We start from the raw sequence: 576,716 nt of genomic DNA on the forward strand, positions 1-576,716 counted from the left end.
GACCCCATCTTTATGATCTCATTTAATCTTGATTACTACCATTACTACCCTATCTTCAAATAGAGTCACATTAGGGGTTGGGGCTTCAATATATGAATTTACAGGGAGACAGAAACATTCAGTTCGTTAACAGAATCTTAGAAACATGGTTTGTTCCCCTGGGGCCAGCCAGCTGTACCTGAAGCCAGTGCTACCCGTGGACTTGCTACTTATGTAAGCCATTCCATTGCAGGCCAATGTGGTTTGGGTTTCTGCTAATCATAAACAAAAGTCCTGTGATAATTGTCACAGGTATTACACGAGTGTGTGCTTAGCACACAGCATATGCAAAAGAAGTGTTCATTTGGTCCCTGGAGAGGGACTGAATGAAAGAATTTTTTATTCTTTATTATTTTTGAATGAATTTTTAAAAAATAATCTCTACAACCAATGTGTGGCTTGAACTCACAACCTTGAGATTAAGAATTTCATGCTCCATCCACTAAGCCAACCAGGTGCCCTTAAAGCACAAATGTTTATCGCGGTGAGGCGGCAACAGGAGAAAATGGAGAGAAAACAAGGAGAGGCAAATCAGGGAGGTATTGAAGGACACAGAAATGGTAAAGGGACACAGGCAGTGTTATTTGGAGGGAAAGTGAGAAGAGAAAAAAGAAGCCAGGACATATTGTTGGAAACATTTGGTTCTCCGCAAATTAAGTTCCTGTACTATTTGCTGTGTGGTGTGGAGGAAGAGCATCTTTGTGGAGGCAGAGCCCATGGAGTGGGCTAGGGGCTGCAGGCTGGCCAGTGAGGCCACGAGCCTGCTGTGGATACTGCACCCAGCACCATCCAAGGGGGCTGAGGTCCCTGTGCTTCACTGCAGATTTTTCCCTGTCATCAAGATCTATTCTTTATTTTTTTATTATTATTTTTTTAGATCTATTCTTTAAAAGAAGTAAATCAAACCAGTCTTTCTTGCTTCATCTGCTCCAGCCCCTGACTTTCTCTCACACAGAATGAAGGGCCTTGCGGGGCTCACTGCTTCTGCTCACATGGGGCTGCAGTCCGTGGGGCTCCCCTTTACTCTTCTGCAAGCCTGGGCCTATCTCTGGCCCGTTGCACCTGCCACCTCCTCCGCCTGAAATGCTCTCTCTCCTCTGACCTTCCCCTTTACCTCCTTCTTCTCATTGGAGACTCAGCCCAGTGTCTCCTCTTCAGAGAGGCCCCTCCTGGGTTCCCTCCAGGGCAGTCCTGATCACAGGACCTTGTGCTGATTGTTCAAAACTACAGTTCCCACCATCTGGTATGAGCTCATGCAGTTAGTTACTCTCCTTCATCCTGACGGTCTCCTCTACCTCCAATATCAGCGTCCAGGGTTGGGACTCAGCTGCTCTCTGCTGTATCCCCAGTCCTGGGACAGAGGCTGGAGCAGAACAAACACTCACGAGGGCCCTTGCCTGCACACCAGATGCCTCCTGAGACCTCTGTGCCAAGCAGGGGCAGAGTCTCTAGGGTTACAAACTCAGGTGGGCAAAAATGGTTCTCTAATACTGAACTTAATTTCTACCTTAGCCCCTATTTTGGTAAACTTGGTGTAAATGTAGTCAGTTTGGGTGTTCTGGGTTAATCCTGGGTCTCCTTTGTCAGTTTCAAGTCCCCACCTTCTCAGTAAGGTAGGGGAGGGGCCCATGAAGGGTCAAGGCCTTGACTGGGGGCCAAGCCCACCATGCATCTGTGCCAGTGTCCTCGCTGCGTCCTTATTCCCAGAGCTCTCCGCCAGTTCTCCCTGGTCTAGGGTCTATCCTCTGCCACATGTTCCCTTCTGGCCACTGGGGTCCCCCAGTCACATTCCAGGGCCATTCTGGTGCCCAACTCACTCCAAGACAAGCATTCTGCCTTCCCGGGGCACAGGGGAATCTTCTGAGCTACCCCAAACCTGTCTGTCCTGATCCCTCCTAAAGAAATTTCTTATGTATAAATGGAGGTGGAAGCCAGGTGGGGGCCTCACTGCTCCCCAGGCCTTGCTTCAAAAGGGAGGCACACAGGGCCAGGCTGGCTCTCCCCACTCCTCCCAGCCAGCAGTGGCAGAGACCCCTTCCTGTCCCCTCACTCCAGGGCTCTTCCAGCCTGGTGGGGGGTCTTCCAGAGTGCTTGACCAGAACATTCTGACCTGTTGCTTGTGCCATGTTAGTCTTAGACACTGGGCACTCTGGGGTTCTCAGCGTAGGAGGGATGCAGGGAGGAAGGGAGAGTAAACGGTGTGTGAAGACAGTTGCTGAGGCACCTCTCTCCCACTCATCAGAATGGACCAGGGTGGGGATAAAACTGAGGGGTCCCGGGTGCCAAGTGTGTGTGAGCGAGGCTTGTACTGAAGGGGTGTGCTGAGCAGGTGAGGGCCTGACAGGGGGCTTCATCTTGTTTTAAGTGATGGCAGGACCAAGCTAGATTCCTGGTGTCAACAGATGGAGGCTGCAATGCGGCTCTGCTCCAGGCCTAAGCTCAGGGGATGGGGTGGTGGAGAGACCCACCCCTTGCCACCCGCCCGCCCACCTGCTTCTCTTCACTTCGCTGACTCCTCATCAGATTTCCTTCGCAGCCTCCAGCCCCCAGCCCTCACCTCCCTACCCTGCATTGCTTAATTTCCTTCTCTTACCTGCAATTTATTATTTAAGTCTGCAGAGCGACCAGGCTGAAGCGGCCTTCCTGGAAGACCCTGCAGTGGAGAAAGGGGACTGTTTGGCTTGGCTGGGCTTCCCTGTGTGGTGGAGGGGGCTGGCTCCAGGACCTGGGGACCCAGGTGGTGGTACCCTGGGGAGGCATCCAAGCCCCGTTGCAGCTCAGGCTCTCTGGTCAAGCATCACCCACCCAGACATTGCCCCTTCCTTCCTCCTGCAGGAGACGGGCTCTGGAAGGTTTATTTTATTTTATTTTTTAAAAGATTTTATTTATTCATGAGAGACACAGAGAGAGAGGCAGAGACACAGGCAGAGGGACTCAGTGTGGGACTTGATCCCGGGACTCTGGGATCACACACTGAGTTGAAGGCAGACGGTTAACGCTGAGCCACCCAGGCGTCCCTGGGACGTTTAATACCCAACCCCAGAGAGCCCCAGCACCAGGCAGGCAGACAGGTTTGTGTGGCTCCCAGGAAGGCTGGACCTAAAGGAAACCAGAATTACATTTAAAAAACCAGGAGATTTTATATAAATACTTGGATTTCTAGCTTCTCCTGAAAAACCAGTTGTCAACATAAGGCACACTTGGGCTGCAGCCCCATTTGGAAGGGGTCTGCCCCTGGCATCAGCCAGGCCTGGCCTGCTTCTTCATTCATGTGGGGGCCTGCTGGACCCCTAGGGATGTCTGGATCTGAGACCCCTGCTTGGAGTGTGGCACAGCAGGGGCCAGAAAGAGCTCCCTCCTTTCCCCTCATCTGTTCTGTGGGTTTCCAGAGGGCAAGGATTCTCTCCTCCTTTTTCTGTATCTTTGTACATTATTCATTGTAATGCCAAGCCCAGTGCCTGGCATATAAAGGTGCTGAATAAATACATTTTCAATGAGCAGCTGCATAACCCAGTGAGTGAGTGGTGGCACTTTCCCAGGGTTAGGAGGCTGAACAGATTCTGCCATTTGAGAAGGTGAGGCTGACTTGCAGGCCAAGGAGGCAGAGGGACAGAAACCGGGGGCACCAGGGAGTCCAGGGCACTTGGGGGGAAATGGGGTGAGGCAGGGAGGTCACACAGGTGTGGCCTGAAGGTCAAACCAAGGAGCTAGGATTTATTATCTGATCACCTGAGATTTAAAAACCCCACAGAGGCTGGGAATCTGTTCTAGACTCATTGAGTCAGACTCTTCAAGAGTAGGTGGGGCAATCTGTTTTCTTAAAATGTCTCCTCCGGTGGGGGACATGGAGCCTCAACAGGCCTGGGGTCCCGACTGGGCGACTGGAGGATGATCATCTGTGCCACAGATCTGCTGCCGTGTCCAGCCCTGACTGCCCACTCCCCCTACCTGAGACTGGGTGCTTCTCTAAAGCCACCTGTTCCCCTCCTGAGGGATGGTCTGACCGTGTGTGTAAATCTTAGCCACTCACCACGTTTTATGTAAGTTTTAGAAGGAAGGAAAAACATGAAATGGCTGTGTTTGTTTTGCCCAAGCAAAATCCATTTATAAAGTACAGCACTTGCTTAAGAAAAAGAAAAAACAACGGCTATTGACAAAATATAAGAAAATAAATTAAAGCAGCAGTTCCTTAAAAGGACCCTGTCCGATAATTTGATTTTTTCCCCCTTCTTCCCTCAAAGGCCAGAACGACACAATCGATCTTGCCGTTTCATACGCTGTCTCATTACAGCTTTTTCTTAAGTGGAGGGGAAATAAAGGAAACAAATAGAAAGAAAATAGGTGGCATCTGTAGCATTGTCACCTCCTGCCCGGTGATGGATCCAACTAGATCCCTCTGCTTCCCCTGCCCCAGCCTTCCTGTCCTGCTGGCCATCCAGCCCTGACCTCCACCCCACCCCAGCCTGAACCTGCTCAGCTCAAGGCTTCTGTCAAACCCCATGACCTACAAACCTGGTGGGGACACTGCCCTGTCTCTGAGCCCACAATTTCTCATCCCGACAGCTTCATCCAAATAACTGATGTCTTTCATGAGAAAAGCAGGGAGAAAAACACAGGAACACTGAGGGTAAACATGCTTTGTACATGCAGGTGAACTCGGTTTGTAGACAGTGCTTTGCTTCCAACACATGCAGGACCTCAAATGCAGGAGGTTCCCACAACCCCCCTGGTTACAAGATCCCCTTCCCTGAATGCTGCCCCTGTTGGGCTACCATCAGCTGCACACACTGGGGACTGCCCCATTGTTGGTGACAACACTTTGACCACCCCCAACTTGAGGACAGGTAAGGTTTGTTGGGAATCAAAGCAGCTTTGGGGCTCCTGGTGGCTCAGTGGGTTAAGCATCCGACTCTTGATCTCAGTTCAGGTCTTGATCTCAGGGTTGTGAGTTCAAGCACCACACTGGGCTCCATGCTGGGCATGGAGCCTACTTAAAAAAAAAAAAAAAAAAAAAAAGGAAAGGAAAAAAAAAGCAGCTTTAAAGTCAGTGTTCTTGGGCGGCCCTGGTGGCGCAGCGGCTTAGCGCTGCCTGCAGCCTGAGGTGTGATCCTGGAGACCTGGGATCGAGTCCCATATTGGGCTCCCTGCATGGAGCCTGCTTCTCCCTCTGCCTGTGTCTCTGCCTCTCCCTCTCTCTGTATCTCTCATGAATTAATACATAAAATCTTAAAAAAAAAATAAAGTCAGTGTTTTTGGCCAAATCCCAGCAACCTTGTGAGTTGCTCCACTGGGAAGGTGAGATCAGTAACACCCAGAGGTTGTTGTGAGGATTAAAAGAGCAGCCGCATGTGATAATAATAATAATAATAATAATAATAATACTTAGAACTGAGCACTAGCTCAGAGTATAATCCTGAGTTGTAGTCCTTTTCTGACATGATTGGTTGAAGTCTTCAGTTTGTAGGGTTATGAACCTTATTTCACAGGTGAGAAAATTGAGGTGCCAGGAGGTTCATTGCCTGTGGTCTTTTAACTAGCAAGAGGAAAGGGGTCTTTTTGAAGGGGAGGGTTTCCCAGAATCCACATCCCCTTGATCGTTAGTCCTCATCTCCTTGTGGAAAGTTCCCCATGGGTGTGGTTTTCATGGGAAGGCAGTGATGACACCTGCCTCCCACAGTGGGAGTCCCAAGAGCAGCTTGTCTAACACACTGTGGCGCCAGGAGCAAAATCAACTGTGAAGCTCAACCCAGCCTGCAGTCCCTGTTGTTCCTTAGCTCCTGGATTCTGGGAGCTCCAAATATACCTTCCCTTTGTGCATAACACAGGCAGAGTTCCTCTCTGTAGCTTGCAAACCCTGGACTCTGCCTGCAACAAAATAAGTGGTAATAATAACATAAAGAGTAGCTATCATTTCCTGGGCACTTACTACGTTCTGGTTTCTGAGGTAAAGGGCTTTATACATATTACTGTGTCTGATCTTTGCCACATTTCTATGGCAAGAAAACTGAGATCATATATGTTTGGATTCTTGCCCAGCATCACACAGCTAGAAAGAGGGATAGCTGAGTTCAAATTCTGAGCTGCCTAAGCATAACTCTGTGAACACAAAATCTGTTCCTGTGCTTGACATAAGAGATGCTTAGTATATGGCAGCTTTAGCACTGTCTGTGAACGCATGTGCCATGTACTTCAAAAATTTCTAGGAGGTTCCAGGTCTAGGTAAGATGAAGTAAACATACCTCCTTTTGTCTATGGACATATTGTCATATAAGAAATAGCACAGAGGATCATAGGGGAAAGGAAGGAAAACTGAATGGGAAGAAATCAGAGAGGGAGACAAACCATGAGAGACTCTTAAATATAGGAAACAAACTAAGGGTTGCTGGAGGGGAGGTGAGTGGGAAGAAAGGTGAACTGGGTGATGTGCATTAAGGAGGACACATGATATCATGAGCACTGTGTGTTATATACAACTGATAAATTACTGAACTCTACATCTGAAACTGATGATGTACCCATATGTTGGTTAATTGAATTTAAATTAAAATAAAGAAGAGGAAGAGTGAGGTCTAGAAAAAAAAATACTTGAAGAAATCATGGAAAATTTCCAAATTTGGTTAAAAACAGAAACATACCAATTTAATAAGCTTGGTGAATCCCAAACAGGAAAAACACAAACAAATCTGCACCTAGACACATGGTAATCAAACTTCTGAAAGCTAAAGACAAAACAAACAAAACAAAACCAAAGACACACACCTTGAAAGCAACCAGAGAAAATAAGATATTACCTATATGGGAGCAATGATTCAAATGACTGTGCATTTCTTATCAGAAACCATAAAGGCTAGAAGAAAGTAGAACAACGTTTTTTAAATGCTGAGAAAGAACTATCAACTCAGAATTCTTTAGAAGAAATATCCTTTAGGAATGAAGGTTAAAAAAAGACATTCTCAGATAAAGGAAAGCTAAGAGATATTGTTGCCAGGAAACTTTCACTAAAAGATCTGTAAAGAAAGTTCTTCAGACAAAAGAAGTTCTTTCTCAAGCAGAAAGAAGCTTGAAATAACAAGAACAAAGGAAAAGCAGCAGATATTTGCATAAATAGGCTATTTTTCTCCTGTGATTCTCCCATTGAGCCCTTTAAAATACTTCTGATGGGGATCCCTGGGTGGCGCAGCGGTTTGGCGCCTGCCTTTGGCCCAGGGCGCGGTCCTGGAGACCCGGGATCGAATCCCACGTCGGGCTCCCGGTGCATGGAGCCTGCTTCTCCCTCTGCCTGTGTCTCTGCCTCTCTCTCTCTCTCTGTGTGACTATCATAAATAAATAAAAAAAATTAAAAAAAATACTTCTGATGATTGAAAATCAATCAATCAACCTCATCGATGCGATTTTCAATGGGTAAACATGATATAGAAGACAAATATAATATAAAAGGAGGAGGATAAAGGGACCTATGAAGTGGTCAGGTTTCTATATTCTGCATGGAATGGTAGAATTCTAAGTCTAAGTAGACTGGAAAGATATGTCTATCATCATTCCTAGAACAACTACTAAAAAATACTATTCAGAGATAGAGTTTCAAAAAGAGAGATAGAATACAGTCACAAATAAAAAAAGTTTTAGTTTAAACCTTATACTTTATGAAAAAATCAATTTAAAATAGATTATAGATAAACTTTTGTAAGGAAACATAGGCAACATCTTTGTGACCTGGGAGCAGGCATGGTTAAGACATTAAAAATACAATCAATACATAAGAGAATAAATTGAGCTTCATCAAAAATCAAGACTTCTGCTCTGAGAAGGACACCATCAAGAGAATGAAAAGATAAGCTCTAAACTTGGAGAGAATATTTGCAAGCCATGTGTCCAGCAAAAGACTTGTATCCAAATTAAATGAAAAACTCCCAAAACCCAATAGTAAGAAAATAAACAACCTATTTAAAAACTGAGCAAAAGATTGAATAGACACTTGACCCAAGGGAGGATAAGGATGGCTAATAGGCACAGAAGAAGATGTTCAACATCATTAGCCATTAGGCCAAAAAGTTACAACTGCACATTTAGCAGAATGGAAAGAAATAAAAACTGCAGACAAAACTAAGTGCTGACTAGGATACCGAGCAACTAGAATTCTCATACATTCCCAGTGGAAATGCAAAATGGTGCTCTGGAAAAGTTTGGCAGTTTCTTATAAAGTTAAATATGTACTTACCATATCTAACAATTACATTCCTGGGTATTTACCCCAAAAAGGTAAGGGAATGAAAACTTATGCTCGCATGGTACGCAAACATTCACAGCAGCTCTGATCACTGCCAAGAACGGGAAACAATCCAAATGTGTTCCAGTGGATGAGTGGATAAACTGTAGTTCATCCATTCAATGGAATATAACTCTGTAATAAAAAGGAACAAACTATTGATTTATGCAACAGTTTGAATGAATGTCAAAGGCACCATGCTGAAGGAAAGAAGCCAGTCTCAAAAGGTTATGTAATGTGTTTTTCCGTTTATGCAACAGGAGACATTCTCAAAATCACAGAGCTATAGCAATGGAGAACATGTCAGTGGTTGCCAGGGCTTAGGGGTGTGGGAATGTGTGACTAGAAAAGATAGTATGCAGGAGTCTCATGGGGGTGCCAGACCTCTTCTGTGTCCTGGTTATGGCGGTTGCATGAATCTATACACATGTTAAAATTCATAGACTACACACACATACAGTTTTTTTAAAATAAACAAAACAAAATGAAAATGCTGAGGGAAGAAGCTCCCAAGGAGGTTGTCTCTGCTGGGCCTCCAGTAAGTAATGGGCGTACAAATTGAATCAGGTTGTTATACTATATGTTGGCAAATTGAATTTAAATTAAAAAAACAACAACAAATTGAACCAGGTAAGGTTTACATTTTTGAGGGTCTTACAATCAAGTCAGTAACAATGTGACAGAAGAATGTGCCTTAAACTGTCACCTTCTCAGAGAGGCCTTTCCTGACCCCCACCCCCACCCCACAAAGTAATACCTCTGTGATAGTTTCCCACTGTTGTTGGAATAAATGACCACAAATTAAGGTTTTGTTTTTTTTTTTTTTAAAGATTTTATTTATTTATTCATGAGAGACACAAAGAGAAGCAGAGACATAGAAGGAGAAGCAGGCTCCTCATAGGGAGCCCAGTGCGGGTCTCCATCCCTGGACCCAGGATCACGCCCTGACCTGAAGACAGACACTCAACCACTGAGCTACCTGGGTGCCCCCAACTAGGGGTTTAAAACACACTTTTGTTATCCTGCAGTTCTGGGGGTCAGAAGTCCAAATTGAGCCTCACTGGGCTAAAACCAAGGTGTTGGTAGGCCTGCATTCCTTCTGGAGGCTCTAAGGGAGAATCTGTTTCCTTGCCTTTGCCTAATTCTAGACGCTAGCGTCTGCCTTCCTCCCTCCTCAGTCCTCAAAGCTAGCAACATTGGGCTGAACTGCTTTCATATCGCTATCTTTCTGGTTCTCTCTCTTCTGTCTCTGTCTTCCACTTCGAAGGACCCATATTATTGAACTCAATGGATAATCCAGGATAATCTCCTAACTCAGGGTCAGCCGATTAGCAATTTGCAATGATGCTGAGTACCTGGAATGAGGCCAAACTTCCCAAATCAAGGCCACAATCCTCCATAGGACTACCCCCATTTCAGATACCAGGCACAAGTTCAGGGGTCCCCAGGCCATTTTCACTTCTGATCAGCTGGCTACCAATTCAGAGGTTCCCACTTCTGCCTTAGGTTCTATAATTTGCTAGAAGGACTCAGAAAACTCAGGAAAGCACTATACTTATGATGATAAAAGACTACAAATCAGAACCAGCAGAAGGGAGAAACCCAGGTGATAAGGTGGAGGGGGGGTGCAAACACGAAGCTTCAGAGTCTTAGCTCTATGTCATCAGGACGTGTTACTAACCCAGCTCATCAACTTGTGACGATACCGAGAATTATCAACCAGGAAGCTCACTGGGGCTTGGTGTCAGAGTTTTTATCAGGGTTTCATTGTGTAGGCATGACTGATTGAATAGGTTGAATCATTGACCATGTGGTTGAACTCAATGTCCAGCTTCCCTCTTCCAAGGAGGGTGGGCTAGTATCAGGTGGCTCAAAGTTCCAACTCTCTAATCACATGGCTGGTCTTTCTGGCATGACCAGCCCTCATCTGAGTGGCCCTATTATTGTAAACATTCAGGTGTGGTCTGAGGGGCTACCATGAATAACAAAGACAATCCTATCACTCCAGAAATTCCCAGGATTTAGAGGTCACCTCCCAGGAAGCAGGGACAGAAGCCAGCCAAATTTTTATTATACACAATCTTAATTTCACCTGCAACCTTAACTTCCCTTTGCCATGTAACCTAACATATTCTGAGCCTAGGACGTGAAATCTTTGGGGAGCATTGTTCCATCTCTCACAGCTTCCCAGTTGTTCCCTAACATGTCACCCTGTTTTGTTTTCTCACCACATCCATCTGTCTATAAAATGGTCTTATTTATTTTGTTTACTGCCTGTCTCCCCTCTGCTACAAGGACAGGTCCCTAGCATGTGACTAAGCAAGAAAGGAAAGAGTTACAGGAGACAATACTCGAGCTGGTCTTTGAAGGATGAGCAGAGTGGTGAAAGTTGGCAGGGGCTCTGAACAATGTGTACAAAGGGACAGAGGAGGGAAGACCGGGCATGTTTGGGAGCCCTGAGTGGATCGTTGTGGCTGGAGCACTATGTGCTGTGGGAGGGAGGGGAGATGCTGGGATGAACAAAGGCCAGCGTGGGCAGGACTGTATGCAGGGGGTGGGGGTAGTGATGACCTGCCTGATGGCACTTTGGGTGTCTGCTTAGTGCCTGTGCCCTCTCATCCAGATGCCAACAGGGAATTGTCAGGGTGTGACAAATAGGACATGGACCCTGGCATCAGACAGATGAGGGCTCAAATCTCAGCTCTGCCATGTATAGTCACAATTGTGAGCAAGTCTGCTCACTTCTCTGTAGCCCCTGAAGTTGGCTCATTCAATACTCAAGTCCCCCCCACTGTCCCTCTGCCTTCCTCTATCTCAGAGCTCAGAAAGCTCTGTTCCCCAATATCTCTTGCAAGTGACATAGATTCAACCAATGAGCTGGAAGTAGAATGCTGTTGGGGGGTGTTCTGGAAATGGGAAAGGCTTAGTAAAGAGGAAGACATACTCAACTAGACCAGAATTTTGCCTTCTCTACTCCTTTCTGCCTTGAATGCCAAATTATGTCAGGAGCAGCAGCAACCACTTTGTGACCGTGAGGAGCAAGCTGAGAATAATGGCCTAAGAAAAAGTGGACAGAAAGATGAAAAATTCCTCAGCCTATGAGGTCATCATTGAAATATTGGACCAGTGTCAGCAATCACCTCTGGGTACTAGTTGGATATTTTGTTACTTCCAGTTAAATACGGTCCTAATTAATGCACTCCATAAACCTCAGTTTCCTCTACTGTTAACTAGCTAACAATATTTATCAATATTCATCACACTCATGTTGTGTGCCAGGAACTCCTCTAGATGCTAGTGGCAAAGCAGTGAACAAGAGATAAATAAGATCACTATTCTTTTTGCATTTACTTTTTGGTGGGAGAGACAGATAATGAACCCATAAACACAAGAATACATCTGAGAATGAAAAGTGCTATGTAGAAAAGAAGATGATGTGAAAAAGAGAGACTGGGGTCCTCATGATGGGACTCTGTGAGGCAGTGATACTTAAGCTGAGACCTGAATGTGAAGATAAGGACAGGATAAATGTGGGGAACATCATTCCAGCTGGAGAGAATAGCAAGGGCCAAGGCCTTGAGACAGGGCCAACCTTGGTGAGCCGACAGACCACCATCTGGAAGAAGGCCAGATGGCTACCAGGCAGTGAGGAGGAGAGAAGATGGAGGTGGGACCAAAGAGGTAGGTGGGGGTCAGATGACATATGTCTTGATAAGCAGAGTGGATTTATCCTGAATGCAAAAGGGAAGCCACTGGAGGGCTCTCACAGGATTGTGGGACTATGACTTGAGTATCTAGCACACCATAGTGTTTAATGAATGGCTGTAGGGTAGATGGTGCATCCACTTGGTGGTATTCCTTCCCTTCTCAGGTTTAACTAGCCCCCTCCCCGGTTCTGCCTGCCTCATGCCTCCACCCCCTGAGCTGGAGCCCTCCCAGCTGCTTTCAGAGTTTTCCTGGCCCTGTGTCGTCCTCCCCCGGGGCCATTTGCTCCCTCCAGAGCGGGTGAGCATAATTGCCGCTTTCCACAATGACATAAAAATCTAACAGGCACAATCAATACAGAGCACACACACATCATCGTCTTTCATTGCAAACGATAAAAGCGTAAACAGCAGGGGTGGCGGCAGCTCTGGAGGCTGCACTGGGGGCTGGGCAGGCTGCCACTGCCTCCCTGCCCATCATTCTCCTTCTTGGGCACCTTCTCTGCTGGGCAGTGCGGGGTGGGACTGGGGGCTGATGCCCCTCATAAAAGCCCTTTGGAGAAATGGTTTCTCTCTCTTTTTCTTCCAGATGTTGCAATCCTAGTCTCTTTAACCTGACTTCAGAAATCCAATCTGTCTTCCCTTTCCCTATTTTTAATGCTTTTTTCCCCTTGCTCCCCTGAATCTTCTAGGTCTCCAAAATATAGAGCTAAGAGTGCCTTCCCAGAGGCAGAAGGACTTGCCAGGGTCTTGATTGTCACAAGCCCATGAAATGACCTCGATGGCGAGATGGACCCTCAATGCCCAGCTTCTTTTGCTCTGTCCAGCCTGCCACAGCTCGTCCTGGAACATGCACAGAAACCATTACATCCCCAGCTCTCACAGACTGCTGGTGATGACTTCTTCAGACTAGTTACTTAATGAACGTCATCCAATTCTGATTCAGCCTTGCCATACTCTCATTTGCGCAAGCCAATCTGCTTTATGATTCTAACCTCTGGCTAGAAACTGCTCCCAATTTCATGTCATCCATAAACTTGATGAACGAGTAGCTTGCTCCTCTGCAGTCATTCATTTATTTATCCAGCCAACATTTAGTGAGCACCTACTGGATGCTGGGCACTGGATAAAGAGTTAAAGGAGATACCGGTCCTGTCCTTGAAGGACCCATTCAGTGTGATCCTGCTCAACTCAGGCAGGGGACAGAGAGCTTGGCCCATCAGGGGAAGGGCAGTTTAAGGTCATCTTGGGGTGCTGGAAGGAAATTTGCCAACTTGAGAAGAAATGGTGTTGCTGGTTGACCAGAGTGTGTATAGGCAGCTTGTTCTGGGTGGTGATGGGGAAAGAAATGTATTGATTTCTATAAATGCGAGGGGTAACGAGCTTCAGGCTGAGATCCAGCCTCCCTCTTGGATCTGCCCATTTCTGCTTCATCCTTATCTGATGTTCCATGTGTGGCAAATGGCTACCATCAGGTTCAAACCCAGGCAAAAGAAATCCACTCTTCTCTCAAAAAAAGAGCAAATCTCCTGGGGTGTCATTGTCCTTATTGGGGCACATGCTCTTCCCTGATCAATCAGGGTGGTGGAGGGAATACAGGCACTCTCATTGGTCAGCCCTGAGTCACATGGTAGCTGTGGCCCTGGAGTGTTGAGCAAGTCTATCTGTGGGTTGAACAAGTCTATTTGGGGTGGAGTCTCACTTCATTGGGGCTAGAAGGCGAGTAGGGATTCCAGAGCAACGCTGAGTTCCGTTAGCACCAAAATGTCTGAATGGGTGCTGGGCTGTGGGAACACAGATGGCTACTATGTGGCCACAAGTGGGCTGTGGCATTCTGTCTCCTCAGGTGGCGGAAGGGGGCTCATGTGGGTCCTCTCTGGTGGGTAAAGGGAAGTTCTCACCACCTCTGAGATGAGGTAGGGCACCTGAGGCCTCCTGCTACCATGTCTGTTTACTGGCCAGTTCAACATGTATAGGCATGTCTTGGAGGTATGGGGGGTTTGGTTCCAGATACTGCAATAAAGAGAATATAGAAATAAAATGAGTCATGTGAAATTTTTTTTGTTTCCCAGTGTCTATAAAATTTATGTTTATACTATACTGTAGTCTATTAAGTGTGCAATACCATTATGTCTAAAAAAATGTACAAACCTTAATTTAAAAATACTTTATTGCTAAAAAATGCAAACCATCATCTGAGCTTCCAGTGAGTCATAATCACTGATCACAGATCACCATAACAAATACAATAATGACAAAGTTTGAAATATTGCAAGAATTACCAAAATGTGGCACAGAGACACAAAGTAAGCAAATACTTTTGGAAAAATGGCACTGATAGACTCGCTCAACACAGAATTGCCACAAACCTTCAATAATAAAAAATGTAATATCACCAAAGCGCAATAAAACAAAGCATGATAAAGCAAGATATGCCCACTTTCTGCTTTTCCAGATGTTGGATTTAAGCCAGGAAGCAAGAAATTTCAAGCCAGTTCTCCTGCCCTCAGCCTTCTTATTCTTCATGCTCTTTCTTGCCCTTCTCAAAACCAAACGTTCAGCCAGTTCCAGAAACCCCAGAGGGCTGGCCACTGGCACCTTCTAGCTGGAACTCAGTGTTGGAGGGTCCGCTGAGCCAGGGCTCGCCTGCTTTCTTGGGCTGCTCCTAGGCAGATCTTGGACAGTACCAATCCAGTCTGAGCACTGCAGTCTTCCCTTAGGACTTATGTTAAAGCAGTGGGCTGTGGTGGACAGGCCTGGCCTTTGGGGACAGAGATTTAGGCTGTAGTCTGTAGGGATAAGGATTAGGTTCAGCTGTGAGTGGCAGACACCACCCAAAAAGAAAACCAGCACTGAAAACAAGACAGAGGCTTATTTTTCCTTTCAATCAAGAGTCTAGACGCTGGAAGAGAGGTTTCTCAAAGTCAAAATCAATCATTCTTTCTTGCTGCTCAGCTGCCTTCTTCAAGTATCTTCCACAGCACGATCCAAGATGCTGTTTGGTTCCAGTTCTCAGGAGGAGCAAGGGACAAAACGGCATGTCCTCCCTTTAAGACTCTCCCTAAAACTGCACACTATACTTGTGTTTACAATGTTATGATCAGAATTTAATCACGTGGCCAAAATGGCCACAAGGGAGGCTGGAGAGTCTTGAGTCTAGGCAGCCATGGGCTCCGCTAAAGATCAGAGGGTGGGAAGAATGGATATTGGAGGGTAGGTAACAATCTACAGCTCAGATTCCCTAAGCTCCAAGGAGTCCTCCTAGTCCTCCTAATCCTCATAATTTATAGGTTGGATGGTGTTCATATCCATGACTTCACCAATCGCCCCAGGAGAGGGACTTTGTAATTTCCCATGTTACAGGTGAGGAAGTCAAGGCAGAGACTGAAAGATTTGCATAGCATGCCCTCTGACCTCCTCTCCTTCTTTGCTAACCTTTCCTTGCTCCTGCCCTGGCCTTGTACATAGCTCTTAATGTCAAGGAACGAGGTCTTTTCTATCCTGTCCATGGGTTTGGGTCCCCAGCAACTCGGGTCATACATGGGGTTGCAGTGCCTGTCCTCCAGCAGAGGCAGGCAGCATGGCCCAAACCTGCAGGCTTGTCTCCATATGAGGTTTACAAGTCTTCCCCCTAGCTGTACCCATTTGTTATTGATGCCGGGGTTAGTTCCAGCAAACCTGAGCTCTGTTACTCTAGGTTCCTGAAAAATCTGAAAACCTTTCTGTTTGCACAGCCCGTCTGTAAACGAGGACTAAGCCATGTCCTTCAGCTCTCTCAAGAGTTTCTCGACGCTTTTGAGTGAACAATAATGTGAATAATGTGTTCTGAGAAACTTGGAGAAAGCTGCTGCAAGAGCCCTAGGTGCCACTAAATGATAATCGTTCTGGGCCCTGGGAGGGGGTTCTGGGCCCAGCAAGGGAGCTGTTCACACTCATGTCCAGTCTGGGGTGGGGGTAGGGGTGGTGTTGTAGTCTGGGATGATACCTGCTCACTCAGGGGCAGGACGAAGGGGGAGGGAGGGCAGGGTCAGGAGGCCCCAGTAATGCCCAAACTCAGAGAGCAAGAATGTGCCCCAGCAGGTGGGTGGTCAGTGACAGATGGCACTGTGGAAGTGTTCAAGGGGAACAAAGATGCACACGTTGACTGCAGATTTTGAAGCCATCTCCAGCCCAAAGAAGGACTGGGAAGAAGGGCACATATGGGCCAGGGACTGGTCCTAGGCAGAGAGAGAAAAGAGGCAGATTTGCAAGTGGAAGATTCACCTATAGAAAATACAGGGGAGCTCCAGGTGCCAGCATCCCCAACGTGTGCTGCTCAGATGGCCCCAGCTGGCCTCTCTAATTCACTGTTGCTGCTTCCCCCCATTCAGTCTCCATATAGTAGGCAGAAGGCTACCGCCTTGGGTCAGCTAATTCCCCTCCGCCTTACAAACCTGCAATAGGTTCCCATTGACCTTGACCTCACAAACTCCTTCTCATGCCCTTTGGGAGCCCATCTGGCCTGGCCTCTGTGTCCCTCTCCACTTTAGCTCCTCCTCTTTCTCCTGGCTCACCCCCTCTCCTGCCACACTGCCTTCTCTCTGTTCCTCAAACCTACCACGTGAGCTGCCTCTGCCTTTGCACTTGCTGTTTCCTCTGCCTGGAATCTTCCTCCCGCAGCTCTTGGTACAGATGAGCCTTGGAGAGAACTCTTAGCCCCTGCCCTCTTTGCATCCTTTCCCACAACTCCTAGGCACTGCTACCATCCAGCTTCATTTTGACCCCTGTATGCAAGGCCACCTAAAATGATATGACCAGTTGACTTGTCCATTACCTGTCTCTGCACATGAAACAGAGCCCCAGGGCGGGAAGACAAACATCTTGTTTCCTGGCCTCCACAGTGCCTGCCACACAGCAGGTCTTAGTGCATTGGAGGGAGGTAGCCTGAGTGTGGGCCTCCCCTAGTAGTGAACCCTGAGACACATTTTTGAGTGCAAGTAGCACATTTGGAAAATGATGGTAAATGGGGAGACAGCCAATAAGGGTAGTGTTCTCCAGCAGGTTACCACTGTAGGCAGCAACTAAAGCACAATCCTGGAACCCTGCCTAGTAGCCAGTACAGACAGCATGCCCTGGAGCTCTCCCACACAGTGGGAGAAGGATATGGGGTATTTATACAGTGCCTCCTATCAGTTATTAGTTGAGGGCTATTCTTAGGAAGTCTTAATTCCTGAACTTTTGGCCTGGAACACAGGAAAGAGAGGCCCTCTAGATGCCAGAGAAAGGCCTCAGGAGAGCACCAGTATGGGCAGAGGAGGAGCCCTGGGCATCAGGCACAACCCAAACCTAGTCACCCATAGGGGTGTCCAAGATCAGGACCTGATTAGCTGGGCGATCTTGCCCAGGCTTTGCTTTTCCTGAGGTAGGATGTCTTTAGCTACAGGCATCCAACCCAAGTCAAATTGAATAAGGACCTTCCTTATCCCACATTGCAGGAGTCCTAGAGGAGGAATGCCTCCAGGCATGAGAATCAGAGATCCAGTGACATCACTAGGGACCTCGCTCAGCTCTTTCTCTGCCTCTGCTCAGCCCCAACCTCACTCTGGCAGCCCTTAGGGTCACAATATGGCTGCCAAAGCTCCAGGATTCATGTCCAGATGCCATAATGCCAGAGATAGAAGAGAGCATTTCTCCCTATGACCATTCTCTCCTAGGATAATACACCTCAGATCTCCCTTCATGTGTCATTGACTGTAACTGGACTGCACTCCTCTTCCCTCTAAATAAATCTGGGGGATGCCTGGGTGGTTCAGGGGTTGAGCATCTGCATTCGGTTCTGGTCGTGACCCCGGGATCCTGGGCTCAAGTCCCATATCGGGCTCCCCACAGGGAGCCTGCTTCTCCCTCTGCCTATGTCTCTGCCTCTCTCTGTGTCTCTCATGAATGCATAAATAAAATCTTAAAAAAAAAATCTGGCACATGGGTCATGGGCACACCAAGAGTCTACCTGAACAACATCAGGTAAGAAGGAAATGGACACTGGACAGGTGGCCAGTGGTGTCTGGTAGACATACTTTGCATCCTCTAGCTGAGAAGATGGTGACTGAGAGGCCAGAGCACCAGCCTTTGGGAGAGCAAAGATGTAGGCCAGTCACTGGCTGGGCCTGCAGCAGCAGTTTAGAAAGGAGCGTCCTAGTATTTGTTCTGCAAAGAGACCCCGTGCCTTGGCAGATGGCATCCTGGCCTTCTCAGGTTTTTGGCTCTCCCAGCAGCCTATGGGGCAAGCCCGGGGCAGGAGGAGTTTGGAGAAGCTGGTGGGGAGACCTCTGCTCCCCTTTGGCAGGTTTGCATTTTATTCCACAGCTAATTACTTAAGATGGATGATTCAGATTCAGATGGAAGCCCCCTCCTCCTCCCTCCTTCCTCCAGCTGGGATAGAACAGGTGGTAGAGAGAGCAGAGGGCCCCAGCATCCCTGCTTTCGGGGCCATTCATCACTGGGGGTGTTTATACCCGACCTGGGGCCAGAACCCAGTGGAACAGGTGTTGCGCTGGGAGGGAGGGGGAGCTGATGTGGAATTACCTCTTCGGGCACTGGCTCCAGAAGGAGGCTTGGCCTTGTGGCCTGAGGGGGTGGCCGAAAATGTAGGGGAATCCTGAATCGAAGGAAACCAAAGGAGAGAATGAGCATGCAGGAGACATTGCAACTTTTTCTGTATTTGGAAGATTTGGAGATTAATAAGATTAACCCAGGTTAAGAAGATTGGCTCTACTGTTTGACTGGAAGTAGTGGTGGCGTAGGAAAAAAAGCCCTAATTAGTAGCATTTGCTGATTGTTGTGGTGTAAATACTCTCACCATGCCTGATTTCCAGCTACCAATTGTTTAACAACTAGCTCACAAATCTTGAATATTTAACAAGTGGTTTCTAAGAGCCGGGAGGAGCTGGCCCCAGAACACCCTGTGTATGAGGCTTTTCACGTATAGCACCAAATTTCTTTATTCATTGGTTCCCAAGAAATTACAAAGCACCCTTTAGGTATCCAGAGCTCTGTCCAGGGACACCAGGCAGTCCCAATGCCTACTTCCATGAGCACACAGATGTGGGACAAGATCATCTCAGAGTGGGATGGAATGACTGTTATAGCAACTTAACTGGGTGGTCTCCAGGCCGCTGTGTGTTGTCCCTTTGGGGTCTAGACTATAAGTCTAGGAAAGAGCTTTGAAGTTGTGTCTGTCCTGACTGGGCAGTTCCTAATGACCTTTGGCAGCTCAGTCCCTCTCTGCCTACTATGAACAAAGAGGAGCGTAGACGCTCGTGCCTTTTTCTGCTGTTATCTGCAATTTGCTTGTACCCTGTATCACATGCTCTTCTTCTATTCTTTGCCTCCTCTCTCCCAGCCGCTGAAGCCCTTGGCCTGGACAGACCCTCGATGAGCATTGTCAAGGCCCCAAGGTATCCCTTGACCAGCTCTGCCTTATTTCCCCAGGTCAGTGTGACAACGTAGTTGAGGCATGGATACTATGGCTATCCCAAGTGCCAGCGCGTGGTTCCCCTGGGCTCAGCTCTCGGGCCATCTTTTCCCCAGCAGCAAACCTTCCAGATTCCAGGAGCAGGCAGTGTCGGGGAGAGCCTTAATGCCCAGGGTAGCATCTTACCCGGGCTTCTTCCTACCTGGGCGTGGGAGTTCAAACTCCTGTCCTTAGCAAATGCTGATGTTTAATTAAGAATTCACGGAGTACTCCCTGAGCCATAAAGGGCTCTGCAAATATTTTTATTTTTTTTTTAAGTAAATTTTTTTTAATTTTTATTTATTTATGATAGTCACACAGAGAGAGAGAAAGATAGAGAGGCAGAGACATAGGCAGAGAGAGAAGCAGGCTCCATGCACTGGGAGCCCGATGTGGGATTCGATCCCGGGGCTCCAGGATCGCGCCCTGGGCCAAAGGCAGGCGCCAAACCGCTGCGCCACCCAGGGATCCCTGCAAATATTTTTAAACACAAGGGTTTAGGTTATTCTGTGCACCTAGCTGATCCATCCACTTCCCAAGTGTCCATCTGGGGAGCCCCCAGGGATCTTCCGGGCAGCACTTTTTGTTGCCCTTGGCCTCCTCTTACCATCTCTTCACAGGGCGGGCAGGATGGGGGACACCCCCACAGGCTGAGCTTCACCGTGCAGACACGGCTTTCTGTTATTTTCTCTTGCACCTGAATCCTTTAAATCATCCAGTGTCTCTTGGTGAGCGGTGGCTGTGGCACGAAGCTGTTAATAATAGATAGAAGGGACTGTCTGGCAAGGAATGGCTGAAGACGGTAATTAGCATTTTAATTTAGGCATTTTCTTCACTCTCACCTCTGGAGACTTGGGTTCGAATGTGAAATTGGGGTCACCGGCGGAGGTTCACCCGTGTTGTCCCCTTAAGCCCCCATGGGTGTTCGTCTTGGTCACACAGGTCGCCACAGCCTAGGGCCCAGTGTGGCCTGAGGGAGGCACTGCGAGTGCAGGCTGCGGCGGGCGGGCGGGAGGAGGGGAGGGGAAGGGGGGAGGGAAGGAGGCCCGGGAGGCCCGGGAGGCCCGGGAGGGCCGGGAGCCCCACACCACTGCGGAGGGCCCAGGGCGGTCTTGGGGAGCGGCTGAGCCCGCGGAGAGGGCTGCGTGGGCGCCCCGCCCCGCCTGTCCCCGGGCGGCGCTGTCGCGCTTTGCCTTTCACAAGCACTAATTTTCTTGATTTTTTTTTTTTTTTTTTCCGAGCCCCCAGCAGCCTGTGATGGCTGGAGTGTTAGAAATAAATGATTTAATGGACTTGTCTTTTTTCTTCCTCTCGTTCACAAAACACGATTTTTAAAGCAACCATCACATGGAAAGTTTTCTCTTTTCTCAGTGACTAAGAGTTGGGGACAATGCTTTGGGATCCTGAGACAATCCAAGCTCATCTGGGTTTATTGTGAGTGTGTAGGGGGTGGGAACACTCCCCACAGCCCCTTTCCCAGATCCCCTCACCTCCACCTACTTTGGGGAGGGGGGAGTAGGCAGATGTAGGCGGCTCCTTCTGGGGGACAATCCCGTTTATCTACTATCCCCACTTCTCACATTCAGGGTTGCTCGAAGATAGCCACACACTTTGAAAAATGACCTACATTTTTCCCTTTGTGCAAAAGCATCTTTGATGTATGAGGCAGCCACTCCAGACTCCCAGGGCTTTGGGTCCAGCCAGAGACTTGAGGCTGCATCAGGAAGGTGTGCAGGCCTAGATGTGGAGGATGATGTTTTTGGGGTCCTGGAAGCCCATGGTGATGGAGTGAGGTGCTAGGTGGGATAACCGGCTCTGAATGCTCTAAGCAGAGATGATCAAATCCTATGAGTCTCTTAGGCCCAGTGTTTCTGGCTTGTGTGATATAGACATGAGAGTAACTTAGAGAACCTTGTTCTGTCTCTGATATCTTTCACTTAGGAGTATTTGGATTGCAAATGATGGAGAATAAAACTCAAACTGGCTTAAACAAAAACAGGAATGCAGTTGCTTCTGTAAGTGAAAAGTCAAGTAGTAGGTCTAGTTTCAGGTAATGCTTGATCCAGCTGAATTACATCCCCCCAGAACTTGATTTTCCCCCCACTTTTGTACTCTTTTCCATTGCTTCATTCCAAGGCTGAGTCCCCTCAGAATCATAACATGGTTGCTAGAAGCTCTTTGGATACCACGTTTCTTTGTTCTTTCCAGTGAGAAAGGGAGAAACTTTCTGGATTCTTTTGGGATTCAGTGTCTCTCATTGGCCTGAATTAGGTCATATGCCTTTCCTCGAAACAACTGTGGCCATGGGATGGGCTGTCCACTTGTTTTGAGCTAGTCCAGACCCATCTCGAGAGCTGGTAGTAGACTCGGTCCCATCCAAACTGAAAACAAGTCTGCTCCAAACAGGGAGGATGAATCCTCCCAAAGGGAAATGGACTTGAAGACAATGATCAACCTAAACCCACTCCATCCTATTTGGAACCACCCTCTTTCTGTAATGGAATTATATAGTCACACACTCTGCCATGTCGCTCTTGCTATTGTTGTTCTTTCGCTGTTCAGTTAACATAGAAGCTTAGATTTTGCGGTGCATGTGTCTTTGCAGCAGCTCCCACTCTAATGGGCTAAGTACACTTCCCCACCTCATTGATATTGAACTTGTCACATGACTCACGTTGGCCAATGTAATGTTAGGGAATATGATGTGAACAGAGGCTTTAAATCTATATGGTTTAGATTGGCCTCTTGTACTTCTTCTAGCTGCCATGAGAAGGGCATGCCCTGTATAGCCACTGGTCCTAGAATGTAAGACATGTGCAGCAGACCTGAACCTACCCTGTGGCCCAAAGCAGAGCCAGCCAACCTTCAGACTACAGATAAGAAAAATAATTATGGTTATAGGTCACTGAGATTTTAGGGTCTTTTTTGCATGGCATTATCACAGCAATAGCTGACTAATGTCAATAGAGGTTGCTAGGTTAGTTAAATCTTTGGCGTTCTGGATGTGTAGGGGTTAGGGGGAGTATCAGAAAGGAAATTAGAGGATTCCCTCAGAAAATCCCCCTTTGCTCTCTGGAATCTAGACGGATGTCTGGTCTTACTTCTGGCAGAATGTCCCATGCCTATTCTTGCCAGGGGGCCTGGGAGAAAGAGGCTTCTTTTGGGGGGAAGATGCCAGAATATGGCCTAAAAGAGCACTGAGACCCCATCCCAGCCCACCCTAGCCCCGAGTTCTGCTACCTGTTCCCTGATGATGAATGAAGGAAAAACCAGGAGATAGAAGGCAGAAAAAACAAGGACAGGGCCTGGGGAGCATGTTCTCACAGCAAGCCCAGGGCAACCTCTGGTCTGGGCTAATTTTGGCTCCAACATAGCCTCTTGACTCTTAGCCACTGTGCACAGTTGGCACATTCCTAGAAAACAATATTTAAAAATATTTTATGTATTTGAGATAGAGCGAGAAAGAATGAGCATGAGCTAGGGGTGAGGCAGAGAAAGAGAGTGAAGCAGACTCCTTGCTGAGCAGAGAGCCCAGTATGGGGCTAGATCCTGAGACCCGGGGATCATGACATGTGCTGAAGGCAGACGCTAGCCAATTGAGCCACCCAGCTGCTCCTAGAAAACAGCATTTAAATTAAAGTTTTATAATTTGAAATGCCTATAGCAGAATCTAGTTGGAGGGGGAAGAATTGAGGACAGCTTGCAATAGCAAGTATTGACTCTCTATCTGATTTCCTAACGATAGGCTCACCTACACTATAGCAGCCACATTCACTGAGTGACAGATTAGGAAGCACTGTCACACTAGTCTCAAAACATCTGTGAATTTGAGTGGAGGGAGGAGAGCTGGGCTCAGAAAAAGTAAGGGCCTTGCCTATGTGAGCAATGATGAGTTCTGTCCTCCTCTGGGCTATGGTCCCAAGCTACCCTGCAGCCCACGACGACTTTGTTGAGGTCAGGTTGTTAGGTATTTTCAGTGCCTTCCCTGGTTTTGAGGTGTGGTGGGTTTGGAGAAAGGGGTCATTGCCTTAAACCTTGGCATTTGCTAGGATGATGCTGGTATCAGCAGTCCCTCCTGGAGTCCAGAGTGGCCAGACTGGTGGGTCTTTTCTGGCTCTGAAGGTCCAGGTCTCTGTTGATGCTGGAGAATGAACTTGGGCTCTGGATAGGTATGCCAATCCAGGATCTACCACTTGGGCAAGTGCTTTGCCCCTGCAATCCTTAGTTTCCCAGAATGTGTGGCCCACAGTGCCCATTCAACACATGGGAGTCACTACATATGTTGTGTTTAGAGTTGCTAAGCTGGTGGTATGGTTAAGAGCTTGAATTATGATGGCATAGTTGGTGGAGCAAGCAACTCTTGATCTCAGGGTTGTGAGTGTGAGCCCTACGTTGGGTGTAGAGATTACTTTTTTAAAAAAATAGAGAAAAAAAAAGAGAGAGAGAGAGAGAGAGAGCTTGAATTCTAGATTCAGATTCCCTGGGTTGAGAAGCTGGAACAACCTCTTACTAGGTGGGAATTTTCAAAAATTTCATATAATGTCTATGAGCCTTAGTTTCTTCCACTGTAAAATGGAGATCATATTAACAACTCACTCTATGTTGTACAGGCTTCATTCTACTAATTCATGAGTAAGTTTAAGCCCTGAGTCTGATACACATAAAGTAAGTGCTACATACATGTGGACTGTCATACCTTATCTATGACTTCTATGATTGCTATCCAGTCAGGGACAGATGCCTGAGATGACCTTGGCATGACCCTTGGCCTGCCTTCAGCCTTTCACTTCTCTCCCATGGCCCCCACCCCCACCCTGAACTAGTGCTCTTCTCACCCTGATGGGGAGGTGTGAAACTGGAAGTGAAGGGACAGAAAGGAGTTGCAAGATGAAGCTGAAGACAGGGGTGTGTGTGGGGGGTAGGGTGTGACCTGAAAGTCCTTCCCCAAGGACTCCACAGCTACTGGTCAATACTTCATTGACTTCCACAGTCGCTTCATAATCTCTACATCTCTAACTTTAAGTGGGGGGTCTTTGCTGCACAGCAAGGCGTTCCTATGGCAACCTCATGGCAACACAAAACAGCCATTCTTCCTAGAAAGGACCACCTTCTCCCCCTGTCTCCTAGAGAAGCATAGCTGTGGTGGCCCCCCGGGAGCCTTCAGCACCTTGGACAGAAGACCATAGTCGGGCCTGCTGCACCTTTTCTAACTCACTTCGCCCCAGGGCTTTACTCTGCAAGATGCAGCTGGCCGGTAGTTTGTTTAAAAAAATATTTTTAGGGGGGGATCTCTCTATTTCCTGGATCTCTCACAGAGGAAGACATGGACATGGCCAACAAGCACATGAGAAAATGCTCTGCATCACTTGCCATCAGGGAAATACAAATCAAAACCACAATGAGATACCACCTCACACCAGTGAGAATGGGGAAAATTAACAAGGCAGGAAACAACAAATGTTGGAGAGGATGCGGAGAAAAGGGAACCCTCTTACACTGTTGGTGGGAATGTGAACTGGTGCAGCCACTCTGGAAAACTGTGTGGAGGTTCCTCAAAGAGTTAAAAATAGACCTGCCCTACGACCCAGCAATTGCACTGTTGGGGATTTACCCCAAAGATTCAGATGCAATGAAACGTCGGGACACCTGCACCCCGATGTTTCTATCAGCAATGGCCACAATAGCCAAACTGTGGAAGGAGCCTCGGTGTCCATCGAAAGATGAATGGATAAAGAAGATGTGGTTTATGTATACAAAGGAATATTACTCAGCAATTAGAAACGACAAATACCCACCATTTGCTTCAACGTGGATGGAACTGGAGGGTATTATGCTGAGTGAAATAAGTCAATCGGAGAAGGACAAACAGTGTATGTTCTCATTCATTTGGGGAATATGAATAATAGTGAAAGGGAATAAAAAGGAAGGGAAAAGAAATGTTGGGAAATATCAGGAAGGGAGACAGAACATAAAGACTCCTAACTCGGGGAAACGAACTAGGGGTGGTGGAAGGGGAGGAGGATGGGTGTTGGAGGGGAATGGGTGACGGGCACTGAGGTGGACACTTGACGGGATGAGCACTGGGTGTTTTTCTGTATGTTGGTAAATTGAACACCAATAAAAGTTAATTAAAAAAATATATATTTTTAAAATTTTATTTTAATGTGCATTTATTGAGGGTCTACGATGTCCAGCAATGCACCAAATGCTGGCTGGGGACCCAACAATGTAGAAGACAAACAGAATCTGCCTTTAGGGACTAGAATTCTAGCTGGCTTCCGTTCAAGGAAAGGGAAAAGGAACAAGAAAATTTCAGCCACTCCTAAGCACTATGAAGAGAGTGCAGCAGAGGGAGACTGAGATGGGGGTCCAAGGCCTCTCTGGAGATGCCTGTTTCCATCTACACCAAGCCCTGAATGCAGCCACACAATAACCCGAGGAGGAGAGTGAGCATAGGGGGAAGGGACAGCAAGTACAAAGGTCCTGAGGCAGCAGTGAGCCTGAGTGTCTGAAGAATAGGCAGAGTCTGGAGGGTCTGGAGTGTTGGCAGGTAAGGTGAGCTGGGGACTCCATTAAGGATGTCTCTGTGAACTGGGGTCAGAGGTCAGCATTCTATTTTAACTGTAATGGGCAGTCTTTTGGGGGTTATTTAAGCAAGGTAGAAACATGGCCTAATACAAGTGTTCAGAAGATTTTTTTAGGATTACTTTGGGGCAAGCTGGGCTTCTTACCCTTCAAGGTTCCCCTGCCTGGGAATCCTCATAATTACTGAGTAAAGTGTGTTTGTCTGACAAATACAGCTTTCTGGAGCTAGTCTTCCTTGTACTATGGTAGACTCAGAACTGTCTTTCCAAGAACATAGCGGTCTTCTCCTCACCCAATGTCACCACTGTTAGCACCACCCTCCTCTACCTGACTTTGATATTTGTGGTCACTGACAGCAAAGCCCTCACCCCCAGGCCTAGTCAATCAAATTCCACCCCACTCCACCCCACCCCAAGCCATTGAGGTTTATCCATGATGAATGGGCAGCCCTGGACCAATGAATCCTTCAGCCAGCCCAGGCCTGAGCGCTCAATCTCTCATAACTCTGTGTTAAGGATGCGGAGTGGCAGCTGAGACAACCGGATAAAGGATGAAATAAGGAGCCTGATAAGTGGGATTGATGTCTGTCCTTGCTTAGACTGGGCTGGAGGAAGGGCCAAAGAGGACCCAGGGTGAGTTATTACCCTTCCCAGGGCATCTAGGGTGCAGGCTGACTTCAGCCTGCATGGCAGACAGGCTTCCATTGATCCCTGGCCTCTTCAGAAATCTTGGTTCCAAGGCTAGAGAGACGTCTCTACATTCTGGTGATTTGAGAATTTGAGAAAAACAAAATGCTTTCTTGGAGGCTACAAGGTGTGAAATGGGAGGATGCATTAGATGCTTCATGGGCCTCTGGGAGGTGGGAAGATAGGAATTGAGAGCCCCACCTTGAATCCCAGTGGAGGTAGAAAGAATTCTTTTTTATGCATGACAGAAAACTGAACCAAACTAGCTCAAGCCCAAAGGGACTGCATTGGCTCACACAGCTGAAGAGGTCAGGGGTTGTTCCTTCTTCAAGCAAGGCTCAATTCAGGACTTCCACAATGTGACCAACCTTCCTTTATTTTGGATCTGTCTTGGAATAGACTCCATTCTTAGCAGGGTCTCTCCTCATTGTTCCAAGATGGCTGCCGGAAGCTTCCAAGGTCACCAGCCTCCTTACTCATATACAGTGAGAACTGAGTCTCATTGGTTCTAATCAGGTTGACATTGGTCATGTGCTCCTTTATTAATTTACCTGTCACTGTGCAATGGGAAATACTGATTGCCTAAGCTAACCTGAATTCATCCCAGAGCTGCCTGTGGGGTCATTTCTACCCGAATGCATGGCTAGGAAGTTTGGGGTTCTCTGAGAAAGGGGGAGAGGGGGAAATGGATGGTGGAGAAGCAACAAACACATGCCACACCACAACTCAATCGAATTTCTTACTATTCCTCAAACTATACCCTCATCTCTCCCTAATCACTGATCCAAAACCATTCGTGGGGCAGCCCGGGTGGCTCAGAGGTTTAGCGCTGCCTTCAGCCCAGGGCATGATCCTGGAGACCCGGGATGGAGTACCATGTCAGACTTCTTGCATGGAGCCTACTTCTCCCTCCCTCTCTCTCTCTCTCTCTCTCTCTCTCTGTCTTTCATGAATAAATAAATAAAATCTTAAAAAAAAAACCCAAACTATTCGTGGAAGCTCCAGCTCTATCCCTCCATATGTATCAATCAGGACTCTGGTTGCAAGGGAATGAAATCCACTTAAAACCTAAAGGAAATTGTCTCACATAATTGTTTTTTTTTTTTTTAATTTTTTTTTTCCACATAATTGTAAAATCCAGAGGTAGTGCTGGTGGCATTATGTCTGGGTGGTTCCAGGGACTCTGTCATTGGTATTTGGTTTCTCTCCATCTCTCAGCTCTGCTCTCCTCCATATGACTTTACCCTTAGGAAGCTTTCTCCAACTAGGGGAGGGATGGCCCCCACAGTCCAGATCCTCATCTGGCTGGTTTCCCACTGATAAGCAGAAGTCCCAAGGTGATTTTCATTGGTTCATCCCTGACCAATACTGAAGTAGGGCAGGGCTGGCAGGAGTTTCCTGGCCAGGCCTGGATCCTGTGCCTCTGCACATGGGAGGAGGGAGGTATCCCATCTGACCCACAGGGACTGATGGAACCAACAAATCCTCTTTCCAGAAAAGAAGGCCTAGAAGACAGCAGACAAGACAACAGCATACAGTGCCCCTGCAGTGACTGTGTTGCTCTGTGCTGTTCTCCAGGAACACTACCACCTCCATAGAAATGGGGGGTGGAGGATGGGAATCACGTCATCTTCTTCTCTGTGGTTAGTAGGTGCTTAATAAATCTTGCATAACAAACACAGAACGCAGCTTGAAATTCAATGCTGAAATCACAGCTACTGAAGATTGGAGGAGCTACCTACTGGAGCAATTCACAAATCTCATTTTTAGGAATTGCATCTAAACAAGAGAGGGGTGAGGATGTGGAAGCCCAGAGAGATGAAGCAATTTTCCTAGGTAACACAGCTATTAACGGACAGAGCTGAGACCCTCACCTATATCTGGCTGACTCTAAAGCCCCTGGCTTTATCTCCTACTCCTGCCTCAACCAGCCCCCTGCCCCAATGCGAGCTCCAGGGACCGGCAAATATCAGGTTGATTGTCCTTAATATGGTCTTTCTCACCAGCCCTTGGAGTATGGGAAAACTCCACTTAGGCAAGCACCTGGACTTGTTCTGGGGGAAAGGGACAATGTTGCCACCTCCTGTGACAGAGTCTTTGCACTTGCTGTTCCCTCTGCCTGGAACACACTTTCTGCAAGTCTCAGCTCCTCTATCAGCTCCCCTGGGAGGCCTTTCTTAAGTAGCTCCCACCATAAACATCCCCGTGTGTTATAGCACTACTCACAATCTGAAATGTTCCTATCTGTAAACTTGCTTATTATTATTATCTCATGTCCTTAGAATGGTAAGTTCCAGGGAGCAGGAACCTTGTCTATCTTGTTCAAGGATGTGGGATCCTTGGAACCTAGAATAGTCCCCAGCACATAGTAGGTGCTCAGGAAATACTTTGACAACAGGAAGGGTGAATGAATGGCCTCACAGAGTTCACCATGTGCCATTCTGATTTCTGAATTTATCAAGTCTTTCTCATATATGTCCTACATTTTGGGCTGGGACTTCATTTGGCATTCTGGCTTATCTGCTACCCACCAGTCTTCAGACTGAGTTTCTGGAGTACCAACCAGGGCAGAAGGCTTTTTTGCAAGCAGTGCTAACCTGCATGCTAAGGCAGTGTCCAAGGGAAGGGCTATGTACTGATTTGCAGGAGAAAAGCTCCAGTGGGTCCCCAGAAGCTCATCAGTCTGTCCCCCCTGGTTGTACATTGCCCACGAAGGAGCTTGTAATGGGTTTGATGGTGGCCCCACACCACACTGCTCTTCCCGTGGTCCCTATAGCAGGATAGGGTGGGGCGGCCGGTTGAGAACTGCTGTGTTTGCTGATCTGTGGCTCTGGGAGAAAATGAGGGCTTCTGAGTCTCTCCTTAGTCACTATGAGGCCCGTGGCCATATCCCCACTCCCACGATCATGGTTTGTTTTACTTGGACCCTCCCCAGCTTCTCTTCACATCTCCACCTTTGCTGCCCCCACACTTATTTCTCTGTTTTTATAAAGAGCGAGGTCTCTCTGCCATGCTGGATTGGAGGGGCCAAACGACTAGTCAACTTACCTGGGCACAAAACCAAACCTGAAAACTGAGAGGTTGGGCATGAGTTAACCCCTGCCTCTTCCCCAGGAAAGAGGTGGAAGGTAAAATCCAGAGCATTGATAGCACACCAGGTGAAGCCAGGGGAAGGGGAGAGGACAGCGGTACATCTGGAATAGAATCCAAATGTCTCAAGAAGGCCCAAGAAGCCCTTGTTGACTGCTCCACATCCCTTCCTGTCCCCTGAGCTCTAGCTCACTGGTCTCATTGTTCTGCTCTCTTCCCTAGGCTCATTGCTTCAGTCACTCAGCTGTTAGCTCATGTACCACCCAAGTGTGCATCAGAATAATGGGAGAGCTAATTGAACCCAGATCACAGGGGCCTGGGAATTTGCATTCCTAATTTCTCAAGGATGCTGAAGCTAATGGTCCAGATAGCCTCTGACTTAGTGAGGCTTGTTTTGATCCCTCTGTTTAAAGTTGCCTGCTGCCTCCACTATGTCTTTCTCCATGACAACCCTCTGCTTAGCTTTCTTGGTTTTCCATTATACTTCTCTGTAATTACCTTTTGGGTTTTGTTTGTTTGCCCCTCTGCCTCCACCATGATAGACAAACATCCATAAGGCAGGGACATGTTGTTTTCCATCTCCTGAGTACCGCAGCATTAGAACAGTGCCTGGCACATAGTAGAAGCTCAATTAATATGTGTTGGATAAGTAAATGATGAGGTCTCCCCACTGGGAGCTCCAGGCCTCCCTCTGCACTTAGGGGAAAGGTCTCAGGAAATCTGCCCGAATTCAGCATGATGTGTGGAGCCACTGTGGTGATAAAAATTCTGGAACTGAATGAACGTTCCCTGCCCTCAGGCACACGCCCCGCTAATGAGCCGAAAGAGGCTATTTTCAAGCAGCCAAATGTTGCTTTTTCACCAGTCCGTAATTGTGCTTCTGACACTTCCTCAGGCAACATGGAAGATGCAGGCAGAATTATTATTATTGTTGTTGTTGTCCAATATTTATTATACACATTGTGTAGGATGAGACATTTCCCTCCCAAGTTCTAATCAGTGTCTCATTCTCTGCAAACAGTCTTGTGAGCAGCCTGTAAAACTCACAGTATACTGGAGACTCCCAGCACATCTGTTGGGAGCTTGAGATTCAAGGTGGCTTCCAAGCCCTGTCCATCAGCAGAGAGCCCTGGAGGTCTGGGAATGGACAGGAGGCTGAGAGCACCCACAGGCTGTTTTAAAAGCTCTCATCAAATTGTAGAATGCAGAGCGATCGAACTTTAGGAACATTTCCATAAGTAAATGGTTTCTGGTCTCTTGCTGCTTTACCGATGCCCCTGCCCTAATGTCTTCTTTAACATCCAGCAGCAAGTCCCACACACAGATTAGTGACAGAGGCAGGACCACAAACCATCTTGGAAAGCTAGGGCATCTATGTGTGCCCTTCCAAGCAGGGGGTGGTGGAGCAGGGGACTGAGAGCTGAGGGCACAGACAGGAATTTACAGCCACTGTGACATGCCCTCCCACTGGTTAGTGGTGGCCACCTGCCCTCCCTCCTAGACAGCCCCTGCTCCCTGCTCCTATCCAGGAATGATTGGGGGGTGGCCTGGGGCCTGGGGGAGCTTCCACGGCAGACACACATTTACTGCCTAACGGGAGGTAGCAGTTGGGATGGTAATGAGCATTGCTGCTAATTTGGAGAAATGATTTAGCACCAGGAGGAGCTTGAGAAAACAGCTCCTGAATAAAGACAGCGGGCAGATCCCCCACCAGGCAGCAGCTCCGAGCACCCTTCTCCTCTTGGGCATTTGGTTCTTACTACACAGGGAGGGAATGAGAACATGGGCATGGCCTCTTTTGGAAGGAGAGCAGAATGCAGGCACCAGCCCTGGAGCTAAAGAAGGGGAGCAACCTGCAAAATACAGGTTCTTCCCACCCCACAACAATGGGCTTGTGGTGGACAGGTGAACTGCCAAGCCAGGGCAAGGAAAGTGTGCATAGGTCATGGCCCAGCCACCTAGCCAGTGGGACACACCTGTGTGTGGCTTCCTCTGCTGCAGGGACTAAATGCAGCACTGGGTGGGCAAGTGCTGCACACGTTTGTTCATCCATTCAACAAATATTTATGCAACACCTACTATGTGCCAGGTGTCACTTGGGCCCTGGTGGCCTGGTGGACACGTCCACTGAGGTCTCTGCTCATGCTCCATGCTCCAGTGGGGAAAGAAGAGGACAATACACAGGTAAGCAAATACATGAATAAGATAGCATCAGATAACTGTAGTGTAGAATATAAAACAGAGAGATGGGCTGGAGAGTGCTGGGGAGGAGGAGGGCAGCAGAGGGAGGTGGCACGTAAGCTGTGACCTGAGAGATGAAGAGAATTTGGGGAGAGAGTATGCCAGCCCAGCAAGGGCCCTGAGGTGGGAACCAGTATAGAATGTTCCAGGTTGCGGTGGGGAATGGAAAGGAGGGAGATGATGGAAGCAGAGGGAGTGAGAGTATGAGAAGGATTCAGCCATGAAAGTTTATACTTCACTCTAAGTGTAGCAGGAAGTCATCGGAGAGCTTCAAATGCAGAATTCCAGCTTCTGGTTGACATTATTAAAAAAACACTGACGCTCTTTCAGAATGGAGAAAATGGGTAGGAAAACCCAGGAGGCTATAGTGAGACAGGAGGGGGCTCCAGGCAGGGAAGAGGCCAGGGTGGAGGTAAATGACCAAGGGTGGCTAGGGTAGGTTGGTGGGGGGGGTGTGGGGCCAGCAGTGCCTGCTGATGGATTGCAAGTGGGAGGGGACTGAGGCGACAAATGTGCAGAGCTGGAGCCTGAACCAGTCCGGAGGCAAGGGCACATGTGGGAGGAAAGTGGGGGGTCGGGGGCAGGTTGGAACCTAACTGGACACCTAACTCAAGAGAGGGGGCCCGGGAATCTGTATTTTTAATGATCTGAGACCCAGGTGATCCTGGTGAAGCTCTGAGCTCTCAAATTCCAACTCTAAAGGCTGAATTCTGTATGTATAAAAAACATAGCCTGGAGGTTTTCTGGTTGCCGAGTAAGGGATCAGGATACAAAAATTTAAACATAGAAACCCGCCTGTCATTCCACTTGTTACTATTGTCTCCCCATGAAGCCAAGAAAGGGAAGACCCCATAGTCTCCTCCTTTAGCAAGAATGGAGGTGACTTTCCTGGGCGCCCTTCCCTCCCCAAAGGCCCCTTCTCTTCTGACACTCTGAGATTTGGAAGGTAGAGGGAATCTTTGAGATGCCTGCTGCCCGAGTGCGAATGGAGGAAATGGGCAGATAAGAGGCTGACACCTCCAAACTATCAATGATTTCAAGGGTCCCATGCAAGATCTTGGTCCTACCAGGAGGTGATTCTCAGGAATCAAGATGGCAGTCTACCCTCCCAAGGTTTGTTTTCTCACATAAAACAAATTTGGAGTTTGGCAGTGTAAGGCTGCTAAGACCATCTGTTATCATCTGGAATCTGGGTTCTTTTTGCTTGTCCACGGCCTTTCCTAGCATGTGGCTCCTATCCTGGGTCACCTCATGATTCAAAGTGGCTGCTGGGCTTCTGGTCATCACATCAGGCTGGAAGGAGGAAAATGGAGGAGCAAAGAGCTTACATTTCATTGGCCAGAATTTTGTGCATTGACCATATGTAGCTGAAAGGGAGGCTGACAAATGTAGGGGCTTTTTATCCCCTGAGCCCTTTCCCCAGGATTCTGTAATGAGAGAAGGAGGAATGGATATTGGAGGCCAGTTAGTCATCTCCATCCATCCCTGGAGGTTAATAGTGACTCCAAGTAAATAATGTCAAGGCATTCCTCTGCTTGAAACTCCCTGAGCCTCCAGTGACCTCTGCTCCTTTCATCCCAGCTGCCATGGCCCTGCTGACTCTTCCCCCACCTGCCCCTTCCTAACCCATCCCCCACTGCTCTCCTCCTCCCTCTTCACTGCTGTCAAACTCCTTCCCGCCTCAGGGACTTTGCACTTGCTGTTTCCCCTGCCCTGAAGTCTTTCCCCCAGGATGCATGCACAGTCAGCTCACCTCCTCATGCAGGTCTCAGCTCAAATGTCACCTCTTTAGAGCGGCCTGCCCTTTCCCTCGTAGCTGCTTTCAACTCCATTAACCTGTTTTATTTTTCCGAAGCACTTGGTACAGTCCAAACTTATATGTTTTATGTTTATGCTCTACACAAGGAGGGAAACTCACTTTTGCTCCCTGCTCTGGGCACTACCCGCTCATACACAGGTGTGGTGTGTTCGTCTTTTGTGCTTCCTTCATGCGATGGGGTTGGCCGTAAGAAGGCTCTTGCCAAGAGGCCCCACTTTAGCATGGCCATTCAGGTTAGGACTACTTGGTCACCGCCTCACTTGGTATCACCCTGTGGAAGGGGCAGCTCCTCGACTTGCACTGTGCCTGTCTGCTCATCTCAGAGGAAGGGCGATTATTCACCTGTGCTTGGCCGCAAATGTTCAAGCTTTCTCCAGTCTCTCTGACTGGGACTCAACAGACATCTTGGAATACCTAGTTACCATCACCCTAGGGATTCCCTCTGCCCTCTCTTCTAGGCTGGCTCTCTTGGTCCCCATGCCTCCTGGTCTGCCCCCCCCCCCCCCCCCCCCCCCCGCCTCCCCTGGTGTTGTGGAGCACAGGCCCCAGAGGCTTCCTGAGAAAGAGTGGAGAGATTGTAATTGTTTGAGTTCTTGAGGCCCACAGATGCCTTTTTTTTTTTCCCTCTCATTTCGCCTAGGTATAGACTCTGGTTCAGAAATAACTTTGCCTAGGTATAGACTCTGGTTCAGAAATAACTTTCTTTCAGAATTTTGAGAGCATTATGCCATATCTTCTAGTCTCTGGAATCTTGTAGGCTTCTCTTTTTGTCCCCAAGCTACTGAAATTTTGCAGCAACATGCTTTGGTGTGGGTCTGTTTTCATGTATTGTGGTGTGAAATTTGGATCCTTTCAATTAAAAAAATGCATGTCCTTCATTCCTGGGAAATTTTCTTGAAGTATTTCATTTACAATTTCTTTCTGTTTTCTCTCTTCAACTCCTATTACTCAGCTCTTGAATCTCTAGAATTTTCAATGTTCTTACCTTTCCTCTCCTGTTTTCCATTTCCTTGTCTCTTCACTCTATTTTTCTGGGAGATTTCCTCACAATTTCCTTCTAATCCACCTATTCTTTTTTTAAAAATCATTTCTTTCTGCTTTTAATTTCCAAGAAATCTCTTTTCATGCTCTATTCTCTGAATGTTCCTTTGATTAGAGCTTCATGTGTGTAATATCTCCTCTTAGTTCCCTGAGATTATTAATAAAAGCTTTCTTTAAAAGCTTTGCACCTTGCACTGGCTTATTTCTGTATGTTATATCTTCAGTTGGTCTGCTTTGTTCTCTTTATTCCATGACAGAACTGTCCCTCAGATGTCTGGTGATTTGTGGCTCACCAGATCACGATTAAGTAACAAAATGCTGATTAGAGACTCTGAGATTTTGGTGGGCTACCAGAGGGGGAATCCACCAGTGTCAGTGCCTTGAGGTCTTTCATTTGGGACTGGTCAAACTCCTCAGGGAAGCTCTTTCAGTCTCCTCCTGGGGAAGAGGTCTGGCTTGGTGGCTTCTGGAGCTGAGTAGGGGAAGGGAGCTGGGTAGTGGTCAGAGCATGCTATATCCCATTTCAGCCTCCTCCTGAGAGAATAAGCTCTGGACTTTTGCTGGGGAGATGAGAGGCAGTTACCCAATGGCTTGGAGTGGGTTGGGAGTATGAATTCTCACAGATTACAAAAGCCTTTGCTCTGTTCTCCTTGTTTTAACTCTCATTCATCCCCATTTTCAGTTGTCCCTGTGGCTTTGCAATCCTGAGGCTTTGAGGCCTGGGGTGAGAACAGACTTGAGTGTCTTCTGGGGATCAAACAGCCTACTGCTCTGTCTATTCAGGACCTCTGTCAGGTCCTGAACCTCTTGGTCAGGTGTCCCTTCTCCCTGTTTCCAGCTTCCAACATTGTATTGCCATCATCTCCTCCTTCCTATTGAGTTGATGTCTTTTGCAAAATCATTTGCTGTAGTTTTCATGGGGGCTAGAAGGGAATGCGGCTACAAATGGGTTTTCAGTCTGCCATCCTGTCTCCTTCTCTTACAAATGAGGGGATATGGGTGAGAGCCTGGGGCTTCCTAGGGAGATGAACAGTAGCCATGCATCTGAAGCCCATTGTTTGTTTACAAAGATCCTCACTTTATGAGGCTCAACTCATGGTGTGGAAACTGAAAATGCAGACACACACTAGCCTGTGGTCCCTAGTGGTCAGCCTGTGAGTCTGTACCCAAGCCCAGCCAATAAGATGCTCCTCACCCCAGATGTGGGTCAGAAGCAGTGAGCAAAGATGCAAAGTTTTTCTCTGCTTCTCTGGACTGACACTTTCCTGCCCTTCACAATTATTGACTTTTGACCTCCTATCCTTTATCCAAAGGCAAGCCCTACTCTGTAGCTGGGGCCATCTCCTCTGCTGAAACCAGATGGGTCGCATAGCTCCATCTGCTCTGACCATGTCTGTGCCTCCTCTGTTTCACTCAGGTCACGTGCTTGGACACCCAGAGAGCACTGCCGCAGCCCTTGGCCACCAAAGTCATCTTATACCATGATTCAATATTTTAAAACTTACTATTTCCTATGTTTACATCTTGTTCCTCCCATTAGAAATGTAAGCGTCTCATCTCTTCATGGTCGAGCACAAGGGCCAGGCAACATGCAAAATGTTCAATAAATATTTCCCCACATCCTTGTTCTGTTGAGGAAATAAAGTGCTTATGGACTCATGTATGATTTACAGACACGAATGTTGGCAACGAAAATTATTCTTTCTTATCTAAGCTTAGTTTTCTACTAGCCTTTATTGTAAAAACAATGTAAGATGAAAGGAATTTTGGAAAAAAGAGGGGCGAAATCACTCATAATTCTATGAGTGCAGCTATTTTCCTATGTTTGTGTTGCCTGCAAGTCTTTTTCTACAAGTGCCCACATGTTTACAAGCTCCAGTCTTGGTACACATGCCCCTAAGATCCAGCTCAAAGACCAGTTCCCAGGGCAGTTTTCTGGGACCCCAAGCACTCCTTGCCCCTCTGTTGTTGCCTTTCTCACCCCTGTCCTCCCAGTCTTGTTACTTGCTTCCACCTCTCTGCGACCAGGAACTTCCTAGGGACAGGAATTGTATTACCTGTGTCTGTGTGCCCCAAGCCCAGGGCAGGGTACACGGTGGTGCTTCTCATGGTCACAGTTTTGTATTCTGTACCGTCACTGCACATTAGAACAGATGCCTTTCCCCTGGTTGCTCCGTAGTTTTCATAACAATCATTTTTAATGGCTCCAGAATATTTCATCAAGTAGATGTTTCATAATTTAGTTAACCAGTCCCCTATTGGGGGACATTTGGGTTGTTTCCAGTTTTTTTTTCTTTCTACCACAAATAACGCTGTAACATCTCTTGCTGCGATATTGTTTATTTCTCCTTTTGAGTAAATTCATAGAATCCCTGGGTCAAGCAGGTTGCTGGCTCCAAAGCCTGTTTCAACCTGGCAACTTGGTGAGGTTTACACCCTTTTCAGCCTCGCAGACAGGACACAGTTTCCCCCAATCCCCAAGCCTGTGTCCCTTCGGCATAAACACGCCCAATGACTACACAGATCTATCTCCCTCGCTCTGCTGAGAGATTAGGGATTGAGTTGTTCTCATTCAGTGAGTGTTTGTTAAAGTGCTATTTGTCTTGGACCCTCTGGAGCCTAGTACAAAACCTGGTGTTTCTGAGGTGCTCACAGCATTGGCCGGGTATATCTGCCCACTCCACATCTGGGCCTCTTTCTCCAGCATCTTCTCAGAGGGGACCGTTCCCACCCAGCACAGTTTTGGTGATGCTGCCCCACAGGTGGATCTGGGCTTCAGGCTGGCCAATCAGAGCACTACATCCCTGCTGGCAGGGATTGGCTCTGGGGAGGTCACGTGATCCAGTCAGAGCCAATGAGTTGTGACCTTGGGATATTTGGCAGAGAGGCCTTTTCCTCCGGTTGAACTCGGGGCTGTGAGGATGATGTGTGGGTGAAGTAATGCTGTTGATGTAATATTGACCATGAAGTAATATTGGTGGTGGGACATTGGAGCTGCCTGCAGCCATTTTGCCACCATCCAAGGAGGCCCCATCTGTGAAAGGTGCCAAGTGCGAGGAGAGTAGGGCATTTATTCTTTCTGTATCTATTTGTTAAATCCCACTCTGTGCCAGACCTGTTTTCTGCCCTGGGGAAACAGCTGTGAACAAGACAAAGGCCCCATTCTCACGGAGTTCAGTGGACACTTTAGCAGGGAAAAGCAGTCTCGACACGTAAGCCTATATGTAAACAAATGAATAAATGAGATACTTTCCACAAGTGGCAAAGGCTTTGAAGGGTGAGAGTGAATGGACAAAGATGGGTGGCTGCTTTAGACTGGTCCTCAGGGAGGCCTCTGCAAGGATTGACGTTGGATGGGGAGCTTCTGATGCGAGGAGACTGCCTTCCAGGTGGAAGCAACCAAGTAAAGTCCCTGCCCTGGTGGGATGGCGTATGGTACACAGGGTTTTTGGTGTTGTTTTTAAATTTTTTTAAAACTTGGGGTAAAATACACATGACATAAAGTTTACCATCATAGCCATTTTGATGTGTACAGTTGAAGGGCTGCATGGGTTTTGAAGACATTTGGAATCCCTGGATTTAGCAGTAACTGAAACAGTTACTACTCCATGGCTTTTCAATCCTGGGAGCCAATATTTGCCCCACCCAGATCAAATTTGAGCTGGACTCTCTGCCACTGGTTCCCCAAGGCCTGATACAATGTTGTTGGGTGAGCAAATAGATTAAGTGAATAAGCAGGAACTGGAAGTCTCTAGAAACATATGCCACCCCCAGCAATGAATCAGTAGCGTGGGTCTCTGCAGCCTAGTCAGTGCCGGGTATTATCATCAACCAACTTTCAAGCCTAGAATTTGAAATATGGGGAGGAAACAAGGGATTCAGGGAGAGAGAAACGAGACCCAGCCTCTTCTCCCTTCCCGCAAGTTTTCGGCACTCATTCCAGGACAACTGGGTTGGGGCCTGCTTTGTTCTCTGCTCTGAGCTGTTGTCTTATGATAGGTTGTGACATTTCCACTTGGAGGTGTCTGGCTTATTGCTCTGGGGACATTTTTATTTTTTTATTTAAAGGGAATTTCAATGGCAGTGTGTGTCACCAAGGGCCATCGGGAGCCCCTGGCAATATGATTCTGTCTGAAGAACAAAGAGACAAATTTGCAGAAGATCAAATGCAAAGGCATCATGAGAGAAGGAGAGGGCTGGGAGTTACAGATGAAAACTGTGCTGATTCCAGCCCAGATCTGTGTGTTTTGCTGAGATCTGAGAACCATGAATAATGAAGGATATACACACAGCACAGGGTGTGTGGCTACTGGAGGTGTGAGAGGAGATGGGGTCCCCCCAACCTCGATGAAGACGTGGCCTTGCCATGAGGAAATAGGGCTGGGCATGACCCCTCCAGGCAGGGTCACCACAAGTGGAAAGAGCAGTGAAGGGAAAGAGGATGGGGTTAGGTGGCTGGAGGGCCTGCAGCTGCCGGGGTTCTGTGTCTTGCTGAGGCTCCATGGGTGTGAGGGAAGCTCAGGTTAGGTAAAATACAATCCCAGGTTCCCAGAGTGGTTATCCCTGGGGATTTAGGCGAAATGCAGAGGACACAGGAATTCTCTTCCTGGACCCTGCTGGCATGTACACCTTCTCTGCCAGGTTCAGGAAGGAGCCCGCAGCCTAGTTTGGAGGTGCATGCTCTGTGTCCCTTCTCCTGAGTATCTTCCCATCCCCTGACCTACTCTGTACCCCCATCACCCCACCCCCCATTCAGTCCTCCTAGCCTGCCTTCCCTTAAGACCTAGCACCCCTCCCAGGTCCCCAGGCCCACCCTCCAGGCTCAACCTTTCCCTACACACCCCTGCCCCACTTTCAGGCTTTAGTCCTGAGCCTCCACCCTCCTCAAGCTCCCTCCAGCCTTCCCTTCCTAACATTCCTACCCTAGGCCCTCTTCCTTCCCCCCTGCCTAGTTTTTCTTCCTCTTTCCTGGAGCTCCCAGACCTCTAGGTTGGCTGCCCTTTGTGTTTCCACAATCTGCCTGCCTACTGGGTCCTTGCTGGGATCACAGCTCCACATACTCTCTCTGCAAAGCTCTGAGACATTTGATCTTCCCCACCCTGTCCAGTGTAGCACTATCTCTGGAGATGCGGCCCATCCTTCTGGGAGTGGAGTCTCATTCTTTTTTCCAGGTCCCACTACCAGAACCTGCTTCTTGACAAGGAAGAGACAGCCTCCCTCTGTAAAAGCTGAGTGTTGGACGTTTGCTCTCTAGGCCTTCCTGAGCACTAGGATCCCCCATCAGTCACAGCTGCCCCAACCAGCCAGGGTCACGAAGAAAACAGGGACTACCCACAATCTGAGAGTCTGTTTGTCAATGGGTGGTAGTTGCTCCGGCTACAAAAGCAGTCTCCTCTGGCTTCCAGAGGCAACAGGGACAGGATCACGGCCCAGCTGGGCAGGTTGGGCTGTCAAAGCCAAAAGCAAGGGCAGTGCTGTCTTTATGGTTTCTTCCTGCATGTTCAGCCTGTAAACATGATGCTCAGGCCTTCCCACGGGGCTTTGGGGTCCACGTATCCTTCCATGAGTACCTTTCTGTTTACATCGGCCAGAATGCATTGCTATTGCTTTGGATTATATTCAGTATGTATCGTATTAAGAAGCTCTGGCTTGTCCATCACTTTTTTCAATTTCTGTTTTTTTCCTTATTCTAGTATCCCTTTAAAAATACATTTATTAAATAAAAAAATAAATGGATGTAAAGCAAAATATTAAGTAAATTAAAAAGTCTTTCAAATTATGACTCAGAAATCCAAAAGTGACAAAGATTTGACAATATCTATCAATATTGTGAATGCTATCTCCTTTGACCCAGTACTCCCGCTTTGGGGAATTTACATTACTCTTAATCTATTCAATTATTACAGCCTGGAGATTAAAAATCTTTCCTGATCAGAAGATAGAAACCGCTTTCATCTCCAACCAGTCCGCACTAGGCTTTCTCTCTCTCTTTTTTCCCCACAGTGGAGTATTTTAGTGGTGAAGACAGGCCACACCTCACCGAGCAAGCCCCCCCTTGGGGGACACCTGAGTTGCTTTCGACCTTATCCTATTATAGTGCAGTGGATAGCCTTGCACATATGCCCTCTCATATGGACAAAGTAGAACATCATGCAATATATCAGATAACAAAATAAGATATAAGATATATAAATAAGATATACAACAGTCTACAGGTTATGTTGCATTTTGCACAAGAAGAAGGAAAATAAAAATATGTCTTCATATTTATTATATGTCCATAAAGACAAGTCTGGAAGGATAGACAAAACCTAATAATAAACTTACATATTTGCCTTTTCTGGTCAGTGGAGGGGATGGGGGACTGGGTAACAGGGGTAGAGGTGGGAGAGAGACATGCTCATTTACCTTTTAGCCTTGTTTGCTTTTGGAACCACTTGACTATATTACCTGTGTTTCAAAAGCAACAAACATAGATGAGTGTAGGGGTGGTGCAAAGATGTGACCAAAATCCTGAAGATGACAGCTGAATTTGGGAACTTGGCTTTGGGCTGTCTCTCTTTTTTTAAAAAAATTTTATTTTATGTAAATTCAATTCATTAGCATGTGGTGTATTATTAGTTTCAGAGGTCAGAGCAACATCTTTTTTTTTTTTTAAGATTTTATTTATTTATTAATGAGAGACAGAGAGAGAGAGTGAGAGGCAGGGACACAGGCAGAGAGAGAAGCAGGCTCCACGCAGGGAGCCTGACGTGGGACTCGATCCCGGGACTCCAGGATCAGGCCCTGGACTGAAGGCAGTGCTAAACCGCTGAGCCACCCAGGCTGCCCTGGGCTGTCTCTTATGCTCAGACTGTTCCTTGGCTCACAGAAGCCAATAGGGTGCTGGGGAGAGAACAGGGGTGGCACTTACACAAGAAGACCCCTGCCCAGCTGAGTGCACATGACTGCCTGCTTTTTGCATACCCGCCCACAGCATCCTGTTTCTCATTGTCCAGTCTTCCACTTTGCCTAGGGGCGTGGATTAGAGGACCTTTTGCTGAGACTGAACACCTTAAATCCTGCTTCCCTCCCAAGAAAGAAGACTTCAGAGGGGCCTGTCCAATGACTGGCCATGTTGGCTGGGTTCCCACACTCACAGAGGCCACCTGTTCCCAGCAGTGCAGCCACGACTGCCCCCCACATGGGACTCCAGCAGAGCAGCCCACACCTTTGTCCCCAGATCCCAACATTTGTAGGGGCTGAGCTGGGCACATACCTTAAAATCTCCTCTCTGCGTCTGGAATGAGGGCCCTGGGCTTTGAGGAGAACGCCAGAGTGCCGGAGGGGAGGCTGGGGGAGGGCTGTGTGCCCGGTTTGTCTCCAACTGCCTTTGTTCTCAAATAAACACACCAGGGCTGCCTCCCCGCCACCTGAAAGCCGCTTCTGCCAGAGAAAGCAATCGTATACAATCTCTGTGTTAGCTGTACAAAAAGTCTGAAATTGCTTGGAGACCAGGCAGGAGGGAGCCTGGGCAAGGCTGGGGGGATCTGGGCGGGTAATTGTGGGTCATCTATCTGCCTCTGTCAGAGTGTCTGCTTGGCAAGTGTTTGCAGATTGACTTGGTGAATTTGCTCCTCCGCCCCCCCCCCGCCCACCCCCCACCATCTTGCATTACTTACTCTTTCCTTAGCAGCTGTAAAACCTTTTTCCCAAAACTGCCCTCAAGTTTAATGAACAGGATACATTCAGAGCTGGTAAGAAAGACAAGCTCCAAATGATGCACTGTGGTCTTTCTCAGGGTCCCCACTAGCCTGGAATCTGCTTTGAGGCAATGCAAGAATCAGGTCCCATGCGCTGCAGGGACACCAGCGGTCCATAACATAGTCATTCCCTCCTCCACCCCACTCGGGGCAGTGGCCTGGAGGAGAGGTAGGAGCCTCCTCCAAGTGGATTGAAGGCTTAGAACCCATGACCTACTCACCCCCACTGGCACCCACCTGCATTCCTGTTGTGGCAACCCTCCAGTGCCTAGACCCAGTCCTCTCCCTGAATCGAAGCAAGGGGTCGAGGACAGGAGGCTGGGGTAGTAGGCAATGCTATGTCATGGATGCAATGCCTGGGTGACCAGCCCAGCTCTTGGGGAGGGTACAGGACAGAGACCACTGGGCAGTCCCAAATGTAGCTAACAGAACCAGAGCTGCACTCTCCTGGTGGGCAGGGTGGAGCCTGGGGAAGAAGGGATGGGAGCTGATTCTGGGGCGTGCCACATGGAAGCGCATGGGGCGCTGGCACTGCCACTTGCTCACAGAGTGACCAGGGCATCCACCGGCCAAGTGAAAAGGCCTCACAGGAGCCCTGGGCTCAGTCTGGAAACCTCTATGGTGTTAGCTTCCTCACAGGCACAGTGGGAACAGCACCCTGGGAACAGCAGCAGGGAATGTCTCTCACTCGTGTTCAGCAGGCCAGCCGTGCCCCAGCACCCTGTGCTGAGGATGTCATTTCCTCCTGCCAGGCTTGCACAGGTCAGGGTATGTGACACCGGCATGCAGGGCTGTTGACATAGCCCTTTTGAGTATAAAGCTTCCTATTTGAGACGGACACTTTGTGTCAAAAGGGTCCCTAGAGACTGTTGAGGCCCATGCCCTCTTTCTCACCACCGCGAAGTGGGGTCCTGACTCCACAGACACGGGGTGACCCCAGATAGGAATGTGGGCCTCCAGATTGGCTATGGAACTGTCCATCTTTTCATTTCTTCCCAGGCTCCGGAGTGGGGGGTTGGGCAGCAGGTACAGTCTGGGTCAGGGAGGTGCTGGTCAGTGGGAGGAGACCCCAGCACAAGGCTTCCTTCCGCTTCTCCTCCACCTTTGCCATGCTGGACATGCAGTCCTCTGCTTCCACTGGCACACAGACCCAGGCTGAGACTCCCGGACTCTTCTCCACAGGGGACTCTGGAACCACTGAGGCAGTCACTCTCCCCCTCAGCCTCCTCAATCTTCTTCTCTGCTCAGGAGGGGGGAAGGAATGAAGGGCTATGAATCCCAGACATGGCCAGCCCACTGAAGCCCACCCTCTTCAGTGGACCGGCTTCAGATTTTGGTCTAGGCAGGGCTTCCTGGCCCAATGGGTTTTTTGTCTCTCCTGCTGTGCCCTGGACACTGGACTGTTTGGTCCTCTTTTCTCTCTCCACAGAACACCCCCCAGCAGGCATCTTGGCAAGATTCCAGAAGGAGGGCACACTTACTCTCAGGGTGCAGGGGCCTTGCTGACTCCTGATGGGCCCCATCCCTCATGTAAGGCCCAGTTTCCTAGCCTTTAATATGGGCTGACAATCCATACATTGCAGGTTGCCCCAGGAAGCCAAGAAAGTGCTACAGGAACTGGCATCTTCTCTGACAGGGAAGAAGGGGGGTCTGGGCAGGCCAGCTAACCTGAGCCTCGCATTAACAAGCCTCAGATTCAGACCCGAGATGAGGTGATGGTAGGGTCCAAGGGAGGCTCTGTCAAGATGGAGAAAAGGCCGCATTCATCATTGAGCGGTACCTGTTGTCATAGTTGAGTCCTGCTCCTTCCTGTGCTCCCTGAGTGTCCTCTCGGCAATCTCTGTTAAGTCTGTGCTCAGGGTCTGCCCACTTGTCCCCTCTGCTGTGATCCTGCCAGGGGAGCAGCAAGCCTCAGCTTCTCCCTCCTGCTCTGGGCGCTGCCCTGGCAGCTTGCCCCCTTGCAGGTATGCTCTCACTTTAGGACTTCTGCCCTTGCTGTCTATCTGGAAGGTTCTCCCCACAGATCTTCATGTTCTTCACTCCCTCTCTCCTTGGACCTCTGCTCCAATGTCAACCTATTAAAGAGGCATTCCTGAACTACCCAGTAGAAAAGGGAGGCCTTCCTTCTTGCTCCTATACTCCCTCCCTGTTCGGCTCTGCTCTGTTTTTCTTCATAGCTTACACTTTACATATTTGTTATTTCTCTACTCGCCTTAAATGTAGGTGACTATGAAAGTAGAACTCTTTGCTTTGTCCCCTGACACCCCCACAGTGCCTAGGACACTCCTACTCTTAGAATACTAGGGCTCTTACTATGTGCTTGACACATAGTAGGAGCCCTGTGAATTCATGCTGAATGAATGAATGGTTAAATGTGTGTATGTAAATTATCCCACAGTTTCTGTGACACTTTGGGGGCATATCTTGCATTTTTAACATAAAAGAAAAAAAATACAATAGCTTACTTGAGAATCTCCTGTCCTCTGAGAGCCTCTGAGGTTTAGCATGGATGTGGGTGGCTGAGTCTTGGTGTCCTGTCCACCTTGAGGAAGGAGAAAGACTAAGCATAGCTGTGATGGAAGAGGAGCAATCAGAATACTGCCAGAACTTCAGTGAAGAGGTTGGCCTGGTACTGGGGCAAACTGGAGCACGTGTGCCCATCTAGGGAGGGAAGGGCTGCTACTGACAGCCCTGTAGGTCATGCTCTGCACACCTGCAGGGGCACCAATCCCAGAATCTACAACCTGAAAGGTGCATCCAAGTGCTGTGCAGTGCACATTATGAACACTAGTCCATGGCAGTTTGGACTGGGGCATGCTCACTCAGCTCCAGTGAATTGTGGCCAAATGGGAAGGTATAGTAGACTAGTGTTCACCAATACTGGAACTAGTGAAACTAGCATTCACAGAAGCTACTTCTCAGCTGCCTTGAGGTCCAGATGGGCCATATGACTACATCCAGTCAACGACAAGTGAAGAGAAATCAGATGTGTGTAGCATGCTGAGGCTTTGCAATATCCACGTGCTCTTCTCCTGTCTCTCCTTTCCCTGAAGCAGCAGCTGACAAGGCCATGTGTCTCCATCAGTGTGGGTCCCTCAGTGACTGTGGAGCAGAGCCCTGGCCCACCTGCATTGGACATACAGTGTGAGAAAGAAAGAAATATCTGTGTGGTAAGCCTCTGAGACTTGGAGGGGCTTGTTACTAAGCCAGAGCCCAGCCTGTCTTGGGTAGAGCTAAATGCTATCTTGACTTCTGATTCTGAAGAGAAATCCGATGTTATATGCTGGCACCAATTAAAATAATGCCCAGTATAGTGCGGGCCAAGCAGAACCCTGCTGTAGGCTTGGCATGGCCCACTGGCATAGGTTTGCCACCCACCATCCTGGGCTACACCGTAGGACCTTGGAGGACTGTACATAGAACATGAGCTAACTCAGTTTTTTGCACTTTTCTAGGCAATTTCATACACTTGTGGGCGTATCAGGACAGAATGAGACTCTCTGGTCTATGATTAACTGGAAGAGAATGCCTGGTTACAGAGAGAAAGAAGGCAATACTATGGCTCTTTTAAAAGCTGCTGAAAAGCTGCAGTGGGGCATTGAAGGCCTGTGACAACGATGAGACTGGATGCATACACCTTGAGTGATGCAGGAAATGGTGATTAAGAACCCAGCTCCGCTACTGGCTGTGTGACCTTGGGCAAGTCTCTCACCTCTCTGAGCCTCCGTTTTCTTTGTGAGGAAGTTGGGGATCATAGTAGAAACTGCTTCTCAAGAATACTGAAAGAAAGGCTCCCAGGAAGGGCTGGATAAATGCCAGGATGGTTTCTCTTCTCTTTCCATCAAACCAGTCAGCGGCACAGAGCTGGATCCCAGCTCACTCCCTCCCTGCGCCTGCTCCCTGGGGAGGCTCCCCAGGAAAGGGGCTGGGATTGGCCCTCCTGAGACACACAGGCTCGGTGCCCCTGCATCTGGTCAGTTGCAAGCTGGCTGTATTCATTTCCTTTGGTTGCTGTCATAAATGACAAGCCTGGTGATTCTTCTTTTCATTGTGGTAAAAAACACATACCCTAAAATATAGCTTCTTAACCATTTTTAAGTGTCCAGGTCAGTTGTAAAGGGTATATTCACACTGCTGTGAAACCGAGCTCCAGAAGTTTTTCCATCTTGCAACACTGGAACTCTCTATCTTGGTGACTTTTAAAACAACACAAATTTATTATCTCACAGTTCTGGAGGCCAGAGGACTGAAATCAGTCTTACTGGGCTAAGGTCAAAGAGTGGTCAGGGCTGGCTCCTTCTGGAGGCTCTTGGGGAGAATCCATGTCTATGCCTTTTCTGGCTTCTGGGGGCCACCTACACTCTGTGGCTTATGGCCCTTACCTCATACCACTCCGGCCTCTTCCTTCTGTTGTCACATGTACTTCTGGGTCAAATCCACTTCTGCCTCCTCTTATAAAGACCCTTATGTTTGCATTTAGGGTCCACCTGGATAATCCAGGACAGCTTCTCTATCTCCAGATCCATAACTTAATCACATGTGCAAGGGCCCTCTTGCTATTAAGGTCACATTGTCTCATAGGTCACATAGTCCCAGGGATTAAGACCTGGAGATCTTCAGGGGTCACTATTCAGCTGCTGCACTGGCCATGGCGGTTCACTCAGGGCCCAGGTGCCTCTCCTGGCAGCCAGAAGGATCAGGGTCAGGGAGGGGAAAAATGCCTGGGATGGGGGGGTCCTGGCACAGCAGAGGAGCAAGGTGTAGGGCCAGACAGCCTGGCTCTGGCCCTGCTCTAGCTTCACCCTCTGTGCTGTGGGGGCAGTTTCTTCCTCCCACTCAGCTCTCACAGGACCATTTGGTAAACCAACAAAGCACTAGGGATGCAGACAAAAATTACTTCTCTCATGGCACTTCTGTTGTAGTGGGGGAGATGGAGAATGAAGAAGAAAAATACATGGAGAGGCAGTGGGAAGTGCTAAGGAGAAAAAGGAAGCAGGGATGGGAGAGGAGGATTGTGCAGGCCTCTCTCTGAGCTGTGAAGATTCAGTCCACACACATTTCTAAGCATTTATTATGTGCCAGGCACTGTTCTGGGACCTGGGGCACAGCCAAGGACAGACCAAGAAAGACCTAGTATCCATCCTGAAGGACTTCCTGTTTTAACAGAGGGCAAGCCCAGGAAAGAATGGATGGGATGAGCTCAGATAGCAATAGGGTATGACAAAACTCAAATGGTGTCCTGGGCGAGAGAGGGAGGGGGCCACTTCACATGGGGGGACAGCAAGGGCCTCCAAGGAAAGAGACTTCTGGGTTGGAAGGACAGCAAAGGCACCGTGGAGGCAACGCACCGGAGAATGCCCAGGACAGCGTCCACACGGTAGGCCTCAACAGCATTGACAGCAAGGAGGAATTGGAGGGTGGGGGCGGGGGCCTTCTCTGCCTTGGACTGATGTCTGTGAAGCTCCAGGGCTTCGTGGCCCACCCGCTGTGGCCAGGGCTTCCCAGCTGGCCAGTGGTCGCAGCAGTGGCCACACCTAAGACACGGGAGGGGGAGGGGAAGGCTGGCAGCCCCAGTCGGCCACTGCAGGCGCAATGAGGGCAGGGCGCAAGCCGCAGCCAGGACGACCCAGGACCCAGCCCAGAGCAGCCCCTGTCACGGAGGAGCTGGCCACTCTGTCGCGGAGCCCCGCTCCCTCATGCGGGCTGGTTTCTCTAACGAGACCATCTGTCTGGCTTTCCTCACTCCGCTGAGCCTGATGGGGCCATCCATCTCCCCCCTCCCCATCCCCGTCTGTCTGTCACCACGTGCCCCCCCCCCCCATCTCTGCCCGGCTCTGAGGGGGCCCTGGCAGGTTTGGCCTCCGGCCTTCCTGTTTATTCTTCTCATCTGGCCACATCTGTCCCCCGTGCTGAGTCACTGGCTCCATCTGCCTGTCCTCGCTGCGGGACAGCGGCCGTCTCTTCCTGGCTCTCCCGGAGCCACGTGGCAGCCCACGCGCGCAGCAGGTGCCAGCACACGCGTGGGGCTGGGACTGGGAGCCGATCCGCCGCGGCGGGCGCATGTGGAGGGGGAGGTGCCCTTCAGGAGCAGCAGCCTCCGCTTGGGTGACCCCAGGGGGCACGTGGGCCACTCGTTGCCTCTCAGAGAGGTTGGGCCCTGCCTGAGGCCACAACCAGGCCCCCTGCAAACGGCAATGCTGGGTATGAGGCAGGGCCTTTTAATTTGCACAGAAGCAAGGGGAGGGTGGGCTTCTCAAACCAGGATCCAAGTCCCAGCAGAGCAGTTTCCAGGACCTAGAGCTCTGAATTTGGACAAGTCTGGGTCTGACTTTTTTTCATATTTTTTGAAAAACAAACGGTTTTTCTGGGTTGGAAGGACAGCAGTAAGGTAGTAAAATATCAATATAGTGCAGCCCAGGTGGCTCAGCGGTTTAGCGCACCTTCGGCCCAGGTCCTGGAGACCTGGAATCGAGTCCCACGTCGGCTTCCTGCATGGAGCCTGCTTCTACCTTTGCCTGTGTCTCTGCCTCTCTCTCTCTGTGTCTCTCATGAATGAATAAATAAAATCTTAAAAAACAAAAACAGAAAAAAACAATATATATCCCATAGGCCAAGCCCCTACTTCCCCTACTGCTAGCAATAGCACCCCGAATTTCCCGCAGCCCCTTTAACCCTGGGATTTGAGCAGGGCTGACATTGGGTTGACTCCAGGAGGGGGCACATGACCAAGAATTAGCCAATGAGAGCACTGCAATCCTCCCCCCCCATCAGTGATTGGTTCAGAGGCACCAAGCCAGGCCAATCAGGGCCAGAATCTTTGCTGAATTTTTCTAAGCAGAGCCCTCCTCCTTTCTCCTGGGTCTGTGAGTGAGCAGGTTGCAGAACTAGAGTTACCCGCAGCATGTGAAGGAAACCAGAAGCTAAGAGAGCAGAGCCAAAACATGGAGAATGAGAGCAGTTTTAACAAGCCCCTAGATTCAGCTGGGCCTGAAGCCAGCCCACCTCTGGACTTTTCCATTATCCGAGTCAATGCATTCCCTTTTACAATGTACTTTGAGTGGGGTTCTGTCACTTGCAATCCAAAGAGTACTGATACATTCCTAAAAGGGGCTAACACCTGCCTGGTATTCAGTAGGTACTCAATAAGTATTTATTTTAAAATAAGGCCTTTGTGACAGAAATAAAAGCCCCTGTCAAGAGCTAACATATCATATGATTCCATTTACTTAACATTCTCAACATGGTAGTTACAGAGATGGCACACAGATTAGTGGTTGCCAGGGGTTAGGGTTGGTGGGAGGGAGGGACGTGGATGTAGACAATAAAGTTGCACGAGGGGCATCTTTGTGGTGATGAAACAGTTCTTTATCTTGATTACTATAGTGAGTTCTCTGATTTCCACAGGTAATAAAATGACAGAATGAGATGCACACATTGTACCGGTGCCAGGTTCCTGGTCTTGGGATGATAGTGGAATCATGCAGAAGGTAATCGGTGGGGGTAAACGGAGGGGAGGCCACAGGGGGACTCTCTGTGCTAATTACGCAACTTACTGGGCATCTATAATAATTCCAAAAAAAGTGAAACTTTTTGTGGGCTGTCACAGCCCAGAAGTTCTTGGACCCTAAATGGCAGAGAGTGTGGATGTTGGAATCAGATGGACCCGAACTGGAATCCGAGCACTGCCATTCACCAGCAGGGGTTCCGGGATCAAGTCCCATGTCAGGCTCCCTGCATGGAGCCTGCTTCTCCCTCTGCCTGTGTCTCTGCTGCTCTCTCTCCCTCTCTGTGTCTCTCATGAATAAATAAATAAAAGCTAACTTGAACTTAAATAAACCCTTGGGGGATGCCTGCGTGGCTCAGCGGTTGAGCATCTGCCTTCAGCTCAGAGCATGATCCCAGGATCCAGGATCGAGTCCCACATCGAGGTCCCTGCATGGAGCCCGCTTTTCTCCCTCTGCCTCTGTTTGTCTCTCTCTGTCTCTCATAAATAAATAAAAATCTTAAAAAAAAAAAAAAGAAAGAAAGAAAGAAATACAAGGCTCAACAGGGAGGATGCATAGTGTCAGGGTCAAGATTTTGGGCTCTGGAGCCAACCTCCCTGGGGCTTGGATCCCGGCTCTGTCATTCCCTGGCTTGGTGACCTTGGCTAGCCTACTTGACCTCCCTGGCCCTCACTCTCCCCATCTGTAAAATGGAGACCTACCATAAAATATAATCTACTTCATAGGCTAGTTTTGAGGATCAAAAGAGACAGTGCACCCGAGACCATTAGGGATTGCTGAGCATTTGACAAGGACAGTAAACAAAGCTGAGAGTGCTGGCTGGGTGGGGAGCCTGGCCCCTTGGGTGGAGGTGGGGGGAGCCCTGGCCATGCAGTGGGCTTTGCAGCAACCAGGGAAGCTCTGACCTCCTGGGGTACCAATTCCCCTGGAGGTTTTCCTTCAAGGTCCTGCAGCCAGTGATGAATCCCACCCCTGGCCGAGCAGAAAATCTGATCTCAGGCACCAAGGCACCCCTACCCCCCAAACTCAGGCTCCCCCTTTCCACTCCCACCTACCCCAAGGAGGGTGTGCACAAACCTGGACTGGACTTTGCACAGAATGGACTTCGAGGTATAGCCTCTGGGGAGAAAGTAAACCATGTAGGGTTCCCCAGCAGTGAAAGATATGATGGGGAGAGTGGACCCTGGGTGGTGTGGCTTGATGGGGGTTGAAGTTTCTCTGACCCCAGGCATGTATTTCATGGTTCTCTTGTGGCTTTAAGCTGCCTAAAATTCCCTCATCCCCATACCTGTCCCTCAGGTTAAACATTGCCCACGCCTGTGTTCTGTTCCTCTCTTATATCTAGAGGAATAACTCCGGAAGCCCCTACAGTGTTAATGAATTTATGACAGGGTTTGGGGTGAGGCCTCTTAAGTAGACAGAAGAGGGGCATAGGAACAAGGGGAGAATAATGCTGAAGGCAAACTTTGCCTGCCCTGGCTGGTTCTTGGTGATAATCTATTTAAAGGCCTCCCCTCGCTGTCCTTGTTGATCTAGATCCCTCTGAACAGTTTCAGGGCTGCAGCCTTTATTTAATGCAGCTCTGAGCGTGGCTGCACAGGGGCCCAGAGCTAAGCGGAGGATGGCTCCTGGCAGTGCTTACTGGTGAGGTGAGCACGTGGACCTCCTTGAGTGGGAGGAGCCGCTGTGCCAAGCAGCAGGGGCCACATTTGACAACCCGTGCTTTCCCCTGCTGGGAGGTTGGAGCATGCTGGAGGCTCCACCCTGGAGCCAGGCAGGGGCACCTGTGAGAAGAGACTCTGTTTCAAAAGAGCTGGTGAGGGAACCCTGGGTGGCGCAGCGGTTTAGCGCCCGCCTTTGGCCCGGGGCGCGATCCTGGAGACCCGGGATCGAATCCCATGTCGGGCTCCCGGTGCATGGAGCCTGCTTCTCCCTCTGCCTGTGTCTCTGCCTCTCTCTCTCTCTCTGTGTGTGTGTGTGTGTGTGTGTGACTGTCATAAATAAATAAACATTAAAAAAAAAAAAAAAAGAGCTGGTGATTGGGTGGGAGGGAAGAGGCTTTATTAAGTAGTAGCTGAGAAAAAGCCAGGACCTCTGCTGCCTTCAGCAAACAAGGGAATGTGTTGGTTCATGGAGCAAACCATCTTCAGGAATGGCTGGATCCAGGACTTCCTGTGAGAACATTTAGTAGGTTCCTGAGACCACGTGTCCTATTTAAGATGGCAGGGGGGGTTGGGGGGTGGGGAGCATTCCCTGCAAGTCCTGAGATTCTTTCTGATTGGTCTGGTTTAGGTCACATGCCCATCCCTCAAACCAATCACTGTGGAGGGGATATGCTGGTTGTTTTGGCCCACTCCAAGGGGCCAGCAGAGATAGGGAGGGTATCAATTTTAGTCAAGCCTGCGGGAGGGCAGGGAGCCCAGAGCAGGGCTGAGCTGGCTAGGAAGAAAGCAGAACTAGCTGCATTCACATGTTTTATCTGAGTTGCCCTTCTCAACAGCCTTTGCAGAGATTCTTCTTCCCATTTGACAGATGAGAACGCTGAGGTAGAGGAATTTAGTGAAGTCTACATCCTTAGACAGGGATTCCAGCCTTATTCTATTCTGTCATTCCAAGTGCTTTCCAGCCCCTCCTGGTAACCCATCCCCCTACCCTTGCCTCCGATATTGCAGAGTATTTAGACTCCTAGATTTGGGATCCAGAAAGGATCTTAGAGCTCACTTCTACCTAATTTCCTTCAGTGGCATGCTCAAGGTTGCACAGCCAGTGAATGCATAACAGAAACTAGAATCCATATCTAATTGTCCCATCTACCCCCCAGCAGTGAAAGATATGATGGGGAGAGTAGACCCTGGTCTTAACTGCATGGGCCTGATTTTCATTTGCTTGCTGGCCTCAGTTTCTCCCCTCCTTCCCCATAGATTCATTCACTCAATTCCTGAGGTCCCTGTGGCTCCCAAGGGGCTGTGCTCTCCCGGGTCTCAAAGCTACAGCTATCCACATGTGTCTTACTCCTTCTCTAGAACATTTTCTTTCTTGCAAATTGCTTTGTTCTGATTCTTCCAAGGTAATTTTCTTCTGTTACTTTATTTCTACAGTTAACACCTCCAATTAATTTCATAGCTCTTGAAAGTTCTCACATAAGTTGCCCTAAAATCCCCTCCAGTTTAACCACTGTGGGTGAGAACCACGTCTCTGGGTCTCTGGTAGCACAGTGATCTTGTCACGCCTACCGCATCCAAAGCACTAGGATACATTCATTGCATTTGATGTTCATAATAGCCTTTCAAGCGCAGCCTCATTTTACAGAGAGGGGAAATGGAGGCTTTAGAGCCCTGGTGTGGGCAGAGCTAGGATTCGAACCCTCACCCCCTCTTCTGTCCTGAGCTCCTGGTACAGGGAGAGCTGGTTAGTGGTCAGTGCCAGGTCTTGGGGGCACGTCTGACCTTCTGGAGTGACCCTGGAGGGAACTTGGTGGCCATGCCAGCTCCACCCCTGGTGATTCTCTGCCTGTCCCTGGATTCCACTCTGAGTAACTGTCCTGGCAGGTGGGAGGATATGAACTCCAGGAGGATTTCCAGGGGAACAAGGTCTCAGCATCCATGCATGGACCAGAAAAAGTGGCAGCTACAGCTTCTCCATGGGAGGGGGGTGGAAAATGCAACACCAACTACATTTGCAGAGAAATAAAAATGATTTCAAATTCTATTTTTCTGTCTCTCTCAGCACATCCCCTGGTGCTATTTTATCTAGTAAATAGGAGGCCTACTTGTTATTCTCAATTATGATATTAATTCTCCAGGTGACCCTGGGCTACTTACCTCACTACTCTGAGTTAGTTTCTCTATCTATCACCACCCGCTCAAGGACAAAAAGATGTTCTCATGAGGAGAGAGCGCCCTGTATCTGGAACAGACCTGGGCCCTCATTACCCAGCAGGCACTGCAGGTGGGGGCACCGGGTGGCTGGCAAGGGGTGGACAACAGCGTGGCTCGAGGCACCTGCTCTTATTCTCTTTCTCCTCTTTCCTAACCAGACCCCTCCCTTCCTCCAAACCTTTTTTTTTTTTTTTGGTACTTGTTAGCTTTACAGACTCTTCTGCCAACTTCCCTGTTCCGTTAGATTCTAGAATTTTCTCCTCCTCCCCCACCTCCCAGAGTTGGGGGAGGGGTAGCAGCAAATTCCCAGCTGGGTACCAACTTCCACCATCGTGTGGCTGGTGAGATATTATTTTCATATATTTCCAGCCATCTCCCCTCCTTAGGGGGCAAGGTTGCCACGGGTAATTGGCCTCAAATTTGTTTACCTCAGTGCTCAAGGCTCCCTCTCCCTCTCGTCCCTCCATCTCCTCCATCCCACCGTGACTCCCTAAGCCATCTGGAATCGGTTCTCAATTCCCCCTTACCCCACATGTGAGCTGGAGAAGGCCAGTTTGAGCACTGTGTGGGAGGCCCCAGCTTCCCTCCAACATGGGCTCATTGGTGACAAAGGAAAAACACAAATAATGAACTGCAGAGACCCTGCGATGGGGTTTGGCAAATACAGATGAGGCGAGTCCCTGATGAAACATTCTAATGATTTTTGCTTTTGTTCAGAACCGAAGACTAATTCTGAAATACTGCTCATCAGAAAAGAAAGGGGTTGGGGGGGGGGGTGCGGCTACTACAGGAGCACAAGAGCTCTATGGCCTGGAATGTTCCCTGCACTCCTGAGGGCAAACCTCTGCTTTCCCCTCCCAAATTACTTTGAGGATCTTCTGGGAGACAGGCAGGAAGTGTTATGCTTTGTCTTTGGTCTTGACAGAGAAGAAAACCGAGGCTTAGAAAGAGGATTGTTTCTAAGGTTTACATCTGTGATGGTTTGAGGCGCCCACCTGGGTTATTCTGCTGAACCAAGTGGGTGGCCTCTGAAGGCCATAACTTAGGGAAGATTTCCATAACTTAGGGAAGATTTCAGGTGAGATCTGTAACAAATCCTCTCTTGAAACCCTGGGTGACTATCAAAATGATTAACAACCCCGAGACCCAGGCGCTGACCCATCAGAGCTGTGGGCAGCCAAGAGATGGGGCAGGCCCAGGGGACCCTGGGGGTTTGAGGTGGAGGGTGGGGGGCAGAGTGACCAGGACAGAGGAGCCAGGGGCAGCAACTACTTTCTATCTGGGATGGAAGACTTTCAAAATTCTAGCAACTGGTTCATGCCACCATGTGTCCCTGGGTGATCCTCAGCACTGCTCCATCTGCTACCTGGACATGGACTCAGCACACATCTTCCACAGAAGCCAAATCTGCCCTGCTGTGCAGCCTCCTGTCCTCATTTACACAGACTTGGGAAGGACGAGGAAGAAGGAGGGAGGCTGAGCTCTAGGGTCATTCATCTGGCTACCCTCTCTGGCCTCAGTTTTCTGATCTGTCAGTTCAGAGCAACTCTAGCGTTTGCTGCTCTGGATCCTTGGGTAGAGAAGACGGCCGTTGTCCGGCACTTGCCCAGATGCCTTTCCTTCCTCCTGTCTGCCCAGCTGGCACACCTTGCAGGAAGCTACACAGAGGATTTTCAGGTTCCAGTCAAAAGCAGCAAAGCCACTGCAGTGCCCATCAGTCCTCATGACCTCACTCTGAAGAGGAACGGGTTGGAGATGGAAGAGGTGGAAAGTGATATTGGCTTTAGAGAGAACATCACAAGGTAGCTCCTCTGCTTTCTGGCCAGGGTACCATGCTATCAAAACATGAGAGTCCCTATAGCTCCTGTGTAAGAGTCACCTGGGGTGCTTATTAAACATGCAGATTCTGGGGCCCCACCTCCGTCCTGCTGAGAATCTCTGAAGCAGGACCTTGACACTTACCTTTCAATTGGATGACTCCAGAGAACCGTTTGTGACCTTTCAACCTGGACTAGATCTCATGCTTCTGGGGACAGAATCCCCCTCCCACTTTTTCCTCTCCTACCCCAGATTTCCTGAGTTTGAGCCCCATCTCTATCAAGACGAGCTGGAAGAGTTTGGCTGGGTCCTTCACATCCCTGCCTCAGCTGCCTCATCTGTGAGATGGGAAAGAAGCAGAACCCACCAACTCTGTTCAGCCTCTTCCAAGCCCTGCTCCCTTGTCGGTAGAGAGGATCTTGCCTCAGAAAGTTGTCACAGATGGGAGCCAGCCCCTAGACCTGTCCCCATCCTCATCAGGAACCAGGGGTGATATTTATCAGGAATGGAGAAGGCTCTGCAGCTAGAACCACAAGGCTTCCAATCCTTGCTTCACCACCTCTCATCATCCGTGTGACCTTGGGCAAGTCCATTCTCAGAGCTGGAGCACAGCTCTCCTGCAGGGCAGGGCCCCTGCTTTCAGATGATCAACTCACGAACAGATCAGTAAAACAAAGTGACTGAAGACAGTACTCATTGTTGCTAAGGCAAGATAAAGGGGGCCCTGATGGTGAGGACTGCTGGGGACAGGGGTGAGGGTGGGGGGAGGGTGGGGGATGGGAGGGTGGGGATGCCACACACACACACACACACACACACACACACCCCGGAGCTAGCTGGCTTTGGAGTTAAGACCTGAATAGCAAGTTCTCGCCTGGTGTGAATTGTGGCAGAGTGTCCCAGGCAGAGAGGACATCAAGCACAGACCATGGGGCAAGAATGGGTGTAGAGTACAGAGGGAACAAAGGGGCAGCTGGAGTGGCTAGCAGAGCATCATGAAGGAGGAGCTGTGGGGGGAGAGAGGTCAGAGGTCAGCAGCCAGCAGATCTTTAGGGCCCTGGCATTAAGGCGACATGGTGACATGGGGCCGCAGGTCCTAAAGATTGTTCCTAAGTCTGGGCACTGGGATCGAAGTGCACTCGAAGACATCAGGATGTATCTTATTCACATCACTGCCTTCTCTCTGCCTCTCTGCCATGGGGTGACAGCAAAGCATATTTCTTCTCTCCTTTGTTTCCAAAAACCTAAAATCCAGCCAGAGTGTCTCACAGCTCTTTTCAGGAGTCTTTGAATGTAGTGCAACAGGGAAAGAAAGAGCTGGTCACTTTCAGGTTTGGGTCCTGATGGGGCTTGGTATCTGTGTTTGCCCCTCCTCCTTGAATGGCTGGGTTGGCCACTTGAATGAGGGGTACACTAACCCTCTGGAGGCCTGGCTCTGGGGACAGGAGTGGGCTGCAGGGAGAAGGAACAGGAAGGAAGGAAGCAGAGACAATGTGGGGAGGGAGGGCGACTGTTGCCATGGAAGGAGCTGCAAGGTATTCTGGGATCAAAATTTTCACTGCAGAGAACTGGGTGGGGGCGCGGGTGGTGGGGAAGGTGATGGGGAAGCCAGCGTCTCTTTTGTCCTTGGCGCTTTCCTGATCCCTGCAGACAGCGAATGTTCCCCCCACACCCCTGGAGCTGGCCCCTCCGCAGTGGTCCCCTGGCAGTCCCCTCCCTGTCCTGCCGGTCTGCCTCGTTCACAGAAGGCAGTGAGTGGCCCCTTTCCAGGAGGCCTGTTTACCAGCACGACAACAGCAAATTAGTGCTCTTAAAAGGCATTCAGCGTTTATCCCAGCAAACAAGCTCACCACGAAGGGGGCCTGCAATGCTTTTTCCCTGGAATCTGCTGAACTGGGGTTTGTTGTGCATCTCAATCGACTTCCTTCCACCCACCACATTCAGTGCATTTAATCTACTCTTGCAAATGGCTAATTTTGAAAATCCGCTTATCAGAATTAGGTCCTCAACATCCATATTTATTTACTTTTCATTTTCATAATCTTTTTTTTTCCATGTGGATGACTGAATTCTATTTTTGATTGTCTGGCTCTATCTCACAGGTCCCAGGGGGCAAGGGCCAGGTTAGTCGCAAATTCGAAACAGGGACATGGCAGGGATGGAAGAGGTGGGTTTAGAAATTCACTTCAAGGATCAGGAGGCTGCGCTCTCCTGGGTGGGGAACCATCTCTGGAAAGTGATGAAAAGCTGAGGCTTGAGCAGAACCAGGTTAAGAAGATGAGAACGTCTTGACAGGCGATGGGCTCTTGGGGCTCATCTCTTGTACCAGGGAGAGCCAAGGGCCATGGCAGCAAAAAGGGTCAGGAGCAACTGCTACTCCCCGGTTTCCTGCTAGGTGCCAGTCTCTGTACTGAGTGTCTGGTACACATCACCCTCAGTGCTCATGTCAACTCTGACGGGGGAGCGGGAGCCAGTTGCTTACAGATAAGATTAATGTGTCAGATCCAAACCCATGTTCGTGTCCAGACTGCACACCCTTCTCCTTTGCATGATATTGTCAAATGTGCGAGGTATGGTTTATCCATTTGAGTGCATAAGAAGCACAGGTGTGTTGGTGTTTCTCACAGATTCAAGAGAGAGATGGGTTTTCAGAATCTGGAAAATGGCTCACCAGGTTGCAATTAGGAGCATCGCATCGTCTTCCTAACCAGGTTAGAGACTGAAAGTTTGATGAGAGTCCTTTTTTTTTTTTAATAAAGATTTTATTTATTTATTTGAGAGAGAGTGAGTAGAGTGTGAGGGCAGGGTGGAGGGGCAGAGGCAGAGGGAGAAGCAGACTCTCCATTGAACAGGGAGCCTGACCAGGGCTCTAAGATTCCAGGACCCTGGGATCAGGACCCGAGCCAAAGGCAGATGCATAGCTGACTCAGCCACCCAGGTGCCCCTTGATGAGAGTCCTTAAAGAGCTGTGAAGAGGGGTGAGGCTATCTGACCCCTGAAGGAATTACTCATTTTGTGTTATTTTTATCATTCTTGGAGCCCCCTCCCTTTGTTCAAGAGCTTATTTGGGACATCTATAGCAAAAACCTGAATTTTATTTCATTTCCTTTGGACATCGACTGGGCATCTCCTATGTGCCAAGTGAAGTTATGCAGAACAGTGAGATGGAAGGATGAATCAAATATATTTCTAGCTACAGGAAGCTCACAATTAGTGGATTTTAAAAGAAAGTCTCAGAACAACAAAGTATTAACACATACATACGAGATAATTTTATTCTCTCAAAGAACAGCTAAGTTATTTTGTAGCCACCTGCTCTGGCAAAGTAAGTGGAGGTTTTCAGATCTAATGGAAATTTCTCAAGCGTAAAGCATTATGCTTTTGTGGCTGAGATTATGACTGAATTGTCAGCAGACCTGAGCTCAAGCGGCAATTCTGCCACAGTCACTGTGTGACCTTGGGCAAGTCAGAGTCTCAGTATCCTCACTTGTAAAATGGGGATTATAACGATACCTACCCATAAGGCTGTGCAGATATAAATTAATGCTACATGTGGTGTTTTTAGTGCAGGATCTGACAAGGGCATACTCCTAACACCTTGAGAGTAAACACTGTTATGTATAATAAGTGACTCAATGAAATAAAATTTGAAGGCAGAGAAATAAACATTGATCAACTGTTTTTCTGACATTGAAAGCATGTCTGTAAAGCACATGGGAAGCGGATTAACCTGTCAGTGGGTCTCCAGGCCCTGGTGCCAGGTGCAGGGTGAATGGCAAGGTGCATCTCTGATTTCCCCTTGGTAAGGATGTCTTTCTCATTACTCTGTCCCCTCTTCCCTTTCTCAACTTCCTGCTTCTCTCTGAATTGATGTCTGTAGGATACACCAGAGTAAGTTCCTTCAGACCTGTAGGAAGCCTATATTTGATGCCCCACCTCGCCCACCTGAGGGGAAGAACTTTTTGCAGAAGACAAAATTTCCTCCCGTCCCATGTTAGGGGTGTGTGGGCACACGTCTGCAGGAAGGGAAACAGTGGGCGTGTGTGTGTTGAGGCAGGGAGAAAGCAGGTGGTGTGTGTGCAGGGAGACACCTGTGGGTGTAAGAGTGGGGATTTGTAAATGAATGAACCTGTGTGTGCACAGGGATGGGGGAGTAGAGGGGGGCAGCGACCTAGAGAGAGTGTGATGGTCAATAAAACCAGTTTTTCCAACGTCCACTATGGGTCAAGAGCCCTCCTGCCTAAGCGTTCCCGAGCACTGTGGGTGGAAGTGAGCTCATGTGGACAGGCTAATGCTCTCTATGGTGGGCTCTAGAGTGAGAACTCACAGGACTGAGGGCCTTGTAGGGGAAGGGTGGGAGGTTGGGCCACCAGGCTGTGTCAGTGTGCTCTGGGAGGATAGGAGCCCACGTAATGGGGAGACAGGGAGAAGAAGCTGATAATGGGGATGTGAACTTGCTTCGGAGGTGGCAGAGGTAGAAGGTGGGAGCAGAGAACCACCTGGACATCAGGGGAGAAGGCTCAGCTCAGGGCGATTCTGTGAGTAGCATCTGGGCCTGCTGTCACCATAGTTCCGAACTGTTGGTGGGGGAGTGGACAGTGGATGGAGGCTACAGAGGGAGGGTGAGCACCAAGCCAGGACAAGATGATGGCTCTGCTCCAGTGCTGAGGAAGCAGTGGGGCTCAGGAAGGGGAGGGGTGGAGGGAGGGTAAGGATCTGCAGTGACAGAGCTGCACAAATACCAGGTATTTATAGTATTATCTGTTGATTTTGAATGCTGAGTCAAGCTGCATTTAATATGAGATTACATACTGGAAGCAAGAATCAGGTCTCTTTTTTTTTTTTTAAGAATCAGGTCTCTTATTAAAAGAAAACAGAAAAGCTCTAGAAGGAGGGTCTCCAGGTAGGAATGAACAGAGGGGATGAGAGGCTCTGGCTGGGACCCTCACCTCCCAAACTTCACATCCCCCTTAGGAAGAATTCTCAGTTCTGTCCCTACTACTATAGAATCTCCAAAGATGTGGATTCTTGCTGTAAAACTCTGGCTTGGGTGTCTGGGTGGCTCATTCAGTTAAGTGACCGCCTTCAGCTCAGATCATTATCAGAAGGTCCTAGTTTGAGCCCCGCATCCAGCTCTCTGCTCAGTAGAGGGTCTGCTTCTCCCTCTCCCTCTGCTCTTCGCCTGACTCATTCTCTCTTTCTCAAATAAATAAATTAAATATTTAAAAAAAAAAAAACCTCTGGCTCAAGCAGAATAAAAACCTTCCTTAGGTTCCGTCAGTACAATTGAGTAGGGCTGAAATTTTTTTAAAAAAATTGCGTACACACACACACACACACACACACCCTCCCACACCCCACCCCACCCACCCCCGTCCCTCACTTGAACCTTTGGGAGCACTAAGGGTATCTTTCCCTGATTTATTCCACTCCACTGTATTTATTGGCCAGGTCATTTTTGCTTGCTAGTGACAGAAAACCCAACCCAAACTGGCTTAGGCAGAAAAGGATATGTATTGGAAAGTCAGAGGGTGGTCTTCAGCCCCAGATGGATCCAGGATTCACATGGGATCCTTAGGACTCAGTTTCTCTCTTTCTCTTGGGGGCCTGTCTTCTGCTGCATTGGCTTCAATCTCAAGCTCAGCCTGAGCTCAGCTCAATCTCTGTGGGGGCTCTCAGGAGCCTAAAACTTCCCTCTGTGGTGGCAAGATGCACCTGCTGCCCCTCGAGTTCTCTTCCTGTTGGGCTCCAACAGGAAGCCCATTTTGGAAGGAAGATGAGGCTGATCCTGAAGGCACTGGCTTGAATTGGACGTTTGCAGGCCAACCACTGCACCTCAACCACAGATGAGATGATCAGCTGGGGTCTTGATCACTGCCAAACCGCCAGAGCCCACAGAAGATTATGAGAGTGGGCTGAATAGATGCTGCTCAGCCAAACGTCACATGTCCACTACAGCTACAGAGCCCCCCACCCTGCCACCATGCCAGACGTGGGTGGGGCCACTGTCCCACAGTTCAGGGCGCACAGCCTCTCTCCTCACACTCTTCTCTCCTCTCCAATGCAGCTGATGAGGCCGTGGGGGCCTTTGATTGGGGATCCAGCTTGTGTGCTACAGCTCACATGCACTTCAGGGAAAACCAGAACAGAGCAAAGAAAATGCAAAAGGAAAGCAGTCCCGATGACTGTGGTGGCTGTTTGTAATTTTCTGGCTGCTTGGGATCCACCCTCTTCACAGATATTACCCCAAATTCCTCTTCTGTATTTGAGTGACTCAGGCACTCATCTCCCAGAGCAGAAGCAAAGGTGCTAGACTCCCCATTCCCAATCCTCAATGCACCCCAGTGCCAGCCTGGGGCCTGAGGTTTCCCATCAGATGTCTGCTCCTGGAACCCTGGCTCTTGATCAAGTGTTTCGGGGACCTTGGGGGCAGCAGGAGGGCCTGTCCTGTCTCTCCCTGTTCCTCTGGGACTTTAGTGGCCATAGCACCACCCTGACAAGACTTCAAGTCATCTGCTTGGCTTCCTGCTTCTTCAACTTACTTCCTGTTCCTCCCCAGCCTGGTCCCCCAGGCTCCTGATTTGAGGAGGGCCCCAGAAGCCATCCAAAAATTCCCTTTTCTTTGAACTGGCCAGAGCACCGTCCTGACACACTCCCAAAGTTCAAATTTCTGTCAAACCAGGGTTCTAGCCTGTGCACTGCAGACCTGGTCTAAGAGGAAACTGCCTCTTGCCCCAGGGGAGAGAGATCTTCACAAGCCCCTGGCCTGATTGCTTGCTCCCAGCTACCAGCCAGACCCTTGTGGAAGCTGCCCTCACGATCAAGGTCAGAAGAGCCCTTCCAAGAGGCTTCCCCTCCCTGGAACTTTCTAGCAGTCCTTGTTTCTGGTCTGAGCAATAGGCTTGTCCCTGACTCATTGGTGGGACTCTGGCAAGTTGCTCGGTGAATGAGCTCATGCACATTGAAGTTTTGATCAGTGTGTTTATCTCCCACTCACCCACCTCTGCAGTAACTGAATTTCTTCTCCTTGCCCTTAGGGTGTCTTTCCTCTCCCAGCCTCCACAGCCAAGCATGAGTCACTTGCTGCAGAACCAGACATCCAGGCTGCAAAGGCTCAAAAGCCCCTTGCCCAGGCACAAGGCAAGAAGATGCTGATGGGTTTCATGTTGGCTGGGGCTGAGGGAGAAGGGAGAAGGGAGGTGGGACAGGGACCCTGTACCGGATTAGTTTCACGTGGCTCCCTGTCACTTCCTGCCATTTTTGCTCCTCCAGAAGGACTGCCCCATTGCTACATGGAAGCTGCATTGCCCTGAGAAGTTTTGTAGGTGCCTGTGGCCACAAATTGTCAACTGGTTCCCCATCAGTGCTCTGGATAGTAGTGACCCGGGTCTGAGCCCCAGGAATGAGAGTCCACTTTCCCACTCTGGTCATCCTCCAGAATGGAGTGGGGAGTGCGGAGTACATTGAGAGGGAACAGTGGTATTCCTGCCGTAGGTCACATGTGCATGACTTTGCAACTACTAGTGAAATCAGGATGCCTGTAGGACACCGCACCCTGGTCATGGGCTAAGAGTCTGCCTGTTCCTCTAGGAAAACAGATGAGCTCCCTCTGGGGCAACACTCAATTCTGAAGTTTGGCGTCTATACCAGAGTTACACTTCCAGAAAAAGAGGGATGGTGCAGTTACCCATGGAACTCAGCTAATTCATATTCAGGTTGTTTAGAAGTTCCTGGTCCTGGTCCTGTTGGTGAGGTTGTGCCTGTCAATCACCTGGTGGGGCATAAGCGCCACTCCATGAGCTGGAGGCTAGGGTGCTCACCAAGGGAGGAAAAGCTTCTAAAAAGGATGGCACAGAACCTGTGGTCCAGCAAACCTTTCCTGGAAACTCCCTGGCCAGGGGCCTTCAAATCTGGCCCCCAGATATCTCCAGGTCTGTGCCAGAAGTTTCCCAGGATGATTTCAACTTGTCCATCAGACCCCAAGCTCCCTGTGGATGGTGTGGCTCAACACCAGAATCCCAATTTCTAGCAGAGAGCTGGTACTCTGTAGGTCTCCATTGCTATTTGCTGAAGAAATGAATTATCTATTCCCAAATAGACAAGAAGTGGTCAGTTAGTTACCATCTGGCCTGGACATGATACAACTGCTCAAATATTGGAGCTGCACTGGTCACATCGAAAATCAGAATTAAATCTATTCAGATGCCACAGTTAAAAAGACCCAGTGATATATTGGTCTGATGGTTTCTTTTATGAAAACAGCACTAAAGTGTTACCTATTTTTCACTCAGAGCTCACTTGAGGTGCGTTCCATTTTGAACTTTATAATTTATTTTAGGGCTCCTGCTGTATTTCTGCTCTCTGAGTCTTGCCATTGCTCTAGGCTAAAAGCAATAACCGACCTTAGAAGAAGAAGGAGAAAGGCTCCACATTGCAAGAGCACAGCCTCTGAAAGAAGAACATTTTCTGGAGACCTCAGGTGGTAGCTGCAGCAAGCTGCCTTCTGTCTAGAAGGTCGGCTGAGACCACCTTTCATCAAAGGCTGCAAATATTTCAGCACAAAAACAACCCACAGCCACAGAGTAAGAAAGGTTCTGCTTCTGTGTGCCGGAATCAGTTGGCAATATACTGATAATAATGAGTAACGTTTGAATAATTCTTGGGCAAAGTTTCCAGGCTAGTAGGTGGAGGCTCTGGGTGTTCTGGCTGCACATGGCATGCTTGGCCACCAGACCAGGGATCCTCACCCAGGGCTGCTCACCAAGAGTCTAGAGGGCACACAAAAAATGCTTTCAATGATAATTGTTATTTGTTTGTGTTAATCTATATCAGAAAAAAATATCCTCAAGCAGCAAACCTGTGATTTCACACATTATTTTCAAGAGGAGGGAAAAGGTATTTAGATTTAAAACAAGTGAGTCAATTTAAGGAAACATGTAAGTAAATAATAGTGCATGTGGTACACAGATGTCACAAAACTCATCCAAATGACTGAGGTGTGGGAATAGTGGCTTTGTGCTACATTGCTACGGCCCTGGGAAGCACACAGGGACACTGGGGTCCTTGCATCCACCTCCCGTTAACAGTAACCAACATTTCTGAAGCCAGAGAGCAGTGGGTATGATACAAATTCACAATGGAATGTGAGGTAAGATGTGAAAAGGATTTTCTTTGTTGTTGGTTTTTTGTTTTTTGTGGGGGGTTTTTTTGGTCTCAATAACCTCCTCTCCAGATTTTTTGTCTCATCTTTACAGGAGATGATCAAGCCATGAATGATAGATCAAAAAGAAACAGATCATATGGTGAAGTCCAGCCCTCTCACCCATTTCAAAGAGGAATAAACCAAGTCCCATAGGTGAAAGTGACTTGATTATATAGTAAGTTAGAACTGGCTTCAAAAGTTTTTTCTTGGGCAGCCTGGGTGGCTCAGTGGTTTAGCGCCGCCTTCAGTCCAGGGCCTGATCCTGGAGACCTGGGATTGAGTTGCCCGTCGGGCTCCCTGCATGGAGCCTGCTTCTCCCTCTGCCTGTGTCTCTGCCTCTCTCTCTCTCTCTCTCTCTCTCTCTATCTCTATCTCTGTGTCTCTCATGAATAAGCAAGTAAAATCTTTAAAAAAAAAGTTTTTTCTAAATCAAAGCTTAAATTTCCAGACATGGAAACAAATGCCCACAAATCAATAAAAAGAAAGACCCAGTAGAAAAATGGGAAAGGATTTCAAAGAAAATACAAACAACATTTAAATATCAGAAAAGATGCTCAACCTCATGCATAATAAGAGAGATGCAAATTAAAATTATATTGACACATCTGCTTCAAGCTATGATAGACTAGCTTGTATTAGACCAATCATTCTACTGAGAATAGTTAGGAAAACTAGATGAAATTGTACAAAAATCACTGTTTGAAGATACTGGAGAGCTATTAAGGCTCCAAGTTCCCAGAGAGAAGGAAAACTCAGAGAGGGGAGCCTGATATCTGGCAGTGTTTTACCTCTTGCGGCATTTTCTGTATTCTAAAGCAGGAACTGAGAGGCTGTGAAGAGCTTCTGGCAATTTCGCAGGGTTGGAGAGACAGAAATTGGAGTGCAGTTCTCTTAAGCAAGGATCGTATTTGCACACCCATGTCCACAGCAGCTTATTCACAATAGCCCAAAAGAGGAATCAACCTAAGTGTCCACTGACAGAATGGATACACAAAATGTGGTGTATATATAATTCTGACACATGCTACAACATTGATGAACCTTGAAGACATTATGTTAAGTGAAATAAGCCAGTTACAAAAAGATTGATATTGTATGATTCCATTTATATGAGATACCTAGGGCAGACAAATTCCTAAAGACAGAAAGTAGAATGGTGATTCTCAGGGGCTGGGGTTGACTGGGGGGTGGGGTGGGAACAGGTAGTCATTGTTTAATGGGTATAGAGCTTCAATTTTGTAAGATGGAAAGAGTTCTGGAGATAGATCGTGGTGATGGTTGCATAGAACAATGTAAGTGTATTCAATGCCACTGAAGTGTACATAAAAAATGGTTAGGATAGTAAATTTTATGTTATACATAGTTTAAAAAAAAGAAAAAAAAAGATGTAAAGACCCTAGTAGGGATCCCTGGGTGGCGCAGCGGTTTGGCGCCTGCCTTTGGCCCAGGGCACGATCCTGGAGACCCGGGATTGAATCCCACGTCGGGCTCCCGGTGCATGGAGCCTGCTTCTCCCTCTGCCTGTGTCTCTGCCTCTCTCTCTCTCTCTCTCTGTGTGTGACTATCATAAATAAATAAATAAATAAATAAATAAATAAATAAATAAATAAAATTAAGACCGTAGTAAACAGCCCAGGCTTTCATTTGAGACCCAAAGGACTATACACCAGGAGTAAGTGTCCCGGAACTAAACCAGCTCTCTCTCAGTGATGGCAGACCCATGTCAAATCATCTTAATTCCTAACTGGGTAAATGCAACATGAGATGATTGGTGCTCCTAACTTAGGCAAAAGTAAAAGTAAATTCTCCTGAAGAAAGTAACATTCAGAACCTCAGGTTATCTTTTCCATGTTCATCTACTATGTCTGATATTCAATGAAAAACCAAAATGTAGAAGTACAAGAATGAGACAAAAATCAAGAAAAAAACAACACATTAGAAACATATGACAGGGATCCAGATATTTTAGGCATAAGGGCTAGACTTTAAAATAACTATAGTTACTGGGGTGGGGGTAGGATAAAGAAAAAAAACTATAGTTACTATAGTCAACAAATCAGATGACAAGAAGAATTTTAGCAGAGAACAGGAAACTATCAAAAAATAATCAAATGGAAATTCTAAAAATGATAAAAGGAGATGATAAATTTGACAAAAGATGTGCAAGATCTGCACATGTAAAACTCAAGACATTGCTGAGAGATTAAAGGAGATATAAATAGAGAAATATATGTGTTCATGGATCACATAATAATGTGGCTAAGATGTCAATTCTCCCCAAACTAATCTATAAGTCCAATGCAGGATTTTTTTTTTTTTTTAGAACTTGACAAGTTGATGATAAAATTTATATGGAAATACAAATGATCTGGAACAGTCAAACATTTTGAGAAAGAAGAGTAAGTTGGGGAAACTTACACTACCTATTTCAAGACTTACTATAAAGCTATAGTAGTCAAGATAGTGTAGTATTGATGTAGATCAATAGTGAAGAAAAGTGAGTCCAGTAGTAGACCATACCAACTGATATTTGACAAAGATACCAAAGCAACTAATGAGGAAGGGATATTATTTTTAAGAAATTTTGCTGGTGGGGTGCCTGGATGGTTTAATTTGGTAAGTGTCTGACTCTTGATCTCAACTGGGATCTTGAGCTCAGGGTTATGAGTTCAAGCCCTGAATTGGGCTCCATGCTGGGTGTGGAGCCTAACTAAAAAAGAAAAAGAAAAAAAAAAAGAAAAAGAAAAAAGAAAAAAGAAATGTTATGGGAACACTTGGATAGCCATATGCAAAAAGAAAAATGAGAACCTTGACCCTTACCTCACATCACATACAGAAATTAACTTGAAATAGATCACAGATCTAAATATAAAAACTAAAACTATAAAGCTCTAGAAGAAAATATTAGTGATCTTAGGTTTGGTAAGAATCTCTTAAATATTTCACAAAAATGAACTATAAAAGAAAAATCAATAAATTGAATTTCATCTAAGTTAAAAATATTTACTCTTCAAAAGACACTATTCTGTTTGACAGTGCTGTATGACCTAGCAATTCTAATCCTAAAAGAAAAAATAGGTCCATACAAACACTTGCTTGTGATAATCATAGCAACATTATTCATAATAGCCAAAAATTGGAAACAATCCAAATGTCCATTGAATTATGAATCATACAATAAATACTACTTAGCAACAAAAAGAAATGAGTTACTGATAAATGAAACAAGATAGATGAACCTCAAAAATATTTTACCAAGTGAGAGAAGCCAGACTGAGAAGAATATAATTTGTATGTTTTTATTTACTTGAAATTTCTAGAAAAGGCAGAACTCTAGATAAAGTAAACATATCAGTAATTGTCTGGGGCCCATGTTGGGAGTAAGGAGTGACTGTAAATAGGCACAAGGGAACTTATGCGGTTAGTAGAATTGTTCTAAAACAGGATTGTGGTGATAGTTCAACAGTTGTACTATTTACCAAAAATCATTAATCTGTACACTTATAATGGGCGAATTGTATGATATGTGAATTATACTTTAATAAAACTGTTAAATGTGGGAGGAAAAGATAGTGTAAGAACATTAAAAGGAAAAAATATTTGCAAAACATATATCTAAAAAGGAATTATATCTAGAATACATTAAAAACTATTACCACTCAGTAATAAGACAACAAAAAGACAAACTCAATTTTTAAAATGGGCAAGTATTTATTCAGACACTTTGCCACTGAAGATATTTGGTTGTCAAATAAGCACATGAAAAGATACTCAAAAACACTAGTCATTAAGGAAGTACAAATTAAAATCACAATGAGATCTACTATACAGCCACTACAATGATTAAAATAAAAAACACTGATAAGGGTCTGGAGCAACTGGAGCTTTCATACACTGTTGGTGGGTATATAAATTGGTATACTTATTTTGGGTAATAATTTGTCACCTTCTCAAAAATTTAAACACACAGCTACCATAAAATCCAGCCATTCTACTACAAGGCATTTGTCCAAAGAAAGGAAAGCGTGTGTACACATAAAGACTTGTACATTAATGTTTGTAACAATTTTATTTGCAATAGCCAACAACTGTAAAAATCCAAAGGTCCAAAATCCAAAATCATCAAGCAATAGATAAGTATACTGTAGGATATCCATATAACAGAATCCTTATCAGCATTAAAAGAATGAACTATTAATATAACATAATTGATGCATATTGATGCAATAACGTGGAAGAATCTCAAAATAATTATGTGGAGTTAAAAACAAGCCCTACCAAAAATAAACTCATATTATATGATTCCATTTATACAAAATTCTAGAAAATGCAAATTAATCTATATTGATAAAAAGCAGATCAGTTATTGCCCAAAGGAAAGGGCAAAGGGAGGGATAAGTTAAGGGCATGAAGAAACTTTTGGGGTGATGGATACTCTCATTATATTCATTATGGTAATGGCTTCACAGGTGTATGCACTTCACTGATCAAAGTGCATATTCTAAATATTTACAGACCTTTATTCATCAATTATGATCCAATATAGCTACATAAAATGGAAAAAATAATTTTAAAATGGAACAACTAAAAGCAAGAACTAAATAATTGGACTTAGACACTGCTGAAGGGAAGATTGTGGAACTGTAAGATGAAGTATCCCAGACTGAAGTATGAAAAAAATAATACAGAAAAGAACATGAGGGACATATGAGTCATGTAATAACTATTTAGAATCTAGGAAGAAGAGGAAAGAGAAGATTGAAAAAAAGAGTAGGTATTTGAAAAGATAATGACTAGGAATTTTCTGGGAAAACATGAAAGAGAACATGCCATAGATTCAAGAAGTTAGGAAAACCACACTATATAGGTGTAAAACTACTGAAAATCAAAGACAGAGAAAATCTTGAAGGCAATCAGAGATAAAACACTTTTTTGTGTGTGGAAATTGACAGGCTAGTTCTAAATTTTACATAGAAATGCAAAAGGTGAATAGTAGCCAAGACAATCTTGCAGAAGAAAAATAAGGTGGAGGACTTGCACTATCAGATATTAAAATTTAAGGGGCACCTGGGTGGCTCAGTTGGTTAAGCTTTCCCTCTGCCGCTCATGCTCTCTTTCCCTGGCTCTGCTCTCTTAAATAAATAAGTAAGTAAGTAAGTAAATAAATAAATAAATAAAATCTTTAAAATTTAATATAAGGCTACAGTCATTAAGAAAGTGTAATATCAGTACATAAGTAGACAAATACACCAATGAGACAGAATAAAATTCAGAAACAGATATACACAAATATATGGAAATTTGATTTCTTATGAAGTTGACATCATGGCGTAGTAAGAAAAAGATAGTCTTTTGTGGAGTAAATGGTGCAGTGTCAATTGGATAGCCATATGGAAAAAAATCAATCTTATCTCTTATCCCACACCATATGAAAAGTGAAATAATACAGCTGCTCAAAGAACATTGGAGAAGATCTTTGTGACTTTGAGAAAGGCAAATATTTATTGAATGGGGTATAATCGCATTAGCATCAAGGAAAATATTGATAAATTAGACTACATTAAAATCAAGTCCTTTTGGGAGGCGCCTAGGGGTTGCAGTTGGTTAAGCATCCAACTTTTGGTTTCAGCTCAGATCATGACCTCTGGGTGGTGAGATTGAGCCCCATGCCGGGCTCTGCACTCAGCACGGACTCTGCTTGAGATTCTCTTCATCTTCCTCTGCTCCTCCTGCTTGTGCTTGCTCTCTCTCTCTCTCTCAAATAAATAAATAAATATTTAAAACAATTTTTAAAAAATAAAATCAAAAGATGTCTGTTCATCAAAAGACACTATTAGGACAGTGGGAAGTCCAGTCACAGAGGGGAAGAACATATTTTCTGACATATTACTGGTAAAGAACTTCTACCTAGCTCATGGGAGCAATTCCAACACAGAAAAAAAAAAGAAAAAAGACAGTAGAAAAATAGGCAAAATACTTGAACAGGCATTTCACAACAGGAAATACGGAATTGGTCTATAAACACATGAAGGAGTGTTTACCTTCTTTAGTCATCTCAGGAATGTTAATTAAAACCACATTAAAATAACTACTACAAAAATTAGCAACTGCCATCCTGTTTTTCATAGCAGTTGTACCATTTTATCTTCCCTCCAACAGTGTGCAAGGGTTTCAATTTCTCCACGTCCCTACCAACAATTATTATTTTCTGTTTTGTGGGTGGGTTTTTTGGTTTGTTTTGGTTTTTGTTTTTTGTTTTTGCTAGTAGCTATCCTGTTGGGTATCAGGTAATATCTCACTGTGGTTTTAATTTGCATTTCCATAATGACTAATGATGTTGAGCTTTGTTTATGTGTTTATTGGCTATTTGTGTATCTTCTTTGGAGAAACCTTTATTCATGCCTCAGCTGTTTCTCTAGTCACAATACTTCTGATACCAAAAGTATGGGAGTTTTTTGCCCATACCAACCAATTTTCTAACTTTCTGGATACCAACTGGTTGTCTTACAATTTAATTCAATTCTGACACTAACTCTCTGGAGTTAGCATCAGACTCCACAGGTTAAAGTCTCAGTTCTAGGGTAGCCCCAGTGGTGCAGCGGTTTAGCGCCGCCTGCAGCCCAGGGTGTGATCCTAGAGACCCAGGATGGAGTCCCACCTCCGGCTTCCTGCATGGAGCCTGCTTCTCCCTCTGCCTGTGTCTCTGCCTCTCTCTCTCTCTCTCTCTGTCTGAATTTAAAAAAATAAAAAATAAAGTCTCAGTTCTAGAAGGCTGCCCACTTCCCATGCCAGTCCAAAGTAATGGGTCCTCACAGTATCTACACTTCTGTCTGACTTGGCTGCAAAGTTAGTTTTTCCCATGGCACCGCATAAGGTTCAATAATTTTCTGAAATGGCTCCCTTGAAAACAATAACTTACATTTACCACTTCATTATGAAGTTATTATAAAAGGTAAAAATGAACAACCAGATGAAGAGGCACATACGGTGGGTCTAGAAGGGTCCTGAATGCAGGAGTTTCTGTCCCCATGGAGTTGGGATGTGTCACTGTCCAGCACACAGATGTATTCACCAACTTGGAAACTCTCTGAACCCTGTTGTTTAGAGTTTTTATGGAGGTTCCATCAGGTAGGCACAATTAATTAATTCACTGGCCATTGGTGACTAACTCGATCCCTAGTCCCTCTCCTCTCCCTGGAGATCTAGGGATGGGCCTGAAAGTTCCAACCCTCTAATCACATGGTTTCATTCCTCTGGCCACAAGTGCCCAACCTGAAACAATCTAGGGGCCCACCAAGAGTCACCTCATTAGGATACAGAAAGATACTCTGTCCTTGAACATTGTCTACTTTTTCTATTAAAGCCCTTAGCGTGTTTAAATATTTTTTACATAGTTTTATTTTTTATTTTTATTTTTTAAAGTGATGTCTACACCCAACGTGGGTCTTGAAATTATGATCCCAAGAGTTGCACACTCTACCAACAGAGCCAGCCAGATGCCCCTAGAGCCCTTAACATGTTAATCATAGTTATTTTAAATTCCCAATCTGGGATACCTGGGTGGCTCAGTCAGCTAAGTATCTGACTTTTGATTTTGATTCAGGTCATGATATTAGGGTCATGAGATCCAGCCCCTCATTGGGCTCCATGCTCAGCATGGAGTCTGCTTGAGATTCTCTCTCCCTCTCCCTCTCCCTCTGCCCCTCCCCCTACTCATGCACGCTCTCTCGCTCTCTCAAATAAATAAATAAAATCTTTTTTAAAAATTCCCAATCTGATCATTCCAACATCTCTGCCATATCTAAATCTGGTCTGATACAGTTCTGTCTCTTCAAACTGTGTTCTTTTGCCTTTAAGGATGCCTTGTAATTTTTTGCCTTTGTAGAAAGCTGTACATGATGACTGAATAAAAGGAACTGTGGTAAATAGGCCTTTAGTGATGCAGTGATAAGGTGCCGGATGAGGGGAAGCATTCTGTAGCTCTATGATTAGTTCTGACTTTTAGTGAGCTTGTGACCTTTGCCAAGTATTTCTCACTTCTCCACCACCACCACCCCTTCCTCAATTCCGTCTCAGGTGGAACAAGAAAGCTACACTGGGTTGCAGTTGAGTATTTTCTTCCCCTGACACTGAAAGTCAGATGGGGCTAGAGTTGGGTATTTCTCTCCCACCAGGTCATTCAAGCTCTGGCAAAATAGTTCCTCTTGAGGGCATGTGGACATTAAGAGGAACAGAATGTTCTGGTATATTTCAAAATGGCTACTTTCCCTCTTTTCCCTACCAGAAGATAGAGAGGATGTTCTAATCTTCACGCTGAGAACTTGGTAGCATTCCTGGAGGAAATACTCACAAAACCATGGGGGACTCCCCAAAAGTGGTTCCCCCATGAGTTTTTAACTCTGAACATTGTCTACACTGAGCCTCCAGCAATTCATCGATTATAATCTACATTTCCCTACCAAGACTGGCTCTCCCAAAGATGTCTGTTGGTAGGTTTCTGATCTGATAAGTTGTGTCACAACTTATTTAATTATAAGTCACAATTTGGGGAATGGCAATTTGCTCCATCACCTCAGTTCTCTTCTGGGTGTAAGAAAAGTTGTTGATTTTCAGTTTGCTCAGCCTTTCCTTTGTGTGGATGGGAGAGAGAACTTCCAAGCTCTTTGTCAGAACTTCAGCCCCATATCTTTACAGTTTCTTATTATGGACATTTTTAAGTATGCATAAAAGTAGAAAGAATCATATAATGAATTCCCGTGTGCTGATCAGCTCAACTTTTACAAATATTCTGCAGTTCTTATTTTATGTATTCCCTCTCCCATACACAGATTTTTTTAATTTTTAACAATTGTGAATCTGTTCCCTCTGACCAGCAATTTCACTTCCAGTAATTTATTTTAGAGATATATATGTGTATGAAAAAATGACTTCTGTTCAAAATTATTTATTAAAAAATTGTTTGGAATAGCAAGAGACTGGAAGCAATATGAATGTCCATCATCAGGGGACTGGTTCAATACACCATGGAACATCTATGCAATGGAGAACAATCCAGATGTAGAAATGACTAAGGAACCATGTTATGAAAAAAAGAAAAAATAAATAAATAAATAAATAAAATTAAAAAAAAAAAGGAACCATGTTATGCACCAGTGTTGAATACTCTCCAAAATATATTGTTAATCTGGGGAGAAAAACACAAAGTAAAACAAAACAAGGGGCCAAAGGATATATCTAGTATACTGCCATTTGTGTAACAAGAAGGGGAGGGGCAATGTGAGCATATTTTCTCATGGGTGCATAAAATATGTCTAAAAGGTTAAAGAAGACACAGATAACACTGGTTGCCTTTGTAGAAAGGAGCTGCTGCCCTGGGAACAGTGGTGTGCGGGAGATTCTCACAGTACATGCTTTTCTACATTTTGACTTTTGAATCATGGGAATGTGTTACCCTGGTGAATGAATGAATGCAGCTTAAAAGAAATAAGGGAGGGGCACTCGGGTGGCTCAGTCAGTTGAGCATCTAGCTCTTGATTTTAGCTCAGGTCATGATCTTGGGGTAGTGAGAATGAGCCCTGTGGGTGGGCTCTGTGCTCAATGGGGAATCTGCTTGGTAGTCTCTCTCTCTCTCTCACTTTCTGCCCCTCCCCCTGTGCTCACTCTTGCTCTCTCTCTCTCTCTCTCTCTCTCTCCCAAATAAATAAATAAATAAATCTTTAAAATTAAAAAAAAAAGAAACAAGGGAAACTCCTCCTGTAGCCTCTACACATTTATTAAGTACCCATACCACTGGGCTAATCTACTTACCATATAATGCTCCCAATGCCCCTGAGAAATAGGCTCTTTACACCCATTTCACAGACATGAGAGTTGGGCTGAGAGAGAAGAGGGATGTGGCTGATATAGCTGCCACCAGTAAGTGGAAGAGCCAGCTTGAAGCCTGGGTCTGATTCAGCTCATTCCCCTGTGGGGAGTAGACAAGGCAGCTTGACTTCCCGCATTACAGTGACAAGAGCAGATCAGAATTGCTGGGTCCCCAGCATGAACTCAAGTTGCTCCCCAGGGAGCCAAGTCCACCAAGGTGGTCAGAGCAGCCATGCCTTCAAGTTCATCCATTCTCAAGGCAGAATCACCTGGTTCCTTCTCCAGAGATTTTTGAGCTGCTGGATCAATCCCAGCATTCTCACTTCCCCCACCTCTAAAAACAAGATCCAATTTAATTTAGGGAGAAAAAAGTGCACAAAAGCCATAACACTCAGTTTATCCCTTGAAATGCAATCAGGCTGAAGGAAAGAATTAATTTTTAATTCCATCTTAATTACTCAGAGAAATAATCTATTGGTGCAGCCTGATCTTTGCCTGCTGCTGCAGGCACCTGAGGCCCACCCCGGAAGCTGACCGGAGACGGGGAGAGGCAGGGCTGGGCTGGTGCTCCTGCACAGGTATCCTTTGCTGAGGAGTTATGAACTGAAGGAATTCATGCGTTATCTTTCCTTCAGCCTGATCTCAGATTTCTTTAATAAAGCCACAAGATTTAGACCTCGGAGATGCACATTAGGCAGGGTAGGGGAATCTACAGGGTATGCCAGGTCATTTGCGACCCTGGGCTGAGAGGTTGTGTCTTCCTCATCATTTCCCATTTGTTAATCAAATATTAATTGATTACATACTATGTGCCAGGCTTCTTGTGGGAGCCAGGAACCCAGTAAAACAGGTCCCTGCCCTCATGGAGCTGACCCTCTACAGGGAGGGGACACAGACAATAAGCCAGTAAGCAAATAAATACCATCATTTCTACTGGTGATAAGGACCATATTTTGAATAAAATAGGTCAATGGGTTGGAGAGTGATTGGCAAGGATTTGCAATAGCAGACAGGAAGTCAAAGAAACTCTCTCCAGAAAGGGGATATTTGGGGCTGAGACTTGGGAATAGCATGCCAAGCAGAGGGCACAGCAAGTGAAAAGGCCCTGAGGCAGGCACAGGTCAACATGTCCATGGAATAGAAGGGTTGATATAATAAGATGGGCTGTGCTGGGGGAAGGGTAGGAGTTGCCACTTCCCATCTCATTCTTGGACCAGGGAAAGCCACTGTATGCCCATGCCATATACACAGTAGGTGCTCACCAAGTGCTTGCTGCAGAAACAGCACCCTCTGAACTGATAGCATTTTGGAATCCATTTACTGCCATTTTGTCCCTTCCCTGCTGCCAGGGAAATTCAGACAACTGCTAATGTCCAGGAAGCCGCCCTCTGCCAGCCCTCACCAACACTGTTTTGATGTGCTAACAACTCTTAATGAGGATCCTAATGAGTCACTAAAAATGGCATCATTAGGTTGAGAACAGAACAGTCTACACAAGCAAATGTCCAAAACAACCAGGCGATTAGCCAGGGAGCAGACACTGCCCCCTTCCAGCCTGGGCTGGACAGGCCACCCCTTTTCCCAAAGAAGCAGGGAGCCCATTTTTCTGCCTGTATTTCCCTGGGACGTCATGCCCCATCCCAGTGCACTGTCATGGACTGTTTTGTTTCTACCACATGAAGCTAAGAACCGAGAAAAATGAAGAAAAAAAAAAAAAAGGTATAAGGATTTGCCTGAATGTAAGAGAAGTAAAGACATAGCTTGAGGCTGGTCAGAACTTAAAGTGCTAATGGATTAGGGCAGAGGTTCTAAAGCGAGGGCTCCGGGCCAGATCTGACATAAGTATGTTTTATTTGGCCTACACAGCATTTACAAAAAATTTGTCAGTTTCCTACATTAAAGTATTGGGAGAGTTTATGTAAAAATTTGGATATTCAGTTTCTCCTGAAAAGCCTAAAGCCCTGGCATCCCTGGGCCAGCAGTGCTGGACTGGGGCTGGGTATAAGCCATCCCTTAGAGCTCCAACCTTTTTGTCACAGTCTCCACCATCCCCCAAGATGTCTTCACTCTGAGGCCAAGTGTCAATTGCCATTGTCATCAAGTTTGCCCAGTTGATTTTTCTATTTGGAGATTAAAGAAGAAAGGAATATACTTCTCAATGCTCCTCTTCACTGAAAGTAGGCAAACAAAACATAGATCAAGAGGGAGAAAAGATGGGGGAGACACTATTTCTTGAACCATGGAGATAATTCCAACATGTTTAATGTGCAAGCAAAGTGCATCTGCCTACAAGCAATCCACTAAGATGCTCTGGGAAACAAGTTCCACCCCACCCCACCACATATCATAGCCTGGACCCTCATGGCATTGAAGGATCTTCTGGCCCTTGCTTGAAGAATTGTCCTTTTGACAGTGGGGACTATTTCTGTGGTATAGGCAACACTAGAAACTAAGTTTTCACTACTAGAAACTTAAGTGTGATCTTGCTTATGAGCATCTTGGGTCACATTCTTAGCGAAACTGAAAGGTACCAATTTTTCATTTGAATATGGATTTCAAACCGCATAAGCAGGGCCTTCCTGACAGCTGGAATGGGTTCAGCTGTGGAACCTTCTAAAGATGTTTAAGGCCAACCCGTGCCCTGGTGAGCTGGACACTCTGGTCAGGGCCTTGAGTAAGGGCAGTAGGTGTTCTGATGAGATGATGTGTGCCAAAGACCTTTTTGAGGTCCTCAAAGAGTTGGATGATTTCTTGTTTGAGGTTTGTAAAAATAGGTAACACATGCTCATGGGAAAGAAGTCTGCAGCCTATAGAAAGCATTGCCGTGAAAAGCAAGTCTCCACTCACTCAGACTTGTCTCTTAGTCTCCCTTCCAAGAGCCGTCCACTCTCCCATGGAACTGAAATCTGAAGTAGGTTGAGTGGTGGACCCCCTCCCCCCAAAAATATGCCCATGCCCTAATCCCTGGTACCTGTGAATGTGACCTTATTTGGAAAAATAAATAAATAAAGGTATTTACAGATATAATTAAGTAAGGATCTGGAGACGAGGAAATTATCCTGGATTAGCCAGGTGGGCCCTAAAACCAGTATGAGCATCTTTATAAAACAGATGCAGGGAAGAGGAGGAGGCAACATGTCAATGTGACCCTGGAGACAGAGACTAGAGTGATGGAGCCATGAGCCGAGAAATGCTGGTACTCACCAGAAGCTGTGAGAGGCGATGAATAGATTCCCCCCTAAAGCTTCAGGAGGGAGCATGGTCCTGCTGATACCTGGATTTCAAACTTCTGGCTTCCAGGATGGTGAGAGAAAAAAATCTTAACATTTGACGCCTGCAAGTCTGTGTCATTTGTTATAGCAGCCATGGGAGTTCTGCTCCTATTTCTATGTCTCCTCCTCATTTCCACACACATAAGCATATCCTGCTCAGTGTCATTCCTCTTTGCTTTTTTTCACTTAAAGTTTGTTCCAAAATCTTTCTCATAGACAACTGCCGTGGTCATATCTAAGTTCACCTAGTATTCCTTTGTATGGACGTACTGTTGATTGGTCTCTCCCATCCCTTACTGATGACACTGAGGTTGCTCCCAATCTTCCACCACCATAAGCAATGCCAAGAAGAGCATCTTTTCCCACACATGTGTGTATGTGTGTGCGAACACCCGTCGGAACCATTCCCACAAGTGGAATTGCTACATGTGAGAATGTGCACACTCCCCATTTTCATAGGTATTGCCAAATTGCCCTCTGAGGAGGGTATGCCACAGATTCCTTTTTCTCATTATATAAGTAATCTTTTAGTAGAATTCTTAAGTGTGATTTGATTACACCCTGTAACCAAAATCTTTTCTAGCAGAACATAGTCAATGGGAAAATAACATCAATTACCTGAAATTTTCTTGCCAGCCTGGCTGAATTGGCCCTCTTCTGTTAAATAGTGGGTTCTTGTATTAGGTGTCTGTCTTTCCTCCAGGTGGCCTCTGCTGGGGGCTCGAGGCAGAGCAGGAGGTTGTGGCTCTTTGAGCTTGGATGGTCACCTGAAGGCCCTCTCCCCTCCTGCCAGTGATTAATCCCAACTCCCATCTTCCCTCTATGAAGAGAAGAAGAGGTGAAACAGAAAAGTCACCGTCTCCATCGGGATTTTCCTATACCGGATGTTGAATGTCCAATTTGTCCTTGTTCTTCCTGTTACCGGACCAGTCTTTGGCTCAGGGCAGAGTTCCCGGCTCCTTACCAAAGTGGAGAGAAGGATTGCCTGGTTCCTGGACATGCTACCCAAACTCCATCCCACAGGCAGAGGGGGCCCTCACTCCTCAGCTCTTGGCCTGGATCGGCTGCCAGGACCAACAGTCTCCTCCATGGTATGCCCACCTCCAGGCAGTCCCCCACAATGGTTTTAGAGCAGGAGAGGCCCCTAAAGGCCATCTGGTTGGCTTCCTCATGTTAGGGTGGTACACACCAAAGCCCAGGGAATGAGTTGACTGGTCGGAAACCACACTCTCAATGGCCTCCAAACACCTGCTGGTGAAAGGGTTTGAGCCCTTGGGATAAAGGCCCAGATGTGGGCCTCACTATTCATCTCCAGCTCCATCTCCTGCCAGTCCCTGCCTCACCTGAAATGACTTGAATAGCTCTAGGGAATTTGAAGTTCTCCTGCTATTGCCCTCCATTACCTGGGCCATCACCATACACACAGCTCCAGGCTGTGCCTTAGCTCTTACTAGGCTTATGTCAACCCCTTCCTTCCTCTGCTTGCCTCATTTTTACGACTCAGATACCTCTTCCTCCAGGAAGCTTGTCATGATTTTCTCTAGCTGGGTTAGGTGCCTATTCTGAGTGCCTGAGCACATGTCTAGGGCCTCACTTACAACATTTATTGTGACATGTTTGGAATCTAGTTCAAAGAGCCCACATAGAGCTCTTTTAGGGCTAAGAAAAAAGTTATCTAGGTATTTTTAGTAACACACTTGTTGAATGGATGAATGAACAAACCAGAAACCAGGTGACAGTCACTGCAATGGAGTAGAAAGAAAGAATTCCAGGCCAAGAATTAGTTTATTATTTATATACCACTGGGCAAATCTCTCACCTTCCTGAAAGCTCAGTTTCCTTATCTGCAAAATGGAGCAATTTGACTGTATCTCAGTCAGCTATTGCTAAGTAACAAACAACCATAACTTTGGAGTGATAAGCATTATTTGATTCCTGTGTTTGTGGTTGTCTGGACGTTGGCTGATCCAGCCTAGGCTCTACCAGGTGGCTGGCTGGGTCTACCTCTGCTCCACCGATTTCTCAACTCCGTTGGACCAGTGAGATAGGCACAGGTCATACCTTCAATTGGTGATGGCAGAGACCCAAGAAGAAAAGGAGAAACATAGCAAGGCCCCTGAAGGCCAGAACGGGGCACCTTTGCTTACGTCCCATTTCCCAAAGCTCATCCTGATGGCTGAACCCAAATTTAAAGAGCAGGAGGACAGTCAGCTTCTATACAGAAAGACCGCAAAGTCCCATGAGAAAGGTTTAAAAATCGGGACCAAGGGGGGATCCCTGGGTGGCTCAGTGGTTTAAGGCCTGCCTTTGGCCCAGGGCATGATCCTGGAGACCTGGGGTGAAGTCCCATGTCAGGCTCCTGCTTGGAGCCTGCTTCTCCCTCTGCCTGTGTCTCTGCCTCTCTCTCTCTCTCTCTGTTTCTCTCATGAATAAATAAATAAAATCTTAAAAAAAAAAATCGGGACCAAGGAATCAGTCTGCCCTGGGCTCTGTGGTCCCTGAAGACCCTTGAGACCTGGCAGACTGCAATCCTCTGAGGTGCTCCAATCCATTCTCCCTGCCATGTGTCCCCGCCTGCCTCCTGAACTCCCTCTGCCTCTTTCTGTTGGCCTGGCCTCGTTCTCCTCCACTGGGAAGTCTGTGAGCACAGTTCTGTCTTCTCCCCCTCTCAGCCTACGGTTTTCACCCAGACAAAACCTCCATTGAAATCTGCTCCCTCAGGTGTGATCTCGGGGTCCTGGGATCGAGTTCCTCATCGGGCTCCCTACAGGGAGCCTGCTTCTCCCTCTGCCTGTGTCTCTGCCTCTCTCTGTGTGTCTCTCATGAATAAATAAATAAATAAAATCTTAAAAAAACCAAATCCACTCCCTCCTTCAGCAAAAGCGCAACTGCCCACTTGTTCTCTCAAATCTAAAACCTGGACATTAGCCACCCTCTCTCCTTCTCCAGGCTCTCACCAAGCCCCATGGGTTTCATCTCCTAGCTCCCTCCTGACCTTCACCACCTCCTCTGGTCCCATCTGGCCCGGGGACCTGCATATCCACCCACATCACCTGATCTTTTAGTCTAGGCCTTGCCCCCTCTAAAGGCATTGGCCATGCCATTAACCTGTAAAATCTTTGTAAAGGCAGATCCAAATGTTCCAAGAACACTTTTCTGGGTTTTCACTGCTAATGGCAGGGGCAGCCAGGAAATATTAAGGCCATGAAGGAATGGGTGGGTAGATTGTGTCTCTCCCATAAAAATATGTTTGGAACCCTCATAGTGTGACTAATTTGGCAGTAAAGTCTTTACAGAGGTAATCAAGTTACAGTGAGTCCCTTAGTGTGGGCCCTAATCCAATATAACTGGGGTCCTTATAAAAAGGGGAAGTTTGGACACAGACACGCATAGAGGGCAGCCAATGGGAAGACAAGGGGAGAATGACATGTACAAGAATGCCTGAGGCTACCAGATTCAAGGAGAGTAGCATGGAACAGACCTCACAGCCCTCAGAAGGAACCCACCTGCCAATGCCTTGATCTTGGCCTTCGGGCCTCTAGAGCTGTGAGACGATACATCTCTGTCACTTAGGCCACCCTGTTTATTGTACTTTGTTACTGGGCAGCCCTAGGGAACTAATGCAAAGGGGAAGGGGATCCAGGGAACAAACAAAACATTAACGCAGCAGGGGGAAAGGCAAGTAGGGGGCCATAGGGAGTGGTGGAGACTCACAAGCTGGAGAGACCACGAGCTGGTGGAAGGAGACTCCAGTCGGTTACTGCCAGGCAGGGTTGAAAGCCTGGGTGTTTGGCGTCTGGAGCTTCAGACTTTTAAGGAACCTGGGCATCTCGATTTAGATTTTTATGTGAAATCACTTCCTCTTTTAATGTTGGCTGAACGATACAAAACAAAATGACAATCTGCGGGATTGTCCTGGAGGTTTCCAGTTTGTGACTTCTTATGTAGAGCAGGGATTGATGAAGTACAGACACTGGCCAAGTCTGGTCTATGCCTGTCTTTATAAATAAGTATATCGGAACACAAACATGCCCGTTTATTTACATATTGACTGTGGCCACTTTCCTGCTACAGTGGCAGCGTTGAGAAGTTGCAATAGGACTGTGGTCTGCAAAGCCTGAAATATTGCTCTCTGGTCCCTTACAGAAGAAGTCTTCCAGGATAACTCCATATCGTTTGTCTGGTGTAAAACCAGCCCCTTCCTCATCTGTCACTCACTCTCAATGCCTCCCCACAGCTCATACACATTGTCCGGCAGTCCTGAACTTGTGTAGTTGCCAGATTAGCCCCCGCAGGAACCGTGTGCTTGTCCACGCCATCGGTGCCCATCCCTGAAGCCTCCTCTCTACTTGTCTGTCCACGGAGCTCGGACTGGTCTTCCAGGCTCAGCTTGGAGGCCACCTGGAGGTACTCGGTGCTCCTGGGGCACTCTTTCCATGCTCCATCATGCAAACTCTGCAACCCTCTTGCTCTCACTTGTTGCATTCTGGGTCCTCAGGAGACCATAAGCATCTTGGGGGCAGGGCCCACCCTGGTTGTGACCTTGAGTACTGTGAGCTTAGCCCCAGCCTGTCCCATAGACAGGGGTTCAGGGGAAGGGAGAAAACCAGCAAAGGAACAGAGGTGTCAGAGACGGCTCACCTGCAGGAATCACACCCTCCTGGGCATTCCACAGCTCTTCAGGTGCCATACTACCCGCCCCCTGGCCCACGAGGGATTCAGCTCCTGGTGCCCTCTCCCCCTCCCACACTGCAAAATCCTCACCAGACAAGGGCTCTGCCAGCTGTGATCTTCAGCCTACCTCCACCACCATGAGCGACACTAAGCCTGGACAAATGTGTCCTACCTATGGGAGCTCATTCATTCATTCATTCACTTTATACATTTGCATGCGGATCCAAGCTAATAAAAAAAATGTTCTGGATGGTGTGAGAGCAAATATGATAAAGACGTGGTCCTGGAATGGATTGGATTGTACCCTCATTTCTTTCTCCACTCTGCCTCCAGCAACAGGCTCCCTGAGAGCTGAATTCATCTCCTTACCCCTCAGCTTGGGGCTTGGCCATGAGACTTGCCTTGGCCAATGGCACGTGGGTGGAAGTGACAGCTCAGAAGGCACTGTATGTTTCTTCCCTGTTTTGCTGTGCATCTTTGTCACTGCCTGGGAAAGACCTACTCTGTTGGCTTGCTGGTCCAAAGGTATGAGAGACATATGAAGCAGAGCCCACCCCAGCCAACATGGATGTCCAGCGAGACACAGAGGTGACCAGCAGCCAATTGCTCAACTGAACCCAAGCTGACCCCCAGATGCATGAACGATGATAAATAAGTGTTGCTTTCAGCCACTGAGTCTTGGAGTGGGTTGTTACATGCAATAGGTAGCCCAAACTGTCCTATCCTCCAGATATCTCCACCAGTAGAGGAAATAAACCAACTTCCCGGAGGTAACCAGCATATACAGCAGGCAGGCCAACTGTTTTCCGTTTGGCACCTCTGGTAGGCAGAATAATGGCTCCCCAAATATGTCCACAGCCTAATCCCCAGAACCCCGGAATATCTTAGGTTACATGGCAGAGACAATTAAGGTTGTAGATGGAATTAAGGTTGTTAATCAACTGACCTTAAAAAAAGAGTATCCTGAATTCTCTGGGTGGGCCCAGAGTAATCACAGGGGCCTTAAATGGGAGAGTGAAGGGACAGAGGATGAGAACCAGAGGGATGGCAACGGGAGGCTGGCACCACTGCTGGCTTTGAGGTCGAAGAAGGGACCATGAGCTAAGGAATGCAGGCAGACTCTAGAAGCTGGTAAAGGCAAGGAAGCAGAGTCTCCCCTAGAGACTCCAGAAAGGGTACAGCCATGTGACATCCTGATTTTAGCCCGGTGAGTCTCATTTTGGACCTCTGACATCCAGAACTGTAAGAGATAATAATGTGTGTTATTCTGAATCACGAAGTTGGTGGTAATTTGTTACAGCTGCCAGCAAAGACTAATACAGCACCTTCCTCCACTTCCCACCTCCATTCTGACTCCCACTCACTCTGCCCCCTTCTCTCAGCTGCATGTGAGGGAGGCTGATGCTCTCATGGCTGCACACCCAGGCTCCCTGGACCTCAGGCTCCAGGAGTACATCCAGGAGACACTGGATGGTGGAAAGAGAAAGAGTTGTATCTCTTCCCTTCCTCTCTCCCTGCTTCTGATGGGGTCTGTATCCCAAGTGACTACAGATGGCCCTTCTCCCTGCAGCAGCTCTCCCCAGCTCTGGTCACACTGCTCCTTTCCTCTCCCGCCCCCCCTCTGCTGGGGTGGCAGTCGTTTCCCATGTGACTTGTCCCTCATGCTTTCACACCCATGGTGGCTTTTATTCTAATGTTGTCTGCACCTCTGTAAATGAAGCCCTCATTAAATTTGTCTCAGAGTCCTAGCAGAGTGCCCTCTGTCTCCTGCCAGAAACCTGCCTGATAACAGAGGGCATGATCATCAAAGAAGGTGTCAGTTGATTTCTATGGGGAGGTTGAGGGAACACTTCAGGAAGGAGGGTGTTTGATGTGGCATTTGCAGAGTCTGCACAGGTAGGAATGGGAAATGGCAATGCTCAAAACCCAGGAGAGGGTTTTGAGCCAGGCATGGGAGGTTTGGATTCTTGACCCTCTCCCCATAATATGCAAGCAGAGATGACTCACCTGACCTTTCCAAGAGCTTGTTTGCCTGTCCCTAGAAAGGGCGGTGATATGAACAGCTCCAAGGCTGAATGAGGAGCGAGGCGGTTGGCATGTGTTAGAAGCACAATAAATGGTGGCCCACGGGGGCATTCCCAGGACAGAGCAGCACTAGCAAAACAGGATGTGCTTCAGCAACAGCAAGGAGCCCGAGTGCCTAGAATAGGAGGACCTAGCTCCAGAAAGGTAGATGGGGATCATGGCCCAGGAAGCATTAAGAATCAAGGGCAGCACTTCAGTTGGCAGTGAGCTACTGTGTGCAGAGATTGGCACCTGCTCTCAGTGGTGAAGGGAGGAAATAGACACAGACAGAGAGGATTTAGAAGGTAAGGACCTCTGGCAACTTCTTTGGAGAATTTTTTTTAAGATTTTATTTATTTATTCATGAGAGACACACAGGAAGAGAGAGGCAGAGACACAGGCAGAGGGAGAAGCAGGCTCCACACAGGGAGCCCGATGTGGGACTTGATCCCGGGACTCCAGGATCACGCCCTGGGCCCAAAGGCAGGCACTAAACCACTGAGCCACCCAGGGATCCCGGAGAATTTTTCAAAGCCATCTATGTCTTCTTTTCTTTGTGCAAAGAGGAGAAGTGGAACTAAATAGGATTCCAGAAGCAATGTATTGACAACTTGGAGCCTGAGAGCAATTGTTTTCTTGGGTAATGTGTTTTCCAGTTAGAATTCTTTGCCAGCCTAGTATTTGGGAGTGGGCAGGGTCTCCACGTTGAGCGCTCTGGCCAGAGGGCACTCCCATCACGGTTTACAGGACCCTGTATAGCTGTACTAAGAGACCCCTCCAGGAGCAGTACTCATGTGGGAACTGACTGATGTCTCTGCTCTGCCTGGAGCCCCCACCCCCCCTTCTCTCTGGGCCTGGAGGTGGGGCATGCAGCCAGCCTTCAGGACCCTGCTAATTAATGGAGTCTCCTGTTTTTCTCTTTGACAGGACAAGGAGGGAAAACCTGAGCTAGTCCAAAAGGTTACAAAGAGCCACCTGGCAACTGAAGCTGCTGGAAGCTATCCCATCACTTGAGAGTCACCATATACACCAAAGGTGCAAGAGAAAAGCACCATTCTATTTACAGAGCTACTCAGAGCCTGGCTTGCACAGAGAGGCCAGTCTCCCCTCATGGTCCATTTATCTTGTTATGGCCTCATCTATACTGATCATACATGACTTTGGCATCTTATAAAATGTTGTCATTGTTATTTCCTTAAAATGATTTCTTTGGAAAACTTTCTATATTCACCTGCAGTTTTTTGTTTGCAAGAGTCAGAAACCCATCTCAAACCAGCTCAAAAAAATGAGGGAACAGGGAAGTCTAAGGGTATAAGCTGCAGCATCAGGCATGGCTGGATCCAGGCATAAAAACACTGTCATTAGGATTCTGCTCCTCTCCCCCAGCCCAGGTCTGTCTCCCCTGCATTGGCTTTCTTTTTTTTTTGGCCTCTTTCTCTAAAATGGTCCCCAGCAGCTCCAGATTTGTTTTCTACAGACTGACTACCCAAGAAGAAAGAGGGGACTTCATTTTTCTTTTTCTTTTTTTTTTTAAGATTTTATTTATTAATTCATGAGACACAGAGAGAGAGAGAGAGAGAGGGAGAGAGAGAGAGAGGCAGAGATACAGGCAGAGGGAGAAGCAGGCTCCATGCAGGGAGCCCGACGTGGGACTCGATTCTGGGTCTCCAGGATCACGACCTGGGCTGAATGCGGCACTAAACCGCTGAGCCACCCAGGCTGCCCAGGACTTCATTTTTCATGGATGTAATAAATGACCCAGAATGGAGTCCTCTTGTCTTGTTCAGCATCATGTGTCCACCCTGACATCATTATGTCAGGGATGGCAGGCTTTGGGTGGACAAGACTTGGCCATCTCCTGAGAGGGGTGGTTCCAGAGGAAAAAAGTATCCAGGCAGAGTGATTGTAAAGGAGGATGGGTATTGAGCTGGCCAGCAGAACAGAGGCCACCATATGTTCATTCCTAATTTCTTTTTTCATTTTCAATAGCACAATGTGCCTTCTAACACAAGAACGTATGTGCTGACAAATCTACAGATATGATGATTCACCACTGGTAGCAAGCATAAATTGGCTAGCTAAATTGGCTGTGTTCTTGCTCACCTTTTTGGATGCCAGGGTCTGGGGAAAAGTCATGATATGGACCTTCAGGAGCCTGGGCAGGAGCAGCTGGGCCCTTCTGCTTAATGCAGTTGTCTCCAGAGTAACAGGCGGCAGTGGTTGAACAAACCAAGAAGACCCAGCCTTTCTCTTGCAGAGAGAGTAACAGAGCCAAGGACTGAGGCCCAGGAAGGTTCTGAGACGGCTCGCTCTCTCTTGCAAGGAACTGGGGAGAGGCCATTACAGTGTTAGCTGGGTCCTTAAATAGGGGGTCTTGCCTTCTTACTCAGAATTTTTCAGTTACAAGTGACAGAAACGCAATTCAGACGAGCTGAAGCAAAATAGCAATAATAAAGGTATTACTCACAATATACACACCACAACAATAACAGCAATAGTAATTACTATATAATATATAATTTTAAATATAATCATATCATTATGTAATCTAATTATTATTAATATTTATAAATAAGATTATTTCCTGACTCCTATCATTTCAGGCACAGCTGGATCCAGGTACTCAACAGGTCCTCAGGAAGCTGTAAGTCCCCATCTTTCAACACTTTCCACTGCATTGGCTTCACCGTCAATTCCTCGGGCAGCACTCTCAGCTCAGCAGTCTCAGCAGAAAGAGGACCCCTCCCTACAGTCCCAGGATTGGCCTTGATTAGACTTTGGTCTCCCTGTTTATCTCTCCACTACCCTGGAGGTGTGCTGCTGGCCCGGCCTGGGACAGGCCCTGCTCTGCCCCCTCCCAGTGATCAGCTCCTTCCGGACCTCAAGGACTGAGCAAGGGGGAGAGGCAGTCACGCAGAGGGGGACGTAGCCTGCAGGAAAAAACAACAGCTGTCCTTCACTCAGGGAGGGGGACGGTGGGGGAGCATTGGAAGTACAGCAGAGGGCTGTGTGCCAAGCAGAAGAGGAAGGCTGTTGCAGAGCGAGGAGTCTGAGTGAGGAACAGGGCAGGAGTAGGGGGCAGTGTAGAGCCGGCTGGGAAGCAGGTGTAGAGTCACAGATGGCAGGGGTCCTCTGCAGCAGAGCAGCCAGGCAGCCCTGAAGGCGGGGTAGAGCTACACAGAGCTGGGGTCAAGGGCCCAGAGAGCAGTTTGCAGCTGGGGAGCAGCCCTGTCCTCCCCAGCTTGGGGTCTGACACTGCCCTAGCTGGCGGGCATGCCCTTCGCTCCTGAGGATCTCTGCTGCCAGGTAGCTTCTAGTCAGTGTCTTTCTCTGGTTGCTCCAGATAAGGAGGGTAAGGAGGCTGCTTCTAGCAGAGGGCATCAGAGCTACTGCTCTCAAGTCCACCTGAATGGCTTCCTAGAGTTTGAGGAGGGCATCGTTCTGAGAGCTGGATGTGGTGTGGGAGTGGACGGGGCGGGGGCAGAACAGGAGCTCCTGTTCTAACTGAGGCTACGGGCGGGCCCTTGGTGTGCTTTTTTTTTTTTTTCCTTTCCTTTTAAAGATTTTATTTACTCATGAGAGACATAGAGAGAGAGAGGCAGAGACACAGGCAGAGGGAGAAGCAGGCTCCATGCAGGGAGCCCGATGTGAGATTCGATCCTGAGACTCCAGGATCATGCCCTGGGCCGAAGGCAGGCACTAAACTGCGAGCCCCACAGGGATCCCAACCCTTGGTGTTCTCGCTGAGCTCTGGCATGGAGTCTGGCCCACAGATGGGCTTCAGGAAATGTCTGTGGAATTAAGGAAGCAATTTATGGGAAACGGGTCTCACTGCATTAGTCCTTCCCACCTATATCTGGCTGGGTAACCCTCACTTAGTCACAAACCCTCTCTGGCCCCGGAGGTTCCTCATGGGTCAAGTGACGGGGGTCCCATCCAGCTCTCACCCACTTCAGCTCTCCGGTGGCCCATAGGGGCCCCAGGCTCTGGCGGCCACACTGGCTCCATCCATCCCTCGCCTCTAGAGGCCCAGCTGCCCTCAGGCCTTCTTGGTGCCCCTGGCAGAGCAGGCCTAGGCCAGCCAGGGCAGGGGGAAGAGGCGTTCGAGATGCTGTAATTATTGTAGAGGAGAGTTTAAGTGTTCAATTTTATGAGCTAGCCGGCCCTCTCTGTCAGCAGAAAGCCGCGCAGCTCCCTGGGTGAGAGTTAATTTCCTCCGTGGCTCGTTTCCTCACCGGCCCTCATTTTTCTCTGCTGCTTTATGGCTTTGGAAGGCGCTTGGAGCAGTGTGTGGTGGCAGTGGCTTCACACACTGGAGCGGGAAGGCCCCCAAACCCCCCTGCCCAAGCCAGACCTGAGGGCAGCCTGGCCCTGCCACGGGCTGCAGGGCCGGTGACCCCTGCGCTGGAGGCGACTCGGGGGCAGCAGGCTGGGAGGGCAAGAGGAGCCATGCCATCTGGCACCTCCTTGACAGGCTTGCAAGGAAAAATCTAAATCGAATGGTGGTCAGCCAGCCTTGTAGAGGTCCCAGGCCCCTCAGTTAAACAGTGCAAGATTTTGCCCTGTGGCTCATAGAGAATAAAGGAGGGGAGGGTGGGAAAATGTTCCACCTTTGGCTTCAGACCAACCTGGGTTCAAATCCCAGCCCACCATAGCTGTATCACCTGGCTGAGTGACTTCCCCCCAGGCTTTCTTCCTGAGCCACACTGTCACTCGGGATGATCTTCCCGCTTCCTCTGTAAGTTGTGGGGAAGCCCAGGTCCTGGTGAGCCATGAGACGACCTCTAAGATGCCACAGGTCCTCCCAAGACCAGGAGTAGCCTGTCACCCCCGTCAGGCCTGGCCATGCACCACCCAGAGGGGTGGGGAACTGGGAGATCCAGGTTCCCTTTTGAAGCCTTGCTCTGGCTCTTGCTCTAACTTGAGCACGCAGCTGCCCACCTCAGCAAATGTCCTTCAGGCTGCAGACCCCTAAGAGACTTCATTAAGTTGTGGATCCTCTGCCCAGAAAACCGCACACACAGGACCCCACAGATTTGGCAAGTGATTTCAGAGGTTCCTGTCTGTGGATTCAAGTTCAGAGCCCTGAGCTGATGGTTTTTCCAGCCCTAACCTGCTATGACTTCATGTGGGGTCTGGAGTGTGTTTCACACGGTTACTCTTGACCTTTCTGAAACGGGCAGTATCTGGATTCTGAGATTGGCCCCAACCTGTAGTCCCACCTAACTGTATTCTGGGAAGGAAGAGAAGCTGTTATAAATGTCCAACAAGCCCCATAGTGGCTGGCTTGCTTGGCTTACCTCCCCTATGCTGAGGACATCTGTGGTTTGTCCCCAGAATCCATCCCTTCTTCCTTCTGGAAATCCTCCTCCAAACCCCTTAGGACCACCCCTCCCATATCTCAGCCTAGGATTGGTGAGCTGATTCACACCCACCTTTAGGAGCAGGCCACCTGATTGGCCACCCAGCACATCCCCTCCTCCTAATTGTAGCTATTGGTCCAGAAATGGTCAGGTAAAGAAATAGAGTCAATGAGACTCAAGGATATTTCTAGTGTTTCTGGGAAAACAAGCCTGAAGAAATCTTCACTCTTCCCCTGAAGGACATGATATAAGATGAGGACTGCAGCTATGTTGCTACCAGGAAGGGATAGTCTGGAGCTGCACAAGATGGGGGTGGAGGAGGCTCTGTGGGGAGGGTGACACTCTCAAGAAGTCAGACAAGAGAGATGGAGAGAAGCAAGTTCTCTGATGACATCTTTGGAGTTGCTGGACCAAGCCTCACCTGATGCTAACACTACCTCCAGACTTTAAAACCATATAGCTCAATAAACTCCCCTATGATGTAACCAACCAGACCTGAGTTTTCCTGTCACTTGCAAACATAAAATGTTCTAACTGCAACTCAACTCTCTACCAGCTGGACTAGACTAAGAAAAGATCAGGAAGGAGAGCTTGGGAGTCAGGAAGACGAAATTCTTCCAAAGGATGTGGGAAATCGGAATATCCACCCACCCACCTGGTGCTGGGAAAACTTCAGAAAAAAAGCCACAGCTGAGAGAGTAGATGAATTTTTTGGTATTATTTGTCTGGACAGGAGAAAATGTTGGCTATTTTGTGTTTGATTAATCACCAATTCCATTGAAGTCCACAAATGTTTCTTGAAAGCCAGTCATATGCAGGGCACTGCCCAGCTATGGGAGATACATGTCCAAACAGAACAGTCCCTGCAGCAGGGAGCTGCCAGTCAGGCAAGGAAGACAGGCTCAAACAGAGCTCACTGGGGCGCAAGCAGTGCCAAGGTAGAGATCCAGACCAACGAGCCCTGGAAGCCTGGGGGAGACGATGCAGGAAGGCAGGACCCAGGAGACAGGGTCATTTTCTCTGTCCACAAAGGCATGGTACCACCTTCACTGGGGACCAGCTTTTCTGAAAAAAAAATTTTAAGATTTTATTTATTTATTTATTTATTTATTTATTCATGAAAAACAGAGAAAAGCAGAGACACAGGCAGAGGGAGAAGCAAGCTCCATGTGGGAAGCCCAATATGGGACTTGATCCCAGGACCCCGGGATCACGACCTGAGCCGAAGGCAGACACTCAACTGAGCCCCCCAGGCATCCCCAGCTTTTCCAAATTTATACAAAGACTCCCTAGGGGCTAGCATAGCCCCTGGCACCAGGTACATTCAGGGAGCAGTCCCTCCATATGTGGCCCTATCGAGTCCTGATTTTCTATCCCTCAAAATTTGGGACAAGGACCATGGCAGGTAGGGATTTTTAGGGGTTTCTGAGCATGGCACCAAGCCAGCTGTCTCAATTGGATGGTGAGAAAGTCGCTCCCCATGCAATTCTCTCTAAAACTTCCCATAGGGACAGAGTCTTGGTTTGGTGCTGGCCTGTCTTTAATGCCCCTCTAGCACCTGTTGACCTGTCCTCTCAGTGACAGAGAGAGAGGGGGAGAGAGTAGGCCTCAGCCTATTGCATTCTGCAGGCAACAGGCTCTTGCTCAAATTCCCTCGCACTGTTTTGTTTTCGTGGCATTTATTTTAACAGTTGTCTTCTATTTATGGCAAGTGATATTGGCTTTCCATTTATGGCAGTGATAAAAAGCTTTCTTTTACATTTCATTTCTGTAAGTTTTTTAAAGGGGGATGGTTGGGAGGAAAATATTAGATAAAACAAGTGGGACACGGCTATGACTATAATTGTGAAGGTGGGATGAAAATGACCAAAGTTGGGAGAATATACGTTGCACCAACACGGATGGCCTACCAGGTGGCACATGCTGGGATACAGCAGGTTACCGAGTGGGCAAAACCCTGGCCTCACAAAGCTTACAGTTTAATGGGGCAGGTGGGAGGTAAGACATGAACAAGATAAACAAAATACATGGCATATTAGATGGTCGTGGGTGACCCACATGAATGCAGAGCAAGGACAGGATGCCAGGCATCGCCGTGTGTGGTCTGCCTGGCAGACCAGCCTGGTCAAGCTTCACCACAAACCTGGCAGTGAGTGCAGGCTTGGAGAGGTGGGGTCATGGCTTTGCAGGCACCCAGGGAAGGAGCACAGCAGGTAAAAGAACCATAAGGATCCAACTGTGCTGCCATCCCCTCCTGGTTGAGGCTGGTTTTGGAGACTCCTATTGGTCACAATGACATGCCCCAGGAAACCCCACATCAATGCCTTGTCCTCCTTTCTTCAGTAAGAAAAAGTGAAGGAAAGTCTGCAGGGATGGAAGGTATAACCTGTAAAGCAACCTCCAGGGCACAGCACAGGGTCACTGCAGGTTTACCCTGGCCGCACACAGGAGATCAGGACCCAATGCGACAGAGCTCCGAGGGGCTCTGAAATCATCCCCTCCTGAGTCATCAAAGTGCCAAATTGATTTATGGTCAATAATAGTGCGGGGTGCTAAGTGCACTTTATTATTCCACTTTGTTGAAAATTGGCCATTTATCTGTGGTCCATCTGCAGCCTGGTGGTTAGGAAAGCCGGGAATCTGAAGCGTGCTCCCCAATTTACAAGCTGCCTGCTTCTGAGCAGGTTCCTTTATTCTTTTGAGCTTTCCTTTTCTTGTGAACAAAATGGGGGTACCATATTGAATGGTCCCTTGTTTTGCTCTTGGCAAGTGTAGCAGGTCAATAATTGTCCTGCTCCTCTGTATACCTAACTCTGCATTACCCAGAATACCCACCCCATCTCCTTCCACAAATGGGCTCTGGCAGGAGGACATGGGCAGGAAAACCATGCACTCATTCAACAAGAATTTATTACTCCACACCAGGCACTGTTCCAGTTACTGGAGGTGCAGCAGCAAACGAAACAAAGACAGATAAGGTCCTGATCCTATGGGAAAGTGTCATCAAAGCAACACATGAGATTTCAGCCTGACAAGGACCACGAAGTGTGTCCAGGGGAGCCAACTCAAACTGGGTATCCGGGGAGGGTTTTGTAGAAGAGACAACACTGGGATGAGAAGGGGTGTGCTTTGTAAAGATTTGAGGGGAGAGCACTCCAGGCAGAGGGAAGAGCAAAGCAAAGTCCCTGACAGTTGTCTAAGAGACAGAAAGCAAGCCAGCTGCTAGAGGAAGTGGGTGCTGAAGAGTTTAGTACAGGAGGAGGAGGGTAGTCAGCCCCCATGGGACTTGGGCAAGGGAGAGATCCTGAGGGGTGGCCGCATGGACTGGGCAGTGTGGGCAAGTCCCCCATTCCCATTTGGTGCCCTGGCCTCTTTGAAAGCATCTTTAGAAACCTGTGACTTGACCTATAACCTGGACTCCTGCCCCCAAGGCTGGGCCCGGCCTGTCATCCCCCAGTGCCTCTGGGGTCAATTTAATGTTGACCAGACCCACAGGGCACCCACGTGCTGGCTGAACTTCCCTCCCTGAATGCCAGTTCTCCTCCAGGTTGGAAGAAAGCTCTGTGGTTTGGATGAAGGAAGGGATGAGGAGGAGGGGGAGAGAGCAAAGTGTGTTTGCTGGCACCAGAATCACAGCAGAAGCCAATGCTGGAACCCTTCCCAAGTATTTAGAAATTAAAATAATAAAAGAAAACTGAGCATATGGAGTTTGTAAAGTGCCGTCCATCTTCGAGAAGGGATCGGACTAGCTCAGAATGCATGGCAGAGCTGGGGTCTGAGGGGATGTGTCCATGGAGTAAAGACAGATACTCAGCTCTCAGGTGGGGACGAGGGGCAGGGCATGCACTGCTCCAGGCATGCAAAGTGTAGGGATCCCCTTTGGGTTGTACTTTTGAAAGAGGAGAAGGAATGTTCTCTGTGTCTCCTCCCTTACTACCAGGGAGTCCCCAGCCCTCCCCCGCCTAGGGAATGCCCCCTCCACCCAGCTCAACCTCAAACATATCTTTAATTCTTCCTCTTCTTTATCTAACTCTAGAGTGGTCTCATAGGCTCCATCTCTAAAACACACCCAAATGCAGCTGCTTCTCACCCCCTCCCTGCCTCTACTCCAGTCCAGCACCCTCCTCTCACTCAGCCAACAGCAGCCACCCTTGCCTGGTCTCCCAATGCCTCCCTCCCCACTCCGCCTCTCCATCCTGTCCTACCCACAGCCAGCAGATGGATCTCTCCTCCAAACACTTTCCATCCCGTGTGGGTTTAAGAAGCTTAACTGCCCTCTCTGCCCTTCAGGTCTTGCATGATCCAGGCCCTATCTGCCCCCAGTATCACTGGTCTTCTTTCTGTCCCTCAAACAGACCAATGTCGTTCTTCCCAAGGGCCTCTGTACATGCAACTCCCTCTGCTGAGAACACTCTTCACCCTTTTAATGACCAGTTCCTCATTCAGGTCTTAGCCCAAATACCACCTCATCAGAGAAGCCCTCCCTGTCCCCTTCAGCTAAAAAAACACCTTTCCAATTCTTTTCGACTTCGCTCTATTTATTTCTACATAATCTATCATTATCTAAAATCACCTCATTTGTTTGTTTGACTTGTCGCTCTACCGTGTGAGTGCTGTGAACCCCAGACCTGTCTGTCCTCTTTCCTGCTGTGTCCTCCATATCTGGAGTGGTGCACAGCCCAGAGCAGACCCTCACAGTCATCTACTGAATGGAGACTGAGTGAACACCAAAGCCGCCTGGTTTACCTGGGCATCAACCAGGTGTTTAGGTAGCACCATGTAGCACCTTGCAATTGCTGAGTGGCAAACGTCACTCAAGCAGAATTCATGAGATTCTGGTGGAGCCCGTAGTCATGAGTCAGGGCACTGTGGAGTGAGCCTGTTTCCAGCCAAATCGTCAGACAGTATGTGCTGGGGGCTCCCCGTCCTGACAGAGCAAGAAAGTAGGCAGGAAAACTTGACTCGCCACTCCTGGAATTGGGAGGCCACCTGGGAGGCTCAGGTGCCTCCATCTACCCCAGGCACGCAGGTGTCCCCTATGCCAGCTGGCACTAGATAAAGAGGTGGGCTGGCTGGAAGGTATGGGCAGCAGGACAAAAAGGACAGACAGGTGTCCCATGAGCCCTTGGGGTAGGAGACCTGGCCAGCCTATGGGCCCTGAGGGTCCTTGAGGGGTCTTGAGTGCCTTGGCTTGGGTGTGCAGAGGTGCCTGTGTGGACACATGTAGACACTCATGGCGGTTCCCAGAGGTGGCCAGGCTGATGGAGGGTAGTGGAGGGTCCCTTCCCTGCAGCCCCACCCCCTCCACTTCTCCATCCTCCCCCTCCGTCTGGCTGCTCCTCTCCCGCTCTGCTGCACGCTGGCCTCCGCAAGATGGATTTTCCTGGCTGTGCCAATCTTGCTGCCACCTGTTCGTGCTGTGCTGGAGCCAGCAAAGTGGCTCAGCTTCAAACCCAGAGCAGCTGCGAGAGCTGTTGCCAAGCCTTGCTATCCCCCTCGCTCCCTTCCTTTGTTGCAGCAGCAGCCTTGGGCTCCGAGTCATCCTGTCACCTGCTGTCAGCTGGGCACCCCCATCTCTCCCCACCACACCCCCACCAGCCCCCTCCAGTCCCCTCCAGGCCTCCCCAGCCCTCAGCCCCCATGGTCAGGCTGCAGAGAGGGGCATAGGCCGGGGCATCCATAGCAGCACTTGCCACTGGGCCTGCCCCCTACCCACAGCCCAGACTCTCAATCTCCTTCCCCTCCCCCACTTCTCATGGGATTCCCCAATTCACTGCTCCCCAGAGCCTTCCCCCGAACTCCAGACAGAAGAACTGAGGCTTGGACCAGTAGCCTGAAAGAGCCAAGAAGTGTCCAGCTCCACCCACTGAGCCCATAACAGAGCATGTGGCCCAGGACACCCCCAGTCAGAGCAAGCTCCAAACCTCCGGGAGTGGGAGAGCTCCGGAAACTTCCTGCAATATCAATCCAACCCACGCCAGAAGCTTGAGTCCCAGCCCTGCCCCTAATGCTCACTAGCTCCATGACCTTGACAAAGCCCCTCTAAACCTCAGTTTCCTTGGCTGCCAATAGACTAGGTTGGTGCCTGCCCACCCTGCAGTGTCACTGCAAAGAGCAAACATAGGACTAGTGCCTTGAATCCTTCGGGAACAAGACAAGGATATAATTAAACACACGCGTGGGACAGAGAAATGCAAACTGTAAAGTACTGTGCAGCCCGAGAAGTTGTGTTGCTCTTTCTCACGGGATGTGGACGTACTCCCAGAGAGGCAGTGAGGCCCCATGGCCTGAGAGCATGCACATCCAGCCTCCAGGAGAAAGATTTGGGTTGTCTGACTTCAGAAATACCGGCTCCGGCTGAGGGGGCATCTGATGGCTGAGACAGACACATCAGAAGATAGAGCAAGACACAGGCAGACAGACAAATAAACACAGATGAAATAGCCTGTGTGGCCAATGGCTCTCCTGATGGAAATGGACAGGTAGTGGTGGCTGGATTCCCATAGCCTGAGGCCTCTCTGCTCCACCAGAACCTCTCCCTGACTGCTGCCCTTGGTCATCAGCTCTCACACAAGGCTCACTGGCATAGCACTTGTGCATGCACACATTCTAATCCTCACCAGAGTGAGAGGAGGGGGGTGCTGGACCCTCCAAAAAAAATTTTTTTTTAATTGGGCATGGAACCCAATGCAGGGCCTAAATTCACAGCCCTGAGATCAAGACCCTAGCTGAGATCACAAGTTGGACACCCAACGGACTGAGCCACCCAGGTGCCCCTGGACTCTCCAAATTCTAAGATGCTACTAAGGAGCCAAATAGTCTCTGGCAATAAGGGGAAGGAGTCTTTTCTTATGCAAATTACTTGGGGTCTGAGGAGGTACACCTTTGTTAGTGATGGTAATAGGAAACTACAGACAGACCATTTCCATTGCAGGAGCAGGTATGGTGGGGGATGATCACTGGGGATGAGGCATCAAGGAGAACTGAGGACATTGATGGAGAAACCCCAGTACCTGCTCAGTTTGTCAAGTACATCTTTCCCTGGGTGCCCAAAGCTGTTCACCAGTACCTGCAGATGAGCAGAGAGCTCAGGGGCTTCTGACACCATCTGATTGCTGGAGGTCAGCTGGGCTGGGGGCACTAGCTCCAGCAGGGTGTGGACTAGGCAGGGGCTTGAGCTGGCAGCCCTGCTTCTTCTTTGCCCCTGCCATATATCCCCTCACAGCTGCCAGACTACTCCTTCCAGAATGAGTATCAAATCTGTCCCTCCCCTGATTCTCTCCCCCATCCTATGGCTTCCCATTGCACATGTAATAAAGTTCAAATACTACCCATGGCTTACAAGGGCACCAGGGTCAGGGTCAGCCCTGCCTACCACTCCAATCTCATGTCCTACTTCTTCCTCACTTACTGCTCTCCATCCACACCAGCCTTATTGTTCCTTCAACCTGGCCCCACCTCAGGGCCTTTGCGCTTGCTGTGCTCTCTTTGTGGGACACTCTAGCCGCCAGTTCTTGCCTTAGTTGCATTCTTGTAATTTAGGTCTCAGATGGCCTTACAGTATCCCAGTTAGTGTCCTTCTCCTTCCTCTGAGTATTATCACATCTCCCTGGGTTTTCCTCATTTGCTTACTATGTAGCATAGGGCCCTATGTGAAAATATTTCCTCTGTATATTTTTAGATTATGTCTGCCCTATAGAATGTATAGAAGACATCGTACTCTTGTCTTATTCACTGCTGTTTCCCATTATCTGGAGCAGAACCTGAAACACAGTAGGCATTTAATAAACATTCCCTCAGTGAAATGAGTGAATCACAGAGGAAAAGGCCAAGTGTCCCCAGAATGGGGAGCTCACATCCAAGAAACTGAACAGAGGGGAATGCAGTTGGAGGACAGGCATGATTTCAAGGGGTGAGGACCACAGAGACCTCCAAGGAGCGCATGATGCCAGTGCTTATTTTACCATGGGTTTTGCTCAGTTTACCTCATCGAATGTTCATCACCTGGAGCTGGTGTATTACTAACCCCATTTATAGATGAAGTAGTTGTGGCTCAAGTGTTGATCATGTATCCATCCACATCATTACAAATGGTAAGACTTTATCTTTTTGATGGCTAAGTAATATTCCATTGTGTATATATAGATCACATCTTCTTTATCCATTCCTCTGTCAATGGACATTTGTCCTCTTTCCATAGTTTGGCTATTGTAGACATTGCTGCTATAAACATTGGGGTGCAGGTGCCCTTTCAGGTCACATATTTGCATCCTTTGGATAAATACCTAATAGTGCAATTGGTGGGTCATACCGTAGCTTCTCCCTGTAACATTCCTCAAAGCACGTTGCCTACTTGAAATGGCAGAAGACAGGAGTCATGGGCAGCAAGCTTACAAGGACTGCAGGCCAAAGAGGGCAGTGGTCAGGAAAGAAAAGCCAGAAAAAGTGGGTCCTGCTCTGTGGCAGACAAAGGAAGAGTGAACAGAGATCTGGCTCATGACTGAAATGAAGCTCCTGGTAGAGGCCTATGCATGGTAGCCTTCTACTCACCCTCCAGGACTAGAATGACTAAAGACTTGGATCTGTACTAGCCCTATATTTGGCAACACACTTTAGCTTTAAGCCTCACTGTCCTCCTCTATGGGATAAATATAACACTCACCTCCAAGAGTTGCTCTAAGAGTGAGCCAAGCCCCATATGTAAGAGTATTTTTATAAACCTTCAAGCGTTGTTAAAATGTGCATAATGAGGACTCATTTGGCTTCAAGGGTCAGAAATCCACCTCAAACTTAAACTCAAAAGGGTTCTTATAATTAAAAAGTCTTCTAGATGGGGGATTTGGCTTCAGGCTTAGCTGGATCAGGATGCTCCAACAAAATGAGTCCCTCTCCTTGTCTCCTTGTTAGCTCTTTTCTGTAGGGCTTCTTCATTACTTCATACATAGGCTGTCATCAATGGGTGGCCATCAGTCATTCCAGGCCCTCACACTCACAGATGACCAACCCCACCTGAAAGGGAACTTCTATATAAACCCCAGCTTAAGTCTGAGGATTGATTCTCTTATAAATTGGAAGCCCAACCTGAACCAACCTTGATGGAAGTCAGGAGACTAGGAAACTCCTGGAGCCACAGGTGGGATTGGCTTCATCAGAACCACGAAGACTGTGAGTGGTGGCAGTAGAGGTTCTCCAAAGGAAAATGGGGGTGCAGCTACCAGAAGAGGGTCTGGGACCCTGGCTAGCACATAATGAAAGTTCACGCAAGACCAACAGTGGTCTCCTTCTCCTTGCAGCTGCTATGACAGGGCAGCATTCTAGGGCCTCAGGTTCCAGGAGGCTCCATTCTGGGGCTGCCTTGCAGGGGTTCACAGGAGCTAGCTCCTCTGCGGAAATGCTGAATAGGGCTGCTGTGAGGGTTACACAGAACTGTTCTGTGGCGATGATTTGTAAATGGTGAAATACCTTTCAAATGTGAGAGATTATCCTTAACAGTTTAGAATAGAAGAGGTGCAAGGAAATGACAGGATTTTTAAACTGAAAGAGGCCTAGAAACCATTGGCCACCACCTCCTCCCCCACCTTCAAGTCATCAATACAAAGGAGCCAGCAGAATGAATTTAAAATGCAGATCACATTATGTGACTCCCCTGCCTAAACCCTCCACTGGCTTTCTTAGATTCTCTTCCTCTGTGTCAAGGGCCCTTATGATCTGGTCCCTGCCTACCTCTCAGATGCCATCCCCCCTTATACTTTCCCACCACTTCCACGTGCCCAGCCACACTGCCTTCCCTTTGCTTATGCAAACACACCAAACTTATTTCCTTTTAGATACTTTGTTATTCCCTCTGCCTAAAACACTTTTCCCCCAGATCTCCAAATGGCTGCCACTTCTCATCATTCAGGTCTCAGCTGAAACATCACCTCTCAGAGACATCTCCTGGCCACACTTTTGTATTGATGTCCACCACATCTCTCCTTCACTCTTTCTCACCTATTTTATATTCTTCAGCTGGAATTATCTTGTTGGTTGGTTTGGTTATTTACTGCCGTTGCTCTCCTGCCTGACACCCCCACTGGGATAATCAGATCCAAGGAAACAGGTTCTACACACAGTACAGGGCCTGGCATAGATTAGAGGTCAATAAATACTTGTTGAAAATGAATATATGGATGGATGGATGGTCAATGGATGGTGGATGGTGTTGGGATGATGGGTAAGTCTGTGGGTAGATAGATGGGTGAGTGGGTGGATGGATGGATGGATGGATGGGTGGGTGGGTCGGTGGGTAGATGAGTGGATGGGTGGATGGAGAGTGGGCCGAGCCCTGCCTGGTCCTGTCCTCACCCTCTAACTTGTTTCTTGCTCTTAAAAAAGAAGTATGTACAGTTGCCCCTTTTAGACTAGGAACTGACTTGGAGGTCTGGTAGCTAAAGACCCTCCAGACTCCTCAGTTCACACCAAATCATGCACTGTAGCCTCAATGCCACCTGCTCTAGTCACTGAATTCATTTGACTTCAAAGTCCATTAAACTGAGTATTAAGAGGTTAATAAAACCTTTTCCCCTGCATGAGCACACCTCCACTCTTGCTGGCTGCCTGCTGTGCCCATCAGCTGGGGCTGCCTGTCACTGTTACCAGGAGCTAGGAGAGAGATTGGCTACCCCTTTTTGCCTGGCAAGCCATGCAGGTGAGTGGGCACCTTTGTCCTCACATCAGCAGCCAGGGAGAGGTGTCACCAAGGTCCTGCCCCTCCAGAGCTATTCTGGGATATGAGAAATGGGAGGTGCTCTATTTATTTGAATACTCTGCTCCTGAGCTGGGGGGTCTGTGGGTTGGTATGTGAGTCTACAGTGGCCTTACACACAGACAAACTTCTGGGAGCTGCCCTGGTGTCTCAGCAGCAGAGACTGAGGGAGGGTAGGTGCACTGCTGTGACTGGCTCATTCCAATCACTGAGGAGAAAAGGCTCCGGGAGAATAGTGGGCAGACAGAGCAATGGACCTGTGGGGAAGCAAGGTAGACCCACTGGGCTGAGAGCCCACATTCAAGGGATGCCTTGATGTAAATCCTAGGCCATTCTTAACATAAGATCCTGAGAACAAGGGAGGTTCCTCTCTCTATCTGGAAAATTCCATCTCCATGAAATCTGCTTGAAGAAAACATCAAGTCTCCACATCACTGTTTTGGGGGGAGGGAGCACACTGCAGAAGGAAGCATACAGCAAGATACCATGTTGTAAAAAGTCAAAAATCAGGGCAGCCCAGGTGGCTCAGTGGTTTAGTGCTGCCTTTGGCCCAGGATGTGATCCTGGAGACCTGGGATCAAGTCCCATGTTAGGTTCCCTACATGGAGCCTGCTTCTCCCTCTGCCTATGTATCTGCCTATCTCTCTCTCTGTGTCTCTCATGAATAAATAAATAAAATATTTTTTAAAAAATCAAATGAAACTATGTTTAGTTGCATAAACAGACATACCTATATACATGCAGAGAAAGGCCCAGAAGGCCGCACACCAAATGTTCACCAGTGGTTTCCAACTTAGAAAAAAAAAATCTCTGAGATTTGGGCCAAGGTGATTTGTAGTCTTTTAAAAATTTTTTTTACAATAATAAGGTATTTGTGTTTTATATGCAAAATTAAAAATTAATTTTTAAAGATCTTCACCAAGGATGTAATTTGGACTGTGAGGATCAGACCTAACTCTTAAAGGAAGTGGCACAAAGGACACAAAAGAACACAAGAGGGTCCTGGCTGACCTAGGAGATGAGCCGGGCCACCATCCTAGGCACCCTGTCTTGGTGGTGCTCTCTGCAGATGCTGCTGCTCACCTTTGAGGCTTCCTGGGGCTGAGCACCCCTGGCCGCCTTCCTAGACCTGAGACTTCAAGATCGTACTCTGAGGTAGCTGCAGCAGACCCAGGAATCTGTTCTGGGACTTGAGGAGCAGAGAGGGTGGGAAGCCAATGCCCAGAGGGAATGCAGAACAATTCTGCTGGACTGATCCCAAAATACCAGAGCTGCAGCATCTCTGCTTCCACTGGCCAAGTGACAACGTCCACACACTCATGCAAGGGGGCTATTTTATTAACCAGATAGATTAAGCATCTCTCCTTCTAATTACCAGTTTAATTAACCTTGGCACACAGTATGTACCAACCCCCAAGGGACTGAGTCACAACTCCCACACTGGGCGAACATTGCCCATCTGCTCAGCACTAGCTTTAGCTGGCCCTCAAGGGACTGGGGCAGTGGGCTCTGAGGGCCTGGGGTCTGGTGGTACCAGAGAGGAGGGGTGGGAAAAGGGGATGGGGATTGTTAGGATGGCCTTGCTGTGGATGTGGGATTCCAACACGGTCTGTCTTCCACAGCCTTCCTGCAAGTGACCCTGGGTGAGATAAGACAGAGAAGTCAGACTGGGCCACCCCACTTGGGTCTCCCAAGCATCTGCAGGATAGCCTGGAGACAAGATTTGTGTTCATCTACCACTTACTGGATGGTGATGGCACAGGTGCTACCTTCAATTTTCCAAGCCGGGGTTTTGTCATCTGTAAAATGAGCAAAGTGATAACTAGGACATGAGGCTTCATGAAGAGGATAGAGGTCAAGATGCCTTGTAAAATTACATTCATGTATTCATTCACTTATTCAGAGCATATTTATGGATTATGCACTGTATTAGCAAAGGTAAGTAATACAACGATGAACAGAGAGAATTTAGAGACTGAATTCTCTGTAAGTTGACTGTGTCTGGCTAACAATTCCAAAGTATTCTCACATGCATGTGCACACACACATTTTTTTTTATAAGTCCAAAGCATTTTATTACTACATTGAACAAATTAGTCTGCTCACGTGTCAAGATATTTACAAAAGTTTCTAAATGTTTGCTTTCACTTTTTTTTACTTGTCCCATCACGGACTAGCAACACTCAGCTGTGAATCTACACAGATCCACAAACCACAGGGCAGCAAAACCATGTGGTGCGAAAGGCCCAGCAAGTCGGGAGGCGTATGTTCTAGATCAGCTCAATTACTAACAAAACTCCAACCCTCCAGTTTTCTCACCTGGAGAACTATCAGATATCCAGATGAATTTAGCTCTAGAATGTTCTGTGTCTACAACTAAAGATTTAAAAATAAAGATTTCTGAAGAAAAAAAAAGAGGGGGGGCTACATGATTGGCTCTGGGGAAGAGAACACCAGAAAATGTGTAATGAGATTGGTACTCTGGTTGCATGGATGTGGTTTATCCTATTCTTCATGAACCTCAAAAATTTCATATGCAGATAGAGACCTAACCATACTGCCCCCCAAATGACCACTTTCACCGCCCACCAGCCATTGGAAAGACTGCAGTCAACTTTAGGCAAAATCTAAATCTTCTAATGCTTATAACTCCACTGCTGGTAGCAGTTGTCACATACACCAAGTTTTATAATAACGAGAACCAGGGTCATTGGTCTCACATCTATGAAGTATAGAACAAAAGGGCCTGGTCTTTAATTTCACGGCCAGGTACATGCGCAATGTCCATCTTTCTCTGTTTAAAGCACGTGTCGCTCAACTCGGGATTGGTGTGCCAAGAAAGGGTCTGCGCTCTCCTTCTTGGAAGATCATTAAAAAGAAGGCGCTCTTGCTTTCCTGCAAGGATGTGGTAAGGACCTGGAAATAATGATATTCCTATTCTTCCGCTCCAGAGTTTTTTTGTTGTTGTTTTGTTTTGTTTGTTGTTTTTGTTTTCCCAGGCCGGGGTTGCTTCTCAAGTTCTTTGTGTGTTCCATTAATTAGGTCCCAGAAGTTTCTCTCTTCCACTCCACTTCTGGTCCTGAGTTTAGATTCCTTGCTTTCATGTGCCTTCCACCAGATTAGTCCAGTCTCTTTCCTCTCCAAGTTCCATAGACACTTGGGATCACATGCACTCTCCTTACTGACCTGTCATCCACAGCACCCCACATTTAGCACACCACACACATTCTCCTTCACAGCCATGAACAGAACATGCACCATCTCAGAAACACACCTACATTCATGAAGAGGACCACATGGCTTCTCTGTTCTCAAGAAGTGTGAGGCCAGAGATATCACATTAATAAGAAGCATAGAAGTTCTGGTAAGAGGGTTTTTATATATTTATTTGAAAGCTTATTAAAATCCTAACCTAGTCTTCTCTTCACTAATGCAGTGTTATTGGAGTCTCCTGATATCTGTGTGGGAGGGTGAAGACAGGAGCATGTGTATTTGCATATGTGTGAGAGAAGATTTTTGATGCATTTATGTGTGCGCATGTATGTGTGTGTGCGCGGGTCCCCGGGGTGTGTGTGTATATGTCCAGGTGTGGAGTGTGAGGTATGTGTCATGCTCTTATGTTTCTTAGGATCCTTCAGTGGTGATCAGTCTCTCAACCTATTTTTCACTATAACCCCCATAAAGAGCCTTTGTAGACACTTTATTCTGACTCGCACCCTCTCTGAATTGTATACTACAGATACACCATATATCTCTTTATGTATCACATATAGATCTGTGCTTTATATAGAGAATGAGCCCTTTTTTTTCACCTACCACCACTCCCAAAGGAAAATTTCCACCCCCATGGGGGTCATACTGCCACCTAAGCATGATATAGAGCAAGAGGTTCTGGCTCTAGAGGTCTGTGATCCCCTGATGTTGTGTGCCATGGTTCCCAGTCTCAAGGGCTAGAGATCCTGTAGTAGGCTGGGGAAAGAGTCTGGGAATCCAGGTTTGGGTAAGCTCCCAGGGATTCTGATGCCCTGACTGAGGACTAAGAATGGAATGGAAGGGAGTTTAGAACCATCAGGGACCATCTAGTCTGAGAGGAGGTCTGTCTGGAGACCCCTCCTAACCCTAGAGAACTTGGAATCTCAACCCACAAAGGAAGAGATCCAGCCAGCAAGACCTTCCAATATCAGACTGCCCCAGGGTTCCCCAAAGGAGGCTGGAGGGGGCTGGCAGCTGGGCCAGAACTCAGCCCACAGACTTAAGACTTAAGTAAGGCAAAATGAGGAATGTGTCCCCAAGATGAGGATCATGCAGCTAGAGTCTGGAACAAACACCGATCCAAGGTGTCTGGAGTCCCATTTTCCTTCTGTTCAATAGAGCTACAGATGCCCCCCACACTAATCTGGGCCCCCCTTCTGGGAGCCCCAACTTCCCCTAGTCCTGGGTATTCAATATGCCAAGCCCCGGGAGAGGAGGCAGACAGTTACTTCAGCCCTGCCCACCAGACCAGCCTTGGAACTGGGATGGGAGTTCCAAGCTATCAAGGGTTGGAACCCTGTCTGGGAGTTGCCAAGGACCTGGTAGCAAAATCAATCAAAACCAGAGACCACCTACCCGGCCCTGCCCTTTGTGGGTGCCAAAGAATAGCTGTGCCACTTTGGAGGCCTGGACCAGTGCCCAGCCCCAGCCCTGGATGTCTGAGTGATCAGAGCACAGGGGACCAATTGATGCACTGTGGGCGGTGGTCCAGCAAAGGGCTGGCAAGGGGCAGATGGGAGCCTGGAAAAGGAAGGGAGGGGCAGTCATGGTGGCTGAGGAGTGGGGTGGGGGGGCGGGGTAGTAGTACAAATGACATGTGAAGGTATGATGGCAGGAGAGGGGAAGATGGGATGACAGTGGGTAAGAGGTGGAGGGGGCATGATGGAGGGAGCATGGAGAAAGAGTGAGAAGGAGGGGCACTGTGGTTTGGTGGGGAAGCCAAGAAGGCATCCTTCTCCCTCTCTTAAGCTTTTAAAGGCATCAGAGCATCTTGCTAATTGTTCATCTCCCAGAGACGCTAATGAAATTAACTCTGCAAAATGCTCATCAGGTCATCTGCAGAGGGCACAGTGCCAGGCTTCCGCTTGGTCCAATCCCGTCCTCCTCCTCCTCCTCTTCCTCCTCCTCAGCTCCTCCTGCCCCTTCCTGTTGATTCCCCACCCTCTCCTTTTCAACGGGCCTCTTAGCAGGGAATGTCTCACCACCAAGCCTGTCTAAGAGTGCCCAGTTGGGAAACCAGAAATGGGGGCTATGTAGCCCCTCAGAATCTAGGATGCCATGGAGCTCATGAAGCTGGAAAGGTTGTCCCTGGGTGTGTATGTTTCTCTGCATGTGTTTCTGAGTATGTGTGCTATGTGTGTGTGATAGCACATACATCATATGTACATGTGTCTCTAATAAAACCATTTGTTAAACTGAACATTCTTTCACTGAGCAAACTTTTCTGGGGCATCATCTAGGTTTAAATCCTGTCCCATCTCTTACAAGCTGAGTGGCTTTAGGCACGTTACATTCCCTCTCTGTGCCTTAGTTTTTGTATCTATATAATGTGGATGATAATAACATCTGCTTCATAAAGAGTTGTGAGAATTGAAAAAGATAAAGCAGTTAAGGATCTTAGTCCTATGTTGGGCACAAGGTGAGATCATAAGAAATGTTGGGCGCTGTCCTTGGTTCTGGAGGTGCCATGGCAAGGCAATCTCCATTCCTGTGCTCAGCACTGGGGAAGTCCAGGCACAAAGTTTTCAGTAGCACAGGGCAGCATGGAGAATGCAATAGGCTGTGTATGAAGGAAGTGGGGATATGTGGAAGTGTTTTTACATGTATGTAAGTATTTTGGGGGGAAACGTGTTTTTATTGATTGTTTTCAGTTGCACATGTGTGTGATTTGGGTAAGGGAAGTGCATCTGAGTTAGAAGCAGACTGAGTGGGTGCTGGCATACTGTGTGTGTGTGTGTGTGTGTGTGTGTGTGTGTGTGTGTGTGTTGGATTCAGTGTTGGGATTCTGTGTGAGGAAGGGACTGGTCCGGATATTGCTGAGGGTCCTCTGAAGAGGCTTGTTTCTAGTTCTCTTGCCCTTTTAACCCCCACACATTCTTCACTTGTCTTGGGACCTGGCTTTCACCCTAACTTACATCTATGTCTTCACCCACAGACTCAATTTCCCCAGTGGAGTGACATTAAATCTTGCAAACAGTAGGCAATAAAAAATGCTTGTTCCGTCTTGGGCAGGGCTCTAGAACAGATTTTTGTAAAAGGTGATTCTGGGGATGCCTGGGTGGCTCAGTTGGTTGAGCATCTGTCTTCGGCTCAGGTCATGGTTCCAGGGTCCTGGGATCAAGCCTTGCATTGGGCTCTCTGCTCAGCAAGGAGTCTGCTTCTCCCTCTCCCCCTGCTCATGCTCTCTCTCACTCTCTTTCAAGTAAATACATTGTTTTGTTTTGTTTTTTTTTACAAAAGATGATCAATATCAGTTTTTAAAGTACAAATAGCAGAAACCCAAATAGGCTTAAACAACAAAAGGGGGAATCTATTGGTTCATGTAACTGAAGAGTCCGGGGTATACCTGGCAGCTTCAGGAGCATCTGGACCCAGGGCGCTTGAATGATGAACCAATATACAGTGTCTCTCTCTTCTCCAGGCTCTGCTTTTCCTGCCCAGGCTTCAGTCTCAAGGCATGTGCTCCTCACACAGTGGCAGTTCCAGGATCTCCTCTATTCTGCTCCAAGTTCAGCAAGAAAAGAAATTATTTCCTTAGTTCTAACAAAAATCCCAGAAAAGAGGCAGCCTGGGTTCATATACCGATCCCTCAGTGAATCCCTGTGGTTCAAAGAACAGTGGATACTGAATGGTTAGGTCCGAAGTATGTGCTATCCTCTGGAACTGGGGTAGGGTAGCCCCACATGCATCTCATACATTGATGGTGGGGAAGGGTGATGCCTCTGCTTCCAGAAGATGGAAGCTGGATGCTGAGCAGTGAGCAAATATGGATGCTTGGATCAAGGCAGGGCCTATCAAAGCCAATGCGTGGTCACCAAGAGCAAGTCTAGCCTGCTGAACTAATTTCTTGTTTTAGTTATTGGGCTGGTAGATTAGGACAAAGCTGGAGGCTCAGTAATCCAGGGCTCTGCAGGGTCTTTCTGTTTATTTTGTGGGTGGAGCAGTGAGGTGTGAGCTGAAGGACCCTGTGGTTAGAGGTGTCCTGAGAGATGAAAGAGATATTGACTTATTGCCCTAGTGCAACTTACCATGTAGTCTGGAGTGGGGAAAGCCGTCAGGCGCTCTCCTTGGTCCTGCCCTCAGCCACCTGTTTATTAAGACTTGGTTGAAAGTATATATGGCTTCCCAATCTCATCTGGGAATAAAAAGAAGCTGAAGAAAATAGTACCCTGGCCAACAGCTTCCACATCCTGAGAGGGCTCCATATAGGAAAGAGGATTAGATGTAATACAATGGGATAGAATTGGGATGAATTGAAGTCTCTGTCCTTAAATTCGAAAGCCAGTGTCCCAAGGGTAGATAGGGAACATCCAGTTGTTGGCAGCACCTGTGGCAAAGACATAGGGCAATGTTTCTCAAATCGCAGTCTTCAGACCACTGGCACCAGTAGAAATAGCTGGTAGGGGGTGGAATGGGGGTAAAAGCACAGATTCCTAGACACTTCCCCAGACATATTGAATCAGAATCAGGATGGGGCAGGGCCTGAAGATGTGCATATAAACCAGCATCACAAGAGGTTCTGGCACATCTCCAAGTCAGGGATGGCCTCACCATGGGCTCAGAGATCCCCCCATCCAGTGGACATCAGCAGCTGATTGGGACCTTGCTAATGCATCAGACCATGTGGGCAGGAGATGTGCCAATTCCTTTCAAGGGATGCCATCAGAGGAGCAGCCTTCAGAGAGAGCACTTCGAGTAGGGGGCCAGGGTGGCAAGGACAGGGCCCCAGCACTCTATTGCTATGTCAGTAGCAGAAGCAGAATGATTTGATCTAAAGAGAGAAAATTCAGGGATGCCTGGGTGGCTCAGCGGTTTAACACCTGCCTTCAGCCCAGGATGTGATCCTGGGGACCCGGGATCAAATCCCACATCGGGCTCCCTGCATGGAGCCTGCTTCTCCCTCTGCCTGTGTCTCTGCCTCTCTCTATGTGTGTCTCTCATGAATGAATGAATGAATGAATGAATGAATGAATGAATAGAGAAAATTCAGGACAGACCCAGACTTTGTCTTCTGAAGTTAAAAAAAAAAAAAAAGGAGTAAGAGTCTTCTGAATAACAGAAATAAACATGGAGGGGAGAGGTTTGATTAGGCTCCAGAAGGTGAATCCATTGAGGGGCAGATTCCAAGGTGAAATTCCTAGCTGGCAGAGCAGTTGGAGGTGAAATTCAAGCAAGGTCACTGGGATATTGCAAGGGGGCCACAGACACTTGTTGGAAGGTCCAGGGTCTGGCCTCTCCCTCCCTCTGAGTCTGGGACTCAAAAACAAGGAAGATTAAAGATGTTAGAAGCCCTCCTATCTGACCATCTACCTTTGAGCCTGAGACAAGCACTTACTGGCAGCCCTCCAGTCTGGATTCTTAAGCAGAATTCAGGTGAGACATTTACTCTTTATCTTTGCAAGGGCATCCCTGCTCCTTTTCCTGACATGCCCTGAGTACCGAGTGGAAGGGAACAGCTGAGCTGAGGCCTGAGTGACTAAAAGGAACCAGCCATGTGAAAATCTTCAGACAGAGTATCCCAGGAAGAAAAGCAAATGGGGAAGTCCAGAGGTGAGGATGAGCTTGGCTGCTGGAGAAACAGAAAGGAAGCCACCATGGGTAGGGCCTAAGCAGAGTCACAGAGGTAGGCAGGGGCCAAATCATGCTGGGTTTGGAGGCAGTGGTCATCCTTAATGCTGCTTTCTTCATATTTCAGCTGCTGGTATAGAGGAGAATTACACTTCTTGGCCCTTTTGGATGGTGCCATGAGGTCAGCTATGGCCAACGAATTGTCAGTGGAAGGGATGTGTCATTTCATGGCTCAGCCATTGACAGCTGGTGGATGTACCTCTAGTGCTCTCTTTTCCTCTGCTTTACTGACAAATGATATTTCAGAGAGTGGCTGTTTTGTCAGCCTGTGTCCTTGATGAACAAATGCGAAATAAACCTTTGTTGATTGAAGCCACTGAGATTTGGGAACTGTTCATTACTATGATATAACCTAGTCTATCCTGACTACTACACAGACCATTCTACTCTGGTTGAAGAAAGAAGGTCAGCAAAGTAAACACAGGAACCAAATGAAGTGAAGAGACCCTTTCCTTTCTTGTTCCCCAAACTATATTCCCAAATTCTAGTCCCAGAGCAGAACCTGCAGAAAGAGGAAATATAAGGAGCATGGGCATTGAAGTCAAAGCCCCCTAGAACCATCCCTAGCTAGCCCTGCAACCATTGAGTATGGTTGGCCTGGGCATAAGGCACTTCTTCTCTCTAAATCTTAGTTACCTTATCTGTATAATGGTTATGATGATGTTTATTTAACAAGATGGCATGCAAGGATCAAATTATAAATGTAGGCAAGGACATAGCAGAGTCCAGCACAGACCATTATGATATCATCTTACATCCCAGACCCAATCCCAGTACTTCCTTCTCCTCTTCAGTGCCCATGGCTAGAAACCCCAGCTTCTAGCCATCTCTCTTGTACCAGGTACCGTAAATAATGGACCTGCTAAGGTTTCACCTCTCCTACCCACCTCTTCCATGGAAGCACAGTGAGGCATACTGTCAGAGGGAGTAGCCTGGGCATGCACACACACACACACACACACACACTCCAGTTGGGTAGACCAGATAGACACAACATACATACATACATACATACATACATACATACATACATACACACAATCACCAAAGCAGAATTCAAAACCTGGAGGCTGTTGGACATTTGTGGACATTTTCATCTGGGCTCACGTGAGGTGTAAAAACAAATTAATTAATTAATTAATTAATTTTAGTTAATATTTTTAAACCCCAAGATTTCACATACAGTGGCTTCTTTCGAAAATTTGGAAGCTCTGGACACACTGGGCTCCAATTCGACACCAGTTGGCACCTGGAGGAGAACCAGCTATGCCTTGCAATGGGATCCTATGCCTAGTCTCCAATGCTGCCGTTGCCTCCTTGGCACTGACACCCAGGGTCCATTCATTTGTATCTGGACATTGGCTGATGTTTCTTACACTAGGTAAAAGAAAAGCAAAACATTTTTTCATAACCCTTCTCTATCAAAAGTGAGAAACAAACGACAGACCAAGAGAGGGCCTCGTGGTTTCAAGAAATATAGGAGAGCTCTTCCCTCTTTGTGGAAGCGTAGACCATTATTATATCACCCAGCGTGCAGCACCAATTTATATCATCAACTGGTCCCTGTAGGAGGTTTAGTTTGTGACCCTGCCCTCACCCTTCTCATCCCTCTTCAGACCCAGAGTAGGACCCCCTCTTTTTCTGACCATTGGCCCTGTGTATACTTTATGCGTTTGCCATTTCCTTTCTCCTTCAAGGCAACTCTGTGTTTACTTTAACCAGATTAGGGAATGGGGGTGGGGAGCTGGAGACTCCAGCAGCGGTCATTGCTGGAGGCTCCCGGAGACAACGTGATGCGCCCAAGGTCACAGAGCTAGGAGGCGGAGGCGCCTAGCCCCTACCCCTGGTCTCCACAGCTTGCAGAGCCCCGCTCAGTCCTTCACGCCCACGGCTCTGGCGCCCTGCGCGCTCAGCGCGCAAACACCGCCCGCCCAGTCTGAGGCGCTGTGCCCTGGGGTTGTTTTCCTTATGCGAACGGCGCCAGGGGGTTAGAGAAGTCTTGGGTCACACCGGGGTCCACCAGGCTACACGGTTGGGACTGCGGGTGGCCCCGAGTCTGGCCTGCCGAGCGCCGGTGCCTGAGGACCCGGGTCCGGGCGCTCTCCCGCAGTTCCCGTCCACGCCGCGGGGCCGTGGCGCACCGCAGCACGCTGACTGCCTCTGAGCACTGCCGGGAGGCGGGGAGTGGGGCGGGGTGGGGGAGAGGAGAGGACTGCAGCCGAACCTGCCCAGGCCCCCCTGCCCCAGGCCGTTCTCTGCAGGCTGGCGCCGCGCCGGGGTCGCCGCAGCCCTGGGCCCCTCCCGGGCCACCTGTGCGCAGGCTGGCAGGCCTGGGAGAGCCCGGATCCGGAGCACCGATCCGCTCCGGGTTTCGGACTCCAGACCCTGTCCCTGGGGACCGCGCGGGGCGGTGGGAGGCCTCCCCGCCCACCGCCCCAACCCCCTCCCCGGGGGAGCCTCGGGCCACGCCGGGAGGGATCCCCTGCGCTGGGGGTGGCCCGCGCGCGCGGCGTGGGGCGGCCCGGCCCCTCCTTCCTCCTCTCCCGCCCCGCCCTGCCGCCGCCCCGCTCCAGTGCTCCAGTCCGGGTTTTGAGGCTCCCGCCGGCCCGCTCCCCGGCTGCGGGCTCCGCGCGGCGGCTGGCTCGGTGCGCGGCGCGGCTGGCGCTGCGCTCCGCCCCGGCTGCATTGCCGTGCTCCCGGTGCCCAGGGGAGCCACGCGCCGCGCGCGCCCCGCAGCCGGCCGCCCCGAGGCAGCGCAGTCCGCTGGCATGGGCCCCGGCGGCGCCCCGGGCCGGGGCTCCGGGCTGCGGCGCTGAAAGCCGCCCTCCCGCCTGTGGGGCCCCCGCCCGGCCGGGCCGCTCGCCCGCCCGCGGCCATGGCCGTCCGGCCCGGCCTGTGGCCAGCGCTCCTGGGCATAGCCCTCGCCTCCTGGCTCCACGGCTCGGGTGAGTCACGCGCGCGCTCTGGGGAGGTTTGCGGGGGACTGTGCGCGCGAACGCTCGCTGCCCCGGGGGTCCCTGACCCGCTCTGCCGGACCCGGCCTGAGCCCCCCGAGGCCAAACTTTGCGAGGCGGGACGCGGGGGCGGCCCCGCGCTGCTGCTTAGCTTCCCCGCGCGCTTCCCCGGAAGCCTGGGTTCTGCCAAGCGCTGGAGCAGCTGTCAGCGCGCGGGGCTGGGGAGTGTAAACGCTCCACGCCTCCGGGCGGGGGAAGTTTGCAGGTTGCCCGGCCCCAGAGCAGAATCGAGGGTTTGGATCGACGCCCGGGGAGCCTGACTTTGAGGGTCACAGATTAGCGGCTTTTGACCACATTCCAGTGCCCAGGAAAACGAGGAGGGGGTTTCAGATACCTCTTACCGGTAGCAGCGGACCCAAACAGCTACTCACGATTCCCACTGGGCACCTGGCCTCTGCTCACGTCCAGAACACAGTGTCCTCCCCCTGTCCCCGCCACACGCTCGCACAGGCACACACAGGCGTGGAGACGCATACAGCCGACCCGGCCCCTGCAAGCTGCACAATCAAGGGCCCGTGGCCCCTGGCCAGGGCCGTGGCTCCCAGCTTCCTTAGTGCGTGGGGGGGCCAGAGTTGTGTAAGGTGGGACCGCTGCTGCTTTCCCTTCTCCCTTTCATTGCACCGCCCTTCCTCCTCCCTTCATGTCCCGTTGGCCACCCTAACCTGCTTGGTAACTAGGCTCTCAGCCCACCTCCCTTGGGGTGGGGGGGAGTTCCCCTGCATCCTTTGTCTGCTCTCCCTGAGCTTACACCTAGGCTGAGTTGTTAGGGCGTCCTGATCTCTCCTGGCTGCATCCATTCACTTAACAGAGCTGAGCTTATGTTTGTATTGGGATGGGGGGTCGTTTGTGTGATTAAGGGGGCATGGGGTTCACCTCAACAATTCTTGATTCTTGCTACCCAGAGAACCTGGGGGATGCCTCCCAGCATGGCCAGGCCATTGTTAATCCTAGAGGTCAGAAGGGAGCGTTGGGGTTCCTGAGATGCAAAGCCAGACTGATTGGAGATCTATGAGTGAGAGCTGAGACCAGCCTGATGATTGAGGCTGATGGCTGTTTCTTTAAAGGGTCTCTGCGTAGCGCATCCTGCACCCATTCTGCCTAGCTGCCCTCCTCACTCTGCCCCCTCAGTCCTCCCTCTACCCTACCCTGTTTTCCAACATCCCATCGTCCTCCCCAAACCCTCACTTTAACAAGCCCTTCTGCCCCATAACCTCCCTTTTTAATCCTGACTGAGCTGGGAGGCTGCACTGCTGCTGGGTGTGTGTTCACATTGCACACATAGCCATGTTAGGGTTGTGTGTGCAACCTTCAGGGGATGTAGGGTTGGAGAGCTGATCATGGTGAGCTGGGGGTGTTCATGCTCCTCACACAGGAGAGGTGTTGCCAGATACCAAGTAGGTACCCAGGCAATGTTTACTGAATCGGCTGTATGGTCATATCTGCATGTTGCCCACATTGAGCACGTGTGAGGGCTGTGGGTTGGCATGTGTGCCCTGGCTGCGATGGGGGCTGGCAGTGTGTGCAGCATCGGTATGTGTGTGGCCAGATGAGCTTGTGTGACAGCCGGCCTGCGGCACGTGTGTGTCGGTTGTGAGCAGTTGCACAGGTGAGCATGTGTGGATAAGGAAGTGATGGGTACTGGTGAGTCTGGGTGCCACAGCCTGGGGGGTGTTACATGGATTCCTTGGAAGGTCATAAAGTAGGGGAACTGCCTCCCTGGCTGGTGGGGCACCTGTTGGGGTCTGGTCCAAGGTTGCCCAGGGAGCTGGCAGGTGGGCACCAGTGCCGCAGGGCTACCCTGGAGCAGAGGCTGCCTCTGGGCATCAGCTCCCAGGCCTGTGGGAGGAGCCTTTGAAGGACAGGCAGGGGCCATTCTTCTTATCTGGGGCCCCTTACTGCTGTTTGCCAGAGGCTCTGGGCACACATGCCCAGGCAGCCTGGCCCTGAGATGACCCCAGCTTCTCCCACACCTCGTCCCACACCACCCATCATCTCCTCGGCAACAGCAGCCAGTGAAAAATATGTGTGTGAGTGGCTGAGGGAGGGACGGCCAGTTGGGTGGCAAGGGGCTCCAGGGGCAGTGGGATTGCCGTGTCCTGCTCCCCAGGCCAAGAGCCCACCCTCTGTCAGCGCCTCACACAAAAACCTGTCCCTTTAGCACACTCACCCCCTGTGGGTCCCTGCACACTCACCTGTCACACCCCTGTCTCCCCACTCTGGTGAGCCACTCACACCTGTTGGTTGCCCTGTCACACAGATCTCTGCACTCCTGGGGGGAGGGGCCCATGAGGAGCTGGCTTTTCTGGAAGGTGGTGCTAAGGGGCACTGAGCTTTGGTATTATCCATCCTGACCCTAGCAATCTGCCCTGGTGGTCTCTTCCTCAGGGCCCTCCCCCATCCTCAGAGCTGGGCCTGGACCCCCCTGTCCACCCCTCACCCCCAGACTAGGGCAGCTGGTTAGGGGGAGGGTGTCTTAATTCTCTAGGGCTAAGAGATAGCCCACTCTCATTTTGCCTTGGGGATGGGGTGGGCTCTACTTCAGGGCCCCCCAGGTATCCCCAGGAGAGGGCTGCTCCTCTGGCCCGCCTGTTTCCCCTTCTCCTTGTTGGGGTGGAGCTGAGGACTGGCATTGATCCAGGTAGCGAACCCCCAACTACGAGCCACTGGCAGGTTCCTTCAAGCAGTCAACTTTGGCCTCAGCCAGGGGCCAGGAGTCTCTCCTGTGTTACATACCTTCGTCCTGCCTGGTGCTCCCTGGTCCCCAGACATGCAGGGTCAAACCACATAGTCTCAAAGGCAGGAACAGCCTCCAGCCTGGGGTGGGGGTGGGGGGACCCCTTCTCCACACAGAGGCCACAGTGTTGGGTTTGGCTGCTGCCGGGGAGCACATGTGTCCATATGCATGTACACCTGAGTCTGCTCTATCCAAGCCAGCCCTCTCCTGCCACCCTTCCTCGCCTGCCCCCTCCCCCTAGTCCTCCAGCCTGGGGCTGGAAACCTGCAGTCTCTCCCAGGCTCTCTCTTCTCCTTCACGCTTCATGTCTAATCTGTCACCGAATCCTCCAGCTCTGTGCTACTTGTGACATTGCTCATGTCCCTGTTTTCCTTTGTCACCACTCCTGCCCCCCAGCCCCTTTCTCCCTCACCTTTCCCACCTGGACCAGTGCAGTGGCCACCCCCACTTATCCTCTCTCTGGGGTTCCTCTGCTTTGATTAATGTCCCTGGTATCCTGGCTGGAACCTCCCTAGAAAGCCTGTGGCTCCCCGGTGCCTAAAGGTAGAGTCCAACCCTGAGCCTGGGGACACGTAGGGAAACACCTGCATAACCACGCAGGAGTAGGCTGTTCCACTGGGACTTGGCTTTAACTGCTGGTGGGCTGGGCATCCACACCCCCAGATGAGCTCTGGCTTCTGCACCATAGCTCCCTTGCCTTGCAGACACTGGTGCCCCCGGCCCTGCCAGCCACACTCCCCACCCTGTAGCCAACACCTTCTGCTGTGTCCAGACCTAGGCCAAGCCCCCCGCTGTTGCCAGTCTCAACTGTTGTGCTTATCTCAGCTCCCAGCTTCAATCCTGCTCCCTCCAAGAGGCCTCCCCAACTCCTCCCAGGGCCCATGTAGGGACCATGGCATATGAGCTTTGAGTGGCCTACAGGACAGATTCCTCAGCCCTGGAGAGGTATATGGGGCCTGGGCAACTGCCAGAGGCTTCTGGCCTGAGATGCCTACCTATTCGCTTGTGCCAGTGCTTCCTATGAGTATTGCCTCTGTTTGCAGCACTGTGACTCTGTTCTTGGTCCCTAAGGTGCTCCAGGTCATGATCAGTCAAGTCAAGCTCATTTTTTTCCTCTTTTTTCCCTCCACTTGTGTTTGGGCTCTATGGCGTGGTAGGGAGAGCTGCTACAGCTAGGGAGGGCAGAGAAGTTGACTCTGCTCCCCTTGGCAGCCGTCCCCATCCCTGTCCCTGAATACAGACTGCTTCACTCTGGGGAGGCTGGAAATGGCTCCTGTCCAAGGTAGGAATGAGCAAGTTAAAACCCCACCATGGGCTGGCTGTGCCTTGGGCCCTCACACAGATGGCAAACCAACTCACGTGATCATACATGTTTGTGGGTTCTTCATACAGGTTGTGTGCCCAGGACTACTGAGCAGGAACCTCCCTGCTCATTCCCACCCATCCCAGGCATAAATGTTCCCAGATGAGGGTCTTCTCATGCAAATAATGTTATTCTGGGCCCCAGCCCTGTAGACTCAAGCCCTTGGAAGGTGGGGTTGAGGGGCACGGAGCCATGATTGCCCATCCTGTCCCTGACATTCTGTCCCAGTAGCCTCTTTCTTGGGCCCCATCCCTATCCTCAGGAATGGATTTGACACCAAGACTCGGGCTGCTCTGCGCAGAACCTATTGGGACTTTTGGCTCCTGAGGCCAAGCACTAGGAAAGTCTAGTCTAGCCTGAGCCCCAGCCATCATCACCCAAATGGCAACTCAGCTTCCTGTGGCCAATTTCCCTTCACTCCTCTTGTCTGCTCCCACAGGAATGGCATTGACAGGTCCTCCTGTCTTCTGGAGAGCCTTAACCTCCTCTTCCTGTCAGGTAGTGTAGAAAGGGCAGGGGCTTTGAAGACAAATGTGCCTGGGTTTCAGTCTAAGCCACCTGACCTTAGGTAACTTTTATTCCCCAGCCCATTCCCACATCTTTAATGGGGTTGTTTCTGTTTCCTGAGGTCATAGTAATGAGATGATGGGTAAAATAGAGTGCCTCAGGATGGAGCTCAACATGGAGCAGACAGCTATGGCTGTTTATCTCTTTCTTCCATTTTCCCTGGCATTGTAGGCATGAGTTAGGACAGAGCTAGTCTTGAGGTGATTGGGGCCCAAGCCCAGAGATAAGAGAGAAAAGCATTTGTTGCTGCTCCAGCCCCAGGCAGGAGTCCCAGAGAGGAGTCATGCTTTTATTTGGAAGAAGTAACTGCCCCCCCACCCGCCCCTTTCTTTGCCCTTCCAATCTGTACACATATCACCCCTGCAGAGACTTGGGGCTGACTCAGACACCAAATCCTCTAGTGTGTGAAGAACTCTGTTTGGGGTTCTATGAAAATGATGATTTGGGTTCAGCTTGTCCTGGAACCATGTGCTGATGATCAGCTCTGATGTCAGAACATGGCAGCAAAAGCAGTGGGGGCCCTGGATGGGATTAAATTCTAGTCCCAGCTCTGTCATTTGATTGCTTTGTGATCTTGGACAAGACACTTAACCTCTCTGGGCTATCTGCCTCTTTGTAGACTAAGCATTGGACTTGATGACTCTATTGGAGCAGAGGCTAGTGCTCAGGGAGGTGCCTTGGGAGCCTGGAGTGAACTGTGCACTCAGCAGCAGGTTCCTCCCAGGAACCACTTACACCTGACCAGCACCCACCAAAGCCCCCAACCACCCCAGCGGTAGCTGCTTGCATTGCTTGGAGCCAGGTGGCTGCTGTGGCAGGGCTGAAGGTGGCTGTGAAGCAGAGGGAATTGTGAGTTCCAGCACCTGAGTCAGGAAATAAGGCCCTGCTTTAGCTGGTAAACACTCACAATGGCAAAACCAGGTCTTCTTAGGACCCCCAGAAGATCAGTGTGCCTGTGCCTGAGGCCTACCCTCTTCCTAGGCACTGATGTCAGATGGCACAGCAGTGTTTGGCCCTTCGGAGCCAGAACCCTAGGCACGTTGAGGATGTGATGGAATGGTTGAGCCAGCAAGTTCCAGAGTCTGGGTTCGGACCAGGACTTGGACTAGGGTGAGGCCAGGGAGGTGCTCAGGGTGCAGAAATTAAGTTGTGCAAGTGCAGAATCAGCCTCCTTAAACTTTGTGCCCTTGGCACTCCCTGTACCCCACCCTTGGGTATCTGGCCATCAAGCTGGCCATCAAGCTTTTCCCTGTACTTCAGTTTTCTTGTCTGTAAAATAGAGTGATAAAAGGACCTGGTGCACAGGGTTGTTGTGTGGATTAGGTGGACAAATGTATGTCATTGTGTGTCACAGTCCTGGCACACAGTAGGCACTCAATAAATGTGAGCAATTGACCATGATGGATATGGCAGAGGGCACTGTTTTGTCCTCACTTGGGCGGAGTCCTTGGTACCATCTTTGCAGAAGAGGGTGCAGCTGGGGGCCCAGGTGGGAGGGCGGAGCCTGAGGGAAAGCTTGCGTTTTGGCCCGTGTGTTTTCTCTTTTGCCCCACCCCCACCCCCTCCTTCCTGTCTCCAGGTGTAGTTGTAGACAAGCCCATCCCAGCCCTGTTTGAGATGGGGAAGAGGAAATCTGGAGAGGACTGAGTGGCAGCTGCTTACCCCCAGGGCAGGCCACAAAGGGGCAGGTTTTAGGTCCCACTTAGATGGGGGAGGAGCTCCTGAAGAGAGCACCAAGGGCCAGTGCCCCATGGGTGAGTCCCCCAGAGCTAGGACCCTCCCCACACCTGGGTGTCAGAGCTCTGTCCATCTGGAAGGCTCAGGGTCACCTTGAGCTCCAGGCAAATATGTGGCTGAGATTTGGGGAGGGGAGTCAGTCACAGCCAGGCTACAAGCCGAGCTACAAGTGCAGGGCCCTTGGGTAGGGATCTCTGACCCTGGATCCCATCTCTGACCTGTACTCCCCCGCCCAGCCTGGAGGGCAGGTGGGACCCCACCCGCCCACTGCCCCACCCCAGAACGTCCAGCAGAGAGCCCGCAGGGAGGACACCTGGAGGGAGACCCTCCCCCTCCTGAGGCAGAGAACAGATGGAGTTGAGGGGCTGCTGTGCCCCTCCTCCGCATCTTTCCAACCCTCTCTCTGCTCCCCGAAAAAAGGATGCCAGGAGCCAGGAGCGGGCAGGGGCAGGTAGGAGTGCTCCTTAGCGTCCCCGCGTGAGGAGAGCCTGCCCTGCTTCCAAAACGCCTCCTCACTCGGTGGCCGGGTTGTTGGGGTAGCCTGCGGGCAGCTTGCCGCGGCGGGGGCCCCAGCTAGAGGCGGGCCGCGGGCCCCGGGCACGTTAGCCCCGCGGGGCCCTAGCGCCGAGCCAGTGGGAGCCCCAGCCCAGGGGTTGGCGGTGAGCCGGCTCGCCCGCCGGGGCCCCGTGGAGGCGGCGCGGCGCGGGGCAGGGCCGGGGCAGGGGCGGGATCCCGCCGCCCGCCGCCGCCCGCAGGATTAGCGGCTCTTTGTTCGGAGCCTGTTGACAAGTCCCCGGCTGAGGCTGAGCGCCCGGCTGCCGGGGAGCGGGCGTCCCTCCCGGCTCGGCGGCCCGCCCCGGGGGAAAGCGCCGCGCCGCGCGGGAGCACCGCCCGGGGGCGGGGGCCGGGGGCTGGGGCCTCGAGGGCGCCGCTGCCCGCGGTCCCATTTTACGGATGCGGGAGGGTACGTTTTCCTGCAGCCGGGAGTTCCGAGGCAGGTCTTTCAGTCCAGAACATCCTACTTCTGGGAGGAGAGAAGCCTGGCGCGGGGCGAGGAGGAGCCTTCAGCGGCTATAGACTGCTACACTGTTTATTCTTAATTAACTTAGTGATGGTCGTAATCATGGCCCATGCTGGGCTCTGCCTGCACCATCTGATCAGAACCTCAGGACAACCCACAAGATAGGTGAAGTTAGTCCCGTTTATTAGATGAGGACGCTGAGGCTCGGAGATGTAGCAAGGCTGGAACCTTGTTACTGCTTAGCCTGACCCCCTTACCCACCCACCCGCCCGCCCCCAACACCATGGGTAGCAGAACACTGGCATTTACTGTCAGGTGCCCTCATGGACATGAAAGACTATGGAAGAAAGTCAGAGGACCTTGATTCTCTGTGTTCTCTTGGGCTAATCCCATCATCTCTCCAAGCTCATTGTCCCCTCTGTATCCTGCCTCCTGACCCCACCTAGGCAAGGCTGCCCAGACCACAGAATTTTGAATAAAAAAACCCCTGGGTGTTGGCTTTCAAACTTGCCCCAGACCTTACATCTTCAGGTGGCTGGGACCACTCAAAGCCACTTTCTGAGAATGAGGAGGAATCCTTCCCAGTAAGCTCCCCCAAATGGCTCCTGGCTCATCCTTCTGGGGCCACACTGAATGGCTTCCCCCTTTTTCAGTTAAGACGGCCCCTACCTGGCCCCATCTGCTCTTTCCAGGCCAGGCACCTCCAGTCCTCTCAGCTGTTCCTCATGTAGCATGGTTCCAAGCCCCTTCTCTTGTTACCCGCCTCTGGATGTCAGCCTCTGCTCCTCCCACTGTAATACAATGCCCTGGCATGAACTAGCACAGGATACTAAATGTATCTGTTGCAAATATTGGGAAACCCCATCCAAAGTGACTTAAGCGAAAAAAGGGGATTTATTGGCACATGTAACTGAAACACTTGTTGTGCCCAAGATTGCAAATCCGAGAAACCACCGAGGAGCCGACACCGATGTAATCACACAAGGGTTTAATCACAAGCTCGAGCCTGGGCCCAAGTATACCCGACGCAGCAGAGCAGGGACTTGGACCCCGAGACTAAGAAGCATAGTAGTGTTATAGGGGTCTGTGGCCAATGAGATTGTAACATACGTAGAAAGGTGCACAGTCACCCTATAATGACCATTTGAACTAGCCTGTTATTCTAGTTAGAATTGGCGCGCAGGTTTGGCGGGCAAAAGAGGGGTTTTCATTCCTTGGCGGTTAAAGGTCAGAGGTCCCGCATTCCTATGTGTGCTGGTTTCTGGTAAGGATGTGCTTAATATCTAAACTAGGGTGAGGGAGTGCCTTAAACAATAGGCAGGTCATGTGGGGGGTTTTACATGAGATGGCAGGTGTAGCACAAAATGGAGTTAGTCCTGCTCTGCTTGTCCAGGGGTAGGGGATTTTTGTTAGATTTCCTGGGTCCCACAGACTGTGAGTAGGCTAGCTTCAGGCATGGTTGGATCTAGGAAGACCCATGTGACCTGGATCCATGCCTCACCTCTGCTCTTTGGGTGTTGGCACCATTCTCCAACAGCCTCTCTCTTCACAGTCCCAAGGTGGCTGCCACAACTTGCCAGGGCTACATTCTTGCAGGCCCAGTCCAGGAGGAAGGAGAGAGCATGGCTTCCCTCAGCCATCCAACAAATGTCCTGCTCCTTCCTCACTCGGCCTACTCAGGTGCTATGCCATTCCCCACTACCAGAGGTTGTAGTTATGCAGTTAAGCTTGGGCCCAAGCCACCTATGCCACTGTCCAGCTTGTCCACTGAGGAGAGGGGCACGTTGGTCTCAGATTTAGCCAGTGTGCCATCAATACAGGTTACCCAAGTATTTAATAAGAATGCTGAAGAGCACCAAGGACACAGCTTAAGGCTCAAAGGTAAAGACCTGAGTTTGGATCCACCTTAGCTATTTAATCAGGGGTGTTAGAAAACAATGTGGGCCATTCAACAGGTTTTGCATTTCCTTAAATGTGCTGTTATCTAGTTCATGTATCTCCATTTGCAGATCCTGAGATATTTTATCAGGCTGAAATCCAGACACACTGTTTCCAGTCTGGCCCTGATCTACCAGAACAGTAACTCTATAATGAGAGAAGCTGATCTGGAGGGAAGGGTCTGTGGGAGTCGCAGAATGTCTCTGTGTGTCCCTACTTTCCAGGGTCATCTGTAGCTGACAGAAAAGCTCCACTGGAATCATGCCTGGGGTTTGCATTGGGTCACCAGGCTGTGGCCCCTTCAGTGGACATTTGTTGGCTTTTGATTGTCCGGCTTCCATTCCTGGTCCCATTAGGACCCTATGATCTCTCCCTTTTTGTATACAGCCTTAATGGGGATTTGGGAGGGGAGGCTAATCTCAACAGCAGGGCCCAATGAGAATGTGAGTCATTTCCCTAGCCTGTTTCCTTTCTCACTTCATGGCCTGCTTTTTAAGCCTCTTGTCCCTTCTCTCAACAACCCAATTTCTCGCCAGTACTTTCCCTTTTTCGCTTAAATTTGTGAGAATCAATTTTATTGCTTGCACTTAAAGAACCCTGATGCATTCACCAAAACCAACTTGTCTCCTCTAAACTGGAGCTCATGCATCTCCTTCCCCATAACTGCTCCCACTCCCACTTCCTCAGAGGTCAGCACGAGGTCCCCCTACCGGCACCTGGGGTGGGTTCTGTCTGGCCCAAAAGACCCACACTCATTCACAACAACCACTCGGCCTCTCTGATCGTGCCTTCTCTTGATTTCAGTGCTTGCTTGCTTGCTTGCCTTTTTTTTTTTGAAGACTTTATTCATGAGAGAAACAGAGAGGCAGACACACAGGCAGAGGGAGAAGAGGCTTCCCCACAGGGAGCCTGATGTGGGACTCAATCCTGAGCCAAAGGCAGACATTCAACCACTGAACCACCCAAGTGCCCTGATCTTCAGTGCCTTCTTACTAGAGTTTGTTCCTCCACTTCAGTGTCCTCAGCTGCAAAATGGGTGGGATGGGGGGGTTGGTGGGAAGGCCGGCTTCACTGAACACCCCAGTCAGCAGGCCTGCCCTTTCATGCTCTTCTTCTTGTACCAGGTGACTTTGGCATTTCCCACAAGCCTCAGCTGGATCTGAGCTCAGCCTTCCCTGCATGCCTCTCCACTCCATGGCTCTTGGTAGTGGTTTTATACTTGGATCAGGGCCATCTTTCCATGTTGGTCATGTGTGATCAGAATCTGAGCCTACCAGATGTCTCAGAGCTTCCCTGACACTGTTCTAGAGACCTTCTTTCTCCAGATCCTTTGGGATCACACAGCCAGAGGTCCATTTTTGAGACCCATTCCTCTCAAGACCCCTTTCCTTTGAGATCCCTGGGCTTGACTGGGGGGCCTGTCTTGGTGTGAATCTCCTGAAGCCCACCACCCAAAGGCCAGGATGCCATTCTGAGGATGGTCAGCATTCCCTCCCCAACAGTTATATGCTGCTAAATGTTTAACACTTGGCACTCTGGGATAGCTGGCGGGGTGGGGGTGGGGGCTGATTTGCCAATTTCCAGGGTGTAAATACTCCCACTATGGCCTATTTTAAGATATCAATGTGATGTCAACTAGCTTGCAAAATTCTAGAAATTTTAATGATGGCTCTCTCTCTCTCTCTTTTTTTAGATTTATTTATTTTAGAGAGAGAGCATGTGTGTGCTCGTGAGCAGGGGAGGAGCAGACAGGGAGAAGGAGAGAAGCAGACTCCCCACTGAGTGGGGAGCCTGACTTGGGGCTGGATCCCAAGAACCTGAGATCATGACTTGAGCCAAAATCAAGAGTTGAACGCTTCACTGATTGAGCCATCCAGGCGCCCCAATGATGTGCTCTCTTTAGCAAACGTGAACTGGCTCTAGTGCACCGCTATTCCCTGGTCACCCCAAGGAAGGGAGTGACATAGGTTCTTTGGGCCTCTGACTGTAGGACCCATTGATCTCCCCAGGCTTTGAGGGGCTGCTCCTACCGGACACCAGGCTGGCTCTTTGGTGGCTGAGCGTGAGGGTCACTGAGGCTCTAGTGCTAAAAGAGCTAGGGTTTTGAAAGTGACGGTGTGGCCTTGAATCTTAAACTGGGTGACCTTAGGTAGGTGACTTCTTCAGCTCTCTGTGCCTGAGTTTCCTCATCCAGAAAATATACATAATGAAAGGTTCCTGCCTCATAAGGCTGCAAAGAGTAAATGAGGTATTCGTGGAACAATGTAGCCCCAAGCCAGGCCCTCAGTGAGTGCTCCGTAGGTGGGGGTTGCAGCCTGTCCTATGTGGAGGGCAGTACGCAGGCCCACTTTGGGCCTCCCTCTATGACCACACCCCTGAATGTGGGGGGAGTGGAGCACCAGGTCCTTGGTTGCCAGTGCTGGCAGAGAGCCTCAGGCGCAAGACCCCACAGGTCTAGAATCGTGGGAAGGTGCCTATTCTGGGGTACAAGCTTTTGGGGAAGGGTTTGAGAAGGAAGGTTGCTGCAGTGAAGGATGACTCATCCCCCAGTGACTTGGACAGGTATGACTCCTGATGGCCTGGAGGCCTAAGGATGAGCAGAGCAGAGAGGTGACAGGCCACAGTGACATTTGAGAGCCTAGATGGGCCTGACAGGGGTAACCTACTGCTGGCCTGCAGACTGGATGGACTGTGGCTGCAGGGCTTGTTCCTGGCTCCCCCCATCTTCTGCCCCTGAGTTCCAGGGGCCCTGAGGCCAGAAGGAAGGGACTTCACTTGGGACCTTGGCATGTGGTGGGATTGGGCCAGACAGTAAAGGAATGGGGGAGGACACAGGCATTCCCCGGTGCCAGTATGTGTACACGGGAGCCCAGCTGGAGCAGACAGTGCCTGTGGGGGACCAGCAAGCAATAGGCTGGCTACATTGTTGAGCTCGGGGGTGACAGGAGGTGAGTGGTGTTTAAGGAAGATTAATCTGGCAGCGTATGGAGGATAGATGGGAGCAGGGAGAGGCTGGAGGCAAGGAGACCAGTCAGGAGGCTGCGGTGGTCATCCAGGCAAGAAATGATGAGGTCCCCCTTCCCAGGGAGCAAGCAGCAGGGATGGAGTAAAAGAGACAGATGTGGGAGCCATTTTGAAAGGAGAAGCCTCTGGTTGTTACATGTGGGGTGCAAGGGCCAGGAAAGAGGCAAACGTGATTCAGGAGCTTTTGAGCCAGGGGAAGTGATGTCAGAAAGAGAAAATGGACTGGGAGCTGTGTAATGGATGGGAGAGAAGCCAAAAGAGCAAGAAGGCTCCACAGTACTGTGGCCTCCAAGCGGGAACTCTACGTGCCAGGCCCTATCCAGAGCATGGCCATCAGTCTGGGCACTCTGGCCATAAGCAACAGAAACTGCCTCTGGCCAGCGAGTAAGCAACAGACTTTTTTTTTTTTTTTTTTAAGATTTTATTTATTTATTCATGACAGAGAGAAAGAGAGGCAGAGACACAGGCAGAGGGAGAAGCAGGCTCCATGTGAGGAGTCTGATGTGGGACTTGATCCCTGACCCCGGGATCACGCCCTGAGCCGAAGGCAGATGCTCAACCATCGAGCCATCTGGGTGTCCCAAGCAACAGACTTAAAGTCATGTCCTAAGGGAGAAGTCCTCAGAGGTGTGGGTGCTGATGGGGTTGTGCTAGTTAATTTAAGGGACTGAGGGCAGGAGGGGAAAATGGATTTGCTTTATTCTTTGTAGCCCCAGAAGGTAGGGTTGGGACCAGCAGAGGGAAGATGCAAGAGGCTGAGAAAGACCTTCCTAACAGGTGGTGACACAGGTAGTCTTAGCAGGCAGTGAGCTCCCTATGGGATTGCAGGGGATGGGGGGGGGGTTGGTGTTGAAACCAGCACTATTGAGGCCTCCCAAGGAGACCAGGGATGGGAGGCAGGTGGCCTCGGTAAGGCTCTGTGGTGAAGGGCAAAGACTGGAGCTCCAGAGCTGACTTGGACTCTACTCTCAGCCCCACCCTTACTCATTGTCCTTGAGAAGTTTCTTGCCCTTTGGGAACTGGGCTTTCTGGCAGGTTGACCCCATCTCATGAGATGTTGTAGCCTCTCTGGTGCCTGTACTTTTGAGTATTAAACACATTTCTCACAGGCACGGCACCTGTGCCCTTCCTTAGCTGACCTCCTCCCCATCACCATGCCATCCTATTGGGACTGCCAGTCCCGGGCAAAGTCCTGGGTGCTGTGATTGGTTCCGAGGGGCAGCATGACCGGCCAGGATTCTTCTCATGGCTTGTCCCACTTGAAGGTGGAGAGGTTGCCTTCTCTACCTCTGGGATTGGCAGCTGTGAGGATGCAGGTGGGGGTGCTAGGCCAGTGACAGCTGCTTCCCCATTGTGCAGAGAGAGTCTGCCCCTCGAGGGGAGTGAGGCTAATATATAGGGAAATCAGAAGGTGAAAGGGAAGGTTGTCCTGGTGGCCCCAAGGCCCTGGAGGCTCGGGTCTCTGTATCAGTCCCATAAGCTGTCCAACAGCCTTTCTGGCCCGTGAGCCAAGAACTTCCTGTTTTAGGCTTATGCCAGTGCAGGTTGGATATTGGTACCTGAAAAGGGCCTGGCACAGGAGAAAAACATGATGCTGTTGGCAAGGCACCCACCCAAAGGTGGCAATATGCAGGGCACTCAACCACCAGGCGGCAGATACGACATTCTAAAATATAGAGAATTCACACACACACAAATCCATATTTCTGGCTTCCCAGGAAAAATCCGATGGATGGGACCAAACCCATTTTCCTGGGTGGGCAGCAGCGGGGACCAGGCTGCCCCCTTGGCACGCAAGGCTGCATTCTCCACCCCATACACAATCTCGGCATTTGGCAGGATTGAGGGCCTTCGTGGGCACGTTCCTTCCCCTTCCCTCCCTTCCAGCTTGAAGAGCCTGTGGCTGGGGCCTTGCATTTCACCTGTTTCCTTCAAGGCCACAGCAGATCAGGTGGGGATGTCTCACAGACCCCTGGCAAGGCAGGACTGGCACTTTGAGATGCACTGAGGGGGGGGAAGTGGAGGTGAAAGGCCTGTTCACAAGGAGCCAGCCATGGGCACCCTGAGCTCTGATCCTATCCTAAGGAGGGATTGGGGACCGCTGCCATTGGCATAGGAAAGGAAAATTTGGGAGGAGTTTCTGAGGAAGCCAGGAGAGTTTCAACTTTGGAGCAGGGCTGGGAGGCAGCTGCAAGGAAGGCTGCGGGTGGGGAAGGGGCATGCAGGTGAGGCCTGGAGCTTCCTGGGTCCTCTGCCTGAAAGCACAGAACCAGCGTTACTTCTCTGGTGTCTGGGGGAAGGCAGGATGCCAGGACTCAGAGGACACTCAGAAATTGTAGCGTTGGGGTGCCTGGAATTAGAACCAGAAAAGGCTCAGGTTCTGGTGGGCTCTTCAGAGGAGACACCTGAGCAAAGGGAGCCGGGCAGGGCCAGCTTGGTTGCAGAGAGGTGTTTGCAAAGCACTTTCACAGAAGCTCCCTGCAGGTGGACTCAGGTGAAGTGACCGCCCAGAGTCATATTGCAGAGCCAGGTGGCAGCCCCGGGCCCTCTGCGTGCCATCTGTGGAAAGGAGTGGGGCAGAAGGCCCAGGGCCCCAGTGAGCTTTGGAGGGAAATGGAGAGGTGGACTGGGGGACAGGGCAAGGTGAAGGTGGGGGCGCAACAGTCACTAGGTGAACATGGATGGAACACCTCCTGTGTGCCAGGCCAGGTGTTCTGCACCATAAATACGCAGTGAGCAAGGCAGGAACTGTCTCTGCCTCGAGGAACTCACATTCTAGTGGGAGGAGATGACCATAAATGAGCAAATTCAGATAATGAGGAATGTTCTTCAGGAGTTGGAAGGCAGGCAGAGAGGCCACATTGACCATGGGTGAGCTCACACAGGCATGTCAGGTGCTGGTTAGACTGGATAGTCAGATGTCTCGGAGGAGGTGACATGTGAGCTGATATCTGAATGACAGCCAGGGCCAGCCGTGGGTGCAGTGGCCTTGAGTGGGAATGAACCTGGTTACTAAGGGGTCTGCTGTGGTCTGGGCACAGGGACGTGTGGAATTAGATGAAGAGAAAGCATAATGACAGTTCTGTGTTCATTCATGCTGTGTGCCCCCTTGTCTACCAGAAAGGCACAAAATTGCTGAAGCAGATCTGATGAGGCCAACAGGGGTCAGGAAGATGGCTAGGAGTGTGGCACAAGAGAGCCCAGGTCTGGGGTGGCTAGATGCTGCCATGGCCTAGGGGTCAGGAGGCCTGGGTCCCAGTGTGAGCCCTGGGACAGAAGCGCTCCTCTGCCTTGTCATGAAATGGAGCCTGTGATCCAGAATGACCCAGGCCTGGACTGTCCTGGAGCTGATTGTTAGGCAGGGGTGGGGAGAGGGCAGGGAGCTAGGAGGGTGGGAAGGGAAGGTAGGACAGGCCACTTCAGCGCTATTCTCCGGTCTCATCGCCTGCTTGCTCCTCCCACCTTCCCAGACCAAATAGCTAGCCTGTAATATGTGCCGAAGGAAGTCCAGTGAGGTTGAGATTCATTCTCTTTTCAAGTACTTAAGATAAGTACATATATACACATATTTTTTAATTGGAGTGAAACTCACATAACATAGAATTAACCATTTTGAAGTACGCAACTTAGTGGCGTTTAGTACATTAACAATGTTTTACAACCATCAGCTCCGCGTAGTTCCAAAAGATTTTCTTCACCCCAAAGGATACCCCATTAGCAGTCACTTCCCATCCCCCACCCTCCAGCTCTTGGCAAACACCAGCCTGCTGCCAGTCCCTGTGCCTTTGCCTGTTCTGGGTACTTTTCATGTAAATGGAACCGTACGGCATGTGGCCTTTTGTGTCTGGCTTCTTTCGCTTAGCATAATGTTTTCCAGGTTCATCTGTGCTGTCACATGTATAAGGTACATCATTCCTTTTTATGGCTGAATAATACTCCATTGTATGGGTAGACCACATTTTGTTTCTCTGTTATCATCCATTTGGGTTGTTTCCACCTCTTGGCTATGGTGAATAATGCTGCTTTGAACACTCTCGTGTATTTGTTTACCTTTCAGTTCTCTTCGGTAGATACCTAGGAGTGGAATTGCTGGGTTGTATGGTAGTTCCAGGTTTAATTTTTTTGAGGCAACACCAAATCGTTTTCCTCAGCAACTGCACCATTTATGTTCCCACCAGCAATTCATGAGGGTTCCAGTCTCTCCACATCCTAATGCGTATTTCTGATTCATTAAATCCTTGCAGAAATTGTTTTTCTCCTCTCCTGGTGCTCCTGCTTTGCTAATGCCTGAGTCTGTGTGAAGCCTGCCACCAAGCCAACCAGCCCTGCCCCGCGCCCGGTCTCATGGTCCAAACCGGCATCACAGGGCAGGCCGAGGGGACCGGGGCAGCTGGGGGACACGCGATCCTGCCACAGGTGGTGGGTCAGGGAGGCTGTCGAGGTTGGGGCTGCCCCTCCCTCTTTCTCCGTGCACACCCCCAGCTGGGAGCTGCCCTCGCCACCCCTCTGCTCTGTTTCGTGTGTGTCTCATCACCAGGATAAATGTAGCTACAAACAATGCGGCGGGCGGGGTGCTAATTTGTCAGACGCGGTGCGCGGCTGTGATTCCGAATACATTAACATTTTCACGTGAAATCATTTCAATTTTTAGTGATTAAGAAGTATTTGTTTTAAAGCATCAGGATGATCTCCTGCAAGGCCTGGGGGCCGGCGGGGGCGGGGGCGGGGGAGCCCTCAGGTGCGGCACCAGCACAGGCAGAGCTCACACCAGTCATCCCCCTGCGCCTACCGGTGCCAGCCACAGGCTTCCCGGGTGCGGGGCTGGAGGTGGCAGGGAGTGGGTGTGTTGCAGGACAGGGCGTGGGGACCGTGAGGTCCGAGGGTCCCTTGAAGGTACTGGGACCCAGAGGCCTCAGCCCCTACTATCTTCTCGCTCTTCTCCGTGTTATTCAAGCCTCACTGAAAGTCCCCTCGTCAGAAAGGCTCCCTTTGGCCTCCTGGCCTCAAGTGGCTGCTTAGCTTCTTCTGTCTTAGCTTCTTCGTAGCACTTTGCAACATCAGAGGTGACCTTCTTTATTGACTTGTTTACTTGTTTATTTGCTACCCTCTCCACACCCCCAACAATGGTGCGCAAGCTTCTTGAGCTTGCTCCCTGCTATATATCCCCTATGCCTGGAACAAGCCTGGCACTAAATAAAAGCTCAGTATTTGTTGGATGGATGGATGGATGGATGGATGGATGGATGGATGGATGGGTGGATGGAGGGATGGATGGTTGGATGGATAGACAGATGGCTACAGAAGGGGGCAGAAGACACCTCACCATACTGCACATCCTTTCATCCTTGAATCAAGCTCTCTGTGACTTGAGGAAACCCAGCGCTTCCCGGGCACGCCACCTCTGGTGTGCCAGACTCTGGGCACCTGGGAAGTACAAGTTCATTAGCACTGGAGCTGTACATATAGGCCTCCAACCCGCCCCCCAACTCTTTGTCATAACTCCCACTCTAGAACCTCTCTGTGCCTCCCTCTCTGGATGGATGGAAGCTGCTGTAAGGGGTTCTCAAGGGCTTTGGACAGATGGGGTCCTCGAGGTCCCAGCTGCTGCCAGCCCTCTTTTCCCCTCCCAGGGGCTCTCAAACAGGATGGCCTCCCCAGAGCAGCCCACAGGGCAGCCAAGGTCTGGGCATGAAGAATGTGCCTGCAGGGGGCACGTGTGTGGCAAGAATCTGCTTCTGTACTAGCGTGTATGTGATATGAGGTGCTCAGAGATTTGCCAAGTGAGAATCAGGCTCCTGCTGGCCTCTCCCCACAATGGCCACACAGGCAGCCCTTCCTCACCCTTCCATACCTCCTAAACTTGTGTGGCCCTGCACCCTCCCCCCATACCCTCAGACTCCTCCCCCAACCTTACCCCAGTGAAAGGAAAATAACTGGAAGCTTTTATCGTTCAGCAGAAGCAACATCAGAAAACAATTATTGTTTTAATTACCTGCTGTCGCCGTACAAGACAGGGAGGTTGTAAAGCGCGATAAAATCTTTCATGTTAATGGACTGCCAGCCTGGGCCAGGGCACGATTTATGGGACTGCAGCTGGCAACTCCAGTCAGCTGGTGTAGAGCACCCCAGGGCCCCTCTCTCTTGTTCCTAAGGCCAGGTCCCCCATGCCAGGGGTGACATGCCAGCACCTACACAGGAGCATTCTGGAGGCTCCATTCCCTGCAGGGTGAACTTTGGATTGACCCCTCCTGCTGCTCTGTGAAAGACATGCCAATGTTGGGCTAGAGCTGGAATTGAGGCCTGTCTCCCTAAGTAGGCCCTCTCCCCACAACACTGCTGTGGCCACCACCCTCATCCTCCAGCCACACAGGGCCATTGCCCTGGGCACCATCTTGGATTCCAGCATTGCCCGGAGCTGGTCTTCCCCATCAGCCATGCCACCTCGAACCTGTCTCCTGCTCCTCTGCCTCCCTCCACTTCTTAGAGCCTGACTGCAGGCCACTGCCTCCTGACAGAGAGCCTCCTCTGTCCTCTTGCCCTCAACCAATTCAACCTTACTGCTGTGCCTGCATTTCCCAAAGCCCCTGCTTGGGGAACCCCACCTCCCCCATCCCCTGTTTTTTTTTTTTTTTAAAGATAGATAGATAGATAGATAGATAGATAGATAGATAGATAGATAGATTTATTTATTTATTTATTTATTCATTTATGATAGACATAGAGAGAGAGAGAGAGAGGCAGAGACACAGGCAGAGGGAGAAGCAGGCTCCATGCAGGGAGCCTGATGTGGGACTTGATCCCGAGACTCCAGGATCGCGCCCCAGGCCAAAGACAGGCGCTAAACCGCTGAGCCACCCAGGGATCCCCCCATCCCCTGTTTTAAGCACTTTCACACATTTGCTCATTGAAGCCTCACAACAGAGATTTTGAGGAAATGCTGTCATTATGCTCCCCATTTTACAGATCTGGAAACTGAGGCATGGAGAAGTCAAGCGGCTGTCCATCTGACTTCAGAGGGAGGGCTAGTCTGAAGAAGAGATGGAGTAACAGTTGTGAAGTGCTTGGGACAGTGCCAGGAGTAGTGTTCCCGGCCAATACATTTTAGCTCTAATAATAATTCTTGTTGCTGTTATTGCTGTTCAACCTGGAGGAAATCACTTAGCTGCTCTAGTTACACCTCACTTATCTATAAACTGGGGACATTGCTCACCTGTCCTATAGGATGAGGGCATCAAATAAGCCCGTGCCACAGTAAGTGGTTTAGGGCAAGATGTGTGGTGAGAACTGAGGACCTGTTAGCTGCTGGCCTTGCTGTTGCCATGGTAACAGTGGCTGAAGGTGAGGCTATGAAGAGAAGTTGAGTCCACATTATGCAAGGCCCCTGTGCCACACCAAGGAGTTACAAGTCATTCCAGAGATAGTGGGCAGCTGCTGAAGATTTCAAATCAGGACACACATGGGTTTTAGAAGGATCAATGGGTGAGAGAGCAAAGTTCAGAATCAGAATGATCCAGATGAGGGCTGACAAGGCCTGCACCCTGGCTGTGGCCAGGATAGTCCTAAAGCCATGAAGAGCCAGTGCCAAGTATGGGTCTGGTATGTGTGGTGGCCACTCTTGCCTACAGCGTGCAGCTAATTGGCTAAGTCCCAGGGCATAGCAGAAATATCTGGGGCTGAGGCCAAGTCCAAGTAGGGAAGAGAATCTTTAGGCCATTGCCAGGGACTGGGGTGAGGCTTTCTCTGAGCAACCTGGGAGTCTGCATGGATGGCTTCGCTCATTAATTCATTCACTCACCCACCCACTCATTCATACATTCCTTAATTCATGTCCTCAAAAAATGTTTGTCGAGCGCCATTTCTATACCAGGCTCTGAGCTGGACCTTGGAGATGCTGGGAAGTATGGTGGCACCTTCCTGGAGCTGATGTTCTAGTGGAGGAGATGGGCAACGAGCCAGTGAGCAAATGAAGAAATGAAATAATTGCACGCTGTCAAGAGTGCAGAGAACAAAGAAGGAGCTGCGATGGGGGCCCCCCGTCCTCTCTCCTCCTCTCAGTCCCTGGCCTGTCTGCCTGTGAAAAGTGGCTTGCAGCTCCCCGGCCCTGCCGAGATGCATGGTTGGCATTAGCGGCCCAGCCTGCCCAATACATCTCCCTGTCTTCTCTGGCTTACTTTCACCATTTTGGCTATCGCTTCAGAACTCTAATATATTCCCCAGGGCCCGGGAGGGGCCATTCATTTAAAGATCTTTCTATGGAGCCTTCTTCTCTGAGGACTCTGAGGGAAAGAAAAATTTGAGGAGAGGGCGAAAAAGAGCAAGAGGAATCTGATTTCAGAACTCCCAAGCAGCAGGACAGATGCACTAAGAATCAGGGCCCAGCCTGCTCAGAGACATATCTATCCAGTGGTGTATGTGCCTTCCCCCCTTCCCTTTCACCTTCTTCTTGCATCTCTTTGGGAGTCTAAGCCCCCATGTTGCCCCCCAAAAGGGAAGCCGTCCCCAGGTGCTGGGGAACAGTGTCCCAGATTATAATTCAGTCTGTGAGTATTTTTCCCTCCTCCCTCCCAGTTCTCTGAGGGGCCTCCTATGTACTGCGAGGGCTCCTGTGGAGACAGCCTCCATGTGGTCTGTCCCCTGTGGCTGGGCCAGAGTAGCTAGTAAGCTGGACCCACCCCATGCCAGGTGGCTGGAGAAAACATACCAGTGTGGCAGCCCCAAGGCAGCATGGAATGCAGGAAGGTGATAAGCATGCTCTGGGCCATGGCTGGTTTTCATATGACTCTCTGGGCTGGGAGTCATCATCCCCTTGGGATTTCAGGCGGCAGCTACTTTCATGAAAGCATTTGGAAATTCTGGGTCCCTGCATGGCTCTGTGGACAACCCCTACTTGCTGCAAGCAGCATGGCCAGGGAGAGAGGTGGTCTTAGGGAGTCTTGGTGGGGTAACATTTGATGAGGCTGGAAATGGGGCCTCTGGCCAGGGGCTGGCTTTGTATACCTAGTATTGATATGCCCGAGGAAATATGTGCCTATGGGTGAAGGTGACCTCACTATATGCTTGGAAAGCAGGGATGCCTGGACCCTGGGGGCTCAGGGTCACTTGCTAGGCTTGCCTGTTTTCTAAGTGTGAACAGAGGCTGCCTGCCCAGTCTGCTGTGTGGCAACTGGGCAGCTAACTAGGCCTCTTACCCACGGCTGAAAGAGGTCCTCATCCAGGATTCTCTAACCACCCTAGTCCAAATTTCAGGAAATTCCCTGATCCCCTCCCAACAGTTCCAGATGCTCCAGAGTCTCTGATCCATTTCTCTCATGTGCTGGCATTTTCCTGCCTGGCTCCATCCCCTTCCCTCCTGTCAGACATATGAAACCACTGGGCTTCTCAAAGGGCAATGCCAAGTTCCTTCTCAACACGCAGGTGTATGAGTGAGTGTGGAGGGAAGCAGTGGGTGTGTGAGTAAACACTTGTATACCTGAGCATTGGTATAAAGGCACCAGCAGGAGTATAAATGGATGCTTTGATAACAGATGTGTGTGCGTGTGCATGTGTGTGTGTGTGTGTGTGTGCCCTCTGACTCTGTATCCTAAGTGTTCTGGGGTGTGGATCCCATGTGAAAATATATCTTAAAAATGGATTCATCTGGAATTTGAAGCAACTGTTTTATCATTGATAAGGAGCTGACAAAGAAAGGAAACAAAAGATCTGAATTAATAAACAGTGTTCTGGATAGAGAAGTGTAAGATGTGAGCTCAGCCAAGAATTGGAGCTAATCTTTTTTTTTTTTTTTAACATTTAAATAAAAGATCTGGAAAAGAATGTGTACAGTGAAATCACCAAGTTTGCAGTTAAATCTAAACTCTCCTGGGTGGTAATAAAATGCCAAGCTGGTGAGGGATAAGCTCTAGGAAAATCTTATCTTGAAAGGCAGTGGGCTGGGCAGAGAATGGCCAGCAAGTTTTAGTTTGGAGAAAATAATGTGCATGGTGTCTGGGGGAGGGTATTTGAAGTTTCTTTCATAAAGAGGGACCCAGAAAGGCAATAGAAGGCTGGACATGGTTGGGAAGGGAGTTTGAAACAAACCATAAATGTTCCCTTCTCTTCACACATGAATAAAGGGTACCTGCATCCAACATTCTGACGTACTAGTGGCCATGCCTCCTCAGGAGAACCACCCACCCAAGATTGGGGGAACGTGGGTTTTATTACAGACTTAGGTGATCTGATTAATTCATTTCCCTTCCTTTACCCTCAGTTTGTATATCTGTGAAATGGAAGTAATGATCCCTGGGGCCTGCCTCACAGGAGTGTGAGAGAGACTGAGATCTCCCACAGATGACAATGTATGGGTAATTCTAAAGTTCAGTGCAGCCATGAGTGATTGTTATCAAGAGAGTTGTCATGAGAAGGGAACTGTCAGATAAAATCAGACTAGCCCACCTGGGACAACTTCAGGGTATAGAGAGAAGCTACATGGGCACATGGTAAAAATCTATAACATCAGGAAGGGAGGGTGTAGAGGAGGAACACGGGCTCCTTCACTAAATCCTAGCCTGGAAGAACGAATCCCTCCCCACTCCTGGACCCCACCAAAGCTCAAGAGAGGTAAGTTTAAAACCAATAACAGGAAATCCTGCTGCACTCAGCAGGGAATAAACTTTGAAAATCATTTCCCCTAGAGGTGATACAGGCTGAAAATATAAATTGCTTCCAGAAAGGTTTAGATAAGTTCATGGATGGCAGAGTCAGAGTGGTTCTTAGGCAAAATTAGAATGTTGGGAGGCCTCCACCCTGTGAGGATGATGTCAGAGAGGAAGTCCTGCCAGAGCCAAATGCCTGGGCCAGACCTAACAACCTAGTAGTCCTGTCTCTGTAGGTGTGTGTATGTGTGTGGGGGTGCTATATTTGTCCCTGATGACAGTAACTCCTCACTCTCCAATCCCCATCTGTTCAGAAACTTTACTTCCTCCCCAGCCCCTCATCCCCCATTGCCGTTCCCTATCCCCGCTCTCCAATTTCCACCTTTGCAGTGTTGACCTGTGCGCTATCTTGCCTCTTCCATCTCACCTGTCATCATAGAGTAGCCACACCCCCTCTCTCTGTGTACTGTCTTCTAGCATAGGTACCTTGCTTGGCAGTGCCCATGAGCCAGTGAGGACTGGAAGCTCCTGCCAGGACCTCCAGTTAATGCTGTTGGCATGCAGCCTCTCTCTCCTGCTGCCTGCCCAGGGCCCATCTCTGCTTGGCTGCCTCTTGCAGGGTTCCCAGCAGAGGCTGACTGAATGAAGGCTGTCGTGCAAGCCCTTCAGGAACCCACAACCCTGGAGAGCTTGGGCACCAGAGGATGGGCTGATACCTATGGTGGGGACAAGGTTACCATTAGGAAACAGTCCTGCTTGGGTCTGGGCCAGGTTATCTGTCTCATGCAGAAGGTATTAGGGGACGGGGATTAGCATGGGGAGGCAGGGTTATGGAGTCTGCTCCCCCACCCTGGGTCTTTGATGCTCTGAGCCCTCCAAGTCACCATGGATGGGCTGTGTAGCTGGTTGTGGGTGCTCTTCTAGCACCACTGATAGTTGCTCCTCAGGTGGCGGGAGCTTTCCGCACCACGGCCAGCTCACATGGTCGGAGGCCCCCTCTTGGGGCTGCTGCGCTGCCTACCTCTGCTAGCTCTCTCAGGTGGTCCCCGTCGCCATGGGCTCCTGCCCCATAGACTTCCACTGATGTTCCCAGAGCTTGCTTCAGGTGAGGTGGCCCTGCATGCCCATGGAAGGTGAACAGATTATGCCTTCTTACTAACCTGATTCTGCTGCTTAACTTGTGGAGGGAGCTGGGGAGATAGGGAGTAAGGACTGGTGAGGCCCAATTCAGATGGTATTTTAGGATTCTAGGAAGCCAGTGCCATCCAGTCATGCCTCTGCTAAAAAACCTTCCATGGTTCCCCAGTGCCTGAGGAAATAAATAGTTCCCCAACCTGTCATTCAAACCCCTGGTAAAATGTTGCTGCTCCATCTTGCCAGTCCTATCTTCGTGCCTCTCTTCTCATGTCTCCTACACTCCAGCCAAACTGGATTCTCAGCTAAGCATCTTTTGGTTGCAATATGACAGAAAATTCAACTCAAACAGATTTAAACAGCAAATGGATGTTATTGACTCTTGTAACTGAAAAGCCCAAAGGTATGACTGACTTTGGGCACGGCTTGATTCACTGGCTTAAAGTGTCACTCTGCAACTACTCTCTCCGTTTCTCTGCTCTGCCTTCTGTGGCATTGGCTACATCGTTGGCTTCCTCAGGGCAGCCCCCCAGCAACTCCATACTCTCCTTGTCTTGGTAACCAAATGAGTGTAGCAGCCCAACCCCCACATCCTCACCCCCACATCATTCATTGACTGGCTCCCATGCCTCTCCCAAACCAATCACCAAATCCAGGACAGGAAAGACAGTTGGTTTAAGCCAATCGGGGCCCACTTCTGGAGCTCATGGGGGAGTCATTTCTACCCAACACACACAGCTGAATGTAGAATAGTAGTGGATCCCCAAAGAAGTGGTTTGGGACAATAGGAGATGATGGAAGCTGGGGAGGAGTCAGCAAGTGTCCAGTCACTGAGCACTTTATTTTCTTTGCTGCTTCCCTGATTTTGTACCTGCTGCTCCCCTGTCATCTCACCTGCTGATACCCTGTGCCACCTTCAAGGCCTTTCTCAAATGCTACTGCCTTCCTCACACCACTCCCATAACTCCTGTCAGGAAGTCATGTCTTCCTCCTCGGATCCCTCACTGCGCTTAGCTCGCTTCTCCCTTCTGTCTTCTCACCATTCCCTGATCTGCAGGCAGTGAGCGGAGTGGACATGCATCCCAGCGCACATGTGCTAGATGGGACTGGGTGATGGATGGCTGCTGTCACATTGGCTCGGTGGGATGGAATAACAGCATCGCTGCTCCACAGACAGGCCAGGAGGACTGGCTGGCTGCGCAGGCCCAGGGCTGTCCCTGATGGCCATGTCCACATGGCATGGGCTTTCCCTTGCTATCATGCCCAATAAAAGCTTGGGCTTACTCAGTCTGGGTAGTCTTGCCTCTGAAGCTGTCCTGGCAGTGCCAGTCTAAATGTGACAGGAAGGCCCATGTGAGTGGAGAAGGTTGCCTAGCCTGAAAGTGGAGGCACTTGAGGAAGGATCAGACACACTAGGATCCAGGCAGCACCCTGGGTTCTTTTTCCTCTTGTGGTTTCGCTACCTCCTCTTTGTCCTCAGAATGTTCACTTCCTTTAGGCCTCTCCTCTCCGGTGGCCAGTGTGGGGAGGGTGGAGTTGGTGGGGAAAGTGAGGAACCTGCCGGCTAAGGGAGAGAAGACTGGAGTTGAGTGCAGAGGGAGGGGGGAAGGAACACAGGCAGATATGAGGTGGGATGGTGACAGGAGTTGGGCTGTGAGTCTGGGGAGGGACCAGAGCCATTATTCATTCCCACCACCATGGCTTACAGCTTTCCTCAGTGAGGTAACACTCACATCAGCACTTTTCCCTTTCAAGCTCTTGTTTTAATAACCAGTTATGCCCTGCCAGGGGCTGACCACATCTCTTCATCTCTTTCTGTTTGATAGGGACCCTCACCCTGTCCAGGAGCCACTGATCTGGAGCAGACCTCAGAGGGCCAAGGGCTCAAGTGAGAGACAAGTAGGGATTCCCTGTGAAGGAGCTGGTGGGCAGGACAAGAGGGAGGCTTTCCCCAACCTGGCCCCAGACCTTCCTGATAACCATCCCTGGCCCCAGACCTTCCTGATAACCATCTTCTAAATCACTAAACAAGGGGATATATTACGTCCAGGCCAACCTCAGAGAAATCTTGTTCTGCAGTGGGACAAATGGGAGCAGATGACAAGAAGACCTGTCCAGGTGCCCCCACATTGACAGCCTTGCCAAAAGACAGGTGGTGGTGGGGTTAGTAAGAGCTTCCTGCTTCCCCCAATCTCACCCTCCTCATCGATGTCCCCAGTCCTTAAGTGGCCAAGGTGGCGAAGGCTGCTGCTCTCTGATTCCTGCATTCTGGATATTTGGGCATGGGTTTCCTCACTGGAAAAGTCCATCCACAAGACAGAAGGTGTCTCAGTCCATTCAGGATGCTATAACAAAAAATACCACAGATGGCATGGTTTATAAACAGAAATATATCTCACAGTTCTGGAGGCTGAAAAGTCCAAGATGAAGGCGCTGGCAGAGTCAGTGTTCCGTGAGGGCCTACTACCTGGTTCATAGATGGCCGTCTTCTCCCTGTGTCCTCATATGGCAGAAGGGGTAGCCGGCTCTCTGGGTCTCTTTTATGAAGGCACTAATCAATCCCATCCATGAGGGCTTCACACTAATGACCTAGTCACCTTCCAAAGGCCCATCTCCTAATACCATTGGGGATTAGGATTTCAACATATGAATGAGGGAGGGCCACAAATAGTCTATAGCAGAGGGGGATGAATGACTAGGCATTGAATGCATGCAGTGTGACTTGGTTGTGTGGTGAAAGCCTCAACAGGTAGTGGGAGTATTCTTTCCTCTTCCACCAAACTTGTAAGGTCCTGAGGTCGGACAGCATGGTAATGATCACAAAGCTAAAGTTGTAGGGGGCACCAAATGTCTGCTCCAATTTATTTTCTTCAAGACACAGAGCTTCTTAGTGATACAGTTGTGGGTGCTCTTTGCAGACAGGGATGTGCCAGAGTCTAAGGGACTTGTATGGGACACACTGCTAGGTCAGAGTTCTGCCCCCTAACCCAAGCCTCACCCACGGCTAAACCCAGGAATGCTGTGAGAAGCCGCACATCCAGGGCCTTAGGACACACATCCTGGGCCAGGCTGCTAGCTCTGCCACTCGTAGAGATGGGACCTTGGGCAAGTTACTTCACCTCTCTGAACCTCATTATTATGTGAATAATGGTAGTACCTACCTCATGAAGTTGTTGAGAGAATTAAGTGACATGTTCTGTGTGACTCTATATGGTACATAAAGAATTTCAAATCAAGTTAAACACAAGTTTACCATATGCTCTTGCAATCCTACTCCCAAGAGAAACGAAGACCTGTCCACTAAAGGCCTATGTGTGAACGTTCACAGCAGCAATGTAATCACCAATATCTAGAAATAGCATTGGAGAACGGGTAAACAAGCTGTGGTACATTTATATAATGGAATACTGCTCAGCAATAAAAAGGAACCAACTACTGATTCAAGCAGCATCGAAGAACCTCAGAAGCATTGTGCTAAGTGAAAGAGGCTGGGCACAAAAGGCTGCAGAGTGTATAATTCCATTTCTGTGACATACTAGAAAAGGCAAACCTATAGTGACAGAAGGCAGCTCAGTGATTGCTGGGGTTGGGAGAAGGGATTATTAGTAGAGGGGCTGCAGGGAACGCTTTCAGGGGGCACAGAAATGCTTTCGGTCTTGATTGTGGTGGTTGGATACCCTTGTCAAACCAAATCAGAATGTAGATTTAAAGGGGGTGAGTTTTATACATGTAAAAAAAAATCTGATTTTATTTTATTTTTTAAGATTTTATTTATTTGAGAGAGAAAGAGCAGGGGGAGGGACTAAGGGAGAGGCAGAAATCTCAAGCAGACTCAGCACTGAGCGCTGAGCCAGAGGCTCAATCCCCTGACCCTGAGCTGAAACCAGAGTCAGGCTTAACCGACTGAGCCCCCTGGGGGCCCCAGACAACCCTGATTTTTAAAAAGCAGAGCCTGGGGCACAGTAAATACTATGTGAGTGCTAGCTGCCATTATTATCATTATTATTCCTTTTCTGATCGAGATTACCCATGGAAGAGTCTCTGGATTAGTGGTTCACGTCCCAGACCCACCTGGCCTCGCATCAGCACCCACCCTCCTGCTTAGGCTGGCAGGGGAGGACACCACGGGGAGTCTTGGCCCACCCCACCCACTCTGTGCTTACGGGGAGCACGCCTGGGGAAGGCGCTTGGCTGTTTCCGGAGTCTGGTTTCCCTCCTGCTGATCCTGTGAGGCACTCAGCGACATGTTAGCAAGAAAGATGCCATGAGAAATAAAGTTTGTTATGAATTATTCTTCTTGGGGCTAATTATAGGCACAGAGGATTATTTACAGAGGCAGGAGGCAGCAGGGAGGGAAAGGGGCTCAGGCGAGGCACGGAGATGCGCTGGAGGGCTGGAGACACTTAAGCAAGTGGGGCTGTGTTTGGGGGAGTAAAGGCACTTTTTAAATAAAGCTATAACCAAATTCAGGTCCACACTGATGAAAGTGTCTCAGCAGACATCTTGGAGGTCCCAGGCTTTGTCAGGTCCTTGAGACGGACCAGGATGGATCCCACAGGGCACTAGGGTTCTCTGGGTAGGGTATGGGGCAAACACAGTGTCCCAGGGGGTTGTGGGCCACTGTCTGCACCACTGCCCAGCCCCACTCTGTTCTCCTGGGCTTTTCTTGTTCCTGTCTAGTGGAGGGTTATTTCCACCCACAGAGGTGGGAGCGGAGGCCAGATGGAGCCAAATGTGGGTGCCTGCTGGTTCTAGCAGGCCAGTGAGAGAGGGGCCAGAGGGACTTGGGTGAACTGTGTTACCCCTAAAAAATGTAGCCAATCGTGGCTCAGGGAGTAGGGGCCTGGTATGGCCCCAGACTGTGGACCGCAGTTGCAGCTTCTGAAAGGCCACCTGACCTCCTGTTGTTCCATTTGGAAGGTAGAGGTGGTACAGAGCTGAGGCTCAGCGAGTCTTCACGACTGCCTGGCTGTACTCAGGGGCCCTCAGGGCTCATCAGGCCATGGACTGCCCAGCCAGTGCTTAACAGGTGGCAGTTGCTACACACATGGGTATACCACAGGGTGGGTCGATGGTTGTCTCAGCTTGCCAGAGAGTACTGGTCTTGCCCTCCCCCGAGCACGAGCAGTGGGCTTTTCCAGTTATTTATGCCTGGCTGCATGACCATCTATCCACTCAACTAGGCAGGAAATGACAGTCATCTGTGCCCTGCTCCCTCCCTCCAGGCCAGGACGGGTCATCTCCTCACCCTGCCCTCCAACCCCACCAACCCCTGCCCCCTCACATGCATTTCACATCGGTTCCTGGACTCTGGTGGCCTGTGCCAGGTCAGGCTGCTCCCTCTGCTGTGCGCAGACAGCCTCCACTCCCCGTGTACTTGCACAACAGAGCCGTCTCGATGGCACTCTGATCCCATCGCCCTGCTTCCCCACGTTAACTGTCCTGGCACAGATTCAAACCTTTTCTAATCAAACCTGTGCTGCTGCCACATACATCCTGCCTCAGACTCTACTTCTGCTGTTCCCCCAGCCTAGAACTCCCTTCCCCACTGCTACTTCCAAGCCCCTGCTTTTTCTTCCCCAAGGCAAGTGCATCCCCTGCCCTCATCCCTGCAGCAGGGCGCATGCACTGCATTCTGTGCCTGCTGACCCTCCCCCGCCCCTGCCGGAGGGTGAGCCCCCCAGGAGCCCTCCGCAGCACAGTCCGGCACAAACTACTTCCCGCTTCACTCAGAAACATGTAGTGAGGGATCCCTGGGTGGCGCAGCGGTTTAGCGCCTGCCTTTGGCCCAGGGCGCGATCCTGGAGACCCGGGATCGAATCCCACGTCGGGCTCCCAGTGCATGGAGCCTGCTTCTCCCTCTGCCTATGTCTCTGCCTCTCTCTCTCTCTCTCTCTGACTATAATAAATAATAAAATAAAATAAAATTTAAAAAAAAAAAAAAAGAAAGAAACATGTAGTGAGAGCAGCAGTGTTCAGGGCCTGTCCCGGGTGAATGAGACAGCCAGACTATCCACTCCATGAGCCGCCCTTCTGGTTCCAGGCAGACAGACAAGTCAAACAGGGAACCCATCAGAGAGTGCCGGGGGTCCTGTTTGAGATGCGGCACTCCGGGAGAGCCTCTCTGAGGTACCCTGAGCCAAGATCTGGACAGTGAGGGCGAGCTACCACATGTGTGGGCAGTGAGGGCAGAGGGAAGAGCAGATACAGTGGCTCTGAAGCAGGACTGATCTTAGAATGCTAGGATGGGTGAGGGGCTGGGTGTTAGATGGTTATGGGGAGCAGGGCAATGGCCTGGGACATCTGAAGGGACAGGAGAGAAAGGGGTGGGAGAGGCAGAGCCAGCAACTTTCTGGCTGGGGTAGTGACAGTGCTGTGTGTGTGGGAAGCTGGCCTCATGGGAGTGGCCACACAGGATGGCTGAGAGGAGGTCCTGCCATGGGGATTCTGGAGTCATCTGGCTAAGGCCCTTGTTGAAGCCCAGCATGCTCCAGGAACAAGGAGAAAGCAGATCAGAGGGACAGGAGGAAGGGAGGAGCCTCAGCAGAGCCCTGAAGGTGGCCAGAAGGAGCTCCTGAATCAGACAGAGGAGTCCCTGGCAAGTGAGAGAAAGCGTTTCAGTGGAGAGGTGGAGGTGAAAGCCAGACCATCACGACTGAGTCAGCAACAGGGCGGAGGACAGAAGTAGGCCCTAGAGGGTAAGAGAGAGAGGGACCTAGGCTGGAGAGGGGGAAAGAGTTAAACAAGTGTTTTCCTTGTCCTTGATGGAGATTTGAACATCCTTGGAGACACGGGCCTTCGAAGCATTTTACACAGCTCAGTGACTCTGCCTTCAGGAAGCCTTCTTGGATGCCTCAGATCAGGCCCCAGTTGTGTGTTCTCATGCCATTGCTTCTCTGACAGAACTTTGACTATAGGTTATAATCTTGGACAGACATACTGCTGTGACACCTGGCCGATGTCCGTCTTCCATAAGTGCGTGAGCTCCTGAGAGGGGGGCCTCAGTTTTGCCCTCCATGGTAAATTCAGGCCATCACCCAGAGCCTGGCAGGAGAGGCTGAGGATGCCAGGGAGAGTAGGCACAGTCCTGGTGTGGAGGCCCCAGAGGGAGCCAAGGCTGCTGGTGGTGAGTTGGCCCAGAAGGGGGTCGTGCTGACCTGGAAGCCAGCGGGCCTGTGAGCTGGGAGCATCTCAGCAGGGGTGGACATGCTGGGAAGCAGGGTGGATACAGTCGTTACACAAGCACTCTGCCCACCTGGAGCTTCCACTGGAGCACCCCACTCCCACCTCTGCTGCATCTCCAGCAGTCTCGCATCCCCTCCCGGCCCCCCACTCCATCATCCCCCATTTGTGCAGCTCAAATGGCAGCACCCCCATTCTGTTTGGGGGGGGGCACATGGACGTCTGCCTTGTCCACACCCATCTGAGGTTGGGCTGTAGCCGACTGTATGCAAGTGGCAGCAGGACCAGGCCCTGCTGGGTCTTTGCTGGCTGAAAGGATGCTTCCATGAAACCCCCCCATTCCCTCCCAGCCCCTTTCTCTGGGATGGGGGCTGGTAGAGGGGCACTGCGCACCTCAGGGGCTCACTGTCCCAGCTGGTCCAAGCAGGAGAGCTGGTGTGTGCGGCTCAGCATGCTGACCCATGGGTCCTCTTCTGGGGCCTCCCTTGGGTGGGGGGCCTCCACCAGGGAACAGGAGCCGAGGTGGGAGGCCCTCAGCAGCCTTTAGCTTCCCTTAATTCATTAAGACCTGTAAATTTCTCATTAATATACTTAAAGTTCGTTTTAAGGGGAACAAGCACAGAGATAATTGATAATAAACCCTCAGTTAATGCCCTCGGTTTACTGTATGTAATTTATATCCGCAGATAGCGTCTCTCACTCCCAATTACCCATTTAGCTGTGGCGATAACAGCAGTTCAATCAGACCGATATCAACTTTTATATATTTCAGCCCAAGAGCAATAAATACCCACACAGGGAGACTCCCTGGGCCCACTGTGTTTTTTTATTAAGATTTAAATATTCATGCAATTATTAGTGATTTATTAAGAGCTAATGACCCCTTCAAGAGGCTCTAAATCTTCATCGACAGAGGCCCTGGCCCTCTCCTCCCACTTTGCCCCTATTTCTCCTTATTACCACCCCCCCCCCCCAAAATCAGAGAAATGAGCTGCTCTTCCACAGCCCAGATGACATCATAGCATAACCCATGTTTCCATGGCTATAGCAGAGAGGTGAGGTGGAGGCCTAGGACAAAGGTCAGGCCCAGGGAGGAGCTGGGCTTCATGAGGGTGGAGACTCTTGCTCCCTTCCCAACCAGACCCGGAAGACTCAAGGATGAGGAGGGTGCCCGCCAGCCCCTCCATGACCCCACTGACCAGCCTCCACACTGCAACCTCCTCCAGGCTGGTTTCCAGGAGCACCTCCTCCCCACCTCATTCTGACATTAGCATAGCTCCACCCAACCCCAACCCTCCCCCAGATCCCTCCTACCCTCACACTTGTCTGAGGTTGCCCATCCCTTTAGGGGAGAGAGGAGGCCAGCTTCTCTCTCCCTGGCTGCTCTTTCCTTCCTGTCTTTCATTTTTAAATGCTCTACCTGGATTGCATCAAGGATGAGAGAGTGTGCAGGGATCTGGGGTTCTGGGACTCAAGGCTCAGAGAGGACAGTGCCTTGCCTCAGGCTGCACAGCAAGGCCCAGGCCACCTGCCTATCCTTCCTCCATGTTCCCTCACACCCTCTCCCCTACCTTCCTCTAGTCCCCACCTCCCCTGCCACCCCCAGGCCTTGGAGCCCATTAAAGGGGTAGGAAAGATAATGAACAAACCAGGAAAACATGAAATCAATATTAGGAGAAAAAAGTATGGCTGCCATTAAGTAAAATAAACAAACTGGTAATTATTTGGACAGCATGTAATTAAAATGGGGTGAGGGCTCATTACTGCCTCGTCAGGGGTATGATGGGTGTAGCCAGACACTGCCTTCCCTGCTGGAAGTTCACAGCCAGGCCTGGGCTCCTACCACCCCCCTCTCCCCGAATTCCACCCAAAATTTGAGTGGGGTCATTGCAGGGCGTTTTCTCTGTGGATGCCCACCCCTGTCCTATCTGTGTCTCTGTCTTCGGCAGCCTTCTCTGGCTCTCTGGGGGTCAGAATCTGAGGACCAGACCCAAGACAAATGGGGCAGGACAGCCCCTAACTCTCCATCAGCTCCTTCTCCTGACTCCACTGCTTTCCTGAGCAGGGAGTGGCTCTCGGCCCTTTTTCCAGCCCTCAGCCTCTTCCAGAGAGGTAGCACCTGCTCGGCCTCAGTGGAGGGGGATGCTCGTGCTGACAAGTCCCAGCCACCTGGGGTGGTGAACAGATGACTCGTGCAGCCTCTGCCCAGACCCCAGAGGACTTCCTTCAGGAGGCCTTGATAAGGAGAGGTCCTGGGGAAAAGACGGGATGACAGGATGCTGGCAAGGGTGGGAAGAGTCAGAGAGGAGGAGGGGACCAGTAGGGTAGAGCAGTGACCGGGGGGCCCTCACCTTGCCCAGACCTCAATTTCTTAGCTCTGAAAAGTAGGAGGAGGCCTTGGGCATTGTCCAGTCTGGCTTTGGGCTTCCAACTTGCTTGGCCCACAAGGTGTTTCAATGTTTAAATTAGTTATCAACATTTTAAAACAGGACATTTCACATAGAAATGGGTTTCCAACTTCTCTTCAATGAAAAAAATCCAGTGCCCCTTGGCCAGCCTGCCTGTGCAACAGCAGTTGGCCAGGCTGGGCTGACCTCTTGGACAGGCATCTCTACTCTCCATTTCTGGCCCCCGCCCAGCCCGTGAAGATACCTGAGTCTGCCACTCATGACCCTCCTGAGGCTCAGAGAGGGCAGTGACTTGCCCAAGGCCACAGAGCCTTATAGAGGCAGAGTGAGGATTAGAGACCCAATCTTCTGACGCCCAACTAGGGTCTCTGTCCCCTGCCTTCAGCAAGTATGTGCCCTGGGCCAATAGCTGGCAGGGATAGAAATGACACAGTACCCAGCTGAGAGCTTTCCAAAAGTCAGGGGAATGCTTCGACTTAGCCACAATTACTGCCCTCCAGCTGGCCAGTTCTTGAGGCGGGCGCCACTGACAAGAGGTGGCTCACACCTGCTTCGTGCAGTTAAAGGTACACGGTCTGATGGAAGAGGCAGCCATTGCACAACCAGCCTACGTCAGTCAGTAATGGTCTCTCAGCCAGGAAGCCAGAGGAGCAAGCCATGCATCTCCTGAATAGAGAGGAGTTGGGGAGGCATCAAGAGATGCCTTGAATTGTGAATTGACAGGGCTGATGGACATTGGGAGTGAGTGGGGTGCCCTGCAGGTGCAGGGGAAAGTTAGAGGGGAAGGGTTGAGGGGTGCAGTGAGGGGATTAGTGGATACACTGGCTGCAGGGTGTGGGCTGGCACCCAGGATGAGGCTGCTGCATTGGGTAGGGTGGGGTTATGGAGAACCGACCTTTACCCTGTGGTCAGTGGGAACCATTTCAGGGGTTTGAAGTGTGGGATGAGATTTTCTTTCTAGAAATAGCACTGTGGTGATATAGTTGAGGATGGCACCAGAGCCAGGAGATGGTCATGGGAAGGCATGTTTTAGGCTTTAGGGGTGGAGGGCTGAGGAGCTGGGTAGCCATAAAATAAGAGAGGAAGGAGAAGGAAGTGAGTGTGAGAGAGGCTGGGGTGGCACTCAGGGGGCCAGAATAGTGGTCAGGGAGCAAGAGGGCCTGATGGCTCTGAGACTTCCCCTGAAGCTTTTTGGGGGAGCCCTGCTGACAGAAAAGTGCCTGGGAGCAGGAGGTTTGGGGAACATGAGCCCAGCTTGGGACGTGCCTGGTATGAGGTTCTGGGAGACGTCCAGAGGCAGGGAAAGTAGAGCTCAGCAGTAAGGGGGGCTGGGGACCCTAGATGGGAGGCCATGGGAGCAGACACCTCAGGAGAGGGCAGGGCACAGCTGGGCAAGCCACATGGGTGGGGAACAGAGGAGGAGCTAGGGTTCAGACCTCGGGACTGCTGCTGCTGGTAGGAGCTGGATCTGGACTGGATTTTCCTGTGGGTCCCTGTATGAAGAGAAGTCCAGGTGGGCTCAGCTGCTGAGAATGGGGTCACAGGATGGCTGATGACCTGCAGCCGCAGGGTGACCCTCCTGGTGAGGGTGTTGGCCACCCCAGCCAGATTTAGCCCAAAGGACAGTAGGCAGTGTTGTTGTTGGTGGTGGTGGTGGTGGTGTATGTGTATGGCTTGGTGTGGTGCGTCCATGAATGCCAGAGCACTAGGCACAGAGAGTATGATTCTGGAACGCTGTGTGCCCAGACTTCCTTGGCGGGACTATTACCACTGGACACTCCATGGGGCAAGAACTTGAGTGTCTTGGGCACTGCTGTGTGGCCTGTGCCTAGCACAGTGGCTGGTGCATTGCATCTAGCATGTATTTAGTTAAAAGCTTAGGGCACTGTAGCCATCTGGCCTGGGCAGGAATCCATCACTCACTACTTATTTCACCTCTCTTGCCTTGGTTTCATTGCCTGGAAGTTGGAGATTTAAAATAGCTCTTTGCCTCCTAGAATTACCGTGAGGGTTAAATAAGAAAGTCCATGTTATGCTAAAGCTGTGTATGTGTGCATGTGTGAGTGTGTGTGTGTGTGCATGTGCCCGTGTACATGGGTGGGTGTTTGCTGGCTGTGGTCATGGGCAGTATCTCCCACTGGCTGGGGCCCTTCACCGTGCAGTGCCCTCTGGTCCCTGAGTTCTGTCCCGGGGCTGAGGCCACTCTGCCCTGTCCCAAACACACTGAGCCAAGCCAGGTGAGGGAGTGATGCAGCTGCTCCCGCAGCACCCCTGGCTTCCACTCTGGCCAGGCTGGCATTAAACCAGTGAGATATGAAATGCCACCCTATCTGGGACCAGGGTCTTTAATTAAATTAATTGCCAGCAACATTGTAAAAATGCTGATGGGGTCGTAAATGGCGCGTCAGCGATGCTGTTCATCATCCCTTTGGACTTGCTGGGGGCTCACCTGGCCTAGGACTGGGACTGGGCATGGGGGGCTGACGCACGGGAGCTCTGCAGTCACCAAGGCCTCTGGCAGGGAGTGTTGGTGGGTGGGCAGGCAGGCCAAGGAGAAGGGAGGGGGGTGGGGGCACCTTGTTTTAAGGGTGCGTGTGTGCAATAATTGCACCAGTCATAGCTTAGCTCGGGGGGGGGGGGGGGGTGCGGGATACTTGGCAAGGGGCGGTTTGGGAGGGGAAGGGCAGGCACATCCATCAGCCTGCTGGCCAGTTGGAGTGGCCCTTGATCCATGGACAATGTGAGAATCTGACCCAGCCTGGCCACAGATCGCTGAGTGACCTTGAGCAAGTCCTTCCCCTCTCTGAGCCCCAGCTTCCTCCTTAGGAAGACAGGCACCCCCACACTTGGCCCGCCTTCCCACGGTCCTCCTGGTCTCCCTCCAGCAGCCTCCTGCTTGCCCGGGACAGTGCCTGATAGGTCTCTTTCAGTCAGGACTGCCATTGGCCCTGGCAGGGCTCAGAGCTTGCAGGTTGACTTCCTGCTGAGTAACAGTGAGGAGGCTGAGCTAGCGTCCACTGCCCACTTCTGCCAGGTGAAAGGTGGAGGAGGCCCACCATACACGTGCGCGCACACACGCACACAGGCACACAGGCACACTCACACACATTCTGCCCCAGCAGAAGATGCCATAGTAGGAGAAAGCCTTCCTTCCCTAGTTCTCTCTGGGCTGTGTGACCACATAATTACCCTGGATTCCATTCTATTTAATTGCAGCTTATTAAATTCTAACCAGCCAATTATCAGCCACAATTACAGCTTAATTCAGGGACACAATAGCTATTTTATCGTTTGTTAATCAAATGCTTATTTAGGCCTCAGCTTTATTAACTATTTCTCTGGCCCAAAGTAAGGCCCTGTGGCAGGATGGGACACTAGGAAGAGGCCCCTGGGACCTGTCCCCCCATCACCTCACTACACCCCGCCTTGGCATACCACTAGCGTCTAAGTCTTCTTCCCTGGTGGGTTTGGGGACCTTTAGTGATGACAGCGGTGTGACACTGTGGGCACCAAGTAGAGTTGGAAGACCCAAGTTTGTGTGTTCCTGAACTCAGCACATATTTATCAAGCACCTACTATGTGCCAGGCCCAGGGCTGGGTGAACCTGACAAGTGTGGTCCCCACTGTCATGAAACATTTCAGAGAAGGGGATGTGGTTAGTAGCAAGCAAACAAGTTTCCAAACAAGATGACTTCAGGTAGTGGTGAGTGCTATGACAAAAACAGCCTGGAAAAAGATGGGAAGCTAGGAGGAGCTTGGAGTGTAGCTGAGATCACCCGTGCAAGAGCAAGGGGCAACATGTTGCAGGCAGAAGAAAGAGCAAGTGCAAAGGCCCTGTCGTGAGATAAGCTTGGAGGGTTTGAGAAACAGAGAGGGTCAGCATGAACACAGAGTGAGCAGAGGACAGTAAACTGTGTAGGGCTAGACTCTAGTCCAGTAAATGCCCAGAACCCTTGCCCTGTGCCTGGTCAAGAACCCATTCAGCCCTTTTTGGCTGGATGACCTTATGCAAGTCCTGAGCTTCCACTCCCTGTCTGTAAAATGAGGGGCCAGCAGAAAGCACTTGAGTACAGTTCCCAAATGATAAGCCTAGTCTGCAGCAGCCATGGGCAGTATGGCCTGGCTGCATTAGGTGTGAGTGTCCTCTGAGCCAGTGAAGTGGCCCCATCCCCCACCCCTACCTGCTTTGTTCTCTGCAGTTCAGCCTGTTTGCATGTCCTCCTCATGGCGTCTGTGTCTGTCCTTGTGACCAGGCCCCTGGAGCCCACTGGGGAAGAGGGTGACTTTCCTCCGATCTTGGGAAGGTGGCTGCTGCATTTCACACATGCATTGTCATGGAAACTAGAGTGCTGGGCATACGTGAGTGTGTGTGTGTGTGTGTGTGTGAGAGAGAGAGAGAGAGAGGGAGGGGCTTAGGGTACCAGCCCCCCACCCAGTTATTTCCACCTCGTGCACTCTTGAGCAGGAGACACTGCAGCTGTGTCCTCCCTCGTTCAGTGACCGGGCGAACACTGGGGCAGAAGAGCCTGGCCTCAGACCTGCCCCTGCCCTCCAGGAAGTCCTTGCTATTGGGAGTGACAAGCAGCAGCTAGGGAGACTAATGACTGAGGGATGGGCCAAAGGGCAGAGAAGGGAGAGAAGAGAGGCGTTGGTAGGCACCTCCAGATCCCAGGTAGGGTGGCAGTACTCACCCATCACAGCCCAGTGCAGGGTCAGCATGTGCCCCGGAGGGGAAAACCGAAGCTTATGAAACAGCAGCGGCGGGGGAGGAGGGTCTGCAACAGCCAAACTAGCTCCAGAAGCAGCCAATAGGCAGCACAGAGATTTTTTTGCATGTTGGATTTGGAGGAAGTCTGAAGCATATACCCCAGCTTGCTCTGGTTTCCTGGCGCCCCGGTTGTTACCTTCAGCCAGGTCCATGTGTCCGAGTTGCTGCCTGGAACCTCGGGGTTCTTGGTTCAGCTCCTAGGTCTGTGATCTCAGGGCTTCTGGGCCACATTCCCCCATTCTCACCACCACCTGCAGCTGTCTCTGCATTTCTGACAGCCAATGCAGTTTCATTCCTGCTTATCAGAGCCTCTCGGTGAAGCTCCCTTATCATAGAATTGCTTGTGTTTAAAAAAGAGTAACTCATGAAGCAGTCTCAGGCCTTGAAGGTGCAAATGGGCAGGAGAGCAGAACTCACTGTTCCCTTGCATGTCTGCACCCCAAGCCCCCAGCCATTGTGGCCCTGGCTTTCTGACTCAACCGGCTTACCTGGACCCTGAACAGGTGCTCTACCTCCTTGGGGTCCAGCACAGGTGCTTCAGAAATCAAGTTCCTTTCCCATTGATTGCTTTGATTGCTTGCTTGATTGATTGATTGATTGGAGGGCAAGCAGAGCTGGCTTCCCATCAGATTTGAGTGTGTGTCCCTACTTCCAGCCCTCCTTTCTGGGCTCTGGTCCCATTCAAGGGAATGATGTTCACCCTGCATTCAGCAAACACCTGTTGGGCACTTGCTATGTGTCACATCCTGGTCAGGCTCTGGGTTGGAGTGTGCAAAGGGATTTGGTCCTGGCCTTCAGGATGCTGACAGTGGGGAGACAGACTCATGAATGGTGACAATATGAGGTTTGAGGCATTGGGCAGATTCAGTTGGGAGCTCAGAGGAGGTGTGGCCCGCTCTGGCTGGGGTCAGGGAAACTTCCCAGGGGAGGTGGTACTTGAGCAGGCCTCGAAGGATAAATAGAAGTAACCCAGGGCGGATGGACCTACAAGGCCTTCCGAACTGGCCCAGAAGACAGAGAGGTTCTCTTCCCACCAGCCCAACCCAAACCCAGAGTCCCATCTGTTCACATGGGGTGACCTGTCCATCCAGGAATCGGTCAGTGTCAGATGCCCACTTCTGGGGCCACATAGGGGCCCAGCCCACCTGGACTGAATGAGCATATGGCCTGAATGGGGTCGCAGGGGGGAGCATCTTCTGCAGAAATCCAGATACCCTTAGCCAGAAGCTCAGGGAGGCAGAGCCTGGGAAACTACAAATAGTCAAGGTGCCACCCCACATGGCACACTTGGAGGGAGGCCCTAGAGGCAAGGCCAGGTGGCAGCTCAAACCCTGGACCAACAGGACCTCCACTGCCAGGTGAAAGGCATGGTGCATTAGCCTGGGGTGCTCTCTTCTCTCCCCCTGGGGCCTATGAAACTGGGATATCCAGGCCCCAGAGGGACCTACCAAATGCAAATCTCCAGGTAAGGCAGTCTGGAAACATAAGTGCCCAGGGGTCAGAGGGCTCAAAGCTGGGTGAACTGCCAGAAAAAGTTCAGGCTGCAGAAAGAGAAAGCTGCCAAGCCCCAGCTCCCTCCTCTACCCCATTTCCAATCCAGAATATTTCTCAGAGTGGACAAAGCAGGCACTTGTGGCTCTGATCACCAGGACTGTTGGAAGGCTGAAAGGAGCAGGTGGCAGCAGGGGAAAGGCTGCCTTTGGGAAACAGCATTCATATCTTCCAGCTGAATGAGGTCAGATGACACCCTGCCCCCAACCCTCCTATCCCACTCCTGAGACTGAGTCTTTGCTCAGAAAATACGAGTTCATTAATAGCCTGATTAATCACACCTCATATTTTCATGGTGCTTTTAAAAATAAAACATTTGAAAGCACTTTCACACCCACCCTGGGCCTCGGAGTTACAGGGGCAGGTCTTGTCATCCCAGGCTGCAAGTGAGACAGAGGGGTTCAGCCTGAGTGGCATGTGGCCATCAGGAGCCCTCTCCCTGCCCACAGCTCCACCTACGGGCCACTCTATACAACCCCTGGGTCTCCCTACAGGACAAGAGTGAAGTAGCTACTCTTGGCAGATCTACTGAAATTCAAGGAAAGAGAAGGGGTAGTCATTCAATCACTCAACAAATACACCATCAGTATCCTGGGCTCCTGTCCAAAGCAAGTACAAGTGTGCAGACTATTTTGAATGTACCCTGGAGGGAGGCTCAGGGGACAGGGTGAGCACTTGGGCAAGTGGCAAAGAGTGTGGATCCAGGAAGGCATCCCAGACAAAGTGGCATGTTTGCTGAAACTTGAAGGCTGGGTGGGATTTCCCACATGGACCTCATGGGACAGTATTACCATGAGGTCCACTCCACTGGATGCTCCCTCGTCCACCTCCCAACTGCCCACTCCTGCCTCCCTCCACCTGTTCATGCAGGAAGATTTCATCATTCCCTGGCACACAGCTCTCCAGAGGCCCCCATTGCCATTACAATAAAATCCCAACTGCTTACTAGACCCTAAAGGCCCCAGGTTAGGCTCCTGCTCTCTCTCCACCCTGGCCATGCCGACCTCCTCAACAGGCCTCACACAAGCTTGGGTCTTCTCTGCCTGACACCTCTGCTCTTCTCTTTTCCTAAAACGCTTTTCCATCTGGCTTTGGCATTCAGGGCTCCACTGAGATGTCACCTCTGCAGAGAGATCTGCCCTGAGCCCTCCTCCTCTCTAAAGCCCTTGCACCCACACCCTTTCTGAAATAGCACCCCTTATACCTGCTTCATAACCCTCAGCAACATCTGGAATCCTCTATTTTGTTTCTCGAACTTGAAGAGCAGGGGCTGTTTATGTTGCTCACTGTATCCCAGAACAGTTGTGGCCGTCCAGAAGTATTTGTTGAATGAATGAATGAATGAATACATTTTAGGTCATAGGAGCACTGTGGGAGGGGAGGGAGTCTGTTCCAGGCTTAGCTCTTGCCAAGCCCCCACCCCCCTCCACATACACAAAGAAGATGAACCCGTGTGGTCTCCCAGGCCTCCCAGGCCCTTCTTCCTCATCATTCATTGTCCAGGAGATCCTGGTAATGGGGACTGCTTGGGATGTTGCTCCCACCTTTAATGGGGCAGCCAGAGCAGGGGTGTCAGCTGAGGCTGACTTGGGTAGCCAGTGCCCTCCTGAGACAAGTGGGAGCCAGCCTGCCAGCTCCAGGGTTCAGTAGAAGTGGGGTTTGTGCTTCAGGGCCTGAGCTGTATGCAGGTGCCCATTGAGAATCTGCCAGTAAGTGAAAAAAGCTTTCTAACTGATTTCCAATGGGGCAGCTGGGCCACGTCCTTTGCAAGTGCGAGAGCCTTGGCTGGCGCATGGTGAACAGAGCCTCTGGAGAACTGAAGGCTGGGGCTCAGAGCATGCCAGGGCTAAATAGTCAATGGGACCTGTACCTGCCAGCTTTCCTGCAGCCCCTAGATGTCCGTCCTGGCAGAGCAATCCTTCCACGTTCATTGCCTCAGCAGCCCCAAGGGAAGCAGCAGTAGGCACTCCACTCTGAGTCCCCAGTTGCTAATGCCTGCACTAAGCAGCCTTGAGCTGAGTGGCAGGGACCAGGGATGGATAGGCTGGCTGAAGACAAAGGCCTTAGCTGCCCACTTGTTTCTCCTTGGTAAGAGCTACAGCACCAGTGAGAACAGGATGCAGAGAGGGCAAAACACTGGGAGAGTGAGTTGGGGGACCCCTCTTTCCAGAGGAAGTGCCAGTAGAGCTGGGCCCTGAGGAGAAGGTAGAAAAGTGCTGACAGAGGAGGGAGGAAGGGTGTTTGAGACAAAGACTGTGGGCAGAGACCTAGAGGTGGTAGGTGTGGTGCCTAGGAGGGATCAATAGGTATTTCTGCACAGGAAGGCTGGAGAGTTGTCCATGCCAGAACAGAAGACTCAGAGATGCCAGCCAAAAGCAGTTGGCCCCCTCCTGAAACACCCACAGGAGCCAGGCACACAAGAGAAACTAGAGGAGGCAGGCCTGGGTGGGGCAATAGGGAGTGGTGGGGGCTGTGGCAAACCAGAGAGCTTGTGCCCTGTGGAAAGGGTCATAGATCCTTTGGCCCTGAGCATGCACTGTTTGGTGTCCTCTTTTTTTAGACAAGTATAGGAATCATGTCAAAGAGAACGATGCTCACTCTAGTGGCCTGTGATATGGAGGGGGAAAGCCCCGAGGCTCATGCTCTGGCTTAGTTCAGGCAGGAGGCCTAAGTGGGGCAGTGCAGGGTCAGGCAAATCACAGATGCTGACCACAGGATGGAGATCACATGGTGGGCTCCAGGGCCAGAGTAGGGGAAGCCAGCTCTGGCCACCGGAAAGCTTCTAGTAGCCCCAAGAGGACATCCAATGGGGCCTGAATTTACCTCTACTTGTGGCCTTAGAGTGTCCTTGATAGAGGGTGTAGCTGAAACCTTGAGGGTGCCCCCTGGGTCCACCTAGTAAATGCCTCCCCTCAGGGTGAGGAGGGAGGCCTCACCAGTGTGGCGTGACGGAGGCCCTGGAGAAGTGAGCTATGTCCCTTATTGGTCACAGTACATTTATTTTTCATTAGCAGTTAAATGCAGACATGAGGGATTGTGCTAGGTTCAGCGGGCAGCTGACGTGAGCAGTGCTCGGTGCTGCGGCCGACGGGGAGGCTACAGGGCCACTCACTGTCCGCCTCCCTGGCCAGGACCCCTGCCCACACAGCCCTGAGCCCCAGGCAGGCACCAGTGAGCATGGAGCCTCCACAAGGTGAGGCACAGGGAAGCCCGGATCCTGCCACTAGGGGGCCCCATCCCCTGCTGGAGCATGTGACCCCTGCCCCCCAGCCCCCTCCAAGCTCAGGGATCAAGCTCTGGCCTCCTCTGGGTATCCCCGGCGGCGTCTGTGGAGATACTGTGTCAGAGAGGCCACTGGGCCTGCCAGCTCCCCACTCCAGGCCACACTCCCAGTCACAGTCTAAATCTTAGGAGGCCTGAGCCTGACCCAGCCCTGCCCTGCCCTGCCCTGCCCTGCCCTGCCCTGCCCTGCCCTAGTGGCGAGTCGCTGCCAGGTGACAGTGAAGAGCCAGTATAACAGAAGTCATGAGGGGGGCCCCAGGCACTTTGTGAGTCCAGGGTCCAAGCCAGGGGGTCTGAGGTAAGTGACGTTGCCCTGGAACCTCAGTTCCCCTCTGTGAGGCGTCCAGGTGGCTCCTCCCCTGCCCCAACCTCAGACAGACCCTGGAGGGCACCGGCAGAGCCCCAGAGGTGTATCTGATGGGCAGGATGGAGAAAGGTGAGCTTTTTCTTCCCAACTAGGAGTGTGGTTCCTAGTTTGGCTGACCTTCATCTTGGAGCCGCAGGAAAGCGCTTCACAAGAGGGAGAGACAAGCTGGGGAGAGGCCATGGGGGGCAGCGTGTAGGCAGGATGGCCTTGCTGCAGATGCTGTCGTGCTGAGTCACAAACGCCCTCCACCTCCCCATGTCCCTCCCACACAAGGCGTCACTCCCCACCCCCATTCTGAGGGCAAGGCATCTGTGGCTCTGTGCCTCAGTTTCCTTTCCTCATCAAGCCCTCAACCACAGAGACAGTGCCATGAGGGCTGCTGAGCTGAGGGAGAGGAACCCCTTTACCATTGGAAATGCAAAACCACTAGGCCCTGGCAGCAGCCAGCATGTGCCGAGCCCCACGCACAGTGCCTTTTCCCATCTCATCCTCACAGCAGCCTGAAGATGGGTGCTGCCTCTAGCAGGCAGGGAGACAGGCTCAGGATGGGAGTGGCGTACCTGAAGTCACCCCAGGTTACAGCCCCTCGGCCAGCATTCCCGGTCCACCTAAGCCTGCCCAGGACACCTACAGGACCAGGCACAGATCCCCTCCCCAAAATCACAGTCTTGGGGTGGAGAGGGAGACTCCCACCTTGGAAAGAGGCCCTGTGCAAGGAAAGGGCATTGTGGATGCCCTCTGGGCAGGGAGGGAGCCAGGCCTTCTTCAGTTAGAAGCCCTCTGTGGGTTCTGGACTACCCCTCAGAAGGGTAGATGGTAGAGAACCCAACAGGCCTACCACGTGAGGCCCCTCCAAACCTTCCCGAGGGGCAGACAGAACCCTGGTGTCACAGATGACAAAATGGCTAATTCACCCAAGGTCACCACTAGCAAGGAGCAGAGTTGATCTCTGAGGCCTTAGTTCTTCCCTCGTTAGGCCCAGAGGCCACTGCTGATTGTAAGAGTGGGTTGTGGGGAAATCACATGGCCCGGAGGGAAGCCAGGCAGTTGGGGGCCTGTTTGACGGGCAGCTGGAGGCTGAGGGTACCCCCTCCATCCTGCCACTCCCTCCCAACTCATCCTCCTCCACCATCCCAGGGGCCTGCTGGTCCAACAGGCTGTCACACTGCTTGGGAGCGGTGGGGGGGGAGCGGTGGTTACCTCCACCAAAGCCTCAGAGCCAATTACCTGTGTCATTAGCAACAAATGACTTGTGGGATGGTTGTGGTTTTCAGTTAAAATTAGAAAGAAGCTCATAGTCAAGTCTCCTTAAAGAGGTGGGACCTGGCTTAGGTCCCTGGGGCTCCCAGACACACTCCTGGCTCCCACCCTGCCGCCCACCCCGCCATGGCCCAGGCTACCCTCCACCCCGCCCTCCCCTGGGCCTCTCCTGGAGCACTGCCACCAGCACCCGGCCCCCATGTTCTCCCTCACAGCAGCCCCTTTCCCTCTTTCATTCACATGCTACTTTCTGAGCACCTCCTACTTCCAGGGCCCAGGAATGGAGAGAAACCCAGAAGTGGCCCCAGAAACAGGCATAGAAGGAAGGGACCCTGTCCACCTGCCCTGCTGGGGTCCTCTCCCTCTCTCCAGCATTCTCTGGACCTAAGGGCAGTGGGCTGGCTGCCTCTCCAGGCTCCTGAACTTCTGAGTGACGATGAGCCCTAATTGCTGCTGTTGTGGAGGGCTCTCTAAGTGCTAGGACTCCCACCTTGTCTCATTTCACCTCTCCATAGTCTTCAGAAGTGAGTGGGCTTCCCCCATTTCACAGAGGGGACAGTGAGGCTCAGGGGAGCATTCAGTAGCCTAGATTGCTGGGCTAGAAGTGGCAGCCTGGGCTCATGTGCCTCCCATCAGCCCTACCAGCTGCCTTCCTGTGGCCCAGGCCCAGCCCCTGAATGGGCACATAATTCCCAAGGGCCCTGAAAGCCTGGCAGAGACCCCGGCTCACCCTCCCTCTCTGTCCCTGCTGCAGGTGCCCAGCAGAGTGCCACAGTGGCCAACCCAGTACCCGGCGCCAACCCAGACCTGCTTCCCCACTTCCTGGTGGAACCGGAGGATGTATACATCGTCAAGAACAAGCCGGTGCTGCTGGTATGCAAGGCCTTGCCTGCCACACAGATCTTCTTCAAGTGCAACGGGGAGTGGGTACGCCAGGTGGACCACGTGATAGAACGCAGCACGGACGACAGCAGCGGTGAGGCCAGGCTGGGCGGCCCCAGTAGGGCCAGGTGAAGGGGAAAAGAGTCTCAGCCTCAGAGAAAACAGAGACCCAGAGAGGGGCTTGCAGTTGCCTCTGGCTGCTATGCCCACCACCCCAGCTCCCCAGAAGAGGCAGGACTCCCACACCTAGGACCCCTTGTATGTACACCGAGGTCTTCCCCCAGGGGCCCCCCACCTTCATCAGACCTTAACATTTGGTGTCAGTAAGAGTAAAAGGGAAGCCCCCTACAAATGCCCTAGGATGCTATGGTTGGAAGGGCAGATTGCCACCACTGCATCTGAGCCTGGGCTGGGCCATGGGCAGCCTTGTGAGAGGTGCCAGCCAAGAAAGGGAGTTTGGAAAGAGTCGGTCCCAGATGATGGAAGAGCTCACAGACCTCATACTCTGTGATTGTTTGATCTGTGTGCCCCCATTCATTCACTCACACGTTCCCTAAGCACCCAGTTTCATGCTGGTGACACAGCCTCCACCCTCAGAGAGCTCCAGTCCTTACAGAGAGGTGGGCGGCACAGTGACTTCTCAGTGAGTCCCGGGCCCGGTAGCAGCAAGAGGAAAGTAGGACTGAAGTTCCCCAGGGGAGGTGAAATGGAAATGAAGGGGTTATCAGAGATAGACAGGAGAGGAACAGCATTCCAGGGAAGGGGCTCAGCATGAGCAAAGGTTTGGAGAAAGAAAGGTAGGCATTCTGGTCAGGGTCAGCAGGGAAGGTAGGAGATGTGCCCAGGGAATGGTGGTGCCATCTGGAAGACTCACCCATTAGGCTCTGGAGTGAGGTCACAGTCCCATGGGATTTCAAACTGCCGAGTAACATGGTGGGAGCAATGGGTGACACTCAGGGCCCATGGGGAGGGATGTGAGGGGACTGATAAAAGAGGCAGAACCAGAGACACTGAGGAGAGGAAACCAATGAGACTGAACTGAGACGTGGAAGGAGAGGCTCCAGGGACAGCAGGCGGATTCAGAAGTGCCCTTTCCATGGCATGCCCCATTCTCTGCCCCAACCCTGGCCTTAGGCTGCAGGTAGGCAATGGGGATGTACGCAAAGAGCCCTCGTTTGGGTCCCAGCACTCCCCAAGAGTAGGCCTGGTGGTGCTAACTACAGCCTCTCTTCCTCCTCAAGAACCCCAATTAATTTTATTTCCTCTCCCTTCACCTTGGCGTTGTGAAGCCCCCATGCACAAGGAGCCCTCAGGGTGAGTCCCGAGACACACAGCACACACCTTATAGGGGAACAGTCACCAGGGTGAGGCCAGAGCAGTGGTACAGACAAGGACAGGCAGACCATGCCCAGGACATGCTCATGTCAAGGCAGGCAGGAGACCCCAGACCCAGAGGGGTGGCTGAAGCTGCCAAGTAGGAGGGTCTGGGTAGCCCAGGAAAGATTCCAGAGGGGGAGTCATTTCCAAGGACGAGTCTTAAAACCTCCTGAATTGAGCATTTCCTAGGCCAAAGGACCAGAAGATGTAAATGCAGAAATGGCAAGCCAGCCTGCCAAGACTGGGTATGGGCAGAAGTGGCCCGGGGAGGCAGCAGGCAGCAGGATATAGGGTGATTGACCACACCAGAACTGTGGGAGGTTGGTGCTGGGCAGAAGGAAACTGAGGAAGGGGCCCTGCCTGGGGGAACTTGGAAGCTCTCATAATAACCAGGATGTGAGCAAAGGAGCCATGCGTTTAGGCAGCGGGGAACTTAAGTGCCCAGAGCCAGGATGTCATGTTACAGATGGCTCTGACTCATCTAGGGCCCCAAAAGGGTTCCAACCAAACACTCAGGTCCCTAGAAGTCACACCTGACTCTCCCCTACCAGAGTCAGCAGGGGCTGGTCTCCTTCCCACCAGGTGTCAATCCCCCAGTTCGGGATTCCTGCCCAGGCCCCTGAGCCCTGCAGAGCCCTGGCCTACACAAAGCTGCTGCTTGTGGCTTCTTTCTTGCAGTCCTCAGAGCTTAACTGAGGACCTGCTATGTGCCAGGCCTACGGTGGCCCCCAAGATGATCTCCCACCTTAGGACCCCAGCAGAGGTACTAGAAGCCTCCCTGCCCCTGCAGCTTTAGGGCCAGGTGGGAGTGTTGGCCTCCCCTGCCCCAGGCCTCAGTTTTCTCATCTGCAAAATGGGGGAGAGGAGGGTCACCTTGCAGGTTGGTGGGGGAAGCCATGAGAGCTCATGCACCCTGTATGAGCCCAGCTCCAGGCCTGCCCTCTCTTCCCATACCCAGGGCCCAGCACCACTTCCAGGCATGATGAGGCCTTCCACTGCTGTGGCAGAGCCCCCAGGGAGAGGACAGGTGAGAAGAGCCCTGCCCTTCCACAACATTGAGGGCCTGTCTGGAACCTCTTAAGAGTCTTTAGGCCAGCCTCCTGTTGCTCGCAGCCTCGTCTTCCAGGCTTCCCCACATGTCTCTCCTTGTCCCCTGCCATTGGGAGGTCTAGAATCCATGGATTGGCTGAGGCCCAGGTCAGTACCTGCATAGCAGTCATAGGTTGAGCCACACACGCCAAGAACCAACACTTCCCACTCCCCAGCAGACTCTTCTGGCCTTGCTCTCTTCAAACCAGGCCAGAGCAGAGCTCATGGGGACATAGCCCTTCCATAATCACTGGGGCTCTCTCCTACCCTGAGCATACCAATTCAAGCCTCCTATGGCCCCCATATCTGAATTTGTATTGATCTTGTTGATTTTTCAACCCAAAGCCATTGGGTGCTTTGAGAAGAAATAGGCTTCCCTTGCTCACCAACAGATGGCACCGCAGTGGGCGCTGGCACCATGCCGATACTTGGACCAAAGACCTTGACCCAGAAATTGTTGTCAAGCAGGTATGGTGGAGTCCTAGGTCAGCACAGATCTGCAGCCCCACTCATTTCTGTGTGGGTAGGTAGGTGGACACCCCAGAAGACATTACCTCTGTCTTCCCCTCACTTGTCCCCATTCCCCATTCAGAAGGCCAGGAAGAGGAACCAAAGCCTGAAAACCCATTCAAACCCAAAGCTGCTGATGCTATAAAAGCCCAAAATCTCTGAAACCAAGCCTTGGAGTCCCGCCTGGGAGTGTAATTTACTGTGTGTTAAACAAACTGGTTATTAGAAGCAGATTGGTGAGAAAGTGAGAACCTAAGCCCCAGCTTGGCCTCAGACCCCCACCCTCCACCCTGCTAACCCTCCATCTCCCAGCAATACTCAGAGTGCCCTCACTGGGGCCTTCCCATGTGCCCACAGCATTTACACACCCACTCACACACACCCCAGGGCCAGCGGGGATCCTGCCTCCTTCCTCCCCTGTCATCTTCTCACTGACCTGCAGGGAGGAAGGCAGTCTTCACATCAAGGACCATCAGGGCAGAATCTGGGTCTCCCCCTGGGTCCACCACCCTCCTAGAGCATGTGGGCCTCCAGGGCACTGCCTGGATCTGGGACATCGTGGACAAACTTGGCCCTTATTCATGGCAGCAGGAAGGAGATGAGGGGGTGGCAGTGGCAGGAGAGAGGGGAGGAGATGGGGAGAAAGAAATAGGAATACTTAAATTTAGTGCTGTTCTCCCCAAACTGAGTTGCCTGAGCTCCCACCACAACCACAGGGGATGAAGCAGTCCATCCATCCGTAGACCTGTCCACTCAGGAAAAGTACTGAGTTCAGAATGTTCTGAAAGACTCTCATCACTAACCCCAGGCTTAGAGCTGGAGGACCCTGTCACCACCCCACAAGAGCCTAGACTCTGTGTACTTGGGACCTTCTCCTGTACAGAGACCCTATGAGGGACCCTCAGTTCTCAGCCCTCACCCAGAGAATGCGCATTTCTTCACCTTCGAGAAAAGTGGCGACAGGCAGTGCCCAGAACAGAAGGATCTCAGCCACAATGACCTCAGCCAGTGGACACTGCCTCCCACCTCCAAATCTCCTATGAGAACTTGCCAGGGGCAGGGGCAAGTGAGAAAAATCTGGGGACCCAGTGTGGGAACCGGAGAGACTTGTGAGGAGGGGTCTGGGCAGGAGTCCAGGAAAAACATGTTAAAGAAGTTAAGAGGAAAAACAGCCTCCTGGCCTGCCTACTCAGCTGAGCTGCTGCTCCTCCTGCAATGCAGCCCTAATTGAATTTCTCTGTTAACAATGGAAACACATTGGTTGCCCGGCCTCTCTCCCTCTTTCTGATAAACCAATGACCCGAGGGAAATTGGGGTCAGGAGAAGGAGAAATTGGAAACCGTCTTTTCTCACTCCTGGGGACACTGGTTTTGGCCAAGGGCCAGGGGCCTGGAAGAGGGCCGGTATCTTGCCTTCTGGGTCCTTGAAAGATCTGGGCTCCCTGATGCACCATTACCTGGGTCCAGGTGTGGCAGAGGGTTAGGGGAGCTGAGTCTGTCCTTGAGAGGGAACCCCGCAGCCCAGTCCAGTCAGCGTAGAGAGAGCTTCAGAGACCCATCACTGGCCAGCTTCACCTCTGCAGACTGCCCCTCTCACCCCCACCAGTGTTTCTCCTGTGAAATGGGCAGGGTGAACCCTGAACACACACAAATTCAGACAGCCCCTGGGGGGGCTACAGCAAATCACCACCTCTCTTAAGCCTCTGTTTCCTTATCCATAGAGTGGGGGCAATAGCAAGAGTAGATTGAAGAAAAAGAGCCAGCATGTGGGAAACCGGGCTAAGCCCCAGGGGTCTATTACCATACTACATAATGGCTGTAATTATATTGTTAATAGCTGTTATTATAATATCATGTCAGGATCTACCTGCTAACCCCCAGGTAGGTGACCCAGCTCCTTCCTCACCTTTTTCTAATCCACAAAGGCCACAGGGCTATCCTATCTGCCTCATCCCTTCTGCTTTGGGTCCTTAAAGGCCAGAATCCTGTAAGCCCAAAGCTCCTCTGTGCCTGTTGTCTCTGAAACGATGGGAAGCCCATTTAGAGACATTTCTGTGACTCTGGTGAAATAGGCCTTGGGTAACAAAGTATAATGAATGGAAGTGCTAAGGACTGGCTCCTAGCCTTCAGGAGCTATAAATGGAGTGCTCCCTGGGGCTCCCCCATAGTTCCTTCCAGGCTAAGGATTGCCCTCAGGATCCACTCTTCTGAGCAGAGAGTAACCCTGGTGGTGCAGGGACATTCCCCCCCCCACACACACACACACACACATACACACATCTGGGTGGCAGGAACCGTGTGAGGCTTGGCGCAACCAGGACCCTGGCTACCCACCCCTCCTGCCCCACAGGGCTGCCCGCCATGGAGGTCCGTATCAATGTCTCGAGGCAGCAGGTGGAGAAGGTGTTTGGGCTGGAGGAGTACTGGTGCCAGTGTGTGGCGTGGAGCTCCTCAGGCACCACCAAGAGCCAGAAGGCCTACATCCGCATTGCCTGTGAGTCTAGGACCTGGCCCTTGGTCAGGGGTGGCCGGAGGGTATCACCAGGGATAAGGGTCTGGTCAAGAAAACTTCACGTCCTGCCTGATGGGTGGAGAAAAGTACCTCTGCACACTGCCAAGGCACTCCCATGTCCTCCTAGTCACTTGGCACTTTCTCTTGCCATGTGCTGTGGCCCCTGTGGGACCAGGGGACAGGCCCAGCTGGGCTGAGCCAGCATGAACCACTCAGGCCAGAGAACACTCTTGCTCTTCTCCCAGATTTGCGCAAGAACTTCGAGCAGGAGCCGCTGGCCAAGGAGGTATCCCTGGAGCAGGGCATCGTGCTGCCCTGCCGTCCACCGGAGGGCATCCCCCCAGCTGAGGTGAGAGGGGCTCTGGTACCTGCTCCACAGGTGGGTAGGGCTCCCAGGTCTTGGGTCTTGCCTGCCCTGACACCCCCAGGTAGGGCCAGCTGGGTGGGCAGTGCAGTGGCATGGCTCCCTCCCCCAGGTGGAGTGGCTCCGGAACGAGGACCTGGTGGACCCGTCCCTGGACCCCAATGTGTACATCACAAGGGAGCACAGCCTGGTGGTGCGACAGGCCCGCCTGGCCGACACGGCCAACTACACCTGCGTGGCCAAGAACATCGTAGCGCGTCGCCGCAGCGCCTCAGCTGCTGTCATCGTCTACGGTGGGCCCCAGTGCTGGTGGGGCAGAAGGGCTCCCAGGCATAGGGAGATGGGGCGATGATGTGTGGGTGGCTCCCCATGGAGCCAGGACCCAGTGGACCAGGTTGTGGCCTCACTGGGAAGGACAGGGAGAGGGCTTGCTGTGGCTGTCCAGGAGCTGAGGGGCGTATCTGGACAGAGAGGTGGGACAGGTTGGTAGTCCTCTGCGCCTAAACCATCCGTCGGGTTACCTGTGGGCAAGGGACATTGTGCAGACGGAGATGAGGGCATAGGATGGGAGTCTAGGAAAGGTGACAGGCCACAGCCCATGCTCCTGAGTCCCAGGGATGGAAAGTAGAGTGTTCCAGGCACCCTAGGAGCAGACAGAGGGGGCGGGTGCAGGAGTTGCCTTCATGAAAAACTGGGGTCTGGACTGAAGGAGCATGGAAGCTGCCACGAGGGCTGGCTGCCCCCAGCGCTTGCCGAGCCTGCTGGGAGAAGGGGCTGTGGCACAGGTACTGTCAGGCCCTGGGGGCCAGCATAGGCTCCCCTCCAGGGCTTCTTTACCAGCACAGCCACAGCCTGCCCATTTCCAGCTTACGGCCCCTCTGCCCTCCTGCCCCCTGGCCCCTGGGCCAGCGTATCTGAGGAAGCCCCCGCTCCCTGACCCCAGTCCTTCTCTGTCCGGCCAGTGAACGGTGGGTGGTCGACGTGGACCGAGTGGTCCGTCTGCAGCGCCAGCTGTGGGCGCGGCTGGCAGAAACGGAGCCGGAGCTGCACCAACCCGGCGCCTCTCAACGGGGGTGCCTTCTGTGAGGGGCAGAATGTCCAGAAAACAGCCTGCGCCACCCTGTGCCCAGGTACCAGCGGCCGCTGCCTCCCACATCGCTCCTCACCACGCCATCTCCGTGCCCTGGCTCCATTGTGCCCACCAGCCTGCCCCCCATGGCTCCATCCCACCCGCCCACACACAGGGCTAGGCTCAGTCCAAAGCTGGGATGGGGTTTAATGTGATTGGGGGCAGGGTTTGGTCTGTGTCCAGGCTAGGCTTTGGTAGAGGGGTTGAGTCAGAGAGTCTGAGGTACAATTAGGACAGGTATAGGCAGAGTGGGTCAGGGGCAGGGCACTGCCTGAGGCTACAGAACCACCTATATCTGGAATCACAGCGTCATGTGTGACCAAGCACCCTTGTTGCCCCAGGACCCGGACGGCCCCATAGTGTGGATAGAACAAAGCAGGCCCAGCATCCCGTCATTAGCATGCATCATTTAGGCCAGCTGGACACCAGAGGGTGTGCTCCTTACCACACAGCATTGCACCTAGGTCTGGATGCCCAGCAGGGCCGCACTGGCAAACTACCTAGGCTGCTGCTCGGGCTGACCGCACCATCTCTCTGTTCCTGTCTCTCGTCTAGTGGATGGCAGCTGGAGCCCATGGAGCAAGTGGTCGGCCTGTGGGCTCGACTGCACCCACTGGCGGAGTCGTGAGTGTTCTGACCCAGCACCCCGCAATGGAGGCGAGGAGTGCCGGGGCACTGACCTGGATACCCGAAATTGCACCAGCGATCTCTGTGTGCACAGTGAGTCCTCTCTGCCCCAGGAGTCCTCTGGATTTTGCCAGTTTTGGCCCTGACCAGCCCCAGGAGGTGATGGCTAAGGGAGTCAGTCCCCTGCCACAGGCTGTACCCTGTCTCCAAAATTTAGGACCTTCAGGAACTCCCCATCCCTAACATACCCACACATGTGCCCGTGTGTACCCTAATATCTCTCTCACCTCTGATGAAACATGCATACATGTGAACCTTTCCCATGTACCCCAGATGCCTGGATCCCCCTCCTCTCTGCAACTTCACCTCCACGGAGTCCCTGAAGTACACACAAAAGTCCTGTGGGGATGCCAGTCTTGTGAGGCCTGTTAATTACAAGGCCATAACTAACAATTAAAGATCTCTGTTGGATTTTTTTCTCTAGAACACACCCTCCCCCATTCTTTCAATTAAAAACCTAATTATCTGTGTCAATTCCTTTCTGATGGACATTTCTTCCATTACACAAAGCCCTTCTAAAATCAATATAGCTTCCCCCGAGCAATCACCCCCATAGTGATTCTGGCCCAGGGACATGGCTAGGAACTAGATTAGCAGGCCCCTCCACCCCCAGGAAGCAGAGCCCCTACTTTGGAGATCCCAGGAGCTGCCTCCCAGTCCCAGCTGCCCTGGGCCCCAGAAGAATAGGTGCAGCCTTGCAGCTCAATAGGGCTGTCTGGGGAAGTGTATCTTCCCCTCTTCCATCCTCCAGTAGCAGCAACCTCTCAGACTGAACGAGCAGTAAGAGATGTGATTTGCCCAGAGTGACACAGCAAGGTGGTGGCAGATGCAGGGCTGAGATGCGCACATGCTGACTCCATGCTCCCTGCCACCAGCATCCGAAGCCCCGCTAGTGCTGATGCCCAAGGAGTGAGCGCCTCATCCTCCTGGGGTGTAGACTGCTGACCTCTCCTTCCTGGCCTCCTGCACCCTGCCCCTCCCAAGGCCGCGCTCTTTCCCGCAGCTGCTTCCAGGCCTGAGGATGTGGCCCTCTATGTGGGCCTCATTGCTGTGGCTGTATGCCTCCTCCTGCTGCTGCTTGTCCTCATCCTTGTTTATTGCCGAAAGAAGGAAGGGCTAGACTCAGATGTGGCCGATTCATCCATCCTCACCTCAGGCTTCCAACCCGTCAGCATCAAGCCCAGCAAAGCAGGTGAGGTGTCCCCTCACTCCTAGCATCCCTGCCAGGCCCCCACACCAAGAATTACCCAACAGGTCACCTCAGTGCCACCCCCTGAGTCTATCTTTACCCTTGCAGACAATCCCCATCTGCTCACCATCCAGCCAGACCTCAGCACCACCACCACCACCTGCCAGGGCAGTCTGTGTCCCCGGCAGGACGGGACAAGCCCCAAGTTCCAGCTCGCCAATGGGCACCTGCTCAGCCCACTGAGTGGTGGGCGCCACACACTGCACCACAGCTCGCCCACCTCTGAGGCCGAGGACTTCGTTTCCCGCCTCTCTACTCAGAACTACTTCCGCTCCCTTCCCCGCGGCACCAGCAACATGACCTATGGGACCTTCAACTTCCTCGGGGGCCGGCTGATGATCCCTAATACAGGTGGGAAGGACCCCAGAGTGCCCCGGGGAGCTCTAAGGGGCAAAATTAGCTTTTGTGTCCCTCCTAGGGGAGGACAGAACAGCTCTGATGTTTGTCCTGTGCTGCTCAGCCTCACCCCGAGTGCTGAGCCAGGCAGCAAGGAAAGGGGATAGGGTTTTGGAGAGAATCCAGTCATGGCTGGCAGTGGGGCCAGCACAGAGGTCAGAGTGTCTCCCTTCTGTTACCTAACAGCACAGGATTACTGTCCATTCATTTATGCGGTCAGCCAGCCTGTGTGTGCCAGACTCTGTTGGGCCCTGAGCCCAGAGGTAGGACAGGTGCCAGCCCCAAGGAGCTGGCCAACTAGTGGAGACGTGGCAAAGGACAAATGCCTGGACAGGAGGCCATCCACCTACCACCTCATGGAAACCCTACTGACAGGGTCCATGACAAGGAATCCATAGACCCCTTCCATAGTCATCTTCTGAGGAAGATGTTCTCACCCTGAAATTCTCTATTCCCTCAGGTCAGGTGACCCCACATGCCCCTGATTTTCTTGCCCCTCTCCAGCTGCTCCTGGTGCTTCTTCCCTTAATGTAGGTGTTCCTCAGAGCTCCTGCCTGGCACCCTCTTGCAGAGCACTCTCGCCTACTCCATGGCTTTAATCGCCATGTCTGTGCAGATAACTCCCACTCCTCCATCCCCAGCCACATTTCTCCTGGGCGACAGAATCATACACCCAGCTGCCTCCTGGGCAGCTCCATCTGGATGTCTCACAGCACCTCAGATTCCTGTGGTGCCTAAAACAGCACTGTCTCCCACCCTCCCCCAGAACCTCCTGTTTCCTGGCTTTCCTCACCTCAGGGACAGCGGAGTCAAGTTGTTCAAGCCAGAAACTGGAGGTCACCTTGACCTCCTAACTCTTTATCACTTGCTCCCTACAACAGCTTTAGTCAGTCACACACCAATCCCATCATTCTTCCTCCTCAAATGCTCCTGCATCCTCCTAGTTCTCTTTCCCACCACCTTTTTGGCTCAGGCAATCATACCTACCTGTCATCTGGTTCCAGGCAACAAGCATTCACCCAGTGAAGCCAGACCTAATCATGTCCTTCCCCTTCTTGAACCCTTTTCGGGGCTCCCCATGCCCCAAAGCCCATGGGGCAGGGCCACAGTGACCTGTCTGTTCCCTCCCATCCAGGTGCCATACCCTTCTATGCACTCTTTCCCTGCACATGGCAGTCCCAGTGGGCTCTCAGCACTTCAAGCACACTGTAACTTCCCTTTGCTTACATGGGTCCCTCTGCCCCCATTCACTGACTTATCTACTACTTCTCATTCAGGTCTTGGCCTGGCAGCTCTCCCTCTCTGGGCCTCAGGTCCTCCTCACAGGGTTGCTAGGATGATGAGGTGAGATGGTCCAAGTTAAGCTCAGAAAGGACAGGCGCACAGGGGGCACTCAGGGACCATCAGCCTTTCATTCCCTCTGGAGCAGGGGGGCTGCCACTCCTCCCTGCTCTCCCCCAGCACCCTTTACTACCATCCACTTGTCTTTCTACCCACCGAGCTGAGTGCCTCAGGAGAGCAGGTCCCCTAGTTTTTCCTCCCTGCCCTGAGTACCAGACATTAGCATCCACTGAATGTGTAAGTATGTATACCTCTGCCACAGAGAGCATTCACACACATGGATCTCTGGGACTGTCACCAACACTCGCAGCCAGTACCAGGAGGCAGCATAGAGCTGGTGAAGGGAGCAGTAGCTGTAAATATGCCATCAATGGCTTCCCTCTCCTGGGCGTCAGTTTCTGGGAAGTAGTGATATTCCAACCAACCCACCTCAGGGTTCATGCCGGAGCATAAACATAAGCTTTTGGACTTGGTCATAGAATTCCTTCCTCTCCCCAGTCACGTGCCCCTGAAGTCCCTCCTAATGTAGGCACCCCTGTCCTAAAAGAGCAGGAAGGTGGAACAGGATCACTCCTTGCCATCCCCAGAGGAACTCTGCAGCCCTTGTCCCTCATCCTCCCCCCTTGAACCACTCCTCACTAAGCAGTCATTTCTGATGCTGCCTGCAAGACATTGGGACAGAGGTGAACCCACCAGACAAGAGGACATGTGTGCAATGGCTCCCAAACCAGGGAGGTCTACCCAACCCAGCAAGGTAACAACCACAACCAACAACCAGAGCAACAACCAGGAGCAGAGTCATGGTGGCTGAGAATGGCAATCCCCAAAGATGAGCAGGGCCAATGGAGAGAAGGAAAACTTGAGCAGAGCAGGAGGGTAGGGCACCCAGGCAGAGGTATGCTCAGGAGAGTAGCTTCAGAATGGTCAAGTGTATAGCACAGTCTGGGCTGAAAAAGCTGCTGGAAAGGCAGGTGGGGCCAGAGGTGAGGGCCTTAAATGCCAGGCCAGGAAGCCGGGCCTTATGCTGGAGTCAGGGAAAGTTTTAAGCAGGGAGTTCCCTGGTCTTACCCAGTGCCTTTTGGGTGACAGGTCAGGTAGGTACAGCATACCTGGCACCTTTTTGTTCCAGAGTTTTCTGTGCCCAGGCCAACAAGGCATGCTTTTTCACCTGAGCTCCCTCAGCCTCTCTTGGGACCACCAGAACTCAGCTTCATGCCTCTGTAGGTAGATGGACAGCCTGGCAGTCCCTGTGGCACCTCTGTCCCCTTGTCCAGCCTGGCAGGGGAAGTGTTTTGTATCTTTGCAGCACTGATAACCTCAACCGTCCTCCTACTTTGTCACAGGGATCAGCCTCCTCATCCCCCCAGATGCCATACCCCGAGGAAAGATCTACGAGATCTACCTCACGCTGCACAAGCCAGAGGATGTGAGGTGTGGGCGTGGGCCCTGTTGCTGGGGCTGGGCGGGTCACCATGACACCCCAGCCCATCTACGGTCCAACTTGGGAGGGTAGGGAAAACTACCCATAAGCTCCACCCAGCTCTGGGGCCCTGACCATGGGATGCCACTACCCTGCCCCAGCCAGCTCCCAGGACAGCCCACTGATGCCTTTCCCTCCCCACCTGTATTTCCCCACTTGAGGTTGCCCCTAGCTGGCTGTCAGACCCTGCTGAGTCCCATCGTTAGCTGCGGGCCCCCTGGAGTCCTGCTCACCAGGCCAGTCATCCTCGCCATGGACCACTGTGGGGAGCCCTGCCCAGAGAGCTGGAGCCTGCGTCTCAAAAAGCAGTCCTGTGAGGGCAGCTGGGAGGTGAGCAGGAACAGCCCCAGGCAGCCCACCTGAGCACTGGGGGATTCAGAGTGGAGCCTGGGGTTCCCAACTGGCCTTTGAGAGCCACCCTCTCCCCAGCCTGGCCACTCCTCAGAGTTGTTGGCCAGGAGCTGACCCATCGGGCCCTGCCCACAGGATGTGCTGCATCTGGGCGAGGAAGCGCCCTCCCACCTCTACTACTGCCAGCTGGAGGCTGGCGCCTGCTATGTCTTCACTGAGCAACTGGGTCGCTTTGCCCTGGTGGGAGAGGCCCTCAGCGTAGCCGCAACCAAGCGCCTCAAGCTGCTTCTGTTTGCCCCTGTGGCCTGCACCTCCCTTGAGTACAACATACGAGTCTACTGCCTACACGACACCCATGACGCACTCAAGGTATTACTTGCCCCCACCCTGCCACAGGGAGGCCACATGCCACCGTCCCCCTCCCCTCAGCATTGAGGGCTCACCACCCCCTTTTGGAAGAGGGTGACATGGGGAAGGGTACTTGGCCCCAGGGATTAGCTAACTGCCTGGATTGCACTGCAGGAGGTGGTACAGCTGGAGAAGCAGCTGGGGGGACAGCTGATCCAGGAGCCTCGAGTCCTGCACTTCAAGGACAGTTACCACAACCTGCGTTTGTCCATTCATGATGTGCCCAGCTCCCTATGGAAGAGCAAGCTCCTCGTCAGCTACCAGGTGAGGGCACTCAGGGTTCCTGGAGGGGGCACCCCTAACGCTGAGCACACCTGATGCAGCCTCTCCGCCCACCCCCTCAGGAGATCCCCTTTTATCATATCTGGAACGGCACGCAGCAGTACCTGCACTGCGCCTTCACCTTGGAGCGCGTCAGCCCCAGCACCAGTGACCTGGCCTGCAAGGTGTGGGTGTGGCAAGTAGAAGGCGATGGGCAGAGTTTCAATATCAACTTCAACATCACCAAGGTGGGCAGAAGGGGGCATCGGCATTGCAGAAATGTGCCAACCGCACCCCCCCCCCCCCCCCCGCCCCATACCTGGCCTATCCTGGCTTATCTGGCCCCCAAGCCCAACCCCACCTCCTCCTAGAAACTGCTTAGCTGCTTCCTCCAAGTCTCCAGGGAGAGAGATGCAGATGCAAACAGACAGATACAATCGCAATCTGACTTGGGTTGGAGATTGAAGAGGATGTAGGAGCAGCAGCAGGGAGAGAGAAAGCTGCCTAGGGGCCCTGGGGCTGAGGAGGAGGAACTTTGTACAGTATCTAGAAGAGTGAGTAAGACAGCAGTGAGGGAAAGGGGGCTTCTGGCAGTGGGAACTGAGTGGGGAGGACAAAGGCAGTGAGTGGAATACAGTGAGTTCTCTGAATGGTCAGTAGGGGTGACTTGGGGAGGGATGATGGGAAGAGAGGAGAATGAGGCTAGATAGCTCCTCTGCTCACTGGCTGTGTGCCTTTGGGCAGGTCACCATACCTCTGAGCCTTGAGACCCTCTAAGCTCTAGTGAGCAGGGCGCTGGCATACCAGGGGTACCTGGGAAACAGTGGCTGTGCTACCCCCATGCCCTGAGATGGTTTGGGTGCTCCCCCAGCAGGAGGTGGCAGTGGGCCTGGGCCATGAAAGTTCTAAAAGGCGCCTCCACATCTCCCCACCTCCAGGACACAAGATTTGCTGAGCTGCTGGCTCTGGAGAGTGAAGGGGGGGTCCCAGCCCTAGTGGGCCCCAGTGCCTTCAAGATCCCCTTCCTCATTCGGCAAAAGATCATTACCAGCCTCGACCCGCCCTGTAGCCGGGGTGCCGACTGGCGGACTCTGGCCCAGAAACTCCACCTGGACAGGTGGGTAGGAGATGAGCAGGGAGGGGCTGTGAAGGCCCCCTGCAGTCCATCCTGGTGCAGTGGGTCGGGTAGGGTGGATAGGAAGCTCTCTGGGGCTTGCACCTCATCTACCAGCAGCCAATGCATCCAGTACGCTTGGCTGAGGGGGAGGTCCTGCCCTTGGGTGGGCTGAGAGGCAGAAGGGTGCAACCTGGGGTGAGGCAGGGCTGCTGACTGGCTCCTGTCCCCTCCCTTCCACAGCCATCTCAGCTTCTTTGCCTCCAAGCCCAGCCCCACAGCCATGATTCTCAACCTGTGGGAGGCACGGCACTTCCCCAATGGCAACCTCAGCCAGCTGGCTGCAGCAGTAGCCGGACTGGGCCAGCCAGACGCTGGCCTCTTCACGGTGTCAGAGGCAGAGTGCTAAGGCCAGCCAGGCCTACAACGCCTACACTCTCACCAGCTTTGGCACCCGCCAGGGATGGGTAGAGGCCAGATGGGGCCCTTCCCCCACACTCAGGGGGAACTGTGTGGACAGGCCCCCTCCTGGCAGACACTGTCCCTTAACACTGGCCCTTCAGACCTTGCCCACACTTCCACCCCTCCAAGGCCTGCTGGGACTGCCACCTGCTCTGACCCTGCCCCAGAGGTGGGCAGTGCCTAGAGCCCAAGCCAGGCCCAGCCCATCTGTGTGTGTGTATGTGCTTGTGATGCTACCTCTCCTCCTGCCCCTGGCCAGGAGGCCGCATACACACGGGCATGCATGCACACACTGGGCTTGGGACATGGCCGCCAGAGCTCCTGCCTGAGCTGGACCTTATGCAAACATTTCTGTGCCTGCCAGGTAGGGGTGCATCTGAGGGGCCTGGCTCCAAGCCTGTGAGACCAAGGGCCACAGCTGGACAAGGGGTGGCCCCTGGATTCAGGCACACAACCACCACACGGGCATGTGCCCATGCATGTCTCGTGTGCTCATCTCACATACTCCCAGCTCACACACACACATACACACATCTCATGCTGTACACCTGGAGGCCACTCACGTCTCTCACACCCAGTGTCAATCCACATCTGCCTCTCACATGCTGCCCTTCTCCCATCCACCCAGGGACACCCAAAGGCTCCTCCCTGATCCTCCCCCTGCCCCTAGCCTGGAGGAGCCCTGCCCAACAGGGCATGTGAATATGCAATGGGAGTCCCGGGCTGGACAATGGCAAGTGTGCGTGCCGTGATATGCCCGTTTCTGGGGCTGGCCAGTTCCCCCATGCGGGACCTGTGGTGTGAAGCTCGTGCCCTGACTCTGTCTTAAGTGCATTCGTGCACTTACACATGGCCTTATGTACACAGCCTTGCCCGGCCGCCGGGGCGCGTAGGGATTTTAGCGGACGTGAATGTAAATAAATTATATATATATATTGCTAACCCGAGTGCTCCTTCTCTCTGGGAAAGCCAGAGGTCAAGGCTAGCGGCCGCAGAAGGGCCACACTTGAGCTATTCTGGGAGTCCTGGGTGGCTGAGGATAGGTGGAACCTGGGCCCTGGTCCAATAAGGGTAGTTCCTGGAGACTTCTTCAAACACGGGCCATCTGGGCAAGGCGGCAGGCAACAGCAGTGACCAGGGCTGCACCTTTGCCGGACCCATCTTCTGACTGCAGGAAGGTGACCACACAGCGAGGGGCCAGCTCCCTCACGGTGGCTGCCACCAGGCTGGAGAAGCTGTGAGGGGGAGGGGCTGAGGTGAGCTCCTGCCAGCCAGACCCCACTGGACCATTCCCCCCTGCCCATCCCAGCACCCAGACTCACTGGGGGTGTAGCTTATAGAGGGTCCCATCCACCCCTATGGACACAGTCAGCTCTTCTAGGCCCCGGTTCTCACGGATCTTCTCCACCACAGCAGCCACACCTGCCCCACAGAGCTGGGCAGCCCGCTGGGACACAGCTTGGCACACCTCCAGGACCATCAGGGCATCATCTGAAGTCAGGGGCAGCCCCAGATCTTCCAGGATGGCTCGGACCTGCCTCAGAGCCAGACTGTCACTGGGGACAGGAAGGAATAGAGCACAGAGAGCCAGGGTCCAGCATTAGCTTTCCCACCTTATGACTTCTCCATCCTCCAGAATGGACTTCCCACCAACTAGCATTTTACCCAAAGTGATAGATTTCTTTGGGAGGTAGAAGGAGGCAATAAGGCCTTAGGCACCTTTCAATCTCAGAGAGAAACTTGGTCTTAAAGATGTCCCTGGTCTGAAGGCGCTGGGTCTGCTGGCCCCGGAAAAGAACTCCAAGGCTGGTCAAATGCAAAAGAATGTGGCGGACAATCTCTCCCAGGTACATGCCACTGATCATCTTCTCAAAACTGCATGAAAGCACAAAGGTCAGGAGAATCTACCTGCTACCATAATAGTGACTATCAGCCACCACCAGCTGCCCCTACCCAGTCCTGCCCATACCTCTGCTTGCCAGGGTTGATGGATGCCTGGTCCACACTTGCATCAAAGCAGGTTCTAAGTAAGCCCAGAGACCCATCATCCCCAAAGGCACCCCACTCCATATTGATGCACATACGCCCTGAGTCCCCAGCTACAGCTGCCACATTCCGAAGCTCTTCCATGTAACAGGCATTGGTGCCAGTCCCTAGAGAGAAGACAGACAGGGTGGAAGCCATTTACTGACATAGATAAGAACCACCACCCCCCATGCCCTCCCCAGACTGAGATGGCAAAATCTGGGCTCATTTCTTACCTCTCCATTTCCCCACAGTCACAACCTGTCCTATGTCCTGGTCTGCCTGCCTTCCTGACATTCCTTCTGCAGACCCTGGTAGCATCAAACCCTTTAGGCCTCTGTTACTTTCCCTACCAGGACCACCATCATGGTATCTTCCATGTTACCCCAGAACACCCCTGGGAGATATGTGAGAGCTCCCCCACTGTCTGCAGTTGAGAGACCCAAGCTCCGTGGGCTACCTTTCCAGATTCTTAGTCAAATTAGCAGGTTCTGGGCCGGAAGCTGGGGACATAGGAATCAGCCATAAGGAGCCCCACAGTGGCCAGAGGTTGGGCAATAAGGAGCTAACTCTGATAATGCCTGTATGTACCCAATAGAGGTTGCAAAGAAGAGCATCATGGGAAACTTGAGCACAGCTGAGACTTCTTGCCTTGAGGGTCAGGAAAAGCTACAGAGGGAAAATGATGTTTGGATTTGACCTTGAAGCCAGGAAGCACAGGAAGGAAAGGTGTTCTAGGCAGAAGGCATACCTGGGTAAAGACATCCCCTTCCTCTTCCCAACATACTGTCAGCTCTAGGCAGGTGGTCTCCTAATCAGCCCCACCTGGACTTCCTCTGACTAGTTTATTCACACAGCAATCTAGGCACACCTCTCCTGAGCATCTCCCCATTCTAGGCTCTATGTTCAAGAAGCTCCCAGTTTCAAAAGGAGGCTCCCACATATCTCCTGCCCTAGGAGACTGATGCCCAAAGAGCGGTGAGAACCCTCCTCCCCTGCCTAGACAAATTGTTTTCCAGTTCCATTCATGTTAGGACCACTTCCTTTGATCTTGGCCTTGTCACCCTGTTGTGTAGAGTCAGATTCAGCTCTTCCTGACTGTCACATGCCATTCTGGGCTTAATCCCCACTAAATGGTCAGTTTTGAGAAAATGGGTATGTATCCTGTCTTTATGTATAGTCTTCCTGTCCCTTCTAGCCAGAGGAGAAATGCTTAATAAAGTTCAAGGACTACCTGAAGGACCCTCACAGCTCACTCTTTGTCCTCTACCTGGAACCTTCTCAGCCTCTACCTAGTTCCAAGCACTGAGTATGTACCATGAGCCAGGCACTGTGCCACACTTTTTTTCCTCACCTCTCACCCTCATGATTCTGGAGACAAGCATTACTATTATCTCTGTCTTAGAAGGAAACTGAGGCTCTGGTGACTTGATCGAGATCATACAGATGGAAGTGGCAAAGCTAGTATTTCCACCCAAATCTGTATGACTACAAAACTCACATTCATTTAACAGAAGGGCAAACTAAGGCTCAGAAAGCTTAAGTGACTGAATCAGTAGCTGAGCTGGGCTAAACAACCAAAGTTCAGACACCCAGCCCAAATGAGTATTGCAGGGCCTAGTTGAGTCAGGCAGGAATGATGCCACATTCCCAAGGCCAGAGGAACTTCCAACCTGAGGAATCAACAGGGGGCAGTGAATTAACATGAGGCAGTAGGAGCACAAAAGAACAGGGCCCTCCTCACCAACGATGAGGCCGACCTCACAACGGGGATCCTCATAGCCACAGGACATCATGGTCCCCACCGTGTCATTCACAATGGCAACCACATTCAGCTCCACTGCCTGCACACAAAAGGATGCTGCTAGTTGCTGGGTAACGTGGTTGTCATGGCAACAAGCACTGGACCCAGAGGTCTCTACTGCAGAGAACCACCCACTCCACCCCCCAGGTCAGGAAGGAGGAGGCCCTTTGCTCCCTCCAAGTCTTGCCACATCCCCAAAGCACCCCTGGAGACAGACTCCTCACCTGTCTTCGCCCAATGGCTTCCCGAAGCAGACACACAATGTCTTGACCCTCACAATCTGATGCACTGAAACCCTTTGTCCAATTTAGGAGGATGCCCTGGGGTGGGACAAAGGTGGGGCAGGAAGGTGAAGGCCCCTTGGAATCTCACTCACCCTTTAGTAACCCATCAAAGCATACAATATCCCTCCTCGCCAAGCAGGATTCCACGCTCACTCTGCCCCCTCCTAACTCTCCAGGAGCCTTCCAGTGTAAAGAAACCTATTAATAACCATATGACCTGTGTCTTCTATTATTAGTGCCAGAATGCTCAGATGGTCTGAGAGTCTGGACGTTTTAAGACGGCTACCCAGAAGGAATGGTCCTTCATAATTGGGTTAGGAATGAACAGAGCTGGTAAAATGAGTGCTGTGTAAGAGAAGGGGGAGGACAGAGAAGGCTCTAAAGTCCAAATGACAAAAAAACTCTGCTCCTTTAGAAAGAACTAGCAAGAGTCACTTGAGATCAAGGAAATTGAGGAATTAGGGACAGACCCTTGTCCATAGGAGATTATTTGTGTGTTCCAAATATGAGTGAAGGACAAATGGAAAAAAGCCAGAACCGACACCTAGACAGGATGGGAGGAGACAAGACAGATAGGGAGAAATGGGTCTTAAATTGTGAACTTAGCAATTGGCTCTCTAGTCTAGGACTATTCTAAGTGTGCTTCCTCTGAGGGAGTGGGCAGGGGGAATTATTTTCTTGCTGTTAGAAAATGACAGCTCTGCCCAAAGTAGGAGCATGCAGAGCAGGTATGAAAATCTTTAGCAGGCACCTGGGTGGTTCAGTCAGTTGAGGGTCCAACTCTTGATTTCAACTGAGGTCATAATCTTGGGGTCATGGGATCTAGCCCTGTGTCAGGCTCCACGCTCAGTAAGGAGTCTGCTTAGGATTCTCTCTCTCTCTCCCCCTCTCCCTCTTCCCTTCCCGCCTGCACTCTCTAAAAGAAATAAATCTTTTTTTTTTAATAAAAGGAAAATCTTTGGGGCAGAAGATTTTAAAGGTATTAACTGACACTTCCCCCAACAATATTGCCTTTTATCCCTTTCCCTATATAACCACAGCCAGAGTGCTCTGTGCGCATTGTCTCAAAAACAGAAACCAAAGAGTGAGATGGCAAATGAGAAAGAGGGTTAATGTGGGGGAGCCCAGATCATAAGTAGCAGCAACACTTCCCTGCTCCCAGACAAAAGAAAGACCCCTGGTCTGGGGAAGGGGAGTTGGGGGTACCTCAGAGCCAGGTTTTAGATTTTAGTTTCCTGAGAAAGTTATCCTATGCCTCTGCTTGGGCTATGCCCCTGTGTGGGAAGGAGGTCTCTGTCCTCCTTGCCCATGGAAGGGAAGGTGAGTTGTCAAGGAGGTGTCAAGAACCAAGAGAGGAAGTGGCCGAGTCCACACAGTGTTGAGGCCTGGCATCTCCTGACTTCCTTGAGTGTCTGCATGTACATAGCAAAGGATGCCGTGCAACTGAGAAGGGCCCCTGCCTGGGGAAAGAAGTCCCTAAACTGATTATCATGAAGTTATCCCCCCACCAAAAAAAAAAAGGATGTGAGCTCAATACAGAAATTAAGTTCAGTTCTAGAAAATGAACAGAACCGTGTTTCTTTTTGCGCACCTGATTTTGCATAGTGAGTCCCACCTGCGTCTCACAATCTTTTTTTTTTTTTAATTTTTTTTAATTTTATTTATTTTATGATAGGCACACAGTGAGAGAGAGAGAAGCAGAGACATAGGCAGAGGGAGAAGCAAGCTCCATGCACCGGGAGCCCGACGTGGGATTCGATCCCGGGTCTCCAGGATCGCGCCCCGGGCCAAAGGCAGGCGCCAAACCGCTGCGCCACCCAGGGATCCCTGCTTCTCACAATCTTACAAGGAATAATCAAATGGGGTCAGCATGCTTAGCCTAGAGTGGAGCAGACCAGTAGAGAGACACTGCCAAGTGTCCGATTCCCAAGGGCCACTGTGTAAAAGAAAGCCAAGTACAGAGGCATGTGTCTGAGAGAGGTCAGAGCTGGAGCAGAGCTGAAAACTACACAAAGGCTGGGTGGAGAAGAGAAGATAGTTTTTCAGGAAGACCATAGTGAGCAACTTTAGAGCAACTTTAGGAGCAGCAAACTCCTCATAGGAGGCTTTTTGGCAGAAGTTGGGGGTGTTGAGGAGGAAACTCCTGGGAGCTTGGACCAGAGTATGGGAGGAGCCGTCTCCATGATAAGCGTCAGATGTGTGCACTGAGAAGTCTAGCATTCTTGTTGAAGGACATGTAGAGGTTTATGCTTAGTGGGTGTTGTGTCTAGATCTGTGCCTGCTGCTCTGCTATTCCGTCAGGCACCCAAGACCAAGCCAGGCATGAGAGAGACACAGCAAGGTCTGGAAGAGGAAATAGGGCAAAGAAACCAAGCAAATAAGCCCCTTCAAGAGACAGGAACTAATTCTGATTAGTTAATCAGATTAGTTAATCTGATCAGTGTGTTCCCTCATCAGCACTACTTGGCCTACATTGCTCTCAAGTGCCTAGACCTAACCTGGCTCCATTTTCTGCCCATTGGCAGCCCCCATAGGTATCTATAATCTTTTCCATCTCAGTCCTCTTTACAGCCCTGGATTCCAGGCCACTTTACCACACTCCCTTCTGCACACATCATGTCCAGTGAAACTGAGGCTAGGCTGGCTCAGCCCAGCCGTGCTTCTACCCACCTGCATCCCCAGCCCAGGATACTTGAAGCCCTCTTCCCAGCCTCCTGCCCATTCCATGAAGGGTATGAGAGTGAAAAGCCCTTATGGATGGTTTCTCCTGGCCTTCCCTCCCTCACCTGATCAAGGCCAAGCTGCCTGCATGGGAAGGAGAAGGTGAAACCCAGCGGAAGGCTCTGCCCACTCAGGCCCTGCTTCTGCTGGAAGTCCACAATGCAGTCCACGATGTGATCAAAGAGCTGAAGTGTAGGGCAAGTCAGGGGGTGGTCCAATCCTGGCCCTTCCCTGCCCCTGACACCAGGTCCAAGCTGTGGGTACCTGCTGTCCAGAGCCCTGGGCCACATTCTCTGGGATGGAATAGATCTGGTTGGTGATCTTCACACCTTCTGCAGTCACACGCACCAGGAGAACCCGGAAGTTGGTGCCCCCCAGGTCCAGGGCCAGGAAGTCCCCACGCTCTGTGGGACAGAGATCCTCAGTGCCAGGACAAAGCACACACTGTGACCTCCCATATCCCAGCCCCACACTCAGCCCAGCTCCTTACCACTCCCATCAGGCGTGGCCCGGACATAAGTGGGCAACATGCGGAGGGATGATGCCTCCCCTCGGAGCCCCTTGACCATGGCCTCTCGCATCTGTGCCTGCACCGCTGCCAGCTGTTCACGGTTCAATTGGAAAGGTGCCAGGGTCTCTTCCAGCAGGTGCCGGTGAGCAGCCAGGCGGGCAGCCACAGCAGTCACCATTGCCACGCCCCGGCCACCCCCATCCACAGAGGGAATGAAGGAGACATCACATTCGGGGGTTAGGAGCATTACAGTCTCCTGCAGGATGCTGAGAAAACTATACAAACAGACACAAAGCAGACATACCTGGCTTGGCACCTGGCCCTGAACCCCAGGGCTAGCTGAAACCCTGGGCCTCATTGTTTCAAATCCCTTCAGTTCTAATCCATCTGTACACTAACCGTATGCCCAGTGTCTCCAGTGTTCCTGGGGCCCCCAGAGTCCCCTTCCCTTGCACATCCAAAGAGAAGCATCTTTTCTCTCTTCTTTTTCTGGCCTCCCTTAGTCCCCACCTGACCTTACTCTGCTAGGATGCCACTGGTACCCACTGCCTTGCAACCATGGAACCAGAGTGCCCTCTGGGTCTGTATGGAAAACACACACATTCTTGCTACCTGCTCACACAGGATTGTGTGTATTTCCAGTACCTGGGGTGTTGCTCAAATACTCGGCCTCCGGTGGCCACAGCAATCTGAAGTATCTGCTGCTCCCGGCTGTGCTGGAGGCGAGAGAGAACAGCAGCCAGGGCGGCAGCACAGAGCCGGGCGGCCCGAGTAAACACAGCTGCACATACATACTGCACGAGCTCAACATCTGAGGCCCCCACGTTCAGGCCCAAGTCCTGCAGGAGAGCATGCACACGGGCTGCCCCAGCCCAGGGGCTGGAGGGACACAGAGTACTGCTGTGGGACTCAAGTAGCCCCAAAGCTCCCTGCCCCCCTTCCCCAGCCCCATGGCTACCTGGGCGACAGAGCATCTTCCCCTCTCCCAAGCCAAGAAGCCCCTTGTCTAAGCTCACTGGCTTTCCTTACTTACTCCTCCATCTCAGCCACGTGCTCCAGGAGGATGCTACCTCGGCTCAGCAGGGCAGGGGAGGTGCAGCCACCAAAGAGGACCCCTTGCTGGGCCAGGTGAGCCAACACAAGCCTCACCAGCTCACCCAGGTACAAGCCCCCAATCATCTTCTCAAACCTACAGGTAGGGAAGAATGGCTGGACAGAGCTTTCTTTAATTAAGCCCTTAGCCCACCTGGCCCCAACTCCAAAGGCCCCAAAAGAAGAGTCATTTTCTTTAGGCTCCCCCAGACTGTAGGTTCCAGAAGCAAATGGCCTCCCTGGAGATAGGTGGGTATTTATCCAGACCCTGCTGCCCCCTCTGGCTTAAGTATCTATCAGGAATAAGAGAGGGCTAAGGGCTGAAAACTCTGGGTTCTAGGATCTTAAGCCCTTCCTTCTCTGAGCCTGGCCAGCAACCCCCCAGGATGCAACCTGGAAATGCTATGAACAAGCAAGAGAGAGGGGCCTGAGTTCAGGGACAACAGCAAGGAAGGGAGCAGAAGAGTGATAGGGCCCAGAGAAGAAGGTCAGGCCACCTTTGGGCACCAGGATTCAGGGACTCTCGGTCCAAAGCATGATCAAAGGTGGTCAGCATTGGTCCCAGGACCCCATCATCACCGAAGGAGCCCCACTCAACGCTGACGCAGACACGGCCCCGGTCCTCGTCCAGCACTGCCACATGCCTTGCCTCCTCCATGTAACATGCATTGGTGCCAGTGTCTGGCAGGGATGAATTCATCAGGATCTGACCATCAGGTAGCTGTGCCCCCTTCCCATCATCACAAATAGCCCATGGCTCACCTACAACAAGCCCGACCTCACACGGCCCAACCCCTGGCTCGCAGCCCATCATGGTGCCCACTGTGTCATTCACCACGGCAACCACATCGATGTTGTAGGCCTGGACAATGGAGAGGGCAGAGGTCACGGCTGACCTAGGTGGGCAGAGCGGGGAACCTGGGGGATGGGCAAGACTAAGGCCTTGGCTTTGATGGAGGTGCTCAGAGTCCATGAAACACATGTGTGCTCATGCCCACACATATACTCTAGGTCCTCCCACCCTGTAGAGGATTTTCCTTCCATCCCACACTACCTCTTGTCTCTTCCACCCTCTACTTAGGCCCTGGGGCTCTCAGAGGCTCCCAAAGTCAGTTATCACCTCCAGAACACCAGTGGTCCCCACAGGACCAAGATGATTGTGAGCAAGCATGGTACCTTGAAGACTGCACTGTAGGTACCTAGCTTCCCAAGCCATCCCCTCTTGACCCTGACTTACCTCCACTAGCATCACTACAGTTAGTCCAGATGGATCCAGATTCACTTTTCTCAGCCATCCAAGTTTTTGCATATATCCTTCTCAGAAAACAGACCTTCCACCCCAGTCCCAACTTATATACTTGGCAAACTCCTTAAAACCCCTGCCCAAGTCCTGATGTGCCCTTCCCAGTGCTACCAGAGTCATTGAAACCACCTTCCTGACAGGGACAATCCTCTGTCAGAATGCTTTCCTACTAGACTGTGAGGTCCTTGAAGACAGGGTCAAGCCTTTTCATCTTTATTTTGCCTTATGGTCCCAAAAATTTATTTGACTTTTCTTAGCCTCAGTCTCCTTACCTATGAAATGGGAGTGGTAGCGACATTTACCCCAGGGTTAAACTGGATAAAGGATATAAATAGAAAAGGAAAGCAGGCCCAGGCATAGCCTATGTGTGCTGGGCCCAGGCCCAGGCCACACAAGCCACCCTCCCATTACCCCTGCCTCCACTCACCCCATGCCTCTTGATGGCATCTCGCAGCAACTGGACTACATCGTGGCCTTCCACACCACTGCACCTAAAACCTTTGGTCCAGGAAATAAGGGTGCTCTGGGGGCAGAAAAGCTGGGTCACTCCTTCAATAGACTTCATGGAGCTGCAGCTCCACCCACTGTCCCCATGCCCACTCTGTCTCACCCTGTCCAGGCCTGTCTGGTGACAAGGGAAGGAGAAGCTGAACCCAAGTTGTAGACCTTGTTTTCCCACGGGGAGTGCATCCAGGAATTCAGACAGGCAGTGGGCAGCAAAGTCAAAGAGCTGTGGGAGAGATTAGGGGCTCAGCTCTCCCCACCAGAGCCCCAGCCACCCAGCCAGTTCCCAGAGACTAGGCAGTGAGCTCTCACCTGCTGACCAGGACCCAGCATCACCTCTGGGGGGATCACAAACTCCTGGCTCCGGGGCTCCATCCTATGCCCCCCAGTGCCCATCAGGGTCACCCACAGAACACGCAGTGAGGCCCCTGTGGCCCCCAGCTCCAGCACCACAAAATCTCCTTGCTCTGGGGCAAACAGGTCACAGAAAGACATGCAGCTGGTGAGACCAAGCCCTCTGCCTCCCAGAAACACCCCCAAGGACTGCAACGTCTCATTAGAGATTAGAATTGGGAACCTTAATGGAAAGAGGGATAAGAAACTGTTCCCTCCCCCAGATCAGAACTCTCTCCCTGGGCCTGGCCATCCATCTTAGTCTATGTCACCCACCAGTGCCATGTGGGATGGACCCCACGTATGTGGGCAGCATCCGGACAGCAGAGGCAGGGCTGGCCTGACCCCCCAGTGCCTGCTCCATAGAGCCCAGGAGGCTGGCTTGGATCTGCTGCAGCTGTGTCCCCGTCACCTTGAACTGCTGTAGACACTCCAACACCTGGGGAGAAACAGGCTAATATCCGGGCAAGAGTCCCATTGCCAACCAAATTTTCTGACTCCAACCAGGATTGCCTTACCCAGCCTGCTCCTCCCTTTACCAGTCCAGACCAGCACCTCCCTTGGCTTTCCCAGAGGCTGACTAGAACCTTGCCTGAGCCTTCTCTGAGCCTTACTGGTCTCCCCAGCACCTACCCAACCCCACTCTTCACCTCTTTACACACCTCGGCTCTCTTGCTGCATACAGCCCATACTTAGTTCCCACATTCTCAGAAGGCGCCTTCCTGAAGGGGAGACTCACCCACCTCCCTCCTCCTACTTCATTTTCTGGCAGCTCCTTATCAGATCCCTATGTCCCCTGCCCCTTCCACTTCTTGGTATTCAGGGTTTAGGGAGACTTCTCTCCTGTCATACCACTGATTTACTCTAGCTGCCCATTTCCCAGAGGTGAGCTGCTCAGTGAGTTGTCACTCATCAAATGAGCAAGAGTGAACAAATGTGTGAATGAATTTCAAGTTTAGGCACTTCCCTTTCCCAATCCACTTGACTCTGGAGCCTAAGTAAATTCAGCATAGGAGAACTTGGAGGCCACATCATGGAGGACAGTCCTCCCATTAGTCAACCATCCTTCCTGCAGACATTGAGCCCCGACTAGGGGCCCAACACTATTCTAAGCACTATATGTTGCATAACAAGCTGAGTTCTGTTCTTGTGGAGCTCAGATTTCAGCATAGAGGCAGAAAGGAAGCAAATAAACATATAATATGGTTCTGGTCATAATGTTAACTTTTTTTTTTTTTTTTTTTTTTTTTTTAAGGCAGGAATAGAAGTTTGAGACTGACCAAGGGGAGGAAGAGGTATTTTTGGATATTGGTCCAAAAAGTTCTCCCTGAGGAAGGGAACAAGCCATTTGAAGACCTGGGGAAGAGAATAAAGGGATTTTCTTCAGAGTAAGGGGATGGACTTGAGAGAAGGCTGGGCCAGGGGTGAATCAGAATGATAGGAGAGGTAGGCAGGCAGAAAGCAGAGGATGGGACATCCCAGGTTCTTCTCCACCAGCAGCCCATTGTAGGGGAGCTAAAAGGAGCCCCAGCACTCTACTTCTATGTGGAAACGCTTCCAGAGGACCCTCTGGCCTGACCTTCAAAGAGATGCCAGCAACCTCCCTGGGTTTGCTGGAGTCCCAACCTGAGACTCTATTCTCCTGGGCTTAGCCTTTCCTAGGTCCTCATTGCCTGTCCCACAGGAATTCCATTCCTATGATCCACTGCCCCATACTGGACCCATATCTGTAAAGTAACCACTCAGACATCTGAATAGAGAAGCAGGGGGAGCCAGGGAGAAGAGACTATTCAGTGAGGGACATGGGGATGACTCAGTTTCACCTCTGCTTTAGAAAGAGAGTGGAAAATAGATCCCTAAGGAGGCAAATGATCCTAACTGGAGTGTCAAATGTTCAGTTCCATGTTTACATTATAGGAGATGCTTCTAGCAGCCATGCACACCAGGAAGGGTTATTCCTATGTTATGCTATAAATAAGGAAACTGAGGCTCAGGGAGAGACAGTCATCTGCATAATCAAGCAGCTATTAAGGGATAGAATGGGATTTGAACCCAGATCTGACTGAAGAGGTGTTTCCACATGAATGGAATTTCACCTGAAATGAACCCAAAGCTGATGAAGGTTGCAGTAAAGAAACCCCATAGGATACGAAAACTTACATCTGAGTCTTTGCCCTGCCACGTTTCCTGGTTGTGTAGTCCTGGAATAGGACTGAGAAAATAATAATACTCAGAAGCCCTCTGAGTCCCCAGTGTCAGGGGCCATGTCATTTCTCACTTCTGTGGCCCAGCCGTGAGTTACATGCAAAAGAAATGTTTACAGCAGGCTATGGGGCAGAAACTGGACAAGAGTGAAGTGGGAGAATTAAATGCAGTGAGGGGTGATTCCCCCACAGTTTGGGCAGCAAGCCAAGTCCAGAAGATGTCAGAACAAGCTGGAAAACTAAAGAAACTGCAGGGAACAATTCAAGAACTCTTTCATAGATGCCTCCTCTGTGTAGCTCCTTTATCTCCATTAGCTCACTTAATCCTCCAGGGGGTGGAAGGATTAGACTTTATTTTCCTCCATTTTACTGATGAGGAAACAGACTTACACAAGTGTTTCCTGCTTGATGGTGTGATATGCAAGAGCTTCTAAATCTTAGTCAAAATGACAGAAAAGAGAAACAGTCTGAGCTAACCTGAGGCATATGAACTATGATGCAGAATAACCTCCAAGTTGAGTTCAGCATTGAAATTATCTCTGTGTGCCTGATTGCAGTGGCTATATTGAAGGGAGGGAGATGTGCAGGAGTGACTAGAGAAATAGTGGAAATAGTGGAAGCCTTAAGAATACAGCTTTCTACCAGAAAACCCCAAGAGGGTCCTTTCTAGACTATGTCAACCCATTCAGGGTAGGGACAGCACCTGTGTAGCAAGGTGGCAAAAGTAATACCTTTGAACTGAAATACCTCAGCTCAGTCTCCTGTCATGAGTTAAAACTCAAATCGGTTCACCTCTCTATGCCTCCTTTTCCTCAGCTATAAAATGAGAAGATAATCTTCACCTTGCTGTTGTGTGGGGCCACAAAGGAGAGAGCTACTAGATCAGATCTGAAAGGCTTGGTGAGGGACACCTGGGTGGCTCAGCAGTTGAGCGTCTGTCTTCGGCTCAGGGCATGATCCTGGAGTCCCAGGATCAAGTCCCACATTGGGCTCCTTGCATGGAGCCTGCTTCTCTCTCTCTGCATCTCTCATGGATAAATTAATAAATTTTTTTTAAAAAATGAAAGGCTTGGTGAACTAGAAAGCATTGCATGGCTGAAAGCCCATGGCCCAATGACATCTTCAACTGATCCTGTTCTTGACAGCCTTGAATAGGCCAAACTTACCAGCTCAGAGCTGTTTGAGGGGTAGGGCAAGCCCTCCTGGGAGCAGCCAGGGACTCCTTCCCTGTGCGGCAACCCTATTGACCCAATGGAGTCCATGTGGTTCCACATTGGAGGGTGGCCACCTGTAGGAAGAAAGGGACAGCCCAGGTGAACCACATAGTCTACAGGCCTGCAGAGGCTGTGGCCCTTAACTTTCTTCCTTCAGAAGGGAACCAGGAAGAAAGCTGTAGGCAGAACTCAGAACCTCTAACCATCAATGATCCTTTAGTAATCAATCAGAAGACCCTCATTTTCCAAAAGCACATGTATTAACAGAGCACTGGGAAGGCTGATTTCTAATCCCAATGTCGTTTATTCGTTCTGTCATTCCTTCACCAGTTCCTGATGCCTACTATGACAAATGTTGGAGTACAAAGCAATGTAGGCCTTGCCCTGAGGGATCTCACAGCCTTACCAACAATCACAGTACAGTTGACATGGACAATAATAGAGATGGACCTGCTACTGTGCTTGGGAGTTCAGGGATGTTCTAGAGGTTTGGAACAAAGGGTGTGAGGTAAGAAGGGGCCAAAGAACTGTTAGAAAAGCAGGCAGGCTGGACTACGGATAGCCTTTATACCAAGCTAAGGTGTACAACTTTCATCCTGAAGAGAGAAGTGGACAGGGATGGATCTGCACTTCAGAGAGGGTTCCACTAGTGGCATAACTTCAGACAGGTCATTTATGACTTCTTTTAATTTCAGTCTCTTTATCTGGGAGGAAATATCTATCTTTACAAGGTTGTTGTGAGAATTAAATGAATTAAGACTCAAAGAATGCTTTGGGAAATGTAATATGCAACACAATGTGGGTTTTGGAAGGTATAGTGATACAGAATATAAAGACCTCTGTGCTCAGAGTCAAGGACCCAGCTCTCCACAAAGCACTTAGTACCAGGTCTCCAATGTGGAGGCCTAATTTTCTTCATCTGCCAAATGGGGACCAACATATTTCGAAGAGCTGTGTGGGGCGAATGAAATAATGAGAGCAAAAGAACCTTGCACAGAGTATGCCTTCAGATTTATTTAGTTGAATCCAAATCAAAACTCTATAAGCCTCAATTTCCTCCTCTATAACAGAACAAAAATTCAGTTCCTATGAGGATTAAAGGAGTTTATAGTTCTGGCAATCCTTTGCACACTGTAAAGGACTATAGAAATGTTTGGTTATTTTGCTAATTCAAACTAGAGGTGATATTGCTGTTCTAAGAAGTTCCCAAGGGGGCCTTCACTGATTCAGGTACCTTTCAGGGAAGGCCTCAAGATAGGCAGAAGGCATCTGTCCACTGAATCAGTCTACTTCTCTTCCTATAACAGCAAGACTTCAGGAAAGATACTTTCTCACCCCTGCAACCCCTCCCCACCTTCATGCCCATGAATTTATCCTCCTTATGGTCATCTATGAGCTTCTGACTGCCCCACCCCAGCCTTTTCCTTAGTCCCCACCCTTACTGTCCTCTATCAAGCAGGCAAAGCCATGAGCATTCTCTTCATTGCAAAATTCTCATCTCTTGGCTTTGACAGCCAGTCTTTCTTGGGCCTCCTTCCTGAGTTTCTCATAATCTTCATAACTTTCTCCTCTCCTCTTAAACATGCCCCACTCCACCCCTGCTTCTGGCCATAGCACTCTTCTCCATGTTGCCTTATCTATCATCTTCAAGGTTTGATTAAAACCTCTGTGTCAGGGCTCCCAAATCCTGTCCTGAGCCAAATCCCAAACTCTAATGGTCTCTTAGACATCACTCTCTATATGCTGGAGAGGTTCCTCAAACTCCACAGTCAAAGCCACGTTTATTTTCTCCTTTACTCTTCCCCCACGAAACTTTTCCTGTCCTCCACCCTGGCTGGAGGCATAGAAGTTGCTCACTCACACAGCTATTCAGGTGCCTGTCTACCTGTCTACTTCTCTGACCCTCACTTCTTCTACGCAATCAGGTCTCAGGCTGAAAAAGCTAAGAACAGAAAGAGCTCTCCTATATATCACCCCTCTGGTTCCCACTGCCACTGCCCTAAAACTTCTTCCCATCTGATTATTCCAACAACCTCCTATCTGATACTGTCCACCTCCCTGCCCTACCAACTTCAACACATTACCAGAATGACTGTGCAAAAATAGATTTTATCATGCCATTCCCCAGCCCTATCTCCCCTAAGAAAGGAGGTAAACCTTCACATTGTGATATCTCCCATTGCAGAAAAAAAAAAAGGTCTGAAACTCTTTTTTCACAGCACTGTAGACCCTAAGCTTCCTCTCTTGCTACTCCCCCTCATACTCTAGCCACACTGACTACAAGTTTTGCCCTGTCTCTTGTTGTCCAGCTTTTGTTTATGGTGTTCCTCAAGTTTGGAACCACTGTGTCTGAGTCATCTGCATCTTCACCCCAGCACAGGGTTTCACATAACTAGGTGCTAATAGAGCTTTGAAAAATTTGGGGGGAAGGTCCTTAATCAGAGAATTAAGAAATCAGTTTCCAACAAATTTTCTCGAAGTCACATACACCTAATTTCCAAATCTATCAAACAGGAATGTTAACTTCACAAATGTTATGGGTCTGTTTCAAGGGAAAAATAGAGTAACTGAAGCAATTAAAATTTTTGGAAGGGCCAATGACTACACACAGAGTAAGCTTTCATTCTCCTTTTGAGGCCCAGCTAACTCATTCTTTCATTCATTTACTCTTTTATTCATTCACTCTTCTATCATCTATTCAGTACTTCTACATGCCAGAGACTATGAAGCTTCCCCCAAGAAACCTCAGTATTTATGTTCCCAGTAAATGTTCTCATGTCTGCCTTTTCGAGCTGAGCCCGGTGGGGAGAAACATGTCTCCCACATCACTAGATTCCCAGCCAGGGTCTGCACAGGTTTGAGTAACAGTTGGGCTCTTAGCTTAACTCAGCTGCATCAGATACATGAGGTGAGCCATCCTTCTGAAAAAGATCCCAGGGACCCCTGCCAAGGATGGGAGCTATCATCAAGGACCAGCTGGCATAGTCATTCCAGCCTCTACTCCACTAGCATGGGCCAAGCTGGAGAGATGGAGGTGAGGGGCTGGGGCCAAAGTAAACAGGAATTAGAGGAGGGTCTTACCTGGGAGAAGTAGTTGGTTATTTTCCTTAGGCGTGAGCTCTTCTCTCTCAGTGTGAGGCATTCCACTGACCTGGTTTGCATCCAAAAATAAAATGGGTCACCCGAGTTGTAATGTCCCACCCTCTTTCTTGGACACTACTAACTAGACAACAGTTAATTCAGGAAGGTGCACTTCCTTCTGAGTCTGCCCTAAGAGAAGCACAGGGCAGGCAGGGCTATGGTGCAAACTTAAGCAAGATGACTGCAGGAAGCTGGAGCCCTGAACCAGGTCAAGGACCCTAGGACATCCTCTCTGTAATGCTTAGAGCCCCATCTACTTTACAAATACTCAGAGTCTGAGTTTTGAGGTGGTGGCTCACCTCTGGAAAGATGGAGAAGCCTAGCATGAGAGATATACAGTACAATAGACAATTTTCCAAAATGTTGAAGTACTAATGCGCAAGAAGCAATGTGGTGCACAAGAAGAAGAGATTAACTCTGCCCTAGAGTGGGCAGGGCAATCTGAGGAGCTGAGCTTTGAAGGAAGAATAGCAGTATGCTGGCAGAAGTGATCCTTAACAAAGAGAAGAGCATGTACAAAATCATGGAGCACAAGGGCTCCAAGAGTCCAGTCTTCACGGTAAGGAGTTCAGCTCTGAAGACCTAAAGAAGATACATGTAGGTGGGGATATATCATGGGGGAGGTGACAGCCAGACTGTGGAGTCTAGCCTTGAGATGGTAGGCCCAGTGGGGGTGAATGGGGAGTAGGTTCATACTTTAGGTCTTCTCTAAAAGAAGGGGAAGGGGAATCTCAGGTTACAGTAGAGTTGTTGGCCATAAGCTGGTTTTCCCCAAACTAGTCTTCTTGAATGCCTAGAATCTTGGGGTGTCACTATGACCACCTTTATGGTCTGAATATCTATACCCCCCTCCCCAAATTCTTATGTTGAAAACCTAATGCCCAAGGTGAAGACTTTAGATGGGGCCTTTGAAAAGTGATTAGGTCATAAGGGGAGAGCCCTAATAAATGGGATCAGTGCCCTCATAAAAGAGGACCCAGAGATCATCCTTGCCCCTTCTGCCATGAGAGGATACAAGAAGTTGGGAGTCTGAAACCTGGAAAAGGGCTCTCACCCAACCATGCTGGCACTTTGATTTAAGTCTTCCAGCATCCAGACTGTGAGAAATTTGTTTTTTATAAACCACTCAATCTGTGGTACTTTGTTATAGAAATCTGAACAGCCTAAGACACTCACCAAGATAGGAGACAAGACATACTACACCAATTTTAATTTCCAGGAAATTGGTGAGCAGATATTTTTAAACTTTGGGCTATCTCATTAGCAGTTAACCCTACTCTAATCTATAGGCAGAACATGGTTCCATATACCAGGATGGAGACCAGGGTTGGTGGCTCTTGTATTAGTTTTGGCATGACTGGGCCTGAAAACACACCAGATTATCAGCCCTGCTGCACATTTCACTGGGTATCAATCAGACATATAGGCTCTGAAAGACAGGAAAACTGGGGTGGGGACAAGGAGGACAGAGTGGCCATCACCCATAACATCCTGCCTTGCCTGGGGCTTGTCTCTCTCAGCTTTGTCTAGTTGGGAGAGAATATGGAACTGAATGTGATTCATGCTGACAGCCAGAGTCCAGAGTCTTCCGGGCCAGGGTAAGGATATGTCCCTGACAAGTAACGCCAGGATTCTTCATCCATGTTTCTTGAAGTCCTGTATCTATTTCTCCAGGAGCAGGGGTCCCAGCACCCTAGGCAGAGTGTCAGGGAAGGTCTGTGTTTGGGCCTGTGGAGGGTAGAAATGCCTTGGGCCTGAGATCTGTAAGCACCTGTGACAGCCCTGGCTGTAGCAGAGGCATAGCAGTGGCCAACAGTTCTCTTCAGATGCCAGATGGCCACTGACCAACAAGAAGGACACATCCTAACAAGCCTCCCTCATAGCCCCTTAGTACCAATCTCCAGCTGTCCAGAAGGAACTAAGGAATGAGAATTGGTGGTCAGGTCAGAGTAAGGTGGGTTGCAGCCAGTGTTGGGCTAGGTGCCAGGCTCTCCCTACTCAGCTGTTCACAGGCTTCTCACAGCAGATAGTGCCCAGGAGCCAAGCACACAGGCTTGTAAGTTCCCCACTGTTCCCCCCACATACTTTTATGCCAGGTGTGCCTTGCAGATCTCCTACACCCATCAAGCTGCTTCTTGTTTAGTCTTTATTCATGCTGATCTATCTGGAATAACCCCCCCCCCCCTTTGCCCTGTCTAGCCTTTTCACCTAATTTTTTCTTATCCTCTAAAGTATATTTCAGTCCCCACCAATGCTGTGGAGCCTTTCCTGATGAGCTCCTCTTAGCCCTGACCCCAGCTGAGTGTGGTCTATTTATCCCAGTGTCTCAGATGGGCTTATATCATTTCATTGACAAGTATATTAAAATCATCTGTTTAGAGGCACGTGGATAGCTCAGTTGAGTATCCAACTCTTGATCTCAGTTCAGGTCTTGATCTCAGGGCTGTGAGTTCGTCTTTTCCCGCTGTACTGTGCTTCCAGAGAATGTTTCTTTTTTTCATCCTTTGAGCTCCAGGGCCCAGGATTTAGACCTGACATGTAATAGATATCAGTTAATTTTTGTTAAATCAAAGAGCTATAACTTCAATAGTCCAGGGCTTTTTTTTTTTTTTTAAGATTTTATTTATAGGTGAAAGAGAACGAGAGAGAGAGAGAGAGAGAGAGAGAGAGAGAGGCGCAGAGACATAGGTAGAGGGAGAAGCAGGCTCCCTGCAAGGAGCTTGATATGGGACTCGATCCCAGGACCCTGGGATCACGACCTGAGCTGAAGGCAGATGCTCAGCCACTGAGCCACCCAGGTGCCCCAGTCCAGGGCTTTCGAAACTGAGAGGAAATAAGTAACCTTTTCCTGCCTTCCAGGTGCATGTGGCTTTAGCAGCCTTTCCACTCTGGGTTTATATATTCTTCTATCTTCCCAATGGTACTACCACCCACTTACTGCCTTCCCCTCAGCCCAATTTCTATCTACTAAATCAACTTAAGGCTAAAGCTACTCTGCCATACAGGTGAGAATGAGTCCATCCAAACTTAAAATTTTCATTGAGTTTTGGCACTCAAGTGAGATGCAGGAGGTAGTGTAGTGAAGTACAGAGAGCATCAGCTCTAGTGTCAGGCAGACCTGGGTTCAAATCCCATCCCATTTACCAGCTGTATGACATTAGGCAAATCTCTTCAATTCTCTGGGCCTCAGTTTTCCAAGGATAAAACAGGGAGACTAATTTCTCCATAGGATTTGCCTTAGTTTGGGTTTCCCCAGAGGCAGACCTAATTTGAGTGCAAATACCTTAACTGGGAAGCAATCCCAGCCAGGCTAGAATTAGGGTGATGCTTATGAATGCCTATCTACAAAATGTAAAAAGGCCCTCATACCATCACATAAGTGCCAACTCTGCCCTTATGTGGTGAGGGTCCCTCACCCTAGTCCCAGCCCTGATCCAGAAACCACTGACAACAGAGCTGGAAATGAGGTAGGAATAAAAGGAAACAAACAGAATGCATACATAATTAAGTTGCTGCTGGGAGCTACAGAGGCTCAATCCCACAGAGGAACTCTGGGAACTCTAGTGGGGAATGTACCCAACTAAGGTGAGGCTCAAGTATTTATCCTCCAACTTCCATTTTTCACTAGCTGAGGACTGCCTCAGGGGCTTAAGTCCTAGCTTTCCCAGCCTATGCCACACACAAGTCTAGAGACATGCTAAGGCAGCGAGTGGAAAGTTCTTGCAATAGGACATTGTATGTAATAGAATGGTGAGTGCCCAGAGGAAATGGGCAAGGCACAGCCTCTGCTAGAGGGCTGTTGTAAGGATGAAAGGAAATTACACAATCACAATGCCTAACACAAATAACTCCTCTTTCCCAATTTATGGTAATAGCTTATGAAGTTCACGGAGACTTCCAGCTCTCCAAGAGTTGGTAATACCAGCAGATCATCTGCTCGCCATCTTTCAGAAGAAACAAAAACAAAACAACCCAAAACCTAGGGGTTGTAGGTGAGCTCTAAATTCCCAGGGACTCAAGCTTGTTGTGGAAGGCTAGTAGTTGATGAAGCTAACGAAGTTAAGCGCTCACTCCATGAACCATCTCCTCTTGCATCTGCATCCCATCCCTCTCTGGCTTTATCATCTCTCACCCTAACACAACTTATGACATACAAAACTGGCATCACATTAATAACTGCTGCCACTTACTCATCTTCTTCATGAGACAGATACTGTGAATTTATACCCATTATCTTAGAACCCCGTTAAGTATGATTTTCCCATTTTATGGACAAGGAAACTAAGTCTCAGAGGGGTTAACCTGTATCAGAAGCAGGGGTCAGATTCAGTCTGATGTGATACTCTTTCCGCTGACTTGTCTCACTAATGCCTCTCCTACAGGCTGACACATGGAGAATAAAACAAGCAGCCAACAAGCAGCCTTTACCAAAGATAGGGATACTAGAGTGGGAGGAGGGGGCAAAAGGGTAGGGCAGCAGAGGGCACTGGAGAAAGCTGTTTCCCGCTGACTCCCCACTAGCTAACAAGAAAGCCTATTGGTCCTGGTCCTGTTGACCCATACTCTCCTCCAACAATTTGCCATGACACATATTCTAGGGAGACTGTGCAATTTTAAGCTAAAAAATTAGCTTTCTAGAATCAGCCTTTCCCCTTTTTTTCCTCTTCAGGCAGAGATAAACATACTATCCCATTTATAATGTTCTACCTCCAATAAATTGCCATTTAATGAGAGAGATTAGTGAGAATTAAGTTGATGGGACAGAACTAATAAACTACTTTTTGTTAGAAGGAAAACACTAGAGTCAAAGCATTTTCTTTAGGACTGAATATGAGGAGCACTGTGATCTCACCGCCATGGATAAAAAAGTGGCTTTATTTATTCCTCTGAGCCTTTGTTTCCTCACCTGAAAATTAGGGAGGATACTACCTACCTCACAGAGTTGCTGTGAGGATTAAATGAAGGTACATACATTATCTAAACCACAGTAGTTCCTCAAAAAATAATACCTGTTATTTACGTGATGCTGGTCACAAGGTCAGTGCCATCCAGCACCAAAACATGGAAGAAATAGTGTGTCTGCCATTCTGCCTTCTTTTAACTCAAAGAGCTTGTGTGCAATGGCATAGGCAAGAAACAGTACCTTAAAAGCTTATGCTGTACCTTCCACCCTAGTTATCTCTGAACCCCCAAGTCTAACACACACCTCATTTTCATCTTATAATCAAGAAAAAGGTAACTTTGAACTTGATGAATCAGAAGTTAGTCTGAGTGGTGCCCCTATTTATCCTGTCCCAGGATCCTTTCGTGCTCAGTAGCCACCTCCCACAGTCTTTTATTATATCTTCAAATCATCTTGAGCCAACACTAGCTTTCTTAGAATCCTGTTGGGTCATCTCCCTCAGGTAGTTGCTTCTGCCATTTGACATCCTCTCATCTTTGGAGTCTGTAAGTACACTGCAGACAGACCACATCTTTGTTCTACACTGAAAGCTCCTGGGCAATGTGGTCAAGAATGTGCACTCCTCTACAAATATACTGAAATAGAAGTTATTTCCTATTGCTCCTATGACCTTTGACAAAGAGAACTAATCTTGGTTTTAATAGATGAATATGCTTGGTATTGCCACTCGTTAATCTAGGAGGAAAAATAATTGCATAGGAAATAGTAAGAGCATTCACTTACAAACTCCTTGTAAGAATGGCCAGACATATCCCTCAAAGGTCCTATGCTCCAGCTGAGAATTCTTAACTATGTGAGGCAGCAAGATGAAGTGACAGGTCGCTGAATGGTAGGGATAGTTAAATAAGAAGCAGGATTTGATGTCTTGGCACCTTCCACAATGATATCAGAAAAGGTCAAGGGAGTAACCATGCAGTGCTCAGAATTGTGCACTACACTCAATGAATATAGGCAGTATGTCAAAAAACAGTAATGGAATTAATTAGGAAACATGTAATTTAGGAGTCTCAGAACTGGCTCCACAATTTAAATATTCCCATCCCAAGCCCTGCAACACAGAGGAAAAAAGGGAAGATCTCCATCTTATTGAAATAAGATTTCATACAAACATAAATATATTTAAATTTTCTTTTAACTATAAGTGAATCCAGACTGTTATAAAACAGAATACTATACACAATTGTCTGTATAGCTTATAGAAAACATCAAAACAAGAATGCTGAGTTGGTGCTGGTGGTGAAAACTGCAGGGCCAAAAAACTTGTTCAACAATGAAACAGAAGCCACTAAGACTTAATGACACGGCCCACCCCTATTGCTAATGGTTTTGTCGGTGTCTGGACCCTAGAAATTCAGGGTTTTCTCCTTCTTCCTCTGCCTGCTTTGGTCCGTGTCCGACTACCTTGCCGAACATTAAGTTGCTTTTTAAAGTCCACTAAGCAATCTGTGGCTTCTGAAATGGAAACAAAAGACTTGATGGGAGACTCATTTAAGTCGAGATGTGCAAGGGAACTCTGCATCTCTTTGCTGCAGCCTGCCTCTTCCATCCCTGGTGAGGGCATCCTAGAGAGAAGGGGGAAAAATCCAGAATTCAGTATACACCTACTAAAAAGCACTAAGTTTTGTGTCATGCATTGTACAAGGGCTTTTACACATCATTATTTTATATAATCTTTGTAATAATCCAACCAGATGAGCACTATCATTCCCCTTTCAAAGATAAGGACATTGGGTAAATCATATACCCAAAGCCACACAGATAGGGAGAGAATGAGAATTCATACCCAAATTCCCAAACATCTTGAAATCTAGGTCGGAAAACCAGGGTTAGGAGGCAAGAATAAGTCACAACTCTGATTCTGCCTGTTTTAACACCATGAAACTGAACTAGCCATCCAATTCTTAGCCCAGATATATTGGGGAGTGGGGTATCGTAAGAGAAGTCACACAGTTCCGTGGTGATTTCTAGCTTGAATATCCACTATACACAGAACCCAGGACCTGGTCTGTACTTTTCTAGAACTGCTGACAGCCATACTTCAACGTATGCCCTAATTCACCTGAAGCCTGTTTCTGAAGACTTGGTCTTTATTTCTGCATCTGTGAGAGAAAAAAAAAAAAATGTTGTTAACAGTGTTGTAATCATACCACTTCTCACTGCTCATATGCTTCCTGTGTTCTGGGCACTGTTTTTTCATCAGTCTTATACAGGTAGCTCAGATCCCCATCCCCATAAAATGTGAGCATTAGCATCTAACAGGCTCATTTGTGTCAAAAGTATAAGGTGAACACTTCTGAATGAACAACCTCTGAATAATCTACTTCAAATCTGGACTTGAGGAACAAGGAGCTGCCAAGGGAAATCTGCCACCTGCAGAGATTTGCAACCTGCTGATCTAGAGGCAGCAGGGAGAGGCTGCCTTTTTATAGTCATCAGAAGGCAAAACAGATTTGCTTAGTGGCAATGAACTATCAGAACTGGAAGGTAAGCAAATCTCACCAGGCGTAAGTAAAAGCTCCTCTTCCATCTGTATCTAGTGAATTTTAACAACAGCAACTAATAACAACAGTAATAATAGCACCTAACATTTATCAAGAGCCTATTTATGCCAGGGAATATGTTTGGAACTTTACTATATATAATTCTTAAAATCTATGAAGTCAGTATTATTTTAACTTTATGCAATGCTGCTAACCAATCCACTCTACTGCTTCCTAAATACTAGGCACAGAGAAACAGAGTTACTTTCTACAACCCCCCAGGAGTGTAGGTTGGGACACTAAACTAAAAGTAACCAATGATGCACAAAGCATTAGGAGGAGGAAGAAATGTCTGCATGTCTGGTTTTTAAGCCTGTTCCCTTGTAAGATACTCAGGGTTTATGTCATTCCCCTGTGATTTGGAAAAAAAATTCCCCCTTTACAGGAAGTTCTGAAAGTTCAGGCTCTATAAAGCCTGAAATGAAACACATGATGAGTAAGACAGGGTATGTCCTCATCATCTTTAGGGAGATATAACCTAGACTGAGTCTCAAAGTCTGGCCAATGGGTCAAATGTACAACCACATAACTCCAACAAACAGTGAGTTGGCAGTCATTATTTTCATTAGAAGGCCTTCGACATAAGCTCACGAAACTGGTCCTGGGGTCTTCACCTGCAGTCTTGTGCTCAGACTGCTCCAAGAGACTGAGGAGTCGGCCTTCACTGTGGTTTTTTTCCTATGACAGAGAAAAACAGATGAAAGGATTATCTCACGACAGAGAATCTAAAATATAACTTCCTTAGCCCAGATCACATCTGTCTCCAGGAGAGAAGAAATGTAGGACATAGATCTGGGAAAGTCTTATGCTTTCTAATAAATGAGGGTATACATATAAAAACACAAACTGTGATGATGAACAGAACTTATCTTCATACCAAGAATATTATCCAAGAATGGGTAACCAGAGTCAAGGCAAATTATCCCACTAAGATAATATTAAAGAACAGTAGCTTTTGACTTATGATGGATTTGGAGAGATTTAAAATAGAAAATAACAATTTCAAGGTAGCTTCTAGAGGTAGTGATGCCAGAAGAATAAACTGGCTCTATGATACAGGCACTTATCTATAAGCCCCAACTCCAAATCACTACCTCAAAATCACCCCATTCGTACAGGGGTCCCTTTCTTCTGTCATGACAGATAATGGCTTTTCTACCTTCGTGTGCAGCAGTGATTGCTGTCAGTAAGCAATATGGAGCTGCTGCTTTATTTTTGATCTCTAAACCAACACTTGCTCTTTCTGATCTCTAATTGCAAAGCCCAGGACGCACATTCATCTTCCCAGTGCCCAGGGGCCAAATCTCACAGCTTCCTAAGACCAAACACACAAGGTACTAAACAGAGTTGATCTCAAATATGTTCCTGGCAGTGAGGGTATGATTGGATATCCTTTCTAGAAAGGAATTTGGTGGTATGTTTCAACAGATTTCAAAATGTTTATATGTATTCCCCTATGAGTTGCACTTCAGGAAATCTATTCTAAGAAATAGTGGTACACAGATTAATGTTCAAATAGAATCTTATAATGAAGAGAACTGGAAAGAATGTGAATGTCCAATAATATAAGAATGGTTTAGTGACTTCTGTGCAATACAAACATTAAGAGTAAGTTTTAAAAATAGTTTGAAAATAAACCTAGTAATGTGTTTATGCTACAATGTTAAGTTTACACACACACACACACACACACACACACACACACACACACACACACATTCTCAACTACATTAAAAATGCATAGGAAAAAAAAGAAAATAGGCCAAAATACTAAAAGTTGTTATCTCTGAGTAGCTGAATTATGGGTGATAACTTCCCAATTCTTTATACTTTTTTTATACTTTTTTTTAACTTCTATGTTTCCTACAGTGAGCATTTATTTTCTTTTAATTAAAAGAAAATATAATTTTAAAATGAAATCTTATTTCTAGATAGGCAAAAAAGGAAGGAGGAAGAAAAAAAAGCATATAGAAGAACTTTGGAGAATTTCCTAAGACATTCCATACATACCTTTGGGTTCCTCAGCTGATGCTGTTGCTTTTCCTCTATAGCTGAGCATAACTTCCCACTCTCTTCAGGTCCAGCTCCTTGGTCACCCCTTGCAAGCTGGAGACAGGACTCTACATGACTCTGGTACTCTCTGAATGGGACCAGGGATTTACAGAGATAACACTTCTCATTCCTAGCCAATCAAAAGAAAAAAGAACAGTTTTAAGATTTGCTTTTGCCTGGGCTCCTGTATATGTCTCAAATTGTGTTTTTATGTTATCCTGTCAACTGTGTTTCTACGTTATTCTGTGGAAAAGACATGTCAACCAATGCAGATTCACTCAGCAGGATCACCAATAAAACTAACCCGATGCTAATCAAAAGGACTGAGTGATTAGCGGTTTTCCCTGACTGTTTCTCTGTACCCTGCTGTTGCAGCAGTGAGATGGTAATGAATTCAGCTCTTCTAACTATCTCAAACAATGGTGATTGCTCTTCAGACATAAAATATTCTGTCAAACTCTTTTGAAATTAAGTGTAATAGTTTTTTCAAAGGGAAGTTAAAATTTAGACAGAAAAAGGAACACCAAGAGCATTAAATCAAGATGACATTTTTACCAGGGTGGATGAACTTGTCTGATTAGTAAATCAAGTCTGTATGCTGACTTCCTTAATTCTACAACCTGCAACATCAACTAGGAAGTTACCAAAACCATGTGGTTTTGCCAGAGACTTGCATAACTTCATATACATAGTTATTTTTATCTTTTTTATAACAGCAGAATCTGTATAAAGAGAGGAAACTGTGTCCTTGAAGTAAGGTTTATTGAGCATCAGTGAAAATGGAAACACTGGGGACAAAGGAAGAAAATGAACATTCATTAAGTATTTTCTCTGTAAAAAGAACTGGTACAAGAAGAAAAAAAAAGAACTGGTACAAAGCCCTTTTAAACACATTTTCTCAATTAATGGCCCTATTGAGAAGGTACTATTCTCCTAAGGTCCTATAGCTAATAATTATCAGAAGTCAGATCTGCTTGACTCTTAAGATCATCTTAGTTTTAAGAAGCTAAAGACAACTTTCCAAAGTTTGCTACTTTAGACTTCTCTTTCTGGCCATAACTATTCAGTTACTACACAGCAAGAGAGAACTGAATTAGCTCTAAGGAAAACTTTCTCTGGGGGTCTTTAAAAACAGAACAAAACTGCCTAATGAGAAAAGCTAAACAAGTGTACTTTTCAAAATTTATGAATTAAAAAAAAATAAAAAACAAGATTTATGAATACAAAAACCATATATTAATCCCCTCCTACATGAGAGACAGCAGCACTATGGAAGGAGCCTAGGTTTTTGAGTCAGGTAGTCTTTGCCAATTCTGGCCACGATCTTAAAGAATTTGAAGGGAAATTATAAATAACTGGTTATCTATTTTAAAAAAAGAAAGAGTATCTTATCAGCTATTGTGAGAGTTACTAAGTAAATCAAACACTTAGCACAGTAGCTGGCACATAACATTAGGTGTTCGACAAACAGCTATTACTGTTACTGCTGTCTCAAACGCATTTTATTAGATGCTGAGGATATAAACATGAATGAAGGCAAATATCTGCCTTCAAATAATTCACGGCCTACCCAGCGAGACAGAAATATCAAAAAGGAAAAAAAATTACTGCAATATGGTGGGATGAATACAATCCTAGAGGAATGTCGACATGACAAGAATCCAAAGGGAACAAATGATCAGCTCTGCTCAACTGGATTAGGGAAAGCAGACTTGCAATTTCAGGTCTAAAATCTGTATTTCAAAGATAAACATTTCTGCCTAATGACTAACTGCTTTAATGTATTGCTGGTAATGTCTTTACTTTCAGGAGGTATCACTTATACTGAACTACTCCTTAGAATGTACTTTCTTAGTCAAGCTGCAACTCACAACCCAAGGAAGTCACTATACTGTCGAACCTTTTGCAACTAAACTTCTGTACCATTACATTGCAAAATAGCTCACCGCTTCCCAAAAGTACCAAAACATAAATACACAAATTCAAAGAAAACAGAAAGCTAAGAGCAAATGGAATTAGTGGCAAGACTTTTTTAGGGTAATTAAAAAAAATACAGAGGCTACCTGCACTGACATAAACTGGGAATAAGAAAAATAACTTCAGACACCAAAGTAATGAGGTGATTGGAAGGCGAAAGAAACCCAGGGTATAAGAGAGGAATAGATCTCTTTATTTAGTCCAAACAATACTATGTTAAAAGTGCTCTGAGAACACAGCATACTTACTTACTTGTCAATGTCTAGGGAAGTCTGGGCAGCTGTCCCACTGTCACTCTTGCTCTTGGCCTCTTTTTGTCTCCGAGTCAACACTTTCAACAAAAGAAGGAGGAGGGAAAGAAAGGGAAGGTGAGGGGGAAGAGAGAGAGAGAGAGAGAGAGAGCCAGGAAGAAAAGGAAGAAAGGAAGGAAGGGAGGGAGGGAGAGAGGGAGGATGGGGGGGAAGACAAAGGGAAGGAGGGAGAGAGGAAAGAAGGGAGGGAGGGAGGGAGGGGGAGGAAGGAAGAGAGAGGGGGGTAAGGGAGGGAGGAAGGAATTAAAGAAGAGAAAGAAAGAAAACTATTAGTTGGTAGTAGACTCTGAATATAAAAGACAAAATGTATGGGAAGAAGCAAAGTTTAAAATCCTATTCCACTGGAAGAAGTGGAGTGTGTGGGAAACCTCTGCCTTTCTAGCAAAGAGAATAACACCTGTAATGTATGCACTAAAACTGCCAGCCACAAGATGGGCTGTGGGATCTTTTTATCCCCTAATGAGATCTTTTTATCTCCTATTTGCCAAGAGATTTAAAGATCTAGTCTAGGGGCGCCTGGGTGGCCCAGTTAAGTGTCTGACTCTTGGTTTCAGCTCAGGTCATGATCTCAGGGTTGTGACACGGAGCCAAAAGGGCTCTGTGCTCAGCGCAGTCTGCTTGTCCCTCCCTCTTTGCTCCGCCCACTCCTCTGCTCATGCTTACGCGCTCTCTCTCTAAAATAAATAGAATCTTTTAAAAATATTTTTTAATAAAAAAAATTCTAGTCCATATAAGGTTTTGCATAGCACCCCAACTAGCAGCACTCAATCCCTTTACACTTTTCCAATCAAAATTCTGTCTGGCGTGACACATTCCAATGAGGTGTCCTATGATATACAGTAACGATAGCTACATCTATCTGAGTACCCATATTAGCTCCAATCTTTACTCTAGAAAGTGTTCCAATTATGAGAGGAAACGAGTACACAGTGGTTAACACAAGCAGTTTTTCACACTACGCTAGGACCACCTCCCAGTTCTAGTGGCATAGACAACTTTAGCCCAGGTGGCATACCAATACTTTGTCTCACATCAAAAGGCATCTGTTTATAAAGTCATCGTTTCTTAAGAGATCATGGAGGTTAATCAACTGTTCTCTATTCTTCATTCCTTGCAGTAACAAGAAAAACTGTAACCATCTCACTTCAAATCTTGCCTTCTTCCCTCTCCACTTGAAATCCCCATGCCAGAGAATTTAGGAAGGTTATCAGTTCACAAAATAATTTGGGTTGTGAAGCATTGATCTAGTCCAGGAGTCAACCTTTTCTGTAAAGGGCCAAACAGTAAATACTTTAGACTTGGCAGGCCATATGATCTGTCACACTACTTAACTCTACACTGTAGTAGGAAGGCAGCCACAGACAACACACAAATAACTGGGTGTGGTATGTTCCAATAAACTTGACAAAAACAGATATCTGGCTAGATTTGGTCAGCTGTCCATAGTATGCCTTCCCTTCTAGTCCAACCTACTCATAAAAAAATGCCTTCTATAAGCATCCTCAGTAAGTAATCATATATCCACAACTTGATTATATCCATTCACTGAGGGGAATTCACTTTCTCCTAGGGAAAAACTCATTCTATTGCTACATAACAATCCAACTCAATCTTTATTTACTGGGAGCTATAAGAGTAAGTTTACCTGCTTTTCCATAAATCAGCTCTCTGAACGCTGAACAAGCTAGATTACAATCTTGGATTTACTTAGTTGTCTGTCCCACTGAAATGAACCTCCTTCAAAGCAGGAACTATATCTAGACATTAATCCAATCTCTAATGACTGAAGAAACTTTTTTTTTAATAATAAATTTATTTTTTATTGGTGTTCAAACTGAAGAAACTTTTGATTGCCTAGGTTAATTCTAATCCTCATAACCATCCTCAAAATTGGTATTATTATTCTACCCTACTTTAAAGTACAGAAACAAACTCAGGGAAATTGACTTTGCTAAGCTATCACAATTGGTTAAGTGCTAGAACCCAGGATAGATCAGCCTGATTTCCTATACCCAAGTTTTATATTCCTAGTTGATCTCCTTTACATACACCCCAATTTGTCAGTCTCTCTCTACATGTGTGGAACCCCAAAATGGACCACTTAACAAGCAGTCTGACCGTTAAAGAGAACACAAGAACCACAAACTAACCCCAAGACTCATATTCTAATTCAGCCAACGCTGTATTTGCTTTACTGACAATCTTAAATTAATCTTAAAGGCAGTTAAGGTCCATCCCCTAGGGATCCCTGGTGGCTCAGCGGTTTGGTACCTGCCTTTGGCCCGAGGCACGATCCTGGAGTCCCAGGATCGAATCCTGCGTCAGGCTCCTGGTGTATAGCCTGCTTCTCCCTCTGCCTGTCTCTCTCTCTGTGTGTGTGTGTGTGTGTGTGTGTGTCTATCATAAATAAATAAATAAATAAATAAATAAATAAATAAATAAGTAAATAAATAAAGTTAAAAAAAAAAAAAGATCCATCCCCTACCCTCCCAAATTATCTTCAAATAAAATATTATCAAGACAAGTCTCCTAATTCTATACTTGGGTAACTAAGTTGTTGGTTATTTTCCCCCCTTAAACTCAAGACTTTATATTTATCCCTGTTCTTTTCAGCTGAACATTCTAATTTGTTGAGATCATGTGCAGTCTTGATTCTGTCATCTGATGTTATCAGCTCTCTTTTCCAGCTTTGTGTCATCTGCATTTATGACATGCATGCTTTCTACATCTTCATCCAAGTCACTGAGGAAAATTATTATCATTATAATAAATGATAAAGCCAAGGACAGAAACCTGTGGCATTTTACTAGATAAGACCATCTTCTTCGTTGTCGTCCAAATTTCCTTTAACTACTTAATCAAGCAAATATTTATTGAGAATCTTCAATGTGCAAATGATTTGGAGGATATACAAGAAATCATGTGGTAGGGTCCTTGCTCTCAAGGAGCTTACAAGTTACTAAGGGAGAAAGTATATACACTCAAGTAACTATTAACGCAAGGTTTAAAAAGATATGCATGATAAAACAAGATCATATACACACACAACTAACTCCTCCCCCCCTTACCCCTCACAAGCAACAATATATAAATAGTGTTTGTCTCTGGGGAAGATGACAGGGACTCTTGGGGAATCCAACAGGACGGAGGCATACTTTTTGCACTATATACTTTTCTACACTGTCAAATTAAAAATTAAAAAAGAAGAAAAAAAGAGACCAGATTATAGAGCGGTCTTAGGTACAAATTAAAGTACATTATCTATTTCCAAGGTTCCTTCCAACCCAGAGATTTATAAATAAAAAGAAAGTATTGTAGGAGAAAAACATCCCAGACATAGTTGTATAACCACCTTCAAATCCACCTCCTATTCTAACAGCCAGTCCACATTTCTCCATCTTATGTAGAAGGACTTTATGAGAGATCTTATCAAGTGTCTCACTAAAATCAATTCTCAAAAGGATAGCACCTCACAGATTACAGAAACCTTTAAGGGTTGTTTTTCTTCCTCTCTCTTTCCATTTGTCCATCTTGACTACCAAGTATTTTTCCAAAAAGAAATACTTGGAAAGCACTCCACAAGCAAGGCTGGAAAAAGAATTAATTGCTTCTAGCACTTATATATATATGCCTCTATTGCACATAGCAGATTTCTGTTGTTACTTATTTATATGTCAGTCTCCCTTCTACACCATGTAACTTTCTGAATTCAGAGATCCTGGGGTTTGTTTCTTTAGCATCCTCAGCAGAGTACAGAATTGATAAGATGCTAATAAATATTTGCCAAATTAAATCACAGCAATGGATTCAAAAAAGCTCGTTTTATGAGGGCATTTTCTGTGCCAGTGACTTTATAAACATAATTTCTAATCTTTTACCACAAGGCATATGATTATCTGTATTTTATAGATGATGAAATAATAAATAACCTGATTAAGATCAGAAAGCTAAAACAACAGCAACAACAAAGAAACATGGCACCAGGAACACAACACAAATCTAATTTTACAAAAGCATATGTTGAGAAACCTGGCTACCTTAGTCGATAGAGCATGCAACTCTTAATCTCAGGGTTGTATACAGAGATTACTTAAAAATAAAATCATAAAAAATAAAATAAAGCAGCGTATGTTGTTTTACAAGAGCAGGCTGCCTTTCCTGGAAAATAAGAGGATAAAGAATGAGAAAAGAAAATGGTAAATGAGTGGGCAAGTGGAAAAGAATTTGAGGGGAAAGATTTGGCAGATGGCTAAAAACTATATGCTAATTCTTTTATTAAGTGTTATGATAAAAAAAAAGTGTTATGATCAGAGAGTGAACTGGACTGGACCCTACAGCTACATTTTCCCTTTGAAACCTATTGCCCCTACCAAGGAGCATGAAGGTATATGTTGCTTTAAAGGAGCCTGCTACACACTAGAGTTTTTGAGGGCTGAAAACAGCTGTTTCAAATAGCTGCAGAAAAAATTTCAATATGAAACTTAAGTCCAAAAACCTAACTACTGGTAACAACTGCCAAAGATTTCAAAAGGAACAAGGGAGTCTGAGGACAACTACCAGGTAGGAGGGATAGAATAGAAAGGAGAGATATCACTGAAAGCTGAGAGGGCCACATATAAACCTAAAACCATTAACTCAGGCCTTTATGTAACACTGGATGGAAAACATCCTAAGGAGCTGTGCTTGTGACTGGGCTTAGCACTATTAATATAAAAAAGCAGCAGCAACACCTAGCAGAATAAAGTGCACTGACTTTAGAGTTGTCCAAGTTGGGATTCTACTAGTTGGGGTTCTACTAGCAAACACTAGCTGTGTTTGCCCTGGGCAAGTTACTTAACCTGAGTATCAGCTGACTTACCTACAAAATGAGAGAAGAGCATCTACCCTCATTGGTTTTTGTAAAGAACAGATAACCCAAATAAATTGTAATAGTCGCTAGCCCACAAAAAGCCCTCAGCAAACATCTGTTGTTATTATAATATTCCCATTTTATTCCAGATTTCTTAGTTTTATCCAAAGCTTTAGGAATACTCTTAGAACCAGTGCCTACCACCTTATCTATAATTTATGTTAGGTCTTAATCTTTAGTTCTCATACTAATTTGTACAAACAGAATGGTCAAGTAAACAAACAAAGCCTTACAGAACAATTACCAATACTGAGTAAACTTTTGTTCCTATACTGTTTCCAAAATTCAAAGAAGATAAGCAATCAAAACTAAAGATATGTGGGGTGTCTGGGTGGCTCAGTCCTTTAAGAATCTGCCTTGGGCTCATGTCATAATCTCAGAGGCCTGATGAGATCGAGCCCCAAGTCTGGCTCCCTACTCAGCAGGAACTCTGCCTGTCCTGTCCCTCTCCTTCTGTCCTTCCCAGGTCCCCATGTGCATGCCCACTCTCTCTCCCCCCCAAATAAACAAACTCTTTAAAAATAAAAACATGCAGCCTAGAATTGTAAACATTAAAGATGATGGCTCCTTGAGGAGAGTAGAAATTATACACACAAAGAAGAGATTTGATAGAATGACAGTCAACTCGGTCACCCACAAACTCAAAACCACCTCAGTAGAAAAATTAGGAAGCCACAGAATTGCGTATGGTCCTGCTAAGACCAACCATCCTCCAGGCTACCATTTCCTAAGTGGGAAGTTAGAGGTAGAACCGAAGGCTTGTTCCACCTGCATGGTGCCTGTCTCATTTGTTATCAGCCTCCCCTAAAACACTAGTCCCAACATAAAGGCCATCATTAGAATTATCTACCATTTCCTTTTTCTTTTTAAAAGATTTGATTTATTTATTCATGAGACACAGAGAGAGAAAGAGAGACACAGGAAGAGGGAGAAGCAGGCTCCATGCAGGGAGCCCGATGTGGGACTCAATTCTGGGTCTCTGGGATCACCTCCTGAGCTAAAGGCAGGCACCCAAACACTGAGCCACTCAGGTGTCCCTATCAACCATTTTTTGAGACATGTAGTTATTTAAATTCGAATCCTAATCAGAATTAAATGTAAAATTTAGTTACTCAGTCCCATGAGGCATGATGACACAATCCAGCCCACTGCAGTGTTCCTTGTTGCCTCAAGGACTTTCAACATTTCTTGTGAGTAGGTCTCTGGTGATGAATTCTTTCAGTGTTAGTATATCTGAAAAGTCTGTTTCATCTTTTAAATTTTTAATAACAGGGGGATCCCTGGGTGGCGCAGCGGTTTGGCGCCTGCCTTTGGCCCAGGGCGCGATCCTGGAGACCTGGGATCGAATCCCACATCAGGCTCCCGGTGCATGGAGCCTGCTTCTCCCTCTGCCTGTGTCTCTGCCTCTCTCTCTCTCTCTGTGTGTGTGACTATCATAAATTTAAAAAAAAAAAAAAATCTTGGTCTCTTCCATTTAAAAAATAAATAAATAAATAAATAAAAAATAAATTTTTAATAACAGGGATCCCTGAGTGGCTCAGCAGTTTAGCGCCTGCCTTCAGTCCAGGGCGTGGTCCTGGAGTCCCGGGATCGAGTCCCGCATGGGGCTCCATGCATGGAGTCGGCTTCTCCCTCTGCCTGTGTCTCTACCTCTCTCTCTGTGTGTCTCTCTCATGAAAATAAAATTTTTTTAAAGATTTAATTAATTTTTTTTTAAGATTTAATTTATTTATTCATGAGAGACAAACACACACACAGAGGCAGAGAGAGAAGCAGGCTTCATGCAAGGAGCCCGATGAGGGACTTGATCCCTGGACTCCAGGATCACGCCCTGGGCCGAAGGCAGGCACTAAACCACTGAGCCACCCAGGGATGTCCCGAAAAAAATAAATTTTTAATAACATTTTTAGTTTGGAATAATTTAGATTTGTAAAGGTGTCAGAAAAGTAGTATAGAGATTTCTTTGTAACGTTCACTCCCTTTCTCCTAATGTTAACATCTCATGTAACCATGGTATGTTTGTTGGAACTGAAACATTAGCATTGCCACATAAATATATATATATTATATATATATATATATATATATATATATATATATTTTTTTTTTTTTTTATGATAGTCACAGAGAGAGAGAGGCAGAGACACAGGCGGAGGGAGAAGCAGGCTCCAGGCACCGGGAGCCTGATGTGGGATTCGATCCCGGGTCTCCAGGATCGCGCCCTGGGCCAAAGGCAGGCGCCAAACCGCTGCGCCACCCAGGGATCCCTTTTTTTTTTTTTTAATATATTTTTTTAAAGTAGGCTCCATGCCCAGCACAGAGTCCAGTGTGGGCTTGAACCTATGACCTTGAGATCAAGACCTGAACTGAGACCAAGAGTCAGTCACCCAACCGTGAGCCAACCAGGCACCCCTTTGGTACAACTAGTAACTAAGCTCCGTTCTTCATTCAGATTTCACCAGTTTTTCCACTACTACCCTCTTTAATTTTTATATTCTTGGATCTAATCCGAGATACTTTATTATATTTAGTAGCCCTCATTTTTGAAAGATCTCCCTGGGTACAGAAATTTAGGTTGATAACCATGTTCTTTCTTTCTTTCTTTTTTTTTTTTAAGATTTTATTAACTTCTTCATGAGAGACACAGAGAGAGAGAGACAGAGACACGGGCAGAGACAGAAGCAGGCTCCTCGCAGGGAGTCTGATGTGGGACTCGGTCCTGGGACCCCAGGATCACGCTCTGAGCCACAGGCAGACACGCCCAACCACTGAGCCACCCAGGCATCCTGGTTGATAACCATTTTCTTTCAGAATTTAAGAAAATTCTGCCTGACGGTCTTCTTGCGTGTATTGCCGCTAACAAGAAATCTGATTAATTCCTGTTTTTCCCATCTGCACGTAACATGCCTTTTTTCCTCTGGATGGTTTTAAGGTTTTCTTCTCTATCTCTGGTTTTAAGCAATTTGGGTATGATGCGCTTTTTAAAGTTTATGATGATGTTTCTTGTGCCTGCGCTTCCTAGAACTTCTTGGATCTACAGGTTTATAGGCTTTGTCAAGTTTGGAATTTTTTCAGTCATTAATTCCTCAAAAATTTTTTGTCCCTTGCCCTCTACAGGGACTGTAGCTGCCTGTGTATTAGGCCACTTAAAATAGTCCCATAGTTCACTGATATTTTTTTTTTCATTTTTTTGTGTGTCACATTTCAAGTACTCAGTAGCCACTGGCTACCATATCTGACCCCACAGATAAAGAACATTTGTGTCATGTGGACACCTCCTTTGGCTAGCACTGCTCCTTTAAGAGATAACCAGGGACTAATCCTATCATGCCTTAGGTCTGTTTACTTTGGACACCATGAGAATCCCAAGCCTCCCATGACATCTCTCATCACCTAGGTTCTCATCCCCACATGACTGTCATATGGGGGGACTTCTGTAAGCTGACTTGATCTTCCACTCCTACTCTCAAAATGACTTTTCCCCTTGGAACTCGTATCAGTGATCAATAAAACCCCTATGTTTTCAGCCTCCTATGTGAAAGCTTCCATCATCCTCTTACTCCCGTTGAAAGATGGTTGTCCTCGGAAGATACTGTTCTCTTTGTAGCTCGCTCCTTCCTTCCTTCCTTCCTTCCTTCCTTCCTTCCTCCCTCCCTCCCTCCCTCCCTCCCTCCCTCCCTTCCTTTCTTTTTAAAAGAATTATTTATTTATTATTTATGAGAGAGAGAGAGAGAGAGAGAGAGAGAGAGAGGCAGAGATGCAGGAGGAGGGAGAAGCAGGCTCCATGTCGGGAGCCGGATGTGGGACTCGATCCCGGGACTCCAGATTCGTGCCCTGGGCCAAAGGCAGGCGCCAAACTGCTGAGCCACCCAGGGATCCCCCTCTTTGTAGCTTCTTAAGGACAGGCGGTTTCTTCTTCCTTATACCACAGTACTGCTGACCTGGAGGTGGGGTAACTAGCCTCTCATTTGTTTCCAGACTACTAGAAAAACCTAGTTTGAAACACAAACCATTGTGCTAGCCCTGCTACCCTACCCCTGAAGTAGTCATCTGCTATCCTCCTGGTCACCTGCCCCTCACCAGCCACCCCACTTCCTGGCCAATCGCTAAAAGTTTTAACATACCACTTACTGTCTTATCTCTTCACCACTCCTGCCATCCTTCTTGGTGACTTTAAATATCTACATATTAGACTGAAGCAGATGAAGCTGCAGTTTTCGTAGGTTCAACCTAGGGTGTGATCTGTCCAATACGCTGGCCTCTCAGTTCCTTGACCTTTTGGCCATCAACTCCCATGGATCGTATCATCTCAGCCTTTCTTAAGTGGGATTCTGAGAGAGTAGTAGGCCTAATGCCCAAGACAATCCTTTGTACGTAATGAATTAACCTGTCCCTTGCATCTCAAGTGGTACCAGTTACGTTCCATCCTTGGCAGAAGTAAGGAAACAGCCAATTCATTTTCCATGTTCTCTGGTTCTTCAACCCTGGTTGCGACTGTCAGTAGTAACTGTGCCGCTTCTGAGATCTCATTTTCAGATGTACCGTTCTCTGATCACCACCACCTATCTTTTCCAACTCTGTCCTCTAATGTCCTAACTCCAATAATCCTTCAGCCCCACTGGGACATCTAATTCCAGACTATCCCCTTTCCATTGTCCATTATCCTGTCATGGTCTCACTTCTTAGTGAACTTAGATTTCACGGTTATCATATAACAAGTCCCTTGAATATTTCTAAATTCTATTGTACTCCCTGGCAAAACCCAGTATTGGTTAAATTTAACCTTCTAGCTATTTATTACGGTCCTCACCTAAGCAACACAACAATGCTGACTGGGCTCACAGTATTTAAGGCTGTAGACCTCCAGTGGCCCCTCAGTACTGCCCAGCAATCATCACATGTTTCCATAGTCAGTTTATTCTTCTACTCTCCCCTCTGGGAGAGTCTATTTTATGTCTCTTCTGCTATCCTCAAACCTCCGGTATCCATCCTGACTCTGGTGTCACCATTCTTTTTTGTTTTCATACAACTTTATTGAGCTGTGATTTACATATTACGTAATTCGCTAACCTAAAGTATAATTCAGTAGTTTTTAGTATATTCATAGTTGTGCAACTATCACCACTATCAATTTTATAGTATTTTTGATAACTGAAGAAGAAACCTGTTCCCATTAGCAGTCATTCTCCATTTCTCTGCTAACCTCCAGCCCTAGGCAACCACTGATCTACTTCTGTCTCTGAGGGTTTGACCATTCTGGGCCTGTTATATAAATGGAATCATACCATGTTTGGTCTTTTGTGACTGGCTTCTTTCACTTAACATATGTCCAAGGTTCATCTATTTTGTAGCATATTATCAGTAATTCATTCCTTTTTATCCTGACAATGGGTACAACGTTTTATATTCCCACAGAAAATGTACTGGAGGGGTTTCCATTTTTCCACAGTTTTTGTTTAAGATTTTATTTGTTGGGGGACCTGGTGGCCTAGTGGTTAAGTGTCTGTCTTCTGCTCAGGGCGTGGTCCTGGAGTCCTGAGACTGAGTCCAGTATCAGGCTCCCCATGGCGGCCTGCTTCTTGGGGGAGCCCAATGTGGGACTTGATCCCAGGACTCTGGGATCACACCCTGAGACGAAGGCAGATGGCCAACCACCAAGCCACCCAGGCATCCCCATTTTTCCACATTCTTGCCAACATTTGTTATTTTTGTTTTAAATAGCCATTCTAGTGGGTGTGAAGCATTTCGTTCTTTTGACTTGGATTTCTCTAATAACTAATGATGTTGATCATTTTCTTCATGAGCTTTTGGTCATTTGTGTATCTTCTTTGGAGCAATGTCTACTCAAATCCTTTGTTTTAATTGGGTTGTCTTTTTGTTGTTGATTGCTAAGAGTTCCTTATATATTCTAGAATCCAGACCCTTAACAGATATACAATCTGCAAATATTTTCTTCCATTCTGTATATTTTAACTTTCTTGAAAGCGTTCTTTGATGCACAGCAGTTTTAAATTTTGAGAGAGTCTAATTTATCTATTTGTCTTTTTTTTTCTTTTTTTAATCTATGATAGTCACACACACAGAGAGAGAGAGAGGCCCAGGGATCCCTCTATTTGTCTTATATTGCTTATACTTTGGTGTTCATATCTACGAATCCATTGCTAAATCTAAGGTCATGAAGATTTACTCCTAAGAGTTTTAGTACTTAAATTTAGGTCTTTGATCTATTTTTTGCATATAGTGTGAAGTAGGAGTTGATTTTTTTTTTTTTTTTTTTTTTGCTTATAGACATTTAGTTCTCTTAGCATCATTTGCTGAATAGACTATTTTCCCCCTACTGAATTATCCTGATAGCCTGTCCAAACCTGGTTAGCTATAAATGTACAGTTTTAATTCTGGACTTTCAATTCTATTCCATTGATCTATATATAACTATCCTTATGCCAATGCCATACTATCTTGATTGGTAAGATATAATTAGGAAGTGTGAACCTTCAACTTTGTTCTTTTTCAGGACTATTTTGGCTATTTTCGATCCCTTGAACTTCCCAATCTCAAAAAATGGAGTCATTATTAAACCAGTTGCCTAAGGTGAAAACTATGGAATCACCTGAGTTTTCTCTTTCTGTTATACTCCAAAAAGTCCTGTAGATTCAGTCTTCAACATACGACCCAAATTTGGCAACTTCTCTACCTCACAGCTATCACTATGATCCAAGGAAACATCAGATCCTGCCTGGAATACTGCAATTGCCACCTGCTTAGTCTGTTCACTTTGACTTTTGCTCCTGGCCCTTTACAGACTATATTTCACACAGCAGCGGATTACATCATTCCCTTGCTCTCAACTGTTCTACAGCATTTCACCATATTTAGAATAAAGTGCAAAAACCCAGATGATCTTATCACTGATCTGATCTCTCTTTTCCCGTGTTACTCATGCCACTGTACTCACTGTGGCTTCCCTGCTGCTCTAAGAAACATGTCAAACACACTCTTACTTTAGGGCCTTTATAGTTATTTCCTTTACCTGGAATGACTCTATTCAAATATAACTTCAAGAAGGTCTTCTTGTTCTATTCATTTAAGAGCTCCTCCCTTCCCCTTCACTGCCTTCTCTGCCCTGGTCATTCTCTATCCTCTATTTCTTGCCTTATTTTTCCTTATGTTTTTATTTATTTGTTCTCTCCATGAGAATGTAAGCTTCATGAGAGCACACATTTCTTTTTTGTTCAGTATTGTATTCTCAGCTTGTATAAGAGTACCTGGGTTATAGCAGATGCTATATGAAATTGTTGATTGGGGTTGTCAGTAAAGGAACATAAATAATATAGTATAAATAATACAGTCATCTTCTAAATTACTCAAGGGGACTCTCTAAGTTGAGCATCCTACAGTGGACTTACCCAGAAACCTAAATCAAAGGTGCTTTCTCTCATCCTGATCCCCAGGCACAAAGTATGATTGATTCTTTAAGATTCTCAAATCTGTCCACTTCCACTGACACTCCTTTGTTATTTGTCTTCCTCTTTCTAGCCTCAATCTCTCCAATTTTCCATTCTGCTCTAATAACTCAGGTCCAGCATTACCAGTGGCAGTACCCAGGAAGCCTTCCCTGATCCAAGAAGGCCTCAATCTCTACACTTAAACAGGGCCCTATGTGCATCTATCTAACACTTCTCATACAACACTCTAAATAACTGTTTTAACTACTTATCTCCCCCATCAGACTGTCTCTTATTCACTTCCGTATTCTACATTCCTGACATAAAATTGATATTCATTATAAACATATATACAATCAATTTGGCAAAGTAGTTTCTTATTCACTAGTTTGCTGGAATGTTTCCTTTGCTTTAAGAACAATTGAATACTTTTAGATAAAATATGTCTCCTCAGCCTGATCTAAAATAACTCTTGAAACAGAAAAGCCCTATCTACCTCATTCCATTCAATAAATAAATTCTTGTTGTTCTCTCAGGTACTAGACTTGATCATCTTATTCTACTAAAGATAGTTTCTAATTCAGAAACCCTAATGATTATGTTGACACTTCCTAAGTATAAACAACTCTAAACAGGCAGGCATAACTGGGTCCAATTTATAGATGATCAAAATAAAGACTCAGAGGCTTTAATTCTGTAAATACTTGGTCCTGAATAGGTAGGTCTTGGAGTCTATTAGACTCCAAAGCCAGTACCACAATACCAATTTGTCCTTTCTTTCAGAGAAACCAGAGGCTCTTTGTCCTATTCAAGTTGTAGTAATTTCCTTTCAAGTTTAGAGATAAGCTTGCTTTCTCAAGAGGTACACTTGAATGTTGAGCTCCTGACCCTAACCTTCAGCGCTGCTACAGTTAGGCCCTGCATCTGAAGTGTCAGCATAGTTTGCTCAATTATCTATCCATAAAAAGGCAAAAGTACTCAAATAATATACTTAGCAGTGCCCCCCCATACTGAGGCTAAAGGCAAGAGTAAACACTGGGAAAAATATTTAAACCACACAATTCCTACTTGATATATAGAAATATAAAGGGTCTACCACCATTATATTTTTATGAACAAAATTACTCAATCTATGAGGTATTGAATAATTTAGAGGTCTTAGAAAAAGTCACTGTCTAGTTCTTACTAGCACTTATGTATAATATTTATAGCTAATTTTTTCTTTCACATTGGAATTTTTATTTAAACAACTTGACAATGTATATCTAGAATTTTAAAATAATTCACACTACTGATCCATGAATTATACTTTGGGAATCTATTCTGAGGAAATCATCTGAATTTAAATGAGATCACAAGACAAAGATATCTTACCAAAGTACTATTTTTAACGACGAAAAATTTAAACAACCTAATGTAATTATTTTTCTGTTGCCTTTTTTTTTTTTTTCAGTGAGCATGTATACCACTTTATAACTGAAAAAACTGTTTATCTATTAAGAGACAAAGTGCCTAGGTGGCTCAGTTGGCTCAGGGTCATGGGATCAAGCCCTGAGTCAGGTTCTGTGCTCAGCGGGGAGTCTGCTTCGCATTTTCTCCCTTCCTCTGCCCCACCCCCCTCAAGTAAATAAATAAATCTTAAAAAAGGGGTGGTCAAACAATCCAATTTACTAGCTTAGTGATTTTTACAAAGTTACCTAACTTCTCCTTGGGGATGAAGAATTTAATTTTAAAGTTGCTGCAAAGATCAGATGAGATAAAGATAAGTATAAATATGTAAGTGCATACATAGTGCCTAACACAAAACAATAGTAATAGGAGTCACTGTTATAAAGACTAGGAACGTGTTATACACCCATGAACTTAAAACTTTTTATTTTTTTAAATTTTTAAAAAAGATTTTATTTATTTATTCATGAGAGACACAGAGACAGAGAGAGAGGCAGAGACACAGGCAGAGGGAGAAGCAGGCTCCATGCAGGGAACCTGACGTGGGACTCGATCCCGGGTCTCCAGGATCATGCCCTGGGCTGAAGTGGCGCTAAACCGCTGAGCCACCTGCTGCCCAAAACTTTTTTTTTTTTTTCCTAAACAAGAGAATCCTGTTTTTAGGATTTCAAAATCTCATTTGAAACCCAATATATAAAAATCCATAAAAGCAGAGTTCTAGATGAGGTGGGTAATGAAGGTAGACTGTTACACCAATACTAGTCCTGGCTGCCATGCCCTTTCCATACCTCCACAGAACCAGAGTGAACACATTCTGAAAAACCAGTGTTATAGAACAGGGATAGGCAAATTATAGACTGACCACCTGTTTTTAGAACTAAACTTTTACTGGAACATAGCCCTAATTCATTTACATACTGTCTCTGGCTGCTTTTGTGCTCTAATAGCACAGTTGTGTAGCTGTGACAGAGGTATGAGTAGTTATGACAGAGATCATATGGCCTGCAAAGCCTACAATATTTGCTATTTGTCCCTTTAAGAAAAGTTTGTCAACTTTGGCTTTAAAAGAATACATTTTCAGAGGGTCTACCTGCATTGCACTGTTAAGATTCTGGGGAGGGAATAAAAACAACTATAACACAATTACTGTTAATTACAATACTAAACTTATGTAAGTATAAATCACAAGTGTTTAAGTCTTAAAAAGGAACACTTTGCAGGTGTGACTCTCCTGTAAATAAAAGAGCCTAGTATATTAGTATCAAAAACTCTACAATGTGTAAACTTTGTTGGATCCTGATTTCAAATAATTACCAATTATTTGATGATATTAATTTTTTAAGTATAACAGTATAATAGATCAGTTTTTCTTTTAAAGAGATCTTGGGATGCTGGGTGGCTCAGTTGATTGAGCATCTGACTCTTGGTTTTAGTTCAGATCACAAATCTCATGAGTTGTGAGATCCAGCCCTGCACTGGGCTCCGAGCCCAGCAGGGAGTCTGCTTAAAAATTCTCTCACTCTACTCCTCTCTAGCGCTCTCTCTCTCTCTCTCTCTCTCAAATAAACAAATTCTTTTTAAAAATAAAATTTTAAAAATAAAGAGATTTTCTTTCAGGGATACTTAGTAATATAATGAAATGGTATCTGGGATCTGATTTGAAATAATCTGAGGAGAAGAGGTTATGGATGGATTATAGATAAAACAGCAGTGACCATGCGTTAATGAACGGGTGGCACACTGGGGTTCAAAGTTACTATTATACTCTCAATGTTATGTTTGAATTTTGTTTGTATTTAAAACAAACACATACACAAAGTCTTTTTACAAGGCAATAGTCAAAACTAAACTGGTCATTACCTTTTGAAAAAACTGGTATGAAAGGTAGCACAGATACAAAGAACCTAGAAAAAAATCCAAGAGGCTTCTCCCTAAACAATCATTAATGACAATTATATCGTTATCACACACTGTCATCAGAGATTAAATCAAAGTAATACTAAGTATGTTTCATATGGAGAAAAAACTCTGAACTTTTCTGAATTTTAACAGTGGCTGCTTTATCAAGGTTCCTGTAGAAGTGAAATAAATGACAAGAAGTGTAATAGAAACATATAAGCTCTTTAAAATCTTTATAATATATACAAAAGAATATATATCCAAACCAATCATCCAACTCAAAAACTACGCTACTCTCAAAACTGATCATCTAACTGTGTGCATCTTCCCAATCCCATCCTCGGCCTCCAAGTATCTCCTTTAAGAACCATTTATTCTCTTTTTTTTTTTTTAATTTTTTTTATTTATTTATGATAGTCACAGAGAGAGAGAGAGGCAGAGACATAGGCAGAGGGAGAAGCAGGCTCCATGCACCGGGAGCCCGACATGGGATTCGATCCTGGGTCTCCAGGATCGCACCCTGGGCCAAAGGCAGGCGCTAAACCGCTGCGACACCCAGGGATCCCTCGAGTAGTTTTTAAATTAAGGCTGATTGTGAAAAAAAAAAAATAAATAATAATAATAATAAAGCTGACTGTGTAGCCTGGCTCCTGCCACTTTCTAGGTATGTGATACTGGGGAAATTATTTTCATGTCAAGCCTCAGTTTCCTCTTCTATAAAAGTAGAATAATATGTTTCAAAAGATTGTTGTAAGAATTAAACTATACCCTAAAAGCACAGTTCCTGATATATAGCAGGTAGTAACAAATGGTAGCCCTTATTGGTTGATATTAGGTATGATCTGTAAAGACTTGGTAAATTAAATCTTTTTAATTTACTTAATGGAAAAATAGTATCTTGCTATCAAGTGTTTCCTTTATATTATGCCCTTAGACTCCATAGTAACAAGTCAGTCTGTGAATGGATGATTTCCAAGGCCACTACCAGAAGTAATTTTGACAGTTCATCTGATCCTTTCACTTTGCACACACGCTTTTACAGAGGTGACTTAGGTGATATCAACTCTGTACACTAGGAAACAGTCTGAATCCATCAAACTTTTTTCCAGGTAATTGAAAAGCTGACAAGGTCAATTCTGATGAGATGAGACTTCATGTTGGCATTCAGGGACTAAGGATTCTGATACTCTGCCTTCCTAAAACTGACTGAGGCTTCCATGGTCTCCTCAAACTTTCCTGACTGTGTGTATTCCCATTTCCATACATGGGAAGGCAGATAAGAACCTGTAGCATTGGGGATCCCTGGGTGGCTCAGCGGTTTGGCGCCTGTCTTTGGCCCAAGGCGCGATCCTTGGGTCCCGCGATCAAGTCCCGCGTCAGGCTCCTGGCATGGAGCCTCCTTCTTCTTCCTCCTGTGTCTCTGCCTCTCTCTCTCTCTCTCTGTCTATAATTAATTAATTAATTAATTAATTAATCTTTAAAAAAAAAAAAAGGAACCTGTAGCATTGAAGAATGCTAGGCCTGGAATCAGGCCGACCTGGGCTTGGGCCCTGGCTCTATTGCTTATAAACTATCTGATGCTGGACAAGTACTAAACCTCTCTGATGCCAGTGTCTTTGTGAGTAAAATGAAGATAACAGTAACACTTATCTTCTAAGGTAACTAAAGTTCTGCCTGTGGCTCTAAGACAGTTCTAATGGAGAAGACTAATCTAATATTAATCCCTTGAACTTTCTTCTTTCTTAAAATGCTCTAGATGCCTGAATTAAAACATGTGACCAGATCATGAAGTGAGAGAACTTCTCTGAAGTGGTTTTTAGCTGATAGTACTCCTTCAACACACGATACTTTGGGTATTAACTCAAGTGTTAATAAGAGCTATTTTATTTTTGAAGGAAAGAATAAGCACATTTGGCAGAAGAAAACTGCTAGATCCTGAGGTCTGGCTCTTCAGCAGGGAGGCAAAAATGAGTAGGTGTAACTGACACAAAGACAAAGTCCATGTTAAAAGGGATAAGATGAGATGAATGAAGGCACTGAGAACTCAAGCAGACACAGACTGCAGTCAGACTGCTATTTCATATGCCAAATCATATAGCAACTTTTTTACTATATCACAGTAGAGCTAATATAAGGAAATGTTCCTTAGAAATGTTGAACAAAAGTTGTCAGAAGACAACTAAAATGCAAGGGGAGGGAATAGGAGGGGATATGAGGGGAGGGAAAGGGAGAGAAGGGGAGGGAAGAGGCACACTGCTGCTACATTATTAATACATGAGAAGGGTTACATGCAGTGCAACTTAAGAAGTCTGGGGTAAAAATACTGGCCTGAGTTCATCCAGTTTATGTCAATAATCATTCAAATAAGATGGTGGCCATTCCAGAAAATGCCAAACAGTTCCAAACTTAGAAACAAGTTATTAAAGAGGAATCTACTAAATAGTATACCACTTTCGGCATCTGGCCCCTGCTGATTCCTGTACCAGGCCATCACCACCTTCTTCTACCTCTTAGCTTCCTCCTACCATCATCTATAACAATAAATTCTCTATCCTTTCTCTTTGATGCCCACCTCCCTTAATTCTGCATGAATTCCAATCTCTTTTCTCCTTATCAGTGCCACTTCTATTCATGCCAATTAGATCTTTCTACAAAATCAGCACTCCTCTTCAGGAAATAAAAGCTTTGACAGTATTCACACAAAGAGGTTGCTGTCTCAGGCTGAATAAATCTGGAAACTTGGTAAAAACTGATGGATGGGTAGAAAAAAAACCTGGAAAGCACCTTGGAAGCAGAAGGCAGATAATTTATAAAGAACTTAAAGAAACTGATAAGAAAAAGAACCCAAAAAATACTTGGGCAAAGTTGAGAGAACAATTCTTCAAAGAAAAAAGACAAGTTGGCTTTAAAAAAAAAAAAATTTCAATTTACTATTAATCAAAGAAATATAAAGTACAGTGAAATGCCATTGTTTACCTATCAAATATGCCAAGATCTGTAAGAAAGAAAAAAATTCCTTACTTTTTGGAATAGAGTTATGAAAAGAACAGTCTCATATGCTAGTGGTGAGAATTTAAATCACTAAAACCTTTCTAAAAAGCAATCTTAAAATGTTATAGATATAATCCAGTAATTCCACTTTTAGTAACCCTAACTTAAAGAAATAACTCTAAACAGAAATTCACAATTTATATATTACAAGGCTTATGCCACTGGGTTGCTTGTTTTCTTTATCAAGATTTTATTTCGGGGGCACCTTGGTGGCTCAGTCATTTAAGCATCTGCCTTCAGCTCAGGTCATGATCTTGGGGTCCAGGGTTCCAGACCCGAAGCAGGCTGCCTGCTCAGCCTTCCCTATCTCCCACCCCCTGCTTGTGTTTCTCTTGCCATCTCTCTCTCTCTCAAATAAATAAATAAAATCTTTTTTAAAAAAAGAAAAACTTGATTTTATTTTTTTTTTAAGATTTTTATTTATTTATTCATGAGAGACACAGAGAGAGAGAGGCAGAGACACATGCAGAGGGAGAAGCAGGCTCCATGCAGGGAGCCCAATGTGGGACTCGATCCTGGGTCTCCAGGATCACACCCTGGGCTGAAGGCAGAGCTAAACCGCTGGGCCACTGGGGCTGCCCAAAACTTAATTTTTTAAAGTAATCTCTCTATCCAACATGGGGCTTCAACTCATAACTCCAAGATCAAGAGCCACATAGTCCACTGACTAAGCCAGCCAGGCACCCCAAGGCTCATGCTATTTTAAATGCTTATCTTTATCAGAAAAAAAAAAGGGGGTAAAAATCCCATGCCTAATATTAGGGGAACACTTAAGTAAGAATCTGCTTTTTCTTGCCAACCAGAAATAATCCCTTCCACCTTTATGAGTGGTTAGTGCCTCTATTTTACTACTTCAACTGATTTGTATCATACTTAATTATGCCCAGGTCTGCCTGCCACACTGGACTATAAATTCCCTGAGTATAAATCTGAGATCCCAGTCAGCTCTCTCATATCCCTTTGCAAACTCTTGAGTACCCCCAGTACCTAGTGCAATGCTTCACTAAATAATTTAGTAGAACACAATGATTTTTGTTAAGTTGAATCACTGTACAAAGCAAATTAATCAATGACTTCAAAGACAGTATAATTTTATTCACATAAAAACATACAAACATATATAAAAGACATGAACAAGGTCAGTAAATTTAAAACTGACCTAATTCCACCACAATTTGGAATAAACTCAATTCCACAAGATTATAGGAATATTAGATTCTAATATAGGGATATTGGACTGCAAGAGTCAAAATCTATAGCCCTGCCCCTCTAGCCCCTCCATCCTGCCTGGAACACAGATATGAAGTCTAGAAATTTAAAAAAAAAAAAAAAAAAAAAGCCACCTTAAAACCATGAGCCAAGAAGCTACAAGGATTGCAAAGCCAAAAGAGAAAAGCCCAAGTTCTCATTACATCACTGAGCCACTGCCTCACTCTAGATACCTTGTTATGCGAGAAAAAGAAACCCTACATATTAAACCCATTGTTAATGGAGTTTCCTGTTACTATGACTTACAGAATTTTCTAACAGATATTAATAGGGTTTTCTGTTACTTATTCTGACTTTTAAACAATGCACAGCCATCTACTTGGTTATAGTGACTAAACCACGGATGGACACTTAAATAAAGCCTAATCAAAAGTCTTTCTCTAGAATGACTTATAGTTTCAGGAGAAAGAACTCCTTCCTTCCACTAAAGGCTAAAAATCTATAGCTGCAGAGAGACATCTTGTTTGCCCTTGAAAAGACTTGTTTATTGAATACAGATATGTAGAGTCAAAAGATGAAGGAGAGACACCATCTGAACTCCTAGATCCAGCTCTGTCTGAAACCTACACTAGATTTCCCAATTTCCATGCAAACTAACTTGTTTTTTGCTTAAGGTTACTTAAATTAGATTTCCAACACTTGCATCCCATACAGTCCTATATACTATAGTGAAGTAAACACACAAAAAATTCTTTTACAGTTGAAAAAAGATCTCTGCCCCTTATTAACCGACATATTTCAAGTTAATTTGTCATTCTACAGTTGCCTACCATGTATTTCCTTTCATACTGCCCATACTATAACCACATTGAAACACTTCTTTCCTGTATACTGCTCATATTTTTCTATTTATGTGATTTTGCTTACTGTTCCTTTACATTAATGCCCTTCCATCTCAATCTCTAGTCACATTTCCTCTGAAACACAACAGACTGTATGTCCACTAGTAATTCTATCCTTGCATTATTTATGTGCATGCCTTTTCTGCCTAACTGCATTATAATCTCAGTTTGTTTAGATTTGTGTATCTCCCCACAGGCCAGTCTGTCTCTAAAATCCATGTTATTTTTTACTAAACCTATGCTTTTTCCCAATTGTTAATACCTTAGTAGTTATGTGTCAATAGCAACACAGTTTTTTTTCTTTAAAGATTTTATTTATTCATGAGAGACAGAGAGAGGCAGACACAGGCAGAAACAGGGGAAGCAGGCTCCATGTAAGGAGCCTGATATGGGACTTGATCCCAGGACTCCGGGATTACACCCTGAGAGCCGAAAGCAGATGCCCAACCACTGAGCCACCCAGGCATCCCAATAGCGATACAGTTAATCTAATCCTCCTATGTACCACAAAAGCCATATAAACACTGGTAAGTCTAAGTGGGGCACAAACTGCATTCAGGTAGGTAAATTCAGTTATATGGAACAGAAAAAGTCAAACTGTCTAATTAAAAAATTGTTTTCATTAGAGATGTTCAGATCTTATGATTTTTGCTGAGTCACCCGTCTAAGCCTATTCTAGGCCTCAGGCCTTCTCTGTTAGCTCTCAGGCAAGTCTATACCAAGGATTCTCACCTCCTTTTGCCCACTTATCCACTATTTTTTTTCCAGATGATATCCACTCTTGACAGTATCCTGACTCTAAGCCACATCCCTGCATCTAGGCCCAAGCATACATAATTAATACCTTCAGCTTCCCTAACTCTCCTACAATCTATTTTTCACTAGCTTATTCTTACCACCTTACCATTACCTTGCCTATCATCTTTCCCTTAGCTCTATCTGACTGACGGCTTATCCTTTATGTACCAGCACACAAACAGACTTCAGAGAGACTACACCAGCAGGAATAATATTCAATAATAACAACAGCTACCATTTATTGAACATTTATTATATGCTAGGTACTTCATAAAGTGTCTCTGATTCTCATGATAATCCTAATGATGTCAGAATAATTTTACAAACAAGGCATCTGATCCTCAAAAAGGTAAGGTCATTTGTCAATTATCCAGCTGACAAATATTACAGCTGAAATTTAAATTCAGATCTATATAGTTCCAAAGCCCATGTTGCTCCCACTCTATCATATTGCCAAACATAAAGTGTTGGCTGTTGTCCCAGTTTCTACTCTTGTCCCCCACCCCAACAACCTATCCATATGCCAGAATGATCCTCTGCTCAAATATTAATTCATTCTTTGCTCAAATCCCTCCAATGGTTCCTCCTTTGCTCAGAGTAAAAGCTAAAATCCTTACTATGGCCTAAGAACCCTATGTGATCTGCCCACTTGTCCCCTTCCCTTTTCTCTCTCTAATCTCATTGTTTATCTTTCCTTTACTTACTTCATTCCAGACACACAGGCTTATCATTCCTCATATACACCAAGCCTGTTCACAACCAAAGATCTTTGCACTTAGTGTTCCCTGTGCCTGTAACATTCTCTTCTCTCCACCTTGAAATCTCTTACTTCCTTTAGGTCTCTGCTCAGATGTCACCTTCTCAATGGGACCACCTATTATTCTAAACTGCTACCTACTGACCTCCCTATTCTCCTCTTCCTCTGCTTTCTTTTCTTCTCCAAAACACTTATCACCACTTAACATATTGTATGTTTATTTATCCCACTGCTAGAATATAAACTCCATGAGAAAAGGAACTTTGTATATTCTGTTCACTGTATTTGGTATGTAGCAGTTATTTATTAAACATTTACTGAATGAGTAAATGGAGATCTTCATTCTTCCTGTTTAAATAAAAGTGGTCTCAAACACATTTTCCAGAAAGCCAATACAAATCTCCCCTCAAACAATGCCTTTAAAGAATACTCCCTCTAATTTTCCATATTGTAGATAGCCATATCATTGAGCAACAAACTGAGCAGACTGAGCCAACTTACCCAGAATGTAGTATTATAATCAAATAAAACTTAGAGCAAAGTTAATCAAACACATATTTAATGATATGTATAATTGTTATTGTGCTGCACTGTAACTAGGCATAAGTGGTAGACACTTCACATAAATGACTCTAATTACTATTTCTTTTACACAGCCAAGCCAAGCATGCCTAAGATCAGATTTGGGGGAAACAGGAAGGAGGGGAGAGCTGGATACTTGAGAGAGACAAGTCCTCCCTCTTATTCCACCTCCTTAGGCATTGGGCTAAGTCTCCTAGTCTAGGTCATGTATTTTCAAAAGTAACTCTCTCTCCTCCATAGCAGAAGAGCCTTCCTTTTACCAAAAACTGGGCTGAGGGCTTGGCCTCTGATTCTAGTCATAAAATGTGAGAGGAACCAGAACAATCACTACTATATCTGGCAAGAAAGACAGGGGCAGGGAAGCTGGTGAAAAACAAAGACAGCAAACTTATTAAGGACCTGTGATATGCCAGACACGTCATACACACTAGTAGGCTAGTAGGTGCTTTGCATAAATCCTCTAACTACTTTCTCACCCCACGTATAGCCCCAAACTCTGTTCAAAGGATACAGGAATAAAGTAAAGATTGGGACAAAGTTCCAATAGGGATTCTCTAATCCAAATTCTTTTATAGGGTCATAGACGGTGCAATTTAGGTTAGCAAGTTAACACTACTAAGGAAGATTAAGTGGAAGCTGTTGTTTAGTGGCTGTTTCCCTTGCTTCCTATTTTATCTAACCTATAGAAGGATAAGGGACCCCCAATTCTCCCATGGGTTTATCCAAACCTACCCAGCCTTCCCAGCCCAGGCTAAACCCACTCTTAGGCATCACCCCTCTTCACTGCAGCTCTTCTTTTTTCTATTGTACTTACTGTCAGAACCATTCATTTGGTACATTATCATTGACTTTGTGTCATCTTGTAATTAATTTCTTAGGTTAATATTTATCTCCTCCGTGAGACAACAAGCTTCTTAATGGCAGAAATTCTGTCTTAAACTTCTTTAGTAACACAAATAAGATCTAGCACCATTGAGAAAAAAAAATGTTCAGTAAGTATCTGGATGAATTAAAGTTAAGGAGGAAGGCAAGAGGTGATAGAAGGGAATCAAATTTCTCACTCTAGGTAGACAAGTTGGTGTTGAAATTCATAGTATTCTAGATTTGTCTTTATTACACTGCTGAACTAATTTTTAAAACAAATTTCCCTATGAAAAAGAAAGTGTTGGGGCGCCTAGGAGACTCAGTCAGTTGGGCATCAGACTTGGTTTTGGCTTAGATTATGATCTCATGGGTCATGAGGTCAAGCCCTGAATCAGGCTTCATGCTCATTGCAGAGTCCGCTTGAGGATTCTCTCCTGCTACCCCTCCCTCCACCTCAGGTGAGCACCCACTCTCTAAAATAAATCTTTAAAAAACGAATAAGAAAGTGTTACTGTCATTCAGGATGTATCAGACATCTTTGCTTGGAGGTCAGAGACATCTGGATCAGAGCACCAAGATATATAGCACCAAGAATATACAGGCTCCCGATTCTTTTCTTTTTTTTTTTTAAGATTTTTATTTATTTATTCATGAGAGACACAAGGAGAGAGGCAGAGACACAGGCAGAGGGAGAAGCAGGCTCCATGTAGGGAGCCTGATGCGGGACTCAATCCCGGGTCTCCAGGATCACACCCTAGGCGGAAGGCAGCGCTAAACTACTGAGCCACCCGGGCTGCCCCAGGCTCCCAATTCTATCAGAAAACATACATATATCTATGTCTGAAAGAGTCCTGAAGACCAGAGTGTAAATCCCATTGAGCAGCATTAGACAGGGTCACTGACCTTTGAGCCAGTGGAATAGAGAACCTGAAAGGCTTTCCCTGAATGACAGTGCAAGTTTCAGTCTCCTTTGCCGACCTGATGGTGTTAGCTTCTTAACAAGTTCAATGAGAACACCTGGTTCTGGTGGTAGAAGTCTGCATTTGGTGTCAGAACACTCAGAAACAAGTCTGAATCAATTTCAACAGCAGGTATTTGGGGCTGTGAGTTGCCACCACCATACTCTAGTAAGGAAGAACAGGCTAAAAGACAAGTATTATAAAACTGAAAGATGTCTTTGGACAGTAATGAATACCAAAACCTGCTATTTAACCACAAATTATGAGAGTTCAGTCTCAGAGGTATCAGTAGGAGCTACTTTATACTACCCCTTGCCTAATAACTCTGACCAGAAGAAGGTTATCTTTCCTAGAGCTCAAGGTACATTCAGCTTCTCAAATTCATTTATTTTGGGACCTTAATGCTAAGTAAGTTATTGACTCTGATAACTAATTCCAGCTGGGTAAAGCATGTTTGGTGAGATAGACAAGATAGTTTCTTCCTTCTCTGGTCATCAAATGGCCAGCCCCAGAATTCTTTCAGTCACTGGAATTCTCTGCTAAAAAATGAGACTAAAGAACTATGTTAAAATTGCATCTAGACCTCTAGTCCTTCAGTGTTCTTCTACTAAAAGGAGATGAAGACCAGATTTAGGTCTTCAACTTTCACTGTATTTAAAAGGTAACCATGTTATTAAAATGATGCTTAAAAATGATGACAAAATCTATGACCCAGTAATTCTACTACTGGGAATAGTAACAGCCGCTAAAAGTCTTTAAGTGTTTACTGTGTGCTAAGGCATGGTGCTATGCACTTTCCTTAAAATATCTCATTTGACCTCACGAAAATCAAATAAGGTCATTACTATTAATTGGCAAGGTGCATAAAGGGAAGCTAGGAAACTAGCATGAAACCACACATTGGTAAGTGACAAAGATGGGATTCAACCTTAAACTGACTAGACTCCAAAGCCCAACATTTTTTACTATCACCCAAACTAGTAATATATGTATCCTTGGGAAATAACCCCAAAATACAACAACTTTAGGAATAAGACTCAATGACAGGGGCACCTGGGTGGCTCAGTGGTTGAGCGTCTGCCTTCAGCTCAGGTCGTGATCCTGGAGTCCTGGGATTGAGTCCTGCATTGGGCTCTCTGCCTATGTCTTTGCCTCTATGTGTCTCTTAGAAATATATAAATAAAATCTTAAAAAAAAAAAAAAGGCCCAATGACATATAAGTATAATATGGTAACCTGAAACATGCTAAATACATAACAGTTCAGTGGAAGCAATTCAGATTACAGAATAGTATGTAAGCATTAAAAATATTTTTACACATTAACTTTAGTGACATGGGCGAAATTTTATGCTATTAGTAGAAAAAGCAAAATAAAAAATTTTGCAGATAGTAAGATCTCAACTATGTAAAAAATGTATCTGCACATGGAAAGATTTAAATTTACCGCTATAAAAAAAAGGCAAGTTGTAGATCATATATATATACTATAGCATGGTCCCATTTATGTAAGTAGTCTCTGACTCATTTTAAGTACTCAATAAATATAAGCAATTATTATTATAATGAACATATACTACTTTATAATCAGAAAAACCAATGTTTATTTAAATTATAAGCTTAGGTGCTAAGTTATATAATAAATAAAAAGTATATTACTTCAGAAAAATTAAATAACATATGCCTTTCTCTCCTAGAAATATTAACTTATAAAATTTTCACAATTATACAATTTCAGAATAAATACTTCTAAGTTATGAGAATCAAATAGGACTGAGAAATGCAACACTTCCAATCATCTAAGGTATGGTTACAATCAGCACATTGGACCACAGAGAGCTGAGGTGATTACTAGCATTCTTGGAGGGTAAAGCCACAGACAGAAAGGCAAGATTGGAGGTGGTAATTCAAGGGCTGTGATGAACAAGCAGATTCTCTTGATCAATAACTCATATTGCACCAAAACCAAGGTTTTTGATGTTCTTTTCAAGAGGTAACCAGTAGTTCCTGGGTGATGCAACAGAGACATATAGAATATGAAATGAAATTAGGGATATATTTTAGCTGCAGTTTTTAGGTAGAATTCCTACACACAAAACCCCACAAACAACTTAATTTGAATAAAAAATGGGCAACTCTTACAACACTGTGTTAACTATACTTTAATTTTAAAAAAACAGGCAACGCTAGAACTTAGTTCCTCAAACTCCATAGGAGTCTCAATATCTGACTATATAAGATGAAATGCAAGGTAGATTTTTGGTTTATAATACACCAAAGAATAAGTTGAAACATTAAAATATGAAAGATTTTTCCCTCTCCCTTTCTCCTGAGTATGTGCAACAAAATAGCATACCTGCCAAAGTAATAAAGAACACAAAAAGTACTGGAGAATTAAGTAGATAGGAGAAAGAAAAACAAACCCAACAACTTTAACTTTGAGGAAGAGTGGTCTCTTTTTCCTGTACTGCATTCATTGTACAGGATTACAAAACAACCATGCAAAGAAAAGAGTTTGATAAATCCTGGTAAGTTTTACCTGTGTCTTGCCCTATCAGCCCATTGCAGTACATGGCATGTCGCTCAATCTTTGTGGGTGGGAAGCCTTGGTCACATAGTGGGCAGGACACCTGGGTACTGGATGAGACTGTAGAAATGGGTATTTCCTTCTCAGCATTTCCCCTGTTATCAACCTGAAGAAAATAATAAATGGCAACTGTAATACCTTTACTTTATAAAATACCTTTTCCCTCAAAGAACTGCAAGAAATTCCATCCCATATTTCATTTACTTTCAGAGACAAAACTGAGGTGTCTGAGTAGCTCAATAGGTTAAACCTCCAACTCTTGATCTTTGGCTCAGGTCATGATCTCATGGTTGTGACACTGAGCCCCACATCAGGCTCTGCGCTGGGCATGGAGCCTGCTTAAGATGCTCTCTCTCCCTCTGCCCAGCCTGGCCCTGCTTCACCCTCAATGTATGCTCATACTCTCTATCAAAAATAAATAAATAAATAAATAAATAAATCAAACAAAACAAAACAAAAGACAGTATCAGTTTGCCAAATTCATGTCTGAAGATAAGGAGATACATTAATATAGTTTATACTTATTCAGAACCTGTGTAGTATATGCTAAACACTCTGCATGTAATACTCATTTAATCCTCATAGTAATCTGACAAAATTTTAACATAACCTTACTTACACAAGAAGAAAGCACTGTTCAAAACAGTAAAGCAACTTGCCCAAAGTTAGCGAACAAATAAGAGGCAGAGCTGAAATTCAAATCAAGGACTATTTGGCTTCAAAACCTGAGGGCATTCTTCTCTACCAAGCTCTTAGGTCAGTATGCTGTGTCTGCTGTGTTTCAAACAATCTACATATCAACAGCATGTCAAAGAAACTTTTTCAATCGTATAAAAGAACTGTGAGCACTACAAGTGATTTCAAACACAAGGAGTTAGGAAACAAAAGAAGCAAAAGTAGCACAACTAAAATTTAAGACCTAGGCCTCAGCTTAGACCAGTAAGACATACTATCTCTTCTGTTTTCTTTGTGACTTTTGGATTAAGAGAGGAAATAGAACAGAACTAAGGCCCAAATATTTAAGGCCCAAATATTTAAAAGTCCTTAAGACAATTCTGCTTAAGACATTCTTAACATCCTCTCTCTTACTCCTTTCAGTGTTTTATAATCACCATTTTTCCTATAGTTTCCAATGTCTAAGAGGCAGTTTTATTTTACCTTTACAGGTCAGAGCCAAGAACTCTGCAATGATTAATTCAATAGTATGTATGAGCACTGCAGCACTTACTACTGCCTAACACTTGCTTCAAAGGACAGCATGTCCTAACCAATCAATGTGAAACTGTCCTGCATAGCCCTGCTTCCATTTAAGAGCAAGGAACACCTGATCTGTTATTATGCCTTACTATGGGGAAAAAATAAATTCGGTTCTGGTACAAGATCAAAACAAGACCAAAACTGGAATGGGTAGATAATCTGAGCTCTGAGGCAACTGGAGTTTCTTTGATTTAGGCCATCCCTAAAATCTACTGCTTGTGAATGTGATCCAACAAAGGGAAACAGGCTATTTAAATACCAAGTAGAACAGTTTCTACAACTGCCAGAAAATGTTTTCAACTCACCTGCCTTTTATTTAAAAAGACATACTCTGAAAGGGGGGTAAGAAAAAGAAAGTTGAAATAGGAACTAACAGTGACTGAGTTCATTTTCCATACCACGCTTGGCCAAAGCATTTTTCATATCCATTGTTCACAACAAACAACTGTCAGAGGGATCACTAGCTCTAGTATTACAGAAGAGGAAACTGATGTTTATTTGAAAGGTAAAGTAACCTGCTGATCACAAAGTTAGTAAGTAGACAATCCAGTCTTGAACCCAGGCTTTTGTGGCATCAAAACTTCAGTATTTCTATTCTACCACATTGCAGCAAAAGCAAAAAAGCATCCCTCTACTTTGTTGCTGACCCTGACAGATAATGGGATATTATCTGGTTCTATTCTTCTTCTCTAGAAGGTGGAGAAAGCCAAATGTGTCTGGAAGTTCTAGGTGTTACTTATTCCAAGTTTAGTCACTCAGCTTCCCACAAACCCAGGTTCCTCTGTTCATAAATCTTACAAAGAAAAGTTGTCTTGTGCATACAAAGCCATTTGAACAGAGGGGAGAAAAATTAATATATCCTAAAATTTGCAAGTAGTCTTGAGTTACTGAAAGTTAATGGCAATTGAGCAGTTACTTGGCATTCTAGAGTTCACTAAGCACAGAAACGTTATATGACATGAATGTCACTGATGCTCACACCCAGCACTATATTCCTTTGTATTCATCACCAGCTCTACAAAATGCACAGAACGTGCCTTCACTTTTAACGTATTAAAGAGAGAGTAGTCTATTATTGTCTTATTGTGAATACAAGACCATTTCCAATTACATTCACAGAAAACCCAGAGGTTTCTGAAAATTTTTATATAAAGTTAATATTTTTTTTAGCACCATTTAAAAGTTCTATTTAAATATTAACTACAATAGAGGTTCTGGTACAAGAGGAAAAAATATAAGCGAAGCAGCTTTTATTAGAACCGTGAAGTCATGGATTCAGTCTCTGAAGAGCTGATTCTACTTCTTTTAAAATACTATATAGTCATTTCTCAAAAGAGGTACTTGGGACACTGAATCCTGATCTCTTAACAGTTAGTCCTTACCTTCTGGCCTCAAAAGAAACCTCACCTCAAGAAATGAACCAGCTGAAAATAAAAGTATGCCCTACCAATCACCAGCCCTCTGTTCCTCCCCCAGTCAGTTTATGTGTAGATTAGAAAGCTCTTTAGATCTTTCCTCTCTTTCCTTAGGGCTCAAACAGTTTATTTAACCAACTGACTAAACCAACTGTTTGATTCTGAATAACTTCTATTAACTTTTCTGGAAAAGAAGATCTCTAACCAAGGGATTATCTCAGGCAAGATATTCAGAAAATATTATTTCCAAAGGAACCGGACCACTGCAGGATATCAAATCAAGAAGGATTATAGTTCTGCCATGCTATTCTAAATAATTCAAATACTGTTGAACATTCTCTGTCATTAGTAAGCTAATATCATTGAGCAGCCACAATACATTATAAAGCAGTAAAATAATAACTGGTTCCACATGCATACTTCTACTTGTGCCAAATCTCTATGTGTTTCATATTCTTTATCTAATTTAATCTTCAAATCAATCCATTAAATAAGTTATTTTTTATCTCCATTTTACATATGAAAAACTGAAATTCAGAAAAGCATTCCTCTTCTACACTCCCTTAATGCCCCAGGCATTTCTCTATCATTTTACTTGTCATTATAATTTTCTATGTGTCTGTCTCCTCCCGTACCAGGAACTTTTGAGGGCAGGAACTTTTTTGTTGTTGTTGATCTTCGTGCCTCAAGAGTCTAAAATGAACAACTGGTACACAGTATACAAACTATAATATGTGTCAAATATATGAAGTGAATAAAACAATTTGCCCAAGGTCATAAAATTAAGTGATGGGGTTGGGATTCTTCTAATTCCAATGCTCAAGGTCCTTGCACTACACTATATCACCTTCCAATAAATAAGAAACTTTAGGACAAATGAGCTTATACATAGATTCCAAGATCAAGAGTCAACACCCATTATGATACAATCTTTGTGTTGTAAAATGTTCAGATTCTACCTTTCTAATAAGTGACTTGTAGCTAGAAAGTGATTACTCAATGACTTAAAAACTTCAGTATCTCTATCATCTTTTAATGGAAACAGAACTCTAAGACTATTTACAGATATCCACAGATACAAGCAAACAGTAATACTGAAAAGAGGACATTCAATGTGAAAAGGGCCATACAATTCCATCCATGTGATGTGTAGTGGTGCAGACATATACACTATAAATTCTAAATAGGGTTCATGCTCTTTGCCCCAAAGAACCGTCTCCTTTGCAATCATAGATGGGTAAGAAATCAGCCTTGATTAACAAAAGGATTGTAGGGCTTCTTCTATTAGCAATAATCGCATCTCAGATAAACCTCATTGGCTATAATACTGCCACTACGCAAAGCTTGTAGGGCTTCTTCTGTAGTTAAGATGACTATGTTAATAACACTCTGTTCCCCATCCCCATTTAGAAGGCTTTGGTCCCACCTTGGGAAATCATTTTGACATTATCTAGCAGAATCTGTCCTCAATCACTGTTGCAGAGAGTGTCACCATCTTCCTTACCACCACTGGCATCAGGGACTCTTGGTCTGTCAGTGGTGACAGATCAGGTTCCAGGGAACTATGCAGCATGCATGATTCATGAAACCAGAATTTCTACCCAGTTACCTGCAATGCAGAGACTAGGAAAGGGATCTACCTTCTATTTTAAAAACTGTTTTAAAAAAACCTAGAGTATAAAAATAAGAGAATTAAGACTTTATTTTTAAGTGCTCTGGGTAAGATGGCATACCAATATTTATTTCCATAGAAAAATTTGTTAAATTCTCAAGCTGCTTTTCAGAACAACTAATTTTAAAGAGTCTGAATTCTTTTATAAAATTCTTAGTAAACTGTTTTTTCAGACTCAATATGATAAATATACATTGAAAATCGTAATCAGAAGTATGAACTTGTATCAACCACCTCTATATGTTGTTAGGAAAGGTAATACAGCAAATAAAAATCTGCTTATTTTTTCATGCTACTATCTTAACTTCGCATTTCTGATCATATGTAGAAATTAGGGCTGAAAGTTTGTATAATATAAATATAGTGACTTTCTCCAAAATTGTTCATTTCTGTTACTTATCAGTAATATAATAGAAAATATCCCAGACTTCAGAGATAAATCCATGTTCAAATTCTAGTACTACCATTATTAGCATTTTGAATATGAATGAATGACTCAAACAACCTAAGCCTCTGTTTCCCTAATCCATAACAGAAATAATAAAGCACAGTAAGAATCAAGAAATGGTAACTACTCCTATTTTTAGAAACAGTGCTGAACTGAACTTAACTGTAAGAATCCCTCTCTGACATAAGTGTCCCCAAAACTACAACCTTCTGTCACCTAAATCTTTTCAGCCAAGGTCAATGTTGCATCAGAGAGAGGATTATCAGCAGAAAGAAAACACTAAGAAAAACTATAGAGAATATTTACCTCCTTATCTGCCATTATTATTCTTACTTCATCCAGGATCTCTCTGCTACTTGGAGAGACTTCTCTTTCAAGGTCAAACGTTTCAGAACTTAGCTGTGTCTCTGTAATTTAAAAGGTTAAAAAGTCATTAAGTTTCATTTTGTATTTTCATAGTTTAAAAAAAAACAAAACAAAACACTTGTTTCTCCTAAAGCTTAGTGTTTAATATTAATACTACAGTGGTAATACAGATCTAAAAAAAAAAAAATACAGATCTAGTTTGTTTCTTCTTAAAGCTTTAGTGAGGCATAATTTATATACTACAGAATTCACCCAATTTTCAGTACATAGTTTGATGAGTTTGGGCAAACGTATATAATTTATATATGGTATTTTTTTAAAGATTTATTTCAGAGAGAAAGAAGATAGAGAGAGTGGGATATAGGGGCACACAGAGAGGGAGAGAAATAATCTCAAGCAGACTCCCTAGTGATCAGTGAGCCCAACCCAGGGCTCGATCTCATAACCCAGAGATAATGATCTGAGTTGAAATCAAAACTCAATGTTTAACCAACTACACCATCTCAGGGCCCCAAAAATGTTTCATATCTTGACTGTGGTGATTGTATGGTATAAATGATAGCATCTATAGGGTGTCTGGGTGGCTCAGTCACTTAACCGACTGACTCCTGATTTCAGCTCAGGTTGTGATCCCAGGGTCCTGAGATCAAGCACTGCATCAGGCTTAATGCTGGGCGTGGAGCCTGCTTTTAAGATTCTCTCTCTCCATCTCCCTCTGTCCCTCCTCCCAATCCCCTCTTCCACTCTTAAAAAAAAAAAAAGAGATACAAAACATTTCTAAGCACCCCCCAAAAATTCTTACGTACCCCTCTGCAGTTCCCCAATGCCTGGCACCTTGCAATAACCAATCTATATTATGTTCTCTTTTCTAAAATGTCACATAAATGAAATCATATATATAGTGTGCCATCTTTTATGTCTGACTTCTTTCACTTAGTATAATGTGTTTGAAAAGCAACCCTGTTGTTACATGTCAGTAGTTCATTCCTTTTCACTGCTGAGAAATAGCATTCCACTGTATGGACATACCACAATTTGTTTATCCATTCATCAGTTAATCCATTAGGCTTCTTTTCCGCATAGTTCTGGTTTTAAAGTATATTTATTTTGACAGAAAACAAAAACATGCCAATGTGAGTTCCAAAGTTAAAGGGATGATTAGAGAAGACAAAAAACCAGAATAATAGAAAATACATCCTAGACAAAGATATACCTTTCTTTAATATATTCTTTAGGCTGCATCTATTCATTCAACATGAACTCAACAAATATTTATGAACAAATTCCAGGCACCATACAGGCTACAAGCAATGTGGAGATGTAAGATGGTGTCCCTCATAGTCTAATTAGGAGTCAGCAAAGTATAGCTCATTTGTTTTGTAAATAAAGTTTTATTAGAACATAGTCAAACTTGTTTTTCTCTTTATTCTATGGTTGCTTTGTGCTAAAAGGCAGTGCTGAATAGTTTCAACGGCAGAGTTGAGTGGTTTAGTTCACAAAACCTAATATATCTACATAGTCTTTTATAGAAAAAGTCTGCCAACTTCTGGTCTAAATACCTATCACTTAATATAACAAACCAACAGGGATGTCTGGATGGTGTAGTCAGTTAAGACACCAACTCTTTGTTTCAGCTCAGATTATGACCTCAGGGTCATGGGATCAAGTCCCACAAGCAGAGTCTGCTGTGATTCTCTCTCCTTCTCCCTCTGCCTCTCCCACTCATGCTCACTTTCTCTCTAGAATAAATAAATCTTAAAAAAAAAAAAAAGGACAATAACTATGTCAAAAAAGGACAACTAATCTGGAAAAGAAACTAGGAATATAAATCCAATAAGTTCTCTCTTATCTACACTGTACACACCATATATCTGATACTTCTGCACTTCACAAATACAATGAATGGCCTATGTTGGGCAAATAAAGTACCTAGAAGATACTGAGTTATCTTCTCAACATCAAAGAGAGATTAAATACATTTCTACTGTTAATTCTATTTTAATATTTTATAATTTTTTTGAAAAATGAATACACACATGCACACACACAGATTCTACCACTCTGGTGGAAAAAGGCTTACAGTGCATAAACTTCAGAGTCTTCTTTCTCAGGAATCCCCCTCTACTTGCTACATAAGATGCTCCCCAATTCATGAATCATTTAATAAAACCAATAAAAAAAAAAAACCTTCTTTGTCAAGTATCCCTGAGAGCTATTACCAAAAAAGACATTTGGTCTGTTAGAAAATAAGAGCCACTTGTTGTTTGCACTACTACAATAATAAAAAGTCTTTAAGTTTTCTGTGAATAGTTGAAATAGTTAACTATGAAGAAAAGAGAGAGTTAGCTCCTTAGGAATAAACAATGCAGGCACCTGGGTGGCTCAGTCAGTTAAGTGTCTGCCTTTGGCTCAGGTCATGATCTTGGTGTCCTGGGATAGAGCTCCACGCTGAGCTCCCTCTGCTCATGCTCTCTCTCACACACATAAACAAAATCTTAAAAAAAGAAAAAACCACAAAACAGTGCTAGGAGCACACACAATGTGGGCATAAGGCTATAATCCTCCTTCTTCAACAAAGTAACTCTAAAAAGATGTTATAATTTTGAGTATCAGATACCCTGGAACTTTCAGAAATGTAAGACAAAATAGATGGACTACTACATTCGATCTGCATTTCACCCATTTAGAACACACAGAGAACTCAAATTTTCTGGAAAATTTAGATTTTCTAAATTATATAGTATATATTTACAAAGAGATTCAAGAGTCTGGCTCCATGGAAAAGTAGTTATATTTTTTAGCAAAAGGAATAGTAATGTTACAGAGATCTTTTACAATCTCATTTAGAAGTGGTTTTTGTCAGCAAACAGTTGGGACTTAATAAGCAAGCTAATGACAGCAAGTTATGATCATAAAAGTTATCTAACCTTAGTCCTGAAGGGTCTGCTTTTTCCCCCTCTCATTAACTAGGACTTTCAAAATTATTGTATTTACAGGTTCCTCCTTGCAAGATCCCTGGGCAACATCACAGGCCATCATCCCAAACAGACTGAGTGACTTCCTAACAAGATGGCATAAGTCACAATCCAAGATGGGGACAAAATTTTCTTTTCACAGATAGCACGGCATTCTTGAGTGCTCCTGCTAAAATCAGAGCACTTGGTAGTGGAGTCTCTTAGTATCATTAGGCAGTAATCCAAATACATTTTATATGAATTAAGAAATCACTTTCAATAAAAAGCAACATAATTAAACTTAAAAATAAGTAAAGAAAGGCCTTTATGATGCTGCCAAATGTTTATAAATGTTTATAGGTCTTTCCTAGAATGTGTACACTAAGTTTATTAAGTCTCCATAGAAAAAAGTTGAAAGAAATCAAAATAAGAAAACTCTGTGTCTTTCTCACCCTGACAGGTTATATGAGACTTAAGGAAAAATTAGGCATGACTTATGGTAGCATGTGTTCAACACTTACTGCCTAAAGAGTTTAAACATTGACAGGAGCCCCTCAATTTCATATGAATGAGGTTACTGATACATATAATGGACCCCACTTTTAAGGAAAGCAAAAAAAGAAAATATAAGCTAAAACTAATTCCTTAAAAAGTAGTGGCTTAAATCACAAAATAGGGACGTCTGGGTGGCTCAGTGGTTGAACATCTTCCTTTGGCTCAGGGCATGATCCTGGAATTCAAGGATCGAGTCCCACATCGGGCTCCCTGCATGGAACCTCTTCTGCCTATGTCTCTGTCTCTCTCCCTCTGTGTCTCTTATGAATAAATAAATAAAATCTTTTTTAAAAAATCACAAAATAATTCTTCATATTATGTAATGATTCAACTCAAGACTTAGATAATGTATCTTAGTTCATTTAAAATTATTTTGTGTGGGGCACCTGGGTGGCTCAGTCTATTAAGCATGCCTTCAGCTCAGGTCAAGATCTCAGGGTCCTAGGACCTACTCCAGCATTGAGCATTGCTCAGTGAACAGCCTCTCCCCTTCTCTGCCCCTCCTCCCCACTGCTAGTACACTCTCTCTCAAATAAATAAACTCTTTAAAAAAATAAAATTATTTTGTGTGGGGCTCTTGGGTGGCTCAGTTGGTTAAGAGTCTGATTTGGGCTCAGGTCATGATCTCAGGGTTGTGAGACTGAGCCCCGCATCAGGCTCTCCACTCAGTGTGGAATTTGCCTCTCCCTCTCCCTCTGCTCCTCCCCCTCATGCTCTCTCTCAAATAAATATATATATAAAATCTTTTTAAAAAAGAAAATTATTTTGTGTATCAAGGTGGAGGGGATGGGCAAAATGGGTGAAGAGGAGTGGAAAATACAGGCTTCCAGTTATGGAATGAGTAAATCACAAAGATAAAAGGTAGAGCAGAGGAAATACAGTCTACAGTACTGTCAAAGCCTTGTAGAATGATAAATGGTAGCTATGCTTGTGGTGAACATAGCATAACATATGTCAAATCACTGTGCTGTATACCTGAAATTAAGGTAACATTGAGTATCAGCAATAGTTCTATTAAAAATAGGAGCACCAGCAACTCAGGAGTACCAGGGTGGCTCAGCAGGTTAAGCATCAACTCCTGATCTCAGCCTGGGTTGTGGGATTGAACTCTAAGAGTCAAGTACCATGTCAAGCACCAGGGCAAGCCCCACGTCCCTGCACTGGGCTCCACATTCAGTGGGGGAATCTGCTTGAGATTCTTTCCCTCTGCTCCTTTCCCCCTCAAATAAATAAATCCATAAATAATACATAAAATATCATTAGCAAAAAAAAATTTTTAATAAAAAAGTTTGGTGTAATTAAAACAAATTATTTTGTATGTCAAAATCTATTCATGTGCAGCTCTAAATGAACATCTCTGATACCCATACTAAGGTATACATGTCTTTTCATCTCTACAATTAACAAAAAGCAAAGTATAATAATCAGGTTAAATGTCTTACCTGAGATTAAAAATAAGTCAACAACAGAACTGTGTACAAAATTCAATTTCTGGACTCCCTCTGCTACAAAGAGTGAATGGCAATGTAAAACTAGTAAAAGGCTCTCAGAAAAATCTGCTTAATGACAGGCAGATTTGAAGACAGGCCAATTTGGAGAACCCATAAGCCAAAATATAGAGTCCTCTTCCCTCTGAATGTACAGTTAAGTGCTATTCCTGATGCTTTGCTACCATCTCTAACGAGGCTGGTAATAAGCAAACAAGGAGACAAAGAGCATATTTATTTCAAACTAAAATATCTCTGAGAAAAGATTGAGAATCAGAGCCAATGGCCATTTAAAAACTGTGTATATATATGTACGTGTACATGTATATATGTGGAGGAGATACACACATATACATCAATCATATATAAACCTCCTGAGAATAGGTTGGAAAAACCAGAAAAATTAATAAGGCAGATAGCTAGGGATCAGAAACTCAGTAAGATCAGTGGGGTGCTTACCAGGACACACAGTGATTTCCTCTGCAGAACTCTCTGGCATAAGGACTGAGCTTCTCTTACTGGTCAAAGCAGCAATGCTGAAAAAGAACCAAACCCCAAGTGAATCCCAGTAAAATAAATCAGAACACAGGCCAAAAGCAATGGTGAGTCATTTACAAGGCCATAGGTAATGCAATACCTGCTGTCCAATACCACAAAAACACAACAGGGAAGCAAGGAATCGGTAGTGAAAAACTCCAGGCCAGAAATCGGGAAAATAAATACGCTTACAGTTTTGGTTCCAGTAAAATCACTAAACCAAAAGAACCTCTTTTTGGAGTCTTTACAAAGAAAAGTTGAAGGGTAAGGACTATCTGTGAATACCCTAGAAGATAAAAACTCCACTCCCATATAAGAATGTCAACAGGAGGGAGCCAAATGGCTCCGTAAGTTAGGCCTCTGCCTCTTGGTTTCTGCTCAAGTCACTGTTCTCATGGGTTGTGGGACGGAGCCCCCACATTGGGTTCCCTGCTCAGCAAGGAGTCTCTGCTTGAAGATTCTTTCCCTCTGCCCCTCTCCCCGCCCAACTGCTCACATATGCTCACTTTCCCTCTCTCAAATAAATAAATCTTTAGGGGGAAAAAAAAAAGGAGTGTTTTATAGCCTCCATCTCAGCCTTCTAAAGGTTAGAGATTTGTAAACTCAGAAGATATGGAGATTCTCTTGACAGTGCACTGGGTTTTCTCTTACCTTGCAGTTAAATTTCCTCTTTATCTCAAGATGTGGCTTTCCAAACAACAAAAAGATACAATTCCAAACTGCCCTAGAGCAAAACTTGCCCATACAAGTTAAATATCTCTTCTGAGAGTAACATAATTATGAATCGCTTCCATCAGCCAATCTTCTAGTTTACCCTGCCTGTTCATGGAGTACAATCTCTTCCTAACACAGGAACACATGGCTGAGAGATCTGAGCATCTAAGCTACCCACCCTCATGCTTCACAGAGCTTTATGACTAGAGTTTGATCAAATATGCAAGAGGATGCTTAAAAACATAAAACCTCATATCAACCAAGAACCACAGAGAAGAGAGACTAACCATTACCGATTCATGATAAATAACTAAATCCTAATAGGAAACCACAAGTGATTTCTCTAAATAAAACATCTCATAACATTTGTTGTAAATCCAAGCCAGACCCAGTTTACAATGCATGTAACATTAGGGCTCTATTCAAAGGGTCCATCACAAAACAATTTGCTGACATTTATAAAATGGGCTAATCAATTTGAAGTCAAACCACATTGCCTGCAATTCCAACTCTCTCCTGGTGACAAAGCATATAATCATTTATTAAAACTTACATCTGCTCTGCACAAGGCTCACCACAACAAAGCAGAGGGGTCTGGAGGAAGCAAAAGGCCTACTCCAGTTAAAACCACTTCCAAAATCATTTAACGGCAGGAGAATCAAACCAAAACCATATTCTTCAACTCAGGAAGAAACATCTAGTACTATTAACTTAACCAAAAGCCTAAGGAGCACCACCAAACTACTGCAAGTGGTAATTGGACCTCAACTTCCGTAGAAGAGGTGGAGGTCACTCAACACAAAATTAAGCTCTTAAGTAATCTCCAAAGGTCAACTACCAGATAAAAGGGAAAATTAACTGAAAACCTGATGCAGCTGACAGTGCAGTTTGTAATCAATCAACCACAACATATTATTAAGTGAGAAGACTTAAGAAGGTAACCTCATCAATCAATGAGCAAGAATAATTGAGGAGGTAATGCAAATACAATTTAAGGAAAAAATGAGATACAATCAGATTAAAAGTGGCATAGGACAGGGAGTGAGGGTGACCCATGTTCTTTGTGACCTTTTTGGATAGTATGAATAATAAAAAATACAAGTCTTAAGAGTAGATTTAAAAGGTATATACAGGGATCCCTGGGTGGCACAGCGGTTTGGCGCCTGCCTTTGGCTTAAGGCACGATCCTGGAGACCCGGGACTGAATCCCACGTCGGGCTCCCGGTGCATGGAGCCTGCTTCTCCCTCTGCCTGTGTCTCTGCCTCTCTCTCTCTCTCTCTCTGTGACTATCGTAGATTTAAAAAATAAATAAAGATTAAAAAAAAAAAGGTATATACAATTTGGACATGAAGATAAAATATGCATAAGCAGAGGGAATAAAGAAAGGGGACAGGAAAACTAGAAGAACTGTAAAGAAATTAGTCTAGAGCCTTCAGATTGGCCTAGAAAGCTAGGTTAAGGGGCAGCCCGGGTGGCTCAGCGGTTTAGCACCGCCTTCAGCCCAGGGCATGATCCTGGAGGCCTGGGATCGAGTCCCACATCGGGCTCCCTGCATGGAGCCTGCTTCTCCCTCTGCCTGTGTCTCTGCCTCTCTATCTCTCATGAATAAATAAATAAAATCTTAAAAAAAAAAAAAAGCTAGGTTAAGAGTAGCAAGATAGGGGATCCCTGGGTGACTCAGCGGTTTGGCACCTGCCTTTGGCCCAGGGCACAATCCTGGAGTCCCGGGATCGAGTCCCGCATGGGGCTCCCTGCATGGAGCCTGTATCGCTCTCTGCCTGTGTCTCTGCCTCTCTCTCTCTCTCTATCATGAATAAATAAATAAAATCTTTAAAAAAAAAAAAAGAGTAGCAAGATATAAACTTTCAGGAATGGTACAAATGTGGGGCACCTGGGTGGCTCAGTTGGTTTAAGCGTCTGCCTTCAGCTCAGGTCATGATCTATGGGTCCTGGAACCGAGCCCCACCACAGGCTCCCTGCTCAGCAAGAAGCCTGCTTCTCCCTCTGCCTTTGTCCCTCACCCACCACTTGTGTGCTCTGTCAAATAAATAAATGAAATCTTGGGTAGCTGGGTGGGTCAGTGGTTTAGCGCTGCCTTCAGCCCAGGGCGTAATCCTGGAGACCCTGGATCGAGTCCAACATCGGGCTCCCTGCATGGAGCCTACTTCTCCCTCTGCCTGTGTCTCTGCCTCTCTCTCTCTCCTTCTCTGTGTCTCTCATGAATAAATAAAATCTTTAAAAAATAAAAAAATAAAAAATAAAAAAATAAATAAATAAAATCTTTTCTTAAAAAAAAAAAAGGAATGGTATAAATGGGATATGTGCCAAGATGGTTAATCTATACCACTCTAATATTCCAGGCTTCTATGAGATACATATTTGAGAACTGGAAGATAATGGTTTTTCTTAGTCTGTGCTTATATAGGAGCGAAAAGATCCCTAACAAGCTGTCCCTGTACAGTGTCACTCATGTGGTTCATCTCTCTTACTCTGGCACCATTAGAGAATTCTGACATAACAACTTATGATCTTACCTTTGTGAGGCAGGTACAGAGTTTCCTTCTTCAGAAGTTTCTTCAACAAACAGCCCTTGGGAAGACTGCAAGGAAATATAACATCCTAAATATACAGGCACAGATGAACTGGTTTCTCCTCTTTAAAAAAAAATTAATTGCTCAACATCATCACTCAGCAATTAGCAATAAGAATAAAACATTTTAGGGGATCCCTGGGTGGCGCAGCGGTTTGGCGCCTGCCTTTGGCCCAGGGTGCGATCCTGGAGACCCGGGATCGAATCCCACGTCAGGCTCCCGGTGCATGGAGCCTGCTTCTCCCTCTGCCTGTGTCTCTGCCTCTCTCTCTCTCTCTGTGACTATCATAAATAAATAAAAATTTAAAAAAATATATTAAAAAAAAACATTTTAAGTAAGTTTCAGTAAAAAAGAGCATCTTCTGTGGAGTCAGGAGACTGAGATTTATATCACAGGTAGATCATCCATTAACTCTGTAATCTAGGGTGTCACATCTCAAATCTGTTTCCTCATCTTAAAAGTTATTAATGACTGCCTCACAGACTTTTATTGTGAGAATTTTTAAAGACAATATATGTGATATACTCTATTAAATGCAAGACATATAAATATTAATTAGTCAAATTAATTATGATTTCAAAAATGCAATAAAGTTTTGTTGTGGAAGGAGGAAATATAAAGAAAAGCTCAATTTTCAATGGAAATATTTGATTGGGAAATATGCAGTCTGTGAAAGAAGTCTCTCTTAGTACAACCAAGCCATAATACAGAACATCCCAAAGGGAAGGTTATAAAGATTCCTTTTGCTACAAATCTACCACTATGGTTTTAGTATCTGGCTATGAGATATCTTTTAATAAATATAAAATTTTTATTTGATTTTTTAAAATTTTTATTTATTTATGATAGTCACAGAGAGAGAGAGAGAGAGGCAGAGGCACAGGCAGAGGGAGAAGCAGGCTCCATGCACCGGGAGCCCGATGTGGGATTCGATCCCGGGTCTCCAGGATCGCGCCCTGGGCCAAAGGCAGGCGCCAAACCGCTGCGCCACCCAGGGATCCCATAAATATAAAATTTTTAAAAGATTATTTTCTATGATTCATAGTAGTTGGTGCAAATGGCAACTCATTAAATGTAGGTGCACAGAAGAGAACAGAAGAGCAGTTACTGTTGCCTTAGAGAAACTTCTGAAGGAGTGCCTGAGCTATGAGGCTTCTTCCAATAAATATAAAGCTACTGGCTGAAGTTTTCAGGGTCTCCTAATGGGATAAAAATAACCTAAACAAGTACCTCTTTACTACTTAGGCAAATGATAAAATATACTATAAAAAACAAATAGCTGAGATGCACCTTCAATGGGAAGATAAAGCTGTACAATGATCAGGAATGTAGTCATTATAAAAAATGAGGGATGAACAAGACTGTCAGAAGGACTAAAATACAACAGCAATAAATACATCACCTATTTGAACTCAGTGGTGACAAAACAATTTCATTACTGAAACATTAAAAAAAAAGTAGATACTGACACCTAGTGTCCATTTAATAGATTTTTACCATCTTAGAATGACTATACTTGACTAAACTGGCTTCAGAAGCAGTCAAGGCAATAGTGAATTATAAGATACCTTCATCTCTACCTTAGGCTAAAGCATATCTTTACCTTTCTTAGTGTTATTTTCTTACATTACTGTATACCTATTTTTTTTTATTTTTTTTTATTTATTTTTTTTGTATACCTATTAAGTGCCAAGCCTATTATGCAAATCACTTTACAATGCATTATTTCCTCTAATCCTCACAAAACCTTCTTGAGGCAGTAACTATTAAGTTTTTTTGGAAATGAGTAAAGTGAAACTTTGACAGGTTAAATAATTTGCCCAAAATTAAAGAGCTGATCAAAAGTGGAGCTGGGATCTGACTCCAAAATCCATGATCTAATCACTACTGTTATGTTTAATCAAATAATCTTCTTACAACCATTTCAACACAGAATCTCAATAATGTCTTCATCTCAATAAATCATTTTTAATTTCTAAACTTACACCTCAATGACAGCAATCTGAACATAGGGGTAAAGTGAGGTTCTTCCAGGATATAAAAATAACGTAGCCAAAACAAGGAAACAAAATTCGGTTAGAATCCCCAAATCTAATCAAGGTGAACAAGGAAGCATGATACGAATATAACTTTAACTAAGGAAGCTATGGCCTAATCAAGACACCTCATTCTGCCTAAAGAAATAACATGTTAATGAAAAGGTTATGATAGTCTGTACAGAATCTAAAAAAAGAAAAATCCAAAGATTCAGAATCAAGCAGTTCTGGGAAGTAAAAAATAAACAGACACATCATCTGGTCACCAGAGAAATATCCTCTATTATCAGGTACTAGTAGCTTACTGGTCTTTCCATAAACTAGTTAAATCATCCCTTAATACTATCATTTTCTGGTTACTATTTTCAGGCCTTTAGGTACCTTCATCCTAGAAAGAGGTACAGTAGTAGATGGTGGACCTGAATGTTCTGGTCCCCAAAAATGTCTCTCTTCCATTACAAATTAACCAACTGTTATTTGGTGTATATATCAGCTTGAAGTTTGACTAGTCAAAGACCGTTCTCACCACCCGCCCCTCCTCCCCCAATACACTCTAACCATTCTGTAAAACAAATTCCAGTATCTGGACTGAAAAATTGAGGATCAGACCCTGAAGAGTAGTGACCACATCAATATACTTCTACTCACTTCCCTGCTATACGGCCATCAAGATGACCTCTTCATCTTCATTAACAACCTCTCTATTGTTTCCGAGATGCAAGAAACTAGTTATCTGATTTTAAAGCTTTTATAACCTTCGTATATACTAAAAATAATTTGCCCCAAAGTAAATGTTTTTCTAAGTCCCTAGCTCTGGGAACCTTTTGCTATCTCTATCATCCAAGGAGTCTCACATAAGGGCAGCTCCAGCAGTCATAATCAATAGAAAATGTTTAATAAACACATAAATTCTTTCTACCCACAGTTTCTGAAAGCAAAAGACCAAGATAAGTGGTGAAATTACAACTGCAGACTTTCGATATTTGCCTATAAAATTAGTAAGTTTGTTTTTTTTTTTTAAAGATATTATTCTGTGTTGGCAAGACTGCAACAAATTAGGCATTCTCATACATTGCTAAAGAAGGAGTACACATCTGAGCAACCTTTTCAAAATGCAATTTGGCAATAAATAGCAAGTCTTTTTTTTTTTATGTTCAAAGCTCTTTAACGAGAATTTTTCTTGTTCCCTATCTCTAAGAACACTAATTTTATTATTTTTTTTAAGATTTCATTTTTAAGTAATCTCTATACCCAACATGGGGCCTGAACTCACAACCCTGAGGATCAAGAGTTACACATTCCACCGACTGAGTCAGTCAGGTGCCCCTAAGGACATCAATTTTAAATAAAACAAAGTTTTATTTAAAAAAGATGTTTATCACAATCAAAATATCTAAAATAGGAAAAGGGTTAAAATATTATGATAAATTCATAAGAATATTGTGTAGTCATTAAAAGTGAAATCTATAATTTTAACATAAGAAAATGTTTACATAATATTAACTTAAAAATACAAAGATATAATATAGAAAGATGAAAGAATATATCACTATATAATAGGATTGTGAATGCTTCCAACTTTAAACTTTTTAATACTTTTCAATAGTTCTAACTGATTTCTAAAATTAATGTTAATGACAATGACTAAACTGGATACTTACTAGGTTGTCTGCCTGGTCTCCTTTGTACAATTGGACAAAGACCCCACTTTAGGACACAAGTCAATTGAGCTGGTGAAGGCTACTAATCTCAAGGTTAAGTCCTTTCCCAGAAATTTGAAATTGGAATTGAGAGAGAATAAATCTCTTATAACCTATATTTAAGTCTGGGAGCTATAGGATCAGTTATCTTCCACCTACCATTGTGAAAGAAAAGCAAAGGAAGCCAATATGCAGGGGAGAAATATGAAGCAAATACAATATAGCAATGAGATATAGAAAAATTAGATGATATTCTAGACCCTGTACTTGGTTACCCTTCTATTTAGAATTATTACCCTGTTTCCCTATGATAAAGTCCCCTTTTAATTTGAACTAGCTTGATTTGATTGGTTGTGGCCAAACAGTACCAATCAGTAATACCAAATATACCATTAGGTTCTGAACACTTGCAGACTATTCCAAAGGCACTGCTTTCAAACCTCAGAACTTGACACAAGTCTATGCTCTACAACTCTGGCCCCCAGGATTTTTAAACTAACAATGTGACAATAAATCAGTCAGCAAATATAAGAAATATCTGTTCATTCTTTAGAGTTAATTTATTCTCTTAAGGGGAAGTATCTATGAGTTACAAAGAACAAACAAACAAAACATGTTATCAAAAGCACAACCTAACTTTCCTTTGGAAAAGAGGCAAGTCACCAGAAGATTTGATAAGAAAAATGCTTTTTCTTCCTATATAAGCAATTTTTCCAGAATGTAGATGAATAAAGCTGTTGAGGAACGATTCCCATAGGTACCCTCAATGAATGGCCTTCTGATCCCTTAGAGAGAATTACCCTTTATTGAGTAACCTCCTAAGTATCATACTAGACATTTTACACAGTTCACTTTAAGCATTAAAACTATTCTAAGACATGAATTGCAATTCCCATTTTACAGATGTAAAAACTGAGATTCAATGGTTTGCTTTTGGTTTTTTAAATGGTTTTTTAAATGGTTTGCTCAAAGACATACACAAAAGTCAAAATTCAAACTCCAAATCCATGCTCTCTATGCTATAACATTTCTCATAGCTACCATTTCTTGCACTCTTATCGTAAGAGGAAAAAATAGAATAACAGCAAAACAAACCCAAAAACTCAGAGCCCAGTACAAAGAACAGCAAGTCATAAAATAGAATACTCTTTAAACTTACAGTTTACACAGTTTGTAATTATAGAATAGCTTTTATAATACCCAGAGAAAAGTAAATTATAAGCTTTGATATATAATACAATCTAGATATGTCGGGGGAAAAAAAACTAAAAAGGCAACCTAAATGTTCCCCAAACAGAACTGTTTTTGGTAAGTTACAGAAAACCTCTACAAGCAAAACAGAAACATACTATCATGCGGGGGAAAAAATAAACTGGAAACCTATCTACTCTTCATATAAAAAGGGCCGCTTCCCCTAATATATAAAGGTTACCTACAAACCACTAAGAAAAAGACTGTCGAAAAAGTAAAATGCAGGGTGCCTGGGTTAGGCTCAGGGGTTAACTGTTTGCTATCAGCTCAGGTTATGATCCTGGAGTCATGGGATCAAGCCCTGTATCAGGCTCCCTGCTCAGCGGGGAGTTTGCTTCTCCCTCTCCCTCTGCCTCTTCCCCTACTTGTGCGCTCTCTCCCTCCCTTTCCCTTGGTCAAATAAATACATAAAACCTTTTAAAAACGTATTTTAAAAAAAAAGAAAGAAAGAAAAATGCCCATATGACCTAAACAGAGAGAGAAGGAAATATAATGGGTTTCAACTGCACACACAATAAGAGAAGTGCAAATTAAGACTGTATTGAGAGTGTTTTTCATTCCTCAGATTTGGCAAAGATCAGAAAGTCCTGATAGTACTGATTTGGTATGGGTATGGGGAAGCTAGTACTCATCACACTGTTGTGAGTGTAAATTTATACAACCTCTATGGAAGGCAATTTAGCAATAGCTAACAAAATTATAAATGCATATATCCTTTGAGCCACCAATCACATCTACAAGAAATTGTACAAATATCTCCCATGTGGATAAAACATCTTCATACAAGAGTAATGAGTACTCTGATTATTATAAATACTATTACTATAATTACTATTTATTACTATTTATAGTAATACTATTTATAATAGTAAAATATCAGAAACCTAAAAGTCCACCAATAGGGGCACTGGATAAAATAAACTCATCCGTACATGATGTATTACATATCCAAAAAAGGAAGGAATTCTTTATGTATGTATGTTATGAAATGAACTCAGAAATATTTCAGTGAAAAAAAGCAACGTACAGAGTAACGTGTAGATCATGCTACCGTTTGTGTAAAAAAAAAAAAAAGCGAAGAAAAGAGGATGTACACACATTTGCTTGTAACACATAAAATAGTTCAGAAGGATACATTAGAAACCAATAATACAAGCTGACTCCAAGGAAGGACCTGGTTGGCTTAGAAAGGGGATAGGAGACAGATTTTTCATTGACATCTTTCTGAATTCTTGGTCATATGAATATTACTACCTGCTTACTCAAAAACTTTGTAGAAATAATAAAATTTTTTAAATGCAAAAAAATAAATTATGGTACATCCATGTGAGAGAATAATGTTTTCAAGTATACTTAATAAATAGGAAAAGATCTAAAAAGATCTAACAAATTATTAAGTGGGAAAAAGAAACAGCTTATACAGAAGAGTCTTCATTTTGTTGAAAAATTTAAAAGAAAAAATATTTTCAAATGCATAGAAATAATGATGATTGCCTCTTGGTGCTGAGATTATAGATAATTTTTCTTCTTTACACTCTTCTGTACTTTCCTAATTTTCCATAGCGAGCACGTGTTACTTTAAAAATCAGAAAGAAGACCACAAAAAGAACAAATAGCTATAATAATCCTTGTTTAAACTGTGAATAAATCATCCTTAATCACAGCATCACTGACCCTTACCTGACCATGACTGGTTGTTGGTTCTTCCTCCAACAAAAGTTTCTCTTTCAAGCTTTTAATTGGGCTTTCTTGGAAATCCTTGGTTTTTGAGTGCCAGACAGATGCCCTAGACTCCTGCCTCTCCTCTTTGTCTTCATCTCCCATATCTTCTGAGATGCCTTCATTTTTTTCACTAGCCTGATCTCCTTGGCCACATTCATTCTGGATCAGAGAAGGAGGTCTAGGTAACACTGGTTCCCCAAACCCTTTTTTTTTAAAGAGCTGCCTCTGAGCCATTTTTAGGCTCTTTTGATAAACCTCCAACTGGCAGAGAATGACCTTGGTATATTGGTTAGGGTCTACTCCAGCAGGGCAGAATGGAATACCCCAGAAGTAGTGCACAGTGCCCCCAACATCCTGGAGACCTCTGGTATCTCCTGGGGTAGGCAGACAGTGCCTAGACATGTCCCCCCTACCCTGGGCAGCTCTGTGAAAAGCACAACCCCTCCCAGTACTTTCCTGTGGCTTCTCACACTGTGTGTGCTTAGCCAAGTGGCCAGTACATCTGTCAAAACATTTAACGTTCTCATTCTCAAACACTGGCTGGCTTGACTGATCCCAGCTTCCTGAGCTGCCAAAGACCGGCTCCTCTTCAGTGTTTTCAGTGTGGTCCCAAGGCTCCTCTCTTTCCTCAGCCTCGTTTCCCTGACTGATATGTGAGCCTTTAAACAGTGATGGAGGTACCAGCTGCCATATGCCTGTAGGTATTTGAGAAAAAGTAGGGCTAAGGACAAACTGTTCTTTATTAAGAGGGCTTGGTAAGTTATCACTTACCAAGAATTACATAATGTGGGTAAAAGGCTCTTCTTTGTGTTTAACCAAATGTTGACTTTTCCTTGGAGATATAAGCATGCTGGATATTAGTTAGATCTCAACTACTTTCAGATTTAACCTCTTTAATACCATCAAAGGGATGTGGGGCATTTCTGTATATCTACTCTCATCATGAGATCCCTGTGATATACTTGATGAGTGGAAGGAGTCAGAACAGGGAGACATGCCTTCAGTGGTCCCAGAGTCTGTTGTTTTCTCTTGGTGGGACTGTGAAGATGGTCCAGTGGCCAGAGGTCGAGATCTGGTAGCAGAAGCATCAGAAGGTCGGCAACTCTGAAACAAGTGATCCCACACCAGACCAGGTTTATTATTAAGATAGCTATACATGAAGGGTCACAGGAAGGACAAAACAGGGAGGCCACTGTCCCCTACGAGATTCTCCTTTCCAAAACATAGATGCTCAATTCAATGACTTCCACAATGTGTACCAAATGCCTACTATGCGCAAAATGCTATATTAGATCACTATACTAAATCCTTTTCTAATACAGAGACATGAATGACATAAAGGATGGCTCAGGACCTGACACTGGAAAATATCCTTTACATTCAAGATAATTTCAACTACACATATTTTCAAATCACAATTTAACATTATCTGAAAAAATTTTAAACTGCTCATTCTTTTTTCCAAAACCCACCTCTAGTTGCTCATTGCCTTTGCTCCCCACCAGAACAGGGGAGATAAACACCTTATCTTGCTCCCTTTTGGTTGCTCGGGACTTGATAACTCTTTTCAGAAGTTGCCAATTACTATAGCTCTCTTAAACCATGTACTGAAAATCTGTGAGGTGGAAGAAAACTCTTTCATATGAAATTAACAAAACACTTCAAATTGGGTTCACCAGCAATTTGACAAGCACTTTAAAAATTATTATGGGAAATATCTGTTAGTTGAAAACCCTACAAATTACTACAGCTAGTTCCTAATGCAATTGTAATATTGCAAAAGTAAAAAAATATATATATTGCTAATCAATCCTCACAAACTTTTTCAACATAGCATATTTACATTTAGGCTTTCTGCAATGGCCTTCCTCAAGAGTTCCTCTTCTTCCTCCTCCTGGCTGTTCATCTCCCTAGCTTCCTGCTCACTCATTTTGAGAGCCAGAGCAAACTGTTCCTCTTCTGTCATTTCTGTAAGAGGATAAGAAAAAGAGAGGAGAGGAACACCACAACCATTGAATATGCATAGAAGCAAGAAACAAATTATTAAACTTTTCAAGTGAAAACACTACAGACCATTTAGTACAATTTTATAATCTTATAAATGAGGAAAGACCCAAAAGGTAAGGTGTTGGCCAAGATAAGTAACCGTTCTTTCTGTAAGTATCCTGGGTTAACTAGATTATAAACTCCCATAAAGGCAGAGTTTTTGCCTGTTTTGTTCACTGCTGTATATCCAGTGTATAAAAGAGTGCCTGGCACCTGACAGATACTCAATAAATACCTGATGATAAATGAATAAAGGAACTGCCTCCCATTCCAGGGCTTTTTGCTACATATCACATCCCTTTGTACTCAACACTTAACCAGAAGAATTTTACTCTTCAGAATCCTTTGATTTGCCCAGCAGAAAAGAACATCCCTAGTGTCCCGAATGTGATTTCCAAACAAACACTATTTCTCATTAAAAGCAACTGGGGGGCAGCCCCGGTGGCCCAGTGGTTTAGCGCCGCCTTCGGCCCAGGGTGTGATCCTGGAGACCTGGGATCAAGTCCCACGTCGGGTTCCCTGCATGGAGCCTGCTTCTCCCTCTGCCTGTGTCTCTGCCTCTCTGTGTCTGTCATAAATGAATAAAAATATCTTTAAAAAAAAAAAAAAGCAACTGGGGTACCTTGGAGAAAGGTACCATGGCTGATACAAAAGTACAACAGCTGATTCCAAGTCTGAAGCATGAAATAAATGTAGAAGATGAGCCAGAATATCTGTTGTGAGTAAAGTATCTATCAGACACTACTAGTCGTATCAAAAGAACTTAGTAGCCAACCTTAAAAAGTTCTAACCAACCAAAAATTGAGCAAACTGGAATATCAATAATAATAATAAATGCAATGTATTAAGACATCAAATATGCTTAAATCTATGAATTCAAAAGGGCACTTAAAATAAACCACCGTTGTGGGGTGCCTGGTGGGCTCAGTTGGTGGAATATGCAACTCTTAATCTTGGGGTTGTGACTTCAAGCCCCACATTGTGTGTAGAGATTACTTAAAAATAAAATCTTCAAAACAAACAAAAAAAAAAACACAACTAACTGGTCACTGTTTAAGAATGCTAGTGGATCAACTATTTTGTTTTTTGTTTTTTCAAGTTTTTTTTTTAATTTAAATTTTAGGTAATTAACATACAGTGCAGTATTAGTTTCTGGAGAATTCAGCAATTGATCATTTACATACAACACCCAGTGCTTATCATAACAAGTACCCTCCATAATATCCATCACCCATCCAGCTCAACCCCTACCCACTTTCCTCCATCAACCTTCAGTTTGTTCTCTATTGTTGAGTCTCTTAGGGCTTTTTTCCCTTCTCTCCTTTTTTTCTTTTCCCCATTTCCACATGTTCATTTGTTTCCTTTCTTAAATTCCACATATGAGTGAAATCATATGGTATTTGGTGGATGAACAGGTAAATAAAAAAGAATCAAGCTTGTATCCCACTCTTCCAATACAAGCTTACATTACAGGGGAACCAAATAGGTGAAGAGAAGTTTCTCTTTAAAGAATTATTCCAGGACAGCCCGGGTGGCTCAGTGGTTTAGTGCTGCCTTCGGCCCAGGACCTGATCCTGGAGACCCAGGATTGAGTCCCGCGTCAGGCTCCTTGCATGGAGCCTGCTTCTCCCTCTGCCTGTGTCTCTGCCTCTCTCGCTCTCTGTCTCTCATGAATAAATAAAATCTTAAAAAAAAAAAAAGTTCAAAACTTATAAAAAAAAAATAAAGAATTATTCCAACTAATAAATGTAAAACAAATGACAGAATTAGAATATCACCATTTTGTGTAACACTTATGGAGAGATTTTGATATCTAACAAACTACACATGTGATCCAGCATTCCCAATCCTATCAATTCATTCTAGTGTTATACTTCCAATTTAAAAAAATGTAAATATGCATTACATCTTTCATTGCAACACTGTTTAAATTTGCAAAACACTGGAATCTACTTAATGACTAACATAGGACACTTCCTGAATAAACTCTGATATGCATACATATAATTTAAAAAAAAAAAAAGAAACTATCTATGGACCAGGAATAGAACAACTTCAAAGAAATAATGTTAAGTAGAAAAAAGTATACAAGAGTTATATACAGTATGCTACTTTTTTGTGTATTGAAGAAGTAAGAAAATATTTTATATACCTGTTTATGTTTGTAGAGCGACACAAGGATAAATTAGAATCTAATCCAAAGTGGTTACATACAGATGGGTTGGGAACAAGGTAGAAAGGCTAAGGGAAAGAGTGACATTTTTTTAACTATATCTTTTTGTATCTCTTTGACTTACACAACTGAGTAAACATTAAATTTTTTAAAAGATTTTATTTATGAGAGACACACGTGGGGGGGGAGGGGGTGCGGGCAGAGACACAGACAGGGAGAAGCAGGCTCCCCATGGGGAGCCCGATATGGGACTTGATCCCAGGATACAGGACCACGACCTAAGCCAAAGGCAGACACTCAACCACTGAGCCCCACCCAGGTGCCCTAAACATTTTTTTAATTAGCAATAATCACGCCTCGGATAAACCTCATTGGCTGCAATAATGCCACTGCACAAAGCTTAAATATTTTTTTAAAGTAAAATAAAATCGTTAAGAATGGAGGATCCTAAAAAACTGAATCCCAAATATAAAAAAAGGACTCTACTATATATGAAGTGACCTTAATGAGAATGAAAACATGGGGATCCCTGGGTGGCGCAGCGGTTTGGCGCCTGCCTTTGGCCCAGGGCGCGATCCTGGAGACCCGGGATCGAATCCCACATCAGGCTCCCGGTGCATGGAGCCTGCTTCTCCCTCCGCCTGTGTCTCTGCCTCTCTCTCTCTCTCTCTCTCTGTGACTATCATAAATTAAAAAAAAAAAAAAAAAAAGAAAGAAAAGAGAATGAAAACATCAAAATCTGTGGGATGTAACTGACACAGTTATTTCAGAAAAATGTACAGGTTTTCATGATCATATTAGAAAAGAAAAAAGTTCAGGGGCCATCTGGGTAGCTCAGTCAGTTGAGCAGCCAACTCTTGATTTCAGCTCAGGTCATGATCTCAGGGCCTGGGACTGAGCTTTACATTGAGCTTGAGCTTGGCATGCAGTCTGCTTAAGATTCTCTCCCTCTCCCTCTCTTCTTCCCCTGCTCTAACAAATAAATCTTAAAAAAAAAAAAAAAGTTTAAAATGATGCAAGCTTCACACTTAAAGAAGCTAGAAAATGAAGAGTGAAATTAACCCAAAGCAAAGAGAAATAAATATGAAGAACGGAAATCAACAAAAAGATGCCATATAAAAGAAAAAAATTAAAGAACAGAAATCAACAAAAAGAAGATGCCATATAAAAGAAAAAAATTAAAGAAGCAAAAAAATTGGTTCTATGAAAAAAATAAAATTTATAAAAATCTAACTAGATTAGGAAAAAAGAGAAAACACAAATTAACAATATCATGAATAACACAAGGGATATATACTACAGATTTTACAGTCACAAAAAGAATAATAAGGGAATACTGTGGACAATTATGTATCAACAAATCTGACAACTTGGATCATGCATTCTCAAAAGGGATGACCTCATCTCCAAATGGACAAAAATTGGTTCTTGGAGGTCAGAAAAATCATAACTCTCTTTATGTATAAAAGAAAGATACACAAGGGTGCCTGGGTGGCTTAGTTGGTTGTGTTTGAGTCTGGATTTCAGTTCAGGTCTCAATCTCAGAGTCATGAGCTCAAGCCCCCCGCACAGGGCTCCACACTGAGCATGGAGTCTACTTAAAAAAACAACAACAAAACAAAACACACACAGATACACAATCAGTACATAAATGGGATCTACAGCATTATCTGTGGTATTAAAATTTCATGGGCACAGGTGGTTAGGAAAAAAATGTCTCAAAAGGATACTTTGAGGAACAACAAAAAGTTTGAAACATTGATTTTATTGAAACAAAATTATTGAAACTACACTAATTATGAAAAATGACACAAGAAGAAACACAAAGTCTGAATAGTCTTATCTCTATTAAGGAAATTAAATTTGTTATTATAAAACTTTTCCTTAAAGAAAATCCCAAAACTATCTGACATTCATCACTGGTGAATTCTATCAAACAATAAAGAAAAAATTAATACCAAACTAATTCAGAAAATAAGACATCAATTCTACCCAAATTGATTTATAGAATCAACACAATCCCAATCAAAATCTCAACAAGCTTGTTTAATGAAATGTAACAGAAAAATCAGAAATAGATCCATAATGGATTTTCAACAAGGACAAGCTTTTCAACAAATAGTGCTACAACTAGATATCCATGAAAAAAAATTATCTTCAACCCTTATCTCATACTATACATAGAAACTAACTCAAAATGAATCACACATCTAAATATAAAAGCTAAAACTGGGCAGCCAAGTGGCTCAGCGGTTTAGCACCACCTTCAGCCCAAGGTGTGATCCTGGAGACCCGGGATCAAGTCCCACGTTGGGCTCCCTGCATGGAGCCTGCTTCTCCCTCTGCCTGGCTCTGCCTCTCTCTGTGTCTCTCATGAACAAATAAATAAAATCTAAAAAAAAAAAAAAAAAAAGCTAAAACTATAAAAATTCTAGAAGAAAACATAAGTGAAAATCTTTATAATCTTAAGGTAGTCCAAGATTTCTTGGACAAGACCTAGAAAGAAAAAAAACATAAAACAAAAAAAAATGGACCTCATCAAAATTTAAATCTTAAGAAAATAAAAAGGTAAGCCACAAAATGGGGGCACATATTTACAATATACATAGGTACATATATATAATCTGACAAAAGACTAATATCCAAAATTGATAAAGAATTCCTACAAGTTAATAAGAAAACAAGCAATCTAATTTTTAAAATAATGAGCAAGAGATCAAAACAGATCCTTCACAGAAGAAAATATTGGAATGACCAATAAGCACATGAAAAGACCATTAGTCATGAGGAAAATGCAAATTAAAATGAGATAGTAGGGGGACGCCTGGGTGACTCAGTGACTGAGCGTCTGCCTTTGGCTCAGGGCAGGATTCCAGGGTCCTGGGATCTAGTCCTGCATCAGGCTCCCTGTGAGGAGCCTGCTTCTTCCTCTGCCTGTGTCTCTGCCTCTCTCTGTGTGTCTCTCATGAAAAAATAAATAAAATCTTAAAAAAAAAAAAAATGAGAAAGGACAGGCACCTGGGTGGTTCAGTCAGGTAAGCAGTTAAGCATCTGACTTCAACTCCAGTTGTGATCTCAGGGTTCTAGGATCAAGCCCAGCGTCAGACTCCATGCTCGGTAAGTGGTCTGCTTCTCCCTCTCCCTCTGCACCTCCCCTTGCTCATGTTCTGTCACACTCTCTCTTAAATTAATAATTTTTTTCAAACAATAAAATGAGATAGTACTACACACCACTAAAATAGCTAAAGTGAAACAGACATTCCTATTGAAGTCACTAAATCATAAAAAAAATTGATTACATCTTTTATGTTCAATTTAAGAGAACCAAGAACCATATAATGCAAAAGACATAAATCTGAGTTCTTTTTAATTCTTTGCTTCTCAAAACACCCTATTCCCTAAAAGTTCTGGAGAGATGAAGCTTTGCTACATTAACTGACATTCTCCAGACTCTCCCCTCTTGCTCCACCATTAGAACAAAAATTAATGTAGCAACACAATGTGCTTCTGTTTTTCTGACACACAAGTAGGAAGCTCTAGAAGCAGTCTTCCTAGGTTTAAATCTTGATTTTTGCTTCTTTAGTTGTCTAGACTTCAGCAGGTTAATTATCTTGTATAGCTGGATAATAGTGGTGGTCTTTGATAATCTCCCTCTCCCTTTTTACTTTGCTTCTTTTAATCTGCTATGAACACACATGTAGATTAATTATACTCTTCACTTTAGGGATTCTCATGTAAATACCATGATTCTATAATACTTGTTTTGGGTCACACATATATAAACTTGAGGTAAAAATATTTACAGCTGTTAAGAGGATTAATTTAATACATGTAAGAGAGAATAGTGCTTGGCACATACAAATATCCAAAATTATTAATTACTATTAATTAATAATTAAATTACATATTGTCATTATGTATTATTTAAAGAAATCCAAAATGTCAATTCAGATTCTTTTTATGTATATATTACTCATAGCATATAATCATATAACTTGACAAAGCCACCATTACATATTTAATTTAAACCATAATCAGAATTAGTTACTGTCATTCACTATTACTGTCTCTTATTTTCATATATCAACCATGATCGGAGACTAAATTCCAAAACACATCACTGTTGATTAAGATTCATTTTACTTGATCTCTCTACTATATAAGAACCCAACCATTAGTAGAAAAGGAAAAAGAGCTTTTCCCCAGATCATGCACCTTAAAAGAAAATATCAGCAAGTGTCAACCTTAGAATCTTCAACTGAATTGACCTGCTCAGCTTATTAAATGATTCTGCTGAGCTAAACACACAGTAGCACACAATTTGTGAGACTGATTATGCTGATCATAATTTATGACGATTAACATCTCCCAGCATTCAGGTTAGCTTCCCACTGAGATGTATAAACAGGCTGTTAACAAATTAGATCACAAAATTAGATCATACCCACCAAGAGAATCCATATAATCTGGGGGTATTTGAAATGGCCGAAAGGGAATGTTTCATAAAACAAAAAAACAAACAAGATAAATTATTTTCCCATCCAAATCTTTTCCTAAAAACTTGCTTTTCCAAATCAGATAGAACTCTGCAACTGCAGTAAAGCTAATATATCTGTATGTTGCCAGTTACAGTATAAATTTGTAAAACATATTTGAAAGGCACCATGTCATAACCCTTATATATGTGCATTCTCAAAGTGATACCACTTTTGGGAATTAACCCTAGGCAGTCACTGAAGAGCAATGCTATACACAAAAAGATGTCCACTATACTATCATCTAAAGGAACCCTGACTTAAATGCCTTTTAAAAAAAAACAAAACAAAACAAAAAAAAGGCAATGGTTAAGTAAATTATAGCATGTTAACTCAAGAAACTCAGATGTTGTTATCAAAATGCTAATCACAAAAACATAAAAATGATAAACTGAATAATGCCCAAATGAAAACATAATAGGGACGATACAACCAATTTCTGGTTCTACAACTTGGAAGTTGCCACTCTGTCCTAACGAGAAGTAAAAAGCTGAAGAGACTAAAAAAATCAACAACTCTTTTTCAATCCACAAAAAAGGGAGGATACAGAGCAAACTACTGCACCAAGACAAAGAGATCAACAGGGGAATACAAGGAGTAATGGTGTATCAGAGCAGAGATTCAAAAGCAGAAGCTGCCACTGTCAGGGTAAAAAAACAATAAACTGACAAATTAGTGGAGGCTCAGTGCATATAAGTCTGAGCATTAAAAACTCCACAGAAACTCAGTAACAGCAAACCCCCACATTTTTGTTAAGTTTTCTCTTCAAGAGCACAACTAGGTTCTCACAATAAATATAGAAGAAATTTCCACTTGACTACCACAGAGGAAAAAGGAACTTTTTTGAAATATGCCAAAACACTTGGTTCTTTTTAAGAAGGTATGCCCTAGGTCAAAATAGGTCATCAAAGCCTACACTGACAGGGTATTATCAGTACTGAACTGATCTGAAAAAGGGGACATACCAAATTCCAAACTTCTCTAGCCACCCTGTCCCACATAGAGGAAGAGCAGGGGGCATTAAAAAGGGGGGAGGGGCACTGAGAAACACTTGTGAAGTTCACATCCATAGACACAGACACTGAATGACTAACACCTAACAATAGAACTGCAAAATACATTCCCTACTCTCATACCTTACCAACATATTAATTACCAAAAACCTATTTATAACAGTTTCTTTCTATGTACATCATGTCCAACTCTCAAGCAAAAATTAACAAGGCATTCTAAAAGGGAAAAAAAAAAAACAACCCACAAAAGAGGGGTTTTGTCTTGGTTTTGTCTTTGAAGAGACAAAGTAAGCATCAGAACCAGACATGGCAGAGATATTGGAATTATCAGACTAGAAATTTAAAACAACTACGATTAGAGGTGCCTGGGTGGCTTAGTCAGTTAAGTGTCCAACTCTTGATTTCAGCTCAGGTCATGGTCTCAGGGACAAATTAAAATAATCATGAATAAACAAGGGATATATTACTACAGGATTTTACAGTCACAAAAAGAATAATAAGGGAATAACTGTGGACAATTATGTATCAACAAATCCTGTCAATTGGATCATGCATTCTCAAAAGGGATGACCTCATCTCCAAATGGACAAAAATTGGTTCTTGGAGGTCAGAAAAATCATACTCTCTTTATGTATAAAAGAAAGATACACAAGGGTGCCTGGGTGGCTTAGTTGGTTGTGTTTGAGTCTGGATTTCAGTTCAGGTCTCATCTCAGAGTCATGAGCTCAAGCCCCCCGCACAGGGCTCCACACTGAGCATGGAGTCTACTTAAAAAAAAACAAAAATCAACATAAAAAATACAAACACTGATACACATTCAGTACATAAATGAGGTATCTACAGGTTATCTGTGGTATTAAAATTTCATGGGCACAGGTGGTTAGGAAAAAAATGTCTCAAAAGGATACTTTGAGGAACAACAAAAAGTTTGAAACATTGATTTTATTGAAACAAAATTATTGAAACTACACTAATTATGAAAAATGACACAAGAAGAAACACAAAGTCTGAAAGTCTTATCACTATTAAGGAAATTAAATTTGTTATTATAAAACTTTTCCTTAAAGAAAATCCCAAAACTATTGACATTCATCACTGGTGAATTCTATCAAACAATAAAGAAAAAATTAATACCAAAACTAATTCAGAAATAGACATCAATTCTACCCAAATTGATTTATAGAATCAACACAATCCCAATCAAAATCTCAACAAGCTTGTTTAATGAAATGTAACAGAAAACAGAAATAGATCCATAATGGATTTTTTCAACAAGGACAAGCTTTTTCATCAAATAAGTGCTACAACTAGATATCCATGAAAAAAAAATTATCTTCAACCCTTATCTCATACTATACATAGAAACTAACTCAAAATGAATCACACATCTAAATATAAAGCTAAAACTGGGCAGCCAAGTGGCTCAGCGGTTTAGCACCACCTTCAGCCCAAGGTGTGATCCTGGAGACCCGGGATCAAGTCCCACGTTGGGCTCCCTGCATGGAGCCTGCTTCTCCCTCTGCCTGGCTCTGCCTCTCTCTGTGTCTCTCATGAACAAATAAATAAAATCTTAAAAAAAAAAAAAAAAAAAGCTAAAACTATAAAAATTCTAGAAGAAAACATAAGTGAAAATCTTTATAATCTTAAGGTAGTCCAAGATTTCTTGGACAAGACCTAGAAAGAAAAAAAACATAAAACAAAAAAAAAATGGACCTCATCAAAATTTAAATCTTAAGAAAATAAAAAGGTAAGCCACAAAATGGGGGCACATATTTACAATATACATAGGTACATATATATAATCTGACAAAAGACTAATATCCAAAATTGATAAAGAATTCCTACAAGTTAATAAGAAAACAAGCAATCTAATTTTTAAATAATGAGCAAGAGATCAAAACAGATCCTTCACAGAAGAAATATTGGAATGACCAATAAGCACATGAAAAGACCATTAGTCATGAGGAAAATGCAAATTAAAATGAGATAGTAGGGGGACGCCTGGGTGAACTCAAGTGGACGCCTGAGCGTTCTGGCCTTTGGCTCAGGGCAGGATTCCAGGTCCGGGGATCTAGGCCTGCTTCAGGCTCCCTGTGAGGAGCCTGCTTCTTCCTCTGCCTGTGTCTTCTGCCTCTCTCTGTGTGTCTCTCATGAAAAAATAAATAAAATCTTAAAAAAAAAAAAAATGAGAAAGGACAGGCACTGGGTGGTTCAGTCAGGGTTTAAGACAGTTTAAGTACTACTGACTTCAAATCCAGTTGTGATCTCAGGGTTCTAGGATCAAGCCCAGCGTCAGACTCCATGCTCGGTAAGTGGTCTGCTTCTCCCTCTCCTCTGCACCTCCCCTTGCTCATGTTCTGTCACACTCTCTCTTAAATTAATAATTTTTTTCAAACAATTAAAATGAGATAGTACTACACACCACTAAAATAGCTAAAGTGAAACAGACATTCCTATTGAAGTCACTAAATCATAAAAAAAATTGATTACATCTTTTATGTTCATTTTAAGAGAACCAAGAACCATATAATGCAAAAGACATAAATCTGAGTTCTTTTTAATTCTTTGCTTCTCAAAAAACACCCTATTCCCTAAAAGTTCTGGAGAGATGAAGCTTTGCTACATTAACTGACATCTCCAGACTCTCCCCTCTTGCTCCACCCATTAGAACAAAAATTAATGTAGCAACACAATGTGCTTCTGTTTTTCTGACACACAAGTAGGAAGCTCTAGAAGCAGTCTTCCTCAGGTTTTCTACTCTTGAATTTTTGCTTCTTTAGTTGTCTAGACTTCAGCAGGCTTATTATCTTGTATTAGCTGGATAATAGTGGTGGTCTTTGAAAATCTCCCTCTCCCTTTTTACTTTGCTTCTTTTAATCTGCTATGAACACACATGTAGATTAATTATACTCTTCACTTTAGGGATTCTCATGTAATACATGATATATATAATACTTGTTTGGGTCACACATATATAAACTTGAGGTAAAAAAATTACAGCTGTTAAGAGGATTAATTTAATTACATGTAAGAGAGAATATCTTGGCAATACAAATATCCAAAATTATTAATTACTATTAATTAATAATTAAATTAACATATTGTCAGTATGTTTTATTTAAAGAAATCCAAAATTGTTCAATTCGGATTCTTTTTATGTATTAGATTACTCATAGCATTATAATCATATAACTTGACAAAGCCAACAGTACATATTTAATTTAAACCATAATCAGATTTAGTTACTGTCATTCACTATTACTGTCTCTTATTTTCATATATCAACCATGATCGGAGACTAAATTCCAAAACACATCACTGTTGATTAAGATTCATTTTACTTGATCTCTCTACTATATAAGAACCCAACCATTAGTAGAAAAAGAAAAAGAGCTTTTCCCCAGATCATGCACCTTAAAAGAAAATATCAGCAAGTGTCAACCTTAGAATCTTCAACTGAATTGACCTGCTCAGCTTATTAAATGATTCTGCTGAGCTAAACACACAGCTAGCACACAATTTGTGAGACTGATTATGCTGATCATAATTTATGTCGATTAACATACTCCGCCATTAAGGTTAGCTCCACTGAGATGTAATAAACTCAGGCTGTTAAAAAAATTAGATCACAAAATTAGATCATACCCACCAAGAGAATCCATATAATCTGGGGGTATTTGAAATGGCCGAAAGGGAATGTTATCATAAAACAAAAAAAAAAAAAAACAAACAAGATAAATTATTTTCCATCCAAATCTTTTCCTAAAAAACTTGCTTTTCCAAATCAGATAGAACTCTGCAACTGCAGTAAAGCTAATATATCTGTATGTTGCCAGTTACAGTATATATTTGTAAAACCATATTTGAAAGGCACCATTGTCTTAACACCCTTATATATGTGCATTCTCAAAGTGATACCACTTTTGGGAATTAACCACTAGGCAGTCACTGAGAGGCAATGCGATACACAAAAATGATGTCCACTAACTATCATCTAAAGGAACCCTGACTTAAATGCCTTTTAAAAAAAAACAAAACAAAACAAAAAAAAGGCAATGGTTAAGTAAATTTAGCATGTTAACTCAAGAAACGAAGATGCTGTTATCAAAATGCTAATCACAAAAACATAAAAATGATAAACCTGAATAATGACCAATGAAAAACATAATAGGGACGATACAACCAATTTCTGGTTCTACAACTTGGAAGTTGCCACTCTGTCCTAACGAGAAGTAAAAAAGCTGAAGAGACTAAAAAAATCAACAACTCTTTTTCAATCCACAAAAAAGGGAGGATACAGAGCAAACTACTGCACCAAGACAAAGAGATCAACAGGGGAATACAAGGAGTAATGGTGTATCAGAGCGAGATTCAAAAGCAGAAGCTGCCACTGTCAGGGTAAAAAAACAATAAACTGACAAAATTAGGTGGAGGCTCAGTGCATATAAGTCTGAGCATTAAAAACTCCACAGAAACTCAGTAACAGCAAACCCCACATTTTTGTAAGTTTTCTCTTCAAGAGCACAACTAGGTTCTCACAATAAATATAGAAGAAATTTCCACTTGACTACCACAGAGGAAAAAGGAACTTTTTTGAAATATGCCAAAACACTTGGTTCTTTTTAAGAAGGTTATGCCTAGGTCAATATAGGTCATCAAAGCCTACATGGAAGGGTAGTATCAGTACTGAACCTGATCTGAAAAGGGGACCATACAAATTCCAAACTTCTCTAGCCACCCTGTCCCACATAGAGGAAGAGCAGGGGGCATTAAAAAGGGGGGAGGGCACTGAGAAACACTTGTGAAGTTCACATCCATAGACACAGACACTGAATGACTAACACCTAACAATAGAACTGCAAAATACATTCCCTACTCTCATACCTTACCAACATATTAATTACCAAAAACCTATTTATAACATTTCTTTCTATGTACATCATGTCCAACTCTCAAGCAAAAATTAACAAGGCAATTCTAAAAGGGAAAAAAAAAAAAACAACCCACAAAAGAGGGGTTTTGTCTTGGTTTTGGTCTTTGAAGAGACAAAGTAAGAATCGAAACAGACATGGCAGAGATATTGGAATTATCAGACTAGAAATTTAAAACAACTACGATTAGAGGTGCCTGGGTGGCTTAGTCAGTTAAGTGTCCAACTCTTGATTTCAGCTCAGGTCATGGTCTCAGGGTTGTGAGCTGAAGCCCTATGTAGAGGCTTTGTGCTAGGCGTGGAGTTTGCTTGAGATTCTTTCTCTCCCTTTTCCTCTGTCTTTCCCGCCCACCCTCTCTAGAAAGAAAAAAAACTAATTTAAATTTTTTAAAATAATTTATTTAAATAAATAAATAAAACAACTATGATTAATATGCTAAGGTGCTCTCATGGATAAAGTAGAGAACATGCATGAACAGATGGACAATACAAATAGAGATGGGAATCCGAAAGAACCAAGAAATGCTAGAGATCAAAAACACTAAAACAAAATTGAAGAATGCCTTTTGTTGGCTTATTATAAACTAGACACAACTGAGTATATATCCAAAGGAAACCTCTAAAACTAAAAAGAAAACAGAGACTGAAAAGAATAAAAACCAGGACTATCCAAGAACTATGCGACAATCACAAAAGGAGTAACAAACACATATTACAACTACCTACCATAAAGAAAAAAGAAAGGAGAAAAAGAAACATGCAAAACAGTAAAGGACTCAAACTCTTCCCAAATTAATGTCAGGTACCAAAACACAGGTCCAGAAAGCTCAACAAAAAAAACGAAAACCCACCTTACACTTAAGATATACCATTTTCAAACTACAGAAAATCTAAGATAAAGGAAAAATCCTAAAAGAAGTGATGGGGGTGGGGATACCTTAACTATACAGAAATAAAGATGAAGAATTACATCTGACTTCTCAAAAACGATGCAAGCAAAAAGAGAGTGAAATACTTAGTATTGAAAGAAAAAAATCTACCAATACAGAATTCTTTACCCTGTGAATTATTCTTCAAAATTGAAGGAGAAATAGACTTTCTTAAACAAAAACTGAGGCAATTTGTTGCCAATAGACCTGCTTTGCAAGAAATGTTGAAAGAAGTTCCTTAGACACAGGTCAGAAAACTCAGATATACATAAATAAAGGAAGAATATTAAAGAAGGAATACTTAAGGGTTGTGTGAGTCTCCGATTGGGCTTCCCTTCAGGAAGCCTCCTTCTCCCTCTGCCTGTGTCTCTGCCTCTCTCTGTGTCTCTCATGAAACACATACATACATACATACATACATACATAAATGGAATATTTTAAAAAATAAAAAAGAAAGGAATACACGACGTGAATAAAAACTTATTTTTCTTATTTTTGAAGATTTTATTTATTTCAATCATGAGAGACACACAGAGAGAGGCAGAGACACAGGCAGAAGAAGAAGCAGGCTGGCTCCCTGCAGGGAACCCTATGCGGGACTCGACTGGGATCATGACCTGAGCTATGAAGGCAGATGGTCAACCACTGAGCCACCCAGGCATCCCTATTTTTCCTATTCTTAATCTAACAGAAAACTGTTCAAAAAACTAATACTAACAATGTATCTGTTTGGAATGTTTGTGTATCTTATTTTTATACAGGTGTCTGCATTTGTGAAATGACAACAATGATGCAAGAAATGAGAGAAATTAGCCATTATTTTCTTATTATAAAGTACACATAATACTTATGAATTATCAGTGCTATTTGAGAATGGATTGGGATTAGTTGTAAATGTATATTGCAAACTCTAGGCAATCGCTAAAAATTGTAAAAAAAAAAAGAAAACTATCTATGGACCAGGAATAGAACAACTTCAAAGAAATAATGTTAAGTAGAAAAAAGTATACAAGAGTTATATACAGTATGCTACTTTTTTGTGTATTGAAGAAGTAAGAAAATATTTTATATACCTGTTTATGTTTGTAGAGCGACACAAGGATAAATTAGAATCTAATCCAAAGTGGTTACATACAGATGGGTTGGGAACAAGGTAGAAAGGCTAAGGGAAAGAGTGACATTTTTTTAACTATATCTTTTTGTATCTCTTTGACTTACACAACTGAGTAAACATTAAATTTTTTAAAAGATTTTATTTATGAGAGACACACGTGGGGGGGGAGGGGGTGCGGGCAGAGACACAGACAGGGAGAAGCAGGCTCCCCATGGGGAGCCCGATATGGGACTTGATCCCAGGATACAGGACCACGACCTAAGCCAAAGGCAGACACTCAACCACTGAGCCCCACCCAGGTGCCCTAAACATTTTTTTAATTAGCAATAATCACGCCTCGGATAAACCTCATTGGCTGCAATAATGCCACTGCACAAAGCTTAAATATTTTTTTAAAGTAAAATAAAATCGTTAAGAATGGAGGATCCTAAAAAACTGAATCCCAAATATAAAAAAAGGACTCTACTATATATGAAGTGACCTTAATGAGAATGAAAACATGGGGATCCCTGGGTGGCGCAGCGGTTTGGCGCCTGCCTTTGGCCCAGGGCGCGATCCTGGAGACCCGGGATCGAATCCCACATCAGGCTCCCGGTGCATGGAGCCTGCTTCTCCCTCCGCCTGTGTCTCTGCCTCTCTCTCTCTCTCTCTCTCTGTGACTATCATAAATTAAAAAAAAAAAAAAAAAAAGAAAGAAAAGAGAATGAAAACATCAAAATCTGTGGGATGTAACTGACACAGTTATTTCAGAAAAATGTACAGGTTTTCATGATCATATTAGAAAAGAAAAAAGTTCAGGGGCCATCTGGGTAGCTCAGTCAGTTGAGCAGCCAACTCTTGATTTCAGCTCAGGTCATGATCTCAGGGCCTGGGACTGAGCTTTACATTGAGCTTGAGCTTGGCATGCAGTCTGCTTAAGATTCTCTCCCTCTCCCTCTCTTCTTCCCCTGCTCTAACAAATAAATCTTAAAAAAAAAAAAAAAGTTTAAAATGATGCAAGCTTCCCACTTAAAGAAGCTAGAAAATGAAGAGTGAAATTAACCCAAAGCAAAGAGAAATAAATATGAAGAACGGAAATCAACAAAAAGATGCCATATAAAAGAAAAAAATTAAAGAACAGAAATCAACAAAAAGAAGATGCCATATAAAAGAAAAAAATTAAAGAAGCAAAAAAATTGGTTCTATGAAAAAAATAAAATTTATAAAAATCTAACTAGATTAGGAAAAAAGAGAAAACACAAATTAACAATATCATGAATAACACAAGGGATATATACTACAGATTTTACAGTCACAAAAAGAATAATAAGGGAATACTGTGGACAATTATGTATCAACAAATCTGACAACTTGGATCATGCATTCTCAAAAGGGATGACCTCATCTCCAAATGGACAAAAATTGGTTCTTGGAGGTCAGAAAAATCATAACTCTCTTTATGTATAAAAGAAAGATACACAAGGGTGCCTGGGTGGCTTAGTTGGTTGTGTTTGAGTCTGGATTTCAGTTCAGGTCTCAATCTCAGAGTCATGAGCTCAAGCCCCCCGCACAGGGCTCCACACTGAGCATGGAGTCTACTTAAAAAAACAACAACAAAACAAAACACACACAGATACACAATCAGTACATAAATGGGATCTACAGCATTATCTGTGGTATTAAAATTTCATGGGCACAGGTGGTTAGGAAAAAAATGTCTCAAAAGGATACTTTGAGGAACAACAAAAAGTTTGAAACATTGATTTTATTGAAACAAAATTATTGAAACTACACTAATTATGAAAAATGACACAAGAAGAAACACAAAGTCTGAATAGTCTTATCTCTATTAAGGAAATTAAATTTGTTATTATAAAACTTTTCCTTAAAGAAAATCCCAAAACTATCTGACATTCATCACTGGTGAATTCTATCAAACAATAAAGAAAAAATTAATACCAAACTAATTCAGAAAATAAGACATCAATTCTACCCAAATTGATTTATAGAATCAACACAATCCCAATCAAAATCTCAACAAGCTTGTTTAATGAAATGTAACAGAAAAATCAGAAATAGATCCATAATGGATTTTCAACAAGGACAAGCTTTTCAACAAATAGTGCTACAACTAGATATCCATGAAAAAAAATTATCTTCAACCCTTATCTCATACTATACATAGAAACTAACTCAAAATGAATCACACATCTAAATATAAAAGCTAAAACTGGGCAGCCAAGTGGCTCAGCGGTTTAGCACCACCTTCAGCCCAAGGTGTGATCCTGGAGACCCGGGATCAAGTCCCACGTTGGGCTCCCTGCATGGAGCCTGCTTCTCCCTCTGCCTGGCTCTGCCTCTCTCTGTGTCTCTCATGAACAAATAAATAAAATCTAAAAAAAAAAAAAAAAAAAGCTAAAACTATAAAAATTCTAGAAGAAAACATAAGTGAAAATCTTTATAATCTTAAGGTAGTCCAAGATTTCTTGGACAAGACCTAGAAAGAAAAAAAACATAAAACAAAAAAAAATGGACCTCATCAAAATTTAAATCTTAAGAAAATAAAAAGGTAAGCCACAAAATGGGGGCACATATTTACAATATACATAGGTACATATATATAATCTGACAAAAGACTAATATCCAAAATTGATAAAGAATTCCTACAAGTTAATAAGAAAACAAGCAATCTAATTTTTAAAATAATGAGCAAGAGATCAAAACAGATCCTTCACAGAAGAAAATATTGGAATGACCAATAAGCACATGAAAAGACCATTAGTCATGAGGAAAATGCAAATTAAAATGAGATAGTAGGGGGACGCCTGGGTGACTCAGTGACTGAGCGTCTGCCTTTGGCTCAGGGCAGGATTCCAGGGTCCTGGGATCTAGTCCTGCATCAGGCTCCCTGTGAGGAGCCTGCTTCTTCCTCTGCCTGTGTCTCTGCCTCTCTCTGTGTGTCTCTCATGAAAAAATAAATAAAATCTTAAAAAAAAAAAAAATGAGAAAGGACAGGCACCTGGGTGGTTCAGTCAGGTAAGCAGTTAAGCATCTGACTTCAACTCCAGTTGTGATCTCAGGGTTCTAGGATCAAGCCCAGCGTCAGACTCCATGCTCGGTAAGTGGTCTGCTTCTCCCTCTCCCTCTGCACCTCCCCTTGCTCATGTTCTGTCACACTCTCTCTTAAATTAATAATTTTTTTCAAACAATAAAATGAGATAGTACTACACACCACTAAAATAGCTAAAGTGAAACAGACATTCCTATTGAAGTCACTAAATCATAAAAAAAATTGATTACATCTTTTATGTTCAATTTAAGAGAACCAAGAACCATATAATGCAAAAGACATAAATCTGAGTTCTTTTTAATTCTTTGCTTCTCAAAACACCCTATTCCCTAAAAGTTCTGGAGAGATGAAGCTTTGCTACATTAACTGACATTCTCCAGACTCTCCCCTCTTGCTCCACCATTAGAACAAAAATTAATGTAGCAACACAATGTGCTTCTGTTTTTCTGACACACAAGTAGGAAGCTCTAGAAGCAGTCTTCCTAGGTTTAAATCTTGATTTTTGCTTCTTTAGTTGTCTAGACTTCAGCAGGTTAATTATCTTGTATAGCTGGATAATAGTGGTGGTCTTTGATAATCTCCCTCTCCCTTTTTACTTTGCTTCTTTTAATCTGCTATGAACACACATGTAGATTAATTATACTCTTCACTTTAGGGATTCTCATGTAAATACCATGATTCTATAATACTTGTTTTGGGTCACACATATATAAACTTGAGGTAAAAATATTTACAGCTGTTAAGAGGATTAATTTAATACATGTAAGAGAGAATAGTGCTTGGCACATACAAATATCCAAAATTATTAATTACTATTAATTAATAATTAAATTACATATTGTCATTATGTATTATTTAAAGAAATCCAAAATGTCAATTCAGATTCTTTTTATGTATATATTACTCATAGCATATAATCATATAACTTGACAAAGCCACCATTACATATTTAATTTAAACCATAATCAGAATTAGTTACTGTCATTCACTATTACTGTCTCTTATTTTCATATATCAACCATGATCGGAGACTAAATTCCAAAACACATCACTGTTGATTAAGATTCATTTTACTTGATCTCTCTACTATATAAGAACCCAACCATTAGTAGAAAAGGAAAAAGAGCTTTTCCCCAGATCATGCACCTTAAAAGAAAATATCAGCAAGTGTCAACCTTAGAATCTTCAACTGAATTGACCTGCTCAGCTTATTAAATGATTCTGCTGAGCTAAACACACAGTAGCACACAATTTGTGAGACTGATTATGCTGATCATAATTTATGACGATTAACATCTCCCAGCATTCAGGTTAGCTTCCCACTGAGATGTATAAACAGGCTGTTAACAAATTAGATCACAAAATTAGATCATACCCACCAAGAGAATCCATATAATCTGGGGGTATTTGAAATGGCCGAAAGGGAATGTTTCATAAAACAAAAAAACAAACAAGATAAATTATTTTCCCATCCAAATCTTTTCCTAAAAACTTGCTTTTCCAAATCAGATAGAACTCTGCAACTGCAGTAAAGCTAATATATCTGTATGTTGCCAGTTACAGTATAAATTTGTAAAACATATTTGAAAGGCACCATGTCATAACCCTTATATATGTGCATTCTCAAAGTGATACCACTTTTGGGAATTAACCCTAGGCAGTCACTGAAGAGCAATGCTATACACAAAAAGATGTCCACTATACTATCATCTAAAGGAACCCTGACTTAAATGCCTTTTAAAAAAAAACAAAACAAAACAAAAAAAAGGCAATGGTTAAGTAAATTATAGCATGTTAACTCAAGAAACTCAGATGTTGTTATCAAAATGCTAATCACAAAAACATAAAAATGATAAACTGAATAATGCCCAAATGAAAACATAATAGGGACGATACAACCAATTTCTGGTTCTACAACTTGGAAGTTGCCACTCTGTCCTAACGAGAAGTAAAAAGCTGAAGAGACTAAAAAAATCAACAACTCTTTTTCAATCCACAAAAAAGGGAGGATACAGAGCAAACTACTGCACCAAGACAAAGAGATCAACAGGGGAATACAAGGAGTAATGGTGTATCAGAGCAGAGATTCAAAAGCAGAAGCTGCCACTGTCAGGGTAAAAAAACAATAAACTGACAAATTAGTGGAGGCTCAGTGCATATAAGTCTGAGCATTAAAAACTCCACAGAAACTCAGTAACAGCAAACCCCCACATTTTTGTTAAGTTTTCTCTTCAAGAGCACAACTAGGTTCTCACAATAAATATAGAAGAAATTTCCACTTGACTACCACAGAGGAAAAAGGAACTTTTTTGAAATATGCCAAAACACTTGGTTCTTTTTAAGAAGGTATGCCCTAGGTCAAAATAGGTCATCAAAGCCTACACTGACAGGGTATTATCAGTACTGAACTGATCTGAAAAAGGGGACATACCAAATTCCAAACTTCTCTAGCCACCCTGTCCCACATAGAGGAAGAGCAGGGGGCATTAAAAAGGGGGGAGGGGCACTGAGAAACACTTGTGAAGTTCACATCCATAGACACAGACACTGAATGACTAACACCTAACAATAGAACTGCAAAATACATTCCCTACTCTCATACCTTACCAACATATTAATTACCAAAAACCTATTTATAACAGTTTCTTTCTATGTACATCATGTCCAACTCTCAAGCAAAAATTAACAAGGCATTCTAAAAGGGAAAAAAAAAAAACAACCCACAAAAGAGGGGTTTTGTCTTGGTTTTGTCTTTGAAGAGACAAAGTAAGCATCAGAACCAGACATGGCAGAGATATTGGAATTATCAGACTAGAAATTTAAAACAACTACGATTAGAGGTGCCTGGGTGGCTTAGTCAGTTAAGTGTCCAACTCTTGATTTCAGCTCAGGTCATGGTCTCAGGGTTGTGAGCTGAAGCCCTATGTAGAGGCTTTGTGCTAGGCGTGGAGTTTGCTTGAGATTCTTTCTCTCCCTTTTCCTCTGTCTTTCCCGCCCACCCTCTCTAGAAAGAAAAAAAACTAATTTAAATTTTTAAAATAATTTATTTTAAATAAATAAATAAAACAACTATGATTAATATGCTAAGGGCTCTCATGGATAAAGTAGAGAACATGCATGAACAGATGGACAATACAAATAGAGATGGGAATCCGAAAGAACCAAGAAATGCTAGAGATCAAAAACACTAAAACAAAATTGAAGAATGCCTTTGTTGGGCTTATTAGTAAACTAGACACAACTGAGTATATATCAAAGAAACCTCTAAAACTAAAAAGAAAACAGAGACTGAAAAGAATAAAACAGAATATCCAAGAACTATGCGACAATCACAAAAGGAGTAACAAACACATAATACAACTACCTACCATAAAGAAAAAAGAAAGGAGAAAAAGAAACATGCAAAACAGTAAAGGACTCAAACTCTTCCCAAATTAATGTCAGGTACCAAAACACAGGTCCAGAAAGCTCAACAAAAAAACGAAAACCCACCTTACACTTAAGATATACCATTTTCAAACTACAGAAAATCTAAGATAAAGGAAAAATCCTAAAAGAAGTGATGGGGGTGGGGATACCTTAACTATACAGAAATAAAGATAAGAATTACATCTGACTTCTCAAAAACGATGCAAGCAAAAAGAGAGTGAAATACTTAGTATTGAAAGAAAAAAATCTACCAATACAGAATTCTTTACCCTGTGAATTATTCTTCAAAATTGAAGGAGAAATAGACTTTCTTAAACAAAAACTGAGGCAATTTGTTGCCAATAGACCTGCTTTGCAAGAAATGTTGAAAGAAGTTCCTTAGACACAGGTCAGAAACTCAGATATACATAAATAAAGGAAGAATATTAAAGAAGGAATACTTAAGGGATGTGTGAGTCTCCGATTGGGCTTCCCTTCAGGAAGCCTCCTTCTCCCTCTGCCTGTGTCTCTGCCTCTCTCTCTGGGTCTCTCATGAACACATACATACATACATACATACATACATAAATGGAATATTTTAAAAAATAAAAAAGAAGGAATACACGAAGGTAGAATAAAAACTTATTTTTCTTATTTTTTGAAGATTTTATTTATTCATTCATGAGAGACACACAGAGAGAGGCAGAGACACAGGCAGAAGAAGAAGCAGGCTGGCTCCCTGCAGGGAACCCTATGCGGGACTCGACTGGGATCATGACCTGAGCTGAAGGCAGATGGTCAACCACTGAGCCACCCAGGCATCCCTATTTTTCTTATTCTTAATCTAACAGAAAACTGTTCAAAAAACTAATACTAACAATGTATCTGTTTGTGTATGTTTGTGTATCTTATTTTTATACAGGTGTCTGCATTTGTGAAATGACAACAATGATGCAAGAAATGAGAGAAATTAGCATTATTTTCTTATTATAAAGTACACATAATACTTATGAATTACAGTGCTATTTGAGAATGGATTTGGATTAGTTGTAAATGTATATTGCAAACTCTAGGGCAATCGCTAAAAATTGTAAAAAAAAAAAAAAGAATTCTACTGAAATAAATATTAAAAAAAGAGAGAATGTAATCACATAAGATACTCAGTTAAAACCATAAAAGGCAGGGGAGGGGCACCTGGGTGGCTCAGCAATTGGTCATCTGCCTTTGGCTTCGGGCATGATCCCAGGGTCTGAGATCAAGTCTCACATCAGGCTCCTTGTGGGGAGCCTGCTTCTCCCTCTGCCTGTGTCTCTGCCTCTCTCTGTGTGTCATGAATAAATAAAATCTTTAAAAATAAACAAATATAAAGGCAACTACAGATTTAAAAAGATGGTACAGTATAGGGAATATAGTCAATAATAATGTTGTATAGTAACAGATGGTGACCACCTTTATTGTGGTAAGCACTGAGTAATGTAAAGAATTGTTGAACAATTAGGAAGAGAGGCGATTCCCACCTCTCCTCTTCCCTCCTCTCCTCTGCCCCAACCTTGGGTGTAAGCGACAGGAAGAAATAATAATAATTTAAGATTCACACACACAAAAAAATTGTTGAACAAAAAAGAATTGCTGGATCAATATGCTGTACACTTAAAACTAACAGAACATTGTATGTTAGTTATACTTCAATAAACAAAACAATAAAATGAAGGATAAAAATCATCATCTTAAAAGAAAATGCACCTGACAAAATTCAACATCATTCATGATAAAAACTCACAACAAAGTAGATTTAGAGGGCAAATACCTCAACATAATAAAGACCATGAGGCACCTGGGTGGCTCAGTTAGTTAAGCATCCAACTCCTGATTTTGGCTCAGGTCATGATATCAGGGCCTGGGATCCAGCCCCACATCAGGTTCTGCATTCAGCAAGGCGTATGCCTGAGATTCTCTCACCCTCCCCCCACTTGCATGCTCTCTCTAAATAAATCTTTTAAAAAGCATAATAAAGGCTCAGGTGATGAACCCAGTGTCCGAGGATCAAGCCCCACTTCTGGCTTCCCACTCAGTGAGGAGCCTGTTTTCTCCCTCCCTCTCAGCCTGCCCCTCTCCCTGCCCTCTCTCAAATAAATAAAATCTTTTTTAAAAAAAAAAGTAAATGGACAAATATATCACAATAACACTAATCAAAAGAAAGATGGAGAGGGGCACCTGGGTGACTCAGACAGTTAAGCATCCTACTCTTAATTTTGGCTCAGGTCATGATCTCGAGGTCATGGGACAGAGCCCTTAGATGGTTTTAAGCAGGGAGTCCACTTGAGATTCTCTATCTTCATCTGATCCTTCTGCAATCATGCACAGAACACACACACTCTCTCAAAAACAAATACATTTTTAAAAAATAGAAAAAAAAAGGGGACACCTGGGTGGCTCAGTGGTTGAACATCTGCTTTTGGCTGGGGGTGTGATTCTGGTTCCAGGGATCAAGTTCCGCATTGGGCTCCCTGCAGGGAGCCTGCTTCTCCCTCTGCCTATGTCTCCGCGTCTCTCTCTGTGTCTTTCATGAATAAATAAATAAAAACTTTTTAAAAATAATAATAAATAAATAATAAAAAAAAGAAAGAGTAGGAGTAACTACATTAATTTCAGAAAGAGCCAACTTCAGAGCAAGGAAAGTTAACAGGTATTACATGATAATAAAGAGGTCAATTTTCTTTTTTTTTTAGATTTTATTTATCCATTCATGAGAGACACACAGAGAGAGAGAGAGAGAGAGAGAGGCAGAGGGAGAAGCAGGCTCCATGCAGGGAGCCCGATGTGGGACTCGATCCCAAGTTTCCAGGATCTGGCCCTGGGCCAAAGGCGGCGCTAAACCGCTGAGTCACCTGGGCTGCCCAAGAGGTCAATTTTCCAAGAAGACATAGCAATCCTTAACATGTAAATGCCATTATGTAAAGCAAAAACTTAAAAAGCTACAAGGAGAAATACATGAATCCACTATCATATTTTAAAACTTCAACATCTCTATCAGAAATGGACTGATCCAGCAGGCAGAAAAGCAGTAAGGGTATAACTGGACTTAACATCAATCAAATGGATGTAACTGACATCCATAGGTTATTCCAACCAATACCAAGCTCACATAAAACATTGTGGTCTGTCACCAAATGTGGTTTGTCAAGACACATAAAACACACCTTAACAAATTTAAATAAAAATTAGGCAATGTCTACTCTCATACTACAATTAAATTAATCTAGAAATCAGTAACAAAAAGGTAACGAGAAAATCCAAAAACTCATGGAGATTAAACAACATACTTCTAGATAACACATGGATCCAAGAAATTGCAAGTGGAAAAAATAAAAACACAGCTTATCAAAATTTGTGGGATTCAGCAAAAGCAGTGCTGAAAGGGAACTTTCTAGCCCTGAATAGACGTATTAAGTAGAAGAAAGACCTTCACCAAAAAGATATACAGATAGCAAATAAGCTTATGAAAAGATGTTACACATCGTATATCATCAGGGAAATGCAACTTAAAACAACAATGAGATATTATATACATCTAATAGAAATACCAGTGGTTGTAAGAGATTAGCAAGGGGATGGATGAATAGGGAGGGCACAAAAAATTTTTAGGAGAGTGAAAATGTATGATACCATAATGATGGATACATGTCATTATGTATTTGTTAAAACCCACAGAATGGATAACACCAAATGTGAACCTCAATATAAACTATGGACTTAGGGTGATTATGTCACTGAATGTTCATCGACTATAACAAATGTTCCACTCTGCCAGAAGCAGCTCTACACGTATGAGGTAAGGGGGTAAACGGAAAATCAGTTTCTTCACTCAATTTTGCTCTGAACCGAAAGTCTTAATAAAACAAAATTGGGAATTTTCAAAGGTTAATAAAAGACTACAAATCGCAGATACAAAAAGATTATTAAAAATACATGTATTTGGGACGCATGGGTGGCTCAGCAGTTAAGCATCTGCCTTCTGCTCAGGGCGTGATCCCAGTCCAGGAACTAAGTTCCACATAGGGTTCCTTGCGAAGAGCCTACTTCTCCCTCCACCTATGTCTCTGCCTCTCTCTCTCTCATGAATAAATAAAATCTTTAAAAAAATACGTACATATATGTGTGTGTGTGTGTATATAGGATAAAAATCATGATCATCTTAAAAGAAAATGCACCTGACAAAATTCAACATCATTCATGATAAAAACTCACAACAAAGTAGATTTAGAGAGGAAATACCTCAACATAATAAAGACCATGAGGAGCCTGGGTGGCTCAGTCAGTTAAGCATCCAACCCTTGATTAATTCTTGATACATATATATATATGTGTGAGTATATATATATATATATATATATTCCATTTACCCCACCCAAAAAAAATCCACACCTAAACATTATATTCAAACTGGTAATTAAAAAATATATATATATATTGAAGACAGTCACCAATAAAGACAGGTTACAAACAGAAGAATAAAGTTAGAATTATCATCATCTTCTCGTTAAAAATTCTGCAGCCAGAAGACAATGGAGTGACAGACTGAAAATGCTGAAAGAAAAAACTGTCAAACCAGAACTCTATAATAAGGGAAATATTTTTTAAAAATGAAGAAGATTCAGGACACCTGGGTGGCTCAGTAGTTGAGAATCTGCCTTCAGCTTAGGGCAAAATCCCAGGGTCCTGGGATCGAGTCCCACATCAGGCTCCTTGCAAGGAGCCTCCTTCTCCTTCTGCCTATGTCTCTGCCTCTCTGTGTCTCTCATGATTAAATAAATTAAATCTTTAAAAGAAAAAAAAAAAGAAGTCCAACTCTCCCTCTTTGCAGATGACATGATACCATATAAAGAAAACCCAAAAAACTCCACCCTAAGACTGCTAGAACTCATACAGCAATTCACCAATGTGGCCGGATACAAAATCAATTCACAGAAATCATTGGCATTTCTATACACAAACAATGAGACTGAAGAAAGAGAAATTAAAGAATCAATCCCATCTACCATTGCACCCAAAAGCATAAGGTACCTAGGAATAAACCTAACCAAAGAGGTAACGGATCTATACCTAAAAAACTACAGAACACTTCTAAAAGAAATTGAGGAAGACACAAAGAGATGGAAAAACATTCCATGCTCATGGATTGGAGGAATTCATATTGTGAAAATGTCTATGCTATCCAGGGCAATTTACACATTCAATGCAATCCCTATCAAAATACCATGGACTTTCTTCACAGAGTTGGAACAAATAATCTTAAGATTTGTGTGGAATCAGAAAAGACCCCGAATAGCCAGAGGAATACTGAAAGAGAAAATCAATGCGGGGGGGCATCACAATGCTGGATTTCAAGCTGTATTACAAAGCTGTGATCCTCAAGACAGTATGGTACTAGCACAAAAAGACACATAGATCAATGGAACAGAATAGAGAATCCAGAAGTGGACCCTCAACATTATGGTCAACCAATATTCAACAAAGCAAGAAAGACTATCCACTGGAAAAAGGACAGTCTCTTCAATAAATGGTGCTGGGAAAACTGGACAGCCACATGTAGAAGAATGAAACTAGACCATTCTCTTACACAATACACAAAGATACATTCAAAATGGATGAAAGATCTAAATGTGAGACAAGAATCCATCAAAAATCCTAGAGGAGAACACAGGCAACACCCTTTTTGAACTTGGCCACAGCAACTTCTTGCAAGATACGTCTATGAAGGCAAGGGAAACAAAAGCAAAAATGAACTGTGGGGACTTAATCAGAATAAAAAGCTTCTGCATAGCAAAGAAACAGTCAACAAAACTAAAAGACAACCTATAGAATGGGAGAAGATATTTGCAAATGACATATTAGATAAAGGGCTAATATCCAAGATCTATAAAGAACTTATTAAACTCAACAGCAAAGAAACAATCCAATCATGAAATGGGCAAAAAACATGAACAGAGATTTCACCAAAGAAGACGTACACATGGCCAACACACACACACATGAGAAAATGCTCCGCATCCCTTGGCATCAGGGAAATACAAATCAAAACCACAATGAGATACCACCTCATACCAGCGAGAATGGTGAAAATTAACAACACAGGAAACAACAAATGTTGAAGAATATGGAGAAAGGGGAGCCCTCTTGCACTGTTGGTGGGAAAGTGAACTGGTACAGCCACTCTAGAAAACAGTGTGAAGGTCCCTGAAAGAGTTAAAAATGGAGCTACACTACAACCCACAACCCAGCAATTGCACTACTGGGTACCTACCCCAAAGATACAGATGTAGTGAAAGGCTGGGACACCTGCACCCCAATGTTCATAGCAGCAATGTCCACAATAACGGAACTGAGGAAGAACCCACAATGCCCTTCGACAAATGAATGGGTAAAGAAGATGTGGTATATATATACAATGAAATATTACTCAGCCATCAGAAAGGACAAATACCCACCATTTCCTTTGATGTGGATGGAACTTGAGGGTATTATGCTCAGTGAAATAAGTCAATCAGAAAAGACAATCATCATATGGTTTCACTCCTACCGGGAATATAAGAAATAGTGAAAGGGATTATAAAGGAAGGTGGGGAACTGAGTGGAAAAAATTGGAGAGGGAGACAAACCATGAGAGACTCCTAACTCTGGGAAACAAAGGGTTGCAGAAGGAGAGGTGGGCAGGGGGTTGGGGTAACTGGGTGATGGGCACTAAGGAGGACACTTGATGGGGTGAGCACTGGGTTTTATAGTGTATGTTGGCAAATCGAACTTAAATAAAAACAAATGGAAAAAAAAGAGAGAAAGATCTTGAATCAAACCTATACTTCCACCTTAAGACACAGGAAGAAAAGAGCAACCTAAACCTAAAGAAAGCGGAAGGAAGGAAGGAAGGAAGGAAGGAAGGAAGGAAGGAAGGAAGGAAGGAGAAATCAATAGAAAAACAGGAAAATTTATTTTAAAAACTAGGTTGCGGGATCCCTGGGTGGCGCAGTGGTTTGGCGCCTGCCTTTGGCCCAGGACGCGATCCTGGAGACCCAGGATCGAGTCCCACGTCGGGCTCCCGGTGCATGGAGCCTGCTTCTCCCTCTGCCTGTGTCTCTGCCTCTCTCTCTCCCTCTCTGTGACTATCATAAATAAAAAAAAAAAAAAATTTAAAAAAAAAAAAAAACTAGGTTGCTAATTGACAAACTATGACTTAGATTAAGCAGGGGGAGGAAAAAGATTCAGACAACTAAAAGTAGGAATGTCCGTGGAGACATTACAAAAATAAAAAGTACTATAATGGGGGGATCCCTGGGTGGCGCAGCGGTTTAGCACCTGCCTTTGGCCCAGGGCGCGATCCTGGAGACCCGGGATCGAGTCCCACGTCCGGCTCCTGGTGCATGGAGCCTGCTTCTCCCTCTGCCTGTGTCTCTGCCTCTCTCTCTCTCTCTGTGTGACTATCATTAAAAAAAAAAAAAAAAAAAGTACTATAATGGAATCTATGAAAAACTATATGCCACTTGATTCACTAACTTAGATGAAACACACAAATTCCTAAAATGACACAAACTACCAAAACTGACTCAAGAAAAGAAAATCTGAATAGAATACGACAGGTAAGAGATTGAATCAGTAATCAAAACCTAACCACAAAGAAAGGCCTAGACCCAGATGGCTTCACTGGTGAATTCTGTCAAACAGTTAAAGAAAAATTACTACCAACTCTTCCAAAAATTAATGGAGGAAACAATGTGCAACTCATTCCCTGAGGCCAATTTCAACCTAATACTAAATCCAGACAAAGACATAACCAGGAAACTACAGATCAGTATCTCTTATGAATGTACATGCAAAAATCCTCAATATAACACTATCAAAACAAATCCTGCAACATATAGAAAGTATTCTACACTATGACAAAGTAGAATTTATCCCAGTAATGCAAGGCTAGTTTAACATAAGAAAATCAATTAATATACCATATCAACAAAGTAAAACATGAAACCCAAATGATCATATCAATAGACACAGAAAAAAAACAAAATTCAACACCTCTTTCATGATAAAAAAATTTTAAATGGCTAACATAGTTTTTTTGTGAATTTTATAATAAAATAATTTAATGAGCAAAGGATATGAATCAACTTTTCCAAAAAAAAATACAAAAAAAAAAACCATACAAATGGCCAATATACATGCAAAAAGATGGCCAACATCATTAGTCATTAGAGAAATGTAAATCAAAACCAGAATGAGATATAATTTCATACCCACTAGAATTAGAATGTCTATACTGTAAAAAAAAAGAAAAAGAAAAAGAAAAAAGTGTTGGCAAGGATGTGAAGGAACTGGAACCTTTATACAATGGTGGTGGAAATGTAAAACGGGGAGCCACTTTAGAAAACTGTGGAAGAAAAAAAAATAGAAAACTGTGGAAGCTTCTCAAATAATTAAATACTGAGTTTCCATATGACCCAGGAATTCTACTCCTAGGCATAAACCCAAGAGAAATGAAAACATATGTCTACACAAAAACTTGCACGGAAATGTTCACAGCAATTCTGGTCTTATTAGCCAGAGTAGAAACAATCTAAATGTCCATCAAGTGATAAATGACTGAACAAAATATGGCACAGCAATATAATGAAATATTACTTAGTAATAAAGGAATGAAGTACTATGATGCCAAAACATGGATGAATGTGAAAACATTAAGCTAAGTCAAAGAAGCTAGTCACAAAAGATATATGTTATATGATTTTATTTACAGGGAATGTCCAGAATAGGCAAATCTAGAGAGACAGAAAGTAAATTAGTGGTTGCTGTGGCAACAGTTGCACAACACTTAATACTAAAACCCATTATATATTTTAAATAATAAAGGTATGTATGATCAATGAATTGTACTATATATAAGTTATATCTCAATAAAATTGTTGCCATAAAAATGGGAGCAATAAAGACTTTCTCAGACAAACAAAAACAGAGGATTAATTGGCAACCAATCTATATTACAAAAGTGATAAAGGAAGCTTTCCTTTTTTTTTTTTAAGATTTTATTTATTTACTCATGAGAGACACAGAGAGAGGGGCACAGACACAGGCAGAGGGAGAAGAAGCAGGCTCCATGCAGGGAGCCCGATGTGGGACTCGATCCCGGGCCTCCAGGATCACGCCCTGGGGGCGCTAAACCACTGAGCCACCGGGAATGCCCTAAAGGAGGCTTTCCAACAGAAAGCGTATGAGCCTGGGAACCAGGATCTACACAAAGAAATGAACAGTCCTTGAGATCACACAAATAAAGCATGGAATTCTTTATTTATTTATTTTTTTGGAATTCTTTATTTTTTATTTCCATTGCTCTAACGGATATTTAACTGTCTAAAGGAAAATAGTATCAAACTATTATATGCAAATGCAAAACTAAAATGTATGGCAAAAATAACACAAAGTAGGGTAGACAAAATAGGGAATATACCTTTACACAGTCTACACTACACATGAAACAATATAACATTACTTGAAGGTGATTAATTAAATGTGTGTCCTATAGACTCTAGGGCAACTAGTAAATGTTTTAAAAGAGATGTAAATAAGTCAACAGCAAAAACAAAATGGAATCAAAATAATACTCAAAAATAATACAAATACAGGGATCCCTGGGTGGCGCAGCGGTTTGGCGCCTGCCTTTGGCCCAGGGCGCGATCCTGGAGACCCGGGATCGAATCCCACATCAGGCTCCACGTGCATGGAGCCTGCTTCTCCCTCTGCCTGTATCTCTGCCTCTCTCTCTCTCTGTGTGACTATCATAAAAAAAAAAAATAATAATAATAATAATAATACAAATACAAAATAATATAAATACAAAAAAAAGGACAGAAAAGGAAGAAAAAAGACAAAGAACAGTTGGGACAAACACTTTCAAAATGGTAAATTTTAATTCAGTATCATTAATAATTACATTAAATGTAATTATAAAAAACAAAAGTTGTCAGAATACATAAAAAAGATAAAAAGGATTGTCAGACCAGGTAAAAAAAAAAGCATGACAAAAAAAAAAAAAAGCATGACACAACTAAATAAAAAAGTAAAACCCAATCTGATTATAAAGATCCAGAATAACCAGACAACTATAAATAGTCCACCAATGATGACATAAACTTAACTATCAATTGACAAAATTACATCTCAAAAAAATTGTATTAACAATTTTCTTTCTTTTTTTTTTAAGATTTTATTTATTTATTCATGAGAGACACAGAGAGAGAGAGAGAGAGAGGCAGAGACACAGGCAGAGGGAGAAGCAGGCTCCATGCAGGGAGCCCGATGTGGGACTCGATCTCAGGTCTCCAGGATCAGGCCCTGAGTTGAAGGTGGCACTAAACCGCTGAGCCACCCTGGCTGCCCTGTATGAACAATTTTCTTTTTCTTTCTTTTTTTTTTTTTTTTTAACAATTTTCAATACTGAAAGTAACTTGCATACATTTGACAGATCTAACCTGACAGGTACCTCTAGACATAATCCAATGATTTCACAACAAAGAACTGTTTGTGGTTAATTTTTTAAGGCAAGAATTCTACCTTAAATTACTGAAATTCAAATTAATAGTGAAATAAAGCCTTGTTTATCTTCAACCAACTTTTGTAATAATTTCAGCGAGTGGGCAGCCCAGGTGGCTCAGTGGTTAAAGCGCCACCTTCAGCCCAAGGCCTGATCCTGGAGTCCCGGGATCAAGTCCCACATCAGGCTCCCTGCATGGAACCTGCTTTTCCCTCTGACTGTGTCTCTGCCTCTCTGTCTGTCTGTGTGTGTGTCTCTCCCCCCGCCCCGTGTCTCTCATGAATAAATAAATAAAATCTTAAAAAAAATTTCAGCTAGTTATCATATTTTTTAAAAGTTCACTGAAATGCTTGAACACTTCACATTAAAATGCCAAAAAAATTAACTTCACAATTGAGTACAAAATCAAAAAAGTAAACCTACAACAAAATTTTTGTGCTATTGTTGACTTATACTAATAAATATTTGATCTTTGTTCCCTCACACAGAACTCCTAAACCCCTTCCAATTTCCTAAGTGAAAAGAACAATAAAGGTAACTTTTCTTATTTTTAACAATCCCTTTTCAACCATACCTGAGTCACATTAATGCACTTACTTTTGGAAAACCCCTAAGGATGCGGGAACCAACCAACCGTGGGTTTAGATGGTTGGAACTTCCATCCCTATCTCCCCTACCTTGAGCGAATGGAGGGAGGGGCTGACTGGAGGTTGAATCAATTACTAATGGCCAATGATTTAATCACGCACACCTGCATAAGGAAGCCTCTGTAAGTATCTGTGAACTATAAGGTTTGGAAAGTTTCTAGGTTGATGGAAATACTGGAAAGGTGACACAGCCAGAGAAGGCATATAAGCTCTGCAGCCCTTCCCCCTGTATACATCTCTTTGACCTGCTTGTTCCTAAGTTATATCCTTTATAATAAACCAGTCATCTAGTAAGTAAATTTCCCTGAATTCTGTGGCCATTCTACAAATTAATCAAACCCAAGGAGAGGGTCATTAAACCTCTTTATAGCCAGTCAGTCAGATGCACAAAGCAATGACCTAGACTTGCAGTTGCCATCAAAAGTAAAGGTAGTCCTGTGGGATCTGATACTATCTCTAGGTAGACAATATCAGAATTGCTTAAATTGAGATATCAGTGTCTGACTGAAAACTGGAAAACTGCTTGGTGTGGGAAAAAACACCCAACACATGTGATGACCAGAGTTAAGTATTAAGAACAGAGAAGATACACAGAGGAGTTTTTTCCCTTATAAATGTAATAAACATTAAAAGGAGGGCAGTCCGGGTGTCTCAGCAGTTTAGTGCCACCTTCGGCCTAGGGTATGACCCTGGAGACCCTGGATTGAGCCCCATGTCAGGTTCCCTGCCTGGAGCCTGCTTCTCCCTCTGCCTGTGTCTCTGCCTCTCTCTCTCACTGTGTCTCTCATGAAAAAATAAAATCTTTAAGAAAAAAAAAAAAAAGGAAAGGAAAATCCCAGGCCCAAATAGTGTTACTTAGATGAGGACATGTCACCAAACCAGGGCTTACTACCTACCCTAACTAGAGTTTCAACTTCCCCTAGAAATGTAAGTCTTACCTATGAACCAGTAATTTTCTGATTAAGCACCAATGAGATAATCATATAACTCTCCATTTCCCAAAGGAAGATGACGTAATCCACCTAATATGACCCCTATCCTTCCCAGCAAGGGAAGATGACCTTGCCTAAAACAATCCTTTCTCTTTTTTTGCTAATAATTTTCTTGCCCAACCCGCCTTTCTATAAAAACCTTCCATTTTGGACAATTCCTCAGGAGCACCTTTCTATTTACTAGATGGAATAGGGCAGCCCCGGTGGTGCAGCCTGCAGCCTGGGGCGTGATCCTGGAGACCCGGGATCAAGTCCCACGTTGGGCTCCCTGCATGGAGCCTGCTTCTCCCTCTGCCTCTCTATCTCATGAATAAATAAATAAATTGCTCATGAATAAATAATATTCATAATAAATAAATAAATAATTTTTAAAAATGGTTTTACTAGATGGAATATTGCCCGATTCATGAATCATTTAATAAAGCCAATCAGATTCAAATTTACTCAGCTAAATATTGTTTTTTAACATGATGAAAATTGTACCATTATAGTAGGTACCATTATTTGAGCCACTAAGTGTTGTATTTGTATTTCATCGATAAGAAAACAGAGGTAGGCTGAAAGCACTAACTTGCCTAAAGTCTATATAAGGGCGGAAGCAAGGATTCAAAATCCAAGTGTCCCTAACTATGAAGTTCACATTTTTAATTTCAACTCTCTGCCCATAATAAGTCAACTGTATAAGCTGTAGGTAATGGTGAATTCTAAAACTTTAATGAAATCCAAAACAAATAGGAACCACATACATCCTTACTCAGAGATCTCTCTTCCTAATGAAGAAACTATTGTCAATTCTATGCTGCAATTTTCAAAGCACTCTCAACACAAAAATAAAAACATACGTGCAATTTTTCTTTTAGCCAAACACTTTGTTCTATTCGACTGTTTTGTCTTCATTTTCTGCAATCCATTCTCCTCCTTTGGTTCCTGTTGCAAAACAAGAAATACCATTAGGGCAGCCACTATTGAAAGGAATCTTTCTACCTCTTCCGTAACTAATAGAGATCACTGAGCCTCTGCAGAATCAGTGAGTACTGTAAATTTCACAGAAAACATCAGAAAAACATCTTTACGGTACAAAAAAGAAAACATGTAGATCTGGAACAAATAAAAATCATAAAAATTCAAATGTATAATATATTGACATTATCATCTGTCACATGGAAATTCATGTAAAAATTGGCCATCTGCACAATACCAGTAAGCAAGCACTCAAGTTCAGAGAAAGCTTGATTCAAGAATTTAAAAATTAGGAACCACAGGGACACCTGGATGGCACAGTCAGTTAAGCAACAGACTCTTGGTTTCAGCACAGGTCATGATCTCAGGGTCGTGAGGTCGAGCCCAGCATCAGGCTCCTGCATCAGGCTCCATGCTCTACTTAAGACTGTCTCTCCCTCTACCCCTGCCCCTGCCCACCATGCTCTCTCTCTTTCTCTAATAAACAAATCTTTTTAAAAAAATTAATAGGTATGTTTAAAGTCAGTGTGTTCATTTATTTTTGTTTAAGATTTTATTTATTTATTCATGAGAGACACAGAGAGAGGCAGAGACACAGGACATTGGACTCAATCCCAGGACCCTGGGATCATGACCTGAGTCAAAAGGCAGATGCTCAATCACTGAGCCACCCAGGTGCCCCTCATTTATTTTAAATCAGTACTTAAAAAGCAACAGAACTAGGGAAAACTATGTAATATAATTATCAGAAAAAAGGACTATATATAAAGATCTCTTACAAATCAATGAAAAGACCAGTATTTAACCTCCTTCCATAAGCAAAGGGCATGATGAGATAGCCCATAGAGAAAAATACAGAAGGGGCTCCGAAGTACATGGCAAGAGACTCAACTTCTCTTTGAACATGTAAATCAAAATAATTATATACTTTTTAAAACCTTTATTAATAGTAAAAATAAAATGCTTTACAAAACACTTTATGTAGGGAAAAAGATACTCTCATACCACTGACAGGATAAAACGGATGCAATGTCTAGTGGGCAAATTTCAATAACCTCAGAAATCATTCATGTACACAATCTTTGTCCAGCAATACACTTCTAGGAATTTATTCTACAGATACACTCACACACAAGCACAAAGATGTGTGTACAATAATGCTCTGAAGTAGAACATTTTGTCATTGTAAAACCTGAATCATTGCCACTGAAAATATGACCTACAGATGAGTGGAAATGAGCATGCTGCTTGTTACTGCCATAACAAAAAAAAAACATAGAGCAGTGCCTTAGTGGCTCAGTCAGTTAAGTGTCTGCCTTCAGCTCAGTTCATGATCCCCAGGTTCTAGGATCCAGCTCCACATCAGGCTCCCTGCTCCATGGGGAGCCTGCTTCTCTCCATCTCCCTCTGCCACTCCCCCTGCCTGCATGCTCTCTCTCAAATAAATAAAATATTTAAAATAAGATAAACATAGAAACTGAGAATAAGCATTCAGAAACTTTTACAGCAATTTAACATTGCCACAACATCCAAGCACACAATAAGTGGACTTCCGTGGTGAAAACTGCAGACTAGTCATTTGCAGAAGGGACCAGTCACTAAAAGCTGAAAATAATATAAATCGAAGATGCATTTAATACACCTACTGTACCAAACATCATAGTTTAATCCTAACCTACCTTAAACATGATTTCAGTTGGGCAAAATCACCTAATACAAGACCATTTTTAGGGCAGCCTGGGTGGCTCAGCGGTTTAGCACTGCCTTCAGCCCAGGGCAGGCATAATCCTGGATACCCGGGAACGAATCCCATGTTGGGCTCCCTGCATGGAGCCTGCTTCTCCCTCTGCCTGTCTCGGCCTCTCTCTCTCTCTCTGTATCTCTAATAAATAAAATCTTTAAAAAAATGATTTAAAAAAAAGACCATTTTTATAATTAAGTGTTGACTACTTCATGTAATTTACTGAATACTGTACTGAGAGTGAAAAACAGAAGGCATGGATGGGTACAGATAGGGTATAAATGGATCAGTTATTTCCCTCATGGTTGTGTGGCTGACTGGAATCTGTGGCTCACTGCCAGTGCTCACTATCACAAAAGAGTATTCATATCATGTACTGCTATCCCATAAAAAGATCAAAATTCAAAGTTCAGTTTCTACTGAATGTGTATCACTTCACACCATCATAAAGTCAAAAAATCATAGTCAAACTATCAAAACTCAGGGAGAGTCTGTATATAAAACTGTCAAGAAATCAGTAGAAGACTCAAAGCTGCCTGCTTGGAAATGCTAGGGGAATATGAGGCAAACAGGTAGCTCAAGTACCATATTTTTTTTTAAGGTTTTATTTATTTATTCATGAGAGACACAGAGAGAGAGCACGAGGCAGAGATATAGGCAGAGGAAGAAGCAGGCTCCATGCAGGGAGCCCAATGTGGGACTTGATCCTGGGACTCCAGGATCAGGCCCTGAGCCAAAGGCAGATGCTTAACTACTGAGCCACCCAGGCGTCCCAAGTACCATATTTCAACAACATAGCTCAACATATTCAGTAAAGAGATCATGATATGGAAGAACAATTAGTAAAACAAAGCCAACAACATTCTTTTCTTCTTTTCACTGCAGCTTCTTAAATGCACAGATATTAGCAACACAGCAATTATTTTAAGAAATATGTGATTAAGTGGATGATACAAAATTCTGTTTCACTGTCAACAAATGTGAACCAAATTTTTAACTGTACCAAACCATAAAGGATTAAACTTTAAGTTACATGTAGCCAGAAGTAACTATGGGAAAAACAAACTAGATTTAAGAAGCTTGTGCCACAGTGTTACTCAATGCAGTTTCTATTACCAAAAAAAATGTCAGCCAAACAAAATACTATGTATAGTAGAAACGTTAAGTTACATAAGACTAAGGCTAATGCATTCAACTCAAGAACATTCTCCTTTATTATGTGATATGTAAATGTATCATAAGCAACATAAGTAGAAAGCAAGACTTGCTTATTTTTCTGATATTTTCAATATCTTCAATGAACTTAATGATTCCATGCAAAGGACAGAATTTCTATGACATGTAAGATGAAAAGATAGAAATGAAAATTACATTACTGGAAGAACAGAGATTCTACAGATCGTGATTATGTTCTACAATTTTACAACGAACATCAGGGAAATGGCTGATAAGTTTAATATTTCACATCTGCATAACATTATCATCCAAAACCTTAAAAAGTTAGAATTTTTCAAATATTATGTTACTTCAAAAAAGATCAAATTCATGTTCTGAATTCCATTTCTTTCATCAGAAAGATAACTGAAACATAATTATGGAAACAGCCCAAGTAGCCATCAATCAATGAATGGATAAAGATGTGGTAATATATAAACAATGGAATATTACTGAGTCATAAAAAAAGAATGAAATCTTCCCATTTGCAACAATATGGACAGATCTAGAAAGTAAAACGCTAAATGAAATCAGTCAGAAAAGGCAAATACCATAGTTTCCCTCATATGTGGAATTTAAGAAACAAAATAAAGAAAAAAAAGAGACAAAGAACAGACTCTTACCTATAGAGAACAAACTAATGGTTACCAGAGAGGAAGTGAATGAAGGGATGGGTGAAACAGGTAAAGGAAATTAAGATTACACTTATCATGATAAGCACTGAGTAATGTATCAAATTGCTAAATCACTATATTATATACCTGAAACTAATATATTACTGTAGGTTAACTGTAATGGAATTTAAAAATAACAATAGTAATAATAAGATAACTGAAATGTATCTATAATGTTTCAGAAAACAAAACTGCTGGAACTGGCTAATCAGAGGATTAAAGATGATTTTTGAAATGTAGCATTTTCAAGCTCATTTTGAATAAAAATTAAAAATACTATGATCTTACTACAACTACTAAAAAATTCTTCTTCCTGTTCCTTAACATAAAACTGATTTCTTCACACTGAATTTTATCTTTTTAAAAACACAGGCTTTAGGGACACGTGGGTGGCTCAGTGGTTAAACATCTGCCTTCAGCCCAAGGCATGATCCTGGAGTCCTGGGACTGGGTCCTGCATCAGGCTCCCTGCATGAAACCTGCTTCTCTCTCTGCCTGTGTCTCTGCCTCTCTCTGTCTCTCATGAATAAATAAAATATTTAAAACAAAACAAAACAAAAAAACACAGGCTTCAGATATACAATATCCCCTGTGACATTAGCATCATCATCAACCCAAACTAGAATAGTAAGCTGTTAAGCAAGAAGAAAGCTCATCTGTCAAAATAAGAACTTTAAATATGGATATACACAGTGTTCATTGAAAGGATATAAATAGGGGAGCCCAGGTGGCTCAGGGGTTTAGAGCCTGCCTTCAGCCCGGGATGTGATCCTGGACTTCTGGGATCGAGTCCCACGTCGGGCTCCCTGCATGGAGCCTGCTCCTCCCTCTGCCTGTGTCTCTGCCTCTCTCTCTCTCTCTCTCTGTCTCTCATGAATAAATAAAAATCTTAAAGGATATATATAGACTTTAAAAAAATTTCTTTAAAGATTTTATTTATTTTTTCATGAGACACAGAGAGAGAGAGAGAGAGAGGCAGAGACACAGAGGGAGGCAAAGACACAGGCAGAGGGGGAAGCAGGCTCCAGGCAGGGAGCCCGATGTGAGACTCGATCCCAGGACTTCAGAATCACACCCTGGGCGGAAGACAGGCGCTCAACTACTGAGCCACCCAGGCATCCTGGTGTTATAGATGTTTAATACAGAGTTCACTTTCACATATAACTTTGTTTAGTTACAACTGTGGAATGACAAAAATTTATCAGTAAAATAGGCATTCTCTATATTAAATTGCTTACAAACACAATTCCAAGGAACATGTACCAATTTTGTTTTTTTTTCTATGTTTGTTCTGATTATATATATATTTTTAAAAGGTTTTATTTATTCAGAGACACAGAGGGAGAGCGGCAGAGACACAGGGAGAGGGAGAAGCAGGCTCCATGCAGGGAGCCCGATGCGGGACTCGATCCCGGGTCTCCAGGATCACACCCCAGGCTGCAGGCAGCGCCAAACTGCTGCGCCACCAGGGCTGCCCCTGTTCTGATTATATTTATTGAAATGAAACCTTATGTCTGCTGTACATAACAATGAAAGAAACAGGCTCTTATTTTATCTTTTTAAATTTCATTTTCTAACAATCCTCTTTTATTGTATTTTAAAATGTATCAGTCTGTGACAGACTGGAAATTTTTGAAAAATATTTTTTAATTAATTAATTAATTAATTTAGAGAAAGAGAATGAGTGGGAAGAGGGGCAGAGGGAGAGAATCTCAAGTAGACTCCACAGTAAGTGCAGAGCCCAATGCGGGGCTCAATCTTACCACCCTGAAATCATGACCTAAGCTGAAATCAAGAGTCAGACACCCAAACAACTGAGCCACCAAGGCCTCCCAAGAGATTGGAAATTTTAAGCAGCAGCTAGTCTTGCATCACAGATTGTGTGAAGTGCACAGACCTAACTAATCATGAATAAGGACACACTAAAATACATTATGATCCATTCAGAACACCATGCTTCCATCTATAAGAACAACTTTCAGGGCACCTGGGTGGCTCAGTCAATTAAGCATCTGACTCTTGATTTCGGCTCAGGTCATGTCAGGGTCCTGAGATCAAGACTCACAATGGTTCAGCGTGGAGCCTGCTTAAGATTCTCTCTCTTCCTCTGCCCCTCCCCACCCTCAGATCTATGCTTTCTCTCAAAGACTTTAATTTTAAATACGCATATAAAAATATTTCTAAGTAATTAAAATAGTAAGGCTATTTACTATTAATAGGAAGCTAATAATAGCAAAATAGTAAGGCTAATCCATTTCCATATTTTCTACACAACCCCCCCCCATGAGATAAATAAAATTGCATGTAACCTGTATTTTCAGCATACCTCCAAATTTCAAAATACTCGCAAGCAAAAAATAAAGACCAATTCTGAACAGGCAAACTCACCCCAAGAAAGAAAAAGTCCCATCCTAGTGTGAATAGGGAATATCCACTAAACTTATATCAATCCCAAGAAAACATCAATCATAGAAGAGAAGTAAATAAACATAAAAGAGACACCCTGTGGCCACTGGGTGGCGAAAGAAAAGAAAAACTGGGTAAATTAACAGTTCTACAGGCCCTTAACAAGCAAGAACCCAGGGGAGGAGAAACAGAATGGGCCTGGAGGTTGAATTGGGGAATGTAATTTTGCTAAATAGAGTGCAGTAGATTCACTCAGCACTTTCACTGTGACCACCCAGACATCATTCCTTTGACATTCCAGAGATCCTGTCTTCTTTCTTAGGTAGGATAATTTGTCCCTGGAAGGAAAGAGGATAAATTCCTCACCGTCACATTTTCTCCTTGGAAAGTTCCAAACTCTGTTTCATCTGGCATCAAGTATTCAGATTTTTATTCAGAATCAATTTTTTATTGTCTTAATGTATCCATGGTTCTCTTTATCCTGTAATGGCACAACTTTTATAAATGTCATGGTCAGTCTATCAGTGGAAATTGGGTTAGCATATAAGTTATAGAGATGAAAAATAATAGTATATAGCAAAATTTATTTCCATCTTACATGAAAGTGTGAAGTTAGGAGTGCAGGACAGACATGAGGTTGTTTCCCAAATCCTCAGAGATCTAGTCTCTTTTCAGCTCACCACTCTGCCATTCTAAGACGAAGTCATACTCTGTGAGGTTCAAAATGGCAGCCATGGTATCCATGATTCAGTCAGCAGGATGGAGGTAGGGATGAAGAAGTGTGGATTAAAGGTATGTAATAGTTGCCTTTTAAAGAAGATTCCCAAAAGCTACCACAAGATACATATGTTTACATCTCATTGGCCAGAACTTGGTCACTTGGTGCAAAGAAAGCTGGTAGAGTCATTATTTTTATTGTCATAGTGGCTAACAAATAAATTCGTAATAATGGAAGAACTGAAAAAGGTTGAGAGAGATCTATCAATGTCTGCTACAGAAAGTTATAGAAACTTCCCATTAAAATTCTTTCCTAAAAAAAAAAAAATAAATAAAATAAAATAAAATTCTTTCCTATCTACAAATATGAATTAGTCTTTTCCTTATTTAAATCACTGGGTAACTCAAAACAAGACACTTTTTTTTTTAATTTTTGTTTAATTTTTTTTATTTATTTATGATAGTCACATACCGAGAGAGAGAGAGAGAGAGAGAGAGAGAGAGAGAGGCAGAGACACAGGCAGAGGGAGAAGCAGGCTCCATGCACCAGGAGCCTGACATGGGATTCGATCCCGGGTCTCCAAGATCATGCCCTGGGCCAAAGGCAGGCGCCAAACCGCTGCGCCACCCAAGGATCCCCAAGACACTATTTTTTAATATACAATTGTCATTAATATCTTTTACTGAATATACACTTGGACTTTGTAATATATCATGTCAAAAAATTATCCACTAAAAATTTAAGTGAAAAAATAGCAGTATATTGTTCTACTGAGAACAGTTATTTATCAACCTTTCTGATCTGTATCAAACTTAGAGGAGGAATATATTTCAGTGTAGCTTTAATTTTATTTGTATTTTAAAATAAGTCAACGAAATAACACTTACAATTTATATATATATATATTTTTTTTACAACTTATATTAATCCATTTAGAGCTTTCCTTCTAAGATCTTAAAAGATAAGACACAGCCATATAAGGTGCCTGGCTGGCTCAGTTGGTGGAACATGCAACTCTTGATCTCGGGGCTATAAGTTCAAGCCTTATGTTGGGTGTAAGGTTATTTAAAAATGAAAACCTTAAAAAAGTAAAATTAGATAAGACACAGCCACAGACTTGAATTTAACTTGCACAGGAGTTCACTTATCTGCTTAGGTACCTCATAAATTTACTGTCTATTATCCCTGTTTCCAAATATATTGAATCTGATGTTTGTTTGTATTTCCTGAAAAGATGTTTCTTTATTTGGCATGACTAGAATTTTAAGAAAACAGTAATATCTAGCTTTGACAGATTTCTCTATATACCCTTTAGCATATAAAACCAATAAAAGTGAAATTATTTGTAATGAGAAAAAAAAAAAAACAGTTCTATAGACTGAAGAGAGTTAAAAAAAAAAACACCAACCATACCTCACTCAAAGTTTAGTAAGGGCACTGAAGAAAGTAAAAAAAAAAAAAAAAAAAAAAATCAACATAACAAAAAATGAAATATAGAAAGGAATAAAAATGATCTAATAGAAAGTGGCTGAAATAGGATATAAGCAAAGCTGATCTAATAAATGCATAACTAGGATCTCTGAAGAAGAAAACAACAGTGAAACAAACTAACATTAAAACTACTGGGCAGCCCGGGTGGCTGAGTGGTTTAGCACCACCCACCTTTGGCCCAGGGTGTGATCCAGGAGACCTGGGATTGAGTCCCGCATCAGGCTCCCTACATGGAGCCTGCTTCCCCTTCTGCCTGTGTCTAGACCTCTCTCTCTGTGTGTCTCTCATGAATAAATAAAATCTTTAAAAAAAATAATAAAAAATAAAATAAAATAAAATAAAATAAAATAATAAAACTATCATCAAAGGGGCATTTGGGTGGCTCAACTGGTTAAGGTCAAGCATTCAACTCCTCATTTTGGCTCCGGGTCATGATCTAGAGCTCCGCATGGGGTTCCATACTCTCAACAAGGTGTCTGCTTGTCCCTCTCTCTTCCCTTTTGCCCCACCCCTGGCTCAGGCATCGCCTGCGCTCTCTCTCTGTAAAATAAATAAATAAAATTAAAGAAAACTATAATCAAAGAAAAAAAAAGATCTGAATCTATATATTAAAAGTACCCACCATTTATCTGGGAAAACGGACCCTGAACAATTATTTTTCAGACCTACAGTATTAAACCTACTATTGTACCTTAAAGATAAAGAACACTCTTAAAGCATTCAGACCAACAAAAAGGCCTAATCACTTACAGAAAAAGGAAAATAAGCTGTACTTCTCAAATGCAACATACTAAAGCAAAACAAGTAAAACAAAACAAAACAAAGCAGCATTTTACAGAAACTTGGGAGAAAAATTTTTAAGTGAAAGTAGCCCAAAGTGGTAACCACAGAGATCCAGTGTTATTACAAGAGAGGAAGATGGGATCCCTCGGTGGCTCAGCGGTTGAGTGTCTGCCTTCGGCCCAGGGTGTGATCCCGCAGTTGGGGGGGGTGGCAGGGTGTGGGGGGGGGGGGGGAGTCCCATGTGGGGCTCCCTGCAGGAAGCCTGCTTCTCCCTCTGTGTCTCTGCCTCTCTCTCTGTCTCTCATGAATAAATAAATAAAATCTTAAAAAAAAGAAAAAGAAAAAAGAAGAGAGGAAGATAAACAGAAGTGGTATCCTTCAGGTTCATTAAAGGAAAGAAAGGAGAGGAAAAACAAAAATAAAGGTTCCTAAAGGAAAAAGCAAGCAAACAAACCAGACATGTCAATCTATCCTTCCCACCTAACACTCATTAACATGAACATCATCATCCATAAAAGAAATTATACTTTACTAAAGAGACAAAAGGAGAACTTTTAAACTAGGACATACTCAGTAAATGACAGAAGTAAAAAAATAAATTCCAAACTAAGTAGCTATAAACAAAAAGGCAAATAAAAACATTTTGGTTTATGAACATTACCCACCCCCAAACACCACTGTAGAAAAGAAAATTAATGCAACCTGCCAACAGACTACAAAGAAGCATCAAGAGATTAAGAAAAATTTAGAATCAAAAATTAAAAACTTAAACCATAAACAGACAAAAAAAAAGAACAAATGAAGTCAAAGTTGGTAAAACTCAGGAAAGTAAAGACAGACAAAATCATCTCAAAAAAGAAAAATAAATCACTATATCTTCAAAGGAAAACAGATTCAAGTAATTAATGATGGTCATTGAAGAAATGTAAGAAAGTAAATGAGAAGTATGAAAAAAATAACTTACAGGATATATTATTCAGAAAAAAGAACAAAATGCAAATAGGCATACTACATTTCACATATAAAAAAGCAGAATTAAGAAAACGTGTTGGCTTAATTTTCCTTTAAAGCAACATCAACAAGAAAAACAAGAAATAAAACTGATTGCCAACAAGGAAGATAGATATGGAATAGGCAGTACAGGATAGAGAAGCAATAGAATTTAACTATACCTTTCTCGGCAGATTGACTTTTTCAATAGAGTATTCTACATATGCAAAAATTAAATCAAGGTTAGAGAGAAAACTAAAAATCAATGCAAAAAAATCTGAAAGATAGTATATTTTATTTTTTTGAAAGACAGTAAATTTTAAAGTACCTCAATAAGTTTATTAAATATTAATGGTTCTACGGACACCTGGGCGGCTCAGTGGTTGAGCATCTGCCTTCACTGGGGGCCTGATCCCGGGTCTTGGAATCAAGTCCCACATCTGGCTCCTGGCAGGGAGTCTGCTTCTCCCTCTGCCTATGTTGCTGCCTCTCTCTGTGTGTCTCTCATGAATAAATAAAATCCTTAAAAAATTAATGGTTCTAACCACACTAGTTTAAAAGATGTCAGTTTGCATAAAAATATACCAGATTGTGTGCTATACATGAAACTCAATCAAAATTAAAGACATGAATTAAAACATCAACATATGCTAGAAAAACTAAATAGCCACACACAAATGAAGAAGGCTGGACTGTTATTTAAAATGATATACAAAAACTAACACAAAGTGGATCGAAGACTGAAAGGTAAAAGCTGCAATTTTAAAACTCTCAGAAGAAAATATAGGGAGGAAACTTCATGACACTGGATTTGGAAAGGATTTTTTTTTTTTAATTTTTTTGTTAACTTTTATTTATTTATGATAGTCACAGAGAGAGAGAGAGAGGCAGAGACATAGGCAGAGGGAGAAGCAGGCTCCATGCACTGGGAGCCCGACGTGGGATTCGATCCCGGGTCTCCAGGATCGCGCCCTGGGCCAAAGGCAGGCGCCAAACCACTGCGCCACCCAGGGATCCCGGAAAGGATTTCTTGAATATGACACTAAAAGCATAAGCAACAACAAAAAAATAGATAAACTGGACTATAATAAAATTTAAAACTCCTATGCAACAAGGACACTATTAACAGTAAAAAAGCAACTTGCAGAATAGGAGAAAATTTGTGCAAATCAGGTACCTGATAAGGGGTTAATATCCACATATATAAAGAAATCCTACAACTGGGCACCTACATGGCTCAGTCTGTTGAGCGTATGCCTTCTTCTCAGATCAGGATCCCAAGGTCTTGGAGCCCCACATCCACCTCCCTGCTTAGTGGGGAGTCTGCTTGTCCCTCTACCTCAGCCCCTTCCCCTCCCCATGCTCTTATGCACCCGACAGCTCTTTCTCTCTCTAAAATAAGAAAATAAAATCTTTTAAAGGGAGGGGGTGCCTCGATGGTTCAGTTGGTTAAGCAGCTGCCTCCGGCTCAGATCATGATCTTAGGATCCTGGGCTCAGGTCATGATCTCAGGGTCCTGGGATCCAGCATGGGGCTCCCTGCTCAATGGGGAGTCGGCTTCTCCCTTGGCCTCTCCCCCACACCCTGTTCGTGTATGCTCACTCTCAATCTCGTTCATGCTCTCACAAATAAATGAAAAACAGATGCTGAATTATGAAATCCTACAACTAACTAAAAATGTGAATATATCTAGTGCAACTATGCACCTAAAAATGGTTTAAATAGTAAATTTTGTTATGTATATTTTAACACCATAAACACATACATGCATGGGTACACACATATCTATCTCTATACTATATATAAAAATTACCTCAAAATGGATCAAAAACCTAATGTAAGAGATCAATCTTCATGACTCTGCGTTTCACAAGAGTCTTAGATATTATAGCAAAAGTACAAAGACAAATCAAAAGAAAGAAACTGGACTTTATCAAACTTTAAACTTTTGTCATCAAAGAGTATCATCAACAGAATGAAAAAAACAACTAAATAACTGGAAAAAACTATTTGCAAATCATAAATATGACAAGGATTTAATAAGCACAATAGAAAAAGAACACTTACCATCAAACAACAAAAAGACTTGCAATTAATAAATGGGCAAAGAACTTAGTCATTTCTCCAAGATGGATATACAAATGGTGAACAAGCAAATAAAGAGATTATCCAGATCGTGAGGCATTAGGAAAATGCAAATCATAACCACAATAAGGGGCTCCTGGGTGGCTCAGCAGTTAAGTGTTTGCCTTAGCCTCAGAGAGTGATCCCAGAGCTCTAGGATCAAGCCCAGCATCAGACTCCCTCCTTAGTTGGGAGCCTGCGTCTCAGTGTCCTTCAGCCCCTCCTACCCCCAATTCATGCAATCTCTCTCTTGTGCTCCCACTCTACCTCTCTCAAATAAAGGAATAAAATCTTTAAAAAAACAGACACAGAAAATAACAAGTGTTGTCAAGGGTGTGGAGAAATTGGAATCCGAGTATATTGTGGAAGTGTAAAATGATGTAGCTGATGTGGAAAGAAAAAAAAAAAGGAATGAAGCACTGACACAAGCTATACATGGGAGACCTTTAATACATTTAAGAGAAAGAATCAATCACAAGACACAAACATGGAATGATTCCATTTATATAACAGGCCCAGAATGGTCAAACCCTCAGAGACAGAAGTAGATCAGTGGTTGCCTAGGGCTGGAGGTTAGCAGAGAAATGGAGAATGACTGCTAATGGGAACAGGTTTCTTCTTCAGTTATCAAAAATACTATAAAATTGATAGTGGTGATAGTTGCACAACTATGAATATACTAAAAACTACTGAATTATACTTTAGGTTAGCGAATTACGTAATATGTAAATCACAGCTCAATAAAGTTGTATGAAAACAAAAAAGAATGGTGACACCAGAGTCAGGATGGATACCGGAGGTTTGAGGATAGCAGAAGAGACATAAAATAGACTCTCCCAGAGGGGAGAGTAGAAGAATAAACTGACTATGGAAACATGTGATGATTGCTGGGCAGTACTGAGGGGCCACTGGAGGTCTACAGACTTAAACACTGTGAGCCCAGTCAGCATTGTTGTGTTGCTTAGGTGAGGACCGTAATAAATAGCTAGAAGGTTAAATTTAACCAATACTGGGTTTTGCCAGGGAGTACAATAGAATTTAGAAATATTCAAGGGACTTGTTATATGATAACCGTGAAATCTAAGTTCACTAAGAAGTGAGACCATGACAGGATAATGGACAATGGAAAGGGGATAGTCTGGAATTAGATGTCCCAGTGGGGCTGAAGGATTATTGGAGTTAGGACATTAGAGGACAGAGTTGGAAAAGATAGGTGGTGGTGATCAGAGAACGGTATATCTGAAAATGAGATCTCAGAAGCGGCACAGTTACTACTGACAGTCGCAACCAGGGTTGAAGAACCAGAGAACATGGAAAATGAATTGGCTGTTTCCTTACTTCTGCCAAGGATGGAACGTAACTGGTACCACTTGAGATGCAAGGGACAGGTTAATTCATTACGTACAAAGGATTGTCTTGGGCATTAGGCCTACTACTCTCTCAGAATCCCACTTAAGAAAGGCTGAGATGATACGATCCATGGGAGTTGATGGCCAAAAGGTCAAGGAACTGAGAGGCCAGCGTATTGGACAGATCACACCCTAGGTTGAACCTACGAAAACTGCAGCTTCATCTGCTTCAGTCTAATATGTAGATATTTAAAGTCACCAAGAAGGATGGCAGGAGTGGTGAAGAGATAAGACAGTAAGTGGTATGTTAAAACTTTTAGCGATTGGCCAGGAAGTGGGGTGGCTGGTGAGGGGCAGGTGACCAGGAGGATAGCAGATGACTACTTCAGGGGTAGGGTAGCAGGGCTAGCACAATGGTTTGTGTTTCAAACTAGGTTTTTCTAGTAGTCTGGAAACAAATGAGAGGCTAGTTACCCCACCTCCAGGTCAGCAGTACTGTGGTATAAGGAAGAAGAAACCGCCTGTCCTTAAGAAGCTACAAAGAGGGGGATCCCTGGGTGGCTCAGCAGTTTGGCGCCTGCCTTTGGCCCAGGGCACGAATCTGGAGTCCCGGGATCGAGTCCCACATCCGGCTCCCGACATGGAGCCTGCTTCTCCCTCCTCCTGCATCTCTGCCTCTCTCTCTCTCTCTCTCTCTCTCTCTCTCTCATAAATAATAAATAAATAATTCTTTTAAAAAGAAAGGAAGGGAGGGAGGGAGGGAGGGAGGGAGGGAGGGAGGAAGGAAGGAAGGAAGGAAGGAAGGAAGGAAGGAGCGAGCTACAAAGAGAACAGTATCTTCCGAGGACAACCATCTTTCAACGGGAGTAAGAGGATGATGGAAGCTTTCACATAGGAGGCTGAAAACATAGGGGTTTTATTGATCACTGATACGAGTTCCAAGGGGAAAAGTCATTTTGAGAGTAGGAGTGGAAGATCAAGTCAGCTTACAGAAGTCCCCCCATATGACAGTCATGTGGGGATGAGAACCTAGGTGATGAGAGATGTCATGGGAGGCTTGGGATTCTCATGGTGTCCAAAGTAAACAGACCTAAGGCATGATAGGATTAGTCCCTGGTTATCTCTTAAAGGAGCAGTGCTAGCCAAAGGAGGTGTCCACATGACACAAATGTTCTTTATCTGTGGGGTCAGATATGGTAGCCAGTGGCTACTGAGTACTTGAAATGTGACACACAAAAAAATGAAAAAAAAAATATCAGTGAACTATGGGACTATTTTAAGTGGCCTAATACACAGGCAGCTACAGTCCCTGTAGAGGGCAAGGGACAAAAAATTTTTGAGGAATTAATGACTGAAAAAATTCCAAACTTGACAAAGCCTATAAACCTGTAGATCCAAGAAGTTCTAGGAAGCGCAGGCACAAGAAACATCATCATAAACTTTAAAAAGCGCATCATACCCAAATTGCTTAAAACCAGAGATAGAGAAGAAAACCTTAAAACCATCCAGAGGAAAAAAGGCATGTTACGTGCAGATGGGAAAAACAGGAATTAATCAGATTTCTTGTTAGCGGCAATACACGCAAGAAGACCGTCAGGCAGAATTTTCTTAAATTCTGAAAGAAAATGGTTATCAACCAGGATGCCTGGGTGGCTCAGTGGTTGGGCGTGTCTGCCTGTGGCTCAGAGCGTGATCCTGGGGTCCCAGGACCGAGTCCCACATCAGACTCCCTGCGAGGAGCCTGCTTCTGTCTCTGCCCGTGTCTCTGTCTCTCTCTCTCTGTGTCTCTCATGAAGAAGTTAATAAAATCTTAAAAAAAAAAAAGAAAGAAAGAAAGAACATGGTTATCAACCTAAATTTCTGTACCCAGGGAGATCTTTCAAAAATGAGGGCTACTAAATATAATAAAGTATCTCGGATTAGATCCAAGAATATAAAAATTAAAGAGGGTAGTAGTGGAAAAACTGGTGAAATCTGAATGAAGAACGGAGCTTAGTTACTAGTTGTACCAAAGGGGTGCCTGGTTGGCTCACGGTTGGGTGACTGACTCTTGGTCTCAGTTCAGGTCTTGATCTCAAGGTCATAGGTTCAAGCCCACACTGGACTCTGTGCTGGGCATGGAGCCTACTTTAAAAAAATATATTAAAAAAAAAAAAAAAAGGGATCCCTGGGTGGCGCAGCGGTTTGGCGCCTGCCTTTGGCCCAGGGCGCGATCCTGGAGACCCGGGATCGAATCCCACATCAGGCTCCCGGTGCCTGGAGCCTGCTTCTCCCTCCGCCTGTGTCTCTGCCTCTCTCTCTCTCTCTGTGACTATCATAAAAAAAAAAAATATATATATATATATATATATATATATATATATATATATATATATATTTATGTGGCAATGCTAATGTTTCAGTTCCAACAAACATACCATGGTTACATGAGATGTTAACATTAGGAGAAAGGGAGTGAACGTTACAAAGAAATCTCTATACTACTTTTCTGACACCTTTACAAATCTAAATTATTCCAAACTAAAAATGTTATTAAAAATTTATTTTTTTCGGGACATCCCTGGGTGGCTCAGTGGTTTAGCGCCTGCCTTCGGCCCAGGGCGTGATCCTGGAGTCCAGGGATCAAGTCCCACGTCGGGCTCCTTGCATGGAGCTTGCTTCTCTCTCTGCCTCTCTGTGTGTCTCTCATGAATAAATAAATTAAATCTTAAAAAAAATAATTAAATCTTTAAAAAATTTTATTTTCATGAGAGAGACACACAGAGAGAGAGGTAGAGACACAGGCAGAGGGAGAAGCCAACTCTATGCAGGGAGCCCCATGAGGGACTCCATCCGAGCCAGGACCACGCCCTGGACCGAAGGCAGGCGCTAACCCACTGAGCCACTCAGGAATCCCTGTTATTAAAAATTTAAAAGATGAAACAGACTTTTCAGATATACTAACACCTAAAGAATTCATCACCAGAGACCTACTCACAAGAAATGCTGAAAAGTCCTTGAGGCAACAGGAACACTGCAATGGGCTGGATTGTGTCATCATGCCTCATGGGACTGAGTAGCTAAATTTTACATTTATTTAATTCTAATTAGGATTCGAATTTAATGAGCCACATGTATTCCTCCACCTCCATCAAAATCCATATATTGAAATCTTAATCCCCAACATATTGGTATTTACAGTTGCCTCCTTTGGGAGGTAATTATGGTTATGTGAGGTTATGATTTTAGTGCTCTTATAAGAGACCAAAGAGACCCCAAAGAACTTACTCCCTTTCGACCAGTGCATCCAGAGAGCACAAGCCATATAAGTACATAGTGAGAAGGTAGCCATCTAAAACCCAAGAAGAGGGTCCTGACCAGACAATGACCCTTGGTACCTTGATCTTGGACTTCCAGTCTCCAAAACTGTAAGGAAATAAATTTATGTTGTTTAAGCCACTTAGTCTATCATATTTTCTTATGGCAGCCCAATCACACAGATAAACATGATGGTTTATCTGTGTGATTATGGTAATACCACCAGATATAAAGTTACATAAAAGATTGAAGAGCACCAAAAATGGAAAATACATTGATCTTCAAAACACAACTGATTGCTTAAGGGAAATAATAACAATGTATTATGGAGTTTACAATACATACACAAGTAAAATGCATGACAACAGTAAGATAAAGTTCAGGGCAGAGTAGTAAAAGTAAACTATCACAAGATGCTCACATTATACATGAAGTAGTATAACATCATAAGGTTAGACTATGATAGGCAAAATATGCATATTAAAATCTCTAAATAGAACATTAAAATAACAAAAAAACATTAAAATAACAAAGAGTTATAACTGGCAAGTCAAAAAGGGAAATAAAATGATAAATCCTGAAGACGACCCCAAAAGAGTCAAAAAAAGGACACAAAGAACTGATGAAACAAATTGAAAACAAATGGCAAGATGACAGAATCAAATCTAACCATATCAATAATCACATAAAATGTGAATGGTCTATACAACAAAATTAAAGGCAATGATGGTCAGACTGAATAATAAAGCAAGATTTAACCATATATGTTAACTATAAGAAATACACTTTAAATGTAAAGAACGATACAATTAGATTTAAAATAAGAGAATAGGGAAAGAACACTTGAGATGTTTATAATGGTTCCCATTTGAAATACTGAGACTACTGAAAAGTTTTAAAATTTTATAGACCTAGGTTTTGAGGTTTTAAACTTATTTTGAAGGACACCCGGGTGGTGCAGTTGGTTAAGCATCTGACTCCTGGTTTTGGCTCAGGTCATGATATCCAGGTGGTAGGACAGAGTCGGGCTCCATATTCAGAGGAGTCAGCTTTTCTTTCTCTCCCCCTGCCCCTACCCACCATGTTTTCTCAAATAAGTAAATAAATCTTTAAAAGGAAAATAATTTTGAGGAAGAAAATGGCTTTACTTGGTTTAAAGTAATTAATCATTGTTATTTATACTTGTGCAGTATTAAAAGCCATATCATATAGTAAATATGGGGAAACTCCATCTAGAAAATGATAAATTGCTTTTCCAGAATTATGGTTGTGGTATATTTTCAATTAGTTTGTATATGTTAATGTGTAATTGCCAGAAAAAACTTTCATTTAATAAACTATTTGTATAGTGACACCTGGGTGGCTCAGAGGTTAAGCTCTGCCTTCGCCTCAGGGCATGATCCTAGAGACCCAGTATCGAGTCCCACATCAGGCTCTCTGCATGGAGCCTGCTTCTCCCTCTGCCTGCGTCTCTGCCTCTCTCTCTCTCTCTCTCTGTCTCTCATGAATAAATAAAATATTTTTAAAAAATAAAAATAAAAAAATAAAAACAATTTTATAACAGCAATGCAACTGAAATCGACAAATTCCCTGAAAGATACAATTAAAGCTCACTCAAGAAACTTGAATAGCCTTATATGTAATAATAAAATTGAAATTGTAGTTAAAATCCTTCCCACAAACAAAACTTCAAGCCCAGATGACTTTACTGATAAATTCTATTGAACATTTAAGTTAGAAAGAATGCCAATTCTACTGAATCTCTTTTCCAAAAAACTAAAGATGATATATTTCTCATCTCATTCTATAAAGCCAAAATCACCCTGACATCAAAACCAGACAAAGATATGAGAAAATTACAAATCAATAATCCTCATAAACACAGGTGCAGAAATCCTAAGTAAAATCTTATCAAATCAAAACAAATTATGAAAGGATAAAATACATCATGAGCACGTGGAATTTGTCCCAAGAATGCCGAATTACTTTTAACATTGAAAGATCAATGTAAGGGATCCCTGGGTGGCACAGTGGTTTAGCGCCTGCCTTTGGCCCGGGGCGTGATCCTCGAGTCCCAGGATCGATTCCCGCATCAGGCTCCCTGCCTTGAGCCTGCTTCTCCTCCCTCTGCCTGTGCCTCTGCCTCTCTCTCTGTGTCTCTCATGAATGAATAAATAAAATCTTTTTTAAAAAAATAAATGTAACTGACAATATTAATGAATTTAAAAAGGAATATTTTAAGTTCATCTCAATACAAAAATAAAATGCATTTGACAGAATTCAGTATTCATTCCTGATCAAAACTCTCAGAAAGGGGAATCCTCTTATGCTGTTGGTGGGAACGCAAACTGGTACAGCCACTCTGGAAAACAGTATGGAGGTTCCCTAAACGTTAAAAACAGACTGCCCTACAACCCAGCAATTCCACTACCAGGTATTTACCCAAAGGAAACAGAAACACAGATTCAAAGGAGTACAGCATTATAAACAACAGCCAAATTATGGAAACAGCTTAAGGGTCCATCAACTAATGAAAAGATAAAGATGTAGTATGTGTGTATATATATAATGGAATATCACTCAGCCATCAAAAAGAATGAAACCTTGCCATTTGCAATGGTGTGGATAGAGCTAGAGTATATTAAGCTAAGCAAAACAAGTCAGTCACAGAAAGACAAATACCATATGATTTCACTCATATGTGGAATTTAGGAAACAAAAAAATGAGCATATGGGAAGGGGAAACAAGAAAGCAAACTATAAGAGACTTAACAGTAGAGAACAAACAGGGTTGATGGAGGGAGGTGGGTAAGAGATGAGCTAAATAGGTGACGGGTATTAAGGAAAGTACTTATTATGATGAGCACTGGGTATTATATTTAAGTGATGAATCACTACTTATGAAACCAATATTACACTATATGCTAACTAGAATTTAAATAAAAATCGGGGCGGGGGGGAACCTCTCAGCAAACTAGAAACAAAAGAGAACCTTTTTATTTTTTAAAAAAGATTTTATTTATTTATTCATGAGAGACATAGAGAGAGAGGCAGAGACATGGGCAGAGAGAGAAGCAGGCTACCCGCAGGGAGCCCAATGTGGGACTCAATCCTAGACCCCAAGATCACACCCTGAGCCAAAGGCAGACATTCCACTGCTAAGCCACCCAGGTGTCCTCTAAAGAGAACTTCTTTAGGGCACCTGGCTATCTCAGCTGGAAGAGCTTGCAGATCTTGATCGTGGGGTCATGAGTCTGAGCCCCACACTGGGTTCAGAGATTACAAAAAAAAAAAAAAAATCCATAAACTCTAAAAAAACAAAAAAGAGAGAGAGAGTAAAAACTTCTTTAACCTGATAAAAGGCATGTATGGAAAACCTACAATTAATATCATAATGAAAGACTATATACTTTCTCCTAAGATCAAGAATAAGACAGATGGGATCCCTGGATGGTGCAGGGTTTTGGCGCCTGCCTTTGCCCCAGGGTGCGATCCTGGAGACTCGGGATCAAATCCCACGTCGGGCTCCTGGTGCATGGAGCCTGCTTCTCCCTCTGCCTGTCTCTCTCTCTCTCTGTGTGACTATCATAAATAAATAAAAATTAAAAAAATAAACACGACCATTTGTGTATAAAATTTGATGGAATCAACAACAACAACAGAAAAATAGAGCAAGTTTATCGAAGTTGCAGAATACAAGAAAAATAAAAAAAACCAATTCTATGCAGGGGCACCTGAATGGCTCAAGTCATGATCTCAGGGTCCTGGGATCCAGCCCTTGATTAGCAGGGAGTTTGCTTCTCCCTCTCCCTCTGCCCCTCCTCCCCAACTCATGCTCAGGCTCTCTCTCTGTCTGAAATGAATAAACAAACAAACAAAATACTTAAAAAATCAATTCTATGCATATATTCTAGTAAAAATAACTGAGATTTTGAAAGAATTCCATTTACAAAAGCATAAAAAAAACATCAAATATGTAAGGTTAAATCTGACAAAAGATGTGAAAGATCTATATACTGAAAACTACAAAATATTGCTGAGATAAATTACAGATGACCCTAAAGAAATGGAAAAATATACCTTATTCATTGGCAAGAAGTCTCCATATTATTAAGATATCAATTATCCCTCAAATTGATCTATAAATTCAACACCATTCCAATCAAATTCCCAACAAAATGTTTGTACAATTGGCAAACTGATTTCAAAATTCATATAAAAATGCAAAGGAACTGGGGTGCCTGGGTCGCCCAGTCAGTTAAGTGACTGCCTTTGGCTTGGGTCATGATCACAGAATCCTGGGATCAAGCTCTTTGTTGGGCTCTCTGCTCAATGGGAAGCCTGTTCTCCCTCTCTCTTTGCCCGTTGCCACAACTTGTGTGTGCACTCTGTCTCAAATGAATGAATGAATGAATGAATGAATGAAAGAAAGAAAGAAAGAAAGAAAGAAAGAAAGAGAAAGGGAAAGGGAAAGGGAGACAAGCAAAGGAACTAGAATAGCCAAAAAAAGATCAAAGAGGACTGACACTACTTGGTTTCAAAGAGTTATAGTAATCAAAGCAGCATCATAGACTGACTTAAGACAAACAAAGATCAGTGGAATAAAGTCAGGAAGTAAATTCACATATATAAACCTGACTGGTTTTTAACACAGGTGCAATGATAAAGAAAGAACAGCCTTTCCAACCTATAGTGCTCAAAATATTGAATATGAAGCAGAAAAAAAATGAACATGGGGCTAGCCTACATTCTATATAAAAGTTAACTCAAAATAGATTACAGACCTAAATTTAACAACTAACATGATAAGACTTCTAAAATAAATTGTAAGAAACAATCTTTGTGAATTTTGGTTAAGCAGTTTCTTACATAAACCACTAAAAACATAATCTGTAAAAGAACAAATTGATAAATAGACATCATTACAATTAACAACATCTGGTATTCAAAATATTGTTAGAATGAAAAGACAAGCCATGAATTTTGAGAAAATATTTGAAAAGGATATATCTAATAAAGGACTTGTAGCTAGAATATATAAAGTCTCAAAATTTAATTATAAGAAAACAACCAACCCCATTCAAAAACAGATAGAAGGGATCCCTGGGTGGCGCAGCGGTTTGGCGCCTGCCTTTGGCCCAGGGCGCGATCCTGGAGACCCGGGATCGAATCCCACATCGGGCTCCCGGTGCCTGGAGCCTGCTTCTCCCTCTGCCTATGTCTCTGCTTCTCTCTCTCTCTCTGTGTGACTATCATAAATAAATAAAACTTAAAAAAAAAACAGATAGAAGATCTAAATATTTCCCAAAAACACATTTATACATGGCAAATATGCATGTGAAAAGATGCTCAAACAAAAGGATGTTTGCCTGTGTTAGGGCAAACACTCTTGAAACAAATGGAAAGATGGGAAATCTCAACAGATAAAAGCTATAAAAAAGGCACTAAATGGATATTTTACAATACAATAACCAAAATAAAATATCCATTGAATGGGCTCAAGAAGTGAGTGGAGAAGTGCCTGGCTGGCTCAGTCAAAGGCGTATGCAACTCTTGATCTCGAGGTTGTGAGTTTGAGCCTCACATTGGGGGTAGAGAAAACTTAAGAATAAAATCTTTAGGGCAGCCCCGGTGGCCCAGCGGTTTAGCGCCGCCTGCAGCCTGGGGTTTGATCCTGGGGACCCTGGATCAAGTCCCACGTCAGGCTCCCTGCATGGAGCCTGCTTCTCCCTCTGCCTGTGCCTCTGCCTCTCTCTCTCTCTGTGTCTCTATGAATAAATAAATAAAATCTTAAAAAAATAAAAATAAAAATAAAAATAAAAAAATAAAATAAAATAAAATCTTTTAAAAAAAGAGCTGAATAGAGATGACAGACACAAGAATCACAGAACTTGAAGCTACATGTCATGCAATCTAAACAAAAGACAGAAAAATAATAAAATAAATAATAAACAGAGAAGTGCCTGAGTGGCTCAGTCAGTTAAGCATCTGCCTTTGGCTCATGTCATAAGCCCAGGGTTCTGGGGTAGAGCCCCACAGTGGGCTTCCTGGTCAGCAGAGAATCCGCTTCTCCCTCTGCCCCTCGTCTCTGCTTGTGTGCTCTCTCTCTTAAGTAAATAAAATCTTTTATAAATTATAATAATAATAAACAGAGTCTCAGGAACCTAAAGGACAATATCAGAAACTATGAAATTTGTGTTCTCTGAGCCCCTGAAAAACAGGAGAAAGGATATGGTGTGGAAAACATACTTGAAGAAATAATGGCTAAATCTAACATAAAGAATGTCAACCTAGAATTCTATATCCAACAAAAACATCCCTTAGGAATAATGATGAGGGGGATCCCTGAGTGGCTCAGTGGTTTGGCGCCTGCCTTTGGCCCAGGGCGCGATCCTGGAGTCCCGGGATCGAGTCCCGCATCGGGCTCCCGACATGGAGCCTGCTTCTCCCTCTGCCTGTGTCTCTGCCTCTCTCTCTCTCTCTCTCTCTCTCTCTCATAAATAAATAAATAAATCTTTTAAAAAAAAAGGAATAATGATGAAATAAACTAAGACAATTTGGCATCAACAGACTTGCTTTAAAAGAAATGGTAAAGAAGGTTCTTCGTGCTAAAGGAAAACCAAAAACTGGTTCTTTATAAGAGCAATAAAACAGGGATCCCTGGGTGGCACAGCGGTTTGGCGCCTGCCTTTGGCCCAGGGCGCGATCCTGGAGACCCGGGATCGAATGCCACGTCGGGCTCCCGGTGCATGGAGCCTGCTTCTCCCTCTGCCTGTGTCTCTGCCTCTCTCCCTCTCTCTCTGTGTGACTATCATAAATAAAGAAAAATTTAAAAATATATATTAAAAAAAAAAGAGCAATAAAACAAACTTCTAACCAGATTGACAAAGAAAAATAAAAATATCAGGAATGAAGGAGGGTAACCATACAGACACTAAAACATGAAAAGCATAATAAGGGAACATTATAAAAACTCCATGCACATGAACTCAACAACTGAGAAACATATAAATTCTTGAAACACAAACTACCAAAGTTTACTCAAGAAAAAAAAGATGACCTAAACTGTCCCTCTATCCAATAAAGAAATCAAATTAACGGTTTAAAACCTCCAACCTTTATTTTTGTGCATTTTTTAAAAAGACTTTTTATTATTTTGGGATGTATTCTAAAAATACCAACACAGTAAGGTATTTGTTAAAAACTAATTGGTAGCCCAGTTATGGGCAAGTTCTAGTAACCTTTAAGAATCTTAAAGACAATTCTTTTACTATATATAGACTGTGGTAGGACAATAAAAAGTGAGATTTTTTCTTTTTTTTTTTTTGAAAAATTTTCTTATTTGATAGCTTAAACATGATACTAAAATCTAATGAGGACCATACAAAAAAAGGCAACTATACAAAATCAATGCCACTAGTAATACAGATGTAAAACTCCTAAATAATATATTGAAAAGCAAATACAATATTATGTTAATATATCATGATCAAGTGAGATTTACTCCAGATTGCAAAGATGTGCCAAAACTAGAAAATAGATTAATATAATATTAAGTGATTACAGAAAAAAAAATATATCATTTTGTTAGATAATGAAATGGCATCTAATTAAACATCAATTCCTAAAAACACTAACATTAAAGAAGCAATTAAAAAATGTTTTTGTAACATTAAAGAAAAGAAATATGAAACAAACAGCAAAATATCTGAATAGTTTACAATTAATTTCAAGTCAAGATGAAGATGTACTCAATCACTGAAATCAATCAACATTCTGGAAGCCAGATTCACTGCAATAAAACCAACAACAAAGAAAGGTATAAATACTAGAAAGAAAAGGAGAAAATGATCATTATTAGCTGATATAAATGTCTACCGAAAAAACCCGAGGTAATCAACGGAACAACTATGTCAAAAATCTGTGATGGGCCAGTGGAACAAAATAGAAAATTCAAAACCAAACGCACTTATAGACAAGATTTTAGTTTACAATAAAGGTAAAACTTCAAATCTTTGGAGAAATGATTACTGAAAAATGTTGGTAAAAGCATGTAACCACTGAGACTTTTTTAATATACATGTACTGGAGGTTTTTTAAAGATTTTATTTATTTATTTAAGGGAGAGAATGCACATGCAGCAGGGAGGGGCAGAGGAAGACGGACAAGTAGACTCTCTGCTGAACTGAGCTCCATTCCAGGGCCCCAAGGTCATGACCTGAGCCAAAAGCAGATGCTTACCAGACTGAGCCATCAGGACACCCCTACATATACTGTTTTGATATATATACATAAATGTGGTAGAACTGTAAAGAAAAGCATAGAAAACTAAAATACAATGGTTTACCTCTTGATGGGTGGAAAGGGATGCAATTAGGGTCATCCTGCCAAGAGGACTTCTAAAGCAGTGAATACAGGTGTTCATATTATTTTTTAAAACTATGATTTACATTTATATAAATATAAAACCATATGATTATTTCAACAAATACAGAAAAAGCATTTGACAAAGAACATCTAGTCATGATACAAACTCTCAATAAGGAGGTCTAGAGGGAACATTCCTCAACGTAATAAAGTCCTTACATGAAAAACCCACAGCTAACATCACACTCAGTGGGAAAACACTAAGCTTTTAAGGTCAGGAACAAGATAAAGATGTCCACTCTCACCACTTTTATTCAACACAGTACTGGAAAGTACTCACTACAGCAATCAGACATTGAAAAGAAATTAAAAGGCCAAATCAGTAAGGAAGTACAATTTTCACTATTTATAGAAAACATGAGACTGTATATAGAAAACCCTAGGGGCACCTGGGTGCCTCAGTGGTTGAGCATCTGCCTTTGACTCAGGCTGTGATCTCAGGGTTCTGGGATTGAGTCCCACATCAGGCTCCCCACAGGGAGCCTGCTTCTTCCTCTGCCTGTCTCCACCTCTCTGTGTCTCTCATGAATAAATAAATAAAATCTAAAAAAAAAGCTACTCAAACTGATAAATTAATTCAGTAAAGTTGCAGGTTACAAAATTAATGTACAGGAGTATGCTGCATTCCTATCCACTAATAATGAAGCAGTAGAAATTGAAATTAAGAACAGTCCCTAGGGGATCCCTGGGTGGCTCAGCGGTTTAGTGCCTGCCTTTGGCCCAGGGCACGATCCTGGAGTCCTGGGATTGAGTCCCACGTTGGGCTCCCAGCATGGAGCCTGCTTCTCCCTCCTCCTATGTCTCTACCTCTCTCTCTCTGTCTATCATAATTAAATAAATAAACAAACAAACAAACAAACAAATAAATCTTTAAAAAAAAAAAGAACAGTCCCTGGCACCTGGGTGGCTCAGTCTACTGAGTATCTGCCTTTGGCTCAGGTCATGATCCCAAGGTCCTGGGATCTTGTTCTGCACTGGGCTCCCTGCTCAGCATGGAGTCTGCTTCTCCCTCTGTCCTTCTCCCCTGGTCATGATCTCTCTCTCTCTCTCTCTCTCTCTCTCTCTCTCTCACATAAATAAAATCGTAAAAAGCAAAAAAAGGGTCCCATTCACAATCGCACCAAAAACAATAAAATATCTAGGAATAAACTTAACGGGGATCCCTAGGTGGCTCAGCGGTTTAGCGCCTGCCTTTGGCCCAGGGTGTGATCCTGGAGTCCCAGGATCGAGTCCCACATCAGGCTCCCTGTGTGGAGCCTGCTTTTCCCTCTGCCCGTGTCTCTGCCTCTCTGTGTCTCCCATGAATAAATAAATTAAATATTTTTTAAAAAAAAGGAATAAGCTTAACCACTGAGGTGGAAGACCTGTACTCTAAAAACTATAAAACACTGATAAAAAAAATTAAAGATGATACAAAGAAATGGAAAGACATTCCATGCTCATGGATTGGAAAAACAAACATTGTTAAAATGTCAATACTGCCCAAAGCAATCTATATATTTAAAGCAATCCCAATCAAAAACACCAATAGCATTTTTCACAGAACTGAAACAATCCTAAAATCTGTATGGAATCACAAAAAGATTCTGAGTAGCTAAAGCAATCTTGAAAAACAAAACCGGAGGTATCATAATTCTAGACTTCAAGTTATATTACACAGCTGTAGTGATCAAAATAGTATGGTCCTGGCAGTAAAATAGACACAAAGATCAATGGAACAGAATAGAAAATCCAGAAATAAATCCACAAATATACAATCAATTAATCTTTGACAAAAAAGAAAAGACTATACAGTGGGAAAAAGTCTCTTTAAACAAATGGTGTTAGGAAAACTGGTCAGCTGCATGCAAAAGAATGAAACTGGACCACTTTCTTACACTACAGACAAAAGTAAACTCAAAATGGATTAAAGACCTAAATGGGAGACCTGAGACTGTAAAATCCTAGCAGAGAGCACAGACAGTAATTTCTCTGACACTGGCCATAGCAACAGTTTTCAAGATATGTCTCCTAAGGCAAGGAAAATAAAAGCAAAAATAAACTATTGGGACTACATCAAAATAAAAAGCTTCTGCACAGAGGTGTCTAGGTGGCTCAGTTAGGCATATGCCTCTTGGTTTCAGCTGGGGTCCTGATCTCACGGCTCATGGGATCAAGCCCCAGGCCAGCTCTGCACTCAGTGGGGTCTATTTGGATATTCTCTCCCTCTTGTCCCTACCTCCATTAATGCACTCCAGCTCACTCTCTCAAACAAATCAATAAATCTTAAAAAAAAAAAAAAAAAAAAAAAAAAGCTTCTCCACAGCAAACAATAAATTAAAAAATAACGATCAATAAAACTAAAAGGCAACCTACTGAATGAAAGAAGATATTTGCAAATGACATATCTGATAAAGGGTTAGGTCTCCGAAATATATAAAGAAATGATACAGCTCAAAACCCAAAAACGAAATTATCTAATTAAAAAATGTGGAGAAGACATGAAGAGACATTTTTCGAAGATGACATCCAGAGCACCAACTGACAAATAAGATGCTCAACCATCACTTATCAGGAAAATGCAAATCAAAACTACAACAAGATATCATCACCTAACACCTGTCAGAATGGCTTGTATCAAAAACACAAGAAACAACAAATGTTGGAAAGGATGTGGGAAAAAAGGAACCCTCATATTATTGGTAGGAATGCAAACTGGTGCAGACACTGTGGAAAACAATATTCAAGTTCCTCAGAAAGTTAAAAATAGAACTACCCTACAATCCAGTAATCATGCTACTGGGTATTCAAAAAATACAAACACACTAGTTCAAAGGAATATATGCACCTCTATGTTTATAGCAGCATTATTTACAACAGCCAAATTATGGAAGCAGGCCAATTGTTCACTAACAGATAAATGGAAAAGGAGATGTGACATATATATAGATAGATACAATGGAATATTATTCAGCCACAAAAAAGAATGAAATCTTACCATTTGCAATGACATGGATAGAGCTAAAGAGTATAATGGTAAGTGAAATTAGGAGAAAGACAAATACCACATGATTTCACTCATAGGTGGAATTCAAAAATAAAACAAATCAGCAAGGGAGAAAAAAAAGAGAGATAAACCAAGAAACAGACTCTTAACTAAAGAGAACTGATGATTACCAGAGAAGAGGTGGGTGGGCAGTGGGGAGGATGGGTGAAACAGATGATAGGGGCTTAAAAAAAATTTATGATTTGTATTTTAAGGAATCTCCTGTACGACATATTGACAATTTTTTTTTAAACTGAGCTAGACTGGGACACCTGGGTGGTTGAGTGTCTCCCTTCGGCTCAGGGCATGATCCTGGAGTCCTAGGATCGAGTCCCACATCGGGCTCCCTGCATGGAGCCTGCTTCTCTCTCTCTGCCTGTGTCTCTGCCTTTCTCTCTCTGTGTCTCTCATGAATAAATAAAATTTTTAAAATAATAAAATAAAATAGAGCTAGATCTATATGTGTTACAAAAAGATCTGTAGGAAATAATAAGTGAAAAAGTGAAACAGCATATGTAGCATGATTCCTTTCCTGTAAAAGATTCTATTGATGATATATGCATAAAAACTTTGGAGAGGGGGTAGACGGCTGGGTGGCTCAGTGGTTGAGCGTCTGCCTTTGGCTCAGAGCATGATCCCGGAGTCCTGGGATTAAGCCCCAAATCAGGCTCCCCCGGGGAGCCTGCTTCTCCCTCTGCCTATGCCTCTCTGCCTCTGTGCCTCTCATGAATAAATAAATAAAATCTTTAAAAAAAGAATGGGGGGGGGAAGAATACAGAAGAAATTATTGCCTTTTATTAAATGTACAATGAGGGGGATTCCCTGGATGGCTCAGCAGTTTAGTGCCTGCCTTTGGCCCAGGGCATGGTCCTGGAGTCCCGGGATCGAGTCCCACATCGAGCTCCCTGTGTGGAGCCTGTTTCTCTCTCTGCCTGTGTCTCTGCCTCTCTCTCTCTGTGTCTCTCATGAATAAATAAAATCTTTTAAAAATAATAAAAATAAAAAATAAATGTACAATGACTGAGATATACATCTTCATATATACCTTCATACTTACACTATACACCTTATATACTATTTTGTTTTCAAACAGTTTTGAACTGTTTTTACTTTGTTCTAACATGTATGTATATAAAATTTAACGATTCTGTGTTTATTTCATTTTTGTAAATATCAACATAGGTTATTCGAGTGATATTGATGGACTGTTTTGTTTTCTTCTTCATACCTTTATATCTTTCTTAAAAAAGAATCATTTAGACAAAATCTTTTCCTGGGGGAAATCTCTAATAAACAAATGGAGAGAATAAAGAAGAGACATTAAGAGCTAAAGCAGCATTGTCCAACGAAGCTTTCCATAATGAGGGAAATGTTCTTCAGCTGTGCCGTCTAATACAACAAACACTAGACTCATGTGGCTTTGACTACTTGAAATGTGACAGTCCAAAAGAAGAATGTATTTATTTAATTTTAATCAATTCAAATTTAAATAGCTACAGGTAGCTCATTGCTACCACACTGGACAGAGTATATCTAGAGACTTAACATTCACATTCTCTTCCTCTCACTTTCTAGACACATAAAAATTAACATTTACATTTGATTTATATTATTTTAATAGTTTAAAAATATCACCTTGGGTTAAAATATTACAAAACTGAGGAACTATGATCCATCCTCAGCCAAGCAATATGATTAAGTAATTCTTAATTCCATTTACATATCAAAATGAAGCTGAGTAAAAAACTGCATGCTCTGGCAAGTTGGCATTAAAGTTGCAAAATAAACCAACCATGGAGAAGGCCTAGTTTGAGACCTAGAGCTCCACTCTTCAGAATACTGACCTCTCCATCACTATCAGATATCACAATGAATGCATCTTCAAGTCTACGTTTCCTCTTCAGACTGACAGAACTGGCAGTTTCTGCATCTTTCTTCTCCAGATTCTGAGCTTCAGAGGCTTCTTTAACTTTTTTCTTTCTCCGTGGCATTCTTTTGTCTGAAACACAGGGTAAGTAATACACTTAAAGTTTTCCAAATGCTATTTGTAATTTAGTCATGTAACAGAAAATGGTTTTCATTTAAAAGAAGTAAAATGACTTCTGATCATTTCTACTACTCATTAAAACTTTAATTTTTCTATTAAAAAAATTGTATCTGCTCTCTCAAATCAATCAATAAATCTTTAAAAAGGCGGGGGGGGGGGATCCCTGGGTGGCGCAGCGGTTTGGCGCCTGCCTTTGGCCCAGGGCGCGATCCTGGAGACCCGGGATCGAATCCCGCATCGGGCTCCCGGTGCATGGAGCCTGCTTCTCCCTCTGCCTGTATCTCTGCCTCTCTCTGTCTCTCTCTCTGTGTGACTATCATAAATAAATAAAAAAAAAAATTAAAAAAATAAAAATTAAAAAAATAAAAATAAAAATAAAAAAATAAAAAGGCGGGGGGCACCTGGGTGGTTCTATCAGTTAAGCATCTTCCTTCAGCTCAGGTCATGTTACTAGGGTCCTGGGATAAGCCCCACATTGGGCTCCCTGCTCAGTAGGGAGTCTGCTTCCCCCTCTCCCTCTGTCACTCCCCCTGCTTGTGCATGAGCGCACTCTCTCTCTCAAATAAATAAATAAAATCTATCTACCTTTCTTATTTTCTTTGAGAGAGAGCATACACACTTGCAAATGCGAGTAGGGGAAGGGGCAAAGGGAGAGAATCTTCAAGCGAACTCCCCACTAAGCACAGAGCCCAACGTGGGGCTCAATCTCATGATCCATGAGAGCATAACCTGAGCTGAAACCAAGAGTCACTCAACCAACTGGACCAGGTGTCCCATATAATTGGCTCTCTTGACTACATATTAGGATTTACATTAAAAAAAAATTTTTCAACAATGCCTCAACTTGATAAAGGACATCTTAAAAAAAAAAATCCCACCCTTAATAGCATACTTAAAGGTAAAAGACTGAATGCTTTCTCCTTCAGACAGGAAAAGACAGGATGAACACGATCTTGGGGGTTCCAGGCAAGTCAATTATGCAAGAGGAAATAAAAGACATCCAAATTGGAAAGAAAGAAGTTAAACTATCACCACTTGCAGATGAGCTGAACTTGTATTTAAAAAATACTAAGAGCTGGGGCACCTAGGTGCCTCAGTTGGTTAAGCATCTGACTCTTAATTTCAGCTGGGATCATGGTCTCACATGTCCTAGAATCCAGCTCTGCATCAGACTCCACACTTAGCGAGGAGTCCACTTGGGGATTCTTTCTCTCCTTCTGCCCCTTCCCCTCCCCCTGCTCAAGCTCTTTCTCACTCTCCAAAATAAATACATAAATCTTTAAAAATAAAAGTAAAAAACACTAAGAACTCCACTGTAAAAACTCTATAATGAAGTTAAGAAAGACTGCAACATGCAATGAACATACAAAAATCAACTGTATTGTTTATCCACTAGCAATAAACAATCCTAAAAGGAAATTTTTAAAATTCCATTTCTAGGGACGCCTGGGTGGCTCAGCGGAAGAGCGTCTGCCTTTGGCTCAGGGCATGATTCCGGGATCTGGGATCGAGTCCTGCGTCAGGCTCCCTGCAAGGAGCCTAGCCTGCTCTCTGCCTATGTCTCTGCCTCTCTCTCTCTCTCTCTCTCTCTCTCTCTCTCTCTGTCTCTCATGAATAAATAAATAAAATCTTTAAAAAAAAAAAATCCATTTCTAGGAACACCTGGCTGGCTCAGCTGGTAGAGCTTGTGACTCGTGGTCTGAGTACTTGAGTTCAAGACCCATGTTGGGTGTAGAGATTACTTAAAAAATAAAACTTTCAGTGCCGCCTGGGTAGCTCAGTCTGTTAAGCATCTGAATCTTGATTTCAGTTCAGGTGATGATCTCAAGGTTGTTAGATGAAGCCCTGTGTCAGGCTCTCCAATGGGCGTGGAGCCTGCTTAAGATTCTTTTTATTTTTTAAATATATATCTTAAAGGTTTTATTTATTTATTCATGAGAGACACACAGAGAGAGAGAGAGAGAGAGAGAGAGGCAGAGACATAGGCAGAGGGAGAAGCAGGCTCCATGCAGGGAGCCCGACGTGGGATTCAATCCTAGGTCTCCAGGATCACACCCGGGCTGAAGGCAACATTAAACCGCTGAGCCACTTGGGCTGCCCTTAAGATTCTTTCTCTCCCTCTGCCTTCCCCACTCATGCACATGCTTTCTCTCGCTTTCTCTCTCTCTCTCTCTCTCTCTCTCTCTCTCTCTCTGAAAAATAAAGTAAAATCTTGCAAAAGTAAAAAAAAAAAAAAATTTTATTCTACTAGCATCAAAAATAATAAAATTCTTAGGAATAAATTTAACAAAATAAGTGCAAGACTTGCAAATGGAAACTTAAAAATATTGCTGAAAAGAGAGTTCGGTTCAAGGAGACACTGGAAGATCCTGAATTAACCTCCTCCTGTGGATACTCCCAATCTACAAATATATATGAACAAATTCTGAAATAAACCTAAAACCTGGCAGGGAAACCCATTCACAAATGAGAGGGAAACCACAACAAAGCAAATAGGTAAGGTTAAGAGAGAATCTCATTATAAACCCCACCCCAGGCACAACAACCCACAATAGGGAGGGAACTCAACCCAAGAGCTTTTCCTGGAGGAGAGAGGTCCAAACCCCATATCTCACACCACAACTTTTAAGACTTGCACCTGAGATGCCTGGCTCAGTGGTGGCTCAGTGGTAAGTATCTGCCTTTAGCTTGCAGCATGATCCCAGAGTTCTGGGATCAAGTCCTGCATTGGGCTCCCTGCAAGGAGCCTGCTTCTCCCTCTGTGTCTCTGCCTCTCTCTCTGTCTCTCATGAATAAATAAAATATTAAAAAAAGGGGGGGGGGGTCTCTAGGTTGCTCAGTGGTTAGTCCTGCCTTTGGCCCAGGGCATGGTCCTGGAGTCCCGGGATCGAGTCCCACATCGAGCTCCCTGTGTGGAGCCTGTTTCTCTCTCTGCCTGTGTCTCTGCCTCTCTCTCTCTGTGTCTCTCATGAATAAATAAAATCTTTTAAAAATAATAAAATAAAAAATAAATGTACAATGACTGAGATATACATCTTCATATATACCTTCATACTTACACTATACACCTTATATACTGTTTTGTTTTCAAACAGTTTTGAACTGTTTTTACTTTGTTCTAACATGTATGTATATAAAATTTAACGATTCTGTGTTTATTTCATTTTTGTAAATATCAACATAGGTTATTCGAGTGATATTGATGGACTGTTTTGTTTTCTTCTTCATACCTTTATATCTTTCTTAAAAAAGAATCATTTAGACAAAATCTTTTCCTGGGGGAAATCTCTAATAAACAAATGGAGAGAATAAAGAAGAGACATTAAGAGCTAAAGCAGCATTGTCCAACGAAGCTTTCCATAATGAGGGAAATGTTCTTCAGCTGTGCCGTCTAATACAACAAACACTAGACTCATGTGGCTTTGACTACTTGAAATGTGACAGTCCAAAAGAAGAATGTATTTATTTAATTTTAATCAATTCAAATTTAAATAGCTACAGGTAGCTCATTGCTACCACACTGGACAGAGTATATCTAGAGACTTAACATTCACATTCTCTTCCTCTCACTTTCTAGACACATAAAAATTAACATTTACATTTGATTTATATTATTTTAATAGTTTAAAAATATCACCTTGGGTTAAAATATTACAAAACTGAGGAACTATGATCCATCCTCAGCCAAGCAATATGATTAAGTAATTCTTAATTCCATTTACATATCAAAATGAAGCTGAGTAAAAAACTGCATGCTCTGGCAAGTTGGCATTAAAGTTGCAAAATAAACCAACCATGGAGAAGGCCTAGTTTGAGACCTAGAGCTCCACTCTTCAGAATACTGACCTCTCCATCACTATCAGATATCACAATGAATGCATCTTCAAGTCTACGTTTCCTCTTCAGACTGACAGAACTGGCAGTTTCTGCATCTTTCTTCTCCAGATTCTGAGCTTCAGAGGCTTCTTTAACTTTTTTCTTTCTCCGTGGCATTCTTTTGTCTGAAACACAGGGTAAGTAATACACTTAAAGTTTTCCAAATGCTATTTGTAATTTAGTCATGTAACAGAAAATGGTTTTCATTTAAAAGAAGTAAAATGACTTCTGATCATTTCTACTACTCATTAAAACTTTAATTTTTCTATTAAAAAAATTGTATCTGCTCTCTCAAATCAATCAATAAATCTTTAAAAAGGCGGGGGGGGGGGATCCCTGGGTGGCGCAGCGGTTTGGCGCCTGCCTTTGGCCCAGGGCGCGATCCTGGAGACCCGGGATCGAATCCCGCATCGGGCTCCCGGTGCATGGAGCCTGCTTCTCCCTCTGCCTGTATCTCTGCCTCTCTCTGTCTCTCTCTCTGTGTGACTATCATAAATAAATAAAAAAAAAAATTAAAAAAATAAAAATTAAAAAAATAAAAATAAAAATAAAAAAATAAAAAGGCGGGGGGCACCTGGGTGGTTCTATCAGTTAAGCATCTTCCTTCAGCTCAGGTCATGTTACTAGGGTCCTGGGATAAGCCCCACATTGGGCTCCCTGCTCAGTAGGGAGTCTGCTTCCCCCTCTCCCTCTGTCACTCCCCCTGCTTGTGCATGAGCGCACTCTCTCTCTCAAATAAATAAATAAAATCTATCTACCTTTCTTATTTTCTTTGAGAGAGAGCATACACACTTGCAAATGCGAGTAGGGGAAGGGGCAAAGGGAGAGAATCTTCAAGCGAACTCCCCACTAAGCACAGAGCCCAACGTGGGGCTCAATCTCATGATCCATGAGAGCATAACCTGAGCTGAAACCAAGAGTCACTCAACCAACTGGACCAGGTGTCCCATATAATTGGCTCTCTTGACTACATATTAGGATTTACATTAAAAAAAAATTTTTCAACAATGCCTCAACTTGATAAAGGACATCTTAAAAAAAAAAATCCCACCCTTAATAGCATACTTAAAGGTAAAAGACTGAATGCTTTCTCCTTCAGACAGGAAAAGACAGGATGAACACGATCTTGGGGGTTCCAGGCAAGTCAATTATGCAAGAGGAAATAAAAGACATCCAAATTGGAAAGAAAGAAGTTAAACTATCACCACTTGCAGATGAGCTGAACTTGTATTTAAAAAATACTAAGAGCTGGGGCACCTAGGTGCCTCAGTTGGTTAAGCATCTGACTCTTAATTTCAGCTGGGATCATGGTCTCACATGTCCTAGAATCCAGCTCTGCATCAGACTCCACACTTAGCGAGGAGTCCACTTGGGGATTCTTTCTCTCCTTCTGCCCCTTCCCCTCCCCCTGCTCAAGCTCTTTCTCACTCTCCAAAATAAATACATAAATCTTTAAAAATAAAAGTAAAAAACACTAAGAACTCCACTGTAAAAACTCTATAATGAAGTTAAGAAAGACTGCAACATGCAATGAACATACAAAAATCAACTGTATTGTTTATCCACTAGCAATAAACAATCCTAAAAGGAAATTTTTAAAATTCCATTTCTAGGGACGCCTGGGTGGCTCAGCGGAAGAGCGTCTGCCTTTGGCTCAGGGCATGATTCCGGGATCTGGGATCGAGTCCTGCGTCAGGCTCCCTGCAAGGAGCCTAGCCTGCTCTCTGCCTATGTCTCTGCCTCTCTCTCTCTCTCTCTCTCTCTCTCTCTCTCTCTGTCTCTCATGAATAAATAAATAAAATCTTTAAAAAAAAAAAATCCATTTCTAGGAACACCTGGCTGGCTCAGCTGGTAGAGCTTGTGACTCGTGGTCTGAGTACTTGAGTTCAAGACCCATGTTGGGTGTAGAGATTACTTAAAAAATAAAACTTTCAGTGCCGCCTGGGTAGCTCAGTCTGTTAAGCATCTGAATCTTGATTTCAGTTCAGGTGATGATCTCAAGGTTGTTAGATGAAGCCCTGTGTCAGGCTCTCCAATGGGCGTGGAGCCTGCTTAAGATTCTTTTTATTTTTTAAATATATATCTTAAAGGTTTTATTTATTTATTCATGAGAGACACACAGAGAGAGAGAGAGAGAGAGAGAGAGGCAGAGACACAGGCAGAGGGAGAAGCAGGCTCCATGCAGGGAGCCCGACGTGGGATTCAATCCTAGGTCTCCAGGATCACACCCGGGCTGAAGGCAACATTAAACCGCTGAGCCACTTGGGCTGCCCTTAAGATTCTTTCTCTCCCTCTGCCTTCCCCACTCATGCACATGCTTTCTCTCGCTTTCTCTCTCTCTCTCTCTCTCTCTCTCTGAAAAATAAAGTAAAATCTTGCAAAAGTAAAAAAAAAAAAAATTTTATTCTACTAGCATCAAAAATAATAAAATTCTTAGGAATAAATTTAACAAAATAAGTGCAAGACTTGCAAATGGAAACTTAAAAATATTGCTGAAAAGAGAGTTCGGTTCAAGGAGACACTGGAAGATCCTGAATTAACCTCCTCCTGTGGATACTCCCAATCTACAAATATATATGAACAAATTCTGAAATAAACCTAAAACCTGGCAGGGAAACCCATTCACAAATGAGAGGGAAACCACAACAAAGCAAATAGGTAAGGTTAAGAGAGAATCTCATTATAAACCCCACCCCAGGCACAACAACCCACAATAGGGAGGGAACTCAACCCAAGAGCTTTTCCTGGAGGAGAGAGGTCCAAACCCCATATCTCACACCACAACTTTTAAGACTTGCACCTGAGATGCCTGGCTCAGTGGTGGCTCAGTGGTAAGTATCTGCCTTTAGCTTGCAGCATGATCCCAGAGTTCTGGGATCAAGTCCTGCATTGGGCTCCCTGCAAGGAGCCTGCTTCTCCCTCTGTGTCTCTGCCTCTCTCTCTGTCTCTCATGAATAAATAAAATATTAAAAAAAGGGGGGGGGGGGTCTCTAGGTTGCTCAGTGGTTAAACACCTGCCTTCGGCCCAGGGTGTGATCATGGAGTCCTGGGATCAAGTCTCATATCGGGCTCCCTGCAGGGAGCCTGTTTCTCCCTCTGCCTGTGTCTCTGACTCTCTCTCTCTCTCTCTCTCTCTGTGTGTGTGTCTCTGTGTCTATCATGAATAAATAAATAAAATCTTAAAAAAAAAAAAAAGACCTGCACCTGAGAGATAAGCCCCCTAAACATCTAGCTTTGAAAGCCAACAGAGCTTGCATCAACAAGCCTCCCAAAACTAAAAAGAATTGAAAAGCAGCTCTGAAAAAGCTGACACATGCAAATTAACGTACCCCAGGGCTCAGTACAAAAGCAGCCAAGTGAAAAGCACTCAGACTTTCTGTGAAAAAGGCTTATTTGCTTATCTTAAAGCAAGCATGAGAGGCAAGGCATCTAATTTAACAAACTTCATAGGTGACTACTGAAGTATTCCAAAGGTACTAGCAGGCACCATCTTTGCACCTCCCTCTACTTCAGTCAAGCTTGCTAATATCTCCCAGAAAGGAGTTTGTACCCTTGTCTGACACTCCAGTTTTTAAAGCTGCTTCCCAGGGGATCAGGAGATCACCTGCCTCTGGGGGCCACTGGGCCTTATGCTGACAGTCCTACAGAACTCTGTATATTACAATAGAAAATCATCAAATCACAAAGGAAGGGAGCAAGTAAAGGAGGAACAGAGGAATTACAAAGCAGCCAGAAAAAAAAAACTAACAAAATGGCACACACAAAAAAAAGGCAAGAAGTACATAGCTACCGATAATTACTTTAAATGCAAAAAGGCTAAATTCTCTAATTGGAAGTCTGAGAGTGGCTGAATGGATAAAAAAACAAGACCCATCAAAATATATCAAACACTCTCTCCAGGTGTCCTTACCTGTTTTACATAGTAAATCTACAAAAATTAAAGCCTAAACTTTTTATTTTTTTTAAAGATTTTATTTATTTATTCATGAGAGACACAGAGAGGCAGAGACACAGGCAGAGGGAGAAGCAGGCTCCATGCAGGGAGCCCAATGTGGGACTTGATCCCAGCTCTCCAGGATCATGGCCTGGGCCGAAGGCAGGTGCTAAACCTCTGAGCCACCCAGGCGTCCCTAAAGCCTAAACTTTTGGCTGAAATTACAACATTCTAGAATAAGAAAAATGTGAAGATGATTAATCATGACCATATAAAGCCTATTGTCGTAAGTATATCTACTCCATTTGTTATAATACCATCTTAGAAATACTCACTTTTCTATTTCAAAATTGTTATTCTGTTCTTCCTTCACTTACCCATTTATTTTTTCTCTCCTCTAAATGAAAATTACAACCTCTTACAAAGACTGCAACTTTATTTTTTTTTTAAAGATTTGAGAGAAAAAGAGCGTATGCATGCCCTGTGCTTGTGCTTGCACAAGCAGGGGTAGGGGCAGAGGGAAAGGAAGAGAATCTCAAGCAGGTTCCTTACTGGACACAGAGCCCGACTCAGGGTCTAATCCCACAAGCCCAAATCATTACCTAAGCTGAAATCCAGAGTCGGACACTTAGCCAAATGAGCCACCTAGGCCCCCCCTGCAACTTGAGAATTAGCAGGGAAACTAAGCTTTTGTTCAACAGAAACATGACACTGTGCTGTACAAAGGCAATACAAATGAAATCTTTTTTTTTTTTTTTTTTTTTTTTATGATAGTCAGAGAGAGAGAGAGAGAGGCAGAGACACAGGCAGAGGGAGAAGCAGGCTCCACGGACCGGGAGCCCGACGTGGGACTCGATCCCGGGTCTCCAGGATCGCGCCCTGGGCCAAAGGCAGGCGCCAAACCGCTGCGCCACCCAGGGATCCCCTACAAATGAAATCTAATGAAAAGATGGACTTTTGGCTGCCTAAACAAATCAGCTATATAAATAGAACACATTAAACAGCTAGGAGAGAATGGAAGGCAAAAAGATAAGACTTATTTTCATGATAGCTTGTATATTTAATTCCACTGTTATGAAACAGCTATCTCTAATTATATAACACAAACAACAAAGGCAATAAACCACAAAAAGATGGCGCCAAGGTCAGCTAGGTTGGGTTAAGTTGAGAAAGGCCTTGCTACAGGTGGAACTTGAGCTGAATGCTGAAGGATTATACTGTGTTTTAATGATGGTTACTATCTTATTTCCTTAGGAAACTGTAAAGTTACAGAGGCAGAAACTGTTTCTTATTCATGTCTGAATTCCAATACTTAACTCAGAGCTTAGCTTTCAATAAATGTTACTTAATAAATGAATAAATGCTTTAATGACCAAATGAGTGTATGAAGAAACAAACTGGATTTGGAAAAGCACAGAAGATAGGAAAAAGACAAATACAGTGTGCCTGTTATTCAGGGATCTGAAATATATTCAGATAAAAATATATACAGATAAAAGCTAAATGTCCATTTTAAAATTAAAAAGTAGTAGACACAAAAACAGGCTTAGATGCAACTCTGGTAGAGTGGTAAAGCTACAATTAACCTCTACAGAATCCCTTGTTTCTCATCTCAATGGATTCTGCATTTTTAATTTCGAAAAGATTTCTAACATAAGTTAACTGGAAAAGCTTTTTTATTGAGGTGTCAAAATATTTCCTGAACTAACAACAACAACAAAAAACAGAGGAACGACTGGGTGGCTGAGTCAGTCAAGCAAGCTGCCTTTGGTTCAGGTCATGATCCCAAGGTTCTGGGATCAAGCCCCACATTGGGTTCCCTGCTCGATGGGGAGTCTGCTTGTCCCTTTCCTTTTGCCCTTCCCCCACCCCCACTTGGGTTCTCTAATAAATAAAAAAAATCTTTAAACAAAAATTGCAAAGTGAAAGCAGACTTCCATCATCTTCATGATTAAAATTATAAATACAAACCATTTTTATTTTATCACCTGTGACAATAAAAGCTTGATAATATCAGAACTCGACTGAATATTTCTTTTTTTTTTTTTTTTTTTAAAAAGCTTCAGGACATTATCTTAGGCAATAATTTCTTTTATTTTTTTTATTTATGATAGGCACACAGTGAGACAGAGAGAGAGAGGCAGAGACACAGGCAGAGGGAGAAGCAGGCTCCATGCACCGGGAGCCCGACGTGGGATTCGATCCTGGGTCTCCAGGATCGCGCCCTGGGCCAAAGGCAGGCGCCAAACCGCTGCGCCACCCAGGGATCCCTCGACTGAATATTTCTGAAGAAATATCTAACTGCATTAACTCCAAAATTCTAAGTCTATCCCTTTTAATTCTATTTCAAACACATCTGCTCTTTCTGCAGCCCTTATCATGTAGCCATCTTAATTCTTCTTTATTATATTTGAAAAGAGTTACTGATTCTCCAACATTAGTAGTAAATATAGTTGAGAACAATGACTTAATCTCATGAACTTAAGGACATTAAATTTCCAAAGAAAAAAGTAAATTAGCATTGGATTTTGCAATGATTTCTTGGATATGACACTGAAAGAACAGACAACAACCAAAAGAAGTGACTATGTCAAAATTTTTAAATCTTATGCATGAAAGGATACTATCAACAAGTGAAAAAACCCACAAAATGGGGGGAAAAATCTGCAAACTGTTCATCTGATAAGTGGTTAATATCAAGACTATAAAAAGAACAAAAAAAAAGCCAACCCAATTAAAATATGGGCAAAGGATTTGAATAGACATTTCTCCAAAGATATTCAAATGATAAATAAGCATATGAAAAGATGCTCAACATCACTATTCAAATGGTCAATAAGCACATGAAAAGATGCTCAACATCACTAATCACTAAGGAACTGCAAACCAAAACCACAAGATACCACCTCACACTCCTTAGGATGGCTACTATGCAGAATACAGAAAATAGCAAGTATTGGAGAGGATGTGGAGAACTGGAACCCTTGTACACTGCTTAGGAGGAATGGTAAATGATGTAGCTGTATACCCAAAGGATAAACTTTGAAGATATTATGCTAAGTGAAATAAGCCAGACACAAATGGACAAATACTGTATGATTCCCCTCACATGAGATACCTAAAATAGTCAAATTCATAGAACAGAAAGCAGAATGGTGGCTACCACAGGCTGAGGGAAAGGAGCAACGCGTAGTTACCATTTAAAGGCTACAGAGTTGGGATCCCTGGGTGGCGCAGCGGTTTGGCGCCTGCCTTTGGCCCAGGGCGCGATCCTGGAGACCCGGGGTCGAATCCCACGTTAGGCTCCCGGTGCATGGAGCCTGCTTCTCCCTCTGCCTGTGTCTCTGGCTCTGTCTCTCCTTCTATTTCTCAAGAATAAATAAATAAAATCTTAAAAAAATAAATAAAATAAAATAAAATAAAATAAAATAAAATAAAGGCTACAGAGTTGGGATCCCCGGGTGGCTCAGCGGTTTAGCGCCTGCATTCAGCCCAGGGCGATCCTGGAGACCGGGGATCAAGTCCCACATCAGGCTCCCTGCATGGGGCCTGCTTCTCCCTCTGCCTGTATCTCTGCCTCTCTCTCTCTCTCTCTCTGTAATGAATAAATAAATCTTTTAAAAATAAAAATAAAATAAAAAATAAAGGGTACAGTTTCAGTTTAGGAAGATGAAAAAAGTTGTGGAAATGGATGGTGATGATGGCTGAACAACAATGTGAATGTGCCTATACCGATGAATTGTATACTTAAAGTGGTAAATTTTGTATATATTTTTGTAAAATTTCATGTATTTGGTAAATTATGTATATTTTGCTACAATTTAAAAAAAAGAACAAGGACATATATAGTTGACCTTTGAACATCGGTTTGAAATGTGCAGGTCCACTTATATGAGTCTATTACAGTACAGTACCATAAATCTTTTTAAAGATTTATTTAAGAAAGACAGCATGCACACACATGCACACAGAGGTAGAGGCAGAGGGAGAGGGAGACAACCAGACTCCCCAACTGGGCAGGGAGCCCAACTTGGAGCTCAATCCCAGAACCCTGAGATCCTGACCTGAGCTGAAATCAAGAGTAGGACACTTAACTGAGTCATCCAGGTACTCTGTAAATGTATTTTTAATTAGTTTCTTAATACATTCTTTTAAAATTTTTACTTATTTATTTGAGAGAGCTAGAGAGAGAACTTGAGCAGGGGGAGGGGCAGAGGGAGAGGCAAACTCTCCACTGAGCAAGGAGCCTATCCTGGGTCTCAATCATGGATTGAGCATGGATCATGACCTGAGCCCACGGCAAACACTTAACAGACTGACCCACTCAGGCGCCTCTTCATACATTTTCTTATGGCCACCTTATCTTATTGAGGGAATACAGTATATAATACACATAGCATACAAAATATGTTATGTTTAATTGGCTGTTTATGTTATCAGTAAGGCTTCCAATCAACAGCAGGCTCTTAGTAGTTACATTTTTGAGAAGTCAAAAGTTGTACAGATTTTCAACCGTGCAGGGTGTCAATATGCCTAATTTCTGTGTTGTTCAAGAGTCAACCGCACATAATCTCATGGAAGAATCTCCAAGATTTTTGCACTAGTAAGTGTAAAATAAAAGAAAAATAGTATGATACCTTTTGTGCAGATTTTTAAAAATCAGCATGGATAAATTTTTCAGGCCATCAAAAACAGAAATTAATCCATTTTCAACTCTCATCTCCAGTTCAAAAATAATTTTTAGGAAAAATTTTTTGTGAACTAAAAAACATTTGAAAACCTTTGGTAGGTAGTTCACTCAAGTAACTTTAAAAAGTTAAATAATTTTTCTAAGTATTACCTACTTCAAAATGTAAAAAAGTGGGATTTAAATTAAGGAAACCTATTATCAGTCAGAATTGTACTCAACACTGGAAACAGAAATCACAATGTTACCTCTCATAATTTGCTCCTTACCGTAGGTCCCATTCCCATAAGTCAGTCATTTCAGTGGAATCTCTAAAGCCCCTAACCCTGGGAAAATACTTGCTGTGTACTTCTTGCCCCAGCTACCAAGTAAGATTCCTGGAGAGATTCACAAAACAAAACCACCTGATTTTTCACTGATCCTTTCTAAGGGACTTCTGTCTTCAAGCCTTTCCCCCAGTAAGCTTCTCCCAAGCCTTCATGTATTTAAATTCCTTCTAGATCCACTCTATTCCCTTGCTACAAACATTAACACAACATGTTGAGCCTAAAAATAACTTCCCTTAACCCTATCACCAATAAAAGTTCTTTCCTCTGCATTATCATCAAATTTTTTACTCAGATCTCTATACATTGACACACACTATAAATTTCCAAAGCAATCATTAATTTAAAACAAAAGGCAAGGTCACCTGGGTGGCTTAGTCCATCAAAGCTCAGTCCTTTAAAGCATCTGCCTTCAGCTCATGAAGGTCAGGATCCCAGGGTCCTGAGTCCGGCTCCCTGCTCAACAGGGAGTCTGCTTCTCCCTCTCCTCTGCTGCTCCCCCTGCTTTTGCCCTCTAATAAATAAATAATTTTTATTTATTTATTAGAGAGCAAAAGGCAGAACAGCATGTTTAGTGTTATTTTACTTGTGTAAATTAAAAAACACGCCCAGCCCCGTTTTAAAATTCATCTGGAATGATACACAAGAAATTGCCAAAAGTATGAAAGAGAATGAGAGATAGATGAGGAAAAACATTTTCTCTATTTGAATTTTGAACCATGTGTAAACACTACTTTTGTTTTTCTTTAAACTTGTAAACTCTGGAGATAATTTGAAGTTTTGACATTAACTTTAAAGAACACATTCCAGGGGCAGCTGGGTGGCTCAGGGGTTGAGCACCTGCCTTTGGCTCAGGGCGTGATGCCGGGATAATGGGATGGAGTCTCGCATCAGGCTCCCTGCAGGAAGTCTGCTTCTCCCTCTGCCTGTGTCTCTCATGAATGAATAAATAACATCTTTAAATTAAAAAAAAAAAAAAAAAGAACACATTCCATATCCACCGTCCATGTCCATTTATTGGCCTCTTCTCTCATTTGTTATGTAATCTGAATCTGCTCTCCCTTTAAGATCATCAAAAATCTCCTTGCCACAAATCCGTATGCCTCTCTTCAGCTTCCATTCTACTAACCATCTTGGCAAATCCTTTCTTTACTATAATCTAACTTAATGTCTGTGACACTGCTCAATTTAGTTTTCTCCTAGATCTGATCACTCATTTCCTTCATCTTCCTTCTATTCCTCTGACTTAATAAAAGTATTTACCACTATGCTATACTCAATCTCCTCTCCCTACTTTGTAACTTCGTAATGCCATTGCAAAGTTTTTTTGTTTTTTTCCTTGGGGGGGAGGGGTGCTCCCCTCCTTCACCAGGTAGATATCTACTCTGGAGCACAGCTGGTCTGTAGGTCATGTGTGTGGCGTGTGCAGGTGTGCACAGCTGAGTGCCAGGGGGATGTGAGGACAGCTGACTGACACTCAGGTCACAATTTCACACCCCTCTTGGGCTTTCAAACTCAATTAGCAAAAGCTTAAAAGATATACAAATGGGGATCCCTGGGTGGCGCAGCGGTTTGGCGCCTGCCTTTGGCCCAGGGCGCGATCCTGGAGACTCGGGATCGAATCCCACATCGGGCTCCCGGTGCATGGAGCCTGCTTCTCCCTCTGCCTGTGTCTCTGCCTCTCTCTCTCTCTCTCTGTATGACTATCATAAATAAATAAAATTTAAAAAAAAAAAAAAAAAAAAAAAAGATATACAAATGCACCTAGGCCTTTCAGCTCAACTCTAGTCCTATCATTTCTGATTTGCTGTGAAACTGTACTGAACTTTTAAAGAAGTAACAATCTTTCACAAACTCTTCCCCAAAAAAGTGGTGGAACACTTCCCAACTCATTCTATCTGACCAAAGACAATAAGAGAAAACAAGAAACCAGGAGTGCCTGACTGGCTCAGTCGATGGAACAATGTTACACTTAATCTCAGAGTTATGAGTTTGAGCCCTATGTTGGGTTTAGAGAGTATTAAAAATAAAATCTTTAAGAAAAAAGAAAAAGAAACCAGAGACAAATATATCTGTTATAAATATAGATGCAAAAATCAATAAAATACTAACAAATAATACCAAATCCAATATTATATAAAATGAATTATATACCATGACTAATAAGTATCAAGAGAAGGCAAGGTTGGTTTAAGATCTGAAACTCAATGTATTATACCATATCAATAGAATAAAGGACAAAAACTACATGATTATCTTAATATACACAGAAAGAGCATCTAACAAAACTCAACACCCTTAATGATAAAAATACTAAACATACTAAACAAACTAGAAATAGGAGAGAACTTCCTCAAACTGATAAAGTATCTATCAAAAACCCATGGTTAATATCATACTTAATAGTGTAAGACTGAAAGCTTTCCCCTTAAATCAGGTACAAAACAAGCATGTCCACTCTTAGCACCTCTATTCAACATTATAGTGGAGGCTCTAGCCAGAGCAATGAGGCAAAAAGAGAGAGAGGAAAAAAAAAAAAAAAGCATCTAGATTGGAAAGGGGGAGAAGTAAAACCATATTTAGTTTTATCATCATTTAGATGCAATGATCTTGTACATAAAAAATTTGAAGGACTCCACTAAAAAAAAACTATCAGAATACACAAGTTCAGCAAGGCTGCAGGATACAAAATCAAAACAAAACTGTATTTCTATACATTTGCAATGAGCAATTTGAAAATAAAATTAAGAAAACAATTCCATTTACAAGAGCATCATAAAGACTAAAATAGGCATAACTTTAACAGAAGACATGCAAAACTTTTTGTTTTTTTAAAGATTTATTTATTTATAATAGACATAGAGAGAGAGGCAGAGACACAGGAGGAGGGAGAAGCAGGCTCCATGCCGGGAGCCCGACGCGGGACTCGATCCCGGGACTTCAGGATCACGCCCTGGGCCAAAGGCAGGTGCCAAACCGCTAAGCCACCCAGGGATCTCCAGACATGCAAAACTTATACCCTGAAAACTATAAAACATTTTTAAAGAAATTAGAGGGATCTAAATAAAAGAAAAACAACCCAAGTATCAAGACTTCAGATGGTACTACTACTCCTTAAATTGATATATGGATTCAGTTCAATACCTAATAAAATTCTAGTTGGCTGTGTATGTAAATTAACAAGCTGATCCTAAAATTCACATGACAATTCAAGGATCCCAAAATATTTCTAATTAATCTTCACAAAAACCTAAGAAGTATATGTAATTGTTACTAGGAAGCATAAGTTCAGAAAAGTAACTTGTCCAAAGTCACAAAGGAGCCACTTACAATTCTGTCTCCTGACTACAATACTTCATGACTTAATCTTTACACCTCTTCTAACTAAAACTGCTGCCTGATGCATGGTATGCACATATAAATTATATTTGTTGAATGAGGGTACATGGAGGGTTCAGTCAGTTAAGTGACTGCCTTCAGCTCAGGTCATGATTTCAGTCCTTGAGACTGAGCCCTGCATTGGGCTCCCTGCTCAGTGGGAAGTCGGCCTCCCTCCACCCCCAACTCATGCTCTCAAATATACAATACTACATAAAGGCACAGATGGATAAAATTATTATAGGTTGAATAGCATAGGTAAGACAGATGTCGGAATTAGTTTGGGGGAATTCTGAAGGAATCACAGTGCCCTAGAAAAAAATTTTGTATGGAAGTTTTCATCTCATTAAATGTTTTCTGTACGCTAGAGTTATTTAAACCAAAATGCTCAAATCTGATAGCAAGAGTAGCTATACTACCAAATATATGTAACTTCTTAAAGATACATAAATAAGTAAAAACCCTACTCTTCTCTGTAGCACAGAACCCCCAGCAGTCTTAAAGGGGGTTTTCAAAGAATTAAGCAGATAAGGGATTGACAAGAAGCATTAAGTAGAGGCCCCTCCACAGATTACAGACTCCAAAATTCAGTGCTTCCTGAAATTTAGCCACACAGTTCCACAGTAACTCTAATAAAAGTAAAAACAAGGCACTGCTTGGCCAATTTAAACAAGCAAACCAGCATACAGTTTAGCTACTATTTAAGTTGCTACCCTTAAAACTGAAGAACTCACTAAAATAATGGCTTATCTTCAATTCCTTGAACCAACGCTAAAGAATGAATTACAACTATGAAGGAAAAATAGAGTCTAGAGGGCAACAGCCTCATCTTAACAGTGACAGGAACAAAATGTCTCTAAAACAATGCACAAGCAGGAAAGGTGATGGAATAATGAGATTCCATCAGGAATTCACAGGTAGAATTTTTGGTAGTCCTTGAAAATACCCAACTTGGGATATTACTTGTCATTTTCCTTCAGCAATATCTATCATCTTTATCTTGATCTGAAGATCACTTAAAATCACTCAACTTAAAATCTTGACATTCTGCCTACCAAACATGTCAAAATCACTTTGAAAGCTTGGAGACATAGGGACCTTAACAAGAAGTCTTTATTAATGACTCACCATAAGTTATTGATTAAGTCACTACTCAAGAAACGGTACCAAGCTTTATCACCTGATTTCAAGAGCTTGTTTCCTTGATTTAACAAAAGGTAAATGAGACAGCTAAACGACCTTCTTGCACCAATAATTCGTCAGTACATAAAATTAAAAAGGCAAATGCATTCACATACACAAGCACACTCATAATTCTTTATCTCCCACTTTATACTCAGCCTCAGGACAAGTGTGTAACAACACATTTTGAGGGACGCCTGGGTGGCTCAGGCTCAGCGGTTGAGCGTCTGCTTTTGGCTCAGGGCGTCATCCTGGAATACCGGGACGGCTCCCTGCATGGAGCCTGCTTCTCCTCCCTCTTCCTATGTCTCTGCCTCTCTGTGTGGCTCTCAAGAATAAATAAATAAATCTTAAAAAAAAAAAAAAAACACACATTTTGAGTAATTAAATTAGTCATTTATTGGGTCCTCGGACAATATTCTAGGTACCTCACATGCATTCTAAAGGTTATCCTCCCAATCACTCCATGTGTTATCGCAATTTTTTGCTATTTTTAATCATTGATCATGATCTTTACAATTTTTATCACTATTTTACATGTTTGTAAATTTATTCAAAATCAAACAATTGAAAAAAAAAAACAACTGGTAAGTTCGTACTAGGTTAGTAAATGGCCATGTTGTGAATTGCAGCTCAATATACCTGATACCAAAAACACATTCTTTGATTCATCTACAAGGCACTGCCTCCCGATAGGAAAAAAATAAGACAGAAGCATAAAACTTTCACTTTTCCCTGGATATTACTTATATCTCAGTATAACAGTTGACTAAATACAAGAACATTAGAGTCAGGCCGCCTGGACTCAGAATAGCTCTACTACCACTTACGAGCTAGGTCTTCCATCCTCAGTTACCTCACCTCTGAACCGAGTACCTCATGAAAGTGTCCTTAAGATTAAATAAACGCGTACGTGTAACAGGCTTGAAACACTGTCATCGTTCAGAAGGACCCATCAGTTCTGTTGGAGGGGAAAGCAGCATATAATATGGATTTGGAAGGAAAATACTTTTTTCTGGGCAAATAACAGAAGAAAGGATCACTCTCCAGCAAAACAGTAGACTGGCCGAGGAGGAGGGGGCGTGAGGACCACGGGCCCCTCCTCCGGTAAAGGCCCGGGCTGCGGAGCCCGTGGGGGGAAACGGGGAGGACGCAGCCCCTCCCGAGGTGTCCAGCGTGAGGAAGGAACGCACGAGGCGCGGGCGGGGACCGAGCCCACCCGCGGACGCGGAAAAACGAAGGAGCTCCTGGGAAGACAGAGGCCCCACCCCCCGAGGGAAGGGGGCAGGCCTGGCACTGGGGGCTGACGCCCACTACGACGTCAGAAGGCGCCCAGCGAGGTTCCTCGGGGCCACCCCGGTGTCCCAAAGGGCCCCTCTCCCGCGTCGGGAGGCCCCTGCCGGCTTCCTGAGGCGTCCCGAAGGGCCACCCCGGCGTCCGGGGACGCCCACCCAACATCCTGAAGAGCCACCCCGACGGTCCGGAGGCCCACCCCGGCGTCCGGAGACGGCGGCCTCCGCCGCCGATAGGGCTCTACCCCGCGTCAGAGCCCCTGCGGGTGAGGAGGCCCCCTGAGAAAAGAATGCAGGCGGGAAGAGGACGGGCTGGAGGTGAGCGGAGGCGGCAGGTACTCACCGACCGGCCGGCACCCCACTGCCGAGCCCCTCCTCCCGGGCCCTGCGGGTCTCGAGCGTCCGGAGCACGTCAGGAGCGGGGGGGCGGGCCGGCGCGCGAAGCTGAGGCGCCGCCGGGAGGAGTCGCGCTGGCGGGGCGGGTGTGCGAGCGTGCGCCGGCGTCCCGAGACGCAACCAACCCGCGCTGCGGGGGGAGGCCGCGGCCTGGTCGTACCACTGAGCGTGGGCTGGCGCGCGCGGTCGCTGGGGGTCGGACTTGCTCCTCCAGCGCAGTGTGTGGCCCTCCCCGCGCACGCGCAGCGCAGCGTGCTCCTTCGGTGTACGTTAGCAAGCTGTAGAGAACCGAAGAGTAACGGTAGGGCGGCAGAACGCTGCGGTGAGCCCTTTCGGAGTCTCCTCTGCCATATGAAGCCTCCCCTGGCCTGTAGAGTTATACTGAAATGATCTGTTCGTGCGACCACTTGAAAACTATGTCGTGATGGAAAATGTTACGAACTGGCCATTTTCGGGAAGGGAGGGAATCTGAGGAAGGTAAACTCTTGGAAATGTCAGTTGGCAGTATAAAATTAGAACAACCACTTTTGGTGAAATTTTAAATGTGCGTTTTATAACCCAGCAACTTTATGTCTAGAAGAATACAAAAAGAAATTCCTACAGATATTCACAAGAAGAAAAATTCATGATTGAGCATGCTTCCTTGTCAAAAATGTAAACAACGGAAATGTGCACTAAGCATAGAGACAAAACGTGATACGTGCCTGTGATGTTACAACAAAATTCTTTTTTTCTTATTTATGATAGTCACACAGAGAGAGAGAGAGAGAGGCAGAGACAGAAGCAGGCTCCATGCCCCGGGAGCCCGACGTGGGATTCGATCCCGGGTCTCCAGGATCGCGCTCTGGGCCAAAGGCAGGCGCCAAACCGCTGCGCCACCCAGGGATCCCGATGTTACAACAAATTAATGAATGAGTCCTATACATAGCAACATTTGATAGCTCTTAAGAGTTATAAAGAGCAATATGCCAGTAAGTATGTGCAGTGTGAAATGACATGTAAATTTAACACAATCACAGTATATACAGATAATGGAAAATGTTAAGTATAGAAAATGAAGCAGATGGATATATGGACATGCACCATGATAAAGGCAGGAAAGGGGGGAGGGGTAAAAGAATGGAGAGATAAACAGGACTTCAGATAGATTTGTCATGATTTCTTTTTTTTTTTTTAATTTTTTTTTTTTATTATTTTATTTATGATAGTCACAGAGAGAGAGAGAGAGAGAGGCAGAGACACAGGCGGAGGGAGAAGCAGGCTCCATGCACTGGGAGCCTGATGTGGGATTCGATCCCGGGTCTCCAGGATCGCGCCCTGGGCCAAAGGCAGGCGCCAAACCGCTGCGCCACCCAGGGATCCCCATGATTTCTTTTTTTAAAAAAGAAGAAACCTGGGGTGCCTGGGTGGCTCAGTCAGTGAAGGGTTAAGAGTCTACCTTCTGCTCAGGTCGTAGTCCCCTGGTCCTGGGACTAAGCCCAACCTTGGGCTCCCTGCTCAATGCAGAGTCTACTTCATCCTCTCCCTCTGCCCCTCTCCCCTGCTCTACTCTCTTGCTTGCTTTCTCCCTCTCAAGTAAATAATTTTTTAAAATACTTTTTAAAATATTTATTAAATATTAAATATAAATATAAATTAATTATATTTAAATATTTTAAAATATAAATATTTGGGATCCCTGGGTGGCGCAGCGGTTTGGCGCCTGCCTTTGGCCCAGGGCGCGATCCTGGAGACCCGGGATCGAATCCCACGTCGGGCTCCCGGTGCATGGAGCCTGCTTCTCTCCCTCTGCCTGTGTCTCTGCCTCTCTCTCTCTCTGTGACTATAATAAATAAATAAATAAATAAAAAATTTAAAAAAATAAATAAAAAAATAAAAAAAAATAAAATATAAATATTTTAAAATAAAAAATAAACCTAAATATAACATATAAAACGTTAACAATTTGGTAGTGGAACTAGTTACATTAGTTCTTAGTGGATGTGCTCAGAAGCAAGCACTAATTACAGTATTCTTTTTTTTTTTTTTTTTTTTTTTTTACAGTATTCTTAACATTTTCTGTGACATTTAATTCTGGGATGACCTTTTCTAATCCTCCCAAGTCACCTCCAACTGATCCTCTAAAATGCAACTCAACCATTTTTTCCTTTGCCTGCTGTAACACTGATGCTGTAAAGGGCTGTTGGGCTGGCTAAATGACAGAAATTGACAAGAGGTCAAATAGGAGTTCCAAGCAAGGCTTTATTGAGGCCTATGCTCAGCACAAGGAAGACAGCACAAAGGAAAGAGTTTTCAGGCTAGCTCCCTGAAGAGAGGTCTGGGAGAGCTTTAAAAAGGTTTAGGTGGGGGGATCCCTGGGTGGCGCAGCGGTTTGGCGCCTGCCTTTGGCCCAGGGCGCGATCCTGGAGACCCAGGATCAAATCCCACATCGGGCTCCCGGTGCATGGAGCCTGCTTCTCCCTCTGCCTGTGTCTCTGCCTCTCTCTCTCTCTCTCTCTCTCTCTCTCTGTGACTATCATAAATAAATAAAAATTTTAAAAAATTAAAAAAAATATTAAAAAAAAAAAAAGGTTTAGGTGGGAAAAGGGTGACATTTAAGCATGTAGAGGTGGAGAATTCTTGACACCTGAGTACTTAAGGGTCATGCTTCTTCATGTCTCACCTGTCTAATTAGCACGTGATATCTCCACCCTTAGTGTTATAATGAGGGAAAAAGGCAGTGAAATGTTAGCATTGGTGACTATCTTGGCACAAATTGGTTTGATCCAGTCTTCACCAGTCTTGAGTCCCTCCTTTCCATAAATAGCTTGTTTCCACATTCCTGCAAGATACACTACTCAGGGGGTATAGAGATTTAGCTTTTCTTTTTATGGAGAGCCAAGGAATACTGGATTTTGCAGTGAGGGTTGAGGGGATATGAGTACAGTCCCTGCTGTCTCATTTCATGAGACTCATGAACCTCAGATTAGCCTACTCCTACTGTTAGATGGAGAAGTGAACCAGAGCTTACTGTTGTGCCCAAGATTGTGAATCCGAGAAAACCATCAAGGAGCCGACACCAATGCAAGTACATGAGGGTTTATTAACAAGCTCGAGCTTGGGTCCAAGTATACCTGACACAGCGGAGCAGGGACTTGAACCCCGAAGGGGGTTACAGCTGGGTTTTTATGGGCTGGTCTAGGGGATTTTCAGAAGGGGTGGAGGAATTTCTTAAGCTCTGTTTTCATTCCAATACAGGACTTTCTGTCTCTGTCAAGGGCATTCTGGGCTCTGTTTCCATTCTGATATGGGACTTTCTGTCAAGGGCATTAAGCTCTGTTCTCATTCTGATATGGGACTCTCTGTCAAGGGTGTTCTGCTGTTTTTCCTGTAAAGTTCAGCTCTTATTCACAGGGGCCTGAGATGGCTATACTTGTGCTAATGATAAACTTGAGGTGGAATGGCCTTAATTTTCTCAGCCTCCACACTTACAATGTATATTACTCATCTAGGTCAGGTACATAAAGCAATCAAAGACTTCGCAAACAAAATACTACCAGCCAAGGATGAGGCAGAGAGGAGGAGACTCCTCCACAGGTTAACCCTGGAGTTCAGGTCCTTCCTAGAACTTGTAAGGGAAATTCCCCAGAGCACCAACGGTTGCCTAAATGGAAGGTTTCTTACCAAGCGATCCTAGCCATTTCAAAAGCGTCAACTACAAAGGAGTCCCTAACTGAGCACATCTTTCCAGATTGAAAGTCCTCTCTCCTAAATATCCACAGGACCATCCAGAAGACCTGAGGTCATCCTACTCCTATGAGACTATAGAAGACTTTAAATATATATTCAAGGGCCACTTGGGTGGCTCAGTCAGTTAAGCCTCTGACTCTTAGTTTTGGCCCAGGTCATGACCTCAGGGTCCTGGCTCTGAGCTCAGTACCAAGTCTGCTTGTCCCTCTTCCTCTGCTCCTCCTCTGCTTTCTCACTCTTTCTCTCAAATAAATAAATAAAAATCTTTAAGTATCAATTCTAGAAATGAATTCATGACATAAATAATGTGGTGACCTGGACTCCTACAATCTTTGTGGACATAATTCTGCTTGCCCTCTACCACTTTGCTCAACCCCACCCCCACCCCACCAGAGAAGCACCTGCTCTGCCCCTGTTGAATCAAAAAGGAAAGCCTCTATTACCAAAATGTTCCTCCTGTTGATTCTATTCATCTTTCCAGCCAACCTGACCAGGAGTCAATGGTAAGGACTCTAGACTCATAACTTCAGGTAATAATCTTTTTAACTGCTGGATCTGCTATAGGCATCTACCATCTAGTCCACAGTTCCCAATCATTTTTCCTAGTGGGCAGTCTTTTAACCTCTCCTTTTTCTCTCTCTCATCAGTTTAAGTTATTCAACTCCTCAACGTTTGCATAATAGAAAATGGAACTTAGGGGCACCTGGGTGGCTCAGTCAGTTAAGCATCTGCCTTTAGCTCAGGTCATGATCCCAGGGTCCGAAGATGGGTTCCCTGTGAGCAGGGAACTTTCTTCTTCCTCTCCCTATGCCCCTCCCCCATCATGCACACACTTGCACACACGTGCTTTCTCTCGGTCTCTCAAATAAATAAGAGCTTTAAAAACAAAGAGGGATGCCTGGGTGGCTCAGCGGATGAGCATCTGCCTTTGGCTCAAGGCATGATCCCAGGGTCCCAGGATCAAGTCCCAAATCATGGAGCCTGCTTCTCCGTCTGCCTGTGTCTCTGCCTCTCTCTCTCTCTCTCTCTCTCTCTCTTTCTGTGCCTCTCATGAATAAAATCCTGAAAGAAAAGAAAGAAAGAAAGAGAGAGAGAGAGAGAGAGAGAGAAAGAAAGAAGAAAGAAAGAAAAAGAAAGAAAGAAAGAAAGAAAGAAAGAAAGAAAGAAAGAAAGAAAATGGAATTTACCTGTGTATCTATATAACTTCTATGGTAAACTTAACTGTTTGCCAGTTCAGTCTACATCATGCATGGCCCAGGAATATCAAACTATTGTCTATAATGTCACTATACCAAATAACCAGTGGCCTCTGTCCCTTTACCAATGACCTAAGCCTAATAAAGCAAAATTAAAAGATTTCACTCTTCTATCAGGTGGACTCTTATCCCCCAACTGTAATCATTCAAATGAACTCCCCAAAAATGAACTCTAGAAGTAGTTTAATTCCAGCATTCCTACCAAAGCATGTATACCAGGAGGTTACCTTTTTTAAAAATATTTATTTATTTTGGGGGGAGGGGTAAAGAAAGCGGGGGAGAGAGTCTTAAGCAGACTCCACACTGAGCGCAGAGCCTGATGCAGAGCTCAATTTCATGCAGTCATGACCTGAGCTGAAAGCAAGAGTTGGACTCTAAACCTACTGTGCCACCCTGGCACCCCCAGGTTTTCTTTTTTTTTAATGTGGAAGTCAGCCACACTGAACTTCCAAAACTCCCTCAAATGGTATATATAAGCCACAACTGGTGGCAGCCTACTAATCATGTGTTACTAACATCCACCACCAGGGAGAATGTGCCATAGATGGTATAACCCCAGGCAGAATAATAACTATACACCCACTACAACATAACTGCCCAGGTCATGCTATATATAGGTCTAATCCTTGTGGGAATTGGAGCCACTATAGAGCTCCAATTGGGAAGGCTTCACTTACCATGAAGTGACTTTAAGAAATCTCATTTTGGGGCAGCCCCAGTGGCTCAGCAGTTTAGTGCCGCCTACAGCCCAGGGCATGATCCTAGAGACCCAGGATCAAGTCCCACCTCAGGCTCCCTGCATGGAGCCTGCTTCTCCCTCTGCCTGTGTCTCTGCCTCTCTCTCTCTCTCCTCTCTGTGTATTCTCATGAATAAATAAATAAAATCTTTAAAAAAAAAAAAAGAAATCTCATTTTGGCCTTGGATTAATTGTCTACAAATAGAGAAGCATTGCAGGGCTTTTAAGAATCCCTGGTTTCTCCAGCAAATGTTGTTCTTAACAACAGGTTAGCCTTAGATTACATCCTGGCCAAACAAGGAGGAGGCTGTGCCATATTAACATAACCTATTATACCTATGTAAAGAACTCAGGAAATATTGAATCAAATATAAGAAATATTTATAAGCAAGCATCCTGGCTACATCAGTACAACCAAGGAACAGATCTAATGGTTAATAATATATGGTCAATGATCTAAAGTGCCCTCCCCAGTCTTTCTTGGTTCTTACCTTTTCTAGGACCATTAATGGCCATCCTACTTCTACTTACTTTTAGCTCCTGTCTAACTTATTAGTAAAGTTTATGTCTTCCAGACTCCAGGAGTTTCAGGTCAAGTTCATGGTGGCCCAGGGAGTCCAGCCTAACCCATTGGTGGCAGACCTGAATCCCTTTAAGTCAGAATAGTCGGACACCTGGGTGGCACAATGGTTGAGCGTCTGCCTTCGGCTCATGGCGTGATCCCAGATCTGGGGATTGAGTCCCACATCAGCCTCGCTGTGAAGCGCCTGCTTCCCCCTCTGTCTGTGTTTCTGTCTCTCTTTCTCTGTCTCTCATGAATAAATAAATAAAATCTTTTTTAAAAAAATCAATAGTCAGCAAGAGATTTTTACACCCCCAGGTTGGGATAAGGACAACAGCCCCCACTCAGCAGGAAGCAGTTTCAGAAGATGAGGAATAAGGAGGGTAAATCTCCCCCATTTGTGCTCTCTCTCTAATAAATAAATAAAATCTTTTTAAAAAATTCCCCACCACTACATGCTTATATGTTGTCACCCTTTTCCCACCTAAGTCTCCTTACTAGTTAGTATCACACTTTTTTGGCAACTCCCCCAGGACTCCAGAAGGGTGTCTGGGACCCATATGGACAACTGGATGCAAACCTCTTCGTAGCTGACATCAGCCATTAATCCTTTGCTTCAGTGTCACTGTGCTAGGTAAGTCAGCCTCCAGCATCCCAGGGGGGTTCCCAGTACTCTCATTCAGGTAATGTTTTTCCCTTTGCCCTTACTTCCCAATTTCCTTACCTCCTTCGTTAGCCTCCCTCTTCTTTTCCATGTTCTTCACTCTCTTATACTCTACTAATGGAATGGCTAAAGAAAGCTACAGCTTTCATTATGTGAGAACATGCTCCCTCTGGTCAGTGACTAATCAGCAGAGGTGGGAAAGGCTCATTTCACACCACACAGATCTTGGTCAAACAGGCACTCACTAACCAGGGACTAGTAAGAGTGGTGGAGGTATAACCCTCACAGAGTATAATCTAATAGCTGGAAATCTGATAGCCAACAGAAAACTTTCTTTTTTCTTTCTCCTCTCATTCCCTGGTTCCAAGTTGTCTGAATAGAGACCCATAAGGAATGGGTTAAAAAAGCTGACTCCCCGGGGATCCCTGGGTGGCTCAGTGGTTTGGCACCTGCCTTTGGCCCAGAGCGCAATCCTGGAGTCAGGCTCCCGACATGGAGCCTGCTTCTCCCTCCTCCCGTGTCTCTGCCCCCCCCCCCCAATCATGAATAAATAAATTAAAAAAAAAAAAAAAAAAAGCTGACTCGCAGGGGCAGCCCAGGTAGCTCAGCGGTTTAGCACTGCCTTTAGCCCAGGTTGTGATCCTGGAGTCCCAGGATCAAGTCCCACGTCGGGCTCCTTGCATGGAGTCTGCTTCTCCCTCTGCCTGTGTCTCTGCCTCTCTCTCTCTCTCTCTCTGTATCTCTCATGAATAAATGAATAAAATCTTTAAATTAAAAAAAAAAAAAAAAGCTGACTCCTGGGCAGCCCCGGTGGCCCAGCAGTTTGGTGCTGCCTTTGGCCCAGGGCATGATCCTAGGTCCCACACTGGACTCCCTGCATGGAGCCTGCTTCTCTCTCTGCCTGGTCTCTGCCTCTCTCTTTCTCTCTCTCTCTCTCTCTCTCTCTGTGTGTGGGGGGGGGGGGAGTGTGTCTGTCGTGAATAAATAAAATAAAATAAAAAAACTCCTTTGGCCTGATCACCCCAATGGGCAGTGGACAGAGTGCCTCCCTTCACTGGCCCTTGCTTGGTTTCTTTCTCCCCATCTCTCTCTTTCTCCCTCTCCTCTTCCAGCTCCCTCCTCTCTGCCCACTGCCCACTTTCAACTGGAAGACTCTCTATTTTGTTACCCTCTTTAAAACTTCTTTGTACTTCTTCCCTCTGTCCCTGTCTGTGGAGAGAGGAGGTGTGTGGGATTATCACTGTGCCAGTCGAATTTGTCACCCGGTTAGATCTTGTTGTCTTCTGTAAAGACTGCCCCCTATTCTAACACAGACCTGGAGTCTACAGAGGGAAACACATTGCTTGTCATGCATTTTATTACCCAGTCTGCTCCAGACGTTAGGAGAAAATTACAAAAGTTAGAGGCCAGCCCTCAGGCTCCACAGTCCACCTTGGTGGAAGAGGCCTTTGAGGTCTATAATAGGGACAAGGCAGAGGAAGCTAATAGAGATAAGAAATTGACCAAAAGACAAAGCTTTTGGCTGCCCTAATTCATCCACCAGCTCCAGATGACCCTAGGAGCCCCAGAAGACCAGAAAATTGATAGGGAATTGGCAATCTGGGATGAAACCACGGTAGTTATTGCCAGAAAAGGGGACATTGGAAAAGGAATGTCCTGAGTGCCCCACTATGGGACACCCAAGGGCAGCCCTGGCCAACCCCTGCTTCTTGCTAATCTCTCGAATGAGAGTGAACATATACCTGTTGAGGAGACCCAAATCCAGTCCCTGCTGTCTCAACCACAGTATATTTCTCTTGCTTGCTTCCTCAGCTGGTGGGACATTTGATCACCCATAGTATACTGGAGTTATTTCTGTATGTATCTATTGCTGTTATAAGACTTGTGAACTTTCTGAAGACATGATCCAGCAAGTAGCAAAGAGATGGCCAAAAGCAAACATTCAATACATGAATTGGGAAAGAGATAAAAGGTTTCAATGCAGGGCCAGAAAGGTCCTTTTGAAGCTTACATCAGAGAAGAATGCTGATTCAATTGTTGTTGGCAGCCATGTTGTAACCAGCCATTGATAAGCAGCTTCCAAAATGGCCTTCAACCATCTCATCTCCTGGGATTCAAACTCTTGAGGGTAGGCAATACTTACTTTTTAAAAGATATAATGAGGCAGAAGTGATGTGATGCATTTCCAAAACTAGGTTATAAAAAGACTGTGATTTCCTTCCTGGGCATTCTCACCCTCTATATTTGTTCACTTTGGGAAACTCCAAATGCCATCTCAGGAGGCAGTCATGTGGAGAGACCCATGTATGGGATAGAATTCCACCTCCACTACCACTCCCACCCCCACCCCGACAAGGTGACAGTTTAACTACAACCTCATAAGAGACCTTAAGTCAAAGGCACCACCTGGCTAAGCCGTACCTAAACAGCTAACCCACAAAACTTATGTTTATTTAGCCGTACCTAAACAGCTAACCCACAAAACTTATGTTTATTTAAGTTTTGGGGTAATTTGTCACATAACAACAGATAACTAATACACAGCTTAGAAGAGGAAAAAATAGAAAATAATAGGGTGAGAGCCCTGACCATACAGACCTGGAAACCATTCAACTTCTGGACTTTCTAGGGTACCTGCGTGGCTCAGTCAGTTATCTGTCTGACTTCAGCTCAGGTCATGATCTCAGGGTTCTGGAATCAAGTCCCACATCAGGCTCTGTGATCAATGGGAAATTTGCTTGCACTCCATCCCTCCCCCTGCTCATGCTTTCCCTCTCACTCTCTCTCAAATAAATATTTAAAAATTAAAAAATTAAAAAAACTTCTCGATTTTCTGTAATGTGAAGTAATAAATGTCCTTAATATTTATATCAATATGAGTCATGTTTTGTTACTTGTTACTTGCAGTAAACTACATTCTAGGGGATCCCTGGGTGGCGCAGCGGTTTGGCGCTTGCCTTTGGCCCAGGGTGCGATCCTGGAGACCCGGGATCGAATCCCACATCGGGCTCCCAGTGCATGGAGCCTGCTTCTCCCTCTGCCTGTGTCTCTGCCTCTCTCTCTCTCTCTCTCTGTGACTATCATAAATAAATAAAAATTAAAAAAAAAAAAGGAACTACTGTGTAATTAAAATGAATAAACTTGGGCAGCCTGGGTGGCTCAGCGGTTTAGCACTGCCTTCAGCCCAGGGCATGGGTCCTAGAGACCCGGGATAGAGTCCCACATCGGGGTCCCTGCATGGAGCCTGCTTCTCCCTCTGCCTAAGTCTCTGCCTCTGTCTGTCTCTCATGAATAAACAAATAAAATATTTTTTTTAAAAAATGAATAAACTATGTATTTTAAAGCAAACAAAGTAATCACCAGAGAACTTTTAGTGATTGCTACATCCAAGTTACTTAATGTTTCTGTGCTGATTTCTCTTTCTGAAGCTTCTCTTGCCATTTCTGCATGGAATTTCTTGTCTTTTTTTTTTTTTTTTGAAGATTTTCTTTATTTATTAATAGAGACACAGAGAGAGAGAGAGAGGCAGAGACATGGGCAGAGGGAGAAGCAGGCTCCATGCAGGGAGCCCAACATGGAACTCGATCCCGGGTTTCCAGGATTACACCCCAGGCTGCAGGTGGCGCTAAACAGGCTGCCTCATTTCTTGTCATTTTTAAAGTGGGTCATTTGTTAATATTGGGAAAATCATTTGTTTAAAACTCCTCATGTTTCACGTGGGAGCACTAATGTAATAATCCTGATCCTTCTCTACCTCCTCACTCACTCCTCCCAGAGTAGGGCTAACTTATATATCTAGTAGGCTTCAGAGAAGGAACTTTTTCACTCAACCCTTCCCTCAGTATCTCCCAGATATGCCCACCTGCATGAAGCACAAAGCACACATTCTCTGCTCTTTTCTACTCTAACTTTTATAGTATTTATACCACCCCTCACCTTACCCATCTACTCCAAGAAAAGCCAAGACTGGGTCCCTGGGTGGCTCAGTTAAGTGTCTGACTCTTGATTTTGGCTCAAGTCATGATCTCAGGTTTGTGAGATTGAGACCTGCATAGGGCTCCTTGCTTGGCGGGGATCCTGCTTAAGAGTCTCTCTCTCTCTCTCTCTCCCTCGCCCTCCACCCCTCCCCCCTCTAAAAAAAGCCAAGACTGTTTAGATGTGCCTATTTTAAAAGAAGCCCATCCAATTCAGGGTTGAAGTATAAGAAAGCTTACTTGGTTAACACACTAATCTTTTAACTGGTTCCAATCTTGGTTTGTTTTTTGTTTTTGTTTTTGTTTTTGTTTTAAGATTTTATTTATTTATGAGAGACAGAAAGGCAGAGACATAGGCAGAGGGAGAAGCAGGCTCCCTGCAGGAGCCCAATGTGGAACTTGATCCTAGATCTCAGGATCATGCCCTGAGCTGAAGGAAGATGCTCAACTGCTAAGCCACCCAGGCGTCCCTAACTTGTTCCAGTCTTAGGCAGGAGACAGAAGTATTATTTATAAACATCCTCAAACCACAATAACTAGGGAGCTTTTTTCACATTTTTTAAAATATAGAGCTATATATGTCTACTAATGTAAAACTGCAACAAAAGAACAGTAACACAGCACATGTGCACAGCAACCAAGAAAGTGCTAGGTGAGTTTCAGGTATAAATCTACGTTTTTCTTTTTAAGATTTTGGTTTTTTATTTATTCATGAGAAACACAGAGAAAGAGAGGTGGAGACACAGGCAGAGAGAGAAGCAGGCTCCATGCAGGGACCCTGATGTGGGACTCCAAGATCATGCCCTGGGCCAAAGGCAGACGCTCAACCACTGAGCCACTCAGGCAAACCTATAAATCTACATTATTGATGTTAGTCATGGTGTGAGATTTTTCTTTTTTCTATTCTTTTTTCTGTTTTTGGTCTTTGCATTTATTATAGGTTTTGGGTGCTTTTTAATCTATATTTGTAAGAAATATACACCATTAGATAGTGTTCTTGATTCCATTTTGAAATAAAAATTTACTTCTCTTTTTTAAAAGTTTCCAAATCAATTTAATTGAAGAAGAGCTTCAGATTGCAAGCAACCTATTTTAACACTGATAATTGGGGCACCTGGGTGGCTCAGCCAAACAGCCAACCCTTGATTTCAGGTCTTGGTATTGGGGTCCTGGGATCCAGATCCACATCAGGCTTGGCACTCAGCAGGGAGTCTACTACTCTCCCTCTCCCTCTGCTCCTGCCCCCATTCATGCATGCTCTAAAAAATAAATAAATAAATAAATCATTTAAAAAACTGTTAATTAACAAATACTCATCTCTGTGAATCTGGATTTTTCTAGATATTATGAATCAAACTAAGAGAGACATATGCCTTCAATAATACAAAAATATACATACATAATATTATTCATTGGTGGGCCACCTAAGTGGCTTAGTCAGTAAGTATCTGCCTTTAGGTCATGATCCCAGGGTCCTGGGATCAAGCCCTGTGTCAGGTTCCCTAATGAACCTACTTCTCCCTCTCTTTCTGCAGTTTCCCCTGCTTATGCTCTCTTGCTCTGCCTCATTCTCTCTTGCATGCATGTTCTCTCAAATAAATAAACCTTTTTTAAAAAAAGATTATTCATAGGTGATTTTAAAATATTGGAAATAGGGACACCTGGATGGCTCAGTGGTTGAGCATCTGCCTTTGGTTCAGGTTGATCCCAGCTCCCGGGATCAAGTCCCGCTTTGGGCTCCCCACAGGGAGCATGCTTCCCCCTCTGCCTATGTCTCTGCCTCTCTGTGTCTCTAATGAATAAATAAATAAAATATTTTTAAAAATAAAAATAAAAATACTGGAAATAAGGATACCTGGCTGGTTCAGTTGGTAGAGTGTACAACTCTTGATCTCAGGGTCATGAATTCAAGCCCTACATTGGGCAAGAAGCCTACTTAAGTTAAAAAAAGAAAACATTTTCAATTAGAAAAAGGGCAGCCCTGGTGGCTCAACGGTTAAGTGCTGCCTTCAGCCTAGGACAGGATCCCAGAGACCGGGGATCAAGTCCCACGTCGGGCTTCCTGCGTGGAGCCTGCTTCTCCCCCTGCCTGTGTCTCTGCCTCTCTCTGTGTCTCTCACGAGTAAATAAATAAAATCTTAAAATAATAATAATAATAATAAAATTAAAAATACTGGAAATAACCCAATGTCCATTCATAGGAGAATGGAACATCCAATTAATGGAATATTATGCAGAGGTAATATGCAGCAGCAAAACAAACAAAAACCACACATATACACACAAGGGGCAACTTAGAAACTATGTACTAATTACATACTGGGAGTGGACAGATACAAAGCGGAAAGAATAATGGGGGAGTAGCCATTGGAATGGGGTAGACATGTAAGGAAGGGAGACATCCATGTGTGAAAATAAAGGAAAAATCATCTAAAATGAAATTGAGGGGCACCTGGGTGGTTTGGTGGTTGAGCATCTACCTTCAGCTCAGGTCATGATCCCGGGGTCCTGGGATTGAGCCCCATACCAGGCTCCCTGCAGTTAGCCTGCTTCTCCCTCTGCCTAAGTCTCTGCCTCTCTCTGTGTGTCTCTCATGAATAAATAAATAAAATCTTTTTTAAAATAAAAATAAAATGAAGTTGAGAGGTCTTGAGGGGAGAGCTCTCACCCAGGTTAACACTCACAATAAGAAGCATACCTTGTATTCCTCAGCTGGAAGAAGTTTACTTTGCATATGCCAGCAGGAAGCAGGAAGAATTTTTCCTTGCCCAGCAATAGCCTAGCCAATGAGAACTCAGCAAAACACCACTTCCAGCTTCTTTTCCCCCAAAAAAGCAAGCCCTTCTCCTCTGTTTTCAGGGCTTGCCTACCACTCACCATAGTTTGCTTATCCTGAATTATAATTCCACTGCTATTCCCAAATAAACTCACGTTGCTGGTAAAATAGCTGTTTTTGGTTTTGTTTAAAGATTTTACTTATTTATTTGAGAGGGAGAGCACAAGCAGGAGGAGGGGCAGTAAGAGGAGCAGACTCCCTACTGAGCAGGGAGTTCAATGCAGGGCTCCATCCCAGGACCCAGAGATCATGATCTGAGCTGAAGGCAGATGTTTAACTGAGTCACTCAGGCGCCCTGGCTCTTTTGTTTTTTAAGGTCAAAATAAGTTAAAACCTTTATTGTATTTCTAGTTTTAGAACCTTCTTAACATTTCCTAAAAAATAAAATCAACAAGGATGGGGAGAAAACTCTAAATGGAATACAAATAGAAATATCAAACTATTGCAATTGAATAACATAACCACACTGAAGAGAGAGGGAAAATTTACACTGAAAAAGAGAAAAAACAAATGCATACAGATGCATAATACACAACCACACACACACACACACACACACACACACACATACACGTATATATGTGTATTATATATCCCAAGTCTATTTTCTAGGAATATCTAGAAGCAATGACACCCCAATAGGAATGAGAACACCTAGATCGCAGATCTCAGTTTTTAAAACCATTCTCTACTATACAGAACTAGGACTCCTCAAAAAATTGGCTAACTCCAGAGAAAGAACAAGAGGAGTCTGATCATCTGATTGTGCAAGAAAGTAAAGAAATGCTCAAAGAAAGATGAAAACATGTCAAACATATAGGACCAACCTGAAGCAGTTTCTAGGGTCAATATGGAACAATATAAAAAATCAAAATAAAAAAAATTTTAAAAATAAAAAATAAATAAAATAAATTTAAAAAATCAAAATAATGATAGTCATGGACTGTAGCTCATTAAATAAAATAATTCTTGAGTCTATATTGATATAAATAAATAAGGGAAAAGGGACAGCTCTTCCATTAGGTAGAATGTCAATTAATAAATGTAGAAGGAATGAAGGAATTAGAAAACCACCATTTGGCAACCAACAGAGTAACAATTAAGGCACTGTCACATGTGAATACTAAAACTAGTGGATACAAGGTTGATAACGAACAATATGTTTATGTAATCTCAAAGAATGTCCTCACAAAATCATAATTTTTTTTTTTGTTACAAAATCATAATTAATTACAAAGGGAAAAATAGTAACTTTACAGTGGAGAAAACTGGCAGGCACCACCTAATCAAGTAATCAGAGTTATCATCACTAGTAATGAGACACATCAATATCATGTACAATCTGATATGATGCCTGTGCTATTGCTGCCAAAATACATACATAGAGAAACTGAAACAAACCCTGAGGGACAATGGCATGAAAGACAACAAATGAGGAATTCATCCAGATTAAAGGAAACTAAAGAGACATGAAAATTGAATGAAGCATATGATCTAGAATTCTCTTCTGCTTTTATAAAGGAAATTATTGGGATCATTAGTGACATTTAAATACAGTCTATAGATTAAATAATACTATTGTGTCAATGTGATTTTTTTTACATTGATAACTATACTGTGATTCTATATGAAAATGTCTTTGTTTTTAAGAAATGTACAAAGGGGCACCTGGGTGGCTCAGTCAGTTAACCATCTGCCTTTGGCTCAGGTCATGATCTCAGCATTGTGAGATGGAGCTCCTCATCTGTCAGGTCGAGGTCCATCAGGTCCGTGCTTGACAGGGAGTTTGCCTAAAGTTTTCTCTCTCCCTCTGCCCCTCCCCTGCTCATGCCCTCTCTCTCACTCTCTCTCTAAAGTAAACAAATAAATCTTTTTTTTAGTAAACAAATCTTAAAATAAACAAACAAATAAATAAATAAATGTAGAGCATCACGAACAATTAAAGAAGTACAAAATAAAAGTTCCACAGCATATTTGTTAAATTAGCAAAAACAAAGCAGACAAAACTCAATAATATCAAGACTGTGAGAAAATAAGTATATTTCTTCATTGTGAATGCACTGAAAACAGGTGTAATCTTTCCAGAGAGAAATTTGGCAATAGCTGTCAAGAATCATAAAAATGATCATACTAAAAAAAAAAAAAAAAAAAAGATCATACTCCCAACCCGAGTAATACCACATTGGGGAATACATCTTATGGAGAAGCACACACTTGAACAAGGATGATTATAGCCAAACAGTATACTTGCTAAAAACTAGAAACAATCCAAATGCTCACCCATGGGAGAGAGGCTAACTTGAAACAGGCCATATTAGAGCAATATAATAACAGTTATTACATTCCCACAGGGAATATCAACAAGAGGACCTCGTAGGAATATGGCAAGAACCGTACCAAAAAGGATAAGCTAAAAACAGTAGAATCCCAAGAGATCTATGCACAATGCTGACAACTAACAGACAATGTGTATGTAGGTGTCAAAGAGACAATTTGTAACAAGTAGATAATCTGGAGTTGAAATCTTTTTTAAAAAAATATTTTTATTATTTAATGAAATCCATGTATCCATGTACATGGGAGGGGTGACCATGGCCAGAAGCCAGGGACTAGAACCCCTCAATCCTCATACACAATGTAACAGGTTCTCTCTCTTTTTCAAAATAATTTCATTGATACCCTATGATCCAGCAACTACAGTACTAGGTATTTACCCAAAGGACACAAAAATACAGATTTGAAGGGGTACATGCACCCTGATGTTTACAGCAGCATTATCAATAGTAGCCAAACTATGGAGAGAACACAAATGTCCATTAACTGATGAATGGATAAAGAAGATGTGAGATATACATACAATGACTATTATTCAACCAACAAAAAGAATGAAATCTTGCCATTTGCAATGACATGGGTGGAGCTGGAGTATACTATGCTAAGCAAAATAAGTCAGACAAATACCATATGCTTTCACTCATACATGGAATTTAAGAAACAAAACAGGGGATCCCTGGGTGGTGCAGCGGTTTGGCGCCTGCCTTTGGCCCAGGGCGCAATCCTGGAGACCCGGGATCGAGTCCCACGTCGGGCTCCCGGTGCATGGAGCCTGCTTCTTTCTCTGCCTATGTCTCTGCCTCTCTCTCTCTGTGACTATCATAAATAAATAAAAATTAAAAAAAAAAAAAGAAACAAAACAGATGAACATAGGGGAAGGGGGGAAAAAGAGAGAGGGAAGCAAACCATAGAGACTTTTTTTTTAAGATTTTATTAATTTATTCATGAGAGACACACAGAGAGACAGAGAGAGAGAGAGAGAAGCAAGCTCCATGCAGGGAGCCTGATGTGGGACTCGATCCTGGGTCTCCAAAAATCAAGCCCTGGGCTGAAGGCAGCACTAAACCACTGAGCCACCTGAGCTGCCTGAGTTGCCTCACCATAAGAGACTCTTAATGATAGAGAACAATCTGAGGGATCATGGAGGGAAGTGAGTGGGGGATGGGCTAAATGGGTGATGGGTATTAAGGAGAGCACTTATTATGATAAGCACCAGTGCTTGGGTGTTATGCTATATGTTGACAAATCAAACTCCAATAAAAAAATACAAAAAAAAAAAAGCACCAGTGCTATATGTATGTGATAAATATAACCAGAGTTATATGTAAATGATGAATCACTAAATTCTACTCCTGAAACCAGTATTATGCTATATGTTAATTAACTAAAATCTAAATAAAAACTTGAAAAGGGAAACAAAAAACTCATTTCTTAAGTATTGGCTTTTTGAACTACAGGCAGCAGAACTTGGGTTTTTCAGTAATGGTTCCACATCAGGATAGACAGGCTAAGAGATCCTCAGGTCTGAAAACCAAGTCCTCAGGCCCTAGAGTAGGAGTACCACTCAGAGAGAAGCTTGTCACTGGTCCCATTTTCTGCAGCTCCAGAGCCCTAGCTTAGATTTTGCTTCCAGGGAAAAACAGGGAGGAGGAGAGAACTGGTAGCTCCTACTCTCTTCCCAAAGTAACTGAACTTGGGAGTTTAAAGTCATTTAAAACAAAGCTTGGACAAATTCAGCCTAACAGTGCCCATAAGAAACACAGTGGCTGTAGTAAAAGTTAATTGGGAGAAGAATCAAGATGCAAGATAAATTACAGGCCAGCTAGTCCACAGGAAAAAGCCAGGGAATAATACAGCTGGGAGGAGCATTCTGACTGGAGTCAGAATAAATAAATGCTGACCTCAGGAACTATTATTTCAAAGGACCCAGATTTGATTGGATAAATTCACAGAGTAACTTATGCCCCAGTGCATTGTTGAAAACACAGCAATCGGCTGGCAATTAGGAAAGTTTAACTGGGTAGGATCAAGAAAAGAGATGAATAGAGTCCTACCAAAGTCACTGTCATCCTAAAAATATAAAATCAAAAGCTATGTCTCCCTGAGGTACAACATCAGAGGCTTAACACTGATGTGGGGGGCTGGGAAATAGACTTTAAAGTAATCCAGCCAATCACTCAACAAATAAACAAGCAAATAACAATAAGTCCTGGAGGGTTGAAGGGACCAGTACTCAGAGTTGCTGTATTAGTCAAGTCATTTTAAGGAATTGGTCCACAAAATTAAAAAAGGCAGACAACTCTCAAGTTCCTAAGGGGTAAGTCAGCAACCTAGAAACCTAGGAAAGCTAATGGCCCTAGTTCCATTTCAAGACCAAAAGCATCAAGAGAGCCAATGGTGTAGTTCTCATGCAAAGGATAGCAGAGGGCAGCCCAGATGGCTCAGTGGTTTAGCGCCGCCTTCAGTCCAGGGCGTGATCCTGGAGTCCCAGGATCGAGTCCTGAATCAGGCTCCCTGCATGGAGCCTGCTTCTCCCTCTGCCTGTGTCTCTGCCTCTCTCTGTCTCTCATGAATAAATAAATAAAATCTTTTAAAAAAAAAAAAAGACTATTAGAACTAGTAATTGAGTTCAGTAAGGTTACAGAACACAAGATCAATAAACAAAACTAAATTATATTTCTATAAACTTGTAATGAGCAATCTGAAAATTAAATTAAGACAACAATTTCAGGATGGATGGATGGCTCAGTCAGTAGAATGTGTGACTCCAGATCTGGGAACCATGAGTTTGAGCCCCATGTTGGGTGTGGAGATTACTTAAATAAATAAAACTTGAAAAAAAAAAAAAAAAGAAAACAGTTCCACTTACAATGGCATCATAAAGGAATAAAATACTTAGCGTGACTTTAACAAAAAGACATATGGAACGTATTCTGAAAACTACAAAACATTGTTGAAAGGAATTGAAGAGGATCTAAATAATTGGGAAAACATCCCATGGGCACAATCAGAAGATTTAACACTGTTAATATGAAAATACCCCCAAACTGATCTACCAATTCAACACTATCTCTATCAGAACCCCAGTGGACTTCTTCATAGAAATTGACAAACTACTGCTAAAATTCGTATATAATTGCAAGAGAAGCAGAACAGCCAAAACAACACACTTCCCTATTTTAAAACTTATTATAAAGCAATGATAACCAACACAGTGTGGTACTGGGCAAAGGATAGACATACAGATCAATGGAATAGAATTGAGAGTCTAGAAATAAAATCAAACTACTATGATCTAATGATTTCTTTTTTTTTTTTTTTGATCTAATGATTTCAATCCAACAATCTTGCAACCAAAATTGGATCATCCCAAGACCATCCAATAGGGAAGAATAGTATTTTCAATAAATGGTGGTAGGACAACTGGATAACCACAAGAAAGAGAATGAAGTTGGACCTTACTTCACACAGCATACAAAACTTACCTCAAAAACAATTGAAGAGCTAAAGCTATAAAAATTCTTAGAAGAAAACATGAGAGTAAATCTTCATGACCTTAGATTTGTCAATGATATCTTGAATATGACACCAAAACCATAGGAAACAAAAAATAAACTGACTCCAAAATTTAAAACTTTTGTGCATCAAAGGACACTATCAAGAGAGTGAAAAGACACCCCACAGAATGGGAGACAATTCTTGCAAGCCATATATCCAATAAGGGATTAATGTCTAGAATATATATTTTTTAAAACTTTAAATCTCAACAACAATAAAACACAACCCAATTCAAAAGCAAAGGTCTTGAATAGACATTTCTCCAAAGATGATATACAAAGGTCTAATATGGATATTAAAAGATGTCCAATATTATTAGTCACACCAAAACCACAATGAGATACCACTTCACATACATTAGGATGATTTTTACTTTAAAATGGAAAATAACAAGTATTGTCCAGGATGTAGAGAAATTGGAACTCTATTACATTGCTAGTGGGAATGTAAAATGGTGTAGCACTGTGAAAAACAGGTTGGTAGTCCCTCTGAAAGAAACAAAATTAACAGATAATCCAGCAAGTCCATTCCTTGGTATAGGTCCAAAAGAATTGAAACCAGGGTCTCATAATATCCAAAATATATAAAGAATTCAATAAAAAAGGGGGTGCCTGGGTGGCTCAGTAGTTAAGCATCCTACTCTTGATTTCAGCTCGGGTCACAACATCAGGGTTGTGAAATGGAGCCCCACATCAGGCTCCACATTGGGCATGGAGCCTGCTTAAGATTCTCTCTCACCCTTCTCTCGCTGACCCTTCCCCCTCTCTCCCTCTCTTAAAAAAGAGCAAATAATCCTATTTAAAAATAACCTCTGGACTGTGTATAAGCTTCACCTAGCTAAAAAAAACAAAAACAAAAATTTAAAAAATCCCTTAAGTTGAGGGGCACCGGGATCCCTGGGTGGCGCAGCGGTTTGGCGCCTGCCTTTGGCCCAGGGCGCGATCCTGGAGACCCGGGATCGAATCCCACATCAGGCTCCCAGTGCATGGAGCCTGCTTCTCCCTCCGCCTGTGTCTCTGCCTCTCTCTCTCTCTGTGACTATCATAAATAAATAAAAAAATAAAAAAATAATAAAAATAATAAAAAATTTCCTTAAAAAAAAAAAAAAAAAGTTGAGGGGCACCTGGGTGGCTCAGTGGTTGAACACCTGCCTTTGGCTCAGGTCACGATCCCAGGATCCTGGAATCAAGTCCCTCATCAGGCTCCCTGTCGGGATAAATGAAATCTTTTTTTAAAAAATGATAAATAAAAAAATAAAATAAAATAAAATAAAATAAAATAAAATAAAATAAAATAAAATAAAATAAAGTAAAATAAAATAAAAAGATAACTAAAATCTTTTTTTAAAAAAATTCCCTAAGTTGAAAATAAATAGAAATAAGTTAACTAAACTGAGTATCAAATTGGTTGCCACAGGGATCCCTGGGTGGCGCAGCGGTTTAGCGCATGCCGTTGGCCCAGGGCGCGATCCTGGAGACCCAGGATCGAATCCCACATCGGGCTCCCAGTGCATGGAGCCTGCTTCTCCCTCTGCCTGTGTCTCTGCCTCTCTCTCTGTGTGTGACTATCATAAATAAATAAATAAAAATTAAAAAAAAAAAAAACAAATTGGTTGCCACATAAAGAAGTCCCAGATATACCTCAAGGACTTTAGAAAACAGTATTTTTGACTGCACATCCTAAGTGGGACACAATGAAAGAACAAAAAGATCTATAAAGAAATTTTATTTTATTTTATTTTTTTTTATAAAGAAATTTTAAACTTCCCTCAGCTCTTTTATTATTTGTAGTAATTTCAGATTTAACATTTTGACTTTTTTTATATTTTAGGTTAAAGCAAAGAAATAATTATGTTAATGAAATTAGGAATCAAGATTTTCTTTTTCTTTTTTAAAATATTTATTCATTCATTCATTCATTCATTCATTCATAAGAGACACAGAGAGAAGCAGAGACAAAGGCAGAGCGTGAAGCAGGCTCCCCGTGGGATGCCCGATGTGCGACTCAGTCCCAGGACCCCAGGATCACAACCCGAGCCAAAGGCAGACACTCAACCACTGAGCCACCCAGGAATCAAGATTTTCAGTGAAAGACATTTATATGTATAATTTTGAAATCAAGGAAATGAAATGAAAACACCCTAATGTTAAACCTGAATGGAAAAATACAAACATGAGCTAATTATTTTTTTGAACTAATTATTTTAATATGTATCTTTAAATGCTATCCACCAAAATGGACTAGAAGCAATGTCTCTCCATTAATAAGGGTTTTCTATCATCCAGATTGTAATATCTAATTATCATTCCCTACTAAAAATGAACAAACAACACAAGGTTCTTTAGAGGAATGTCTGAATCAAAGTCTGGTATATGGAAAGTGTAAGGTGAGCCTAGGCTATCTTATTTGTGCCAGAAAGCAAAGATTTATAGAATATCAAAAAGATTTATAGAATATCAAATATCAAAGATTTATAGAATATCAATAAAGATTTATAGAATATCAAATATCAAAGATTTATAGAATATCAAATATCAAAGATTAATAGAATATCAAAAGGGCCAAACTTTAAAGAAAAACTATTGGAATGAAAGATCAATCAATAGCCAGAGTCATAAAAATCCTAGGTTCAAAAAGAATAATAATTCCTTTTCCCTTTGCCTTCTTCTATTCCCTCCACTTCTTTTCCCCTTCTTTCTTGAAAAGTAAGTTCTAAAAAAAAAAAAGAAAATTAAGTTCTAAAGCAATAAGGTGGTACAAAAAATATAGGTGTTTGTACCTGGGATGGGAAGAGCCAGTGGCTCAGAGCATAATAATGGAGCCCAAGGGGTAAGGAGAACATTTATGGAGGTGAGTTACCAGGGTGGGGAGTAGAATCCAAGTGGGATAAAAAGAACATCCTGCAGAGCAGCCACCTAACATGGAGTATTACAGCCTGTGCAGTGTAAGGAGGTTGTCCATATTGGGGGTCAGCACAGTTTAGGGAGTCAGAGACTAAATGAGGTAAGAAAGCTTCATCCATGGAGGTATAGCCTATTTGGGCATGTCAAGAGCCTGAACAGGATAAGAAAAGGTGATCCACAATGGGATGCCATAGTATGTCTATTGAGAAGGGCAAAGAGCAGCACCACCCCAGTGATGATAAGCATACCTAGTGCCTAATCTATGGTTTCTAAATACCGTTGGAATAGCACTAAATAGCACTAAATAGCACTAAAATGCTCCAGGAAAAATGACTTTGGAAAAATGACTGATTCCATTCCATCATATGGCTGAGGCAGGTAAAGTGTGAAATGAGCCTGGAGTATCTTGTTCTTCCAGAAAGCAAAGAAGTATATAAAGGATGGTGAGAGGAGCACCTGAATGGTTCAGTTGGTCAAGTGTCTAACTCTTGATTTCAGCTCAGATCATGATCTTAAAGTTATGAATCGAGCCCACATAAGGCTCCATGCTCAGTGGGGAGTCTGCTTAACTCTCTGGCTCTCGCTCTCGCTCTCCCTGTCTCCCCATCTCTCCTTTGCCCTTTGTCTCTCACCCAACTCACGTCCAGGCACACATGCACATGCACTCTCTCTCTCTCAAATAAATAAATCCATCTTGGGGCACCTGGGTGGCTCAGTGGTTGAGCATCTGCCTTTGGCTCAGGGTGTAATCCCAGGGTCCTGGGATCAGGCTCCTCATGGGGAGCCTGCTTCTCCCTCTGCCTGTGTCTCTGCCTCTCTCTGTGTATCTCTCATGAATAAGTAAATAAAATCTTTAATAAATAAATAAGTAAATCTTAAAAAAAAAGAATGGTGAAGAACCTGAAAAAAAGAAAATGGAAAATAAACAGGCATTGGCAAAAACGTGGGAAAACTGTAACCCTCATGCATTGCTGGTGGGAATGTAAAATGGTAGAGCTGCTATAAAATATAAAAAAGTATGACAGTTCCTCAAAGAGTTAAACATCAAATTTACATATGGTTCAGCAATTCTACTTCTAGGTACATATCCAAAAGGAGTGAAAGCAGAGATTCAAACAGATATGAACCCCAATGTTCATAATAGCATTATTCACAAAAGCCAAAAGTATCCATTGAATGATGAATGAATGGTAAACAAAATGTGGTATACATATACATTATATATGTATAATATATATATGTTTGTGTGTGTGTGTATATATATGTGTGTATACATATATAAAATGGAATTTTATTCAGCATTAAGAAGGAAATTCTGATGTACCATGGATGAACCTTAAAAACATTATGTTAAGTTCAATAAGCCAAACACAGAAGGACAAATATATGATTCGACTTACATGAAATACCTAGAATAATTAAAGCCATATAGACAGAAAGTAGAATAGTAGTTATCAAGGGCTAAGGGGAGTGGGTAATGGAGAGTTACCATTAAATGGGTACAGAGGGGATCCCTGGGTGACTCGGCAGTTTGGCGCCTGCCATTGGCCCAGGGCGTGATCCTGGGTTCCCGGGATCGAGTCCCATGTCAGGCTCCCTGCATGGAGCCTGCTTCTCCCTCTGCCTGTGTCTTTGTCTCTCTCTCTCTCTGTGTCTCTCATGAATAAATAAATAAAATCTTTAAAAAAAATTTTTTTTAAATGGGTAGAGTTTCAGTTTAAGATGATGAAAAACTTCTAGAGACAGTGGACGATGGTGATGGTGATGGTAATTTTGTACAATAATATAAATTACTGAATGCCACTGAACATTTAATAATGGTTAAATTGATAAATTTTATGCTATGTATATCTTGCCAGCATTTTATTTTTTTTAATATTTTATTTATTTATTTATTTATTTATTTATTTAAGAGAAAGAGAGAGAGAGAGCACAGAAGCAGGGGTAGGGGCAGAGGGAGAGGGAGAAGCAGACTCCCCACTGAGCAGGGAGCCTGACTTGGGGCTGGATCCCAGGACCCTGGGATCATGACCTGAGCTGAAGACAGATGCTTAACCAGTTAAGCTACTCCAGTGCCCCACCAGGATTATTAAAAATTTTTAATAAGGGGGATCCCTGGGTGGCGCAGCGGTTTGGCGCCTGCCTTTGGCCCAGGGCGCGATCCTGGAGACCCGGGATCGAATCCCACGTCGGGCTCCCGGTGCATGGAGCCTGCTTCTCCCTCTGCCTGTGTCTCTGCCTCTCTCTCTCTCTCTGTGTGACTATCATAAATAAATAAAAAATTTAAAAAAAAAAGAATTACTTTAAAAAAAAAAAAAGAATAGGTGGGGTGATGGGGCAACTGGGTGGCTTGGTCAATTAAGCATCTGCCTTAGGCTCAGGTCATGATCTTACGGGATCTGCTTCTCTCTCTACCTCTCCCCCTTCTCATGCACTCTCTCATGCTCTCTCTCTCTCTCTCTCAAATAAAAAAATCAATCTAAAAAAAAAATAGGTAGGGTGAGGGGAAACTGGGTGGCTCACTTAGTTGAGCATCTGACTCTTGATTTCAGCTCAGGTCATGATCTCAGGATCTTGAGTGTGCTTGAGGGTTCTCTCCCTCTGCCTCTACCCTTCCCCTAACTCACACATGCTCTGTCTCTAAGATAAACAAATCTTAAAAAAAAAAAATCAGAGGGTTAGGCAAGGTGCCTGGGTGACTCTCAGTTAGGTGTCTGACTCAGTTTCAGCTCGGGTCACGATCTCATGGGTCATGAGATCAAGCTCCATGTCCAGATCCACACTCAACAGAATCTGCTTGAAGATTCTCTCCCTCTGCCCCACCCCTCACTCTCTCCTTCTCTCTAAAATAAATAACCTTAAAAAAAGAAAAAGAATTCATGGGGTGATATGGGGTGCCTGAGTGGCACAGTCTGTTAAAGGTCCAATTCTTGGTTTTGGCTCAAGTCATCATCTAAGGGTCATGAGATCAAATCACATATTAAGCCCCATGCTCAGCTGGCATTTGCTTAAGACTCTCTCTCTGCCCCTTCCCACTCCCAATCCACCCCCGCTCACATGCATGTGCTCTTACCCTCTCTCTCAAATAAATAAATAAATAAATAAATAAATAAATAAATAAAAGAATAGGAGCAGTGATAATGTTCTAGTCAGACTGGATGATGAATTCATGAGTTTCATTATACTATTACTCTTTATAAGTTATATCTAATATATATGCATTAAATATGATTATTTAAAATTTTTTAAATAAGGAAAAAGCAGTAGAAAGTGTTATAGAAGCACAGAGAAAGGAGTTGGTTACTTCTTCCTAGAAGAAGAGGAAAAGTTAAGGAGAATTTCATTTAGTAGGTGTGTCAGGGATCCCCATGATCACCCAGGTTTGATGACTGACTCAAGGACTCATAGGATTCAGTATCAGTTGCACTTATGGTTATGATACATTACAGCCAAAAAATACAAAGCAAAATCAACAAAGTATATCAAGTGTACAAGACAAGATAGTGTAAGGGCATTAAATGCAGTATGAACAGGGATCCCTGGGTGGCTCAGCGGTTTGGCGCCTGCCTTTGGCCGGGGGCATGATCCTGGAGTCCCGCGACAGGCTTCCCACATGGAGCCTGCTTCTCCCTCTGCCTGTGTCTCTGCCTCTCTCTCTCTCTCTATGTCTATCATGAATAAATAAATAAATCTTTTTTTAAAAAAAAATGCAGTATGAACAGTACATGCACAGGCAAAGAGCTATGAAAGGATGCCCCAGCCAGAAAACAACCCACGCGGCTGAAAAGTTCTCAGTATGGCTGGAACACAAGGTGCTTGCGAGAGTATCAGAGGAAGGGAATGGATAGGGCACTAGGTGGCTCTGTCAGTTAAGTATCTCCCTTTAACTCCGGTCATGATCTCAGGGTCCTGGGATCAAGCCCTATGTCCAGCTCCCTGATCAGTAGGGAGTCTGCTTTTCCCCTCTCCCCTGCCCCTCTCCCTCTCCTTCTGTTCCTTCCATCCTCCTCTGACCCTCCCCTCCCCCTGCTTGTGCTCTTTCTCTCTCTCAAATAAATAAATAAAATAGAAGAAGAAGAAGAAGAAGAAGAAGGAGGAGGAGGAGGAGGAGGAGGAGGAGGAGGAGGAGGAGGAGGAGGAGGAGGAGGGAGTGGAGAAGGAAGGAGTCAGACTTTACAATGGGCCTCTTATTCCACAGTAGGACATTTTAACTTTCTCCTATGAGCAACAGGAAAACATTAAGTATTGTTGGTAAGGGAGTATAGTGCAGTGCCTGGATGTAATAGGCAGCTTATATTCTCCAAAAATTAAGATGTTGAAGTCCTAACCCCCAATGTGATGCTATTAGGAGGTAGGGCTTTGGGAACTGATTGGGTGCCCTTATGAAAGAGACCCTAGGGAACTCTCTCACCCCTTCTGCCACGTTAGGATAGAGGGAGAAGATGGCTATCTATAAATCAGGAAGACCGCTCCCACCAGACACCAGATCTGCCAGGACATTGATCTTGGACCTTCAAGCCTTCAACTGAGAGAAATAAACTGATATTTAAGCCATTTGGGCTATGGTATTTTGTTACAGTAGTTCAAATGGACAAAAATACTGACATAGTATATAGTAGGCCCAAAATAAAGTCTGTTGATTTGATATTACTATGCCAGTTGAAGATCTATATCAATTTCTTAGCAATCTGTCAGTAGAGATGACAGAGCTTCACTGTATCATTTAAAGCCACCCTAGGGGCGCCTGGCTGGCTCAGTCAGTTAAACCTTTGGCTCAGGTCGTGATCCCAGGGTCTGAGATCCAGCCCCACCTCAGGATCTCAGCTCAGCGGGAAGCCTGCTGATCCCTCTCCCTGCCACTCCCCCTGCTTATACTCTCTCTCTCTCTCTGTCAAAAAAATAAAATCTTTTTTAAAAATTAAAATTAAAAAATAAACTAATTCACTCTGATCCATAGTCAAATACACAATTAATTGAAATAGGTTCTAAAAATTATGGGATCTAAAACTCTAGATCTAGAAAAGTAGGGTTTAGGTTCATGGAGATGGAGACTAGAACCTAATATTAGTTTGTAAAATTATCAGAAAAATATAGTTTTCAGAATAGACTGGTAACAGCTACCATTTATTTTGTGCTAGGCAATGTGGTAAGTAGTTTATGGAAATTATTTTGGTTTATCTTTACAACCATCTTTAAAGCAGATGTCATTTCCTCATTTTACAGATGAAGATGCTAATTTACAAATATTAAATGATTTACCTAATATTGCATAGGTCAAGACTGCAGAATGGAGCTGTTGATATCAAGCTGAGTATCTCATGGCTTTAACTGATGGCCTGTTTATATCTTAGAGATTATTGGAGTTAATCCCAATCCTGCTGGCTCAGACATTGTCAGAGTACAAGACATCATGGCCATCCATTGTACCTCACATGGCTCTGAACATCCACCCCTCCTGTCCCAAGGGGGAGCTCAGCAGGGCCTGGAATCGTTGGGAGACCCAGGACCACCAGTGGGGTAATGAGAAAAGCTGCCTTATCTGTTTAGTCTAACTTGCCATACAGATATGCTCGTTTTCTAAGTGGGCTATGACATGGAAAAAGTTGGAAAGCTCTACTTGTATCTAATTCTTCTCCTTTCCCTTCTAAAAACCATCTGAAAATCCCAAACCAGTAATCAACAAACACCCCTACATCTTCAATCTGTTCTTGGAAAGTCACTGATTTAAAATTTGGCAAGTCCTGAAGACAATGCTTCCCTGCAGCCTTGAAGATACTATAAAATGACCCATCCTGAGCCATGAACTAGGATTGCAGCAAAGATGGGGGGGCGGATGTCATCATCACCCCCTCTTCCCCCAGCCAACATCAGCATAGCTTTGTCACTGTTTTCCTCAAGAACAAACCCTGCTGTTCGGACCAATTTCAGATTCTGAGTCAAATAATGTTTGTACACATCCTGTTAGTAAAACTTAATTTATGGTCACTTCTAACAACTAGAGATGTGTTCACAGAGCTGAGAAGTAGAAAGCCTCATGGTAGTGTTCACTAGAGAATAAATCTAAATTGTTTTGAGCATCTAATCAGATTGAGAGTGAGGGGAAAGGGACTATTTTTTGCTCCATTTTGTCAAATATACATGCTTGAATTCTGGGAATTTTACAAAAATGTCCTTCATACTTTTGGATTTCTAGCTGAATAACTCTGCTATGGAAATGTGGGCAACTAGAAACTTTCTATGAGATAAATAAGTAATGTATAGACATTGTTTTTTAGGCTAGTCACCTGGTATTGGCAAAAGAACACAGATTTGCAGCCTGAGGACTGGTGTTCAAGCATAAGCTCTAATATTAACTAGCTGTGTGACCCTGATAAAACCCTTACCTCTCCCAGTCTGTTTCTTTATTGTCGAATAAGAAAGAATCCTTCATAGGAGAACTACCCTAGGGATTAAATGCTAAAGGTGCTTTGTAAACTATAACACTACATAATTATTAACCATCTATTGCATTGTAATAGATGAGTCAGGCATAAGGTCTGACACAGAGCTGATGCACAATATTTATAGTATAAATAAGTAAACCCCACTGGTAAGCTGGGTGATCTCAGGCAAGAAACATCTCAGTTTCTCTCTTTTGCCTTCTCTGATAACCACCTCCCCCTAGTTCATTGGGCTCCAGACATACAGTCCTTTTTCCTGTTCTTCCAGCAGAGCAAGCTCACCCCTGCCACAGGTCCTTTGGACCTGCTGTTCCCTCTTCGTGAAACATTCTTCCCCAGCTCTTTGCATGACTTTCCACTTCTCATCAATCCAGTCTTAGATAAAATGTCATTTATTCAGAGGCTTTATTATTCAGTGAGTAATATTCCTTCCACATCATTCACCCAATATATATTCCTGTTTTATTTTCTCCTTAGCACTTATTACTATCTGTTGACTTATTACATTCTCCTCCACTAGAAAAAAAAAAAAAACACACTATACTAGAGCTTCCCTGTCCACAACTGTATTCCAATGCCCAAGATAACATCTAACTCATAGTAAACTCTCAATAAGCATTTGAATAAATGAAGTTGAAATATGATAATTATATGAAAAGTTTCATTTTCATTCATTCAACAAATATTTTGTATGTACCTATGAGAGCCCAGATTGTATTTCAAGATGCTGGGGATTCAACTGAGAACAAAATAGACAAAAATCTCTTTCTTGGGGTATGACTACCAGTGGGGAAACAAAGAAAAACAAGGTAAAAAGTAAAAACATACTATATCTGATAATGTTAAGTGTTAAGAAGGAAAAAAATAATAAAGCAGGAAAGAAGGACATGAAATATGTGTGGAGGTGTTAAATTTTAAATAGAGTAATCAGAGAATGAAATGAGAGGCTGAGCCCTGAGGATATATGGGGGAAATGCATTCCAGGTCATGGTAACTGGCACAGTAATGAAGGTGTTGGAGAGTAACACAATAAAGGATGAGACAGGAAGGTTAGGGGAGTTGGACTGTATAGTGGCTAGACTAAGGACTTTGGCTTTTACCAAGAGGGAGATGGTAAACTGTTGAAGAATAGGAGCATCAGGGTATCATGATGCGGCTTGTTTTAAGAGGATTGCTGGGGCTGCTGGGCTTCGAATACCTGAAGGGCAAGGGAAAGGACCAGTGAAGACGCTACAATAACCTTGGCAAGAGATGATGGCTCCCCAAGACTCGGGGAGGAGGAGTTGTGGGGATGGAAGATGAAATTTTGGATCTGACAGTCACATTGGGAGAGTTTAAGGGGGAGGTCTGCTCTGGGAGTTAGAACTTGAAACTCAAATGGTATTATTTATTATCAGCAGTAAACCAATCATGAAGATGGAGTCCTGGCTCTACCACATCCTGGTAGCAAACTGTTGAGTCGACTATTTCTAGGTTCTAGGCCTCAGTTTCCCTAAGAGTAAAACGGAGAAAGTGTTCCCACATAACAAGGGCCTTCAAGAGAATGAAATGAGAAGTGTTGAAGGCTGACAGTGAGCAAGGTGAAAACCTTTGGCTTAAGAGTGCACGAACCTGTACCAGAGGGAGGGGGCTGCTGTTAAACCAGAGACTGACTTTCAGTTCCACAGCACACACTCCGAGAACCCCCAGCAGCGACCAAATAGAAGCGTGTGGGCCCCCTACCGCAAGGCGGTCCGCAGAGCCCAAACCTCGCGAGATTTGTTGGCCGGGCAACGTCCCACATCTCGCGAGACCAAGGTTTATGAGTGACTATCGGCCGGTTAGGGCTTGCTGGAAAGATGGAGTATCGCGGGTTGGGCACCGTAGAGGCCGCGGACAGTGGAGGGGCCCGGCCATACAACAGCTCCGAGGAACGAGAAGGACGGGAACCGGACGGGCTGCGCTTCGACCGCGAGAGGGCGCGCCGCCTCTGGGAAGCAGTGTCCGGGGCCCAACCAGTGGGGAGGGAGGAAGGTGAGTCCGGGGACCTCAGAGGCAGCGAGTCCAACCGCCCGTTCATTTCACGGGGAGTGGCGGGAGCGCGGGGCGGGAGCGCGGGGCGGGAGCACGGACAGCCCCCGGGTCTCCGGTCACACCCCCTGGCGCCCGGCCCGCCCCCTTGCGTGACGCGCCCCGGGACTCCTTGACTCGTGCACCCCAGCAGGGCCTGGGTACCATGGGCCAGGTACCCCGAAAAGGTCTCCGGGCTTAAATGGTCAAGGCCCTTCTCGTACTCTGGTCCCTCCATTCTCACCCACCAGAGCGCAGCTCTTCTTAAACTCTTCTTAAACGACTTTCATTCCTATCCAACCCTTCTCGGAGACCCACGGAGCCTTCTCCGCCAGACTACTAGCCCCCCCACCATTTCTCACAGACTCCATCGTCCCAGTCCACAGGTTCCCCCACCCCTATGTCCCTTGCCTCCTTTCCCTCATACCCCACACTGCCAAGGACTCCAGAAGGTCTTCTTCTTCTTCTTTTTTTTTTTTTAAATTTAAGATTTTTTTTTTTTTTGGAAGATTTATTTATTCATGAGAGACACAGAGGGAGAGGGGCAGAGACACAGGCAGAGGGAGAAGCAGGCTCTACGCAGGGAGCCCGACGTGGGACTGTGGGACTCTATCCCAGGTCTCCAGGATCACACCTTGGGCTGCAGGCGGCGCTAAACCGCTGAGCCACCCGGGCTGCCCGTCCAGAAGGTCTTCTTAACCCTATGTTCCTCCTGGCCTTGGTGTCTTGAACCTGATTTACCCCTGTTTCTAGGTGTCTGGTCTCTACTGCCTGGGTCCTTTTTATGAGGTGAGGGCCGGGAGACTGAGAAACTGGCCAGAGTATACTTTGGCTCCAGCATTTTTGTATCCCATGCTTGTGCCAAAGTTGTGGAGAACAGGATACAGGAGAGGCCACTTATGGGCTGAAAGCTTCCCAGCTTGCTCTGCATTTGACCTGGCACTGGGTAAGGTGGAGATAGAGGAGGATGGTAAAAGCTGGCCTGACTTGGTTGTGTGACCTCTTTCATAGTCCTTAGCAGTTAGCTCCTTAACTCTTACCCAGAAGTACAAGAACTGTTTGGCCTGTGCTAATCCTGTCAAGTAATCTATAGGGAAATCAGATAATTTGTTTATTTGGTGAGCAGACTAATCTTGGAAAGTTTAATGTATTGCTTGTGAACTGATTACCCTGGAATAAAATGGAATTTTGGCCACATCCAAGGAAGGTATGTTTACATTTGGGGTGGTACACAGACCTATGCCCTTTTGTATGCTTCTCCAATTTAAAAACTAGTCTAGTCTGACTCCTAAATTAATATGGGCCCTCTTTCTGCCTCATAATTTCAAACTTGTTTGATACAAATCCTCCCCCAAACACACCCCAATTTTCCTTTCACTAATTTGACAAACATTCATTGATCCCTGCTGAGTTCCCAGGTTGGCTGGGCATCAGAGCTACAGAGATGAGGAAGATACTGTCCTTGTCCTGAAGGGATTTATAGTTCTAGTCCAGGAAGCAGACACCAAAACAGTTTCAGCTTAATTAATGTAATGGGTGCAGTGAAGAAGAATGTATAAGAATTGGTTGTGCACAAAGAGAGAGTGACCTTTGTCCTTGAGGGATGAGAAGGGATCGCTTGATCTTGAAGCAGAGAACACAGCAGCTATGCTCTAAAAAGTGAATTGCTTATGTGTCTATGAATGTACGGTGTCACTTAGGACCCAGCTCATTTTTCCTACTCTCCTCACTTTCCAATAATTATATGAGGCCTAAGTAGATACCTGTAACCCCAAGTTCTACTCATCTTTGTTTTGTTTTGTTTTTCTCTTAGCAACTTTTTTTTTTTTTTTTAACATTTATTTATTTATGAGAGAGAGAGAAACAGAGAGGGAGAAGCAGGCTCCATGCCGGGAGCCCGATGTGGGACTTGATCCCAGGACTCCAGGATCGCGTCCTGGGCCAAAGGCAGGCGCCAAACCGCTGAGCCACCCAGGGATCCCCTCTCTTAGCAACTTTTATTGATAATTTATATACCATAAAATTCACCCATTGTAACTGCACAATGCAATGATTTTTTAAGTAAAAGTACAGAATTGCGTTTTAGAATATTTCCATCACTCCAGTTAATTCCTTTGTGCTTCTTTACATTAAACCTCCACTCTTACCTTCTGCCCTAGGCAGCCACTGTCCTCTATAAATTTACCTATTCTGAACATTTCATATAAACAAAATCATACAATATGTAGCCTTTTGCATTTGGCTTCTCAACATGTTTTTGAGGTTCAGCCAAGTCGTACTGTGTATTAGTACTTAATTACTTTTTGTTGCTAAATAGAATCCCCATTGTATAGATCTTGCTTTTTTATTTTATTTTTATTTTTTTAATTTTTATTTATTTATGATAGTCACAGAGAGAGAGAGAGAGAGAGGCAGAGACACAGGCAGAGAGAGAAGCAGGCTCCATGCACTGGGAGCCCGACGTGGGATTCGATCCCGGGTCTCCAGGATCGCGCCCTGGGCCAAAGGCAGGCGCCAAACCGCTGTGCCACCCAGGGATCCCAATCTTTCTTTTTAAATTTTTTTTTTTAAAGATTTTATTTATTTATTCATGAAAGACACAGAAAGAGAAAGGCAGAGACGTAGGCAGAGGGAGAAGCAGGCTCCAGGCAGGGAGCCTGATGTGGGACTCGATCCTGAGACCGCGGATCCTGCCCTGAGCCAGGGGCAGGTGCTCAACCGCTGAGCCACCCAGGTGTCCCTTAAATTTTTTTTTTAATAATTTTATTTATTTATTCATCAGAGAGAGAGGCAGAGACACAGGCAGAGGGAGAAACAGGCTCCATGCAAGGAGCCTGACGTGGGACTCGATCCTGAGACCCCAGGATCAGGCCCTGGACTGAAGGCGGCGCTAAACCGCTGAGCCACCCGGGCTGCCCTAGATCTTGCTTTTTTATCCTTTGAAAGTCTCTGCCTTTTGAGTGGGCTCTTTAGACTATTCACATTTAATTTCATTATTGATATGGCTAGATTTACATTTTCTACTTTGCTATTTATCTCCTTTACATTTTGTTCTTCTCTTTCTCCTTTACTGACTTCTTTTAAGTATTTTTTAGTGGACCATTTTAATTTCTGTTAATATTTTTTATACTTTTTTTTTTTTTTTACTTTTTAATTTTATTTTCTTAGTACACAAGGGACTATAGGATGCATCTTAACTCATCACAGTCTACTTCAAATTAATACTAACTTAATTCTGATAAAATATAAAAACATTCTTCTAATAGTGGTCCATTCCTCCCCCTCCTTTGTACTATTATTGTCATATATATTACATTGATATATGTTATAAGCCTGGGATCCCTGGGTGGCGCAGCGGTTTGGCACCTGCCTTTGGCCCAGGGCGCGATCCTGGAGACCCGGGATCGAATCCCACGTCGGGCTCCCGGTGCATGGAGCCTGCTTCTCCCTCTGCCTGTGTCTCTGCCTCTCTCTCTCTCTCTCTCTCTCTCTCTGTATGACTATCAAAAATAAATAATTAAAAAAAAAGAAATAAAGATATATGTTATAAGCCTAATTATTCAGTGTCATAATTATTGATTATACAATATGTCCTTTTTTTTTTTTAAGATTTTACTTATTTATTCGTAAGAGAAACAGAGAGAGAGAGAGGCAGAGACACAGGCAGAGGGAGAAGCAGAAGCAGGCTCCATGCAGGAAGCCTGACATGGGACTCAATCCCAGGTCTCCAGGATCACACCCTGGGCTGACGGCGGCACTAAACTGCTGAGCCACCCAGGCCATCCGATATGTCCTTTTTAAAAAGGTTTATTTATTTATTTATTTATTTATTTATTTATTTATTTGGAGGGGCAGGCAATGGGGAGGGGCAGACGGAGATGAGGAGAGAATCTCAAGCAGACTCCACTGCTGAGTATGGAGTTATATGCAAGTCTCACTGTCACAACCTTGAGCTCACAACCTAAGCCAAAACCGAGATCAGGTGCTCAACTGACTGTGCCACCCAGGCACCCCTATACAATATGTCTTTTAAAGAAGTTAAGAGAAGTAATTAGGAAAACAATATTTATAATATCTTTTATATTAACCCACATATTTACCATATCTGATGTTCTGTTTTTCTTCCTCTGGATTAAAGTTATACTTACTACCACTTCCTTTTGGCCAAAAGGGCTTCCTTTACTATTTCTTGCAAACCAAACCTGCTAGCAGTGAATTCTCTCAGTCTTTATCTGGGAATGTCTTTATTTTGCTTTTAGTCTTAATAATTTTTTAAAATAATATCTTTTTGTCATCTCATGGGTTGTGAGATTGAGCCCCGTGTTGGGATCCACATTCAGTAGGGAGTCTGCTTGAGGATTCTCTCTCTCTGCCCCTCCACCTGCTTGTGCTGTCTCTCTAAAATCAATCAATCAATCAATCAATAAATAAATAAATCGCCTTTTTTTTTTTTTCTTTAAAGAAAGATAAAGACAGGAACTCTTTAAAGTAACAAGAGAGTGGGATGCGTGGGTGGCTCAGCAGTTGAGCATCTGCCTTTGGCTCAGGGCGTTGTCCTGGAGTCCTGGGATCAAGTCCCATATCCAGCTCCCTGCATGGAGCCTGCTTCCGCCTTTGCCTGTGTCTCGCCTCTCTCTCCCTGTGTCTCTCATGAATAAATAAATAAAATCTTTTTTTTCTTTTTTTTTAATAAATAAAATCTTAAAAAAAATAAAGTAGCAAGAGAAAAATGACTCATCATGTATAGAGAAATAATTTGATTAATGACTTAACTTCTCATCTGTAACAATGAAGGCCAGAGGGCAGTGGAATAACATATCCAAAATAGTGAGAAGATCAAAACTGTCAACCAACCACTCCATGTCCAGCAAAACTATCCTTCAAATATTATGCTAAATGACAGAAGCTAGTCACAAAAGGCCACATATTATACAATTCAATTTATACAAAACATCCAGAATAGGCACATCTATAGAAACAGAAAGGGGATAAGTAGTTGCAAGAGGTAACTAGTAGTGGGTATATGGTTTCTTTCTGGGGTGATGAAAATGTTCTACAATTAGACTGTGGTGGTGATTGCACAATTCTGTGAATATAATAAAAACTACAATTGTATATTTCACAAGGGTGAATTTTATGGTATATGAATTATGTATCAATAAAGATGTTATTTTTAAAATTTATTTATTTATTCATGAGAGACACAGAGAGAGAGGCAGAGACACAGGCAAAGGGAGAAGCAGGCTCCATGCCGGGAGCTGGATATGGGACTTGATCCCAGGACTCCAGGATCATGCCCTGAGCCAAAGGCAGATGCTCAACCACTGAGCCACCCAGGCGTCCCACTCTCTTGTTACTTTAAAGGGTTCCTGTCTTTATATTTCTTTTTTTAAAAAAAAGTTATTTATTTATTTGTTTATTTTAGAGAGACAGCACAAGCAGGTGGAAGGGCAGAGAGAAAGAATCCTCAAGCAGACTCCCCACTGAATGTGGATCCCGACATGGGGCTCAATCTAACCCATGAGATGACAACCTGAGCTGAAACCAAGGGTTGAACACTTAACCAACTGAGCCACCGAGGTGCTCCTATCTTTTTATCTTTCAACAGTTTGACTATGATGTATCTGGGTGTAGGTCTCTTGGTATTTGAGACTTTTGGCTATATGTATTAATGTTTTTTTCTTTAATCAAATATAGAGAGTTTTCAGACATTGTTTCTTCAATTATTTTTTTTCTACTCCTTTCTCTCCTGAGATTCCCCATGTATATTTGTTTAGTATGCTTGATGTATCCACAGGTCTCTGAGGCTCTATTCATTATTCTTCAATTTTTTTCTCTTTCCTTCAGATTGGATATTTTGTTGATCTATCTGCAAGTTCACTGATTCGTTCTACCACTTTGAAACTGATGTTGATTTTCTCATGAATTTTTCATTTAATTTATTGTACTTTCAGCTCAACTCTGCTTTTTTGTTTTGTTTGTATTTTGGTTTTTGTTTTTAAGAGAGAGAGAAAGCAGCGGGCAAAGGGGCAGGAGGAGAGAGAGAATCTCAATCAGATTGCATGCCCAGAATGGAGCCCAACTCAAGGCTCAATCCCATTACCCTGAGATCACAACCTGAGCCGAAATCAAGAGTCAGATGCTTAACTAACTGAGCCACCTAGGCGCCCCTCAACTCTATATTATACGTAGTCTAAGTGAAAAAGTTTTTAACACCACTTCATCAATACCGTTATATTTGCTTTCTTTATGCCTTTTTTGTATGTTAAAATCTGAGCTATTTCAGACCATCAACAATATGGATTCACAAAATAGATAGAAGCACCGAGGCTAAGTAATCTTTTTGGTTTTTTTTTTTAAGATTTATTTATTTATTCATTCAGAGAGAGTGAAGAGAGAGGCAGAGACACAGGCAGGCTCCCTGCAGGAAGCCTGATGTGGGACTCGATCCTGAGTCTCCAGGATCACACCCCGGGCTGCAGGCGGCGCTAAACTGCTGCGCCACCGGGGCTGCCCGAGGCTAAGTAATCTTAATGGAACTAACTGTCCAATTCATTCTTGTAGACCACCCTGCCAGTTAGACTATACTGATTAACAAATCTGACCCACTGGTGGATTATATCCAACCTGCTTTTACTAGGATCTTTTGTTTTTCGTGGTTACTAACTATAGCTGTTGCTAGAAATCCACTATCTCCCAACAAGTCATAATAAGCAGGCTACTAAATAGGTTATATCTCTCTCTGAGGACAACCGATGAATTTCTGTGGAGCTGAGTTGAAGACTCTAAGGCCACATATGGGCCCAAGGAATAGCAAGTCATTATAGATTAGCAGTGATTAATTGGAATATAGGAGGTAGTTAAGTCCTGCAGTGACCAGCTGTTCTGGCCCTAAGTGTCCTAAGGCAACTTAAGGCACATTAAGTCACCCAAAGACAGTTGTAACTTGAATTGAGGTGTCATGATCATTTTGTCTCCCAAATACTACTTCTACATTCCTTAAGTTTGTGAATTATCTTGCTTCCCTACGCTACCTGTGTCCATACTTCACTGACCCTGTGAAAATCAGCCCTGTGCTAGTTTCTGCCCTACACATTTTCTGGTTGGCTACAATATGGATACAAATCCAATCTGCCAATCATGTCATAAGATTTGGAAGACAAATGCAGCAAAGACCATATCCCTATGGCTTTTGACTATTGTTACTATCAAGAAAAGTCATGGAACTATGAGATCATCCTACATCAGTGTTCCAGCATCCATTATCCGGCTTCACAGGCTAAGATGTAGGTTCATTGACAATGGAAGCTTCTTACTCTCAGCAAGGTTACAATGAAAGCCTCAAACTATAGCTCTTTTGTCATATATAGTTCCTAGAGACATTTGTGGAGGCCCAACCAAGTACCTCCAGCCTCTCCAATGGTTTTCTAAGCATCTAATTTCTTATATCAAACCTATCCCATTCTGGGGAGATGGTTAGTAGTTGGATTAAAGTTGTATATGGATATCAGGGCAACAGAGATGTACATTTAGGCCAACTCCTCAGAATTCTCATATTTTTTTTTTTAAGATTTTATTTACTTATTCATGAGAGACACAGAGAGAGAGAGAGAGAGAGAGAGAGAGAGGCAGAGACACAGGCAGAGGGAGAAGCAGGCTCCATGCAGGGAGCCTGATGTGGGATTCAATCCCAGGACTCCAGAATCATGCCCTGGGCCCAAGGCAGGCACTTTAACTGCTGAGCCACCCAGGTATCCCCGAATTCTGATAATTTATGTAAGTTCTTTTTCCCAATGTGGATCTTAGCTTCCTCCAACCTTGTAAACTTCTCATGGTTTGTATGGGTCAGGAATTTAGGAAGGGCTTTGCTGGACAGTTCTGTCTCAGGGCTTAGAGGGCTCCAAGACTCAGTCCCAGGACCTCTTTCCTTTTCCTTCTACACTAGGCATTTTCTTTTAGTCCGTAGCCTAAAGTATGATTGATATACTGGTGATTCTCAATTTATAATCTCCAGCTCTGACCTCTCCCTTGAATCTCCATTTGACTATTGATATCTCTACCCATATATCTGATAGACCACTCATGTTTAACAGCCAAAGAAAAGTCTTAAGTTCTCCTCCAAGCTTATCATCCTCCAGTTTTCATCTCATCTGTTCAGTTGCTCAAGCTCAAAACCTAGGAGTATCCTTGACTCCTTCCCCTCATTCCCCTATATCCAATCGAAGAAATTGCGTATCAGATCTACTTCTAGAATATAATTCCAAATCCACACACTTTTCTCTGTCTCCATTGCCAACTTCCATTGCCATCCCCATACAGTCTGCTGACATACTGACCAGAGTAATCATTTTGAAACATAAGCCAGGTCTTGTTGCCTCTCATGGCATAAAAACAAAATCCATAGTTGAAATCATAGCTTTTGAGGTGTTATATTCATTCGATGTGATCCGGTAGGCCTCACGCTACCTCTCCAACTTTATTTCCCACCACTTTTGTCTCCTTCACCATACTCTAGCCACACTGACTTCCTTTCTATTCCGAATATGCCGAACTAATCCCTGCCTCAGAGACCTGGCACTGTCTCAGGCTAGAACACTATTTCCCCCAGACCTTGTGTCTGATGCCTCCTAAGATGATCTTCACTGACTATACTGCCCCCATCATTCTCTACCACTCACTTTGTTTTCATAGCATTTCTTCCTCTCTGTCATTATTTTGCTTTTTACTTACTTTATGTTCTGTCTTACTTGTTGATATGGCTCCAGTGCTGGCACAGAGAAGACATTCCAAATACATATTTATGGACTGTGTGGATATACTCTCTGGGCCAGAGAGGTGCATTTCATTCATTCAGTGGGTACTCACCAAGGCCCTGCTATGGGTCAGATATCATACGAGATACTGGGATACAAAGTCATAAATGACATGGTCCCTGTCCTGTTCAGTGTTTGAAGGTCAGATTCTGAATATCTTTAAAAAAGAACCTCATCTTCTTTAATTTACCTCATCTTCTTTAAAGAATTTTTTTTTAAAATCCAGCATCTCCAGGTCAGGAGAGGATGACTGGACTCCTGGGTACCACCTCCTCCCTTATAGGCTTTGCATTCTGAGGAATCTCTCCTCCTTTCTTTAAAATAGAAGCTCTGGCCCAGGTGTGTTCACAGACCCCCTTGGTTTGTGAAACCCCCTTGGTTTCTCTGAACCCAGCTGAGGCTAGCAAGGTCTTTAATTTTTATTTATTTTTTATTTTAATTTTTTTAATTAAACTATAATTAAATTATAGTCTAATTTTATTAATTTTAATTTTTTAAATTTTTAATTTTATTTATTTATTTATTTATTTATTTTAATTTTTATTTATTTATGACAGTCACACAGAGAGAGAGAGAGAGGCAGAGACATAGGCAGAGGGAGAAGCAGGCTCCATGCACCGGCAGCCCGATGTGGGATTCGATCCCAGGTCTCCAGGATCGCGCCCTGGGCCAAAGGCAGGCACCAAACCGCTGTGCCACCCAGGGATCCCCTAGCAAGGTCTTTCACAAAAACTTACTGACCACTGTAGGAGAAAAATGGGGAAATAAACAGGGACACCAAGGAGCAGAAATATAGCTAGATAGTAAGCCTTTCTCCCCAAAAGGGCTGGCATAAATAAACTTTAGATTTTGTAGTAGAGTAGGGAAAGTCACCTTAAAAGTTTCCTACCAAGGGATCCCTGAGTGGCGCAGTGGTTTGGCGCCTGCCTTTGGCCCAGGGTGCGATCCTGGAGACCCGGGATCGAATCCCACGTCGGGCTCCCGGTGCATGGAGCCTGCTTCTCCCTCCCTCTGCCTGTGCTCTGCCTCTCTCTCTCTCTGTATGTGTGACTATCACAAATAAATAAAAATTAAAAAAAAAAAGTTTCCTACCAAGAGGGGCACCTGAGTGGTTCAGTCAGTTAGGCATCCAACCTGACCCTTGGTTTCAGCTCAGGTAATGATCTCATAGGTTATGGAATCAAGCCCCATATCAAACTCTCTGCTTAGCAGGGAATCTACTTGAAGATTCTCTCCCTCTGCTCCTCTCCCCATTCAAATAAATAAATCTTTTAAAAAAAAAGAAAAAAGCTTCCTACCAAGCACCTCCCTCCTGGGCATTTTTTTTTTTTTTAATTTATTTATGATAGTCACACACACAGAGAGAGAGAGGCAGAGACACAGGCAGAGGGAGAAGCAGGCTCCATGCACCGGGAGCCTGACGTGGGATTCGATCCTGGGTCTCCAGGATCGCCTCCTGGGCATTTTGACCATGTTTTGGTCCAGAGTAGAAGATAAAAAAATGTGAGCTTGCTGTCCCCTCACAGTTTTCTGGGCTCTGCCCCTGCCTCAGATTATTGGTGTCATGATAGAACTTATGCCTTACGTGAAATGTTGCTTCCTCCCCAAAGGTAAGGCTTATTAGTTCCCCAGGCCCAACAATTAGGAACAGGTTAAGATCATACTTTCCTACAATGTAGAACTTGTGTAATATGTTAGGTGAATGTAGATGTTTCAAAGTCAGATTAAGAACAGTGAGAAAAAATTTAACACTTACCAAGTTTTAGAACAAGAAACATTTATCAAGTTCTAGAATAAGAAATACCGGGTAGCCCGGGTGGCTTGGCGGTTTAGTGCCACCTTCAGCCCAGGGCCTGATCCTGGAGACCCGGGATGGAGTCCCATGTCGGGCTCCCTGCATGGAGCCTGCTTCTCCCTCTGCCTGTTTCTGCCTCTCTCTCTCTCTCTCTCTCTCTCTCTCATAAATAAATAAAATCTAAAATATCTTAGGACACTTGGCTGGCTGAGTCCATGAAGCATGAGACTCTTGATCTTGGAGTTGTGAGCTCAAGCCCCATGTTGGGCGTAGAGATTACTTAAAATCCATATTTTAAAGTATATATATTCACGGGTACAATATAGAAAATAATTAATTTGCTCAGAAGCATAGTACCCAAGGGGCACGTGGGTGGCTCGGTGGTTGAGTGTTTGCCTTTGGGTCAGGTCATGATCCTGGGGTCCTGGGATCGAGTCCCAACATCAGGCTACCCATGAGGAGCCTACTTCTCCCCCTGCCTATGTCTCTGACTCTCTCTCTCTGTCTCTCATGAATAAATAAATAAAATCTTAAAGAGGGAGAGAGAGAGAGAGAGAGAGAGAAAAGCATAGTACCCAAAAAAGAATTGACATTGGGGGCAGCCCTGGTCGCGCAGCGGTTTGGCGCAGCTTGCAGCCTGGGGTGTGATCCTGGAGACCCAGGATCGAGTCCCACATCGGGCTCCCTGTATGGAACCTGCTTCTCCCTCTGTCTGTGTCTCTGCCTCTCTCTCTCTGTGTCTATGAATAAATAAATAAAATCTTTAAAAAAAAAAAAAAAAGAATTGACATTGGGATGCCTGGGTGGCCCAGCGGTTGAACATTTTGCCTTCAGCTCAGGGCGTGATCCCAGAGTCCCGGAATCAAGTCCCACATCTGGCTCCCTGCATGAAGCCTGCTTCTCCCTCTGTCTCTGCCTCTCTTTCTCTCTCTTTCTCTCTCTCTCTCTCTATGTCTCATGAATAAATAAATAAATAATCTTAAAAAAAAGAATTTGACATATAACATTGACAATGAGCATGTACTAAGCTAGACACTGTACCAGATGCTTTGTGTGGAAAATCACAAGGATAATACATTCTATGAGATACATGTTATCAGTAGTTCCCCTTATTCATGGGGAATCTATTCCAAGATCCCTACTGAATGCCTTAAACCACAGATTGTATTGAACCCTATATATATACTATGTTTTTTCTTATACATACATTCCTGTGATAAAGTTTTATTTAGAAACTAAGCACAGTAAGAGACTGACAACAATAACTATTAATAAAATAGAACAATTATAATAATATGTAGTAAAAGTTATGTGAATGTGGTATCTCTTTTTATCTCTCAAAATATCTGACTGTACTGTACCCACCTTGTGGTAATGTGAAATGGTAAAATGCCTACGTGATGAGATAAAGTGAAGTGAATGATGTAGGCATTCTGACATAACATTAGGCTACTGTTGACCTTCTGAAGATATGTGAAAAGGAATATTATCTGCTTTCAGACTAGTTGATCATGGATAACTGAAATCACAGAAAGTGAGACTGCCAGATAAGGAAGGACCCCCATTGGAAACAGAGGAAAACTACAGGATGGAGATTAAGTAATCTTATAAAATCACACATATTGGGGATCCCTGGGTGGCTCAGCAGTTTAGCACCTGCCTTTGGCCCAGGGCGCAATCCTGGAGTCCTGGGATGGAGTCCCACGTGGGGCTCTCAGCATGGAGCCTGCTTCTCCCTCCTCCTGTGTGTCTGCCTCTCTCTCTCTCTCTCTCTCTCTCTCTCTATCATAAATAAATAAATAAATAAATAAATAAATAAATAAGTAAGTAAGTAAGTAAGTAAGTAAGTAAATAAGTAAGTAGATCTTTAAAAAAAAAAAAAATCACACATAGAAACAGCAGTAGGATATGGACCCAAGTCAGCGTGCCTGGGGAGCCCAAGTTCCTCATCATGCATGATTTGTACCATACATACTTGACTGGTATTAGATAATAGTTTGTGTTTACTGTATGATAACAGAATTAATTTACCTTTTCTCATGAAGGTAAAAGATCATCCAGCAGCATCTTCTAATTGATACTTATCCTCCAAAATTGCTTTTCAAATATTCTGATTTATTCCAAAGAAACCAACTTTTGATATTCCTTAATAAACTCACAGGGGCACCTGGGTGGCTCAGTGGTTGAGTGTCTGCCTTTGGCTCAGGTCATGATCTCTGGATCCTGGGATCAAGGCCCACATCAGGCTCCCAGCGGGGAGCCTTGCCTCTCCCTGTGCCTATGTCTCTGCCTCTCTCTCTCTGTGTCTCTCATTGAAAGATGAGAACATTTATTTGTATGAAAGAATATGAGCTTTTTTTTTAAGATTTTCTTTATTTATTCATAACTAAACCCCAATACGATTTTCTAACCAAAATAGTGTATACAGTTATTATACCAATGTAAATTTTTAAAATCAGAACGTGCATAGCTCCTGGCTGGCCCAATCAGTAGAACATGCAACTTTTTATCTCAGGATTGTGAATTTGAGCCCCACATTGGGTATAGAGATTACATGAAAATAAAATTAATAAAATAATAAAATAAAAATAAATAATAAAAGAAAATGCTATTGATCTTTTCATGGAATAACTGTGAGAGTTTTAATTTGACAGAAAATGTTCACAAATAATTACAAAGCTACAGAATTTATTACAATTTTTTTTTAATGAGTGATAAAATGATTCTTTTTTGAAGTCTTTCAATCTTTCTGATACTATCTAGGAAGAAGTCTTATTTAGATGCTGTCATATTTTAATACCTTTCTTCACAGTTGCCGCTCTCTTATTCTTCATAGGAAGAGCTCCAAGCTTCTGACACCAGTGTCTGTCTAGTATTATTTCATTTTTATTGGTATCTATTTAAGTTAATGATCTAAAGATTTCTTTTTAAAAGAATAGCATGGTGTTTATAGTTAATAATGCTGTATTGTATATTTGAAAGTTGCTGAGAGAGTAAATCTGGCAAGTTTTCATCACCAGAAAAAAAATATGTAACTATATATATCATGAAAAATGTTAACTAAAGTCATCATGGTAACCATTTTGCAATATATACAACTACCAAATCATTATACTGTACACCTGAAACTAATATAATGTCACATGTCAATTATAACTCAAAAAATGTACTTAGTAAAAATTGGCTTGCACAAAATTGTAAAGTATGTAATTGTATAGGTGATATGAGAACATAGCATGAATCATGAAAGCATAGGGAAGGAATAACTAACATGTCCTGAGATGTAATAGCATGGCATTCCATTACTCAGTCCCTACGTTTGAGACAGGATTCAAAGACAGTGCTGTTGAGGCAGGTTTTTAACTCAAATATTTTTTTATTTTCCTCTCTATAGTGGAACACATGATCCAGAAGAACCAGTGTCTCTTTACCAACACCCAGTGTAAGGTTTGCTGCGCCCTGCTCATTTCTGAATCCCAGAAGTTGGCACACTACCAGGTATGCCATTATACCTTTAGAAATACTTTACTTTCTAAAAATGAAAAAAAGAGGAGATCCCTGGGTGGCTCAGCGGTTTAGTGCCTGCCTTCAGCCCAGGGCGTGATCCTGGAGACCTGGGATCGAGTCCCACATCAGGCTCCCTGCGTGGTGCCTGCTTCTCCCTCTGCCTGTGTCTCTGCTTCTCTCTGTCTCTGTATCTCTCTTGATAAAATAAATAAAATCGAAAGAAAGAAAAGAAAAGAAGAAAAGAAAGAAAAGAAAAGAAAAAAGAAAAGAAAGAAAGAAATACTTTACTTGCCACACTCAGTGCCAAGTCCTCACTTCTCCATGGCTTACACAATGAAGTGTATGTAATTCCTTCTTAGCCCCCCAGACATTATATCCAATATAATGTTGACTGTGACTTGAAGGTTGATTTAATTTTTCTGTATCTCGTTTCTCCCATCTAAATCAGGATCATCATACTTATATCTCAGTATAGTATAGTTAGAAAGTATGTGGTTTGGCTTTAAATACACCTGAGTTATAATCACAACTGTGCTGCTCATTTTGGGCAAGAAACCTCACCATATTCAGCCTTAGTTTCCTTATCTGTAAGATAGAGATAATGGTAATTTTCTCATAGATTACTATGAAGGTTAGATTTGATAGCATGTAAAGTGCTTTGAACAGAGTAGGAACTCAATAAACTAGGTTTCTTCCCCCTACCTTTTTCTCCTCAAAAGTTTTTGTGAGGATAAATCAAATGAAAATCTAGTATTTTTGAGTCCCTTGGATATGAAATGGCATTTGGCGATCTTTGATCTTTTTCCTGTGTTCTTGCAGAGCAAAAAACATGCCAACAAAGTAAAGAGATACCTAGCAATCCATGGAATGGAGACATTAAAAGGGGAAACGAAGAAGCTAGACTCAGAACAGGTAATCCAGCTGCCATGTTGAGACTACTCGCTTCCTGATGAAGCCAGCAGTCAGGTTGGTGTGGTGGAAAGAAGGTAGGCTTTGAGTCAAACTGAATTGGCTTCAAATCCTGGCCATGTTGTGTGACTTTCAAGTCTTGTTACTTTGAGCCTTGATTTCTTTTTCCCTAAAAATAAGAATGCTGACATCAGTTATCTTTTAGAATTTTTCCAAACTAAAATGAGGGAAGGTTTATCAAAAGCCCCAAAAACAGAACCTGGCACATAATAGGGGCTCGGTAAATGAAACCATTGTTATGCAGTACTACTCAGTGGTTTATTGGAGTAGGACTAGAAGCTACCCATTCACTACTCAAGGAGAAAAAGGGGAAGAAAGCCAAGCTACTTGCTTTCTTGAAATGGGAGGGAAAGAGCTGAGTTCAGCACTGAATGTTTTGAATAAACAAGTGGAAGAAACACCTTTCCAAATGCCTGCTCCAGTGAGGTTGTAAATACATTTGCTTTTTGGCTGAGAAATACTGTGAGAATTATGCTGGAACAATCCTAGTCCCTCAAGGGTACCATTTTTTTTGTTCCATGGGAGGTTGTTCAAATGTAATGGAATGAGAAGTCCGCTGACTAGGGCCCAATACTAGCTCTGCAAATTACTGGTTTGGTGACTTTGAGCAAATCACTTCACCTCTCTGTACTTTACTCATAAAATGGAGGTAATTCCTACCTTTTAAAGGAATTGTGAAGTAAAATTCCAATTCCTAGTGGATGCTCAGTGAATGAAAATTTACAGATTGCCTCCAATTATAGTGGTCACAAGTTTGGAAGGGCCTTACTTATCCCTTCTTCAAACTCCCATCCCTAGTTGCCCTATTGCTTATGATTTAGAGTTCAGAAAGACAAGACAAACTCTGAGACTCTAGACAAGTTATTTCACCTCTTTGTATCTTGATTACTTCATCTCTCAGGATGATCCAGTAGTTCAAATGAGGTGACTGACATTCCCTTCCTCTGCAACAAAGGAGTAACTAGTCCAAAATGTTGATAGTGCCAAGATTGAAAAATACTCTTGTAATGAATACTTTATTCAAAGATCAGACCCAAGAGAGAGGCCGGGAGCTCTTAACATAGGCTTGAAATGCAATTGTTTTCTGGCCTAATCACAATCAACAAATAAAACTCAGTTATCTGCTTGTTCTGCAAACCCCAAATAACTGTTGTGTGCTAGACTTCCAACATGGTGCTAAGGATAGGAAACAAAGATGAGTCCAATGGTCCATGCCCAATGTCTCCTAAGATGTGACACTGTCAGTTTGGGTGACAAGTGGTATGATAAAAGCCTGTTTAATGTACTCTGGGCATGCAGAGAAGGAACAGGATTGGTTCTGAATATTCACGCAAAGCAGCTCGGTAATTGTGTACTGAATGATTTTCTTGAGTAACAGTCTCCCAGAAGAAGTGATAGATCGATAGATATATGGGCCTTGAAGCCTATGGAGATACATGCCAGGCAGGTAAAAAGGAAGATCATTCTAGGTATCAGGAATGGCCCAAGCAAAGCAAGAAAGCAAAAGAGAATAAAGTGGGAAATGGTGATTTAGAGCATAAAATGAAGTAGCTGGAGAAAGATCCAGAAAGGTAGGTTGGGGTTAGTGTATGAAGGGGGCCTTGAATGCCCATTCTTCTGTGGGCAGTGGGGAACCATTGAAGACTTTCTGGCTGGGCAGTGGCTTGATCAGACCTGTGTTCTTTCTCCCAACCAGAAGAGCAGCAGAAGCAAAGACAAGAACCAGTGCTGCCCCATCTGTAACATGACCTTTTCCTCCCCTGTCGTGGCCCAGTCGCACTACCTGGGGAAGACCCACGCAAAGAACTTAAAGCTGAAGCAGCAATCCACTAAGGTGGAAGGTACTGGTTTTCCTGAGTAGTGCTATATTGGTACCCCTCCCATCCTCAGGGCACCAATGCCTGGTGCTCCCAGAAATGCTCACTGGGGCCACAGACTTGGAGAGGTTGAACTGCTTTTGAGAGGCCTTACAAATATCAAAGTAACCCAGCTTCAGTGAAATGCAGCCTCAGAGTTCTGTTCACCTAACCTCCCTTTCTTTGGTTACAGTTTCTTTTTTTGTCCTCTCTCTTTTTTTGGTTACATCAGTTTCTATAGAAGCATCTTAGCTCTGAGCTTTTGTCCTGACAGATAATTGTAATTAGGAATGCCAATGTCCTCCAGGCCATCCATACCACGAGAGCATTCTATCTCCTACCTCTCCCATTTAGATTTTTTTCCCCTCCCAGCATCCACCTGCCCTTATTACCATGTGTTCCAAATTAAAAGCTAAATCCTTGTCTTTTTTGTGTGCTCAGGTTATGCCCTGCTCACTCTAATCCTCAAATCTGCCTGTTCTCCTCAAGACAGGGACTTGCTTTTCAAAGCTGAATACTCTAGTACTGCCACTAATGCCCAGCAAGTCTTGTTTGCAACTGCCATGAATTCCTTCCCAGTGCAGTGACTTCTAAAATAGTCCCCTTTATCTTGTCACCACTGGTATTCAACCCTCATTTTCATCTCATTAACTCCTGACTTTCTGGGATTTTTAACCTGTGCTGACTGCAGTTAGTCAAGAATGAAAGTTCCTTGATTTTTATTTCATTTTTTTTCTTGGTAATTTTTGCTGCTTTCTTTATTTTGGACCAAGAAGTAGACTAACTACTATTTATAATACTTATTTTTTAATACTGTATTATGAAAAAAGACAACAGTGTTTTGGAAGATTTTGAAGATAAGGTGAAAAGTCACTTAAAATCATACCCTCTTGGGATCCCTGGGTGGCTCAGTGGTTTAGCGCCTGCCTTCGGCCATGGCCTGATCCTGGAGTCCCAGGATTGAGTCCCGCATCAGGTCCCCTATATGGAGCCTGCTTCTCCCTATGCCTGTGTCTCTGCCTCTCTGTCTGTGTCTCTCATGAATAAATAAAATCTTTAAAAAAAAATCATACCCTCTTAACACACCCAAATCTAGTTCATGCTGTGAAACAACAGAATATGGACTCTGAGGTTACAGATATGCAGGTTTAAATCCTGGTGCTGCTATTTACCATCTATATGACTTAGCTTCTTTGTACCTGAGTTTCCTCACCTATGAAATGTTAATATCTACTTTATAGGTTGTGAGGATGAAATAATGTATATAATGAAACTAGAACATAATAATGCTCAGTAAATTATAGTTTCTGCGATTAATATCACCATCATCAAGATAGTGAGTAGAATCCCTTTATAAAATGTAGTATTTGGTCAGGCATCCACCACCTGGAGCATGTCATTGGCTTCACTTATTGGTTTGTTCATCATTAAGTTATACTAGTACTACTTACTTTTGTTAAAAAAAGTCAGTACCATTCATGATACCAAAAGGATTAAAACATTATGCCAGGGGAAACTACCTCTAGAACAGAACTTTATAGGTCATTTATCTTTATATGGATTGATCTTTTCCATAAATGGGAAAATTCCCTGGAATATGCCAGGCCCCAAAGATTCCATACAAAGAGGTTATCTTCCATATTCATTTTTAGCCTTCGCCACATATAGATATGTTTTTATACAGTTGTAATCATCGCGCATCTACCATTTGTATCCTGCTTTTACTTTTCACTGAATTTTATAGTTTAAGCACATTTCCAAGTCATTATGTGAGTGTAGAACTCTATTTCTGAAATTAAACATTTTTCTAATGTAAAAGTATTAGAAGCATATTGTAGAAAATATGGAAAATATTAGCTATATGAAAAGAAAAAGTACCTGTAATTTTGCCATTCAGAGATAACCACTGTTAACATTTTGGAATACTGTTTCCCCTATAATCTTTTGTTATGTGTATATGTGTACATCTGTGTGTATAGTTTTATGTATATCCAGATTAAACCCATATATATACGTGCATATAAACATAGAATACTTTAAATAACCTTATTGTGTTTATAAAAATGATACTACATGTTCTCTCTCTGAGTGATTCTAGAGTAAACAATGCAAAAAGAAGAAAGTAAAATATCCCTCAAATCCTACCACCAAAAGAGAAACATTGATATATTGATGTCATTTCAAATGCCAGTACATACATAAAGATTGTGCATATATCTTTTAACAATAATAAGATCATATTCTGTGTATAATTCCCTATATACACTTTCTGTTTAATGTAACATTTGTACTTCCTCATGTTATTAAAAGCTTTTTTCATAAACATTTTAATGGCTGTATAATAGCCCATCATAACACATGTAACCAATGTTGAACATTTTCCCCTTCCCCTTTTTTGATATTTATAAATAACAGTACAGCAAACATCCCTATAGAATACTCTTTCCATATTTCAAGCTGTTTCCTAAGAGAAGACTCCCTTAGTTGTTATTTTTTGGATGTCCATGAAGCAGTTCCTCCAACTTGACTTTTAACTATTCACCTCTGATGTTTCTCTTCAGTATCTTTTAAAGAATGACCTTTTTATGCCTTAATAGAGAGACCATTATTGTCTCTCTTTTCTGATTTGAAAAATCTACATTCATTGTAGAAAAGTTGGAAAATACTGAAAAGCACCCTTTTATTCTATGCCTTTGGCCTTTTTTCCATGTATCACAAGTATGTTTTTTCATTTGTTTATTTGATAAAACTGAAGACATAAGCAGGTTGCTGTATAACCTGCTTTCTTAACATAACACCACATTGAATATTTTCTCATATATTAAATATTCTATAACATGTGCATTACTTTTTAAGTGACTTGCTGAAAAATGGACAGGGAAAGTCAGTGGTCAGGGAAATTGAGATTCCTATGCTGGAAAACCATTGTGAGAAAAGCCAGCAAGTTTCCTCTGGCTTGCCAAAAATCCTCAAAATTTCCCCCATTGAAGTAGTCCAGAGATGAACAAGCATCTGAGCCATCTGAGTGCTGCTGAGCTCCGCTTGACTTCCACCATTGATGGGGGTTCTAGGCCACATTTTTAAAGCAGTAGTTACAAGGCTGACACCATTCTAGCCATGTGGACTTATTAGTGAGTCTTGGCATCCACTTCATAAAGCAGCAGTCTGGCCTGTCATTGGTACCATGACATTTGTTGACCCACAGGAGGCTTATGCATATGTCTATAACAGATTCTGGTTAGCTGAATACATTGACCAAAGCCAGGGATGTTTTCTGAAGGTGAAAGCATGAACTGTCACCCTCAGGTTACCCTACCACATTCTGGCAGACTAGCATAGCAAAGACAGCATAGTCTTTATAGTGTCACACAGACAGCTAGCAGGGTGATCTTGGACAAGTCACTTTACTCATCAGAGCCTTGGTTTTTCTCTCTATTGTGGCAAAATAATATCTATCTCATGGGGTAGTTCTGCGGACCAAAGGAGGAAATATATGTACAAAGCATGTAACTAAATGTTATATGCTCTCCTCTACTCTCCTCTAGCAGCCTAGAAGGCATTGTAACCCAAAAGGCCTCCCTAGTACAGTTGCCTTTTCTAAATGACCTCCAGGTCCTCAGGCCCTCAGTTGCTACATCTGTGCATTGGTTTCCAGTTCTGTAACTAGGGCACTTTGAGGATGGGAATGACACCCTAGTTTCTTGCCCCACTTGCTGTGATGTTCTAGGGAATTCTGAGGGGTAAAAAGACTACAAACATGTACATTTCTAGTCTGTTGTAATTTGACAATTTGATAGTAGAAGCCTCCTCCGACTATGAGAAAATCAGCATTCATGTACCTAATGCAGTGAGAGCTGCTGACCAAGTAGCTGGTCATTGAGCTCCCCCAAATCTTCCCAGTTTTCACATTTAGAGAAGGCTTTCCCTGTGTGATTCACACAGGCAGTGCCACATCTACAAGTGTGATTAGTGACCCAGCCTTTCCTTTCTGCATATTAGAAAGCTTGGCACCTTCTGGGTCTTTTCATTGTTTCTGTTTGAACTCTCTCACCGCAGCTCTGTCGAAACGCCTTACAAACCCTTTCCTTGTGGCCTCCACCTTAGCCTTGCACCAGAATAGAGAGATGATAGACCCAGACAAGTTCTGCAGCCTCTGCCATGCGACTTTCAACGACCCTGTCATGGCTCAACAACATTATGTGGGCAAGAAACACAGGAAACAGGAAACCAAGCTCAAACTCATGGCACACTATGGGCGGCTGGCAGACCCTGCTGTCACTGACTCATCAGGTAAGGGACCCAGCTCACACCCAGAGCTGGATCAGATCCTGACCCGTGGAGTTCCCCAAACAACCAAGGCTATGCCCTTTCCTCCTTACATCTCCCAAAGAAGGCGTTGCAAACTCAAATGCCTGCAGAAACCAGACAGGAGATTTAAATAAGTGGAAGAGCCAAGAGGGGATATGATCAGCTGAAGAGTATATGCCTCTCCCAGGCAGCTCCAGTTAGTTACTATCATATCATCAGTTTTTCAAAAGAATCTAGAAAGTCAGATTTTTTAAAAGATTTTATTTATTTATTCATGAGAGACACAGAGAGAGAGAGAGGCAGAAACACAGGCAGAGGGAGAAGCAGGCTTCCCCCCAGGAGCCCAATACGGGACTCAATCCCGGATCCCAGGATCATATACCATGAGCCGAAGGCAGACGCTCACCCGCTTGAGCCACCCAGGTATCCCTAAAAAGATTTAAGAATTCCCCTCATTTTTAGGGGTGCCTGGCTGGCTCAGTCAGTAGAGCATGCAACTGATGGTCTTGGGATTGAGTTCAAGCCTCATGTTGGCTGCAGAGATTACTTAAAGATAAAATCTTAAGGGCAGCCCGGGTGGCTCAGTGGTTTAGTGCCACCTTTGGCCTAGGGCATGATCCTGGAGACCTGGGATTGAGTCCCGCATCAGGCTCCCTGCATGGAGCCTGCTTTTCCCTCTGCCTGTGTCTCTGCACCTCTCTCTCTGTGTGTCTCTCATGAATAAATAAAATCTTAAGAAAAATTATGATATATAAAAAAAGATAAAATCTTAAAAAAAAATTCCCCTCAGGTTTTAAAAATTTTAAACCCTGTGTGAATCAAACCTGTCTGCAAGCCAGATTTGGGCCAAGGGCCACCAGTCTGCAATCTCTCATTTAATCTCCCTGTCATCCACATTCCTATGTGAAGGCCTCAGCAGTCTCTGTCAGATTAGTGTCCTCAGAGCCCCTCATCTCTCAGCAGCTGAGACCTGCCTATATCCCTGGAATAGCATAGTGAAGGACACCACTCTGACTCAGAGAATACTAGTTTTTCCCTAACTTCACAGAAGTAAGCATTCATGAAGAGTTTGGAGCCCTTCCCATTATGGTAACTACTCACGGCTTATCATTAGAGTGGGGTGGGAGGAGATTATTTTCTCTTTCACTCAGTCTAAATGTTTATTGAGTACCTACTGTGTTCCCTTTTGAGGTACAGTAGTGACCAAGACTGACATAGTCCCTGTCTTGTGGAGTCTACATGAGCATTCATGTGGATTCTCAGGGTTTCCACTCAGGCTGTGGAGATGCAGCACCAGTCAACACTGGAGGCCCTCATGGCATCCAAGTACAAACAACTTGGCCTCAGGGAACCGGCTGCTCAGAGCCTTCTGTGCTCTTGCCACAGTCCTGGAAAGGTGAACACCCAGTTGCTATAGATGTTCCAGACCACATATGAGCAAGGGAAGAGATCATGCCTCTCTAACAACCCCCAAACCCAGAACAGCCATACAACACAGGTCATCATTGAGCAGTACTGACAAGGTGAGATGGGCATGAAACAATGGCTTCAACAGGGTGCCAAGGAGCACTCTTCCAATGCCACAGAAGGACCCTGCTTTATAAACCTCTTCAAAATTGGATGCATTTTTTTTTAAAGATTTTATTTATTTATTCATGAAAAACACAGAGAGAGAGGCGGAGACAGAGGCAGAGGGAGAAACAGGCTCCATGCAGGGAGCCCAATGCAGGACTCGATCCCGGTACTCTGGGATCACCCCCTGAGCCGAAGGCAGAGGCTCAACCACTGAGCCACCCAGGCATCCCCAAAATTGTATATTTACTGTAGTGTTCCCACATACAAGCAGAGCCTTCCCCTTTAACAGAAGCCAGCCCTATATGCTGAAGAAATCTGGAAAATTCAGAACCAAGCTCCTTAGAACCCTCCTTCTGTGACTCTCCTATTTTGTCCTAAGACTGATAGCATCCAACCAGCATTACCCAGGGTTCTCTTGCAGATGACCCTTGTGTGTTTCAGCTCCTGGCCTGCCTTTATTTGGCCCTGCCCTGGTTATTTCCTCATCATCTCTTGTCCACTGTCCGGACTCAGGCACTGCTGTGTTTTAAGCTGCTTATCTTAACTTGTATCCATTCTTTTATCTTAAACCAAAGTTTCCTTCCTATATCTATTCCTCCATTTGTCAAGGCTAATTACCATACTTAATCCTAGAATTATATCCTCTGTCTTTTCTTCTTGCTGAGGCAGCTGACTGCTTTACAAATCAGCCAAAATTTTTCATGAAAACCTAGGCAGGGGGTGCGGGTATCACACCCCCTTTGATATAACCTATACATTATAATTTAATTCCCACAGCATTGCTAAAAATAGCTATGATTTTCCCATTTCACAGATAAAGAAGTTGAGACTCAAAGTGACTTGCTCAAGGTCACATAGCTGATAGGACCCGATGTTGATAAGTGACAGTATCAGTATGTGTCTCTAGCTCTGTCTGGCTCCAAAACTTACTTTTTTTTTTTTATTGCACAAATAGTATTTTATTATAGACAATTCAGTTTATAAATCTCTATACACTTTAAGGAAACCATTTGGGCATCATAAACATTAAAATTTCAATATGCAAAATTAAATTTACAACAAGAAAATAAACACAAAATTATTTTTGAACTATGTGGTCATTGCTGTACTACCTTCATAATTCCTATCCCAAGTCTGAAAATGTAGTCAAGCCCTAAAAATGTAGCAGAAGCATTTCCGCACACTGATATCCATAATCTAGTTTGTGCAGCAATGTTTCCACTAGATTCATAGAGTACTCTTTGAAAGAAAGAAGCAAGGGCTGGTCATTTAGTGGCTCTTCGGACCTTCTGCAACTCTTCAATGGGCTTCCATTCTTGGTTGATTGTTATAAGCTTGCTAGGTACACTAGGGTCCATGGTTTCCCAAGGTTCTGGATTTCTTTTCCGATCAAGGATCACATCAGATTTTTGAAGGGAATATACAGCGAAAGACAAAGCTCCGCCCACCGCTGTGGCCATGAACAGCACCAAAGGAGTAAGTTCCTTCTTTTTCATCAGGAGTTGGAAAAAGTTCATGATGACCTCAGCACAGGTCTGAGGTCTGACTCCCTTCCTTCTGTCTTCGGCTCTGAGTATATTTGGCAGGAGGCTTTCCAACTACAAAATATCAGCAGAGGCACTGAACCCACTCTGACTCCCTTCTTACCCACAGAGGTGAGATACTGATCTAGAATATGTATTCTAGATGACAGGGGTTCTACCTTAGCAGAGGTCTTAGGTTTGGTTTTGGTTTTGGGGTTTTTTTGTCTTTTGTTTTTAGATTTTATTATTTATTCATGAGAGAAGCAGAGACACAGGCAGAGGGAGAAGCAGGCTCCAAGCAGGGAGCTTAATGTGGGACTGGATCCCAGGACCGTGGGATCACGCCCTGAGCTGAAGGCAGATGCTCAACCGCTGAGCCACCAAGGTGTCCCAGATTTTAGGTTTGTTAGCAGCTTGACTGTTCCCTCCTGGCCTCTGTCGAAGCTTGTTTGTTCATTCAGTCAGTCATTTATACTTAACTGTGGCTGCTGCAGTTCAGGCCTTAAGCTACATGCTCTCACCGATAATCACCTAATTTAATTCTCGCAGCAGCTCTGTTGTGCAAGTTTGATTATCCCTATTTTACAAATGAAGTCCTTTGGATCAGAAAGATGAGGTGATTTGTACTGAGTCCCACACTAGGCAGCAGCAGAGGCGGCATTGAAACTTAGGTCAAGTTCTGTGTTGGGTCCAGAGAATAGTTTCCATGGGGCTCTTGTCAAAGTGTCTTATGGCAAGTATGGGTCAAATTTTGGATGACCCAGAGTGTCCACATCTCTCCCCTGCAAGAAGATGCAGCATCCACCAAGCAGAGCAAGGACTTAGAGTTTGCTTTGTACTCTAGGCTCACATTTCTCTTATTTATCCAAGAATACCAAAGCTAAAGCCTGCATATCATACAGGCAGCCAGATCCTTCCAACAGCCAGAGCATTAAACATCCCCCCGACCTCCCCAACCCAAGTTACTGGAATCCTCCTCTGCTTTACCCCACTGTTTTCTCTCCCTACTTAGGGCCTTTCCTCCTATATAGAACAGGTCTGCTTTCTCTGCCCTATATGGATCCCCCCAGTTTCTTCAGCCACTACATAGAACAGGTTTTCAGGTCTTGTTAAATTCATATGTAGTCAAGAAATATTTGTTGAGTTCTTCCCTAATATATGCCACTTTATATATGGTAGTAAACAAGACAGATATTCCATGTTCTCGTGGAGCTTAGAGTTTAGTGGAGAGAAGATAGGCATTAATCAAATAACTAGAAATGTGACAAGCTTTAGAAAAGGAAACAAATGGGGTACCTGGTTGGCTCAATCAGTATAGAATGTGCAACTCTTGATCTCAGGGTTGTTAAGTTTGAACCCATATTGGGTGTAGAGATTACTTAAAAATAAGATATTAAGAAAATGAGGCAACTGGGTGGAGCAGTCAGTTAAGCATTGGACTCTTGGTTTCAGCTAAAGTCATGATCTCAGGGTTGTGAGATCGAGACCCCCATCAGGCTCTGTGCTCTGCATGGAGTCTGCTTAAGATGCTCTCTGCCCCTCTCCCCTGCTCTCTCTCAAATAAATAAATACATCTTCTTTAAGGGTGAGGGGTGGCAGGACACCTGGGTGGCTCAGTGGTTGAGTGTCTGCCTTTAGCTCAGGTCATGATCCCAGGGTCCTGGGATCAAATCCCACATCAGGCTCCCCAGAGGGAGCCTGCTTCTCCCACTGCCTATGCCTCTGCCTCTCTCTCAGTGTCTCTCATGAATAAATAAATAAAATATTTTTTAAAAAATAATAAATAAAAAGTGGGGGGCCCCTGGGTGGCTCAGTTGGTTGAGCAACCGGTTCTTGATTTCTGCTCAGGTCATGATCTCAGGGTCCTGGAATTGAGCCCCACATCTGGCTCCATGCTCAGTGGGGTGTCTGCTTGGGATTCTTTCCCTCCTTCTCCCTCTGCCTGTCCCCCACTCTCCTTGTGCACACATGTATGTGCATGCTCTCTCTCTCTAAAATAAATAGACAAATCTTTTGAAAAAAAAAAAGAAGAAGGAAATGAAATAAATGGAATAAACTAAGATAGGGGAGCAAGGATCAATGAAGACTTCCCAGAGCATAAGGATTATAGTGTTGGGCAAAATTATCCTGGGGAGATTATCCAGTCATGGTGTTGATCATGTTAAGGTTTTGATCCTTTATCCTAAGAGTGTTGGGAAGCCACTGACAGTTTAAGCATTATTAGATTATTCTGCTTACAAAGTGGAGAATGTTTTGGAACAGGGAGGAAGAAGGGTGGGAAGACCCCAGCAATGGGGATATTGTAGTAATTTCATACTGGAGAAGAGCTTGGATTAAGATAGCAGTGGAGAAGATAGACAGAAGTAGATGGATTCAAGAGTTATTTGGAAGTAGAATGGTCAGGATTTGGCCATCAAATGTAGGAGGTAAGGGCTGGCTGTCAGTAGAGTGTGAAATTCTTGATCTCAGAGTTGTGAGTTCAAGCCCCATGTTGGGTGTAGAGATTACATATAAATAAAATCTTTACCAAAAAAAAAAAAAAAAAATGTGGGAAGTAAAGGAAAGGTACCAGTCAAAGATGGTGACCAGATTTAGTCTTAGGCAACCAGATAGATAACCAGGTTTCGTCAGCTTGAGTTTAAGATGCCCATGAGATATCCAAGTAGACAGTTGGATATATAGGTCTAGACCTCAGGGGAGTTCTAGGTTAGACATACATCCATTAAGTAGGTCAGTAACTGTTAAATATTGGTAATTTCATATGTCTTAGGTGGTAATTGAAGTCAGGGGAATGAATGAGACCCCTTAGAGAGTTTAGAGAGAGAAGAGCTGAGGGTCTAAGATTAAGCCTTCTGGAAATCCTGGCCATAAATGTCTAAAAAGGACCTGAATTCTGATTGCAGTAATTTTCCCCTTAAATTCTTTTAAGGTTATATCTTCTGGGAAATACCCGAAGATACAAAGGAAACAAATGTCACTGGGAGCATTGGCTAGCGTATTAGAATAGAGGAGATCATTGGTGTTCACAGTAGCAACAGCTGTGTTGGAAGGCTATTTAAAAGATACTCTCAAAAAAAAAAAAAAAAAAAAGATACTCTCACCTCTTTATGCACTGAAACCATAAGAGTAAAATTATATGAGTGATTAAAGCTCTCATTTTTTGAGCACTTCCTATGTGTCAAATGTTTTTACTTAAATCATTACAATAACCTTATGAGGTTGATACTAATATTAACCTCATTTTATAGGTAAGGAACCTGAGTCTCAGAGAAGCCCCACTTTTACAAATGAGGAAACCAAATCTCAGAGAGGTTAAGTAACTGGCCTGTGGTCCTACAGGTAAGAAATGATAGAGCTGGGATTTGAGCCGAGGTGATCTCACTCCAGAATTGTGAAACTTTAGGATGGCAGATGATTAGAAAAGTATCAGAACTAGACAGCTCTTAAAGTTATGTGTACAGCTGCCTTTTTTGTATAGCTAATGTTTGGCATGCTAGAATAAGTACACCCTTTATGGCCTGTCAAGCCTAAGTTTGTCACTTCCTAACTCTGTGTTCTTAGGCATGTGACTATGCCTTATTTTCCTCATCTATAAAATAATGGTAATGATTCTCACAAGATTGTCATGGGGGCCAGACAAAATTATATAGCATACATGGCCTATATCAGGTATTTGGTTAATAATATGCTTTTTATTATTATAAGTGTTATGGTTATAAGTTATGGTTGTAATTGGCTTATAGTTGAGAAAAGCTGAGAATCAGAAAGTGGAAGGGATTTAGCCAAGATCACATGAAGGCAGAGCCAGGAGTCCAGCTCCAACTATATCTTGGTTCCTGACCCATGCTCTCTACTAGACCACATGAACAAAGACCACTTTGTCATTGAATCAGCCCTGGTAGTAAGACAGGGTGTCTGTGAGCCCCAAGGTAGAAAGTCAGATTAATTTTCATAGTAGGCATTCTCATTAATTACGGTTATTGCAAGCGCGAGGAGAGTGGAAATTTCCCAGAGATTTCTCAGTGAGGGGCATCCTTAATGAGACCACTTAGCACAGTCAAGGTAGAAAAGACAGTTATACCAAATGTCACCTCTTTGTTCTGTCAATCATTTATTTACTTAGCAGACAGCTACTCTGGACCAGGTTCAATGCTGGGCATGCAGCAGGATGCTTCCCAACCCCAGGAAGCACATAGGCACCCTGTGCCCCCTGAGCATTGAGGCCTCTGGGATTCTCATCAGGGCCAACCACCTAACCTTACCCCACCATCCATCCTCAGAAGGACATTTACTGCCAAAAGCAGTAGTCCCCAGATCCGTTCTTATTGGATAACTAAGCATCTTGATTTTTATGTGTGTTTCAGCTGGGAAGGGCTACCCCTGCAAGACGTGTAAGATAATGCTGAACTCCATAGAACAGTATCAAGCTCATGTCAGCGGCTTCAAACACAAGAACCAGTGAGTAATTGTCCTTTGAAATTCAAGGATCTGCAACAAGAACTCAGGGCTTCTAAATCAAAACAGATATTCCTTTGTGAAAATGGAATCCTGGCAGCCTTTTCTCAGTTAACATGAAGAAGTGTCTCCACTAAGTTTTTCTCCCATCAGCTTCCCTGCAGCCTTTGGACCTACTGGGCTGAAGGTTTTAGTAGAGAAACATAGACCATTTCCTTGATGGTTTCCTAAAATACTTAGATTTCTTGCCCTTTAGCAGTCTCACTAGAGAAGCTTTTTTTTCCCCCACCACTGGCCTAAGGAACCTAGTCTTGACTGCCATCAATTCTATGGCAAGAGCTCCCTCTATGGGTTATTACCAAATATGACCAGGTTTGCACATTGATCAAAAATTTATTGAACACCAAGACAGATCCAGTCCCTGCTCTCATGACTGACCATACGTTCTGATGGGAGGAGACAAACAATAAACAAGTAAACAACCAATAATTATAAATTATGATAAGTGCTTTGAAGGGAAGAGATAAAAAGAATCAGTCATCTGTTCATGATAACCTTGAAAATGACTAACATTCTTTGTGCCCCTGTTCTGTTACAGGGCACATGCCAAGCAAATTCTGTCTAGTAATCCTTCAACAGCCCTAGGAAGAAGGGGTTATTATAACAGACAGAATAGTGATTCCAAGTGATAGTATGAGGCAGAGCCTATAATTCAAACTAATTCAAGTCTTGTCTGGCTCACAGGACACTCCTCCAGGGCATCATGCTTACAAGGAGGTTGTAGCACCATATAACATAAGGTTCTATGGTCTGACCGGGGAGGGCTCACATGGTTCTGTCCCTTCATCTCAGAAGGGAACTGGATAGTGTGGACAGTGTGCTACTATGTAACTTTCTGAGATGGGAATATCCCCATTTTACAGATGAGGAAACAGTTTCAAGCAAGCAAGTCTGAAATGATTTCTTTGACTTTGGTGATATGTTCTGCATTGCTCACAGAGCTGAATGAATTAAAGGTGGTGGAAACAGAATATTAGAGTCAAAATGTCCTTGGTCCTCTCTGCCTGAAGTTTCCCCTCCCGTATTGCAGCAGATCTTCTTATTTATTTAAATATATTTTTTAAATTGGGAGGACTCATTAGGCTTATTTTAGATATGGACTTGACACAAGCCTGTGCAATCTAGCCTGGGCTCACTCCCATTTCAGCATACTTTCCTTGCAGCTTGAGTGGTGGCAATTTCAGTAGACCACCTGGAACCAGCCAGAGCCCTTCCCTGGGGCTACCCCACCTTGAGAATGCTGGTGTTTACTGTTTTCTTTCTACACTTTCAGCTATGTGACTTTGGGTGAGTTAGTAAACCTCTCTGAACCTCCACTTTTTTTTCTGTGAGATTATAGCTACAATTTGTTGAATTGCAACAGCAGCTCTGAACTATAGACATACAAACCTCCCTTTTCCAACCCAAGGAAACCTAATGTCAGATGGGTTAAGTGACTTCCCAAGATTGCTAGTTACTTGGAGATAAACCCAGAATTCAAATCTTTTAATTCCAAAGCACATTCATTTTGCTCTGCCATTCCAAAAGGAGCTCATTATCCTCACCCTACAAGATGACATGAAAGTTAGAGAAAATGTATGTATTCTGCTAGTACCAAAAAGGGCAACTATTAAAGATAAGCTTTCATTCATTCAGCAAATATTTATTGAGTACCTATTTTGTGCCAGGCCCTGTTTGGGGCACTAGGACTACAGTAAGATCCAAGACCAGTAGTGTTCCCTGATTTTTTGGATCCCCGTCTAATGATAGAAGCAGATCCTAAGCAAATTCATAAACAAATAAGATAATAACAGGTGTTGCTAGATGCCCAGAGAGTGGGATAAGAGTGACAGGAGAGCTACTTTTGACTTAGTATGAGGCGGGAAATGGTCAGTCTGTACTATCCAGGTCATATAGGGCCCTGTAAGCAGAATAAATGGCTTGGTAGAGTGTAGATATGGGCTGCCGTCCGGAATCAACCACAATTTTAAAAAGCATACTGGGGGGATGCCTGGGTGGCTCAGTGGTTGAGCATCTGCCTTCAATTCAGGGCATGATCCCAGGGTCCTAGAATCAAGTCTTGCATCAGGCCCCCTGCAGGGAGCCTGCTTATGCCTCTGCCTAATGTCTCTGCCTCTCTCTGTGTCTCTCATGAATGAACAAATAAAATCTTTTAAGTAAATAAATAAAAAGCTTACTGGGAGGAAACATTTTGAAAAATAAAAAAAAGCTTACTGGAGGCAGATGACTTACACTTTCTGAACTTTAGTTTCCTCATATATAAAAGGGGTGCTATCTCCTTGTAGAGTTGCCTTGAAGATGAATATGATGCTGGAAGCAAAGCACCCATCATTGTGCCTAGCATGCAGTGGCCCTCAGTAAACGAGAGCTGCCCTCCTTATTACTCTTAAGGCCCAGGAAGAGCTGTACTATCCTTAGAATAAACTACCTGGAGCACCTTCACAACCACCATAAACTGATCCTGTGCATTTATTCCTTCTCAAATTACAGGTCACCAAAAACAGTGGCATCACCCCTGGGCCAGATTCCAATGCAAAGGCAGCCCATTGAGAAAGACTCAGCCACCTTGGAAGACTAGAGATGTTTCTGTCCAGCACCCCAGGTTGAACCAGCCATGAGCCAGCTTCCCATTACCATGGTCAGCTCTTGGCTCCCTCTTCCTCGTTTCTTATACCTGGAGAACACATAGACCTAAGGCAGGAGTGGGCCACAAATAGCCTCTGATTGGTCCAGGCAAATACACCCCTGCTCTTCCCTTTTTGAATGGACCCTGTAGGTCAGGACAAGGGAAGGGGGTGGATCTTGAGAGGACTCGGGGCCTCACAAGATAGTAGTTTGGAGGCCTTTCCCCTTCCCCAGTCCCCTGGGGCCATATGTCATGAGCCCCAGGCCTGTCTGTCATCTGCAGGTCAGTTTTGAACCAGTCTCTGCAGCTAAAGAACTGAGCTCTCCCTGGGCTCTAGGCAGCTCCAGTAAAACCTGGAGCTTTCACACCAGACCTCGGCCTAGGTGGCAAAGGGTAGATGGAAGTGGCTACCCCATGGAAGTTTGGAGCTAATATGACACTCCGTCTTCCCCCCAAAAGTACAGGCTTTCCTGAACCTGGGACCAGATACTGGCCAGTTATACAGCTGTCTGCCCACTGTGAAGTTTCCTCCTGGAGCAATGACACAGTCCTGGCAGAGCAGTGCTGTCCTTCTTGCCCCTTCTCCACAGTTCCTGAATGGTGCTAAGGATCTGCAGCAACTGGGGAAAAGCTAGAGCTGGAGGAGGATTCAGTACCCCGTGGGCTCACAGAAAGCTTCAGGGGGGGGCCTTTCCCCTCCTCCATCAGAGAGGTGCTCTGACCCAGGGTCATGTGGGAAAGTCCCCACATGGAAGTTCCTTTGATGGTTCTGTGCCCTTAAAGGCAAATTGCCTCATGCCAGCCAGCTCAAAGGTTCATTGCTGCTCCTTGGCTCTACTAGCCCTCTCCTCCTTATGCAGCAAATCACCTGCCCAGGTTGCTGTGGTGCTAGCCCTCTCCCATCATCCACCAGGAGATTCCTGGGTACCAGGGAACAGAATAGGACCCCCAGGAAAAGAAAGGAGAGCTGGTACAGATTTCTGCAATGAGGAAAAAGATGTTCCCCAGGCCCCAAACTTAGACTTTTCCAACTCTGCTGTGTTTTTATGGCCTGGGACTTCACTGGGAGTGGGTTTTTCCTTGTAGCTTTTAAGCAGCAATTCCAAGAAATGATAACCATTGTAGGCCCCTAGCTGCTCTCGTGGCTTCTTCCCCCCATTGCCTATCCCTTTGCCTGTGAAATGCCTTTACATATTGTGTGTGTGTGTGTGTGTGTGTGTGTGTGTGTGTGTGTACACGCACGCATGCGTGTTTATGCTCTGTCTCTTGGTCTAAATAAAGAATTTATCCATGAGCCAGACTGCAACCTTGACAGACCTGAGATTTGGTGCCATAATGCCATTGGATCTAATATGTGTGTCTTGACCCCTTACCCTCACCCCTCTCAGATTCCTGGGGCTTTAAATAGTGATCTTAAGAGGTAGAACAGAGATAAACATCTGAATTGCTTGGCAACCTTGTGGAAGCCTTCCCAGGCTTAGTACAACCTCATCCACTTATCTGCCTCCCCCTGTAGAGGGTCTCATGGAAGTCTTTAAGGGGTTTAAGCCGAGAATCTACTTTCTTTGAGAAGATCATTCTGGCTGGCTGTTAAGTGGAAAAGAGATGCAGGGGAGAAGAACAAGAGACCAACAAGAAAGCCAAAATGGAGGCTATGTCCAATATGGCTCTCTCTAGGCTAATCCCTTCAGAACTGAGCCTTAACCTCTTTCATCTCCACTTCTCTAATGTGGAGTGGTGTGTCCTGAACTATTTGTTGAATGAATGCACAAATGCATGAATGAGGGTATAGGTAAGAAAGATGGCCTTTTCCTACACAGCTCTTACTCAGAACTAGGTTTGTTCCATCAACTTTTGGCATAGAGATTCTTACAGGAAGCTTTTCTATGACCCAGAAATGAGCTAGGGAAGTGTGATGGCCTCAGGAGCCCTCTGTCCAACATTTGTTTCAGATAGCCAGATCTGAGGAGGGTACCCAGGCAGCCTAAGCCCCCATTCTTCACTCAGCAAATTGTTCCTGAGCACATGCTTTTGATCAGCTGGGAAAGGCCCCACATAGCCCCCATGGTGGGTTCTCAGCTCCCAGCATCCAAAGCCTAGACTGTCTCAGCAATTTCCCTGGAGTCCTTCTACCTTATCCAGGATGTCAGAATCAGCCTCATCTATCAGGCAAGGAAATGAAGGGGAAAAGGGTGGGTAGGCTGCCAGATAATGAGCCCCTAGCCCATAAGACTTCTTAGTCTAGATTCAGGAATCTCTGCTAGCTGTGTGCCCAGCTCTGTTGGCAAGAGGGTACAGGAATGAATACTTTCTTGCCCTTGGGAAGAAATACTATAAAGATTATTATGGCAATAGAGGGTCATACAGGGTGCAGCGAGAATGCCAAGGATGCAGGCACTAACTCACCTAAGGGGATGAAAAAGCTGAATTTGATCTGCCTAACTGCCTTTTGAGCAAGGTAATGATATTCCATTTTATAGAAAAGACTCAAAGATGTATATAGTATTTTGCCCAAGGACCTGCCACCAAGAAGCAACAAAATGGAGAGTAGAATCCATTTCTCTAGATTTCTAGTCCAGAACCCTTTCCAAACAAGGATGAAAATACCTTCCCACAGGACCCCTGGGCCTGCCCCCACCCAACTTCTAGCAGGGCTGTGGTCTCATAGAGCAAGCAACCATAAAATAGACTGGACAAGGCTCAGTGGTTATTTTATCTTCCAAACTCCCCCTCATACTTCTCAATATTTTATCCAAGATTTCCAGTATATTAGACTCCAGTTATAACTGTAAGAAACTGAAATCAAAGTGATTAGGTAAAAAGGGAAATTTATTGATTCACCTAATGAAAAATTTCGATACAGGGATGGATAGATCCAGATTCTGACAGTATCTTCAGGAAGAATTTTTTTCTTTAAGATTTTATTTAATCACAAGAGACACAGAGAGTGAGGCAGAGACATAGAGGGAGAAGTAGGTGCCATGCAGGGAGCCCGATGCGGGACTCGATCCCGGGACTCAGGATCAAGCCCTGAGCCAAAAGCAGATGCTCAACCACTGAGCTACCCAGGTGTTCCTTCAGGAAGAATTTAGTCTTTCAGCTTTCCTCTGTGTGGCCTTTTTCTCTCTCTGGAAGTTAGCAAGATGGCCACTGGCAGCTCCAGGCTTGTATCCAGGATAGATAGGCAACTATAGTACAGAAAGAACATCTTTACCTACTAGTTCCCCCAAAAAATTCTGGATTGATTCATTAGCTAGTTTGGCCCTATTCTGATTCCTAAACTAATGACTGCAACTAGGGGAAATGGTGTCCTGGTTTGGGGCCCTGGGAAAGAGTGAGCTCTACTTAAAACACGTTGACTGGAAGAAAAAAGAAGAAAGTGTGGTGCTCCTTCCAGGAGACTAAGGGAGAAGAATGGATGGGGATGGGCAAAAATAACTGCTTGTGTAAGCCGTATCCAGAAACTGTCTTTATTTGAAATACCGCTCTTTCCCTAACTTTCTGAGCTACATTTCACAATGTGCTCCAATTTTTCAAGTACAGTTTGATGAATCCTTACATATGTGTATACATCTGGGCAGTCACCCTCCAGATCAAGATACAGAACATTTCCAGCTCCTCAGAAGTTTCTCTCATTCCCCTTCCTAGTTACTATCTCCCAGAAGTAAACAGTTTTGACCTCTATCACCATAGACTAGTTTTGCTTGCTCTTGAGTTTTATAAAAATGGAATCACATCCTCTTTTGCTCAGTATTATGCCTGCGAGATTCATCCATGTTTTTGTGTGTCAGAAGTTCATTTTTGTTCATGCTGTGTAGTAGTACTCCATTGTATGGATATACCACAATCAAGCCATTCTGTTGATGGACAATTGGGTTATTTCAGTTTTGAACTATTATAAATAAAATTCTTTTGAAAATTTTTGCTTGTGTCATTTGGTGTGCACATGCACACATAGACCCGGGAGTGGCATTGCTGCGTTATAGAATAAATGTGTGTTTAGCTTGTCTAGATACTACTGAATGGTTTTCCACTGTGATTCTATCAACTCACCAACTTGCCAGCACTTGGTATTGTCAGTCTTTCTAATTTTGAACATTGTTGTGGCACATGGGAATTTGAGCCCAAGGGTTCATATCAACTTAATATCAGGGCCCCTCTTACTCTGAGCATCCCTGAGATCAGGTTTGAATTTCTCTAGCCTGGAATGGTCTCTCATGTCAGTGCCCAGGACCCACAATGCCCAATCCAACAGATAAACATCAGAGGGAACTCCTGCCCATGGCTCTGGTAGCTAAGGAAGGTCTCACAGAAGGAGAAGCATAAGCCCTGGAGAGGCAGTCTAGTGTAGCAGCAAAAACTCAGGCTCTGGAATTGGGCAGCCAGGGTTCAGATTTTAGCTCTGCAGGCCTGTGTAATCTCAGTGAGCTGACCTGTACCTAAAGGTGGAACATTAATATCTACCTTATAGGATTATTTGAGGAATTAATAGATAGATATGAACATTAAAGTATCTGACATATGATAGATACCATGTAAATGTTACTTATGTTATTGGCCTTAAGTAAGTTCTGGGTCTCCCTTGGGGATGTGAGGCCACAGGCAAATGGCACAACGATTTATGAAATGCTGGAAACCTAATTCAATCTGATTGGGGTACGGCAGGGAGGGGGAGCATGCTGGCCAGAGGTGGTTCTTCCTTGGGCTCCAACAAGAAATCACCTTTCACTGCTAGGGAACCTCAGCTTATCCCAGGCACCTCAGAGACCTCAGGTTCTGCAGCCAATGACACCTAAGGAGAAGACAATGGAATCGTGTGTAAAGCTCTTAACCCAGAGCTGGATGAAAAGCAAGTTGGGATGTAATAACCCCTCAGTGCAGACACAGAGCTGTGTATGCTATAGAGCAGCCATGAAGCGTGTCATGGGGGACACTGGTCTAGAATTCAGTGCCTGGGGTATTGGTCTAAGCCCTGCCACCAACTTCATGTGACCCAGAGCTATCTTCTGTCAGGTGGAAGTTGGAAGAAATCACAGTTTGAGCCCAAGTCCTGAAGAGATTAATAGTGGATCGTTAAGAGTTCTTCCCAAAGCAGATAACAAAAAAAGCTCTTGGCTCACAGGGGTCCCTACCAGATGAGCTGTTCCCATCCCTAACCAGACCTTCCTTCTGTTTAGCTGCCATTGGTGTCAAATAGAAGAAAAACAGTTTCTCCCTCTGGCCATCTGTCCACCTAACAACCTCACCTACTCTGCCCTGTGCCCAGCCCACATTACGGAGAAGGCAAGCATGTCCCTGTTCTGGCACTCCCAGGCTCACTGTCCTCCGTAAAAACTGCTTCATCTGTCCATAGGCTCCAATACTCAGAAGAAACCTGAGGCGGTTCTGTAAATGCGTCAATCCTACAGCGCAATGACCCTGGTGGCTACTGGGTGGCGAACACTCCTTTTTTGCAAAGTACATCAGCCCTGAGACCTTACTATTTGATTAAAGACTGAAGAGAGTAGGATGACTTTTCCTGAGCCCCTGTATTTGATCTTTCATTTAGCCTTCAAGACAACTCAAAAAGGCTTGATTTCACAGTAGAAGCTCTGAGGCAAAATCTCAAAGAGCTTACACAGTCAAGAAGTAGCCATGGAGGGATTTGACCCCCATGTTTTCAAGTCTTTGTTAGCATGTCTGCTATCATTCTTGATACTTTGGAAGACTCTACTGCTATCTCCACCTCCCACCCTTCCTTCCCAGAAGATACTGTTTGAAGGCTGTAATTTAGTCACCTGCCTAGGAGGACACTTGATGGCCACCCTACTCATCAGCCTTTCTTTTACTCTTTTTCCCTTGGGTAACATCGCTCTTCCATTCTTACACCTGTAGTTCTGTAGTCCTGAGAGACTGACCCCACTCCCTGGGACCCAAGCCTGGGCAATTAGAATAAGTCTGAAGCTGTTAGTAGCCATCTTTGTCGACACATAAAAACAATCTGCATGGGGGCAGCCCGGGTGGCTCAGTGGGGGCAGCCCGGGTGGCTCAGTGGTTTAGCGCCACCTTCAGTCTAGGGTGTGATCCTGGAGACCTGGGCTCGAGTCCCATGTCGGGCTCCCTGCATGGAGCCTGCTTCTCCCTCTGCCTGTATCTGTGCCTCTCTCTGTCTCTCTCTCTCTCTCTCTCTGTCTCTCATGAATAAATAAATAAAATCTTTAAAAAAAAACAATCTGCATGAAAATTAAATCATCACAGAGGAAAACAGCTGAGAGTTGAGACATGACTGATGTCTAATGAGCACCTGGGTCTAATCAGGCCTGAAATCAATACTTTCAGGACTTTTAGTTGTGAGTCAATATTCTCTTTCCTTAAGGCAATTTAAGGTGGGTTTCTAACATGACCAGGAGTACTATCTAATACAAGTTCCAGCTTCTCTTATCAACCCAGTGACCCCAAGAGGATCATTAACCCCTCAAGGCTAACTTGGCTGTCCTGTGCCCTCAGATGCCCTGCCCCCTCTAGCATTGCCCTTAATATACTATGTTCTCTCTCTGTCTCTCATGAATAAATAAAATCTTTAAAAAGGGGGGGGTACTTGGGGGGTTCAGTACTTGCCTTTGGCTCAGGTGGTGATCCCAGGGTCCTGGGATCAAGTCCCACATCAGGCTCCCCACAGGGAGCCTGCTTCTCCCTTTGCCTGTGTCTCTGCCTCTCTGAGTGTCTCTCATGAATAAATAAATAAAATCTTAAACAAACAATATTCTATGTTATGATCTGTTCAACTCCCTGTCTCCACTTTTAGACTAGAAACACTTTGAGGGCAATAAGTGGGTCTTATCATAGTGAGTCTCTGGTACCCAGTAGAGGACTGTAATTGCTTTACTAACTGCTTAGTGATTGAGTCAATTAATGGATAAGTTAAAAGTGGGTTAAAAGTGAGTAGAGACCATTGCTAGGATTTCACAGAAAGACTTTTTCAAGGAGCTGAGACACCAGTGGTTATCAGGGTCAAAGGACCCAGGCTGGGAGGAGAGTAAGTTCAAGGACCTAGAAGAGAGTGTCTGTGAAGTACAGTAAATTGTTTCAGTAATGTCCTCTCCTGAATCTTTGCCTCCCTGCATCTGTATGCTTTTGTGATGTGGCTTTGTCACTCAGGCCTTCAAGATGGAGAACCTGAGCTGGCCTCGACACTTGCTCTGATCAGTGATGTAACACTGCAAACTTCCAAGGCTAGAACTTAGGCCTTGCAGCTTCCACTCCTACCACTGTAAAAGGAAGTCTGGGCTGGACCAAGTAGAGATGAGAGACCATGTGGAGAGAGGCCATCAGCCAGCTCCACGCACGTGTAGGAGGCCATCTTAGACCATCTAGCACAAGGGAGCCACAAGCATAAGCAACCTCTGAAGAGACCATCAGAAGAACTGCCAAGCTGAGCCCACCTAATCCACAGAATTGTGAGGAATGCTAAATGTTTTAAATCACCATGTGTGGGAATGGTTTATTATGTAGAAAGGCTTCCAGAATCATACCTTGTTTGGGCCCCCTGGTATCTACTTACCTTTCTACTTTCTTTATTTTTTTAAGATTTTATTTATTTATTCATGAGAGACACAGAAAGAGAGAGAGAGAAAGAGAGAGGGAAAGGGCTCCCTGCATGGAGCCTGACGTGGGACTCAATCCTGGGTCTCCGGGATCACGGCCTGGACTGAAGGTGGCGCTAAACCACTGAGCCACCTGGGCTGCCCACCTTTCTACTTTCTTGAGGAACCCTACCCTCAGCTGATGTGGTCTGGGTCAAGATGACCTCCACCCACCTGGCTTTTGCTGAACAATTGGGAAAGAGTTGCCAAATGGGAAGGCTTTGAGCCTAGAGCTGTTGGTAGCCTTCTTTGTCACCTCTTGGGGAGCACCTGCCAGAGAGTGGAGGGAAGAAAGCAAAAGAGGGAATGAATCTTGGTTGGACTGTTCCTGAACCCTGATCTACCCCTGGACTTTAAAATTACATAAGCTAATAAATTCACTATTTTGCTTAAGCCCATTTGAGTTGGGATATCTGTTACTTGCATCTGAATGAAAATATTGAAGAGTCAGGAAATTTTTTTTTAAAGACTTTATTTATTCATGAGAGACACAGACAGAGAAAGGCAGAGACACCAGCAGAGAGAAGCAGGCTCCATACAGGGAGCCCGATGTGGGACTCGATCCCCAGACTACAGGATCACGCCCTGAGTCAAAGGCAGACACTCAACCGCTCAGCCACCCAGGTGTCCCAAGAGTCAGAAAATCTGATAGAGGTTGAGCAGTGTGGCAGAGGGCTGTTAGGACAGGACACAGGTCCCTAGAGAGTGTGGAAACAGGAATGTATTTTTCCTCAGCCCTTACTGTATGCCAGAACCCTGGAATGAGACACAATTTCATGTCCTAGAAGAACTCATTCCAATTGTGATAAAATGCTGTAAAGGAAAATGCCAGTGTAGCCAGAGCATAGGACTGAGCCTAGGCTGGGAGCAGGGCGGGAAAGATCTCTCTGAGGAAGTGACATGCAAGCTGAGACTTGAAGGCTGAATAGGAATTAGCCCATGGATAAGCAGGGATACCTGAGGGAGAGGATGGTCCTGGTAGAGAGAAAGCATGTGCCAAGGCCCTGAGGCAAGATGATGCTTATCACTTTGAAAGAAAGAGTTTATGTCACCAGATAAAGAAAGAGACTGGCAGGAGCTAGGTCCCTCAGGGTGTATCAAGATTTTCAGCTAAAAGCAGTAGAAACAGGGCAGCCTGGGTGGCTGTGGCTCAGCGGTTTAGCGTCGCCTTCAGCCCAGGGCCTGACCCAGAATAGAGTCCCACGTCGGGCTCCCTGCATGGAGCCTGCTTCTCCCTCTGCCTGTGCCTCTCTCTCTCTCTCTCTCTCATGAATAAATAAATAAAATCTTTAAAAAAAAAAAAAAAAGCAGTAGAAACAAACCCCAGCCAGTTTAAATTCACAGAACTACCAAGAGCATTAAAGAACTAGGCTGGGGGATGGAATATTCTCAGTAGCCAAGTCCAGGGGCACATGCCCTCCACAGGAACCAGGGAGAAGTTGGCTCCACCCAAATCCCAATAGACTGGGAGTAGGGGATTGCCAGGATCTCAGGGAAAATGGAAGAGCTGTTTTCAGAGAGAGGAAAAGTGTTTAGATGTCCAATTCAAGGTGGTCAGGAAGGTTCTCAGAGAAGAGGGAGTGCTTGAGAGGAGTCCAGAAAGCTGAATGGCAGGCATCTGGTGCGATGGCAGGAGGGAAGGGATGGGGGAAGGCAGGCCAAAGGAAGGACACTCCCAGCAATAAGAACAGCAAGTGCAAAGACACCAAGGTGTGTGAGCCAACCAGCTGCTTTCAGGAGGGCCTGCCTGCAGCTCAGCGCAGCTGGAACACAGAACACGTATCTCTGGGGAGAGGGGAGACCCTGGGACAGGAGAGAGCAGTAGAGGTTAGTCTCGAAGAGCCATGAGTGCTAGGCTGAGGAGCTAAGGATGCCAGTGGCGGGGAGGGAGAGAGCAGTTAAAGCTGAAGAGTGAGTTAGTTAAATCTGTGCTTTATAACTTTTTAAAAAGATTTTATGTATATATTTGAGAGAGAGAGCACAAGCCAGAGCAAGATGGAGAGAGAATCTGAACCCCATGTGGGGCCTCATCCAACAACCTCGAGATCATGACTGAGCCAAACCCAAAAGAGTTGGAGGCCTAACTGACTGAGCCATCCAGGTGCCCCTAAATCTGTTTTAAAGAAGTCATGCGGGGATCCCTGGGTGGCTCAGCGGTTTTGCGCCTGCCTTTGGCCCAGGGCGCAATCCTGGAGTCCCGGGATCGATCCCACGTCAGGGCTCCCCCTGCGTGGAGCCTGCTTCTCCCTCTGCCTGTGTCTCTGCCTCTCTCTCTCTCTCTCTCTCTCTCTCTCTCTCTCTCTCTATCATAAATAAATAAAAATGAATTTTAAAAAAAAAAGAAAAAAAAAAGAAGTCATGGAGGGCAGCCCCGGTGGCTCAGCGGTTTAGTGCCACCTTCAGCCCAGGGCGTGATCCTGGAGACCTAGGATTGAGTCCCACGTCAGGCTCCATGCAGGGAGCCTGCTTCTCCCTCTGCCTGTGTCTCTGCCTCTCTCTGTGTGTGTCTGTCATGAATAAATAAATAAAATCTTAAAAAAAAAAAAAGAAGTCATTTTAGGGGTGCCTGGGTGGCTCAATGGGCTAAGCCTCCAACACCTGACTTCAGCTCAGGTCATGATCTCAGGCTCATGAGGCTCTGTACTCAGCAGGGAGTACGATAGAAATTATTTTTCTCCCTCTGCCTCTGCCCCTCACCCTGCACTTGCGCTCTCTCTCGCTCTCTCTCTAATAAATAAACAAATATTAAAAAAAAAAAAGAAGAAAAAAGAAAAAAAAGAAGTCATTTTGGTGGGACACCTGGGTGGCTCAGTCAGTGGAACATGCAAATCTTGATCTGGGAATTGTGAGTTTGAGCCCCACATTGAGGGTAGAGTTTATTTTAAAATAAATAAATAAATAAATAAATAAATAAATAAATAAATAAATAAAATAATAGCGATGCCTGGGTGACTCAGCGGTTGAGTGTCTGCCTTCATCTCAGGGCGTGATCCCAGAGTTCAGGATCCAGTCCTGCATTGGGCTCCCTGCATGGAGCCTGCTTCTCCCTTTGTCTATGTCTCCCTCTCTCTCTGTTATTATTCTCATGAATAAATAAATAAAATCTTTAATAAAAATAATAAAGAAGTTGTTTTGGCACTGAAGAGAAGATTGATGACACAGAGCCTGCTTAATGCTCAGTCACCTGTTCTTTCTAGTAGAACTTCCTGACCTCCATTGCAGTTAGGGGTGGCAATGTATCGCAGTCTTGCCAAAGAGATAAAATTAGAAGTTGCTGGATACAGATTCAACTCTTTTGTGGCTTCTTTCTTCCTCCTGCCTGAGCACAAATGTAATGACAGGAGCTGAAGCCACCATCTTGTAACCATTAGGATAAAGTATAGAGAATTAAAAAGATCGCAACCCTGATTTCAGACCCACCTTCACCTATCTCCAGATTTGGAACTAATAAGTGATGAATTAACCTGTTTTGTTAAAGCCCCTGCCATTTAGGTTTTCTGGTTTTTCTGTGCCCAAAATCCTATATGGTCCAGGTGGCCATCAGGCAAGGTAGAGAAGCCTCCACTGAGGCTTCTTTCCTGATTTAGACTACCAGCCCCATAACCCTTCCTGCCCAGCTTTGCCACTTTGCAGCTGTCCTGGCCCCCTCTCTCTTCCAAAAATATATGTGTGCCAAGCCCCAGTAGGTGTGAGGTTTGTAGGCCCATGTCTAAAGAGGGCTGAGTGTGGCAAACCCTGAAAGCCTCCCAAGACATGGGCCCACAGGGTCTGAGACCAGTGGACAAGAGGGCCAAGGGTGCTGCTGAGACTCCAGGAAGCACCAGGACTATCCCAGCAAGAGCCTTGGATTCCTTCTAGCCCATTCCCCTCCATCTGGCTTAGTCCAAGGGGCCATCCTGAGAGCTCTCTAGGCTGCCAACATTAGCACCAGGCTCCCTAACTCTACCACAATGCCCTGGCTGCCTGCAATTCATGACTTTGTTGTTCTCAAGTAGAAATTGGACTTAAATGTGCCCAACTGGTGGGGAATGAGGAAATATAAGGGCTGGAAAAAGGGTGACTCTAACAGTCCCTCTTTCTTGGTCACAAAAGTGTGTTACCCATACATTTGAGTAGATCCTACCTAGACCCAAAGCTGCTATTATTAATATTGGCCACTTTTTTTTTTTAAGATTTCATTTATTTATTCATGAGAGACACACAGAGAGGCAGAGACACAGGCAGAGGGAGAAGCAGGCTCCATGCAGGGAGCCCGATGTGGGACTCAATCCTGAGACCATACGATCACACCCTGAGCTGAAGACAGACACTCAATTGCTGAGCCCCCCAGGTGTCCCTACTGGCCACTTTTTACTAAGCATGGGCTACGTGCCAGGCATTGGCCTGGGCTTTAATACATCATTATACTAGGTCCTCATAGAAAAGCTCTTATTGGGAATCCCTGGGTGGCTCGGCAGTTTAGCTCCTGCCTTCAGCCCAGGGCATGATCCTGGAGTCTCGGGATCAGGTCCCGCGTAAATGAAACTGAGGCTTAATGTTAAGCAACTTGTGGAAGGTCCCAAGTTTTCAGGATTCAAATCTACATCTGTCTGGCCATAACACCCAACCTTTCACCACTTAGTTGCTATCAGAGTCACCTCCATTTTGACAAGCCAAGGCAGACCTCCCTGGAGTCTGTGAGAGAAGCCAGGGTGAAAGGGGTTAGAAAAAAAATGATAATAACAATCATCAATTCTGAGTAGCAAGTGTATGATATTACCCTGTGTATTTTTTATTATATAATTTAAAACTTTCTCAAAATAAAAATCATTTTAAGGGAAAGAAATGAAGAAAAGAAGACAAGAAAGCACAGGACTGGCTCAGGGGACAGGGCTTGAGCCAGGCCTGGTCTGGAATGGGGCCTGAGCAGGGGCTCAGGGCAGCCCTTCGGCACAAGAGCCCCAGTGTTCCCTGGGCCCAGCTGTCATCCAAGAGCAACATGGTTGGCACCAGGCAACGTCTACCGCCCCCCCAACTCTGCTCCGAAGCAGGTGGGGGGCAGGGCCTAGCCTCCTCAGGGAGTCCCTCCTGGCCCAGCCTTGCACTTCAGGAGCCCAGAATCTGCAAACCTCTGCCTAGGGCCTGGTACTTCATAGATGCCCCATCAGTACTAGCCAAACGGACAGGCAGAGCAGTGCCCAGCCCCAGCCACCTTCAGGTGAGTCTGCACCTTCCTGGGCTGAAGTTAAGGATGGGGGGCAGAAACCAGGCTGATGCAATAGCATTGAAAATCCCAACTCTGTGCAGAGTCACCCTGAGCTTCCCCTCCTTTACCCAGAAGATCAGGGTTCAAGGCTCAGTTCTGTTGTTCACTTGCTATGTCACTTTTTTTTTTTTTTTTAAAGTAAGCTCTATGCCCCATGTGGGGCTTGAACTCATGACCTTGAGATGGAGAGTTACATGTTCTAACAACTGAGCTGCCCCACTACATGACTTTAGACGAGTCATTTCATCTACCCCAGCTTCTAGTTCCTTACCTGCAAAGTGGAGCTAAGGTTTCTAACCCCCATTTGGCTTGGGGGGAGGATCAAAGGATATAATGTATATATGACCCCTAGCTTAGCATGTCACTTGACAGATAGTGAGAGCTCAGCCAAAGCAAGAGCTTCTTCGCTGCTTCCTGTTCTGTTGAAACCTAGTCCCATCTCCTAACTCATTCACTTCCTCCAACATCCCTGGGGATAAGGAAGCAGGAGTGTGCCTATTTTCTGGAGAGAGAAACCAAGGTAGAGGCAGACTAAAGGCAGGATCTTAGGATGGCAGGCCCTGCTAGGGGTGTGTGTGTGTGTGTGTGTGTGTGTGTAGTAATATTTGAAAGGTTTTGAGAGAGAGACTGCAAATGTAACAGGTGGAAAATTGTTACCAAGAGAGTGAGACCTGATCGGGAGACAGACCTGGATGCCTCTCCCAGATTCCCTCAGCATGTCTCCTTCTGTGCTCTGTTTACTGATCTATTTCTCCCCACCACAGTGTGAGCAACTCCTTGAAGGGAAGGGGCTGGGTCAGATTACCGATTTATCCCCGTGATTTAGAATAGTGCATACCATATAACTAACCTTTAACTGACACCTGGCAAATGAATGTGTGTAAGAATGAATTACATGAAAGAGCATCAGATACCACAGAGATCTGTGTGAGAGGTCGTGAGTGTGGGATGGGAGGCAGATCAGGGATGTGCAGACGAGGAGGTATAGGGTTGCCAGTCTAAGGGACTTGGGCATCTCAGGAGGCAGGGAGGTTGTGCAGCCAGGGCTATGAAAGCTTTTTCTTTTTCTTTGGCTCAGATAAACCTGAGAAGTGCCTGGAAGTTGAATGAAAGCTGTGGGCAGCCCGGGTGGCTCACGGTTTAGCGCCACCTTCAGCCCAGGGCCTGATCCTGGAGATCCAGGATCCAGTCCCACATCAGGCTCCCTGCATGGAGCCTGCTTCTCCCTCTGCCTGTGTCTCTGCCTCTGTGTGTGTGTGTGTGTCTCATGAATATAAATAAATAAATAAATAAATAAATAAATAAATAAATAAATAAAAGCTGTGTGGGGTCCTGCTCCTGTTGGCAGCTCACACCACCCCCTAACAACCACATTTACTAAAGGGAGCCAGCAGAGGACCAGAGGTGGGGAGCTGGATCTCTCCGGGAGTCCAGGAGGTCTGGTGAGGCCCCTCTGGGCAGGAGGCTTCCATTTGCTGGGCTCCCCCAGTGCCAGGAGCCTCAACTTTTCCAGGTGCTCCAAGCAAGGAAGGATCTGGAATGAGGAGAATCAGAACCAGCTGGTTTTAAGAGATATCCAATTATTTTCTGATTAATCTTTGGGAGGAAACCATTATTTTGTTTGAGAAGGAAAAAAACTCACTTTATTGGGCTTTTGGTTATGCAAAGGAAAAGCCTCTATCCCTTTGGGAGTAAGGGTGGAGATAGCTAGACTCCTCCGCATAACAATGGGAAAGAAAGCTGCTTCCCCCCAGGGCAAGGTCTCCACCAGCCAGAGGGACACCGGGAGTTGAGTCTGAGATGCCACCTAAGGGGTTTCCTTTCTCCTCAAGAAGGCTTCCAAGGAGCAGAGAGCTTAGACATCAGACAAGGGTTCAACAGAGGTCAAAGGTCAGCTGCCCTCCTAGTTTGGCCACAGTCTAGTTTGCTCAACGGTAGAGATGCTTGCAAGTAAGACAGACCAGAGCAAGGTGGGTCAGAACTATTTGAGGATACCTACTGTGTGCCAGGCGCTTGAGATACAATGCTGAAGTCTATAGGCAGTTCCTGCCTTCTATTTACACAACTGTTAGTTCTGGAATGTTCCATAAAGATGAAGAAATAACGAGTCCTAAATAACCAGAGTTAACATTACAAAGCAAGTGCTATACACCGGGCAGTGTTCTAAAGGCTTACACATGTCTACTTTTTGCAAAAGCTTCATGAGGAAAATACTATCATTATACTTACTTTACTGATGAGAAAAATGAATGCAGAGATGGACTAACCTGCCAGGGTTGCTCCAAATGTAATGGCATTAAGATTTGAGCCCTGAAATCTGTGCTCTGAATCACTTCACTTCTTGCTTCTTTCTCCATGCTCATAGGACAAAGGCATCTAAGAAGAACCTAGCAGGTCCAGAATGCTTCTCTGAAGAAGTGAGCTGACCATCAAGAATCAGATGGAACCAACCAGTCCTAAAGGGGAAAGATCATTCCAGGAAGAGGGAACCATATGTGTAAAGGCCAAGAGGGTAGAATGGGAGCAAGGAAGAATGAAGGATTTGTCTGGAGATGTGGACAGGGGCCAGGTCATGCCAAGAATCATTATGGGAAGCTAGTAGAAAGTTTTAAAGGAGTAGTAGATACATTCAGATTTGTATTTCCTTTTTTTTTCTTTTTTTAAGATTTTATTTTTAAGGGGCGCCTGGGTGGCTCAGTTGGTTAAGTGTCTGACTTGGCTTAGGTCATGATCTCAGCGCCTGGGATCCATCCGAGTATTGCTCCCTGCTCAGTGAGAAGTCTACTTGTTCCTCTCCTTTTGCCCTTCCCCCCTCAAATAAATAAAATCTTTAAAATTTTTATTTTATATTTTTTAAAGAGTTTATTTATTTGAGACAGCACAAGCAGGTAGGAAGGTCAGAGGGAGAGGGAGAAACAGACTCCCTGCTAAGCAGGAAGCCCATCTTTGGGCTCTATCCCAGGACCTTCGGATCACACCTGAGCTGAAGGCAGACGCTTAACCAACTGAGCCACCCAGGCGCCCCAAAAGATTTTTTTAAGAGTTTATTTATTTGTTCATGAGAGACACAGAGAGAGGCAGAGCCAGGCAGAGGGAGAAGCAGGCTCCATGCAGGGAGCCCGATGTGGGACTCAATCCCGGGACCCCAGGATCACGCCCTGGGCAGAACGCAGGCGCTAAACCGCTGAGCCACCCAGTGATTCCCCAAAAGATTTTATTTTTAAGTAATCTCTACACCCAACGTGGGGTTCAAACTCACAACCCCCGGATCAAAAGTCACGTGCCCCACTGACTGAGCCACTCCACTGACTGAACCAGCCAGCCAGGCCCCTCCAGATTTCAAATATCACTCTAAAGTTTGTGCAGAGAATGGATGGGAGTGGGTGGGAGCAGACGGGAGTCTCCTAGCCACTGTTTGGTGATTGCACAGAAAACAAGAGTAGCCAGGTTGGGCCAAAGTCTGTAGGGGCTAGCGGGTCAGGACTGCTGGGTGCTACCCTCTAAAAGGGGTGAAGAGCAGAGGTTGGCGCAAATAACTAGAACCTGGAAGCCTGGTCTAGGTGTGGCAAAGGAGGCGGAGTCTGATGGGGTGTGTAGCAGGCTGAGGCAGGACCCCGGGATCACGCTGGCCCAGTTGGCCATTAGGCTTTGTTGGGTTTGGGGACTGGTCTCCAGGGGGCCGGACGCCGCGTCCCGGTCGTCTCGATAGAGCTGGTCCGGAGGGGCCGGAGATGGGCGGGCGCCGGGTGGTCCTCCCCCAGCCGCGGTCGGGATGGAGCTGGTCCAGGAGGGGCGGGGCCCGGGTGGGCGGGGCCTGGGCCTCCCGCGGCCACGCCGCTGTCGCGGGTGCATTCCTGACTCTCTGGCCCCGGGCGGAGGAGCGCCCCGGCTGAGTCTGCGGTCCCCGCTGGGCGCGGGTGTCGCGACTAGCCGGAGCCGGGAGCGGGGCGGAGGAGGGCCCAGGTGAGCTGGGACCCTGTGTCTGGAGCGGGACCACGGAGGCTCGAGGTGAGCGGGACCCCTTGCGGGCTCGGGCTGCGCTCCCCGCCGCCAGAGGGCGAGCGGCAGCGGGGCTCGCGGAGCTGCCCCCTCCTGGCACTGGGGACCTGGGCGTCCTCTGGGAAGGGGGGTGGAGGAGAGGGTAAATCAGTAACCCGCAGCGCACACAGGGCCTTTTGTCCCGCTCCGTCCAAAGAGCACCCTGGCCGTGGAGCTGGTTACTCATTGCCCACCGGGGCGGGGGCGGGGGCGGGGCGGCTGTCCCTGCAGCTCCCCCTCCGGACCTGCCGACTCGCACCTCCCCCCAGGGTGGCCGGGTAGGGGTGGAGAAAGAAGAGCGCGCTGGTCCCTCGGCTGCCAGGCCGTCTGCGTGCCCCGAGGAGAGATGAGGAAGCTGAGGATCCGAGAGGTGCAGTCTTTTGCCCAGGGCCCCCCTGCGCTCCTCCCTCCAGCCGGAGGAGAACCCAGGACTGTCTGATTGTGTGTCAGATCCTTCAGCCCCTGAGTAAGGCGGTGGGTTGGTCTGTCAGAGGCCACGTGTGATCCGACTAAGGGTTACAAGGTCCGAGCAGCCTGGGAATAGGAATAAAATCCCCAGGTCTCCCTGACCCTCTCCCAGCTCGAGGTGTAGACCCAGAGGGCGGCTTCCCCTGCAGCAGAGCAAGGTGAGGTGATTCTATGGAGGAGGGCCATGGAAACTGGGGGTGGGTGCAGGAACAGTGGCATCTAAGTCAGGTGGAGAGGAGAAATGGGGACACAGAGGTGTGTCTGTGCAAGAGAGAAGACATGCCCAGTTTTGAAAGCCAATGGCTTCAGTGCTGAAGATGCTGAAGGAGCCGACTATACAACCGAAGATACCCACAAGAGTAGGGAGGGAGGCCTAGAATGCTGGATGAACTATAGACTGGATCCTGCAGGACATGGGCAGCCATTAAGGGCTTAAAAGCTGGGGGATATGGGGTGGTGACATAGCAGATTCTTGTGATTTCTAAAGCCCTGCAAGAGAGCAGAGCCTGGAGTGCCAAGGGAGACATTTGCAAAGGCCCAAGCCAGAGATGACTATGGTCTGCCCTGGGTCCAAGCAAGGGAGGTGGGATGGACTGGAAAAGGATTGAGGAGGCAGATGGACTGGAAGTGGAGGGAGGGGGGAAGGGGGATGGGAAGAGATGATGCCCCAGCTGCAGGGGCAACCCAGGGAAGGAGCAGGGTTGTTTGGTTTTTTGTTAAGATTTATTTATTTATTCATGAAAGACACACACACAGAGAGAGAGAGAGAGACATAGGCAGAGGGCGAAGCAGGATGCTTGCAGAGAGCCCGATGCAGGACTCGATCCCAGATCCCGGGATCAGACCCTGAGCTGAAGGCAGACGCTCAACTGCTGAGCCACCCAGCATCCCGGGAAGGAGCAGTTTGAAGGGGTAGATGACAGCTTTGGTCAGGACAGGTGAAGTGCTCCCTGCCTCAGAATCAGAGCTGGAAATGGGGCAGTGACTGAAGAGAAAGGGTGCAGTGGGCTTCCTGGGCAAGGTAGATTCAGAGACACCAGTGTCTCCTGACTGTTAATGAGTTCCAGGTAATAGCCAGTGGTCCCCTGGGACTACATTGGTCACCTCTTCCCCTGCCCCAGCTGAGGCTGTTTTGAGTGTTCCTTCTGGGGGATGGGGAGACATCTTTGGTGTCAGAAGAATAGGGTGGGTGTGATACCTGACAAGAACTGCACCAGAACTGGAGGTAATTGGCCAAAGGTAGACCTGGGGTGACAGTCATGGAGAGGGAAGGGAAGAACGTTCCAACATTCTGTGTTCCCAGCCCCTACATATGGTCTCTTTTATCCTCAAAGCAGTCCTTTAAAGATAGCATCCAGAGGGGAACAGAAACTTGCAAGTTGGTAAGAGTCCAGATTTGAACTTGGCTTTGTCAGACATAGAGCCCGAGTCACCTCAAATGGAGTTGTGAGGACACAAAAAACAGATGCATTCCCAAGCATGCAATTCTGGTTCAGAACGAGGAAGAACTTCTCTTGCCATGGAATGTGCTGCTTTGTTAGTAGTGAGTGCGCTGTCACTGAAGGTATTCAAAGCTGGTCAGGAAAATGTCAGCAATGCTATAAGAAGTGTGGGTCAGATCAGATAACATCCAGATGCTAAAGTTTGGCCTCGTATTATATTTCTTTTTTTCCTTTTTTGGGGGGTGGAGTTCTTCAGCAATAAATTCATTTATTCAGCAAAAAATAAATTACGTGTGCTGAGAGTGAGCAGAAGATATGTCTCCTTTCTCTGCTTTCCTCCAAGGAAAGAATCCCCAAACTGCCCTTTCTGTGAACCTGTGCCAGCGTCTCAGCAGGACTGGAGGAGAGCAGGAAGCCCAGCCCTGCCCCCTGAAGAAGCTTTGGGCTCTGGCCACAGCTTTTAGTCTCTGCCTTGCTGCTGCGTGATGGGGGGGAGGGCGAGGCTTGGACAAGTCCTGGCCACTTCCTGTCTCAGTTTCTTCATCCACAAAATAGGAGAATGGCAATGCAAAATGTGCAGGTCTATCAGAAGTTCTTCTCCCTCCCTTTTAGGAAGGCAGTTGGTGGTAAGCCCAGCCTGGGTCCTTGTGATCAGCAGGAAGGACATGTGGCTGCTGTTGGCCCTGTTGGGGGTCCTGGTGAAGGTGTCTGGGGCTCCAGCTTTGTCCCTTGAAGCCTCTGAGGAAATAGAACTAGGTATGGCCTTTAAGGTGGGAGAGGGTGGGCTGGGTGGGCACATGGAGCTACTAGCTGAGCAAAGCTGGAAAGGATCCTGGCCCAGTCCCTGAGGAGGTGACAACAGGGCAGGGCCCAACCATTGAGACTCAGTGTCTGGCTCCCAGCAAGCGTCCACCTATCTCTATGTCCACAAGAGAGGAATGGCCTTGCAGGGTGAAGGGTCCTGAGCTGGGCTGCAGAGCTGGTGGTGAGCCCCTGGCTGTGTGTGTGTGTGTGTGTGTGTGTGTGTGTGTGTGTGTGTGTTCTGTGCACTGGGTATATGGTTTGGGAGGCCCAGGAAGCATGTGTTGTATATGTACTGTGAGTGTGCTGTGCCCTGGAGGTGTGGCATGTGCCCTGTATGTAGCACCTATAGCATGTGTTTGTGTGTGTGTGTGTGTGTGTGTGTGAGGCAATGGCATGTCCAATCTAGCACTGTGTGTGTGATGTGCACCAGAGGCATGGCGATTGCCTTACGTATTGCATCTGTGTAGCATATAATTATGCGTGTATATTTGAGGAGCAGCAGGTGTCCAGCATGTGTCAAGGGGTACTTGTGCCCTGCCCATCCAGCATGTTCTCCATACACAGGGGGCTCACTCCTCTGAGGCTTGTGGGGCTCACTGACCTCTGCCCTTGGCCCACAGAGCCCTGCCTGGCCCCCAGCCCAGAGCAGCAAGAACAGGAGCTGACCGTGGCCCTTGGGCAGCCTGTGCGGCTATGCTGTGGGCGAGCTGAACGTGGTGGCCACTGGTACAAGGAAGGCAGTCGCCTACCACCTGCTGGCCGGGTACGAGGCTGGAGGGGCCGCTTGGAGATCGCCAGCTTCCTACCGGAGGATGCTGGCTGCTACCTCTGCCTGGCACGAGGCTCCATGCTTGTCCTGCACAATGTTACCTTGGTTGTGGATGGTAAGGGGTGTCTAGCAGGGGTTAAAGGGTGCCTGGGAAGAGAAAACGTCCTCATCCTAGACCTCAGACATCTCTCTTTTTCCCTGACATAGACTCCTTGACCTCTAGCAATGGCAACGAGGACCCTAAGGCCCACAGGGTCTCCAGGAATGGGCACATTTACTCCCAGCAAGGTCAGTATGAGTCCTCAAGGACTCATATCCCTACCTCCCAGCTGGTCACTGAGAAGAGACCTGTGTGGAAGCAGGTGATCATCCCGGGGGCACTAAGTTCTCCTTTCTCCTCCCCTCCAGCACCCTACTGGACACACCCTCAGCGCATGGAGAAGAAACTTCATGCAGTGCCTGCCGGGAACACCGTCAAGTTCCGCTGTCCAGCTGCAGGCAACCCCATGCCCACCATCCGCTGGCTGAAGGATGGACAGGACTTCCATGGGGAGCATCGCATTGGAGGCATTCGGGTGAGTCTCCAGGTTCTAAGACCATCTGCTCCTCCATTATCACTCCCCGGTTGGTCTGCTCATACCTAGCAGTCACTCTTTCTCTAATGAGAAAGGCAGCTACAGGCTCTAGAAGGAACACTAGATATCAGACTGGGATGGCTCTGATTCAAGTCCCCACTCTGCCACCCTCCTGCAAATGACTTAATCTCTCAGGCTTAGCTTTCCTTGTAAACCAGAAAGGCTCACTGACTGGCAGGTATGGAGTTTTAGCAGCTAATTCTCATGATAAGACCCTGTCGGGTCAGTTCCAGGTTGTAGTGAGGAAGCTGATACTCAAGGAGGGCAAAAATTGGCTCAAGGTGATACAGCCAGGAAGAGGCCATATTAAAACTTGAAGACTTAAACCCAGGGTTCAGACATTTCTTGGAGTCTTTTCCTTTCTCCCAGGGTCTCTAGCCCTGGCCTGGCCTCCCTAGGGCCTTGAGAGCTTAAGAAGACCCTCGTGGGCAGGATCTAGCCTCTTCATGCGCTGGACCCCTGGGTGGGCAAAGGTGAACGGCCACTCATAGACGCTTCCCCTGCCCTCAGCTGCGCCACCAGCACTGGAGCCTGGTGATGGAAAGTGTGGTGCCCTCAGACCGTGGCACATACACTTGCCTCGTGGAGAACTCTATGGGCAGCATCCGCTACAGCTACCTACTGGATGTGCTGGGTGAGCGGATGGGCAGGCAAGGCGGTATGGGGGTGGGAGCCCTGACACTGCCCTCAGGTAGGGCCCAGTCTGGCAGGCAATATGGACTAAGTCTTAGATGGCTCAAGCTGCCTCAAGTGTCCCACTGGGCCAGAGGGAAGCACAGAGGGTAACATTGGCCTGGACGATCAGAGGTCAGCTGAGAACAAAGTGGAAAAGACATCCAGGCAGAGGGCACAGGTGGAATAAAGGTCCTAGGTGTAACAAATACAATGCATTTGTGAAGAGGTGTATGCCTGGGATGTGGCATTTAAGCGGGGAGCTATGTTGTGGAGGGTTTTGAATGCTAGACAGTGAAGTTGTCCTTGACCCCAGAGGCATTGGGGAGCTATGGAAGGTTTCAGCAGGGTTAGCAGGGGACAGACAAGGTCTGAGCTACATATCAGAAAGTTCCCTCCCTTGAGCTGGGGCTGGAGGCAGGTGGCCAGGGTCCTTCTGTGGGTGCCACCGGTCAGGGTTGACCACCTGGCCCGGCCCCCAGAGCGGTCCCCGCACCGGCCCATCCTGCAGGCGGGGCTCCCGGCCAACACCACAGCCGTGGCGGGCAGCGACGTAGAGCTGCTGTGCAAGGTGTACAGCGACGCCCAGCCCCACATCCAGTGGCTGAAGCACATCGTCATCAATGGTAGCAGTTTTGGCGCCGACGGCTTCCCCTACGTGCAAGTCCTCAAGGTCCAGCCCCCAGCGGCACCCAAACCCTACCGTTCTCCCATGGGGTGGGGGGGGGGTGAGGCACTTGTCCCTAGCTTCCTTCCTGGCCACAGTGTGGCCCGTGTCCCCGTGGTGACCCCTGAGTGTGTCCCCCATCCCCAGACAGCAGACATCAATAGCTCAGAGGTGGAGGTCCTATACCTTCGGAACGTGTCAGCTGAGGATGCAGGCGAATACACCTGCCTGGCAGGCAACTCCATTGGCCTCTCCTACCAGTCAGCCTGGCTCACAGTGCTGCCAGGTGAGCACTTGAGAGGCCAGGGGTGGCCACAGCAACTCTGCTGTGAGTCAACGGTGGGCTGTGTCCCTTGGCCGGTGGTGCTTGGGACATGGTGTGTAGACTTATGTGTTTGATTGCTCACGTAGTGGTTCTTCTGTGCACATCCCCGTGTGACTGCCATGTGACCCGCTGGGTTATGGGTGTGCTTTCTTGGTGACTGTCCCAGTGTGTTGGGAGTTGTGAGGCCTGAGTTAGAGTATTCAGAGCTGGCCGTCTAACCACTGACCAGTTTTCTGTCTATATGTGTGTCTGTGTGTGGGCAGAGGAGGACCTCACATGGACAGCAGCAGCATCCGAGGCCAGGTACACGGACATCATTCTGTACGTGTCAGGCTCTCTGGCTTTGGTTGTCCTCCTGCTACTAGCTGGGTTGTATCGAGGGCAGGTACTCATCAGCCGGCAGCCCAGGCAGCCCGCCACCGTGCAGAAGTTGTCCCGCTTCCCTCTAGCCCGACAGGTACCATGCTGTTCCCCACCCCCTGCCGTGATCCTGTAGTGAAGCTCTTGGCCTGCCTTCCTAACCCAGTTCGGCTCCAGCAGGCTGACCAAGTCACCCACCTTACAGTTCTCCCTGGAATCGGGTTCTTCGGCCAAATCGAGCTCATCCTTGGTGCGGGGTGTCCGTCTCTCCTCCAGTGGCCCTCCCTTGCTCTCTGGCCTTGTGAGTCTAGACCTACCTCTCGACCCACTGTGGGAGTTCCCCCGGGACAGGTATGCTGCATGGAGGGAGGATCGGGATGCAGGCTCCAGGCAGGAATGACGTTCATATGGCTGAGGCCTCGGCTTTCTTATTTCCAGGCTGGTGCTCGGAAAGCCACTAGGGGAGGGCTGCTTTGGGCAGGTAGTACGTGCAGAGGCCTTTGGCATGGACCCTACCCAGCCTGACCAAGCCAGCACTGTGGCTGTCAAGATGCTCAAGGGTGAGTGGTGACCCCGGGGGAAATGCTGTGGCCTTGGGACTAACAAAAGAGGCTCATGGTGCGACTATGAACACTGGTGGCCAGAAGGGCTACAGGACCCCGCCCTTGAGCCTAGGGCCCAGCTCTGCTACCAATCCTGGCAAGCCATTTCATTTTTTTTTTTAAGATTTTATTTATTTATTCATGAGAGACACAGAGAGGGAGAGAGAGCAGCAGAGACACAGGCAGAGGGAGAAGCAGGCTCTATGCAGGAGCCTGACGTGGGACTCGATCCCAGGTCTCCAGGATCACGCCCTGGGCTGAAGGCAGCGCTAAACTGCTGAGACACCTGGGCTGCCCTGGCAAGCCATTTCAGAGCCTATTTCTTCATGGGTCACCTGGGGGTAAATAGTAGTCCCTACCTCCAGGCCTCAGGAATGACTTATACCAGGTACTTTACACGAACCTCAGGAATGATGATGACTACAAGGATTTGGGGTGATTAGGGTCAGACCATCTTAGCCCTGGCCCCATGTCAGCCTTGGTCTTGTAGGCTTCCATCTCATTCCCCCCAGTCCCCTCAAGTCACATCTTCAGCCTCCCCAGCTGGGCCCCTTCCCAGATCTGTTCCTCTGTGTCCTCCACTCTAGAACAGCCCAAGCACCAGCCCCAAAGTGCATAGGACACACCTGGACCTACCATCGGGGCCTCTCACTGGTGTCCCTCCTCTACAAAACCACTGTTCTCCTCACCCACCCCCTCCTCTCTGCACAGCTGGGGCCACCTGGTACTTTCTGGGAGGGAGGGATTGAGAAATGTGCATTGGGAGGTCTGGCAGGGAGGGGTATGTCATTGGCCCCGGGCCACAGGTCAGCCCCCGGTCCTCAGCATTCTCAAGAAAATCTGGAGCAGCTTCTTCCCAGCCTCCCCTGGCTGCACCCCACTCTTGAATTCTCAGGCCAGATGGACACCAGGCCTCAGGGCGCCAGCCTGCTTCCCACCCCCAGGAGCTCTCACCCCATTCAGGAACTGACGCCAAATCTCCAAAGAGAGCTTCTTCCTCCTCTCTCCTGTCTGCCTCACAGATAGGCCTGCCTCCTGTACATCCCTGGTCTTATTGCTTCCTTGCAACTGCTGTGAGAGGCAAGGCATGATCCTTTGTCCCATTTTATACAAGAGGATCCCAAGGTTCAGAGAAGTTAGATGACTTTTTATTCCTTATTATTTTTTAAATATTTTATTTATTTATTCATGAGAGACACAGAGAGAAAAAGAGAGAGAGGCAGAGACACAGGCGGAGGGAGAAGCAGGCTCCATGCAGGGAGCCCGATGCGGGACTGGATCCTGGATTCCGGGACCATGCCCTGGGCCCAAGGCAGACGCTCAACCTCTGAGCCACCCGGGCGTCCCAGTCAGACAACTTTTTAAATGCCAGAGCCAAGTGGGAATTCAGGTCCAGACCTTTCTGACTCCGGGCCCGGCACTCCATGTCCTGTCCCCGACCCTGCAGCTCCCCCATGTCCATCACCCTGGCTGTCACCCCTGCAGACAATGCCTCCGACAAGGACCTGGCAGACCTGGTCTCTGAGATGGAGGTGATGAAGCTGATCGGCCGACATAAGAACATTATCAATCTGCTGGGTGTCTGTACTCAGGAAGGTGGGTTGGAACAGGGCTGAGGGCAGGGTGGCGGGATGTGGGGCCACAGGCTCAGCAGCTTCCCTGTCCCTCTGACCTCTACAGGACCCCTGTATGTGATTGTGGAGTGTGCCGCCAAGGGAAACCTTCGGGAGTTCCTGCGGGCCCGGCGTCCCCCTGGCCCCGACCTCAGCCCTGATGGGCTGAGGAGCAGTGAGGGGCCACTCTCCTTCCCCGCCCTGGTTTCCTGTGCCTACCAGGTGGCCCGAGGCATGCAGTATCTGGAGTCGAGGAAGGTATAGGCAGTGGGCAGCATTCTGGACCATTCTGACTGCTCCATCTATACACTTCCCTGCCCGTGCCACTGAATGTCCCCGTCTTCTCCCTCTCTTCCCCTTTCCTGTCTACATGCCTCCAGCCCCTTCTATATGTCCCATCTGTACACTGCACGTCCGCATTCCTTGCTCTCAGTCCCTAACTCATAGGGCCAGGGAAGAGGCCATGGAAGGGAGGGGGTGTGGGCACTGAAGTCAGCCTCAGTTTCCCCTCTCTGAATCTGACTTCTTCATCTGTAAAATGAGTGAAGGATGCCTACTCCCAGGGTTACTGTGAAATACAGTGTGTCCATCATCCAGCCATGAGTCCTGATAAACCTAAGTCCCCTGCCCTGCCCCCAGTGCATCCACCGGGACCTGGCTGCCCGGAACGTACTGGTGACAGAGGACAATGTGATGAAGATTGCTGACTTTGGGCTGGCCCGTGGCGTCCACCACATTGACTACTACAAGAAAACCAGCAACGTGAGGGAGGCAGGGCAGGGTTGGCAAGGGGGGTGTGGAGGGTACCAGGACCTGTGGAACTCCACATCAGTGTCCCTACCTCTCCCATTCAGGGCCGCCTGCCTGTCAAGTGGATGGCACCCGAAGCCTTATTTGACCGAGTCTACACACACCAGAGTGACGTGTGAGTCCTGGAGGTTGAGGGTCTGGAATATCTGCCAGCAATCATTGTCCTACCCCACAAAGAAGGCAAAGCAATCACCCAAGGTCACACAACCCTAGGTCCAGAGTGGGACCAGACTTCAATCCCTACCCTCTGTGGTGGATCATGCCTGCAAGCTCCCCCATCCTGGCCCCTGGAGTAGGAAGCAAAGCTGAACTTGGGTGCCCTGCTGAGCCCTGCCTGGTCCTGCCTCTAGGTGGTCGTTTGGGATCTTGCTGTGGGAGATCTTCACCCTCGGGGGCTCCCCGTACCCCGGCATCCCTGTGGAGGAGCTGTTCTCACTGCTGCGGGAGGGGCATCGGATGGACCGGCCCCCCAACTGCCCCCCAGAGCTGTGAGGCCTCACCCTCCTCTCCTCCACTATACACTCCTTAGCCTCTGCTCTGATCTTGTCCTTCGGGCCCAGCCTCCTCTTTCTATGTTACCATGTCCTCCTTAGCCGCTGAATGGCCCTACCTGCCCTCCTCAAACCCTGCCCCTATATCTGACCCTCCACCCCTTCTACCAGGTATGGGCTAATGCGGGAGTGCTGGCATGCAGCACCCTCTCAGAGGCCAACTTTCAAGCAGCTGGTAGAGGCACTGGACAAGGTCCTGCTGGCCGTCTCCGAGGAGGTACTGCTCCCCTCTTGCCCATGACCTCCCTCTGGCCCTCATCCCAGCTGCCTACTAGGACTGACCAGCACTGTTCCCCGTAGTACCTAGACCTCCGCCTGACCTTCGGACCCTACTCCCCGGCCGGTGGGGATGCCAGCAGCACCTGCTCCTCCAACGACTCTGTCTTCTGCCATGACCTCCTGCCACTGGGGCCCAGCTCCTTCTCCTTCCCTGGGGCACAGACATGAACAGGGGCACAAGGTGGTATAGGCAGGCAGGCCAGCAGCCTTTGGCCTCCTGGCTTAGCTACAACCTGGCAGTGCTCAACTTTGGTGGCCTTGGGCCCCAACTTCAGGATACTATCCCAGATCCCTAGTTCTGCTTTGGGGAGGTCCATCCTTGTTCCTAGGGCCCCTAGTTGAGGCTTGCTACTCTGGCCTCAGATTCCCAAACCAGACTTCCAACCCAGCCTTAAGGCCCTGCCTGCCCTTGCCTTCAGAACCATGGCCTATTAGGATTCTGCCTGGCCTCCTGGGCCTTAGCACTCAGTCCTTGAGCCAGGGGTTTGGCCAGCCAGACCTAGCTGTAGAGCTGTCCTAAACCTCCTTGCTTCCTTGCACCAAGAGAGGTCTTGGGCCTCTGAACCCCATTTCCCCCAGAGCTTCCCTGCCTCCCCTTTCCTGCTTGTCCCAGCATCTTGGTGGAAAGAGCATTGGCTCCTGTGTTCCTAGCTGAGCAGCTGGAAGCCTGCCTAAAAAACACAGAAGCAAATGGCCTTTTATAAATTATTTTTTGAAATAAACCTCTGTGTTCCTGGTGTCTTCCCTGCAGTGAATGGAGGGGAAACAGGATGGAGGGATCCCCAAGCTGGGAGTTTTACCTGAATGACACAAACTGAGGGCTCTGTGCCAGGCCTTGGGCTTGTGTCCTCCTACAGCTACTCCAGGGTGCACCCCGGAACCCGTGTGCACCTCTGTCTTGGTCTGTCTTACCAGCACCGTCTTGTGTATGTGATAGTCTGAATGAGTGCTGATGGCAGAGGAGTCCACATGGCACCATCCATGGGGTGAAACTCTCGTACTCCCCATTTGTGTGTGTGTGTGCCTGCCCTGGGACTGTCCCCAGGGCGCTGGCAGCACCCCACCCCCATCTGCTCAGCATTAACCAAGCCAACCGTTAACACAGCGTGAAAGCCTGCAACCCAGCTTCAAGGCTGCTGCCCGCTCCCACGCTCTGCTGCTCAGACTGGGGGCTTGTGGGGGCTGTGCCTGCCACTGCCACCACCCCCGCCCCCCGCCAGTCTCCCGGGCAGCAGCTGGTTGCCGCCCAGCTAGTCTGCAGCTGTCCCTGCCTGCCTGGTCTTCCCCTGGAGAGGCTGTCATGGCCTGTTCTCAAACACCCTCTGTGGGGAACACGGAGATCAGCTTCCCAGGACTCTGAGCCTGGAATCTTCCCCGGGGGCCAGCCAGGCAGTTACTGCTGCTCTGTGGCCCTTGAACCATGGGGTTGGAGGTACCTAACCCAGTGCCTGGTGCTCCCTCCTGCCCTGTCCTCTCCTGGGATAGGACAGACCCTTGGTGGAGGCCACCTGAATTGCTCCATAGCCTCCCTGGGGTGGCAGCTGAAAATATATACAGGGTCAGAAGGGCCTGGATATAAGAATCAGAGGCTGGGGGATCTCTGGGTGGCGCAGCAGTTTGGCGCCTGCCTTTGGCCCAGGGTGCGATCCTGGAGGCCCAGGATCGAATCCCACATCGGGCTCCCGGTGCATGGAGCCTGCTTCTCCCTCTGCCTGTGTCTCTGCCTCTCTCTCTCTCTCTCTCTCTCTGTGATTATCATAAATAAATAAATTTTAAAAAAAATCAGAGGCTGGGCTCATGGTCACACTTCTCTTCCTGTTCTGGGTTTCATCATACCCCCAACCTATGCACTGCCTTTCTGACTGAGCCCCACCTCCAAGCCTCATCTCCCCCTGGAGATCACTGTGCTCAGCCCAGTCAGTCACAAGATGGGCAGGTCTCTAAGAACCCACCTGCAGGAGGAAAGGGTGGGGAGGCTAGAGTAGTGTGTAAAGACAGGGGATGAGAATGAGAACTCTCATTTTTCCACTTTCCCATTGTGAGTCCACTGCTGAGCCAGACTCAGCCACCCAGCACTGCCCCTCACCACAGCCTCACCAGACAAAGATCAATCTTCCCAACTGAATGATAGAGAAACAGAATGTGACCCGCCCAAGGTCACAAGGATGGGGGACTAAGGAAGGAGCTGAGCTGGCTCCCCCACCCCAAGTCCAGGTTCCCTGCAGCTCCTGTGCACATAAGAGACCAGAGTTAGGTCACTCGGAGTGACAGGGGCAGATGGTGCCTGGTAGGTCATGGGGGCTGGGAGGGGCTCGGTTACCCCCTCTGTAGCCCCTCCCTGCCAGCATCCCTGGCAGGCACACACTTGCCACATTCCTGATGTCCCAAGTCAGAAGGAGACAGATGCTGCTAATTCCCCCATGCAAGCTTTCCTGCTCCATCTCCCCTCCCCCGAGCCTCTAGATCAGTATGGCAGCATCTGGAGCCTGGTCCCCTAAGTCTTCCAGAGCTCTGAGTGGCTTCCTAGCCAGTGATACTGGTCTTGGGAGCTTGCAGAAAAAGCACTGGGTCACCTCCAGACTCTGCCACTTGCTGGGTGTGTGTCTATTAGGGCTCTGGCGAGAGCAACCAATAGATTGACAGAAAGTCCCAGCCAGGGAGCAGGAGGCTGCTGGGAGGGAATGGACACCTGGGAGGGAAAGTCAGGTTGTCCATAGTGTGTGTAGCAGGGCAGGGGGTGAGGGGCAAAGGGGGGGTATGACCAAAGTTCCCCTCTCCGTGCCTAAAACACAGGAAGGGTGACAGGTCTCAGAGAATGGTTTTAAGTGTTCAGTCAACAATGGCTGTTGTTGCTCAGGGATTAGGAGGGAATGGCCCCCAGAGCCAGCTTGCCATGATCTCATTCCCTCCTTGTGGCAGCCCTTCCTGGAAGGCATTTATGTTCCTGTTGCCCAGATGAGGACACCGAGGCTCAGAATAAGGAAGTGACTGGCCCAAGGTTACATGGGGGCAAGTGGGAGAGTCAGTGCTCTGGGCCAGGTGCTCTGAGAGCAGAACTCATTCCCACAGCCCTGAGGCCCACTGGTCTGAGAACTAGGAAAGCATTTGGGTTTGCATGAAGTAGGAGATATCTGCTAATGGAATGTCCATGCACACAGGTGGATGTGCCGGGCCTGGCTCTTTGAACTCCAGCCCTATGGCTTTCAGCCCTACCACCTCACATGGGCTGCTCCCCCATGGGAACACACTTCTTGGGGCACACTCTTCCCCACTCTCACCTAGCCAAACCTTACTTGTCCTGTAGATCTCACTCAAACTTCATTTTTATTTTATTTTTTAAATATTTATTATTCATGAGAGACACAGAGAGAGAGACAGAGACACAGGCAGAGGGAGAAGCAGGCTCCATGCAGGGAGCCTGACATGGGACTCGATCCCCAATCCCGGGATCATGCCCTGAGCCAAAGGCAGACGCTAAACCACTGAGCCACCCAGGCGTCCCTCAAACCTCATTTTTGGGGGCAGCCCAGGTGGCTCAGCGGTTTAGCGCCGCCTTCAGCCCAGGGCACAATCCTGAGATCTGGGATCGAGTCCCGCATCGGGATCCTGGCATGGACCCTGCTTCTCCCTCTGCCTGTGTCTCTGTCTCTCTCTCTCTGTGTGTGTGTGTCTCTCGTGAATAAATAAATAAAATATTTAAATTAAAAAAAAACAACTCATTTTTTTGAGAGGCCTCCTGGGTTGCCCTTTCCAGCCTGGGCCCCTCTTCCTGCTGAGCTCCCCTGTTCAGAGGCTAAAGAAGAGAGGCTATCAATATTCTCCTTCCCCAAAACTGAACACCAGAAACAAGCACTGCGTTGCTAGTTTTTTAATCAGTAGTTCTGAAACCTTACCGTATTATCAGAATCACCTGGAGGGTTTGGATTGCTGGGCTCCACCTCAGAAGTTTATATTTTTTAGTAGGTTTGAGGTGGAGCCTGGAAATTTGCTTTTCTTTTCTTTTTGAAATTTGCATTTCTTTTCTTTTTTTTTTTTTTAATTTATTTATGATAGTCACAGAGAGAGAGAGGCAGAGACACAGGCAGAGGGAGAAGCAGGCTCCATGCACCGGGAGCCCGAAGTGGTCCCGGGTCTCCAGGATCGCGCCCTGGGCCAAAGGCAGGCGCCAAACCGCTGCGCCACCCAGGGATCCCGAAATTTGCATTTCTAACAAGTTCCCAGGGGTTGCAGATGCTGCTGGTCCGAGGCAGCACACTTAGGAAACCACGGCTTTATTTTTTATTATTTATGTAGTTTTTTTTCTTTTCTAAGATTTTATTTATTTATTTGAGAGAGAGAGAGCATGAAAGCACATGCGTTTGTATGAGTGGGAGGAGGGGCAGAGAGGAAGGGAGAGGGACAGAATCAAGTAGATGCTGCGCTGAGCATGGAGCCTATGCAGGGCTGGATCTCATGACCCTGAGATCACAACCTGAGCCAAAACCAGGATTTGGAGGATCAACCGACTAAGTCACCAAGGCACCCCCATTTTACCTTTTTTTTTTTTTGGTAGGCCCTATGCCCAGTTGAACTCACAATTCTGAGATCAAGAGTTGGTCGTTTAATCAAGTGAGCCACCCAGGCTCCCCTATTTATTTATTTATTTATTTGAAGATTTTTATTTCTTTTCTTTTTAAGATTTTATTTATTTATTCATGAGAGACACAGAGAGAGAGAGAGAGAGAGGCAGAGACACAGGCAGAGGGAAAAGCAGGCTCCATGCAGGGAGCCCGACGTGGGACTCGATCCTGGGTCTCCATGATCAGGCCCTGGACTGAAGGTGGCGCCAAACCGCTGAGCCACCGGGGCTGCCCTATTTCTTTAAGTAATATCTACACCCAACATGGGGCTCAAATTCACAATCCCGAGATCAAGAGTTGCATGTTCTACCAACTAAGCCAGCCAGACACTCCTGGAAAACATGGTTTTAAAGAGGCACTCACAGTTTAAACGAAAACACCAATGGCACAAAAGATTTGCAGTAAAAAAGCAACCCCTTGTACCCACTGTCTCTGCTCCCCAGGGTAAACTGCTCCCATTCTTCTGTGTCCTCTTGCATACTCCCCTCTCTTTCTCCTTATATAGCTCTTGATCCAATTTATCAGTTACTGACCCTTCTCCTGAAATCCAGGGCCTCGCCCAGCAGAACTAAGGCACAGTGTAGGGCTGAAGGAAAGTAAAGAGACCCATTCCCAGGTACAGACACACTCAGGTGTGCACCCTGGGCCTGCCACGCCCGCCCCTTCCCACACTCAGGCTCCCTGACCACAAGTCTCTCCTCCCACCCCTCCACCTGCTGTAGGATTTAGCCTAATCCCAGAGTCTGCGTTCATTTGGCAGCTGCAGCTCTCTCTGAGGAGGCGCGAGGGCCTGCCTCTGGAGGAAATCTCCTTGTATTCTCTTGCTATGGAAATCTGACCTTTGTCGGCACCTGGGCCCCACGGCTGGGGCCTGTCCCCAAGCAGTGGCTGAGGAGGGGGCGTGAAATTGCCAACAGCTGAACACACCCAGCCTTTCCCCACACGCTTTCCAGCCCTCTGGCTGCTCACATTCCAGAGCGCCGGCTCCTTCCGCACTCCTCCCCCAGTGCCAGGCTCCTGTTCTTATGCGTTTTATGCTGGTACTTGGGGCCCAGCCCGACATGGCCCTACTAACCTCACCAACTGGCCCTGCACCTTATGGCTGTGGGCTCCTCGCAACTCTCGAACCTCCAGGTCACCCCTGTACCTATCAGGACTCAGCTCAGTTATAGCTTCCTCCGGAAAGACCACGTTGACCTCGCAGCACAACCGAGGCATCCTGCCTCTGTGTATGACTACTATGATCCATTTCTATCCCTTTCTGTTCCACTCAGGGCAGGGGCCTCTCAGGCTCCACCTCTGGGAACTCAGGCCCAGCCCAGAGAAGGCCACTGTAAGGCTTGTCAAATAATGAAATGATTTGGTAAGGGTGACCATGTGGTTCCCAGCCAGACAGGTGCTTTCCTTCAACAACTGAAGCCCAGGGGAGGTGGGTTGGCAGGTAGGGCTGGGACAGTTGAGATCCATATCGGAAGCACAGCTCTAGAATCTTTAAAACAAAACGGAAAAAAATAAAAAATAAAAATAAATAAAAATAAATAAAATAATAAAATAAAATAAAACAAAACGGCTTTCAGATCCCAGAGGACCAAGATTATTATTATTGCTGGGGGACCCACTGCATATGCTGAGGAGAGCTTCACCAACACAACTGAGCTTTTGCCCCTCTGTGTGTGGGCCCCTTCAAAGCAACACCTGAAGGCAGGTTAAAAATAAATGATGGAGGTGCGCCTGGGTGGCTTAGTTAAGCATCTGCCTTCAGCTCAGGTCATGATCCTGGAGCCCTGGGACGGAGGCCCGTATTGGGCTCCCTGCTCAGCGGGGAGTCTGCTTCTCCCTCCCCTCAGCTCAGCTCTCTCTCTCAAATAAATAAATAAATAATTTAAAATAAACAAATAAATAATGCACACCATGGAATTCTCTAGAGCAGCACTGCCTGAAAACTTTCTGCAATGATAGAAGTGTTCTAGATCTGTGCTGTCCAAGACAGTAGCCACTAGCCAAGCGTGTCTCCTGTAACTGAGGAACTGATTATTTTATGTCAGTTCATTTATTAATAAATTTTTTATGATTTATCCTTTTTTTTAGATAAATTTTATTTATTTATTCATGAGAGACACAGAGAGAGAGAGAGGCAGAGACACAGGCAGAGGGAGAAGCAGGCTCCATGCAGGGAGCCTGAGTGGGACTCAATCCCGGGTCTCCAGGATCATGCCCTGGGCTGAAGGTGGCACTAAACCACTGAGCCACCTGGGCTGCCCTATCCTTTTTTTTTTTTTTTAAGATTCTATCTATCCATGAGAGATACTGAGAGAGGAGAGACACATACAAGGCAGAGGGAGAAGCAGGCTCCCTGTGGGGGGCTTGATGTCGGACTTGATCCCAGGACCCCAGGATCACGACCCAAGCTGAAGGCAAACGCTCAACCAGAGTCACCCAGGTGCCCCAGATTTATCCATTTTGAGAGAGAGAAAGAAAGAGAGACACATGCCCTGAGTGGCTCAGCAGTTAAGCATCTGCCTTTGGCCCAGGGCGTGATCCTGGAGTCCGAGGATCAAGTCCCCCATCAGGTTCCCTGCATGGAGTCTGCTTCTCCCTCTGCCTATATCTCTACCTCTCTCATTGTCTCTCATGAGTAAATAAAATCTTTTAAAAAAGAAAAAAAAAGAGGGACGCCTGGGTGGCTCAGTGGTTGAGTGCCTGCCTTCGGCCCAGGGTGTGATCCTGGAGACCCAGGATTTACTTTAATTTAATTTAATTTAATTTAATTTAATTTAATTTAAAGAGCTGTGTATTGGCAGGACAGCTCTAGAGACTTCACAAAGGCACTACTCTTCAGCGCACAGATGGAAGTTCTCCCCAACTTATACTGCTGAGAGGAAAATCTGAGGTACAAGCAGTGTGCATAGTGTGTTCACATCCATGTGAAATATGTGCCTGAGATTGTAGGGATGCATTTGCTTGGGAACAGTGGGCAAGTGGTCACAATGGTTGCTTCCGGGGAGGGGAACTAGATAGCTGAGGTAGAGGTAGGGAGAGACCTTTGTTTCTTTTTATTTTTGTACCTGGTACGTGCATTACTTATTTGCAAAAATTAAAAATAGAAAACTTTTCTTTAAAAAGTAAAGAAAAAGGGTGCCTGCATGACTCAATAGGTTAAGTGTCTGCCTTCAGCTTGGGTCATGATTCCAGGGTCCTGGGATTGAGCCCTGCATTGGGCTCCCCACTTGACAGGGGGCCTGCTTCTCCCTCTCTCTGTCTGCTGCTTCCCCTGCTTGTGTGCGCTCTCTCTCTCTCTCTCTCTCTCTGTCTGTCAAATAAATAAATAAAATCTTTAAAAAAAAAAAAAAAAACTAAAGAAAAAATACCAGAGAAGAAAAGTATCCCCTCTGTGCACAAACCAGCTTTCAAGGCTGCTTGGCCCAAACCTCAGGCCGCCCCAGAGCCAGTTTCAGAGTGTCTAGGGCCCAGTACTCTCCTAACCAGCCACACTGTCCTCCTGCCTACTTTGCATACCAGCCCAGGCTAGATCCAAGGCCCGCTAGACACAGATCGAACTGACCCCTGCCCATTCCCCAAGTCCCTTGAAAAGTTTTACAGAATCTGCATTGGGTTACCCCTCCTCTTGCCCCAGTGACCATCTTTCTCTTTTTGCATCACCCCAAGTTCACATCAACCTCAGGGCCCTTGCAGTTGCAGGTCTATAGCTAGAACACTAGTCTAGCTGGTTCTTCTGGCTAGCTCTCAGAACGAAGGTCACATCTTAAGAGTGGCCTCTCCTGACGACACTGGCTAAGGTCCTCTCTCTCTCTTAGTCCATATTTTAGCTCTTTGTTTGTTTTCTTATGTAATTATCTCATTTGTTCATTCTTTAGTGGCTACTACCTCATTAGAAAGTGAGCTCTGGGGATCCCTGGGTGGCGCAGCGGTTTGGCGCCTGCCTTTGGCCCAGGGCACCATCCTGGAGACTCAGGATCGAATCCCACGTCAGGCTCCCGGTGCATGGAGCCTGCTTCTCCCTCTGCCTGTGCCTCTGCCTCTCTCTCTCTCTCACTGTGTGCCTATCATAAATAAAAAAAAAAAAAAAAAAAAGAAAGAAAGTGAGCTCTGAGAAGTTAGGAGGATATCTTATCCAGAGTTGTATCTCAAATGTCTACAATGGGGTGTTTACGTAGTAAGTGCTCCATAGATGTTCATAGAATGAGTACTTGTTGAATGAATTTCCCAAATTGAAAATTCAAATCCCAGACTGACAAGCTGATCTCAAAGAGGCCTCCCAAGTGCTTTGGGAGCTGAGATAATGCCCCTGCAATGTACACATAGCCTCCTGAGGGGACCACAGTGATGAGTCCCACAGTGTCCACAAAGGGATGCCCAACCCATCCTCTGACCTGGAGCCCAGTCCTGATGTGGAGCTGGAAACCCAGGTAGGCTTCAGGACTGTCACTGCCCTTAAAGGACAGGTTTGAGGGGGAGGAGGGTAGCACCTACAGGGTGCAGTTGGTTGAGCATCCAACTCTTGGTTTCAGCTCAGGTCATGATCTTAGAGTCATGATCTCAGGGTCGTGAGATCAAGCCCCATGTCGGGCTCCTCAATAGGCATAGAGCCTACTTAAGATTCTCTTTCCTTCTCCCTCAGCTTACCTCCACCATTTGCTTGGTCTTGTGCTCTCTCTTGGAAAAAAAGAAAAAAGACAGCTCAGGATATCTGCTTGTAAATCAGCATTCCCCCACACTGTGTTGAGGACAACATGGGAGACAAGGGACCAATAACTAAGATAGGAATGTAAATCTATAAGAAAAAAAAGACATACTTGGGACGCCTGGGTGGCTCAGTGGTTGAGCATCTGCTTTTGGTTCAGGGCCTGATCCTGGGGTCCTGGGATCAAGTCCCTCATCGGACTCCCCACAGGGAGCCTGCATCTCCGCATCTCCCTCTGCCTATGTCTCAGCCTCTCTGTCTGTGTCTCTTATGAATAAATAAATAAAAGCTTAAAAAAAACAAAGAAAAAAACATACCTGAAAATACAAATAAATACAGAGAGCGGGCAGCCCGGGTGGCTCAGTGGTTTAGCGCCGCCCTCAGCCCAGAGTGTGATCCTGGAGACCCAGGATCGAGTCCCACATCACGCACTCTGCATGGAGTCTGCTTCTCCCTCTGCCTGTGTCTCTGCCTCTTTGTCTCTGTGTCTCTCATGAAAAAAATAAATAGGGATCCCCGGGTGGCGCAGCGGTTTGGCGCCTGCCTTTGGCCCCGGGGCGCGATCCTGGAGACCCGGGATCGAATCCCACGTCGGGCTCCCGGTGCATGGAGCCTGCTTCTCCCTCTGCCTATGTCTCTGCTTCTCTCTCTCTCACTGTGTGCCTATCATAAATAAATAAAATTTAAAAAAAAAAAAGAAAAAAATAAATAAAATCTTTAAAAAAAATACAGAGAGCATGTGACAGGGTAATTGACTGACAAGGATACGTGGTGGTTAACAAGTACGTGAGACGATCCTAACATGCAAGAAGAGTCCAAGAGATGCTCTCATTTTGCACCTGTTAGACTGACAAAAGTTAGAAGGCGGGAGGGTGCCAGGTGTTGGCAGGAATATGGAGGGCCCTTCTGAACTGCAGCTATAGCCCTCCCAGAGCCATTTGGGAGCTTTCAGCTAATTATATAAACACATACCCTCTAATCTAGTAATTTTGCCCTGAATGGACACCCCCTACTCTCAATCCTCACAAATGATGACACAGGCTGGGGGTGGGGATGTAGACAATCTGGAGTCCATCACTGGGAGATGGATCAGTAAAATGTGTGGAGGACCCACTGGACATAGTCACATGGAGGGAACCTCAGAAACCTAGTGCCGAGGGGAAAGGGTAAGATATAGAATGTGCTTTAAAGCCTCATCAAGCCATTTGCATGAAGGGGGTAGGGTGATAAGAGTAGGGAATGAGGAACAAAGGGAATTAAAAAACAGACAAAGGAATGAAGCCCAGGAGCAGCAGGTGCCCAGGTGAAAGGTCAGTGGTATTTCCAGAGGGAGTGACCTGGTTGCGCAGGTTGAGAAGAATGAGGAGCTAACTAGACAGAGGAAGGTCTGAGTGTGTGTCTGTGTGTGTGTGCACGCATGTGTGTTTGGGGCCAGAATGCACAATAAATCTACACGTGTTTATTGAGCACCTACTACAGGCCAGGTACCCTTTTGCTCATTGGGTATACTCTAGGATAAAGATGGCTCCCGCCCTGTGGTAAAATATAAAGGTGGAGAGAGACATTAAGCCAACTCCCAGGGAAGTGCTGACTAAACACAGACTTTGAAGGCCAGTAGTCTGCAGCTCTGAGTATCTACAATGATGACTAACCCTGACCCAGCTCAGAGAAGGGCTCCATGAGGAAGCTATTTGTGGTGAAGGAGGGGAGCACTTGGCCTTGTGATTAGCAGGAAGAAAAGCATCCCATGTAGAGGGTAGAGTCTCTGCAAAGGTATGGAAGCAGGCAGGAGTGGGGAGAATTTGAGGCATTCTCATCTGGCAACTTGGGCAGAACATATACAGAGTAAGGGAGAATGCGGTACCGGATGAGGCCACAGTATAGAGAGACTTGCAGGCTGTGGATTTCACCCCTAGGGGAGTGGAGAGATTAGGAAGCAAGGGGCTGCGATGCAGATATGGGGAGATGGGTGAGGGGAGTGTTGCAGAGTCTAGAGACAGAGCTGGGAACTGGGACAGCGTTCCCAAAATACACACATGGTCTCTCAAGGGGACAGAAATAATGAGGCCACAGAGGGACTGTCCACTTCCCCTCTTATTCTCTGACCTGGGACCAGCACTACCCTGCACAGCTGCATTGCAGTCCCCCAGGCTGGGACCAGGGGGTGGCCAGGGGAAGGGAAGAAGGAGAAATTGATCTAAGACATAGAGTAAAAGGATTTGCTGATGGGGGCAGGAAGGAGAGGAAGGTGGTCAAGAACTTGCAGATGGAGAAAGGCCAAGAACTGGGGACCAGGTGGAGTCCATGTGAGTGTTTCAGGGGCCTGAAGAAGGGTGGTAAGGAGGTGGGCAGGGCAGATAATGGTGAGAATCTAAGTCAGACCAATGTGCTGTGCTCGACTCTGAAAAAAAGCAGCAGGAGAGCAATACCACCCTAACTCCCCCATCCTCAAGCCTTGCATCCCCCAGCCTCACCCCTTGGCTTTCCTTTCCCCATCCACCTCTCCCTTCCTCTGTGGTCTCTGCCTTAGAATCAATCGTGCCCTGCGAGGAGTCTCCAGCACTGGATGCAGAGCGGAGGGGGACACACTGGGGTGATGGTGCCACCTCCTGGAACCCACAAGAAGTGCAGCATCCTACTTGATTCTGTGGAGTGCAGGCTGGGGGCCTTGGGCTATCCCTGCAGAGGTTTTAGGGAGGATTCTGTGTAGAGATATCTTCCCCTGCTGGTGATCAGGTCATTCCTGGAGGACCATTCAGTTCTGGGTGCTGTCTTTTTCAGAGTAATGCGGATAAGCCTCTGTTCACGGTACCCAGAGGGATCGCTGGTGGGCAAAACTACTATAATTATCCCCAAACACCTTCCACTGCCCTCAGGTTTGAGTCCAAGCTCTTTTTTCTTTTAAGGTTTTTTTTAAAAAAATATTTTATTTATTTAAGAGAAAGAGAGCATGAGTGGGGGGAGGGGCAAAGACAGAGGGAGAAACAGATTCCCCGCTGAGCAGGGACCCAACAGTCACGGGGTTCTTATCCCAGGACCCTGAAATCATGACCTGAGCTGGAGGCAGATGCTTAACCAACTGAGCTGCCCAGATGCCACATTCTTTGCTTAAGTTTTTCTTCCTTTCTTTTCTTTTCTTTTTTTTTTTTTTTAGTAATGTCTATACCCAAGGATGAGGGTGAGACTCAAGCTCATAAACCTGAGACCAAGAGTTGCATGCTCTTCCTACAGAACCAGCCAGGGGGCCTCTGGGTCCAGGTTCTTAACAAATCATTTGAGGGCTTGGCTCTGGTCTTAAGTATGCTTCATTCCTATTAGTTTCTATCTCAGCCTCCTCCCTCTGCTCTCCCTCCTTCCCTCTTCCCCGCCCCTGCATCTCCATCCCTTTTCTTTCTTTTTTTTTTTTTCTCCATCCCTTTTCACAGATTGTTTCTGCTTCCTAGAACACTCTCCTGCTCCCTAATGGTTTTCAGTCTCAAATTGCCCATCTGCCAGGAGGAGATCTTCTAGCACCCCAACATTAACTAGGCAAAGAGGGGAGGCAGAGAGTTTTTCAAGCAGTGGAAACAGCATGTGCAAAGGCCTACAATGCTTTCAAGGAAATGGCAGGGGGTTAGAGACCAGAGAGAATGACAGAGCTGGCAGGGCTGCAGTCACAAACCCCCTACTTCTTACCCTCTGGATTCCAAACTGGGGCTCCCTGTCATTGGCTGTAGCCTCCCAGAGAGGACCCCTTTGATCTAGAGATCAAACCTCAGTCTGGGATAACCCAGTGTGCTCCACCCCAGCCCTGGCTGCCTGCTGCAACCCCCTACCTCCAAATTCACATCTCCTGGTGTTAGGTTTCCAATGCTGCCTGCCCTTCAGAGCCAGAAGCTGTGTATTGGGCTGCCAACCCATTTTACTTTATTACTTTAGGGGTAGGGGGATCAGGAGAAGGAGGAGCCAGAGAGGAACATGACTAGGAGCTCCATCTCACAGCCCTGAGATCATGACCTGAGCTGAAATCCAGAGTTGGACGCTTAACCCACTTAATTACCTGAGCCACCCAAGCACCCTTGTCATCCCATTTTAGAGCAGGACAGGACAAGTTCTTAAAATTAGGAAGTCAGTACTGAGTGGCAGAGATGGGATTTGAACCAGAGTCTGTCTGCCTCCTCCATCACATTAGGTGGACTAACAGTTATAGACAGGGCTTTGTCACCTGATGGCTGTATGATTTTAGGTGGGTGGGTTTCCCTTTCTCTGCCTCAGCATCCTTTTTTTTTTTTTTTTTTTTTTTTAGATTTTATTTATCTATTCAGAGAGAGAGAGAGGCAGAGACATAGGCAGAGGGAGCAGCAGGCTCCATGCAGGGAGCCCGATGTAGAACTCGATCCCAGGACTCTGGGATCACACTCCAAGCTGAAGGCAGATGCTCAACCACTGAGCCACGCAGGTGTCCCTCAGCATCCTCTTCTACAAAATTGGAGTTATCATAGTAAACTGCTCGACAGGGTTTGTGAAAAGTATATGGAATAAATGCCAATAAGGGGCCCAGCACAGCACCAGGCACACAGTGTGTGTTCAATAAAAGGTTGCTACTCACATTAATACTATCCCAGGAATTTAACATACTCATTGGGAAAGTGTGTTTTGGCTCCTGAGTCAGGGAAAGGTCAAACAGAGCTGGGGAGGAGGAAACAGAGATAGCATCTCAGGGCAGGTCCAGAGCTAAGTTACCCTGAGTTCCAAGCACAGAAAAAGTGTCAAAGGCACCAGCTCTGAAGGACCTTGAATGCCACAGAGGAGCCCCAAAAGAATTGGAGTCAGAGAAGGCACACATAGTTCCCAGGGGTAGGATGCTTCCTCCTCCACAGGTGACAGCACTGGTTTTGGAGGCCAGAGGGGGCCAGGACAGCAGAGGAAGTCAATGGCAGCAGGGAACACATTCTCAGACATCAGAGAACTTAAATTGAGGTAGCCCTTCCCAGGCTGGAGAACCTCCCCCATGTAATTCCGCAGCTAGTCACATGGTGGCAGTAGTGTCGCATGAAAAATCCTCTTTAGAGGCCTAGGAACCTCTAAGAGCTCCTGCTCCCATTGCTAGGTAGTGTTGCCTTTGCTGGGCCTACAGATTAAACTATCGTGGGAGTGAAATAATAGGACAAGGACTTTCACTTTGGCTTTCTCTCTCTCTGAAGTTTAGCTCTCTTGTGTAGCTTTTGCACTAGAGGTGAGATGATGGGACTGTTTCCATCCCTGGGATAGAGAGGAACCAGGATGAGGGATGAGGCAACTGTGAAGCACCTCCTCTATGCCAGGCACTATGCCAGACATTCATTCCAAGAGATCAGCACACAGTAATGAGGCATCTACAGTGGACTGGTCACAGGAGACAGCTTTCGGCACACGGCAACAAATGAAAAGATATTTATATATTTATATTATAAATAAGCACGTCGTTTAATAAATATTGAGTGAATGACCTACCTTAAGCCCAAGGTACCCAAGACATTCAGGTAATGACTTTGGAGCTCTCAGACAAATCTAGAGATCAAACCTCAGGCCTGGCTAGCATTTAGGGAACGCCAGTGAGGAGTAGATGAAGTCCCTCTGGGAGACTGGGTAAATGATCAGCAAAGTGGGACTGCATTTGCTGGACAGGAAAATTGGGAGGCATGCCCAGGGTGTGAATGCATAGAGAAAGGCATAGAGGGGTAACAGGCAAGAGTGGGAGGCCCTGGAAACCCTGTCGTTCCAAAAGGTCAACAGAGTCAAATGCTTCCGGAAGTGCAACAGCAAAGGTTATGAAATGCCTCCAGATTTGGTCAAAGTGGGGCTGTTGGTGACCTGAAGATAGACTGCACTTAAGAGGAGAGATGAGGAAGGGAATCCAGAGGCCATAGAAGGGAGAAGAGGCAGAGCCTGGCTCTCCTGAGAGAGAAGAGAGACTACGCCGTGGGCTGCCAGGAAGGAGCAAGAAGACCGGAAGGCCGGAGCTCCGAGGAGCAAGATGAACAAAGGCCAGAGGAAGCTTGAGGGCGGGCCCAGACCCCAAGAGAAGGGCCGACACAGTGGACTTCCGTCTCCTCCTGGGAGCGCCAGGGAAAGGCTGGTGATGCGGGAGCCAGCCAAGTCCCTGGCTGGATGTGGGGCAGGCCGGCCCGCGCCGGATACGGGCCGCCTCTTCCCGCCGGTCCCAGCAGAGGACGCCTCTCCCTGTGCTCCACGCCCGGCGCGCGGATCGAGCCCACGGTCTGGCCGCCGCCGATTGGTCCGCGGGAAGCACCGGACGGGGCCGGCCAATCAGAGGCGCCCTCCTAGGAACGCGGCCCCAAGGGTGGCTCCCGGAGCCGAGCCCCGCACAGTGGAGCCCCGGAGCCCGGGGGCTCGGCCGCGCGCGCCCTCCGGCCAGCGCGGACCTCAGGCTGTACCCCGCCTTCCCCCACCGTGCCCCATTTCTGCCCACTCTGAAGCAAAGGACCCGAGCTCTTTCGCTAAAGCCTCCTTCTACTCTGTGATGGGGCTCTAATGTCTGGCCCTCTGGTCCAAGGAGGTGATTTGTTATTTTTAAAGATTTTATTTATCTATTTGAGAGAGAGAGTGCGAGAGAGCAATCACGCCGTGTGCTCGCACACAGGAACGGAATGGGGGGCAGGGGGAGAGGGAGAGACAGAATCCCAAGCCAACTCTGCCGGCCCGGAGCCCTATGCAGGGCTTGATGTCACCACCGGAAACCAGGACCTGAGCCAAAATCTGAAATCAGGTGTCACTGGCACGTAACTGGCTCAGCTACCCAGGCACCCCCAAAGTGGAGATGTAGAGGAAGATAGAACCAAGTTCAAGTCACTCACCATGTGAGCCAAGGCAGGTAAAATGGCTGTAAAATGGTACTATTAATAGCTAGGTATTCTTTTTGTGAGGATTGTAAAGCATAGTGCCTGGTATGTGGTGAGCTTCCAAAAAACATTGGGGAGAGAGAGAGAGAGATAGGATTTTATTTATTTATTTGAGAGAGAGAGATTGCGCAATTGCGCACCAGCAAGCGGAGGGACAGGAAAAGGGAGAAGCAAACTCCCCATTGACTGTGGAGCCTACTGGGGGGCTCCATCCCAGGACCCTGAGGTCATGACCTAAGCCAAAGTCAGCTGACTTTTTTAACTGACTGAGTCACCTAGGCTCCCTGGTTATATTTTTTATGATTGTTGCTATTGCTGTCCTCAAGGAACTCACCATCCTTGTTCCATACAGCCTTGTGTTAAGGCTACTTTTTATTCCATTGCATTGATAGAATGTAAACTGCTTGTCAACAAGAATGTGCCAGTATGCCTTTTCAGTCTTCTAACCCCACAATCCCTTCATTTGGTCTCACAAAGGTAAATTCAACCTATAGAAACAGTAGTAGTCAAACAGAGTAGACAAAATCAGGGATTCATAGCACAGAAAACTTCAGCATTTAGGTGGGAATATTTATAACACATCAGGGTATACTGGAAGAACATCTATGAAGGCTAGTTCTGTGAGCTTACACAGACCTTGATCTCTTTGAGCCTCATTAGAAGACTAATCAGGACTATACCCATTGCAAAACTCTCCAGGTATCAGGCACTACCTAAAGCTCATATTAACTCTCAACAATCCCACTTTATAGAGAGGATACACAAGGACAGGTTTGTAGCTATTAAGTAGCAGAACTGGGGGTTCAAATCAGGCCTTCTGGGTCAGTCTTCAGAGCATGATGCTTCTCAGACACCAGCACAGGCAGTTGGCACACTGGAGATCATCACGTAGGACTATGGAGAGAGCTGGGACTAACAGGCAAGGCCTTCTGCATCCAGCAACTAAAGGAGGTCAGGGTGGCTAAAGGGTGGAGAAGGAGGGGAACAAGATAGGTGATGAGCCTGGACTTGCAGGCAGGACTACATTTTGGAAAGATTCCTAGGCCACAATGAGGAGCTCTTGTCAGCACATGGGAAGCATGTGACAGGGTTTCCATCTTCATTGCCACAGGCCTGGAATGTAGAAAGCAACAGGGGCCACTGTTACTATGGTTTAGCTTCAGTCCCTGCTGGGCCTGGAGACCTAAGCTCATCATGGCCCTAAATCCCCTGGCAGCCCCTGGGCTCTCTCCTTGGGCAGGGCTGGGGATGCCACCAACTTGAAGTTTCCCAAGTCCTCCTTTCTCATTTTTTTTTTAAGATTTTATTTATTTATTCATGAGAGACACAGAGAAAGAAAGGCAGAGACACAGGCAGAGGGAGAAGCAGGCTGCATGCAGGGAGCCCGACATGGGACTTGATCCTGGATCTCCAGGATCAGGCCCTAGGCCGAAGGCAGTGTCAAACCGCTGAGCCACCCAGGATGTCCTGATTTTTTTTTTTTTTTCCTGTAGGCTCATTAATACAACTAATTAGACCTCCTGAAACCAACTGCATCTTCCCATTGACTATCTTAGCCTGACTTCCAGTTTTGATTTTAGAGATATCCCATCGTTTAAGGCCTCTGAAATTCTCCCCAAGGTGCTTGTTATCAACTCTAGACCTAAACTGACTCTCTACATGAGGGTCCCAGGATTTGGGGGGAAGTTGGGAGGACTTTTTGATCTTCAGGCCTCAGGTGGTCATCTCATTATTCTGTCTTTCCACTGATTCCTCTGGAAAGTCCCTGGGATTCTTCTCAGTTTTCCTGTGCTCTCCTACTCCACCTCAAAGCCTTCAAGTCCTGTCTTCTCTGAGATGACCCTTGCAGTATATTCTTTTGCCTGGTTCTTCCTCCAGATCTTCAAACTGCATGTATGTCCAGCTGCAGGCAGGGTGGAGTATCTACCCCTGATGTCCCTTGGGCCCCCCAAACTTAACATGTCAAAATACCAGTAACTGCTTTACTTAAAAATATTCTTGCTAGGGGCACCTAGGTGGCTCAGTGGTTGAGCGTCTGCCTTTGGCTCAGGTCATGATCCCGGGGTCCTGGGATCGAGTCCTACGGCGGGTTCCCTACGCAGAGCCTGCTTCTTGCTCTGCCTATGTCTCTGCCTTCCTCTGTGTGTCTTTCTTGAATAAATTAATAAAATATATTTTTAAAAATATTCTTTCTAAAAACTTTAACCCAAATCTAATCAAGTCCCTGACCTAATATCCACTTTACAGGAAATGCAGAGGCAAAGGAATAGCTTAAATGACCTGAAGGGGAAGCATCAGCCAACTGCAAATAAGGGGCACTCCCAGGTTAACTGGCCTGGTCACCTCAGAAGCCAAATGTCATGGAAAATATGATGTGGGGGCATTTCAGATTATAAAAGACATAAGAAATACAAGGACCAATATATGACCCTTCATTTGTTTCTAGGTCAGAAAAACCATTTACCAAAGACATTTTGGGGGCACCTGGGTGGATCAATGGTTGAGCGTCTGCATTTGGCTCAGGATGTGATACTAAGGTCCTGGGATTGAGTCCCTCACTGGGCTCCCTGTGAGGAGGCTGCTTCTCCCTCTGCCTATGTCTCTGCCTTTATCTGTGTGTCTCTCATGAATAAATAAATAAAATATTTAAAATAAAATAAAATCATTAAGAAGAGTGGGGAGCACAGGCATGTTGGTTCATTTAGCTGGGCCTCATTTTTGCCCCCCAGCTGGCCCCCATGGCTTATCTTTGCCCCCACTCCAAACATGCTGGCCAGATGTGCTGCCACAAGTCATTCCAGCCTTGAGAAGTCACCCACAGAAGGTAGCCCCGTCTAAACTCTCCTTAGCACGCCACACTAACCTGTGTGTATCTACGGGTGGCTGGCACTTAGGGTTCAGGAAATGTTGCCTATAGTCAGGGGCCCTGTGATGTAGCTCCTCCCCTATTTCTGCCAGACTTGGCGCCACCACCATAACCTCACATGCACCCTTGCCCCTTCATCTAGTATCCACCGTTCCTCAGAACCCTGAACGGATCCAATCATGAGTGGAGGATGCCCACTGCGTAGGCCCAACTCTGGGCTCGGGCCCCAAGGCCACTTAGCTGTCCTTAGCTTCCTCAAGTCTATAGCCCTTCCCTTTCCTCTTACTTCCTATCTCTCCAAGGAAATAGAGGCACTGGGTGGGATATCTTTCAATTTCCTTCCCTTTCCACTTAAAAAAAATACCTGAGGCTCTACTTTGCCTGTCTTTTTTTTTTTTTTTTTTAAGATTTCATTTATTTATTCATGAGAGACATAGAGAGAGAGACAGAGACATAGGCAGAGGTAGAAGCAGGCTCCCTACAGGGAGCCTGATGCAGGACTCAATCTCAGGACCCCAGAATCACCACCTGAGCCAAAGGCAGACACTCAACCACTGAGCTACCCAGGTGTCCCTCTACTTTGCCTTTCCCTAGGTGTTTTCAGAAGATGAGGGATTTCTCCTCTACTCTAGGGCCCATCCCTTCACCCACAACCCATTCACACATCCTGTACCTCCTTGACCTGAGAAGAGACCTCTCAGTTCTGTACTTTTAACTTTCCCTCCTCTTTTTTTTTTTTTTTTTAAGATTTTATTTATTTATTCATGAGAGACACAGAGAGAAAGGCAGAGACATAAACAGAGGGAGAAGCAGGCTCCTCTCAGGGAGCCTGATGTGGGACTCGATCCCGGGACCAGGATCATGCCCTAAGCCAAAGCCAGACGCTCAACTGCTGGGCCACTCAGATGTCCCCAGCCTTCCCTTCTCAATTGGCTTCCTCCCAACAGCATTATACTAACTCAAATATTTGTTCATTCAATCCACAAATATTTACTGAGTAGCCACTCTACATCAGGTCCTCTTCTAGGCACTGGGAACATAGCAGTAATAGAGTCCTGACCTCTTGGTGCTTCTATTCTAGACAGTGAGAAAGATGTGAGTGTGGACCAAAAAAAATAAATAAATAAAAATAAAAATAAAAAATCAGGCTATGAAGACTGTGTAGTACTAGTATAAAGATAGGCTTACAGTCAATGGAACAGATTGAGAATTAAAAAATAAACCCATGCTTCTATGGTCAATTGGTTTTTCAACAAGGGTGTCAAGATCATTCATTGAGGAAAGACAGTCTTTTCAACAAATGGTGCTGGGACAACTGGATATCCATGTGCAAAAGAATACAGTTAGAGGAAAAAACAAAACAAAACAAAAACAAACAAACAAACAAAAATAATACAGTTAGAGGGATGCCTGGGTGGCTCAGTGGTTTAGTGCCTGCCTTCGGCCCAGGGTGTGATCCTGGAGACCGTGGATCGAGTCCCACATCGGGCTCCCTGCATGGAGCCTGCTTCTCCCTCTGCCTGTGTCTCTGCCTCTCTCTTTCTCTTTCTCTCTCTCACTCTCTCTCTGTGTGTGTGTGTGAGTATGTGTGTGTGTGTGTCTCATGAATGAATAAATAAGATCCTAAAAAAAAAAAGAAATAAAAAAATAAAATAAAATAAAAAGAATACAGTTAGATACCTATCTCACACTATAAAGTAACTCAAAATGGATCAAAGTCTTAAATGTAAGGGCTAAAACTATAAAACTCTTAAGAGTTAACACAGGGTAAAATTTCATGAACTAAGATCAAGAAATGCTTTCTTAGATATTACCAAAAGCACAGCAACAAAATAAAAAATAGACAAGTTGGACTGCACAGACATGAAAAAACTTTTGTATTTTGAAGGATACTATCAAGAGAAAAAGCAATCCACAGAATGGGGAAAAATATTTATCAATCTTATTATTTTTTTATTTATTTATGATAGTCACACAGAGAGAGAGAGAGGCAGAGACACAGGCAGAGGGAGAAGCAGGCTCCATGCACCGGAAGCCCGACGTGGGATTCGATCCCGGGTCTCCAGGATCGTGCCCTGAGCCAAAGGCAGGCGCTAAACCGCTGCGCCACCCAGGGATCCCCTATCAATCTTATTATATCCACTAAAGGACTTATATCCAGAATATGTGAAGCACACTTTTAACTCAAAAACAATAATAAAAAAGACAAATTACTCAATTTTTAAAATGTGGAAATAATCTGATAAACATTTCTCCAAACATATACAAATGACCAATAAACACACTAAAAGGTGCTCAGTCATTAGGAAAATGCAAGTGAAAATCACAACGAGATACCATTTTACATCTACTAGGATGGCTGTACTCAAAAAAAAAGTGGATGATAGCAAATGTTGAAAAGATGTGATGAAAATGGAACACTTATCCAGTGCTATTGGGAATGTAAAATGGTGCAGTCACTTTGGTAACATCTTCAAAAAATTCCTCAGGGTTAAATATGGAGTTACCATCTGGCTCAGCAATTCTACTCCTAGGTATACACCCAAGAGAAATAAAAACCTATGTCCAACCAAAATTTTGTACACAAATGTTAAAAGTAACATTGTTCCAAATAGTCCCAAAGTGGAAGCAAGTCAAATATCCAAATTGATGGATATCAATTGATAAATAGATGTGGTCTATCCATGCAGTAGACTATTATTTGGCCATAAAAAGGAGTGCAGTACTGATACATGCTACAACATGAATGAACCTGGGAAACATTATACTCAGCAAAAGAAACCAGACATAAAAGACCACATATGAGGGGCACCAGGCTGGCTCAGTTAGTAGTGCATGTGAGTCTTGACCTCTGGGTTGTAAGTTCAAGCCCTACATTGGGCATAGAGATTACTTAATAAAAATTTTTAAAAATAAATAAAAGGCCACATATTATATACTTTCATTTATATGAAATATCCAAAATAGGCAAATCCATAGAGACAAAGAGTAGATTAGTGGTTGCCAGGGCCTAGGGGAAGGGTGGGAAGGAGGAGCGACTGCTAATGGGCAGAGTTTCTCAGAGTAATGAAAATGCTTTGGAATTACATAATGATGATGGTTGCATAACTTTGTAAGCATACTAAAAAACCACTGGATAGTACACTTAAATGGGTGAATTTTATGGTGTGTGAATTACATCTCAAGAAAATAGAGAAATTGGGACACCTGGGTGGTTCAGCCGTTAAGCGTGTCCGCCTTCAGCTCAGTGCATGATCCTGGATTACCGGGATCGAGTCTCCTATCCGGCTTCCTGCATGGAGCCTGCTTCTCCCTCTGCCTGTGTCTCTGCCTCTCTCCGGTCTCTCATGAATAAATAAATAAAATCTTAAAAAAAAAAAGAAAAAGATGGGATCCCTGGGTGGCGCAGCGCTTTGGTGCCTGCCTTTGGCCCAGGGCGCGATCCTGGAGACCCGGGATCGAATCCCACGTCAGGCTCCCGGTGCATGGAGCCTGCTTCTCCCTCTGCCTATGTCTCTGCCTCTCTCTCTCTGTATGACTATCATAAATAAATAATAAAAAAAAATTAAAAAAAAAAAAGAAAAAGAAAATAGAGAAATAAGTAGTAAAAAAAATCAGATAATTTCAGAGATTGATAACTGGTATAAGTCACTTCAACAGAAAGATGTGATAGAGGGATCCGTGGGTGGCGCAGCGGTTTGGCGCCTGCCTTTGGCCCAGGGCGCGATCCTGGAGACCTGGGATTGATTCCCACGTCGGGCTCCCGGGGCATGGAGCCTGCTTCTCCCTCTGCCTCTCTCTCTCTGTGACTATCATTAAAAAAAAAAAGATGTGATACAGTGACCCAGGGTGTGTAGGGGCTCCTCCAGGAGGGGTGAGGGGGGAGACAGGAGGCCCTGTCTGTAGAGGGACTCTTTTTTTTTTTTTTTAAGATTTATTTATTTATTTATGATAGACACAGAGAGAGAGAGAGAGAGAGAGAGAGAGAGAGAGAGAGAGAGAGAGAGGCAGAGACACAGGAGGAGGGAAAAGCAGGCTCCATGCGGGGAGCCGGACGTGGTACTAGATTCCAGGATTCCAGGATCACGCCCTGGGCCAAAGGCAGGCGCCAAACCGCTGAGCCGCTGAGCCACCCAGGGAACCCTGTAGAGGGACTCTTGAGCTGATTGACAGAATCCTGGGAGACCTGGGAATACCTGCAGTCTTCTAGGCGAGGAAAACAGCAAACACAGGCCCTGGGATGGAACAGTTTACACAAGACCAAGTCTCTTCTGCCTTCAGAAAAAGCCCTCCCTCTGGTACCTCTCCAACAATTGCTGCGTTCTGTTCTACACAGTCACATGTTTTCCAAACATGGTTTTTGCCTCAGGTCTTCTTCACCTTGGGAATGTGAAGATTTTCCAGATTATTCTGAGCATGGTTGTTTTCCCAATCACAATTTTTGCCTCAAGTTTCTATGTGATGGATATAAAGATTTTGTGGATTATTCTGACATGGTTGGAGTTAATGGAACAAGTTCTCATACTTACTTTTCTTTTTTTTTTTTTTTAAGATTTTATTTATTTATGCACGAGGGACACAGAGAGAGGCAGAGACAGACAGAGAGAGAAGCAAGCTCCTTACAGGGAGTCTGATGTGAGACTTGATCCTAAGACCTGGGATCACACCCAGAGCCAAAGGCAGATGCTCAACCACCGAGCTACCCAGGCGTCCCTTACCTAACTTTCATATGAAATCCTTGATCGACATGAGAAATGCCTCTATGTTACCTTTCAGATGGCTTTTTTTTAAATTTTTTTTTTTTAATTTTTTTTTATTTATTTATGATAGTCACAGAGAGAGAGAGAGAGAGGCAGAGACATAGGCAGAGGGAGAAGCAGGCTCCATGCACCGGGAGCCTGATGTGGGATTCGATCCCGAGTCTCCAGGATCGCGCCCTGGGCCAAAGGCAAGCGCCAAACCACTGCGCCACCCAGGGATCCCTCAGATGGCTTTTATGAGAAAAGCTACATCTCACCCGAATGAATCTCCTTGGCAGAGTTCCTCAGGAGAGTGGGTGCTGGGAGACCCCTCAGAGCTTCCCAGGGACCTCACTCAGGGCAAGGCTCTAGCTTTGTCTGTCTTTCCTAGGACTAGAACCCAGCAAGAGGATGGTTGTCATGGGGATGCATAATAGCATAATGGCTTTCATTGATAAGTGGCATCATCTTTTTGGATTGATGGTCAGTCCGTTAAGCTGAGGGAGTTCATGATGAGACCTGGCTTTGCCATTTTAGAAACACAGGGTCTGTTTTCTCTAGATCAATAGAGCTGATCCTATAGCCCCAAGGTTTCGATGAAGATGCTTTTAGGGGCAACTGGGCGGCTCACTGGTTGAGCATCTGCCTTTGGCTCAGGTTGTTATCAAGTCCCCCATCAGGATCCCTGCAGGGAGCCTGTTTCTCCCTCTGCCTATGCCTTTGCCTCACTCTCTGTGTCTCATGAATGAATAAATAAAATCTTTTCTAAAATAATAAAATAAAATTTAAAAAGGTGAGTTTAAAGTGCACACACAGGGGTGCCCGAGTGGCTTATTCGGTTAAGCATCTTCGGTTGGTTCAGGTCATAATCCCGGGGTCTTGGAATCTAGCCCCAAGACAGGCTCCCTGCTCAGTGGGGAGTCTGCTTCTCCTTCTTCCTCTGACCCTCCTGCTCCCTGCCCCCCACTCATGCTCACTCTCTCTCTCTAAGCAAATAAAATCTAAAAAAAACATATAAAGTGCACATATAATACACCAAAAATTATATTACTTTTATTATATGATTTTTTTAAAGTCAAATAAGATGTCAACTTCCAACTGTGAGTAGCTTATATACATACTCTCTGGAAATTCTTTATTTTTTTATTTTTTATTTTTTAAGATTTTATTTATTTATTTGTGAGAGATACAGAGAAAGAGAGGCAGAGACACAGGCAGAGGGAGAAGCAGGCTCCATGCAGGGAGCCTGATGTGGGACTCGATCCTGGGTCTCCAGGATCACGCCCTGGGCCGAAGGTGGCACCAAACGGCCAAGCCACCAGGGTTGCCCCAAAAATTCTTAAAAGGAGCACTTGATCAAAAATGTGGAAGACAATTCACTTCACTAAGCCCTTACCTCAGGGTCTCATCTCTGCTTATCTGACCTCCTTTTAGTACTTGCGGAATGACACTGGGTTTGAACTCTGTGCCATCCCACCACTTGCCAGAGCAGGGCCTTTCACAAGCCACTTCTTTCTCAGCCTCTGTTTTTATTCTTTCTTTTTTTAAAGATTATTTATTTATTTATTTATTTATTTATTTATTTATTTATTTATTTATTTGAAAGGGAGAGAGAGAGAGAGAGGTCGAGGGAGGGGAAGAGGCTCCCTGCTCAGCAGGGAGTTCTGGAGCCCACTCTGGGCTTGATTCCAGAACCCTAGGATCATGACCTGATCCGAAGGCAGACGCTTAACTGACTGAGCCACCCAGGTGCCCCTGCCTCTATTTTCATCTGTAAGATAGGATAATATGCTCTCCGTGCAGGGAGAGAATTAGTGGGTGAATGTAAAATGGTAATCCTTAGCTGGTAGAAGGTACAACCACTCTGCTGGCCACAAGCAGCGTGCAGCATTCTTCCCCTTCCCACTCCTCTCCTTGGAATCAATATTCAGAAGTGCCTAGCTGGAGGCTGAGGACCCCACTTAACAGGCTGTCTTACTCTAGATCCTATAGGCTCTCTTATACTATTGACCCCACATCTATCTGACTCCAGCTCCTATAGATAGATTGTCTTACATTTTATGAAAGCATTGTCTAGCATAGAGGAATGTGTGTTCCCCAAACATCTGAGAATTCATTTAAGGAGGATTTAAGTTTTACCCATTTGGTCCATAATTCAAACCATAATTATTATTATTATTATTATTTGAAGATTTTATTGGGATCCCTGGGTGGCTCAGCGGTTTAGCGCCTGCCTTCGGCCCAGGGTGCAATCCTGGAGACCCGGGGTCGAGTCCCACGTCGGGCTCCCTGCATGGAGCCTGCTTCTCCCTCTGCCTGTGTCTCTGCCTCTCTTTCTCTCTCTCTATGTCTATCATGAATAAATAAATAAAATCTTTAAAAAAATAAAGATTTTGTTTATTTATTCGCAAGAGACACAGAGAAAGGCAGGGAGAAGCAGGCCCCATGCAAGGAGCCCAAAGTGGGACTTGATCCCGGGACTCCAGGATCACACCCTGAGCCCAAGGGAGACACTCAACCACTGAGCCACCCAGGCGTCCCTCAAATCATAATTCTTTTGTCTAATGGAGACACAAGCTTGGAGAAGAGAGGAGGGGACAGTTCAGGCATTAGGAAATGTTTCTCTAGTAATTACTCTGAGTGTCACAGTCCTGGACTTGTTCACTGGAGGTCAGAGAAGTGTACACTCTGAGTGTTTTGTAAGGGGCTCATCAACTGGCTGGGACCATATTTGGAAGCTAATAGTTACTGCAGTGGTCATGCTGGGGTGGGATCAGGGAAGGGTTCCAGGAGCTGGAGTCTTCTAAGCTGGGCCCCAAAGGTTGAATAGGAATTTGCTGGATGGGAGAAAAAGCAGAGGGACTAGCATGAGAGCAGGCTGGTTGAACTGTGGCCTGTCCTGGTACAGTGAGTACACTGGGCAGCCAGGGAACTGATGAGGGCAAAAGGGAGTGGATTAGTGGCCACACAGAGGGCTTTCAAAAGAGAATGTCGGGATCCCTGGGTGGCGCAGCGGTTTGGCGCCTGCCTTTGGCCCAGGGCACGATCCTGGAGACCCGGGATCGAATCCCACGTCGGGCTCCCAGTGCATGGAGCCTGTTTCTCCCTTTATGTCTCTGCCTCTCTCACTGTGTGCCTATCATAAATAAATAAAAATTAAAAAAAAAAAAGAGAGAGAATGTCTGAGAAAAAGAACACTTGGAGGTGGAAACTTGAATCCTTGGGGTTGGGGCTTTGGGATCAAGTTAGCAGACAGGAACCTGGTATTTGGGGTAGAAAGGAAACAGTACTGGAAAGCTGTATGGCGGGATCCCTGGGTGGCTCAGCGGTTTAGCGACTGCCTTTGGCCCAGGGCGTGATTCTGGAGTCCCAGGATCCAATCCCATATTGGACTCCTTGTATGGAGCCTGCGCCTGTGTCTCTGCTTCTCTCCGTCTCTCTGTGTCTCTCATGAATAAATAAACAAAAATCTTAAAAAAAAAAAAAAAAAGCTGTATGGCTTCAGATGTGGCCAAGCCTTCCTTGATCCCCCCCCCTTTTTAATATTTTATATATTTATTCATGAGAGACACATGGAGACAGGCAGAGGGAGAAGTAGGCTCTCTGCAGGGAGCCCAATGCAGGACTCGATCCCAGGACCCTGGGATCACGACCTGAGCCAAAGGCAGACGCTCAACCACTGAGCCACCCAGGTGCCTGCTTTCCTTGATCCTAAGTAGAAGCCTGATACAGTTCTGGGGAAACCGCTGAGTGGGAAGAGAAAAGAACTCTCAATTTCTAGACAAATAAGAAGGGATGGTTGTGATGTTCACCCACAACATTTGGGATTAATGACCAAAGACCTCTGTACCTCCCTTTAAACCTGATTGTTTAATCAGAAAGCAGATGATGCTCATGTCCAGGGAGATGAAGTGCTTGAACTGGGAGTTAGGGTTAGGAGTTTGGCTCTGACAAAGTCATGCTTCCTCTCAGGATTCAATGAGAGGGTGTCTTGGAGAACAGTTGGCACAAAGGAGGAGAAGCCACAACTATTACTGGAAAAAGACAGTTCTAGCCTATTCCAGAGATAAGGCCCTGGCCAGGGTTGTGCTTCTAGAAGAAGTGTCAATCTCTTCTCAACACTGCTGGCAGAGTGGGCTTTGTACTGTATAGATATGATCCATAACTGCTCCTTAACCTTTCATGGTTCCCAACTGCCCTCCAGAAAAAGCTTATATTCTTTAACTTGAATAAGGCCCTGCATGGTCAGATACCCATGACCTTTCCCATCCTCACCTGACACTTTTTACTACTTCCCTGACTGCCCCTGAGGCTCCCCCAGATCCCCTAGCACCTTTAGCTTTTCCCTTAGTGCTCAGCTCTCTACCTTGTTTTCACTTATCTGCCTTCCTCACAAGGCTATAAGGGGAGAACTCCATAATATCTGCTGAATGAAGGAATGAAGGAGGGGCACTCCTAAGAATAAAGGGATCAACTGTGCACTGGCTAAATGCCTTGACAGGTATCTATCTATCTCAACAGGGTAGGAATTATCAGTAACATAATTCACGGATGAGGAAACTGAGGCTAAAGTAATGTCACTGCCTGACACTAAAATTCCTGAGCACTTGTGGGTTAGGCAGGCCCTGTGTTGGGCCCTCACAGATGATATCTATGTGCCAGCTAAGAACAACAGATATAAGGCCAAGCAGACCATGTGACAATTAAGGCCCTAAAACCTTGCAGAGGAGCTTAAATTCTGGACTTCAGTTCTTCACAGGGCTGCTGAAGTGTTAAAGGAATTAATGCGTATCAAGGGCCCAGGATGGTGTCCAGTATACAGCATAGATTTAGCAAGTATTTGATTCTAATCTCTGTCTTAAGGATGGGAGACAAGTGCCCAGAAAAGTTCCCTGAGCTCAGATGAGGAGGATAGGACAGAGCCCTGTCCTTTCCTCCCTGACTTCAAGACCCAGTGTCCTTGTGAGTATATGTGGTCCTGCGGGTCCCCTCAACCCAGAACTGACACACAGGAAGTGCTTGGCCAGGGCCTGCTGGATGCAGAGGCACCAGAGAGGGCTGTTGTATTTGAGACCACTGCAGCCAAGTTCTACTTAAGAGGCAGGAAGGGCCCTCTGAGGTCACCCCAGGGAAGCCCAAGAGGTTTTACCTGGGCTTCTACCCTCCCCAAGACCCATCAGTAACCTGTTCATCCCAGTTGCCTGTCCCCCTCTACTTCTTTTTCTTGGGGGCTCAGATGTTGGAAAGAGCACTTCCTGTAGGGCAGTGATATCCAGAGGTCAGCTCTGGGAAGAAACATTGTCCCAGCACATCTTCATACCTTAGCATCTTTATTTAACTGTCTTTTCCAGAGGCCTGGGGTGTCCTGAGGCAGGCATCTTATCATTTGTTTTCCCAACACCTAGCATATTGCCCAGAATGCAGGAAATGGTTGTTGAATGAAGCAATAATTACATTTCAGGACTCATCATGCACTTAATCTGTATAGGCCCCTAAAATTTACCTTTACCTTAGAGAAACCTCATAGCCACCCTGTGTGTTGGAAGCCACAGGTGAGGAAACTGAGGCTTGGGGCTGTTAAGTGACTGGCTCAGGGCCAAACAGGGGCAGTTCTGAGGTCCTCAGGGTGGTCTGTGGCAAGGCAAACGTTTCAGAGGAGCCTTGATGAATTGGGGCAATTGGCAGGGTTTAATTGTCAGTCAGAAACGCCTAGCTCAAATTATTAGGTGTGAAGAAGGAAACAGTCAAAGCTCCCCCACTGAATTGCCCAAAAGGGGTTGGCCGGAGTGACTCCATAGCAGAACAAGGGCTGGTCCTGTAGGGCAGGACCCCGGGGTACAGACCCAGCTCTTCTCTGGCTGGTCCTAGTGCATAGAGAACACTGCCAACCTTACTTTGCACCTGGGAACCTTCAGAGTACTTCAGAGGCCCCCTGGGGTCATGGTTGGGGTGGGTGGGTATCTACCCTCTATGAAAGTCGGCTTGCTGTCTTGGCAGGGACTGCATCCCAGCACTTACGGTGTGCTAAGGCTGTGTTCCTCCATGGCTGGACGGTGGGCCTTGGAGACTAGGAGGTTCAGGGGCAACCTGAGCTCCTAGGCTATGAGGGCCAATGTCGGGGTGGAGGACCAGAAAGGCTGCAGGGTGGAGTTTAGGGACCCCGTGCCGATGCCGTGCAGTGGGAGGCCAAAAGTGGCCTTTTTCCCAAGTGGGCTCATGGCTAACAGATAGAAGGGCTGCGGGTAAACACTCCACTGGGGCAATAATTATGCACATTTACTAAGCCCAGGGAGGAATGGTAGTCACGTGGCTCTCGAGGGCGGCGCCCTCAGCTTTGAGATGGAGTTAACTCTAATCACAGAAGGCTTTCTGGAGGAGGCGGGATTTTTATGGCGGTAGATCGTGGTTTTCTCTGAACAGCGAGGATGCCCTTAGCACTTTAGGTAACAGCTAGCTGCCGCGGTGAGCCTTTTGCAGGGGTGCAAGTCCAGGGGGCGACGGAGTCAGACCGAATTGGGGGAAGGGCCTCGGGGGCCCGGAGGCCCGGGCTGAGGCTGGGTTTGGGCTCTCTGACTTGTCCTTACGCCGCCGTCTTTGATGTTTGGACGCTTCGCGGCCGTCCCCGGCCAGGGCTGCCGGGCCCCGGGCGCTGGGCGCAGGCCTCGAGGTCCAAGGCGCCCTGGGAGCGGACCACACCGGGCGGAAGGTTAGGCCCTTAGGCCTTGCTGGGCCCGCGGAGCCGTCCGCCCTCCCAGTGCAGTTCCGCCGGGGTCCCGAAGCCCGGCTCGCAGGGGCGAGGCGCGCGCTCCCGGGGGATCAGGGCTGCGGAGCCGGCGGCCTGCGCTGGGCGGCCGTGGCACGAGAGGGCCATCTGCCTGGGTGCGGAGAACTGCAGCGTCCGCGGTGCGAGGCGCGGCCCCTCCGGGCCCCCAGCCCGCGTCCCCTGCCCCGCGCGCACACACCTCCGGACGCCCGCCCGCGCCCGCGGCCCGAGTCCCCGTGCCAGGCCCAGACCCAGACTGGGCGCTGGAGGCGGTGCAGGGATTAGTGGACCCCTCCCCCAGCGCTCCCCTCGCCCCGCCCGAGGCCGCGAGGACCCCTGAGCCCGGGGGTGGCGAGGGAGCTTCGTCCCGGCGGTGCCCCGGCTGGGGACGCGGCCTCACTGGGCGGGGGCCGCACGGCGGCAGGCCGAGGTGCGGGCGCGCTGTCAGGCTGCTGCCCGGCTCCGGCGCGGGGGGTGGGCTCGGCGCGGGGGTCGCCTAGCCTCATCCCCCGGCCGAGGCCACGGCCCGGCAAGCAGTGCCCGGGCGGGTAACCCGACCCGACCCGGCTCCCGGTCGCTGCTCACCCCGCAAGGCCGGGCAGGGGGAGGGAGAGAAATGGGAGGGAGGGGGAAGGGAAGGGGTGGTGGGTGAGGGGCTGTGGGGACCGCAGGGCCGAGTCCCCGGCCTGCCTGCGCTGCTCTGGGGCGGCTGCCTGTGCCACCCGGGACGAGCCAGCCCCCTGCCTCGCGGGCGTCGGGCCTGCGGCAAGGGAGCCCTGAGGCTGCACAAGCTTGGCTCGGGGAGGCAGACCCGAGCTGCTGCCTCCATTTTGTTTCCTGCTCTGCTTGGTCTGTGGTGGTGGTGGTGTGGGTTTGGGGTGCGGCCGGGCAGGGGGTTCACCTGCGGCCGCGCCTGCTCGGGGCCTGAGGCCTCGAAGACCCCAGCCCGAGCCCCAGGTGAGCCCCGCGGTAGGAGGGGGGTTGCCTCGGCCTCGGGTCGAGCCGAGCGGGCTGAGGGCAGGTGCCCCGTGGATGGGGAGCCGGGCTGTAACCTAAGATGGAGGTCGGGACTGACGCGGGGCTGGCGGGACGGTCGGACAGGCCTCAGCCGGGCCAGGTGGCGACGGGGCTGGGGCTCGAGATGGGTAGGGTGCAGGAGCCGTGTGCAGCTCGGGGCCGGCGCGGCGCCCCGAGGCAGGTGAGGGGACCTGAGTGCCACCCACGACGCCCGCAGGCCCAGACACTCCGGGGAGGCGCGCGAGGCCCCTGGGGAGGCTGCCTCAGGCCCCGCCCGGGCAGCCGGGCCGGCCCGTAGGCCCGGGCCGCAGGCGGGCGCGCGAGGGGAGGGGAGGGGGCGGCAGCGGCGGCTCCGCTGATTGGGCGGCGCGCTCGCGAGCCCGACTTCACCCGCCCTGAACCCCGAAGAGTGAGGCGAGGGAGCGCGCGCGCGGTGGGGGAAGGGGTGCGCGCGCACTCGGTGCCCCAGCCGCACGCGGGCCGGCGCGAGGCGCTGGGTCGCACGCGCCGCCGCGGGGGCGCGCGCGGTGGGGGTGTGAGGAGGAGGAGGCGGCGGCGGAATAGGCCGGGGCAGGTCGCGCTCGCTGCCTGCTCCCTTGAAGAGAGACGCGGGGGGAGGGGGGTGCGGCGAGCGGCTCCGCTCTCTCCCCAAGGCTCCGCTCGCGCCCCAGTGTAATGAGGGTCACCCCCTCCCCCCAGCCGGCCCGGGAGGGGGCGCGGGGCACGGTAACTAGTGCGCTGGGTTGGGTGGCGGGCAGGCGCGAGAAGGAGGGAGGAGGTGGCCGGGCGGGGAAGATGGTGGTGGCTGTGAGGTGAGGGGCGCGGGGGAGGGCCGGGCGCGGCGCGGTGTTGGTGGCCCGCGGCCTTCTAGCCGCGGGCCCCCTCCCCCTCCATCACTACCAGCCGGGCTCAGGCCTAGCCGGCCCGGCCGCCGCGAACTTCCTCCCGGCGCGGCCAGTGCCCCGCCGGCCTCTCGCGCGCACCTCGGCCTCCGCCTCCCTCAGGTAGCCGGCTGGTGGGCGCGGGGCCGGCTGCCCTCCTGCAGCAAACTTTGCTTGCTGCTTAATATTGATGAGTGCGATCGGCTCGGCCAGGAGGTGCTGCCGCGGCTGCGGAAAGGAGCGCGGCCCGGGCAGGCGGCGGCGGCGTCGGCAGCAGCCATGTTTGTCAAGCTGTAGCAGCTGCTGCTGCCCTGACTCGGCTGCCTCCGTTTCTCTCCCTCTGCCGCGCGTCCCGGCCTCTGGGCCCTGCAGCCGTGGACTGAGCAGTCCTGCAGCCTGGAAGGCGAGGTTCGGGGTGCACCCGCTTCGGCCGACTCGCCTGCGGCCTGGGCACGGCCGCTGCAAGGGCTTCAGCGCCGGCTGGTCGCAGGGTGCAGCGCTATTGTGACCGCTGCACCCGAGCGAGCCAGGAAGGGGGGGGGTAACCTTTTTTTGTGCAGCGTCCGGGATCCCCCCTCGAACCTTACAGCCCCCTCCCTTTTGGAGATCCGGACGCTGGACTCCCCCAGCGGGGGATGGGGAGGATGATTCCTGTTTGAGATTTAGGAATTTCTACTGCCAAAGGGATTTTAATTTTAGTTCAGCCCAACTGTCCACCAGTCTGCAGTGCAGGAAAAAGGGACGGGTTGTTTGCATGTGGCAAGGTCTGCCTAGCTTCGGGAAGATGGAGTTTGCGGATGCTCACCGAGGCCATTTTTCCATCGTCAGCTGGGGAACTTTTTCCGCCTATGGAAGTGCAGCAGAAAGGCATCGAGGCCACTAGGCCTTGAGAAGTGGCTGCCATTTTGGAGATAAGAGTCAAATGGCTTATAAACTCAGACTAATTGCTGTTTTTGGATTCCAGGTTGATGCTGGCCCAGGATGGATCAGACCTGTGAACTACCTAGAAGAAATTGTCTGCTGCCCTTTTCCAATCCAGTGAATTTAGATGCCCCTGAAGACAAGGACAGCCCTTTCGGTAATGGTCAATCCAATTTTTCTGAGCCACTTAATGGGTGTACTATGCAGTTATCGACTGCCAGTGGAACATCCCAAAATGCTTATGGACAAGATTCTCCATCTTGTTACATTCCACTGCGGAGACTACAGGATTTGGCCTCCATGATCAATGTAGAGTATTTAAATGGGTCTGCTGATGGATCAGAATCCTTTCAAGACCCTGAAAAAAGTGATTCAAGAGCTCAGTCGCCAGTTGTTTGCACTTCCTTGAGTCCTGGTGGTCCAACAGCACTTGCTATGAAACAGGAACCCTCTTGTAATAACTCCCCCGAACTCCAGGTAAAAGTAACAAAGACTATCAAGAATGGCTTTCTGCACTTTGAGAATTTTACTTGTGTGGACGATGCAGATGTAGATTCTGAAATGGACCCAGAACAGCCAGTCACAGAGGATGAGAGTATAGAGGAGATCTTTGAGGAAACTCAGACCAATGCCATCTGCAATTATGAGCCTAAATCAGAGAATGGTGTAGACGTGGCCATGGGAAATGAACAAGACAGCACACCAGAGAGTAGACATGGTGCAGTCAAATCGCCATTCTTGCCATTAGCTCCTCAAACTGAAACACAGAAAAATAAGCAAAGAAATGAAGTGGACGGCAGCAATGAAAAAGCAGCCCTTCTCCCAGCCCCCTTTGCACTAGGAGATACAAACGTTACCATAGAAGAGCAATTAAACTCAATAAATTTATCTTTTCAGGATGATCCAGACTCCAGTACCAGTACATTAGGAAACATGCTAGAATTACCTGGAACTTCATCATCATCTACTTCACAGGAATTGCCATTTGTAAGCAGTTTTTGGTACAACTTAAATATATACATAAATGTATATATACAGGCAACTTAAAAGGGAAGCATAACTAATTGGTTTTTGGTTGCTTATCAGTTCACAGCTGAGAGCCTATTGCTAGTGATAGGCTTTTTGGGGAAATTTTACTTTGATTTTTAAACGTATCTCTGTTGTATGAGTTTGGTTCTTTTCAGATTTTTCCAGTTAACTTTCCATTGAGGACTAAGAGAAAACTTTTAAGGGCATTCAATTGAGCTCAGATATTATTTTTTCAAGGTGGAGGTACACATTTGTTTAGCTTTTTTTTTTTTTTTTTTTATAAATGCTTTGGCTTGCTGATATGAGTACATGTGAACCAAATTCCTGGAGTCCTTTTTTTTTTTTTTTAACACAAGGGATGGATTATTTTTTTAGTCGATAGGGTGACTCTTCAGGTTGGAGTGCATTTTGGGTACAAATTGAAAGTGGCTAAGATAAGATCTTAGACATCAGTCAAAATTTAAATTAGGCCGATTTTTATGAACTACTTGGTGTGAAGGTATAGCATCCTGTGCTTTAAATAACTGCCACCATCAGCATAGGCTCCTGGGTCTTCTAGTTTTTAGTTTAGAAGTGTATGTATATGTGTGTGTGTGTGTGTGTGTGTGTGAGAGAGAGAGATATGTGTATGTGTATAGAAATGAAAATCTGAGTTACTCAGTAGTGCTGTGTACTGTTGTTAAGGAGTTGTAAATGATAAAGTTCTTTTTTATTTGATCTTTTGCAGAATTTTTTGATCAGTTAGCAGAATGATCAGTTGACTTCTCTTAGTCTGTTTCATCATCTTTAAAATCAAACTTCTTGGTTGATAAAAGATACCCTTCAGCTTTAAATATTTGATTCTGATGTTGTTTCTGCCCAGATGTATTGTTATGGTCACCTGTAATGTCACCAGAGGATCTTCCCACTCCCTTATAACTCTGAAATGTTTAAAGATTTAATCACAAAAAAATTTACGTGGTGATTGTTTTGAGTGCATTAAATACTCACTTTACCTTATAGTCTTGATGTTCTTTAAAGTCAAATAGAATGTGGGTGTGTCACTTTTGTTTGTTGATTCATGTATTAAATATGCATTCATACTCCTTGGTTTCTTAACTTGGCAGTTGCAGATTTTAAAAATTTGCTCCGGTAGTTATCTTGAGTATGTATTGTTTTAGATATTTTTTAGGGTGGATACGCTGTATTGGCAACTTATTGGTAATTTAGACAAACTCTTTTTCTTGGGTTCACATTGAAACTTATTTTACGTATATAGTTTTGCCTTTCTATTTACATAAAACCCTAGATCTGACAATGGAAATAGGTATTTCTGTAGAAGCATATGTATAGAAACATAAATCTGTGTTTCTCATCAAAGATGTCAGTGGAGTATTGGCTTTATTTATTTATTTATTTTTAAAGATTTTATTTATTTATTCATGAGAGAGAAAGAGAGGCAGAGACACAGGCAGAGGGAGGAAAAGCAGGCTCCATGCAAGGAGCCTGATGTGGGACTTGATCTTGGGAATCCGGGATCAGGCTCTGAGCCAAAGGCAGACAGACACTCAACCACTAAGCCACCCAGGCATCCCGAGTATTGGCTTTATTATGAACAATCGACAGTATTGGAGCCTGTAGACAGCATGTTAGGTATCTAAACTGGGAGTTAGTAAACTTGTATAAATAGACAATTTTTTTTCTGGCAGAAAGTCTAAATTGCTTAAAGACTTAATGGGTTTGAAGAGGCAAGTAACCAGTTTATTTAGGCCTTTGGTTTAAGATTGTGGATGCAATCTATAGCTTTGATTTTTGCCTTTGATTATTTATTTATTTATTTATTATTATTTTTGCCTTTGATATTTTTTAACTGAATACTTGATAGTATCAAATCAGTCTCAGAATGCAAATTCAGCTGAACAATATAGCTTGGGAAAGATGTAATAAAAATAATTCTTAGGGGATCCCTGGGTGGCTCAGCGGTTTAGTGCCTGCCTTTGGCTCAGGGTGTGATCCTAGAGTCCCGGGATCAAGTCCCACATCAGGCTCCTTGCATAGAGCCTGCTTCTCCCTCTGCCTGTGTTTCTGCCACTCTCGCGCTCTCTCTCTGTCTCTCATGAATAAAAAAAAAAAAAAAAAATTCTAAATGGTCACATGCTATTAATACATTCAGACTATTTACAGTTAATTAGTTGGTGCAGCATATACAGAACACTTACTCTGCATTAGATTCTCTTGTCAGGGCTGGAGATTTTATGATTTATGATTATGATGATGATTATTATTTTTAGAGAGAGAGAGAGAGCACATGCATGAGCAGAAGGACAGAGGGAGAGGGAGAGAAATCCCAAGCAGGCTGCTGCTGAGCATAGACCTCTGATGCCGGGCTTGATCTCAGAACCCTGAGATAATGACCTGATTTGAAACCAAGAGTGGGTTGCTCAACCAACTGAGCCATCCTGGTGCTGCAGGGCTAGAAATTTTAGAAAATCATTAGCAAATGCTATTTGTCTTTTTCTTCTCCTTCTCCTTTCTTTTTTTTTTAAAGATTTTATTGGGACGCCTGGGTGGCTCAGTGGTTGAGCGTCTGCCTTTGGCCCAGGGCATGATCCTGGAGTCCTGGGATCGAGTCCCATGTCAGGCTCCCTGCATGGAGCCTGCTTCTCCCTCTCCCTGTGTCTCTGCCTCTCTATCTCTCATGAATAAATAAATAAAATCTTAAAAAAAAAAGATTTTATTTATTCACAAGAGACACAATGAGAGAGAGGCAGAAAAATAAGCAGAGGGAGGAGAAGCAGGCTCCATGCAGAAAGCCCGATGTGGGACTCGATCCCGGTACTCCAGGATCACACCTTGAACCAAAGGCAGATGCTCAACCACTGAGCCACCCAGGCGTCCCTGGTCTTTTTCTTTTGTCTGTGATTTTTTTTTTTTTTAAGATTTTATTTATTTATTAGAACGCATGCGCACAAGCAGGGAGAGCAGCAGACTGAGGGAGAAGCAGGCTCCCCACTAAGCAAGGAGCTGGATGGGGGACTTGATCCCAGGACCCTGTGATCATAACCTTAGCTGAAGGCAAACACTTAACCTGAGCCACCAGGGCGTCCCTGTCTGTGATATTATGATAGAATAAGATTCTCTTATTGTGTGAGAGTGAGAGTGAAAGTAGTTATTAGGATTGTTTTCTTCCTGTCTAGAATTAGAGACAGGAAAGACAGGAATTAGAGAAAAACATACGATTCATGATCATATTGTCCGTTGTTTTATATATCTAGCTGTAAGCAGACTGTTTGCCTCCTGTCATAAATAGCAGCCTCTCAGTTTATTCTTACGGTCTTTAAGTTATTTTGTCTGAATATAGTGATGTGAAATGATTGTCATAGTTAATAGTCCTGACTTGGTGCTTTTATATTTAATTAGGTTGACACCTAATTCTTGCCAGTGAACATGCATAGTGTACAGAGCTCATAATATGTAGGTATTTGATAAAATATTGAAGGAACATTGGTCCCAGAGCTGTAAGTTTAAACAGGCAATAACTTACACCTTATTAAGTGTTTAATCTGTATTGTCTCCTTGGGTCTTCATAGCCTTGTAGTAAAAAGATGTCATAAATGATACAGGTTATCTTTCAAGGTACTTGAGATTATTAGCGACTCGAGACTAAAATCCTTGAAATCATAGAATTATCTCAGTACTCTTGGTTTTCTGTGGTGACTTCTTTTTTTTTTTTATTTTTTATTTTTATTTATTTATTTATTTATTTTTCTCTTTTTTTTCTGTTTTTTTTTTTTCTTTTTTCTGTGGTGACTTCTTTTTTTTTTTTTTTTTTTAATTTTTTTTATTTATGATAGTCACAGAAGAGAGAGAGAGAGAGGCAGAGATACAGGCAGAGGGAGAAGCAGGCTCCATGCACCGGGAGCCTGATGTGGGATTCGATCCCGGGTCTCCAGGATCGCGCCCTGGGCCAAAGGCAGGCGCCAAACCGCTGTGCCACCCAGGGATCCCGGTGACTTCTGATAGTGTCTGACACTCTTGGCTGGGCCTGGTTTACTCACTAGGCTGATTTTTTTTTTTTAAGATTTTATTTATTTATTATTATTTTTTAAGATTTTATTTATTCATGAAAGACACACACAGAGAGGCAGAGGCACAGGCAGAGGGAGAAGCAGGCTCCCTGTGGGGAGCCTGATGTGGGGCATCCCAGGACCCCGGGACTACACCCTGAGCCAAAGGCAGATAGTCAGCCGCTGAGCCACCCAGTCATCCCACACTAGGCTGATTTGTAGCAGTTGTTTGTTTTCTGCTCTTCCCTTATATGTTTTATGGAGATTTATACTATGGTGGTATTCATGAATTTAGGGATAGTCAAAATTCTTAGGATGTAGTTAGCTCCGCTATGATCTGATGTACATATTTATAAAGAAGACCACTGAAATTGAATCCACTTAAAATGGAGACCAAAATTTCATAATAAGGAGAAGAGGATTTACTTAGGATTTTTAAACTTTAAAAAATTTTTTTTAAGATTTTATTTATACATTAGAGACACAGAGAGAGAGAGAGGCAGAGACACAGACAGAGGAGAAGCAGGCTCCATGCAGGAAGCCTGATGTGGGACTTGATCCTGGGACTCCGGGATCATGCCCTGGGCCGAAGGCAGGCGCCAAACTGCTGAGCTACCCAGGGATCCCTACTTAGGATTTTATGTTGAAAAGTAAAATTAATAATTATGAAGAGAAGTTTTTTAAACCTTTGTCAAACTTTGGTTATGATGACAACTGTTTGTTATAATAAGGCAAGAATCAAATAGATTAAAAGAAATTCTGTCCAGCAAAATTGTACAATAGCGAGATGACATACTTATTTTGGTTCACTCTCATCGTGATCATAAAGAGGGTAAATTTTTGTTAAATAGTTAAGGACTTAATCAGTTTTAGTAAGATTTTCTTTTAGAAATGTCCACTCTGGAAGATTAAGTGTGTACCAAAGAAGAGAGAATAGTAGACATTTCCATGTACATAACCATTTTAAAAAATAACATATTTTACCAATCTTGTTTTATCATCTCTTCATTGTGTCATTCACTTATATTTCTTAATTCTTTGATGTTTATCCTGTTACTCTTTTTTTTTTTTTTTTTTTTAAGATTCTATTCATCCATTCATGAGAGACACAGAGAGAGAGAGTCAGAGACACAGGCAGAGGGAGAAGCAGGCTCCATGCAGGGAGCCTGACATGGGACTCCATCCTGAGTCTCCAGGATCAGGCCCTGGGCTGAAGGCGGTGCTAAACTGCTGAGCCACCTAGACTGCCCTCATGTTACTCTTTAACCTCCTGTGCTATTATGTTGTCAGTTGTCACTTGTTTACTGGTTGACCTAGGTTGTCTTTTCCTTGCCTGTAATCAGAGTGGTTTTTCTTTATTTATATTGACTAGAAGAAACACAGCATCTTTTCTCCAGATTTGTTTGCAGTTTCACCTTGTAATGGATTGGCATTATAATATTAGTTCTTTCATCAGGTGGACATAGACAATGTATTGTTCATAGGAAGACGTTTGAATGGAGACTTTTAAAAAGAAGATTTATTTCTTTGAGAGAGAGCTAGAGCTTTCACACTCTAGGGGGGTGGGGCGAGGTGAGGGATTAAGGGAGAATGAGAGAGAATCTTTTTTTTTTTTTTTAAAGATTTTATTTATTTATTCATGAGAAACAGAGACGCAGAGACACAGGCAGAGGGAGAAGCAGGCTCCATGCAGGGAGCCCGACATGAGACTGGATCCCGGGTCTCCGGATCACGCCCTTTGGCCCTAAACCGCTAAGCCACCCGGGCTGCCCATGAGAGAGAATCTTGAGTAGACACCCTGCTGTGCTTGGAAGAGCCAGAGTCTGGCTGGATCTCAGGACCCTGAGATCATGACCTGAGCTGAAATGAGTGGGATGTTGAACTGACTGGGCCACCCAGGTGCCTCTGCATGGAGACTTCTTTGCTATTTAAAAATAGATATTTTTGGGTCCTGGGATTGAGCCCCGCATTGGGCTCCTTGTTTAGAGGGAGGCTGTTTCTCCCTCTACCTGTTGGTCCCCCTGCTTGTGCTCTTCTCTGTCAAATCTTTATTTATTTATTTGTTTGTTTTTTTAAGATTTTATTTATTTATTAATGAGACAGAGAAAGAGAGAGAGAGAGCGAGTGCGCATAGCAGAGGGAGAAGCAGGCGCCATGCAGGGAGCCCAACGTGGGACTTGACCCCAGGTCCCCAGGATCAGGCCCTGGGTTGAAGGCAGTGCTAAACCGCTGAGCCACCCAGGCTGCCCTCTGTCAAATCTTTAAAACACACACATGCACATGAAACCTTAGACTTGGGCAGAATCAGTAGTAGAAAGAAAAGGGTGAGTTAATCCAAAAGATTATTTCAGAGGAGAGAAATTGGCTGCCTGGATTGGAGGCAAAATTGGAGTCAGGATTTGAGGAAAGGAGAGGTGAGCGCAGATGATACTTAAGGCTTTGTTGTTGCCTAAGACAATGATTCCTCAGGGATTCTCTCCTCTGCTGTCATCCCAGCAATTCTCTACTTTCACGTTTCCTGTCTCAGGAGAAAAGGATCCTATCTCCATATGTCTCTGGTTCTGCTCTTTGACTCCCTCCTTGCTGGAGGACCTTGTGTTACTCATTACTCTTTCCTCTTACTCTGAAGTCTTTATTCTCTACCTTTCTCCTATGTCACTATTTCTCCCTAAAAACAGGGTGACAGGGATCCCTGGGTGGCGCAGCGGTTTGGCGCCTGCCTTTGGCCCAGGGCGCGATCCTGGAGACTCGGGATCGAGTCCCACGTCGGGCTCCCGGTGCATGGAGCCTGGTTCTCCCTCTGCCTGTGTCTCTGCCTCTCTCTCTCTCTCACTGTGTGCCTATCATAAATAAATAAAATAAAATTAAAAAAAAAAAACAAAAAAAAAACAGGGTGACATATTCCTATTCTAAAAGAATCTATATATCCTATAATCCCTCCAGTGATCTTGCCCCTTTAATAGTGAATTTCTTGAAAGAGTTACCACTCTGTTTACCTCTCGTTAATGCTCTGTGGATTGGCTTTTATATCCTTCTGTCTGCTGCAACTGTTCTTTTATAAGTCACAGATGACACTTCAATACTTACTCCGTTAGATTTGCAGCATTTGACTACCACTTTGACTGTTTGCTCTCTTTTATTCCTCTTTCATTTTCTGCAGTCTCATCCACTTTGTGGATTCACTTTGCTGCTACTCTGCTGTGTGAAAATGCTCTTGACCTGACTTCTGAGCTTTAGACCAAGAAATTCTAATCACCAACCAGCCTTCTTTTCTAACCATACCATATTCACTTTTGAACCTATCCCTTATATTGCCACACATTTTCTTCTATATTATTGGTGGCATCCTCTTTCTCTTCATTTCAGGGCTGGAAACTTTGGAGTCATGTATTCATAATTTTTTTTTTAAGATTTTTAAATTTATTTATTCATGAGAGAAACCAAGAGAGAGGGAGAGACACAGGCAGAGGGAGAAGCAGCCTCCATGCAGGGAGCCTGATGTGGGACTGGATCCCGGGACTCCAAGATTACGCCCTGGGCCAGAGGCAGGCACCAAACTGCTCAGCCACCCAGAGATATCCCCTCATAATTTATTTTTTATTTATTTATTTTTTTTATTTTAATTTTTATTTATTTATGATAGTCACACAGAGAGAGAGAGGCAGAGACACAGGCAGAGGGAGAAGCAGGCTCCATGCACCGGGAGCCTGACGTGGGATTCGATCCCGGGTCTCTAGGATCGCGCCCCGGGCCAAAGGCAGGCGCCAAACCGCTGCGCCACCCAGGGATCCCCCCCTCATAATTTATATGATAATTTGAGTGCTTCTTCTGTGCCAGGAATGGCTAGTATTAAAAAAAAAAGGTAAGACACAGTCTGTTTTTAGGGAACTTGACTGTTTAAGGATGACATGTAAACAGTGACAATACAGAATACTAAGTGGTGTAGTATTTGTTAGAGATACAGTACTGTGACATATCTGGAGTAATCAGGAAGAACTTCACAGAAAGGCTGTATATAATTGAGCCAGAGACATTCCAGTAAGAAGGAATAACATGCACAAATGCGAAGAAATTCTTTGATAGGAATCTAGAGAGAAGTGGGCATGTCAGGAGATAAAATATAAAGATAGGCTTTGGGGGTGCCTGGGTGACTCAGTGGTGAGCATCTGCCTTTGGCTTAGGTTGTGGTCCCGGGGTCCTGGGGTCGAGTCATGCATTGGGCCCCCTGCAGGGAGTATGCTTCTCCCTCTGCCTGTATCTCTGCCTCTCTCTGTGTGTCTCTCAGGGATAAATAAATACGATCTTAAAAAAATAAAAAAAGATAAAGTCAAGTTTTAAAAAATTTTAAAAAAGATTTAAAGAGTTTTTATTTATTTATTCCTGAGACACAGAGAGAGAGGCAGAGACATAGGCAGAGGGAGAAGCAGGCTCGCAGCAGGGACCCCAAGGCGGGACATGATCTCAGGATCACGTCCTGAGCTGAAGGCAGATGCTCAACCACTGAGTCACGCTGTACCCTGTATGTACTCTTTTAAAAATATTTTGGTAGAGGCAGCCGGGGTGGCTCTGCAGTTTGGCACTGTCTTCAGCTCGGGGCATCATCCTGGAGACCCCAGATCAAGTCCCATGTTGGGCTTTAAAGATTTTAAAAAAATCTTTATTTTTCATTTTTAGAATATTTATTATATATGATATATGGATATATATATGGATAATATGGGTATATGGATATATATTATAATATATATATATATCTTCATATGTTAAGATCTTATTTATTCATGTAAGACACAGAAAAGAGAGAGGCAGAGACACAGGCAGAGATTCGAGAAGCAGGCTTCATTCATGCAGGGAGCCCAATGAGGGACTGGATCCTGGGACTCCAGGATCACACCCTGAGCTGAAGGAAGATGCTTAACCCCTGAGCCACCCAGGCATTCCTACAACCAGGATATTGATGATGTAATCCATCAATCTTGTGCAAGTGTCCCCAGTTTTTGTTTTTCCTGGTTATTTTTTTTCCAAAAGGAAATTCTGTATTTCTAAAAAGATATGTTCCAGATGTCTCTCCAGTTTTATCTGTACTCATTTTGTGTAGTACATACTATATATAATGTGTATATTCAGTTCCATACATTTTTATCACCTGTATAGTTTTATGCATGTACCACCATGGTCAAGATATAAACTAGTTCCAGGAACACCACAAGATCTCTCCTGTGGCCCTTTTATATAATATCCATCTCCTTAAAGCTCCTTCTTCAGCCTTTTCTAACTAAACCTGTCCTTTGTAAAATTGTTATTTCCAAAATGTTACATAAATGGTATCATACAGTGTATTGATTTTTTGGGATTGGGTTTTTTTCACTTATATGTGTAAGTCCCTAGAGATTCATTCAGTTTATTGAGCGTATCTATATATATATATATATATTTTAAATTTTTATTTATTTATGGTAGAGAGAGAGAGAGAGAGAGAGGCAGAGACATAGGCAGAGGGAGAAGCAGGCCCCTTGCACCGGGAGCCCGATGTGGGATTCGATCCCAGGTCTCCAGGATCGCGCCCTGGGCCAAAGGCAGGCGCCAAACTGCTTCGCCACCCAGGGATCCTGAGCGTATCAATATTTTACTCCTTTTTATTACTAAGATTCCACAGAGTGTATATACCATGCATTTAACCATACAGCTGTTAAAGAACATCTAGCCAAATCCTGGCTTTTGGCTGTTAGAAGTAAAAGTGCTGTTAACATTTGTATACAGGTTTTTGTGTAAACCTGTTTTCATTTCTCTGGAATAAATGCCTAAGAGTTGTAATTGTTGAATTGTATGGTAGTGACATGTTTAATTTTATAGGAAGCTGCTGAGCTGATTTCCAGACTCTGCATCCTTGCTATCATTTGGTGTTGTCATTATTTTTTTCTCTTCTTTTTGTTTTTCAAGATTTTTATTTTTAAGTAACCTTTGCATCCACTGTGGGGTTTGAGCTTACAATCACAGATCAAGAGTCATATGTTTTACCAACTGAGGCAGCCAGGAGCCCCTTTTTAATTTTTCTATTTTTTCCTTATTCATTCATTCATTCATTCATTCATTCATTTCCAGTGTAATTAATGGACAGTGTTATATTAGTTTTGGGGTACAATATAATGATTCAGCACCTTTCTTAAAGATTTTACTTCTTCTTCTTCTTTTTTTTTTTTTTTTTTTTTAAGATTTTACTTCTTTAGAAAGAGCACACGTAGGTAAGCACACATAAGGGAAGGTGGGGAGGGACAGAGAGCAAAGGAGAGAGAATCTCAAGTGAGATCCTGCACACTGAGAGCAGAGCCCTGTGGGCTCAGTCCAGCCATTGTGAGATCTTGACCTGAGCTGAAATTGAGTCAGATGCTTAACCAATTGAGCCACCAAGATGCCCCCAATGATCCAGCAATTCTATACATTAGTGCTCAACATGATGTGTTCTCTTAATCTCCTTAGCCCATTTCACCCATCCCTCTCCAATATCCTCTCTGTAGCTATCAATTTGTTCTATTTAAGAGTCTAGTCTTTTCTCTCTTTTTTCTTTTGTTATTTTGTTTCTTAAATTCCAGGGACCTAGGTTTTTTTTCCTTTGTTATTTTGTTTCTTAAATTCCAGGGACACCTGGGTGGCTCAGTCCCTTAAGTGTCTGAGTCTTGATATCGGCTCAGGTCATGATCTCAGGGTCCTGAGATCAAGCCCTGCCTGCATGGGGCTGCTGGGCGTGGAGCTTGCTTAAGATTCTCTCCCTCTGTATCCCTCCCCACCCTCTGCTTGCATGCACGTGCACTTGAAAGAAAAAAATCCATGAGTAGAAATTATACGGTATTTGTCTTTCTTTGACTTATTTCTTTTTTTTTTGTTTGTTTGTTTTGACTTTTTTTTTTTTTACTTATTTCATTTAGCGTTTTACCTACTAGACCCATCCATATTGTTGCAAATGGAAAAATCTCATTCTTTTTTTATGACTGTATTCCACTGTGTGTGTGTGTGTGTTTGTGTATACACACCCACAATACACCTTTTTTAATCCATTCATCTGTCAGTGGACATTTGGGCTGCTTCCATATCTTGGCTATTGCAAATAATGTTGCAGTAAACATGGGGGTGTATATATCTTTTTAAATTAATGCTTTTATATTCTTTGGGTAAATATCGAGTAAAAGTACTGGATCACGTGATATTTAATTTTTTTTGAGGAACCTCTATACTGTTTTCCACAGTGGCTTCACCATTTGCATTCCACCAACAATGTGGATTCCTTTTTCCAACAGTAAGGGTTCCTTTTTCTCCACATCTTTGTCAGTGCTTGTTTTTCTTGTGTTTTTGATTTTAGCCATTCTGACAGTTTAGCCATTCTGTGAGGTGATGTCTCATTGTAGTTTTGATTTGCATTTGTGTTGTTACTATTTTTATTTCAGCTCTTTTGATAGTTATGTAATGATATCTCATTATGGTTTTAATTGGCATTTTCCTGATAGCTAATGATGTTGAACATCTTTTTGTGTGCTTATTTGCCATCTGTATATCCTCTGGTGAAATATGTTCATCTCTTTTGCCCATTTTCTAATTGGGTTGTTTGATTTTTTTTTTTTTTTAACTGTTGAGTTTTGAGAGTTCCTTGTATATTCTAGGTGATCTACATTCTTTGTAATGGTTTTATACAAACCATAAGTTTTAAGCATTGCTTCCACTTTTAGATAATTTATTAGATAACCAACAAGATCAAACATACTTGTGGTTTTCCCTTAATAAATTGGAACAGATTTTAGTGTTGCTTTTATGAGGCAGAATTACTTTATTAAGGTTTCTAAAGTTCTTTTCACATCTCCAGTGATGTTGTATAAAATACCGTAATACTCTGGTAAAGATTGCTAGAAGGATAAAATCCATTTTAGAGTATGAACAATTGTATTTACACATAGATTAAATTAAAAATAATTACTGGTTATATGATATCCCCTTATATACCAGGAAAAGTCTGAATAAAGGTAGTCTTTCTTTGTAAATTATGAGGGTATATTTTCTATCTCTAATTTCTCTTTAATGTGTAATTGGAACTGTTGGGGATCCCTGGTGCAAGTAGATGATATACAAGTTACCTTTGTACTCAGTAAAAATAGACATTAATGCTATGCAAATTGTCATTGGAATTTTACATCCAAAGGTGTTTCTTTAATATTGCATTTGGTTCAATTAACAATGTATTGAATTTGTTTTTGTAATTAGTGTATCAAGGAAAAACACCTCCACCCATGCTGTCATCTGTAAGGAATTGCAGAGCATTTGTTGAGAGGTAATAAAATTGTAAATTTAAAGTGTTTTTTTAGGGCACCTGGGTAGCTCAGTTGGTTGAGAATTTGCCTTGGGCTCAGGTCATGATGTAGGGGGTCCTGGGATTGAGTCTCACATGGAACTCCCTGCTCCACAGGAAGCCTGCTTCTCCCTCTGCCTCTGGCTCTCTCTTTCTGTGTCTCATGAATAAATGAATAAAATCTTAAAAAAAAAAAAAGTGCTTTTATTTTTAAACAGAGCTTTGGGGCAGAAGTATTATAGTGGAGGTAATAAAACCACTGAGATCACTTCTTTGGTGGAGTAGATGTTAGAATTGAAAGGAAAATCTTTATTGATAATATCTGTTGAATATCTTTTTAGTAATAATTTCATAATAATGTTTGTGGAATATTTTCCTAAGGATAAACTGCTGGTAGTGGAATTATCAGGGCAGTGGGTTAGATTTTTTTGTGTCTTGATATATCTTTTTCTATTTGGCTTTCTAAAAGGATTGTACTTTTTTTCTTTTTTTTAAGATTTTATGTATTTATTCATGAGAGACACACACAGAGAGAGGCAGAGACACAGGCAGAGGGAGAAGCAGGCTCCATGCAGGGAGCCCGACGTGGGACTCGATCCCAGGTCTCCAGGATCAGGCCCTCGGCTGAAGGCAGTGCTAAACCGCTGAGCCACCCGGGCTGCCCCGGATTGTACCTTTAAAAAATTTTTTTTATTTTAAAGATTTTATTTATTCATTAGAAACAGAGGCAGAGACACAGGCAGAGGGAAGAGCAGGCTCCCTAAAGGGAACCTGATTCAGGAGTCGATCCCAGAACCCCAGGATGGTGCCCTGAGCCAAAGGCAGATGCTCAACCACTGAGCCAGGTGTCCCAGGATTGTGCCATTTTAATAGTTTTTTTTTTTTTAATTTTATTTTTAACCTATACCCAAAATAGGGCTCCAATTCGTACCCCTGAGATTGAGTTGCATGATTCACCAAGTGAGCCACCCATGAGCCCCTATTTTAATAGTTTTAAATAGGGTGAGAGTCTAGCATTTACCCCATTTTGATAGCAAAACCAACTTTAATAGCACTCATGTTTTAAATTTTTTTCTTTAGTAAATGGATGTATAATGCTAGCAAGCTTGGTTTAATTAATACTTTATTGTTGAAATGATTTCCATTTGTTTATTGTTTATATTTTTTCTATGACCTTTGGGTCTATACCCTTTGCTTACTTAAATACTCAGATTTATTTATTTATTTATTTATTTATTTATTTATTTATTTATTTATTAAATACTCAGATTTAAATGTTTTATAGTTACTATCCTTTTATTTCATTGGATATAAATATTTCAATTTCTTTTTAGTTTTAGTGAATGATTTACTATAGTTGTGGAGCTGGTTTGATTTTTCATATACCCATATCTTTGTTTTGAAGTGATTTCTTTATTGATTCCAAACATATTGTGCCTTTATATATTTGATAAACTAAGTTTACAGACTTGTAAAAATGTGAAGAAATCCTGTCTGCCACAGTCTTACTGATTTAATATGAATTTTATTTATTTTAAAAGATTTTATATGAGAGAGAGAGGGTGAGGAAGAGAAAGCATGAGTAAGGTGGAGGAGCAGAGGGAGAAGCTGACTCCTCACTGATTATGGAGCCTGATATGGGACTCAATCCAGAACTCTGGGATCATGACTTAAGCCGAAGGCAGACACTCAACCAACTGAGCCACCCAGGTGCCCCAATGTGGATTTTTTTTTTTTTTTTTAAGATTTTATTTATTCATGAGATACACAGAGAGAGGGGGGGAGAGAGAGAGACAGAGGCAGGCAGAGACACAGGCAGAGGAAGAAGCAGACTCCATGCAGGGAGCCTGATGTGGGACTCGATCCTGGGTCTCCAGGATTAAACCCTGTGCCGAAGGCGGCGCTAAACCGCTGAGCCACCCGGGCTGCCCTCCAATATGGATTTTATTTTGATATCCAGTACTATGCTGATGACAGTTTTTTTTTTTTTTTTAAGATTTTATTTATTTATTCATGAGAGACAGGCAGAGACATGGGGGGTGGGGAAGCAGGCTCTCTCTGAGGATCCTGATGCAGAATTCGATCCCAGGATCCTAGGATAACACCCTGGGCCAAGGGCAGACACTTAACCACTGAACCACCTGGGCGCCCCTGATGACAATTTTTATAGTGTTTAATATTCTTTTAAAAATATAATTTGGGTAGCCCGGGTGCCTCAGCAGTTTAGTGCTGCCTTCAGTCCAGGGCCTGATCCTGGAGACCCAGGATCGAGTCCCACATTGGGCTCCCTGCATGGAGCCTGCTTCTCCCTCTGCTTGTGTCTTGGTCTCTCTCTCTCTGTCTCTCATGAATAAATAAATAAAATCTTTAAAAAATACATATATAATTTGTTTTCTTTTTAATATAAATAGGCTCTACACATTCAGCGTGGAGTCCATTGTGGAGCTTATTAAACTTAGAACCCTGAGATTAAGATCTGAGTTGAGATCAAGAATCCAATGCTTGGAGTGCCTGGGTAGTGCAGTTAGTTGGGCATCTGACTCGTGGGGTCCACTCATGTTATGATGTCAGCATTGTGAGATTGAGCCTCCGCTGGGCTTGATGTGGAGCCTGCTTGAGATTCTCCATCTCCCTCTGACCCTCTAGTCTGTGCTCTAAAATAAACAAATAAATCTTAAAAAAAAAAAAAAAAGGAATCTGGTGCTTAATCCACTGAGTCACCCAGGTGCTTCTTGAAAACATAAATTCTTAGAGCTATGGTGGGGATATTTCCCTCTATGTTAATAACTGCTTTGCCTAACAAATTATTTTCCAATTTAGCAGCCTAAAACAATAAACAGTTATATCACAGTGGGTTAGGAATCCTGGAGTGGCTTAATTGGGTGCTTCTGTCTCAGTTTCTCATGAGATTTACAAGTAAGACATCAGTCAGGGCTACAGTCATCTGAAGGCTGTAGGATTCCTGTTCAAGATGGCTATGTGGCTGCTGGCTGGCTGCTTGTAGGAGGCCTCAGTTCCTTGCCAGGTGAGGCTCTCCATAGGGGAGATATGTACTGGCTTCCACCAGGGTGAGTGATTCAAGAGAGACCAAGCAGGAAGATTTAAGGGGGATATAATGTGGGTGCGGAATACCATGGGTGAATACCATGAATACCAAGAGGGTGGGAATCATTGGGAGCCATGTAGGAGGCTGGTTGCTACACCTACCCAACCAGAAATGAATAGTTTTAATCAAAGGAGAAAGCTCTTAAGTATACAAAATGGACAGTACTTAACTTTTTACTTTATTTATTCCCTTAAAAGATTTTATTTATTTATTCATGAGACACAGAGAGGCAGGGACACAGGCAGGGGGAGAAGCAGGCTTCATACATGGAGCCCAATGCGGGACTCGATCCCGGGACTCCAGGATCACGCCCTGAGCCAGAGGCTAACACTCAACCACTGAGCCACCCAGGTGTCCCTACGTTTTACTTTTATTTTTTTTTATTATTATTTTTTAAAGATTTTATTTTATTTATTTATTCATGAGAGACACACACACACACACAGAGAGAGAGAGAGAGAGAGAGAGGCAGACGCAGGCAGGGGGAGAAGCAGGCTCCATGCAGGGAGCCCGACGCGGGACTCGATCCCGGGTCTCCAGGATCACACTCCGGGCTGAAGGCGGCGCTAAACCGCTGAGCCATCCGGGCTGCCCTCTACGTTTTACTTTTAAAATGAATTGAATTTTTGAATAGGTATCTGGCTGAAAAGTATAATATAAGTAGGTAAGCAGTGAAGTACCCTTGTACTTTGTTTGCTCATTTAATACTTTTTTTTTAGGAGGTGACTTTTTTTTTTTTTAAATAAAGATTTAATTTATTTATTCATGAGAGATACAGAGAGAGGTAGAGACACAGACAGGGAGAAGCAGGCTCCATGCAGGGAGCCCGATGCAGGACTCAATCCTGGGACCCCGGGATCGTGCCTTGAAACAAAGGCAGATAGATGCTCAACCACTGAGCTCCCTCAGGGACCCTTGATTCTGCAGTTCTGTACATTACTCATTGTTAATTGTGAGAGTATGCTTAATTCTCTGTATCTATTTTACCCAACCCCCTGCACCTCCCCTCTGGCAACCACTAGTTTGTTCTCTGTATTTAAGAGTGTTTTTTGGTTTCTCTGTTTTTGTTTGTTTTGTTTCCTAAATCCTGCGTAAGACCGAAATTATATGGTTTTTGTTTTTCTCTTACTTCCTTCACTTAGCATTATACCCTCTAGGTCCATCCATATTATTGCAAATGGCAAAATCTCATTTTTTTTTTTTTATAGCTGAGTAATATTCCAGTGTGTGTATCACATCTTCGTCCATTAATCTATTGATGGACATTTGGGTTGCTTCCATATCTTGGCTTATTATAAAAAATATTGTAAGGAGTAAACATAGGGGTATACATATATCTTTTCAAATTAGTGTTTTTGTTTTCATTGGGTAAATATTCAGTGGAATTACTGGATCATATAGTATAGTATTTGTTTTTATTTTTAATTTAATTTTATTTTTTTAAAAGATTTTATTTATCTATTCATGAGAGACAAAGAGAGGCAGAGACACAGGCAGAGAGAGAAGGAAGCCCCACGCAGGAAACCCCATACAGGAAGCCCGAAGTGAGACTGGATCCCGGGACTCCAGGATCACGCCCTGAGCCAAAGGCAGACATTCAACCGCTGAGCAACCTAGGCGTCCCTAGTATTTATTTATAATTATTTGAGGAACCTTCATATTGTTTACCATAGTGGCTGTGCTAATTTGCATTATCAGTAGTGCATGAGGGTTCTTTTTGTCTCACCAACACTTGTTATTTCTTGTATTTTTGATTTTAGTCATTCTGACCAGTGTGATGTGATACCTTGTTTTGTTTTTGTATTTCCCTCATGATGATTAATGACATTGAACATCTTTTTATGTCTTTTGGTTATCTGTCTTCCTTGGGAAAATGTCTATTCAGGTCTTCTGCCCCTTTTAAAATCAGATTATTTGTTTTTTTGGCGTTGACTTGTATACGTTTTTCATATAGTTTGGATATTAACTTATCATATTGGTCATTTGCAGATACCTTCTCCTGTTTAGTGGGTTGCCTTGTCATTTAGTTTATCATTTCCTTCACTGTGCAAGAACTTTATTTTGGTGTAGTCCCATCCTCTTTTTATTCTTTTTTTTATTTTATTTTATTTTTTTAATTTTTTAAATTTATGATAGTCACAGAGAGAGAGAGAGAGAGAGGCAGAGACATAGGCAGAGGGAGAAGCAGGCTCCATGCACCTGGAGCCCGACGTGGGACTCGATCCCGGGTCTTCAGGATCGCGCCCTGGGCCAAAGGCAGGCGCCAAACCGCTGCGCCACCCCAGGATCCCTCTTTATTCTTTTTTAAACATTAGAAAAAATGTTTATTAAAGAGTGAGATAGCACATGTGTGCATACACAAGTCAAGAGGAAGGGCAAGGAGAGAGAGGGAGAGAGTGATAAAATCACAAGCAGGCTCCCTGCCGAGTGTAGAGTCCCATTCAGGGCTTTGTCTCAGGATCCCAGATTATGAATTGAGCTGAAATCGAGTTTGACGCTTAAAATTTTTTTAAAAAGATTTATTTACTCATTTATTTATTTATGAGAGAGAGAGAGAGAGAGAGAGGCAGAGACAAAGGAGGAGGGAGAAGCAGGCTCCATGCCGGGAGCCTGACGTGGGATTCGATCCCGGGACTCCAGGATCACGCCCTGGGCCAAAGGCAGGCGCCAAACTGCTGAGCCACCCAGGGATCCCCCTCAAGTTTGACGCTTAACCAGCTGAACCACCCAGGCCCCCTCCTCACTGTTCCATTCTTTAATGTATGTATTCTATTGATTTTTGGTATATTGAACCAGTTTCGCATTCCTGGGATAAATTGCACTTGTGCAGGGTTGTATATTTTTTGTACATTGCCGTATTTGGGTTGTTGATATTTTCTTGAAGATTTTAACACATTCATACATTAGGTATACTAACTAGTCTGTATTTTTGCTTGTGATGTCTTTGTCAGGTTTTGATATCTGGGTAATATTGTCCTAACAAGGAGTTTTACTTCGTTTTTAATGCGATTATTTTTATAATAGGTGTTACTTTCTGAGTTTTAAGTTAAAAGTGACTTTACCAAGTACATTTTATTGTAATTTTGCATTTGAAAGTTACTAACATTGACTGAGCCAGTACATTCATTTGTTTACCAGATTTTTGTTTATTGATTGGTTGCTTTTATGTGCAAGCCATTTGTAAGATTTATGGTAGAAGTTAGGGCAGGGCAATGTGTGTTGGGGTGAGAGGCATATGATTTAGGACTCCAAGGATTGAAATAGCTACTGATTTAAGAGAATAAGGAGTTCAATATGTTAAGATTAGGGACGGTGGGACAGTTAAGGATATTGTTGGAGGTGAGTAGTCAAGGTCTAGGCCTTTACCTGAATTCTCCCATTTTTTGTTTAAATGATTGGATTATATTTTTCCCCACTTGTATTTAGTTGTGAACTCTGATTTTTATATCTAGTGTTAATCTCTTAATTTTGACTGCTACTTATTAGGAAAAAGAGTAGATTAAATATCATTTTAAAAAAATCATGGGCAGCCCGGGTTGCTCAGTGGCTTGGTGCCACCTTCAGTCCAGGGTGTGGAGACCCGGGATCGAGTCCCAAGTCAGGCTCCCTGCATGGAATGGAAACTGCTTCTCCCTCTACCTGTGTCTGTGCCCCCCCCCCCCCCCCGTGTGTGTGTCTCATGAATAAATAAATAAAATTTAAAAAATTAAATAAAAGAATCATGAGGGACACCTGAGTGGCTCAGCGGTTAAGTGTCTGCCTTTGGCTCAGGGCACGATCCTGTGGTCTCAGGATTGAGTCCTGCATTGGGCTCCAAGCAGTGAGTCTGCTTCTGTCTCTGCCTCTCTCTCTCTGTGTCTCTCATGAATAAATAAATAAAATCTTAAAAAAAAAAAAAAATCCTGAATCTTTCCATGCTGGCAATAAGGATTTGCTAAAAAATTTTTTTTAAGATTTTATTTATTTATTTATTGTATATGTTTTTATTGGAGTTCGATTTGCCAGCATATAGCATAACACCCAGTGCTCATCCTGTTGTGCCCCCCCCTCAGTGCCTGTCAACCAGTCACCCTGTTCCCCTCCACATCTCCCCTTCCACTACCCCTTGTTCATTTCCCAGAGTTAGGAATCTCTCATGTTCTGTCACTCTCTTCCCACTCATTTTCTCTCCTTTCCCCTTTATTCCCTTTCACTATTTTTTATATTCCCCAAATGAACGAGACCATATAATGTTTGTCCGTCTCTGATTGACTTACTTCACTCAGCATAATGCCATCCAGTTCTATCCATGTTGAAGCCAATGGTGGGTATTTGTCATTTCTAATGGCTGAGTAATATTCCATTTTATATATATATATACTACATCTTCTTTATCCATTCAAAGATTTTATTTATTTATTCATGAGAGACAGAGAGAGAGAGGCAGAGACACAGGCAGAGGGAGAAGCAGCCCCCATGCAGGGAGCCCGACGCGGGACTCGATCCCAGGTCTCCAGGATCATGCCCCAGGCTGAAGGCAGCACCAAAACACTGAGCCACCTGGGCTGCCCAAAGATTTAAAATTTTTTAAAGTTATCTGTATACCCAGTGTGGGACTGGAATTTACAGCCCCAAGATCAGGAGTCACATGCTCAGGGTGCCTCTGTGGCTCAGTCAGTTAAGATCTGCCTTTGATTCAGGTCATGATCCCAGAGTCCTGGGATGGAGCCGTGCTTTGGGCTCCCTGCTCACTGGGTGTCTGCTTCTCTCTCTTCTTCTGTGCTCCCACTCTTTCTCTCAAGTAAATAGGTAAAATCTTAAAAAAAGTTAAAAAAAATTTTTTTTAAAATGCTATGCTGTGTAGCCAGGTACCCTTAGAGTTTTTTAGATAGTATTTATTAATACTGTATTTAATCATCTTAGGTTTTTACTTTTTTGTAGTAGAAGTGATTTAATTAACTTCTCCCTCAACAGCTAATGACAAAGTGATAAAGATGAATGTCTCATATAAAAAGGCAGTTTGGGATTATAGATAAAGAATGTGGGCTTTGGAATTGGATAGATCTCCATTTGAAATCAGACTTGACTCCTGTGTTTATTTAGTTTCTTAATGTATAAAATATTTTGAAAATTAACTCCTAGCATACTGCATGGCATATGGTGGATATTTGCTCCTATTGTTAATTATAATAATTAACATATATTGAGTACCATATGCTAGGCAGCTAGGCTCTCTGCTAAGCACTTAAGTATTATCTCATTTAATCCTTAGACCAACCCTGTGGGTTGCTAGGCACAGTCATTATTTTAGGTTTGCACATAGGCATGGAAGGTTAGATTGAGTGGTTTCCCAAGTGATGGGGCCAGTTTTCCAGTCAGGGCCATCTGGCTACATAGCATTTTCTCTCTGTTGTGCTTTCTCCTCTGTCGCAAAGGACTAAAGGCACTGCTCCTTATTAATGTATTTTTAGTAGATGCTTGTCTTGTTATAAATGGACGATTAAAATGAGGTAGAGGGGATCCCTGGGTGGCTCAGCAGTTTAGCGCCTGCCTTTGGCCCAGGGCGTGATCCTGGAGTCCCGAGATCGAGTCCCGAGTTGGGCTCCCGGCATGGAGCCTGCTTCTCCCTCTGCCGGCGTCTCTACCTCTCTCTCTCTTTCTCTATGTCTATTATGAATAAATAAATAAAATCTTAAAAAAAAATAAAAAAAAATGAGGTAGAAATTTGATTAGTTTTTCTCACGTCTGCATGTCAGTTTATGACTACGAACATGATTAGAAAGACAAATGTTGCCTGCAAATCTGTCCTGTATTTTGAAGCTACATGTTAACTTTTTTTTTTTTAATTTTTTATTTATATTTATGATAGTCGCAGAGCGAGAGAGAGAGAGAGAGGCAGAGACATAGGCAGAGGGAGAAGCAGGCTCCATGTACTGGGAGCCCGATGTGGGTTTCGATCCCGGGTCTCCAGGATCGCACCCTGTGCCAAAGGCAGGTGCCAAACCGCTGCGCCACCCAGGGATCCCTACATGTTAACTTTTATCTACTATGAGAATTTATTTGTGATTTGAATTATGTTTCCTAACCAGTGCAATGTAGGTATAACTATGAGGTAATGAAATGTTCTTTTGGGTTATCACACCAGATATAAAATGTTCCATTTAAAGAATAGTTAACCTTGGGAAGCTAGACACTTTTTAAGAAAATGAAATTAAATAGCTTAAAATTTACCATTTTGGGGATCCCTGGGTGGCGCAGCGGTTTGGCGCCTGCCTTTGGCCCAGGGCGCGATCCTGGAGACCCGGGATCGAATCCCACATCAGGCTCCCGGTGCATGGAGCCTGCTTCTCCCTCCGCCTGTGTCTCTGCCTCTCTCTCTCTCTCTGTGACTATCATAAATAAATAAAAAATTAAAAAAATAAAATAAAATCTTTAAAAAAAAAATTTACCATTTTGATGATTTTAAAGTAACAAGTCATTGGTATTTCTTTCATTTATAGTGTTGTACAGCCACTACCACTATCTAACTATAGAACATTTTCATCATAAAAAAAAAAGAAATTCCTGATCCACTTAGCAGCTATTCCCCATTGTCCTATTCCCCACCCCTCCACTTTTGTTAAATATTTTATTTTTAAGTAATCTCTGTACCCAAAGATGGGTTTGCACTTAAATTTCCCCAGTATCAAGAGTTACATGCTCCATGGACTGAACCACTACTCTTCTTTTGTCTTTATGGATATATCAAAACTAGACATTCTAAGGACGCCTGGGTAGCTCAGTGGTTGAGTGTCTGCTTAGGGCATAATCTTGGTCTGGGGATCGAGTCCCACATTGGGCTCCCTATGAAGAGCCTGCTTCTCCTTTGCCTGTCTCTGCCTCTCTCTGTGTCTTTCATGAATAAATAAATGAAATCTTTAAAACAAAAAACAACAAAAAAGAAAACTAGGCAATCTATATAGACGGATTTAAAGTATGTGGCTTCCTGGTCTTGGCTTCTTTTATGTAGGTATTATGTTTTCAAGTTTATTCATGTTATAGCATGTATCACTACTTTATTCCTTTTTGTGGGTGAGTGATATTCCATGATATAGATACACCACATTTTATCTAGTAGTCATTGTTCATGGACAATGGTTTGTTTCCACTTTTTGTATTTTATTTACCTAGCTATTTATTTATTTTAAAGATTTATTTATTTTATTTAAGAGACAGAGACAGAATGAGCAGAGGGAGAGGGAGACGAGCAGACTGAGTGGGAAGCCCGACTCGGGCCTTGATCCCAGGATTCTGAGATCACAGCCTGAGCTGAAATTAAAAGTTGAATACTCAACTGACTGAGCCACCTAGGCATTCCTGTCTATTTATTTTATTCGTCAAACATCTCTTTTTTTTTAGATTTTAAAAATATTTTTATTTATTCATGAGATACAGAGAGAGAGAGAGAGGCAGGCAGAGACACAGGCAGAGGGAGAAGCAGGCTCCATGCAGGGAGCCTGACATGGGACTCGATTCCTGGACTCTAGGATCACGCCCTGGACTGAAGGCGGTGCTAAACCGCTGAGCCACCCGGGCTGCCTGGTCAAACATCTCTTAAATTTTAATTCCAGTATAGTTACATACAGTATTATATTAGTTTTAGGTGTACAATATAGCGATTCAGCAATTCTATACATCGCCCAGTGCTCATTACAGTAAAGGTACTCCTTAATCTCCATCACCTATTTCACCCATCCTCCTCCCCTCCCTTCTGGTAACCATCAGTTCGTTGTCTATAGTTGAGAGTCTGTTTCTTGGTTTGTCTCTCTTATTTCCTTGTTTGTTTCTTAAGTTCTACATATGAGTAAAATCGTATATTTGTCCTTTTTTGACTGACTTATTTTGTTTAATAATATACTCTCAAAAAAAAAAATAATATACTCTCTAGTTCTATCCATGTCGTTGCAAATGGCAGGATTTCTTTTTTATGGCTGAATGATATTCCATTGTGTATGTGTGTGTTTTAAGTTTTTATTTATTTATTCATGAGAGACAGAGAGAGAGGCAGAGACATAGACAGAGGGAGAAGCAGACTTCATGCAGGAAGCCCAAGGTGGGACTCGATCCTGGGACTCTGGGACTCCAGGATCACACCCTGAGCCAAGGCAGATGCTCAACTGCTGAGCCACTTACGCATCCCAGTTATACCACTTCTTTATCCTTTCACCTATGATTAGGCATTTGGGCTGTTTCCATAATTTGGCTATTGTAAATAATGGTGCTATAAACATAGGAGGACAGATATCCCTTTGAATTAATGTTTCTGTAGTTTTGGGGTAGATATCTAATAGTGTGGTTTCTTTTCTTTTCTTTTCTTTTTTTTTTTTTTTCTTTTCTTTTCTTTTCTTTTCTTTTTCTTTTCTTCTTTTCTTTTCTTTCTTTATAGTGTGGTTTCTTGATCGTATAGTAGTTCTAGTTTTAATTTTTTGAGGATCCTTTGTACTGGTGCCCAGAATGGCTGCATCAGTTTGCATTCCCAAGAGGGTTCCTTTTTCTTTCATCCTCACCAACACTTGTTGTTTCTTGTGTTTCTATTTTTAATTTTTTGGCTATGATGAATGCTGTTGCTATGAATAGTTGTGTACAGGTTTTTACTTGAACATCTGTTTTTAAAATCTCTTGTGTATATACTCCAGGGTGGAATTGCTGAGCCATATAGTAATTTTAACTTTTTCCCCCTTTTATATTTTTATCAATATATGATTGTACACAAAAAGGTGCACCTATTTAGTCTATACATCTTGATCAATATACATCTGTAAATTTATCGTCATGTATAATGTTATACAGTTAACCATAGGCCTAAAAATTTCTTCCTTCCCTCTTTTTTTTTTAAAGAATATTAAACATAGATTTATGCTTGTAACACAGTTTCAAACATATGTATGTACTATGCTGAGCACTACTACTCTAGGATTTACTTGTTTTATGTACATGAAACTATGTACCCTTAGATTAATGTGTTCCTGATTCCCTCTTGCCCCCAGCTCCTGGCAACCACCATTCTGTATCCTGTCTCTGTGAATTTGACTAGTTGGATTCCTGACCTAAGTGGATACATGTAGAATTTGTTCTTGTGTCTAACTTATTTCCTGTATCATAATGTCTTCTGTGTTCATTCATGTTGTAGCAAGTGGTTGGATTTTTTGTTGTTGTTGATATTTATTTACTTGAGAGAGGAAATGAGCACAACAAACAGGGGAGGGACAGAGGGAGGGGCAGAAGAAGTAGGAGAAGCCGACTTCTTGCTGAGCAGGGAGCCTGCTCAGACTCAATCCCAGGACCCTGAGATCATGACCAGAATCAAAGGCAGACACTTAACCAACTGACCCAGGGCGCATGGATTTCTTCTTAAAGGCAGCTAGTCGGGTTGCCTGGGTGGCTCAGCCGTTGAGCATCTGCCTTCAGCTCAGGGCACGATCCGGGAATCTCGGGATCGAGTCCCACATTGTGCTTTTTGCAGGGAGCCTACTTCTCCCTCTGCCTATGCCTATGACAATGGCCTTCTTAATTGGTGTGAGGTGATACTGTATTTTTTTTTTTAAGATTTTATTTATTCATGAGAGAGAGAGAGAGAGAGAGGCAGAGACACAGGCAGAGGGAGAAGCAGGCTCCATGCAGGGAGCCCGACGTGGGGCGTGGAATGCAATCCTGGGTCTCCAGGATCACGCCCTGGGCTGAAGGTGGTGAGCCACCCGGGCTACCCTATATATTGTGGTTTTGATTATTGATGTTGAGCACCTTTCATATATCTTTTAACCATTTTATTTTCTTTTTCTTCCATTTTGTTTTCTTTTTTTTTTTTTTTTTTTTTAATTTTTATTTATTTATGATAGTCACAGAGAGAGAGAGAGGCAGAGACATAGGCAGAGGGAGAAGCAGGCTCCATGCACCGGGAGCCCGATGTGGGATTCGATCCCGGGTCTCCAGGATCGCGCCCTGGGCCAAAGGCAGGCGCCAAACCTCTGCGCCACCCAGGGATCCCCTCCATTTTGTTTTCTTTGAGAAATGTCTGTTCATATCTTCTTCCATTTATTTATTTATTTTACTTTTTAAAATAGATTTTATTTATTTGAAGGGAGGAAAGCACACTCCCTGCTGAGCAGAGAGCCCCATGTAGGACTTGATCCCAGTACCCTGAGATCATTACCTGAGCTGGAGGCTCTTAGTTGCTTAGTCAACTCTACCACTCAGGGGCCCTCTCAGTACCTACTTCTTGAGACTTTTTATATGAAAGGATGTTGCATATTGTCGAATGCTTCTCCTACATCTATCATTTGATTTTATCTTTCATTCTGTTAATGTGGTATGTCGCTTTGACAGATTTGCATATTCTGAAGCATCCTTGTATCCCAGGAATAAATCTTACTTGAGAGACACACAGAGAGGCAGAGACAGAGGCAGAGGGAGAAGCAGGGAGCCTGACGTGGGACTCTCCGGAATCACACCCTGGGCTGAAGGTGGCGCTAAACTGCTGAGCCACCAGGGCTGCCCTCATTTATCTATTTTTAAAAAATAAATGTAAAATAATATATAACAAAATAGACTATTTTAAGCACTTTTAGATGTGTATTTTAGTGGCATTAGGTACATTTACATTGTTGTGTAACCATCACCACCATACATTTCCAGACTTTTTCCTTTACTCATTTTATATTTGGATGGTCTTTCTGTTGATTTGTACAAGTCACGTATATATTCTGGATATGAGACTATTCTTAGATATATGACTTAAAGATGTTTTGTGGCTGTTTTAATTTTTTTTTTTTTTTTTTTTTTAATTTATTTATGATAGTCACAGAGAGAGAGAGAGAGGCAGAGACACAGGCAGAGGGAGAAGCAGGCTCCATGCACCGGGAGCCCGATGTGGGATTCGATCCCGGGTCTCCAGGATCGCGCCCTGGGCCAAAGGCAGGCGCCAAACCGCTGCGCCACCCAGGGATCCCCGCTGTTTTATTTTTTAATTTTTGTATTTTAATTAAAAACTCATTTTTTAAAAGATTTTATTTATTTGAGAGAGAGCAGGAGTGGGGGCTTGAGGGGCAAAGGGAGAAGAACAGACCCCACCACTGAGCACGAATCCCGATCTGGGGCTCAATCCCAGGTCCCTGGGAGCACAACCTGAGTCAAAGGAAGATGCTTAACTAGCTGAGCCACCTAGGCGGCCCCATTTTTTTTTAAATATTTTATTTATTTATTTGGGAGAGGGGGAAGCAGACTCCCTGCTGAGCTGGGAGCCTGCTGTGTAGCTTGATCCCAGGAGTCTGGGATCACGACCCAAGTAGAAACCCAAGAGTTGAGGGTCAACTGACTGAGCCACCCAGGCACCACTATTTATTTATTTTAGAGAGAAGGAGAGAGCAGGGGGAGGGGCAGAGAAAATCTCAAGCAGACTCCCCATTGAGTGTGGAGCTGGACATAGGACTCAATCCCAGGACCCTGAGATCATGACCTGAGATGAAATTAAGAGTTGGATATTAACTGTCTGAGCTACCCGGGTGTTCCTAATTCACTGATTTTTTTTTTTTTTTAAGTATATTGAATTGTACATCTATCACCATAATCTAACAGAAAAAAGTTTCATTACACCATAAGCAGCCACTCCCCTCTGCTGTAGACAACCACCAATCTATGTTCTTTTTCTATAGATTTTCCCATTTTGAACATTTCATATAAATTAAATCATATGTGTCTTTGTGACTGAGTTCTTTAACTTACTGTATTATTTTGAAGGTTCATACATATTGTAGCAGGTATCAGTAAGTACTTTGTTCTTTTTTGTGATTGAGTATACTCCATTGCTGGATATAACACATTTTGTTTATCCATTCATCTGTTGATGGATCTTTGGTTTGTTTTCGTATTTTGGCTATTACTAATGCTGCTATGAAGATTTGTGTAAAGTTTTCATGTGGGTGCATGTTTTCTTTTTTTGGGGATATATATACCTAACTTGAATCCATGTTTATTTTCATTTATTTTTGAAAAGGTTTTATTTGAGAGGGGAGCCCAAGTGGTGGAGGAGGGGCAGAGGCGAGAGAAGGAGACTCCCTGCTGAGCAAGGAGCCTATGTGGGGCTTGCTCCCACCCCCAAGATCACAACCTGACCCAATGGCTTAACTGACTTAGCCACCCAGGTGCCCTTGAATCCACATTTAACGTTATTTAAAGTTTTAAAATTAAACATCACAACTAAAATGAATTACTTCATCTGCTTTCTTGCACAACCCAATATTCTCCCCCTTTTATTTTTTATTTATATATTTTTAAAAAGATTTTATTTATTTATTCATGAGAGACACAGAGAGAGAGGCAGAGAGACACAGGCAGAGGGGGAAGGAAGCTCCATGCAGGGAGCCCGATGTGGGACTCAATCTCAGGACTCCAGGGTCTCACCCTGGGCTGAAGGCAGGTGCTAAACCGCTGAGCCACCCAGGGATCCCATTCTTCCTCTTTTTAAAGAACTAAGGTAAAATTCACAAAACATAAAATTAACCATTTTAAAGTGTATACCTCATTGACATTTAGTAGTTTCATAGTATTGTGCAACTACTGCTTCTGTCTAGTTGCAAAGAAATTTATCACCTCAAATGAAAACCCCATACCCATATAGTAGTCACTCCCCATTCACCTGACAGTCATCAGTCTGTCTTTCTTTTCTTTCTCTTTCTTTCTTTCTTTCTTTCTTTCTTTCTTTCTTTCTTTCTTTCTTTCTTTCTTTCTTTCTTTCTTTCACTTTATTTATTTATTCATGATAAACACAGAGAAAGGCAGAGACAGGCAGAGGGAGAAGCAGGCTCTATGCTGGGAGCCTGATGCAGTACTCGATCCCAGGAGTCTACCTTCTTTATGTATTTGCCTATTTTTTTTTTAATTTTTGCTATTTTATTTATTTATGATAGTCAGAGAGAGAGAGAGAGAGAGAGAGAGGCAGAGACACAGGCAGAGGGAGAAGCAGGCTCCATGCACCGGGAGCCCGATGTGGGATTCGATCCCAGGTCTCCAGGATCGCGCCGTGGGCCAAAGGCAGGCTCCAACCCGCTGCGCCACCCAGGGATCCCTGTATTTGCCTATTGTAGATACTTTATGTGGTTCAAATAATAAAATGTGTCCTTTTGTGTCTGGCATAATGTTTTTCACTTAGCATAATATTTTTTAATTTTATTTTTAGCATAAAATTTCTAAGTTCATCCATGTAGCATGTTTCAAAACTATTATTTGTGGATGAGTAATATTCCATTGTATTTGTATACTGTAATATTTTTTCTACTTTTTGGCTGTTTCCAATAATTCCATTGTAAACACTTGTGTTATAAATCTCTTTACGGACACATATTTTCATTTCTGTTCAGTGTATACCTATGAGTGGAGTTTCTGGGTCACATGTTAAGTTTATGTTTAACTTTATTTATTTATTTATTTATTTATTTATTTATTTATTTATTTATTTATTTATTTATTTTTATGTTTAACTTTTTCATGATCTTCCAAACTGTTTTCCTCAGTGGCTATACCATTATCTCCCCATGTAATCTACCATCATGTGTGTACTAATACATCAGCAATGTACTGAAGTGTTTTATTTCTTCATATCCTTGCCATTATTTTATCCCCCCCTTTTTTTTTATAAACTTATTTTAAATTTTTATTTACTTATGATAGTCACACAGAGAGAGAGAGAGAGAGAGAGGCAGAGACACAGGCAGAGGGCAAAGCAGGCTCCATGCACCGGGAGCCCGATGTGGAATTTGATCCTGGGTCTCCAGGATCGCGCCCTGGGCCAAAGGCAGGCGCTAAACCGCTGCGCCACCCAGGGATCCCCCCCCCCCTTTTTTTTTTATTAATGCAGTCCTAATGTATAAGAAGTGGTATCTTCTTGTGGTATTTATTTGCATTTCCTTAGTAACCAGTAATGTTGAATAACTTTTCATGTGCACATTAGCTATTTGTAGATCTTCTTGGGAAAAAGTTAATTCAAGATCTTTGCTCATTTTTTTTCTTTTTAAGATTTTATTTATTTATTTTTATTTATTTTTTATTTATTTTTTAAAGATTTATTTATTTATTCATTCAGAGAGAGCGAAGAGAGAGGCAGAGACACAGGCAGAGGGAGAAGCAGGCTCCATGCAGGAAGCCCGATGTGGGACTCCATCCTGGGTCTCCAGGATCACACCCCGGGCTGCAGGTGGCGCTAAACCTCTGTGCCACCTGGGCTGCCCTAAGATTTTATTTTAAAATAATCTCTGCCCAGTATGGAGCTTGGACTCAACCCTGTAGTCAAGTGTCTCTACCAAGTGAGCCAGCCAGGTGCCCTAGGTCCTTCGCTCATTATAAAATTGTTTGCCTTTTTGTTGTTGAGTTCTTTTTTTTTATTATTAAAGAATTTATTTATTTATTCATAGAGACAGAGAGAGAGAGAGGCAGAGACACAGGCAGAGGGAGAAGCAGGCATCATACAGAGAGCCTGATGTGGGACTCGATCCAGGGTCTCTAGGATCTCGCCCTGGGCTGCAGGCGGCGCTAAACCGCTGCCCCACCGGGCTGCCCCCTGTTGTTGAGTTCTTTATATGTTGTGGATGTTAAGCTCTTACCAGTTACATGATTTGCAAACGTTTTCTCCCATATGTTAGGTTGTCTTTTTCACATCTTAATAATGTTACTTGATTCACAAAAGCTTAATATCAATGAAATCTTATATTTAGTTGTTTGTCCTTTGGTATCAAATCTAAGAATTATTTGCCAAATTTTTGGTCCTGAAGACTTATCCCTATGGTTTCTCCCAAGACTTTTACCGTTTTAGTTCTTATTTATAAGCCATTGGTGTACTTTTATTTAATATTTGTGTGTGGAATGAGAAAGGAGTACAATTTATTCTGCATATGTGATTTAATTATTTCAGTAGTATTTGTTGTAGGGACTATTCATTAAGTGGTGTTGGCGCTGTTGAACATATTGATGAGGGTTTATTTCTGGACTCTCAGTTTTATTCCATTGATCTATGTCTCTAATGCTTACATCACACTATTTTGACTACTGTATTTTTCTGGTAAGTTTTGAATTCAGGATATGTGAGTCCTTTTTTTTTTTTTTCAAGATTATATTTATTCATGAGAGGGAGAGGGAGAGAAAGAGGCAGAGACACAGGCAGACACACAGAGGGAGAGGGAGGCTCCATGCCCTGACGTGGGACTCGATCCCAGGACTCCAGGATTATGCCCTGGGCCGAAGGCAGGTGCTAAACCGCTGAGCCACCCAGGGATCCCCCTTTTTTTCCTTTTCCAATATCGTTTTGGCTCTTCTATCTACTTGCAGTGCCCTGTGAATTTGAGATTCAGTTTTTCCATTTCTCCAAAGAGGGTTTTGGAATTTTCATAGAATGCATTGAATATATAGATCATTTTGGGGAGTATTCCTATATTAACAATATCAAGAGTTCTAATCACTGAACATTGGATCTTTTCTTTTTTAAAAAATATTTATTTAGGGATCCCTGGGTGGCGCAGCGGTTGGCGCCTGCCTTTGGCTCAGGGCGCGATCCTGGAGACCTGGGATCGAATCCCACATCGGGCTCCTGGTGCATGGAGCCTGCTTCTCCCTCTGCCTGTGTCTCTGCCTCTCTCTCTCTCTCTGTGACTATCATAAATAAAATAAATTAAAAAAAATATTTATTTAGAAGGTGCATGTGTGCAAGTAGGAGGAGGGGCAGAAGGAGAGAATCTTGAATCTGAGAGAATCTGACTTGCTGCTGAGTGCAGAGCTTAATGCAGGGCTGGATCTCATGACCCATGAGATCATAACCTGAGTTGAAACCAAGAGTCAGATGCTTAACTGACTGGATCTATTTTTTTAGATTGGTCTTTAATTTCTCTTTAGCAATCTTTTGTAATGTATAAGTCTTTCACCATTATTCCTTTGGATACAAATGTAAAATGATATTTTTCCACTTTTAAATTTTATTTTTTTGTGAGAAAGAGCGTGAACAGAGGGGAAAGGGAGAAGCAGTCTCCTTGCTTAACAGGGATCCTGAGGTGGGGCTCGATCCTAGGACCCTCGGATCATGACCTGAGCTGAAGGCAGACAGTTAACCGACTGAGCCACCCATGTGCCCCCCACTTTTATTCATTGCCCTTATATAGAGACTAAAGTAATATTTGACTGTTGGTCTTGTACCCTGCAACTTTGCTGAATTTATTAGCTTGTGTTTGGGTGTATAGTTAAATTCTAAGGGATATTCTTTTTTTTTTTTTTTTTTAAAGATTTTATTTATTCATGAGAGTCAGAGAGAGAGAAGCAGGCTCCATGCAGGGAGCCCAATGTGGGACTCCATCCCAGGACTCCAGGATCACACCCTGGGTGGAAGGCAGGTATTAAACCATTGAGCCACCCGGGTGTTCCTCTAAGGGATATTCTGTATATAGAATTATGTCTTCTGCAAGTAGAGATAGCTTTACTTCTTTCTTTCCAATTTGGATGCCATTTATTTCTTTTTCTTGCCTTAATGCTCTGGCTACAACTTGGAGTGCAGTGTTGAATAGCAGTTGTGAAAATGTTTTGGTCTTGTTCCTGATCTTAAGGGGAAAACTTTCAGCCTTTGACCATTGAGTATGATTTTGGCTGTAGGATTTTCATAAATGTTGTTTATTATGTTAACGAAATTTCCCTTCTATTTCTAGTTTGTTGAGTGTTGTTTTCATGGAAGGGGTGTTTTATTTTTTGTATTTTTATTTTTTAAATACTTTATTTGTTCATGAGAGACAGAGAGAGAGAGAGAGGCAGAGACACAGGCAGAGGGAGAAGCAGGCTCCACGCAGGGAGCCTGATGTGCGACTTGATCTTGGGACTCCGGGATCAGGCCCTGGACCGAAGGCAGGTGCTAAACCTCTGAGCTACCTAGGCATCCCTAAAAGGGTGTTATAAATCTTGCATATATTGAGCTGGTTATGCATTTTGTTCTATTTGGTGTATTGTTGATTTATTTTTTTATAAGTACCCTTTGTTGTTGTAAAGTAGACATGTATCATTTATCCATATGTAGGTCTTCAATTCACTGGCATTAATTACACCCATGGTGTTATATAATCATTACTACTATGTATATTGAGAACTTTTCCATCATCCTCAACATACAGTTACCTATCAGTAACTCCGTGTTGTTTCCTTTCTCTAGCCCCTGGTAACTTCTGATATATTATAGAGATCTCTCTTTGAATTTGCCTCTTCTAGGTAAGATATCTCATAAGCGCCATGGAACATTTGTCTCTTTGTGTTTGGCTTATTTCACTTAACATAATACTTTTATTTTTTATTTTATTTATTTATTTTTAAAAAAGATTTTATTTATTTATTCATGAGAGACACCGAGAGAGGCAAAGACACACAGGCAGAGGGAGAAGCAGGCTCCATGCAGGGTGCCTGAAGTGGGACTTGACCTTTGGTCTCCAGGATCAGGCCCTGGGCTGAAGGCGGCGCTAAACTGCTGAGCCACCTGGGATGCCCAGCATAATACTTTTAGTGTTTATGTTGTAGCATGCATCAGAACTTTGTTCCTTTTTATAGCCGATTAATCTTCTATTGTGAATATACCATATTCTATCCAGTCATCAGTGGTGGGTGGACATTTGAGCTCCACCTTTTTAATATTTTGAATACTGCTACTATGAACGTGGGTTTACAAATATCTGGTTGAGTGCCTACTTTCAATTCTTTTGAGTATATAGGAGTGGAATTGCTGGATCATATGCTGATTTTATTGTTTACCTTTTGCAGGTATTCTCTCTTCCCTTTTTTTGATTGATTTGTTTTAGAATGAGAGTGAGTGAGGATGGGGTGGGAGGGTGAGGTGGAGTGAGAGAGAATCTCAAGCAGATTCTCTTAGTGAGTGTGGAATACCATGCCACTCAGGTCTCCTCTCAGGACTCTGTGATCATGACCTGAACCGAAATCAAGTCCGTTGAACTGACAGAATCACCTAGGTGCTCCTATTCTTTTTCTTTTCTTTTCCTTTCTTTTCTTTTCTTTTTTAAGATTTTTTAATTTATTCATTTATGATAGACATAGAGAGAGGCAGAGTCACAGGCAGAGGGAAAAGAAAGGCTCCATGCTGGGAGCCCGACGTGGGACTCGATCCCGGGACTCCAGGATTGCGCCCTGGGCCAAAGGCAGGCGACAAACCCCTGAGCCACCCAGGGATCCCTCTTTTTCTTCTTTTGATTAGATATTTGCACGCTTACCTAGTAGTTTATCCAGTTGTGATAGTTGCTTGTGATAGTTTTTCCTGTTTATTTTCTGTTTTTATGGTGAGATTAACCCTTAATGTTCCCTGTTTCCTTGTTTCTTCTGATGTCAGTAGATACTTGACTGTGGTAACTTTTGCTCAAATTACTTTCGGAACTTGTTTTTTGTAATTGTTTTCAGACCTTGCTGCTTTTATCAGGTAAAATCAGGTAAAGGTTGAATCTGGTGAAGAAGTTAAACTAGTAGATAACAGTTTGATTCTAAATGTGACTTGAAATTAACATGAATGGTTTTTATCATGTGATATGTAGAGTTCACTTTTTAGTGGTTCTGTTTTGCAAACTTTGGTCACATCTGGCCACCATCTGTGTTTGTAACAGCCCATGAACCAAGAATAGCTTCTACATTTTGGAATGAGAGAAAAAAGGAAAATATTTTGTAATGTATTAAAATTATACCAGATTTCTGGTAATAATATATAAAGTTCTCTTGGAACATGGCTCTTTTATGTATTGTTTATGGCTACTTTGGTCCTATGATGAGAGTTGAGTAGTTTGGAAAAAAACAGTTTTATACAGTCTAAAATATTTGGTTTCCAGGCCTTGATAGAAAAAGTTTATCAACCTCTTGTTGAGATCATCCCAAGGGTTAATTATTAAATGGTCTGGTAAGGACTATACCTGTTGTCAGTTTCTGATGTGTATGTAAAAATATTTGTTCTTAAGCACATCTAATACTTTTGTTTTAATGAGTGGAAACAGTAATTTGGTAGTTAAATTAACTACAAGACAACTTCTGGTTAATGGGAAGGATGTTTATAGGTAGTGTGACATTCATGTCATTTTGGCCAGCATATCTTCTTGGTTTTCAGAGAAGAGGTTAAAAAGTTATTTGTTCCCATAATACTGTTAAAGCATTTTTCATAATACATTTAGATTATTTTTGTACCTTGTATCCTCCATTAAATCTAGAACTCAAGTTTGGGGGCCCCTGGGTGGCTGGCTCAGTTTGCTAAGCGTCTGCTTTGGGTCAGGTCATGATCTTGGGTTCCTGGGATCAAGCCCTGAGCTGGGCTTCCTGCTGAGCAGGGGGTCTACTTCTCCCTCTGACTCTGCCTCCCCCACTGGTGCTCACTGGTTTTCTCAAATAAATAAATGAAATCTTAAAAAAAAAATCCAAAAAACTCAAGTTTGGGATTTTTGTTTGGCAGATAGTCTTTATTTTGTATCCTTGTGGCCTGGCATAGTTCCTCGTAAGTAGGTAAGCAATAATCTTTTCAGGGGAAATGAGTAAGTATTCTATAAATATAATTTACAGATATACAAATTATACAAATTGTATTCTGATGCACAAGTATATTTTAGAGCTATAATAACTATTCTATAAATGTCTGAAGCATTTCTTATCTTGGCCGTCCCGTGGAGAAGAAAGCTAGACTTGTATTTTAGAGATGTAAAAAGAAAATAAGTAGAAACCTGTGAGAGACTAAATCAGTTGGACAAAATTATTACACACGGCACGGTTGCCCAAAATAGTTACTTTCCTTTTAACCCTGAATCAAGAGTATAGCTTGTCTATATTTATTTTGTTGACCTTTTGTGGGTTGTATCATCACAAATGTGGTCACAAAATATATTAAGGTTAATTTTCTGTAATTTCTGTGATGAGTAGAAAGATAATTTGATATATCATCATATATGTACCAGATACTGTCGTTAAGTCCAGGAATACAGTGATAAGCAAAACATGGTTAGCCTTCATGGATCTTCAGTCAGGCAGAGAGAAAACATTAAATAAGTCATCCCACAATAGTTATATTATTGCAGTTAAACAGAGACTAGGAAGAGAACTTTGAGCATGCATTCCCCAGGGGAGACCTGATGTAGTTTAGCGCTCAGGGAGCTTCCCTAAGAAAGTGACATAGAGACTGGGATCCAAAGACTGAGTTAAGAGTTAACTTGGGGATAAAAGGGGCTGGCAGGGTGGGAGAGAGGAATTGAAAACATTTTAAGCACAGAGACCAGCTTTAGTAGAGCCCAAAGAGTGTGAGTGTAGTTTTGGTAACTTTGTGAAGGTTGTGAGTTTATGGTTGAGTGCTAGATTATCCTGAGGTTTTGCCATTTAGGTATTCAGCATTAGGTATGGATAAGTAGAAACTCTTCACACTACCCATGGCCCAGATTTTCCTTTCTTCTAATTAGACTTTCTCCCTCAAGAAGCTTTTATTTCAGTTAAGATTTTAATGGCATTCTTTTTTGTTTCCTGCTTGAAAATGGCATTATTTATTAAATTTGCAAAATTAAAAAAAAATTATAGTAAAAAAGTCTTATAATTACCCAGTTTTTCTCTCTGGCAGTCCGTTAATCAGTTTCTTATATGTTCTTTTAGAGATTTTACACACATGCAAGCAAGTGCGTGCAATCTCCGCCCCCAGATGGTTTTTTGTTTTTTTATATTACACTACTTTCACACCTTGCTTTTTTCCATTATTATATCTTCTTATATATTTTATTTATTCCATATCTGTACGTAAAGAACTGACTCATTTTTTATGACTACAGAATAGATCATTGTATAGATATTCCCTAATTTAGTAGTTCCTTAGTGATGGATGTTTAGTTTGTTTTGCGATCTTTTACTATTATAAATAGTACTGTAATCATTAACTTTATATGTACCTCATTTCATAATCTAGCACGTATGTGTTTATAGGATAAATGTTATTTCTATTTATTTATTTATTTATTTAAAGATTTATTTATTCATGAGAGACACACGGGGGTGGGGGCAGAGACACAGGCAGAGGGAGAAGTATGCAGGGAGCCTGACGTGGGACTCAGTCCCGGGTCTCCAGGATCACATCCTGGGCTGAAGGTGGCACCAAACTGCTGAGCCACCCAGGCTGCCCTAAATGTTATTTTTAAAACTTATTATTGAAGTAATATTATTGAAGTTGACATACAGTGTTATATTAGTTTTGGGTGTGCAATATAGTGATTCGACAGTTCTGTATTTTATTCAGTGCTTACCATGATACGAAGTGTAGTCACTATCTGTCATATACATTATTACAGTATTCCTGACTGTATTCCATAATGTTGTACTTTTCATCTCTGTGACTTATTTTAAAAGGTCTTATTTACTTATTAGAGAGAGTGAGTGAGAAAGAGCACACCAGCAGGAGAAGGAAAAGCAGACTCCCCAGCTGAGCAGGGAGCCTAACGCAGGACTCCATCTCAGGACTCTGGGATCATGACCTGAGTCAAAGGCAGTCTCTTAACCCACTGAGCCACCCCCAGTGCCTGATTTACTTGTTTTAAAACTGGAAGCATGTACCTCTTAATCCCATTCACCTATCCCTCCACCCACTCGTAGATAAAAATGTTTATTTAACAAATCAAGTATTGAGTACCTGCATTACCTTGAGTTTTGTTGATGGTAGTGTTTAAGCAAACTTCTTTTGAGTTACCTAGTAAGTGCTACAATTTAAAAAAGGAATAGGACAAAAAAATTAAGAAAAAATAAGATTCTGTCCCTGTCTTAGAGATTGTTAGAGTCTGGGATTAATATCAGTGTAATGTGTGAAATATAGTAATAAGAGATATGCACAGGGGAATGCAGAGCCTTAATTAAGGTTGTTGTGGATCCATGGAGAGGCTTCTTGAATCTAATTTTGAAGTGTAAGTAGATATTAGAAGGGGAAAGGAAGTGTGTCTTAGGTGAAAAAGTAGGATCAAGTACCTAGAGGTATAACAGCATGAGATTTATGTAACTTCAAAGTGTAAAGCATGTGATGCAGGTGATAGTGGGACCTAAATTTGGGTGGGTGAATTAGGGTCAATTCAAGAAACCTTTTATTTGTTAGCCTAAGAACTTGGACTTGGTTTTTTGTTTTTTTGTTTATTAATTTTGAATGAGATTTCATACAAAACACCAGTATAAAACAAAAAAAGATGGAGCTGCTTTGATTTGGGGTAAGAAACAGGCAGGTTTTCTTTCTTTCTTTTTTTCTTAAAGATTTTATTTGAGAGAGAGGACACATAAGCAGGGGGAGGGACAGAGGGAGAAGCAGATTGCCTGCTGAGCAGGTAGCCTGATTCGATTCCAGGCTTGATCCCAGACACTGGGATCATGATCTGAGCTGAAGGCAGACACTTAGCTGACTGAACCATGCAGGCACCCCAAGAACAGTCAGGCTTTCTTCTCACTGTCTTGGGTATTCCTTGAGAGACTTTCCAGAACAGTATCTCTGAGGAACCCAATTGAACCTACCTCTGGGATGGTTTCAACAGAAGGATTTTGAGTAGTACAGAGGGAAAGGTCACCTAATAGGAGTAAATGTAAGATAAGATACATTGTTAGAGTGTGAAATAACTTTGTATGATACATGGAGGAGGACAAGGGGGAAGGAAACCAATCACCTATTTTTTGGCTGTTCTGATATTGTTACTTCTGTTTAAAATAGTCTATTAAGAGGTAATTAACAGGCCGCCTGGGTGATTTAGTGGTTGAGGGGCTACCCTTGGCTCAGGTCCTGGGATGGAGTCCTGCATCAGGCTCCCTGCAGGGAGCTTGCTTCTCCCTCTGTGTGTCTGCCTTTCTCTGTGTCTTTCATGAATAAATAAAAAATTAAAAAGAGATAATTAACATGTAAAAAAAAAACACCCCAATTCTTTTAGAGATATGTACTGATGTACTGAATGAAATGATATCCGGGGATTTGCTTCAAAGCAATCCCGGTATGGAAGGAAAGCTATGGGATGGAAGCAGTAGGTTGGAAGTAGATGGGCCATGAATTGATATTTGTTGAAACTGAGTAATGAGGGATGCTTGTTGAGCGTCAGCCTTTGGCTCAGGGTGTGATCTCTGGTCCGGGGATTGAGTTCCGCTAAATTAGGCTCCCTATGAGGAGCCTGCTTCACCCTCTCTATGTCTCTGCCTCTCTCTTTGTGTCTCTCCTAAATAAATAAATAAAATCTTTATTTATTTATTTATTTTTAATTTTATTTATTTATGATAGGCACACAGTGAGAGAGAGAGAGAGAGGCAGAGACATAGGCAGAGGGAGAAGCAGGCTCCATACACCGGGAGCCCGATGTGGGATTCGATCCTGGGTCTCCAGGATCGCGCCCTGGGCCAAAGGCAGGCGCCAAACCGCTGCGCCATCCAGGGATCCCCTAAATAAAATCTTTAAAAAAAAAAAAAAGAAAAGAAACAGTAATGATTATGTAGAAATTCATTATATTATTTTTCACTTTTGATTGTATTTGATATTTTCCATAAAAACTAAAAAGTGATAGGTTCTAAGGATAATTGGGGGGAGGTGTGCAGAGGGAGAAAGAGAATCTTAGGTGTGGAACCCTCTGTAGGCTGGATCTCACAATTCTGAGATCCTGATCTGAGCTGAAATCCAGAGTTGGATGCTTAACCAACTGATCCACCCAGGCATTGCTCTATGGATAATTTTTTTAGACTAAGTGGAAGATTACTTTTTTTTTTTTTTTTTTTTTTACTAATTGGTAATTTTTCAGAAAAAATGTTAATGTTTAGGCTAAGATACATATTTTTAAATGTATTTAAAAACTGATTTCAAACTGGGGTGCCTGGGTGATAAGTTGGTTAGGCCTCTGACTCTTGATTTCTGCGCTTGGGTCAGGATCTTAAGAGTTGTGAGATTGAGTCCTGTGTTGGACTCCATGGTGGGTGTAGAGCCTGCTTAAGATTCTCTTTGCCCTCCACCCCCAAAATCTAATTTCAAACTATGTGAAAATGCTGTATCATTTTTCTAGTACTTTTCTTGGAAGGAAACTTCTTTTAGTTATTTAAATATCCAAGTATGTTTTGAAAAGTTAAAAAAAATTCAATTATAGTGTTCTACCTAATTGTATTTTTTATTTTTTTATTATTTTTTATTTTTTTTAAGATTTATTTATTTATTTATGAGAGAGAGAGAGAGAGAGAGAGAGAGAGAGAGGCAGAGACACAGGAGGAGGGAGAAGCAGGCTCCATGCCGGGAGCCCGACGCGGGACTCGATCCTGGCACTCCAGGATCGCGCCCTGGGCCAAAGGCAGGTGCTAAACCGCTGAGCCACCCAGGGATCCCCTAATTGTATTTTTTAAATTAAGCCATTATTTATGAGTAATTATAAGGACATGAGTAATTACAATTTTTTTGTATTTTCACGTGATTGACAAGTTAATTTCTATTGTCAGTTATAAGCTGTATTAGTAATCAAGGGTAAACAGATTAATTTACTTAAGTTTGGGTTGCTTTGGAATTGGTTTTAACTCATTAGGAAGTTTTGTTCTAATATTGGTTTAATGTGCCTGGCATTTTGATTAAAGTGCTACAATCTATATATATTTGAGTACTTGTAGCAATTCTTTTTTTTTTTTTTAAGATTTTATTTATTTATTCATGAGAGAGACACACACACACACAAAGGCAGAGACACAGGCAGAGGGAGAAGCAGGGTCCATGCAGGGAGCCCGATGCGGGACTTGATCCTGGGACTCCAGGATCACGCCTTGGGCCAAAGGCAGGTGCTAAATTGCTGAGCCACCCAGGGATCCCCCCCCTCCTTTTAAAAAATATTTTATTTATTTATTTGACAGAGCAAGAGAACACAAGCAGGGGGAGCAGCAGGCAGAGGGAGAGGGAGAAGCAGGCTCCCCACTGAGCAGGGAGTCCAAGGTTAGGTCTCGATTCCAGGATGCTGGGATCATGACCTAAGCTGAAGGTAGACACTTTACTCACTGAGCCACCCAGGCACCCCTCAAGTCCCCTTAATGCTCATCACCTAATTACCCCATCCTTACATCCACCTCCCCTCCAACAACCTTGTTTGTTTCCTACCGTTAGAGTCTCTTATGGTTTGCCTCCCTCTCTGCTTTCATATTATTATATTTTATTTTTTAAAAGATTTTATCTATCCATTTGAGGGAGAGAAAGAGTGAGCACAAGCAGGTAGGGGCAGAGGGAGAAGCAGACTCCCCGCTCAGTAGTCTCAATCCTGAGATTCTGGGATCATGACCTGAGCTAAAGGCAGCTGCTCAACCAGACTGCTTAACTGACTGCCCCATCTTACTTTATTTTGAAGATTTATTTGAGAAGGAGCGAGTGTGAGTGGGTAGAGGGGCAGATGGAAAGGAAGTGAGAATATAGAGTAGGTTCCCCCCTGAGCATGGAGCCTGACATAGTAGGGCTGGATCCTACAACCCATGAAATCATGACCTGAGGTGAAACCAAGAGTTGGATGCTTAACAGACTGAGCCTCCCAGGGTCCCCTATGATGTTTGTGTTTTGAAGAGACAGGGGCATCTGCTGTTAGCTGTATTATAGTTTAAAGGTGTGGTGAGATAAATTTGCCTGGTGAGAATTTATAAACAGAATTCCTTTATTAAATGGGATAGTATGGTCACAATTGTGCCAAGGTTAAGTGCAGTTACTGGTATTAAAGGCTTGAAACACCAACGTTCTAAATTGTTGTTCTTCCTTCTTTTTCTTTTTTTTTTTAAAGATTTGTGTATATGAGAGAGAGAGAGAGAGCTTGAGTGCACAAATGGGGGAGAAACAGTGGGAGAAGGAGAAGCAAGTTCCCTGCTGAGCAGGGAGCCTGATGCAGGGCTCTGTCCTATGACCCAGAGATCATGATCTGAGCTGAAGGCAGATGCTTAACTGACCTGAGCCACCAAGTGCCCCAATTTCTTTTTTTCTGTATCTAGTGGAAAGAGCACAAACACAGAAGAGAGCACCAATATGGCTCTGTTTGGCATTTGGCCAGGTCAGTTCCCATTTTTGAGTTTCAGATTCTGTACTTACAACATGGATATAGTAATTTTTTTTTTTTTAAAGAAGCAATGGCTTTATTATTTTTTTTACTTTTTATTTATTTATGATAGTCACACACAGAGAGAGAGAGAGGCAGAGACATAGGCAGAGGGAGAAACAGGCTCCATGCACCGGGAGCCCGACGTGGGATTCGATCCCGGGTCTCCAGGATCGCGCCCTGGGCCAAAGGCAGGCGCCAAACCGCTGCGCCACCCAGGGATCCCTGGAGATAGTAATTAATATTTGTCTCATTATCAGTATGAAGCCCCCCCCCCCCCTTTTTTAAGATTTTAATTATTCATGAGAAAGGCAGAGACCTAGGCAGAGGGAGAAGCAGGCTCCCCTCGGGAGGCCTGTTGTGGAACTCAGGATCATGACCTGAGCCGAAGGCAGATGCTCACTGAGCCACCCAGGTGCCCCAGTATGAGGGTTTAAAGAGAACAAAATGTATGAATGTTTTTAGGAGTTTCTGGTACTTGAGTATCCACTGAATGCTTCCTTTCTAAAGGCTGGGCTTCCATTGATAGTCAGCTAGCCCCAATCTTATCATGTATGTGGTCTTCAGTATACCAGCTTCTATAACAAACCTAGCAGCTCTTCTGTTTCCAGCATTCATTGGGCCAATTCTCAGCTTTTCCTCTGTCCTTTTCCAAGACTTCAGTGACTCCCTTTGATACATTGTCCTTGTCTTTCTATTTGATCTTTTGTTCCTGGATCTAGCCAATAAGCAAGGGTCATTTCTTTTCTTTTTTTTTTTTTTGCAAGGGTCATTTCTTAGTAACAATTAACTTTTATTGCCACGATAATTTGTAGTCTTTTTTTTTTTTTTTTTTTTTTTTTTTTTTTTTTTTTTAAATTTTTTTATTTATTTATGATAGTCACAGAGAGAGAGAGAGAGAGAGAGAGAGAGAGAGAGAGAGAGAGAGAGAGAGAGAGAGAGGCGCAGAGACACAGGCAGAGGGAGAAGCAGGCTCCATGCACCGGGAGCCTGATGTGGGATTCGATCCCGGGTCTCCAGGATCGCGCCCCGGGCCAAAGGCAGGCGCCAAACCGCTGCGCCACCCAGGGATCCCGATAATTTGTAGTCTTTTGCCTCAGTTTGCTTCTATCTAAAATTATAATGCTCTCAGAGATCATTTATCTAACTACTTGCTAGATTTGCTTACCTTACAGATCCTCTTTTCTTTTCAGCAAAAAGTTAATAGACTTGAATTCTGATTCCGTGTGTCAGGTAGAGAGGATTGGTGGGAAGAGACTTCAGGTACTCTGGTTCACTCCTTTCTTCTGTGGTTGGGATGGTGGAGCAGGGGTCAGAGGATGGCTGGCCTTTAATCCCTGCTTTTTGCTAAAGGACCCTCTGGCAAGGTTACTCTGAACTTGTTTTTTGTCTGTAATTATGAGATAATGAAAACCTGTGCTGCCTACCATACTTGGTTATTTTTGAGATTCAGATGATACAGAACATGTTAAAACTAGATAACGGGCACCTGAGTGGCTCAGTTGGTTAAGTATCTGCCTTCAGCTTGAGTCATGATCCCAGGATCCTGGGGTGGAGCACCACATCAGGCTCCCTGCTCAGCAGGGAGTCTGCTTCTCTTTTTCCTTCTGCCCCTCCACCTCGCTTGTGTACACACGAGTGCGCATGCTCTCTTTGTCAAATAATCTTAAATAACTAGAATATACGCATGCATTTATTAGATTCTGTAGCAGTGAGTGAGATGGGAATGATGTATATGTTTATAGTCATATTTTACTTCACCATACCATTGTAGAATTGAACATGTCCTTTGTAATTTTGAATGGAGACTGAGAAATCACAATTCTTTTTTTTATTTTATTTACTTATTTTTTTTTTTTTTTAGAAATCACAATTCTTCTAGAATAATTGTTGTTGACCCATAAAAATCGTTATCATTTATTATTGATGACCTGTACTGGATTAAGAATAATCTTAGTGTACATTTAACATTTGTTAGTTGATAAAACCTCCTACAAATAGGAGGCAGTATTATCCCATCTTTACAGTTAAAGAAACAAGGTTAGAGAGGTAAAGTAACTTCTACAATCTCATTGATGGTTAGTGGTAAAGCAGAAATTAATTGAGCCCCATGCATTTCCAGTATAAAGCAGTTTGTCTTCACAGAACACATAGCATAATTTATAGGGAAATTCAATTACTGAGTTGAATGCCTGACAGTAATGTAATAATTGTATGTCAATTGTATGCATATATATATATATTTTAAAGATTTTATTTATTTATTCATGAGAGACACAGAGAGAGAGATAGAGGTAGAAGCAGGCTCCATGAAGGGAGCCTGATGTGTGACTTATCCTAGGACTCTAGGATCACGCCCCCACCTAAAGGCAGACGTTCAACCACTGAGCCACCAGGCGTCCCGTATGTCAATTATATTAAAGAAAAAAAAATCCAACACAGCTTTTCTGTTATGCTGATATACGAGTATGATTCAGTGTATATAATTTCTCATTTGACTATAAGCAAACAAATGTAAGGGATTTAGACTTCAAAGATTCAGCGATTTATAAATGCACAGAATAGTATGGATATTTATCTTCTTACTCTGCTTCTCCCAGAGTCTTTTTTTTTTTTTTTTTTTTTTTAGTTTTTATTTATTTATGATAGTCAGACACACAGAGAGAGAGAGAGAGGCAGAGACACAGGCAGAGGGAGAACCAGGCTCCATGCACCGGGAGCCCGACGTGGGATTCGATCCTGGGTCTTCAGGATCGTGCCCTGGGCCAAAGGCAGGCGCCAAACCGCTGCACCACCCAGGGATCCCCATCTCCCAGAGTCTTGAACAAGTCATTCGGTTTCTCTGCCCCTCCCGTTCTCTCTGTCAGAAAGAACATTTTTAGTAAGTTATACTGTAGATTTTCTTACTACATTTAAACTAGACTGAAAGAAAGGGGAATGATTTATAAGCATATTTTGAATTTCATAATGTGACTTTATTTGTCTACATATTCCTATCATGTGTTACAGAGTCCTTAATAAAAACGATCCAAGACAATTCCTTAATAGCAGGAACAATAGCTGCATCTCTAACATGATTAATTTGCAAGATAGCAAATCAGCACTGCCAAAAGGGCAAGATGCCATGGGAGTTGGTTATTTGAGGAGGGAAGGGTTTATTTTCTTCAACCTGGGTCTTGAAGGAAGCATAGGACAGATTTAAACAAGGCACAGTGAAAGTGTAGTAGTGCACGCACCCTGAGGCAGGAGGAATGCCATATGGGGAACTATGTGATACAAATTATACTCTGGTTAGATTTTAAGATGTAATAAGGAGATTATTTAGCAAATAAGGTGGAGTGAATGGATTGGAGTCAGTTTACAGAGGGTCTTGAAGTCTATTTGGATAGGTGGTATGTACTGTATTTGAGTATTGTATTTTTTTTTTTTTAAGATTTTATTTTTTTATTCATGAGAGACACAGAGAGAGAGAGGCAGAGACAGGCAGAGGGAGAAGCAGGCTCCATGCAGGGAGCCCGATGTGGGACTTGATCCCAGGACTCTAGGATCACACCCTGGGCCGAAGGCAGGCTCCAAACCGCTGAACCACCTGGGGATCCCTTGAGTACTGTATTTTGAGTAATAGGGAGGTAACGAAGGTTTTTTAGAAAGATAGTAATAGCATTGGAATTGTGTGAAATTGTGTGTTTTTTTTAAAAGTTTTATTTTAGAGAGAGTGTGCATGTAACAGGTAGGAGGAGGGGCAGAGGAAAACAATGTCAAGCCGACTTCCTGGTGAGTGCAGAGCCTCCTATGAGGCTGTATTGCACTACCTGAGATTATGAACTGATCTGAAATCAAAAGGTGGATGCTTAACCAACTGAGCCCCCCAGGTGCCCCTCTAAATTGTTTCTATTTTTTAAAAAGATTTATTTATTCATGAAATAGAGAGTGTGCAGGTGTGTGTGCCTGTGTGCATGAGTGGGGGAAGGGGCAGAGGGAGAGAGAAAAACTCAAGCGGACTCCCTGCTGAGTGTGGAGCCACATGCAGGGCTCAAACCCAGGATCTCAAGATCACCACCTGAGCTGAAATCAAGACTTGGAATCCCAACGAATCAAGCCACCCAGATGTCCCTAAATTTTGTTTCTATTTAAACATTATTTATTTATTTGGTATTTGAAATATTTTTTCATTAACATAGTGCTGGATGGAAGTTGAGTGCCTATACTGTCATGTTAATTATGTAATTGAGTAAAAGAAATGGAAATAATGTAACTTTTCAAAGAAATACAGTGAATAATATTAGAGCCACTGCTTTTTGAATTGTTACTGGGGGATCCCTGGGTGGTTTAGCGGTTAGCCCCTGCCTTTGGCCCAGGGTGTAATCCTGGAGTCTTGGGATCGAGTCCCACATCGGGCCCCCTGCATGGAACCTGCTTCTCCCTCTGCCTGTGTCTCTGCCCCCCCCCTTCTCTATGTGTCTCTCATGAACAAATAAATAAAATCTTGAAAAAAAAACGAATTGTTACTATGAGCCAGGCTCTTTTTTAAAAAACTTTTTTAAGGATTTTATTTATTCATGAGAGAGACAGAGAGAAAGGCAGAGATGCTAAACCGCTGAGCCACCCAGGTTGCCATCCTGAGCCAGGCTCTTTATAAAGGTTTCAGGAAGCATGACTGCAGAGAGCCTATGCTTTTAACCATTACACTGTACTATCTCTCAAAAAATGGCTTCATACTAATAATTAAGATAAAAAAGAGAACCTTTGAATGTTGTTACTCAGGATAAGAGTCAGACTTAATTTCAAGATTTTGAAATAATTCACGAGTCTCCATTCCTCATTCATGGGGAATATATTCCAAAGCCCCTGTGATGACTAAAGCCAAGAATAGAACCGAACCACATATGTGTGTGTATATATATATATATATATTTTTTTTTTTTTTAATTTTAGTTTTAATTTAAAATTTTTTTAGAACCAAACACTATATTTACAATGTTTTTTCCTATGCATATATACCTATGACAAAGTTTAATTTAGAAATTAGGCACATTAAGATATTAACAATAATGATAAAATATAAAATTTATGGCAATATACTATAATAAAAGTTATGTGGTTTTTTATTTTTTATTTGAGTGTACTTGAAATACAATGTTACATTAGTTTCAGATATACAACATAATGATTCAGCAACTCCTATGCTCTGCTTACTGCAAGTGTAGCTACTGTCTGTCACTATGTAATTCTCTTACTATATGATTTTTTTTTGGGGGGGGGGAAGAAAATCACTTTATTCTAATTAATTCACAAATGATAACATCACAAAAGGTGATTTAAGGAGGCACACAAACATCTGCCCAGCCCCAAACTCAAACCATCTCAATGAACTTGTATACTAAAAATATCCTTTTTCATTACAATTCTGAAGAAAGCTGTATTTAATGATGGAGAGGTTTAACTGGTGGTTTTACACTTTTATATCTTCACTATTTATTATATTTTTATGCTAAATTAACTTGGTCATGATTGATGAGTTTCCATATCTTCCAATTTGAACTTCTTGATTAGGCTAATCCATTTGCAGATCTGCATTGTTTCTGCAGCTTGCTGAAACCTTCACAAAGATTTAGGTCACCCTGGTTCTGGGCACACTCCAGGAACGGTTTCATCTCGGGCTAAACTGCTGCTGCTGTTGCTGGTATGCTCACTGGGTTCCCTGAGGCTCCTGGTAAGTGATGTCGGGCCTTGAAGGCTCAGCGTTACTTCCAGCGAAGTCCCCAGTAATGGCATGACCAATCATGTGCCTGTCAGCAAAGGCTGCAGCCACTCCAGCTGCAGTGGTTGCCATCTGGGCCATGAGACCTGGCTGGCAGGGTGCAGCAGGTGAGCCAATAGCAGTTGGCAAGCTGCTGCTGGCGGCTGAGCGGCTGGTGCTGGTCTAGATGCAGCTCTCATCTGAGGTGCCCACCTGGCCGGAGGGGCCGTGCCAGAGGTGCGGCTACGGCTTCCATGCAGCATGTCTACTGGTACAGGAGCACGGCGTCCAGAAGCCTGACACTCGGCGGAGACCTTTATTACAATACTATTGACTATATTCCTTGTATCAGGGTTTTTTTTTTTTTTTTCAATTTTTATTTATTTATGATAGTCACACAGAGAGAGAGAGAGGCAGAGACATAGGCAGAGGGAGAAGCAGGCTCCATGCACTGGGAACCCAATGTGGGACTCGATCCCAGGTCTCCAGGATCGCGCCCTGGGCCAAAGGCAGACGCTAAACCGCTGTGCCACCCAGGGATCCCCTATATCAGGGTTTTTATTCCTGTGACTTATTCTTTCCATAACTGGAAGCCTGTATCTCCCACTCCACTTCACCCATTTTGCCCATCTGCCCAACTCCCTCCCTTCTGGCAGTCATCAGTTGTTTGTATTTACAAGTCTGATTGTACCTTTTGTTTATATTTTATATTTTACACGTAAGTGAAATCATATGTTTTTCTTTTCTGACTTCACTTAGCATAGTACCTTCTAGGTCCAGCCGTGTTGTTGCAAATGGCAAGATCTCAGTCTTTCTTTTTATGGCTGAATAATATTCCATTGTGTATGTATACACCACAATTTCTTTATCCATTCATCTGTCAGTGGTATATTTATCCTTTTTCCTGTGATGATATGAGGTTGTAAAATGCCTATGTGATGAGATGAAGTGAGGTGAGTGATAATAGGCATTGTATTGAAACATTAGGCTAATATTGCCCTTCTGGCAGTAATGCCAGTTGGAGGATTATCTACTTCTGGACTGAGGTTGACCAAAGGTAATTGAAATTGTGAAAAGCAAAACTGTGGGTAAGGGGAGACTTTTTTTCAAAGATTTTATTTATTCATGAGAGACACAGAGAGAGGCAGAGATACAGGCAGAGGGAGAAGCAGGCCCCATGTAGGGAGCCCAACGCAGTACTTGATCCTGGGACTCCAGGATCACGCCGTGGGCCAAAGGCATGTGCTAAACTCTGAGCCACCCAGGGATTCCCGAATATTTAACTCTTGATCTCAGCTCAGGTCTCAATCTCAGGCTTGTAAATTCAAGCCCTGGGTTGTTCTCCATGCTGGGTGTGGAGTCTAATTTAAAAAAAAAAAAAAAAATTTACTTTTCTAAACTATATACCATGTTCTCATCTGAGATTTTAGTCAGTTCCTCCCTTGGCTCAAGAAAAGGCTAATAGCAAACTAGAAACTATTTTGACAGCTGTAGGACAGCTTCAGTGGCTTTGCTTATGTGACTTAAAGTTTTTCTTGATCAAGGAATATTTGGACTTCCCAAATGTTGGAGGGATAGAAGTTATATTTATATACTGTGGAAAATTCATTTATATAGAATCCTTTCTTTTTTTTTTTTTTTAAGATTTTATTTATTTATTTATTCATGAGAGACACACACACACACACACACACAGAGAGAGAGAGAGAGAGAGAGAGAGAGGCGGAGAAGGAGCAGGGAGCCTGATGTGGGGCTTGATCCCGGGACTCCAGGATCACACCCTGGGCCGAAGGCAGGTGCCAAACTGCTGAGCCACTCAGGGATCCCCAGAATCCTTTCTAAGAAAATTCTGGGTTATCATCTGGGGGAATTAGACTGGTGCAATGTAAAAGGCATTTTTATGAAGTCAGTTTGAATCCTTTCCTGTATTGCTATTTTTCATACTACTTTTGTGAATTTAGGCAAATTGAAATAATTTCTGCCTCAGTTTTTTCATCCATAATGTGGAGAAAGTACTCTTCTAGAAGCTACTGTGAGGTTATGAGATAATTGTTGAGCATTCAGGGATCCCTGGGTGGCGCAGCGGTTTGGCGCCTGCCTTTGGCCCAGGGCGCGATCCTGGAGACCTGGGATCGAATCCCACGTCGGGCTCCCGGTGCATGGAGCCTGCTTCTCCCTCTGCCTGTGTCTCTGCCTCTCTCTCTCACTGTGTGCCTATCATAAATAAATAAAAAAAAATTAAAAAAAAAAGAAACAAAAAAAAATTGTTGAGCATTTAGCACAGTGTCTGATTTTTATTGTGTCCAATGCAGCTAGCTAAATCACTATCCTTAGTACAGTTATTTTATTTAGCAATTCCTCAGTTTGTGGCTAAGTAACCGCTGAGCTCAATCTATGATTAATTCTAATATGCTGGGGGAGCCCTGGTGGTTCAGTGGATTAGCGTCACCTTCAGCTAGGGAGTGATCCTGGAGACCCAGGGACGAGTCCCACGTCAGGCTCCCTGCATGGAGTCTGCTTCTCCCTCTGCCTGTGTCTCTGCCTCCCTCTCTCTGTGTGTCTCTTATGAGTAAATAAATAAAATCTTAAAAAAAAAAATTCTAATGTGCTGTTCCTCTCCCAAATATAGTGGTATTGCCCATTTCCAAACCAGGGAATTCTGTGGTAGTGACTGATTGCAGGTCATCTTTGAAGTAAAGACCTGTAAAGTTAGATAGTGTAAATAATATCATTTATCTGTTTTTGGGTATCATTTATCTTTTTAAGACATGTGAGAGTTTTGTGGATTAAGGACTTAAAAGTATTGATAAGTGCCTAAGTGGACAGAATAAGGCGTCTAATTTTGCTGCTTAGGAAATGATTCATTGTAGCCTATTTCAGTTCAGTTAAAACATTGTTTTTATTAACATGTATTTTGTCCCAGAAATGGATATACATGAGTGGATGATACCTTGTCTTCCTGAAGTTTAGAATGGTGGAATAGATAAATTATAAACCCAATATAATGGTAAGCTGAGAGATAGGCATAGGATATAATAGAGAGGCACTTGGCTAAGTCAAGGGATAGGAGATGTTGGAAGTAAGGTGTCCTGAGGAGACCTAGGAGAAAGAGGAATTCCTGTCAGAAAGGAGATGGAAGGATAAAGAGCATGATCTCAGAGGGGGACTGTGGACAGCTTGGTGTAAGCTTTTGAAGTAGGGAATGGTAAAATAGGAGATTAGAAACAGAAATAGTATCTAGATTCTTATTTTAACAGGAAGGAACCAGCTGTTTTTACTTTGTCATTATCTCTTGAGGTTTGTTCTGAGAAATTTGTTACTAATAATTTTATTTATAAATAAAATAATAAATAAAAATAACTTGTTACGAATAATAAATTTGTTACTAATAATCTTCCTTCCCTAAGATCCCTCTACCTCCCACCCCAATCCCAGTTTAGCAGTTATAGGATTTTATTTTGTTCATTTGTCTCTTTCAGAGAGATTAAGCTCCCACAGGGCTTGTTTGTTCCATCTCTACATTCAGTTATATGCCACTCAGAATATATATTTTTTCACTAGTATTGACCTGTAGAAATAATCTCTGAAAGTATAGTCTGGTACTCAGAATATTTATAAAATGCTTAAATATAAAGAAAAATCGTTTCCTTGAAAATAAATCTTTACTGGAGAAAAATAATAAATTTGAGTCTCATAATTTTCACCCCCTAGAAATAATCACTGTTTTCCACTTTCCAGACTTAGTAAATATTTGAATGATTGAGTTATCCAACATGAATTACTTGAACTAAATTTAATCAACTCAGCAAACATTATCTGGGCATCTGCTATTATGTGACATTCTAGATAATCAGTAATCTCTACTATCAAGTAACCTAAGGTTTCTTAGTATTGTTAAACAATATATCCTAAAATGACTGAGGAGTAATGGGAGGAATTAAAGGACCCGTTTAGATGGTTTTGCTTGTTTTATCTTTTTAACTTTATTTTTTTTTTTAATTTTTAATTTATTTATGATAGTCACACACACACACACAGAGAGAGGCAGAGACACAGGCAGAGGGAGAAGCAGGCGCCATGCACCGGGAGCCCGACGTGGGACTCGATCCGGGTCTCCAGGATCGCGCCCTGGGCCAAAGGCAGGCGCCAAACCTCTGCGCCACCCAGGGATCCCTTTTAACTGAATTTTGTATAACTATTACATGATTTAAAAGGAAACAAACTACAGAGTTCTGTACCTAACAGTGAAAATTTGTCTATTTATTATACAAATATAATACCAGTTAAAAAAATGTAAAAATACCAGTGTTTCCACAAAGGTAATAACATCTTTATTTTTTAAAAGGTTTTATTTATTTGAGAACAAGCAAGTGAGAGTGTATATGGGGGGATGGTGGGGGGGGAGGGGAGAGAGAATCCCAAGCGGACTCTGTGCCCAGGCAGAACCCAACAGGGCTTGATCCTTCAACCTTGATCATGGCCTGAGCTATAAACAAGAGTTGTTCACTGAATTTACTGAGCTACCCAGGCACTCTAGTGGTAATAACATCTTTAAATAACATCTTTTTGTATTTTTTCTTCTTTACAGCATACTTTCCTGGCTTCCCATGGTAAATTTTTAAAAGTTTTTATTTAAATTCCAATTATTTAACATAACAGTGTAATATTTGTTTCACATTTACAATATAGTGATTGAATGGTTGCATACATTACCTGGTGCTCATTACAAGTGAACTCCTTAATCTCCATCACCTATTGATAATATCCTCCACCACCTCCCTTCTGGTAACTGTCAGTTTGTTGGTTTGCCTCTCTCCTGGTTTCCCAGAGCAATTTTTAAGGACTGTTTAATAGACCAGCAAATTGTTCTAAATTTGCTTAGCTATCTTTTTGTTGTTACCTTCACTTTTGTTATTACAGTTAATGATGAAGTGAAAATACATTTATAGCCCTTAGTCTTTTACCTTCTTTTTTTTTTTAGTCTTTTACCTTCTTTTTGTATTATTTCTTAGCATGGAGTCCCAGGATTGTGAGTATTGTTTCAAAGAGTATTATGTTGCTTTTCAAGAGGCCATACTAAAATTGATTAAGTAGTAGTGGTAAGTGGAGTGCCTGGGTGGCTCAGACAGTTAAGTGTATTCTTGGTTTTGGCTTAGGCCATGATCTCAGGGTTGTGAGATCAAGCCCCACGTCAGGCTCTGCACTGAGTGAGGCTGACTGAGATTCTTTCTCTCTCCCTTGCCCCCAGCCCCTACCTTTGCATTCATTCTCTCCCTCCCCTCCAAATAAATAAATAAAATCTTAAAAAAAAATAGTAATATGTTATTTCTAAGAACTTGGGTATTTCTTTTTTTTCTTCCCCTCAAGATAGAATTATGAATAGAATCGAGTCTCTTTGTCAAGCAGTTCTATTAGAGGTTAAAAAGAATCCTTACCTATTTTTATGCCTCACACCTTAGTCTCAGGTACCTTTCTCTTTCTAGCTCACTTTGTTGATGATTTTTTATCTGGACCACATCTAGCTTGAATCTTATTTCAGAATTCCTGCATCATATATACAGTGGCTTTTTTTTCTTTTAAAGATTGATTACTTTTTTTTAGAGAGAAAGTGAGAGTACGTGACTGGGGAGAGGGGCAGAGGGAGAGAATCTTCAGGCAGATTCCCTGGGGGAGCCTGATGTGGGGCTTGATCTCAGTACCCATGAGATCATGACCTGAGTGAAATCAAGAGTCAGACGCTAAACTGAGCCACCCAGGGCCCCCTACAGTGGCTTTCTGGGGCAATTTTCACTAGGTTGTGAAATGGAGTTTTACACTTGTTCAAAGCCAAGTTTCAGCTGTTTATTCCCCAAATCTGTTTTCTCCTATAGTCTTTTCCATTTTAATGAATGGCAACTCCATCTTCACAGTATTTAAGACCTAAACTTTTAGCATGATCCTTGAGTTCTCTCTGTAACATCTGGTGGTCTCAGTCCATCAGCATAAATTTCATTGGCGTTGCCTATTTCTTGTCCCCTTCACCATCCTAGATTGATTCATGTAACTGTTACCTCTCATCTGCATTATTATTGCAATAACCTAAGCAGGTCTCTGATTCCATCCTGACCCCCGGGTGCCCCTCTTTGATCGATTTCGAGTTAATTTTTGTATATGGTGTTAGTGTTTAATTTCATTCCTTTGTATGTAGATACCCAGTTTTCCCACTACCATTTGTTGAAAAAGGCTGTCTTTTCCCTATTGAATGGTTTGTTAGTACTGTTGTCAAAATCATTTGACCATATATGCAAGGATTTATTTCTGGAATATTTAGAGAGAATATTTCTCTCTAAACAGAATAGAGAATATTTTTCTATTCTGTTCTCTTGGTCAGTATATCTTTGTGATAGTAGTTGCACAGTGTTTTGTTGTTGTTTTTTTTTTTTTTTAATTTTTTTTTATTTATTTATGATAGTCACAGAGAGAGAGAGAGAGGCAGAGACACAGGCGGAGGGAGAAGCAGGCTCCATGCACCGGGAGCCTGATGTGGGATTCGATCCCGGGTCTCCAGGATCGCGCCCTGGGCCAAAGGCAGGCGCCAAACCGCTGCGCCACCCAGGGATCCCATGTTGTTTTTTTTTAAATAGACTCCATGCCAAATAGGTGCTTGACCTTAGGACCCTGAGATCAAGAGTCATATGCTTTATCAACTCAGCCAGCCACCCAAATATTTTGACTAATGTAGCTATTTGTAAGTTTTGAAATCAGAGGGATCCCTGGGTGTCTCAATGGTTTAGCACCTGCCTTCGGTCCAGGATGTGATCTTGGAGTCCCGGGATCAAGTCCCACATCAGGCTCTCTGTGTGGAGCCTGCTTCTCCCTCTGCCTGTGTCTCTGCCTCTCTCTCTCTCTCTCTCTCTCTCTCTCTCTTTCTCTCTCTGTGTGTCTCTCATGAATAAATAAATAAAATCTTTAAAGGGATCCCTGGGTGGCGCAGCGGTTTGGCGCCTGCCTTTGGCCCAGGGCGCGATCCTGGAGACCCGGGATCGAATCCCACATCAGGCTCCCGGTGCATGGAGCCTGCTTCTCCCTCCGCCTGTGTCTCTGCCTCTCTCTCTCTCTGTGACTATCATAAATAAATAAAAAATTTAAAAAATTAAAAAAAAAAAGTTTTGAAATAAGGAAGTAGCTAGCTTTTCTTTCTCAGTATTGCTTTGTTTCAGGTTCCCTTGGATTTCATATGAATAGTGAAATCTTTTAAAAAGTCATTTTGATTATTACAGGGATTGCATTAAATCATAGATCACTTTTTTTTTAATCATAGATCACTTTGAATAGTAATAATATCTTAACAATATCAAGTCTTCTAATCCATAAATAAACAAGCATTTCTTTCCATGTATTCTCTTTAATTTCTTTCAGCAACATTTTGTGGTTTTTATTATACGTCTTTTATTTCTTTGATTAATTATTAGGTATTTTATTCTCCTTGATGTTCTTCAAGGACTTCTTTATTTCCCTTTTGGCTTGTTCTTTTTGTTTTTTTTTTTTTTTTTTAAGATTTAGTTGTTTGTTTGAGAAGGAGAAAGAGAGCACCAGCAGGGGAGTGGCAGAAGGAGCCAAGGCAGACACTGAACTGACTGAGTCACCCAGTACTCTGGATAGGCTTTTTTTTTTTTTTTTTTTTTTAATATTTTATGTATTTATTCATGAGAAATACAGAAAGAGAGGCAGAGACACAGACAGAGAGAGGAGAAGCAGGCTCTATGCAAGGAGCCCAATGCAGAACTTGATCTCAGAAATTGAGGATCAGGCCCTGAGCCAAAGACAGACACTCAACTGCTGAGCCACCCAGGCATCCCTGGATAGTTCATCATTAATGTGTAGAATTTCAGCTGAGTTTTGTATGTTGATTTTGTATCATCCTAGTTTGCTGAATTTATTTTAAAATTTTTTTGTGGAATCTTTATGAGTTCTGCAAATAGAGATAATTTTATTTATTCATTTCCAATGAATGTGGTTATTTCTTTTTCCTACGTAGTTGCTCTTTTATTATATGGAAAGTTGACTTTTAATATATGGAAATAGTTTCCTATTACTGGTTTGTTTTTGAGTGTTTTATTTCCCTCACAGCTAAGTATTGAATTTTTCTAAATAATTTTTTTCATCAGTGTTGATGATCATATGATTTTTATCCATTCTGTTTGTGTGGCATATTAAATTTACTAATTTCAAATGTTGAACAATCCTGTTTTCCAGGAATAAATTCCCATTGGGTCATGGTGTATGGTTTTTTTGTTGTCGCTATTGGTTTTTATTGATTTTTTTTATTCCACTATAGTTAATTGATTTTTTTTTTAAGATTTTATTTATTTATTCATGAGAGACACATACATACACAGAGACAGAGACACAGGCAGAGAGAGAAGCAGGCTCCACGGAGGAAGCCTGACGTGGAATTCGATCCCGGGTCTCCAGGATCATGCCCTGGGCTGAAGGCGGCGCTAAACTGCTGAGCCACCCAGGCTGCCCTAGTTAATTGTTTTTTAAATGACATATAATTGACATATAAGATTATGTTAGATTTAGCTATACAAAATAATGATTTCAGGGGTGCCTGAGTGGCACAGTTGGTTAATAAACACATGCAGAGTTTGCTTGGGATTCTCTCTCCCTTTGCCCCTTTCACTCATGCTCCCTCCCTCTCTTTCAAAATAAATAAATCTTTAAGAAAAATAATGATTTTATTTAATTTTTAAAAAATTTTTATTCATTAATTTGAGACAGAGCATGAACAGGGGCCAGAGGTAGGGGGAAAGGGAGAAGCAGACCCCTGTTGAGTGAGGAGCCCAGTGGGGGACTTGATCCCAGGACCCTGAGATCATGACCTGAGTCAAAGGCAGACACTTAACTATCTGAGCCACCAATACAGGCTCCCTGTATTATGCTTTTTTTTTTTAATGTTCATTTATTTTGCTAGTATTTTATTGAAGATATTTGCATCAATGTTTGTAAAGGGTATTGGTTTGTAGTTTTCTTTTTCTTACGGGGTCTTCATCTGGCTTTGGTATGAGAATGATCCTGGCCTCAATGAATAAGGGTATGTTCCTCACTAGTTTTTGGAAAAGTTTGAGAGAAATGGATGTTTTTAGTTAAATGTATAAAGCTTCCCAGTGAAACTGTTAGGTCCAGGGCTTTTCTTTGTTGGGACATTTTTTGGTTACTCATTACTGAGTCAGTCTCCTTAATAGTTAGAGATCTATTCAAATATACTGTTTTTATGTCATTTAGTCTTGGTAGGGTTTTTGTTTCTTGGATTTGGGCTGTTTCATCTAGGTTTTATCCATTTGTAGGTATACAGTTATTCATACTACTCTTATAATCCTTTTTGTTCCTGTAGAGTCAGTAGTGATGTCTACACTTTTATTTCTGATTTTAGTAATTTGAGTCTTCTTTTATTCTTGATGCACCTAGCTAAGGATTTATCAATTGTGTTGATCTTTTCAAAGAAACAACTCTCGGTTTTGTCCAATTTTTACTATTCTTGATTTTCTATTCTTAATTTTCTCTCTAATCTTTATTATTCTTTCTGCTTGCTTTAGGTATAGTCTGCTAGTTCCTTTTCTAGCTTATTAAGATGAAAGTTTAGGGTGTATGAGAAATTTTAAAGAAATACACATGTCTACAGCTATTAACATCCCTCTAAGAATTGCTTTTGCTGCATCTTTTAAGTTGTGATATGTTTTGTGTTCATTTTCATTCAGACTATTTTCTAACTTACCATGTGAATTCTTTGACTTTCTGGTTATTTAGTAGTGTGTTGTTTAATATCCCAGTGTTTCTTGTCTTTTTGACTTTTAATTTTGTTCCATTGTGGTTGGAAAATACATTCTGTATTTCAGTTCTTTTAATTTTATTTTTTGGCCTAGCATATGGTCTATCCTTGAGAATGTTAGCTTGTACTTAGGAAGACTGATTTTGTGGTTGTTTAGTAGAATGTTCTTCAGATGCCTGTTAGGTCTAGTTGGTTTATAGTACTATTTAGTACTTCTGTGTCTTTATGGATCATCCAAATCTCTCCTGTACTGCAAGTTGGTTTTTTGTTTTTAAGACTTTATTTGTTTATGACAGAGACAGAGGGAGAAGCAGGCTTCCCTCGAGGAACCTTATGAGGGACTCGATCCCAGGATCGTGGATCAAGATCTGAGCCAAAGGGAGACAGACACTCAACCACTGAGCCACCCAGGTGCCCCTGCAGTTGGGTTTTGAAGTCTCTTTTGTTGTTTCTCTTTTTCACATTTCTGTCCATTATGGCCTCATGAATTTGGAAGTCTGGTTTGATGCATGGTGTTTGTAATTGTTAAACCTTCCTCTTAGATTGACATTTTTATCATAGAATTTTGATCTTGTCTTTAGTAACCATTTTTTTTAAAGATTTTATTTATTTATTTTTTCACAAGAGACAAAGAGAGGCAGACACACAGAGGGAGAAGCAGGCTCTCTGCAGGATCTGGAAGTGGGATTCGATCCTGGGCCCTAGGATCATGCCCTGAGTCAAAGGCCAGATGCTCAACCGCTGAGCCACCCAGGCATCCGTGTAGTAACCACTTTTGCCTTTAAGTATATTTTCTGTGGTGTTAATGTAAAGAAGAAGCTAGCCCTCTCTGTTACTATTGCATTTTATTTATTTTCCAGCCTTTTGCTTTCAACTTTTTTTTTTTTAAGATTTTATTTATCTATTCATGAGAGACACAGAGAGAGAGAGAGGCAGAGACATACGCAGAGGGAGAATCAGTCTGCTCGCGGGGAGCCCGATGCGGGACTCCCTCCTAGGACCCCAGGATCATGCCCTGAGCCAAAGGCAGATGCTCAACAGCTGAGCCACCCAGGTGTCCCTTAAATACATATACATTTTATCTAAGTAGTGATAAGGTAGGATTGATATCTGCCGTTTTACTATTTTTTGTTTTTGTTCATCTTATCCTGTTAACTACCTTCTTTTATGTTAAATAGGTATTTTCTAGGGTAATATTTTAATTTCCTTGTCATTTATATGATCACATCCCTCCCCACTCCAAATTTAGTTATTAGTGGTTGCTCTAGTTATTGAGATTGCAACTAAAGTCTTAATTTGTTACAGTGTGGTTTGTATTATTAATATCAAGTTAATTTTAATAGTAGTAATAAAACTTTGTTCCTTTATTGGTCTGCCCTTGTCATCTGCTTTGTCATTTTATTGTCATACAAATTACATTTTGTGTCGCTGGGGTAGCTCAGTTAAGCATCTGCTTTTGGCTTAGGTCATGATCCCAAGGTCCTGGGATCATGCCCCGTGTCAGTTTCTCTCCTCAGAGCCTGCTTTTCCCTCTCCTGCCTGCCACTCTGCCTACTTGTGCTCTTTCCTGTCAAATAAATAAATAACATCTTAAAAAAAAAACTAATTAAATTTTTATATATCATGTGCCCATCCACACAGACTTAAGATTCTTGCATTAAACAGTTGTCTTTTTATTTTTTATTTTTTATCTTTATATTTTTTATATATATATATATATAATCTTTTTAAAGATTTTATTTATTTATTCATAGAGAAAAAGAGAGAGAGAGAGAGAGAGAGAGAGAGAGGCAGAGACCCAGACAGGGGGAGAAGCAGGCTCCATGCAGGGAGCCCAACGTGGGACTCGATCCTGGATCTCCAGGATCACACCCCAGGCTGCAGGCGGCGCTAAACCGCTGAGCCACCAGGGCTGCCATATTTTTATATTTTATTTATTCACGAGAGACACACAGAGGCAGAGACATAGGCAGAGGGAGATAGATATAGGCTCCCTTCAAGGGGCCTTGTGCAGGACTCCATCTCAGGACCTTGGGATTATGACTTGAGTCAAAGGCAGATGTTGAACCACTAATCCACCCAAGTTCCTCTTACTGGTGTCTTTTCAAGATTTTATTTATTTATTCATGAGAAACAGAGAGATAGGCAGAGACGTAGACAGAGGGAGAAACAGGCTCTCTATAGGGAGCCTGACTTGTACCTCAGTCCCAGGACCTTGGGATCGCGACTTGATTCCAAAGGCAGATGCTCAACAACTGAGCACCCAGGTGCCCCTACACAGTTGTCTTTTTTTTTTTTTCTCACAGTTGTCTTTTAAGTTAGATACAAGAAAAGTGTTGTCTTTTGTATTTACATCTGTTACCTTTACCATGTTCTTTATTCATGTAGACTTGAGCTATTGTTTATTGTCCTTTATCTAAAGCTGAGGAACTCTCTGTAGTATTTCTTGTAGGGCAGATTTGCAAAGGACTCTCCTTGAAATTAGCTTGAAATACATGTTTAAGTGTTTTTGTGTTTGTTTGTTTTTTTAGTAATAAAGCATAGCATATTATTTTGTGGAATGCTAGATTGTAATTCTTGAAATATAGTCTTTTGTCAAATGCTGGGCTAAGTGTTAGACACAGAGGTAGTATGGTAGTGTCTCTTTTTTTCTGTTTAGGTCATTATAGTCTCTGAGTCCTACTGTGGGCTTGGTGCTGTGTATAGGCATTTAGAGAAGCTTTGAAATGATCAAATTATGATGAAATCATTTGTGCTTTTGTAAAGCACACAACACAAATGTAAGATTATCTGTATTTTTATTCACTCAATATATTAAAAGAGCATCACGGTGAGTTTGATTTAATCTCTCACCTTACGTGTCCTGTTTGTAAAATAGTGGAACTACCTATTTCTATCATCAGAATAAGGGAGTCATTTTTAATTAGGTAGAAAAAGGTGAAATTCCAAAGTAAATTTCATATAACTGTACAATGTATTCTTAGTATCACCTTTAAGACTTGGCATTTTATTTTATTTTTAAATTTATTTTATTTAATTTAATTAATTTATTTATTTATTTGAGAGAGAGAGAGAGAGAGAGAGAGAGAGCCCGAGTAGGTGGAGGGAGTGACAGAGGGAGAAGGACAAGCAGACTCCCTGCTGAACAGGGAGCAATGTGGGGCTCGACCCTAAGATCATGACTGAGCCATGGAGGCATGCCAAGACTTGATATTTTAAATCAGGTTATTTATATTTGTGTGGTGCCTTGCTCAGGTGCCTTGTGTGGGTTGCTCAGTTGGTTAAGGGACTGACTCTTGATTTCAGCTCAGATCATGATCTCAGAATCCTGAGATCTAGCCCTGTGTTAGGGTCTGCTGGGCCTGGAGCTCGGTTAACATTCTCTCTCTCTCTCAAAAAAAAACAAAAGATTCTCTCTCTCCTATTCCTTCTGCCATCCCCTGTGCCCCTGTTTGTTCGCACTATATGCTCTTCCCCCCCTTTCTCTCTCTCAAAACAAAACAAGAACTGAATCCTAGAGTTGCCAGTGAGTTCTGTGATAACATCTACCCCTAGGTCTTTACTTCAAGTTCTATATCACTGTCTATTCTCTAAAAAGTTGTTTTCGGGATGCCTGGGTGGTTCAGTGGTTGAGTGTCTGCCTTTGGCTCAAGGCGTGATCCCGCAGTCCTGGGATCAAGTCCCACATTGGGTTCCCCGGGGGGAGCCTGCTTCTCCTTCTGCCTGTCTCTTCCTCTCTCTCTGTATCTTTCTTTTCTTTTCTTTTTTTTAATTTTTAAAAATATTTTATTTATTAGAGAGCGAGAGAGGGGGGGTACAACTTAAAATTTGTAAGAGGATAGATTTGTTATGTCCTTACCACTTATAAAATTAAAGAAAGAAAGATATTGTTCTGTGAGTTAGCTGATTTTAAGTAGCTTACTCAACTCTTAAATTTTGGATATGCATGTAAGAATACTGGTATCTAAGGATTATTTACTCTGTGGTGACATTCAATTAACATTAAAAAGGAACACATTTAAGTTTTATACCTTACATCCAGGAACATACTTGGGCCACCTGAGCTTATTTTATCTTAGAAATGCAATATAGTCTGGTTTGGACCTTTGATGGAAATTTCATTAGCGAATATGCTTAAAGATTTTACCTTAAAGTTTTTGTCTTTTTTTTTTTTTTAAGATTTTATTTATTCATGATAGACAGAGAGAGACACAGAGAGAGAGCCAGACACACAGGCAGAGGAAGAAGCAGGCTCCACTCAGGGAGCCCGATGTGGGATTCGATCCTGAGACTCCAGGATCACACCCTGGGCCAAAGGCAGGCACCAAACCGCTGAGCCACCCAGGGATCTCCAAGTTTTTGTCTTTTTACCATAGCTTTTGGCTCAGGAGCCACTTCTTGATTGTGATTGAATGAGATGTATCAGTCTTTTAAAAAATAGCAGTGATAAGCTTATACAGGAATGTTTACTGTTGAAATAACATTTTACTGTCAATGGAAGAATGGAAATGGAGATTTTGAACCTAATTGATTTTTATTTTTAAATTTTATTTATTTTAAAAAAGATTCATTCATTCATTCATTCATTCATTCATTCGTTCATGATAGAGAGAGAGAGTGAGAGAGAGAGAGAGAGAGAGGCAGAGACACAGGCAGAGGGAGAAGCAGGCTCCATGCCGGGAGCTGGACACTGGACTTGACCCTGGGACTCCAGGATCACGGCCTGGGCCAAAGGCAGGCGCTAAACCGCTGAGCCACCCAGGGATCCCTGAACCTAATTGATTTTTAGATTTGGTTTAAACACTTGGAAAAAAAATTCTGGCTATATTTATTCAGTTAAAATTAAAGGAAAAAATATGTCATATTAAAAAAAATTAGAATTAATCAAGCTTAAATCTTTGTTTTTCTTTTTTTTTATTTATTTATTAAATTTTTTTTAAATTTTTATTTATTTATGATAGTCACAGAGAGAAAGAGAGGCAGAGGCATAGGCAGAGAGAGAAGCAGGCTCCATGCACCGGGAGCCTGATGTGGGATTCGATCCTGGGTCTCTAGGATCGCGCCCTGGGCCAAAGGCAGGCGCCAAACCGCTGCGCCACCCAGGGATCCAAATCTTTGTTTTTCTTACTGTGATTTAACCTTTTTTGATTCTCAGTTTAATTTGAATTCTCAGGATTAAGATAATGTGTGTATATATATATAATGTATATATTAAGATAATGTATATATATTGGTTTTCTGGGGCTGCTGAAATAAAGCACAACAAAGTGGGTGACTTAAATAACAAATTATATCACAGTTTTGGAGACTAGAAATGTCAAGTTTTTTTCTGAGGTCTTGTGAGATTATGTTCCATATCTCTCCTAATGTGTAGATGCCTCAGGAGTGCCTTAGTTGGTAGATGGCATTTTCCTTGTGTCTTCATCATCTTCCCTCTATGTATGTCTGTCTCTGTTTCCAAATTTTTCAATTTATAAGGACACATTTATTTTGGATTAGAACCAACCCAGATTGATCTCCTCTTGATTATTTGTGAAGAGCCTATTTCCAAATGAGGGAGGTCTCATTTACAGTTATCGTGGGGCATACTTTTGGGTGACCACGGTTCAGCCCAGTAGTGTATAGAAAAAGGCTTAGCAGCAGTATATTTCTTCTAACTGGACATATAGAGATATTAGGAAAAACCATTCTGAAATATGTCTATCCTGCTAGTCTAAGCTCAGATCACATTTCTTCATTCTAGTCTTCCCTGATATTCTTCTAGTGTCTTGGGATCAAGAATCCATGTTTGTGTCTCTTGTTGAGCTTTCTGATGTGGGGCTTTTTTTTAATTTTTAATTTTTTATTTTTTTAAGATTTTATTTATTCATGAAAGATACACAGAAAGAGGCAGAGACCTAGGGAGAGAGAGAGAAGGAGGCTCCCTACGCGGAACCCTATGTGGGACTGGATTCCAGGATCCCGGGATCACACCCTTAGCCAAAGGCAGATGCTCAACCACTGAGCAACCCAGCCACCCCTGTTTTAGCTCTGTAGTAAATTTGTATGCAGTTGAATTATGGGTTTAATCATTTGGTGTATTTGGGTGTCTTTCTTTCCAAGGTGAAATATTTAAGCTCTTTTGAGGAGAACAGTCATATTTAGGGTAGCCCGGGTGGCTCAGCGGTTTAGTGCCTGCCTTTGGCCAAGGGCGTGATCCTGGAATCCTGGGATCGAGTCCTGCGTCGGGCTCCCTGCATGGAGCCTGCTTCTCCCTCTGCCTGTCTCTGTGTCTCTCTCTCTCTGTCTCTCATGAATAAATAAATAAAATCTTTAAAAAAATAAATGAAATCATAAAAAAAAGAAGAGTCATATTTAAAAAGATTTTTCTCCCATATTCTTATTTTGTCTACTTCATGATTGGAGCCCTCTCTTGGGTCTGGAATTCTTGCCTGTGTCTTAATTTTTTACGTGTTAAAGTCAGCTGGATTTGGTTGTTGTCCATTAGTAATAGTATTAACAATATGTTTTGTATAGACATTATTTTCCAATTCGTTTGCATATATTGTATTATATGGTCATCATGGTAAATCAGTCAAGATAACCTGGAGAGGGGTGCCTGGCTGGCTCAGTCAGTAGAGCATGTGACTCTTGATTTTGGGATTGTGAGTTTGAGCCCCACGTTGGGTGTAGAGATTACATAAAAATAAAATACTAAAAAATAAAAGCATGGAGAAAATATTTCAGGTTTGCAAAAATCTTTACCCACGATACCATTAATTTAATGAAATTTTAAATTCATGTTCCTCATTGACTTTGATATATATGTGCATGAGTGTGTATTTAACGATTTTTATTTATTTGAGAGAGAGAAAACATGAGCAGGTGGTGGGGGCAGCAGAGGGAGAGAGAGAAGTGGACTCCTTGCTGAGTAGGGAGCCCAATATGGGGCTCGATCCCAGGACCCTGGGTTCATGACCCGAGCCAAGGGCTCAACCGACTGAGCCACGCAGGTGCCCCAATTTTGTTATATATTTTAAGGATTGATTTATTTGAGAGAGAAAATGTGCAAATGGGGAAGGGGCAGAGAGAGAAGGAGAGAATCTCAAGCAAACAACCCACTGAGCACAGAGCCGGACTTGGGACTTGGGATTCAATCCCTCAGTCCTGAGATCATGACCTGAGCTGAAATGAAGAGTTGGATGCTTAAAAAATTGTGCCACCCAGGTGGCCTAACTTTGTTATTTTTTAAAAAATCATCATTACAGTTTTTAGCATAGTTTCTAATGGTATATTATATGTATGGGTATTACATTTTTAGTATTACATTTCTTCTGCACTTTGTATATTTCATTGAATTGTCAGCATAATTCATTTAATATGTCTCTTGTATGTTAAGTTTTTGTTACTATAAATAAATGCTTGAAATATTTTTCTATAATTTTATTTAATTGGATTATTTTCTTTGGGTTACAATATTAGGAATGGAATTACTGTTTTCATTTTGATGGTTTATGGTAGAACAGATGTTTCTTTCCTGATTCTATGACAGGCTGAATTAAGTGACTTGTTTAAGATATCATAATCTGTGATGGAGTCAGAATACAGAACTCATTGATGCTTTGTCTGGTTGTGTGATTCAGCTTCTGGGTTTACCTGATGCTGCTCATGTTCCTTCCTTGCTTTCTGTTGAGTTTGTTTTTTAAAAAGATTATTGATGGGTAGCCCCGGTGGCTCAGCGGTTTACTGTTGCCTGCAGCCCAGGGTGTGATCCTGGAGACCCAGGATCGAGTCCCCTCGTCAGGCTCCCTGCATGGAGCCTGCTTCTCCCTCTGCCTGTGTCTCTGCCTCTCTCTCCTCTCTGTGTATTCTCATGAATAAACAAATAAAATCTTTAAAAAATAAAATAAAAATAAAAATTAAAAAGTATTGAAATATATTTAGATGATATTGAAGGCATGTGTTTTATGGCTGTACTTTCTGATAATACAGTATAATCATTTTGATGAGGTAATATGAGGGGAAGACTGATCCAGTATGATGTCATTGATCAATTATGGCTTAATTTGTCATAAAGCATATAATATTCATGGGGTTTTATAATTACTGGTTGATTAAGCAGTGGTTCAGAGTTCGGGCTTGGAGTTGGACTGCTAAGATTCGAATCCTGGCTCTGCTACTTATTAAATACTATATGACCATAGGCAAACAGTAAAATAAGCATACATAAAATAAGAGTAATAATATAGTATCTACTTTAAGAGGATTGAGAAAAGATCAGTGTCTAGCACAGCAAATATCAAGTAAATGTTAGTTACTGATTTTAGAGTAATTTAGGACATGAATAAATAAGTCAATACCAGTGATTGCCAAATAAATGATCATAAATTGTATCAGAAACTTATGGGAATCTACTCAAATTATAGTTTTCACTAAGGGCAAATAAAAAATTTGTTTTCCCATCCTGTATTTTATCTTGGTTTTATTTATTTATTTATTTATTTATTTATTTATTTATTTATTTATTTATTTATTTATAAAAGATTTTCATTTATTTATTCACAAGAGACACATAGAGAGAGAGAGAGAGAAAGGCAGGGACACAGGCAGAGGGAGAAGCAGGCTCCATGCAGGGAGCCCGACGTGGGACTCGATTCCGGGTCTCCAGGATCAGGCCCTGGCCTGAAGGCGGCGCTAAACCACTGAGCCACCCGGGCTGCCCTTATCTTGGTTTTAAAGTTTCAAAGCCAGTCAGCTTGGGAGTCCTGTTTTTTTCCTGAGGACTTACAAACTGGTAACTGGAAGAAATAGCCTTTTTTTTTCTTTTAAAGAATAGGATGTAGTTTCTTTTTTTTTTTTTAGGATGTAGTTTCTGTCTCATTTCCTCGGAACTCTATACTTGTAGAACTAATCACAATACTTTTCAATAAGCACATTTTACGAGATTTAATTTGTCTGAAAAAAAAATTCTTAAAGTTGAATTGGTAACTTACAAATCATTGAGTTGAGCCCAGACCTTTGATATATGTGTGGTGGACAATATTCATCATTTGTTTCAATGATTTCAGTCAGTTCATCTAGCATATACTTTATTGAATGCTTAATCCATTTTAGGGATTGAGTCTGAAGGAGCTGCTCACTCACTAGCCTTTTTCAAGACAGAGAACTTAAAATCATTATTTGTAGGTCTTCTCGCGCTAAATGGAAGAGGTTGATCTTTGCCCAAGTACCCTAGGCTTTTCTTTGGATACGTAGGAACATCTCAGTACACTTGTAATTCCTTTGTGTGGTGTGGACCAGGTAGGAAGCTCAGTCCTACTAAATACAAAGCTGTCTTCATCTGTAAAGTAGAACAGGTATTCTGTTTATGATGTGTGTTAAAGGGCTGGCCATGGATTTAGAGTGGGATGGGGGATGTTGGATTTGCAGATCAATTAGGCATATTGTTTTTGAAGAAAAGATGCAGCCAGAGTTTCTGTATTAAGGTCCAAGGAGCTTGATTTGTATTTATTCTGCATGAATGATGTTCCTTCGAGTTGTGCAAAATACTGTTCTGCAGGTCCTGGGAAAAGTCCAAGGCAGTTGCACTGACATTGCTAGGGTCTAGCCTGTAGCCTTCAGGATAATTTAATTAGCTCTATTATTATTAATTAATAGGAATGTCTATGTTTATTTGAGAAGGATGTAGAATATTACCTGCAGAGGGGACCACAGTTCCCCTGCTTCCCCATTTTATTGAGACATAATTGATACATTATATTGGGAGCATAGATTCTTGATACATTGTCTATAAATTCTTTTTACAACACTCCCATCCCCCAATGTTTTGTTGTGATCCAAGGACTAGGGCAAAGATAATCTTTTCCTAGGGATGATTGTTTCTTTTTTCAGTTTTTGTCTTTTTTATTAATGAAAATAATTTTTTCCCCCATGAATGTAGGTAGATTACTGAAATATAAATTGAAAGCTGCTACTTTATAAAGGCCTATGTTATGAACAATTAAGACAAAATCATTTAGCTGTACTTGCTTTGTAATTGTTAAGTTGGAATGTTTTCATCCAGAATTCTGTAGAACTCTGCTTTTTCAGAAGGCTAATAGGAAAATGATATACTATTTCAAAAGATTTTAATTCTTATTGACGACGCATGTTTTGTCTGTCTCAAGTGTCAACCCAAGAAAAAGTCTACGCCACTGAAGTATGAAGTTGGAGATCTCATCTGGGCAAAATTCAAGAGACGCCCATGGTGGCCCTGCAGGATTTGTTCTGATCCGTTGATTAACACACATTCAAAAATGAAAGGTAATGTTAGTAATTGATAACATAGTGCGGAGTAATAAACTTGTAGTTGCCTTTAATGTAACCTAATTTTTGTTGTCTTTAGTATCCATATTTGCCTTTGAACGTTTGTTTTCTTTTACTTCACGATTTCAAAATTCTCAGTTATTCTATTTATAGATGCCAGAAAAATGTTAGGTTATTACCTAAAGTTTACATTGTCTAGAATAACTTTTCAATATATTTAGGTTTTTCTACCTCAGTCTTCAGGTTTGTATCGTTGCTGTTAAGTTTGAAAGCTGAAACAATTATAAAAAATGCTTGTGAATTTTGAATTGTAAAATATTAATTTAGAGCATTCCCTTTAGTAACTGTTATTTGTTAGTTACTTGATTCTATTTGAATCTCAGTTATCTTTAAAATGCTAAAGAGACTGAAACTTGATCTTGAGCGGCCTTTTTCCTATTAAGATGTTTTGTGATTTAATTTTAAAATGTGTTATTTTAGTTTTTTAATAGGTCATATATTCACAGTTGTGAATATATAGTCACCAATCAACTCACTTCCCCCCTTTCTCTGTTCTTCCACATTTTTTGCCCTTCTTTTCAAAGAGTAATCAGTTTTTAATGTTTTTTTCTTGCGTTTCTATATATAAATCAAGTATATATTCTCATCTTTTAATTTTTAACACAAAAGTAGCATATTTTTAATATGTTCCACACTTGATTTTTGTTACTTTTTAGAGGTTTTCCATGTTAGTGCATTGAAGATTTTCTTTCTCTCCTTCTCTTTTTTTTTTTTTTTTAAGATTTTTATTTATTTATTCATGAGAGATACACACAGAGAGAGATTGAGGCAGAGACACAGGCAGAGGGAGAAGCAGGCTCCATGCAGGGAGCCTGACGTTGGACTCAATCCTGGGTTCCAGGATCAGGCCCTGCTAAACCACCGAGCCACCTGGGCTGCCCCCCCCCCTTTAAAAAGATTTTATTTATTTTTTATTTATTTATTCATAGAGATAGAGAGAGAGAGGCAGAGACACAGGCAGAGGGAGAAGCAGGCATGCATCATACAGAGAGCCTGATGTGGGACTCGATCCAGGGTCTCCAGGATCACGCCCTGGGCTGCAGGCCGCGCTAAACTGCTGCGCCACTGGGGCTGCCCTCTCTCTTTTTTTTTTATAGCTGCATACTTTTCTACTTTTTGAATGTATTATACTTTATATAACCATTTTCCTATTGATGGATGTTTAGATTTTTGATCTTGTGTTGTCTCTCTATACATATTTACATGCATATGTGCATCACATAAATATGACTCTTTGCAGTGGTGTAAAGAATAACTTTCACATACATATGCCTATCTGTAGGATGATTTATCAAAGTGGGATTGTTGGATTTGATTTTATATTTCAGATATTGAGTATTGAGACACCTAAAGCCTTTACCAGCTGGTTGGGGGTTTTTTGTTTGTTTTTAATTTTTCATTTATTTTTATTTTATTTTTTTTAAGATTTATTTATTTATTCATGCGAGATATATAGAGAGGCAGAAACACAGGCAGAGGGAGAAGCAGGCTCCATGCAGGGAGCCTGATGTGGGACTTGATCCCGGGACTCTGGGATCTGGCCCTGAGCTGAATGCAGGTGCTCAACTGCTGAGCCACCCAGGTATCCCTGGTTGTTTTTTTTTTTTTTTAATGACTTATTAATCTTTGTGGGCTGTTTAGACATTTAAGTACTATTTGTAGGAAATTCCCACCCTTCCTTTTAAGTTTCTTATTCATTGTACTGTTCATGCATAGCAGTTGGGTTCATGTCATTTATTCAGCAACTGGTAACTATTTTGTCCAGGAAGTAGGATCCAGTAATGGACAAAAGATGAGTTCTTCTTTTCCTTGTCTATAATTAGAGTCTAGTTAAAGAGACCAAGATACCAGCAAATAATCAGACAAATTGATAATTAACTGAGAAGTATGTCCAAAAGTAAATATTAGTGTTCAATCAGTGATATAGCAGGAGTACCTAATTTGGGCTTCTGGTGCAGGGGCAGTTATGTTAGTATAGTATCTGGTCTGAGAGTTGAGAGGATGAGTAGGAATTAACTAGGGAAACAAGGAGAAGGTGGTTCTAGGCACAGAAAATAGTATATACTTTGGTTCTGAGAGGTCCCTACCCATTGAGTTATGTAGAGTGGCACAGTATGAGGCTGGAGAAGTAGATAAGAGTCAAACTGTGTAGCATCTTTTAGACTTCATTTAAAATCTTGTATTTTTTAAAAAAGGTTTTATTTATTTATTTGAGATAGAGATAGAGTAGGAATAGGGGGAGAGGGGAGAAGCAGGCTTTCCATTGAGTATAGAGCCGAATGCGGGCCTCAATCCCAGGACCCTGAGATTATGACCTGAGTTGAAAGCAGACGCTTAACTGACTTAGCCACTTAGGCACCCTAAAATTTTGTATTTTATTCTTAGAGCAATGTGATACCATTAAAGGGCTATGAGGAGAGGATGATGTGATTTAATCTGTGTAAAGTTTTCTCTGACTGCAATATATAAAATGGATTGGAAGGTGGTAAGAGGACATTGTTGAAAGGTTCATTGCAGTGATTATGGTGAGGTGCATGTGGTGAATAGAGAATAAAGAACAATTTAGGAGATAAAATCTGTATGATTTGGTAATGGATGAGTAATGGGGAATGAGGGAGAATGAAATCCTGAGGTTTCTGAGTCTCAGGATGGCTTCCAAGTTTTTAGCTTTGCCTGTACATAGATAGTGTTTAAGTGAGAGCAAGTGTGGCTTTGAGGAATCCAGTATTTGAGGTCTGTATGGAGAATACTGAGCTTGGTAAAGAGATGAGAAAAAGAAATGGAAGAAAAAAAACCAAGGAGGAGGAGCTGTACTCTTAAATTAGGGGTGGGTAAGAGTGCAAGGACTAGAGGTTTGTTGTGGTATAGTTGAGGATTCCTGTATGGCTTGTTTCTCATGAGTCAAGAATGTGATCACACCAGAGAGCAAAGTGCCATTACTGACTGGAAAATACCATTGTTTTGTTTTCGGGTTATAAAAAAGTTAAAACTCTTAAATTCAAATGATCTTCCCAGAGAGGATGAATTTATATAGCTTTGTACTGAAGAAATGAGAAAACATGGCATAACGGATCTATTTAACCTAACAGCTAGTTATAACATAATATATTTTCTTTTTTTCATTTTTCACTTTTGTTTTCATTTCTCCATGGTTTATACCAAGCTGTAGGCAGCCAAGTTCTGGAAAGCCTAATTAATAACTTCTAGTAGTTAACTCTACATTTTTCTTTGTACTCCTTTTTCTGCTTATCCTCTTCATAGCAAATACGAAGAGTGTAGCACAGTGAACACCCATATATACTTTACATTTGCTCAACAGTTACTTCTTTGTACTGATTATTAGTTGATATCAGTGAAAAATTAAAAATTATTGTGCAGTGTTCATATTATTCTGATCATCCATGTTTGTTTTCTTAGCCAAGCCAAATATTTCAAATGGTTTTAGAAAACCCAAATTTTTATAAAATCACTCTTTGAAGTCATTATTTTTATTATACAAGGTACATAAAATTTAAAAAGTCAAGTGTTTAACTCTACAGGCTTTGTTTGGAAAATACTCTGCTGTTTCTATATCCTTCGCTAAGTACCTTTAATCTCTGTCAGCTGGATCTCTCGATGTTTACTTCTGTATCTCAAAAATCCATCCTTCTGAATTACTTTTTATTTCTCACTATAGAAGTTGTGGGTTAGTCATTTCCATCTTTGTATTGGGCCTTACCTCCCACCGACCCCTGCTACCTTACCTGTTGTATTATAATTTTGGTTAGGAATTCAGTGTGTATGTTGTCATGTTACACAGCTTAGCCACTTGGTGTCCAGTGCTTTTGTTGCCCTCAGAACCTTTTGATTTTTCTGCAGTAATCTGTGTGTGTGTGTGTGTGTGTGTGTGTTGGGGAGGGAGAGATGGTTCTTAGTGTTTTATGTATTTGTTACTAATTCATAGTAAAACTCTCCTAGGTTTTATTTTTTCCACATGATCTGATATATTGGCAATTTGTCATTTTCCTTGTCTTTTTTTTTTTTTTAAGAGAAGGAAAGGAGGGGGGAGTGGCAGTGAGAGTGAATCTTTTTTTTTTTTTATATATGTTTTTATTTTATTTTATTTCTTTTTTTTTTTTAAGATTTTATTATTCATGAGAGACACAGAGAGAAAGAGGCAGAGAGATATAGGCAGAAGGAGAAGTAGGGTCCTCACAGGGAGCCGGATGTGGGACTCATTCCTGGGACTTCAGAATCAAACCTTGTGCTGAAGGCAGACACTCAAACGCTGAACCACCAAGCCTTCCCAAGAGGGAATCTTAAGCAGGCTCCACACCCAGCATGGAGCTTGATGCAGGGCTCAGATCTCAGAACTCTGAGATCATGACCTGAGCATAAATCAAGAGTGAGATATTTAACTGACTGATCCCCCTAGGTGCCCTGGTAGTTTGTCATTTTCATTATCTTGAGGAACTCTGACCTAGAGCCTTAGGCTGTTGAACCTTGAACAATACGGATTTGAATTGTGCAGGTCATTATATAATTTTTTATACAGATTTTGTTTCAGTGAATGTAATACAGTTTTGTAAATGTATTTTCTCTCTTTAAGATTTTCTTAATAACAATAATATTAAATGTGCTTTCCTTATGATTTTTCTTAATAACATTTTCCCTAGCTTACTTTATTATAAGAATGCAGTATATAATATACAAAACATATAAAATATGTGTTAATTGACTGTTTATGTTATTGGTTAAGGCTTTTGGTCAGCAATAAGCTATTAGTACTTACGTTTTTGGGAATTCAAAAGATATGTGGATTTTAACTGCACAGAGAATTGGGATTCCAGACCAACCCTCTGTCCCCTGCTACCACTGGATTGTTCAAGGGCCAACTATATTTTCCTTCAGTCCAGTTACATTCTCTGTTTAATAGCTGTTATATTGGGGATTCCTTTCAGCTTTCTTTTGTGTTGAATTCCATGTCTTCCTTGATTTTGGTTTATTCACCTATTTTGAATATATAACAAGTTTGTCAGTAGTTTCCTGAGAAAGGCAAATTTTTGAGATCTTGCGTTATCTGAATATATTTTTATTCTTTTCATACACTTGTTTGTTTGGCTGGTATAGAATACTAGCCTGAAAATCATTTTTGCTCAGAATTTGAAGGCATTGCTTCATTGTCTTTTACTTCCAGAATTGGTATTAAGTCAAGTTATTTTGATTCTGTTATTTTGTATGTGACTTTTGTACTTTTTGAAAGCTTGCAGACCCTTCTCTTTGTTCCTATAGTTCACAAGGCATAAGGATAGGTATTGGTGGTTCCTTTGGATCTGCAAATTTAATTTCTTTCTTTCTAGGACATTTTCTTGAATTATTTCATTGATTATTTTCCTACCTTTGTTTATTTTCTCTTCTATAACTCCCCCCCCCCACCCCCCTTCTATAACTCTTACTCACATCTTGACTTTCCTGCATTGGGCTTCATAATTTTTTCATCTTTTTTTGGTACATATTTGTTTTGCTCTACTTTATATAAAGTGAGTTTCCTCAACTTTGTCTTTAGACCTTTTTTTGTTTTACATTTTTGCTCTTATGTTCTTAATTTTAAAGGATTCCTTCATTTCCAAGTTCTTTTTTTCCCTTACTCTTTATATTTTTCTTTGTTCTCTATTTTTTTATGTTTGAGGCTTTCCTTAGATCTCTGTTCTGGGTTAAAGAGCAAATGGATACTCCTGAATGTGTGGAGTTTATCAATCTTTAATTTTCTTATAGGGTGGCTCCCTCCTCATTCCCAATCCATCTTGATTTTATTTTTTAGATTTTATTTATTCATGAGAGAGAGAGAGAGAGAGGCAGAGACACGCAGAGACGCAGGCAGAGAGAGAAGCTGGCTCCATGCAGGGAGCCCGATGTGGGACTTGATCCCGGGACTCCAGGATTACGCCTTGGGCTGAAGGCAGGCGCTAAACTGCTGAGCCACCCAGGGATCCCCTTTAACCATTTTTTAAAAAGATTTTATTTATTTATTCTTGAGAGACACACAGAGAGAGGCAGAGACATAGGCAGAGGAGAAGTAGGCTCCCTGTGGGGAGCCTGATGCAGGACCCCATCCCAGGACCCCAGGATCACCACCTGAGCCAAAGGCAGATAGATGCTCAACCCCTGAGCCTCTTAGACATCCCCCATTTTAACCATTCTTATGTGTAGAGTTTAGTGGCATTAAGTACATCCACATTGTTGTACAATTATTACTAGCATACATATCTAGAACCATTTCTTTTTTTTTTTTTTTTTTTTCCATTTCATATTTTTACAATGAACATCCATACCCATTTAATAATAACTTCGCCTCTGGTCAGTACTATTCTTTTTTTCTTTATGAATTTGACTATTCTGGTTACCTCTATAAATGGAATTATATAGTATTTGTATGTGTCTGGTTTATTTCACTTTGCATAATGTCTTTATAAAGTTTATCCATGTGATATTATGTATCAGTATTTCATTTTCAGGGCTCAGTAATATTCCATCGTGTGTATATACCACATTTTATTCACCCTTCAGTGGACATTTGGGTTATTTCCACGTTTTTAACATGGTGAGAATAATATTGCTATGAACATACTCTTGTGAATAAAACTGTCCAAATATCTGTTCTGACTTTTTTCTTAATTGTATTTTTAATTAAGTAATATTTATACACAACTTCGGGCCTAAACTCACTACCCCAGCCAAGATCAAGATGCTTGCTCTTCTGCCTGAGCCAGGCAGGCGCCTGTCTGACTTTTTATTACATGTGAAGTACTTGTGTTTTGTCTTAAAAAAAAAAAAAAAAACTTTCAAATTTTGTTTTTTTAATTGTTAGTGTTACTGCCTTAGTTCAGGTTCTAGTCATCTCATATGTACACTATTTTGGTAATCTCTGGTTTTCTGAGTCTCCTCTCTGCTCCTGAATGTGTTATTCTGAGGTCAAGGAGATTTATCTTTCTAAGACCCAAAACTGAGCATGTGGTTCCATAGTTTAAATGAGGCTCCTCAATGCCAAGAGCGTAATAGGCTCTTAACATGCCATCAAGCTCTTCCAGGTCTGAACACTGCTTACCTGCTTACTGGTTTTTATTGAGTTAGTGTTCTGCACTACTTTTTTTCTTTCTTTCTTTTTTTTTTCTTTTTGAAAGATTTTATTTATTTATTCATGAGAGAGACAGAGAGAGAGAGAGGCAGAGACACAGGCAGAGGGAGAAGCAGACTCCATGCAGTAGTTTTTTTTTTTTTTTTTTTAATGTAAACACATGTATTACTGACGCGATGGTAAACCCACACTGCAGAGGAGAGAAGTGTAGTAGTTGTACAGTTTACATGTCAATGCCTGAACTTCTCTATATATTTACATAAAAGGTTACTTTGATTAAGCAATATACGTTTGCATTTTTACATGTGAATTTCTTTAGTCTTGTATCCTGCATCAAGGAGCTACAGTGAAATATTTCTGAATAAAGCAGTGAGCCCTAAAAAGCTAGCCTTGAGATAGGACATGTGATCCATCCGTCCGAAAGTTATTTCTTTGCGTGGCCAGAACCCGGTCACAGACATGGATAGGTGGCGAGGCCAACAACTGATGTGGGTCTCGATCCTGAGACTCCAAGATTATGTCCTGGGCCGAAGGCAGGCGCTAAACTGCTGAGCCACCCAGGGATCCCTGAACTACTTTTTAGTTCCCAACTGTTTGTTTAGTCAAACAGCTTTTGAAGATTCTGGACCCTCATACTGGAATTCTCTCCTTAACAAACTATTTACCTTTAAAAATTGTGCTTAGGTATCCAAGTTCTCTAATTAATGATCCCCACTTAAAAAAAAAAAAGTGATTGGAGAGAGCAAGAGCACACACATGAGTCAGGGAGGGGCAGAGGGAGAGAGAATCTTCCAGCTGACTCTGCACTGAGCTCGGAGCCACACATGGGGCTCGATCACAAGACCCTGAGAACATAATCTGGGCTAAAATCAAGAGACGGCCACTTAAGTGACTGAGCCATCTGGGTCCCCCCAATATCTCCACTTTTTAATGGCCTTTTAAAAGTACATGTTTAGGGACCCCTGGGTGGCGCAGCGGTTTGGCGCCTGCCTTTGGCCCAGGGTGCAATCCTGGAGACTCGGGATCGAGTCCCGCGTCGGGCTCCCGGTGCATGGAGCCTGCTTCTCCCTGTCTCTCTCTCTGTGTGACTATCATAAATAATAAATGAAAATTAAAAATAAAATAAAATAAAATAAAATAAAATAAAAGTACATGTTTAGTTAAGCAGCCTGCTCTTGGTTTTGGCTCTCGGTTGTGAGATTGAGCCCCCTGTTGGGCTCCATGCTCAGTAAGGAGTCTGCTTAAAAAATTCTCTCTCCCTCTGCCCCACCCTCTCCACTCTCTTGCTCTGCTCTCTTAAATAAGTAAATGTTTAAAAAAAATAAAAAGTGAATGTTTATTGCAATTATTTATTTATTTATTTTTTACCATTATTTATTTGTATACCTCTTGCCTACCAGGCAGTGAGTTTTTTTGTCCTGTTTATAGTGCTGGCACATTGTAAGTGTTCCGTCTGTGCTGATTGAATTTATTTATGGGAGAATTATGTACTTCTCAAGTTGACTTTCTGAACTTCTATAGAGATACATATATATCTTACCAATTTTAATCCCCCTTTAGGTGATTTCTATGGAAGGATTTAATTTAGTAGATTGAGACTAGGGAGTTCAGTTCTTTCATAGAACTTGTTTTTGAAATGCACTAAAAGTCAAAATTTAACCAGGTTGTAATTTTATCATTAACCTATATTTTTATAGAAAAACAACCCTTTCAACTAAAGTTTATGAGAGCTCATAGGTACTCTTTATTCTTTGTTTGTATAGCTTTGAAACTAGCGTGTGTAAAGAAGTTGCCATTGAGATAAAGAAGATGTGGTCTATGTATACAATGGAATATTACTCAGCCATTAGAAACGACAAATACCCACCGTTTGCTTCGATGTGGATGGAACTGGAGGGTATTATGCTGAGTGAAATAAGTCTATTGGAGAAGGACAAACATTATATGGTCTCATTCATTTGGGGAATATAAAAAATAGTGAAAAGGAATAAAGGGGAAAGGAGAAAAAATGAGTAGGAAATATCAGAAAGGGAGACAGTACATGAGAGACTCCTAACTCTGGGAAATGAACAAGGGGTGGTAGAAAGGGAGGTGGGCGGGGGGTGGGGGTGACTGGGTGACGGGCACTGAGGGGAGCACTTGATGGATTGACAAATTGAACACCAATAAAAAATAAATTAATAAAAAAAAAGAAACGACAAAAAAGAAAAAAAAAGAAGTTGCCATTGAAATTTTTTGATATTTTGGCTGCTCTTCCAATTACTGTGGAGACCTGAGTTTTAAAGTATTTATACTTGTTATGATGTTGAATTTACAAATCTCCCCTCCCCTTTCTTTTGTTTTCCTTTCCTTTCTCCTTTATTTTCTGTTCTGAAGGAAATAGAGTTTTCTATTTATTCAAAAAGATAAGATAATTGGATTCTTTTTTCGTGTTTTAAAAAAATGGTTGTGAAGGGCATTAGTTGTGAGTTCTATATAAGTGAATTTTTATATTAGAGGATTCCCTTTTCTAAAAAGGGGCAAATTATTATACTTTGCTTGGTCCTGATATATTTCTTTTGTTATATTTTTTATTGGTATGTAAAATGCCAAAATATAAATTTGATTATAATCTTTGTCTGGACAAGACGTGTGTTTTTATTTTTCTTAATTGTATTATTAGAACTTTGGACAACTAAGAAACTGTAGAATAACTCAATTTCTTTTTGTTTTTATTGCTCTTGGAATTTTCTTTTTATTTTTAAATTTCTGTATTTTGAAGTATCAAGTTCTTCTTTCTCTGCAAAGCCAATGTTTCGCTCTGAATTTGCACCCTCTGATGTTATTCTACCTAACTGTATCTAAAAGGAGGAGTGAACTACAAATTAGTTGGTTGTTATGAAGAGTAAGACTCCATCCAAAGCACTTAGTGTGAATACCTGGTCTGTAGTAGCCATTCCATAAATGTTAGCACATCATACATAACAAGGTGTTGAAGCATTTCTTTTCATCCCTTGTATTTTAACATAGTTTAAAAAATTTGTTTGGTAGCTGGTTCTTACTGATAATTATATTTGTGATTTTTGTGGCTTATTATATGCCCTTTGTATTTTCTGGTAACAAGGGTACAAGACTTTATAGACTGAGTATAAAAGCAACTTAGTTGATTGTTAAAACTGGCTTGGAATATATAGCATATCACCAGACCAAACCACTGAAGTTCTTTCACAGATTCTTAAGCATTTTCTTGCCACATGAATAGAATATTTTAAAAATTTCCCTTTTCTGATTTCTTCTTCTCTTCCTCCTTCTCCTCCTCCTTTTTTTTAGTAGAGATTTCTTTGGCAGTAGTGGTATGGCTGTTCTCTTGATGATGAACAGTCTTCTTTTTAAAGTAATGATGCTGGTTCTTATATTTATCTAGTTTCAAACCGGAGGCCCTATCGACAATACTACGTGGAGGCTTTTGGGGACCCTTCAGAGAGAGCCTGGGTGGCTGGAAAAGCAATCGTCATGTTCGAAGGCAGACATCAATTTGAAGAGCTACCTGTTCTTAGGAGAAGAGGGAAGCAGAAAGAAAAAGGATACAGGCACAAGGTAAATAAAGACTCTTTATTTTCTTTGGGATAGACAGGGAGGAGGCAGGAAAGAAGGCTTACATTTTTGAAATATGTTATTTCCTTTGGTAGTAGAATATTTGTGAGAAAACAAATGAAAGCAATTTTTTTTTCCTGGATGAAATAGGGCTAGCCTTCCATAGATTTATACTCAACTTTTTGAGAAATGATTTCAGATAATTTTTGCCATGTCACTTAGATGTGACAGTATAAAATGATATGACCAGGGTTTTTTTTGTTTTTTTTGGTTATATCTTTTGTATGAAAAAAATGATCATTGAGCTGAAATATTCTACTTCTTACTCTCCAGGTTAATTATTTCTCTTAAAAATGCTAAAGGTAATGCTGTAAACATTTTTGTTGTCTGGGGTTTGTTTTCATTTTAATCATCTGGTACTCATCACCGACAAGTGCACTTCTTAATCTTTATTACTTCTATCACCCATCCTCCTTCTGGTAATACAATTTTTTGTATGTCTTGTTATTGCTTAAGGTTGCAGTTTGAAACCCAGTAATGTTTTAATAAAGAATATTGTGTTTTTGTTCCATTTGCTTGATGTTTTGTGTTAAAGTTGGGTAAAATTTTGGCTTTTTAAAAAAAATATTCCTTTGTGGTCATTTCTAGAAAGCAAAATAGTCCTATTAGATTGGTGTTTCATGCTTCCTTGCTTCCTTGTACTTGATAATAATTATTAAGATAAGTTAGAGTCATTATGCAGTCCCTGCTGTTTTTCAGTTGAATTCTCTGAGGATTAGTGTCTTCATCTCTAAAACTGGAGATGTTGGGAGGATTAGAAATAATTATAAATATTTAATATGTCATAAACTTGTTGATGCCATAAAACAACCAGTATATGCTATTGTTACAATGAAGGAGGCAAACTATATTAGTTCCAATACTTTGGATAGTTGGTAGTAGGGAATTGTTGAGTTTCTGTGTCAACCCTTGAGCTATGTAGCTTACTTAACCAACCCCCTTTTCAGAGGAGTTCAGTAGGGCTTTCAGATTCTGGAAAGTTAATTACTCATGTCACAATTATGAGAATTAATGCGTGTGTGTTTGTATGTGAAATCAACTAGTTGGTCAGCTCATTGCTTTATAAGAGGAGGCTACCTTTCCAGTGACCTGAATTTTTACATGCTCAGTGGATTATCCCTTTTACAAGCTTTAAAGTATAGTTAGCTAATAGTTAGAACCTTGACTAATAATTATTGTATGAAGCCAAGGAGGGAAATAATAGAAAAAATAGTTATATTTCACAGAGCATAGTGTCTCTATCTGTGAGGAATCAAGAAAGGTGTATATGTAATAGCCAAGGTATTTTACTGTTTCTGAACAATGTGACTAAGCCCAGAGACTGCTTGGTTATAATCTAGATTTTATGTAACATGTATAGAACAATCAGATACATCACCAGAAATAAAGAGGCTTAGGGATAACCAGAGGTTCAAATTTAGGGTCCTGGGATAGATCTGACCTTATTTTGCTGTCCTCATTTTGCTCTGTTCATCTTCTTTAGCCTTTTGCTTTCTCTTATACAACTGAGCCAAGTGCTTGGTCTTCATTCTTCAGGAAGAAAAGAAATCCTTATTTAAAATGTGGAGGGGTAAATAGGAAGGGTGTGATTATTCTTTTTTTTGGTAATGTAATGTTGATTAGTAATGGAGTCCTAGTTGTGATCCACTCTTTTGTCCTTCTAAAGAAGGGAGAGCAGAGGATGTATGGGATTAATCTTTCCTCTAATGATAGATCTTAGTAGTAGAAGTAGATTTGAGGAATCCCCCATTGATTAGGCTCTAGGTGATCAGTGGGTGCTAAGCACTTGGCTAGTACCTTAAAAGTACCTTGAAGAAGTTTACAAGGCTTAGAAAAGCTTCTTGTATGAAAATTTACTGATAACCTCCCTCTTCCCTTCTGTATTTTTTTGATAAGTGATAATCTTTTTCTCCTTTAAATTTAAGGTTCCTCAGAAAATTTTGAGTAAATGGGAAGCCAGTGTTGGTCTTGCTGAACAGTATGATGTTCCCAAAGGGTCGAAGAACCGAAGATGTGTCAGCAGTTCAATCAAGTTGGACAGTGAGGAGGATATGCCATTTGAGGATTGTACAAATGATCCTGAATCAGAACATGACCTATTACTTAATGGCTGCTTGAAATCTCTGGCTTTTGACTCTGAACATTCTGCAGATGAAAAGGAAAAGCCTTGTGCTAAGTCTCGAGCCAGAAAGAGTTCTGATAATCCAAAAAGGACTAGTATGAAAAAGGGCCACATGCAATTTGAAGCACATAAGGAAGAACGAAGGGGAAAGATTCCAGAGAACCTTGGCCTAAGCTTTATTTCTGGGGATGTATCTGATAAGCAGGCCTCTAATGAACTTTCCAGGATAGCAAACAGCCTCACAGGGTCCAACACTGCCCCAGGAAGTTTCCTATTTTCTTCTTGTGGAAAAAACACAGCAAAGAAGGAATTTGAGACTTCAAATTGTGACTCTTTACTGGGCTTGTCTGAGGGTGCCTTGATCTCTAAACATTCTGAGGAAAAGAAGAAACTCCAACGAGGTTTGATGTGTAGTTCAAAAGTACAGCTCTGTTATATTGGAGCAGGTGATGAAGAAAAGCGAAGTGATTCCATTAGTATCTGTACCACCTCTGATGATGGAAGCAGTGATCTGGATCCCATAGATCACAGTTCAGAGTCTGATAACAGTGTCCTTGAAATTACAGATGCTTTTGATAGAACAGAGAACATGTTATCTGTTCAGAAAAATGAAAAGGTAAAGTATACTAGGTATCCTGCCACAAACACTAAGGTAAAAGCAAAGCAGAAGTCCCTCATTACTAACTCACATACAGACCACTTAATGGATTGTGCTAAGACAGCAGAGCCTGGAACTGAAACATCTCAGGTTAATCTCTCTGATCTTAAAGTATCTGCTGTTGTTCGCAAACCCCAGTCAGATTTTAGAAATGATAGTTTCTCTCCAAAATTCAACACACCATCAAGCATTTCCAGTGAGAACTCACTAATAAAAGGTGGGGCTACAAATCAAGCTCTGTTACATGCAAAAAGCAAACAGCCCAAGATCCGAAGTATAAAGTGCAAACATAAAGAAAATCCCATTGTAGTGGAACCTCCAGTTACAAATGAGGACTGCAGTTTGAAATGCTGCTCTTCTGATACCAAAGGCTCTCCTTTGGCCAGCATATCCAAAAGTGGGAAAGTGGATGGGCTAAAACTACTGAGCAACATGCATGAGAAAACCAGGGATTCAAATGACATAGAAACAGCAGTGGTGAAACATGTTCTGTCAGAGTTGAAGGAACTCTCTTATAGATCCTTAAGTGAAGATGTGAGTGACTCGGGAACATCAAAGCCGTCAAAACCATTACTTTTTTCTTCTGCCTCTGGTCAGAATCATATACCTATTGAACCAGACTATAAATTCAGTACATTGCTAATGATGTTGAAAGATATGCATGATAGTAAGACCAAGGAGCAACGGTTAATGACTGCTCAAAATTTGGTCTCGTATCGGAGTCCTGGTCTTGGAGACTGTTCTTCGAGTAGTCCTGTAGGTGCATCTAAGGTCTTGGTTTCAGGAAGCTCCACTCACAGTTCAGAAAAAAATGGAGATGGCACTCAGAAATCAGTCCGTCCTAGTCCTAGTGGGGGTGACTCTGCACTGTCTGGAGAATTATCTGTACCTGTACCTGGCTTTGTGTCTGACAGAAGAGATGTTCCTGCTTCTAGTAAAAGTCATTCAGACTGTGTTACTAGGCGCAACTGTGGGCGTTCAAAACCATCATCTAAATTGCGAGATAGTTTTGCAGCCCAGATGGGAAGGAACACATTGAACCGTAAAGCCTTAAAGACAGAGCGCAAAAGAAAACTCAGCCGACTTCCAGCTGTGACTCTTGAGGCTGCCCTGCAGGGAGACAGAGCAAGTGGAGATTCAGAGAATGGTTCCTCAAGAGGTGGGCTAGAAGACTCTGGTAAAGAAGAACCCCTTCAGTTAATGGGCCATTTAACAAGTGAAGACAGTGCCCATTTTTCCAGTGTTCATTTTGATAACAAAGTCAACCAGCCTGACCCTGATAAAATTCCAGAGAAAGGCCCCTCTTTTGAAAACAGAAAAGGCCCAGAGTTGGATAATGAAATGAACAGTGAGAATGATGAACCCAATGGTGTAAATCAAGCGGTGCCTAAAAAGCGGTGGCAGCGTTTAAACCAAAGGCGCACTAAACCTCGTAAGCGCACTAACAGATTTAGGGAGAAAGAAAACTCTGAGGGTGCCTTTGGGGTTTTGCTTCCATCTGACCCTGTAAAGAAGGGGGATGAGTTCCCAGAGCATAGACCCCCTACTTCAATAAACATAATAGAAGATACACTGGCTGATCCAAATCATACCAGCTGCTTAGATTCAATTGGACCACGGTTGAATGTTTGTGATAAATCCAGTGCCAGCATTGAAGAGATGGAAAAAGAGCCGGGAATTCCCAGTTTGACACCCCAACCTGAGCTCCCTGAACCAGGTAAGGACTCCTGACTATGATTAGGATTATAGAAGTGGTGATAATGTTACCCTTCTGAAATTTTGATGGAAACACTACGTATAAATTGCGAGGAAAGAATTATCACTTGAAGTGAAGGAAGGACTTTATATACAGGGTCTGAATTTTGAGGACCAGTTTTCCATATGCCTTCAGAAATTGTTTTACCAGAAGCTCTCTCTTTTTTTGTCCCTTTTGCTTTTAGTAAGTTTCAAGAACATTTTGTTACTGTTCATCATTTCCTGCCTTTTTTGGGGGGGTGGTGGCCAGGGGGGATGCAGAAGGAGAGAGAGAGAGAATCTTTAATCAGGCTCCACATTCAGTGTGGAGCCTGGTATGGGGCTTGATCTCAAAATCCTGAGATGATGACCTGAGCCAAAATCTAGTCATTATCTTAGCTGAGTGAGCCACCACGGAACCCACTACCTTTTTAATCTTTGAATTTTTTGGGACTTAACCTGGCATTGTAGGTAATTGAGAGGCCCTGAGCTGAGAATTTTAGTTATTAGTTTACAAGTGAATAGATTTTATTGAATGTTAGGCTTCCTTTATCACAATTTAAGGAAGGTCCACCAATTGTGTAGATAAAAGGGACATTTGCTTTAGGGAAATAGAAGGTGTTCTGTAGTACTTATTCAAAGGGCTTCAGATGTTTTAACTTCCCTTCTGTAATGAGGTTTGAGCAAAACAAAAAATTGAAGTTTCACGTTATCTTACTTTAGCTGCAGAAGTAAAACAGCAGAAGTCTTTCAAGATATAAATAGTATACAGTATAGTTATTGAGAATAAAACCGATTATCGTTAAACATAAGATTCTCAAAGTTGTTTACCATAGATTTTTTCTAACAGCGTTATTGAGATATAATACATACCATGAAATAACGCATCATTTTAAAGTTTATACTTCCAGTGGATTTTAGTATACTCAAAGACTTGTACAGTCGTCAACACAATCAGTTTCGGAATATTTGCATCACTCCAGAAAGAAACATAGTACTCTTTATTTATCTCCCTTCATTTCTCCCCAATCTGTAGATTTGCCTGTTTTATACATTTCATGTTAATGGAATCATACAATATGTGGTACTTTGATGTTTGTTCTTTTAATTAGCATGAAGCAATGCTTTATTTTTATTGTAAAAAATACATAAAGTTACCTTCTAAACAAGTTTAAACTATATATTATAGTATTACTGTATGCATTTTGTGTACAGCAGATCCCTAGAACTTTTTCATCTTGCATGTCTGAAACTGTACTCACTGAACAAAAATTCTGTTTACTTCTTGCCCCAGCCCCTGGCAACCGCTATTCTCTTTCTGTTTTTATGAGTTGGGTAACTTTAGATACCTTCTGTAAATGGAATCATGTACTATTTGTCTTTTGAGATTGAATTATTATTATATACTTATTATTATAAGGTTCATCCATGTTCTAGCATATGACATGATTTCTGTCTTTCTTGAGGCTCAATTTTCATACTATAATTTTTTTTTATTCATCTATCAGTGGACATTTAAGATTGGACATTTAAGTTGCTTCTGTATCTTGACGATTAGGAATAAGCCTACATTGAACATGGGTGTGCAAATATATATCTCTTTGAGATCACATTCTCAGTTCTTTCATTATTTTTTTTCTCTCAGTTATTTTAGATGTATGCCAGAATTGGAATGGATCATATAATTCTAATTTTAGTATTTTGAGGAAACTCTATACTGTTTTCCTTAGTGGCTGCACCATTTTAAAATCCTACCATCAGTGCACTTAGTGTTCCAATTTCCTCATATCCTCACCAGCACTTGCTATTGATTTAAGTGGCCATCCAATAGGTGTAAGGTTATGTCTCATTGTGGTTTTGATTTACATTTCCTTCCCCTGATGATTAGTGATGTTGAGCATCTTTTCATATGCTTATTGGCGATTTATACATCTTCCTTGAAGAAATGTTGCTGCAGGCCTTTTTTTTTTTTTTTTTTTTTTTTAATGATAGTCACAGAGAGAGAGAGAGAGAGGCAGAGACCCAGGCAGAGGGAGAAGCAGGCTTCATGCACCGGGAGCCCGACGTGGGATTCGATCCCAGGTCTCCAGGATGGCGCCCTGGGCCAAAGGCAGGCGCCAAACCGCTGCACCACCCAGGGATCCCTCTTTGCCCATTTTTTAATTGGGTTGTTTTATTACTGAGTTGTAGGATTTCTTCCTCTCTCCCTTCCTCCTTTCCTTCCTTCCTTCTTTATTTCCCTTTATTTAATATATGGTTTGCAGATTGTTTTATTTTGAAGGTTGTCTTTTTACTGTGTTGTTTCCTTTGCTGTGCAGAAGAGTTTAAGTTTGATGCAGTTCAATTTGTCTATTTTTTGCTTTTGTTATCTGTACTTTTGGTATCCTATTAAAGAAACCATTGCTCATTCTAGTCATGAATCAAATCTCCTTTGTTTTCTTCTGGAGTTTTGTAGTTTCAGATCTTAGATTTAAAGTTTTGATCCATTTGGAGTTAATTCTGATATCTTTCTTTTGCATATGGATATCCACTTTTCCTAGCACCATTTATTGATGAGACCGTACTTTCCCCATTGTGTAGTTTTAGCATACTGGTCAAAGATCATTTGACCATGCACTGAGGGTTTATTTCTATTCTCCATTATGTTCCATTGACCTGTGTGTCTGTTGTTATGGCAATATCATATTGGAATGTACCTTTTTAATATGTTTCGAAGAAAGGATATATTCTTTCCTAAGATTATTTTTGGCTCTTTGGAGTCCATTAATATTCCATGTGAATTTTAGAATTTTTTTTTCCTGTTTCTGTAAAAAATGGTATTGGGATTTTGGTAGGAATCACAGTGAATCTGAAGATTGCTCTTGGGAATATGAACATTTTGATAATGTTAAATCTTCTAATTCCTGAATGTGGGCTATCTTTCTACGTACTTGTCTTTAATTTCAACAGTGTTTGTAATTGTCAGTGCATAATTCTTTCATATCCTTGGTTACATATACTCCTCTAAGTATTTTATTCTTTTTTATGCTATAGTAAATGGGATTGTTTTCTTAGTTTTCTTTTTGAATTTGTTCCTTATAAGTGTATAGAAATGCAACTAATTTTTGAGTGTTGATTTTTTGTATACTGCAGCTTTATGGAATTGTTTATTCTTACCTTTTCGTGTATGTGTAAGCTTTAAGGTTTTCTACATATAAGATCATGTCAACTGTGAACACAGACCAGTTTACTTTTTTCTTACCAGTTTGGATGCTTTTTGTTTCTAATTCTTGCCTACTTCATCTGGTTTGGACTTCCAGTGTTGTGTTAAATAGAAGTGGGAAGAACGGGCATCCTAGTCTTCTGATCTTAGAGATAAAGATTTCAGTTTCTACTGTAGAATATCATGTATGGTATTTTCATATATGGCCTCTATATGTCTTGATAATTTCCTTCTATTCCTAGTTTGCTGAGTGTTTTGCTCAGGAAGAAGTGTCGGGTGAGGTGCCTGGCTGTCTTAGTAGGTAGAACATATGACTTTTGATCTCAAGGTTATGAGTTCAAGCTGCATGTTTATTTTTTTTAAAAGATTCCTTCCTTCCTTCCTTCCTTCCTTCCTTCCTTCCTTCCTTCCTTCCTTCCTTCCTTCATGATAGATAGAAAGAAAGAGAGAGGCAGGGACACAGGAGGAAGGAGAAGCAGGCTCCATGCCGGGAGCCCGGTGTGGGACTCGATCCCAGGACTCCAGGATTGCGCCCTGGGCCAAAGGCAGGCGCCAAACTGTTGAGCCACCCAGGGATCCCCAAGCTGCATGTTTAAAGCTTACTTCAACAAAAAATCAGGTGTTGAGAGACACCTGAATGGCTCAGTGAGTTAAATGTCTAATTTGTGGTTTTGGCTCAGGTCATGATCCTCATGGGTTGTAAGATGGAGCTTGAGTCTGCTTGAAGATTCTCTACCCTTGCCCCTCTCCCCACTCGTGTGGGTGTGTTCTCTATTTTTTTCACAAATAAATAAATCTTTTAAAAAAGTGTTGAGGGGCACGTGGGTGGTTCAGTTAATAAGCATCTGCCTTCAGCTCAGGTCATTATCCCAGGGTCCTGGGATCAAACCCCATGTCAGGCTCCCTGCTCAGTGGGGATTCTGCTTCTCCCTCTGTCTTTGCCTCTGTACCCTACTCCTGGGTGCCTACTCTCTCTCACTCACTCTCTCAAATAAATAAACAAAATCTTAAAAAAAAAAAAAAGTGTTGAATTTTGTCAAGCCCTTTCTGTATCAGTGGAGACAGTCATGTGATTTTCTTCATTTTGGCAGCATATGTATTACATTTATTATTTATATGTTCAATTATCTTTCCATCCCAGGGGTGAATCCCGCTTGGTCATGATGTGTAATCATTTTAGTGTGCTGCTGTTGAATTCAGTTTGCTAATATTTGTGGAGGATTTTTGTAGCAGTGTTCATAAGAAATACTGATTTACTTTTGTTTTTAAGTATATTTGTCTATCTTTGATTTGAGAATAATGCTCACCTCATAAAATGAGTTTGGAAATGTTCTCTCAGTTTTTTGGAAGAGCTTGACAAGGTTTGGCATTAATTCTTTAAAAAAAATTTTTTTTAAGATTTTATTTATTCCTGAGAGACACGGGGTGGGGGGGGGGGCGGGGGTTGGGGGCGGGGGCAGGGACACAGGCGGAGGGAGGAGCAGGCTCCATGCAGGGAACCTGACAAGGGACTAGATCCCAGGACTCCAGGATCATGCCCTGGGCCAAAGGCAGGTGCTAAACCACTGAACCACCCAGAGATCCAGGCATTAATTCTTTTTAGATGCTTGGTAGAGTTCTAGGAATTTATCCATTTCTTCTAAGTTATCCAGTTTGTTGGCAGGCAGTTGTTTATAGTAGCCTCTCATAATTTTTTTGCTTCTGTTGTAACAGTTGAAATAAGTCTTCTTTAATTTCTGGTTTTAGTATTTGTGTCTTTTTTCCTTAGTCAACGTAGCTGAAGACTTTCCAATTTTATTGATCATTAAAAAAATCAGTGCTTAGCCTTCTTGATATTTTTAATTTTGCTTTTAATTTTCTATTTTGTTTATTTCTGCTCTAATATTATTTCCTTCTTTCTGCTAACTTTGGGTTTATTCATTTTCTTACTGCTTGAAGTGTAAAAATTAGGTTATTGATTTGAGATCTTTTTTCTTAATGTAGTTGCTTCCTGATACAGACTTCTCTCAGTATTTCCTTTAGTGGACCCCATAAATTTAGGTATATTATGTTTTCATATTTGTCTAATACTTTTTCTAAGTTTCCTGGGGACTTCCTTCAACACATAACACATTGGTTGTTCAAGAGTGTGTTGATTTCCATATATTTGTGAATTTGTTTATAGCAGACTTTCAAATGCTATAGTTCCAGCCCATTGTGATTGGAAAAGATACATGGTCTTTCAGTCTTCTTAAATTTGTAAGACTTGATTGGTGGTCTATTGTGATTTATCCTGGAAAACCGTTCATGTGTGCTTAAGATGAATGTGTATTTTGCTATTGTAAGGTACAGTGAGTATTCTGTGTATGTCTGTTAGGTTTATTTGGTAAATCACGATGTTCAGATTCTGATTTTTGTATTGATCTTCTGTGTGGTTATTATATCCATTATTGAAAGCCAGATATTATACCCTATTTATTATCGTTTGACTATTTCTCCTGTCAATTCTGTCAGTGTCTGCTTCATGCATTTGGGTGCTCTGATGCTGTATGCTCATATATTTGTAATTGTTATCTTCCAAGTATATGTGGGTTTTTTGTTTTTTTGTATAGGGAGTGCCAGTTCGGGTGCCGAGGGCGGGGGGCTTTTAAGCAGGCTCTGTGCCCAGCATGGTGACAGATGCAGGGCTTGATCTTAAAATCCTGAGATCATGACCTGAGCAGAAATCAAGAGTTGGACATTTAACCTACACAGCCACCCAGGTGCCTGACTAGTTGCTTTTCTTGCTGCTTTCAAGATTCTCTTTGTCATTTGATGGTTTGTGTCTTGGTGGGCCTCTTGGATTCATCTTGGTTGTAGATCTTGAGTGAGTTTCTGAGTTTGGATGTTCATTTCCCTCCTTGGATTTAGATGTTTTTGGCCCTTTTTCATTGAAATAAGCTCTTTGCCCAATTCTCTTTTCTCCTTTTGGAACAACTTCGTTGTCCTCTTCTTCACGATTTTTTTTTATTTGAGAGAGAGTGAGAGAAAGAGAGAGAGCACAAACAGGGTAAGGAGCAGAAGGAGAAGCAGACTCCCCACTGAGCAGGGAGTCCAATGCTGGGCTTAATTCCAGGTCATGATCCAAGCCAAAGGCAGATGCTTAACCAACTGAGCCACCCAAGTGTCCCTCTTTTGGAACTTCTGTAATGTGTGTATTGGTCCACTTGCTTGTATTCATAAATCCTGTATGTTTTAGTTTTCTTATTCTTTCTTTTCCTTCTCTGGTTTGATAATTTCAAATGTCTTGTCTTTATGTTTGCTAATTCTGTCCTGTGCTTAAGTCTGCTCTTGAATCTAATAGTGAAATTTTCAGTTCAGTCCTAGTCTTTAGCTCCAGAGCTACTGTTTTTCTTTTCTTTTCTTTTCTTTTTTTTTTTTTTTGTTGGTCACTCTTGGTTGATACTCTTATTTGTTCATGTTACCATTTTCTTGATTCCTTTTAGTTTTCTGTGTTCTTTTGCAGATCATTGAGCATTAAGACTTATTCTGAATTTTTTCTCTGATAATTCATAGAACTCTGTTACTTTGTGTGATTGGTTTCTGGAGATTTTGTTTGTTTTGTTTTATCTCAAAGATTTTATTCATTTATTTGAGAGAGTGAGCATGAGGGGAGGGGGAGGAAGAGGGACAAGCAGATTCTGTACTTGAGATCACAACCTGAGCTGAAATCGAAACTTGTCTGCTTGCTTAACCGACCGGGCCAACCATGTGCCCCTGGAGATTTCTTTTGACCTTTTTTTTTTTTTTTTGAAGATTTTATTTATTTATTCATGAGAGAAATAGAGAGGCAGAGACATAGGCAGAGGGAAAAGCAGGCTCCCTGTGGGGAACCCGAACTGCAGGATCACATCTGCAGGATCTCGACCTTAGTCAAAGGCAGATGCTCAACCACTGAGCCAACCAGGTTCCCTATTTTGACCCTTTGATTAGGGCCAAGGTTGCTCGTTTCTATGTATACTTGGTGATTTTTTTTTATCCCCTGAGTTGTATTCATTTGAATAACAACCACTTTTGGTCTTTAGGGATTGGCTTCAGACATGGATAAGCTTTCACAAATCACCTCAGTTAGAGATTTTCTGGGAACCTCCAGATCCTTTTTTTGGAGGGTGGACTTCTCTAGGTTTATCCTAATCAGGGAAGTCTGTCCATTTCTTTTCAAGGGTTCGTAATCTCCCTCTAGTGTTTTGCTTTGTACTGAAGGTTTGTTTGTACTGAAGGTTTACTTGTATTACTGTAACAATCTTTCCCATTCTTCATTCTCAGTGGCTCCCAGGTATGCAAAGAGTACTGGCTCCCCATTTGCTCTCAAAAGCAGGCAAGATAGATAGTAGTCTCTTGTCTCTCGGGCAGTTCTCTAGAAATCCAGATTGCCGAATGCTGGTTCCACTCTTGAACTGTTTTTTTTTTGTTGTTGTTGTTGTACAGAGAAGCATAAGTTTAGTACCTTCTCCTGATCTCACCACTCTATGCTGGCCTTTGACTCCCTTATCACAAGCCATCTGGTTACTCAGCATGCTGGGCATTCTTTGTCTTGTTTTCAGCAGGCCTCAGGAATCCAAACTGTGTGGGTTCTGTGAGTGGTCCCAGTTGTATTAGGCAGACTTATGTCGGGCAACCCTTTGAAAAGGTGGTATGTTGGACACAAGCTCCCCACCCCCAACTCCATCAGGGGAGCTCAATCAGTGCTTGGGTTGGGAGTGGCAATCTCAATAAAGTAAATTGGCTCTTTTTTAACCCATTTCAATGCTATAGGCCTTGTCTTTGAACTTGCCTAGGGGTACTGCAACTTTATAACTGATTTCTAGAGTACTCAAAAGGGTATTTTGATGAATCTATTGTTACTTTGGTGTCTCTGTGAGGGAAATAGTATAGGGTCTTCCAATTCTGCCATATTGCTGTTACCACTCTTCGTGACTTTTTTTTTTTTTTTTTTTTAAGATTTATTTATTTTTAGAGAGAGAGTGAGGGAGAGCACACATGTGCATAAGCAGGAGGGGCAGAGTGAGAGCAACTCCCAGGAGCCTTACAGCTGTGCTCAGAGCCCTATGCAGGGCTCCAACCCAGGACCCTGAGATCACAACCAGGCACCCCTGTTTCATGTTTTTTAATGCCAAATAATACTACATTTTATGAACAAACCATATTTTATTTATTCTTTAATCAACTGATAGATATTTGAGTTGTTTCTACTTTTTGGCTTTTATGAGTAATGATATTAATTGAACATTTGTTTGCAGTGTTTTGTGGTGGATATGTTTTCACTTCTACTGTTGATATATTTAGCTGAATTGCTGAGTCATTTGGTAACTATATACATAAAACTTTTGAAGAACTGTCAAAATGTTGTGCCAAAGGTGTTTTGCGATTTTAAGTTCATATTAGCAATATATTGATGGTTCTAGTTTCTACCACTTTACTCACACCTATTTGAAATAGCTGTCCTAGTCAGTGTCAAGTGGTATTTCATTATTGTGATTTGGTTTGCATTTCCCTAATGGCTATTGATATTGAGTACCTCTTCATGTATTTAGTGGTCTCATATAAATCTTTTGGAGAAACGTCTGTCCAGATCCTTTGCTGGATTTTAATTGAGCTGTTTTTTTTATTATTATTGAATTGTAAGAATTCTTTTTTTTTTATAATAAATTCATTTTTTATTGGTGGAATTGTAAGAATTCTTTACATGGTATAGATGTATTGTATATGATTCACAAATATTTTCTCCCATTTAGTGGGTTTACCATTTACATTCTTGATTATTTTGAAGCACAGATGTTTTTCATTTTGATAAAGTATGCTTGTGTTTTCCATGGTTGCTTGTGCTTTTGGTGTCATGTCTGAGTAACTATTGCCTAATCCAGTTTTCTCAGCACCATTTATATTAAAAAGAATATTCTTTTCCCATTGAATGGTCTTGACATCTTTTTTTTTTTCTTTCAAGATTTTATTTATTTATTCATGAGAGAGACACACAGAGAGATAGACAGAGACATAGGCAGAGACGATCCTGATGCCAGACCCAATCCCAGGACTCCAGAATCACCACTCGAGCCAAAGGCAGATGTCAACTGTTTGAGCCACTCAAGTGCCCCAATGGTCTTGGCATCTTAGCTGAAGATCATTTGACCATAAATGTGATGATTTATTTCTGGGCCCCCAACTCCTTTCTTTTGATTTATGTGCCTTGTCTTTATGTCAGTACCACAAAGTGTTAATTACCCTATTTTTATAGTAACTAATTATAGTTTTGAAATTGGAAAGTGTGAGTCCTCCAACTTTTTTTTCAAGATTGTTTGGGTTTTCTGGATCTTTCACATTTCCATTTTAATTTTAGGATCAGTGTTAACTTCTGCAAAAAAGCCAGCTGGGGTTTTGATAAGGATTATACTGGATCTGTATGTCAGTTTGGGCAGTGTTGGCCATTGTTAACAATATTAGGTTTTTCTAAGCTATACACAAAGGATGGCTTTCTATTAATTTAGTTGTGTTTCATTTATTTCAATGATATTTTATAGTTTTCTGTGTATAAATCCTGTGCTTCTCTTGTTCAATTTATTCCTAAGTATTTTATTGTTTAAAAATTTTATTCTTTTTTGATGCTGTTATAAATGGTTTTCTTAATTTTATTCTTAGGTTGCTTACTGCAAGTATACAGCAATACAGTTGATATTTGTACATTGTTTTTTGCATGTTGCATCTTTCCTGAACATCTTTTTTTGGGTTCTAATTGTTTTATTCTGAATTCCTTAGGATTTTCTATATACATGATCATTTCATCAACTAATAGAGATAGTTTTACTTCATCCTTTCTGATCTGGGTGTCTTTTATTTACTTTTTCCTTGCCCAGTTGCCCTGGCTAAAGCTTCCAGTGCAGTGTTAAGCATAAGTAGAATGAACAGGCATTCTCTTGTCTTATTCCTGATCTTAGGGAGAAAGCAAGCATCCAGTCTTTCACCATTAACTGTGATGTTAGCTATAACTTTGAAAGATGGCCTTTCAGTTTAAGAAAGTTCCCTTATATACCTCATGTGTTAGATGGTTTTTCTTTGTCGAGATGATCATTCCTTTTTAACATGATGTATTAATTACATTGATTGATTTTCTTATGGGAGCTGCAAATCCACAGGAGGACCAGTCACAGCTTCTCAAGGATTTATTCACCTTCCTGCTGCCCTTCTGCTTTGTGCCAAAGCACCTTTCCTTGTGATCTTTTGGAAGTTTGGGCATGGTGTACTTTTGCTTCATTGTAACTCTGGGAATAGAGTCCTTTGGGGCCATAGTTTATTCTCTCTCTTTTTAAAAAATATTTTATTTATTTATTCATGAAAGAGAGAGAGAGAGGCAGAGACACAGGCAGAGGGAGAAGCAGGCTCCATGCAGGGAGCCTGACGTGGGACTCGATCCCGGGTCTCCAGGATCACATCCTGGGCCGAAGGCGGCGCTAAACCACTGAGCCACCTGGGCTGCCCCCCTAGTTTATTCTCTTTTAAACTTTTGCTCTTTATACTTTATTAACGGGATCACAAAAAAAGCCCTCAGGACAAAATCCATTTCAGTGCTGTATTTATTTCTCTAGGTTATTACTTTGTTAGTTTTTGGTTTGTAGTTCTTCACTCTCGTCAGTGCTTTGCAATTTTTTTTTATTTTTTTATTTTTTATTTTTTAATGATAGTCACACAGAGAGAGAGAGAGAGAGAGAGAGAGAGAGGCAGAGACACAGGCAGAGGGAGAAGCAGGCTCCTTGCTCCCTAGCCTGATACGCAACTCCATCCCTGGACCTGGGGTCATGCCCAGAGCTGAAGGCAGATGCTCCCCAGGCTCCTCCCCACCCTTTTTAAAGATTTTATTTATTCATGAGAGACACAAAGAGAGGGAGAGGGAGAGAGGCAGAGACACAGGCAGAGGGAGAAGGCAGAGGGCTCCTCAATAGGGAGCCTGATGCAGTACTGGATCCTAGAACTCTGGGATCACGCCCTGAGCTGAAGGCAGATGCTCAACCGCTGAGCCACCCAGGCGTCCCGTCCCAGAAAATTGGTTTTCAAATCTAATCCTAATACAGTTTTATGCTGTGTTTCCATATGTGCTATCGAAGGAGTAAAATCCTTTGCCAAACTTACTGTTCCCATGATTTTATTTTTTCCTTTTGGTCTCAACTTTTGCATTTTTTTGATTGAGAGAACACCAGTGTTCCTCATTCAACTGAGGCATAAGTAGTTTCCTCGAAGGTCATTGTGTCATGAAATACTTCTTGCTTCTCAAGTACACTATGTCCTACATTCTGTGTGTATTAGCTTTTGCTCCCAAAGACCTTATAAAATGATTATAGCTTGTTAAACTGGGAGAAATTTTTATTTGGAATTTATAGTATTTATTTTACCATTAATTCAAAGAAAAATGTACTTTGAGAATTTGACAATAAAACATGGTAAATGGGCAGCCCAGGTGGCTCAGTGGTTTAGCACCGCCTTCAGCCCAGGATGTGATCCTGGAGACCCAGGATGGAGTCCCACGTCGGGCTCCCTGCATGGAGCCTGCTTTTCCCTCTGCCTGTGTCTCTTCCTCTCATTCTTTCTGTGTCTCTTATGAATAAATAAATGAAATCTTTTAAAAAATAAAAACATAATTTTTTTGCTTAAAAGGTACCCCAAGCTCTTTATTTTTATCTTACTTTCTGTCTTTGGCATACATGCCATATACTTTTTATGTTATTGAGGTAATGGTATAAATAATTATAATTTTTGGTGATTCTGTTGAGAAAGAGTCCTTAGTTTTCTTTTCTTTCTTTCTTTCTTTTTTTTTTTTTTTTTGAGTCCTTAGTTTTCTAATGTGAAACTCACATCTCAGCCATGGCATTAAGTGTGTGTAAAGTGCTTTTGAAATTCACATGGTATGGTAGTACTGATTAGGTAAATATTCTATCTGAATATCTGTCTGGTATTCTAAACACATGTTATTCCAGGGAGATGTTATTAAAATAATTTATGATATATTTGATGAATATGCTTGATTTAGACTATATTTTAATGTTAGCTGTTTCTGTCACTGTGGGACACTATAGTTAGTTTCAATTTTATCTTTTTTCAAAAATTTTTCCCATAACTTCATATGGGCTGTGTATAAGAGCAACAAAAGTCTCTTCACTTTTGCATATGATAAATCATAGCAAATTGCTTTTAGCCTCTTGGAGCTTAAGCAGAGCTTTTTGAGAATTTCTTGTCTCTCTACCTTTGATAGTGTAGAGATAATTGCATGAAAGCAGTAGGCTTTCCTCTAACTTTTTGGTTAATATGAAGTTGTTTCTCTTTTAGCTGTGCGGTCAGAGAAGAAACGCCTTAGGAAGCCAAGCAAGTGGCTTCTGGAATATACAGAAGAATATGATCAGATATTTGCTCCTAAGAAAAAACAAAAGAAGGTACAGGAACAGGTGCACAAGGTATGTTTCAACATTTCAACAGTCTTTTCATCAATACTTTTAGGATATTGGAGTTTTATCTTCAATATCATGTTTTGTCTGTATGGGACAATATTTACCTTAACTGGTATTTTACTTTTTCCATTTTTTTTATCTCCAGCTTCTGGCACAATACTTAGAATATGCAGGAAATGTATTAATGAGTCTATGCACTGTGTGTAGTATGTGCATGTATAACTTTTTTTCTCCCTTTGCTTTCAAAGAGTAGTGATTTAGGAATACTATTATGATAAAATATTTATTAAAATCATAGAATATAAAATATGGTAGCGTCATATTTTTTAAGGATTTATTTGAGAAAGAGCATAGAGGGGAGGGGCAGAGCAAGAGAGGGAGCGAGAATCTGAAGAGACTCCATTCTGAGCACATAGCCCCATATGGGACTTGATCTCATGACCCTCAGATCACCACCTGAACAAAACCAAGAGTCAGAGGCTCAACTGACTGTGCCACCTGGTACCCCAGGATTGTAATTTTTTTTTTTAATGAGGAAAGAGCAAATATATATTTTTTAATTTTATTTATTTATTCATGATAGTCACACAGAGAGAGAGAGAGAGAGAGAGGCAGAGACATAGGCAGAGGAAGAAGCAGGCTCCATATAGGGAGCCTGGCGTGGGATTCGATCCCGGGTCTCCAGGATCGCACCATAGGCCAAAGGCAGGCGCTAAACCGCTCCGCCACCCAGGGATCCCGGATTGTAATTTTTTAAACAAGTGTTATCCTTATTTGCTTTATTTTTTAATTCAGTTGTTTTTTGATTTTTTTTTTTTTTTTTTTTTTTTTTTACTTTTGTTTTTTGAATTTTTATTTAGTAATCTCTATATCTGACTTGGGGCTCAAACTCATGACCCGAGATCAGGATTTGCATGCACTTCCAGCTGAGCCAGCCAGGCATCCCTGAATTCAATTTATTAAAGCTCTGTTACTTTAAAGTAAATTAGAGACATTTTATTTTCTATCCCTAAATAATATGCACCTCTTAAAAATAGAATATTTTCCTTCAGAAATGAATTTACTTTATCTTTTTTTTTTCTTTTCTTTTTTGTAACTTTACTGCATCTTAAGATCAGTTTAGATTATCTAATAACAAATTTGTATTCGAATTTCCTTATTTGTCCTCTAACTTTACATTGGGCTTATTCGTTTTAGGACTACACATTATATCTGGTTGTTACATTTCTTAAATTTATTTAAATCTAGTACAGTCCCCCTTTTTTTCATGACTCTAAGTAAGAGCGATACCCTTATAGTGTCCTTTTTCTAGGTATGTATGATTGCTTCTTCACTGTTGTCACTAAACTATTCTCTATCTTCCTTCTTATGTGGAAATTATAACTAACAATTTGATGGATTCAAGTAAAACAGCTTTAGCTAGATTAGATTATAGGTCCTTTTGTGTCATTTATTGTATGACATTAAAAGTTTTTCACAGGTCCTGATGGATTTCCTCTCTTTTAGGTTATATTTTGTTCCTTTTGATCAAGGAGCAGTATGTGGGAGTGCCTGGGTGGCTAGTTGGTTTAGTGTCTGACTCTTGGTTTTGGCTCAGGGCATGATCTCAGAATCCTGAGATCAAGCCCAGCATCAAGTTCTGTGCTCAGCAGGGAGTCTGCTTCTCTGCCCCTCTCTTCCTCTCCTTCTCCCTCTCCTTGCTTGTTCTCTAAAATAAATCTTTTAAATAAATAAATAGATAGATAGATAGATAGATAGATAGATAGATAAAATCTTAAAAAAAAAAACACACACACAGCATCAGCAGTATGTGTGTAAGTAACTTTGACTTCAAAAATATGTCCTCTTCTCTGTCCACCATTTCCCTGGTAATGTTTAAAAATATCAAAGAAACCTTCCCTGTATCAGTAATTTCATTAGGAGTTCAAAATAAAAATTTACAAATTTTATTATCTCTTCTACTTTTATTAGCTGGCAAGTATTCTCATTAACTGAACAACTTTATTGTCTTTATATACATGAAAGCACCATAAATGCTTATTTCTTTTCCTATTAATTTACATTAGGAATTCATTATTAGCTGCTTTATTGGTGACATACTAGGAAATCTATGTGAATGGGGAGGATTATTGTTATAGCCTTAAAGAATTTTTATAGCTTTAGTGTATCTCAATTGTACTTTTTCCCTTTTTAAAAACTTATAGTAAAATATATATAACAAAATTTATAAACACTTTTATATAATAGTTCTGTGTCATTAAGTACATTCACATTGTTGTACAACTATCACCATCATCTATCATCTCTAGAACTTTTTCATGTTCCCAAACTAAAAATCCACCTATTAAAAAATAACTTCCTTGGGCACCTGGGTGGCTCAGTGGTTGAGCATCTGTCTTTGGCTCAGGTCGTGGTCCTGGGGTCCTGCAGGGAGCCTGCTTCTCCCTCTATGTCTCTGTCCAACCCCCATGAATAAATAAAAAAATCTCAAGAAAAACCCAAACAATTTTCCACTCTCCTCTCAGCTCCTGGCAAGCACCATTTTCTTTTCTTTTCCTTTTCCTTTTCCTTTTTTTTTTTCTTTTTTTCTTTTTTTAAGAGAGAGAGAGTGAGCATATGGAGAAGAGGGACAGAGGGTCCAGTGCAGATCCTGATGTGGGGCTTGGTCTCATGACCCTGAGTTCATGACCTGAATTGAAATCAGCAGTCAGACACTTAACTGACTTGAGCCACCCAAATACCCCATTTCTATTTTCTGTCTCTATGAATTTGATTATTCTAGATAAACCTAATATAAGTAGAACCATATAGTATTTGTCCTTTTGTGTATGGCTTACTTCACTTAGTGTATAGTATCTTCAAGGTTCATCCATGTTGTAGCATGTGTCAGAATTTCATTTTTAACTGCATTATTCTTTTTGACACTGAAATTATAGCACCTTTGTTCTATGGATTCTACTTTTACTTTTTGCCCTTAGGTAAGTTCCCGTTGTGAAGAGGAAAGCCTTTTAGCCCGATGTCGATCTAGTGCTCAGAACAAGCAGGTGGATGAGAATTCTTTGATTTCAACCAAAGAAGAGCCTCCAGTTCTTGAAAGGGAGGCTCCATTTTTGGAAGGGCCCTTGGCTCAATCAGAACTTGGAGGTGGACATGCTGAGTTACCACAGCTGACCTTGTCTGTGCCTGTGGCTCCCGAAGTGTCTCCACGGCCTATCCTTGAGTCTGAGGAGTTACTAGTTAAAACACCAGGTAAGATGAAGTTGGGGGTCTCAGAATGTAAGTAGATACAATTTTAGCATGTTGTGATAAAAAGCCAATAGTGAAATCTCTGTATAACAAACTACCCACTTTTGTTCTGGGAAATCCTGAAAATACTGGCTAATTAGATATAGATAATGACCATGAATTGGTGGTACATTTCTAGAAGACATGTTTTAAAAACTCCTCTCCTTTCTCTATTACTCTTCATGATTGTTGATCAACCACTATATGAGTCAACACTCAGGATAGCAGGGTTTTGGGGAAGGACACTGCATGCTAATAAACACATGAAACTTATGCTTTAGATACTGGCTCTAACAATTCTTATGTTATTTAGGAAGTTGTTTAACTTTTAAACTTGCTTCCTCATTTATAAAATAGACATTATAATGTAATTACCTGACACATTGTAACTAGCTAAGTGTAAATATCCCCTTGAAGTTAATTACCAATTGCTTTTCACTTTTATCATTCTTTATTATGCATGTCACCTGGTGGGAGTTGGATCTAAACATATAGTCTCTAATTTACCTTCTGATTCTTGAATATTGTAGTCACTCAAGGAAGATTTTGGATGTAACTATTTTTTACATTCCCAACAACAGCTTAGGTTGGTATTTAAAAAAAAAAAGTATCCACTTGTGCTTATTAATCAAGTAAGACAGAATCAAAAAGACTTTAAAAATAGTAAAGATAGGTAGTACTATTTCATAATTTGGTATGTGCCAGACTTTGTTATTAGGCTCTTTTATATATTCTTAAGAACAGTCCTACAAAGTAAATGTGTGTTTTGTTTATTTAGGAGCAGAATAAAATTTTAATCCTGATCCTGTTATGCCCAGAACTCAGGCTCTAGTCCACCTCACTTCTCCTTTTGTCCTTATTACCAATCAATTATTATTATTATTATTTTTTACCAATCAATTATTATATAGTTCTGCTCTTTTGATTTCTCCCTTAGTCCCTTTATGATACATACACAAAGACATTTTCACATTAGTTTGTGCCTGTGTTGAGAATTGTTTTCCTATTCTATTTTATGTTAATATTTTAGAATAAATAAATCCATTCCTATCCTGTCCGTCTCCAGAAGATGATGAGGAAAACATAAAAAATATGATGACTCATTTTTCTGTGGCATGTAGATTTTTTTGAAAAATTAGTTTGTGCCCAATTTTTGAATCATCTAATGAAAAGATACATTCATTTCAGGAAATTATGAAAGTAAACGTCAAAGAAAACCAACTAAGAAACTTCTTGAATCCAATGATTTAGACCCGGGATTTATGCCCAAGAAAGGGGATCTTGGTCTTTCTAAAAAGGTATGTATCTTAGTCAATTCTACGATATGATTAAACCATATGGAAATAATGAGATTTTAAAAACAAATCTCTTGATAATATATAGCAATATTGATGCACACGTACATAGAAATTACAGAACGGCAGAGTACACTGGTTTGGTCTAAGAGATCCTCTTAGAAGCTATTTTGCATTTCTGTGGACGTGAGTTCTAGTTCATTTTAGATTTTCTTTTCAGATGAAAATGGAAAGAGCTTTTAAAATTGAGTAAAGTGTGTGTTTGTTGTCATTTCTTTTCTGGGAGAAAGAAACCTCTTAACTGCTTTCTACTTCTGTCTGTATAAGCCACTAACCAACTCTTATCCCATTGTCATGTCTGTATTAACACCTCAGAAAAGACTTGGCTCAGGTGTAAACCAGGCAGAAACGTTTGAACTTAAGTTTCTGAGTTTGGAGGTATGGGTTTTATTGACCAAGAAAGCGTCATTAAATAGTAGATACAAATAGAAAATTATTTTCCTGAATATTAATTTTTAGGAAACCTTCCCCTTCCCGTGTGTGAGGAGTAAGTCAGGCTAAGTGTTAGAAATTCAGTTGTTAGGATGCACAGATTTCCTATTAAAATTTTCTATCTTTAAAGAAAAAATACTGATTGTATTCAAATCAAAAATAATTTGAGTTTTTAGACTTACTTCCTTACCTGTAACAGGCTTCTGTCATTTAATCCTGGAACTTAATTTTCTATTTTTGTTAGATATTCATCCATCTGAATTAACATGTAAATGTAAAACTCAATTTATTTGTTTCTGTGCCTCATTTTAAAGGATGCATTATATCCTTTCATTCTTTGGTTCTTCTCAAAGTCCATCTTCTAAGATCTGCCCTAGTAAGGCTGTGATAGTTTTCTTCTGCAGTGTTTTCTTTCCGGGCTTTGTTTTATTCAAATCTTAGCCACTTGGCAAGATTGTTGGAGGAGGTACATAGTAGTACATAGTAAGGGACAGGGAAACTGTGATTCATTTGAATATTTGCAATCAGGTGATAGATTTAATAGTATTTATATAAAATAAATTATGTAAGGCTGCTATATTAAGCTACAGGTGAGGTAATAACAAATTTAAAAGAAAATCGGAATTTGGGCCAGTTTAGTAAATGATTTGTTCCCCTGTTTTATTGAGATACAGTTGACATACATAAGTTAATGATTTGATTAGCGTATATAGTGAGCCTTTGGAAATCGACTGGTATATTTTAGCTTGTTTTGACCTTAAAATTTTGGAACTTTACAGCAAGAGTAGCATTTATGTTGACTTTTTGTGGCCACTAAATTTTGTTTTAATCCTGTTGAAGAGTATTTTTATTGTAGAAGACATTTTCTTGGACTGGAACTAATTCTTTTAAGCATTAGTAGTAGGGGAATATAATGTGTAGGAGATGACTCTGAGTATTTTGTTTTGGGTTTTAATGTTGCTTTCATTTATATTAATCTATAGCTAATTAAATCAGAAAGACATTCCATGATTCAGAGCTTTCTGGTATATGTGCTGCTGAAGTGAGCACCGATTCAAAGGTTTTTTAATATTTAGAATTCATCAAGTAAGTGTAAAATCTAATGGTTATAAAAGCAATTTTATTTATTTATTTATTTATTTAAAGATTTATTTATTTAAAGATTTATTTATTTACTTATGATAGAGAGAGAGAGGCAGAGACACAGGAGGAGGGAGAAGCAGGCTCCATGCCTGGAGCCGGACGTGTGGGACTCGATCCTGGGACTCCAAGATGGCGCCCTGGGCCAAAGGCAGGCACTAAACCGCTGAGCCACCCAGGGATCCCGTTATTTTATTTTTAAAAAAATTTTATTTATTTATTCATGAGAGACGCACAGAGAGAGAGAGAGAGAGAGAGAGAGAGAGACACAGGCAGAGGGAGAAGCAGGCTCCATGTAGGAAGCCCGACATGGGACTCCATCCCGGGTCTCCAGGATCAGGCTCTGGGCTGAAGGCGGCGCTAAACCGCTGAGCCACCCGGGCTGCCCATAAATGCAATTTTAAAAAGATAGATTTTGAATATCGGGTGATATAAAATAGAACTGCAGTGATGGGTTTCTGGGAATATACCCTTTCTCTTTGTCTACTACTTCAGCCAGAGCACCATACTGTATCTGCTGGTTAACTCCTACCACCACCCCCTTAAAGGAGGATGTGTTTGTATGAGGTTTTTTTTTTTTTTTTTGAGATTTTATTTATTTATTCATGAGAGACACACAGAGAGAGACAGAGACACAGGCTACATGCAGGAAAGCCCGATATGGGACTCGATCCCGGGACTCCAGGATCACCCCTGGGCTGAAGGCAGGTGCTCAACTACTGAACCACCCAGGCGTCCCTGTGTCTTTTTGTCCCCTGAGTCTTTTGGAGCTGTGTTTTTTGGTTTTTTGATGTCTTTCCCCAGGTAGTTTTATTTCAACCCATTATTGTTAATATTGTTTTTTTTTTAATTGTTAGAAAACAGCCAGGGTTTCTGTATCTGTGATAATAGTTCAGCTTTTGGCACGTAATATAAAGTTTATTTTGTGTTCATCTGTAAATCTGTTGCATTTTGTTTACTTGTAGTGTTATGAAGCTGGTCATTTGGAGAATGACAGTGAATCACGTGCTGCATCTAGGGAGTACGGTGGAGGTGCGTATTTTTGAGATTTAAAAAATGTAGTGCAGAGTAACTATGAAGCACCTTGTCAGCTAAGTAGAAGTTGTTCCATATGTAAGCAAGACCAAGTGAGGTTGCAACTTCTAAGACTTGTATGCCCAACAAGTGCCTGACTTGCTCAGTTGGAAGAGCAGAGACTCTCAATCTCAGGGTCTTGAGTTGAGCCCCATGTTGGGTGTAGAGATCACTTAAAAATAAGTAAATTTAAAAAAAGAAAACCTTTGCTCGAAATATGCTTCCTCACATGCATGACACTAGAAAATTGGATGATCGTTTCAGTGTTAGGCTGAAATTAGTTACATGGAACTATGAGAATAAGGAAATGTTAGAAACAATAAAGAAAAATCAGCTCTTAAATTTCATATTAACTGATTTTCCAACTGTAATCATTATTTTCTTGGCTTTGATTTAATTTTATTCTATAGAAAAGAAATTGTGGAATCTGAGTTGAGAGGGAAATTACAATCCCTACAAATCAGTCTTTTATTTTATTTTATTTTATTTATTTTATTTTTTTTCAAATCAGTCTTTTATAAGTAGTCTTAGTTTCTTTTATCACATCTATGATCTTTGGTGAGTGAACATATCCTTGAAAAAGAGAGTTTATATTTGAGCCCGGTCCATTGTAATGGCTTCAAAATTTTAAGGGCTTGGAAATATTTATATATATATTTTCTTTTTTTAGAGTGCAAGCAGGGAGGGGCAGAGGGAGCAGGAGAGAGAAAATCCTAAGCAGGCTCTATGTTCAGTGCAGAGACCAACACAGGGCTCAGTCCCATGATCCTGAGATCATGACCCGAGCTGAAATCAAGCATTGGATGCTTAACTGACTGAGCCACTTGGATGTTTAACTGACTGAGCCACTCAGGCACCCTGGGCTTAGAAATCTTTTAGATGGCATTAGAGTCTGACTTCTGAAAGTTATACATGGTGATCTTGGTTCTACTGATAGGAGGAATGGGTAGCCCTTCATTCAGTAACAGACACATTGTTGGAATCTGAGCATTTCTTTGCTCAGATCCTTTGCTCAGTCCATTGCTTAGGACTATTAACTTCTAATCCATCTAAAGCAATACAGAGAGTTAGAGTATTAACCATGTTATCCTTATCTTCTAGAAAAACACGAAGATGAAAGAGGTGGCAGGGTTGAAGGACTAAATCCAGACCTGATCAAATTCATTGCCATACTACCACCTTGTTATCCACCCCAGATTTTCTCCATGTCAATTCTTTTTACCACTTAGATCATTCATCTGCCAGTGCTGTTTATTGATTAGTGTCATTTCTGAGATATTCGCCCAAATTTGAGCACATGGCATCAGATGTGGTCTGCCAACAAAGGGTTAGTTATAGTAGTTCTCATGGGAAGGTTATAGTACAGGTTAATTTTTTTTTTAAGATTTTATTTATTTATTTGAGAGAGAGTGCATGAGTGAGTGAACGAATACAAGTGGAGGGAGGGTAGGGGCAGAGGGAAAGGGAGAATTAGATTCCCTGCTGAGCAGGGAGCCCAATGCAGGGCTTGAATTCCAGGATCCTGGGATCATGACCTAAGTTGAAGGCAGATGTTTAACTGTTTGAGCCACTCAGGCACCCCTTCAATGAGCACATCTTTAAATGTGGCCAATGATTATTAAGTTTTCTAGTAAGTAAATCTAGTAATATGTTAGCTTATGTTAACCTCATGTGCATATATAATTTCATAGACTCCCCGGTCTGCTTGCTTGCTTGCTTGCTCGCTTTATTTATTTATTTATTTGCTTGCTTTAAAAAACTTTTCAAAATAATATCAGCCCTTATATTTTTGTAGTTCAATTTTTGTAAAATGTACAGCTTCCACTTTATCTTTTGTAAATTTCATCTAAATGTTTCAGTTCCTGAGAACTTCGAACCTTTATTCTTCTATCATATTAGTTCTTTTAGTCATAGACAGAAGCTTTGATAGCAGAGCTTCTTCGTCTCCATCAGGCAGTCTCAAGAAGAGAGTACTAAGCTAGTTTTCCAAAGTCTAGTCTTCATGTTGATACTTAGCCTAATTACCTTGGAACATTTTTTGATATATCACTCCAAATTCCTCTTGATAGTTCTATAACAAATATATAGTAGGTAATGAGGGAGTGATTGGATTTTCATTTTGTAAATATTCCAGATTAGATCATATATTTATTTTATATTATTGGATGTTCAAGATTGTATTATTGTGTGAATACTTTTAAGCTACTAAATGTTTTGGGGGAGATTTCTCCTTTCCCCAAGCCAGATTTTTGTATTTCAGCTTTTTATCTTAATTATTAAATCATATAGTGATATGATTTACTGTCTTTAATTGTGGAGATTAGATTTTAGTATCTTTTCCTGACTCCTAAATGTATTTTCTCCCCATCTCTAGGATAGTAAAGTCCTTTGAGGAACTCTGAAGTTTTTCATTTCAATCATGTAAAATGAAATTACTTTAACCTATGTATTCATTTACTATTTAATCCTCATGAGACAGAATTTTTGTATATGTAGATATTTCCCCAACTAGTTATATAGTCATGGGTAAGTCTCCTCCTCCCTGTGCCTTTTTCTTCATCTACAGTAGTTGAGGAATTAAACGGACTCCAAGATTGGTTTTTAATTCTCTTTTTTTTTTTTTTGGTTTTTAATTCTTAATATTCCATAATTCTGTGAGGTCCTTTTAGTTGAGGATAGGAGTTTTTGGATGTTTGAGTAGCCAGCAGGTAACACATGTTTTCCTGTTATAGGCGCTGCCAAGATATTTGATAAACCAAGAAAGCGAAAACGACAGAGGCATGCTACAGCCAAGGTGCATTGTAAAAAAATGAAAAATGACGACTCTTCAAAAGAAACTCCAGGCTCAGAGGTATTATTCAGTTCCTCATCTTTTGACCTTGCAAAGAAAATCTACTTTTCACAGTAGAGGCCACTCCCCTTTCCCTTGAGTTTACTTAAGAATATAATGTTCTACTGAAGCAGCTCATTAATAGCTCTAAGACATATAAGGCAACTATAGATGTGATCTTTTTAAAAGATCACATCCTATGCTCCAGGTGTCTGATAAGTTTTATAACTGTTTCATCACGAAGTAAGCCTTTTCTAAAACCAGAGAGCACAATACCAAGTAACCATATGATCTGAATGAACTTGCATATTTTCCTTTAAAAGTTGAGACGGCTACAGTTAGAGGGGAAAGTCATTTGCTTATTTCTTGAGACCATCAACTGTTTAATTTTAGAATAATGTTTATAAACATTGGCTTTAAGGAAACAAAGGTAGATTTAAAACCATTTCCTTATAGAGCATCATTGCAGTCATGGATGCTATGTCTGGCTTTTCAACTCAGGTTAAAAGAGAATTAGAACAAGTGAGGTCAGCATTACACATTATGATACAGAGTGTTTCTTTCCAGGATAATTTGAATAGAATGCCCAAGGGGGCATTATTTAGGAAACACTGATCTTGGAAGGACAAATAAGTAATCAAATAAACTTAAGAATGTTTTCTCTCCCTTAGTGAAACCTTAAAATGGAACAGCTCAAAAAGTTCCAGTGGAACAGCCTCAGAGCAGTTAGTGGCAGGGCATGAGGCGCCCACTACCCGCCCAATCACAGCAGGGTTAGAACTAACATTGCATGCAGTCCGCCCGCGTGATTGGCTGAACATCTGTAAGTGCTTAATGGCTAGACAAATAGCAGCTCAGAGGGAGGGGGTCAGATGGAGGAGACATCAATAATACAAATGTGGGACATTATTTTTTCTCTGCAAGGGAGAACTGATGACACACCGAGCGGCTGCAAGCCCCAAGGAGACTGTTGAGGAGAGTGTAGAGAACGATCATGGGATGCCGGCATCTAAAAAGCTGCAGGGCGAACGAGGCGGAGGAGCTGCACTCAAGGAGAATGTTTGTCAGGTAGAAGATGTTGACCACTTGAATTTTGATTGCTTGCTTGTCTTATAAGTGAAGCCTTCTCCATCTCTTGATAACCCATTCTTGATTAGAGTAAACATTTTCCTCTATGATTCCAAAGGAAATTATCCTTTTAAGAATTTCCGTCTTTCCCCTCCTCACAAAAAGAGAAAGAAAAAGAAATATTTAGTGTTGCTGGACCACTTGCCTTTGTTGCCCATGAATAAATGCGTTGAAGCAGGCCTGAAACAGATGGGAGAAGGTGAATTTGTCATTGCTTAAAGGATCATTTTCCTATAACTCTCATGGTGTGAGAGTCTCTGGGTTTCTAAGGAATGTTGCAAAGGAAATTTTCAATTTGAGATTTCTTTTGCTTTAAAGTAGTGACTTTAGAGTACCTACCACCTGTTTTTTTATATTTATTTAATAGGTATTTATACAGTGTTTATTATGTGTCAAGAGTTTCTACCACCTTATGAATATTCTGAGGATGCCTGGGTTAAGCAACCCACAATTGCTTGTGGCTCCAATCATGACCACAGGGTCATGCGATTGAGCCCCCACTCCATCTCTGAGCTGGGCATGGAGCCTGTTTAAGATTTTCTCTCTCCCTCTACTGCCCCCCCACCCCTCCCCCTGAAAAGAAATAAAAGATAATAAAATTTTAAAATAAAAAAAATAAAACTTTTACAAACACTACATCATTTAGTCCTAAACAGTATTGTAAAGTAGATTACTATTATTATCCTCATTTTTATAGGTGAGGAAACTGAGGCACAGAGATGTTACCTAACTTTCTTATAGTCACACAGCAAAGCTAGGATTCAAACTGAAGCAATCTGGGTTTAGAATCTTAACTACTATGTTGTGTTGCCTCTTTATAAATAGGCTTCATCAGATTTGGGAATAGAGTCGATTAAATGGATCTTTTGGTTATGTTCTCCTTTTATGGGCTTAATTTACCTTTGTAAATTCTTAAAAGCTGGCCTATAAAAAGCTGAAGATATTAGGGTTTTTTTTTTTTTCTTCTGATTGAAACAGCTAAAAAGTGAAGTAATACAAACCCAGAATATGCTATGATGAACAATAGAATTTCAACTCTGTTTCTTTGTTTCTTCATTTTCACTATTATATAAAGAAGGTTGATCATATTCAGAGCAGTACCCCAAACACAGTGTTAGTCCTCAAAGACTATGTGGCCAGAAAGATTATCAACAAATGGTTGAAGGGTAGTTGTCTTGTGGTCCTGGATTATTTGGATCACTCTTTGTTTAATTCTGTTACCTTTGTATAATTTATTAATACCATTTCCTTTAACTCAACATGGTTATCAGTTTGAAAGATGAATCATATGGTCATCTTAGTTAAAGGGTTAGTCCATAACATTTGTTTAATTTGAAAACATTCTTTGATATATACTGTAATTGAAGTTTTCCTGTTTAAATGATGAAGGTATATTTGTTTATGTACATAAAAGCTGGTATCACTGCATTGTGAATATACAAAACCAAATACATAATATTTATGGCATTTGTCAATTTTTTTGTGTGGGTAGGGGATAACAGAAGAGGCAAAGTGTGAGACTAATTTACACTATAGATAGATTAAGACCTTTGGATCTGTCTGCTCTTACTCCCTGGCTGCCCCTGGCATGTTTTTCTCCAAAGCTCTCCTACTCAATTTTTTATATAAGCTTTGGTGTTATAAATGGCCAAGACTTGTTTCTTTGGGTTCTTGAAGATATTAAACTTGCCTAGTTACCTCCCCTCTTTCTTGTCTTTCACAATAAGACTCTTTTTCATTTTTGGTATTTTCCTGCTAATCACTATGTGGAAATGAGTCAGGATGTTAGAGGAGTGAAAGTAACAAATATTGGGAATTTGCAGAATTTTCATAAATCTTTGAATGTTTTGAAAGCAACAGAACCAGATTTTTATTTCCTAAAGCCCTATCATAAATGACACCTTGTCTTAGACAAGAGCATCTCAGGAAGGTAACCTCTCTGAGATGGTTATAGATGTATCTCAAAGGTTGTTTAAACCTTGTTTAGAGCCCTTTTGGGACTGTTACAACCCAAGTCTAGCACACCAGTATCTCTTTGCTACTATTCTCACCTTTCTCATTCCTGAACTCATATTCTGTGTAGTAATCAAAGGGATCTGTTTTTAAATGAATATCTGATTTTAGCCTTACCTTGTTAAAGCCCTTTAATGGCACATGTTGTAATTAGAATAAAATCTGTAGCATAATGTGTAAGGCCACATAATCATGCTGTTGCCTTTTTCTTACCTCATCTTCTACCACTTCTAGCATTTGTTCACATTAGTCCACTGACTTTCCTTATGATTCTCAGACATGACATGGTTTTTCCTATCTGTGGACTTTCTGTATTTGTCTTCCTAGTATTTGTGTCGGATCACTTGACTCACTTGTAGTTTAGAACCCTGAGAGGCCATTCCTAATGGCCAAAGTAACTATTTGAATTCTGTACCTAATGCTTACCATTATCTGGTATCTTTCCTGTTTGTTTACTTGTATTTTAGTCCTTAGATTATATGAAGCACGAGAGCCAGAGATTTTGTGGTACCTGGCATAGAGGAATTAATCGCTAAATATTGGCTGAATAAATGGTGGGCTTTCTTTTTGGAAAGCTGCTGCTTAATCTTTGCCTTCATGAAGGCCTTCTGCTTAGGACTTTAAAAATCCGTTTTTCATAGACATACCTGTTTTCTTTCTCTTAACAGAACTGTGAGAAACTGGGTGAGCTGCTGTTATGTGAGGCTCAGTGCTGTGGGGCTTTCCACCTGGAGTGCCTTGGATTAACTGAAATGCCAAGAGGAAAATTTATCTGCAATGAATGTCGCACAGGTGAAGTAGATATAGAAGGGTTTGCTTTCAGAAATGGTTTGAATTTTGAGTTTTTCAGGAAAAATTCCCAACATTTATTGGAGACAATTTTTTATGATACCGAGCTAATTGCTATAGACACAAATAGGTGCTGTGTGATCTTTGTAGAAAAGAATACCAAGTGAATAATGAATGGATAGTATAATATAGTGCAAAAAGGATTGTAGTAGAGATACTTTTAAAGTGATAATTGAACAAAGATGAGCCAGTTCCACAGAGGAAGAGAACTGAATTTGGCTTTAAAAGAGATACGGATATTGGCATGGGGAGGGGAAGGACAGAAGGTCCAGTAATGAAAGTATAGAATATTTGGGGAATAGAAGGCATAGGTTAGTGTGTTTAGAGTTTAAGATGCTTTAGAGAAGAGGCATTGATAGTGACAAGGAGGATTTCTGGATTACTGGTGATGTTGTATATTTCTTAAGCTGAGTGGCAGTTACATAAGCCTGTTTTCTGTATGATTAAAAAAAATGAACTGTACACTTAGGATGCTGTACTTTTCGGTGCTTTGTCATGCATCAATAAAACTGTTTACAGAAAAAATAAAGAAAGAGAGAGAAAGAAAGAAAGAGAGCATTTTGAGAGTTAGAATAAATAGTTTGGGTCCGAAACTAAGAATGGTCAGGCGGAACCACCTGTAAAGTACCTCACAGGCTGTGCTAAGGAGATTGTTCTTTCTTCAGCATTATATGTGAATGTTATAGCATTTAAGTAGTAAGAAAAAATGGGGGCTGAAAGCTATTACATTAAAACCATAAGTGTGAATGATCCTGCCCAAGTAGAAAGCATCTGTAGAATGAGAAGAAGACCAAAAGTACTCAGGGGATGCCCACATCAGAAAACTACTGAGGGTGAGGAGGAGCTAGTTGACTGTGAATCCAGGGAGAGTGGGGTGTCATTAGCAGGGGCAGATGTGGCAAAGAGTCTAAGGACGTTCTGGGATGATAAGAGGCTGTTATATTTGGCAGTGAGAAAAGGCTTGACTTTCTGCCAGAGGATACCACACTAAACCTGGTTGAATGGCCAATGGATAATAGTATACACTTTTTACAGAAGTTTGATATCCTTGGGAAAGAGGGCAGTAGCTGAAGGGAGGAAATTATAGGATCAAGAGGAAGAACATCTTGTGCGTTTGTAGGATAAATGATAAGAACCATGTAGGGAAATAAATTCCTCCAACAGAAGAGGGGATAATTAGTGGAGTACAGTTACAGAGACAGTAGAGAATAATCTTGAAGAGACAAAAAGATAAGATAGGAATGTACCTTGGAGTTGTGAGGCAAGATAAGGAAGCCAAAGTTTTTTCTTTAGTGAGAATGATGGAGGAAAGGTGGTTTCTAACTTGAAGAGTAAAGAGTGTAGGTCTAGAGTATCTGCTGTGAGAATTAACTTGTGTTTGAAAATAAGTGGCTGTGTCATATTGAGTTTTTATCTCCTCTTTCAGCCACTACTTTTCACACTGTGGGAAACAAACGCTGGAAGGCATGATAGTGGTGGGGTTAATTTTGCCTCCTGCGCAGTGGCCTTTTGATCATCATGGGAAATAGTGCCATCTGGCCCTACAAATGAAATTTAGAAAAAAATTTTTAGATATGTGCATATCTCTTATCCTAATCTTAGAAAGATCTTGCCTTTTATGCAGAAATCCAATTTTGCTGATCTTTATTATAATGTGATTTTCTATGAACAAATTAAGGCAAAGACATTTAAAAAAAATTAACCTTACTGAAGTATAATTTACTATAAAATGCACTAGTTTTAATGTATGTTTTGATTGGCTTTGCTAAAATTTATATACACGGATTAACCACAACTACAATGAAGATTTAGACCATTTCCATCACTCTAGAAAGTTCCCTTGTATTTAGTCCCAGTTGATCCTTATGCCCTTCACTCCACCCCAGTTTTTTCAGGTAAACAACGATCTGCTTTCTGCTACTACACATTAGATTTGTCTTTTTGAAGAGTTTCATATGAGTGGAACAAAATGTATGTAGTTTTTTGTGCCTGGCTCAGCTTAATGTTTTTGACACCTGTCTATGTTGTGTGTGTATCAGTGTTCATTCTGTTTCTTAATACAGGTTTATTGAGGTATAGTTGATGTACAATAAATTGCACCAAGGGTAGTTTGCTAAATCCTTACATATTTGTTACATATACCTGTGAAGCCATACCTCAGCATAGCCAGTTTGAGATTCAACATTTTCGCAGGTTATAGTTACAGCTGAACTGTTATTTGTTATAGCTGAAGACCAGAGAATTCAGCTGTAACAATCAGAGTTCTTTCCTTTTTATTGCTAGGTAGTATTCCATTGTACAGATGCTTCACAGTTGGATTATTCATTCATCTATTGATGTACATTTGAGATGTTCTCAGGTTGGGGTATTATTAATAAAGCCACTGTGAACGTTCAAGTCTTTGTATGGACACGTTTTCTTTTTACTTGTGTTAAATTAAGTATCTAAGGTTGGAATGGCAAGGTAGGTATATGTTTAACTTTTTAAGAAACATCCAAAGTGTTTATACCATTTTACATTCTCATTAGTAATGTGTGAGGGTTTCAGTTCTTCCACATCTTCATCAACACTTGATGTTGTCAATCTTTTAAATTTTAGCCATTTGGACAGATGCATAGTGGTATCTCATTGTGGTTTTAATGTGCATTTCTTAATGACAGATGATATTGTGCATCCTTTTTAAAAAAAAAAAAAGATTTTATTTATTTATTCATTGGATACAGAGAGGCAGAGACACAGGCAGAGGGAAGAGAAGCAGGCTTCATGCAGGGAGCCCGATGTGGGACTTGTCACGCCCTGAGCCAAAGGCAGAGACTCAACCACTGAGCCACCCAGGCATCCCAGATATTGTGCATCTTTTTAATGTGCTTTTTTGCTGTCATCTTTGATAAAATATCTGCTCACATCTTATTTTGTTTGCTTGTTTATTTTATTACTTTTGAGTTTTAAGAGCTCATTATACATATCCTGGATACAAGTTCCTTATCAGATCCATACTTTAAAAATTATTCTGCCAATCTGTGGATTGGTTTTTATTTTCTTAATCGTGTCTTTTGAAGAGCAGTTTTTAAAATTGTAATGAAGTTTAATTGTAATGAACAGTTCATCAGGTTTTTTTTTAGAGCTTTTTGTTTTGGTGTCATATTGGAGAAATCTTGTATAACCCAATGTCATAAAGCTTTTTTTTCTTTCTAATGAAAATTTTATTGTTTGTTTCACTCTTATGTGTAAGGTCTATTTTTGAATTAATTTTTATATATGATGTGAGATAAAGAGTTGTTATTTTTGAGGGTAGGAAATTTTACCCTAGTTTTTGTCAAGATGAATTGAGTAAGAATAAGGGAGTCTTTTCTTTTCTTTTTTAAAGATTAAATTTATTTATACATGAAAGAGGCAGAGACAAGGGCAGAGGGAGAAGCAGACCCCGTGCAGGGAGCCACATGCAGAACTCAGTCTCGGGATTCCAGAATCATGCCCTGAGCTGAAGGCAGACGCTCAACCACTGAGCCACCCAGGTGTCCCAAGGGAATAATTTCTTCATGTTTGCAGCTCACCCTATTTTCCTAATGTGGAGTGACCACACTATAATTTAGGTTATTCCAGTTTAATATTGGCATCAAGATAGTAAGTAGTTTGCTTGTTTCCAAATGCATAATTAAAAATTTGTCCTAAAATCATTATTAGTTGAGTGATCTTACTGTTTATAGGTTAAGTGGGTTATTTTAATGATTTCCTATTTTCAGCAAGTGTCAGGCAAGATTTATGTTCAGGTCTGTGTCTCAAGCCTGGGCTCTTTCTCATACATCATACTGCTCTCAGAGAGAGGTAGTTGTTTGTTGTTTTTTTCCCCTATTCTTAAACTCTATATTACCAAAATCCTCAGACATTTAAAAAAATAGAACAGTATAAAGAATTCTCATGTATTTATCATTTAGCCTTAGTAGTTACCAGTTTTCTGCCTCTGTTTACCTATATATTTCAAAAGTCCAACACAACTTAAAAATATATATATTTAAAAAAAATATATATATATATATATTTAATGTGTAGCAGAATTATACAGTAACTTCCATGTGTCACCTACTGCCCCTTCCCGTTATCAGATTTTCCCATTTGTCTCAAAGATGTCCTTTTCAGTATTTTAATCAAGATCCAAAAAAGTCTGTCTTTATTGTACTTTTTGATGTCTCTTAAATTTCTTTTAATCTGCAACAGTACACCCCCATCCTGTTTTTTGTTTAGACAGTGGTCATTTGTCCTGCTAAATTTTCCATATTGCAGATTTGGTTGATTGCATCTTTGAGGTGTCCTTCTAAGTTGTTCCTCTATCTTTCATATTTCCTGGGAACTTGTAGTTAGATCTAGAGGCTGGATTAATATCAGGTCAGTTTTCTTCTGGCAGGAATGTTTTATAGGTAATATGTACTTCCTGTTGTGTCATATCAGCAAAGCACGTATTGTCGAGAGTTTCTCACTTAATAATAATACTAAGATTTTTCAGTAGGTTCATGTTGTTGGCCTAATTAGTCTGTTAGAAAATTCTTTAGTGTGATTTATATTAAGAAATGCATGTTTTAGTCTTTAGCTTGTGACACAGAACTCCCAAAACCTTGGCCTCTACTAAGTGGTGACAGTGATTAAAAAGATGTCCTTTGTGTATGTCTATGTGTATTTTATTATGTTAATAAAAGACACACCTAAGATGGGAGCTTGATTGCCAGGAGAACCAACCTTATGATTAGAGGGCTGGAGCTTTCAATCCTATGTCCCACTCATCTCTAGGGGGGAGATGGGGCTGGAGATTGAATCAATTCCCAGTGGCCTGTCATTTAATCAGCCATGCTTATGCAATGAAGTCTCCATCAAAACCCAAAAGGATGGGTTTTGGAGAGCTTCTGGTTTGGTGAACATGTGGAGATTCAGAATGAAGTGATAACTCTTGGAGAGGGCATCAAAGCTTCACACCCTTTGCTCATACTTTGCCCTATGCATCACTTCCATCGAGCTATTCATGAGTTATAACCTTTCATGATAAACTGGGGATCCAGTAAGTAAAACATTTCTCTGAGTTCTATGAGCCATTCTAGCAAATTAATCAACCCAAGAAAGTAGGGGTTGAGGGAACCTCTGATTTGTAGCCAGTGAGAAGTATAGATGACAGTCTGGACTTGAGACTGGCTGGCATCTGAAGTTGGTGGCCAGGGGCAGTCTTAGAGAATTGAGTCCTTAACCTGTGGGATATGATGTTACCTTCAGGTATATAGCTTGTTTTATTTATTTATTTATTTATTTATTTGTTTGTTTGTTTGTTTGTTTGTTTATTCATTCATTCATTCATTCATTCATTCATGGATTTTATTTATTTATTCATGAGAGACACAGAGAGAGGCACAGACACAGGCAGAGGGAGAAGCAGGCTCCATGCAGGGAGCCTGACGTGGGATTCGATCCCAAGTCTCCAGGATCTTGCCCTGTGCTGAAGACGGCACTAAACTGCTGAGCCAGCCGGGCTGCCCCCAGATATATAGTTTTAGAATTGAGTTGAATTGTAAGACCCTCAGCTGGTGGAGAATTACTTGGTATGAAGCCCCCAAACCCCACTCCATATAGGAGTGTTGTGCAGAATTGTATGCTCACAAACTTTTCGTCTAATGGTTTTGCATTGGTTGAATTCTTGAATTTGCATTAATTTATTACCTTCTTTTTGTTTCCCAGGAATCCATACCTGTTTTGTTTGTAAGCAGAGTGGGGAAGATGTTAAAAGGTGCCTTTTGCCCTTGTGTGGAAAGTTTTATCATGAAGAGTGTGTCCAGAAGTATCCACCCACTGTCATGCAGAACAAGGGCTTCCGGTGCTCCCTCCACATCTGTATAACCTGCCATGCTGCTAATCCAGCCAGTGTTTCTGCATCTAAAGGTAGGGGTTTCTCACATGGACTGGCCTAATTGTAGAACCTTGGATTCATTGGCAGTGTGATTTCCAGATGCAATGTGGCATGTCTCTTCTTGTCCTCTCTAGCTTTTGTCAGAGTATCAGTATTTTATGTGAGAGAAAAAAAATGATGGACTAGTCCAGTAGTTCCCATGTCGTGTATTCTATGGAGTCCTATTGTTACATGGTGGTTTCAAATATTTGGATTTCATGTGATACTTAGTTTGAGAAAGTGTTCTGCTGTATGTGTTCCTTTCCCTTCTCCATTAGACCAAAGTGTATTCTTTACCTGTGGACCCCTTATACCCATGGTTGTCAGATGTGATATTACTCAGAGATGAATTTAGGGCAGAATTAAGGTTTTTGTTTTGTGTTGATTTTTTTTTTTTTTTAAATTGGAAACTTGTATCCTGAAACCTTTTTTCTGCTTTATTTTTATTTATTTTTTTTTTATCATTTTTTTTTAATTTTTATTTATTTATTTATGATAGTCATACAGAGAGAGAGAGAGAGAGGCAGAGACACAGGCAGAGGGAGAAGCAGGCTCCATGCACTGGGAGCCTGATGTGGGATTCGATCCCGGGTCTCCAGGATCGCGCCCTGGGCCAAAGGCGGGCGCCAAACCGCTGCGCCACCCAGGGATCCCTTTTTTCTGCTTTATAGTTAGGTTGAGAACTAAGGTTTCCAAAACTGACTGTGGATATATAGATAAAGTCAAGTTTTCAAGTCTATTCTTATTGGGAAAACAATCACTTAATTCTGTTCAGTGATAATGGGATCTCTTACTAATTTTCCTAAACCCAATACTGTGTTTCTACTGTTAAATGCTTGTGTGCTCAAAGAGCCCCTACTTCTCCCATAGGGGATTGAGCTGGAGAAATTTGCCAGACTTTTCTTCTAATTAGACTGGCAGTAACCTTTTATATGATTTCCTGAGCCTATAGATGTCATCACTTACAGACAATAATTTCACTTGCTTGATCAAAATTACAGTTTAACCATCAGTTTATCTT

At 43.9% G+C, this 576,716-nt stretch overlaps 7 protein-coding genes, 1 long non-coding RNA gene and 3 pseudogenes across 35 annotated transcripts in view; 5 read left to right on the top strand and 6 right to left on the bottom strand.

Moving 5' to 3' along the window:
* The first annotated feature begins 48,005 nt into the window (after positions 1 to 48,005).
* On the top strand, positions 48,006 to 50,493 carry LOC121486410. The gene is made up of 3 exons (XR_005986627.1): positions 48,006 to 48,079; positions 50,107 to 50,189; positions 50,309 to 50,493. It is a non-coding gene; the product is annotated as an uncharacterized LOC121486410 (long non-coding RNA).
* Positions 50,494 to 112,666: 62,173 nt separating this feature from the next.
* Positions 112,667 to 174,503, top strand: UNC5A (unc-5 netrin receptor A). Of its 4 annotated transcripts, XM_041747695.1 has the most exons (17): positions 112,667 to 112,911; positions 158,705 to 158,926; positions 161,168 to 161,236; positions 164,158 to 164,301; positions 164,565 to 164,668; positions 164,796 to 164,976; positions 165,646 to 165,813; positions 166,368 to 166,532; positions 167,503 to 167,691; positions 167,797 to 168,099; positions 170,829 to 170,916; positions 171,127 to 171,295; positions 171,452 to 171,685; positions 171,839 to 171,988; positions 172,069 to 172,233; positions 172,924 to 173,102; positions 173,343 to 174,503. In XM_041747695.1, the coding sequence occupies exons 1-17, from the start codon at positions 112,842 to 112,844 to the stop codon at positions 173,506 to 173,508; spliced, it is 2,766 nt and encodes a 921-aa protein (XP_041603629.1). In that variant the 5' UTR covers positions 112,667 to 112,841; the 3' UTR covers positions 173,509 to 174,503. The 4 variants fall into 4 exon arrangements, with proteins under 4 accessions (XP_041603629.1, XP_041603632.1, XP_041603630.1 ...); XM_041747698.1 differs by lacking the exon at positions 165,646 to 165,813 and having other exon boundaries at positions 112,669 to 112,911; XM_041747696.1 differs by lacking the exon at positions 161,168 to 161,236 and having other exon boundaries at positions 112,670 to 112,911.
* Positions 174,476 to 196,688, bottom strand: HK3 (hexokinase 3). Of its 5 annotated transcripts, XM_041747694.1 has the most exons (19): positions 190,698 to 196,688; positions 187,569 to 187,690; positions 184,475 to 184,637; positions 184,118 to 184,272; positions 183,912 to 184,031; positions 183,729 to 183,824; positions 182,761 to 182,860; positions 182,496 to 182,679; positions 181,940 to 182,095; positions 181,552 to 181,785; positions 180,886 to 181,181; positions 180,660 to 180,799; positions 180,461 to 180,580; positions 177,615 to 177,710; positions 177,331 to 177,430; positions 175,531 to 175,714; positions 175,281 to 175,436; positions 174,884 to 175,117; positions 174,476 to 174,796 (listed from the first exon to the last, which is right to left on the bottom strand). In XM_041747694.1, the coding sequence occupies exons 1-19, from the start codon at positions 190,756 to 190,758 to the stop codon at positions 174,652 to 174,654; spliced, it is 2,862 nt and encodes a 953-aa protein (XP_041603628.1). In that variant the 5' UTR covers positions 190,759 to 196,688; the 3' UTR covers positions 174,476 to 174,651. The 5 variants fall into 5 exon arrangements, with proteins under 5 accessions (XP_041603628.1, XP_041603626.1, XP_041603625.1 ...); XM_041747692.1 differs by having other exon boundaries at positions 182,496 to 182,860; XM_041747691.1 differs by having other exon boundaries at positions 183,729 to 184,031.
* A 146-nt stretch (positions 196,689 to 196,834) lies between these two features.
* On the bottom strand, positions 196,835 to 317,324 carry UIMC1 (ubiquitin interaction motif containing 1). 3 transcript variants are annotated; one of them, XM_041747701.1, is made up of 16 exons: positions 317,172 to 317,303; positions 293,722 to 293,833; positions 293,490 to 293,604; positions 286,970 to 287,054; positions 252,559 to 252,683; positions 251,714 to 251,819; positions 250,674 to 251,410; positions 243,950 to 244,014; positions 240,623 to 240,699; positions 235,108 to 235,208; positions 229,962 to 230,115; positions 202,542 to 202,620; positions 200,271 to 200,442; positions 198,875 to 198,938; positions 197,780 to 197,819; positions 196,835 to 197,282 (listed from the first exon to the last, which is right to left on the bottom strand). In XM_041747701.1, exons 3-16 carry the CDS (start codon positions 293,535 to 293,537, stop codon positions 197,072 to 197,074), a joined length of 2,064 nt encoding a protein of 687 aa, XP_041603635.1. In that variant the 5' UTR covers positions 293,538 to 293,604; positions 293,722 to 293,833; positions 317,172 to 317,303; the 3' UTR covers positions 196,835 to 197,071. The 3 variants fall into 3 exon arrangements, with proteins under 3 accessions (XP_041603635.1, XP_041603634.1, XP_041603636.1); XM_041747700.1 differs by lacking the exons at positions 293,490 to 293,604; positions 293,722 to 293,833 and having other exon boundaries at positions 317,172 to 317,324; XM_041747702.1 differs by lacking the exons at positions 196,835 to 197,282; positions 197,780 to 197,819; positions 198,875 to 198,938; ... (2 more) ...; positions 293,490 to 293,604; positions 293,722 to 293,833 and adding an exon at positions 228,673 to 229,429 and having other exon boundaries at positions 317,172 to 317,324.
* Positions 255,209 to 255,335, bottom strand: LOC121488595 (annotated as a pseudogene).
* On the bottom strand, positions 267,710 to 267,836 carry LOC121488596 (annotated as a pseudogene).
* Positions 317,325 to 335,315: 17,991 nt separating the features above from the next.
* Positions 335,316 to 402,895, top strand: ZNF346 (zinc finger protein 346). Of its 8 annotated transcripts, none has more exons than XM_041749250.1 (7): positions 335,316 to 336,367; positions 381,490 to 381,593; positions 382,422 to 382,514; positions 384,268 to 384,412; positions 388,484 to 388,717; positions 396,198 to 396,291; positions 398,839 to 402,895. In XM_041749250.1, the coding sequence occupies exons 1-7, from the start codon at positions 336,340 to 336,342 to the stop codon at positions 398,924 to 398,926; spliced, it is 786 nt and encodes a 261-aa protein (XP_041605184.1). In that variant the 5' UTR covers positions 335,316 to 336,339; the 3' UTR covers positions 398,927 to 402,895. The 8 variants fall into 8 exon arrangements, with proteins under 8 accessions (XP_041605184.1, XP_041605186.1, XP_041605183.1 ...); XM_041749252.1 differs by having other exon boundaries at positions 335,319 to 336,315; XM_041749249.1 differs by lacking the exons at positions 335,316 to 336,367; positions 398,839 to 402,895 and adding exons at positions 367,078 to 367,451; positions 395,082 to 395,172 and having other exon boundaries at positions 396,198 to 396,293.
* LOC121487483 (normal mucosa of esophagus-specific gene 1 protein-like) lies at positions 389,476 to 393,212 on the bottom strand. The gene has a single exon (XM_041749253.1). It carries the CDS (start codon positions 391,825 to 391,827, stop codon positions 391,576 to 391,578), a length of 252 nt encoding a protein of 83 aa, XP_041605187.1. The 5' UTR covers positions 391,828 to 393,212; the 3' UTR covers positions 389,476 to 391,575.
* Positions 402,896 to 415,699: 12,804 nt separating the features above from the next.
* FGFR4 (fibroblast growth factor receptor 4) lies at positions 415,700 to 426,598 on the top strand. 3 transcript variants are annotated; one of them, XM_041750590.1, is made up of 19 exons: positions 415,713 to 415,849; positions 416,149 to 416,249; positions 418,402 to 418,545; positions 419,214 to 419,477; positions 419,570 to 419,650; positions 419,771 to 419,937; positions 420,508 to 420,631; positions 421,152 to 421,342; positions 421,484 to 421,622; positions 421,925 to 422,118; positions 422,227 to 422,372; positions 422,460 to 422,581; positions 424,109 to 424,219; positions 424,304 to 424,494; positions 424,876 to 424,998; positions 425,091 to 425,161; positions 425,397 to 425,534; positions 425,709 to 425,814; positions 425,898 to 426,598. In XM_041750590.1, exons 3-19 carry the CDS (start codon positions 418,455 to 418,457, stop codon positions 426,042 to 426,044), a joined length of 2,406 nt encoding a protein of 801 aa, XP_041606524.1. In that variant the 5' UTR covers positions 415,713 to 415,849; positions 416,149 to 416,249; positions 418,402 to 418,454; the 3' UTR covers positions 426,045 to 426,598. The 3 variants fall into 3 exon arrangements, with proteins under 3 accessions (XP_041606523.1, XP_041606524.1, XP_041606525.1); XM_041750589.1 differs by lacking the exon at positions 416,149 to 416,249 and having other exon boundaries at positions 415,700 to 415,849; XM_041750591.1 differs by lacking the exons at positions 415,713 to 415,849; positions 416,149 to 416,249 and adding an exon at positions 416,256 to 416,505.
* Positions 426,599 to 457,139: 30,541 nt separating this feature from the next.
* The window catches only part of NSD1 (nuclear receptor binding SET domain protein 1), a 154,835-nt gene continuing 35,258 nt past the window's right edge, over positions 457,140 to 576,716 (top strand). The window contains exons 1-14 of one of the 10 annotated variants that reach the window (XM_041749934.1): positions 457,145 to 457,403; positions 459,309 to 459,422; positions 460,163 to 460,252; positions 527,556 to 527,691; positions 538,272 to 538,444; positions 540,427 to 542,998; positions 555,548 to 555,672; positions 558,645 to 558,915; positions 560,140 to 560,249; positions 562,844 to 562,910; positions 565,685 to 565,803; positions 566,707 to 566,850; positions 569,592 to 569,715; positions 575,488 to 575,688. In XM_041749934.1, coding sequence (XP_041605868.1) covers positions 459,393 to 459,422; positions 460,163 to 460,252; positions 527,556 to 527,691; positions 538,272 to 538,444; positions 540,427 to 542,998; positions 555,548 to 555,672; positions 558,645 to 558,915; positions 560,140 to 560,249; positions 562,844 to 562,910; positions 565,685 to 565,803; positions 566,707 to 566,850; positions 569,592 to 569,715; positions 575,488 to 575,688 — 4,162 coding nt within the window. In that variant the 5' untranslated portion in view covers positions 457,145 to 457,403; positions 459,309 to 459,392. The other 9 variants (XM_041749938.1, XM_041749935.1, XM_041749933.1 and 6 more) reach the window with 9 other exon arrangements.
* Positions 507,409 to 507,862, bottom strand: LOC121487868 (annotated as a pseudogene).

Source organism: Vulpes lagopus, chromosome 3, assembly GCF_018345385.1.
Source record: "Vulpes lagopus strain Blue_001 chromosome 3, ASM1834538v1, whole genome shotgun sequence".
In the NCBI taxonomy this organism is placed as follows: Eukaryota; Metazoa; Chordata; class Mammalia; order Carnivora; family Canidae; genus Vulpes; species Vulpes lagopus.

Bases quoted from the DNA above. Each gene is read 5' to 3' on its own strand.
- UNC5A (XM_041747695.1), top strand. From the start codon at position 112,842: ATGGCCGTCCGGCCCGGCCTGTGGCCAGCGCTCCTGGGCATAGCCCTC. The intron at 164,302-164,564 runs GTGAGTCTAGGA...CTCTTCTCCCAG, and splicing joins GGCCTACATCCGCATTGCCT to ATTTGCGCAAGAACTTCGAG. The intron at 164,669-164,795 runs GTGAGAGGGGCT...TCCCTCCCCCAG, and splicing joins AGGGCATCCCCCCAGCTGAG to GTGGAGTGGCTCCGGAACGA.
- HK3 (XM_041747690.1), bottom strand. From the start codon at position 190,758: ATGCCTCACACTGAGAGAGAAGAGCTCACGCCTAAGGAAAATAACCAA. The intron at 187,691-190,697 runs GTAAGACCCTCC...TTCTTCCTACAG, and splicing joins TAACCAACTACTTCTCCCAG to GTGGCCACCCTCCAATGTGG. The intron at 182,096-182,495 runs GTGGCCTGACCT...CCCTACCTGTAG, and splicing joins CTGAATCCTGGTGCCCAAAG to GTTTGAGAAGATGATTGGGG.
- UIMC1 (XM_041747700.1), bottom strand. From the start codon at position 317,318: ATGCCACGGAGAAAGAAAAAAGTTAAAGAAGCCTCTGAAGCTCAGAAT. The intron at 252,684-286,969 runs GTATGTTTTTAT...ATCCTCTTACAG, and splicing joins GGCTAAAAGAAAAATTGCAC to AAATGACAGAAGAGGAACAG. The intron at 244,015-250,673 runs GTAAGGGTCAGT...ATTTCCTTGCAG, and splicing joins CAACAACCAGTCATGGTCAG to TCTTCCCAAGGGCTGTTTGT.
- ZNF346 (XM_041749245.1), top strand. From the start codon at position 367,277: ATGGAGTATCGCGGGTTGGGCACCGTAGAGGCCGCGGACAGTGGAGGG. The intron at 381,594-382,421 runs GTATGCCATTAT...GTGTTCTTGCAG, and splicing joins AGAAGTTGGCACACTACCAG to AGCAAAAAACATGCCAACAA. The intron at 388,718-396,197 runs GTAAGGGACCCA...TGTGTGTTTCAG, and splicing joins TGCTGTCACTGACTCATCAG to CTGGGAAGGGCTACCCCTGC.
- LOC121487483 (XM_041749253.1), bottom strand. From the start codon at position 391,827: ATGAACTTTTTCCAACTCCTGATGAAAAAGAAGGAACTTACTCCTTTG.
- FGFR4 (XM_041750589.1), top strand. From the start codon at position 418,455: ATGTGGCTGCTGTTGGCCCTGTTGGGGGTCCTGGTGAAGGTGTCTGGG. The intron at 419,478-419,569 runs GTAAGGGGTGTC...TCCCTGACATAG, and splicing joins TGTTACCTTGGTTGTGGATG to ACTCCTTGACCTCTAGCAAT. The intron at 424,495-424,875 runs GTATAGGCAGTG...CCCTGCCCCCAG, and splicing joins AGTATCTGGAGTCGAGGAAG to TGCATCCACCGGGACCTGGC.